Source organism: Delphinus delphis, chromosome 4 (genome assembly GCF_949987515.2).
Source record: "Delphinus delphis chromosome 4, mDelDel1.2, whole genome shotgun sequence".
NCBI lineage: Eukaryota > Metazoa > Chordata > Mammalia > Artiodactyla > Delphinidae > Delphinus > Delphinus delphis.
This window is the reverse complement of record NC_082686.1, coordinates 103,924,913-104,347,593: the sequence shown is the minus strand read 5'-3', so window position 1 is coordinate 104,347,593 and position 422,681 is coordinate 103,924,913. Positions and strand designations below refer to the sequence as shown.

Here is a 422,681-nt window from a genome sequence, read left to right as displayed (position 1 = left end):
GGATGGATGGACTAAACCAATGGCTCCCAAACTTTGCTGCACATTGAATCACCCAGGGAGTTTTTCAAATCGCGACGCTCTGAGTAGTATCCCAGATCAATTACGTTAGTGCAGTGGGATCCAGTCATCCGTATTTTTCAAAGATCCAGGTGATTGCAATATTCAGGAAAGTGTGGGAACCACTGCTTAGACTGTCGGTGATCCTCACTGTACACTGCTTTCTTTTAGCCAGTTTTTCAGCGTGATTGTTTGCTTGTCTGTCTTTTCCATGAGGTGGTGGGTGTCACACAGCATCTAGCCCAGGTCTGACTCCCTGTAAGTGCTCAGAATGCCTTTACTGCAGGAAGGAAGCAAGGCAGAGTCAGGGATAGGCCCTCTACCTTGTAGACCCCTCTTTGCTCTTTCTGAAATTCTCCACAGGCTGACATACCCTTGACCTCATGGAAATAGCTTCATTGTAAGGCCTGAAGCTGGGGAAGAAAATGGGTCATTGCAGCTTGAAGGGATATCTGTCTTTTAGATTCTTCCAAATGTCTCCACCCCAGAACACCCCTTACCTGCCTCACTGTGACTCAAAGGTCCAGCGCTGGCAGTGTGGGTGTGTGCAATAAAGTCAACCCCGATGGATGGAACACCTGTGAGTCCAGCACTATGATAAGATATTTTATACTCTGGGAAAAAGCTGGCCTGGTGCTATCACTGGGCCTTGGTGTTCTTCTCTTAAACATAAACATGGACAATTTCTCAGAACATCAACCTGAGACAAGGCCCCTCTGTGACCACGACGGATGAAGACAAGAACAAGACTCCTTAATCATGTCTAAACACAGACAAAATATGAACATTGTCCAAGCCACAGTGGACACACAGCTATCCTGGCCAGTTAGAGTGACTGCTGCTTCTTTGCCAGTTAACAACCTTAGCCTCTCTCTGGTCTGCCCTTCTATGGATAAGATTTATAAGGATACACACTCACAGAATGACCCCTGCTTTCCTAAGCCCTCCCCCAATCAGCTAACCAAAACCCAAATCCTTTAATAATATTTCCTAATACCCTCTCACTGACACACCTCCAGGATGGTGTGCATTTCCCTCACTGCAATGAGTAATAAATTCAACTATGTAAACTATAGGTATATTCCTAGGGGTATTTGGCAAGGGAGCATTAAAAATAACTTAGTCGACACAAGAGCAACACAAGGTAAATATTACACCCTCTTCACGTATAAGCTAACCAGGATTTGTACAGATCCTATGACTCAAACTCACACAAGGCTGCCTGGCGGTCAATGGAGAGCCAGGGTTCATGTTCACCTGGCTTTGTGGGGAGCCAGGCTTGTGTGTTTCTTCCTCACAGGAACTGTGGCTTCCACATGAGCCTGAATTCCAGTCTTTTGCAGTTCAGTCTTTTTCTAGCTATGGGAACTTGAGGAAGTCATTTAACTTTCTTGACTTCAGCTTCCTTGCAAAAGAAAAAAAGTAAATAAAAGTGGGTCTAGGAACTGGTATTTTTTTATCTAGATAGACAACATTTTATTAGTCACAGGTGAACAATATGATTCGGTACGTGTATATATGTGAAATGATCACCATAATAAGTCTAGTTAACATCCATCACCACACATAATTATAAAAGTTTTTTTTCTTTTTTTTTTTTTTCTTTTTTTAAGGTATGTGGGCCTCTCACTGTTGTGGCCTCTCCCGTTGCGGAGCACAGGCTCTGGACGCGCAGGCTCAGCGGCCATGGCTCACGGGCCCAGCCGCTCCGCGACATGTGGAATCTTCCTGGACCGGGGCACGAACCCGTGTCCCCTGCATTGGCAGGCGGACTCTCAACCACTGCGCCACCAGGGAAGCCCTAAAAGTTTTTTTTCTTGTGCCAAGAACTTTTAAGATATAATGTCTTAGCAACTTTCAAATATACAGTACAGTATTATTAACTCTAAGGATATATATACCATTGGTATATTTTTCGTAAGTTCCCCAGGTAGCCTGACACAGCACCTGTTGGCAGACCCTGGTTTGGGAAGTTACCTTGCAGCGGCCAGGTCTGAGTTACCCTTTTCCAAATGCCATTGTCTCACTTGACTCTTGCCTCACTCTTCTCTCCTTCCGGAAATTCTCCTTTGGCTTCCAGGGGGCCCCTGTGATATGACAAGCAAATGAACTAAAGCCTGAAAAAACATGTGAGTGGACTTGGAATAGCATCCTGCAGCCTCATCTGAGTCCTGGGACGACTGCAGCCCTGGTGGACAGCTTGCCTGCAATCTCATCACAGACCTTGAACCACAACCGCTCAGCTAAGCTACTTACATATCCCTGACCCACACAAACTATGAAATAATAAATTTTTGTTGTTTTAAGCTGTTATATTTGGGGGTAATTTATTATGCAGCCAAATAATAACTCATACAAAAGGAAATAAGATCCTAGAGTTAGTGCGGTGGAATCACATCATTTGCACTTTTAGGTGAATTCAACCATACTCTGCAAAAGAGGGAGAGAGAACAAGTTACAGTGTTAACGATTCTGCCTGCTACTCCAGTGAAATAAGGGGATGTGGTGAACGAGGTAGATCTGGTTTCATCAGTCAGTCTCTGACCCAGTCCTGGGCATCTCTCATGGAGAAGAAAGTCTTAATGCACATTTTTAAATATCCATGTTTTGTACAAAGTGGGAAGAATAAGTTAATTCACTGATTTGGGATCTATATATAACATAGTCAAAATGACCCTTGAAATCCCTTAACTCATCAGGACCTGAGCCCAGGACATCCCCAAACCAAGAATGGTACTGACTTTAGACCAGTGTAAGAGGGAGCCCAACCCTGGGACCCTGGCTTCAGAAGACGCTTCCATGGCCCTCCTCCAATCACACCTCCCATGGGCTAAGGAGTCCCCAAGGGATGTGCCCTTCCAGAGCCTGTACTCTGCCTCCCACTTCTAGACCAATCTCAGGGGATGAGAGACCCCCACATCCCTGTCCAAATGGCCCTGAGCTCACTTCCAAGGCCAGCACAGGCCTTTCCCCAGGTCCAGCTTTCTAAGGGTGGGGCATAGCACTAAAGAGCCCATGCCAGGGCACAGGGAGACCAGGTGCAGCTGTTTAAAGGGATATGGATAGATTGTGTGTGCAAGCCGAGTGGCCTACACACGTGCACAGAGCCCCTCGCCACACAGACGGACCAGCAGCGGAAAACCAAGAGGGAAGCCCACGGACCCCAAGCTGGCTCTCCAAATGCTGCCTCATGCTCGTGTATGACTCTGAGAAGTCTCACTTGACCTGTCCTTCCTGTCAAATGAATCAAATGAATATTTGACGGGAATATTTGTCAAGGCAGGAAGACAAAATATATTTCATTAAACAGTGCATTCACTCGATTTATAACTTTTACATGTTTAGACATATTACATATGGATGTCCATATGGACAGGAGAGCAATGGGATAAGGTGATTATTTTTCCATCTCCTTCTCCTTTTATTTAAATGTATTGGTGTATGATTTTGCCCAGCACATTTGGTTAAATGCACAAAGATGGTGTGTCTTCTTTCTCGGAGGCCCAAATGGGGCTTGTTCTTGGGGATCTCTCTAGGTAAGGTCAATGTCTAGATTTGTGTGTGTGGTGGTTATTGCTTAATCCTTTGCTGGGATAATTACTCATCTCAGTTGAGAGTGTCTCTTCCAGACCATTTTCCCTGCATCTTCATATATATTATAAAAAACATTGTGTGTGTATGTTTGCTTCAAAAATTGTATGATATATGCACTATTTTTCAATTTGTTTGGTCTTATGCTACAATATATCTCAAAGGTCTGTGCATCTTAGTAACACATTTTGCTATTTATTTATTATTAACACTATTATTTATTTATTAGCACTATTCTGTTAAAAATACTTTATCTGATTTTGATATTAAATGTACTCTATGAAATTTGTATGTGTCATGCACGTTTTTAGATTAAAAATGTAAGTTTATTTATTTTAATTTTTGGAGAAGGGGTGTTAGTGGAGAGAGATTTGAAGAGAGGATTTCCTGAAGACATCTAGGAGAATTCCTTAAATACTGCAATACCAGGGTGAGAATTGCTTATGTAAGCTGTGATTCAGAGAAGACCAGCCATTTTCTGACTTAATTATGGCAAAAAACTACTCAGTTTTCTCTCCATGTCTGTTTTCTCTGTGTCCTAGACTCTTGTTTTCTGTTTCCGTCTTGGAAAGGCAGGTGCAGACAAGAAACCAACAGTAAGATGTTCTTTGGGTGCTGACATTAGCCAGGGGAAATCTTTATTTATGTGTTCAAGCAACTCTTGGTTTTCTTCCTAAAGGCCATTTGATATATTCTCTTGAGTTCTGAGCTACCTTGGAGCTTGCATTGTTTGTTTTCTAGAACAAGGGCATCCAACTTTTTTGTTTAAGGTACTTTACATGGCATCCTAGGGCTTGCTATGCATCTGCTTCTCCAACTGACAAAACGTGCCATCCTCCAGGCTCCACAGGGAAAGAGGGTGTTGCCCACTGTTCTGCTGTCAGTCAGAGCTCACCACAGTGCATGTTCATTACAGCAAAAACACATCACCACTGACAGCAGGGAACTTTGCCCAGAACTGACAGACTCCCAGCACTGAAGCTAAGTCATTTATCTAGAAGAATCTAGAAGAATCTTTTATCTAATTGTAATGGCCTGAATCTTCCCCCCCTTCCCGGCCCCCAAATTTATATGTTGAAGCCCTAACCCCCCAATGTGATGGCATTAGGAAGTGAGGCCTTTAGGAGGTAATTAGGTTTAGACGAGGTCATGAAGGTGAGCCCTCCAAAATGAGATTCATATCCTTATAAGAAGAGAAAAAGACACCAGAGCTCTTTCTCCACCATATGAGGAAATAGCAAGAAGGCAGCCTAGTTGTGAGCCAGGAGGCAGACCCTCACCAAAGACCAAATCTGCCGGCCTCCAGAACTGTGGGAAAGAAATGTCTGCTTAAGCCACCCAGGCTATGGTATTTTGTTATGGCAGCTCCAGATGACTTAGACACTAGTCTTTAGGCTTCTATGGCTGACACCTGTTACCATAATTTTAGGGAGGGCCACTCTGCTTCTGCCTTTATCTAGCTGAACTTTCTCTTTGTCTCAGTTACTTAAAGAGACAGGGAGTGTATGAGGAAGAGATTCCAAGAAAGTGAATTTAGTCAGGAAGTTGGCATTCCTCCTACACTCATCATGCTCCCACTGTAATCGTGCCTCTGAAGATGTAACTACCTCAAAGAATCATTTCCACATCTAGTTTTACAGTACATCACTGTGTCTTCAATTAACTCTAGGGCTGTTACAGAACAATAAAATGTCACAACACAACTTTTTTTTTAACTTTTTGGGTTTTTTTTTTTTTTGGCTGCATTGGGTCGTCGTTGCTGCGGGTGGGCTTTCTCTAGTTGCGGCGAGCGGGGTCTACTCTTCGTTGCGGTGAGCGGGGTCTACTCTTCACTGCAGTGCACGGGCTTCTCCTTGCGGTGGCTTCTCTTGTTGCCGAGCACAAGCTCTAGGCGCAGAGGCTTCAGTAGTTGCAGCACGTGGGCTCAGTAGTTGTGGCGCACGGGCTTAATTGCTCCACAGCCTGGGGGATCTTCCCGGACCAGGGCTCGAACCCGTGTCCCCTGCATTGGCAGGCGGATTCTTAACCACTGCGCCACCAGGGAAGTCCCTCAACACAATTTTGATTCACCTTAATTTTGAAAGTTAAACATCATCCAGGCTTTTTTCTAGAAGACAATAGAATAATTGTCATCCTAGAAAAATTGCACGTTTTCCTTTTCATGTGTTTCAGTACTGTTTTATGAATAAACCCTGTTCCCCCCATTTTTGATGACAGACTCTGTAATATTAGTCAGGGTATTAGTTAAACTGAGAACAAATTTAGAAAAGGCTTGCTGCACAAAGTGGGGTCCACAGACCAGCAGCGGGGGCATCACCTGGAAGCTTGTTAGAAACGCAGAATCTCAGGCCCACCCAGACCTGCTGAGTCCCACTCTACCTTTTAACACAATCTCCTGGTGATTTGTAGCCACCTTACAGTTTGGAGAGCACTGATTTTAAAGATACTGGGTAGTTCACAGACGCTTCTTCAGGAGGACCAGATTTGGGATGTTAACATCTGGAACAAAATCCAAGTCACTCCTCAGAGGAGCTCAGTGAGGACAGCAGCCTGGGGGCCCAGGTCACAGCCCAACCCCCGGCTTAGGTGAGGCCAGGAAAAGGAACAGAAAGGAGGCATGTGCCTCTGAGGTGGAGGGATTCTTCAAAACAAAGGCAAGGGGGTTCAGCTGCTGGGTGGCCAAAAAGAATGACAGACCTCCTCTCCCTATGTATTTCTTTTTGAAGGAATGGTGGAGTCTAGCTCCGCCATTACCTGCCCAGACAACTTTAGCAAGTGCAAGGACATTTCATAGCCTGATTTCTTCATCTCTAATATTACTTTAAAGTGATAGTTTCTATTGACACAGAACTTTACAGTTTGCAAAGCATTCCCATGCATATATTTTCATTTGAACCAACAGGACAACTCCGTATGACAGATAAAGTAGCGTTACCTCCATTTCACATATTGGAAAAGAGAGGCACAGAGCGACCTGAGAGTGCTAAGACCCCAGATCTTCAAGCCCTCGTACTGTGACGCTGGAACCACAGCCACATGGGTTCATGTGTGTGAAAGTAAATTGAAAACTGTAATGTGTTATTCCAATAAAAGGTGTTCCTTAGCACTCTAGTAACATTCCACAAATACACGTCTAACTGGATCGACTCATCCACCAAGATGCTGGTCCCAGGATCAGCTTGTGTTGTGTTTCTCTCCTTGTGTTGTGGTAAAACTATTACCAGGAAAAGCTACTAATTAATATTAGTGATGATGTGCGTATGAATGAGCAATAAAGGAAACCCTAGCAACCCAGATGGAAGGAAATGATCACACTAAAGTTGTTTCATTGTTTAGAGTCTTCTGCAGAAAGTAACTGAGAAAATCTTAAATGTTTCTTTTGAACTACTTTAAAGAACTAAAATGACCATTTCAATTATTTGTTATTTATCCTCATACTTTCCACATTCTTCTACAAGTTCCTATGACCAATTCTAGGAGGTTCAAAGGCAGCTAAAGGACCAGGATAATGATAAGACCAGAATTCAATCTTCTGTTCTTAAAATCAATGTTTATTTTGGGTTTTTCAAATGAGTCTGTTTTTTTTTCTCTAGAAAGACACAATAGTTTCCTTTCATCTGTCTCTTAACGGTAGGTCACACCCTACAGTTCTTTTATCATCTGTTGTGAATTTCACTAACTCTGGTTATTTCTTTGTCATTGATGTTACATTTAAGTGAAAGGATTTTCAGCAGGGCTTTAAATTGGGTGAGGTCTCAAGGTCAAATGTCTTTGGCAAAGCCTGCCCTAGGAAATAGCTTTTCAGTTAAAGCAGTAGAGAAAGGAATATTAGGGTTTCTTTTTTATTGTTATAATCCCTGCTCTGCAAATAGATGATGAAAAATACACATTAACACCATCCTATCTAAACTGAAATGTCTTTATTCACATTCATTTCCTTGCCTTTTTTGTGGGGAGAGGGCTCCTTTCCTATTTTGAATATGTATGTATTCATAAAAACTACCATTTGTGGTGTGCCTACTATATGCTAAAGATTATACCAAGCATTTAAAATATATTATCTTGGAAATTCCCTGGCGGTTCAGTGATTAGGACTCCATGCTTTCACTGCCGAGGGCACGGGTTCAATCCCTGGTTGGGGACCTAATATCCCACAAGCCGCGTGGCACGGCAAAAAAATAAATAAATAAAGATATCATCTTAAATCCCCTTTGGTGCTATCAACAATATTATCAACACTCTGCAGTTGATTATACAGTGGAATAATTACAATAATAGTAATCACTAATTTTCACTGCTCTTTACAATATAATTGGCAATAGCGCTGAGCTCTTTCATGTGTATTGTCTTGCTTAGTCCTCACATCTGCCTGATGAGGTAGCTACTATTATCATTCCCATTTTACAGATAAGGAGACTGAGGGACAGAGAGATTAAGAAACTTGCCCATGGTCACTCAGTTAATAAGTTTTGGAGTGGACATCCCTCCCAATGCGGGTTTATTGCCAACGCCTTTTTGTTTCCAGGAGCAGGTTACTGCTGAGTTCTGCTAATTTCTTCATAAACACAGTTGCCTTTGAAAGGCCTTTGAAGGCCTTGCTCAGCATAGACTCTAGCATTAGACAGATCTGGCTTCATATCCCAGTGAATTTAGTCTGGCCATAACCATCAGGGCAGTTTCTCCCAATTCTGTCACCAAGTCTACTTTCCAGCCAGTGGAGAAGGAAGAAAGAACAAAAGTCCACATCCCTTCTTTCTACAAGCAAGCACGAATTCTGCCCCCTTCCCACGGGTCTGGGCTTCATCTCATGGCTAGATCCGAGGCAGGCTGGGGAATACAGACATTATACTGGCAGCCATGTGCTCATCTAGAATTTATAGATTTTACTAAGAAAAAAAGAAGGGTAGAATGAATATTAGGACAACCAGGAGTCTTTTCCTCCTCAAGCTTCACCACTCTGTGACCTGGGACAAGTTAACTTATCCTCTCTGAGCCTCAGTTTTGTCTTTTGTAAAATGAGGATAGTAGTATCATAAGCACATTGTTAGGATTTAGGTAGTCTGTGTAAGGTAACTAGCTCAGTGCCTGGCACAAAGCAAGTATTCAATAAATGTTAACTACTGATAATATTGAGAAGGATTGTATAACTGAAGCACCAGATTGAAGCTACAACGATGTATGATGACTCTCAAACTTGAACTCTACTGTCAGCATCCCACAAGGATTGTTTGCTGGGTATTGTGTAATTGCTGAGTTTTCTCCTATCTGTATTTCAAGGAATTCTGGAGGTAAATGCAGTATTAAAAATGAGATATTTTCAGATTCTCAGACAACTGGGGTTTAGTTTCCCCAGCTAGAAATGGTGATCCCACTAGAGTGTATGTGTGTCACCCTATATTATCTAGATATATTTAGATACAATATCTAGATATTAACCTAGAGCAGTGACACTCAGCCCTAATTCTGCAGAATTTCTGGTGGTCTCCAATTATTTCTAAGGGTACAACAAATTCTTCAAAATAAACTTAACTAAAATAATTTTTATGCACACAATATACACAATATTCTGACATTATTTTATGCAACATTTATTGAGCTCTGACCATGTACCAAGCACCCTGATAGGCACTGGAGATACAAGTGAAGGTAGACATGGGCTCTGCCTTCCTGAAGTGAACAGTCTCTCAGTCTCTCACATAATTGCACAAGTCAATGTTAAAATTGCAGCTCTGGTTATGAATGGGAGGTACCTGGTGCTCTGAAAATGTACAATAGGGGGAAATGGCTATACAGAGAGATGGGGAAGGTTTTGCAGAAGAAAGTCATGCCCTTTTGCCATCTGAAGCATGAGGAGGAGTTGAAGAGCTTAGAGGACATGTTCTGATGCTCTGGAGTCAATCAGGTTGTGGGGTCTGAAGAATATAACACTTCTTTCAGAAAAAGAATATACATGTAGCCTACTTTTGCAAATTTTACAAAAACACATGACCATGGAAGACATTAAGTGCCCTGTGCAGTTAAGGAGCTCTAAGGCTTAAGCTTCATCAGCTGCATGTAACCGCCTTGGGATGGAATAGACTCACTTCATAGACTGAAATGGGCCCAGTAGGCCTTTGAGTTGGGGATTTAAGAGGCAGTCTTATTACCCTTTCCCTGCTACTTTCCACTCTGTGAACTTGTGCAAGTAACTCTCCAGTCTGGTTATCCTTGATTGTCATACTGGGATTTAAAAAGCTTTTAATAAAACAGTATGTGTAAGCACTCGGACAGAGGTGTGATCACTGGTAGTATTGTTATTAAAGCCTTTGAAAGACCTCGTTGTCCTTCTGTGAAATGCAGGTTTACTCCAAGGCGGGAGGCTGTCTCTGAATGGTGGTTCAAGGACAACCCCCCCTACCCCATTCACAGTATGAGGTGGCTGTCCTGAAGCCAGAGATGGGCTCTCACCAACCAAAGCCTCAGGCATGTGGTGAAGGCCAACACTGATGGCTTTTGAATGAGCAAGGGAAGTTTCTAGGCCCTGACAGGGGAGACAGTACTCCAGTTCCCTCTTAGAGTTAGAGGCCAGTGAGAACTCTGTAGTAACCTCAGTTTTTAGATTTTTTTTTTTATAAGTTTATTTATTTATTTTTGGCTGCGTTGGGTCTTTGTTGCTGAACACGGGCTTTCTCTAGTTGCGGCGAGCGGTGGCTACTCTTTGTTGCAGTGCTTGGGCTTCCCACTGTGGTGGCTTCTCTTGTTGCGGAGCATGGGCTCTAGGCACGCGGCCTTCAGTAGTTGTGGCTCGAGGGCTCTAGAGCGCAGGCTCAGTAGTTATGGTGCACGGGCTTAGTTGCTTCGTGGCATGTGGGATCTTCCCAGACCAGGGCTCGAACCCGTGTCCCCTGAATTGGAAGGCGGATTCTTAACCACTGCGCCACCAGGGAAGTCCCTGGAACTGACTTTCTGAAAGGTGTATTCATGGGCAGAGAGATGCCTCCATCCGCCATCCTCAGGATGTGCAACCCAAGGCAGAACATAGCATGGGTGACCCACCATCTCAATTGGCCTGAAACTCTCCCAGTTTTAACACAGAAAGTGACATGTCCTGAGGAAACTCCTCAGGCAAAACGAGACAGTTGGTCACCCTCCCGCAGCAGAGGGCACCTTGTAAGCCCTTACCATTCTGCTGCCTTCTGGTGAGAGTGGGTATGACAGGCATTGTTATTGTCCACCCACTTCGGGTTCCTCTCCATTTCCTCACAGGAGGGAGGATTACACTTCTCTGTTCCTTTGAAGTTAGGTGATGTCATGTGACTTGCTCAGTCCAATAAAACATGAATGGAGGGCTTCCCTGGGGGCGCAGTGGTTGAGAGTCCGCCTGCCGATGCAGGGGACACGGGTTCGTGCCCCGGTCCGGGAAGATCCCACATGCCGCAGAGCAGCTGGGCCCGTGAGCCACGGCCGCTGAGCCTGCGCGTCCGGAGACTGTGCTCCACAACGGGAGAGGCCACAACAGTGAGAGGCCCGCGTACTGCAAAAAAAAAAAAAACATGAGTGGAAGAGACACTTGTGACCTCTGGGTAGAAGCATTTAAGAACCAGTATGGGGGAGGCAGGGGAGAGATAAATTAGGAACTTGTGATTAACTGATACACACTACTATATATAAAGTAGGTAACCAACAAGGACCTACTGTATAGCACAGGGAACTATACTCAATATTCTGTAATAACCTATAAGGAAAAAGAATCTGAAAAAGAATATATATACATATATATGTATGTATGTATAACTGAATCATTTTGCTGTACACTTGAAGCTAACATGACGTCGTAAATTAACTATACTTCAACTAAAAAATAATAAGAATAATGAAATTAAAAAAAAACAGTATATAATCCTTCATATTTCCTTCCTCCTGCCGTGGTACTGGCAACATCTAGATGGTGGAGGCTCTGTCAACCTGAATCCCTGAGTAAGGACCACACAGAGCAAAGCCCCCCACCGACCCTCAACATTATGTAGCAAAAGTGTATAATAAACTATTGTTCTTTTAAGTCACTGAGATTTGGATATCTTTTGCTACTGCAGCATAACCCAGTCCACTCTGACTGATACAGGAAGTAAAACCAAGACCCTATGTAGAGTTTATGGTATTAATATATGGTTTATGGTTTTAATGATTTTCCCGTGGAAGATGATAATAAAACCTTTGTACATATCCCAGTATGATGCTGACAGGAGGAAAATACAGTGTCATTTTTCCAAACTATCCAGCAGGAGAAAACCCCTGGACTAACCTGAAGGCCTGGTGAGTAAAACTCCTTGGGCGTCAGATTACACTCACAGGTGTTGACCTCTTGACTTCCCAGGGCTGGACAGGTGCATGGTGCCCAGGCCCTTCAAAGCGAAGGAGGCTCTGCCACTAAAGATGAAAAATTTTAATGTGCGACTCTGATAGTAACAGGGTTAAATTAGATATTACATATATATATATATTTACACACATACATACATACATATACATATATTTAAACAAGTTTATGGAGGTATCATTTACATGCCATAAAATAACTTTAAGTTTATGATTCCATGATTTTTAGTAAATTTACCAGGTTGTGCAACCATCACATTTTCATCCATGAGAACATTTCCATCATCCCAGAAAGATCCTTCCTACCTATTCACAGTTCATCCCTATTCCCATCTCCAGCCTCAGGCAACCACTAATCTACTCTCTGACTCTATAAGTTTGCCCTTTCTTGACACTTTATATAAATGGAATCATACAATATGTAGCCTTTGTGCCTGGATTCTTTCACTTTGCATAATGTTTTTGAGGGTAATCCACATTGTAGAATATATCGGTGTATATATCAGTATCAATATATATGTTTTTACATATATATCAATATGAGTGTGTATATATATAGACAGATACAGATACAGCATGTGTGTGTGTGTGTGTGTGTGTGTGTGTGTGTGTGTGTGTGTATGTGTGAAGAGACAGGGTATGACGGAGAAATCTTAGGCCTCAGAGACTATCAAATTTGTGTTGAAAATACAAATAAAAACAAAAATATGTGTTGAATCCCAGTCCCTGGAAACTCTCAGAATATCAGTTCAGTTACTCCCCACTCCCTTAAGAGAGTGACAAAGTCTCTTTATCTGAGTACAGATACTGCCCAACATATTCCAGCATTTTCATCCTCAAGGTTTATACTGAAAAGTGACTATACATTAGAAACAGTATCTCCCTGTCTAGTGATACAGAGACAGGGCAGAACACCAGAAACCTCACAAAGGCCATCTCCTCCTTGTCACTCAACTTCCCCTCAGCCCTGCAGACAGAGCAACCGCAGGTGTGCAGCTGGCATCGTCCCTTTTCCTTCCTCAGGCTAGTCTTTCCAGCGGTGCTAATGAGCCCTGGAATAAACTGCTCAAGAACAGGCAGCAGGAAGGCAGGAGGAAAAAGGGACAGGATAGTTCATAAATCAGACAAAGCAGTAGCAGATACAGCCCAAGCAGGCTTAAAGGGAAAAATCCTGGGTGTAGGGATTTGTACTCAAGATACAGATACCTACATACCTGTACATAAAGCTTTTTACACCTTATATACGTATGCAGTGTTTGTATTTTTAAGCACCATAAACTTTGTATACCCTGGCTGCTTCCATAGTGCGCCAAATATTTGCTCTGTTCAAAGATAATAAAAACGTAAGTAAGAAGACATCACAATTTTTTTTTTTTTTTTGGTGGCGCCGCATGGCATGTGGGGTATTAGTTCCCCAGCCAGGGATCGAACCCACACCCCCTGCAGTGGAAGCACGGAGTCCTAACCACTGGACCGCCAGGGAAGTCCCAAGATATCACAATATTGCAAAAAGCATTTACGCCCGGACCTGAGGGAAACTGCTAGGGGAGATGTTTCCAAGACGCCCTATTCCATGGCCTATACAGGAGAAGAAACTTAAAAAAGAGTGGGTATATGTATATGTATAACTGATTCACTTTGCTGTATACCTGAAATTAACGCAACATTGTAAATCAACTATACTCCAATAAAAAATTTTTTTAAATGCCCTATTCCAGTGTTTCCCACCCTAGCTGTGCATTAGAATCACCCAGGGATTAAAACATACAATGCCCAGGCCATGCCCCAACTGTATTAGTTTTCTGTGACTGTGCAACAAATCACCACAAACATGGTGGCTTAAAACAACAGAAATTTATTCTCTCACTGTTCTAGAGTCTGCAAGTTTGAAATCAAGGTGTCAGCAGGGCCACTCTTCCTTTGAAGGCTCAGGGGTGGGGGGGATGGTGGATTTTCCTGTCTCTTCCAGCTTCTGGTAGCTCCAGATGTTCCTGGGCTTGTGGTTGCATAGCTGCCTCCATCTTCACCTGTCCTTTTCCTCTTCTGCATGTGTCTCTCCTCTGGGTGTCTCTTATAAGGATACTTGTTGGAAATATGGCCCACTGGAATAATCCAGGATGATATCATCTCAATATGCTTAATTACATCTGCAAAGAACCTTTTTCCAAATAAAGTTACATTCACAGTTTCTAGGAAGTGAACATAACTTTTTGGGAGTAACCATTCAACCCACTAATAATTGCTACAGACTGGATGTTTATGTCCCCCCCAGAATGCACTTGCTGAAACCTAATCCCCAGTGGGATGGTATGTGGAGGTGGGGCCTTTGGGAGGTGGTTAGGTCATAAGGGTGGAGTCCTCATGAATGCGATTGGTGCCCTTATAAAAGCGGCTCCAGAGAGCTCCCTCACCCTTTCCACCATGTAAGGACTCACCAAGAAGACAAGCTGTCTATAAACCAAAAAGTGGGTTTTTACCAGATGCCAAATTTTCTGCACCTTGATCTTGGACTTTCTGGCCTCCAGAAGTGTGAGAAATAAGTTTCCATTCTTTATATGGAAACTTATTTGGTATTCTGGTATTGTGTTATAGCAGCCCAAAAAGACTAAGACAGAAATCAACCAAATAAATCAGGCTCTTTAGGAAGTGACCCTGGGCATTAGTATTTTTTAAAGCTCCCTGGGTAATTCCAACATACAACCAAGTTTAAGAATCACTAATCTATTTGAACTGCCATCTCCTCCTGCCCAGCAAAGGTCCTGGGGTAGAAACAGATAAGAAGCCCAAAGAGGAGCCCAGAGGATGTTCCTGGCCCCCAATACACATCTGAAGCTAAGCAAGATTGAGTGGACTGTCCAATCTCAAAGGGAGAAGAGGTTGAAGAGAGGGAATTTCCATGGAATAATATAAAAAATGCCCAATGGGATGGGAGAAGCTTCTAGATTTTAAGGTTTAGAATCTGTTTATAGAAGGAAGTGTTGCTAATGGTTAAGGGCAGGGCCGTGAAGTCAGATAGGGCTGGTTTCAAATATTGGTTCTGTCATTCTCTTGCTGTGTGACCTTGGGCATGCTACATAACCTCTCTGCACTTTAGTTCTCTCATCTCTCAAAATAGGGATGAGACGTCAGCTACACTCCTGTCAGTTACAGAGATAAAGGTTACCAATTGGAATTAGAAATGATGGCCCCAACTCCCAGAGAGCTGGCCAACTGGATACAGAAAAGAATACAAAACTATGAGAAACAAGTTAAATATATAACCCCTTGTTTATTTTTATCTGTAATTACTAAAACGAAAGTAAAAGGAGCATTGAGGCAGATCCTGGCACTGTGCCATGCTTGGATTTGGTGGGTCTGAGCTATGGTTGCTACCCTCAGGGCTACTACCAAAGGGACAAATGATGCTGGCACAACAGATAATACCTCTACAACCTCTGGTCACCAAGGAAGTAGTCCAGGTGGTGAAGGGAAGCAGGTATTAAGGGTGTGAAAAACCAAGAAACTATTAAACCAAAGGATACAGTGTGAAGGAGCTATCTCATTTTGTAGATCGATATCATCAGCTTCCTGAACTTTTACTAAAATGGGTAATGAGTGTGACTTAACTTAGGACTGGTCTACTTGGCTTTGCCTGTTTGATTGATCCAGGACCTACAGCTTACTATTGAACAATCAGAAATCAGAGATGGCTATATATGATCCAAACACACAGTAGGTTGTTCCTGAAGGGACAGCTAGCCTGAGGGACTGGATAAAAGCCACGGTAAGGTTTCTTTTCCCTGAGAATGTTAGCTGATGGCTCCCCTCCTTAAATGCTGAGTGGAACTCCCCAGATGAGGCAGCCCTTATGCTGCATATGCAGTCCACGCTGGGTTGACTCTATGATGACCAGGATGTGCACCTATGTAATATGCTCCTTAACTTAGATCATAGCAAATGCTGTGATCAAGAGAGCCCCTTTTGCACAGACACCCCGTGTAAACCTACTGCTGCAAAATCAAGCAACAGTTCAAGAGACCATAACAGAATTGTTATCTCAGTTCACCCTTAGTCTAAGAAAATTGGATCCATTCACAAAAGCATAGGGGGGAAAGGGATAGTCAAGGTGATAGGGACAGAGTAAAGGGACAAAGTAGATAATTAAATAGTTAATCCCACTAGGGGATTGTAAGTAAAAAAAAAAAAAAAAGAAGTATGGGAGACCTATGTAAGTTAATGATCACTCAAGAAAGCAGGTTTGCTTAACCACAAAACCAAGCAGGCTTGCTTAACAACAAAACCAGGCAACAGAAGCATGAGAGATGCCCCAAAACAATAAAAAATAAAACATCCTGCCCAGTGAGCTCAGTAGGTTAATGATTCCTAGGACATACTCTTCTGGGCACATTAAAAACAAAAATATAAGGAAAAGGTCACATTATACTAAAACCTGAGATGACTTACTATTTTTAGCGTATGTTACTGCCTTTTCGCTCATTTCCATCGTGCCACGACAGTCCTGGCTTGACCTTGTAGGGACAAGAAAACTCCCCTGCCCAACCTGGAGTGAGAGCTGATGATGGAAGCGTGACGTCTATTCAAGAATGAGAAAGAAGGTGGTCTTTTCTCCCTCCTTTTTTTCCCCTTTAATTATAAAACTGTAGCCCACTAAGTTCTCAGGGTGCGGCACCCTCTTGCCTACCCGCTTATAAGCCTCACAGGCATCCTATTCTAATCAATCACTTCTTATCTACCACTTCGCCTCTTGCTAAATTCTTTCTGCTCTAAAACATAAAAGAGCAAAGCTCTTCAAAGTCCCGCAGAACATCACCTAGTGGTTTCAAAGGGGCTAGTCCTACCAGGATGGAAATATTCATATAGTTATTAAGAAATGGGCAGAGGGGCTTCCTTGGTGGCGCAGTGGTTGGGAGTCCACCTGCCGATGCAGGGGACACGGGTTCGTGACCCGGTCCGGGAAGATCCCACGTGCCGCGGAGCAGCTGGGCCCGTGAGTCATGGCCGCTGAGCCTGCGCGTCCGGAGCCTGTGCTCCGCAACGGGAGAGGCCACAGCAGTGAGAGGCCCGCGTACCATCAAAAAAAAAAAAAAAAAAAAAGAAAAGAAAAAAGAAAAAAGAAATGGGCAGAATATGGAGGACATTGATGGGGTCAAAACATCTTAAGGAGGCTCTGTTGGAGGTTGAGTGGACTGATGGAGCTCCTGCTGGTACCCCAACATTAAAGGGCCTTAAACAAATCCACTCTATTTACTCTAGTCTGGAGGAATTTTTAAAGCTAGAAGGCAAAAGATGGCAATGAAAAACCTGACCTTTTATCACAGGGGACGATTGTCAGCAAATTAATCGGGATGAAGATTGACAAAAGAGCCAAGGTCCCTTGGCCTGATCCCTAGCTGGGGACCAAAGGCCATGTGCATATGTGTGGGTAAAGTGACCAGAGGGTGAACAAAAACTATTCTGGGCGATTTCAAAACCTAAGTTATCTTGGGAGCATGTGGAGCTGCAACCGTGATGGGATTAAGGTGAAAGTTTGGATGAAAATTGGAACATTTGAACAGACTTAATGTGAAGTGGCTGTGTTTCCTCCACCTGAATGTATTACTGAGATGGATATTGTGTCTGATTGGGGAACACTTCCTATATCCTGTATTGTGAAACTGAAGGCATGTAAGTTTGCCTTTTGGCTCTCGTTGATTGGACATACTCAGCGAGAACCTATAGATTTGCTTGCCCCTACACAGGTTGTTAATTTGACGCAGTGTTGGATGCCTAGTGGACAAAAAGAGATTTGCACTTTAATTAATGACATATTAGAGTTGGAGTGCTGTTGCCAACATATTCTCTGTGCATTAGCCCTGTGTGGCCCATGAAAAGGTGGATGGCTCGTGGAGACTACCAGTAGATTATCAAGGCTTGAATAAAGCAGTATCGCCTACAACATTAGCAGTCCCTGCTATGGTTGCAACAGTATAAAAATACAATGGAGAGGGGATTGGTACTCAGCGGTTGATCTTGCAAATGCTTTTTTCTTCGACACAATCTAAGAAAAGAGCCAACCAGTTTGCTTTCACTTGGGAAGGATCCCAATTTACATTTATTGTAAGGCCCCAGGGTTATTTGAATTCACCAGCTGACTGCCATCATTTGGTTTGATAATATGCTACATTGATGATATCATGATAATATCAGGAACTGAGGAATAAGCAAGCACATTTTAAATGCAGTGGCAACACACGTGACCAACAGAGGATAGCTGACAAATCCAGCAAAGATCCCAGAGCCCACCCAAACAGTAAAATTCTTAGGAATAACCTGGGCAGAAGCCACCCCTGACATTCCACAGGCAACTAAAAATAGACAGGTGTCATACCTACCCCTGGCACTAAGTAAGGAGCACAGCATCTTTAGGGTCTGGATTTGGAGAATGCATATGCCACATCTGGGAGTATTGCTAACTCCTATCGTAAAACTACCTGAAAGAAAGCAGTATTTGAAAGGGAGTCGTAACAACAGCCAAAAGCAATGGCTCAATCAAAATTGGGCCGTTATGATTCATACTCCGATAAGATTTTGGAAGTATCTTCGACTCGTGTGTAACACAGACTGGAGTTTATGGCAACAGTCCAGGAACACTGCCCAGTGGTGACCTCTGGGATTTAGGGCCAGAAAATTTTCAGATGCAGCAGTATGGTACAAGTCATTTGAGAGGCAATTATTGGCTTGCTATTATTGGGCATTGATTGAAGCTGCCTCTATGACTGAAGGACATAAAATAATCTTGAAATCTGAAACACGCATTATGTCTTGGGTGATGTTGGAGAAACTCTCCAATAAGGAAGCCAGTGCTCAGAAGAGCTCCATAATAAAATGGAAGTGGTTTATTCAGGACATGCTTCTGGAGAAAGGCAAGGAGGTTTTCATCATATTCACAAGCAGGTAGCCTCATTTCCTCTGGGGCCGACTTTGGAACCATCTGAGGAGCTACTGTATCCTATTGACACATGGGTGGTCTTTTATGAATAGCTCTCAAGTAACCTACAAAAAGCTGATTGGCTTATGGATGGCAGTTCTAAAGCGGATGGGCTGCATCCTGTTTAGAAGGCTGCACACTGTGACCAACTAATGGAAAAACTATAATTGAAAAAGTTGAGAACCGGGCTTCCCTGGTGACGCAGTGGTGGAGAGTCCGCCTGCCGATGCAGGGGACACGGGTTCGTGCCCCAGTCCGGGAAGATCCCACATGCCGCGGAGCGGCTAGGCCTGTGAGCCATGGCCACTGAGCCTGCGCGTCCGGAGCCTGTGCTCCACAATGGGAGAGGCCACAGCAGTGAGAGGCCCGCGTACTGCAAAATAAATAAATAAATAAATAAATAAAGCCATGCCTCATTAAAAAAATAAAAAAAGTTGAGAACAAATCAGCTTAGTGGGCTGGATTACATGTATTTTCCCTGCAGTGAACAACAATTAGAGACGCAAAATCTGGGTGTGTTCCTCCTCTTGGACAGTGGCCGGTGGCTTGGCCACAGGGTCAGACAGATGAGCAGTGGAAAACTGGATTATTAAGTGGATGTCCATATGGGGTATGGTCCTATGGAAATCACTATGGGAATTTAAGGGAAGCATTAAATAGGATATGTCAATGCCCAGGAGGACAACCTCTTTCCCGGATCGGACCATGATTGGAACAAGCAAGTGGGTATCTTGGTGCACTCACTCGAGGTGTTCAACTGGGTCCATGAAATAAGAGGCTCTGGGAGGAGCTGCAGCAATGCTGAGATAGGCTGATTGTCGACATAATCCTCCTTCACCCACAGAGGCACAAAATGCCAACCAGCACTGTCCTGTCCGCCAACACGACAGGGACTACAGTTGGCTGTGCAGCAGGTTCCCAGGGAGAAGACCCCCGAGCATAGCTGGCAAGTAGACTATAGTGGGCCACTGCCGGTAGCCCCGGGAGGCTATGAAGGAGTCCTGACAGAAATAGACACTTATTTCACATTGGGCTTTGCATCCCCAGTGGTAGATGCAAATGCTCAAAACACTATAAAAGGAGTAGAGCAGAAGATACTGTGCCGGTCTGGACCAAGAAATGAGTTACATTTCTTCAGACCAAGGAACACACTTTACAACCCATAGTGTCCAAGAGTGGGCAAAGAGATACCACATCAAATGGACAAATCATGTTTTTTATCATCCTCAGGGTAGAGATTTGATAGAGAATTGACACGGGCAATTGAAACATTTACTGCAAAAATTGGGGGAGATAAAGGCATGTAGGGCTGGTTTACATACCTTCCTGAGTGTGTGCTCACACTCAACATGAAGGGGGCCAAGGAGGGCTCCTCACTCAATAGATTTCCTCTGCTTTTCTAGGGGAGTTGAGGGAGGGTGTGCAGAGGATGCTAGTACTACTATACAATTATTCCCCACATCACCTTAACTTTCTATTTTCCTAACTGATGCAGTGGTTCTGGGACCAAGGCTGCAACTATGGGTCCTAGAAGCAGGATGAAGCAGGGATGATCTCTAAGCAAGAAATTGTAACTACATCCTTTAAACCTTTATGCCTAAGGGCCTCATGGGTTGCATTGTGTCTTTATTCAATTTTCTTTTTTTTTTTAACATTTAAAAATTTTTTCATTTTATGTTGGAGTATAGTTGATTTACAATGTTGTGTTAGTTTCAGGTATACAGCAATATATACATACACACACTACTATATATAAAATAGATAATCAACAAGGACCTACTGTATAGCACGGGGAACTCTACTTAATACTCTAAAATAACCTATACAGGGAAAAGAGTCTGAAAAAGAATAGATGTATGTATATGTATAGCTGAATCACTTTGCTGTAAGCCAATTTGCTTCTAATACAGAGCGGCATTCAGAGGATGACAATAGAGTTTTCTTATTACTAGCAGGAAAGGTAACCTATGCCCATTGTGTAGTACAGAGGGACAAAGGCCATCCAAGTCACTGAAAATTAAAATACACTTGTATTGAATGTCAAAGGCAACTTCAAAATAAAAATTCCACTTTTTATTGGGCGAGTAGCTGAAAAGAGGTACCCTATAAATTTAGAAAACCAATTAAACTCACTTATTGTTTTTAGAGTCTGTGCCAAGAACATGCTTATAAATTCTTAAATGTATTTGTGTGCAGTTTGATTTTCTGAGGGTCGCAGTTTTATGTCAGCAGCACTGAAGTTCCACGTGAATCAGAGAAGATTCCTTTCAGAAAATATAAAATGCCCAGTCTCCTATATTTCAACTCCAACTCTGAAAACTCTCTTTTGTGGACCTAAGGATCCAAAAGGTTCATCTTAAAGTAGGTTTAGATGCCTTTTCCTGTCCCCCTGCTTCAGAAGACCCCAGCCAACCTCGCCCCCCTCATTCCCTGAAGCTACTGCTTAAACTAGAGAATTTTATTGGGTTGGGAGGAGGACAGAAGTGTTCCAAGCCATGCAGCAAATGGTAAACAATGAAATATTGATAGCGCCAAAAAGAATCTGAGGGAATCACAGAGGCTTACATTACTCAAAAGCCTTGTGGGTTTTATAAAGTTGCTTAGCCCTATGTCCAAGGATAATAAAACATAAATACACTGCACAGACTCCAATTATGAAAGATACTGTCTTTCAAACAATAAAGAAAAAATTAAATTCTAGGTCTTAAAAATATTTATTGTCATTTTCATCTGTTGGGAACTATAGGCAGATAAAACATGTAGATATGAAAATAAATGCCCCAAAATACCCCAAACCGCACACTCTAAGACAAAGCCTCCAACGCCTTATCGTTATTTTTTTATTTTTTTTATTTTTTTTTGGCAGTACGCGGGCCTCTCACTGCTGTAGCCTCTCCCGTTGCGGAGCACAGGCTCTGGACGCGCAGGCTCAGCGGCCATGGCTCACGGGCCCAGTCGCTTCGCTGCACGTAGGATCTTCCCAGACCGGGGCACGAACCTGTGTCCCCTGAATCGGCAGGCAGACTCTCAACCACTGCGCCACCAGGGAAGCCCCGTTATCGTTATTTAGACACTTACCAGCTTCTCATAAAAGAAAAAGGTAGATTTGAAACTTTTGGAAAACATGTTATTTTGAAAGAACTTTAAAATACATTCTTGGGGGATTTTAAGTAGCTAGTTGAGAATAAAATGCTGTCAGGTTTAGCTTCTGGTAGAGGATGTTTGACAAGTATTTTTATTTTTTTTTTTGTGGCTGTGTTGGGTCTTCGTTGCTGCGCGCAGGCTTTCTCTAGTTGTAGTGAGTGGGGGGCTACTCTTCGTTGCAGTGCTGAGGCTTCTCATTGCGGTGGCTTCTCTTGTTGCGGATCACGGACTCTAGGTGCACGGGCTTCAGCAGTTGTGGCTCAAGGGCTCTAGAGCGCAGGTTCAGTAGCTGTGGCGCACGGGTATAGTTCCACCTCATGTGGGATCTTCCCGTACCAGGTATCGATCCCACATGCCCTGCACTGGCAGGCAGATTCTTAACCACTGCGCCGCCAGAGAAGTCCCTTTATTTCTTTAGAAGGTTCAAAGCCAGATAATTTGGGGTAATTGCTTAAGCATCTGGAAATACCAACTCATTCTTTTGGTTGGATCTCAGGGAGATACCAATGTAGATTGGAGAGGCACATCTAATTTTCCATTGTTTATGTATTCATGCTTACAAGGATAGAAAAAGTCACAGGCAAAAATGAAAGTAGTTTGATTTACAGGGAGTGATGAAGGGTTTATGGATAATTTTTTTCTTTTCCTCTGATTTATGTTACCGTTGCTACTATAACCATGATTTCACAACCACATTTTCACAAATGTTTCCTGCACAAATGCTTCTTCTAGAGACAAAAAGATTCAGTGTTGTACAAAAACAATTGTGGGGCAAGCAGGTTCTTGCTCAGATTTGTGTAGATTCCCCCTAGAGACCAAGATGAGAGGTCAGAATTTTGAGGGATCATAGCTTAAAAATAAAGACTCCCAGCAAAAGTACCTGATAACCTTATACATAAGTAATAATTTAAAGGAGCATATGAACCGTAGGCTCACAAATCTAGCTATAGGTCAGCATCACCTACAGAGTTTTTAAAATATAGCTGCTCCTATTCCTAGGCCTTTTGACTCAGTAATTCTAAGAAAGGGGCCAGACATCTGTATTTCTTCAGATCTCCATAGACAGCAGTCAGAAAGGAGAACCTCTGTCCTGTACAGAATAGACAAACTCCTAAAAGTAGGGTGGTGAGTTACTTTTCATTTTATACCTAAACCCAGGTTTTGACTTTTTTTTTAACATGTGGATGTATTATTATTGTTGTTGTTATTATAAATCAGTTTAATTTGCAATCGTATATCATAGAAATTTGTCCCTGCTAAATGTCCCACAAACATCTCTCTTCTCTGCTCCTGCCAGAACAGCTGGTAGATGCCTTCTCAGCTTTATCCCTTTTTAAAAAATTAGTTAATTAATTAATTTTATTTTTGGGGGACTGTGTTGGGTCTTCGTTGCTGCCCGTGGGCTTTCTCTAGTTGCGGCAAGTGGGGGCTACTCTTCATTGCGGTGCGCGGGCTTCTCATTGCGGTGCTTCTCTTGTTGCGGAGACCGGGCTCTAGGAGCGTGGGCTTCAGTAATTGTGGTTCACGGGCTCTAGAGCGCAGGCTCAGTAGTTGTGGTGCACGGGCTTAGTTGCTCCGCGGCATGTGGGATCTCCCCGGACGAGGGATCGAACCCATGTCCCCTGCATTGGCAGGCGGCTTCTTAACCGCTGCACCACCAGGGAAGTCCCAGCTTGATGCCTTTGATACTTAAATGCAATATCCCTTGAACACTGGTCCTCAAACCAGGCTAATCATCTGAGAAGCTTTTCAATATATAGATTTCCAGGCCGCTATCCCAGGGAGATCTAATTCAGAACATCTAGGGTAGCATCAGGAATCTATATTTTTAAAAGGCTACCCAGGGAGTTCTATCAGGTGTAGGATCTGCTGCCTCAGGAGGGCTGGCAAATGAAGCAGTTCCCAGTCCAGGGCTGACACCTTCGAGCCTGGGAACTCAGGACAGGCTTGGCCATAGTTGGTCAGGGGAAGGAGAGGGAATGCTGGAGGACGCTACATGTCTTGTGGGAGGCAAAAAGGGGAAAGGATAGCCACAGACCAGCTCCCCTCCCGCCTGTTTTGCCAGGCTCCAGCCCAAACCTTGAGCTGAAAGGATTTTGACTACATCTTTTATCCATTCACAGACACTCAAGTTATAAAATACAGTAAACTCAGTTGCCTTTCAACCTTTTTGATCTTTGGGACTTTTTTTTGGTTGTTTTGTTTTTGAAGTATCAATGATTTACAATGGTGTGTTAGTTTCTGGTGTACAGAAAAGTGACTCAGGTATATAGAGAGATGTACCTATCTAGATAGATAGATAGATACGTTTTTTCAGGTCATTGGGACTTTTTTTGAATAAAGAGTGTATGATGGTGGGTGGTGGTGGGATGAATTGGGAGATTGGGATTGACATGTATACTCTGATGTGTATAAAATGGATGACTAATAAGAACCTGCTGTATAAAAAAGTAAATAAAATAAAATTCAAAAAAAAGAGTGTATGACAAAAGTCATGACCTTAAAATGAGAAGCAGAGCATACTAAGTGGTAAGTTCTCAAGGGCAAGGGGCAGGGTTCATCCTCCAGTTTCCCAGTCCCAGTTTCCCTCAGGCGTCTCCTGAGGGCCTAGCAGATGCCCAGTGGGGATCATTTGTTCACTAAAAGTCCAGCAAGTCTCCTGGTTTTTATCTCTAGCTTTTCTTCTGAGTGTGCTGGGACAAATCCCTTCAGGGCCTCAGGTTTTTTTCTGGTTTATCAACAAGAATGTTTTTTGAAAAACTTTGAGGATAGGGCTTGTTGCTAAAAACTGGAAAACTTTCTTAAATATGACAGAATCAGTTCTAGACATTATCAAGGTAGAGTCTAGAATAAAAATAAAGCAGGATAGTTTTTCAAAATCCTAGAGAACTGGTCGAAATGGGGCACGGATGATATTTATTTAAAGAGCTAGTGAATCTGTTCACAATTGTAATGTGATATAAACATAAGACAGTATCAAAACTTAGGAGCATTTCTTTAAGCCAATATTTTAAAGACATGTTTACTAATTCAGACATATTTACATCTGTATGGATACACTGAAGATTCACAGAATAACATGTAATATGAAGGTAACACTTAAATGACATTTACTTTTTCTTTTGAAATAGAGCCCTCTCCTGCCTTTTTAAGCCATATATTTTGGTTCCCAGTAACATTTTTTCTTTCAAATCCACTCACTTGGTCTAATTTTTTTAAGTGCCTTTCTCCACCAGCTTTCAAATAAATTATTTACCCTTTCTAAAAATGTTTTAAACATCAACCCAGCCAAAGCTGATGTAAGTGAGCCCCAGGGGACTGACAACACATAAAATGAAAGGTTTTTTCTTAAATGGGGCTACAGAAAGACATGGGAAAATTGATAGAAGTATAGCCTTGGTTCTCCATTTTCAAGGAGGGGAAATGAGTGCAAGACAAATTGAAGCATGATGATATCTTCCTACATTTTTCCTTTTCCACCTGGAGGCAATGATTAATATATTACAGATGCCTATTGTGAATGGGCAAGGGGCTAACTTGCAAAAATTAACTGTTAAATAGAAGAAAGTTAGGGTGCTTTGTCAAAACAAAAAAGAGGAAATATTGCAACAAGCTACAGTAAATATTTAGTGTGAGTGAGTTAACATATAGGATTTAATTTAAAAACCTTAAAAAGAACAAAAGTATTAGCAGGCATAAATTTCACAAAAAAGTTTTGTTTTGTGTCAAATTGACCAAAGATACAAATAATGAACTGTGACTTTTCCCAAGTTCACAAAGCAAGAATAAAATTTTCCAAACTCTGACTTTCACCCTAAGATAAATGCAGAAATGGGTACTGCTTGGCCAAAAAGGGGATTGTGTACTGAATGAGTTCTCACCTGTATTTACTAAAATGCTCCAGGAGAATCAAGAAAAAACCTTTTACTTTTGTTTATCTCACCACAACTGGATGCAAAGGAGCCAGAAAAACAGTAGAAAACACAGTGGAGAAGAGAAGAAACAGGACAGAACTTCTTCATAGAAGCAAGTGTGGACAAAGCAGTGAGCTGGGATCTGTTCCCACAAGAAATGTTTATATCTTCATTAAATCAGTGACTCTGGCCAAAGAAATGCCTCCAGGGAGTAGGAATCAGGATTCTGTTTAAGGCTTTAGCTTGAAATGAGCAATTAAAGAAATAAAGTTGATACAGGAGGAAAGCCTGTCTTAGTTTTCTATCTGCAGATGCCAGACCCCTGGTTTCAACGTGAGAAGGGACCTCAGAATTCACGGAATCCAACTCCTCTTCCTCCTCTTAATCTTCAGTTTCTAAACTTCCTCTCTCCTCTCAGTGCCTCAGTCTAGTCACTTGCTAAGAACCCTCTTTGTAACAAATGTCCCATGCTGATGTAAGACATTCATAATAGGGATACAGAATATTTAAGAACTCGCTGTACCATCTTTGCGGTTTTTCTGTGAATCTAAAACTGTTCTAAAACTAAAAGTTTATTTTAAAAAATTCTATTTATATGGTACATATACTAGTGGGTTCTTTTTTTTTTTTTTTTTTTTTTTGCCGTACGCGGGGCTCTCACTGCTGTGGCCTCTCCCGTTGCGGAGCACAGGCTCCGGACGCGCAGGCTCAGCAGCCATGGCTCACGGGCCCAGCTGCTCCGCGGCATGTGGGATCTTCCCGGACCGGGGCACGAACCCGTGTCCCCTGCATCAGCAGGCGGACTCTCAACCACTGCGCCACCAGGGAAGCCCACTAATGGTTTTGAAGTCAGAGAGATCAGCTTATTATCTAGTTTCTGCTTCTTAACCTTGTAACCCTGGACAATTCCCGCCTTCATTTCCCTCAACTCTAAGTGTTGTAGAATCTGAAGGGAATCCAAATACGTCATCCCCAAATACGCCACTTTGACATAGTATTATTTTGATTATTTTAAGTTAAAGGCAATTGAGAAACAGCAGACACAGGAAGAGCTAGCTCTCCGCCCTTTCCCTTTCTGCCAAAACCAGGGCGTATATTGCCTTTCATAAAGGTGACATAAATTTCCATTTGTAAAAGTGTTCCTCTCTCCCAAAGCAGGAAGAGAACTAACTTTATCACTGTAGAGGGCACCAGGAGTCACAGAGTCAGCATAACAAATCTTACTTAACAACCCTATCTACCATCCAGTTCCTAGTCAACTTCCCACAGTTTACCCCCAGCCCTAGGAGCTCCAACCCTCATTTCCTTTATCTAATCACTTCTTCACAATTCATCACCCTTTGTTAAAATGATATATAAGGCCCCAAATCTAACCATGTCTTTGGGTTTTCACTTCTTTTCCGTGAATCCCCCATGCACGTAAATATATTAATAAAATCTTTCTGCCTTTTCTCCTGCTATTCTGTCTTTTTTCAGGTTTTCTTGTTTGTTTGTTTGTTTTTAGGCAGCACCGTGTGGCATGCAGGATCTTAGCTCCCCAACCAGGGATCTAACCTATGCCCCCTGCATTGGGAGCGTGGAATCTTAACCACTGGACTGCCAGGGAATTCCTCTTTTTTCAGTTTAAATCACAGGCCCTAGCTACAGTACCTAAGAGGGAAGAAAAACAGTTTCTGCTCCTTTACAAAATCAAGTGAAAGCATACAAACTGCATGTGAGAGGATAGCTAAGAGCATAGGATTATTCCCTACTTGTTTGATTACTCCCTTCAAATTATTCCCTATTTGTCTGTAATAAATACCTTCTTTAGAATTCCATTTCCTCATCTACAATCTAGATGGAATAATAGTACCTTTATCTCAAAGAGATGTTATAAGCAATAGATGAGATGATACTGATGTGACATGCCCAATGCTGTTCAGAACATGTGAGCCGTTATTATACAGAGTCGCTCTCCATAGGTGACCTCCTATCAGAGATCATTCCTTTCCCTCTGCTCCCGTGGTAGAGGCACCACAAGGGCATATCTCGTCCCTAGCTTTGTTAGTTTAAAAACCACATTTTATCCATCCAATGAGGTGTGATCAGGACCAGGGAAACTGAGTCACCTCAGCCAAACTTTCAAGAGATTAGTTCACAAACCATCAAGCTGATGCATGTTAAGTTTCTTGGGAAGCATAATGGTCAACGAGACTGTGTCTGGCTGTGAGTCTGGTTCCTCCCAGTTGGAACATCCTCAGGGAAACCATTTCAGGTTCAGAAGGCTGCTCAAGAAGGATTGGGGTATACTCAATACTCTGTTATAACCTGTATGGGAAAAGAATCCTGGAAAAGACAGGATATATGTATATGTATAACTGATTCACTTTGCTGTACACCTGAAACTAACACAACAATGTAAATCGACTATACTCCAATAAAAATTTTTAAAAAAAGGATTGGGTTGGAGTGCAAAGAATGTTATAATCTCTACAGACTGTGTAGTGAGCTCTTGGTAATTTATGTTTCCAGTCCAGTATTAGGAGCTGAATTGTGCCCTCTCAAAATTCATGTGTTGAAGTCCTAACCCTCAGTAGGTGACTGTATTTGAAGGTGAAGCCTTTAAAGAGGTAATTAAGGTAAAATGAAGTCATTACAGCTGCTCATTCCAGTACGACTCGTGTCCTTATGAGAAGAGAGGTTAGGATACAAACAAGCACAGAGGGAAGACCATGTGAAGACACAGAGAGAATGAAGACATTTGCAAGCCAAGGAGAGAGGCCTCAGAAGTAACCAGCCCTGCTGATACCTTGACCTTGGACTTGTAGCTTCCAGAACAAGAGAAAATAAATTTCTGTTGTTTAAGCCACCCAGTCTACAATACATTGTTATGGCAGCCCTAGCAAATAACACCCCCAACTACAGAGAAATGCTTGGTGAGCCTGAGACAAATTCTTCCTACTACCCAGTTCTCTTTATCAGTTCTCCTTTTCAGTTCTCCTTCTCTGTAATCACAGCACATACTGAGGTATGTTACAATTCATTTGTGTAAATAAATTTTTTGTATAAACTTATTTGTATAAATAAATTTATTTGTAGAAATATATGTTAGCAGACAATCAGAATCCCTTGTTGAAATTTAAAAAAAAAACATTCTAGTATGGAGTTTACCAAAGTAGGTTTCTTTACCAAAACTAAAGATTCTGTGATAAAACATATTTGGCAAATACCTACCACTATAGCTTCTCTTCACCATGTACGTTAACATATTAACAGTTCTGAGAAGTGCTACAATAAAGAATGTGTTTCAACAAGATTTAAATTAGTATTTGCAGAAATTATTTGGCCATAGAACTCTTTCTTTCTAGTAGGTTTCTATTTACAATTCACTTCGAGGAATCTTGCTCTGGTCTAATGCTTCTCACTTACCCATCATCACTTAAATGTGTTATTTCCTCAGAAGTTAGTTAATGTCATCATTTTTATTCCTATGGTTTTTGTTTTTTCATGGGGTGACATTTCTTGGCTGTCTTCCCAGATGCCCAAACTTCTGGTTTTTTACTCACACGCTATGGAAGAATAAAATTCTCCTAGTAAAACAAGGCAAAAGAAAAAACGAAAAAAAAAAAAAAAAGAAAAGAAAAAACGGAAGCCATTTGAGTTAATATCTTTATCTTGTCATGTCAGTTAATTATAAAAGTTTCAACAGGAGCCCAGAGACTACAAGATGCTCCCACTTGATAAAATGAACTTTTAAAAAGGCCATTTTTTGAGGCTTTCGGAGTATCTCTAATTGCAGCTAATATCATCAAAAGCCAGATAGATAACTAGCTGGGAACCCATCTGTTACCTGTGCGATGGCTGAAGGGGCCTTTCTGGAAATTAAAATTTATCTTCTTTCTAGCCATCTTCAATTTGAGTTTTACCTTGATTATAAGAGAAAAGTCAACTCAATGAGTTAAAAGTTATTTATAATTGATTTTTGTCTTACTCCTTGGCCAAACGACCAACAGAACAATTATTCCTTTTTTAGTCTATTCTTCACCTTCATCTCTCTTAATATCCTGATTGTCATTTCAGATTCTGCACCATAGGAGACAGCAGCTTCTGAAAAAAACAGATGACCAGCTTGAGAGTGAATATAAAAATTCATTTTCTAAAATGAGTGAGCTAGGATGCAACTTACAAACCTGCTAAATGTCTCTGTGGAATTGCAAATAAAACTAGAAAAGCTGCCCGGAATTTTAGAATTGAGAGAGAAAATGATGACTATCCCATGTAATATCCACCCGCTCCCGTTTTTCTATGAATAGAAGAGGAGACTTGGGACCGGAATGTAAGGGAGGCTGTGTGGTATCCAGCAAGAGCAGGCACAGTTCCAGGGACCTGGCTTCCAACTCGGGCCAGACAACTTACCAGCTGGGTGACCCTAGGCCATTCAGTCAAGCCCTCCACAAGGCTGATTTTCCTCCATAAAATGCAATCATTGCTGCTGTGCCCTCCTTATGGGTGGTTCCAAGGTGTTAAGCAGTGCAGATATGAGTGAGTCGGTGTTGGACAAAGGTTGGTGGCTGAATGTTCTCCTAGCTTAGCAGCTATTGGAGAAAGAAAGCCCCAAGGAGCCAGGAAGTGATAGCGGGACAGTCTGGAGACATTTTAAGGAGAAGAGTGAAAGGTGTCTCTTTGTGATGGGCAGAAAATTCTCTAAAAGTCATTTATTCAAGACAATTCCACAAGATGAGACATGCCATCTCTGCATTTCACCTCCCCCTCCTATCTCCTGACACATCTTCAGTTTCCTTGCTGTGGCGAATGCATATATACAGCCACAGTCTTTTGAATAGGTCAGTGAAGTGACCAGGGCTGGATTGCCCTTATATAACCGGAGGGAGTATGAAAGACACACCACAAGTATAATTCTTGTGGAATTATACTCCAGTGAAGATCTATTAAAAATAAAAAATAATAATAATTAAAAAATGGCTGTGGTTGTTCTCCATTGCCTTTGAGGTCAAGATTGAAATCCTTAGCACAGCAGAGAAGGTACTTCACAACTTGATCCTATCCTGTCTTTCCTGCAACTTCCCCGTACCAATTTTCGAGCTTCAATCTCCCCTCCCCCACCCCTGCCCCTTACAGCAATACAAATGAAGCCTTTGTCATTATGACAAGGGGAGGGCCCCAGAGGAGGCCTGACTTCTCCACCCCATATTGGAACCCTGGCAGGCCGTGCAGGCCTCCAGGAGCCCTGTTTACATAAGGACCAAATAACCCTGAGAGAAACAAGGAAAAAGAAGCGTTGGAGTTAATATTAATCCCGGAAACCCTGACATTTAAGCTACCCCCACGTAAATGGTGCCTAAGGAAAAGAGATGCTGTGGAGGTGCTTTACTGGAGAGCTAGGCATTGTCTAGAGGACAGCCCTCAGGTTATGTGATTCTAATCTTTCATTGCCTTTGAGCTATTTTATAACTTTTTCAGTTGTAAGTTATTGATAGCAATGCAAGATGATTCACATAGATGTGAGAATTCTGTCCTGTCTGGTAGAGGTCCAGTTGATTTCCCTAGCCCCTGTGGAAAAATCAGTTTGCTTCCATTTACACATTCATTTCAGTATTTCTGATTTATAAATATGTCTCTTCTTCAAAATACAATGTTTATCTGGTTCCTTCATTGATTAATTAGTCAAATAAAATCTTTAGGGCTTCCCTGGTGGCGCAGTGGCTAAAAATCCACCTGCCAATGCAGGGGACATGGGTTTGAGCCCTGGTCCGGGAAGATCACACATGCTGTGGAGCAACTAAGCCTGTGCGCCACAACTACTGAGCCCACGAGCCACAACTACTGCAGCTCGCGTGCCTAGAGCCCGTGCTCCGCAACAAGAGAAGCCACTGCAATGAGAAGCCCGTGCACTGCAATGAAGACCCAATGCAGCCAAAAATAAATAAATAAATAATTTTAAAAAATAAATAAAATCTTTAACATATATATGTACATTAACAATGTATATATACATTTGTATAAATATTACATATTATATTTATGTTTAAATATCATATAAAATATATATACATAGATAAATGATAGTTAAAATCACGCCACACACACAGATATAAGACTTATGTGTGTGTACATAGTGTGTGTGGTGTGATTTTAATTTTAATTATCTTTTAGTAGAGGGTGAGATGCTGTCTGATCCCACCCACATTTCATCCAAGTCAACCCAGAGAGAAATTGTCTCGGAATCTTCAGGGAGTTGCAGGAGGGCCGAGGGATTAGTGTCACTATTTCAGGATTTAAGAAAAGAGTTGTGGAACATTTAGTAGAGGAGGCCTTCTTCACTAGAGAGACAGCACCAGCAGCTGGACAGACACCTTTTGTCAACATCAACAGCTGAGACTCCCCAGGTAAGTCAGAAGTGGGGCTGCGACAGCGCTCAGGTTCTGTGATGCAGCAGCAGTGGGTTAGGAAGAGCCATATCTACGCTGACACTGGAGGACTTTGATGGATATCAGCCCCAGCCATGGACAGAGGGGAAACAGAACACAGAGGAAGGCACGAGCCCGGGAGCTCAGTGGGCCTCAGACCTACAGGTTTTTCTTCTCGTCATATTGTTAATGTTACCCATATTCTTTGCACAGCCTCCTTAAGGCAGTTGAGGAGGGAATCAAGGGTTAGGTCACACTGTGCTATGTTCAAAGGGTTCTCGTGGTCCCAGTACTCATTATACAAGAACATGGGATAGCAGGTTATGTAGGAAAGCAAATATCTTACAATATAAAAAAATACCCTCTTGAGCTGCCCATTTCTTTAAATCACCCCTCACTCAAACATCCCTCCTGAAACAGTCTAGTATCCGTACCAGCCATCAATCAAAGATTGAGGTCAGTCTGTCATCAGCTGTCAGAAACCGTAAAGGTATCTGCCATTTTCAGGTGACACCCGTGACTAGAAAGACTACAATGAAATCAATTGCAAAATAAAATCGCAAGCCTTCTCAGAGATGAAGCTTCGTGAAGCAATGAGTCTGACATTGGAGAACCGTTTGAATCATGCACAAAGAAACATAACAGAGAAAGAGAGAAAGAGAAAACTGACCAGACAGATTTGGCAGACATCGTAGGTGACTCATTCAACATCTCCCAACCCCTTCTTTTCTTGCCTGCTATTACTTTACAGGCTGGAAAAGCTGAAATAACCTCTCTCTCTCTCTCTCTCTCCCCCACCCCGCCCCCGCTTTCGCCTGCAGCCAACAAGAACCAGACTACACAGGTTCAAATCCAACTTTGCCTCTTCCTAGCTGCGTGACCCTCAGCAAGTCACTGGACTCTCTTTCCCTCCATTTGTTCATCTGTAAGATGTACCTGCTTCATGGAGTTGTTCTGAGGATTAAATGAATTAATATATGTGAAGCCCTAAAAATAGTTCCTGGCAAACAGCAAGTGTCCAGGAAGTGTGACCAGGAGTTTAACTGATCTAGAAGTAGGATGACACGGAGGCACCCCACTTGAGGTGTCCATGAGGAGACGTGATTAGCAGCCCCACAGACTGCATGCACATTTCGGAGGAGGGGTGTCTCACTGAAGGAAGCTCTGGACGCTGGGCTGCCCAAAACACTAGAGGTCCACTAGCCCTGCTAAGTCACCAGGGACAGCCTAGGGCGAATGTCATAAACTATCCACTTGCCAGCGGCCCAAGGAGAAGGTGTGTAACTCCTGGACTATTGAATTCCAGAGCCATCGCCACTGCGCCCTTGGAAGTTTAGCCCAGAGCCAACCCAGCATGGAAAGTTCTTTTCTTCCTCTCTTGATAATCCTCTTACATTTTCTTACACTTAATTTTCTTAAGTTCCTCAGGGACAGAGACCTTAGCTCTTTCACCTTTGTCTCCCCACTGCCAGGTATAACTTAATAAATGGATGCTGACTGTATGAAGTAAGGCATACCATGTTACTGGCACACTGAAGAAATGGGACTTGTGGAACGCTGTCCTAAAGCAACTTAATTTTGCCTACCATGTCTCTATAGATTTCTCTGGTGGCACTAGTTCTCCCTGTGCCGTTGTATAAAAAGTCAGGCAGGTCCTATGACTTCTCTGTCCACTTCTTTAAGTCACAAACCCAGGCTCAGGTTCAGTATTTAACATGTGTAGGCCAGGATACAATGCAAGACTTCAACTGTGATTTAAAGTCAAATTGTTCCCCTTGGGCATGTGGCCGCCCAGGATCAGCTGCCGACAGGAAGCCTCAGTTTGGGGGAAAAGCTGTGCTTGTCTTTTCTCTTGCTCCCGCCTTGCTGATATCCCTCCTCCAGGTTGCCTGCTGCGGTTTCTGATCTCTCCAGGGTCTGAGGGTCACAGGAAAGTTCTGAGCTGACTGGCTGTGTTACCTGCTGGCTCCGAGCTTTCTGAGGCTGGCAGGGCTTTAAAGTCAATGCTTCCTTTCTTGAGTATTGTGTGGGTTCTTCGGAGAGCTCTGTCCCCCGCCCCCGCCACCAAAAGAAAACATAGATTAGCCACCTTGCAGTTACCTTGCCCTGGATGACTTCAACTCTATTCCACTGGTGCTTGACCTAAGGTATTTATTAGCCCCTAGGCATCCAGCCCCACCTTCGCCTCCTCTCAGCTCTGTTTGCCCCTCGGTGAATCTCTGGGATAGGACCAAAGATGACCCCGTGCCAGCTCTCTCTCATGTTGTGACCTACATTTGGTGCACAGGAAACACATGAGCCTAGTCTGCTAAAGTCTGTAAGTGACATCTGACTGCAACCTAACCCCCCCTCCTTTGTGTACCACCAAAGCTGTTGGCCAGCCCACCCCTCAACATTGAGGTACACTTCTCAGGCCAGAGCTGTCCCCAGATCACTGTGACCCAACTGTGGAGACACCCATCTAGCTCTCCTGAGACCCCTTGCATTGGGTTTGAGATAGGAGCAATTCTTGCCCCTTGGCTGGGATCAGACACTCAGCAGACCAACAATACGTTTCCAAAAATCCACTCCCCACCTCTCCCTTGTCTTTACTCCCTTCAATATTTTATGTGTCTGTGAGGCCAGGGAAGAAGTCAAGAGTCTGAAAGCACTTTTCTGCTAAAGCCTTTGGAAGCTTGCACATTGGAAAGCGGTATCTATTATATCTGTCGTGGCTTAACAGTTGCACATACATCTAAAGGACTGAAGCATAAATGCTATTAAAATTAAAGTAAAAGTAATTTGCCTGCTCAGTGAAGTGAAAACTGCTTGAGGAGCTGTCATGACTGAATGCCCCCAGATGACCCACATGTGTGCCCTGACAACTTCAGGGGTGCGGAAGGGGCCTCACAAACATGAGGTCAAGCTTTCTGTAGATGGAAGATCAGAAGACTTTCCTCCTGGGGGAGTCTGTAATGGCCAAGGCTCAGTGAGAACGGCTGGAGTGAGGTGACAGGCTCCACCCCGCAGCCTTCCTTGGCCCTCCTGGCAGACAACTTGGGGAGCTGCTGACAGAGTGTTTCCCAGCAGCCCTGTGGCCCATATGACCCATACTGAATGGAAGTGAAAAGGCCAAAGTCAACTGTCCTCAGGAGATCAGGAATTGAGGGAGTTGTAGACAGCTGGGGCTGGCTTTAGGACTATCACAGCAGAGGTCAACTTTCCCTCTGCCTGTGGCAAAAGAGACAGAAATGGCTCTTATGAAGTTCTGGACTCACAGGGTAGGGGGCGTGCCAGACGGGTAACCAATAGACTTGGTTGACATTGTAGGGAAGGCCAGTGGTTTGGGACAATGCTGGGCAGTGAATGCCTGATGGAACTTCATTTAGAAGATCACTCCATTGAGAGTTGGGAAAAGCCAAGGGGATTTAGAGACAGAATTTGATAATTCTGCAGACCATTGGGCAGTGGAAGTCAATACTGCTGTTAGGGTTCAGAGCATGCTACCCCCAACTATGGCACCTTGGCATACTGACTATTTTGATCTGAAGGAGTCTGAGAAAATGGCAGAAGCAAGAAGGTTACCCTGACCTTGTTCCCCACCCTTCCCCAACCCCTGTCGCCCTTCTTCCCTGAAACAGGTCATAAAACCCTCACGTGAGAGGTGTCTTCCTTATGTCTGGAAAAAAAGGGGCAACCTAATCTCCAAAGACAAAGGGATGCCAAGAAGAATCGTAGCAAACAGGCCTTGCTAAGTTCCCCCCAGTTTACTACTATTACCTCATACGCTTTAACCAATCATATTCTACAGGACTGCCCACTCCATCAAACCTACCATAAAATACAGCTCTAACTGTTTTTGGGATCCTTACTTCCTTATGAAGGATCCCGTGTCCTGTAAAACTTTTTGTTTTCCTTTTGGCCGTGTGGCATGCGGGGTCCTAGTTCCCTGACCAGGGATCGAACCTGCATCCCCTGAATTGGAAGTATGGAGCCTTAACTGGTGGACCACCAGGGAAGTCCCCTGTAAAACTTATATTAATAAATTTGTATGCTTTTCTCCTATTAATCTGCCTTTGTCAGTTTAATTTTCAGTCCCAGCCAACGCCACCATGGGGTTGAGGAAAATGTTCTTCCCCTATACTGCTTAGGATTCCTTTCTCCCTAGCACTACATGTAGTAGCTCAAGATCCTGAAGAATAAAACCCATAGGAAGATCCAGGGCCAGACTTTTCCCAGGATCCTTGCCCCTCTTCCAGGCTTGGTAAGTGAATGAAACCACTGGGAAGGAAACCAAGAGGCTCTCTTTATTTCTGAAGCCCAGGACCTAATAGGAGCCTGATCTTGGCTTCTTCCCACCTAAGTCACCAACCAAAAATGCCACCCCAAACTCCCCATCCAACAGCGGTCTCCCATGATCCTCTGCCAGGAAGTCTCCAAAGAGTTCACCCAAAAAGCCTCACTAGCTTTTGTAATATTTTCACTCGTCCAGATAAAATTCCAAACACTCCCTCTTCCTCTTCTGGGGAGGAGTGAGGAAGGAAGGATACATCTACCAGTACCTCAGAGCCCAAAGCAGCTATTCTCTCATCTCCCCATCCTAACAGATAGCATGGTTCCCAAGATCTTACTTGTGAAGGTTGAGACAAAGGGGAGCAGGGAGGGCAGCGACTTCAGAGGACGAGACCAAGAAGGCCAAGAACTGATGGGAGTGAAGGTTCAGGCTGGAGAAACCCTGAAGACCCAGGAGTTCCAGACCTACCGAGTATTGGTAAATGGCGTGGGGGCCAGGAGGCTGCAGAGGAACACTGTGGACTTGGACCAGAAGTTGTCACTCAGCCTTCAGGTTAGAAGGCCCAGCTTGCCCATGGATTAGGGCCAGGACAGTGGGTGAAACAGTCCAGACTAATGTATTATCCTGCCAAAATTCTGCCACGCTACGAAGTTGCTGTATATGATACCAAGAGATTCTTCACCCCGAGTGAAGAACCACATCCTGGTTTGGATGACTCACCCAGAAGCAAAGCAAAGAACAGGACTATGGGGTTGCATGAGGTCCCAGCAAGCAATGTAGAGCAGAAACTCTTTCATCTGTTTGAATGGAGAGGAACCAGGAGGGCTTTATATGGAAAGAGCCTTAGATAATTGCATGTCCAACTCAGACATTTTTGCGACAAATGTTTCAAAAGAGACGTACCTTTAGCTTTTATGGGCGAATGAAGGAACCATATCTATTTTTTTCTTTTGTTATAACATAAATCTTACAAAAAAAAGAAAACTAAATGACATGAGGGTAGTAAATGATAGTGTAACCCCTAAGCGTTTGATTTCAGATTAAATTTCAAGTTTACCAATATTTATACTAGGATTTTACCTCTTCAAATATATTTCCAATGAAAATCCCAAACTTTTGGCTTCTATGTCAGGATATGGGGGGGTTTTTTATACAATTTTTAAAAGTTACGCTCCATTTACAGTTACTACAAAATATTGGCTACATTCCCCGTGTTGTACAACACATCCTTGTAGCCTACCTTACACCCAATATTTGCTAACTTCCACTCGCCATCCCTGCTAATAACCACTAGTTTGTTCTCTATATCTGTAAGTCTGCTTCTTTTTTGTTATATTCACTAGTTTGTTGTATTTTTTAGATTCCACACATAAGTGATATCATATAGTGTTTGTCTTTCTCTGTCTGACTTATTTCACTTAGCATAGTGTCCTATCATTTAGATAATATTAGGTATGTTTCTTAATCCCCCCTTTCTTAGGGGGCCAAAATTATCCAGCTGTTTGAAATCTCACAGTCATGCCTCAGACTGTTTATTTCGTTAGCACGTCCTTCGTAAGCTTGAGCCACTTGCTAGGAAGAAAGAGGGAAGCTCTGAAATTAGACTTTCCTGTTCAGAGGGTTTGTAATTCACAGTAAGAAAATAGCAAGGGCCTAACAACTAAGTTATTTCATAATCAAAATACTTAAAATTTTAACTCATTGTGCGTGAGTGTGTTTGTGTGTTTGCACACACATGTGTGTGCATGTGCACACGTGCACCTATCATCTGAGACTTGGTATCCCCTGGGATTTCAATTGCAAATTTTGAGCACGTTGAGCGGTGTATTAGCTATTCTCTGCAGCCAGTTCTGGTAGGAAATTGAGCTCCTTTCACTCAAATGAAAAATGAATCCAGTGCTCTTTAATGGGATTTATATTCAATTAGTCAACAAATGGAAGGAAGCGAACCAGTGAACACAGTCTGGATAACAGAATTAAGCTAATTTTCTCAACCTGATACATTTTTTTCCTCTTAGAACATAGTACATAGTGTAGAAAATTCTAAAGTTTCCTTTAATCTTCACAGTTCTTTCCAGTTTTGTGACTGAAAACAGATACCCTTGTATGATTGCATTACCAAATATGATTCTTCTTTCTTAAATGAGAAGAGACCTTAATGTAAGTAACTCATTAGTTATCATTAACCTCTAGCCACAAGTGTATACCTTTCTTCATCTGCATAGAGCTCTGTCCCCAAAAGGCCATTTTATTGTTCAAGGTGACCTATGGCAGTCTCCATGGGCTCACATAGATATTTCTTCTTCCAGTATATGAGGCTTCACCGTTTAAATGAACTTCTACAAAACATACAAGGTCACATAAGTAATAAAATTTAGATAAATCGTCACAAAAACCCTCACGTAAAAACAAAACAACTTTATCCTACCCCTGCACAGTTGAGCCATATGACAATGAAACAGGGACTTCTGTGGACAGTCCACTTCTGCAGATGGACTCTTATTGAAGTTTCAGAAGTTGGAGACTTAAAATGAATTCAGGAAGGCTGGCTTTTGAAAATAACAACAAATACTGAGTAAAAATATTTCCCACCAAATACGATGGTGACAAAATATGTTTGTTCAAATAATCGTCCTTCCCAGGTTTCCCTTGTGAAATGTCATAGCCTCGATCAGTTGGTTTTATGGAAACAATGGCAACATCAGTGGCAGCTAAAATTACACAGGTGCTTTGGGACTTTCCTGGTGGCACAGTGGTTAAGAATCCACCTGCCAATGCAGGGGACACGGGTTCAATCCCTGGTCCAGGAAGATGCCGCAGAGCAAAAAAGCCCGTGCGCCACAACTATTGAGCCTGCATGCCACAACTACCGAAGCCCGCGCGCCTAGAACCCATGCTCCGCAACAAGAGAAGCCACCGCAATGAGAAGACTGCACCGCAACAAAGAGCAGACCCTGCTCGCCGCAACTAGAGAAAGCCCGTGCGCAGCAACAAAGACCCAATGCAGCCAAAAATAAATAAAATAAAATAAATAAATTTTTTTAAAGATAAAAAATAAATAAAATTACAGAGGTGCTTAAGCCTCTGGCAGGCAAGGGTAAAGCCTGGTTTTTCCCCAAGTCTTCCTTCTAAGATAGTACATCAACCAACCAGCATTTGCTGTTAGGTTTAAGGGTTTGGAGGAAGTGGGTGTGTCACTCAGCCCCATAGGATGCCATTTTCCTTGGTGATTTACAGTGGTCCAAGGTCTTGCCCTCAGCCTCGGTGGGTCAGACACTCAGTCTTGGGAGGATCACAGGTTTGACTGAAGTCTGACTCATGTTCACAGAGGCTGATGTACATGTTCATTTAGTAATTTCCAGTGAGAAAAAGAACTCTACGGTGGACCAGATGTGCATGTCAGCTCAAGCAGCCCGTTTTTCCCCAGAGGCAAGAGAAGTCAGTGTAGCTGGCGATTATCTGGTCAGCATGGCTTCAGAACAAGGGACGGGATTTGAGGGCTTGGTCCCAGCAGATTTGAGTGACCCATTGGACCAGCTCTACAGTAGTTATTCTTGATCCTGCACATTGGCTAGGCACTCCCTTCCCTGGATGGTGTTTGAGTGGGCACCAGTAACCATTGCTTCAGGGACTGTCCTTTCTCTAATCTCCATGGCTAACCAACCCCCTCCTAATGGTGCTTTCTTTCTTTAAAGAATTTAGTACATTTGATCAAGTTATCTGCAGTCTGGCTACTGACAGCCAGTCTGTGTTTTTAAGGTCAATTTGCACATCTTTGTTCTGAGTCCTTTTGGACTCAGAGGGTAATGTGTTTCCCCTTTATCTGAGAGTAGTGAGGGAGGGGCACTCTGTTCATAGGTACCTTCACTTAAAACCTATATATAACACCAAAGGAAAGCAGAGAAAGATCTCCAGAGATTGTGTATATATCAGGAAAGTGTGTTATCCTAAGGAGGAGTGTTCAAGGTTGGGTTGTCATTGACCTGGTGGAGAGGAGACAGAAGTTATGCCAGATGTGTAGGTAGTAGTGGAGGATGGTGGGCAAGGGGCTGGTGTGGCAGTAGAGATTCTATATGAGCAAAGATAAGGAGGTTAGGCGTGTCGAACTTTGCTGACAGTCTGTAGGGCTGGGACCATCTTTCTCAATTGTATCTCCAGCACCTTGCTGGGTCTGACACATAGTATTTGCTCCATAAATATGCAGGAAGAGCAGAAATCAAAGAAACAAATGTGGGACTTCCCTGGTGGCCCAGCGGTTAAGAATCTGCCTGCCAATGCAGGGGACACAGGTTCGATCCCTGGTCCGGGAAGATCCCACATGCCACAGAACAACTAAGCCCATGCACCACAACTACTGAGCCTGTGCTCTAGAGCCCACGAGCCACAACTACTGAGCCCATGCTCCACAACTACTGAAGCTTCCGCACCTAGAGCCCGTGCTCCGCACCAAGAGAAGCCGCCGCAATGAGAAGCCGGGGCACCTCAGTGAAGAGTAGCCCCAACTCACTGCAACTAGAGAAAGCCCGCATGCACCAACAAAGACCCAAAGAAAGAAAGGAAGAAATGTATTAGAGTAAAGGATTCATCTGGAAGAATTTCATCTTGGGGAGTCCTGCATCAGTGGAAAGAATAATAAAGCTACAATCAGAGGATCTGAGGTGTGTGATCCAATGTGTGACTTGGAGCAAGTCAGTTTAGCTCTTTGAGCTTGGTTTCCTCATCCGTAAAACAAGGCTGATAATGTTGCAGGCAAGGGGACCCGTTCCAGGGCAGCGGGCTCTTGTCCAACACTCAGAAACGAATTGTCTGAGGAGACACATGTGCTGACAAAGCAAGAGATGTTATTAGGAAGGGGAGCCTGGGCAGAGAGCAGCAGGGTAAGGGAGCCCAGGAGAACTGCTCTGCCACGTGGCTCGCAGTCTCAGGTTTTACGGTGATGGGGTTAGTTTCTGGGTTGTCTCTGCCCAATTGTTCTGACTCAGGGTCCTTCCTGGTGGCATGTGCATTGCTCAGCCAAGATGGATTCCAGCGAGAAGGATTCTGGGAGGTTGGTAGGACATGTAGACTGGCATCTCCTCTCTCCTTTTGACCTTTTCCAAATTCTTCCAGTTGGTGGTAGCTTGTTAGTTCTGCGTTCCTTACCGGGACCTCCTGTCGTAAGATAACTCATGCAATTGGTTACTATCGGGCCTGGCCGGGGCGGGCAGTTTCGGTCAGTAGTTCCCCTAACGACAATGCTTACCATATTTACTTCACAGGATTGATGTGAAAAGCAAGTACAATTGTGAGCGGGAAAGCTGCTTTGGAAAGCACAGTACTCACAGAGGGCGGTAGTAGCGAGGTCAAATCTCTTAGCTCCTTTGACCGTCCAAGAAAAAGCCACTAAGGAAGAGAGTTGAGAGTCTGTCTCTGCCGAATTCCCCATCTGTTATGCAAGGTTATGGGTAAGCCTGCTGATGACGCTGGGGGTGGAATTGAGGGGGCTGGAACAAGAAGAGGGGTTTCTCACCCAAGGTTGGCAGACTCACCAAAATTAAGAGAGTAAGCAGAGCTGAGAGTCAAGTGAAAAGCTGGGTTCAATTTAAAAGAAAAAGAAAGGGAGGAGATTCTAAACAGGACGACAAAAGTGAGGCATCAAAAGCAGAGGATGAAGCCAAGAATCTGAGAGCCACAGAGAGGAGATAAAAGCGGAGTCTTAAATATAAGCACATGCCTAGAAAAGAGTGACTGCCCAGCATTGCTTTTTTGCTTTTTTAACAGCTATATTGAAATACAATTCATAGACCACATAATTCAACCATGTAAGAGTACAATTCAATTTAATATTTTCACAAAGTTATACACCTATCACCACAATCAATTTTAGAATATTTCATTATCCTAAAAAGATAATGTATACCCTTAGCCATCGTTCCCCACCCTCACCCTTAGGCAACTAGTAACCTACTTTCTGTCTTCATAGACTTGCCTTGCATTTCAAATAAATGGACTCTTACAATACATGGTCCTTTATGAATGGCTTCTTTCACCTAGTGTGTTTTCAAGGTTCAACCAATACAGTAGCATGTATCAGTACTTCATTTCCTTTTATGGCTGGATACCACAGTTTGGTTATCCATTCACCAGTTATGAACAGAATTCTATACCTGGCCAAATCATCATTAAGGCTGAGGGCACAATAATGACTCTTTCGGGATTTGCAACATGCTGGTATTTTCAACCCTGTTAAGATACACCTAAGGCTTACACTAAAGAAAAAGACTGGAGTTCTAATCAATTGTGAACCACATATTTTACTCATTTCATATCCAAGTACAAAAAAGAAAAAAAGACAGTCCATGTTATTCAGTTTAAAATATCAATGCCCCAGGAATTCCCTGGTGGTCCAGTGGTTAGGATGCTGTGCTTCCACTGCAGAGGGCACGGGTTCAATCCCTAGTCGGGGAGCTAGGATCCCGCATGCCGAGCAGCACGGCCAAAAAATAAATAAATAAAAATTTAAAAATAAAATAAAATATCAATGCCTCTGCTTCCTCTCAGGGGAACGTGCCATAGAGCGAAGGCTCACTGAGGAGGTGCAAGGGAGTACTTACATGTACAATGCTATTTTCATTGGTAGCCGCGAGAGAATCAAATGTCCCATTAATTCCCCTTAAAAGAAAACTGTGGGACTTCCCTGGTGGCGCAGTGGTTGAGAATCCGCCTGCCAATGCAGGGGACACGGGTTCGAGCCCTGGTCCGGGAAGATCCCACATGCCGCAGAGCACCTAAGCCTGTGTGCCACAACTACGGAGCCTGCGCTCTAGAGCCCGCGAGCCACAACTACTGAAGCCCGTGTGCCTAGAGCCTGTGCTCTGCAACAAAAGAAGCCACAGCAGTGAGAAGACCGCGTACCACAACGAAGAGTAGCCCCTGCTCACTGCAACTAGAGAAAGCCCGTGCACAGCAACGAAGACCCAACGCAGCCAAAAATAAATAAATAAAATAAATTAAAAAAAAAAAGAAAACTGTGGACCAGTCATGCAGTAAGGGTCTCTTTCTTTCTTACACAACATTGACAGAGCCAGTGACTGAAGCTCTTTCTCCAGTTGTGAGAGTTGCATTGAGGCCTCATCCTGGGACCTGAATACCTGATGACCAGCCATTGAAGCCAGAGCTTCCCTGGGATAAAAGGTCTGGAGCTTCCACTGCATACAGACTCATCCCCACATCAAATCTCCTACCATTTCCTCATTAGCCACAAGAGCTCACAGCCCCAGATGCCAGGCCATAGATGCTTATGCGAGAGGGTCTAGAATTAACCCAAGGTTGCATCCCCTCTGGTTGGGAGCCCCAATCAATGAGATGAGGGAGGTCATGTATAGCCTGAGTCAAAGCCTGCTCAGGAGGAGGACCACAGACAACAGAACTGGTTCCACCTTCTCCAGATGTGGAGGAAAGCTGGAAGCAAATGAGTAGCATAGGAAGACATGTCTCTTCCAGCAAGTGTTCACGTTTGATTGAAAACTAGTCATATCGGATCATTTCCAGCCTTCGGCCTGGGATTCTCCCCTTAGCTCTTTAAGATTTTCTCTTCTGAAAGACAAAGAAAATAGGACCTCTAAACAGATATTCTTATCTGAATTGTGTGCCTTTTGTAATTTTCTGGGTTTATAAGTAGCACATTCCATGCACATTTGAAGGAAAAGCAAAGTAAAAAGAAGAGTAACTTTCCATTCAGATTTAATCACTCCCTCTGCTGTTTTCTCATCCTGGAAGTTTTTCTTTTTCTTTTTTTTTTTTTTTTTTTTTGGTATGCGGGCCTCTCACTGTTGTGACCTCTCCCGTTGCGGAGCACAGGCTCCGGACGCGCAGGCTCAGCGGCCATGGCTCACGGGCCCAGCCGCTCTGCGGCAATGTGGGATCTTCCCGGACCGTGGCACGAACCCGCGTCCCCTGCATCGGCAGGCGGACTCCCAACCACTCTGCCACCAGGGAAGCCCAGTTTCTCTTTTATACATTTGGATTTCCTGGATTTGAACATCATGACTTCCCTCTTCTCTGGGTCTTTTTTTGTCTCTATTCAACTGTGGGAAAATGTCTCATTTGTCTTCTTGGCCTAATTTAGTATCAGCCATGAGCATAGCATTTCCAAATGTGGTGGTTGTGTCTTTTATGCATAAACAATCTTCCTGCTCCCATTGCAGCCCTTTTCCTACCTGCTTTCTACTGGATCTTGGGTGCAACATGCGCTTAACTCTCTGAGGATACAAATTAGAGGTGCTTTAAGGCTTCCTAATGGCTTGAAGTAATACTTTCAGAAGGGAACACATTTGCTTTGACTTCTCAAGATACACCCCTCTTTTGTCTTAAACATATATTTTAAAATGTCCAGTGGTTTTTCTCCATGTAGAGGGGCTGTTCCTATGTGTCCAGTATGTATTAGGAGGTGTGATTAAATTCTAGCAGCAGTTGTGTGGCTTCCTGGTCAAATCCCACAGGCCTAGTAAGGGAAACGATCTGAGATTTTCTAGAGTTCTGCTTTTCCAGATTAATCTGCTTACAAGTGGTTGGTAGGTGGGGCCTGACAGCTGGAGGCCATGTGCGGCAGTGCTACCCAGGGCAGAAGTTCCTTTTCTGGGTTTGTTGGACAGCCCAAGGTCCATGGGGGCATCTAACTCTTCCTTGGCCACCACCGCCCTCATTCGGAACCCACTTCATATCTGGAGACACCATCTGCTCCCACTGGGAGCTGAGAGCTGGGAGTGCTGCAGGAGGGCTTCTCACCCTGCAGGGCTCTGGTGCTTGTGGAATTGAGGTTTCACACCCACCTCAGGTCCTCCCCTCACCATTTCTGACTTCCCGGTGGATGCTTATTCCTCCAGCTTCTCCTCTTCCAAGATAAGCGGTTTCAGAAGGGACCTGCTTGAGCTCCCTTCCACTCACTCCCTGTGGCAGACATATCATTATTTGCTGCCCAGTGTCTGTCCTCTTTCCTCCTTGCCTACAGAACCCTGATTTTGTTCCCCAGGGCCATTGTGTGCAACCCAACGTGGACCACGCTTCACCTAAGCTAGTGGTTCTCCAGGAAGGTTAGCCCACACCAGAGAATGTTTAGGAAAGTGTGTATTGGGATGTGAATGTAAATGTCTGAATGGTTAAGGGGGGTGACAGAGAATGGGGGCTAGACTGCTAGATGCCCTGCAATGTGAGAGAGTTCTGTGGCACAAAGACCAGCCTGGTATATTCTTCTTTTTAAAAAAATTTTTTTAATTAATTAATTAATTGATTGATTGATTTTTGGCTGTGTTGGGTCTTCGTTGCTGCGTGTGGGCTTTCTCTAGTTGCAGTGAGCAGGGACTACTCTTCGTTGCGGTGCACGGGCTTCTCATCGCGGTGGCTTCTCTTGTTGCGGAGCACGGGCTCTAGGCGCGTGGGCTTCAGTAGTTACGGCACACAGGCTCAGTAGTTGCGGTGCATGGGCTTAGTAGCGCACGGGCTTAGTTGCCCTGTGGCATGTGGGATCTTCCTGGACCAGGGCTCAAACCCGTGTCCCCTGCATTGGCAGGCAGATTCTTAACCACTGGGCCACCAAGGATGTCCCCCTGCATATCCTTCTAATGCCCACTGGAAATTCATATAGATGAAAAACTGTATCCTCTGTGCCCAAGAGTCTAATTCCATTTTACATATAAATACAAATTATCCGTTTTGTAGCTTTAACAAACAGTGACATTTTCCAGGAGAGCAGCTATTGAATAAATTGAGGAAAGATTGTGCTATGCTTTATTATATTTGTGCTATGTTTTGAAATTCACCAGGAGCAGTTCACTATTACAGAAAATTACATCACTGTTGGGCATCACTCCTTCTATTTGAGTTGACAGTGCCACACCCCAGCATGAGTCTGCCTTGGTAACTGTCACATGTAATTATATGGCAGAGAGAATTTGAGTCCCTGTTAATAGACTTAGAAATCAAATATTATTAAATAAGGGGAGATGCACGACACAGGAATCTGACTTAAATTATTGTCACTTTCAAAATGATTTCATGTTTGTCATCCCATATTTGAAATTTTTTGCTTGTTTAACATAATGATAAGAAATCTATGCTGTGAGGATAATGATATTTATTTATTTGGGGGTGTCTATTATTTTTCAACCTTACTTTGATCCTCTTGCCAGAATTGTATGAAACACCTTCTCTGTAGCCTCTTTTTTTCTTCTTTTGGAGTTATTAGGAGAGTTTATTTATCTATTCATTTCTTTATTTTTGAGGTATAGTTGATTTACTCTACAGGCTGTTTTAGCATGATTTTTTCCTAGAATATCTTTTATTCCAGTGCTTATTGAAACACAATTTGGTAGGTCTTCAAGGCTAAGCAGCAATCTTGATGTATGAAGTTTGATAGGAGGTGGGTTTTCTGTGATACCTCCCCATTTGATGTCCCAAGTCATAAAGAAAGAATTATTTTTGATGCTGCACTTAGCAGTAAAGCTCAGCTCACTTGAGAGAATATCATAGTCTTCATCATCTCCACTGCAACACTCTGTAATTTGTCTGGACAATTAAGGTTTGTCCTTCCTCTTTCTTTTATGATATTCAAACAAGTCTGGTTTGTTACTACTTAAACTTGCACTGGATTTTATTGTAGTGGACAGTTGAACCTCTGCTCTTCATCTTCCTGTACGTCTTGTATGGAATATCTTCTGATCTTCTTTCTCTTTTCTTCTCAACTATCCCTTTGAAATAGGTGCAACATCCACCTCTGACATTCTGTCTTCTAGTGGAGTCATACCGAGTCAATTATGCATTGAAATGTATAATATTGTATTATAAATTACTTTCCTCTTATTTCTCTATTACAATTAGGGCATTATTTTGAAATTACAGCTATAAGTGAGTTATATGATCTATTATCCATTGCCTTTCAGGATGGAGTATTACACAAGTCTTGGGGGTTTTTGTTTGTTTGTTTGTTTTTTTAAGGGAGGGGATAAAAAGAGGGATTTGCTCTGATAAGAGTCAGTCTAAGGCAGAAATGAAAGTCCTATTCCTCCTTGTGCAGCCTCCCTGGAGCCATGAGGTTGGAGGTGGGGGGCGGGCAGGGGGGCGTGTGTGACCTATTTCTAGTCCATGAGATCTAAGTAGATGTCTGCTGGGCAGAGGAGAGTGGGTAAACTTTGTGTTCTCTTGATGAAGAGGGACATATGTGGCTAACATGCCTCCCCTCCCTTTTTGCCGCCTGGAATGCTGATCCATAGCTGGAATTGCAGCTTGTGACGAGTCAAGGGCGAAACCAATATACTAAGGATGGCAGACTGGAAAGAGGAAGCATCTGAGTGCCCAGATGATCTTTTTGACCTACTGAACCAAACCAAATAAACACCTCCTTATGGATATTTAATCATGGGGGGAAAGTCATCATTTAAGCCATTGTAAATTGAGTTTTCTGTTACCTGCTTAATGTAAACTATCTGCTCCTTTGCCTACACTGATCCTGCATTGACTGGTCCCACCTGGAGCTGCCACCCCCCCAGTAACTCTGCAGCATCGTAAATCAGTAGTGATTTGGTAATCACTGTTCTAAAAAACCTTTGAATGATATCTCTTCCAGTATTCATGACTATGCTAGTGGAAAGTGCCCATATTCTCTCCAGAATGCTGTGTTTTGAATGCTTATTCAACCTTATGAATAAACGATAGGTGGGAATTTGATCCAGTGATTACTGCTCTTTGACGCCTTCTAATTAAAAGGCAGCTGGGCAGTCCTTGCATAGCCCAGAGCCCTGAAATGGCTGAACCCGAATGTTCTGTAGAACAGCATGTCACCAGCGTTCTGTTGTCAGGTGACACCAGTAGCATAGATGAAATAAAAGCAAATCTATTAACTCTGCTACTGCAACCACTTCAAGCTAATTATTTAAGTGATGCGGTTTTGCCTTAATTATGGAACATTATTCAATTAAATTACATTTGACTACCCATAACTTCTGTTCAAGGAGCACTTCATATACAGACACCTCTAATCAGAGTACAAAGCACTTAAATACTTAACCTGGTTAAATGGAAGTGAAAACCATAATGCATGGCATTCTTCTTGCTAAGGGAAATCTTCAGCCATTATGTCGCAAGACCAGGCTTTAGAAATAATGAATAGGGACTTCCCTGGTGGCGCAGTGGTTAAGAATCCGCCTGCCAATGCAGGGGACACGGGTTCAAGCCCTGGTCCTGGAAGATCCCACATGCCGTGGAACAACTAAGCCTGTGTGCCACAACTACTGAGTGTCTGCTCTAGAGCCCACGAGCCACAACTACTGAGCCCGTGAGCCACAATTACTGAAGCCCGCGCACTTAGAGCCCATGCTCTGCAACAAGAGAAGCCACCGCAGTGAGAAGCCTGCGCACCACAATGAAGAGTAGCCCCCACTCGCCGCAACTAGAGAAAGCCCGCGCATAGCAACGAAGACCCAACACAGCCAAAAATAAATAAATAAATAAATTTATGGAAATAATGAGTAACTACCAGCATCCACTTACAGTATTTTGAGGAACATAGGAAGAGCACCCGAAGTATATTTGTTCTCCAAAATCCAAAAAAAGAAACAAAAAAACCCCAAAAACTTTGAAATCCTTCTCCTGAAATAGAAAATGAGAGAAATTATAGTACAATTGATTTAATCCTTAAACATCCAGCAGAAAACACAATAGGGACTTTAAGAGACAATTTGCCATAGAACCTGAAAGTTATTTTGTCCCCAAAATAGATCACTTGCCATAATTTTACGGAAAAGTTTTAGTGGGCACACAGTAACTGTTCTTTCATTCAGTGCCTGGTTTGCACCAGGTCTTGTGCGTTGACATTGACCAACCTCAGTAGTAGGAGAGACACCATCTCTGCTGCCCCTGAATTGGCAGCAGTCCAGGGGCTGGCAGTCCAGCAGTCTTTGTGCCACTTTTTTTTTTTTTTTAATCTATTTATTTTTGGCTGTGTTGGGTCTTCATTGCTGCGCACTGGCTTTCTCTAGTTGCGGCGTGCAGGGGCTACTATTTGTTGAGGTGCACAGGCCTCTCACTGTGGTGGCTTGTCTTGTTGTGGAGCCCAGGCTCTAGGCGCACGGGCTTCAGTAGTTGTGGCTCGCGGGCTTAGGTTGCTCCATGGCAAGTGGTATCTTCCCGGACCGGGGCTCAAACCCGTGTCCCCTGCTTTGGCAGGCGGATTCTTAACCACTGCGCCACCCGGGAATCCCCTGTGTCGCTTTTGTATTGTTAAACCTTATGTGTCTGGCAACAGAGACTGGATGGAGAACAAGCAAGACTAGAAGCCAGGAGTCCAGCCAACAGGTGCAGAGGGGAGGCCAGGAGGAGGAGACAATGAGATGGATTGGAGAGAGATTGAGGAAGCAGACTTGAAAGGACCTGGTGAATTATTGGATATTGGGTTGGGATGATTATGATTCATTCAGTGGATCTGAGTTGGTGGCCAGGAAGCTAAATGTCTTTAAGAAACACAAGCCAAGGGACTTCCCTGGTGGTCCAGTGGGTAAGACTCCGTGCTCCCAATACAGGGGGCCCGGGTTCAATGCCCGGTCAAGGAACTAGATCCCACAGGCATGCCGCAACTAAGAAACCCACATGCTGAAATGAAGATCCCGCGTGCCGCAACTAAGACCCGGTGCAGCCAAAATAAATAAATGAATAAAAATAAATATTAAAAAAAAAAAGAAAGAAAGAAACACAAGCCAAGAGTTTTGGAAGAACATCATATTTCCCCTATCTTCACTTCATGATTGAGGAACTGGAGACCTAAAACTGGTGAAAGATGCTCTCTAGGTCACTTAGCCTGAAGATGCAGCTTCTCTCTTGTCTAGTTGGCACTTCAGATTTCTTTCCGTTTGGGTGTTCTGCCTTTCGTTCCCCTCCAACAAACCTCTGGGACCTGCCATACAGGCCACTAGATTGAGCAGGCTTTGAAGGAAACCACCCTCGGCCTCTGTGCTGAGGGACAACGTGGTTAACAATGTCGGTTGAGGATTTGTCCTCATGTTAGGTTCTGCGCTAGATGTTTTATATTATCTCATTTAATACAGTATTATCATCCCTGTTCTGATGAGAAAAACTGAGATTCAGAGAGGTTAAGTGATGTGTCTGAAGTCACATGATTAGGAGTTGGTAGGGCCCAAATTCGGGTCCACCTGGTCCCAAAGGACATGCACAGCTTTACACCTTTGTCTGGTGTCTCCTCTGAGCAATAGCCATAGTGGGGTGTGAAGAACACGGCTGCCCCCCTTTTTTTACTGTCATAAAACGGCAAGATAGCATGTGGCTGAGCCCAGTTCAACCAAAGCCCATCTTAAGCCTGTGTGTGACTATGATTGCTCACTGTTGATGGGTACCTCAATTAACACATCTGCTGAAATTTAATACTTTAGTCAATCCTTGGCAAGCCTTGTAGATCTGACCTTCCACCCAATTAAAGAAAGCGTGGAGGCCTTTTCCACTGTCAGATACAAATGAAATCCAGCTGTCTATGACTTCAACCCCAGTCCAGATGTTTTAAATGTTAAGTTTCCTGCCCAGTGTATCTTTCCATTAACCATTTCTTTTTAAACTGCAGGCTGCAACACGTTAGTGATCCTGAAATCAATTTAGTGGATCACAACAGTGCTTTAAAATACTGGAATAGAATAGACTTCTCTAGAGTAGACCAGAACAGAAAATATCAGACTGTATCCCACTGAGTAAAGGGTGTTATTTTGTGAAACTTGTATGTCAGTTGTGTTTGTACGCAGTGATTAAAAAGTATATTTCTCACTCTGAGTTGTGGTTAAAAAAAAAAAAGGAAAATCACTGCTTTGGAGGGCCCTGTCATCCTTTCTTTATGGTTACTGAAAGAGCAGCTCTCTCTGTCCATGAGAGAAAGTTAACTTACAAACAAATGGAAAGGAAAAAAGTGGAAGACAGAGTCTTCAAGCAGGCAAGAAAATAACAGCTCTCCACAAAGGGAGATGTTCTTGTCAACAAGTCATCCAAGGCCAGAGTCCTCAGAGAGACTCTTCCATGTACAGTAAATGATTTTGTTGTATCAGCTTTACTTTCCCACGTCTCAAGATTGCTTTGGGATCTTACTTTGTGGATACTCAACAGTTTGGCTTTCCGGATGCTGCAACAGGAAACAAAAACGTGTGTGTGCTTCTTTTTTAACTTTGTATAATGGAAAATTTTTAATTTTAAAAAGAGTTTAGTGAAACCCCACATACCATCACTCAGCTTCAACAATGATCAGGTTGTAGCCAATCTGGTTTCAACTACACCTTACCCACTTCCCAGATAGTCTATCATTTCATCCATAAATATTTCAGTGTCCATTCAGAGGTGGCTTTTGAACATTTATATCTACCCGGTCCTCCAAATCCAATCCTCACACGCTGCAGCCTAAGGGAACTGCACTCCCTGAGACATGAGGTTTTGGGCAAAACACAAGAACAGGCAGTCAGGCCCCATAAAAATTAGGTCAGATGGCTTGTGTTCCCTCATAACCGAAGACCCCCCAAAAGAAATCTGATTACATATCCCAAGACATCTTCCAAAACAATTTTAAAAAGGAACAGAATGGCTTTATGAAAAGTAGGACAGGGTAGACCAGCTAAGAGAGCGTAGTCATCAGAGATGACAACCAAAGATTGTCTGGTCCAACACTCCCATGTTACAGATGAAGCAACTGAAGCCAGAAAGATCAAGGGGCTTGGGATAAAGGGCCAGAGGACAGCTCTTTGGATCTTCAGTCCACATAATCTCAATAGTACATGAGTACATTGCTCATACAAAGTAGGAGAGGGAAGGTTATTGAAGGAGTGGCCTGCCAGTTGGGAAGGAAAACTGACTGCAACCATGGGATGTCTTCTCATTCCTATTCTAGATCTTCATTTTTCCTGAGTCAAACCCCCGTACCTTTAACTGCCTGTAGGTCGATACCACTTTCAAAGAAAACAACATTCCAAACCTTCCTCAGATTTTCTTCTTCTGCAAACAACTGATTCCTGCCTTGTCATTTCCGTGGCTCTGCCCTGCCTCAAGGTCGAGTCCCAACCTCCCTGGCCAGCCTTCCTTGGCCCACTGTCCCATGGCTTCCACCCTTCTCTCTCCACACAGCCTACATGTTGCCAGACTGGTTTTCTCTCTGTCTTCAATGCCCCAGGCTGGTTCCCCCTTCAGGCCTTGCAAGGATGCTGTCACGTATAGACCCCCTTGCCCTCTCGCCCCATACCTTATCTGTCCTTCTTGGCCTCACTCAACCTTCTAAGCTTTGGGAAGCCTGTGCTCTCAGACAGTCATGTTTCTCTCTCTCTCCTCTTGTCTGGGTGCCTGCAGTATTTCAAAGGTTTCGTTCACACCGGGCCTTTTTAATATTGCCTTTTAACTATCTTACCCAGGTTCACCTAGTGACCTCATCTGCTCCCTCCTCTCCTTGAGGTTCATAACTGAGTATTCTCCTTTTGTGGACTCTCATAGTAAATTAAATAGAGGCAACTTGTCAGTCAAGGCAGCAGGGCACTGTGGAATGAGCTTTGGAATCAGAGTTCCCCAGCTCCACTGCTCAGTAACCATGTGAAGGTGAGCAAGTTAATTGACCTTCCTAAGCCTCATTCTCCTCTTGTAACAGGCAGGGAATACGATCTACTCAGCGGGTATGCTTACCCAGATGATAGTTAGAATCTGTACGGATATGTTTGGAAGCTATGGAATAGTTTTGTGCCACGTCACTTAGGGGACACAAGCACAGATTTAATTCTATCATTACTATTTTCTCAAAAGCAACCCCAGGATAAAATCATGCCATAGCATGGACATATATACACTACCAAACATAAAATAGCTAGCTAGTGGGAAGCAGCCGCATAGCACAGGGAGATCAGCTCGGTGCTTTGTGACCACCTACAGGGGTGGGATAGGGAGGGTGGGAGGGAGGGAGACGTAAGAGAGAAGAAACATGGGGACACATGTATATGTATAACTGATTCACTTTGTTATAAAGCAGAAACTGACACACCATTGTAAAGCAATTATACCCCAATAAAGATGTTTTAAAAAAGGGGGTACACAGACGCAGTGAAGAAGATAGCATAAATTGGTAAAAAATTTTTTCAAAAATATCATGCTCCTTTTGCAAGAATCATGAAAATGTTCACATGCTTCAACCTGTAATTCATCTTATTGAAATGTTTCCATAAAGTTGGAGTCCTAAAGAAATAAAAAGCAATACACCAGAAAGAAAAAAAAATGTGCCATGAGACAAGCCCATGGAAGCTTAAGTCAAACACTGCTAATACTAAAAGGGCACAACAGATCCCCCTGCCCCATGTGGTGTGTGGGATCTTCATTCCCCCACCAGGGACTGAACCCCGGCCAAGGCAGTGAAAGCGCCGAGCCCTAACCACTGGACTGCCAGAGAAGTCCCCAACAGATATTATTATTAGCAGTAATTATGACAGATTGTGCAGGAAGCGCGGAGTGCGTTAGGGAGACGTATTAGTCCAGGTAGTTCACAAGGAGCTGCTGCAACAGATCAACCTGAGCTCTGAGTGGTATAATCTAATAAAAGTGAATTGTTGCTGCTCAGGTCACGCTGGACATGAGTCAGAGGCTGTCCTCCGTCTTGTAACTTTAAACTTGAAAATGGGACGCTAAGACCACTGCACTGGAAGAGAGGAATAAAGGCGAAGTAGCCCCTTCTTCCGCTAACAGCGAACTGCACGGAAGTCCGGGAGGGAAACGGCGGGTGCACGTGCACGCTTGGTGTGCACGGACTGCGGGCAGCTTGTAGCTCAGGCCCCAAGTTTCCTCTGACTGCGGTGATATTGTTTGTATCCGCTGAGATGCTGGTGATTGTGCTGCCGGGCCAGTGAAAAGCCTGTGCTGGAGAACTCAGCCTGCTGCCCCCTGGGGCCGACTCCCTCGGGTGGAGGTGACTTAGAGGGGTGAGCAGGGACATGGTCCTGTGGAGAAGAGCAAGCCTGTCCAAGAACCCAGGCTCCCTCTGCTTGTTCTCTCAGCTTCTGTAAACGGCCTCAGGGCTGCTTGTTTGCCCAGCTTCCCGCCCCACCTCCCCCTTCTGTCTTCCTTCTGTTTGTATGGACTTTGGCCCTCCCACATGTTGGAGCCAAAACAGCAGAGGAAGAGGGGTTGGCTGGCTCCCCAAGGGCAGTCTGGGCCCAAAGTCCTCAGCTCCTCCACCAGGCCTATAGTCTCTTTTTTTTTTTTCTTTAAGTTATTTATTTATTTGGCTGTGTTGGGTCTTTGTTGCTGCACGTGGGCTTTTTCCCCTAGTTGTGGCGAACAGGGGCTACTCTTCATTGTGGTGCACGGGCTTCTCATTGGGTGGCTTCTCAGAACACAGGCTCTAGGCACGCGGGCTTCAGTAGTTGTGGCACTCGGCCTCAGTAGTTGTGGCTCACGGGCTCTAGAGAGCAGGCTCAGTAGTTGTGGCACACGGGCTTAGTTGCTCCACAGTATGTGGGATCTTCCTGGACCGGGGCTCGAACCCACGTCCCCTGCATTGGCAGGCGGATTCTCAACCACTGCACCACCAGGGAAGCCCCAGGCCTATAGTCTCTGACAACAGAGATCATGTTACTTCTGTGCACACATTAGATGCCCAATACATATTCCCCAGCAGGGCAATAGGTAGTCCCGCAGTGAGATTAAGAGAACGTGTGTTGGAGTCCACCACACCTTCATTCAAATTTTGGCTCTGCCGTTTCCTGGGTCTCAGACCTTGGCATTGTTATTTAATATCTCTTAAGTGCCAGTTCATGGTACTGACAGGTCCGTAAAAGGCAGTAAATAAATGACCAATTAAAATTCCCTAAAGTGGTAAGTGTAATGAGGAAAGACGCAGGAGATCAGAGCTAGAGAGAAGGGAGCACTGCTTTAGGTGGTGTGATCTTGGAAGGCCGCACTGAGGAGGTGACCGGTAGCATATTCCTGGGAGCATAAGGGAGCCGTTGGAACACTGTGTCACTGCCAAAACTGCCACAGTTGCACTCACTACTCCAGATCAACACTGTGATAGGTTTTGGTGCTTTGATCAGAGTGACATTAATATTTCTAGTTTTTAAGCAGCCCTGAATTTAAAGGGTGCCCATCCTTGTTCTTGTCATTTCTCGCCTCAGTTCTAGATACTGAACAAAGCCATCTCCCTTCTCCCCCTTCTCTTTTGTTCTAGGCACGTCATTCAAATTTTATAGTCCCTCCTTCCCTCTTCTGTTCCAAAACCACTTTGATCTTTTTGTCCTTTTCCTCTCTTAAGTGTTCCGTGGCCCTTTTCTGCAGAAGATGCACATTTTCAGCAAAGCTGTCATCTCCATGTCCTCTGAGACTATCACAGAACAGCTAAAAGTGCTGAGCGCATGAGGGAGGCAAGAGAAGCAGAGGGGCGTGGGGTGAGGGGAGGGGAGGGAAGGTCAGAGAGAGCTGAGCCGACAGAACAGCCCAAGGCAGGTGTGGTGGCTCCGGGGCCAGCAGGGCTCTGCGAAGGATTTGGAAACCAAGAGGCCATCACCTGGATGCCCAGAGCTGACTATGTATGTTAGAGCCTCAGCCATGAAGCTGTCGTCTGCTCCTGCCACCCTGGGCTGACCTTTCCAGATTCCAAGGGGCTGTGGTGTACCTGGGCCTCAGAGATGGCAGAGGGACAGTCCAGTCATACAAGGAGTTTATCAACTTTTCTTGACAGTGACAACCCAAAGTAGGGCCACGTCAAAGCTCTAGGGACATTCAATGCAGCAGTGTTCGCAAAGGTCATCTGCGTACCTTCATTGCAATCTTTGCCACGTCTTACACCACTTGTACAATTTCTTATCTAATATTCTACTTTAAACTGACTCCCTGTTCTTCATTTACTTTCAAGGAAATCTTTATGTCAAGTCAAAAAAAAGGAAACTAGTAATGGGCAAAAAAATAAACACAATGAAGACGAAACAATGATATCAATGTTAGTCCAGATAGCGTTGCCTGCCAAAAGCCCTATACTTAAGATGATGTGTTTCGTTAAGCTCTCTCTGCTAAAGTAAGAAAAGAAAGGAAAGTAGATTAGCAAGAGGTGTTAAAGCTATAGTAGCACTTATGTTTTGACTTTATCAGGATTGATAGAGAATTGAAAAGGAAAAAATGTTTTCACTACTAACTCAATGTTATGAAATTCTGTGTCCATGTAATGCATTAACATTTAAGGAAATCGGACAGTAGGTTTGGGAACAGCCTCTGCTCTTGCTGCCACCTGCACTGTGGTCTCATGTGGGCTCTGGCAGTGACCGAGCACTGGCCCCACCAAGCAAAGCTCCCTCACTGGAAGGACCCTGATGACCACACAATAGTTAGAATTTATTGAGCTTTTATTATGTGCCAAGGTCTTAACATAAAGTGTCTGATTTTAAGTCTCACATTAAACCTCCAACGCATGTATTATTATTTGTACTTTAGAAACGAAGAAGCTAAGTTATGTCGCGATTTAACCCTGGGACCATCTTACTCCAAAGTCCTTGCCCTGTCTACTCTCCTCCACTCTCTCCCTCCTTGGGAGACATAAGCTCTTGGAGTTCTTTGTAAAACCACTGATTCTGCTCAGCGGAGTGGTTTTCAAACTGTTTGTTTAAACCTTTCCTTCAGTTTTCTACTGTTGTGTAACTAACTACAGGAAAACATAGTGAAATGAAACAGCATTTAATTTTGAACACAGTTCTGAAGTCCGTGACAAGGCAAGCAGGAGGCTCTTGCCCTTGCACCATGTGGTGTCTGCTGGAGATAGAACCCCCAAGATGGCATCTTCATGTCCACTAGGATGGCTCAGATGGCTGGGGACTGGCCAGAACAGCTGGACTAGGGGCATATGTCGGTGCCTCAGGTCTCCCTGTTGGCTGGTTCCTTGGTTGTCTGCCACATGGTCTCTTCAGCAGAGTAGAAGGACTTCTTAGATGGTGCCCGAGGCTCCACGAGCCCGCTTGTCGAGGGGGAAGTGGAAGCTGACATCCTCTTGAAGGTTGGGGCAGCATCACTTCTGCCACATCCTTTGATTAAAGCAGTCACAGGCCCAGCCCAGATTCAAGACCAGGATAAATAAACTGCACCTCTTACTGAGAAAGTGAAAGGATTTCTGGCTGTCTTTCATCTACCACCTTTAGAGGCTAAATCATACACAGCATTTTAGTGAGCGAAACTGATAAAGGGAAGGAGGTGTATTGGTTTGAAGTGCGGACGTGGCAGGAGGGTGCAGAGCCTTGCCCACACTGCTGCTTCCTCGGACTTTAGATGAAACTGAGTTCTCTAGGAAAGACAATGTTTAAAGACTGGCCTGGATGACAACAGAAGAACAAAACCCAAACTCCTTGCCATGGCCTACAAGGCCCTCCATGATCCTGCCTCTGTCTGCCTCTCTCATCTTGCCGGGATTCATGGTCCCAGGCCACCCAATGTCTGCTCTCTGAGTTCTGCCCACAGGGGCTCTGCCTGAGATAATCCCATTGCCTGGAATTCTTACCCCTCAGGTCGTCACTTGATGGACTCTGTCCTGCCATTCAGATCAGGGAGAACTTCCCTAGCTAAGACAGCCCTCCCCAAACCCCAAGCACTTTCTATTGCATTAGCTTATCTCCCTTATAATACTTAATATCTAGAACGTATCGTATTAAAAAGCTCCCCTGGAATCTAAAAAGGGGTACAAATGAACCCATCTACGAAATAGAAATAGAGTTACAGATGTAGAAGATAAACCTATGGTTACAGTGGTGGGGGAACTGGTGGGGGAGGGATAAATTGGGAGATTGGGACTGACATATACACAGTACCATATATAAAACACATAACTAATAAGGACCTGCTGTAGAGCACAGGGAACCTACTCAGTGCTCTGTAATGGCCTATATGGGAAAAGAATCTAAAAAAGAGTGGATATATGTATATATATATATATATGTGTAACTGATTCACTTTGCTGTACACCTGAAACTGACACAACATTGTACATCAACTCTACTCCAATAAACATTAAAAAAAAAAAAAAAGCTCCCCAAGGGTAGGGACTCCACCTCTCTTGTTCACAGCTGTCACTCCTGGCACCCAGCACAGTGCCTCCCACTTACTAGGCGCTCGATAGATATTCACTGAACAGCAGGGTGATTAACTGAATGAATGAATGAATGAACAACATTCAGTGAAAGGCTATGTTGCCCAATCTTCTCTTCTCAGTGCGCTCCCAGGGCATTCCAGAAGAGGACAGATCCTCTGAGGCTGTGTAACTAATGGTTCCAATGCAGGAAACAATAATATTAATACAACTAATATAAACAGCCTTGACAGGGGCTCAGTCACTCCCCCTCCCTCCAGTCCCCCCAGGTCTCTCAGGCCTCCTCAAGTGCTTTTCCAAATCAAGTGGTCCCAAAGTGCGGCCAGGTCTATAGAAAGCTCTGACTGATAAATTCACACAGATCGTGAGCAAAACATTTCCCTGTAGTACTATGCGAATACCTGCCAATAATTGCTCTAGGATGTGGCCTTTGTGTAGTTCTATGGCCCTGGGCCTATGATGCTCAGAGATGGACAAGGATGGTACTTCTCCATTCTTTTCCCCATGACTGGTGCCCAGCGAGTATCCCATCTGCGCCCTGGTTATTTCAACTTCACTGTGCCCAATGGTGATGTCTATGTCCGAGTGTCCCCTGCAGCCACTCTTTCAAAGTATCCAGCTGGTGAAGCCAAGCCTTAAAGGGACCCTGTCAGCCCAAAGCTCAAAGCTGTGAAATGAGAGCTTTGTCCCCGAGGCCATATTGAGAAATGAGAGAAAGGAGGGTTCATTCTTAGACAGTGCCATCCCTTTGGACAGAGCTAAGAAAAAGGGCATCTTCCACTGCTGACCAGAAGAATGTATGAGTTACAAAGACTAACCTCAGTCCTACAGCTCTAAAGAAGGCCTCTGTTTAGAATATGGTTCTCATGACAAACAGCTTTTGTGCTATCGCAAAGTATTTAGGCAGTTTGTTCTCAGAGAGTTCTGAAAAATTCACTTGGGACTGTCACTTGAACATAAAGATTTCCCTGTTCTCACCCTGTGGAAGACTTTTTTTCTTACTGATTTCGAAAGATACTATAATCAGTATTAAGGAATTCCAGAAAAAGAAGAAACATCTCTTGCTTTTAATTTATTCATGAATGTAACTTTTGTTCCCCTGGGCTACACCAGCTGTGGAGGAAATTCACAGATGTGGGTTCTAATCACAACAAGAATTAGTTTCCAGTCCCTACCCCCATTTGTTACTGGTACTCTCACTCTTCCTGCTTCCATCACTGTCACCCTGGGGCTGCCGCCAGCCCCTGCCATGTCACCCGTGGGTCCCAGAGGACACCATCCTCAGCTGCTATCAACAGCGCTCCCACACAGGAGAATGTCAGCCTCGCCACCCCCCCAGGGTCACATGTCTTTCAGCCAAACTCTGGCCTTTTGGTCTTATTTACTCCCCTTTGTAATTGCCTGGTTTGGGCTGCAGGAGTGGGGAGTTAAGTTGAGAGACTCCTTCACCAACACTGAAACCAAGTCTAGAAACAGGGCCGTATCTTTGTCTCTTGCTTCAACAGAGTTCTCCACTTTCCTCAGTCTCCTAAAGACCCCATGGCCAGAGGCAGCCGTTATTTATTTTTCGTCACCTCAATGCTGACTGTAAATTCCAATTCCCACTTACCTGTTTATGCTAAAGAGTCTTTGTGCAGCTAGGAATTCTGGTGGCTGCTTTGCAGACCCCTAAAAGCCTACAGAGCTGCACTACCTCGATCTCTCTAAGCAGAGAATAATTAACCTAAATTCAGTCACACTGAAAACTAACTATTGGGAACGTGACAGAAGAAAGATTTTCTTCTCTCAGACACACTGTATAGGGATCGGGAAATTTGTCTAGAGAATTAACACTCTATGCTTCAGGGACAAATGGAGGCTAACAGGCATTCTGTGAAGGAGCCACAGTTTTAGCCCTTCTTCATTTCATACAGCCTCCAGCCCCTCCCCCAAACTCAGTAGCTCTGCCTGAATGCTTTGGAAAAGACCTCCAAGGTCATCAGTTTCATGACTTAGCTCAGAATGGATTGGGAGGTGGTGCCCCAGAGACAGTAGGTCTTGGTGTGTTATAGGCTACCTTGATCTTACGCAGCTGTCCTTTAAGGCAGTGGTTCTAAAACTGTGAGCCGAGGATCTTTTGGCTGGGAGCATTAATCTCCACAGTCTGTACTTTAGGGGCATGAATTAATAATTAAGTTGTGATCAATTTACTTGCGATAGCCCTTCTTGGTGTCTCATCAGGAACACCACCACCCATCAGGAGCCTTTTTGTATCCACAAACAGGAGATTTGGGGGAGGGAGGGAGAAAAGAAAAAGGAGTAGTCCACAGACAAACTGTTTAGAGAGATCTGTGACCCAGAGTGCTCCACTAAATGCTCAGGCCTCATTTAGAGAATGCTCTAGAGTCATTACTGGGCCTGAGCCCTACACGATTCACCACGGGCGATTTCCCCAGCCTCGTTTAAAAACGTGGAAATAGAAAGCCGCCATTTGGAAAACACCCACGGTAATCATCATTGCGGTCCAGAGTCATCAAAGGATACCAAAATCGGTGGACAGAAGTGTGAGGAGAACCAGCACCTCTACATATTCCTACAAGATACTTGTTAATTATAAAGGGAAAGCAATAGGCACAGAGTGGAGAAACCTGCCAGAACCACCTTAGCCAAGAGATCGGCATAAGAACATCGTTAACGGCACGTGTGGACATCGTGCACCCTCTGATGTGATGCACCAAGAAGGGTATTACTGGCAGAAATGTAAAACCTGAACATAAGCAAGAGGAAGCATTACACAAACCCACTCTGAAGGACATTCCACAAAAGAACCAGCCAGTATACTTCCAAAATGTCAAGGTCATGAAAGACCAAGAAAGACAGAGAAACTGTCCCAGGCTCAAAGGGACAGAGTTTACAGGTAGCGTGACAGTGCTGTGATTGGGGGGGAGTGACAGCGGAGTAGGGAGAGCTTATCCTTTGGTACGGAGAAGTGAGGGGGTTTCTTTGTTGTATTGCTGGGCTCAGGAAAGGGTCCTGTGGGAAACAGGGGCACTGTGAGGCCACAGTGAATGTGAGGGTGGGAGGTGGCAGTTTCTTGGAAGACAGAGGAGGGTAGGGTCCTCTCAGCCAGAATCAGTGCCGTGTTGCCCTGGTAACAGGAAGGCCAAGGGGGACAGACAGGCTGACACGGATTATGTAGAAATGCCAAAGGCAGGATCTTTCTCAGCATCATCTTCTCCTCCACTTGCTGACCTGAGTCACTGCAGCAAGCCAGCCCCCAGCAACCCACAGCGATGAAAGCTCCCCAAAGAGCAGAGTCTGGTTTGCCACTTTTCTGTACCCCAAGGAAAGCGCTGGTGAAATTCACTGGTCTCAGAAGGTTCACGGTTCAAAAGCCAAGACCTAAATTTGCCTTTGTGATTCAGTCTGAAATGACTCAGTCCCAGGTGGAAGTTAACTAGAGCTCCCCCCAACATCTCATTTATCAGGTCTTCTTACAACATCTTCAAGCAGTTAAATAATCAAATTGACAGTTAAGATAATTTTTTTTCCTGTTTAGCATTAATGAGAGTTAGGAATACAATGTATGTTAGTTACATACTAACCTACGGTTCATGCCTATTGGTCCTTATGGGAGACTTCAGTGAGTCTTAAGAAGGAAAACAGAAAACCATTAGTGACAGTCTCCTTCTTGGGACAAAGATTCAATACTAGGAAGGCTGAGCCTATGGGACAACCAAGCCAGCAAGAAGGGAAACACGTCCAGCCTGCCTTTAAGACAAGGCTAAATTCCACACTGAAGAGAAATGTTTGCCTGAACTAAATAAGTGTGTCAACAATTAGCCAGCTCTGTGTGACAAGATGGTAGTTGTTGGAGTGTGCTGTGAGTGTGTGGGTAAGAGAGAGGAAAGTGGGATGCTCCCTGCTGAAAAGATTCTACAAGTCACAGTAGCTACAAAATGAAATATTTCTTGCACAGCCATATTTGGACAGCCCTTTATTTTTAATTTCTGAGTGTGGCCAGCAGATGGGGATAGCTCTTTATTGGTAGGTAATAACAAATTCACCAGTAACGTATTTTGTAACTTTCTAGGATGAACCAAACAGAGAAATCGATTTAGCATTGTTAGGCCTGGATATTTCTCAGATAAAACCAAAATGATTCAAGATAAGTATACTCAAGTAATAATCACACATATCTTTCTCTAATATTTATTGGATACTATGTACCAGGCACTGTATTAAGCACTTTAATCCTTGCAAGAGCCCTTGGAGTAGGTAATATACCAATTTAGTTGTCCAAAGTCACAGAGCTGGTATGTGGCAGAGTTGGGATTTTATCTGTGTAGCTCCAGAGTGTGTACTCTCACCCACTCAATTAGATCCTGCTTCTGTGTAACTTGGGATCTGACATCAGATAAACAGATAAGATGGGGGCTAGAGGAAGGAATATAATAAAATACAGATTAAGGACTCACAGCAGAAGAAGAATCACTCCAGAAACAGAAGAAAATGTCAGACAAGTACTTCTCCAAACTTTCAAAGAAGTTAGAGAAGATATGGACTCTTTGGGAAAAATAAAACTCAAAGAAGAAATTGGAGAGATCAAATAAGATCTGATAAGACAACAACATTAGTTGAAAAATGAGATGGTAGAGTTTAGGACCATAAAAGAAAAATAAAGAAGTAAACGTTACAAAAATGAAAGATGTATTGAAAGGAACAAGAATAGACACTGATAAAAACGGTCAGGGAAAAAAAATTTTAAGAGAATATTAATGGCTTACAGCAAGATGATAGAGATATAAATAAGAAATTATCTGAAGTGAAGAAAAAATAAGAATACCCAGGCAGAGAAAGCAAGTCACCCAAAAAGGGCTAAACCAAGCTGACCTCAGATTTGCCCACACTATCCTGCACTGTCCTGTGTCAGAAGACAACAGAGCGATGTTTACAGAATTCTGAGTGAAAGTGTGATCTAGGAATTTTAAACATACTACATATGTCATTCACATTGAAGAGGCAAAAGCCAGACATTCTCAAATATGCAAGAACTCAAGATAAGTAGCAGGTATGAAGTCTCATAGAAAGAACTATTCAGTGATAAAATCCAGCCTGCTGGTGGTGCTGAGAGCATGTAAACATATTAGAACGCTAAGCTCATTTTTATACCACCCCTGGAATAGTGAGACTAGAGTATATAAAAAAAGATCCAAAAAATATAAGAAATTAATAAGTGATATAGTTGGCATTGCAAAATCAGTGAGGAAAAGATGAATCAGTTAAGTCAAATTAGGACAATTAGTTACATATTGGAAAAACAAGCTGGTTCACCTTCTAAGTCCTTACACTAAAATAAATTATAAATAAATCAAATGGTTGAGTGTTAAAATATTTAAAAGATATGAAAATACTATTGATAGTGTATGTATATTTCTTGATGCAGAAGAGATTTCTAAGCATGACCTCAAAATCCAGAAGCCATGAAGACAGGAAACTTAACTACACACAAAATTTAAACTTCCTCATGGGCAAAGCATAAACAGTTAAGGCAAATAACAATCTGCGGGAAATAGCTGTGACAAGTATAACAGACACAGTTAATATTCTTAGCCTAGGCCCTCTCACAAAGAAAAAGAGCAAAAAGGTGGGGGAGGGGATGAAAAAATGGCCAAAGGACATGAATATCTAGTTCATTTAAATAAGTAAAATGAATTTAAATAAACATATAAAAGGATGCTCCACCACATTCTGATACAAAATGCAAAATAAAAGGATGAGGGCTTCTGCTTTCAGTGTGACCAAGGAAGCAAGGAAGCTTTTTCTGGACCCAGTTTCCCTCAGGCCACAACTATGAACCCTGCAGGAAATCACACACACATACACACACACACACACACACACACACACACACACACACACAGATCTGAAGACACTGGACAGTGAACAAAAGCTGACGTATTCTGAAGGAAAATTGAAACTTGGAAGAAGGAAATAACAGTGTCTTTTTATGGCTTTAAGCCTGAGATCAGGCTGAAGTTAGTGCCTCACAGGGTAACTAAAACTCTGATAGAAAAAACCCACAATCTTTGTGAGCTGAAGAACTATAGGACAGAGTTTAAAGCAACTGCAGACACTGAAAACTGAGATGGAAATCTAGAGAGAATCTGAGTGGAGGAGGCCCCAAATTCTGAGTGTAAAGTATACCGTTATCTGCATGAATGGGGCAGATTTAAATAACCCCTATAAAGACAGAGAATTGAACTGAGATTTGAGCTGCCAACCAAAAGACAGAGTTTGCAGCTCGAGTCCAATAAAATAAAAGATTAATTGAAAATTTAAAAAAGAACTAGGGGAAATTCTGGAACCCAAAACAACAATACCTGATATTAAAAATTCACTAGCAGAAATAAAATTTTAAATTAAAACTAAAAATATACAGCAGAATGATTATGACAATGAAGAGTCAATAAACTTGGATATAAATCAATAGAAATTATCCAATGTGAAGAACAGAAAAAAAACTTCAAAAGGTAACAAAGTCTAAGGAATCTGTGGGGCAGTATAAAAAAGTTAAATAAACATGCTTTGGGAGTCCCAGAAGCAAAGGATAGAATGGGGCAGAAAAAATATTTGAAGATATAACTGATGAAAATTTTTCTAAATTTGGGTGGAAAACATAAATTAACAGGTTAAATAATTTCAGTGAACCTCACAAAAGATAAATATGAAAAAAATTACACCTAGACACATCATAGTGAAAGTGCTGGAATCCAAAGATAAAAGTAGACAAAGAAAAGTAGCACATTTCAGGAGAATAATGATTCAAGTGTTTAAGGATTTGAATCATAAATTATGAGGACCAGAAGGCAGTGGAACAACATCTTTAAAGTATTGAAAGAAAACAAAACCAACCTAGAATTCTATATCCAAGAAAAATATCCTTCAAGAATGTAGGCAAAATATAGTTTCAGGTTTAAAAAGAAAACAAAAAAAGACGATTTGTCACCAGCTACACTACTCCAAGAAATGCTAAAGGAATTTCTTCTGACGAAAAGAAAATGGTAGAGATGGAAACTAGGATTTCTGGGAAGGAATAAGGAGCATTAGAAATAGTAAATATGTGGGTAAATATAAAAGACTTTTTCTCCTCTTAGCTCCTTTGTTCCTGTAAAATACACGGCAATACTTAAAGCAAAAGTCACAAGGTTTATTATAACAGTAAGGGTTTATAGATACAGATATGATATATATACCCACTAGAACAAAAGCATGGAGGGGAGTAAATAGACCTCTATGATGGTGAAATGTTTACATTTTACACAAAGTGATACAATATTTACTCTAGAAAGGCTGTGCAAAGTTAAGGCTATAGAGTATAATCTTTAGAGCAATCACTAAAAAAAAAAAGAATACAAAGAGTTATTGCTTAAAAAACTGCAAAAACAACAGGTTTTCATAGAACTTGGCAAATTAATCCCATATCCTCCTGGAAGAGCAGATCACCAAGAAGAACCAGGATACATTTGAAGGGCAGAATATTCATAAAGAAGGAAACCCAAATGGCCAAGAAACATTTGAAGAGTTTTTGAAACTTGGGAAAATGAAAATTAAGCAATGTAATCCATTCCTGCCCAACAGACTGGCAGAACAAAGTCTGACAATACCATGTGTTGTCAAAGATGTGGGGAAATGGGAAGTTGTATAATTGCAGGTGAGAGTATAAATTAGTACAGCTGCTTGGAAGAGCAAGGCGGTGGTACCTAGTCAAGTTGAAGATTGAAAGCAATTATGGTAAAACATTAACATGTATTTAATCCCAGTAGAGTACACATGGTTCTGTATTATATCTGTTCTGTATGTTGGATGTTCATGGAAGCAATGTTTATACAGCAAAAAAAAAAAAAAAAAAAAAAACTGGGAATCTTTTGCATGTATAACAATAGGAAACTGGTTAAATAGATTGGGCATGATAAAATAGTATGCAGCAGAGTGGGGTAATTTATATGTGTATGAAAAATATATCAAGTGTATCGCTAAGGGGAAAAAACAAAAGGGAATCCCCTGGTGGTCCGGTGGTTAGGACTCCGCGCTTCTGCTGGAGGGGGCATGGGTTCAATCTCTGGTCGGGGAACTAAGATCCTGCAAGCTGTGCAGCACGGCCAAAAAAAAAGTGTATTGCTAAGGGACAGAACCAAGCTGTAAAGCAATAATACACTATTTGTTTAAAAGCTACATAAGGTATATGTTTGTACATGCATAGCTGAGAGGATCTATTTGTTTAAAAGCTATATAAGGTATATGTTTGTACACGCGTGGCTGAGAGGATCTATTAGTTTAAAAGCTACATAAGGTATATGCTTGTACACGCATGGCTGAGAGGATGCCTGAGAAGCTGTCGATAGTTGTTACCACTGGGAGTAGAACTGGGAGGGGGAGGGGGACTCTTATTTTTCAACGTATGCTCTTCTAGATTGTTTGAATTATTTTTCTTTACCATGAGCGTGTATTGCTTTTTTTTTGGTATTGCTTTTATATTTTTAAAAAACACCTTTTAAAAATGTATTGTTGTTTGTAATAGCAGGCTACTAATTGATTTGTAGCCATTGATTGTATTAATTGATTTGCTGAGTCATTCCAGCTACAGAATTTTTAAAAATCTTCCTCAGGTTTGAACTAGTGGAAGGAACTTAGGTTTTATCACCATTGCTCATCTCATTATGCCTTTGTCCCCATTTACTTCACCTCCACAACAACCTGGGATTCCGGGTCACCTCCCTTCCCCACTCTGAATTGCACGCAGCTCTGCACGGCCCTGACCCACCATTCCCAAATTCCTGACGCCTTCCCCTGGGGCCTCAGGACACAGCCCTCAGCAGAAACTCCCTCTCTCCCCACCTCTGCTCTAGAGCAGCTTCACTGTCTTGCTCTCCCGGGAACCCCGCTGCCCTCTAAGGGCACTGCTCCCCTGCAGCCCTCTCTAGTACAGTGCCTCCCCCTCCTCTTGCCTTCCCCCTTCCTCTCTCCTCATTATCTGCACTGCCCCTGCCCCCTCAGCACTTTTGAATCTCAGGTCATCAGGCAGGACCACCCATACCTCTCCTTGCTACTGTCATCTACCAGTGCTGGGACATTGAAGACTATAGCTCCTGGCTCATTGTCACTCTCTCCAACCCTGCTCCTGCCTTAATTCTTGGCAATTTCCACATCCCTTCAGATGATCTTCCCAAAGTGCTGGTCTCGTAGTTCCTTTCTTCTCATCCAGTGGTCCTGTTACCTGCCCTCCCTTGGCCACTCCTGTCCAGAGTCACATTCCTGTCCTGTCATAAGCAACAACCTCAAACCCTCCCTCATCTACTCTCATCCCCACCCTCCATCTTTCCATCTCACTCTTTCCAGTACCTCATAATCCAACTACCTTTTATTTGTCCCTCAGCCCCCTCTTCCCCTCATTCCTCTGTTTACCCAGTTTAAATTCCGTGGCTAATCTCAATTCAGTTTGGCCCACTCTGCCTGTGCCCACACAGCTGAGTCTGGAGAAAACACGCAAGACTTCACAGAGTTGAGTGGGTGAACCCTGAAGGAAGAATGTCCCAGGAACAGCATGTGCAAAGGCCCTGAGGCACAAGAATGCACAGAGACGTTAAAGAATAAAAGAAGCCCAGGCAGCTGAGCGGAATGAGCGAAGGGGAACATGATCAGTAGCTAACCAGGTCATTTAGGGTTTGTAGGCCATGGTTAAGACTGCTTTTCCTCTGAGTGAGGTGGGGAGCCATTGGAAGGTTTTGAGAAAAGCATGGCATCAACTGACTTCTCTCTGCAGAGGTTCCTCTGGCTGTGGTGCTGAGAACAGACTACAGGGGGTGAGGGCAGGAGCAGGGAGACCATCCAGGAGGCAGTTGTAATCATCCAGGCAGGAGATGGCAGTGGCTTCAGTCAATCTGGTAGCTGTGCAGATGCTGAAGGATGGTCTGGTTCTGGATATGTTTCAAAGGTAAACGGGATGTGGGGACTGACTGGGTGTGGGGTGATAGCAAATGAGAGGGATCATCCCATGTTGTTCATTTGTATTGGTTTGTTTGCTTTTATGCCTGCACAACTGACAGGGTAGCGATGCCATCAACTAAGATGGGAAGACTGTGGGTGGGTAGAGCAGGGTTTATTCTCGAAGACAGTCTCAGGCAAAGCTTAAATCTCAGTGAGGCCCTTCTTGACCACCCTGCTTTAGATTATACTCCCACCCCAGCACTCTCCGTCCCTGCACTTTCCACACGTGGATAAAGGCGAGTCTGCCTGACCCACTGCCTCCATTCCCACCCTTGGCCCACAGAACAGGGCACCTGGTTTCCTGTCTCTCTGACACTCAGTGGAGAATGACTGTCCCTAGAGGAAATGAAGGTGATGCTACCTGAAGAGGGAACGGGAGGTGAGTGGGTAAATAAACCCAGATGTCCATTACAAAAGCTAAAAACAGAAAACTAATCATTCCCTTTCCATTTCTCTCTTTCTAAAATCAGTTACAGCTGCAGGAACAATAAATACTTTTCCTTCCCCATCAAGCATTTAAACCTGAACTTCGTAAGATGAGGTTCTTGAATGCCGCTACCACATCCTTTTCCTGCTTTCTCCTGAAACAGGTGACCTTAGCAAATTGGCATCTTCTAGAACAGCAGGATCCCTGCTCGAGGTGTGATTTGGCAAGAGGCCAATTGATGTGGTCTGGCCTTAATTTCATTTTTTTTTAAATACGTCTTTATTGGAGTGTAATCGCTTCACAATACTGTGTTAGCTTCTGTTGCACAACAAAGCGAATCAGCCATATGCATGCACATGTCCCCATAACCCCTCCCTCTTGAGCCTCCCTCCCATCCTCCCCTCATCTATATTTTTACTTTTACATTCTTAATTTCATCCCGACTTTAAGAACTCCAGTTGGGCCAAACGAATACCTTGCTCCACTAAGAACGATCTCAGGTAACGTATCTCTTCATTCTTTTAGACTTTCACCTCTCCAGAGATTTCAGACAATGCTTTTTCACAATTAATATCCACGTAAGTACCTGCCTTTTGCAAACTGAGGCAACAAGTCATTCGGTTCTCATGAGGCTGAACCCTGGCTCACCCTTTTTGTCTGCGGGTGCCTGCCTCCCTACATACCCACAGCGGAAGGGGAAAGGACCCAAAAAACGAATGACGTTCTGGGACATTAAGTCAAAATATCCTCATTCTTGGTCATCTCTACAAAGCACATCTGGTTGACTCAGAGCGTAGAGATTTTCTTTAATCTCTGGCAGAGGCTGGCATTGGGACAAAAGCCACCATGTTCGAAAACTTTACAACTAGAGGCAAATGACTGAGCCGGAGGCTTCAAGCATGTGCCAACATGATGCCCTAGAAGACCCAATGGGGTCAGTTGCTCCTCTGCATGCACAAACTCCGGACCTGTCCAGAGCAGACAATCAGCAACAGAGACCACCAAGGATGCAGAGGACACTTGTGAACCTAGAGTCCTCTTCTCCCCTCATTTCACCACGAGGTCAACCAAGCTTCCCATATTATCCGATATCATTTTGGAAGAGTCAGGGGAAGGGAGGTCTTTTACTTATTGTATTAGTTAGGGTTCTCCAGAGAAACAGAACCAATAGGAGATATAGGTATATATCTACAAAGAGATTTATTATAAGGAATTCGATTACACGATTATGGAGGCTGACAAGTCCCGAGAACTACAGTCTGCAGGCTGGAGACCCAGGAGGACAGATGGTGAAGTTCCAGTCTGCGTCCAAAGGCCTGAGAACAAGGAGACCCAATGGTGTGAGGTCTGGTCTGAAAGCCTAGCCTCAAGATCCAGGAAGGGCTGATGTTTCAGTTTGAGTCTGAAGGCAGGAGAATGCCAATGTCCCAGCTCCTCACATGTACTTATCTGAAGGAGACAGAGTGAGCCTTCCAAACAAAGTTATTTTAAATGGAAGAGATCGTGATGCTCTTAATTGGCAAGTTAAAACTTGAGTTGTGGTGTGTGAAAAAAAAATTTCCATGGCACAGGGAGAAGGAAATATAAGCCTGTAGGAGGCCCATCACTCAGATGTTTGGTCAAACACTACAGCAGAACAAAAGCTATAAAAAGAATAACGAGATGGCTGCTGCCTTTCCTTCCATTAATGTCTTAGTCTGCTGGGTCAAATACCATAGACGGGGTAGTTAAAACAACAAAAATTACTTTTCTCATGGTTCTGGAGGCTGGAAGTCTGAGATCAGGGTACAGTTATGCTTGGGTTCTGGGGAGAGCCCTCTTCCTGGCTTGCAGCTGGCTGTCTTCTCTTTGTGTGTTCACTTGGTCTTTTCTCAGTGTGTGCTCATGGAGGGGGGGTGGGGGGGAGTGGGGGAGAGAGAGAGATCTCTTCCTTTTCTTAGAAGGCCACTAATGTTATTGGATTAGGACCCAATCCTTATGACCTCATTTAACCCTAACTACTTCCTAAAAATCCTATCTCTGAATATAGTCACATTGGGAGCTAAAGCTTCAACATGTGAATCTGGGGGGCAGGGAAACAATTCAGCCCATGGTCGTTACAATTTAAATATTGGTGACTGTGACCATGGTTTCTTATCTGTTCACAGCTCTCTTGAGGCAATTCCAGATACCTTATCTCATTTAAATAACAACAGACCCAGCCTCACAGCATTGCTGCACAAGGAGAATTTATCATTCATATCAAAAACTCTTAGCTGAGATTATTTGGCTGATATAACAGGGACTTCTTGGAAAACAATAAATTTGGATTTTCCCAAATTTCCTCACCCACATTTTCATATTCCTGAGGTTTCTATTACCCCCCAAAATTCTCATTGGTTAACAAGAGTACGCTTTTCAGGGCAGCTGGGTTCCAAGATGTCTCCTTATTTGTAAATGGGAAGCCAAGATTTTATCAAACCCTGCCACTCTTTCAAAGCCAGTTCAAAGCCAATATCTTTTCTTAAGCTTTTCTTGACTGTCTTACCCAGAACTGGCCTCTCCCGTCTCCAAGGTTCTGAAGCAATTATACTGTAAACCCAGGAATCTAACACATAACTGCATAGTACATGGCACGGGGACTGCCCTCACTCAGTGATAAATCTGACTCACTCTTCTTTGGCCAAGCCCGTCTCCATGGGATGCTAAGCAGGCCAAGAACTATAGGACTTCATAGTTCAAGATGCCAGCCTCCTGCTTTGCCACCTCTTTCCTGTCTCACGTGGATGACTCCCTGGTTCTCCCCTGCATCCACCTTAATGATTCTTGCTCCTCTCCCTCAGGGTTCTTAGTTGCCAGCAGCAGGAACCAACTCTTGCTGAGTTAAACGGAAAAGTAATTTGTTAAAGGGAGAGTGGGGAGTGGTGTGCTGGAATTGGCTTGTACTGGCTCACAAGAGCCAGTTGTTCATTTTTCAGGAATTTTGTGAGGTAGTTGTTAAACATTATTTAAAAATTAAATTATATAAACTTACAATGAAATAAATTATATCAAGAACAATGATAATAAGTACTCAAAACTTAACACTTCCTAATTATTTTACTATATTTTATGATCATCTCTACTTCTGAAGTTATCACATGTATTGTATCTGTATGGTAGAAATACCATATATCAATAGCAGCATGTGACTGTATATCTCCTCCCAACCCCACGTTCAGTGATATCAAGTCGGAAGCTTGAACTCAGCCAAGGTGAGTTCAGGGGCATGTGGCCTATTTACACCATGGGAAGTGGTAAACATTACAAGTCAGGTGGTCTCCTTCCTTTTTTTTTTTTTCACTCAAAGAGCTGGTTGTTCAATGTTTACTACTATTAGGTAACTCACCAAACCTCTAGATTTGACTGAAGGATGAGGTTTAGATTTCTCAGTCAGAATCAACAGTCAAAGCCAGGGACTTCCCTGGTGGTCCAGTGGTCAAGAATCCGCCTTCCAATGCAGGAGACGTGGGTTCGATCCCCAGTCAGGGAACTAAGATCCCAATGCTGTGGGGCAACTAAGCCTGCACGCCACAACTACTGAGCCCCCGTGCTCTGGAGCCCACGAGCTACAACTAGAGAGAGGTCTACACTCCTCAAGAAAAGATCCTGCATGTTGCAATGGAGATCCCACATGCCGTGACTAAGACCTGACATAGCCAAGTGAATAATAAAGCAAAAAAAACCAAAAACCAGTCCAAGCCACAATCAGATCAATGCTCCAGGACCATTTACATGATCTGTGGGTCCCTTGCTCAAAATTATTAAGCATTTTTGGATAGCACCAGCAGAGCATTAGCCAAGGGTGGGGCCCTTCAAAGTGCAGGGCTCTTGTGACTGTGTAGGTCACATGCCCTTTAAGCAGGCCCTGCAACACCCAGAGCCTCACTAAGTCCAGAGACTCCACTGCCTTAGCTGCTGAGAACAGTACTACAGCCCCTGACGCTGACCCCATGGACGCTCTTCCTGGACACTGCTTTCGAACCATGGTCCTGCTCCCTCATGGCATCTCATGGATCTCATCAAGCACAGTCATGAAGGAAAGAAACAGGCATGGGACCCACGTAGGTCCAAGTCCAGGCTCAGGACACCGTGCCAAGAACAGTACTGCCAGCCCTGACCAGTCACAGGCAACAGAACACTGGAGTAAGGCTCTGCAAAATGCAGGGTCCCCTGAGGCACAAGCCTGGGGCAGGGGCAGGGCATGGGTGTGACAGAAGTATCACTGGGCGTGTCTGACAACAGAGACTGGGACATAGGCATCTAGCATTTTCAGGTTCTAACATTTCTCATGAAGTGGAAACCATCCCTCAGGAATGGACTTCTGCTTTCATCCTCTCCATCTCCAAACATATCTTTATTTATTTTTATTTTTTGGCTGCCCCACGAGGCTTGTGGATCTTAGTTCCCCGATAAGGGATTGAACCCAGGCCCTCAGCAGTAAGAGCTCAGAGTCCTAACCACTGGACCACCAGGGAATTCCCCTCCAAACCTTTCTTTAATTATCCTTTCTGCTTCTGCTTCAGCTTCCTGCCTCAAAAGAAGCCATTTCTCGATTCTTTTGTCAGGTAAATAACTCTACTAGCTTTCCCTGATCTCATTCCTTCTGCCTCTTTCAGAATTTCAGGGCATCAGTTGTGTTCCTTCTTGTATCTTTAGTCCTTTCTTCTCCGTTGAATCTCTACTCTGTAGACTACAGACTTGCTTAAAGATTCTTCATCCTAGCAAGGAAGGAAGGAAAGGGGGGGGGGGGTGAGGGGAGGGGGAGGGGGGAGGGGGGGAGGGGGAGAGAGGGGGAGGGAGGAAAAGGAGTCACATCCCCCCCAGACCCGTGTTGTGCCCCCCGACTCAGGCTTCTGCCTCATCACGTTCCTCCATTTCACCATCACCCCTCTTGAAAAACGACTTACCATTTATTAACACCTTTTACCCTTTGACCTACTGCGACCTTGCTGCTGCTCCCGCTAGTCTTTTGAAACTACCGGTTCCCAACCCCTCCATTCCCTCCCACTCACCACAGGCAGTGTCTTATTTTCAGCCCTGATTCTCCCTGGCACATAAAATGATCGATCATCCTCTCCTTGAAACTCCTCCTTGTTGGCTTCTGCAACACCCTGTTTCCCTGGGTTTCTGGCTCCTCCCCTAACTGTGCTTTCCTGGCCTCATTTCTTGACCCCTCTTCTCCTACCTGTTCCTCACCTCTTGACAAGGTCACCCTCAGGGCTCAGCCTTGGGCCTCTCACTCTTTTCTCCCTGCACAAACCCCTCCTCTTTATCTCCTGAGCGCAGATGAGTCATGAATCCCAATCTCCAGTTCAGCCTCCCCTCATAAGCTCAGCACAGGCTATCACGTACTGGGCTTTCGTATGTCCTAAAACTGAAACAGTACAGAATGAACATACCGTACCTTAACCACGTCCTTCCCCAGACCAATGCCTCCTCACTACCACAGGAGTGAGTTTGTGGACAGCTCAAGTGAGCAACTCAATGTTCTATAGCAAATAGATTCTAACACATACCATCTTCTGTAACAAACATATTTTATAAGATTTGTGGACATTGTAGGGTCATGGTTAATGGTTATATTGTTGGGAGATTCACAGAAATCTTTTGTCATTAATTGTTGAATACCTTAAAGATCTTTTTGACCTTCTTTAAGAAAATTTTAAAGGCAAAAATTCTTATTTATCATAACAAGAAACAGAACATACACAGATCTAATCTTAAGTAAATCATTGATGCTCTGTATTCTTTGTTTTTCTGAAGTCAATGGAATACAAAGTGCTCCCCAACCCAGGACAGCCCCTAAAATTTGGAGCATGGATCAATATTACAAATGGAGGTCCATCTATCACTGTCTAAATAATTAGAATTTATAAGGCAAGATGACAAATTATAAAGTAAAATATATTCCATCTACTTACCATGACAAATAAAATGCCACAATGACAAAATTAAAAAGATATGTAGAAAACTATGGTTTTAATATGTTGAAATTTGGCAAAATATCAAAGATTGCTGCATTTAATTATTATTGCATAAGCCTGGATGTTCTGTGGGTGTGTCAGCAATATTTGAATGAATAAAATAAATAAGTAGTTCATAAAGTATTATGATTTTTTCATAAAATTTACTAGTGCCTTTATTTCAACAAAATCATTAATTATGTGTAAATAATGCCTCAATAAACCTAGAAAAAAAATTTTTAATCACTAATTATGTTTTATACTTAAGACCACATAATTCATGCTCCGTCAACAGTAAAGATTTAACAAATTAAAAAGCAAAATGTAACTATATTCAAAGTAGTCAAAATTTGAATATATTTTATAAAAATATAAATTAAATATAAAACACATAAAATCAAAATTATTTCTCATATTATTACAAAAAAGTTATTCTCATTATCTATTAAATTAGAAGGCTACATACAAATTAAAGTTAACAAATATTTTAAAATAATATTTATATGAAATGAAATTTTATTTAATTTCTTGATGATCCAATAAAATATTATTTATTATTTTTACTAAAAAGCATAATTTGCAACGCTAGCACTCAAATGCATCTACCTGCCAATGTAGAGTATCATAGTTCTTTTTTTTTTTGGCTGCTTTGGGTTTTCGTTGCTGCACGCGGGCTTTCTCTAGTTGTGGTGAGCAGGGGCTGCGCTTCATTGAGGTGCACAGGCTTCTCATTGTGGTGGCTTCTCTTATTGCGGAGCATGGGCTCTAGGCACGCGGGCTTCAGTAGTTGCAACACACGGACTCAGTAGTTACAGTGCGTGGGCTCAGTAGTTGTGACGCACAGACTTAGTTGCTCTGCGGCATGTGGGATCTTCCTGGAACAGGGCTGAAACCCATGTCCCCTGCATTGGCAAGTGGATTCTTAACTACTGCACCACCAGGGAAGTCTGGTTCATGTATTTTAGATCTAAAGATTTATATATATAACATACAAAATATATACACATATATAATTTTATATAATATACAAACACACACATGTACACACACAAATATATACGTTTCCAAATTTAAGAGTAATATGAATTGTTTTGTTTTGTTTTTGGCCATGCCATGCGGCATGCAGTATCTTAGTTCCCCGAACAGGAATCAAACCCATGCTCCCTGCAGGTAAACATAGAGTCCTAACCTCTGGACAGCCAGGGAATTCAATATGAATTGTTTTAAATTGCAAAATGTTCCTCAGCTACTGTGAGTGACGATTGCAACCCATATTAATGCATGAGTACCTTTGTGACCAAAAATTGGAACTTGAACAGAAGCAAGAAAACATTCTATGTATTAGAAAATACTTTGTCACACAAGAATCTACTGTATCTGGGCTATCTGTAAGGAAGTTAATTTTTTTTTCTGACCAAAATGTTTTTGCTACTTGAAACCTCCTGCATGACAAACCAGTGTCCATCTCCAAGATTGACGAGGCACAGCTCCTGAAACTTCCCAGCATGTGTCCCATATTTCAAGGCCCGAGGGGAAAAAATGTTTCCCCAATTACATGTATTCCCCAGCCCAAGCCAGCCCTAAACATTTGGGGGACCTGGATCAGGAAAACAAATGAAGGTTCACATTCCATATGCCTAAATAATTCAAAGTTACAAATCAAGATGACAAGCTTCAAAATAAAATATGTTCTATCCCCTTATCGTAATAAAGTGTTAAGCATCAGAGTCCGAGCTTAACGTTACAGGCTGCACTGTGTCAGCATTAAACACTAGATCCCAAGTGACAGAGGCACCCTTGTTTGTAGTTTTGAAAAAATGGTTTCTGTAATTTTAATTTGAATAAAACGAAGGAATCCAAAATGTTCATTCACCTAGAGATTACATTCAAATTGGCCAGTTGTCCCAGTGGTGCCGTTTATAGCACAAGGGTACAAGCCAGGATCACAGCTGTGTCTCTCCAGGCACCTATAATCTAGAATTATTCTTCAGTCTTTCCTTGAGTTTCACACCATTGACATTTTGGAAGTTACAGGGCAGTCATTTTGCGGAATGTCTTTTATATAAGTGAGCCAAAGATAGTTGTTATTTCTTAGTAGCAGACAGGAATCTCAGAAGCCCACTGACGCCAAACTCAAATTTTTACACATCCAATTGTTTTCAACATAGCCCAATAAGCAGGATTTTAGCTGTTTAGACCCTGCCTGCTTTGCGTACCCTGTGAACCTGCACCCCAAATCTACTAGCCATAAATAAAATAAACTCTGTAGATATAAAAGACCCCAATGACCCACTGCTGTCCTTGACATGAAAGGCCCTTTTCTTTTTTTTTTTTTTTTAACATCTTTATTGGAGTATAATTGCTTTACAATGTTGTGTTAGTTTCTGCTTTATAACAAAGTGAATCAGTTATGCATATACATATGTTCCCATATCTCTTCCCTCTTGCATCTCCCTCCCTCCCACCCTCCCTATCCCACCTCTCTAGGTGGTCACAAACCACTGAGCTGATCTCCCTGTGCTATGCGGCTGCTTCCCACTAGCTAGCTATTTTACATTTGGTAGTGTATATATGTCCATGCCTCTCTCTCGCTTTGTCACAGCTTACCCTTCCCCCTCCCCATATCCTCAAGTCCATTTTCCAGTAGGTCTGCATCTTTATTCCCGTCTTACCCCTAGGTCCTAGGTTCTTCATGACCTTTTTTTTTTTTTTTTTTAGATTCCATATATATGTGTTATCATAGGGTATTTGTCTCTCTCTGACTTACTTCACTCTGTATGACACACTCTAGGTCCATCCACCTCACTACAAATAACTCAATTTCGTTTCTTTTTATGGCTGAGTAATATTCCATTGTATATACGTGCTATGAAAGGCCCTTTTCAATCCCCCTTTCCTCAGGGAGTTCCCTTGTCCTCCTCCCCTTCTGGGTAGTGACCTACTGGACAGTCTCATTCAGGGAGGGACTTTCCCCACATGAAAATCTGTCAAAGTGTCATCCAGTAAAGCTTGTGTGTGCTGCTGCCACTCTGTGATCATATCTTTTTCCTTGATCAACCCCCAAACCCTCACTTTAAGTGTCCCTCTATTGGATTTGTCTAATGTATCCTCATGTTTAGACCCAAATTATGGAATATCAGGCAGGAATGTCACAGAAGTGATGTTGTGATTTTCTCATTGCATCGTGTCAGGTGGCAAATGATGTTTATCCACCCTGTTACTTGTGGTATTAACATTGATCATTTGATTAAGAGAGTGTCTGCAGATTTCTTTGCTGTAAAGATACTTTTGTCTCCTTTGTAATTAATAAGTTATTTGGGACTTCCCTGGTGGCACAGTGGTTAAGAATCCGCCTGCCAATGAAGGGGACATGGGTTTGAGCCCTGGTAGGGGAAGATCCCACATGCCGCAGAGCAGTGAAGCCCGTGCGCCACAACTACTGAGCCTGTGCTCTGGAGCCCGTGACCCACAACTACTAAGACTGCGTGCCACAACTACTGAAGCCCACACGCCTAGAACCCACGCTCCACAACTAGAGAAAGCCCGCGCACAGCTTTGAAGACCCAACGCAGCCAAAAATAAATAAATTTTAAAAAGTAATTAAAAAATAAGTATTTGATTAGGAGCTATTTTACAACTGTGTAAACGATCCATTCCTTGTCATTCTTTGGCACACAATTTTTAGCAGCCATTGATGTTCCTTGTCCGAATTAACAATTACTATGATGGCTGCCACACTGTAATTTTTCTATCTCCGTGATTCCTTCTGTGATTATTAGTTGGCATTCTATTATGATGAAGAGCTTTCTCTTCTGCCCATTTGTTTATTCATTTATTTATTTAGATGCAGAGATAGATAAACTATGATTCATGGGCCAGTCCAGCCTGCTGTCTGTTTTTATAAATAAAGTTTTATTGGAACAGAGCCACTCATTCATTAATGTATTGTCCATGGCTACTTTTGTGCTACAATGGCAGAGTTGAACAGTTGTGACAGAAACTGCATAGCTCCTTAAGCCTAAAATATTTAGTACTAGACCTTTTAGAGGAAAAGCCAATTCTTAATTTATATCATGTGAACTTGTGGATTCTTATTTTATTCCATTACTATCATTATTTATTTTGATTCTCTAATTGGCCTAGATTTGGCCATTGGAAGCCCCTTCAAGCTGGCTCCTGTGTCCTTTTGACAGGTTTCCATTGTTCTTTGAACCCTTCCTTGCTTTCTGGCATAACAGGATTTTCTAGGCCTTTCCTGCTTCTGCCATGGAATAAGCCATTTTTCCAATGAACCCTAGCTCCTTTTAGTCAGAAGTGGTATTTAGAAATCAATGTCTGGGCACTAGGCGGTCATTGCCCCTGGGATGTTGCTGAAAGACAGAAGACAGGTCATGGTTACAGTTATAAAACTGGAAATTGTTAGCATATAGATGATCCATAAAGCTGTGGGACTAAGTAAAATTACTCAGGGAGGAGTGCAGAGAGAAGACCCAGATATTAAGAAAACAGTCTGAGCAAAAGATATTTGCACTACTATGGCTCAGAGTTTTAATATCTATATCTACAAAGAGCTTATGTAAGTAGGTAAGAAACAGTTAAGACCCCACTGAAGAGTGAAGGATTGTATCAGACCGGCCACATAATTAAAATGAGAATAGATAAATCATCATGAGGAAACTCATGAAAGAAATGACAGTTAAAATACGATACAGTTTTGGGTAATTGTGCTTGTTTTTGGTTTTCAAAATTTTAGTTGGACCACTTTCAAAGTTATAGAAAACTGGACAGAAGACAGTAATGAACATCTGTACACCCATCATCTAGATTCAACATTTGTTAGCATTTTGCTGCTTACTCATCTTTCTTTCAACACACAGACACACACCCCGACTTTTCTTTTCCTGTAAACCACTTGAAAGTAAGCTGCAGTTAGCCTGACGTTTCATCCCTAAATACTTCAACATGCATCTTATAGAGGACGTTTCTCTATATAACCAAAATAACATTATCACATCTCAGAAAATTAATTTTTAAGGATTAAAAAATTTTCCAACTTTGCTAAAAAAACACATAACATAAAATTTGCCATTGTAACACTGTCGAAGTGTTACAGTTCAGTCGTGTTAAGTATATGCACATTGGTGTGGAACAGACCTCCAGAACTTTTCCATCTTGCAAACTGAAACTCTATACTCATTAAACAACTCTCCACTTCCCCTTCCTCCCAGAAAATTAATTTTAGTTCAGTGGTATATCTAATATACTGTCCATATTCAAATTTCCCCAGTTGTCTCCAAAAACATTTTTACAGCAGTTTTTTAACTGCCATATCTCTTTAGTTTCTTTTATTTTAGAACAGTCTCCCTGCCCTATTTTGCTTTTCAAGACGTTGATTTTCTTTAAGAGTCTGGTTGTCTTGTAGAAGGTCTCATGTTCTGGATTACTCTGTTTCCTCATGATTACATTCAGATTAAACGACCTTGACAGGAATACTCCACAGGTGACATTCTGTACCTCTTATCCCATCATATCAGGAAGAGCATAACACTGGGTTTCTGCTGGGTTGTTCACTATTTGTGGAACTAAGTTTGCTCATTTGGTTAAGGTTGTTGCCAGATCTCTTTGTAAAGATACTTTTCCCCTTTGGAATTAATAAGTAACTGTGGTGATACTGTGAGACCATGTGAATATTCTGTTTCCCAACACTCTTTCACACAATTATTAAATCAGAGGTTGCAAGCTGAGTTTATAATTTGATTGTTTTTCATTTATTAGCTGGCATTCTACTCTAGAGAAAAGCTTCCCCTTCTTTTTCCCCTTTTTCTTATTTGTGTATTATCATTATACTCTCATACATTTTCATATGCAATATGTTATCACCCACTACTGCCATTGTTCCCTTTGATGCTCCTACTGTCAGATTTGGCTTACGGACCCCTTCAAGACGGGCTTTTTTTTTTTTGACATTATATTAGCCTTTCTTACTTTCTGACACAACAGAATTTTTCAGGCTTACTTTGTATTTTCTCTACCCTTGACATGGAGTCAGCCATTTTCCCAAGGAACGCTGTTTCTTTTTAGAGGGGAATGGTATTCAGAAACCAGGATCTGGGCTCTAGCTGTGCTTATTTCTACAGGTGTATGTCCTTGTTTCTAAGCCTTTTCAGTGTACGTATTAGGACACACACACACACACACACGCACACAGAGGCTTATTCGATACTTCCAGTTTAAGTCCAAGAGCACCGCATTCCCCAGTCTTCCCTCACAAAACACTAATATGTTTAGTGTTTGTGTGTTTATTGTATCTCCGTCTTTACCCATAATGAAAACTCTGGCTCACAAAACACTAATACGGCTATTAATTTGATCCATCCCATAATACACACAAAATTGTTTCAGAATTACATCACCGATACCACTACTAACTACAAAGCTACTGTAAAGTCCAAAATTTCCGTGCTATTCTTCTTGTTCTTAGAATATACCCGACTAAGAACATGCAGTCATAGTGCTGTCCTCAAAAGTTACTTGAATTTATTTTTTCTTTCCCAAGTTATCAATTTGATAAGCAATTAGATTCATTTCTGTTTTTATTTAATCTTAGTGTTTGTTTATTACACCCTTAAGTTTATTTTTTGAATATGTAAAACATTTAAGAAGTTTTAACTACTGAAAAAGGTATACTCAGACAAATCTTATTCTCATAATTTTTCCCTCCACTCTATTTACTCCTACACACTTGATGGAACAATTTTAAATAATTTCTGGCTAATTCATCTGTGTTTTTTTAAAAAACACACCTGTTGGGCTTCCCTGGTGGCACAGTGGTTGAGAGTCCGCCTGCCGATGCAGGGGACATGGGTTCGTGCCCCGGTCCGGGAAGATCCCACATGCCGCGGAGCGGCTGGGCCCGTGAGCCATGGCCGCTGAGCCTGCGCGTCCGGAGCCTGTGCTCTGCAACGGGAGAGGCCACAACAGTGAGTGGCCCGCTTATCGCAAAAAAAAAAAAAAAAAAAAAGAGGGCCTGGGAGGTAAGGAAGTAGAACATCAATACAGATGTCTCTTCTGGAGGGCATTTCAACAAAGCAGAGCAGAGAAATGGGGTTGTAGCCTGAGGCAAACTTGATGGTAAGGAAGCTTTTTTGTTTTTTTGTTTACAGGAGAGAGATTGTAGTATGCTTGCATGATGGTGTGGCTCCTGCAGCGAGGGGAGAAATCAAAGCTGTGGGAGAGAAAAAAGACAACTGCAAAGCCTTTGCACATGCAGGAGGAGGTAGGATCCAGTGCACAAATGGACTGGCATTTAGCATAGGCTTAATAAAAATGGTGAGGGATGGACTCTTTCCTCAAGGTGATCAAATCCAAAGATGGGTGAAGCATTCACCAGAATACAAATAGCACCACATGAACTGTCATTTCATGAATACAAGAACTTTGAGGAAGAAGCAGCACATTCTCAATGATGAGGCTTCCCAGAGCAGGTGGCGTCTACTGGACCTTCAAAGATGAAGAAGTGAGGTGAAGGACTCGTAGAGAGAGAAAGGATATCACTCCAGCCTGAGGAAACAATGTGAATAAAAACAGGGAGAGATGAATTTGCACTATCATTTCACAAAACTCTTATATTCACTACAGCCGACATCATACACAAATAAGGTCTTCTCCTAAATATTTGGGGATAAAGTTTCTTGATAGCACTCTTAACCAACAGCTACTGGAGGACGACCACAGTTTCTCTTCCTATCTCTAAATATGTCATTGGTTGGCCCTGGAGAATTTAGTGTGGAATCCTCTTCTTGTTCTCATTTACAATCCCTGCATTTCTTGACCACATTACATACAGTGGATGCTCTCATCCACCAGAGATGGGAAACTCCTCCATCAACTGGTGGAGAGAAACTAGTAGATTATTTAAACTTTTCAAAGTCTCAGTTTCCTCATATGCAAAGTGAGGGTGGTAATACCTAGCTTTTGGAGTTTGGGGAGGATTGAAGTTGACAATATATAAGTGAGGTGCTTACTCCATGCATGGAACAGAATACAGGCTCAGTAAATGGTTACTATTTTTGGTACTAATTACATTGATAGTTACCATGTATGGAACACTTATCATGTGCCCAGTACAGGTCTAAGTGCTTAATAGGTATTAATTCACTGAATCCCCACCTCATCTTAGGAAGTAGACGTTTTCATTGCCTCTAGTTTCGCAAATGAGAACACTAAGGTTAGCAAGCAGCAGAGCTAGGATGTGAGATGAGGCAGACTGGCCACAGAGTCCTGCTTTCCATTCACTGAGCCACGTTGACTCTCTCATAGTGGATAGAATCACGCCAGGCCCGGGACCAGATCCATCCGTTATCTCAGATCCATTCCCTTATTAACAAGGAATCCAGGAAGTAAGACAGTAGAGTTAGGAATTGTTACGTCCTCAACAAAGATGAGAGCTGGCAAGAGGCTTGAAAAATGATCCACACATTTTATTGACATGCTTTAGTTTGACCAAATTTCCTTCACTCACCAGTTATTACTCTATAAAAAAATGAAACTTACTTGTCTCATTTTGCAGTTAAAAATCTACCATCATTCAAGAGGAGGCAGAAATGTCTAAGAATGTATACGACAAAAACACTTACTCAAGGCTGCAAAGAAAGATGAACAAAAATATTTATTGTAGTGCTTTTTATAATATTCAAATATTAGAACAAGTCTTTAGTAGTAGTTTAATTAAAGTGTGGTACAGCCATTCAACACTGCAGAGCTCTTAACAAGGACGAGATGGATTTAAAGACGAGGAAAAATTCTCATATGTAATGTTAAGTGAAAAAACATGAAAAAGCATGCAGAACTCTGTGTCTAATTTGATTCTGCTTTTGAAAATGAATGCAAATTTTAGTATATGCAGAGAACAAAATCTAGAGAAATAAGCAACAAATCCCTTAACAGTCTTTGCAAGGAAGGAATAACAGACAGCTTTTGACTTTCTAAATTATACATTTCTGGAGCGTTTGAATTATTTACAAGCACTTATTCACTTTTGATATCAGAAGAAAACAATGTATTGTTTAAGTAGGCAGAGAGGCAAAGCCTGTCAGAAATGGAGCAGGGAAAGCTACAGCTCTAATCCTCTAGCCTGTTAACTGCTGCTTCATTTCCTGGCAGCAGAGTTTTATGACGGGCTGGCTCTCAATGCATTCTCTGGCCAACAGGACATTGGCGAGCAGGGACATTAGAAATCCTGCTTGAGAGAACTCTAGCAAAAGCGTAAGGGGCATTCAGCTTGGAAATATGGCCTAAGGGAAAAATCCATAAAAAACATCCATGCCCCGAGCCTCCATCCATGGTAGGAAATGTAGCCATTAAGCCATTGAAAGGAATTAGGATCATTATGAAATCACACTGGTTTGGCTCTGGAAAAAAGGAGAGACTTAAGTGCAGTTCATCTTTAGAGAACTCCCTTCCCATCAGGCCTCCGAACCTACATAACCATAAAAGCAATGGAGATAAGATAAATAATGGCAAGAATAGCTAACATTTTAACAGTGATCCACAAATTTCAGCCTTTCACACCTATCTTACATCACATTTTGTGTCTTCCCTTTCCAAAAACTCTGGCAAGCAGGTTTTTCAGAAGAGGAGGCCACTAGTAAGTGATCCGAGGGAACCAGAACCTAGGATGTCTCACAACCACTAGCAAAGAAGATCATCCTGGAATTTGCTAGAATCATGAGTACTATTCACTTCTAAGCAAATGTATCTCTTCCTGAAGACCTAGATAAACAATGCCTCCATCAAAGAAGAAAGGCTGATAACAGATAATGCAGAACGTGCAAGGGAAACTGAGACCATGAATGAAGCCATAGGTAAGGTGGTACATTGGTCAGCCTGGCTTCCCCTGGATCTTAGAGAGCGGTTCAGAGTACATTTGGGTGTGGTGACAATGCTCTGGAGGGTCTCAGTCCTGTGGGCACTTGGCATTGTGCCCTCTATTCTGTCTCCATGTCAACCATGCCACCGCCAAAATGGACCCGACTTGCAGTGAGGAGAATGGGGACACTGGGAAAGCAGCCCCTCTCCACCCCGTCTTATTTAGAGGGCTGTGTCCTCCTCTCCTGGGGGCCAAGAGGCTGCCACCATGACCTCTGGAGGCCAATTTTATTTCATAAAGGCAAAAATTAAGATGCAAAATCATTATGCAAGTTTCTCAAGGTGATTCTGTGACAAAACCAAAAGTAAAATTCACCTTTTCTCAACGCCAACTTCAGACCTCAAAATGGAAAGGAGTGAGGACTTGAGACCAGCCCACACCTCATTTTCATTCCCATTTTATGTATGAGCGCAAATCTCATCACTGTTCTCTTTCTAATTCACCACCCTTCCTTCCTTTTTCACATGGAGCCGAGTTCATTTCTCTATTAAGCCAAAGAAGGTAGAAGGACTAAATAGATTGATAAAGCAAGGTCGAGAGAGAAATGATTCAAGGAGTTTGCAAAATAGCTGGGTATCATATTCTAAGACAGCATTGTCTCAATAATTTTAATGCCTTATTAGAGATACAAAACTTTAGTTTTTAAAAATAGAAAAATATTTTTTATTCTCAAGTCCTTGATGGGCTTTTTACAGAGGAAGGCTTTTCCCTTGCCAACATTCCCAACTAAGGCATCGATGCATAGACAGTCAGTTTGAAAACAATAATAAAAATTATACTGAATCTACTTCTCCAACGTGAACCCAGGTTTTCTTAATGATTTCTTTCCACTAGCGACTGGGACAACCTGAAAACAGAGATACTGAGACATGCTGTCTTAATGAATGGAGACCAGATTCCTCCATAGGCAAAATCTGTGAGCAAGATTTTGAGGGCTTCCCTGGTGGCGCGGTGGTTGAGAGTCCGCCTGCTGATGCAGGGGACGTGGGTTCGTGCTCCGGTCCAGGAAGATCCCATGTGCCGCTGAGCCTGCGCGTCCGGAGCCTGTGCTCTGCAACGGGAGAGGCCACAACAGTGAGAGGCCCGTGTATCGCAAAAAAAAAAAAAAAAAAAAAAAGGATGAAACTGCTGATAATGCTACAACATGAATGAACATCAAAAACATCACGTTAAGTGAAAGAAGCTAGTCACAAAAGACCGCATAGTGTAGGATTCCATTGACATTAAACGTCTAGAATAGACAAATGTCCAGAGACCAGAGGTAGATTAACGGCGGGATGGGGTGGAAGTGAGAATCAACCGTAAGCAGGCACAAGTGATCTCTCTGAGGTGATGAAAATGGGCTAAAACTGGATGGTGGTGACAGTCACACAACTTGCTAAATTTACTAACATGGGTTGAGCCACTTCAGAGAAAATGACATGCATGGCATCATTTTTATAAAATTAAATGTCCCAAGGCTTGCCACAAAAGAGCCCCCAAAGCAAGTCCAGATAGCAAAATTCCAAATTTCTCATTTAGCAAAGCTGACTACCATCTTATTTCCCCTCTGCTTGCTGAAAGTGACCTTGGTTTGTTTACTTTCTATGGAAGTTTGCTATTGTCTAAACACTAGAGTTTCACTTGAAGTTGGCTGCAGAATAATTTACTTTGGGGTGGTCAGACGTGACATCCAAATGTTAATCCACATAGGGTCAAATTTACTTAAACCATGACATTCAATCCAGTTTTTCTCATTTGGCTAAAAAAGCAATTCAGAGGTTTTGTCCAGTCTTACAACATTTATGGATAATCCTTTTTTTCTATTTTACATATAATGTACTTGTATTTCATGAAATCTGCGAGTACCAATTCATCCTTTCCTTTTAAAATATTATGCAGATGTATGTATGTCCAAGGATTTCAGTCTTGTGGGTAGCAAAAAAATATTGTTCATAAATGGGGAACTGGTTAAATAAATTATTATACACCCAAAAGTGGAATAAATTACTATGTAGTCATTAAAAATGTGGAACAAAATCTGTAGGAATTGATGTGGAGCTACTTACAAGATATACTAAGTAAAAAAATATATGTGGAACAGCATATTATTACGCGACCCTTTGTATTTTGTCTTTAAAAGAATATATACATAAATGCTGTATATGCTTAAGTATCTAAGCACAGATACTCCAGACTGGTAAGAGTGTGTCCTTTTAAGGAAGGGAATTAGGTACCTGGAAGTTTGCCCTGGTAGGGATGCTAACTCTTCAGTATATATTCTTTAACACTGTTGGAATGTTTACCATGTATATTATCATCCATTGAAAAAAATTTTCATGTTTTACAGATTTACCCCTACGTTTGGTAAACCATATCTAAGTTGATAAGTTTTTTAAAAATGGAATTCAAATACTTTAACTACTTTTGTCCAAATACAATAACAATGAAATACAATAAGAACTCTGACCAAATTTTAATACATAGTTAAATAAGATTGTTGTTTGAAGGCTCCAATTTTTCCACCTCTAATACAGAGCTATTATTATGAAGACTGACAGAATAACATTTTTAAGATTTTGTAAGATGCAGAATCATTGAGATGGCGTTTCGCAGGGAAGACTCACCCTTGGATAGTAGTAAACTAAGTTCAGCTGCAAAAGCAATAGATCTCTTTGTACCGGACGTTTGTTACTTACTGATCATTGGATCATTTAGGTTGAATTGGACTTGGCTTATGGCGATCAATTGTGTCATTTGTATTACAGGGCCAAATTCATTATAGGATCCTTGGGGACTAAGTTTAGCATTAAATATGTTTGCAGCAGCAAATTCATAATCTGCCTGTCAATTCATTCCACAGCCTAGTCATTCTCCTATACAATTAATTCAGCTGAAGAAACGTATTAAACATATCTTAACATTGTGATGGCACATTACAGTTTGCTTCACACTTCTACATATTTTATCACATTCAACCCTCTTAGCAGCCCTGTAGGGGAGGCAAGAGAGACATTATTATGTCTGTTTCACACACGGTCATAGCTAAATCCCCCAACCAGGACGCAGAGAGCTGAGATTAGAAGCTGGGTTCCTACAATCCCTTCTACCCAGTTATACATATTTTACAGTATGTACGTGAGAGTTCAGAAAAGGGTGTGTTTGTGTATAAAATCTGTTTTGTTATATTAGAACACAAAGACAACGTGCTAACTTCATCATTTCTGTTTTTTCTGAATGGAATTCACATAGACATGGTTTCATTTGTTTTTTGAACTTACTTTGACAATTATATTACCTAAATTCACATGTGTAGCCTAAGAGTGTTCTTGTGCAATGGGGACCACTCATCTTCATAGTCTCATTTACGCCTCATGGATTTGTGTGGGTGTTGAAGAGAAAAATCCAAAGAAAGAGGAATGGGCAAAGATTTCTTTCTATATTTAAATATAAATAATAGAAAGAGGCTGAGCTAAGCTATAAATAACGGTGAAGTGAAATGTTCTCTGGAAGATCCATGGCAATGGCATTACTGCTGCCTGAGAAATGTCCCTACTTAAAACTCTGATTTGGAAAACCTGTTCATTGTAAAACAAATGCTGTTCTATTGTTATTATTACATCAGGTCATTGTCCTGAAATTTTCCAGGGCTTACAAGTGTAATAATTGGTTTTGCACATTCCAGCGATTCAAGATGTATGGTTTTTAATATGTATCATGTGTTAGGAAGAGCAACCCAGGCTATCCTTTGGTGCGTTGCTCTGGATTGAGGTGGATTCTCGTTATCTTTGGCAGCAAGGTGTGAAGACATGTTTATTATTTTAAGCACTAACCAGTTATTGTATGGCAGAATATTATTAGGTTCCAATTACCATCATTATTATTCTTACACACATTAATAAAGGCATTAAATACCACATCCAAGACCAGAATCTGAGAACTCGGACAATACCCAAGGCATTGAAGTGATTTTGTTGCAGTATTTTTCGAGATTCAATGAAGTTAAAAGTAATTTAGTTCGCTTTTGGACATTATCTAACTTGTTAGCAGAAGAAATCACCTAATCTGGAAAAGGAAAGTATCACAATTTTGTGTAAGTGCTGAAATCGCCTTTCTTCGTAGCTTAAAAAGAAATACTTGCTCACAGCCGAATGTTTCACATCCCTTTTATTTGGTTCCAACTTGCAGAGTCATCTTGCTTCTAAAATGGTTTCAGAGCCGGAGATGGGAGGTTTCCAGGCCAGAAAGAAATTCCTCTTGTTTTTGAATATGTATTTACCTTTTTAGAATTGAACCCCAAGGGCTGATTGTGTAACTGCATTCTAAAACTTTTTGTTTCCATCAGATATATTTAGCAAGACTTAGCATCCATTTGAAGACTCCACAGGAGTTATTCTAATAATTATGCACAGTGTTAATAAATAACTTCCGCCCCTTCTGTACGGATGTTCTGGGAATGCTGCAGGGAAAGGGTGAAAGGACAGCTGAGGTGGACCCATTCAAGTGTGAATGAACTCCTTCCACTTTTATTTTCTATTCTTCAAGATTGATTTAGCTAATCCAAGCTAAAGGAAAGCGAATTACTTTGTGTTTGAGTTAATGTGGAAGTTTACATTATATTCTGAAATGTTAACCAACATCTGCGATAGTTACTAACCTGTTATTGAACATTTACATATATAGATATACAATATACACGTACAATTGTATATTATATATAACTGTACATATACGGCTTTTATCCTGGGAAATGGGTTATAGTGAGCAGGGCTACTACAGGGAAATGTTAGCCCTGAGAAAAACAGGCAATATGATGAAAATATAAATTATCAGAGCCACAACATGCAGGAGATCAGAGTTAAAAGTACACATGCATAAAAGAGCATGCTGATGTTAAAAACCAGGTAACAGAGGAGATCAGAAACCCAGGTAGTTAATTCATCGTTTAAAGGGAAGTCAGGTACTAGAAGTTAAGCAATAAACGTTTGAAAGCCAGGGCAGGTAGGTATGAACCAAGACCCACGGGACTAGAGCAGGGGCTGTAAATCTAATTCTGAGGGAAGGTCTCCTATACACCCCCCAGGAAACATGGGAAATCTCCCACTCAAAGTCTGTGATCCTTTGACTGCCAAGTAGACTTATGATCACCTAAATGAATTTTGTTACCAGGATCTATTGGATCATGCATTATGGCCATTCGCCTATGATTTCCTAAGCTCAGTTCTCTTCCTTGGTTAGTAGCAAATGAGGAAACTGAAACATGCTTGGGGACAGTCGATGTGTTTAAATGTCAGGAGATAAGCACCCGACCCCACACCTCAGAGGTGGAACCCTGGTGCCTGTGTGCTTGCCTTGCATAAGCCTGAGGAGGTTGCTATAGAAATAGGATCATATTGCTGGGATCATCTGTGTGTCTAATAGAACTTGAATTTCAAAGTCCACAGGAAGCACGACTAAAAGGCCTTTCTTTGGCTTGCTGCGTGTTTACAAGGCAGCTACTTAATGGATCAGACTGCATGTGTCTAGCCACCTCTGAGAACCTGGGGAGGGAGAAAACTGACGTCACTGGCCTGCTGGTGCTTGCTCATGATAGCAAGGAGACTGGAGCTCCTAACACTGGGGATAAGGGGAAAAGCCGAGGGAGCATTTACAGACACAGAGCTCAGCCTCTGTATGTGGGCAATAGCGTTGTTTCCTTCTGTCCCTGGGGCCTGCCGTGAGAGCAGGGCTCACCCTACAGATTCCAGGTGGAGAGTTGTTGAGCGCTAAGGGAAGGGGTTCATCAGAGATGAAAAGAAATGGGGAAGGAGTTGGTGGAAGGCGGCGAGACAAGTCTGGTGTGCAGAAATCCAAAACACGGGTGAGGTCCCAAATCCAAGTTGTAGGATAGCTTACATATCCAGTGTGAGGCAGGCAATGGGCAGAACAGAAGCAAACAGATGTGTCGGGATTGCGGTTCTGAGATGGAGCCCTGAGTCTGATCCAAGGATTGTCTCATCCCAAGACTCTTGGGTTATTCTTAGCCCAAAAACTATTGCCTCCACGTGAAGAAAGAGCTACACTTCACCAACAAGAATGGATTCTGACAACATGTATTTATTGGAGTTTATTGATGTCAAAATACGTCAGGTACCCAGGGATCAGCTTAAAACAAAAGGGGGGAAAAATGTCTGTATCCGTTCCCATCAGCATGCATAGGAGTTACAGCTAAAAGAGACCTTGGAGATTTCCTAATCCAGTTCTTTCTTTTCAGATGTGCAGCTGAGGTCCAGAATGACCGAGTGACTTGCCGGAGTACACACAGTGAGTACTGGCAGTACTCGTGCTGGAATTTGCATCTCCTGATATTCTCATCAGTGTTCTTTCCATCACTCAGGCTTTTAATATTCACAGAGTACTGTGGATGAAGGAGTAAGTCTCTGGGGCTTCAGCAACCAGAGTGTCATAAATCCAAAATCTCACAGAAGGGCAGGGCAACACCCCTCAACAGTAGGAAGTTGAATGAGAAAGAAGAGTACTGAAAATTTGGCAAAGACAATTTGTATTTGCTACTGGAAAGGCAGATGTGATATCCAGGATGCATTAGAGAAGTGTTCAGCTGGAAGTAACAGAAATCCAAGCTTTGAGACCTGAAATGAATACGAGGGTATTTTTCTCACCTGACAATGTGTCTGGAGATAGGCAGCTGCTGGCAGTGGCTTAGCAGGTCCACAAGGTCAGAGGCAGCTTCTCTGTAACTCTCTCACACTGTCTCCTGGTCACAAAATGGCTGCCATAGCTGCAAACACATATCCAGACAGGAACTGTATTACAGGCCACCCCTAACTGCAAGGAAGGCTGGGACAGCAAATGTTTAAATGTTCCAGTATTTATATACCTGGGAAGGGGAGGAAGTGCTTAGAATGGGTGTTGGGCTGGGCAGTCCATAAACCCTGGACGGCAGGTGTCAGTGTGTGCTCCACGGCTCCATCCCCGTGGCAGACATTGCTAATCAAACAAGTTTGGAGGTGGCCTCGGAACTCTTCCCCACAGAGTTTTCCAAGTGAGTACTACCAGTTAGTCAAACCCGGCTCATGAGGTGAAGTCTATTTGCTCTTCCAGATTTTTTTCAGTTTTCGTGGCAACTCTGAGGTCTGGCAAGAAAGCTCTTTTAATGAAGATAATAATGGAGTTTATATATCCAAATCGTAGACACACAGAAAGAGCCGGTCTTGGGCCCTGAGTCTTTGTTTTACAGTTGAGGAAACTGAAGCCGGGAGTGGTTAGGGCTCTTAATCACAGTCACACCATGCGCTAGTTGAACGCGGTCGCTTTCAAAGCGGTTACCTTGAGAGGCTTTGTACTTATTCCAGTCTTGCTGACAGTACTCAGAGCATCTCTGAAATTCCATTTTTAGAATGTCTCTCATTTAGTTAATGAGCAGCTAACACAAGAAAATTTAGCTCTTCTATTTTGTAGATGCCTTCTGTCTTCTTCCCCACCCTCTGCCCCCACCAACGAATGCTGCCCAGCTCACTTACTCATTAATTCAACAAAAATGTGTCGAGCATGAGTGCACTGGATCCACTGTATGACTTGACTCCAAATGGCTCTGGCTTGTTTTGGAAAATCGAACCCTCTTGGTCCTTTATCTTCAGCTGGCCATCTCCATGCCCCCCTTCCACCCCCTACCCCCGACCCCCATCACGCTAAGGCTGGTTCATGACACAAGCTGATATAGGTAGTTGTTCTAGAGTCAGTACCGCCCAAGAGAACTTTCTGTGATGTTGTAAATGTTCCAGAATCTGTGCTACATGCAGCACTTACAATGTGGCTAAATGTAACTGAGGAACTGAATTTTTAAATTTTATTTTAACTAATTTAAATTTAAATAGCCACAGGTGGCTAGTGGCCACCATGCTGGATAGCACAGTTTTGGATCTTTCTTCCATTTCCTCCCAAACTCATTCGTCTTTGTCTCCCAGACGCCTGGCTCAATCCCAGCTTTAATGCATCGTTCTCTCCTCTTCTCTAGAGCCCCCATATGGTTGCTTTGACCTCATTTCTTTTCTGGCTCAACTGCACCATTCTAGATTTGGCAATGAGATTCAGAGGGAGGTGTTCTGTGCTCTAGCCCCAGGTCTGTGGACCCTCATGGATGGTCCCCTTCTGATCACCACACACAAGGGGACCAAGAGATTCAGACAGTTCCTATCCCACTAGAGACGTTCGAAATAATGTCCTGAGGGTTATTTCCCCTTTTCCTTGGGGAATCATGAAGCTAGAAATTTGCCCCGGATCCTGTGATGGCTCTATCCCTGAGACAGAGCTCAACGTACTGCAACAAGTAGTCCGTGGAAGTTTTTCCCTCTGTACACACAGAACACTTGGAAAACAAGACTGGACAACAATTCCTATTATTGACACTCTAAAGCACCTCAAATAATCGGTCACTCACTAGAAAGAATCAATATTTCCACGGTACAGCGACGCATCTTTGGTGCTTTTAGCGGATGTGTATTGTCTGGTGGTGCAGAGTTCTTTCACCGGCAGTCGCTGGACTCCGAGATGCGGGAGGCTGGAGAGGCGGAGTTTCTGCCAGGAAGTATCTCCTGGAGCACTGATCTTTCCTAAGCAATGCAGCATGATGAACAGCGAATTAAGAGGAAACAAACCGCTTCCCTTACGTCAGATAGGAATGTGGGCTCCCATGCAGAAGGCTTTCAGTAACAAACTTGTGACTATGAGCTGGTTTGGACTGAACTGTTTTCCTGCCCCTGGAGGTTACCTAAGAGTTCAGAGATAACCTCTCAGGTGGGTAGAGGCATTGCTGATAACAAAATTACTAAATTCTCCAGGACTTAGTTTAACGAAGCCCTCCCTCTAGGCAGGAGACACGCCCAGTGGCTGCCCTGGCTTTGGGGCTTTCATCCTGGAGAGAGCAGAGAAGACTGGGAGTAAGGAGGAGGGAGGCTAGCGTTCATGAGGATAAGCCATTTTTCCTCCCCAGCCTAGATGACAAAGAGAGTGGCTACTGGTTCGTTACCGTCCCTTAGGGACTTCTGGTTAAAAATTGAAGTTAAGAAAGGAGTTCCCGGGCTTCCCTGGTGGCGCAGTGGTTGAGAGTCCGCCTGCCGATGCAGAGGACACGGGTTCGTGCCCCGGTCCAGGAGGATCCCACATGCCACGGAGCGGCTGGGCCCGTGAGCCATGGCCGCTGAGCCTGCGCGTCCGGAGCCTGTGCTCCGCAACGGGAGAGGCCACAACAGTGAGAAGCCACAACAGTGAGAGGCCCGCGTATCGCAAAAAAAAAAAAAAAAAAGAAAAGAAAAAAAGAAAGGAGGTCCCCCAAACACTTTCTCATAAAGTTTGGGCATTATTCCAGGAGGAAAAACTGACGGTCTTGGTTGCTGGGACCCCAGCCTGCCCAAGTGCTTGCAGATTGAGCAAAGAGCACTGGGGAGAGGTGGCATGGTAGATGGGATGGGGGGCGGGGACAAGAAAGATCTGATCCAAGCCCTCAGGCCCCAGTTTGGGAGGCTAGGGAAGGAAGAGGAGACTGGAGCTGCAGGGGTACCAGATTGCTGAGCTTGGAGCATGGCGGTCTACAGACCTGAGGAACATGGGAGGAGGTGTGTCTCCCAGGTGCCACCAAAGCCATGGGTTGATCAAGTGCCTTGGGAGCAAGGGGCTGCTGACAGTGGAACTGGATCAGTGGTGACAGCCATCGGAAAGGGGACCAAACCTCCATGCACCTCTTGCTTAAGGAAACGGCTTCCCTCCTCTACAAAGCACGGGAGGAAGAGGTGAATGGCGAAGGGAGTAGCTCACCTACTGCTGCCACTGCAGGCTCCTACAGCCACAAGGCAACCCTGAACTCAGGAAAGGAGGAAAGATTTGAATCAAGTGTGAGGGTGGAGTTTTAAAATGAACAGGACTGAGTGTTAATAACCGGGTCACATCATTTTAATAACTGAAATGATGCAGATTTATAGAGTTGGACTGAGATGGTATTAAGGAAGCCCTTGATCTGGCAGCAGAGCATGATGGGAACAGACATTGGGAAAGTAAACCCATTTCACGTATGCACCCTCACAGGTTGAATAACCAATCACTAAACTGGTTACACACTTAACTGGCATTGGGGTGCAGGTCCTGGGTCTCACAGCCCTGAGCTGAATGCTGCACTTACCAGATGGGTGCAGGTCCTGGGTCTCACAGCCCTTACCCTATGTCGTACAGTTACAAGACTTACAGGAAATCATGTCTGTACACATTCAAAATAAAAAGAACATGCTTTTTGCTGTTTGCTCCTCTACGTGTCCCCTTCCTGGTACACCCCCTTCATCTCAGCTCCGGGGTAGTTGCCTCCTGGCCTGTCCTTGGCTACAAAGGTCCTGCCGGCTCCCACGTCACTGACCACAGATGAAATGAGGTTCTTTTCTGCCTCGGGGTCCTCCCAGGCCCCCGCTCCATTCCACACTGGATCAGTTTTCCCCGTAGGCCCTTAGCAGTGACCACCAGAAGCATCTTCTTTTTATCTCAACAACTTTTTCCCTCGAGTATCCCGAGCCCCTGAGTTAGCGCTGCCACTCAAGGACTTGCCCACTTCCCTGAGGGACCCTCTGGGAAGGGCCGCTCCAGAACCCCATCCAGGCCACTGACTCTTCTCAGCCATGTTAGCCTGGAATAGCTGGGCCAGCTCACCACAGAGCCCTGCTAGCAGACATTCTCATAAAACTGAGATATACCTTATCTACAGTAAAGTGTACAGAACATGTGTACAGCCGGATGGATTTTTATGTAGGTATACACCGATGTAACCACTACCTAGGTCAAGATTTTTTTTTAATTACATCACCCCAAAAGGTTTCCCCATGCCCCTTCCCAGTCAGTGACCTACTCCCCCAAAGGAAGGGGAGGCTGGGATGAACTAGGAGAGTAGCATTAACATATATACACTACCATGTGTAAAATAGACAGCTACTGGGAAGCGACTGTAGAGCACAGGGAGATCAGCTCAGTGCTTTGTGACAACCTAGAGGGGTGGGATAGGGAGGGTGGGAGGGAGACGCAAGAGGGAGGAGATATGGGGATATATGTATACATATAGCTGATTCACTTTGCTGTAGAGCAGAAACTAACACAACGTTGTAAAGCGATTATAATTAAGATGTAAAAAAAAAAAAATTACATCACCCCAGAAGACTTCCCCATGCCCCATCCCAGGCAGTAACCTCCTCCTGCAAAGGTAACCAGCATTCTGACTTTGAACACCACAGATGTGTTTCGCCTGTTTTTGGACTCCTTATAGTACATAGAACCATACTGTGGGTCCTCTTTAGTATCTGACGTGTTTTGCTCAACATGATGTCTCTGAGTTTCATCCTCGTTGTTGCGTGTACCAGTGGTTTGCTCCTTTTCCTTGCTGAGCGGTACTCCACTGTGGGAGTATACAATTTGTGTGTCTGTTCACCTTGATGGCCGTTTGAGTTGGTTTCCAGTTTGGGGCAATTATGAAGAAAGCTGCTATACACATTCACATTGTATGTGTTTTATAAACACATGGCACTCAGTTCTCCGGAGTAAATACCCAGGAGTGAAATCAGTGGGTCCTGCGGTGGGTGTTGTTTTAGCAGATACAGGGGCATTTAATGAGTGCTATCTGTTTGAATAAATGAGCGAATGGATGAATGACACTTTAGTGCCACGGAGTGCAAAGAGGAATCTATGCATTTGGGGTTAAAAAGGGTTTGTTGCAAATAAAGACTTTTAGACAGGACTGGCAGTGGTTTCAGGGCAGAGCATGAGGCTTGGAGGGGCAGGAAGGGAGAGAAGTTCCACCAAAAGACCCCCGGGGAGAGGCAGGTCAGAGCTGGAGTGAGATGGGGGCTGGGAGGGGGTTTCACACAGTGCTGAGAGCAGGGCTCTGGCACAGACTTGTGACCCACACACATCCGAGCTCACAAAGAGAGCGATAGAATAGGCTTCCGGGGGTTGTCTGTCATATTTCCTAATTGGTTGCCTTCACCTTGGAAGTCTTTAGTCATAAAATCTTTAGCCGCCCAAACATTATCAGTTCAGCCCTATGGATAAATGGATCAGCCCTGTAACTTGCAATGAGTGCAGCTGTCAGTCAAGGCTGCCCTGGGGAATACAACGGGCCCAGAGCCCTGCCCCTCCCTTGCCGTTCCCTCTGCGACACCTCACTCAGACACCCGGTGCCACTCCGCTTTCTCCAAGCACCACAGCTACACTCGCTTCGGTATTGGCAGTCCTCCCCCATTCCCAGGAGTACCGGAGTCTTTTCTGAATTTCAACAGGAAATCGTGGGAGCGGGTAAATGGATTGCGCTTAATGGTGGAATTTCAGACACTGGGCGGAGGGGAAGTTTGAGGAAAGAGCAACGGAGACATGCCAGTCTCCCCACATCTGTCCTGCTTTGCCTTTGCCTGGGACTGATCCTGCTAATACCACATCTCTGCACCTCCGGGTTTACTATTAGACTTAAATTTAAAATTTTTAACCTGCCTTCCACGGCTCTTACTTAACTCCAGGCCTTCGCCTCCCTGCTCCCTTCATTCCGGCCACACCGGCCTTCTCTGTGCCCTCCAACACCCCAACTCCTTTTCTCAGGGAGTCTGCAAACATGGCCCCAGCCTGCTTGCCCCCTTCCCCTACCTCCCACCTCTTGCTAATTCCCTTTATTCCTCCATCTCACCAGAGTGTCATTCCTGGCCCTCCATTCTGTGTAAGGTCCCCCTCAGAGACTCCCATGTCCCTTCCAGCTCTTGTGATTCTTCAAAATTTGAAAGTTACTTGTGTACTGTTTGGTTGATGTCTACTCCTCCACTGGAATGTAAAGCCACGCGGACATGGCTTTTTACCGCCTAACTCAGCTTGCCATACCGGGTTAATCTAACACTTAATCTAAGCCTATGGCATTAAGGACATGAACAAGTGGTCTCTATCCACCCCCACGCCTTTCATCATGACCGTCGCTGTAAGGCAAAGTGGAACAGCGTTATGGTTCCTATTATTGATGCCCCAAAATCTTCAGTTGCGCTATCTAAATTATTCAAATTTGTTGGGGGAAAAAAATGCTACGTTTGTCCCTTCCCTTTGGAAAATACATATTTTTTAGAAGATGGTTGTGCCCAAACACTGGAATTGAGTTAAAATGAGCCATTTTACTTTCGGTGCAACTCTCAGTTCGGTATTATAACCAGCAGGAGGCCCTCGCCAGGTGGTTCTCAGGTAGCGTCAATTCTGACAGTCAAAATCTAACTATCCAGTTTATCATTCAGCTCCTGGGCTTTCCTTTCTTCTCCCCTCACCTGTCCTTCAGTGATACTTCTTAAAGTTCCCTCCACAAGGAGGACCTGGGCAAAGATAACGGAACTTTGGGTTCCCCAAAGTGCTCGAGCCATGCGCCACTCATCCAGGAGGAGGCAGCCCAGGAAAATGACTCTGGCACCCCTGGCCAGGTGTTCCCTCTCCAGCACTGGAATGTGGACTGGGGGCTCCTCAAGTCTAGAGACAGATGAACCTCAGGTTCAGTCCCCACTTTGCCACTTACAGGTCATGTGACCTTGGAGAAGCTGTTTCATCTCACCCAGCTGACCCCTCAGGTGATAGATGTTTATTTCAAAAACTATCTCTGAGCAACGAGACTTAAGTTTCAAATTTCTGTACTTCAGTTTCCTCTTCTGCAAAAGGGGGTACTAGTAAATCCTACCTCTTAGGGTTATTGTAAAGAGTAAATAACCTAATGTGTGCAAAACTCTGCTGAAAATGTATTAGGATGTTGAAGATGATGACCATTTCACAGTACTGTGATTAAGAGTGTCACTTTTGAGTCAAGCAAACTTAGGTTCAAATCCCAGAGGTATGACCTTGAGGAAGTTACTCAATCTCTTTAAGGTTCTGTTTCCTCATCTGTAAAATGGGATGATAATGAATGCCTCCCTGTTATGATGGTTGTGAGACTAAAGTGCTCCGTGTGGTCCTGGCATTTAGTAAGCCGTCAACAAAGAGTAGCTATCATTCTGGTTGAGATCATTATTGTTACACAGTCCTCAAGGGATTCTTTAATTGAGACCTCGTAGAGATGGCAAAAGGATCTTTTGGAAACGTGGAACTCACAGTCTGTGCTGATAATAGATGACTCACAAGACAAAGTATAGACAATGGCGCATAAAAGAAACATGTGCGTCTAATGTCGGTCCCTTGTTCCTCTTACTAAGCCGCATCCTTAGCTGGGAGGGGTTGGGCAAGCCGTCCCAGTGCTGGTCCTGGCCAGTCAGCATTCGGAGGTGGGGTGCGGCCCTGCTGCCCTTGTGCTGAGCGGGCATCTTGGTTCAGAGCCCCAGGGGCTGAGTTTTAGTCGTTGCTCAAGTCCTGGCCTTTTGTTCTGGGGAAGGTTGGGTTTTACTTGTTGACAGGTAGAAGGGGCTGCGGAAGAGCCACTTTGTGCAGACGGCGTCAGCTCCATGGCCTGCTGGCATCCTCTGCTCTCTCCCAAGGCACAGGGAACACAAGACGGGCTTCAAAGCCTATCTGGGAGTGGAGGGGAGGGGTGGCCTTGAGTCTGCCTGGAAAACAATCCCGCATTACAGCCCAACAAGACACTCCCTGTGACTACTAATCATTCCCCAGCAGCAGCCCCTGGGACAGCTCAAGGGAGCTTGTCACTGCTCCTTGCTGCTTAGTTACTTCATGCCCAAGATCTAAAGCAGCAGCATCCCATCTGGTCCTCCCGCAGTGCTCTGAGGGAGGCGGGAGAGTTATGAGGCATCTAGAGTTCACAGGTGAGGTGACGGAGGCCAGGGGATGAGCTTTGCTCAGATTCAGCCAGTGAGTAAGCAGAGTACCTGAGCCTCAAGTCGTTTTTCTTCGTCTCAGGCCATTTCTCCTTCCTCCAGGCCCTGCATGGCCCGGCCCCTGCTGACTCCACACATGTAGCTCACTTCCCACTGCCACCAGCCCTCCTCAGACAAACCAGCCCTTTTCTCCCACCAGGCCTTTGCATTCCCTGTGTTCCCTCGGCTTGGCATTTCCATGTCATTGGGTCTCAGTGTATGTGCCACCATCTCCGAGAGGCCTTCCCTGGTCACGCTAAAGTGGCATTCACCAGTCGCTCTGCATCTCATCCCTGGCTCAATGCCTTCACGTGGCTTACCCCAGTCATCTTTGTAAATTTTTGTCTCCCTCATTAAGGCAAGAGCCTCAAGAATTGTGTTCACTGCTGCCTCCCAACATTTATCACACAGCATTATCCTCAGCCCGGGCAGTTGAGACCCTTGTACATGGAATGAATGCCCAGAGGGCTTGCCTTGGGCCCCTGCAGCTGTGCCCTCCCCATGGAGTGAGGAGTCCACAGGGCCAAAGATGTGCCCACCCAGAGCTCACCACCTCCCCTCTAGACTACACTGGGGTTACCCAGAAACTGTATTTCCTGGCCACATGGCCCTAAACCCTCTTCCAAGGCCTGCATGGGCCTCGTCTTCTCAAAGGCAGATCACACCACTGCTGCGAGACTCGAGGCCTGAGGCGGGCCCAGGAGCAACACGTGCAGCGGAGGCCCCTCAAAACACTGGGCAGACGGGGTGGGGGGGTGGGGAAAAAGGGGAGTGTCGGGCTGAGGGCTGGAGGGCTGGAGGTGGGGAGGGCCCCTACGTGCAGAACTCCAAGGAGCCCTAGAACTGCATTTGAACCTGTTCTTCCATGCTGTTGTGAGGGTATATCATTAAACAGTTTGTTAGTTGGATTTATAACTTGAAATTTAAACATATGGTATGTGGGCCTCCAATTACTCTGTCACCTACAGCCTGACAAATGTCAGGGGCAGGTTTGCCACCACTAAACATCAACTAAATAAATGTATAAAGGAATGAACAAATGAATGAACAAAGTTTAGGTCCATACACCAGAGCTTCTACAGTGGCAGCCGGGAGCAGTTTTGCAGACTAAAGCTGACCCTGAGTCAGTCTGGATGTGCACAGCCCCAGTGCAGAGCTAGTGCCATGGTGGGTCGAATCAGGTGCCCTGGGGATTGCTGTAGGACGGAATCAGCCTTACTAATGAGATCAAATTAGAACTGTAGCCAAAATAATTTTCTAAGGTGGCCTAGAAGGCGGCTTTGAGCTTTTCCATGGATTTAATTCCTCCCGCTCTGCCTTTAGCCATTGACCGCATGTGTGTTTAAAGTAAGGCATTAGGGAACTTTATGGCATATTGCCAGCTCCATCCTATTTTTCTAGAATGAAGCTTGTGGATAAGCCCCAGTAAGATAATATATTAACAAAAGAAGAAAAAAGAGTGAATTCCATAAAATGCGGTAACTGCTAAGTCAACTCCTTTTAAAACATTTTAGAGATTTTAAGGTCAAGAATTAATGGTCCACTTACTTCAAAGGAATCAATTTATTGCTTCAGCGTTTATTTTCAGAATCAATCATTTTGCATCACCTAGAGGAGTTAAGAAATTGAACTTGAGAGCACATTACCGTAAAACACTCATCAGTCTATGTATGACTTCCAGCTACAAGTCTTTTTCACAGAAATCCCAAAGATAGTTGATTTCTTGCTGCTTTGCTCTAAATGTAACAGCTAGTGATAATGTGGCCCTGCAGAGGCGTTCTAAATAATGGGTAGCAAAGCGAAGGGCTTGCAGGGATCAATTCAGACCAACAGACATCTAGAGAACCTACACAGACCAGGCACGTGCTGGGTGCTGGCAGGGGCGTCCCGCATCATTGAGCCGATTCAGGAAATGCATATAGAAATACGCATTTGTTTTTCCCTCCACTGGCTGGGTTATTCCCGCAAGATGGGGTATTTTGGGTCCTGAATTATTTAAAGATTTATGCTGAAAAGTTGAAGGGCAATAATTAAGTACCAATGTATCTTTGGTCACATTTGTTACGTTTCTGCTATATAAAAACGTCTAATCAATTTAACCTAAAGGCTGATGCTAATGTCGTAACCTGCAACCAAGAGGTTGGGTGACCTTGGGCAAGTCACTCCACCTCCCCAGGCTTCAGCTTGGATAGATGATCTGTAAGGCTGCCTCAAATGCTAACAGTCTACAAAACTCCATGTCAATCAACACCCACCAGTGATTCAGACGGACCAGCTGTTCGGCTTCAGAAGACAGACCCTCCAGATGAACAAGGGGACATTTACCATTGGGCTTTTTGGCAATCGCATACCCAGTGAACAGTGCTGGGAGCAGATTAGTAAGGGCGCCTTGGATAGAGAAAGCTTTAGTAATTCAAGCCTTTAAGCATCCTCTTTACTGAGAAGTGGCTCTGGATTAAATAAACATTGAAATTACACACTCAACCCAAATTGGATTTCAGGCTGAGCGTCATTACTGGAGTGGAGGAGAGACAGCTGCAGCCTAAGGTCACCTGCTCTCCTCAACCCTCAGTGCTATTTGGATCAAGGTTAAATTCTCCCAGACAGCCACATAATTCACGTTGTATTTGACTGGATGCAATGGTAAACTTGATCAGGGCTACTGCTCATTGCAGCAGGGGGACATGGGGGGATCTAGTGATCCCACCCCAAACTCTTCACTGACTATGTATTTGACCTTGAGAAAATCTTGTTTTGTGACCACTAAGGTCCTGCCCATCTCTAACATGTTATAATCTGTTGCTTGTTTCTAATGAGAATCAGGTCAAAATTAACCCTCCCGGCTGCCTCTAGAGTAGGTAAGGTAGAAATGTAGCCAGTGGTTCCAGACCTTGGCTACACATGGGAATCACCTGAGGAGCTTTGACAATTACCAATGTTGGATCCCACCCAGAGATCCTAATTTAATTGTTCTGAGGGTAGCCCAGGCTTTAATTTTAAAAGCTCCCCAGGGATACTAGTGCACATTCAAGCTAAGAACCTCTGCTTCAGGGAGAAATTTACCTCAGGTGTGCCACAGACACTGTTAGCTACCCCAAAGTCATTCATGCTCAATGCCTTGTCTTCTCATTAAAAAACTAGAAAGGTAGAATTCTTTCCTCCCCAGACTCCTTTGCAGCTAAGAGGCCCATGTGACCTAGTTCTGACCAATGGGATGGAAGTAGAATTCACTGGGTGGAGAATCCAGGAAGCTTTTGAAGGGAGCCTGACCTGGCTGGCATGCCCTCCAGCCTCTTGCCCTTTGCTTTCTTTTCTTTTTCCTGCCTGTGATATAGATGTCATGCCTGGAGCTGTAGCAGCCGTATTACAATGAAGTGGATGAGAGCCAAATGCTAACGTAAAGGTGGCAGAGCAGGAAAAGGGAAGGTGCCTGGATCCTCGAGCTTTCCATGACCTGTGATACCCGCCCTGCTGCCTACCCTGGAACTCCTTGATGCTTAAAATAAGTAATCGTTTTATTTTGGCCACTGTCAATCCCATTTCCTCTTGTATGAAGCTCAACATTATCCTTAAGTGATTCAGAACAGGAAAGGTGGTAACAAGAAATGCTTCACTGTCTCAAGGTTTCCTCAACTGTATAGCAGGGACCCAGAGTGAGAGGCATTTTCCTGAGTTTGAAAATGGTCATTAAGCTACTTTTACTTTTAACGCAGGAGAAGCCGTGTGTTTTTATTGCTGTAGGAGGCTCCCCAAAGGGCCTGCACTTTGACAGAACCATCTGGAGACTTGCTACTTGATTAAGGTATGGCCCTTGGAAAACTGTGCTAACACTTAACTACCATCTTGACCCCAGTCAGCCTCACCAAGGCTGGCTAGGTGAAAGGCCTGATGGGCTCAAGGGCACAAGGGTAGGAAGCTGAAAACAGAGGGGTGTAGGACAGGGGCTCAACAAACCTCAGGAGCTTTCCAAAGAGAGGTGACCTCAGAGGACGTGATCCTAGCAGTGATTTATAACTTTGTCTCTGTGGCTGGGGTGAGGGTGGAGCAATTCGCTTCTCTTGCCGCCTTGACATCCGCACGTCTCTAAATCTCCTTTCTGTACCCACATTCCACACTCACAGTGAAGAGACGAAGTGTTGGCCACCCTTATGTCACCGGCACCTAGCAGAGTATCTGGCAGATAGTAGGTGTTCACTAAATGAACAGACAGTCGTCCTCGCCATCTGTTCACACTCCTGTACGTGTACCCACCACCATGCCCCCTTCCTGTGCAGTGAGAAATCCAACCTGTTCTAGTTACTAAATTATGGCTTCTGCTCTTACTACCTCCTCCGGGTTGCCCTACTGCCTTTCCCACCCTGGAGCTGGGGTTAAGAAAGAGCAATGGGAAAGTAGCAGAAGAGACTTACGGGTTGAGGGAGGTGACTTTTTGTTTTTAAGGATATGTCTGTCTGCTGATGGCAGTAATCTAGTAAAGAGGGAGAGGCTGAAGATTCAGAAGAGAGAGAGGAGAAACAAAGGGACAAGGTCCCTGAGAAGGTGAAAGGGGCCCGAGTCAGGGCATGAGTGCAGGGTTGACCTTGGAGAGGAGACAGGGCACTTCCTCCACTGACACAGGAGCTGAGACGGGCCCTATGTCAGTAGACTTGTAATCCTTGCTTCTATTTTCCTAATAAAGTAGGAAGTGAGATCCTCAGCTGAGAATAATAGTAGATATAAGGGCATAGAAGGCTGAGAAAGAGGAACCGATACAAACCCACCATGACTCTCTTCCTCTTTTCCTCTTTGCCTCCACGGGCCGGCCTTGTTCATGACCTGCTGGCAGGCTTTTGATGAATGGCATAATGATTGGCTTTGGTCTCCTTGGCCTAGGTTGTGAGATCTGATCAATCTATCCAACTGTCTTAATTGTCTAATACCGACTCACACAGAGAATGGGCATGGAGTTATTTTCCCATACTAAACCAAGTTAAGTTCATTCCATTTCTCCCCTAAACCTCAGCATCACCCGTTCCTATCCTTATCCTGGTGATGGAAAGGGAAGGAGAGGCAGAGAGTCTAATTTGGGCTACAGCAGGTGAAATTTGGGAAATTCAGTGAAGTCAAAATGAGGCCACCCAGATCCTGAAATAAGGTGACTGAGAGAAGCAAAGATCGGTTCTGAGGTCTCTGGATACTCTTTGGCAAAGCTTCCAGTGCTTCTAAAAGACTTACAATAGAAACAATAATCTTAACATCCCAAGATTATTGTAACTTTATCTTAGTTATCCTCAGTCCATTCTACACAATGACATTAATGGAGATGTCCTAAAATATGGGGGTGGGAGTACAGGATGTTGGGAAGAAAGCAGGGGGAAATGGGGAGTGAAGTTTTCCCCTAGTTTAGACCCCATGAAATTTTCCAGGAATACCTCTTGGAACACTGCTGGGAATCCCACACCAGGCAGGGAAGCAGAGCCATCTCCAAAGAGGGGGTGAGTAGGAATTGTGCACCATCTTTCTGGAACTAAGAATGGGGAGGGGTCTGAACACCCATCTGGTCCTGGAGAACCATGATTCTTGGCTTCAGATGTCACCCAGAGGAAAGGTTATGAGGCCCACAGCTTGTGTGCAGAACTGAGGGGAAACACTGACCAACATTGTTCAAGAGAGCCCGTGCCTATCTCTTGCTAAATGAGCGCCCACTGTAATTCCCTCATCTTGTCACCTCTGTTTATGCTCCTCTCAGTGGTGTCTTCACCCTCCCACTCTCACAGTCAGAGCTTCTACATCTCGATGCAAATTTCAAACATTGGACCAGGCCTCTTTTCCCATCAAAGTGACCAACACTCACAGGACTAGAAATTTAGAGTTTCCCTGGAATGAGAGTCTTGTGATGCATGCCTTTGCAAAGCAGTGACTTTAACATTATGGAATTTTATCCACATGAGAAGACTGTTATTTACTGAGGAATTAAGATTAATGAGTTGTCATGTTCTTATGATGGGAAAGGGGATAGATAATTTTGCAATCTAGATTCAGCCTTCTTCCATATAAAATCATGTGTGAGAGCATCTGGATGGCCTCAAAGCAGTGGATGACCAGACTACTGGAGGCTGAGTGGCTTTTGAAAGTGCACATTTATTTCTAAAGGAAAAAATTCAAAGGAGGATGTTGGAATGTAGGGGTGGTTCTGTTGAAAAAATTTGCCTGGATGACTTGACATTACAGGAAATATCCTAGTTCACTTGGTAGACGAAATCCAGTGCTTCCACCCAGGACAGTGAGAGAGAAGTCTAAGGAATTTGTTATAAAAAAAAAAAAAGAAGAAGAAAGTAAGGGAAGGTGAAAGTAGAAAGAAAACAACAACGGGTGTTGTAACCCTAAACATGTATACCCTTGGGCCACAGTTTCCTCCACCACTGGGCATCTAACCATTCCTCCCTAGTATATACATTTATCTTTGTTCACCCTTGGCTCTCCAATGATTTCCAATGGATTGCGGTTAGAATCCTAACAGATCTTATCCAATGGTCTTCAATCAGGGTCACAACGAAAGACAAGCCAAGACCCCCATTTGCTCTTACTCTGTTTGGAGTACCTCCACATTAGCCCAACTTCCCACTTATGCCACTGACTTTAGATTTCTGGATGACAAACTTAAGAAAGTGATTCTGTTACCAAGCATCCTAAATAGCTTCGTCATCATCCCCAAGATCTGAAATTACATGCTGTCCCATTTGTGAGCTCATTAATCTCTGTTTTCCAGTGGGAGCTGTACAATTACAAAGAACTGCTCAGCAGAGGTCTATAATAGCTGTCCAATGGCAGCATCACCAAGCCACAGGCACACTTGCCTGAGTGGAATGGGAATGCATGTTAGGGGGCATGGAGGGCAGGTAACAGGGGGCTTGAGCTCATCAAAGTACAAGGCTTGTTTAGAATTTATTGACGTGCTGTTAAATGTGTTGCAGCTTTTCCTAGTATGATGGCTGTTTATTTATTGATTTTTCAAAAAAGCTTTCAATATTGTGGTTTGTTTATCAAGGAGCTTTGAGCTGTTGCAAGTTGACCTCAAAACTGATGTAATTAACTGATTTTAGTTTTCTCTGTTTAACTGATGTTGAATTACAGACAAAAAAGTGTGTGGCGGTTTGTGTAATTTTCTAGTTAGTTGGATGTCATCTTTGGCTTTTATAGCCTTCTGGTTACTCAACAATAACTTTCCAAATGTTAGCTCTGCTCTGATTATTAGCTTTACGATGATTACTTTGCTATTATGCCTAATCAACAGCTGTGTGGAAACTCATTTTAATCATATTTTTCCTGCTTAGAAATTAGCAGATGAAGGATAATTACTGCCGGATAGCTCCAGAGTTCTGATTGGCTGCTTCCTATCTAACACTGTCAAAAATGAAAACTTAAAATGTAAAACTTTTATTTTAACTTTCTAAATAAAGAATGAACTCTTGGCCTTTTTTGGAATCCAGAGGCTGAGAATGAGTTGCTCGTTTCTCTATCTGGAGACCAACCATTTACCAAATCAGGGTAATTTAATTAACTAGATTAATTAAACTAGATGAAAGGTGCTCTTTACAGCATGTGACTTAAGCAGCCACAGAGTCATGAAGGATGGCAAAATTTCTTAATCTCCAGAATTTAAGTAATGGACTTTTCCTTTCCACATAGTTCATAGAAGCATCAGAACTTTCAACAAGACTAGGGCTGGAATGGCTTGGAAAGACCATCTAATCCAGGGTTTGCCTGTGGACCTGGGGGGTATATATGTACATGGACATATTTCTGGGACGAAGAGTCCTAGCTTCCAGAGATTCCCAAGGGGACCATGGCTCCAAAGAAGTTAAGAACCACAGACAAACCTGGCTCTCTCATTTTATAGAAATGGAAACCAGCAGTGTCTCAGAGTTAGTGGTGGCAGAAGTGGGACTGAGAAGCAAGGTTCTCATACCTCCCAGCACCTCCTTGCCTCTCAGAAAAGCTACCACTTCCCCCAATCCAGCAATGCTGTTAGCACCTCCCCACCAAAGGCTCAGCAACCCCCCGCCATGGCACTGCCCTCTGACCTCTGTTCTGACAATAAATTTGGGCAAGGGTGTGATGTGCAGTGAAATCCATTGAAGAAATGGGCCCTTCTGACCTCAAACAGTGACCAAGGTCGATAGATGGTTAGTTGTTTCCCTGCTACCACTGCTATTGCACACAGTGAAGAGTCTATGAGCCATGGCTCATTCCAAATGAGATAGCAAGTGTACAAACCATCAAGGACCAATCATGCAAGTAAGCACTGATGTTTAGATTTACATGCTTTCATGACCCCCCAAAATACCATACTAATAGTAAATAACAGTTTGAAAAATTGTTGAAAATACACCCATATAACTTTATGGAATTTCTTCAGGTTTCAGATGCTATTGATATTTGATTATGAAATGCTCTTACACAGTTGGAATAAACTTGGGAAGAATGGATAAAACCTTCATAGTCTAGGATGTTTTACAGGTCTGAACATCAAAAAAAAAAAAAAAACTGCAGAGCTGATATGCTCTAAAGCACTGGTTTGCAAACTTTATGTATTAGAATCATGTGGAGGGCTTGATAAAACACAGGTTGCTGGGCCCCGCCCCGCAGGTTCCTCAGTCAGTAGATCTGGAGAGGGGCCTAAGAATTTGCAATTCTAATAAGTTCCCAACTGAGCCTGATGCTATTGGTCCAGGGACCATGCTTTAAGAACCATGTGTCTAAAGCTCATGTTTACGGACACAGAGAACAGACTTGTGGTTGCCAAGGGGAAAGGGGACGGGGGAAGGATGGGGTGGGAGGATGGGGTTAGCAGATGTAAGCTTTTATACATGGAATGGATAAACAAGATCCTACCTACTGTATAGAACAGAGAACTATATTCAGTATCCTATGATAAACCATAATAGAAAAGAATATATAAAAAAAGAATGCACATATATATATATATATATAACTGAGTCACTTTGCTGTACAGCAGAAACTAACACAACATTGTAAATCAACTATGCTTCAATAAAATAAATAAATAAATAAAGCTCATGCTTATTAACTGCTCCTAGCTTTATACTACCACCTTCACACATATATATCACTAACCCTTGACTTGACCACTCTGAAAGGCTCCCTGTCGTCTGGCACCATCCATCTGCCTTACATATCATATAAACACACCTGCCACTGCTTCTTCCTCCACCCCACACTGTGTGCTCCTTCAGGGCAGGGATGGGGTATTGTGCTCCTCTTTGGGTCTCCCACAGTGTCTAAAGCTTGTTGCCTTGATTTGTAATGGAGCTAAGTTCAAAATAAGGGGAATGGTCTACATGACTTTAAGAATCCATTCTGGCCCTAAGGTTTTATTAGTCAAAAGCTATCTCTTTGGACTTCCCTGGTGGTGCAGTGGTTAAGAATCCACCTGCCAATGCAGGGGACATGGGTTCGATCCCTGGTCCGGGAAGACCCCACATGCTGCAGAACAACTAAGCCCGTGAGCCACAGCTACTGAGCCCGCATGCCACAACTACTGAAGTCTGCATGCCTAGAGCCCGAGCTCCGCAACAAGAGAAGCCATCACAACAAAGAGTAGCTCCCACTTGCCGCAACTAAAAAGAAAGCCCGTGCTCAGCAACGAAGACCCAATGCAGCCAAAAATTAATTAATTAATTAATTTTTAAAAAACCCACCACCTTAAAAAAAAAATAGCTATCTCTTTGACCTGGTCTTTGTTCTCATCTCCATGGCAGATACCGAGTAGCTGATCACCATTTCCTCCTGTCAATCCAGTGTACACAGCTGGATTGCAGTGTACACTTGCAGTAAGACGTAGCCATGCAACTGATTGCTAGTCAACAAATGTACATTACTTCCAGGGCTGGCCCACAAGAACCACCCACACAGGATCTTCCAGCTCTTTCCCCCACCACTGGCTTTAGGCAAATAAGCAGGTAAAGTGAGGGTGAAGGAACTTAAGGTGAAAGGAGCCTGGGTTCCCAAATCACTCAAGCGCCCATCTAATCATATCATCACGTAAATGGCTTCCATTGTCATAAGAAACTCTTCAAGGCCTGTAACCTCTCACCAACTGACCACTCTTACCCTGTATTCCACGTAGCCCACATCCTAGGACTAAGGAAAGATGTTAACCATCTAAGTTAAGCACCTCTTTGTACACAGAACTGTTCATGGGGCACCCCCAAAATGCCTGCACATGCTTGGACTTCTTCAGAAAAGGGGTGGCAGAACAGTCAATGCAGTGATATCTGTAGTCCGGCTGCAAGTCTCTCCTGGCATGGGGTGGGGGAGGGGTGGTGTTCAGGCTCCCTGGGGCCCTCATTCTGGTCGAGGGAGGTTGGGAGGTTTACTCCCTGCTTGTGCAAAAGGACCTGAGCAACTTGGGAGAGTCTGACTGGTCTGGGCTCTGAAGGTCCTCACTAAGATCCTTTAGAGACCCTTGTGAGGAAGGGGAAATAAAGAGGAACTAATTTGTTTGCAAGTGTCCTACGTCCAGCTGTTGTACTGGACATTTCACACTTTACAGTTATTTTATTTATTTATTTTTAATTGGAGTATAATTGTTTTACAAAGTTGTGTTAGTTTCTGCTGTACAATGAAGTGAATCAGCTATATGTATACATATATCCCCTCCCCAATGATACGTAACTCTTAAAGGTAGGGACAATGAGGCCGGAGAAAGTGAGTCTTTTACCCAATATCACACAGCAGTGCCTGGTTTAAGTCCTTTGGACCCCAGGCCAATGCTTTTTTCTAGCATACCATGTAGCCTCTCTAACATCTGCCCCAGGAATGTGACATACTCAGGAGACTGCAAACCCCATGTGATAGACGCTTTCTTTTAAAATAAATTTGTTTATTTATTTACTTACTTATTTATTTTTGGCTGTGTTGGGTCTTCGTTGTTGCACGCAGGCTTTATCTAGATGCGGCGAGTGGGGGCTACTCTTCGTTGCGGTGCGCGGGCTTCTTATTGCAGTGGCTTCTCTTGTTGCAGAGCACGGGCTCTAGAGCGCGGGCTCAGTAGTTGTGGTGCACGGGCTTAGTTGCTCCGTGGCATGTGGGATCTTCCCAGACCAGGGCTCAAACCTGTGTCCGCTGCATTGGCAGGCGGATTCTTAACCACTGTGCCACCAGGGAAGCCCTAGACACTTTTTTAAACCACCAGACCCCCAATTTTGGTTTGAGCAGAATGTACCCAGCTACTCAACTGTATATCCCAGATCCCTTCCAACTAGGGGTGGATGGATACATAACTCATCCTCACCAATGTGGTATAAATATAATTGTTCAGGTAGAGCTTCTAGGAAAGCTCCTTAAGGCAATAGCAGCCACAGCTAGAATATACTTTATTTTTCTTTATTTGCATATATTTTTTATGTTTTGCCCTTCTTTTTCCTCCTGCCTGGAACTCAGAAGTGATGTCTGGAGGCGGAGTTGATGTTTGTAACCATGAGGCAACAGGATAACATCACAGGACTGCATATTAGCTCTGTGCTGCCTCCCACGGGATTTCTTTTACATGAGGTAATAAATAAGAGCAACAACACTTATTTGTTTAAGCCACCATTTCTTCAGGTTTCCTGTTACTTACAGTCAAAATTCTAGCTGTTTCCCCTTTGAAGCAGTCTATTACAGAAGCGGTGGTAGATTCCTAGCTCCTCTTGCTAAAACATATATTGGATCTTCTGGCTCCTTTTGTAACTCAAAGCACATTCTCTAGAGTTTCCCTGGAGGGTCCCCAGAAGGATGGGGACTGTGGAGTGTGCAGGCTAAGATCCAGTGACTGAATGGGCACCAGCCAAAAGGATAACATTGCCTGTGGTTTGTACCCCTAAGTGGGACTTCACCAGCCTCCCACTGCCACTGAATCCCCTACCCCACCTCCAGCATGCAACCAATTACGTATCCAAAAGTACACAGAAGAGCACTTATACATACATGCCTAAACCACCAAATCATGGCACATGTTATTCCTCTTTTAGGTAACGGTTTTTCATCTTCTCTCCACTAATTTCAAACAACTAATCAAGATTCTCCAGCTCCATGTGAAGTTTCCACAATGAGCCTAACCTGGTCTAATCACACCAGCGCCCTAGCAGTAGTGACGACAGTGAGGCATCGTGCTTTGCACAGCTTCTTGAGCAGCAACCTTCGCCCAGGAAACATAGCTGAACAGCCTGAGAAGAACCGTTCGTGACACAACGGAAACACCCCCAGGGATTCACAGAAATAACTGGGGAGAGACATTTGCTCTGATTAGTATGGCCGTGGAGTAAATCATCCCAAAACTCAGAGGCTTAGGACAACAATAAGCATTTATTATCTCCTATAGTTCCTACAGATCAGAAATTCAAATGGGGCACAGCAAGGCTGGCTTGGTTCTGCTCCTCGAAGTCCAGAGCCTTGGCTGGAGACGCAAAGGCCAGGAACTAGAATCACTAAAGCCTCACTCCTTCACATGTCTGGTGGTTGATGCTGCTGCTGCTGGGGGCTGTTAGGACAGTCAGCTGGAGCATCCACATGATGCTTCTCCAGGTGGCCTGAGCATGGTTCCAAGAGTGAGTGTTGCAAGAGATAGAGCTGGGTGGAGCCATGTTACCTTTTATGACCTAGCCTTGGAAATCATCCAGAGCCACCTCTGCTGTGTTCTGTCGGTTCAAGGGAAGGGACCGTATACCGCACCTCTTGATGGAAGCATATTAATGTCACATCGTAAGAGCGTGTGAGATGGAATATATATATATATATCTGGTCACTTGTCTTTGGAAAATAAAATCTACCACAATGTCGAAAGAATTTGGATGCCTTACTTTTTTTTTTTTTTTTTTTGCGGTACGCGGGCCTCTCACTGCCGTGGCCTCTCCCGTTGCAGAGCACAGGCTCCGGACGCGCAGGCTCAGCGGCCATGGCTCACGGGCCCAGCCGCTTCGCGGCATGTGGGATCTTCCCGGACCGGGGCACAAACCCGTGTCCCCTGCATCGGCAGGCGGACTCTCAACCACTGCGCCACCAGGGAAGCCCCTGGATGCCTTACTTTTATACCAGGGGATGGAGGAGGGGAGGACAGGCAAGAGGCAGGGAAACATAATTATTGCCATAGACCTGGGGAAAACTGAATTACCTATCAATTTTATAGTTATATGTATTCTCAGGCTCTTGCTCTCTTAGTCAGTTTGGGCTGTTATAACAAAGTACCATAGCCTGGGTATATTATAAACAACAGAAATTTATTTCTTACAGTTCCAGAAGCTGGGAAGTCCAAGATCAGTGTGCCAGCATGGTCAGGTTCTGATGAAGGCCCTCTTCAGGGTTGCAGATTGCCTTCTCATTTTATCCTCACATGGCAGAAGGAGAGCAGAGAGCTCTCTGAGGTCCCTTTTAAAAGGGCACTAATCCCATTCATGAGGGCTCCACCCTTATGACCTAACTACCTCCCAAAGGCTTTGTCTCCAGATATCTTCACACACACTGGAGGTTAGGATTTCAGCATATGAATTTGGGGGTGACACAAACATTTAATCCATTACACATGCATTTGTTCTAAATCATTAGACTATAAGAACTGTTATACACACTTTACGTTATAATGACCCACAGTTCTTAGTGTCTTTTTCTGTCCCAACTCCTCATTCAAGCTTCAGCTTACATTTCCCCTCTTCAGTAAAGCTGTCCCCTTCTCCCCAGGGGAGTACATCCTGCTTCTGCTCCTTAGCCTCCTTGTCAGGCTCACAGAATTCAAGATATCACTTTTGTAACACCTAAATGCTTATATTACTCCAGTGACAGTAGTTAATATCAAACATCAGTGGGGAAATATTTAATATTCCACTCTCTGATGTTCTTTTAAGCATCTAGTATTTAAGTGTAAACTTTAAATTATATCTAGAAGTATATATTGACTTACTGTAATACAAAACCCAAGATGCAGAGACATGCTCAGAAGAGCTTGCCAAAATGTTACTTCTAAGAGCCTGTTAAGGGGCTTTAATATTTTATTTTGGATTATGCAGATAAAGTTTATAAACAAGATTGTTAAAAAATAATGGGGATGAGAAGCCTTTCTATCTCTTTCTTTATATCTGAGTAGAGGGAATAAAATTCACGTTTATATCTCCACCCCTTTGGGCGAGGACTGGGGCCATTCTTATTCTTTCCAGATTGATGCAGAGCTCCCCCCTGCCCCCACCAAAACCCCACATCACTTCTGAACAATGACCAACCTCTATTGAGAGTTTATCATGTACCAGCCACTTTATATACATCATCTCACTGAATTCTCACAATGATCCTGAAAAGAGGTATCATTATCACAATTTCACTGAGCTAATTGGGCAAACCAGTGGCAGCACTTGGATTTGAACTCCTGTCTGCCTAATTCTAAAACGCGTGCACTTTCAACCACCCCACACACCCTGTCTACTAACGCTATGGTAGGTCATGTGCTAGAGCCTTGTTAAGGGCAGCAGAGAGCTCACCAGACAGGCAGCCATCTGCAAGCACAGAGCTCTTCTGGTTTCCCTCCTAGGAATAACAAGATCAGAGTTTAAACCGTAGCTCTTCCTTTTTCTGCAACTTTGAACAAGTCACTCTCTTGAATCTCACTTTCTTCTACATTATCTAAAATAATGTACTTAATGAGCATTTACTCTGCACTAACCACTTTGGATTAACTCATTTAAGCATCACATAACCTTAGAAATTAGATTCTATTATTACTCCCATTTTATAGAGGAGGAAACTGAGGCTTGGAGCGATTAGGTGACTTGCCCGACGTTCCAGAACTAGTGGTAGAGCCAGATTTAAAAGCAGGTCTGTCTGATTGCATGGCTTAAATTCCTAACCATGCAGCATAATTGTCCCTACTAACACTTTTCTGATCCATCTTGTTAAAATGAACAAGATGATATATGTGCAAGCATTTTGTAAAAGTTAAGCATGAAACAAATGCTGTTGTATTTCTGTTAGCTTTTTGACTCTGGTTATGGTAGGAAAACCGTGCTGGAAGAGGGGCTCTCTGGGAATAAACGTCCACATAAACAGAGGAATGTAGAATTCTGGAGCCAGCACCACTATACTCTCTGGAACCAAAGACAGGCAGCCAGAATCCTGTATTTAATTAGATTGTTCCACTTAACAGGATCCGTTTTGTTCAGCTTTAAGAAAAAGTAAATCACTGTTAAATGTCTTTCTGAACTGCTTTAATTATAGATTAACCTTGTCAATCTTAATAAAATTATGCCTTGTGTTTGAGGTTTGTATATGGAAAAGTGCTCAAAAGCAATTACTTTTTAGGAGCAGGACAGGAATAAAGACACAGACATAGAGAATGGACTTGAGGACACGGGGAGGGGGAAGGGTAAGCTGGGACGAAGTGAGAGAGTGGCATGGACATATATGCTCTACCAAACGTAAAATAGATAGCTAGTGGGAAGCAGCCGCATAGCACAGGGAGATCAGCTTGGTGCTTTGTGACCACCTAGAGGGGTGGGATAGGGAGGGTGGGAGGGAGTCGCAAGAGGGAGGGGATATGGGGATATATTTATATGTATAGCTGATTTACTTTGTTGTAAAGCAGAAACTAACACACCATTGTCAAGCAATTATACTCCAATAAAGATATTTAAAAAAGGGCTTCCCTGGTGGCGCAGTGGTTGGGAGTCCGCCTGCCGATGCAGGGAACGCGGGTTCGTGCCCTGGTCCGGGAGGATCCCGCATGCCGCGGAGCAGCTGGGCCCGTGAGCCATGGCCGCTGAGCCTGCGCGTCCGGAGCCTGTGCTCCGCAGCGGGAGAGGCCACGGCAGTGAGAGGCCCGCGTACCGCAAAAAAAAAAAAAAAAAAAAAAAAAAAAAGATGTTTAAAAAAAAGTAATTACTTTTATATGCCAAGCACGTCATTTAAAAAATTCTTATATTCACAGCTTGATCCTTTTAACTCTATTCTTAGACTCATTTTTAGGTTTGTTTTTTTTTTGGCCATGCCACATGGCATGTGGGATCTTAGTTCCCTGACCAGGGATCAAACATGCACCCTCTGCATTGGTAGCATGGAGTCTTAACCACTGGACCACCAGGGAAGTCCCTCTTAGACTTATTTTTAAACTGACTCTGTCTAAAACTAAATTATGGTTCCATGATATTGAACAGTTTATATGTCACATTAGTGACATGGTCATTGATTTTATATTTCTGTCCAAACTAGTAGGTTTTGAGCAGAAACATCAAGGCCCCAGCAATAAAAATGTGCATTTACTTCCAAAGAATCTGCTTTTATTATTACAATAAGATGAATTTTTAAGAAATCTTCAAGATTCCTGATTCTAAGGAATGCTCTTAGTTGACGGTGAACAGCTCTATTTTCTTGTAGACTTATTTAAAAAGTGGTACTTGCCTAAATTATGCAGGGAAAACCCAGTCTACGGGAAATTAGTCTATATAAGAGAACCCTAACTCCTCAAAATATTAACTGGAGTTTCAACTAAAGAAAAAAAAAATGGCAGCTTAGGAGTGTGGAGAGAGTTTCTTGATCATGCAAGTTGGGAAAATGCTACTTTTTATTGCTTCCTCTTAGAGAATCACAACGTACCTTAACAAATTAAAGGCTCTGAAAAATCCTGTAAGCAGTGAAACTCACATGATTTTCTGTGACTGGGCATTTCTCAAACTTACTTGACCACAAAATCCTTTTTCCAAATGACAATAACATTCCACAGAATTCATGCTCTGTAAGACTTTGGCAGTCTATTATAATTGATTCTGAAATAAAAATGACTGAGGCATGTGACCAAACCACTTCAACTTCCCAAGATGGGCCGTGCTGAGAAGTCCAGCTACCTACAAATAGCATTTTTTACCTTAAGATTAATTTCTTTTTTTAAAATTTATTTTATTGAAGTATAGTTGATTTACAATGTTGTGTTAACTTAAATTTAGTGTTATTTATTTATGTCACTTCTTATTCCACAAAGAATTTGCTATAACTCATAACGCTTATACAAACGGCAAAATATGAATGGACTCAAACAAAAAGTAAGTTGAATTAGAAAACCGAGGCCATATTAAAGTAGAAACATAAATATGAGGGGGCGGGAACCAGCACAAATGTTATAACTAAACTTTAAATTTAGTTCTGAACTCCCCAGCAACCAAAACCAAAAGCGATTCATGGCCATTTGCATAATAACCATGATGAAAAAGGAGAAAGCTTTGACAAGTTCATAAGGAAACAAGGCTTTTTTGGACTGAATTCTAAATGAAATCATTCAAAAGGGAGACTTTCATAGGCGACACGATGCTTCCAACCATTTTCAAATGCAGTAACAAATTTATGCGGCTAATTCTTACAGCGTTGCCAATGATAAGGCTCAGGCCAAATATTGAATTCTGCAAAGTTAATGGGTTCCATTTGTCTTTGGCTGATTCAGGAAGACAAGTTACAAATCTAATAAACTCATGATAACCCTAAAACAAATTAGCTTTGTACTTCACCATTTTCAGAATTAAACTAACAGGCAAGAAAAGATAATGAGCTCTTTTTAGTAAATAATAATAGTTAACACTTATATAGAGCTTTCTATGTGCCAAGCAGTGTTCTAAGCACTCTATATGTGTTCGTTCATTTAATCCTCACAACAACTCTATGGGGTAGGTATTATTATACCCTTTATTTTGCAGATGAGGAAATGCAGACCCAGAGATTAGGTGCCCAAGGTCACAGAGCAGTACTAACACTGTCTACTGTCACTTGCAATTGAGGCCAACTTTTCCACATGGATGGGTGCCAGTCTTAGGCAACAGAGTGGCAAACACTACTCCCTTCAATCTATACAATCAGAGGAATCATGTAATTTGTCATCTTTGCGTCCCTAGAACTGGAGAAGGTGGTTCAGGGGCACTGTAACAGTCAAGGTCCAACCAGAAAAACAAACCATTCTGAGCACTTAAAACAGAAGGAATTAAATACAAGTGACCGGTTACACAGGAAGAGCTAAGAAACCCCCAGGGGATGGTAGCGCAGCCCGGGCATGAGCAACAGTGGGAAACGGGAAGTGTTCCTACGGCACCCTGGGGACTGGGGTTGCCCTCCACAGACCTATGGGAGCCTTGAAAGAGCTGCCAGAGCCCCCCCCACTAGCTTCTCCCTTTATCCCCACTCCAACCTCCCACTGGCTGAACCCTGCCAGAATCCCAATAACAGGGAAAGGTACCCTCTAGGGATCAGCCCTCCTATGATACAGGGCAGAGCTGTAACTGCTGAAGAATGGATCTAAAAGTTAAAATGCCCAAGACTGGCCCAGGTATTAACAGTTAAAATGTGAAAATTGTGTCTTCCAGTAGCTGGAGCTAATGGGCTTCAAGAGGCAAATCACTGGGTAAATAAAAGCTTGTTCTCTAAATCTCCGGTCACTCTAACAAGGGGAAAATCCTCTTTCTGCTTGAAAGAATACATAAGTAAAATACTTCATTCTGTAGGTAGCAAAACCATGGTATTGTTACTCAAGAGAGGGCTACATGTTGAAAATATGAAGTCATACACTTAGGTAAATTAATTCCATAAGGCTTGCCTGGTGGCGCAGTGGTTGAGAGTCCGCCTGCTGATGCAGGGGACGCGGGTTCGTGCCCCGGTCCGGGAGGATCCCACATGCCGTGGAGCGGCTGGGCCCGTGAGCCATGGCCGCTGAGCCTGCGCGTCCGGAGCCTGTGCTCCGCAACGGGAGAGGCCACAGCAGTGAGAGGCCAGTGTACCGCAAAAAAAAAAAAAAAAAAAATTAATTCCATAAAAATGCATTTAGCACCTATGATGTTCAAGTTGCCAAGGCAGAGATTCCTAAATGGTGTGGCCATGGAGCGCTGTAAGCTCTTCATAGATAATGCTCCCAGCTCTGATTGATCCATTTTGTCCCAGCTGAGCACCACGCGTGCATGGTGATGCCTGTCCCAGGGAATGATGAACAGAGAGGGTGCTGTGACTTGTGGTCAGCAGGATAAACCTTGCTGCAGGAAGTAAGAAGAGTGACCTAACAGCAAATCGGGACTATAGGAAGATGGTGTGCTGACAGGAACATTTGAGAACATCGCTTCATGAATTTCTAATAGTGTACAGGAAAGCAGGCAGGAGTTAACATTCAGACAACATAGCAATGGGGGGAAGGTAGTGTGTGAGCCGGGGAACCCTCCAGGTGAGCTTCCCAAAGTACTAGTCAAAATGGTGCCAGTCCACAGAGAGATGGAAACCACTATTCTACAGGGGCCCAGACACAAAGCCTACTGCCGTGAATGGATTTCTAGAAACCCCAGGATTAAGATATATACAAAACCACCTGAAATATGAGGTCGAAAATGAGAATTGCCACAAATGAGAGATGATGTTAGGGATTCTGAGAAGAAAGAGATAACTTCTAGCTGGGGACAGTGGATTTGGGGATGAGTAGTATACATTTTGGAGAGGAAGTGACACTGGAGCTGTTTCTTACATGGTTTTGACCTACAGCGGTGGGAAAAGAGAATTCCTGGTGGAGGGCACAGCCAAAGGGAAAAGATACCAGACAACAGTAGCATGGGAAGTCAAGAGGGGTGATCAGGTTTAAAGCTTTCTAAGGCTGCTCTATGATTTTGGAGGAGAGTAAATATAGAGATTTTTTACATATGCTTTAGGATGGAGGTCTGCAAAATATGACCCTTGGGCCAAATTAGGACCGGTGCCTGTTTTTACAAATAAAGTTTTATTGGCATCCAAAAAAAAAAAAAGATAACATCTCTAAAGCAGGGGGCTTGGCCGCTGTCTCAGGTAGTCATTTATTGAAGTAAAGGGTGTAGGAAGGAAGGAAGTAGAAAATCAAAATGAAAAGGACATTTAAGATTATACCCAAAAGGCTGTTTAAAAATTCATCATTGCATAAATCTACATAAATGTAGATCTGCATAAATGAAAATTGTTAAGGGAAATTTTGGATATTGGGCTATATTCACAATCTTTTAAGGCAAGTGTCTTGGAAGACAGTTATTCCATGCCATTTAACATTCGAAGCAGGGCAGTGGGTAGACGGACCACAGCCCTGCCCGGGGACTAACGGGCAGCATAGAGTCAGTGCGCCTGGTCCTGTTGCCCTGTAACTGTGTGGTCCTGGGCAGGATCCTGAGCAACAACAGGCATCTCATGTTCCATCCAGTTCTACAGAGAATATTCAGAAGGAGGTATTAACAACCAATTTTTCTTTGTAATGAAAGGGAGGCAGAGTATATTACTAGTTTCGAGTTAAAATAATGGAGCATAAAAATGTTTCACCTTATGAAATTACTTCATCCTGATGAAATTATTTCATTATGAAATAATTTCATGCCATGTGATTTGTCTGCCAGTGCGAGCATTTGGCTGGTACCTCAGTCTACTGACAGATATATTCTAACTTTAACAATGTGACCATTTTAAAAAGTATGAGTGAGAAAGAAATTCATTCAGCTGATATAACTGCAATTCTAATTTCAGATCTTCTTGGCCTCATTAAATATCTCTCACAACATTTATGGTCTGATTTTTATATTTCCAGCAATAAAAAGGAACGTTTGCCATGAGAAATTAACTGATAAATTGTAATAAAGCAAAATTAAATAGAGGAAGTTAGGTCATTGATAAATAATGTCATATATTCATTTTGCGTTTTAGAACCCAGTATATCCTTATTTTCTCCAGCATGTACCATTAGCATATTGATGCGCATTAGATGGCTTAGTTCATGTGCAAGGAATGTAAAATAATGAAGGGAATTTATTTTTTTGTTTTCAGAAATGCTTACAAAAATAGCTGACCTATCACATTATTACCTAAACCGTTACTAACGGGTTACAGAAAGTGGCCACAAAAGTGACAGAAATAAAAGCTTTCCGTCCTCAGAAGAATCTCGTATTCATGGTCTGGAATAGAGTCTAGCTCTATTTTCCATGTAAATGGCCTCTTAATGCACCCGAAGTTGTCAGAGGGAACACAAGTGCCTCACCTCAGGGGTCCTTTTGGCCCGGCCCAAGTCAGTGAGGAAGTGAGAGTCTTCCCACCCTTTTTTTTTTTTTTGCGGTACGCGGGCCTCTCCCTGTTGTGGCCTCTCCCGTTGCGGAGCACGGGCTCCAGACGCGCAGGCTCAGCGGCCATGGCTCACGGGCCTAGCTGCTCCGCGGCATGTGGGATCTTCCCGGACCGGGGCACGAACCCGTGTCCCCTACGTCGGCAGGCAGACTCTCAACCACTGGGCCACCAGGGAAGCCTTTCCCACCCTTTTTAACCAGACTTGGATTCACAAGCCTTGGATCCCACCTTTAGCGCAGCCACCAACTTACTCTGTGATTGGGATGTTTTTAACCTCTCTTCACCTGGAAAAAGGGATAAGAATAACTTCAACCCATTTCACAGGAATGTAGGAAGGCGAAAACAAAACAATGCATGGGCAAGTACTCTGAAAGCTGAAAGGCCAAATACAAACATAGATGTTATTATTTCCTAAGAGCCTGAATGTACTCAATCTTTTGTTTCTAACTTCAAGCATGGGAGAAAGATTTCTGTTTTCTTTTGTGCCTAAATTGAACAAAAGGTACAAACCACCTCACTTTGACTTTTCTCCTACTTCAAGCATTTGGCTTGAAGAAAGCCTTTCGTCAGCAAGCTGCCAACCCATAGAGTTGAAAGGAAAGCCAGACTGCACTCCAAGTCTGGCGAGTAGAGGTGGAGAAAACAGAGAAGAGTGCTGGAACTTTCCTGGTCTCCAGCAAAAGACTGAGCAGGACTGCAGAGGTAACTGTATTCACACAACCGGTTACAGACCCTGCAGGGAACCGGATTTGGCTTACAACTGAACAACAGTGAGGCATGGCTTGACTCTTCTTAAAGCCAACCTATGAGAGGGTCTCAACTGTGGAGGTAGAAATTACACAGGCTTTGTCCCAAGCATAAGAGATGATGTGTGAAGCGTCCTCCCAGCTGGGGAACTGGTCCCCATGAAGTTTCCTCTGCCTGGAGCACATCGTTTCTCTTAGCCTTGTCCTTTCCTAAGGAGCTCTTTCTTAGGGGGACCTTTCCGGCTGACACCCCCACCCCAGTCCGGACCCCATCCAGCGTAAAAACTCAGAGCCCCTGCATTTCTCCTTTATAATCATTGATCTTCGCCTGGAATTAGTGATTCATTAATCTGACTGATTAGCAGTCTGTTTTTCTCTCTCCCCTCCCCCCAGCAAGCTCCCTGAAAACAGGGAACCCTTTGATTTCATAGTGTCACTAGAACAGAGCAGAATGCCCAGTTCAGAGTGGGCCCTCAATAAATATTTATTAAATGAGTGATGAAAGAAATACGATTTGAAGAGAACTTCAAAGCAGAATATTTCAGATCACAGATCATTTCTAGGTAGGCCCATTTATGCAAATATACACTATTTATCATAAAACCCTCAATTTACTGTTGCACAGGGAGACCATACTGCAAGTTGAGGGAGACCGTAAAATGAGCAGGCAAGTTAGTAGGAAGGAAAAACGCTGCACACCCGAAAAGGGGGTTATTAGAGACTGGATGGTTTACAAGGTCCTAACTGCTCACGTTTAGACCTTAAGGAGGGACGAGAACAGGGCAGAGCTATTGCTTCCCAGGTTTAAAGGCACGAACTCCCAGTCAGCAGACATCAGAGAGAAACTCCCTTCTGCACCAGGCACCATGTGACAGAACAGAAAGTTGCATGATGGGGCCACCCACTCTTTCTCAAGCTATCAGGACAGCTTCCAGATGCACAGGTGAAACAGCAGCCAGTTTGGTTGTGTTCTGTTTACTTTCTTCTGTTCTAAAATGTTGAAAAGTATAGCTCATTAGGCATTCATTCACAGGAATGTAAATAACAAGGAAGATACATTTTTCAAAAAATATTCTTCAGGGCTTCCCTGGTGGCGCAGTGGTTGAGCGTCCGCCTGCTGATGCAGAGTGACACAGGTTCGTGCCCCAGTCCGGGAAGATCCCGCATGCCGCGGAGCGGCTGGGCCCATGAGCCATGGCCGCTAAGCCTGTGCGTCCGGAGCCTGTGCTCCGCAACGGGAGAGGCCACAACAGTGAGAGGCCCGCGTACCACACACACACAAAAAAAAAACATTTCTCAAGCACCACAGCAAGATAAAGCAATTAATTGTTCTTAATTTTTATCAAGCTGTACTCCAAGCGACCATGCTTTTTGGATAAAAGTCAGTCCCCATCCCCCTTCCATCTGTTTTTTTTTACTCTTGCACACACTTATTTACACACAATTTAGTGCCAATTTTCAACAAAATAAGGTTTCTTTTTAATTTTTACATTGTGATCTTCCTATATCTTTCAATTATTCTATGGAACATAGAATTAAATACCATCTTCCTCACTAAGTGGCTTGAATTTATGACTTCCTGAGAGCTAACACATTTATTTTTGTGTTAAACAAATATAAACAATAAGGACGCTGAGTAGTGAATATCATGTCTTTTCTGGGGCTTTTAGGCTATAGAGTTTCTCTTCTTTCCTTCAAAAGGTTGTACACAATAAATTACATTGCAAATAAAAATGAATTAAGTGAGACTGAGAGATCAGAGAAGAAATAAAGAGGCGCCAGTTTCTGTAGAGGGTCTTTAATGGATGATGCTTTGGGACGACCAATTTGGAAAGAAAAAAAATCAAATAAAAATCCATTCCATACTCATTTTGCAGACCTCATCCTTTTCTTTGTTTTCATATAAATAACTCTGCCAATGTTTTATTTTATATAAGATCTATACTGTTTTTCTACTGTGTCCTAATGGTCTGCAAACAAATTCTAACTCTCTTCAAATTTCTGTTTAGAAATTATACAAATTAAATGCTGTTTGTTAAGTAACTTCAAAATAACAATAAGCAGGACACTTTCACTTATGCATCATCAACTGTACAACTTCCCCTTTACTTTCGCCATTGCTCCTACTATGACTAGCAGAAATCCTAAAAGATCAGACAATAAAAACCCAAAGAGGTCTTCACATTTTTTTCAATTTCATACTCAAAGTCCATCTCAATCTGTGAACTGCTTTCATCTTTGAGACTGTTTGAAACCCATTAATTTTATTCCTCCTTTGGGAAAGTAAGAACAAGCCATGATCACAGAGGAAACTGCCATTTCTTTCCCTCTGTGGAATCTCTCCTTTACTGTACTCCATTTAGCAGTGGCTAGGACTGCAGACCTGGGTTTATTCCATGCTCGGGAGGAATCATTTATTTCTCCATAATGCTGAGCACCTAGCAGAGTTCCTTGAATATAGAAAACGTTCAATGCAAATTTGGCAAAAGAATGGGTGAATGAAAGAATAATACAATTTTCATTGTTTTAAAATGCATCATTTCCACCCTGTTATCTTACTACAGTTTGAAACCCCTTGTCAGTCAGTCTTTACAAAATAGCTTTTAGGCCTCCCTACAGAGAAACAGATGATGGCACAGAGAAATATTGTGGCTTTAGGAGAGCTTAGAAAGAAGGACCTGTGCTCAACTAAGCTTCATGTGAAGTAGTTTTGTCTGAGTGACACTTTGGAGATTCTCCAGGAGGAGGAACGATTATTTTGGAGTGTGAGGCAAAGTCAGAAACTCCCAGCAGCAGAAATATTTCAAATGTTTTCATTCAGGCGGGGCAATGACCTGTCTAAATCAAACCAGCACCCCTAACCTTGTTCCATAAGGCTATTAGGGAAATACAGTGTGACTTCCTCTGAGAGAAATCTTTGCCTTTAACCTGACCTACCGTTGAGCCTTGTGTGTCTCTATATCTTTCCTTTGCTTTTACTTTTTTCTCTCTGTGACTATGGAATTTCCCATTTGGTCAAGTGTTTAAGGGGTGAGGGAATTAATAAATCCTAATCCTACAAAGATGACTGTTTCAGTCTGCCTTAATAAAAGCAAAGTTTCCTGGTGCTCTAAGGCCACCACCCAGCAGATGCGCCTGTGTCAGGGACCGCGTAACTGCCATCCCTCCCATGTGTGCCAAGGAGCTTAACCACAGAGCGGTGACTACTTGCCTCCATGTGCTAAATGGGAGCACAGATTCCCTTTAAGGCAAACTTTGCAAATAAGAGTAACCTTGAAAAAGACCCTTTAGATGCAGATCAATGCTCAGGAACGTTGCCAACCACTTACACTCCCCTTTGACACTTCACAGATGTGTTACTTACGCTGGAGAAGAGGCCTCCTTCTACCCCAAACCCAAATCCCTGCTGTCCCTTGAGCTCAGTGGGGGCTTGTCGGATGAGCCCCTGGGGAAATATGCACACCTTCTCTCCTTCGTCAACTCGGGTCACTTTGGCGGAGTCCTCCCTGCCCCTCTGGGAATTACTTCCGTGGTGTTTTGACCTTAGCCTCTCCGGAGAATTCTCTATCTGTTCTGGAGGTCTCCTGTGGGTACCGGATTTCAGCCCCTGGATCTGCCTGAAAGCAGAACCACCCGGCGGTCTCCAACCCCCCCAAGCTCTGGGACTGCTGCGGGGCTGCGCTAGCCATTAATGGCCATCATCCATTTTTAATCAGAAAGATCACAAGAAGGATGGTAAGCGAATCCCAGTCGCAAGTCAATTTAAATAACATTCCTGGGGAAATCCAATCACTTAAAACTGAAACACCTACGCGAGCAAGAGCCCCCGCCCGAGTGGCGGGGAAGAGCGAGACGGCCGACTTAATCAAGATCAGGGGGCTCCCAGGCTTAGCGCAGAGCGTTAACCCTTCCAGCCCCGGAGGGTGCCAAGGGGGGCTTGGAAGAGCGCGGCCGGCCGGGGCCAAGATGCCCACGGCAGCCCCACGCAGGCTGCCCCTGCCATCTTGGGCGGTTCCGGACGCCCTGCGCCCGGCCTGGGCGGCTGGGCGCGCGGGGTTAAGGTCAGAAGCTCAGGAGGCTGTTCAGGCGCGGGAAGCGGCCGCCTCCCGCAGCCTCGGCGCGCCTCGGGCTCCTCCTTCCGCCCAAGCGTGGCCAAGTGAGGACTGCTCCGGCCGCAGGTAGCAGAGGCAAGGGAGGCGGCGCGCGGGACCCGAGCGGAGCGCCCGGGGAGGGACTGACGGACACGCGGACAGACGGATACCCCCGCGCCCCCGGACCTTAGTAACGGTACGCGCGGGCCATGTGGGGACCCGGGGTCACGGCCGAGGGCCTGTCGGTGGCGCCCGCGCCGCCACCGCTGCTGCCGCTGCTGCTACTGCTGGCGCTGGCGCTGGTGGCGCCCTCGCGGGGCGGCGGGGGCTGCGCGGAGCTGGCGTGCGGCGAGCGGGAGCGCTGCTGCGACGCGGCCAACGCCACCGCGGTGCGCTGCTGCAAGCTGCCGCTGCACGCTTTCCTCGACAACGTGGGCTGGTTCGTCCGCAAGCTCTCCGGGCTGCTCATCCTGCTGGTGCTCTTCGCCATCGGCTACTTCTTGCAGCGCATCATCTGCCCCAGCCCACGCAGGTACCCGCGCGGGCAGGCGCGGCCGGGGCCACCGGGGGGCGCCGGGCAGCCGGGGGCCGCGGGGCCGCCCGACGACGACGACGACGACTCGCCCGCGCTGCTGCGGGACGAGGCGGCCGCCGGCTCTCAAGACTCGCTGCTGGACAGTGGAGGCGGTGGCCGGGGCCGGGCAGGCGGCGGGCGCTCGGCCCCTTCCTGCGCCTCGGAGCACGAGCTGCGCGTAGTCTCGCCGGTCTTCCTGCAGCTGCCCAGCTACGAGGAGGTCAAGTACCTGCCAACCTACGAGGAGTCCATGCGGCTGCAGCAGTTCAGTCCCGGGGAGGTCGTGTTGCCCGTGTCGGTGCTCGGCCGCCCGCGAGGTGGAGGCGCCGGGGAGTCCGACGGCGGCGGCGAGCGCCGCTTCCCGCTCATCTGAGCGCCCGGGGCCTTGCGAGGACCACGCGGACAGAACCAGGCCGGGGGCTACGGGTGGGACGCAAGGCCGGGGTGGCCGCGGCCGCCGCCGCCAGTTGCCTCAGACCCCGCCTGTCGCCCGGAGACTGGGTTGGGGCCATCCCCACCCCCGCCTCCCCCGGGATGTTAAGTTTCCCTACGTTTCATTCGGTTCAAGGAAACGTTAGGCAAGCGCGGCGGGGGCGACAGCAGCAGACGAGGCCAGAGCGCGACTTTGGAGAACGTCCCCGCCCTAAGCCTCACCTCGGCTTGAGTTCACTTGTAAGTGCCTGCTTCCCGAATCAGAGAACATATGAGCTTCGGGGGAAGGGCAGTAACCTTTAGGGATGAAGCGAGAGGGACGCAGTTCCACTCCTTTCCCTCTCGCCTGGACAGGTCAAGGTCTCCCAGGATGGGCGGAGGGCGAGGAGGTGAGCCATGACTGGAGACTGATGCGCGCGGGTCTGGGAGAGCAGCACCTAGGTATGGTCGAATCCCTCCCTTGCGGAGAACCCAAGAAAACCCTTCCGTGTCTTCCTGGCCAAGCATAGTCACAGTTCACAGATTGGTGGGGGGAGAGCCGTGATATCCGGTTAGTTGCCGTACTTATGCAGCAATTACGCGTATCCAGGACCATACTCGTAATAAGGTACAGTTGAACTTTTGATTTTTCAATAACTGAGAAGATATTTATATTTATTTGTCCTTTATTTTTATATTTTTACCATGTATTAAATAAACGCATTCGGAGGGTATCTCCACAGTTAATGACAAGATAATCATCTTAGCACCTTTTTTAGGCCTTAATGGCCCAGAAATTGTCTACACTCTATCATTACTGTTTAATAAAATGTTGGACATTATTTCATTTACAATGGGAAAAAGAAGAGGCATGGTCAAACGAGAAAACATGTGATTAAAAACATGAAGGATACCTTATTTTCACTATTTAAGAAGAATATATTTTATTTTTAGTACTGTGGCATAATATATAACTTTTTATAATAACCATACATTATGTATGTAGTCAAGGTCATAGTTATATGTAAAAAGCATTGATACATGTATGCCATACCACGAAGCATGATGTCATGCACTTTTCCCTCCATTTTCCATTTGGAATACACTTCACAACATTATACAAAGAATAATTTGTTGTGACTTGTGACTTTTGTTTAAAGCCATAATTGTGCAGTAAGGAACTACAGAAGGATTCAACCTATCTAAAGAAAAAAACGTGTCGTTGTATCAGTTCTACCATTCTGTGAAATGTCCTTTAAGCAAATGGTAATATAAAGTAATATATTAAAATGCATTATGTATAATGTACATATGCATATCGTCTGTGTACAGTAAACACATTGTATATCATATAATTATTCCAGTTTGTGATTATCAAGAAAGAAAAAGAAGGAAAACAAATACAAAAGGTTTCTCTTGGGGAAGGATGAGTATTACACTGAGAAAAATTACACAGTGGACTTCACACGTGTATCTAGACAAGTTGTTCTTATGATTGAAAAGTTCTGACAATCCTGAGAAATCTTAAAATATCTGAATTGTATTAGAAGAAAATGATTTGATTACTTTAAACTTTTTAAAGCTGATTGAAAAAGTCTGACAGTTCTAAGAAATCTTAAGATGTCTGAATTGTAAGAGAAGAGAATGGTTTACTCTAAACTTCTAAAAGCTAATGACCCTGTCATTAAAGAGAATCATTTGAAGTGTATTAAAACAGAAAACATTAAAATCTTTCTCTGTGCAAATTGTATTAGATGTGTGACTATATGGTAATGTATTAAAATATGAAATGTGTGTCTTTATCATTTAAAAGCAATTTTAAGCTGTGAATTGGCGAAAGCATCAGCAGTTGAGACTATATCAACTTTTTTGAGAATGGTACAGGATTTAATGAAATCACATTATATTGAATAATCACAAATGTTAATGTTACTCAAACACTACATTTTAATTGCATGTGGCTGTCAGTACCACCCACTGTTCAGACAAACCGGAAAGTTGCCTTATTCCTTTAAATGATTTATTCTTTGAGGGTACACTGTTTTAGACACTTTTAAAAACTCACCCATATCTGAAACATCTAACTGAATATCCAAGTACCAGTATATAAAGTATATCCTCTATGTTGTTACTACCAACATCTAGAAGTGTACAACAAAATCTTGTGAAAATGCACTTAAAATATGAACCAAGATGTTTTCCTTGTACCAGCTATGGAACACTTCTCTCCCTAAAATTCAGAATGTCTATAATGTGACACCAATCATGCAATGAAATTCTACTAAATTTTAAAGTTACAACAAGTTTTACACTTGTTTTTTTCCTACACATCACACAAGCTTTTATTCACATCCCCCAGTTCAATAAAAAATGAGTTTACTTTGGTTTTTTCCTTGTAATTCATTGATTTACCAAGCATGATTCTGTTCAGGCATAATTTTGTCGGGGGGGCGGAATCCTGAAAAGCTATTTTTATTAGTGATAAATTAACATATCTCAGGGCAATACACACACATATGTAACATACCATATTAATACACACAGAACCCATGTGTTCACAACAGTAGAATACCTGGATAGAAACATTTTTAAAGCACTAACGGCAATATCTTGGTGGTCAGTTTTATAGATTTCACCTGGAAGTTATTTATTACATAGAACTAGTAGAAAATAGAAAGGTAGATAATAGTTTTATTCTTTTACCTGAAAATAAATCTTGATGAGATGCTGATTTTACTTATTTTTTTTTTTGATTTTACTTATTTTTAATATTCTATATATAGTATAGAATGCAGATGTAGCTATATGGATACAGACATATCTATATAGATATATAGTCTGTGACTGATATCTTTTGCAGGGCTGCTACATACCATATCTTAAACAAAGCCACCTGGAAATGCCAGGTTCTCCAGTACTAACGAACTTTTGCTCCTGGTTTTCAGTTATCAAACTAATTCACGTACTAAAACATTTCAAACATTTTTATTTTCATTGACTTCTCATGAGTAGGGAAGTAATGGCCCTGTCCATCTGGAATGAGAGAAAACATGATTGATTTTCTAAATCGTGTGTGTATATATATATAAAATCACCAGTTGCTTAAAAGCCATTTGTAATGGTGTTGTTCAGTATCATAACCAAGAGGAAAATGTCTTCTTGAGATATAATGATAGTTTTAAGAGGCCATTAATTGCCACATTCTGCAAATGTGGGTGTGCTTCAGCCATGGAAAATGGCATTGGCAATTATGCCAAAGGGCATGAGGTGTACTATATAAGGAAAACAAGATTCAATTGTGAAGGCCAAAGGGAACATTAAGGAAATGGCCTCAACAGTTTAAAAGGCAATATGGTAAGTATCTTAATGTTGTACTTTTTGTATATAGTTTCTCTCAAGTGGAATTAATAAAGGAGACAATCCAGAGCTGAAACTGATATGTTATACACATGAGGTGGTGTTGAGATTTATACTATATTTTTATATACTATACTATTATAGTATATACTATATTCTGTATTGACTTGTAGAAATTTTGTGAATCATAATTAATTTGGATTTCCACACTAAGAGAAACAATGAGTTGTTTTATTTTGAACAACCCAGCATTAACCATCTCTCCAAAAGTGTAAGTTACAGACAACCAATCAATAATAGAATATTTGACAAGTTTATGTCTGACCTCACTGGTTTACAATTTATTTTTGCATTCATTCTCCTTTCATCCATTGGTGAAAAGGCTAATAAGTGGTAGGCTAAGGGAAAGTATTTTGTCAACCAAAGATTAAATCAAGTAACCAGCTAATTGCAAGAAATTAAGACATCTTTTCTTCCATAGGGGTAGAAAGGATGTCTTCATTATGTTTTTAAAATTTTGCCTATAAAATAATTAAATGTCAAATAAAACCAATACTTTGATTATACTTAAATACATATAGAACCTAATTTTATTTATTTATTCTCTTTTACCTACAGAATTCACTTTTAATTTTATGGCAAAAATTATTCTATGGAGGATATTTAGGCTTGCCTTTAAACTAAAGATTATTACTTTTTATCCCTCCTAGCTAAGCACCTGCATTGTCTTGATATCTTATAGTTCTTATTTTCTTTCTTTGTGTGTTGTTCTTATCCTGCTTTAGATTTTCAGTAGATATTTTCTCCCAAACTCATCGTTTAGAACTCCAGGTTAATCTTTGCTGGAATTTAATATCACTCTGGTTATGCCTTGGCTTTTTGCACAAAGTTTCTTCTTTTGGTAAAACAGTATTTTCCAAAGTGTTTATTTTGTGTTCTATTCGCATGTGACTTCTGTAGTTTTCCAGTTTTGAATGAAGTAATTTTTCCTTTTTATCCACTAAATGACTGTAAACATATCTGTTTGTTCTTATCTACAGAATTTTCTCTGTCACACTGGGGCAGAGATCAAATCTTTGCATCTTTTTAGCAAAGACTTATTTTTTCCAGATTTCCAACACAATAAATCTTTATTTACCTCTTTGTCTTATTGCTGCCTCTTTGTTGGCTACATTTGTTTCATCAGACAAAGGATTAGTATCTTGCAGATTTGCTCCTGTTTTATTTTGGTTTGTGTGAATTTTCTCTTCTGTATTGACCAAAGATTTTACCACATCAAAATTAATTTTTGATTATTTTCCTGGGTATTAAAAGTATCTTCTCTTCATTCTAGATTTCACTTTTCTCTTGCAAACTCTTCACTGGTTTGTCACCACGTGCATAACCCTTGTTGAAATGGCCAAGCTATCAGATTCCTGTAAATTTACACCAGTTTTACTTCTTCCTCTGATGTTACAGTCTCTGTCTTTTGTTTCGTAGCTCCATCTTCAGAGTTTTTCTCTTGGAAACTTCACAGTATTCTTTTCATCTCTCTTTATCTTTTTTTTTTTTTTATGAAGATGTTGGGGGTAGGAGTTTATTAATTAATTTATTTATTTTTGCTGTGTTGCGTCTTCGTTTCTGTGCAAGGGCTTTCTCTAGCTGTGGCAAGCAGGGGCCACTCTTCATCGCGGTGCGCGGGCCTCTCACTATCGCGGCCTCTCTTGTTACGGAGCACGGGCTCCAGACGCGCAAGCTCAGTAGTTGTGGCTCACGGGCCTAGTTGCTCCAAGGCATGTGGGATCCTCCCAGACCAGGGCTCGAGCCCGTGTCCCCTGCATTAGTATGCAGGTTCTCAACCACTGTGCCACCAGGGAAGCCCTATCTGAATCTTTTCTGTTAATATAAGCAACTGAGACTTGAGTTCTGTATCAGTTCTATATCTGTGTCTGGGATATAGGGACATTCCCTGACTCAGCTTTTCTTGAAAATTAAGCTCATTTCTTTACATTTATCTCTCTTTGCACATTCTCTTTTGACTAGGCAAATGTTTAGTTTTCTTTAATCTTTTTTGTTTCTTAGGATAGATCTTGTTCTTTGACTAACTATCTTGAATGTTCTTTGGCTACATGTCTTCAGTTTCAGAGGCATTAGTTTTAGCTTCATATTCACAAGGCTTACAAGAGGAGTTTTCTTGACTGAGATCTCCTGGTCCAGCCTTATTTTTGTTCACTGAATCAAACATTTCCTCAAATCCACTATAGTCCACTTCCAAACAGCATGTCTTCTGCTTCAATTCTGCCATAAGTGTTTGCATTCCAAGAAGTCTTCAACTGCATTTTTCTTTTTTCTTGATGTTTTCAATCAAGTACTGATAACTATTGTCTCCAGGTTTTCTTTTGATGTTTTATTATTTTTTTAATAATATATTATCTATCTATTTATTTTGGCTGCACCGGGTCTTAGTTGTGGCATGCAGACTCTTAGTTGTGGCATGCATGAGAGATCTAGTTCCCTGACCAGGGATCGAACCCGCGCCCCCTGTATTGGGAGCGCAGAGTCTTACCCACTGGACCACCAGGGAAGTCCCTCTTTTGGTGTTTTAAGAAAAAGTTTTGTATGGCCTTCTACATTTTCTTTTGTTTGAAAAACATGTACACTCTGTATGTTCTAATATTTTTTCTATTACTCGGTTTTCTTGAGTAGTATTTTTCACATCTAAAAACCTACAGATGTTTTGGTTTTCCTTGTAATTCCCCTGATATATCTGACTCCTTCCTAAGGGTTTCCTGTGAACAAGATTTTAAAATTTGGAGTTTCCCTAAGTATTGTAATGTCTGCCAGATTTTCTACTGCATGTGCCTTAGGAGTTTTCTTAGGTTTCTTCATGCCTGTAGAATGGAACATGCCTGTAGAATGTGAATGGAACCTGTCCATTCACATATCTGCTTTGGAGTTGTCCTGAGGTTAGTGAGAAGAGTCGCACTGTATTACAGTTTTGCAAATTGTAGAAGACCTGTCAAGTCTTCTACTTGGTTTCCCTTTTCTTTAGGAGTTTTGTCTGTTGGTGCCTGTTGGGTTTTCCATGGGTTCAGTCTTTTCCACAGAAGTTCTCAGAAGTTTCTTGATTGTTGTCAGGAGTTCAGCTGATTCACCTTTCTCCCTGGGAACTGTCCCGAATTTCTTATTGTCTTATCTTCTGGGTCCACAATTTGCTGTGAAGTTTTCATAGGGCCGTAGGTTCCTGTTGGGTCTTCCACTGGTTCTGCCCTTTATCTTTAAGCATCCTAAACAATCTTTTTTTTTTTTTTTTTTAAACCTGTGACGTTTTCACCTTTTCTACATTTCCACTGGGGGGATAGGGAGTTCCTGTTGCTTTCACTCTCTGGTTGTATTGCGCCTCTGGTGTTTGTGTAAACTCTTGATGCCTATCAGATAGATCTTCTTCCACGGAATCTGCATTTTCCCTCAGTTGTTCCCAGTGGTCTCCTGAATATTCTTAGATGTTCTACTGGTTCTGGTTTGTGCTTTGGAGTGTTCCTAAGCATTTTGTGAACATCACCACCATTTATTTATTCCTCTGGTTCTTCTGGTGTTTACAGGTGCTCTATGAGAGCTGCTGGGTCTTTCATTAATTCTTGTTGTATTTTAGATGTCCTCAGCACTCCCGTGAGGATGCTGAGGGTGTTTGCTGGGTCTAATGTATGCTTTGGCATGCTCCTAAGCCTTCTGTGGACATTACCTCTATTTATTTGTCCCTGTTTCTTTTGGTGTGCGCGGGAGCTCTCGGACACCTGCCGAGTCTTCCGCAGGTTCTACCTTTTCTTCATGCGCTTTCAGCAGTATCCTGAGGACTGCTGGCGTTTCCAGAGGTTCCCGATCCTGCTCTGCAGTGCACCTAAGCTTTTTGTGGACACACATCTGTCATCGGTCTATAATTAATCATTTCATAAGTTAATTCCTGAAATTTATAGTGCTATGTTTGAGTTCTGGCAATTCATCTTGTTAAGTTACATATCATTATTTCTAGCAAGCTCTGTTTTAAAATTTGGTAGCAATTCACATTGTAGTCTTTCTTCCAAAGAATAAAATGTAAGCATGTACACAGCTTTAGATATAAGCTTGGCAGTTGCTTTGGGGGTGACAGTTTTCATTTGCTATCATAATGATTATCACAGTAATAACTGTAATTCATTGAATGCTTCCATATGCCAAGCACTGTGCTAGGCATTTTATGTGTATTATCTCATTTGAAATTCATAAAAGGAGTAACTAAGGATTATCAGTTCCGTTTCACAGATGAGGAAGGTGCAGCCCAGAGAGGCTGAGTGGTGTGTCCAAAGTCACATGGCTGATATGTGGAAGATCCAGGGGGCAGATCCACCTTGTCTGACTCCAGAGCTGGGACTTCCACCCATTAAACTTCTCAGCATGCTCTTGACCCTGTGGAATATCTTATCATTAGAGCTATGCCTTAGCTGCATAGCATCATATGGCATCACTTTCTTTTTTTCACAAGTGAATAAGTAGCTACTGTTATTTGCTGTTTAAAGGAATTATTATTGGGGCTTCCCAGGTGGCGCAGTGGTTGAGAGTCCACCTGACGATGCAGGGGACACGGGTTCGTGCCCCGGTCCAGGAAGAACCCACATGCCGCGGAGCGGCTGGGGCCGTGAGCCATGGCCACTGAGCCTGCGCGTCCAGAGCCTGTGCTCCGCAACGGGAGAAGCCACAACAGTGAGAGGCCCGCGTACCGCAAAAGAAAAAAAAGGAATTATTATTAAAAGTACAGTAGAATCTGGGCCGGGAATCTTTAATGACTCAACAATTATTTGTGGGCATGCAGAAATGTTTCATGGATAAAACCTGAAAACGGTCAACAAAAGCAACTCAGATACCAGTTTTTTCCATTTCATTCAGCCAGTTCCTTCAGTGGCAAGTGTGCCTCCTTTCTGGTCTGGCTTCACTAACTTTAAAAATTCAAAAACACTTCTTTAAAACAGCTGGTAAATTGTTTCCAATATTTAGAAAAAGAAACAGATTTTTGTATGCTCAGCATAAAATGAGAACCATAGAGGCTAACACTACAACTAAGTACCCAGTGCCAGCTAATATCAAAACAGGGACAAAAACAGCTTCCTAAATGAAGATTTTGTTTGTGTTCTTGTGGTAGAGTATGATTGTTAAGACTTCATGAAGAATAACAGTGGTTTAGAGTGTGACTGCCTGGGTGACTCGCTGGACTCTAGATTTACTAGTTATGTGACTGTGAGCAAGCTGCTTACCTTCTCTAAGCCTATTTTCTCATCTGTAAAGTGGGGAGAGATGGTTGTAATGAATATTAAGGTAATGTATAGAAAGTACTTAACACTGTGCCTGGGCCATAAAAATGTATGCAGGTGCGAGTGCACACATATTGGTTGACACTGGGTTGTTGATAAACTTGTGGAAATTCAAAAACTTTTCTAGTTAATCATGGACATTAATGATTTGAATTGAGAATAGAAACATTTAGGATGGAGCTAGAGATGATCATACTAAGTGGAGTAAGTCAGACAGAGAAAGACAAATATCATATGATATCACTTATATGTGGAATCTAAAAAATGATCCAAATGAACTTATTTACAAAACAGAAACAGACTCACAGGCATAGAAAACAAACTTATGGTTACCAAAGGGGAAGGGGGATGTGGGATAAATTAGGAGTCCGGGATGAGCAGATACAAACTACTATATATAAAGTAAATAAACAAGTTCTACTGTATAGCACAAGGAACTATATTCAATATCTTGTAATACCCTATAATGGAAAAGAATCTGAAAAAGAATATATACATACATATATATCACTTTGCTGTATATCTGAAACATTGTAAATCAACTAGTCCTCAGTAAAAAAAAAGAAAAAAATATAGAAACATTTTAAAGAAAAACAGAAATTACCTTTAAAAAGAAAAACAAAACTGCCGGTCTTAATGACTGGTTTTGGTTGAGATGATACACTGTGGGTGAAAGCCTGGGTGGGAGCAGTAAGAGAGGACGGAGAGGGGCTTCCCTGGTGGCGCAGTGGTTGAGAGTCCGCCTGCTGATTAGGGGACACGGGTTCGTGCCCCGGTCCGGGAAGATCCCACATGCCACGGAGCGGCTGGGCCTGTGAGCCATGGCCACTGAGCCTGCGCGTCCGGGGCCTGTGCTCCGCAACGGGAGAGGCCACAACAGTAAAAGGCCCGCGTACCGAAAAACAAAAAACAGATGAATGGATAAAACAATTGTGATATATATTTATATATATTCCATTATATATATATATATATATATGTATATATATATAATGGAATATTATTCAACCATAAAAAAGAAGGAAATCTTCCTATTTGTGATAATACGGATGGATCTTGAAGGCATTATGCTAAATGAAATACAGACACTGTATGACAGAGAAAGATACTGTATGTTCTCACTCATATGTGGAATCTAAAAAGGTCAAACTCATCAATACAGAGAACAGATTGGTGATTGCCAGAGAGAGGCCGGGGTGGGGTGGTAGAGTGGGTGAAGGTGGTTAAAGATACAAACTTCCATTTATAACTTAAATAAGCCCTGGGGATCTAATGTACAGCATGGTGACTATAGTTAGCAATACTGTGCTTTATAATTTAAAGTTGCTATGTGTGGTGATGGCTGTGACCTAGACTTATTGTGGTGATTTTTTCACAATATATACAGATATCAAAGCATTATGCTGTACACCTAAACCTAATACAACGTTATATGTCAATATATTTCAATTGGGAAAAAAATGCATTTCCCAAGAAGCAGTGGGTGGCATAGATTCTAGGACCAGGTTCTCGAGGCTTCTGACCCCAGATCCAAAGTTTATTAGGGCTGTGTTTCCAACTGAATTGCTTAACCTCTCTGTCCCCCGAATTCTACTTCTGAAGAGGAAGCTAAAAGTAATACATCAGAGGGTAAAGCTCTTAGAGTCTGGCACCCAGTGAAGACTACATATGAGGTGGTTGGTGTTACCACTGTGAATGGATTTGAGAGAGAGGAAAGGTCAAGGTTGACTTGGCAGCCATGAAAAAAGTTTTCTTCACTGAGCTTTGAGGAGCCTCTGAATTCCAGAATGTGTCAGAAGCAGACCTTTAGCAGAATTCAGGAGCCTCTGAATTCCAGAATGTGTCAAAAGCCCTAAAATGTACATAGCTTTGATTCGGCAGTTCCCCCACTGGGAATCTATCCCATGGAAACAATCAAGGCCCTGTGCAAAATAGGATTACAGAGATATCCGTCAAAGCACTGGTCTAATGGTGAAGTATTGAAAATTACCTAATTATCCAATAGTAGGACACTGATTAAATAAACTATGCTCCATTCATACAAAGAGATATTCTTCAACCTTTAAAATGATGTGATAAGACACGTATTAATATGGGCATATGTTTATGATATATGTCATTAAGTGAAAAGAACCAGCAATAAAATAATATAAACACACACACACTGGAGAAAATTCAGGGTTTTTTTTTTTAATATTTTATCTTTTGGCCTCGCCACATGGCTTGTGGAATCATACTCCCTCGACCAGGGATCTAACCCGGGCTCCGGCTGTGAAAGCGCCAAGTCCTAACCACTGGACCACCAGGGAATTCCCGGAAATTCAGTTTTTAAATCTATCTTTTATGCCATTACACTGAGATATGCCAACAAATGTATAGAAACTTCCAGCATTTTTTGCTTAAATTTTCAGTTACTCCAGTAATAACAAATACATGTTCTTTTTTAAAAAAGAAAAGAAAACATTATGGCAAAGTCCCCTCTAATACCCCTGCTCTCTCAATTCCCAGCTCACTCCTCCAATATCTTTTCAGAATATTCTCTGTGTATTTTTACTACACATAGATGTATTCATAGTAAATATATATATAGTACTATTTTGCGCTTACTGTTTTTGTTTCTATGCAATTTTATCACATGTGTGGCTTCGTGTAACCACCACTACAATCAAGATACAGAACTGTGCCATCACCTCAGAGCTTTCTGGTGCCACCCTTTATAGCCCTATAGCCACACACACCCTCCCTCTCACTAATCCTTAACCCCTGACATCTCTTAATCTGTTCTGCATATCTGTATTTTGTTATTTCAAGAATGTTATATAGGGCTTCCCTGGTGGCACAGTGGTTGAGAGTCTGCCTGCCGATGCAGGGGACACGGGTTCGTGCCCCGGTCTGGGAAGATCCCACATGCCACGGAGCGGCTGGGCGCGTGAGCCACGGCCGCTGAGCCTGCGCGTCTGGAGCCTGTGCTCCGCAACGGGAGAGGCCGCAACAGTGAGAGGCCCACGTACCGCAAAAAAAAAAAAAAAAAAAAGAATGTTATATGAATGGAAGCATACAGAATATAACCTTTTGAGATTGTTTTTTCTTTTCACCTAGCATAATTCTCTAGAGATCTACTCAAGTTGTGTGTAGCATTAGTTTTCTTTTAACAACTGCATAGCTTTCCATGATATAAATGTACCACAGGGACTTCTCTGGTGGCACAGTGGTTAAGAATCCGCCTGCCAATGCAGGGGACACGGGTTCGAGCCCTGGTCCGGGAAGATGCCACATGCCTCAGAGCAACTAAGCCTGTGTGCCACAACTACTGAGCCTGTGCTCTAGAGCCCGTTCTCCGCAACAAGAGAAGCCACCGCAATGAGAAAGAGTAGCCCCCGCTCGCCGCAGCTAGAGTCGTATGGTTCGTGCATGATTAGTTTTGCAAGAAACTGCCATACTCCTTTCACTAGTGGCTACACCATTTTTATATTCCCATGGGCAATATATGAGTGATCCAGTGTGTCTGCATCCTTGCCAGCATTTGGTGTTATCACCAATTTCTATTTTAGCTATTCTGATTGTTGTAGCTTTAATTTGCAATTCCCTATTGGCTAAGATTTTGAACGTCTTTTCACGTGCATAATTTTCCATCTGCATATCCTCTTTGGTAAAATGTCTGTTCGTGTCTCTTGCCCATTTTCTAATTGGATTGTTTTTTACTGTTCGGATTTGACAATTCTTTACATATTCTAGTGCAAGTCCTTTGTCAGATATGTGGTTTGCGTATTTTTTTCCACCCAGTCACTTTCTAATTTTAATTTTTTTTTTTTTTTTTTTTTTTTTTTTTTTTTGCGGTACGCGGGCCTCTCACTGTTGTGGCCTCTCCCGTTGCGGAGCACAGGCTCCGGATGCGCAGGCTCAGCGGCCATGGCTCACGGGCCCAGCCGCTCCGCGGCATGTGGGATCTTCCCAGACCGGGGCACGAACCCGTGTCCCCTGCATCGGCAGGCGGACTCTCAACCGCTGCGCCACCAGGGAAGGCCCCCACCCAGTCACTTTTTAAGAGTCAATTTTTGTTTTTACCAAAGTGATACATGCACATATTTAAGTAAGCAAATAGCTCTCTGAGGCTTGTTGTGAAAAACAGTGGGAATGGACTCCTTCTCAATTTCCCTCTCCCCAAAAGCAACCACTTTCAGAACTTTTAGCTGGCTCTTTTAATTTTTACTGCCATCTCACTAAATAAACTTTATTATTTGCTGATTTGGGTTTTTTTTAAGCATTATCTATTGCCTTTCCACTATGAAAAATGAAGATTTAGTTCTTTTTTCAAACTTTCGTCTATCCCCATCCAACATATGCACCCCAATCCCTCCAAAACAAATCTACGATCTCATTCCACAATTCTAAATCCAAAAAATGTTTCATAATTGACCCAAACTGAACTCATTTGGCAGCAAAACCTGGTGAGAAACTACTTCTAATCTTTATTCATATTGTTTAATGTAAATGTCCCTATGCTGCACTGCAGGAATATGTTTGATTAGGAAGTGTTAGCTGAGACCCTCCTGGGGTTGTTCTGTAATAAATGATCTATGAGCTGTATTACCAAAAAAAAAAAAAAATTTAATATCCACTATATTTTGTAAACAAATTTGAATTCTGAAACATTTGGCCCAAGGGTTTCAGATATGGGGTTGTGGACCTGAATAATTATAATTTGGTTAGATAAATATTCAGTGTTTACATCTTTATGACTACGTAAATAAATTCTATTCACAAGTAAGCCATATTCTGAGCGATGATAACTATTAATGTCAAAACATGTGGAACTACTTTTGTCGATGAGCACATTTTAAATTGGGTTAAAGAGGGATGACATAAGCTCATTTAATAGGAATTTTATTTGGTGATTTTCCTGTATGTTATTTAGCAGAAATCGAAATTGAGCATCACTTTCCTTGTAGTGTTTGCGCAAATGGCACCTTCTCAGTGACACCCTCTCATACACTCTATTGAAAATCACATCCCCGCCCCCCCATCATTTTTATCTCCTTTGTGCTTTGTCTCTACTCTTTTATATCTAAAATACTGTATGTTTTTTGCTTATTTGCTTACGGTCTGTCTCCTTCCCATCAAAATGTCAGCTTCACCAGAGGGCAGGAATATTTCTCTGTTTTGCTCATTACAAGGCCTCTGTCACCTAGAACAGTACCCAGGCCACAGTAGGTGCTCAAGAGTGATTTGTTTAATAAATGAATTTTGCCATTTAAAATGAAGGTAGTCATCAAGAATGGGGAAAAAATATTTTTATTCTGGGAAGACAAGTGCCACAAAAAGGAATTTTGTTGACTTAATTACAATTTTTAAATTATAACTATTTTTCTAACAGTTTTGACTGAATAATGTCACTGGACTTAAAAGATAAAAACTTTAGTTTCATTGCAAATACTATCTAGTATTTTCTTTTAAGTCAAAGACAAATTCATTATAGTCCTGAATCCATTCATATAATCCTTTTTAGGATTACATTTTGTGACACAGATAGCTAATCAGAACCGGTAGCAGGTACAGAAAAAAATTACATTTTGTGCATTTCATTGTGCATATATTCATCTACATTAAAAACACAGAAAACGAAGAGAAATTAATATTATGTTAATGGCAGATATTGAAAGGCAGGGGAGAAAACACAGGAAAATTGGCAGTAGATTCTACTATTATGGGTATATAAAAATTCTAATTTAATTCTCTAGCACATTGTAAATATTACTTAATCTCTATTTGATTACATTCTAGCATTTAACGCTAGACATGTGGATACTTAAGGAAAGGCAAAATAAGAAATATACTAGGGGCTTCCCTGGTGGCGCAGTGATTGAGAGTCTGCCTGCCGATGCAGGGGACATGGGTTCGTGCCCCGGTCCGGGAAGATCCCACATGCTGCGGAGTGGCTGGGCCCGTGAGCCATGGCCGCTGAGCCTGCGCGTCCGGAGCTTGTGCTCTGCAATGGGAGAGGCCACAACAGTGAGAGGCCCGCGCACCGCAAAAAAATATATATATATACTAAACATACAATCTCTTGGGTATTGTTATCTGTAACTGCTAAAATGAGAATAAAAGAGAATGCTGGGGTGAATCTTGATTGAGAACCAAGCTCAGGACTATGGTCACTAGCCTCAAACCTGACCCCAAAGGAAAAATTATGGTGGGACAATGGAAAGTACCTCCAAGACCTCTGGTCACCAAGAAAGTAGCCCATGTAGCGGGAGGGCAAAACCAAGAAACTATTGAAATTTGAAGGTACGGTGTGAAGGAGTTTTCTCATTTTGTGGTTAGTTATCATCGGCTCCCCGCAGAAGCTTTGCTAAAACGGATTGTGAGAGTGACAAATTGAGGGGCAGTATCTTTGGTTTTGAATACTGCAGAGTGAACAAGCACATTTGGGTGGATACAGGACCCACAGCTCAGTATGGGACAGTCATAGATGGCTATACATGATGCAGACCCACAGCAGGTTATTCCCAAGGGAACAGCCAGCCTAGTGGACTAAATAAAACTGCTGTCAAGTGTGTTTACCCCGAAAAGGAGGACTTTCCAGCTTCCCAAATCAATGCCAAGTAGAATACCCCAGGTAAAGCAGCTGAAATGCTTTACATACAAACTGTGTGGAACTGGCTTTGTGATGATGGGACTATTCATCCGCCCACATCATGGTAAATGCTGTGATTAAGGGGGCCCCTTTTCCATGGGCACTGCATGTCATCTTACTGCTGCAAAACTGAACAACAGTCTGAGAAGCCTTATCAGGTTTGCTTCCTCAGCTTGCTCACGTGCGTCTTACACATACCAAAAACATTAAAGAAAGTGGGAAATCGGGCTTCCCTGGTGGCGCAGTGGTTGAGACTCTGCCTGCCGATGCAGGGGACACGGGTTCGTGCCCCGGTCCGGGAAGATCCCACATGCCGCGGAGCGGCTGGGCCCGTGAGCCATGGCCGCTGAGCCTGCGCGTCCGGAGCCTGTGCTCCGCAACGGGAGAGGCCACAGCAGTGAGAGGCCCGCGTACTGCAAAAAAAAAAAAAAAAAAAGAAAGTGGGAAAGACAGATGGGAGAATCTAGGGACTCACTCCAGTGGCGTGGAAATACTCCATTGGGGTGGAAATCTTTTCATGGTTATTAAGAAATGGGAAGAATAAAATGGACATAGATGGAATCGAAACAAAAGTCTTAATACAGCACTACTGAAATTTGGGAGGACCTCCTGCTAGACCTTCAACATTAAAGGTCCTCCCAAAGCCTGCTTTATTTTTCGCAATTTGGAGGAATTTTTAAAACTGCAAGGCAAAGATTACAATGAGAAACTCATCCTGAAAATACCTGAAGTAATAGGGAGATTAATCCAGATAAAGATTGATAAAAGGGCCTCAGTCCCTTGGCTCAACCCTTCACTGGGGACCAAAAGCCTTATGCACGTGAGTAAAATGGTTAGAAGGTGGGGAGGTTTCGGGGACACTTGACCTGGGAGCCCTGTGCACTATAGTACCAAAATCTGTTGGTAAAGTTCTAATGGGAGGCAAAGTATATTGAGAGGATACTGAAATGCAGTACCTTAATCCCATCAGGTGAACGAGTTTAGATGAAGTGGTTATGACTTTTTTACCTGAATGTATTATGGGGATGGATATTGCATCTGACTGGGGAATATTTCCCCTACGTAGTATTGTAAAACAGAAGGCATGTAAACCCTTCCTTCAAGTCACGTGCTAAATGGGAATGAATAAGATTGCCCGAGCCCACACTTCATAGAAGCCGGATTGCTTGTCTGGACAAATCCTCTGTACAATAGCTGTGTGTGGAGTGTAACTGTGGTTTATGGCAAAAGCCTGTAAGCACCTCCCAGCAATGACTACTGGAATTGTGGACTAGAAAATTTCCATCTGAGGGGCAATTAGTAGCTTGCCACCAGACATTAACCGGAAATGCCCATGTGACTGAAAGGCATAAAATAATCTTGCAACCTGAAACACCCATGATGTCTGGTGATGTCAGGGAAATGCTCTAATGAAGAAGGCAGTGCTCAGAAGAGTTCTATAATAAAATAGACATGGTTTGTACAGGAACATGCTACGGGGGAACGAAGTGTCTCCACAAGTGGGTAGACTCTCTTCCCCAGGACTGACTTTGGAACCATGTGAGGAGCTGCCAGATTCTATGGTCACTTGGACAGCGCCCTATAAACAGCTCTCAACTGACCAACAAACAGCTGCTTGGTTTATGGATGGCAGTTTCAACATGAACAGACAACATTCTGTTTGGAAGGCCATCACTCTGATGGAAAAAGATAAAAACAAATCAGCTTGGTGAACTGCACTGCATGCTGTTTACCCTTATGTTTGGGTCTTCACCAACTCATGGGCAGTGGCCAATGACCTGGCCATGTGGTCAGGCAGAAGGACAATGGAAGATTGGCCTATTGGGAGGCCAATGGAAACAGGGCATGGCTCTATGGAAATCATTATAGGAATCTGAGGGGTGCATTAACGTAGGCCACGTCAACGCCATCAGAAGGCGATTAGAATCGACAAGCAGATACCCTAGTGTGCTCACTTGATGTAGCCACCTGGGTCTGTGAAACGGGTGGACACTGGGGGTGGGGGGTGGGCTGCAGCAATGCAGAGATGGGCTCAATCTAGACGTATTCCTCTGGTATCCTCCGAGTCACAAAATGCCAACAAGAACTGTCCTGTCTGCCAACAAGAGACACAGAGACTACAGCTGGCTCTGGGGCAGATTCCCGAGGGGGAGTCCTTGCCCAGAGCTGGCAAGTCAGGCTGATGCCGGTAGCCCTGGGGGACGGCAAGTGGATCCTGACAAGAATAACTCTGACGCTGGACTGGGCTTTGCTTACCCAGGGGTAGATGCAAAAGAACTGGAACAGAAGATATTGCACTGATTTGGACCACTGCGTCACATTTCTTCAGACCAAGGAACGCTATTTACAGACCATTGTGTCCAACAACAGGCAGAGAGATATCTTCCTCGGAGTAACAGTTTGGTAAAGAATTAGAATGAGCAATCAAAACATTGATTGTCTAAAAGGCGGGAGATAGGGAATTCCCTGGCGGTCCAGTGGTTGAGACTTGGCGCTTTCACTGCCAGGGGCCTGGGTTCGATCCCTAGTCAGGGAACTAAGATCCCACAAGATGAGCAGTGCAGCCAATAAAGAAAAAAACCCAAAGAAACAGCAAAAAAACCCCAGACATTTATAAAAAAAAAAATGGGAGGAGAGAGAGGCATGAAAGCCTGGTTTATGTGTCCTCACGAATCTGTGCTCACAGTCAACGTGAGCGGGGCTGAGGGACTGTCCTCACTGGGCAAATTCCTCTGCTTTTCTGAATGTGGGGATGAGGGGGTGGGTGAAGGTGCTGGTGTGACAACTCTACTGTTTTCTCTCTTTCCCATATCACCTTACCTTTCTTCTGCCTACTTGAGGCAGTGGTCCCTGGACCAAGGATGCAACTATGTTGCTGGAAGCAGGGATGATTCCTGAGCAACGAGATCCTTTTTTTCCTAAGGGCCTGACGGTATGGGTTGCACTTTCGTTCCATCGGGCAATACTGGGGCTAACATGAATACAGTTATCCAAGTGCCTATTGGAAGAAACAGCCCACTAACCCTGTACCTATGTAACCCTATCTTACGTGGATGGGAGTGGACAGAGCGGGAGGTACTTGGCTAGACTCTTACTGCTGCCTGTGATCTAGACCAGCACAGTGGCTGAACCTAATGTTCCTTCCAAGGTGAAAAGGTTTGGATACAAACAGAAGAAACAGTAAGTAGCCAAGGGTAAATGAATAATGACTGAGTTATACAATGAGAAAATTCCAATGGTAATGCTTGGAAGGAAGCTCAGAGCAAGAAATGATATTGTCTCAAGTCTAATTATACCAAATGCCTGACAGTGTGAAGTCATATATTGCTGAGACCACTCCTGCTTTTGAACCTGACAAGACGGAGTGGAAACCCTGAGATATCCCATCGTATGACATGACGATGGATTGGGCTGATTATCTGAGACCGGATGAGACTCCAGTAAATGTGTCAGTATCTTCGATTCTTATTTTTCAGGTTACATCTACCATAATGTGATGTGTTATAACACTGGCATTATTGAAAAGATAATGCCAATATTGATCATCAAATGTATTAGGGGGGCTTCCCTGGTGGCGCAGTGGTTGAGAGTCCGCCTGCCGATGCAGGGGACACGGGTTCGTGCCCTGGTCCAGGAGGATCCCACATGCTGTGGAGCGGCTGGGCCTGTGAGCCGTGGCCGCTGAGCCTGCACGTCCGCGTCCGGAGCCTGTGCTCCGCAACGGGAGAGGCCACAGCAGCGAGAGGCCCGCGTACCGCAAAAAAAAAAAAAAAAAAAAAAAAAAAAATGTATTGGGAAATTGAGTTTAATAGCTTCCTATCCTTACTCCCCATCGACTCCTCCAAGTGTTGCTGTATCTGTTATGCTCAGTCAGGTATGTTCCTTTTGCTATAAAAGATCCCATGATCAAAGACCAGGGAGTAGCCTATGATATATAAAGGATGTATCTGGTCTTGGGGAGGGGGGCTGGTAAAGAGCTTCCTAAACCCTTGGAATTTCCAGAGTGAGAGGAGTATCTTTGTTATGCTAATGAGTGGGGGTGGCTAGAGAACTTCAGGATGAGGGCTGGTCACCACATGATTAGAGGGCTAAAACTTTCAGCCACCTGACCTCCAGGGAGAGGAAGGGAGCTGGCCATTCAGTTCAATCTCATAGCCAGTGATTTAATCAACTATGCCTACATAATAAAACTCTTGATACAAAATTCAGGGCAGCCAAGTCCTGGGGGAGCCTCCTAGTTGGTGAACATATTGATGTGCTGGGAGGATGACGTGCCGGGGTTCCACGAGGAGGAGACGGCATGGAAGCTCTGTCTCCCACTTCCCCCCAGATCTCTCCTTCCTCCTAGACCCTGCTCTATGCATCTCTTCCATTTGGCTGTTCCTAAGTTGTATCTTTTACAATAAAATTGCAATAGAAAATGTTTCAGTGAGCTTGGTGAATCATTCTAGTGAATTATCAAACCTAAAGGGAGGTGGTAAGAACCCACAAATTTGGAGCCAAGTCGGAGAGATGTGGGTATCCTGGGGTCCCCACTAGCGACTGGCAACTGAAATAAGGGCAGTCTAGCTGAGGATTTTTCCCTTTAACTTGTGCGACCTACACTAACTCTGGGTAGTGTCAGAATTGAATTGAATGGTAGGGCACCTAGCTGGTTATCAGAGAATTGGTAGAATGCAGACACATTTCATTATATTTTTTCTTTTTAAATTGTAGTAAAATAAACATAATATAAAGTTTACTCTTTTGACCATCTTTTTTTAAACTTTCTATTGTCATATAACATAATATAGAAAACATATATAAATGTATAAGTACAACTTATAAGTAAACCCCTCAATCATATTTCACAAACTGACACACCTTTGTACCCGGCATCTGGATGAAGAACAGAACATTCCAACATTCCAGAAAGAAAAAGGAATATGTTGAAAAGATAGGAACATTTTCATTAAAAAAAAACTAGATATATTAATTAAAATGGGGGTGAGAGAGGTAATCACTTTCCCATGCATATGCCTATGCCCACTCTATAATACACCATTTCCAAAAATGGCTTCATGGAAGAATTTCTAAGGATTATTTGTGTCAATGTTAAAAAGCTTTGTGGTAATAATAGTTTGGGGACATACTGAATTAAGGCTAGTCAAACAGATTGATAATTTAAGGAGATTTTCACAAATTCAGACTCTAGGGCCTAGTGCCTAAACATTCTCGAGTCAGAAAAGGAATGAGGAAAATATTTCTTGCCCATTCTAGATATATTTCTAAAATTATGGTAAACATATATAACAAAATTTACCATTTTAACCATTTTCAAGTGTACAATTCAGTGGCATTAAGTACATTTCCAATGTTGGGCAACCATCACCACTATCCATTTCCACAACTCATTCATGCCAGACAGGAATCCTGAACTTATTAAACAATAGCTCTCCAATTTTCCCCCCACAGTCCCTGGCAACTACTATTCATTCACCTTTCTGACTCAGTGAACTCGCCTATTTTTGGTATCTCATGTCAGTGGGATCATACAATGTGTGACCTTTTGTGTCTGGCTTATTTCACTTAGCATAGTATTTTCAAGGTTCATCCATGTTGTAGCACGTATCAGAATTTCATTCTTTTTAAAGGCTGGATAATATTCCACTGTGTGTAAATACCACATATTGTTTATCCATTCATCTGTTGATGGCCGTCCTTTTTTGCCCACCATTTTGCTATTGTGAGTACTGCTGCTATGAACATTGGTATACAAGTATTTGTATTATTTTATACTTTCATAAGTCAAGCTTCATTTTTTGTTGTTGTATAAATAAACTTTTGGAGCACTTTACAATTGAGATCAAATAGAAATTAATGATGACATACATTTGAAAGAGTCCAATGTTTTATTATCAGCATTAATATTGTTCATACTGAAGATTCAGGGATAAAATAATGGACAGAAAACTGGAATGTAAGCAATACTACATAGATGTATCATAAATATATAGGATGTTTTGCTAATTATTGGACTAAAAATATAAAAGATGAAATTACATCAATTATTTTGTGCTTAGTCTTTCTGAATATTCTTTTGGTATTAAATACACAGCGAGTGCTTATACTTAGAGATTCTGCCTTTTTTTAAGCAAGGAGAACAAGCTTATCCTTGGTTAATCAGAATCAGTTTCAAAAGGTAAAACTTCTTAAAGGTAAGCATGGCATTTAGTGCATAAGACCAATGTTCTTGCTGGGCTGGCTGCTTGAGGATCGCTCTCGTTCTTTAGTAATTTCCATCTCAATTTTGGCTTTGATTTTTTCCCAATCTATTTCAAGCTGCAGTAGAAGAAAAGAAGAAACATGCATATATAGTATAAGACATTTTTGTTTAATGCAAAGTAACTAAGAGTAAACAAAAACAGAACGCATGACTTCCAAAACATTTGAGAAAAAAGAGGGCAGGAAAGAAAAGTTAAGAAGAGATAATGCTCCCCCCAAAATGAAATAGCGTTAAGAATAAGACCTAATAGAACAATTATCACAATAAAAAGCAAAGACTCTCACTGTGATAGCAAAGACCAAAATCTGGTTGTAGCTATTTATAAAAGGCACATCTAAACTGTCCCATGGAGCCTTGGGATTCTGCTCCGGTGCCTCAGCTTCGAGGAGGTAGGAGCGAGTGAAGATGGACTGCTCTCCTCCAAGCAAGGGGGAGAATGAACTGGGCTCCATTTTTGAAACAGTAGGCCATGTTTCAAATGGGTCAACTCTTCACTGCTTTTATACTGACGTTTCCATTAGGAGCCTACCTATGGAGAAAGATAGGGGAGCATCTGCTTTCCCAGAGCATACTCTGCAAAAGGGGCTCCTTCACAACTCTTAAAATAATATGAAGACTTGGTGGTAAGAAAATGACGAGGGCTTCCCTGGTGGCGCAGTGGTTAAGAATCCGCCTGCCAATACAGGGGACACGGGTTCAAACCCTGGTCCAGGAAGATCCCACATACCGCGGAGCAACTAAGCCCGTGTGCCACAACTACCAAGCCTGTGCTCTAGAGCCTGCGAGCCACAACTACTGAGTTTGCACGCCACAACTACTGAAGCCCCTGCGTCTAGAGCCCGTGCTCTGCAGCAAGAGAAGCCACCGCAGTGAGAAGCCCGCACACTGCAACAAAGAGTAGCCCCCGCTCGCTGCAACTAGAGAAAGCCCGCGCACAGCAATGAAGACCCAATGTAGCCAAAAATAAATAAATAAAATAAATAAATTTATGAAGAAAATGATGACAAGATATTAGAGGAAGTAGTGGGAAAGCAAGGCTGAAAGACACATAAAAAGAATAACTGAAAAGTGATAATATTTTTATCTGTTTTCAGCCAGCCACCAGACCCCGCCAAAATCCAGCCCTGCCCCTCCACTAAATCAACAGACATAGTGTTAGGAATGGACTCTGCTCTGAATTCAATAAACAATTTCTTTAGGAAAAAGCCTTCTACTATTTTTAAAAGTTTGGATATCACTAATTAAGGAATGTGTGTCCTCTCAGGCAAGACATGGGGAAAACTGGGTCCTACCTAAAACTAACTCTGATTTACTTTGAAATAAACCCAAACTCCTGAGACTGAGCCCATAGTGAATAGGTTTTCACCTCCATGTAGGGGAGCTGAGTGGAATAAGCAGTATTAAAGCAGACTGCGTTACTACTTGCTGCCTGAACAGATTTACCTTAAGTAACTGAGACTAATTTAACCTTAACAGGACTTCACGCCTCTTTTATTTTGTGTTGGAAGTAGGTAGAATTAAGTATTTGGTTCTTTTTGATTCCAATATCCTTTCTCTAAATTCCTGTGAAGTAATTTATGGATATATTTTATTTATTTATTTATTTTTTATTTTATTTTATTTTTTTTTTGCGGTACGCGGGCCTCTCACTGCTGTGGCCTCTCCCGTTGCGGAGCACAGGCTCCGGACGCGCAGGCTCAGAGGCCATGGCTCACGGGCCCAGCCGCCCTGCGGCATGTGGGATCCTCCCGAACCGGGGCACGAACCCACGTCCCCTGCATCGGCAGGCGGACTCTCAACCACTGCGCCACCAGGGAAGCCCTATGGATATATTTTAGATAATCATTCCATATACTTGTCTATAATACATAAAATTGATGAATTAAAAGAATCCCTTTACTCATAAAAGATGAAAGTCTGTGCTCAGATGCAAGTGACAGCTTATCAAAAGGCAGAGCAAATGTTAGGTTATTTGAAAGACTCATTTTTCAATCAGGTCAGAGCCTGATGTTTTTAAATGGCAAAACAACTCGTCTAAGAAAACATTTGCAAAGAGAAAGACAAAACTTGATGAATGCCTTGGCCTTCTTCCAGGCTTAAATTGACTTACATATGTTCTTCAAATCAATCACAATAAAACCATATATTGATGATACACTAAACAACTGTTGCTCAGCTGCACCAGAAGTGCATCAAGCAGATTGATGACATCTATATTAGTTACTTGTTATAGTACAAATGAGGGTGTCAGTTGACAGCTATCCTACTGAAAATAAATGTTTCACTTTCACTCTGGCATTTGTCCAGTTTTAGAACAATGTTCTCCTGATAATTTAGTCTCTGGAATAGAGTATTTTTAATAGTGAGTTTTAGATAAGGATGTACTCATGACAGCTGTCAAGTGACTTCTACACTAAAACACATCCTTTTCTAGTCTAGGGAGTGTTAATACTACTTGGCGCTTCTTATTCTAGTCCTGAGTTGGTCAATTCTTCTTATTCACATAATAATAATTTTAAAATCATAGCAAATGGCTCTCCATCCTCTACCCCATCTCTCTTACTCTCAGCCGAAAATCAGCTTCCTACTTTACAGAGAATATAGTGGCCATCAGGCATGAATTCACTTAATTTCCTTCCTTTCATAAAAGTAGGGTATCCATCCTTATCTCGTTCCCTCCTGTCTCAGGGCAACCTCTTCACATAAGTCCCTGATCTCGTCTTCTTTGACTCCTCTAGGACATAGGCCTTCAATTATTACCTACATATTTCAATTTCCTTCTCTTCACTGGCTGCCCCTCATCATCCTTCCCTCTGTATTCTGTCTCCCTACAAGCTACCACCTTCATTCTTCTTTTCATTCCTGACTCTCATCCTCTCCCCAGACCACTGTAGTATGACTGTGTTCCCACTACACCTCAGAAGCTTTTCACTAACGCCACCATTAAGTGTTTTAATCCCTCATCCTATACACCTTCTCTATACGACTCAATTGCTCATTCAACAAATATTTAATGCTCACTCTATGCCCAGGATTGCTCTAGGAGCAAGGATTTAGCAGTGAACAAAAAGATAAAAATCACTGTCTTCATAGAAAGATGAACAAAGACAAGTAATAGTGGTAAAAGTTTTGGAAACAGGGGAGGGAGACAGCGCCGGGGTGGAGTTGGGGGGGATGGGTGTTGTATTTCAAACAGAGTGATCAGAGAAGGCCTCCCTGAGAAGCTGACGTGAAGACCTGATGATGAGTGAGTGACTCTCTGGGTGTATCTGGGGAACAGCATACTAGCAGACAGAGGGAAGAAAAAGGTCCTGATGTAGGAGCATTCCCTGGACCTGGCTGACCACCGCTCTTTGAAATATCTCTCTCAGTACAATATTGTTCTCTTCTGGTTTCTGCTCTCTTTTCTAAATGTCCTCAGTCTTTTGTTTTTCTTTTTCTTTTTCTCCTATATCCTTCCCCTCAGTAACCTCTTCACTGTTAGTATTCACTGGGGTTCCAACCACAGCTTTTTCATACTTTCCCTAGGAGATCTCCTCAACTCTCATAGCTTCAACTATTCCTAAATGGTCATGACCATAAATTTATTTATCTAGCTCTGATTCTTCCTTTATCAACACCCTTTGATGTTCACATTGGTATTTCCAACTGCCCACTAGACATCTCTGCCTAGATAGGGGCCACCCCACAGGGATTTCAAACTCAAAACAATGGCCTATTTTCATGTATTCAAACTCAAAAGGTCCAAAACTCATATATGCTCATGTTCCTCTACCAGTCACCAACACTAGGAATGTTGAAGTTGTTCTCAAATGTCTTGCCTTACCTCACCACCTCTCCTACCACCCCCAACCACAATGTTCTATTAATTTTACTGCTACTTTTTCTTACATTAATCCTACAGTCTCCATCTCCTGCCGAGATTATTACAGTAACCTCCTAACTGGTCTCCTAGTCACCACCCTTACCTCTAATCCATCTTCCACATCAGAAGTTATCTTTCAGGTCATTTCCTTGATACAAACCTCCAAGTCTTTGCACTGCCTCCATTACAAGGTCTATTATCACAGTGTTAAGACTCTTTAATGTCTGGTCCCATCAATATTCCAGCCACCCAGTACCCAGCACCCAGGACCCAGGGCAGTCGCTCTGTACTCCTTCACCATTCTTTCAAGATCCCATGCATTTGCTCTTATTATCATATCCTTTAACTGACTGACAAAATCCTACTCCAGATAATTCCATGGAATAAATAAATAAATTTTAAAAATGAAAACTAACAAATACAAAGTATACAATTTCCAAAGGGGAAAAAAAGGATACTTTGGTGGAAAATTCCAAGTTTCCATTTCCACTTAGGAACTGGGATTGTAAAAGGGAAAAGTGATCACGTCACTTCCATTCAGTATCTTTACATTAATCTTTGGGTAAATCCAATATACCGAATTTGCCCTATGAAACCCTCAGGTCAATCTCCCTTTTGCTCGTCACTCTTTCCCACTTCAGAGCCTTCCCTCTGCCTAGAACACGGCTATCGCTACACCCTCCCCCCACACCTCAGTCAGCTTCTACTATCCATTCTTTATAGCTCAGCTTAAATAGCAATTGCTTTGCTTAGAAAAATCTGCTGATCCCCCCCCACTCCAGGTCAGGTCTGTCATTCATAAAGTCTTACAGCACTATGTACACTACCTTTGAGGCAATTATCACAACTGAAATGAACAATTAACTGTATAATTAACTATCACCTCCATTTGAATATAAGTTTCACGAGGGTCAGTGTTTGCCAGGTTTACTACTATATCCCAACCACCAAGGAGAGTACATTGTCTGCAGGAAGTGCTCAGTAAATACTGAATGAATAAAAGGTAACTAATTATCCAGCAAATGAGCTATCACTTAACAATCTCTTGTTATTTTCTCTCCTGATTTTCCCTCTTTTTTTCTTTCTCCTAGCATAATGCTTTAAACATTTCCTGTCTCTTCTACTTCTCTTCCTGCACAGAGTATGTATTCAGTAGATTGAATGTATTCCTCAAGTGGACTTTATTTGCCAGACTCATAAATTATTTTACAAATACTTACTGAACACCCTTGTAGAGCAAGTATAATGACTCTAATGGGGTTCTCAGAAGATAGTACACCGTGTATGGATCTCAGATTTCCATATTTTAAACTAGAAAGGCCCAAGTAACATTTCAGGGCTCATAAATATGAATGTATGTCAAACTTCACTTCTTATAAACTTTTACGCTATGCGTTGTGAGCCCATTTGAGTTCACCAGATAGGGAGAATAAACTTCTTTTCAAGAATGATCTTTTTCTATTCAATTCTTAGTTCTGAAATAAAGAGTTTATATAATCACAATTTTGGCTAAGATAATTTTTAAGTCAAAGATAATTTTCATCTTAAAATACTGCTTTATGATTTCTAGTTAACTTCCAAATTACATCTGTGAAGAAGAAAAGTGGGAAACTAGAACATAGTGCCATAGAGACTCAAAGTAACCTATATAGTTTCAGGATGAAAAGAAACCAAAATACCAAAAAAAGCCGTGTTGTTCTGATTTTCCCACTTTGAACATTTCTACTACTCTTGTGACTGAAGTATCATATGTTAGTTATAGGTGAATACGTATATAATGAAAAAGAAGATATGAATGTTAAGTTTTTAATATCTGAAATATAATTTCCTTGAGGGTAAAAACTATATTTTTTATGTCCTCAAAAGCACCTAATGTGAACACAGTGAAAATAATATTGTTAGTAATGATGATGAAGAGGAAGCAGAGTAGTATTAATCTGCTTAAAAATTATACAATAAAGTAAATTTAAGGTGGGTGCTCATTTTTAACATACTGTCATATTTTCAAAACTGAGACAAAAAAGTTGAGGTGACTACTGAATCTCTGGGCTGCTTAGCACTCAGTGCTGGTGGCTGCTGTCATATTCTGTGAATTGAGAGTATAGCCCTCAGAGCTCCCAGGGAAGCCCTCATAGCCCAAACTCCCGAAGGATTCATTTCAGCAGTAAACAGTTCTGAATCAAACAAAAAACATTTTGTGGAGCTTCTACAAAATACATCCCTTTCCACCAAGAAACCCACAACTTGTGTCTATCCTGGATCCAGATGATAAAGTTGCACTGCGGAACTAAGAATGGCCCCAAAGGCTTCATTACCCTGAAAACTGGTCTGAAGTCCAAAAATGTGATTCATGACACTCAATATTCTAAATACGGCAAATGGATAATGTTGCCTTTAGTAGGTGCCTTCTCTCTACATCTTCTTTCCTCTTCCCAAGCTTCCTCTTATATATTCTGCCCCCTACGATAAATCAGAACATTCCATTTTATTCTATCCCCAATGAGGAGCACTCCCACAGTCTATAAGCTCCATGAAGACAGAAGCCATATCTGTTTCAACACATAGCATAGTGCCTGGCCTGGAGTTAGTACTCATAAACGTTTTTTGAATAAATGAATGACTAAAAGGCTAAAGGAACCAACTAGTTCACAGAGCTAGGAGCAAGGTTGGCCCTGTTTGGGGATTACAAGTCTCTTGAATCTGCATGGCTACAGGTGAGCTCTATTTCTGCCATTTGAGTATAGAAGGATCTGGGCAGGTGGCCACAATCTTTTCTGCTCTAGGCGCTGGGACAAACGCCCTTGTTCTGGCTCTCCTGTGTGCTGATATGTACTGGAATGGCTTTTTTCTAATTGGGTTTAGAAAACCTTATATTCTGGTAGGAACTTGAGAGGCAAAGGGTTAGCATTCTTTTGTTCTAGGCGGTGAACTCTACCCAGGCCAGGCACCTTTTGAAGTGCAACTGAGCTCCCTAGATAGAATCTGCACAGTGGCAAAGTATCCACTTTCTGGCCAGTGCCCTCTGTGCTTATGCATTTCCCCTGGAGCAGAAAGGGCAGCTGGTAGAAGACAAAATTCAGGAGCTAGAAGCCTTCATCCTTGCCATTTATACTGTTTATCTAAAAATATCAGTTAGCACACAACCTTAACACAAATCGAATATTATAAAACCAGACTTGAGTTAATCAAAACATGGCTATAAGAGTCCAGAAAAATATTCAGTAATATAATTACATAGTCAAAATAAGACTAACATTGAAAGGCAAAAAGTAGTTTGTTTTAGAGATTATGGTAAGAATTATTCAAATTTTGTCGCATTAGGATGAATAATACATACTTATAAAGCATATACATTATTATCAAATACTGCATAATACTTACACCTTCTGCATACTGCAGGTATCGTTTATTAGTTTCCTGTTTACCAAATGTCTCCAAAAACTTTTGTCGGTAGGCCAGCACTGTATCAACATGTGTTTTGTATTTAACAGCTAATTCAAGTGCCCTACGATGAGAAAGAAAACAGATTATCCGCACTGCTGTGTTAGCCTCTACGGGCAGTGGAGTTTCGGGGTGAAAGGGTGGGAGAGTCTGTGTTGATCCCTCCACTCCTCCCTCAATACGAAAGGTACGTCATTCCCTACCTTATCCATCTTGCAAATTCCTATTTATACTTCAGGGTCCAGACCAAACATGATCTCTTCTCCCTGACCAGCTCTCCTTGTAGAAATAAATGACCATTATATCTTATCTGTGCTACAGAACATTTTATACATACTATTATTTCAGCTCTGCTTACAGTGTATTGTAACTATTATGAATCTGTTCCTTCCACTAACCTGTACATTTATTGAAGGGAGATCTGGGTTTCATCTCTCTTTGGTGAGTACTACAGAGTGTATGTATCATAAATGTTCATTGAAAAATTCATTGAAATCATAATAAAATTCAAGTGAATGAACTCCCTAATGTAAGTGGTTCGACTATCTTGACCATTTTTTAAGTCAGTAATGAATTTATTCTGTTCAATATTCAACTAAATACTGATACCCTTACTTATCCTTATTATTAGTACAGTAAATTAAAAATATTATGAAAATAAAATTTGAGGATAATAAAAGTCTGACAAAATGCCTTTTGCCATTTGATTCTTAGAAAAAGTTAATAGCCATTTAAATTTTATAAGTTAATTAATATCTATCCATGTAACCAAGTTATTTTAAGGTAATATTTTATTTAAATAGCAGACAAGAACTAAATGAATTGCTAAACTCACTGTTATAACACCAAAGGCATAAAATCTATATATTGATAATTTGGAGGGAGATGAAAAGATTCTTCTTCAGTTCCAGGCCTATTTTTGCATGTAGGTTTTGGACAGCAACTCAGCCCGTGATCCTATGCATAACTCATATTAGCTGAGCCAGGAACAGTCTAGTAGAATATAGCTCTCCTACACTGTTCATTGTTATCCTGTTTTAAGGTATGGGAAACAGTCATCATAATAGTCAAAGTACAATATTTCTCAAGTTCTCTTGCTTTCTAATATAACACATGATTTCTGAATAGGCCAGTGATGGTTTATCAGAGCCAACTATTACAAACTTGTTGTTTTAGACAAAACTGGCTACTGACTAGAATTTTTGCAATGTGTGACTGTTTAGTAGGAAAATTTGTTTGATTCTTAGCATGCTTTGGTTTGATGTAAACTAAATTGTCACTTTAAAAAGTATTTTAGATATTATGTATGTATTAATTGACAAATGATAGACAATTGAGATATTAAAGACAACATGATAAATTATGAATGTAAGTCATGTATAATACAAATGATAATGTCAAAGTTCAGTACAATGATTTCTTACAAAAATATATTGGCATAAACAATATTGCTAAATCCAAGGATATTTGCTACCCATCACAAACTCCTCACAAAGTTCCCTCATTCCTCTGTGACTTTATGTCTTTCAGAGAAAAAGACACACGGAAAAAATGCAGAGGTATTAGGATACAGAGGAACAAAAGTAGAAAACAAGAGAAGGCAAGAAACGATCTATAGAGGCTCAAAAGATGAGAAACAGAAGTAAAGATGCCTTAATTCTTCTAGCCCTCTCTCACATCAGCCCCCTCTTCATCCCTAAGGCTCTGATTCCCGTGTTGTATGCGTGAGTGGAGACTCTGGTGAACAACCTCGCCGGCACCTCAGAAGTTCCAGTTCCCATTCTTTCTTTATGATTGTACATGATGGGGAAAGGAGTTCTCGACTGTGCAAAACTGGAGGTGTTCTAAGTGGGGAATACATAAGCATCTATTCTGGGTTGGGGCTTTTCAAAAATTCCAAAGAGAGACTTTGTTATGGAACATCAACACGTTTAATTATGTAGAAAGGATAGACTATGATGTCTAATCCTGCATTTATTTTTTTTTAAAGATTTTTTCATGTGGACCATTTTTAAAGTCTTTATTGAATTTGTTACAATATCGCTTCTGTTTTATGTTTTGGGTTTTTTGGCTGCGAGGCATGTGGGATCTTAGCTCCCCGAACAGGGATAGAACCCACACCCCCTGCATTGGAAGGCAAAGTCTTAACCACTGGACCATCAGGGAAGTTCCTAATCCTGCATTTAGATGCTAAGACTTATCTGCTATTACAGTCATTATTATTATTATAAAATACATATTAATTATCTGATTGAAAAGCAATAGCTAAAGTTAAACATTCAAATGATATGTGCTATTTTAAATGTTCTCTAAAAGCACACACTGGGTAAAAAATGTTTCTCTACCACATTTAGGAGGGAATTTACTCCAAATTATCTAAGAGTTATGGGAACAGTATGTCTCTAGCTTTAAAATGGTTATTCAGCAACCAAACAAATGTAACATTAGATTATGGGGCTGGAAAAACTCCATGTATCCTCTCTGATTTTGAACAGAAGGAAGTTACATTAAAAGATGTTATAACTTCAAAATATAATTTTTTTGCATAACTTGAATGAAGCAGAATCACTTTATATAACTGGTATAAGTAGAAAAACTATTTTTATTAATACTTACATAAAGGATCAATATGCATACCTGGAGCTTCTAGTTTCTACCTCTCTTAACTTCAGTGTTTGAAAACAGACTACCACCAAATGTCCAAAGTGAATGTCAAAGAGATAACTTGCATATCTACTACTCCTCAAGGGCTGCATCTTATTAGGTTGCAGGCAATTTTCAAGTTCAAATATAAATGACGGAAGCACAAAGCAGCAAGACTATGCTTCTCAAATAGAATAACCCATATTAACAAAGTAAAATCTGTTCCCTTCTAAAGAATTTAAACAAATATAGAAATTCAGGGATCCTAAAAGCAATCTAATATATTTATCATCCAATACTTAAATTCTATCCTTCCAGAATTCTACAGGCCAAGTTGGGAAAATAGCAAGAAAACACAAAAAAGAAATAGGAGAACCTATAGATGAAAAGAAACCTAAGAATGTATCAACCAATCAAAATGTATGAATATTTTATGAATCCTGAATCAAACAAACCATAAAACAAAACATTTATGAGATAATCAGAGAAATAAGCACACTGAATAGAAGTATTGTTAACTTTAAAAGTGTGATCATGATACTGTGGCTGGATTAAAAAAATCTTTAAGATACATACTGAGATATTCATAGATAAAATGATATGACTGGGATTTGCTTTTAAAAATTGTGGGGAGGGATAGAGGAGGAGTAGAGATTATTCACAAACTGATAACTGTTGAAGCTGAGTGATGGGTACATGGAGATTTATTATACTATTCTCTTTACTTTTGTATACATTTGAAATTTTCCATAATAAATAGTTTTTAAATTCCATCTTTTTTGGTCCCTCCTGATCTCTTTCGCTGAATCCTCCTCTTCAACCAGATCATTAAGTGTTGAATTTCAGGGGAAATCTGCCTGCTGCCCTCATTTCTTTTTTTTGTTTTTTCTTTCTTTTTTTTTTTTTTTTTGCGGTACGCGGGCCTCTCACTGTTGTGGCCTCTCCCGTTGCGGAGCACAGGCTCCGGACGCGCAGGCTCAGCGGCCACGGCTCACAGGCCCAGCCGCTCCCGCGGCATGTGGGATCTTCCCGAACTGGGGCACGAACCCGTGTCCCCTGCATCGGCCGGCGGACTCTCAACCACTGCGCCACCAGGGAAGCCCTGCCCTCTTTTCTTTTTCCTTCTTTAAATTCTTGAGCCACACTCATGGCCGCAGCTACTCCAAAGGCTGATAATTCCCTCAGTGTCTTTCCCCCAAAGTCTAGGACCTCCCCTCAACTTCACACCTGTATATCCCACTCCTGCTGGACCTCATGAACTGGATACACAAAGGTAACTAAAACTCAACAAATCCAAATTGTTAGACAGCTTAGTCACCACCCCGCCCTCCCCACTCACCCCAACACAAAAATTTACCATCCAGTACAGCTTCGGTTCTACACAGATACCAAATGTGGGCTTACCCTCCTGATGAAAGACACAGACAAATTAAAGGCCTGCCAGACTTTCCTGGAATATACACAACACTCAAAAATTTTTTAAAAACTCGAAACACTATTTGATAACATAAACCAGTTCTGGAAGTCTTAGTTTATGAGAACAATTATTTACTCACTCCCAGAAGAGGGTAATACATGTGGAGAAAAAATAAGATCATTTTTAAAAGAACACCATCTACATAGATAGGCATGCAAGAAGTCTATTATTAATTAATCAGTCACATAATTTTATCATCGTCCTATGTTTGAATATCTTCGCAGATGGGGATTATTCTACTCTCTAAGCAAGCCATTCTTTGGATTATGTTGGTATAAGCTGAGTCCTATATTGGATCCAAGTATTTATCCCTCTTACTTCTATTTTTTTATGTTAGCTATATCATTTAGAATCAAAATTGTCATCACAGAACTTTGTCAGTTTTGTTCATTGCTATATCCCCCCATGCCTAAAACCTGGCACACTAGAGACATTCAATAAATAATTAAAGAATGAATAGTAGCTACCATTTATTGAAGGCTTACTATGTATCAGGCAGTATGCTAAGAGATTTTCACATGCTATTTTACTTAATCCCGACAACAAACATGTAGTGTTTGTTATTATCACCATTTTAAACACAAGGAAACAGAGGCTTACAGAGCCTCACTAATCTGTCCAAGATCACAGGACTAGTAAGTGCAGAACCAGAAATCAAACCCAGGTCTTATTTCAAAGCCCCCATTCTTAACCACTACATTTGTCTTTGTACCATTCAGCAGCCCTTTTGAACAAGTCATTAAAAATGACCAGATGTGGGACTTCCCTGGTGGCTCGGTGGTTAAGACTCTGCGCTCCCAATGCACGGGGTCCAGGTTCGATCCCTGGTCTGGGAACTAGATCCCACATGCATGTCACAACTAAGAGTTAGCATGCTGCAACTAAGGAGCCCACGTACTGCAACTAAGGAGCCGGAGCAAACAAACAAATTAAAACATAAATAAATACTTTTAAAAAAAAATGACCAGACATTTCACCAAAAGACTGCTGTTGTTGTTTTAAGCAGATCTCCATGTTATATATAAATATGTCTGGTATGGCAGACATTCAATAAATATCTGCTGAATGAATGAATATGCATTAGGAAGAAATATTCCAACCGGTTTCAGAAATATCTGCAGAATTTGGAAATGAAGACAATACATAAGATTTTTAAGAGTTTCTTAGCAGTTATAATTACTTCTGCTGATTATCTGAAGTCATTCTTATCCAGTCTTTGATATTTATGCTAAAAGTGATGGGAAACTATGGGTTTCATTTAAGTGAGTCAGGGGTCACGAGTGACATGATGATTTCCACTGTGAAAAGATCACTATGAAGAATGGATAGGAAAAGGACAAGGTAGGTGCAGAGAGACCAATGATGATGTTTTATTAAGAAAAACTTGGATCAGGGAATTCCCTGGCGGTCCAGTGGTTAAAACTCCACACTTTCACTGCATGGGGTGTGGATTCAAGCCCTGGTCGGGGAACTAAGAAGCTCGCACGGTGTGGCCAAAAAAAGAAAAAAGAAAAGAAAAAAGAAAAACTTGGATCAGCTTAGATAAGGGTGCTGGTAGTAAAGTGGATGAGTGCCAGAGGTATTTGAGAGGGAAAATGGTTGGTAATTGGAGTATGGGGGAAAGAGGGTAAGGAAAATGTCAAAAGTAACTCCTAAATTTCCAGCTTTGGGTAGACTGAAAAGATAAGATAGATTACTCTGGAAGAGAAACAAGTTTATGAGGGAATAAATATAAATTTGAACTCAAACATATGAGACAGCCAATGGAAATGCTGAATAGGCAGGTGGATAACTGGGTTCTGGAAGCAAACATGGGCAGGACAGAGGGCTAGAAGAGAGATGCATATTTGGGAGTCTTAAGTGTGTAAATAGTAATCAGGAGCCTTGAACAACGCTCCTTGACGTTTATTGACTTACCAGGCAGGCATAAAGGTCTACCAGCATTTGACCAACCCATTGGTTTATAGTTTAGATGAAAAACACAAAGCATAAGATAAGGAGATGCCAGGTAGATAGGAGGAACGGAGGAGCACCCAGCATTCGTTCTCTCTCCCCATTATATCTCTTTGTCCCTCTTGTTTTCCCTCTCCCTGAGATCTAATATCTTAAGGCAGAGTCATTTGCTGAAAACTGGAGGAGAGGAAGAGGCGGCACAGATAGCAGGATGTAGGGATAGTAGGGAAGATGTGAAGTTAGCAGCAGAAAATAAGTATAGTCACATGACCTAAGTCTCAAAGGATCAGAGATTTTACAAGAGAAGTAAAGATGGGGGAGGCAAAAAGGACACCAACTGCACTCACACCCAGACCTAAGGAATGTGGAGTCAGAGAGAATAAACTGACTCCATCTGAGAGGACTGGTAGGGAAGGAGTGTCCTCTGGAAAGAGGTAATTTTCACTTAGGTCAAGGAGGTATGAGAAATGTTCAAAGGGCTGTATTATAGGCCATCAATAGAAGCCATCAGAGGCAAATGCTTCACAGACCTGCTCTGATATTTATATACTGTATGTATCTACACCCAATGTTTGTAGAGGAAGTGCAAGGCAAAATGATTAAGAGTACTGCATAAAGATTAAGAGCATGAATATTAAGTACCTACTATGTATGTAGATAATATAAAATGATAAAATGTTTCTGTCCTTCTAGAAGTGTATAATCTGAAAGGTGAAAGGTGACATAAAATTTACACAGATAAATAACAAAAGAGGTAAACATCAATCCTATAAAACAATGTAAGTAGTAGTATCAGCAGTATATATTTTATTGCGGTAATAGCAGAAAATTCAGGTCCTCTTTGATACTGGAAGACTTAGGTTCAAATCCTAGATCAGCCAGCTGCTTATGAGTAACCCTCAACTTCCTCATTTGTATAATGTTGTGATGACCAAATAAGATGATATAAGGAAAGTGTTTCACACAATTCTTGGCACATGATAAGCACTCAATAAATAGAAGCCTCACTATTATTAATGACAATAAAATGGAATTCCTAAGTAGGTTGCAAGCTTTTTAATATAAGGATGACTTTTAAAATATCTGTTATACTATATGGTGTTCAGAGTGCTATATAAATAGTAATGCCTAACATTATCAACATAAACATTTTCTCAAAAGTATCAGTTGAAAATATGCTGTGAACACCATTCTTCCCTATTTCTCATGGAACTCATGGCTTAGTAATGGTATATACAATTTTCTGTTAGTTCTTTAATACAGGCTTTTAAAAAATTATTCATACTGTCTCTTTCCAAAATAGTTTACTTTAATATTTGTGAATTATGAATAAATTGAGGATAAGAACAATGGTCTATTCATATTTGTAGAACCTAAAACATCTTTCATGATCCTTTGTATAGCCAAACAATGACAACAAATTTGTGAAAATAAAGGATAGAAACAGGGTGGCTGAATTGTATGAAGAGTGTAGATAATTAATGTATAAATTAAATAAAGAGACTATAGTATGTCCATAACAAAATTAACTACCTTTTGTTACTTTTTTAGCCATTTTGTTACTTCTATTCAAGGGGAAGATAGAGATAGGACTATAAAAATTCTAATCTGAGGGGATTATAAGTAAGGGGCCAGTAATTGAAAGATTTATGGGTTATTTTTGAGCACAGAGAGAGACGAAGATGATGAAAGACATTTCAAACCTGGAAAAGTCAACATGCCAGCTTTGTAACACAGTAACTTCAGGTGCATATAAGCACTACAACCTTGTTCACTGAGAGAGACATACCTGAGAGAATGAGTAGAGAAACCTAATATGTCATAGAGAAGAGCAGCCTGCCACTCAGCCTCAGAAAGCAACCTGTCCCAAAGCCTAAGGCAGCAGGGAAGGTTACTGACCACTCCTCGTTACAAATCCTTTGGTATCTCTTCCTTAGCTTCACAAATCTTCCTTGGCTCCTCTCTCTGCCTGTCTGACTGCTTTACCCCAATCTTTCCGCGGATTTCTCTTTTTTTTCACCCATCCCATAAAAATAGTTTATGTCTTCTCACTCCTCACATTCCCCAGGCAACTGCATCCATTCTTCTAGCTTCCATTCATTTGCTGATGACTCCTAAATTGACATCTCTAGTTCAAATCTTTCTTGAGCTCCAGGTCCAATAATCAACTATTATCACTTATCTCTTCACAAATATTTCAAATCTAACATCTCTTCCAAATCTGCTAATATTCTTACCACCATCTATCCAGTTACTGAAATCAGAAATTCTGGAGACATCCTAGACTCTCTTTTCTTCTTCACAGACAATTTCTAATCAATCATGATTCAGAGAAGGCAAAAATCTTTAATGGCAAACTACTCACAAATATAAATGTGAATAAATTCTTATATGCTACTAGGAAACAAGTACAGTGGAAGATGTAATTTACTAGGTGGTCGGTAGAAGAATACACTAAGATCAATCAGGTTTTGGAATTGATGAAAAACATTTTTATTACCTTTCCCAGTTGTAGAGATTAATATTGATCTGAATTGCCTGATAAACAAGGCCAGCCTGAAGAAGTACCATTTCAGCTTCCTGTATGTTCCCACTAAACATTAATATGTGGGCCATTTTTGATTCTTTAGATGGAAGATTTTTTATAGAATTGATGTATTGAACCTTATCAATCTAAAAAAAAGGAAAATATTTGAAGTGAATAGTAACAAATTACAGTCAGAAAAACACACAAACACATACACGTAAGTAAACATTATTTACTTCACCAATTGCTGCGTAGGCTATTTCTGCAGTAGTCATATCTCGATTAGCGACTGCCATAGCAGCTAGGCAAGCCCACATGGTTTGCTCCTAAAGTGAAAAATGAGAACAATTATTTCAACTACAGGGCTGAACTGCCTTAAAATAAACAGTGAATTAAAATAGAATAAAGTTATATTTTAATGAAAAATAAAAAAATCACTGAGCATGGCACTGAAAAACCAATAATTTAATAGGTTAATGATGTGGAAATTTCATTGTGGCTACTTTGTTAAAATATATTAATAACACATAGAGAAAGTTTTGAATAAAGTTTTTTGAAAATGTTCATTTCTAATTATCAAAGGTTTATTTATTTATTTATTTTTTTTTTTTTTTTTTTTTTTGCGGTACGTAGGCCTCCCACTGTTGTGGCCTCTCCCGCTGCAGAGCACAGGCTCCGGACACACAGGCTCAGCGGCCATGGCTCACGGGCACAGCCTCTCCGCGGCATGTGGGATCTTCCCGGACCGGGGCACGAACCCGTGTCCCCTGCATCGGCAGGCGGACTCTCAACCACTGCGCCACCAGGGAAGTCCCCAAAGGTTTATTTTGAACTTACAATATACTTTTACCATAATTCAAGGTTATAAGCCCTCCAGTCTTTTTGATGAGATGTCAAAGAATGCAACTACAGGGAACCAGAGAAACAGTGAGTTTCTCAGACAACGCTATTATAGCAGATTGCCACCAACAACCCATTGTAAGGAAAAGCATCTAAAAGTCTTCACAAAAGTGTAGTCTAAGGGAATTAACCAATGTAAAACAAAACAGTTCTGCGGTCAAATATGCTTGTAAAATACTTGATTCAACCAGGTTGGGAAATGTTGATCTAAAGTAGTGAGTGGTTCTTAACCTTAGCTGTACAAATAATCTGAGGAACTTAAAAATATGCCCAGACTCACTGGATCTAATAAATTAGAATCTCTGTGGGGGGTAGAACTTGGGAATCTGACTTTTAAAAAAAAGTTCCATAAGAGGTTTTTATATGTACCAGTAAGAAGAAACTACTCACTTAAAGTATAGCTTCTTCAGAGAATAAATCACACAACACCTATCTCTCTGTATCACCCATGTCTTCACTTATTAAAAAAAAGATGTGATCCCATTTGCAATTTTTCCCGCCCTTAGCTCTTACTATTTCTCATTTTGCACAAAGATATTATATAAACTAATATACAATATATACACAACTATGGATCTGAAATGTAAAGTACCTTAACAAAACGACAAAGTCTTACAGCATCTTCCCATTTTGAACTGCTTACGTATTCGTGGAGAATAGCAGGATATGGTGATATGCTGATGTGAATCAGTGAGCCATCAGCTCTTCTTATAGTTACCTGATTTCCAACAAAACTCACGATATGGGGATTTTTACTAAATTCACTGTTGAAAAAAGGAAAAGTGCAATTTATATTCTAAGCAAAATTTTTCATATATATTAAATTTGGGGAGTTGACCCCTGACATACATATGAAATCTCCAACCTCCAAAATGCACTCCCAAAAAAGTAAACTCCAGGGAGAATGTATGTATATTAAACAAATATTTGAATCTAACTAGCAAAATATACAAACTAGCAAAATATACAAACATTTTAACATGGCAAAAAATTATTACATTTTTGAGAACTATGCCTAAAAGCATTTGAAGTGATTTTTTCTAAGTCTTAAGGTAAATCACACAAATGATTAAAGCACTTAGCTTCAGCTTTTAAAAGTATAAACATTAAAAATTAAGCTGATTCCAGGATTATTTTCTCATAATAACAAGAGGTGAACTTTAAAGAGACTAACTTCTCTTCATTAGTTAAAAAATTTTTTATAGAATACCTCTCTGGTTTTGCTAATGTTGTGAGCTTGAATATTAAAAATGAACTCAAAATAGATTTGAAAATTAAGCTAAGATTTGGAGTTGAGAAGCCTTTGTATACCTAGTTCGTCAAGAGTGAGAGACCTCCTTGCTATTTCTTAGAGAATTTAGGAATATAAATGCATTTGATTTTCTGAAGACTATAAAAAATTTTAAAAGCTTTTCAGTATACATTTTTCTATATTTAATATTAATTTAAGAATTCAATTCTAGAAAGACATACACTCCTGAAAGTCTCAAGGTCAATGATAATCTGGGAAAGAGTAAAGGTTGTCACAAAGTTATATATCACAGAAAAATCTTAAGAGTGCCTATATTAAAATAACTAAACCACACTGAAAAAACGACCTGAGTTACCATTAAACAACAGTAAACCTGAAAATTATATCCATATAAGGAAAAATTATATTCATTTAAGGAATAAATAAATAAAATAGTATCATCTGACCCTTTCAACTTGATTCCATCACTTAAATCTCATTAAACTAGTCTTAGTTGAACAATTTTTTTGTTTGTTTGTTTTGTTTCTTTTTTTTTTTGCCGTACGCGAGCCTCTCACTGTTGTGGCCTCTCTCGTTGCGGAGCACAGGCTCCGGATGCACAGGATCAGCGGCCATAGCTCACGGACCCAGCCACTCCGTGGCATGTGAGATCTTCCTGCACCGGGGCACGAGCCCGTGTCCCCTGCATCGGCAGTCGGACTCTCAACCACTGCGCCACCAGGGAAGCCCTAGCTGAACAGTTTTATTTGGTTGACTAAGTAAAGTGAAAAACATCTTGCAGGACTTAAATTAGAGGCAGAAACACAACACTCTGTTAGTTTTATTTACAACAATAAACAATCCTATGCAGTAAAATGTTACCTTGCATCCCTTTCATATAATGTTTTAGGCAAAATGTCTCTGTCCACATAAACCGTATTGGGGTAATACCACACTGTAAATCGAGTATCTTGAAGTCCACAGAGGATGTTGCATGTATCACTCCACGCCAGAGTATGCACCATTGTTCCTTATTTTAAAAAGAATGTTAATGTACTATTAGTTCCATTATGTAAGTATTAAAAATACACCTTTAAAATCAGCAGATGTACAAGACCCTAACTAATTGCTTGTAGGTATGACTATTTTCTGATCATATAATGGTGAAAACGTACAAAAATTCACATAAAAAGTTATGGAAATAAATTTGAGTATTTTACCCAGAACCATTATATTTTTAATCTGCATGTCTTTCTTTCAATGCCAAGTTAGCTGTAGCAGCTAAAGACTTGCTGTTAAAATGGAATTAAGTAGCATTTCATAAGAACATACTTATGAAGTAACATTTCGTAAGAAATGTTATGAGACCAAAGCATTATTCATAGATTCATTCAAGCAAGTAAGCTATTTAGTATAATATACGACAGAGTAGATCTAAGACAACTGAAAGTCATCAAAAATTTAAATGTATTACAATTATTTTACCAAGTTTGATAATTTGTTCTTCCTTCCCAAATCGTTTCACTGAAGTGATACAGAGATCTCTATTTTTATCAATGAAAGCAATTTTTCTATCATTGGTAAGTCCCTTTTGATCTAGAGCAATTTCCAAAATTTCATTCTAAAATTAAAAAAAAAAAGAAAATTCTGGGTTAGTTTTAGTGCTTGACATTAGATTGTTTTAATTGTTTAATTATAAGAACATTTGTTTATTTAAAGATCAATTAAATATCACTTACCTACTCATAATGATAAAATGTCCCTGTTAAATAATTTAACTGCTAATATACTAACAATTCAAAAGCTAAAGTATACTTTTTTTTTAATTTACAAGGGAAAGATGCCTGTTAAAGCACTATAAAATAATGTATATTTTGAAATTCTGTAAGCTGAAACACATTTCCATGTGCGTCCATCACTTGGGCACAAGTTAAACAAATTCTGATACATCCATAAAATGTTATACTATATGGTGGGAAGAAAAAGGATTGGGAAAGCACTTTATGTATTGATATGAAAATATCTCCAGAAACAGAGTGTTGTGTGAGAAAAGCAAAGTGCAGATATATATGTTATATTTTTGTAAAAGAAGGAGAAAAGAACATATATCAGTTTTGTCTGTGTATGCATTAAAAATTTCTGGAAGGATATAAGGAGATTAATAGTGATAGTTACTTATTTTGGTAGAAAGGAACTGTATTGACAGGTATAGCAGGCATACTTTTTCACTTTATGCTTGTTTATGCTTTTCTGTTTCTGAACCATTGAATATATTTGTTATTTAACTTTAAAACTAATAATTACAAAAAGAAGAAAATAAAAGGGTAACACTTCACTGGTAGCACTGAACAATAAAGTTAAAAGCATATTTAAACCCTAATACATCATTTATTAGAAGGATAACTCAATAAAATGTGCTCATTTGTTTATTTTAAGGCTAAAAATCAGAAACCAATAAACAGTTCACAATTCAGGGTCTTTTTGTATTTCTATAGATTTTTTTTTTCCAGTTTAACTACAGTCTTAAAATCTAAAGAAAATGTTGGCTAAGAACAGGTCAATGGGGACTTCCTTGGTGGTGGCGCAGTGGTTAAGAATCCGCCTGCCAATGCAGGGGACACAGGTTCGAACCCTGGTCCAGAAAGATCCCACATGCCGCAGAGCAACCAAACCCATGTGACACACCTACTGAGCCTGCGCTCTAGAGCCCACGCTCTAGAGCCCACGAGCCACAACTACTGAAGCCCACGCGCCTAGAGCCCGTGTTCCACAACAAGAGAAGCCACCGCAATGAGAAGCCTGTGCACCAAAATGAAGAATAGCCCCCGCTCACTGCAACTAGAGACAGCCCATGCTCAGCAAGGAAGATCCAATGCAGCCCCAAATAAAAATACATAAATAAATAGATTTATTTTTTTTTAAAAAAGAACAGGTTAATGGGAAAACTACAAGCTGTTTTGAAGTATAAACACATTTTTATTTACTGATTCTATAGGTGCTAAAAGTTTAATCAAGATACAACATTTTATTGAAAAGCAGTGAAGAGCCTGAACAAAAAAACATATGTCAGATTCTTTTATTCAGTTAATTTGCAAATATAGCTTTCTATTACAGAATTTACTCGTGTTTAGTCTTTATGATATTTTAGGCAAAATACTCTATATAGAACACACACTGGTTTTAAATATAAAACTAATTTCCATGTTTTCCTCCTTAAAATGAAAACATTAATTAAAAAAAAATGGCTATTTACATTAAAAAATAGCTAATATCCATTACCTTATGAGAAAGAAGCTTCCCATCTCCCAGTGGTTTTCCAGTTGATGCCTCAAAGAGGAAGATTACTTGAAAAAAAGTAAAGTATTAGTTGATGTATTACATTAGAATTTTTATTAGTAAATTTCTATGGATTTATCATAATCCTAATGAGAAATTATTTAGCTCTTCGGACCACAGCATACCTATAGCACAGAAGAGCAGCAGCCTCAAATTCCTACTTAGTAATGAGGTCATATTTCTTAGTGGAACTGAATACGTCTTCCTAAAACATACATTCCCTAATTAGAATTGTTATTAATGGTATGGCATCACCGCACCACACGATCAACAGTGGCAAGTCCAAATCTGGATGTAGTTTGTAATTTTCATAACTCTGATTTAGACCAACATAACCCAGACAATCATTTTACAAAGGAAAAACATGTTGAGTGCATACTATACAACCATGCAATGTGTTATGTACTCTTCAATTCCCTGTGGTCGGTACACTAACGTGTAATAACTGATTTGTGTGGTCTTTGTCTTGGGTTCCTGACACAGGTCTTCGTCAACCCTTGGAATTTTCTGAGTGATAGGAGTGTCTTTGTTATGCTAACCGAGAGACTCTTGGTGATTCCCTAGATAGCTTCAGGATAGGGGCTGGTCACCTGAAAGACCAAGCACGTGATTATAGAGTTTGGACTTTCAGTGCCCTGAAATGGGAGGGGAGCTGGAAATTGAGTTCAATCATGTAGCCTATTACAACTTGATGTTCAGCCTCAGTACACGATGCAAAGGCTCTTGCATGGATCACCAATGACCCCTATGTTGCCGAATCAAAGAGTCTATTTTCAGTCTTCAAGAATCCACTTCTAGTCTTGACCTCCCAGCAGCACTGGATACTCCTGATCATCCTCTTTCTTGAAACTCTTATGTGGGCTACAAAAAACACTGTTTTCTCTTGATTCTCTCCTATTTTGGACCATCCCTAATTCTCTTTTGCTAGTTCCTCCTCATTTGGTGATCCTTTTTCCTAGGTTTTGTTTTAGGTCACATTTTCATGCTATATACTTTCCTGGATTATTTTCATGACATCAATCATTATCTAAAAAATGATAATTCAAAGTTCTCTGTTTCCAACCCCATGTTAGATGTTCTGAGTAGGCCAAGTTGTAAAAATTACAGTAGATATTGTATTGAAGAAGCCAGGAACAAAAACTGTCTCTGTCCCTTTCTCTGTTTCACCAAAGGCGTTCATAATTCTTTCTGGTTCTAAAATTCTATGAATTATGAAAGGATTAAATAACAATTAAATAATAATGAAATATGTTTCAGATGTGAATTAACTGTAGAAAAATTCAGAATAAGGTATATTCAGTTGGAAACATACATACTTTATTATAGTTTCTATCTAAAATATGTGGTGTTGGGACTTCCCTGCTGGCGCAGTGGATAAGACTCCGAGCTCCCAATGCAGGGGGCCCGGGTTTGATCCCTGGTCAGGAAACTAGATCCCACATACATGCCACAACTAAGAGTTCGCATGCCGCAACTAAGGAGCCGGCGACCCACAACTAAGGAGCCCTGGAGCTGCAACTAAGGAGCCCGCCTGTCACAGCTAAGACCTGGTGCAACCCAAATAAATAAATAAATAGATAAATAAATATTTTTTTAAATAAATAAGTAAATAAAAATAAAATATGTGGTGTTGAATAAGAAAAGTATAGAAAGTTCATAGTGATCACTGGGATTTTCAAATTTAAGTTTACTGAAGACAAAAATCTGACTTCCAAATTATTATTATTAACGATTACACAGCCATCTTGAATCTGTCCACTATCTAGATACTACTGTATTTCATTTCATTCTCTTTCCTCTCATTTAGCCAGAAAGGAAGTCATTTAAAAACAAAACAATTACCAAATGTCCTCTCTCAGAGAAAGCCTAAGGCATAAAGAGACAGAATAGCTCTACTTAGGAGAATTATATTTCCTACCAGTATGAGAGGTGATGCTATCTGAAAGTACTGAAAATTAAAAAGTGGGACAGTTTTCTAGCTCCTGAATTAGGTCTTCCATGGCATGACCTCACAAAATTAATAATCAGGTCAGACTTTTTTTTTGTAACATGTCACAGTAATGAACAATGTTTGTTCAGCAATATTTATTAACAGAGAATAACAATTATTTACTATCTTTCCACTAGGCTTTAGGGATATCTCACTCTCACTCTTACCTCATTGGCTCCTCCTCCTTTTACCCATCTCTAAATATTGATGTGCTCAGTCACTGGTCCTATTCTCTGTCTATACTCACTTCCTAGGTAATTTCATGTAGTATCGTGGCACCATCTACACACCAATGACTCCCACATTTATATCTCGTCCCCAACTCTCTCCTGAGCCCTGGACTTTATCCTGTTGTTTCCTCTCCAACCCTGCTTGGATGTCTAAGAAGCATTTAAACTTACCATGACCAAAACAGAACTCTCTGGGTTTGTGGACCTCCTCTAAACTTCCTCGTTCCCCATCTTTCATCTCGTTCATCCAGGAAAAACCCTAGGGTAATATGCTTGCCTCCACTCTCTCATGCCAACATTTTTACCATGGCCAAGTCTTTACATGATCTGGTTCCTACTTATCTATCTCTCTGTCTTCTCCTACCACTCTCTGCTTTGCTCGTGTTGACCTAAGTCCCATGGCCCTCCAGCAGTTCCTTTTTTTTTTTTTTTTAATTTATTTTATTTATTTATTTATTTTTGGCTGCATTGGGTCTTCGTGGCAGCATGCAGGCCTTTCTCTAGTTGCAGCGAGTGGGGGCTACTCTTCACTGCGGTGTGCAGGCTTCTCATTGCAGTGGCTTTTCTTGTTGTGGAGCACAGGCTCTAGGCACGTAGGCTTCAGTAGTTGTGGCATGCAGGCTCAGTATTTGTGGCGCATGGGCTTAGTTGCTCCACGGCATGTGGGATCTTCCCGGACCAGGGCTCGAAACTGTGTCCCCTGCATTGGCAGGCGGATTCTTAACCACTGCACCACCAGGGAAGCCCCTGGCAGTTCCTTTTATGTGCCAACAATTCCCATTTGCACCTGCTTGTCCTATGGTCATTCCCCTCCCCCACCTCTAGAATTCTCCATTCCCTCACCCTGCATTAATTTTCTTCACAGCATGTATCAGTGGCTGACTATATTTGTTTGATTTGTGATCTTATGCACTATTGTATCCTCAACTTCTAGAAAAGTACTTGGCATACAGTTAGCACTCAATACTATTTGTTGGATACATGTTCTGATACAGCATTGCCTTAAAAAAATGGTTTCGCTCTCCTATGGAATTCCAAAACACCTGACACATTCATATTTATTTATAAACACTAATGTGGCCTAGATTTTTATATGAAAATTTAAAATTATTCATAACTTTCTTCTACTTCATTAGTTTAAAAATATGTAAACATAAAAATATGAATATATAAGCAAAATAAATAGTACAATGAAGCACAATATTTACTATGTTACTAAATAAAGAAAAAAATTTAAAAGGTCAATAAACTTAAAAATTAACATACATTTTTAGGACACACAGTCTTGAATTCAAACTCTATACCAACAGCTACTGAATATATAAGATTTATTCCTTACAACTAAGCTTTGATGCTGTGACAATATCTATTTGTTCCATCAGTTGGGAATAATATGACAACTTTAGTTCTTTAATTGATTCATACTTAGGAAAAATTAGGAAGCTCATAATTCTTTCATATAAAGTTAACATAATAATAGATGAGAAAATGAAAGTTAATTGATGAAAATTTTACAGTGTTAACAAATTTCATGGCAAATTATAAAAATGCACTTACTTTTTTCATCAGCTTTGTCTTTTATTGCTATGGTATCATTACTCAGAGAGACCGTCTGTGCATTTAGAATATCTGTTCTCATTCCAGGAAATTTTGGAGAGGAAAGGAAGCGCCCGTCATAAGAATATAAATAGATACCACCACCATCTACAAGAAGAAAATGTCTAAAAAATAAAGAATAAAAATATATTTTCAAATAGGAGTTTACTATAATTTCATTTTTATATTAGAAAATAGTTTATGCTTTGGAAAAATCTAAATCTTACAATTAAAACAATAGTAAAACATAAATATATAAAGAATGAAATATAAAACAACCTGAAAAGTCAACATTGGTTGTTTGGTTTGTTTTCTAGGTTTCTGTTTTTTCATGCAGGTAGGAGAAGGAAAAATGAAAAGACCCATTAATATTATAATTGTAATTCATTTCCTTCCCTAAAGAAGCATCTCTATACAATGGCAATAAAAAAATCGTGTAATTCACAATTCAGTGATTTTTTTAATGTCAGATGCTATTTGTTTCATGAAACAGTATTAGTACATATTTCACAGTTAAAGATTATGGTAAAGGGGTTCCCTGGTGGTGCAGTGGTTGAGAGTCCGCCTGCCGATGCAGGGGACACGGGTTCGTGCCCCGGTCCGGGAGGATCCCTCATGCCGCGGAGCGGCTAGGCCCGTGAGCCATGGCCGCTAAGCCTGCGTGTCCGGAGCCTGTGCTCCGCAACGGGAGAGGCCACAACAGTGAGAGGCCCGCGTACCACCAAAAAAAAAAAAAAAAAAAAGATTATGGTAAGGATCATTAAAATTAAATTACAGTACTAAATTAGATTAAATACTTGTTAAAGTCCTAAACAGTGAAAATTACTCAAAAATTAACATCAGAGCCAGCATTTATTAAAATAAGATGTTTTGACTTTAAAACGATATGGTAACCATCAGTAAATGTGTTCATATCTAAAAACACATTTTTTGTATCAGGGACTTTGGTTCATTTGCTGTGTTGACCGCTCTATTCAAGGCATAGGGTCCTGTATAGTTTATTTTTTATTAAGTCAAAATGTAAATATTTTATGGCTGCTATTTTTTTTCTTTCAAAATTTATGAACATTGCAAAAAATAATTCAAACAATACAGAGAAAGCAAAAGATCTCCTGCAATCTTCCTACTTCCATAGAGATAACTTATGGCAAAGTATGGACACATCTTAACTTTACTTAACTCATTCCTGATGGACACTTATTTTATTTCAAATTATTCATTGCTTTAAAGAATGTCTAAAGTATATACACATCTCTGTATGTTTACATTACTTACTTCCTTAGTACAATATAACTTCTAAAAATGCAATAATTCGATCAAAGGGCATATACTTTTAAAAATTTAACATATATTGTTAAACTGCCCCTTGAAAGGTTGTACTGATTTACACTCATACTACTGCTATATTGGAGAGCCTGTTTCCTCAATGCTGAACACATTATTACTTTTTTTTTAAAGAAAGTTTCCACTTTATTTTTATTTATTTATTTTTTTTCATGGTATGAGGGCCTCTCACTGTTGTGGCCTCTCCCGCTACGGAACACAGGCTCCGGACGCGCAGGCTCAGCGGCCATGGCTCGCGGGCCCAGCCGCTCTGCGGCATATGGGATCCTCCTGGACCAGGGCACGAACCCGTGTCCCCTGCATTGGCAGGCGAACCCTCAACCACTGCGCCACCAGGGAAGCCCCCACATTATTACTTTTTAAAATCTTATGTTCAAGACTTCAATATCCTTGATTCGGAACTTTTTTTTTTTGGCCACGCCAGGTGGCTTGTGGGATCTTAGTTCCCCAACCAGGGATTGAACAGGGCCCTCGGTGGTGAAAGCACAGAGTCCTAACCACTGGACCTCCAGGGGATTCCCCAGAACTATTTCTTGATTCAAGAATTGCTAATTGTTCTTTTTTGCTATGGAAACAAATAGAAAATAAACATCAGAACAAACAAAGTTAATATATAATGAATACCAAATATGTACACTTGAATTAAATTAATACTTGAGTATTGGTGTGTAGCTTATTTAATTGAAGGGTTTGGCCCTTACACATTAGTGTATGAAAACAGTATTTGCTAATGTTGACAAGTGATACATCATATTAGTATATATTCTTTCTTTGTCTCAGTACTAAAAGCATTTTCTCTTCTAAACAAGATACTAAAGCTTTAACTTCCTTGTGAGTAAACACTGTTTCAAGGGGCAAACATTTCTAAATGTACAAATAAGACCAGCAATGGGCAGTAAGTAAAATATTCTTTAATTACGTAATCATTTATGCCATTAACATATGCCTTTACTAAGTAAGAGCATATTCAACATACATTTATATATAATATATAAAGAAATAAATTGGTTTGGAACTGTTTCAAGTAAAAAGAATTTCAGAAATAAATAAATAAATCACTGGTTCAACTTCATTAAACAGCTAATAGAAAATTTGACACAATTATTTTTTTGATCACTCAAGGTCATCAATATGATGATCATACTCTTCAGTAACTATGTAACTGATAGCTTTGATACTCACGAGAATCTGATGGTGCATCAGAATAATTATGCTATTCAGCTACGCGGTTCTCCGCTTTTAGTTTTCTCATGCTCCCTTGCCAGGCGGTCACTTTTCTTCCTGTCGTTGTGCCAGCCTCTAACAACTCACCAGTATTCCTCTCCTGGTTTGCTATTTATAAAAGACTCTGGGGGGCTTCCCTGGTGGCTCCGCAACGGGAGAGGCCACAACAGTTAGAGGACCGCGTACCGCAAAAAAAAAAGAATGTAAAGAAATTCTGAGACCAAAAAGTTTCAGAACCACTGATCTAAGAGCTTATTCTCTTACTTTTTTTTTCTTTTAAAATAAAGAAACAGATTGATTCCAAGTGACAAATGTACCATTCTGTAAATGGCATGCTTTAAAGAGTGCTCTACTGCAGTTTAAAATATTTTAACCCCAAATTAAATAGTGAAACATGATAAACAAATTACCTTTCTGCTTGCAAAATTAAACTAACAGTTCCTTCTTTGAGATCAAATATAAGTGGTGTATTCCAGTTCTTCGTACTGAAAGACAAATAAAATGGATATTTATTAACACTTGAAATACCAAATACTTTTTAATAAGTAGATGGGTACTCATTTTAAATGAAGTATCTTTAGTTTCACAGTAACTCTGTATACATTTCTATTACAGCACTTGGTGCATTGTTCTGAAATTACTCACTTAACATGTCTGTATCCCTGACTAAAAAGCTGACTCTGTGTCCCTAGCACCTGGCACATAGTAAGTACTCAATAAATGTTTATTCTAGGAGCCACAATATGCAAATTGAGGAATCATAAGTTCAAGTTCTGTCATTTATTAGCTCTGTGATTGGGCATGTCATCTAATGTTTCTCTTTTGAAAAATAGTAGCAGCATAGTATAGTGAAAAGAGGATGGGGTTTTGGCTAGACAAATCAGGATTAGAAATCTGGTTTCACCACCTGTCGGCCATATGATCTTAATAAGCTTGACCTAAAGAACAGTTTTCTTATTTTTAAAATGGAGATAATGATGACTTACCTAAAGCATCTAGCTAACTGCCTACTGCATAGCAGATACTGAACAAACAAACACTATACTAACAATAACATGATGAACAATTTTTCCTACAGGTCTCCCAATGTAAATGTTGAGCTGAATGAAGATTTCTGTGAAACATTCTGTAAACTGTAAAATACTGTATTAATGTAAACTATGACTATGCCTATTGAATAAACAGATGAATGAATGAAAAAATAACTCCTATGATTTTTATGATGTAATACGATTCAAAGATAAGGATGGGTGGAGAGAACATTCACAAACTGAAAAACCCATCCCCAAATAATCAAAGGTGTTTCATAGTTTAAAATGTTTTATTACTCCTATATATTCTGAATTTCTCTCAATTACTTTCTTAGAACCAATTCTTTAAATCAGATTAAATCTCATATTGATCCACGAGATGGGGGGAAGGGGAAGGTTGCAGTAAATTGGGGGAAATTAATCTTGGCTAATGCAGAGCCTGATACCCATTTCAATACGTAAATGCATGCATAAAGCCAAACAGTGAGTAAATCACTACTAATAATTAGTAAGTCTCAGGTTCACAGGTACGATAAAGCTATGCACTTTTGTACTTTAGAAAAAATATCACAGCATGCTCATTTATGCAGTCATCAGAATTAACATTCATTCTTTGTCAAGAGAGCTGATACAAATAGTGAGTATGAGGTTTTTTTAATGTCCCCTTACAAAATATCTGAGATTTATGACAACTGATATATATACATATATATATATGACATGGAAATATAAACTCCCTAAATCAGAACAAGAGAATTTTCTATACAACTATTTGAAAAATCAAATGAAAATTTAACATAGAATGCTCATATATGATTTTCTTTGTCTGGAACTTCTTTTCATATAAACTAGTATATGGCTTGCATGTTTGTTTTTAAAATTATATTTTTATTACTAAAAAAGGGGCAACAGTTATTAGGAACTTGAATTCAAATCCCAGCTCTTCCTTTAGTAAAGAAGTTAAGTAATTTCACCTAGGGTAAGTTACTTAATTACCTCTGCGTCCTTTAGTTTCTTCATTTTGTAAAATGGGAATAATAATAATAATATCCAACACACAGAGTAAATTAGATCATGAACATAAAAGATAGTATAATAGAGTTCAGTAAATAATAGTTGTTATTATCTAAAATACTAGGTATTTTTAATTTAATGAACTATATTTCAGTATGATGGGTCTCAGCATTACTTCATTCCCACTACTGCTCCCTGGTATTTCACCTTAATAAATATTTTGTACCTTCATAAATGTCTTGACAACAAGAGAAGGGAGGTAACGTTAAATCAGAAAAGAAAAAAAGCAATTTAATATTTTGACACATACTACCTGGTATGAGAAAGGTACAGTGACAAAAAAATTAAATAACAGCTTCTAAACTTTTGGTAAATATTTTAAAAAGCAACCTAATACAAGTAACACATAATGATACCAATCCTACAGATTCAAACATTATGTCCTTGCCATTAAAATTAGTAGAATAAATCCCTCGTTTAGGGCAGTTAAGAGCCCTACCTTTCTTCAACCAAACCCTAAACTGAGGAAATCTTCTCTGTTTTCCTCAACCCCATGAAAATTATTCAAAACCCATGTGCACTAAGTGATTGTGAGATTCCTCATATTCTATAGTCCCTTTCCTATACCTCAGTGGTTTAACTTGGTAGCTTTCTTGACTTTACCCAAAGCCTCCCTTCTCTTTCACGTAAGAAAAAAAATTTCATGTAAAATTGAGCTGCTTATTTCTTTATCCCCTTTCTCCTTTGCTTCTCCCATTTCATTACTCCAGGCTTGGCTGTTATTCTAAGTTGCAGATTCTGATTAGTAGCAGATTTCCACATAAGTGAGTGACAATTTGTAATATATACTTGTAGCAACTGATACTGTTAATTAAATTTTAGGATACCTTTGTGTTGTGTATTACTGAGCTTTAGCTTACCAAGACAACAGTATACTTTATGTTTTTCAATTCATTTATTCATCCCAAAATATTTATTTATTTAAGTACTTACTACATGTACTGGGTATACAGTGGTGAATAAGACACATACATACTCTACCCTCAATTTTCTATTCAATGATTAAACTATAACCACATAATGTTATAAATAAAAGCACAAAATGTAAAAAAAAAATCTTTATTCACAACTCTTGAAAGTGTCATAGTGGTTCCTTGAGTTTTCTGGATAGTTGAGAAGTCAACTGGTGGCAAACTAGAGCTAGTTTGTACCGATTGTTATATTTTCAGGAATTTTGCAAGCCAACTGTTAGATAAAGCCATTATTTAAAATTAAAATATATAAACATAATTAAGCAAATTATATTCAAAACAAAGATAATACTCAAACTGATCACTTCCAGTTTATTTTATTACATTTTACTATTATCTATGCACTTGAGATTATTTACACCTATTGTTATCTATATGGTGGCAATTCTATATAATGGTTTGCCACTGTGCATCTCTTCTTAATTCTGTGACATCATATTGGTAGCTTGAAATTGGCCATGGTAGAAGTATTTATATAAGAGAAATGAGCTAACACTGCAAATCAGGTTGTTTGGTTGGTTGGTTTGTTTCCAGAAAGCCAGTTCAATATTTGTCAGCACACACTGAGTTACATAAAAATACCAAGTAAGTTTTTAAAGTTTTAGGTGCAGGTTTCTTGGAGGTATTGAGTCATTTCCTGCTTTTTAATACAAAGTATACTGAACATATTTTCTTTCATCATTTCTGGACAACTCTGGATTATCAATAGGAACATTTATGATTACCCTGGACCATGATATTAAGCCTGAACACCTCCTTGTGTCCTTACTGAACATCTTTCAGCCTGCTGTCAGGCTGCTAGCTGTCCCCGCTGCCAGTGGTTAGGTGGTTCCTTTTCCCATCATTTATCAGATGCTCCTAATCTTCTCTGGGCTTTGAAATCAAATTACACTGAAGTCCTTAGAGCTATGAGTAAAGTAAGAGTAAACATTATCTCAGAGAAGGTATTCTGTATTATAAAAGTGATTATTAACCGTTGATGCACAAACTTTATTAGATCTACTTTCCTTACTCATAGCTTACTTTTTATCACTTCTTGGTTGGTAGTAAGTTCAAGATAGGCAAGGTTTTGAGAAAGTTAAGTTTAAACCAAACCATGTTGATATGAAAGCTTGAAAATAAATTCCTCCTCACAGACAAAACTCTGGATTTTAAAGAAACGCAAGATGCTTACGAGAACACATAACACTGAAGAGACGTTGAAACAACTAAGTGTGCATAGTTCAAAGAGGCTTTAATGACTCTATCACGGAATTCCAGTAAATCCACTGCATCATTAAGAACGTTACGAACCTAAACAAGGGAAAATGAAATACCAACAAACAACATTAAAATACATCAAATTTTAATTAGATAGGTTAGCAAACACAAAAATTTCTATGCATTCTTGATTATCTAATCATAAAAAGAAGAAGAATTCAATAGGAACCAGGCATAAGATTTGGGTATAAAATCATCCAACAAAACTACAGACGCAGAAAATTTAGAAATAAGTAGAAAAGGATCTATGTATAGAGATTTCTAACATGAAAGCCAATCTGTATGATGTGGCAGTGGAGCAACAAGGTGAAAACTGCTGTAACAGTGAGATATATAGTCAAAGGAGTATGGCACATAGGAGCTGGAAAGAGACTGTATGATTTCTGCCCAAAACAGTAAGAGATCAATAATTTATGAAATATATTTTTTAAATTTTAGGGTTTTTAGGGTTAGATTTTACTTTAAAATTTAAGTTCTAAGGAAAGAGATATAATAACTTTAAAAATCAAAAGTGGAGTAGGAGGTGTCAGTAAAGAAACCAACTACATAGTGAAGAAGCCAAGGTGTGCAGAGGGGTGGAAAGTATTTCCATGCATAAAAACACAGGGATAATATATAAAAAACCTAAGCACCAACTAACAAATGGCGACTTGCCTATGATAGTCAAAATTATTATAAAAGTTTGTTAACTGATAAAGTTTTTATTTTTTAAAGTTTTTTGAAGTTTTTATGTATTACCAGATGGGTAATACATTATAGTAAGAGGTGAAAATTAGAGAAAAAGAGATTAATTTTACTTAGAAGTTAGCGTTTCTTTAAATTCCCCTCAAAATGTTATCATCTTTCTAAATTAACATGACAATTATAGTATTAATGAAGAATAAAAGGGTATGGAAGGAAAAAGAGGAAGATAAAGTCAAACTTCTTCTAAGTACTTCTTCAAATATACCTACAAGGCATATTATATTTTTATTACCTGTTCCCCAACTCCTATCCCCACCAAACTATTATTGCCATGACAAGAGATAGCAGAATTATATACACATCTAATCCTTGACCCAGCAATCTTACTTCTAGAATTCTATACCAAAATAAACAAGCAAAACTATGAAATAACATATACACAGGCTATTACTACATACAGCACTATTGGTAACAGCAAAAGACTGGAAACAGCCCAAATATCTATCAACAAGGGATAGGTTGAATAAACTACATTCACAAAATAGAATAATATACAGCTATAAAAAGGACTGAGTAAGATCTATGGAGCAACCTCCACGATATATTGTAAAACAAAAAAAGGCAAGATGCAAAACAGTGTGCATAGTATTATACCTTTTATCTTATAAAGGGAAGGAAATGAAGATATATGGATTTGTTTATATTAAAAAAAACAAAAAATGTAAAATAGTATTCAATAATATATTATTAGAATAATATTGAGATTGTTATTTTTAACTATATTTTAGGATATATTCTAGGATATATTAATGTCTTTAAGAACAAAAATTTTCTTGTAAAAGAAAAGAACTGCAAATAAAACAATCAAGAGTAAAATTCCATAATCTTGAATTCTGAACTTGAAACCTCAGTATACACTCATGATATATTTTTATCTGTCAAAAACAAATACATTTTATCTTAATAAAATACATTTTATTTTTTATTTAAAAAATAAATACATTTTATCTAGAAGTAATGATCAAACCAGGAGCAATGAGCACACCTAGAACCTGGATCATGGTCTTTAAATAACATTCCCCTCCAAAAGCAACAAGGCCTTCTTGGAAAAATGGTGGATTTCAAGTCTGGGACAGGAAATGTATCAATATAAGACACCTGGAACATCTTGTCAGAAATGCAAGCAAGCTGTTGAAATCATCTCAAAAGAACACAGGAGTCAAATGGCCAAAGATGGAACCATTGGAGCATTAGAAAGAATAAAGACTGCAATGGATTGAAACATATCAAAAATGTTAAAATCTGCAAGTTTATAATGATAACAACAACAAAGAAACTCATTGGGCATACCAGGAAACCAATTCGCCATTTGAAAACTGGTAAATAAAGGAAAATAATTCAGAATTTGTCTCACTTCAGAGTAACAAATAGTTGATTAGGCAAAGTCTTTTACAGAAGAATTCTAGCTAATAAATGCAGAAGGAATGATAGAATTACAAGATGCAACTCCTGATGAAACATGGTTCTAAACAAGTACCATCCATGGCTGCTAAAAATATTAAAGTAAAAGCCTAATGGGAAACTATCTGACATATGAATCAGACTTATAACACGTGAACACACTGATAAATCTCATCATTAAAAGAGAGATAAGCAGACATGTGTCTCGCAACAGGAAGTGTACAGCATCGCCCACAAAGTATTCTTTATATTTATCAAGGCTCTATATCTAATAAGCAGTCTACAGGAAATCCAGGGGCTAGATGTACATGTTAAATGTAATCATACCACAGGGATGCAAACAGGAAAATGTAGGAAATTCAACAGAACAAATGACCTGGTTTTGTAAACAAACAAATAAATAAATAAGGAGGAGGAATTGTTCCAGATTTTAAAAGATTGAAGAGACAAATTAAATGCAATATGGGACTTTGTTCCTGGTACAAACCGACTAACTATAAAAATATATATTGACATGTACCACAATGTTCACTGCAGCTCTATTTACAATCTCCAGGACATGGAAGCAACCTAAGAGTCCATCGACAGATGAATGGATAAAGAAGATGTGGCACATATATACAATGGAATATTACTCAGCCGTAAAAAGAAACGAAATTGAGTTATTTGTAGTGAGGTGGATGGACCTAGAGTCTGTCATACAGAGTGAAGTAAGTCAGAAAGAGAAAAACAAATACCGTATGCTAACACATATATATGGAATCTAAAAAAAAAAAAGGTTCTGAAGAACCTAGGGGCTGGACAGGAATAAAGACACAGATGTAGAGAATGGACTTGAGGACACGGGGAGGGGGAAAGGGTAAGCTGGGACGAAGTGAGAGAGTAGCATTGACATATACACACTACCAAATGTAAAATGGATGGCTAGTGGGAAGCAGCCGCATAGCGCAGGGAGATCAGCTCGGTGCTTTGTGACCACCTAGAGGGGTGGGATAGGGAGTGTGGGAGGGAGACGCAAGAGGGAGGAGATATGGGGATATATGTATATGTACAGCTGCTTCACTTTGTTATACAGCAGAAACTAACACACCATTGTAAAGCAATTATACTCCAATAAAGATGTTTAAAAATATATATAGAGAGAGAGAGAGAGAGAGAGGAAAAATAATGGGAGAAATGGGACCTGTTACTGTAGACAGACTTAGGAGACAACTGGAGAAATGTGAGATATCACTATGATTATGTTAAAATAAAAATAGTTCCTACGTTTTTGTTTTTTTTTCGGTACGCGGGTCTCTCACTGTTGTGGCCTCTCCTGTTGCAGAGCACAGGCTCCGGACGCGCAGGCTCAGCAGCCATGGCTCACGGGCCCAGCCGCTCCGCGGCATGTGGGATCTTCCCGGACTGGGGCACGAACCCGTGTCTCCTGCATCGGCAGGCGGACTCTCAACCACTGCGCCACCAGGGGAGCCCTAGTTCCTACCTTTTAGACTTTTTTTTAAAGTCTTAATCAAAAAGAGTGTTGCCAGGACTAGTGGTAAAGAAAAAAACACTGATAGGTTTGCTTCATTCTTCCAAGAGTGGGGGAAATGACTGCAGAAGGGGAGTAGTCCGATGGCAGGTGCTTCAAAGGAGCTGGAGTTCTTTAGGGAAGAAGAAGTTATTGTGGTCTGGAATCAGCAATGAGGGGTAAGGAGACAACTACCCAACCCCCAGACCCAGTAATACTTGACATAAAGAAGAAAAACACCTCTACTTAAGAAGGCTGTAGGAGAAACACTGGTCTCAGGAGTCAGCAGGTTTTTTTTCATAAAAATGTGAAGTGTACTTTCAGTGATAAGGCTGAGCTCTGTCTGCAAGGCCACAGGTACATGCTGCAGGTTGTGCACGGCACAACTCTAGGTCTAAGTGATGGGCCCCCTAGAATTGAGCAAACCATGACTGTAGGTGGTGAACCTGTGAGTCTCTCTTTAAATCCCAGGCTGTTCTAGGTTTGTCTTTCAGGGAGGGGAGAAGAGAGCTACACCACAGACCCCATGCTCTGATTTCAGACAGAGACTGGATCAGGCCACTTGTCTCACTTTGAGTCCTTTCAGGTCCATCAGCCTATAGGAGCCCCTCTCTGCGTTGCCTTTGCCTCCCTGCTTCTGGACCAGGAGTCAAGCAGGTTGGAGGCTTCCCTCCACACTCTGCATTTTTGTTCCACTTCTGGTCCACAGAGATGTTTATCCTATTTTTGAATCCAGATAAGTCTCTTTTAAAAATGCATTTCATAAATTATTGATCTCTTTAGAGCCAAATGTATGTCTCATCCTTCCAAGTATGAACTTATGATACCATTTTCACCAGAAGTCTGAGCTCCCAGAGACTTTTTAAGAGGTCCAAAATGCCATCCTCTCCCAGAAGCATTTTAAAGCTAATGGAATGAAACAGAATTTTCTAAAGGAAGTTATATGGTCATTTCTTTATAGCAACATGATACCCAGTGAAATAAACTGGCTGTTAACGCAGGTTTAGGAAAATTCAATATTTATAAAATCCGATGTATAATCCTCTGTCATTACTCAAATTATAGGCAGACTTCTTAAAATTCATATTGGCCTAAAGCTTCACATGGGGGAATTCTATTTTTTGTGAATCTGGAACACTAGAACAGGAATAAAACATCCTGGCCATGATAATAAACAAAAGACACACTGATAATTGCTGTTATAATTTCAAAGCTATGGTAAATCCAACATCAGAAATGTCCTGTGCTGAATTTTAAAATGCACCCATTTACTCTGTTCAATTCAGGGCAGCTTCAGGACTAACCTGTTCATACTTGTATCACCTAATACTTCTATCTGACCACAATATTTAGACTTCTCAGACTGACATAAGTCCAAAAATTCTGTTTCTACACTTCCAAATACTCATTTAATCCTAAACATAGATATAGCCATAGCAATGGTTACCATTTATCTTTGCTTTACATACATTATCTCATTTAATCATCAAAATCACTCTTTCTTTAACTCTTATCTTTACAGGAGATAGAGTGACTAAGAATCAAATAATCTTGAATTATGGCAACAATTAAAAGCCAAAGCTGTGCCCCATGCTAAAGTGAGAGAGGCAGGAAAGAGAAAACGGTAAACTTGAGACCTGAGGAATGCCTCATCTCCTCCACCTGTACCCTCTCCCTCCTAGGCACTTCCTCCCAGCAAAGAGATCAACTATCCCTTTTGGAAAGAATCATCCACTGGGATTCAGCCTGGAGACAAGGGACAACTTAAGAAACCGTCTCACTCTAGGTTACTGTATCATATAAAAGCTGAGGTCCAGAGAGACAGGTAGGGCAATGAAGCCTATTGCCAGGTAGCAACTGCCAGGTCAAGGTCTGGATTTAATAATTAGGACTCAACATGATCTCTGGTTTCTGAGTTAACAAAACACAAGTCAACCAAGTCTACCAAGCTTCTGAGAAAACTGTAAAACTCTAAACCAGGCAAACAAAAAGTTGTGATTGTTGTCCCTATAGCAATCTGTGGCTGCACCTCACAACAACGCTAAGTGGGCTGCTAAAATGTACGGACCCCAGTAAGGGAATCCTCCCAAGTGGGAAACTTCCCAGGAAGGCAATCTAGAGTTGCCAAATTAACCAAGCAACTAACTTTATTGCTAAGAAAAAGAGTTCTCAAGATATTCCTGGCCAGCTGGGTTTTTGCTAGGAACCTGGTAATCACAGTGCGTTGTTTTCCCTTCTCCCATTTTCCAAATTGTTTTCATTGCAGCCGCCCTGTTTTCCCTTCGTCATTATCAACTGGGAATATGGGGGAGAGAAGAATATTAAAATTCGAGTTTATTTATAGTTTTCCAGACCAGAGAGTTGGAGCTGGAATGACTGGATTAGTCTAGATTATCATCTTTTAGAGAGGGGATGGGTTTGTTTTCAGTTGCATATAGAATAGCTGCAAAGTTAAGTAGTGCATTTCTGAATTATACATACATGTGAATAAGGGAAAGTATGCGTGCTGAGTAGATTGTAAGGGGATTAGTGATTTCTATATCCTCATATTCACATCCTTATGTAAGTCTCTCCACTGTGTGTAGACTGGACCTTGTAGCTTGCTTCCAGTGAACAGAAATAGGCTAAAGTGATGAGATGACACTTCTGAGTTCAGGTTATAAAAGACTGTGACTTACGTCTTGCTCACACTCTCTGTGCCCTTCGTAACTGCTCTGACAAAGCTGCCAAGTTGTGAGCTGCCCTGTGAAGAGGCTACATGCAAGGAACTGAGGGTGGCCTCCAGTCAACTGCCCTCAATTCAACAGACATTGATAAATGGAATCTTGCCAACAACCTTATCAGTGAGCTTGGAAGCCAATCCTCCCCAGCTGAGCCTTCAGGTGCCACTAAGCCCTGGCCAACACCTTGACTGCAGCCTTGTGAGAAACTATGAGCCAGAAACCCCAGCTAAGCCATGCCTGGATTCTTGACCCACAGAAACTGAGAGATAATAAGTGTTGCTGTTTTAAGTCACTAAATTTTCAGGTGATTTATTATGTAGCCATCGGTAACTAATACAGTTATGGTTGCTAAACAGCCAAAAAAGATAGACTATAGTGGATATCTGTTGGTTTCTGTCTGCCCAGAGTCAAATGCTATCTTTTCTGGTAAATATGCTTTGGTTTTCCTTTGGGAAACCATTCCGCCTATTATTCTAAGTGATTAAGTGGTTTACATGGGGTTGACTCATCATTCCCTCCACCTCCCAACGAAACATACTTGACCCAGACTTGGCACATGAGATCCAATGCTGAGACCTCTGCTGTAATTACTAAGGGGCTGGAGGGGAAAGCACTCTTTCTGTCGGACTTGAAGTTGGTAGAATGGAAGCCTGGAGCTACCAAGGCCTCAAAAGAGAGACAGCATTTGTGAAAATGAAGCCAATATAGAAAAAAGGACCGTTGAGGAAGAGATATGATGGAACTCCTGTTGATCTTATTTAAGTCTCTGGATCCAGTACAGCCTCATCAGTCCCACCTCTTGACTTCACATGGACCAATAAATTTCTTTTGTTTCTTTATTCTTTACCTTCATTCAATTAATTTGAGATGAATTTATGAAAAAACAAAAGATTTTCAACATATTAATCTAGGAGGTCCCATGAGAACAGGAACCAAACCTGTCTTATTCACAGCTGTACTTCCCATTGCCTAGCTCAATGCCTGGCAAGTAGGGCATTGAATAAATGAAATTGTTCTAAGAAAAAACTATGAATAGACCCAGCTTAGCAAAAATGCAATACAAATGTCTTATAATCACTGAGAGAGTAAGACTCCTTTACAAAAATAAAAATACTATTCTAGTCCTAAAATTTTGAAAGATTATTTGCAAACATTACTTTAAGTATAAAGACAATTTGGATTAGATAAGCTATTTAAGAACCTCCACTGTTCATCTTATCTTACGTAAAAATCCTCTAATTCTAGGATGATTCCTTTTTATTATGAAAGAAAAACTTCTCTTTTTAAATATATTCTCATCTTGGGGCATTTCTGAAATTAAGACAATACTATATTAGCTAGCCACCAAGCACTACATGAGTAAAAGTGTGTCCCCAAATCAGCTGATTAGAACTCACAATGCATTCTTTGTCATAGACACAATACTATAAATAATGTTTTGGTTCCCAAGTTGACTAACAAAAATATATACTTACACCATCACCTAGATCCAAACACTCATTTACAAGAAATACAAAAGACAGAGAAGTATGTCAAACGACACCATGGGGATACAATTAGCAATGTCCACGCTGTGGGGCTAGACAAACAATTTGGTTTCAACAAATAAACCACAGGGGGTAAAATAGAGATGGAAGGGGAATCCACAGACTAAAAGAGACTTAAAAGATATGTCAACCAATAGCAACATGTAAACCATTCTGGATTCTGATTCAAACAAACAAACTTTTAAAAATGTGACATGGTGGAAACAATCGAAAATTTGAACACTTCTTGGATATTTGATAACATTAAGGAATTATTATCATTTTTAATGTATGATAATGGTATTGTGGGTATGTTAAAAAGAGTCCTTATCTTTTAGCTGTATATATTGAAAACTTCACAGCTGAAATGGTACCTGAATTTGCTTCAAAATAACTGGGGGAGGGGGAAAGTAGATATGGACATGGATGGGGCAGGTTTGATCATGGGTTGATGGCTGTTAGGGCTGGGAGATGAGTACATAGAGATTCATTATACTATTCTTTCTATTTTTGTGTGGCTTAAATTATCCATAATAAGTTTAAAATTTTTTAAATAAGAAAGTAGAGGGACTTCCCTGGCTGGCCAGTGGTTAAGACTCCGCACACTGCAGGGGGCCCAGGTTCAATCCCTGGTCGGGGAAATAAGATCCTGCATGCTACAAGGTGCCGCCAAAATTTAAAAAAAAAAAAGTAGAACAAAGAAAATGTATAAGGTACCTAATTATTATCAATCTGGTGACCATTATCCAGATTGTCTGTGAAAATCTGGAACTTAGTCTAAAGAATACCTGAACAGACACATCCAAGAAATCACAAGATACATGCTTCCAAATTTTTTTTCAAAGATTTTTTTTTTTTGATGTGGATCATTTTTAGCATCTTTATTGAATTTGTTACAATACTGCTTCTGTTTTATGTTTTGGTTTTTTGGCCGCAAGGCATGTGGGATCTTAGCTCCCTGCGCCCAACCAGGGATGGAACCCTCACCCCCCCACAATGGAAGGCGAAATCTTAGCCACTGGACTGCCAGGAAAGTCCCTCAAATTTTTATAGTAATTATAATCATCTGAATTCGGAATACTGAAGATAGAGGCAACTGCTATGGACAGGAGAAAGAAAGGAAGAAGATAGAGTTCCCTTTCCTTTGGGAGAGAGTTTGCCATCAACACATTGTCTTTGGCCACTCCTCCTAACTTTCATCAACTAACTTTTTCCCATTTTAGCTTGTCTTAGGTAATTCTTAAAAGGGGAAAAAATATTTTTTAATCAGGTTAAATAAACTCATACAATTATAAATAAATAAAATAATGTAACCCTGACAGTGATCAGCAGGTTATTACGGCTGCCTTGAGGTCAGCTCCAGCAGTTAAATCTAACTTGTTACAGCTTCCTTCCTTCTTCCTCAACTGAATCCACATATTCCCTCAATGCTTCAAGTTTCACTATCCCTGTTGTCAAACCCAAGTTCATGTGCCGGAGGCACAGTGAGGCCAAACAAACCAAGACATTGAAGTCTGGAGCACAGAAAAGTTTATTGCAAGGTCTAAGCAAGGAGAAAGGGCAGCTCATGCTCAAAAGGCCCAAACTCCCCGACAGTTTTGGGAAGAGCTTTAAAAGGTAAGATTTGGGGTGAGGGCTGCAGGGTATGTGATTTTCTTCTGATTGGTTGGTGGTGAGGTAACAGGGTGATGTTTCTGGAATCTCAACCTTCTTATTCCAACCAGTCTGGGGTCTACATGCTTGTGGTCAAGCATGCAGTCACCATCCTCCAGCTGGGTTGGGGTCTTAGTTTCTGTAGAACAACTCAAAGATATGGGCTTTTGTACCAGGGAGGGCCCCATTGGGTCCTGCTCAGTTTTAATCCCCTCTTTTCTTTGATACTCCTGAACCTTGAGGGGAACAGGTGAGGGACAAGAAAGGGAATAATGTTTTGGATAGAGAGGTTAACCATAAACTTGGCAGAGAAACTCGGGTTTAGGGGGCCTCAATTTCATTCCTGCCTCAACACCATAATTTCAGTACCTGTGGGCACTCATGTTCTACGTCAGTGAAAGGTTCTTATTTTATGTCATGAAAAAGTCACTAATGGTATAGTTAAAATATTTCTAGTATGACTGAATCTTTATAAACCTGATTTAAATATAATTAATGAAGATAATTCCATTTTCTGTATTGTAAACTAATGTGAAAAGAAGAAGATTTAATCAACCTGAAACATAATTATACCTGCATGGTCCTTCTTTTAGTTAATGTTACTTGAAAATCTTTCCACTCCCAACGTTGCTCCACCACATGTGCAAAAACAACATGTCCATTTCCACAGGCTCCAGCGATCTGGGTGCCATCAATTGACCATGTGATATTAAATATGCTGCCAGTGTTGGGCTTTTCTAAAGCATATGACCACTGGGGAAGAAAGAACAAGAATAGAATTAATTTATTTCAAAAACATTTTAGAGAAGTTTCAAATTGAGCATATGTTAACATACTAGGATGACTTTTTTTTAAAGAATGTGTCTTTATTCTAGAATTATTTAGAAATATTTTCTTAATAAAATGATAGCATACTGAAATGGAAGATATAGATGTGATTTTTAAAGTATACAGTAGAATACATAATATGATAAAAGAGTATGAAATCACTCAAGAACTGCAAAACACCCACACCATTTTGATTTTCATTTAATTTTAAGCAGTTAATACTAAACAGGTAAATACAAAGATTATGTAGGAAAAAAACAGACATCTTACTATTAATTCATAAGGATCTCTATAGTCCACACATCTAAAAATCTGTTACAATATTTCTATAGTGTCACTAGAAATTGAAACTAAACACACAATGTAACTAAAACACCTCTAAAACACATATCTTAAACCATGAAAGTACAAGTAAATAGATATTTTTCTTTTTCTCACAGTGCAGTTAAGTATAACCTCTTCTAGAATCTATCTGAGAAAGCAATCTAGCAATATCAATAAGCATCACCTGGAAAAAGGAGATTCTTATGTGTGTGTGCAAATAAGACAGTAAGAAAAAAAAACTTTTTCAAAGATGGTATTATATGCATTTTCTTTCATTCTTTCAGATGAAACATACATATTTACTAGGAGGATTATTTATTTATTTGACTAAATTTATTTATAGTCTCTTTCCATTCTTTTAACCTTACAGACTACAGTCAAATTAAGTCTTGATTTTTTGTTGTTGTTGCCCTTGGGTGGGCATTTATTTTTGTTCTACATTGGTTTTTTGTTTGTTTGTTTTAATATTCATTATCAGCTATGGGCTCACTGACATAAAATTTGGAGAAAATAGAAAAAATATAGAAAAATTCACTAATCCACACTACTATAAAACAAGACTTTAAATTCCCAATAAAAGTTCACATATCCAATAAAAAGGCTGTATGACTCTTACTACCCACTGACACTTTTTTTCAACTCCTTCCCATCCCCCTTCAAATCTCTAACTATTGCTTAAGTAAAAGGCTCTATGATAACGTTACTATGAAGAAGGTAATGAACAAACTGTAAGCTTTGCTTCATCAGCAGCATAAACATATATACATAAAATTCATATTTTTAAACTATTTACTTTAAAGCATGATTTAAAAATACCCAAAGAACTGAATCACCCAGAAAAATCTTACTCAAATTAAACATACAAATATTTATCTAAGAACTCATGCCTGATACTAAGAAGAGAAAATGAAAAGAAATTTTAGATATTATCATCACCCTATATTCCTCTGACTTCTTTCAGAGTCCACATGAACCATGATACCCAAGTTATATTAAATTCTTACCTTCTAAAAAATTAAATTTCTTCCTCTTTGCAATTACTCTAGTAATAAAAAAAAAAATACAAGCACAAGCAAATCATCAGAGAAGGAGTCTTGAATAGTTACTAAATTTGAGGGGACAGGGTTATATTTTGTCCAATCAGTAAAGTTAATAATTTTTATTGGCAAATCAGAAAGATTTATCATTTGTCCTTTTTTGAAAAATTGAGGTATAGTTGATTTACGACATTAAATTAGTTGCAGGTGTACAATATAGAGATTCAAAACTTTTTTAGATGATATTCCATTTAAAGTTATTATAAAATACTGGCTACATTCCCTGTGCTTATCATTTGTGCTTTTAAAGAGACTTTCAATGCTCCAAGTCTCTTTTCTTCTCCAAATAAGCCATGGAACACTGGATTTACATTTGCATTTCCAACCACTAGAAAGAAATGAAGCAGCCTCCCTGGATGTAATTTAGTGGTGCTAGCAGCAAGAACTCTGAAGATGAATTTTTACCTATCCCTCTCATTTATGCTAATCTCTTTGACCAAACTATCCCTTTGTTTAAGGTAGTGTTAATCAAAATGTGCTCAGGCCAGCACCATCTACATCACTTGTGATCTTGTTAGAAATGCAAATTAATAGGCCCCGCACCATGCTATTGAATCTGACCCTCTAGTGGATGAGCACCAGGAAACTTTTTGTTGTTGTTAGTCTGTTTTTCTTTTTAAATTTTTTTTATTGAAGTATAGTTGATTTACAATCTTGTGTTAATTTCTGCTGTACAGGAAAGTGATTCAGTTATACATATAAATATTCTTTTTTAAATATTCTTTTCCATTATTGTTTATCATAGGATATTGAATATAGTTCTCTGTGCTATACAGTAGGACCTTGCTGTTTATCCACCCTGTATATAATAGCTTACATCTGCTAACCCCAAACTCTCACTCCATCCCTCCCCCAACCCCCCGCCACCACCACCTTGGCAACCACGAGTCTGTTCTCTATGTCCGTGAGTCTATTTCTGTTTTGTAGATAGGTTCATTTGTATCATACAGTATTTTAGGTTCCACATACAAGTGATTTCATATGGTATTTGTCTTTCTCTTTCTGACATACTTCAATTAGTATAATAATCTCTAGTTGCATCCATGTTGCTGCAAATGGCATTATTTAGTTCTTTTTTATGGCTGAGTAGTATTCCATTGCATATATATACACCACATCTTCTTTATCCATTCATCTATCAATGGACATTTAGGTTGTTCAGGAAACTTTTAATGAGCTCTTCAGGAGATTCTTAAGCATCATAAAGTTAGGACACTCGTCCTCAACTCTGTACATTAGAATCATCTGGGAAGCTTTTACAAAATAATTACCGAAAACCAGGAATACAACCAAATAAATCCAGAATTTCTTGGGGTGGGGTCTGGATATGTTCTTAAAAGTTCTCTGGGGGCTTCCCTGGTGGCGCAGTGGTTAAGAATCCAGCTGCCAATGCAGGGGACATGGGTTCGAGCCCTGGTCCGGGAAGATCCCACGTACCATGGAGCAACTAAGCCCGCACGCCACAACTACTGAGCCTGCGCTCTAGAGCCCGTTAGCCACAACTACTGAGCCCACGTGCCTAGAGTCCATGCTCTGCAACAAGAAAAGCCACCTCAATGAGAAGCCCACGCACGGCAAAGAAGAGTAGCTCCGCTTACTGCAACTAGAGAAAGCCCGTGTGCAGCAACGAAGACCCAACGCAGCCAAAAATAAATTAATTAATTAATTTTAAAAAAAAGTTCTCTAGGTGATTTTAATGTAGAACCACTGTTCTAAGAGAAAAGCAAAATCTGTGATTCTCTTTAAGACTATCATTAGCTGCTGACTCACTGTTAATACCAAGCCAATGAATTTGCTAACACTTGAGATTACATGACCCTTGTTTTATCCACTAATCCAGCTTCTCTTTGTTATGTATAAATTTTTCTTACATTCATCAAGCAAATTTTTTTCTTTGAAACTTTTTATTAGAATTTCAAACATAAAGTGTAATAGGAAGAATAACATAAAGCAGTGGTTCTCAAACTTTAATGTGTATTAGAATTACCTAGAGGGATTGTTAAAATAAATGGCTGGGCTCCAGTTTCTCTGATTTAGTAGATCTAGGGTGGGGGCCAAAGTGTTTGCATTCTAACAAGTTCCCAGGTGGTGCTCAAGCTTCTGGTCCAGCAACCACACTTTGAGAATGGCTGGTATAATGAAGCCCCATTACCCAGTTTCCAACAATTATCAACTAATAGGTAATTCTTATCTCATGTGTACTACCACCACGGCCCAGATCATTTTGAGCAGTCCCTCACATCATATCATTTCATCACAAAATACGTCGGCATATATCACTAAAAACACAAAGATTTTTTAACCCAACCTCAATACTATTATTAAACCTAAAAACAATTAACAGTAACTCCTTAATATTATCATAGTATCTAGTCACTGTTCAAATTTTTTCCAATCGTCCTTTTTTGTCTTCAGTTTGTTGGAATTAAGATACAAATAAGGTACAATCATTCTGATTGGTTGCGAAGTCTCTTAGATTTCTTTTGATCTATAAGTTCCCCTTACACATGTTCTTTTCCCTTGAAATTTTCTGTGGTTGAGGAAACTGGATCATGTCCTGTTGTTTCCCATAGTCTGGATTTTACCATCTGTATTCTCATGGTGTTAACATGTTAGTCTGTCCCCTTTATTTCCTGTTAATTGATAGTTAGATCTAGAGTCTTGATCAGATTCAGGTTTGATTTTTTTGGCAAGAAAACTTCATAAGTGATGTTGTGTACTTCCAGCAGGAAGCATTTAATGTCCGAATGTCTTCTTATGCTGTTAGCAAATGATAATCATTGCCTAGGAGGACTAATTCACTTACAGTTGCAAAATGGTAATATTCCAATCCTTCTTTCTTCATTTACTAGCTGTAATAGTGCTACAAAAAGAAACATCTCCTCAACTATTTGGTTACCCTGGGATACAGTTCATATATCAAAGGCAGAATAAATTGATTATTTCCCCTTAATTATTAGTTTTCAAAAATATAAATTTGAATAGTGACAATATTATCAGTAGATAATTGTTAACTGTTAACTGTTTTTAGGTTTAATAATGGTATTGAGGTTAGGTTAAAAAAGAAGTCTTTGTGTCAGTGATATATACTGAAATATTTAGTGATGAAAAGATGTAATGTCAGGGATTTGCTCTAAATGATCTGAGCCATGGAGAAGTAGGTGGTGGTATAGATGAGATACGAATTAGCCATTAGTTAATAATTATTGGATAATGGGTAAATAAAGATTCATTCATTCATTCATTCAGTTGGTTCCCTTGTAACTTCCAAATGTAACCAAGAAATGTTACTGTTTAGTATCAAGAACTCATTAATTTTAACATATTTGATGTGTTTTTATAAATACAGTGCTCCAATTAGCCCAATTTTAGCCAGTGGAATCCCCTTTCAGTTGGTTCTTTAATCTTTTTGACAGAACCCTGTAGTTTTTGATCACTTCCCGGGCTTTGTACAATGAATGACAAAATGTTCCAGTCCCATTTTTATATTTCCTGACCCACACCTGGCATCAGTCTTTTCTTCAGTGAGTCATGGTGAACTTTATGGAAATACGGAAAATGGTACTGAAAAAAACCCCACAAGTGCTAAGGGTGCTCGCTGTTACTGAGCTGATCATTAAAGCCTTTTCTAGGCCTTTTTAATAGACAGAACTAGGAAATTTTTTCAATAACTCAAACTGATACTTCCATTTCAAATCCAGGAACTGTAGGATTTTTATTTACCCTCTCCAATCTTACCTCAGTATCTGCTTTCACTTAGCCAAAAATCCCAGCTGTTAAGAGCATCAATATAAATACTCAGAATAACAACATCAACACCACAAGCAAATAGTTACAAAAGAGTTAAAAAATTTTTTTCATTCTTTTGCCCTTACGCTTATTTCCCTTTTTTTAAAAATGACAACTTTATTGAGATATATTTCACGTTATAAAATTCGCCCTTTTAAAGTACAGAATTCAGTAGTTTTTTCAGTGTAGTCAGGGTTGTGCAACCATCACCACTACTATTTTCAGAACATGTTTATCACCACAAAAAGAAACACATGCCCATTAGCAGACACTCCCATTCCCCCCACCCTCACCCCCAAGCTCCTGGTAACCACTAATCTACTTTCATTTTCTATTCTGGCCATTTCATGTAAATGAAATAATACACTATGTGGCCTTTTGTGACTGGCTTCTTTCACTTAGCATAATGCTTTCAAGGTTCATCCATGTTGTAGCATGCATCAGTATGTCATTCTTTTTTATAGTCAAGCAATATAGTATTGTATGGATATACCATATTTTGTTTCTCCATTCATCATTTGATGGGCATTTGAGTTTTTCAACTTTTTTTTACTATTATGAATAATGCTGCTATGAACATCTGTGTATAGGTTACTGTGTAGACATGTTTTCAATTCTCTTGTATACATACCTAGGAGTGGAATTGCTGTGTCTGTGGTAACTATGTGGTAACATAGTATCCTATGTTAAGCATTGTACGGTGACGCTATTAAAATCTGACGGCAGATTTGTGGTTTAACATTTTGAGGAACTGCCAAAATGTTTTCCAAAGTCTTAGGACAATTTTCTGTTGAAAATTGTCCCTGTAAGCACAAGGAACAATCAAACAATTTAAGTCATTTGGATTAGCTCCTCTCCGGGTAGGTATACAAATGACTGAATACACAATTAGGCTCATTTTTTTCATTTACTTTGGTTTTAGGAATTGCTTTCTAAAAATTTAATTTTGTTTTATAATTATGTAAAATATTTACAGGGTATCAAAATTAAATTTACCCAAAAAGTATATAAAACAAAGTATAATCAAAGAAGTCCAACCTCTATCCCTTTTCTCTCTCCTATTCTCTCCTTCTCAATATTGATAATTATTTTTTAATTATATGTTTTATCCTTATATCTTCCTTCATTCTAAGTGTGTATGTGCACAGCTGTGTGTGTGTCTCTGTGTGTGTGTGCATGCACCAGCATTTATCTAAGACAGGGGTAGGAGTAGTGATACAAATAGGTCCAATATGAAGACTTTATCTATTGTAGTATATGGATATACATATCCTTTTATAGCTATTGATAGTATGATCAATATGTTTTTACGTACTCTGTATATCCATACGTGTGACTTCCAGATTGCTATAGCTGAAGCTAAAATTCTCCAGTAGACTCCTTGAAAGACTCATGGGAATAACATTCCTTGAGTTCTTGCATGTTTATACCAGTATGCTTATGACCTTTATATTTAAAAGCCAGAATAGCTGTAGTATCCTATGTTAAGCATTGTACGGTGACGCTATTAAAATCTGACGGCATTCTGATTTTCCTCCCTTTATGAGTGACTTGTTCTTTTCCTTGGATGCCCACAGGACTTATTTCTTCTTCTTTAAACTCCTACAGTTTTATTAGTGTATATCTGGGTGTTGGCCATCTGGGTCAATTTTCCTAGGTATCTGGTATGCCTTTTCAATATCAATTTCAGATCCCTTAGGTCTGAGAAAATCTTTCTTGAATAGTGGCTTTTAGTATTTTTCTGTTCATTGCCTTGGACTTCTCCTTTAAAGATCCCTATTATATGTACTTCAGATTTTCTCTGCCAATCTTCTGTATCTATCACTTTCTATCAAACTTTATATGTCTTTTGCCATTTCCTTGCTTCCATTTTACATTCTATTTATTTTAAGGCATCATCCACTGTGTTCATTGGCTCTTATACTCCTTCTAGTTTGGTCTTCATTTCTGTAATAATTTTTCCTTTTTTAAATAATTCCCTCCTGAGTTCTGTCACCTCTCCTTAAAAGTCTCCCATTCTCCCATCACCTCATTTCCTAGTTTTTCTAATTCTGATTTATATGGTTATTTAATAGCTTTTGTCATGGTTTTAAAACATCCTTCAACTTCTTTTGAATTAACTGGTTGCAGTGCTTGTCTGTTTATGGCATGGTTTTGTTGTCTTTGGCAACATTATGTGATTTGACTGTGATCCTGATCTTCTGCTCATTTTTAAGTGAAATGGGTTTTGCTGTACTTTGGGGAGGAAGGGATGTTCCAGAAGGATAGCTCTAGAGCTCTCTCTTCTGTTGTTTTCTCACAGTGATTAAAAAAAAAAAAAAAAGCCTCCATTTTTTGAGACTAGCATTCTCTGCTTCTTCTCCAATTTTATTTGGATCTATTCTCATCTTTGCTCAATTGTATCTGTTCTAATCAAACTGGATTTTAATCTCAGCAATTTCTGCAGTACAGGGCTTTGTCCCAAAAGGAAGCTTGATTTGTTAGTTTGAAGAGTACATTCGACCCAGACATCTCCAGCACTGTCAGATCCTGTCATGATCCCCTTGCACTTACTCCGAATTGGATTCTACAGAAATTTCTTTCCAGTTTCAGCTGCTGTTCTCAGATTGGTCTGTCTCACTTTCAGGTATTTGTTGGTGATTTGGGAGTTCTTCTTTTCTTGTGGTCTTAGAAACCTGGCTACCTTTGCTCTGCTTCCTCATACACAGATGCTGTTACCATGTATACCTGTCAATGGTACTTCTGGGAAAATTGCTTGTATTTAGGGTTTTGTAGGGATAGAGTACCACCCACTTTTGCTGTAGTTGCTTGCTATCTGTAGGTTTTGGTTATGGTCTTTTCCTTTCTCTGCTTTCTGAGGAGATTTGAGAGGATTGAGAAACTATGCCACTATACCCAACAACATGGATAAATCTCACAGATACATGGTTGAATGGAAAAAGTCAGACAAAAGTGTAAATACCATATGATTTCATTTATATAAAGGTTAAAACAATCAAAACTGATCTGTGATGACAGAAGTCAGAATAGTAATTACTGTGGAGGGTTAACTGATGGGGGAAGGCACAAAGGAAATTTCTGGGTTGTTGATAATGTTCTACATCAATATGGGCAATGGTTTCTTCAGTACTTGTATATATAAATAATACTGAGCTGTACACATAAGACACTGTATATGTTTTATCTCAATTAAAAAAAAATGCTGCCTCTGCCATTATCATTCCCCCAACCTATTTTATTGAAATTATCCTTTTTTTGTTTTGTTTTGTTTTGTTTTTGTTTTTGTTTTTTTTTTGCAGTACGCGGGCCTCTCACTGTTGCGGCCTCTCCCGTTGTGGAGCGCAGGCTCAGTGGCCATGGCTCACGGGTCCAGCCGCTCTGCGGCATGTGGGATCTTCCTGGACCGGGGCACGAACCCGTGTCCCCTGCATCGGCAGGCGGACTCTCAACCATTGCGCCACCAGGGAAGCCCCTGAAATTATACTTTGTTTTCATATTTTGAGATATAATATTGATCTAAAATAAGTAAATGTCAATACTAAAAAATAAAAGGATATATAAAAATATATATATTTATAGTAATCATAATCATGTAAAGATGTCTGCTCAATGACTTGTAAGGCACACAGAAAATGAAACTATTTGATTTTTTTGTATGTTATGGTTATGGGTATTATTTTTTCTATTTTTTGTTATCATTATTTTTGTTATAGTTTTTTGCCATAAATTTCTTCAATATATAAGCTGTCTTGTGTATTTAATTAAACTATTTAATACTAATTACTATTTGTGCTTTCACAATACTGGTAAGGTTTTCTATTTTTTTTCATAATTCCAAGCAATAAATTGTAGCTAACACAGTTTTCGTAGAATACAGAATATGAAAAAGTATACATAAATTACTTTTGACTTGGATAAGTGAAAATAATGTATAAAAAAATAACAATATGTACCAAAATCAGAAAAAAGCAAATTCATATTTGTGCTTCTTGGTGAAAAAAAACAACAACACATGTTTTGTTGTTCATTTAAAAAAAGGTTTTTTAATGTTTTTAAGTTACTCCACCAGAGAGGAAGTTTACTTTAACCAGTTTAGCCTCATCCGAAATAAGTACAGACATATCTGAAAATTTACCATTATTCTATTCTTTATTCATTCTTCCACAATTATAACCTTTGCCATTAAATAAGTATGATATTACATTATCTGTTTACATATCAGTACTCTCACAAGAGGTGAGCTACTCCTCGAGTACAGGTATGGATGTTATTCCTTGAATAGTCAGAGTATCACACAGAACTTAACACACACAAATATTTGTTGAATGGATGAATGAATGTGCCTGTGTCTTTAAGCAAGCCTTCCTTCCCAGAGCTTAACCATGACTTCAACCAAACACGACTTTTAAAATTTCAACAAATCCAAGGAGCAAATTAAAAGCCAAAGATTTACAAATTTTAAACTAGCCATCTCAAAAACATCAACGAAACTGACTAAATGGATCAATTCTAGTAAAACTAGTCAAAATGCTCCAATGGAAGTCATTAATTAAGTTACATCAGTTGAGTTAAAGTAAGTCATTAAAAACCAAAACAATATATTTTGTCTGTACAATGATGCATTAAAACGCAACATTTGGACTTCCCTGGTAGCACAGTGGTTAAGAATCCACCTGTCAATGCAGAGGACACAGGTTCGAGCCCTGGTCTGGGAAGATCCCACATGCCGTGGAACAACTAAGCCCGTGTGCCACAACTACTGAGCCCATGAGCCACAACTACTGAAGCCTGTGCGCCTAGAGCCTGTGCTCTGAAACAAGAGAAGCCACCACAATGAGAAGCCTGCGCACCGCAACTAGAGAAAGCCCGCGCGCAGCAACAAAGACCCAACACAGCCAAAATAAATAAATTAATTAATTAATTTTTTAAAAATGCAACATTTATGGAACATCTATATGTTAAGTGTTTTTTTAAAAATAAATTTATTTATTTTATTTTGGACTGCAGTGGGTCTTCGTTGCTGTGCACGGGCTTTCTCTAGTTGCGGCGAGCGGGGGCTACTCTTCGTTGTGGTGCGCGGGCTTCTCATTGCGGTGGCTTCTCTTGTCGCGGAGCACAGGCTCTAGGCGCATGGGCTTCAGTAGTTGTGGCATGAGGGCTCTGTAGTTGTGGCTCGCAGGCTCTAGAGCACAGGCTCAGTAGTTGTGGCACACGGGCTTAGTTGCTTAGTTGCTCTGCGGCATGTGGGATCTTCCCGGACCAGGGCTAGAACCCGTGTCCCCTGCATTGTCACGCGATTCTTAACCACTGCACCACCAAGGAAGCCCTTAAGTGTTGATTTAAAAAAGATTAAAAGTAAATTCTGTAATAGAACTCTGATGTTGTACTGCTTGCTAAGTTTCTCAATTCTGGACAACAGGGTCTTATTACTGTAAAGCCAGCCCAGTTCCCTCACTTTATGTTTACATTTTATGGCTTTATGGTTTCTAGCAAAGTTGGTTTTATAGCAAATCTGAAAATACAATTCTAATTTTCATTATAAAGACAGAAATGTATTCATGTAGAAAGAAAAACTCTCAGAGAATTAAACTGAAAATTTTTGGCAAATATGGCTAAGGAGGCTTTGAAACACAAATGGCAACCTCCTCCATTTTCTAGGACCTGGCCCTCCCCAGCAATCCCTGTGGTTACTGCATTAGAGTCCTGATGGCCATGTTTATACAACATACCCCAACCTGACTGACCAGGCATCAGTTCTTAACCAAGGTTGGGCCAGTGACCCCTTCCCTGAGGGTATTTAAAACTAGGACTAAGATTCTTATCTCAGTCTGGCTACTCTCCTGAGTAGAGATGTATACTCGAGAACTGCTGACATTTGTCACTTTCCAGCAGGTAAACTGGAGAGGGTTGGGGAGGGGTCAGTTTGCTGGGAAAGGAAAAAGAGGAGGGATATGCAGAGAGAAAAGCAGAGGCAAAAGGCACAAAGGAACCACTTTGTGTGTTTTCTTAGCATTCCAGTTTCTGATTCCTGAGGCCTAGCTACATCCTTGCTCTGGCTTCTAGAAGATAACCCTGTAATTTTAGAGCAAATTGCTCTTTTTTGCTTAATGGTTTCTGTTACTTGCACCCAACTATAATAAAATGTAGGATAAGTCTGAAGTTCTAGGATCAGCCACACTTCTCTAGCACTACCTCAGTTTTTCCCACTTCTGGCACATCATGTAGAGTACTACTTCCTCCTCTACAAACCTCATATTAAAAAACAAAGAAGCACCACACTAATACTACTCAGGAAAGGAAGCAAGCAATATGTCCAGTGCCCATGGAAAAGGCGTCACAGAACTGTGGAGTTGAAAGGAGAGAGGCGGTCACTTAGCCCAGATTATCTATTTTATAGATGAAGAAGCTGAAGCTCCAGAAGAAGCCTTTAACTTTGTAAATTCACCACTGGAGCCTTGACTCCAGGGCTCTACAAACATATCAATACTATTCCTACGTTAAAATAAAATAAAATAAAATAAGCAATCATACTGGACAGCACAATGCAGAGAACAATTGAGAATTCATCTTCAAATTGTTGACGTATTAAAGGATATTACATCTCTTTGAGGGAGGATACCATTTTTTTCCTCTGTATTCTGTCAAATTTCTTAGGATACCATTTTTTTTCTCTGTATTCTGTCAAATTCCCAGCAGGGAAATGAGAGCTATTTAAACTAAAAACATAACTTGATTATAACAACTTTTAAAACTACCTCCTAAATGTCAACTTCACTCTTCTCTTTACTACTTCTATATAAATACACTAGAGTAAAAGGATCCTCAAAAGCATATCTTTAGCCAAGTTGGATTAATTCAATTCATAAAATTGTGCATTCACAAATTAAGTTTAGGAGGAAAAGAAAATAGACGCAAAGTTTCTTATTTTTCTTTAAGGTACACTAACGATTTTTAAGATCAATATTCTCTCTAATATACCAAGAATTAGCAAATTGCAGGCTGTCTTAAATTACGTGTTGACATACATAATTGACAATGAAAAGTGACATATAGCAGTATGACCAGTTACTGCAGATGATGAATCATTGTAATTATTTTAACTGAATGGGAGAATGAATGGAGGGAAGACTTTTTATTATAATGACTAAGTGATATTCAAGAACAGAGAAAATGAAAAAAGTTCTCTCTTACATAAGCAATAGCACCACCTGCTGATAAATAAAAGCAAAGACGTCAGTTAATTTAAAATCTGGCCAAAGGTACTTTATATATTCAGATCTTTTCCCTTGAATTCTGTTCCACTTAACGTAATATAATGCAATTCATTAATATATTCTGTGTATTTATTTATAATAACTATGTTAATTTTAAAGTTTTTACCTTACATATTTGAATCATGCATTTAAAAAAATCAAAGGTAAAAATAAAATGTATTATGGAATCCAGGGGAAAATTTTAGTTTTTGTCTGATATTCCCTGACCACTTCTCCTAGAATAATGCCATCTCCCATACCTACCTTTATTTTTTTATAGCATTTATTACCACTTAACATATCATGTATTCATTCTGTCTGTTTATAGTCTTTTGTCTGCTGGAATAAAAACGCTCAAGAGCAGGGAATTTATTTTTGTTTACTGCTGTTTCTTTTTTTTTTCTTTTCATTATTATTTTTCTTTTTATTATTTATTTTTGGCTGCGTTGGGTCTTCGTTGCTGTGCACGGGCTTTCTCTAGTTGCAGTGAGCGGGAGCTACTCTTTGTTGCAGTGCGCAGGCTTCTCATTGAGGTGGCTTCTCTTGTTACAGAGCACGGGCTCTAGGCGCATGGGCTTCAGTAGTTGTGGCATGTGGGCTTCAGTAGTTGTGGCTCTCAGGCTCTAGAGCACAGGCTCAGTAGCTGTGACGCATGGGCTTAGTTGCTCCAAGGCATGTAGGATCTTCCTGGACCAGAGCTCGAACCCGTGTCCCCTGCATTGGCAGGTGGATTCTTAACCACTGAGCCACCAGGGAAGTCCTCTTTTTATTATCATTATTATTTTTTTTTTGGCTGCATCGGGCCTTAGTTGCGGCACGTGGGATCCTTCACTGAGGCGCACGGGCTTCTCTCTAGTTGTGGTGTGTGGGTTTTCTCTCTCTAGTTGTGGTATGCAGGCTCTAGGGCACGTCGGTTCTGTCGTTTGTGGCACTCTGCACTCGGGCTCTCTCACTGAGGCACCCAAGCTCAGTAGTTGTGGCACGTGGGTTTAGTTGCCCCATGGCATGTGGGATCTTAGTTCCCTGACCAGGGATCGAACACGCGTCCCCTGCATTGGAACGCGGATTCTTTACCACTGGACCCAAATGGAACTACCAGGGAAGTCCCACTTACTGCTGCTTCTTTAACACCTAGGGCAAGTGCCTGGCACATAACAGACTCTCAATAAACATTTGCAAAGAAATTAATATGAAAATAAATGAACAAATGAATATGCAGTGCATTTTTAACCTTCCTTGAAAGTATAATAGCTGTGTCAAAGACTTCAAGGATCTTGATAGACCTTGCCAAATTATGCTTGAGAAAAGCTGTACTTCAACACTTTATGAAGAGGCCCATTTTCCCATTTTCTGATGAGTGGGAAATGGCGTTAGAAAAAATGAACCCATTACTGAAGAAACTGAATATACTTGGGGGTTCTGGAGGCATTTACAATACACCTCTTTTATCCTTTGTTCATTTTTTTTTCAGTTAAAGATTTTCTATGTGGTTCTTTTTTATAATTTCTATAAGACTGCTAATTTAAAGTCTTTGTATAGTAAGTCCAATGATGGGCTCTGGAGGGAGTTTCTATTTCTTTTTTTCCTATGAATGGACCATACTTTGTATACTTGTAATTTTTTGTTAAAACGTGGACGTTTTGAATATTATTATGTGGTAAACTCTGGAAATCAAATTATTGCCCCCTCACCAGGGCTTGATGTTGTTGCTTTTTGAGGGATACAGTCATCTGTTTATTTAGTGACTTTTCCAAATTATTTTTGCAAAGACTGTATTCCTTTCATGGATGGTCACTGAAGTCTTCATTCTGTTATCTCAGTGGTCAGCTAGCAACCTGACAGAGCCAAAAACAAAGAAAAAAATACTCCCCCACTCTGCCAATGGGCTCTGAGCTGGGACACTCCTTCAACACTTAGCCAGGCCACCTATAATTCGGCCTTAGCCTTCACCTCCTGCCTGTGCAGAGCCCAAAGACCTGCCAGTAATACTCCTCTAAAGTCTTTACTGTGTGTATGGCCCTGAGCATGTGTGTTGCACACTGAATTCCTCAGTATATGTGACAGCTATCCAAAGCCGTTATTTTTCCATACATCTTCCTCCTCAGCCTCTTCCTTCCCAGGCTTTTTTGGTCTACCTGCAGCTTGCCCCATTCACCATCCCTTGCCCCAAGTGGTTGTGGGTAGTATGCCTTTACATGCTTTCAACAGATGCCACCTGGGAAGCTACTCCAGCTCTGAGAGATTTCCAAGGAAGGCAAAACAAAGACAAGCCTCTGTGCAGGTGTCTCAGGAGAACCAAAAAGCATAACTACAGTTTTCTGAGAACATGGTCCATATTGTTCCCCTGGCACCAACAAGCTACACCAGAACTCAGGCTGCCATTCCCATGGCCACTGCTAAGCTGGGAATGAGGGATGGTAGGCAGGTAAGCAAAAAACGCCACAATGCTTTCTTACCAAAATTTAGCACCCTCTTTCTTTCTTCATTAAGCATTTCCCTGGTTGCTACAAAGTGTTTTTTTTTTTTGCGGTACGCGGGCCTCTCACTGTTGTGGCCTCTCCCGTTGCGGAGCACAGGCTCCGGACATGCAGGCTCAGCGGCCATGGCTCACGGGCCCAGCCGCTCCGCAGCATGCGGGATCTTCCCGTGTCCCCTGCATTGGCAGGCGGACTCTCAACCACTGCGCCACCAGGGAAGCCCTGCTACAAAGTTTTGAATTAGATTCCAGAGCTCTGAAAAAGTTGATTCTGATATTTTTTTTTGGGGGCCAGTTAATGGTTGCTTGAGTGGAGGGACCAATTCTTGGAGCTCCCTACTCTACCATTTTCTGCAACATCACTTCTTTTTATTTTTATTGAAGAATTTTTTAAAGACCTTTACTGCATCTGTACCATTGATACACAGTCATTTAAAAAGGTTCACACTACACAAAATCATATAAAGAAGCAAAAGATCACCCAAATATAGTATTGGGTGTACCTTTAGCCACAATAGTTAGTAGTTAGAGGTAGTTAGAGTTATGGGTATACAATTTTATACAAGTGAGATCACAGAATAAAACCTGGTCTTTTTACTAAATAACTTACCATAGATAGCTTTCCAGGTTATTAAACATCATCCCTCTTCCCCACTTCTAATGACTTGAGGGTATTCCATTTTAGGCATATAGAATATTAACCTAATCAGCCTCCCACTTGTGGACACTTTATTTCTGATTTTTACCATTATAATACTGCAATGAAATTGTTATGCATACATCTTTGTGTACTTGTCCAATGATCTTTAGAGTAAACTCCTAGAAATGAGGGGAAAAAAAGGTTGAAGAAATAAGAATAGAGCCTTGTTGACCTGTGGGACAACATCAAAGGTCTAAAAAATTTGTAATTGGACTTCCAGCAGGGAAGGGAATGGGGCAGAAAAACTTTGAAAAAATAATGGCCAAAATTTCCCCCAGTTTGGTGAAATCATAACTTTACATATTCAAGAAGTATAAAGAATCCCAAACAAGACAAATACAAAGAAAGTCATAACACTATCAAACTACTGAAAACCAAAGACAAAGAGAAAATCTTCAAAGCAGCCAGAGGTAAAGCCCACTTTACACTCAGGAGAGCAATGATACCAACAGTCACTTATTTCTCATCAAAAACAATAAAGACCAAAAGAGAGTACAGCAATATCTTTAAAGTGCTGAAAGAAAGGAAAAACAACTCTGTCAACCCAGAATTGTAAATCCAGCAAAGAGGAAAATAAAAAACATTTTCAAATATACAAAAAGAAAGAAAATTCATCACCAGCAGTTATACACTATGAGATATGCCTAAAAGAAGATTTATAGGTTGAAGGAAAATTGTATCAGATGGAAATTAGTATCTTTAGGAAGAAATGAGAGCACTAGAAATGCTAAACATTTCTTTCTTCCTTAATTTCTTTAAAGTGAATATGACTTTTAACAGCAAAAACTGTATCATATTGTGATAGATGTAATATAATTATAGCATAAAGGAAAGGTGGGTAAATGGAATACCATGGATGCAAGGTTCATATATTTTACATGAAATGGTATTATATTAACTCTAAGTAGTATGTGAGACAAAACAAGCTCCAAGTAATGCTCATTCTCTGGTCAAGGGGCCAGGTAGAGGGGTTGCAATGCAGGACGGAACCCTTTGGACATAACTACCCTTCTCCGAACACACACCATGAAAGAAACCATGGCACTCTCCCAACCAGGCACTGTGTCCTGTGGAAACAGTGGGATGGAGCCCTGGGGAACATTCCCGCTCTGCACTCAAGTGAGCAGAGGTAGCACCTTTCCGCCTCCCCACGTGGTGCTGTAGAGACAGAGCCCCTCAGGCCATTCCAGCCCTGCAATGCCAAAGCAGTGGCCCTCTCCAGTGAGCACTGTGAAGGCTGCCCAGTGGGGCCCCCATCTACCATGCCTGATTTGCACTAATGACAGCAAAGAGGCAGCACCCAACCCCCTCGATACAAGAGTTGGGGTAGGATTATGGAGAGGAGGGAACTGGAGAACGGTATTCTTTAAGTCTATGTATAAAGCCCTTGGAACACCATCAAGCAGCCTATTCATGCAGCTGACTTGAATCAACACAGTAAAACCATGACAACTAACTGGACTATGGAATACCACCTAAAATGGCTTTGAAAATGAAATTGATATTTGAACAACAATCCACAAAAGTGAGCCAGGATGTGAGTTCTGAACCAATACAGGTAACTTGCCTACTTAAATAGAAGATGTAAATGGGAACAGGAGTTTCGTATCAGCCTAGTGAGGGTCTTTTTAGAAAATTCCAATTTTATGATGAAAGTTAATGGGAATATTAGATTTACTATATAACAACTGAGTTGGAGTAATGTACCTATACAAAAATATAAAAATTTCTGCTTTTTCAAATATTCTTCTCATCAGTCCATTTACATACATGCATAGTAAGGAATATATTCAAACCAAAACCTCTTAGTTACAGCCTCCAAGCATTTGAGGTTTTTTCTCCCACTAGAAATATTTCTTGAAAAACATTAAAAGAAAATATTTACAAAAACCACATTTTTCTAGGCTTATTATTTCACAGATAACCTGAAAGTTTACACCAACATCATTCTTTAAGCTTTATATTAAAAAATTACTGTCCAATTTCTGTCAAGGAAGCCTAGATAAGAATTTTTTAAATGTTGATTAAGAACACTGCACTCAACTAAAAATCTGTGAAGAGCTCTCAAAACAGAGCTCTCAAGATAGAAATCTGATAAATTTGTAGCAAATCCTTCCTCAGGACCAGATTTTTATAATATCTAATATTGAAATTATTCCACAGAATCTGGCCCTGGATAAATGATTACTACTATTAATTATACAACTTTAAGTTGCAGATTTTGAGGAAAAAAAAAGAAGCAAGGAGCTACATTTAAGTGTGACATTTCTAGGTTGAAGAAATCATGTACTTACTTCTTAAAAGAAGCCTTAATAAGTTTTTTTCAACAGATAAACAACTGTGTGAGAAAACTATGCAGCACCAGCTGACTTAAATTTTTGGCTCTAACTTGACACCACTTACTCAGTAAGTAGAAAAGGTGAAGAATCTCAATAAGCATTGCCCTTCTTACCTTTCACCATACGAACTTGCCTTGACCCTCCAAATAGATTAGTTCTCATTACGAGGAACAGCCTGTACCTCCTTGTAAAATTTATTACAACTGTAATTAAATAACTGAGTGGGTAATTAATTATTTAATACCTGTCTTAGCAACAAGAAAGTAAACTCCACAAGGGGAATGTCTGCTTGGCATTTTTTAAAAAGATGTGCAGGAAGTAATTATGCAGTAGGTAATTTGGTTTTGACTCAAAATGCTTATAGCATTTATATCTTAGTGAACAGAATTACTTCCCAATAAAGATGTATATATTCTATATCACCTTAAAAACAATTTTCCATGTTTTAATTATATATACATATAAATTAAATAGCTTCAAAACTCAACATTTGTTTAAAAAGGAAAGAAAACTGAATTACATGATTAGAGAATCCAATGAATTTTGCAAGCAAAATAAAATTAAAGGATAAATCTAGTTTTTTCCCTCTTCAAAAATTATACAAAGCATGTTTTTTATTTGAAAACTTTAGAAAACGCAGTTATGAAAAAAAATCACCTATCACTTCAAACTCCAGGAATAACCATTGTTAAAATGTGTTATATTGTCAGACTGTTTTTCTATTCATATATAGACACGTATCTTTACACAAATAGGACCATCCTATAGATAAAATTTGTAACTTTTTTCTGACAATATATCTTAAAAATCTTTTCATGGCATTATGAAAGCAGATTATCACTTTTAATAACTATATAACAGGGCTTCCCTGGTGGCGCAGTGGTTGAGAGTCCGCCTGCCGATGAAGGGGGGCACGGGTTCGTGCCCCGGTCCGGGAAGATCCCACATGCCACGGAGCGGCTGGGCCTGTGAGCCATGGCCGCTGAGCCTGCGCGTCTGGAGCCTGTGCTCCGCAACGGGAGAGGCCACAACAGTGAGAGGCCCACGTACCGCAAAAAAAAAAAAAATATATATATATATATATCAAAGTTGATTCATGTAGAGCTTTTCTGGGTGGAGGAGTACCAGGGGCTCAACCTCCTCACCTCTTCTCTACCCCACAGTAACCCCTAAGGGGGCTCCACATAAAATAACTACACTTTAAAATAGTAAAATCTAGACTCTTTTAGATGGCAAACACAGATCTGGTCTGAGAACCTTTTCTGTATTATCTCCTGGTACCATCCCATGCAAAATCTTATTGACATTGCACAAAAAGCACCATACTTTGATGCACAAGAGGTTCCTTCTGCCTACAACTTTCTTCTCCCACCATGTCTCCTTGAAGAACTACTAATTCTTCAAGCCTCAGCTCTCAGTCAGTGTCCCACAGGCAGAGTTAGGCTCTGCCACTCCTCTATTGTGCTTGCACACAGCAACCTCATGTATAGCATTTACACAGTCTTATAGTCTGATTCTCCACTAGACTGTCAACAACTTGAGTGAAAATCTTTACATCTTCCCATCCCCAGTTTCCAAAATACTCTCTGATGACTAGTATATATATGATATCTATTGAATAAAAGAAAATATATTTAAAATGTCAATCTCAAGTCTTAAAAAATTATTACAATATATTCAGTCTATTCAGTTGAGCAAGGTAGGAACAAAATTCTTTTAGAAAATTTACTTTTCCTGAATAGTTAACATTCTAAAAATAGGTTTGGTGTTTAATTAAGTAAATCTTTAATTCAGTTATTCGATCAATTCAATGCCCCAAGATTTTTAAATCTTTAAATATTTTCATCAAAATGGCAAACTTAAATTATTATGCTTAAATGGACTTATTAGTGAATTACTGAGTATCTACTGCATTGTACAGATAATAGAGAATCATTAAGCTATAGGACCTTATAAACTATCTACGGAGTCAAAAACAATATACATAAAACTAAAATGGATGATATAAGAGTATATAATACACTGTGAAAATGAGAATATATATTCTATAGGCTGAGAATCACTGATAGAAAATCAGATGAAAATGAGATGGTCTAACTTAACATCCTTATGTTAAAACTAAGAAAAGAGATCTAGGTGAGAGGAAGTTAGAAAAATAGATAAATAAACTTTATCTATGGAAGGTATCATGAAAAGAAGTCAAATATGAAGTGAGCCTTAAAAAATAGGAAGAACTCATTAAGTGTAAGAGATGAGAGCATTCCATGAAAAGAGAAGATGAGGACGTTAGTGAGGGGCAGAGAAGATTCATGAGTCTGATTTGAACACATACAAATTAGAGAGTAATGGGGGGAAAAGACAAGAGGTTTTATGGCACCAGGTTTCAGACAGCTTCAAAGTCAGGCAGAGGACTTTATATTTCATATGATAAAAAACAAGCAACCAGAAAACTTAATAGGTCATTTAAAAAGCTCTAAGAATTCTAAATTAACTGTCCTGTTTTGCATTTAAGGAAAATAAGCCACAGAAAACTTATGTGATTTCCTCATAGTTAGGAACAGTATGGAATAGCCCCACTCATATAATGCTGCCACCTCTGGAGCACTTTGATGAAACAATTCATTCTTCAAGTACAGTGGGTAAATACTGCTGAGCTTGGCTGTTTGCCTAAGTTCTAAACAGAATTTGTATAGAGGGCATATTCTCTTGTGAGAGAAAAATCTCACACACATTCAAATATGAATTCTTTGGTTTTAAAATGACCATTCAAAAAATTTAGTATCAATTCCTTACCAAAAATATGCAACCAAAACTTTTGTATGAAACATATTGACAGTTAAAAAAAAAAAGGGGGGCTTCCCTGGTGGTGCAGTGGTTGAGAGTCCGCCTGCCGATGCAGGGGACACGGGTTCATGCCCCGGTCCAGGAGGATTCCACATGCCACAGAGCGGCTAGGCCCGTGAGCCATGGCCGCTGAGCCTGTGCGTCAGGAACCCCTGCTCTGCAGCGGGAGAGGCCACAATGGTGAGAGGCCCGCGTACCGCAAAAAAAAAAAAAAAAAAAGGTTCAAAACTGAACCCTCACAAAAAAAAAAAAAAAAAAAAACTGAACCCTCTCCTCTATATTGATTGGGCATAAATTTTAACACTTTATCATCTTTCACAACCATGCTTAAAATAAGTATTTCCAGAAAGATAGTAGAGAACATACCCAATCTTCAGAATGAACTTAAAGAGCTTGTATGGTCCCATAAATCTGGAATTGATTGAACCAGTATATTAAGAAGACAAACCAGAAAGATGCAGTCAAATGCATCACTGAAAATGTTTTTTAAAGATTGAGAACCAGGTGTGTTGTGCATTATGACAGCACATCTGTGATTGCTTACCACTATAACTTACCCCAGTTTTATCACACAAGCGTAAAGTATGAAATGATCCAACAGCAAATAATTCTCCATCTGGAGCCCAGGCAACTGAGGTAATAGGATGCTCATGAGGTTGTGAACTGTACAGAGGGCGGCCGTAGCTATCCCATACCTACAAAAAGCAAATTTTAAAAATTCTTTTATAAGTCACCACGTTATTACAAACAAGTTTGTAGCTTCTGGTAAAGTATCAGGTAAAGATTTAGAAGTCATCACTTTATAATATTAGCAATTACATGTCTTTACTATCCAACAAGGCAAGGTGGGGGTAGGGAAGCTGTATTCCTGGAAACCTAAATATCTCCCCCAAAAATGTTATGGTATCATCATGATAATTTCAGATTTTACTAACTCTTTAATTAATCATAAAAACTACCCATTTTAGGGCTTCCCTGGTGGCGCAGTGGTTGAGAGTCCGCCTGCCGATGCAGGGGACACGGGGTCGTGCCCCGGTCCGGGAGGATCCCACATGCCACGGAGCAGCTGGGCCTGTGAGCCATTGCCGCTGAGCCTCCGGGTCCGGAGCTGTGCTCCGCAATGGGAGAGGCCACAACAGTGAGAGGCCCGCGTACCGCAAAAAAAAAAAAAAAAACTTAAATTGATTTAAAGAGTCACTAAAACTAGGAGTTGTTTTCATGTTGCTACTCATTAAATCAAATTCTATAGGTCAGGGACTTCCCTAGTGGTACAGTGGATAAGACTGCACGCACTCAATGCAAGGGGCCTGGGTTTGATCCCTGGTCAGGGAACTAGATCCCACATGCGTGCCGCAACTAAGGAGCCTGCCTGCCACAACTAAGACCCCACGTGACCAAATAAATATATTTTTTTTAATGGTTAAAATGGTAAGTTAAAAAAAAATTCTATAGGTCAATGAAATAGGCCAAATTAGAAAGGCAACACTTCAAAATGCCACTGAAAATTATAAAATAACAATTTGCTAAATTATTAGAGTTAAAAGATATGGCTAAAGAGAAGGACTAAAAGAATACTCTTACATGCTAAATACTTTTCACCAAAATTCGATTCTTTCAACCAGGTGATAAATTCAAACATTATTCAAACATTACATACCTTATATTTACAGTCTTCGCCAGCAGATAAAATTAAATCATTGACTGAGTTCCAGTCTACTTTTAAAATAATGCCATCATGAGCTTTCCACTATGAGAAAAAAATAAGATATTTATTATAACTTCAAGAGCACTGAAAAGTTTTTTAAATAAGAAAAGGCATTTTGCCTCTTTCTAATGATTCTTTTGTCCTCTTCTTGGAGAAGACTCCTATCTTCCTTTCATAACCATTATGCTGGTTTCATTTCCAATTTAAACTAATGAAAAGCACCTTGCACTATGACATCCACTATATAACTCACATCCTTATTAATTTCCTCAATTGCCTGGACTCCAGATGGAAAATCACTTGCTATTGAACTATTCCAAGCTTGACATCTGTGTGATAATAATGGAATGAATATGTTATGTAGTCCAAAACTTACTTGAATCCAAATTTTGCTCCCTTTGCACAGTTGATCCCATTACTGATACTGCCTTCATTCTTATTTACTAATTCTTTTATTTTTTAAAAAAACTTCTACTACATGCACATCCTCTTTAGTACTCTCTTCATTCTCTTCTGTACATTCCCCTAAGCTTCATTCTCTTTACCTTCATGTCCCTGGAGTAGTCACTAACTACTCTGAGAAAATTCTGCTGCATTTACCATATAACAAAAGGTTTCCCACAGATATATACTCTACACATATATAGAATGCATACATATTTGTGTATATATCTAAGTCACCAAAAAATTGGCGATCTAGAAATTAAGCGTGGATGTCTTCTTGATCTTAAATTATAATTTATGTGCTCATTTAGCTATTAACCACGCACATAATTAAAAGCCATTAATCTTTCACTAGGTTTAAGCAGAATAATATAACTGAAAAAGATTAATTTTTCTTGAAGACTATAAGGTACATTTTAATGTCTGAACCAACTAACTTTGTTTCAAAGAGTGACTGATTTTAAGGGTTTTCTCTCTACAGAGCCTTCCCGGGAAAATCTATTATTCTTAATGTATACAGAAAAAAACATCAAATTAGGGTCAAATAAGCCCTAGGAATAAGCAATAATTCATAGCTTGTTTTATTCAAGATACATAAAAATACACTCTGTCAAAAACAAATGTTTTGGACTTCCCTGGTGGCGCAGTGGTTGAGAGTCCACCTGCCGATGCAGGGGACACGGGTTCGTGCCCCAGTCCAGAAAGATCCCACATGCCGCGGAGCGGCTGGGCCTGTGAGCCATGGCCACTAAGCCTGCGCGTCCGGAGCCTGTGCTCCGCAACGGGAGAGGCCACAACAGTGAGAGGCCCGCGTACCGCAAAAAAAAAAAACCAAACAAAAAAAAAAACAAATGTTTTGATAAAGCAATAATTTTCACAATTTACTGCTAAATTAATCCAATGTCCTAAAATAAACTGCAAAGACAAAAATAACAAAATATAGATATATAGAGATATACACGTGCAGAGATTCTCAAGAGTTTCATTTTAAAACTACAAAAATAAAATTTTCCATATTCAAAAGGATTTAGGAACAAAATATGGTTTAAATTTTCCTTATACTATAATTTAGAATATCAATTATATATTACATATATTCACATATTACATATAATGCATAGACATTTTTCAATTATTTCTTAATGTATTAGGCATTTTGTAAAATTCCTTTGAATCGTGAGCTCCTCACAGAAGGCAGGAACTATGTTCTGTTTCACTTTTAATACCTTACACCCCAGCATAGCGCCTAGGATATAGTAAGTATGCACTACATTCCCACTGAATGACTAAATAAACAGAAGTCTCCTCACTCTGAAACCAAGTTCTGGGTCTCTAGAAGAGTCCCTAAAGCTCTTAAGGGAAATGAAATATATACTTTTGAACTGTATTCTACAAGCAAGAATTAAATAAGCATTCTTTTTTGTGAATAATCCAAATGTGAGTATGTGTTTATGCCCAAGGAGAATTGCTGCAGCTTTAGTTTTCCAAAAGGAATAGAAGATTTGCACGAAGTTACTAATTATACTTTAACCCCTCTCCACTCTAGCTGAATTTTGGCAATGGATACTTTTCTTTCCCTTCACCACCTCCTGGGCCAAAGGTTTTACCGAGCCACAAAACGATAATTTATCAATGGTGATTTAAGCATCTTCCTGAGTTTCACTTACATATGCCTAATTACAGGTATCTTAACAAATCACATAACTATAAACTAAAAGATTCATCTGGCCTGCTTTTGCTGTATGATTTCAAAGCACATTTTCAGAATATAAGCGGTATTAGAAGGACTTTGACTAAAGGCAGTCAGAGCCAGTCCTCTTTCCTAGCTTATTCCTTTTCCCCAAATTCTTCTCTTTCTGTTGTTCCACAGTTCTTAGCAGAGTGTTCTGCATGTAGAAAAATGTAAATGCATGATGACTGTGTGGAATATGTATAGCATACTCTACATAGAAGTGATTAATATGGAATCTCAAAGCCATTTCTATATCCTTACTCTCCAAATTCTACATCTACTCACTGTTAAACCTAATGTTTCTTCTTAAAACACTTTTTATACCTGCTGTAGCCAGTCAATCCCCAGCACCAAATCCCTTACCCAGGACGTGGTCATTCTATACCTTTTAACTGGCCTCCATGGCTCTAATTTATTAAGGGCTGACTAAAAGGTAGAGATGATAGAACAACACCGCAATATCAACAACAACTACTCTTCATTGTGTGCACTCAATATTTTGATTATATGCACTGTCCCATGCACTTTGCAATTTAACTCATTTAATCCTCACAACATTCCTATCAAGTAGGTATTAGCATCACATCTAAGAGATGAGAACGCTGAGGCGCTAAGACATTTTATAACTTGCCTAAAGTCACATATAAGTAAGTGAACATTTGAACCCAGGTGACTAACTCCAAAGCCTGTAATCTTATTACCCACACTACACTGTGTCATTATCAAAATATGAAGAAAATGATTCTGCCTCTTTGCACTGAAATCAAACATCAAAATCCTGGATATAGGCTTAAAGGTTTTTCATTTATTTGTCCTCCCCTGACCTGTCTTAACTGCCACTATTGTTTTGCTTCCCTATAATTGGTAAAATTATATATATCCGATTGTTCTAAACATTACATTGACGCCCCCTCCACTCTAAAAATACTAAAAGAATTCTAGGGTCTTAGAGAAAGCTCAAGGGTACTGAACAAACAATGAGGAGGAAGACGCTAGAGGTGATGATAAAAAATACAGTCTAAACAACCTCTTAAAAGTTTTATGATTTAGTCCTGTTTTGTCTCAAATCTATACATGTTAGGTTGACTCTGTTAAATTTAAAGATGGCTATTATGCCAAATCATGTGATAATTTAGTAACTCAGAACACATTTATGACTTACTGGTATAATGTGAGTTGGAAAAAGGGGGAAGTGAACCTCGTTGGAAACATAACCAGATATCCCCTGTTCTGTAACAAAGGCCAATAAAACCACACACTTAAGAGCTTCAACTATAACAAGACCACCCAGAAAAAAGGGACTCCTAAGAAAGTGACCTCTCACTTAGCAGTCTGGCAGACCCCAATAACAATTTACAAATGCCTGAGAAGTACCTGTAAAACTTTAGCATTTGGTTGAAGAGGTTTAATGATCAGCTGTTTGCCTGCTGTGTAAAGAACCTTTTCCGAATCAGGGCCCCATGCTACTGAATACACTGGTGTTCCTGTAAAAAGGAAAAGAAAAAAAACCTGATAAACTTAAATTATTATGCTTTATAAAAGGGAGATTGTTAGGAAAATCAAAAAAGCAATTTGGGGTGTCATTTCATTTCCTCATTCAATGGCCCATCCAAACTGCAGTATAAGCCTGATACTGAAACATAGACCAGGTTAAGATTGACTGTTGAAAATCTACTGTGAGCAACTGATAAACTATATTTTTTACTAATTTTGACCTTGCTGAGAAAATACGGAGCTTTTAGGACTTTGAGAGTGTGCTATGGAAAAACGTAAAATAAATATACTTCATTATGTTAAGATACAAAAAGGTATCAGAAAAGTCATGATTTATCATTTCCCATCATCAACAACTCTTGTGTAGTGGTTTGATATGATTTCAAATCCACTCGTTCACGAAAAAATGAAGTTGTTTTGATCTAAGAATGAAGTTGTTTTTATAAGGAAAGCTGTTTTGCTATAAGAGTGAAGGTGTTGTGTCAGGAGATCATCATGGACATCTGAGGCTGCTGATGAAGCACCCTGTAGCTCAGCTGCTGAGGGGCACCACTGGCGGCTGATCAATAAGAACAAATGAATAAGCAACTATGGCGACAGCAATGGTGAAAACACTGCAGCGGCCCCACCAAGATCATTCACCCGGTCAACACTTGAGTCTTCGTTCCCTAGCAGTGTGCTCCAGCGGCAACATTCGACTTTTGCTTTTGTGCCTTCAGCTTGTGGTTGACTAAGCCAACTCTCCTGAGAACCAACTGGTAAAAAGGTACACCTCAACTAAATTTGGACTTCTTTATTATCATTGGTTTGGAGAATATTTCTTTGTTGGCTTCTTAAGAGACATTATTCTGGGGACTTCCCTGGTGGTCCAGTGGGTAAGACTCCGTGCTCCCAATGCAAGGGGCCCGAGTTTGATCCCTGGTTGGGTAACTAGATCCCGCATTCATGCCGCAACTAAGAAGTCTGCATGCCGCAAATAAAAAAAGATCCTGCATGCTGCAACTAAGATCCAATGCAGCCAAAAATAAAATAAGTAAATTTATTTTTAAAAAAAGAGCTGTCATTTCACTGTACATGAATTATACTTCAATAAAAATGGGGAAAATTAAAAACAAATTATTTTTTAAATAAATAATGAATATCTTATCAATTGAGAGCATTAAATTATCTGTGCTCCACTGTCTGGTCCAGTTACCTATTCATTAGAACCTGTTCATTAGGGAAGTGAATCAAGTTTATATAATTAATCTATGAAATATTAACCTATTTATATTTATAAAACAAAGCTTTTAAAAATTGTCTAGGATTCCTAAGTCAGACTATTGTAGCAGTTGACTTTATGTGAATGATTGAATAAATCTTTCAGTAATTTACATTCTCAGTAAAATGAAATCTGAATCTGAGGATTTACAAGCAATCAGTAAGATGTTTATTTAAATGGAAAACCCAACTGATGCTAATCAACAGGGAGTAATCAGTAATCAACAGGGAGTAAATTTCAGAAAGATAAATGCTGTGTTTAAGTGGCACCCTACTCCTTTAGTGCCATTTTTTTCCCAACCAGAACGTAATTCAACTGTGAGCAAGTCTTAATGGTTTACAGGACTTAGAAAGTCTGATTTAGACCTAGTCCAAAAAACTCCTGAAGCATTCCTTTCATGGTGTAGGTTAGATATTATATTGGGTCTGAACATCCTGTTCAGTCAGTGACATCTAGGATTGTCCTGTATCAAAGGAACCTACAGATGAGCAATGAGATGGCTGACCTCAGAGGGTACTTCTTCTAAACTTAGTAAGTATATTCTCTTGAAACATTCTCTGGGAGTAGCCAGGAGCTGACCTGGGCTTCAAAGTAAATCTCCAAATGAACAGAGTTCAAGTCTAATAAACTCCCCAGAAAATGTAAATCAAAATTTCAGATATTCCAAACATGATTCTTGGTGAGGACAGTAAGGGAATAATAGAGGAAAGCTTATTTGATACAGTGGTAGAATTATAGGTGCCTTCTTTATTTCCATTATTATAGTTGTAAGTATTGTGCAAAAAACGTAAATTTATGTATTTTAATTATAGACTATCACATCTTCATGAATACACTCAGTAAAATAACACTTTCCTGAGTGTATACAAAACTATGACAAACATCTACCCCCAAGGAAATAATTCAGTAAACACAGCTCCCATTGAGTTATACAGGATGTGACTCTAGTCTTTTAGTTGTGGTAAAAGGCATGGTTTGGGGTATAGGATGAGGAGTTAGGGACTCTTATGTCCTCTTTCACATTGAATTTGTGGCCCCATTAAGTCAACTGTGTCACCATTTCCTTGTTTATAAACCTTATAAATCTTCAGAATACTTATCTCTCCTGTTAGGACATGGAGATTATTCATTTCCTGCTTATTATTTTTTAAATAATAATGCTGTTAAAGAAACAGGTATAGTAATTTATAGAATAAAACGAAATAGGCTTATAGAGGAAAATTTAAGTAATTCTTTTGTTACAGCATGTGGTTTTTAACCACATTCCTTCAATCAAAAAACAAATATAGAGTTACTTATGATAAATAAGCAATCCTAAATAAGATCAATAGCTAAAGAAGTTCCAGCTTCCTAACCACCAATATTCAAAATGAATATAACGGACTTCCCTGGTGGCGCAGTGGTTAAGAATCTGCCTGCCAGTGCAGGGGACACAGGTTCGAACCCTGGTCCGGGAAGATCCCACATGCCGCGGAGCAAATAAGCCCATAGGTCACAACTACTGAGCCTGCGCTCTAGAGCCCGTGAGTCATAACTACTGAGCCCGCACGCCACAACTACTGAGGCCCGCACACCTAGAGCCCATGCTCCACAACAAGAGAAGCCACCGCAATGAGAAGCCCATGCACCACAATGAAGAATAGCCCCCACTCACCACAACTAGAGAAAGCCTGCGCAGCAATGAAGACCCAATGCGGCCAAAAATAATCAATCAATAAATGAATGAATGAATGAATAAATGAATATAACATCAAGAACTAAGAAAACTCTTCCTTATATTCATTCTTTATATTTATAATAAAATGTTAAGTGTGAAACTCCTGTATATATGTTTTTATCGCTATACAACTTCTGATTTGGGTGGTTCTGGAGAAGGCCATATTGAAAGTGGATGAATTAGCTTCACAGAGAAAATGATTTCTATTATAAAAAATCCATCTCACTAGCATTTGAAACAAATCTTTAATATTTAAAATGTTTTTAAAAAACGTATTTATTAAAGCACTGAATTACTCCCAATGCTACACTTCACTTTGCAAAGTCAGTATGGAAATAATAATATAGCCTTTACAACAAAAACTTTAGCAAATTATATGATAAGATGTTATTAATTTCTTTATTAACAAAAATGGACAAAAAACAAAAGTAGTTTTATAATAATTAATTTGTTTTTTATATTGGGAATTTTTATTTATGCTCCATTTCAGTTAAGACACTCAAAAAGATCTTGTTTTTCTGACTTTGTACACTAAGATCATGTGACCTTTTTGACATTTTTTAAGAAACCACATGCACCTGGGGTTGTGTTAAATGTCAGACCCTTATCTCTCTGTAAAACAAATTATCTAAATTCTTTCAACTTGTTGAAGGCATTTTAAACCACAGAAAAGGAGACAAAAATGTATTTCAATTGTTTTAAGGAAGTACATGGTCAAATATACCATGTTTTTCACATTCATACTAAAAGGTATCCCCTAAAAAATGTTGTTTTTGCATGCTTTTAAGAATGATTTTGAAACAAACTCTCACTATTACAATGAAGCATTAGCTACCTTTGCCTTGAGTGCAGTATAGGTCTACATCTTGTGAGTATAAGTAAAGAACTTAGAGCAGAGTTTGGCACTCTATAAGCATGACCTGTTAGCTACCACCACTACTACTTTGTAATGCAATAAGCAACCATTTGTTATTGTGTTGTGCATGGGAGTAAACACTCAAGTATTTTGGTTGTCAAATCATTAAGAATTCAAAAACAAAGAATTATTTCCCTTTCATTCTATTTGTAGGGACATGTATTAACAAATAAGTAATATCGAGTGGGATTTATTCCTCAAAAAAACAACTTTTTGGTTGTGTATGTCACTGGGTCAATACAGAGAAAAAAGCTGAAATGAAGGCATTTGTTTCTTTAGTTTCTAGCCTCAGTCACCTCTCCCTTGGGGATCTCAACTTCCTCCATAGCTTCACCTTTCACCTTTCTGTAACTGACACACAATAATATTTCAGCCTTTACCTCTGAGCTCTAACACATTTCCACTTGCCCCAAAGACATGCCAGAACTTCAAACTCTACATATTCATATATCATCCCTCCACACATATCCCCTCACTTCTTCCTCTGAATTCTTCACCTCTTACAGGATTATCCATTCCTCTTGGCCACTGAGAACTATTCACTTTTTTCAACTACCCCCATCACTGACTCTGTTCAAGCCTTACTGCACAATAGCATAAAACATTTCAGTAACCTCCATACCAGCGACCCCAATTTAACCTCTATCTCTTCTAATTTATCCTACATATTACTGCTAAGGTAATCTTCCTAAAAAGGCAGACTTTATCTCTTCTCCCCTGCTCATTTTTTTAAAAGATTTTATATGCTTATAGAATAAACTCCAACCCCCTTCATTTAGCATCTGCGAATATCAGTGTCTTGGTCCCTCTGGCAGTACCATCCCTCACAGAGCCTACACTCTGGTAGGCCAGAGCCTACCCCTGGCCCAAGGGGGTTTCTCACCTGACTTCCACGCCTCACGCCATTCTGCCTCTGTGCCTCTGATCATCTAATTTCTTCCATAGCTCCACTTCATTGCCAACAAGCTCATTTATTTATCCTACCTAATTTCTTTATCCTTCGAAGCCTAATTAAAAGATGCTGCAGTATTTGCCAGGAAGCCTTTCTGATACTTTCTCTCCCCACAAAGCATTCATTTCTGCTTTCCTGTCCTCCCACAATGCCTTAAAGAAACGAGTACATTCTGCCTTGTGTTACAGTTATTTATATTTCCTTTACCAAATTCATTATAAACAGGTTCCATGTTTTGTCATCTCCTTCTTCTATTTGAATATAGTATAAGGGAAATGTCCTTAAAGGTTTGCAGTATTACTCTCTTCAATTTTAACCTATAATTAAAATATACAATGTAACACAAGATAGGGCTTCATTATAATTATCCTCAGCTTACACATTATTTTTCTCTAATAAGGAAAAATAATTCCTGATAGGCACCAGTAAGAATAGTTTTTAAACAAAGTCAAATTCCACCCCCTGCCCCACCCCCACCCCCCAAAAAAAGCAAGATTAATGCTTTTTCTGTATTGGAAGAGAAGGTGATGACCATGACTTTTCTATCTTTATATCTGCCTCCAATCATCAAGAAATGAATTTGGGAATTTTTCTACTCATCAAGGAAAAAGTACAATTAACATAAACATGTAGTAAAAATCACAGGATGCTTTCAACATTGTTTACATAATTCTGAGTCTTACAGTAATTCAGGCTTACGTTATTTCATTTTTGTGCCAAAATTTACAGTTTTTCTCCTCAAAGAAGCCAGGAGTCCCCGACCTCTACCTCCCTTGGTCTTTTTACTTGAACCTTTAGCATTTAGCTCTCAGTAGGTCAGATTTATAATCACCCTTGAAACTTGTAGCCTATAATATATCAAACCTTATAAATAACTAGGGATTTTTCCTTCAGGGTTAATGTGATTATAACTTAACTTCTCTAATGATTTTTCCCAGAGATAAAACAGGCGAAGTCTATCTATGCCTTATTAGGAAAGTGTGGGTGGCAGCAATGATCAAAAATTCAAAAATTAGGGACTTCGCTAGTGGCACAGTGGTTAAGAATCCGCCTGCCAATGCCGGGGACACGGGTTCGAGCCCTGGTCCAGGAAGATCCCACATGCTGTGGAGCAACAAAGGTCATGCACCACAACTATTGAGCCTGCGCTCTAGAGCCCGCGGGCCACAACTACTGGGTCCATGTGCCACAACTATTGAAGCCCGCGCGCCTAGAGCCCGTGATCCACAACAAGAGAAGCCACCACAATGAGAAGCCTGCACACCACAACAAAGAGTAGCCTCCACACCCTGCAACTAGAGAAAGCCCGTGTGTAGCAACAAAGACCCAACACAACCAAAAATTAATTAATTTTAAAAAATTCAAAAATTAAAAGCATAGTTCTATAGTGAATTTATAATTCTTAATATAGAAAAAGATATCAGATTATTCAGTTGAAATACCAGTAAGTTAACTAAAATAAAATCTACCCAATTTAGTTTTGTTCATTAATCTCATAATTAACATAAACCTTGAGTGAGAAGAATAAGATTCAAATAGGATAAAAATGATCAGCAGTTTCACAGCCATTTGATGTTAAGGAAATTACAGCTATTTGGAATGTTGATGTAAAATACCATTACATGATCCAATGAATACATAATAAAATTACCTATCTTATAAGACATAATATGTACTTTAGCTTTTAAGAAAATCCTATTTATCCATCTATTTGAGAGGAAGAAAAAATTAAAAAGAGCACCACCCATCCCTCTCCAAAATAAATACTATAAACAAAAACTAACTCAAAATCGATCATAGACCAAAAAAAGATCATACATTTAGCATAAGCACTAAAACTATAAAACTCTTAGAAGAAAATATAGATGTAAGTCTCCATGACTTTGGATTAGGCAATAGTTTCTTAGATATAACACCAAAAGTAGAAACAATCAAAGAAAAAAATAGATAAACTGAATTTCATCAAAACTTTTGTGCTTCAAAAGCTATCATCAAGAAAATGAAAAGGAAACCCACAGAATTGGGAAGTTGCATATCCAAGTTGCAAATCATATATCCAATAAGAGTCTATTGACCAGAATATATATAAAGAGCTCTTACAACTCAACAATAAAAAGACAACCCAATTAAAAAATATGCAAAGGATTTTAACAGATATTTCTCCAAAGAAGACCTACAAATGGTCAAAAAGCACATGAAAAGAGGCTCAATATTATTAGTCATCAGGGAAATGCAAATCAAAACTACAGTGAGATACCACTTTACAGTCACTAGGATGATTGTAATAAAAAAGACAGTAACAAGTGTTGAAGATTTGAAGAAATTGGAACCTTCATATATTTCTACTGGGAATGTAAAATGGTATATTCACTTTGGAAAACAACTTGAAGAAGATTTTAATTCACTGATATGAAACCACCTCCAAGACAGTTCACAATTCAAGTGAAAAAAAGCAAGGAGCATATTATACTAGATACAATATGCAACCACTTGTTTATAAAAGGGAAAAAAAAGAACATATAAAACCAAATTTCCTACACAAGAAAATGGTAACAGCAGTTGCCTCTGGGAATGTTTGCTGGGTGGCTGGAAGACAGGGGTAATACGAGAGACATGCGTAGTATTTAATAGATAACTTTATATCCTTCTTTATGCTTTAAATTCTGAACCATGTGAATGTAGTATCTATTAAAAATTAATACTTAAAAAGATGTAAGTGCTCCCTGCAAGGCACATACTAACAATCAAAATTTTATGATCACTATTATTGAAAATATGAGTTGCAAACTCAAATCCCTTCAGAGATTTATGTTGTGTTCTACCATGTAATATAAATGAGTGAAGTATGTAGAGTGCAAGAAAAATAAGAGAAGCTTAAAATCCAACTAAAAATGGAGCAGCCACTATTGAACTCCAGCTGACTGTATTTGTTCTGGAAAGCAGACTTAATGTTGCCAGTTCTTCCAATTTTTCCAGACACCAGAAATCCAAATATGTATGTAAAATATCCTAATTTTTAATGTTGGGCCTGCACCATGCTAGTGGGGCAGATTCAGCCCACGGGCCATCTGGTGATTTCTGATGTATAAAAAGTCCTTAATTTATGAATATATTGGGCTTCCAAACTGCCTCTGCACGTTTGGGAATTCTAAATGCATTTTCTCTATAAGAGTAAAATAAGTAGCAATCTGGTTTCCAGACCTATTATACAGGTAAACTATAGTACTGAACCAACAGCACTATGTCATCTACCCTCTATGATTAACAATGTTTATGTTAAACAACTTATTCTAAGTTTCAACTTTAGACTTTGTAAAGTCCAAAATGGTAGATCCAAGGGGTAATAAAAGGGAAGGAGATGATTGGGAAGAATTTAAAGAAAGAGAAGGAGCTGTACGGGGACAGTGGTGAAGGATCTTAGGCAAGAATTCAGATTATTATAATGGGTAATGAGATAAGCTTTCAAAATTTCTCTGAAGATCTGTGTCTTCTATAGACAACATATTTAGCAAAAGAGAAAAGAAAGGAAAAAAGGATATGTCTCAGTAGCAGCAACAGCTGAAAAGAACTGCAGCCCCATCTCCAAGGGGGTGGTGATGATCTCTAAACGAATTGTGTAGCTGCTCATAAGTCAGACATCATAAGGTAAGAATGCCAAATAATTAGCTCTAACAAAAATTATAAAGCCAAAAGTAAATGTCCACACCTACTAGAAGATTAAAATAAAATTTATTTTCTAAAGGTATACTTTATTACTAAAGCAACAATAAATTGACACCTTTCCCTAACAAATTTACTGATGAATGTTTCTATGAACTCTAAATTTTCCACTCACGGATAAATATTCTATTTGGAGACCATCTGTACCAAAGATTTAACCTCAGGAGATAACCACTACCTATTACTTATGGTTACCTTTGCTAACATTTGGTTGATGTGTAGCTAAAGAAATGTAACTATTTTAACATATCCTAAGAGTAAACATGAGTTAAAAAATGAAATCTGGAAATTTTTGGAAGTCAGTTGTTAGAGATGCTTCACAAAATGACTTTATCATATACTTCTGAAGAATAATCTGCAAACTTTTTGGCAGCCTGTCTCTGAAGATCAGCTGATATGGGCTCAGGACAACATTAAAACTGCTTTATTGTTCCTAAGTAAACCAAATTTGGAAAATAAATCTGCTACATGGAAAAAAATCATATGTAATCTAAATCCCAACAGGTATGACCACTGGATTGACTTTATGGGCACTTCTTCCCAATGAACATGGAAAACCAAGCTGCTGCTCTAAGTAGTTGTAGTTTACCAAGTTTTGAATCATAAGAGTATCTGTTCCCCTCCATTAGTATAGATGTACAACATAATTTAGAAAGGGTGCTATTATTATGATATAATTAGAACTTTTTACGTAAGGAGATACTCAGTGTTTTCTATTATTATTATTTACTTAACTAGACACCCAATCCTGTTCTAGATAGGATATGCTCATGATGCTTCAGAATTATTTTAAAAAGAATCATTAGCCTATAACTCCATTTATATAGATTCACTAACAAAGAAAAAGCGTTTGAGTGGGTCTTATATTTTTTGGCTCAAACAATACAGTTACCATGGCCCATCAGGCAACATGAAAGTAAGAGGAAAAAGTGTAAATAGAAATAAGAGATTTCAGGTTTTGAACCTGACCAAAATCAGCCTGAGGAACTATATTAGACTAACTATATTAGACTATTTTTACAGGAAAATGCAAAGACATTTAATTGATTATAATACATACCTTGCTGAGCTAAAGTTGATCTTAGCATTCCAGTCTTTGACCAGATTTTTATTTGTCCATCTTCTCCAACTATAAAGAGAAAAGAATTGATTTTTTATCTATAGGAAATAAATGCAAACATTAAATTTACATATAAAAATCAGCAGTATCTACACTAATGCACATTTAAAATTCAGACACGAGTTACTCTACTTAGATATCACTGCTTCCTAAATATAAAATTTAACTGAAATTACTCTGAAACAATTTTATCAAAGTAGCCTGACTTCAATGACAAAATTATTTTTTTCCTTTAATCTTAGAAGACTTATGAGTATATTATTCAAATAATGCTTTCATTTTCACTGACGTCTCCATCCTAGAATTCTAAGAAAAGTGTTTTCAGTGTAATTAGAAGAGTTACAGCCAAATTCCAGTGAGTTGGGGACTGAATGGAGTGAAGTAATAAACTACTCTTTTGGACAGTTTGCCTGATGGGAAAGAAAGAAAGAGGAAGTTGTAGCTAGAGTTATTTGTTAAAGGAGGGATTTTTATTTCTTTTTTCTCAATTTTCAAGATGAATGACATCTGAACACATTTATATGCTGAAAAAAAAAAAGGAAAAGGAAAAAAACACTGGAAAAGGAGAAGTCGAAAAAACAGGCAAGAGAAGAGAAACTCACTGATAAAAGTCCTACAGAAGGCCCAGGGGATAGGTGTGGTGGTTTTAAAATATATCCACAAATTCTTTGTTATTCCTTCTTTTAAGAAGTGAAGCTTAACTTCTCTCTCCTTTCTCCTTCAGTTTGGTCTATACTTAGTGACTTGCTTCTAATAGAATATGGTGGAAATGATGGAGTATGACTTCCCATGGTGGGTCATAAAATATATTGTGTCTTCCATCTTGTTCTCTCTTGGATCACTCACTCAGGGAGAAGCTCCAGCTGTCATGTTGTTAGAACACTCAAGCAGCCCTATGGAGAGGCCCATGTTGTAAGGAGCTGAGTAAGGCTTCCTGCAACAGTCATAGAGGAAGTAAGACCTCTTGCCAACAGCCATGTGAGTGAGCCATCTTGGAAGCAGATCCTCCAGCCCCAATGGGGCTTCATATAACTGCAGCCCCATCCAACTTCTTGATTCTGAGACAGAACCACCCAACTAAACTGTTCCCTGTCTCACAGAAACTGTGAGATAATACATGTTTACTATTTTAAGTCACTAACTTTTGGGATAACTTGTTATGCAATAATAGATAACTAATATGATAGGTGAAGATGAGAATCCCTGCAGTAGGGCAGGAGATGGAAAAGAGATGGAAGGGGGGTAAAGTTAAATGAGAATATTTTGAATTTTAGAATTTTAAAGAATTAAAAGTTTTATTTACCCCACACTTGACCATTCCAAAACCTTCTTGACAGAACATTCTTCATAAGCCATATAGGAAAACTAATATGACACCGTGAATGATAACATTATATAGCAGTCTAGATCAATACTGTGCCAATTATTTGCTATTAGACAATGAAAGACACTATTGCTAAATGAAAATATTCTGTTCCTTTGGAAATTTTTCTTTAAAAATTTCATTTTAAATGTTATTTTTGCAGATGACCTACCTGTAACTAATGCTGTTCCTTCATAATTCCATCGTCCAGCAAGTACTGCTCCACAGTGAGCTTCCACACTTTTTTCCACTCTTCCTAACTTAGAAATCAGATGAAATTTGCCTAAAAGAAATTAAACTTGAGAAATCTATTTTATTAAATTAATTTATCCAATCAACAAACATCTGTTGAGTATCTACTAGTAGACTAGTTAGCATAGTGCTAGGCATGGGAGATACCAGGGCAAATAATATAATTATTCTTACTCTCAAGGGACACTCAAATCCATCGGGAAACAGGCACAAAAACAAAATTATACAACCTTGAAACAAGTGGTGTGACAGAAATATATACATGATACTATGATAGTTCAGAGGGACAATAAAATTCTGCTGGGATATGGTCAAAGAGGGCCAAGAGGAATGTCAAGAAAGCCTTCTATTTAAGCAGAACTTCGCAGTCTTGCTTTTTTTTTCTTAAAAATAGGCTATAGAAAAGTTAGGAAAGGTGTAGAGGAGAGGAACCAAGATAGTTAAATGGTGTTAAAAGATAAACTGAGGCATATTAAAAAATATTGAGTTTTGGGGAATTCCCTGGTGGTCCACTGGTTAGGGCTCCTCTCTTCCACTGCAGGGGGCCCAGGTTCGATCCCTGGTAGGGGAACTAAGATCCCAAAAGCCACGCTGGCAAAAAAACAAAACAAAAACAAAAACTGGACTTTGTGCAGAAATCAATTCCAATCCAGCAGTGCCAAACTTTAAGTGGTTAGGAACGTTCCACTGACAGGAGCTCAGGGAGAAACTTCTATAGAGAAAAGGCAGAAGTAAAGTAAGGATACTATTGATTGACTACAACTTAAAGCCTGGTTGGCTGTTTGTGATTGGTTGTCCTTAGGTTTCAATTTCATAATCTTGAAGCATTCATTTACAGGCTTAGATTTTGGTTTGCAGAGGTATACAGCATTAGAGTCACCTCAAGTCTAAAGGCCTCCTTGTTTAACTAATTGAATAACTGATAATCCCAAATTTTCAAATTCTTGCCTTATTTGATTTTACACTGTACCAGGCACCAGGTAGACAAAAAGAAGCAAGTTACTTAGTTGCTGTTCTCAAAAAGTTCACACATATATAGGCAAACAGCAAAAGGCTTACAACTTCAAAGGACCTAAGCAAACTATATAAGAGATGTCAAGGGAACAAATCAACTGTACAAAGAATAAGTGCTACAGGAAGCCAAAAAAATAATCAGTGTGGTTTTGAATGATCATGAAGTCTAATAATATATAGTTTGTAATAAAATAATTAAGTACAGTTGGTCCTCCACCTCCAAGGGTTCTGCATTCTTGGACTCAACTAATTGATTTAAAAAATACATAAATAAATAAAAACAAAAACCCAGAAAGCTCCAAAAGCAGAACTTGAATTTACCCTGTACCAGCAACTATTTACATAGCATTTACATTGTATTTACAACTATTTACACAACATTTATACTGTATTAGGTATTATAAGTAGTCTAGAGATGATTTAAAATATGTGGGAGGATGTGTGTAGGTTATGTGCAAATACTATGCCATTTTATATAAAGGACTTGAGCATCTGTGGATTTTAGTATCTACAGGGGTCCTGGAACCAAACCCCCTTGGATACAGAGGGACAACTGTACAGTAAAATTAGAAACTTTTCCCCAGATCAAAAAAAAGGTATATATTTTTTGTAGCAAAAGAATAATGTGGCTTGCTTAATCAAATTTTGCCTCAGAGGATTTATTTTGTTTGAATTCATTTTTAACTTAAGGCTTTTCAAGATTCTGGACGAATATTAACAATCCATTAAAAATACATATTTAATAAGTCAGGTGCTTTAGATGGCTTTAAAACATTTCTCTGGAGAGCTCTAATACAGATGGCTTTAAAATATTTTACACTTAGCACCCTGTGGTTATTTCACTGACCACCAACCTATTCCCATCAATAAAGTCATTCTCCCTTTTTACACACATTGCACAATATTTGTAGCTCTGTTGCAGCATTTTTTTATTGGACTGTGATTCTTTTCAGAAGGCCATGTCTTAGTCATATTTTTATTTGCAATAGTGCTTTACGTAAGCAGCATTTGTTAAATTTACCAACTCAGTAACCATACTTAGCAACTTAAAAAAAAAAGGACTACTTTGACATTCTTTTCTTTCTCATTCAATCTGAGAGCTGTCTTTTCCCATCACTCATTTTCTAGGCCCTCATCAATAAACTACCCCTTTCCTTCATCTAACCACCCACTAGCGCCATCTACTTTTCCTCATATCTTCCTTTTAATTTTATATTTACCTCTGGGTTGTTTTTCAATGTAACAAGATTACTTTTTTTTTTTTTTTTTTTTGCGGTACGCGGGCCTCTCACTGTTGTGGCCTCTCCTGTTGCGGAGCACAGCCTCCGGACGCGCAGGTCCAGCGGCCATGGCTCATGGGCCCAGCCGCTCCGCGGCATGTGGGATCTTCCCAGACCGGGGCACGAACCCGTGTCCCCTGCATCGGCAGGCGGACTCTCAACCACTGCACCACCAGGGAAGCCCTAACAAGATTACTTTGAATTCAACTGGGCTATTACACTCTTTATGATACTAACTTAAAATTAATTTGGATATACTTTTTTTAATGCATTGCTTTAGAAAGAAAATACAAGGGGAAAAAAGTCTCAAGAGGAAACTATAAAGATGACATATAGTGAGTGGCCATTATTTACTTTATCCAAATCTGTTTCACTAAATGTTAGCATATCGCCCAGCACAAAATATCCACATACTAAATTGTTGCATGTAACGAATGAATCTATCACCAAAGAGATTAACCAAATAGCTCCTGAACCTGAAATGAAGGGTCCGAAAATTTTTCTTTTCTTTGTATTTTAGAAATTTTATGTATTTTTGATCACCGATATTTCTTATCCTAAAACATCGAATACTGAATTTCTGACAAGTGCTGAAATTATTCTTGCTTCCCATGACCTCACAGAAGACACATACTGGAACAACTAAGGCCAACTCTTTGCATAGATTTGACACTCAATAAATCTTTGGTCTTTGTAGTTTGGTTGTTACAAATTGCTTGACTAGCACCCCCAGAGTAAAGCATAAATATAAAACTAAATATATCAAAAATTTTAAAAAACACAGTTATCCTTTTAACTATTTTGGTTCTTCTCTCCAGCTTTTCCATAACCTTTTAAAAATGCTAGACCAGGGCTTCCCTGGTGGCGCAGTGGTTGAGAGTCCACCTGCCGATGCAGGAGACGCGGGTTCGTGCCCTGGTCCGGGAAGATCCCACATGCCGCGGAGCGGCTGGGCCCGTGAGCCATGGCCGCTGAGCCTGTGCGTCCGGAGCCTGTGCTCCGCAACGGGAGAGGCCCCAACAGTGAGAGGCCCGCGTACCGCAAAGTTATAAAAGGGAAAAAGAACAGAGTAAGTAGATTAAAATTACACGAAACACATTTCTTAAAGTTAGAAATGCCTTAAGAAATGTCTATGGAAACATGAGAAGGCTTGAAATAGGGTGCTAGGAAAAAGGTCACACGAGCACTTTTGCAGACTGCTTAATAGCAGAAAAGTTTTGGCAGATGGTTGCAAAAAGCCAGAGATCAGTAACCACTAACTTCTGACAGAAAGAAATGAACACATAAATGCTTTTTAAAGTGGGATTTTAAGTGTACATATTAACTAATAAGAGAATATGAGGATTACTTTAAGATACCTAATACAATGTATAAAAATATTCAACTATCACTAAATATAACTTAAGGAGTATTTACTGGCTTTACAAAAGATTTTATACCGGAATTCCTTTACATAGCAGCTCCCCTAATGCATTTTAAATCATTCTTTTTTAAATGTAAATCTTGCAATACATTGTCAAAGAAAGAAATATCTCCTCTAAAAAGTAGGATACAGCTGCATGAAATATTCAAAAAGAAGTAATAATGTTGAAGAGAGAATTATTGGTGAGACAAAATACTTGGCAAAAGTCTGCTTTATGTATTTCAGGACCTGTGCCCAAATCCCATGGATCTTTTTTGAATGTTACCACTAACACAGAAGATGGAGTGGGTATGACAAAGGGAACACTGGAGGAGTGATGAACAAACTCAAAAGCCGTAACCATTTTTGCCAGCCTTGGGGGAGAAAAATCAAGAGAAGAGAGTTGGTGCCAACTAGAAGAGGGAACCTCGTAGACAAAGAACTAAATTTTGAAAAAGAATTTTTTAAGTACTGGGTTAACATCATACAAAATGAAAAAGTCCTAGTGATCTGCTATACAATATTGTGCTTACACAAAAATTATATTATTAAATATTGCACTGTACACTTAAAAGTTTATTAAGAGGGTGGATCTCATATTATATATTTTTTAAACCAGAATAATACTTTTTTATAGTATTTGATTAACAGAGAATACAGCATTGATACATAAAATGATCTCTCATGTTTATCTGGCAAGAAACACCTTGACCGACCACCTTTCAATAGCATCCACTTTCTTTTTTTTTTGAACATTTCTTTTTCTGTTTGTTTGTTTGTTTTTCCCGTACGCGGGCCTCTCACTGCCGTGGCCTCTCCTGTTGCGGAGCACAGGCTCCAGACGTGCAGGCTCAGTGGCCATGGCTCACGGGCCCAGCCGCTCCGCTGCATGTGGGATCTTCCCAGACCGGGGCACGAACCCGCGTCCCCTGCATCGGCAGGCGGACTCTCAACCACTGTGCCAACAGGGAAGCCCTCTTTTTCTGTTTTTTTGAACATTTCTGGATTCTGTTTCTTGTCTTACTCTTCTACTTCTTTTCTTTGAACTATCATCCTTTGCCTTCACTTTCACAGGATCCCAGATATTCCTCATCCCAGCCTAAGAGAAAATACTCAGCTACCCTGCTTTGGTTCTCTCTTCTTCCTACATCTAGTTGTAGCATGTTATGTTACCTTATTTGTTTGTTTGTTAGTTTGTTTGTTTTTGTAGTAAACCTAAAAAAAGTAAACACTATAGTTTCTCAAGAGTCATAATATATTTTTCCACTTTTAATCTTGCAAATTTATCTTTAAATGATATTTGTCTTACTTTAGATTTTTTTCCCTATCAGAAAGTATTTTACCTAAAGCCAATGTGAAATAGAGACCCAAACAGCTATTCTTTAGTTAAGTGTACCTAAGTAGTCTTAATAAATCAGGGAAACACTCAGATAACAGAAATTATCAAGACTAACTATATTTACTGTCCATATTCATCAGATACAGGTCAATCTTCATACACTATTGACTTTAAAAAGGAAAATGAAAAGAAAATATATGGTAGACTTCCCTAGTGGCTCAGTGGTTAAGAATCCACCTGCCAGTGCAGGGGACACGGGTTCAATCCCTGGTCCGGGAAGATCCCACATGCCAGAGAGCAACTAAGCCCGTGCACCACAACTACTGAGCGCCACAGCTACTGAAGCCTGCGTGCCGTAGAGAGCAAGCGCCACAACTACTGAGCCCATGCCCTGCAACTACTGAAGCCCGCGTCCTCTAGGGCCTGCGTGCCACAACTGCTGAGCCCACATGCTGCAACTACTGAAGCCTACGGGCCTAGAGCCCGTGCTCTGCAACAAGAGAAGCCACCATGAGAAGCCCGTGGACCACAATGAAGAATAGTCCCCGCTCGCTGCAACTAGAGAAAGCCCGCGTGCAGCAACAAAGACCCAACGGAGCCAAAAATAAATAAAAAGTTAAAAAAAAAAGAAAATATGTGGTATGCCACCTTCTATGTAATAAAAAAAAGGTGAAATGAGAAAATATACATGTTTTTGTTTCTTTTTGCTAAAAGAAATAAGAAAGGATAAACCAGAACCAAAGGGATTGGTTACATACAGGGAATAAATAAAAATAGGGTGTATGGGATTGGGTGGGTAGGAGTAGTGACATTGCTGAGTATATTTTTTTATATAGTTTTGACTTTGTGGAACCATCCATGTAATATTTTACATATTTAAAAAATAATCAAATCAACAAGGATGGGGAGATGAGACCTTAAATGGAAAACAAACAGAAATAAATACACTTAACTATATTTTAAATGAATAGCAACAACACTAGTAGGGGGGAAATGCCAAGTAACTTTGAACACAAGACTTTGACTCTATATCCTTGACTCTATATCCTCAGTGTAAAGATAAAAACAACAGTAAAATATTAAACTCTATTTTTTTTTGCAATAGTATGGATTAGCAATTCTGAAACAACCTGCTGTGTATTGTAGAATTAAACAAGTAAGTAAATATATTGAGAGTAATGGGAGCCAAGCTTCCTCACTGTTTCCAAGTATGGGGAAAAAAGACTAGAATTAACCCTGTGGTGCTGAATTAGAATTGGCGGTATCAGAATGAACTCATGATTTTTATCATGGAAAGGAAGGAAGGGAGAAAGGGGAAGGAAGCAAAGGAAGAGAGGGAGGGAGGGAGGAAGAAATTGCTGTAGATTTGTATATTTTAATACACATTTCTATTCGTATTTCTTAGCTCTGTCCTGTGAAAGGACCTTGAAGTAAACACATCCCATTGAAATGAGCATACCTGGCACACTCATCTTGGCTTTTAAATACCATTAAGCACCCAGAAAAGAACAAGTCTCCTTGGAGAAACAGCTTATTTGGAAGCTGGGACTGGGAAAGCACAAAATGAACCTGGAACATCTTGTGCCAGCAAAGAAGTGCTCAAAAGATGATGGGGAAACATACCCCCCAGGGTAAAAAGAAAATTCATTTGAGCTGGCTTCACGGAGCTCCCACTGGCCAAACCTGGGACAATTGTAACATCAAAAATTTTAAATGGTAGTAATAGGATGCTCAAGAAATAAAATAAGAATCTATGAGTCTAATCTAAGTAAACAAATAAATAAATGGGCAGGAGACAGAAGGCTCTTCCTTGCAGTAAAATACCAACAAATCAATATAAAAGAAATTATGGAGTTAAAAAAAATCACCATTTGGCAACAATCTTAGTAATAAATGATTCAGCCAAGAGACATCAATAGATGCCAAGACAGTGGGAGGAAATCTGAGGAGGAAGAGAATATTTTTATATAGTCTGAAAGTATCCTTTCAGAAATTATTTATTAAAAGGGAAAAACATTAACTTTACACTAGATTAATTTAGTGAACACAACCTTTCAAAATAATCAAAGTTAAAGTCACCAATAATGGGTCAAATCAGCATCATGAATCTTCCAATATGATGCCCTGAGTACTGCTGCTAAAATGTATAACTGGATTTAATCATGAAGAAACATCAGACAAACATGAATTGAAGGACATTCTGTAAAAATAACAGGCCTGTATTCTTCAAAACAGTGGAGATCATAAAAGAAAAACTGAGGGGTTGCTCCAGATTAAAGGAGGCTCGAGAGATATGACAAAACAATGTGTTATTCTGTACCAGAAAAAAACAAATTTCTATAAAAGATATCATTAGGACAATTGTTAAAATTTGAATATAAACTATAGATTAGATAACAGTATTACATCAATGTTAAATTTCCTGATTTTTATCAATGTATTGTGGTTAAGTAACAGAAAATCCTTATTCTTAGGAAATGCATTGAAGTATTTATGGTTAAAGTGGCATATCTATAAATTACTCTCAAATGTTTCAGAAAAAAGTATATGTGGGTTGGGGGGAGGCAGGGGGGAGAGAGAGAGAAAGAGAGAAAGAGAGAGAAAAGACCAGCAATGATAAAATATATGGGACAAAATGTTAACAACTAGTGAATTTGGATAAAGGATATGCAGCAGTTATTTGTACAATTCTTGCAACCTTTCTATAAATGTGAAATTATAACAAAATTAAAAGCTTTTTTTAAAGTCAACCCTTCATTTTATCATAAGAGGTAAACTAAATTCTAGCTGTGCTCAGAGTCAATCTTGTAAGCGCTAGGCACTGTACCAAATTCTTTCACACAATATCTCATTTAATCAATATTCAGAAAACTAAGTTTAAAAATTACATGTAAAAGAATTAGAATCTGATGTGATTGTTTGCCATAACATCCCTTTCCTATTCTGGCTACAAAAGCCCTCTTCTCTTTCCCTTTCCACGGTGGCCTAAGGCCTGCCATGCTCTGTCAATCAGTGTCCCAGTCCCTTGACTAAAATGATTCACTCAGCGATGGGCATGTGACCCAAGCTTGTCCAGGACTTCTCTGCATGTTGACTGCAAGTGATATTGAGGAAGAAGCACTCTCTCTGCTGACTTTTCTTTTCCTGTAGGGTAAGCCTTGGGCTGCTGGCTGCCATCATGCTCACCTTTTGGGGCGAGTCTATCCAAGAGATGGCAAGAATAGGGGCCTGGGGACTTCCCTGGTTGTCCAGTGGTTAAGAATCCACCTTCCAATGCAGGGGATGCGGGTTTGATCCCTGGTCAGGGAACAAAGTTCCCACATGCTGTGGGGCAACTAAGCCCGCGCGCTGTAGAGCCTGTGCACCACAACTAGAGAGCCCACGTGCTGCAACTACTGAGCCTGCGCGCTCTGGAGCCTGCGCGCCACCACTAAAGAGCCTGCACACCACAACTAGAGAGAAGCCCACACACCGCAATGAAAGATCCCGCATGCCGCAAGATCCCGCGTGCCGCAACAACGATCCCACATGCCACAACTAAGACCTAACGCAGCAAAATAAATAATAAATAAATAAATAAGTAAAATCTCAAGGGGTTGTGTATGTGTTATTTAAAAAAAAAAAGAATAGGGGTCTCATGCAGTTGTGCTTAAAGATCTACCTCTGGAGCTAGGTAAACCAGAAAACTCCATCTGTGAATAAGTTAGCCGAGTAAGTTTCTGTTACTTTTGATGAATGTACTCTTAACTGATATAGTAGGTAAAGTGTAATACAGATGAAAAACAGTTCAAGTTATTTCTAGGAAAATTAAAACTTTTCCTTAAAAAATAGAATAATCATGCTTTTTACTCACCAATAATAAAACTATGGTCAAATTAATCTCCAGCTCTGTAAGTAGGAATTAACATGTACTAGAAAATAAAGACTATATTTGATAGCTTACTAAATGAGTGTGTGTTGTACCATCTATTTTTAGTGTGGTTATGTTATACAGTTAAATTTGACAAAATTAGAAACCAAAACTGAAAAAAGCCTAACAATACCTGCGAGCACAGAAAAAGTAAAGCCAGAGGTTCAGATTCAATCCCAGTATATGCCAGTTTAATTCATCTTCTTCTATGACAATAGTTTTATAGCCTATACACAGACGAACTGACTACATAGGAAATGGATAAACAACTCAAAACATGTCATACTAAAATGTTATGTCTTTTAAGTATAAAGATTAGCATATAACATTTATTTAAAACTTACCATCAGAACTTGTGAGAACAAAGCTTTCTGCTTGAGTTTGTTTCTTTATGCCTAAACTTTTCGGAAACCAGTGAAGATCTATTGGGTAAATATCATCAGGCAGCTTTACTATTTGACTTGTTTCACTAGTTAACAAGTTCCACTTCACTATCTGGTGATCATCACTACATGAATACAGTTCTTCAGCAGTATTCCAGCCCACACAGCTTACTAATTCTTGATGTGTCACCATGTTAAGGAGATATAAAACACACACAAAAGTCTTCAGTCTTAATAAATACAATATTTTGCAGATGCAGATTATAAGAAGAGTATAAAATAGGACCAAATGTTTCAAGCTTCTAAGCCTATTTTTCATTTTATGACTTTCATATTTTTTCCATATAAGGAAAAGAAAATAAGCATCTATCAAAACAGTTGTAAGAAGAATGGAAAGCAAGATAAGAAACCCAGGTGCCAAAAGAGAAAAAAAGAAAGATTTGACTATATGAAAATTTTTAAATTGTGTTACAAAGTATTCCATAAACGAGGCAAAAGATACAAAGACATCTAACAGAACAAAAGGAATGAAAGGATCGACTCTAACCCATTGGGGAGTAAGTGGGGAGAAAAGGGAACTATGCTTTTTTTATTTACATATATCCGTTTCATTTAAGTTATTAGAATAAGCATGTATTATTTTGATAAAAGTTTTCAAAAATCAAGTGTTAAAATAAGACTGACGGGACTTCCCTAGTGGCGCAGTGGTTGAGAATCTGCCTCCCAGTGCAGGGGACACGGGTTCGAGCCCTGGTCCGGGAAGATCCCACATGCCGCGGAGCAACTAAGCCCGTGCGCCACAACTGCTGAGCCTGCGCTCTAGAGCCCGCAAGCCACTACTGAAGCCTGCACGCCTAGAGCCTGTGCTCCTCAACGGGAGAAGCCACCACGATGAGAAGCCCGCACACTGCAATGAAGAGCAGCCCCCGCTCGCCACAACTAGAGAAAGCCTGTGAGCAGCAATGAAGACCCAATACAGCCAAAAATAAATAAATAAGTAAATTTATTAAAAAAAAAAGAAAGAAAGAAAAAAAGACTGAAATCTAACAGTAAAATACCTGCTTAAGTGACACATTATAATAATTCACCTAGGAAAAAACCTACAGCTTAACAGCTGAAACTAAAATCCTACCAAATTTCCTGACATTAAATTCAGGAAGTAATTCAATTACAATTTACTGTACCTACAAGGTAATATGGATAAAATATGAACCCTAAAATTCTTACTTTAACCTATTTTTTCAGTCTCTGATTTATCAAGTGGATTTCTATAAACTGAGGTGTTCAAGTAGCCCTCACTTCCACCATCAGAACAGGCTGCTTACCCTAGCAGAGCTGTGTATCTAGAGAAGGCACTTCAGTTTGTCATTTTTGAGATGCTTTCTCCTGCTTATATGTGGATTTGTATATTACCACATTATCCTGGTTGGGTTGTTTGCTCTTTTGTTGTTATTGTATAATCATTTTACTGCCTTCTCTTCTCACCAATGCTTTCTACTGGCTCATCCAAGCAATCAGTAAACTCTAAGGAAAAAGAAAGACACTATGTGCCAAGTTAATTCTGGGATGGTCTAAGATTTTTTTTTAATACTTCAAAATATGATAGATTAAGCAAAATAACCAAAAAGGTAAAAAAGAAATTATGGAAAGTTCTTAAGAGACTGCACAAATAGGTAATAAAGTGGCATTGGAATACTCAGAATTCAAAGTAGAATCTAAACAAAAGGATCTGGATGTCCCATTAGACCATTACTGAAAAAATTCTTCAAGTATAACTGCTATAGCTTAAACAATGTTAAGTAAAACCTTTAAAAAGGGAGAGTGTCAGGCATAATCTAGAAAGAAAGAAAATACACATACACACACGCCCCAAAACAAAAAATACTAAGCTTATCCTCATAAAAACTGATGTAAGTACACATCAGACATACGTGACATGTCTTCAAACTAATAAGTTAACTAAAATTACAGGAGAAATGAGAGGACTGCCAGAATAAGAAAGTCTAAAAAGACTGTTATTCTTCAGCTTGAAAAGGTAAAAGCAGACAATAGACATAGTCAAAATCTAAAAGATTGTAAGCAGCATGAACTCCTGGGGGCACACTTTTAAAAGAGAATAAAAATGATTTAAGGAGAAATAAAAGGAATTATATCTTCACTCAAACGGTAAAAGAAGCAGACAAGACAATATTAATTCAAAGCGTTTGATCAAATGTCTAAAACAGTGCTTCTCTGTCTCTGAAGGATCCTATTTTTCTTTATTTCAAATCTGTTACAGATCAACATTTTCTAAGATAAAATAAAAATGAATTACTAGAAAAATGATCTTATATTTGGATGTTGTGACTATCAAACTGCTACAAAAATTTCTTCCTTCTTACCTTCAATTTCTTTACTTATCCCTTCACAGACCTGCAATAAAGTCCACAGATGATACTTTTAGAAGCACTGGTCTAAATAACTAAGAATGAAGGTAAAGGGGCCTATCATATATTCCTGACACATAACTGGGAGTTCTTGCTGACAAAATATAGGGTCATGCGTTTGAGAAATATTTATAATTGCCCCCTTCCCACGTGAAATAATAAAGGTCTAACTGCTCAGATTTCCCCAGCTTACCCTCCACTTTATCGTGAGTAAGAAGAAATAGAGCAGAACTCAATGAAAACATACTAGATCATACCAACAGATAAATTACTTGATTTTTAAAAAACTTCTCTTTAAGATTTCATTAGACTAAACAAAAACTGTTTTTTATGTACTTAAGTATAGTAGTACTTAAGTAGAGTAAGAAAAAATGTCAATAAAAATTTGAAAGTAAGATTTAGAGCAAATAGTTTGCATTGGAGAATTACCTGCAACACAAGACCTCAAATATTTCAGGAACAATTTAGTGAAACTACCAATAAAGGAATGAAAAAAATCCATTATCCAACTAGACTACAAAAATAGAAGAAAACTTTTAATAATACTATAGTAAGGTGATCACAATAAGGTTTATAAGTATTAAAAGGATATGCTTTGGTTCTTTTAAAAGAGATATCTTCAGTCTCATGTCTCCACCTTCCAGCAAAATTTTAAAATGCCACTTGATTGTACTCACTGTAAAAATAAAAGGGGGAAAATATAGAATCTGCATTAAAAACAAACATATATACACAAAAAATTGAAAGTAAACAAAACATCTTAGCACCCCAAGGACACCAAAACACTTTCAATCCTGCTGGCAACAAATACATGGAAAGAGGAAGAAAACTAGTCAGTGTGCTAATTCTGGCAAGTGAGTGATGGAGGCCTTGGGTTGGATGCCGGAAGTCCTCTACAAGCTGCCTAAAACAGTCCTACATGTACAGAATGCCACTAAATCTGGCCAGGTAAATAATTTCCAAGGGCTGTCCTGAGACCTAATCAAAAGATTTTTTAAACTGGGAACTGTTCAATGGCAGATCAATGTTGGTCCTGTTGAATGGATACACAATAAAATAAATTCCAAAGGTCTGATCGAGGGCTAAGATACATATTTTGAGCTTTAGTTATAGAACCCACATGGGAATACTATGACATCATCAACCTAGTGATCCAATCTGAGATTTACATTCTGTTGGATGTAGATACACTGCCCAACAGTTATGGTTGCCATGGTGGCAAAGTGAAAAATAAGCGAGTTATTTAAAAGAGAGGTAATAAATCTATTATAAAAGCTATATAAAAATCACAATGTAAATAGCAAACAAAAATTTAGAAAAACAAGAGTAACACACTCTCAAATAATCATGCTATCAAAAGATACAAATCAAGAAAATGCTAAATTGTCTGAATCCAATTTATAGTTGTGGGATTCTTTCTGAGTAATATCACTAGCCTAGAGAAAAAAATAAATGAAAGTGTAATTAAAGGGAAAAAATGCTCTTCACCAAGTAGAAAATTACTGCTAACTACATCAAAGAAGGTGTGAATTATAGATAAGAATTCAGTGGGCCTACCTTAGATAATTTCTCATTCTCTCAAATCCAGAAGACTTTTAGATTGGCAAGGTGCTAAATACAGCTTTATCTCAAAGCACCTTTTTCACTTATTGTACTCATAAATTCGTGAGAATGGGGAGAAAATTGTTAAGACCACAGAAAAAAATCTGAAGTTTTCTATCCAGTCAATATGCAGCTAAGGTCAGAAACCTCTCTCCTCCAGTTCATTTAACACGATTTATGTTCAACTTTAAAAGTATGAATCTGTGTATAGCGTCCAGAGCAAGAAAACAATTTCTCCTAGGCACACTTCTAAGGTTCACTTTTCGTCCTTAGGAGTTTTAGCACCTTTCTCAAAACTACTTCCTTCTTTCTATCAGACCTCCTTCAATTAGAGGGGGGAAAAATGTAAATACATGCTGCTTTTTCACAATAATTCAAATTTACCCAGCTTATAAGGATTTTAAAAGAATAAAGGCAGATAACTTGTTGATTCTGGAAATAAGAAACAACATAATAGACAAGAAAAAAAATATATATATAGTCTGAATATACAACTACATTCAGAAACTTTAAAGGCATGATGTAGCCTATATCAAAATACCTCAAAGTGCTGAAATCCATAATAATTAGGAATCATTCCTCACCAAAAGAAATCATTATCCCATATAAGTAGTAAATGCAGTATGTTTTTCATGAGAAAGTAATCTGCAACTATACAGAAACGTGGTGCCAAGGAATCAGAGAAAGAGGAGGCTGGCATCCGAACATTGGGAAGATTCTCTTTTGCTCAGAAAGCTCTTCCCCATACATCCTATTTAGCTGAGATCATCTGCATGAAGGATATGGGCATTCTGATGTGAGACTGAATAGAGGAATAAAGGAGAAGTAGTATTAGAGCACAGCCAATTCAGGGAAGTGCAGAGCTGCCTGGGGATGCACTGAGGTGTTTTTATCTGCCCAAAAGCCTTGGTCACCAAGGATCTGACTAGTCAGTGGTAGGTGGGGTGGGAGGGGGAATAAAAGAAAATTTCTAGAGCATTGAAAAATCTATTTTGCAACTATATATAGGCAGAAGACAGGAGCAACTATGCCTTTGCTACTAAAAATCATTTATAAGCTGTCTTTGGTCCAGCGTGGGTTAACATTCATGGCGCTTAAGAGGAAAAAATATGCCCAGGAAATCCGATCACCAAACTACCAAAATATACTCCAAATCTGGCCACTTCTCAGTACTGCCATCATAAGTCTAAAGCCACCATCATCCTCAATTATTTCAGTAGGTCCAGAACTGATCTTCCTGTTCCTACATTTACCCTTCAAACTCTTCTAAATACAGTAGCTAGTTATGCTTTTAAATCATTAATGCTAAGTCAGATCACGAAGGCCAGTATGGCCAATACAGAGTGAGTGAAGGGGATGGCAGGAAATTGGGGAAGAGGAGGGAGGGACACAGATCACATAGAGGTGGGAAAACCACAATAAAAGCTTCATTTTTTTTCTTCTAAATGAACAGAGAAGCCAGTAGAGTGATAATATCTGACTTATATTTTTTAAAGTGTCACTATGGATGACACTATGGATGGTATGACCAAAAAAAAGCAAACATGAGCAACACTGGAAGCAGGGAGGCCAGTTACGATTTCAATGATCCAGAAGAGAAATGAAAGTGGATTCATGAGGAAGGCAGTAGTGGTGCAAATAATATGAAGTAGTCATATTCTGAATATATTTTGAAAGAAGATTCCACAGGATTTGTTGATGAATTCAGTTTAAGAGAAAGAGGAGTCAAAAATGACTCTAAAGTTTCAACAGGTACAAAAGAGTTGCCATTTACTGAAATGAAGAAAACTAAGGGAGGAACAGGTTGAAAGGGATGATATAAAAACTCTGTTTTGGGTATGCTAAGTTTAAGGTGCCTATTAGATATCCGAATGAAGAATTCAAGGAGAAATTGGATATACGAGTCTGGAGTCAAGCAAGAGGTCAGAGCTGGTGATATCATTGAGATGTCAGTTTGAGGGTTATCAGCACAAAGATCATGTTCAAAGCCATGGGATGAGACTACCCAGCAGAACTTGAAAAGGTAGTAGCTTCAATGGCCTAGAAGTCCTACTGAAGCCTGAAGAATTGTCAGCATTAAGCTTCTAGAGGAATTAAACTAGAGAAAGACAAGTGGAGATATACAATGAGATGCTTAAAACAGATTTTGGGGGAGAGTATAGATATTGGTAAGGATGAAGTAGGTTAAGCCTGTCAAAGTGGTTGGCCAAGGTCAAGGTAACTGAGAGGCCAGGGGATGGAAGAATTGATTTCAGGATGTTAAATCACTGAGAATAATGACAAGAATAGTGGTGGAGATAGACACAGTTACCCAGGTGCTAAAATACTATTCATTGAATGAGGAAAAAAGAAGAGATCTGTAGATGACTACAAAAAGGCAGAGTAGATAACGGTTTGATCTCACAAGACTTATCTCAAAGGGACTAAGGGATTGTAGAGAGGAAAGGGGAAGACAGTCAGTTGTGCAGAAACACTAATGAGAAACAAGGCCCTCTGACACATGGGAGTCTGGAAGGCAAAACAACCTCCATTTGAAACAGCCAAGAGGAAAGCAGTTTCCTTAGGAAACAACCAGATTTAAGTTAGACTGTGAAGTTAAAGGGGAAAACTATGAAGTTTTAGAGTAAAGGTTGAGAACACAGATTTGGCCAATGACATACTGTGAGTTCCAAAAGGTAGAGTAGTAGGATTTAAATGGTGAAGAGCTAAGAGTTTGGGACAGATGGTGGGAGATGGTAAAAACAGCCAGCTGTTCTCTTTCATTCATCCCTACTTCTGTGGTAGAAGAATCTGAATTTTTGCTGCATACCTGGCCATCCAGAATAAAGATTACATTTCTCAACTGCCCTTGAAACTGGGTGTAGCCACATAGGACATTAACAATTCTTAAACCCAATGGGGATATTACAACACCATCAACCTCGTGGCCCAATCTGGAACTTATATCTTGAGGGGGGTAGATAACTCTACCCAACAGTATTGGTTACCCACAGTAGTAATATGAAAAGTAAATGAGTTACCTCTTATAAAATCCACACTACTACCTCTTATAAAAGTTATATAAATCAGCATTATTGGCAAATAAAAACTTGGAATTTAAGAGTAACCCTCTCCCTGCCATGCCATCAAGACCATATATATAGCAGCAACAAGATAGAAGGAACCAAGATTCTTGACCTTGTAGAGAGTCCTATCAGTCCTATTTAGCCTTTTAAGTGATAGAAAATAAAGTTTTATCATGTTTAAGTTACTGTCATCAACAGCTAAATCTAATAATGAACTAATGCAGGGAATTAAGAGCCTTGAATGTAGAGACGGAGGGAAACAGGGTTGTAAGGTATGATGGAATAGTCCCAATCGTCGAATAAAGGAAGGTGTATAATCAATTTAAATTGTAGGCTTCTTCCTGAACTGTTCTCTTAGGTGGTTTGTAGTGTTGATGAAGAGTTTTATAAGACAGGAAAGGGCAGTCTTGCTAGGACCACATGTAACTCTGTGGGAATTCCTTTTCAATCCTGCTAATAAGGTTGTTAGGATTTACTTTAATAGGCAGTTTAGGGAGGGAAAGGAATTGCAGAGTTATAGAGGGAATAAATATCCCCAACCTTTTCTCCTAATTTCCCTAACCTTAAACTGTGCACTCATCCTTGTACCTCTGCTGTATCTATACTCACTGCCATGGTGATCTCACCCAGTTTCATGGCTTAATATAAGATTAAATTTATTGACTACCTAGTGACAACTCCCAATTTCATATCTCCAGTTCAGACCTCTGCACTGAATCCCAGACTTTTTAGCTAACTGATTATTTGACAACTTTATTTGAATGTGTGACACCTAAAAACTTAAGATCCAAATCAAACCCCTGATCTTTCCTCCAACTTTGCTCCTCCCACAGCCTTACCCATCTCGGTAAATGGCAATTCCATCCTTCCAGTTGCACAGGCCAAAAACCTTGGAATAATCACTGACTCTTCTCTCACATTCCAAATCCAATTTGTAAAAAACAAAACCTGTATGATCTAGCTTCAAAATACCTGACTTTCATGACCCCCACTACTATGGCTCCAGTCCAAGGTGCCATCACCTGTTAACCTGAACTATAATATCCTCCTAGTTGACCTCCTAACCCCTCACAATCTATGCTCACCATAGCAGCCAAAGTGAATTTTAAAATAGGTCATGGTGCTTCTCCACTCAAAACTCTCCAATGGCTTCCTGTCTCACTCAGAGTTAAAACAAAGGTGTTTTTTTGTTTTGTTTTGTTTTGGCTGCATTGGGTCTTCGTTGCTGCGCACAGGTTTTCTCTAATTGCAGCGAGCAGGGGATACTCTTCACTGCAGTTTCCAGGCTTCTCATTGCAGTGGCTTCTCTTGTTGCAGAGCACGGGCTCTAGGCACGCAGGCTTCAGTAGTTGTGGCACACAGGCTCAGTTGTTGTGGCTAGCAGACTCTAGAGTGCAGGCTCAGTAGTTGTGGCGCATGGGCTTAGTTGCTCCATGGCATGTGGGATCTTCCCAGACCAGGGCTCGAACCCATGTCCCCTGCATTGGCAGGCGGATTCTTAACCACTGCACCACCAGGGAAGCCCCTGAAACAAAGGTCTTACAATGGTGTTCAAAGCCTTTATTGATCTGGACTCGTATCGTGATGGTTAATCTTATGTGTCAGCTTGGCTGCAAGATGGTGCCGTTATTTGGGCAAACACAAGACTAAACGTTACTACAAAACTATTTTTTAGGGTTTCCCTGGTGGCGCAGTGGTTGAGAGTCCGCCTGCTGATGCAGGGGACACGGGTTCATGCCGCAGTCTGGGAAGATTCCCACATGCCGCGGAGTGGCTGGGCCCGTGAGCCATGGCCGCTGAGCCTGCGCGTCGGGAGCCTGTGCTCCGCAACAGGAGAGGCCACAACAGTGAGAGGCCTGTGTACCGCAAAAAAGAAAAAGAAAAACAAAAAAAAACTATTTTTTAGAGGTGATTAAAACTGACAATCAGTTGAAGTAAGTAAAGCACATCACCCTGCATAATTTGGGTGGGCCTCATCCAATCAGTTGAAGGCCTTAAGAGCAAAAACCAAGATTTCCCCAAGAAGAAGGAATTCTGCTGCCAGACTACAACACAGAAATTTTGCCCGAGTTTCCAGCCCTAAGACTAATGACTTCAACATTAACTCTTCTTTCTCTGGAGAGCCCTAATAGACAACATCATTTCTCTGACCTCATCTCCTGTTTCCTCTCTCTTTTCACTCAAACTGCTCCAGGCACACTAGGCTCTGCGTTTTTCTTCTTACATACTATGTAAGAAGTATGTTTGGGGGCAAAGGAGAAGGAACCAGTGGACAGGGATTGATTGGCAGTACTATAGAAACAGAAGATAACTAAGACAGCATGGTCCCCTATGAAGTCATTTGATCAAGGACACTGATAATGGGGTACTTCTTTTTGTAAACACATATAAATTGACAGTTCACAGAAACATAAATACAGATGGTCAGCGGGCAATCAAAAACATGAAATAAGTCACAGCCTCAATTTTAATTAAAGAAATGAAAATGAAAACAACTAGATACCATTTTTCTGTTGTCAAAGTGGCCAAATGCAAAAACCCAGCCAGAACCCAGCCCTGGCATACAGAGAAAGAGTCAGTCACATACATTATTGAAGAGCAGGAAAACTGGTGCTAACGGTCATTGATTGTTTTGTTCTGCCCCCCACCAACACTTTTGACTACATTTTCTACCTTTGGGGAATTTCCTACCTTATAAATAAAAAACAAATTATTTCCTCTCTAGCCCTCCTTACAGCTAGGACATAGGCAAATTACCTAGGCTTTGCCAATCTGACACATCTGTCATATTTTGAGTTAGAAGCTATTGATTCAAAAGAAGTATATATAAGGAATCTACCCTGGGAGGAATTCCTAGTCATAGGAATTTGTCATATACATATAAATGTACACCAAGATACATATACAAACTATACAAGCCTATTTATTACAGAACTCTATACAGTACTATCAAAAACTAGAAATTTAAATATTCATCATAGATTACACACGCATGTTCCAGATATAAGTATTTACAACATGGAACAGAATTAGAACCAAGAAAATAGAATTAAGAATTAATGTTAAGGATTAGACTTAACATTATGCTAAATGAAAGAAGTCAATCACAAAAGGGCAGATACTATATAATTTCCCTTATATGAAGTACATAAAGTAGTCAAATTCATAGATACAAAAAGTAGAATGGTGGTTGCCTGGACGGAAGGAGGAACAGGGAGTTTCTATCTAATGGGTACAGAGATTCAGTTCTGCAAGATGAAAAGAGTTCTGCAGATGGATGGAGGTGACAGTAGCACAACAATATGAATGTACTTAATGCCACCGAACTGTACACTTAAAAGTGGTTAAGATGGTTTACAAAAAAAGAAAAAAGAAATGAATTAGATTTAAGAAAACTAAAACATAAAAGCACTAACAAAATGAGAAAAATTTTAGGCAGGAAAGAGGGAAGGTATGACTTGTCAACAAGAATGTACCTATAGATAAGAGGTAGCAGAAAGCCTACGAAGTAAACAAGAATGTGAAGGAGAGATAAGAAATCCAAGAGCTAGATCACAAGTGCATTTATACCAAGTTCTGTTTGGGTCATTTGCATATTGTCTAATCCTTGGGTGTTGATATTAACAGTTGAAATTAATGGTTTGCTGATGACTACCCAAGGCCCTATTTTTAGAAGTACAATTTTTATCAACAATTTTCCAAATTGATAGCTCTGATTAGACTCCTATGCCTCTTTTCCAGTAAAGAGAGGAGGGAGAGAGAAGCAGATCTTTTATTCAGATTGGTCCCATCATAAAACCACTTGAAGACTAGAGCTGAGATCTCTTATACGGCAGGGAAGGCAGCAGCAGGTTCACCATTTCCAGGGACAGGTTATTCAAACACCTAACAAGCAATGGAACAGGCTTACGAATGGCAGTATAGTTCACTTACTAAAGACCTCCAACCTCCATGCCACTCCACTTCCTGTAGGTATCTGAAGTGTATGTATTGATATATGCAGTGGTATTTACATTTCCTTGCAATTTTAGCTAAATTAGAGCTAGCTCTTGCCAACCATACTTTAATATTATTCACATTGGTTATATCCTTTTGCAGGACGGCCTAATAAATTCTAGCCAATAAACCATGTTATTCACAAATTTAAAAATAAGTAGTCGTCTTTAATTCATCCTTTTAATTCATCAACTAGCATAGAAAAAAATTACACTCAACCGATAAACTAGAGTGCTGTACAACTATTTAAAAAATGAGATGAATCTATATGTATTGATACAGAAAGATGTCTATAATATGTTAAATGACAAAAACAAAGTATACAGCAGTATTATATAACTCAATCCCTTTTGTGTTAAAAAAAAAGGGAGGAATATATATTCAAGTTATTGGATACTAAAACATTCTTCTCGGAAGATATGCAGGACACTTAACGGAGACCTTCATGAGGTTAGGGACACTGGGGTGAGAAGGCACTCTTTTAATTTTCATTTTATATGTTTTTATACTGTTTGATGTTTTTATCATGTTCATAATATTTTATCTATACATTTATATTTTTAATATAGAATTATCTGAATGATAGGATTATGGTCCAATTTTGCTTTCTTCTTTATGCATTTCTGCATTAAAAAAAACCCTAATAAATGTTATTTTTCGTAAGATCACCATTCTCATTCTCTTTGCAGTTTCTACTGCATTTGACCCACTTCTTACTGAAACTCTCAGCTAGAGATCTTCCAAATACTGCACTTTGTTTTCTTCTGTATACAAAATGGGGTTAATAATGCCTACCTCACAGGTTGGTTATGATGATTAAATGAGATAAAGTAGACATGAGGATAAAAAAAAAAAAAGGCATCTTACAAATGTCCAGTAGAGTGCCTGAAACATAGTAAGAACTTAATAATTGTTAGCTATTTATAGTGAAAATTGGTGTTTTTGTCACCCTGCATATATTCACTCTTTTCCTAGCTACAAAGAATTTCTTCTTGGAGCACCACTTCCTCACTCTTAGCCATATGGCTTCAATGGAGCTAGCATGAGACCTAGGCTTAAGTCAATTAGAGATCTCCAATAGAAACTTTTATTTAACTAAAAGATGGGGAAGAAAGACACTTCTTAACCCCCAGGTCTTTAAGTTTAGGAAATTTGAGGCTAGAGTTACTGTAACACCTTACCAGGGCAAGGGGAGAGCCTGGAGGTGTCAGAGACCACTACGTGAAGCCTGAGAATAATGCCAAGACAAGGAAATGCAAAGCAGAACAAAGAAAGAAGCACAATCCTAGTGTCTTTGTTTGAACACTGAATCCAGTTATACTCACCTAACTTTTTGGTTATGGAAGTTAATTTTTTTTTCTCAAGACAATTTGGATTGGATTTTCTGTCACTTGTAATCTACAAAGTCCTCTCTGAGACATTACTATAATTATTTCTTCTTCCTATATTCTAAGAATGTACATTCTCTAGTGCTATCCTCTCTCTACTCACAACCTTAAAAATCTAATCTATTTTTAGTGTCCCAACTATTCTTGTAACTCTATCTCACCCTATTTTCCCTTCTGAACTATATTCTCCACCTCTAATGCCCACTGTATATACCTTTCCTAATCTCAACCTATATGAATAAAAACATACTCATTTTTCAAAACAGTCCATCCCCCAAAACTGCTCCATTTCCTCACTTCCCATTTTTTTCTATGTTAAGATGGGTGAGAGTTTCAACAAGACTGGTGTTCTAGGGGGCTTATATTATCAAGAGGAATATTCATTACTATCTCTCCTGTGTCTATATCCAATTTATTCATCTTGAACAATATTCTCTAAGTATTTATACATTACTTACATAAATTCATGTTTATTCATTTTGATCTATTATTTAATGTCTAATTAATCCAAATATTCACAATTAATTACAAACTTTGTTAATATTTTAAACATTTACCCACAAATCTAATTTCAGACTTTATGAAATGCTGTAACCACATAAGAAATGCTGTAACCACATTAGAAGGTAGACAAAACACATATTATTATAATGATGACAAAATCTAACTATGCACTTAAAGAATTGCAAATGTTAATTTTAATTCTATTCCAATTTTTCCCCTTGAACTTATTCTTATTTCTTCCTGTGGGGTACAACTTTTTGAAATATAAAAAGTAAGCGTTCTCTTCTCAGACTGCCTGAAATTATAGATAATGGTTGTTAGTAGATGATTTTGGACCAGAAAGATGAGACTTGGTTATACTTTCCAAGATCATTGTAACCTAGTCCATCCCAATTGGACCAGCTTCTTTTTATCCAAAGTACTGGCAGGGATCAATCAAGTCTTTATTTCTTGTGATCCTAATCTCTTCTCAAATCACTTCTTCACTTTTTCTGAGTGCCCTACTTTCACTCTAGATTTGTCTCCACTGTAGCTGTTTGTTATGAATTTCTTTCCTATGTTATACAACCTGGTTTAAGTCTGCTTAAAAAATATTTATTCTGAGTGGAGCATGGTTAGGTTCAACTAAATCTAAAGCTATTGGTCACTTTATTGATTTACTGAAATTACATTTCTTATCAGTCACTAAGACCAATCATTATTTAAAGCAACCATCAAAGGCAGTAAAACTAGGATTTATTTGTGACTTATCTTTCTTATCGCCTCATCACTAATCCAGGGATTCATAAAAAATAGAATCCGACTAACTTTAAGGGTTCAGACTCTTAACCATTAAAACCTACAAAAGCTATAGATTTTCCCCCAAAATGTGTCCAGATTTTTACCTTTCTACTGCGTAGGCACCTCCTACATGGAGGACTGGACAGTAATAATCCAACTAAGCCATGCCTGATCTCAGTCTCTTTCCCTTTTTACACATCCCACATAACTACTGTTAATTTTTTTTTTTTACCAAGTCATTCCTTAGCTCAAAATTTTTCTAATATTTTGAAAACATCCTTGACCTGGCTTTCAAAACCCTTCATAAACTAATCTTCTAACTTGACATCCCATTATTCATCCTTAGCACATACCCTAATATGGTCAATGTCATAAACACAGCAGTACCAAATGCATATAGTGTGTGTGCTAGACAATCATAAACAATCCTATGAGGTAGGTATTATATGCCGGTTTTATAATAAAAAATCTCAGAGATTGATAAATTGAGTAAACTGTCTAAGCATGTAGCTAAAAAAATGATGAGATTTGGGACTCTTGTTATCTGTTACATCTTTCTACTACATCATGCTGTCTCCCATATACATAACTCAATTTGGTCTAGTCTTTGCTTTTTTCATGGTTAATATCTCTCCAACTCAGTTGTAATAGTGTTTTACAGACTGCAAAATTCCAAAAGATTCCAGATGTTTTCAAAGAGAACTGATTGCTACATTTTCTTGTACACCTACCAGCCAAATTTTTTTTTCACTAAGCTTTATTGTCTGTAGTTTGTCTTATGAAAACAATAATTTTTTTCAACTTATATTACCTCAAATATAAAGGTATATTACAATATCAAGTCAATGTTTATTCAAATCACACCAGTCTCCCAACCTCACCAAATTCTTACACTTGAGGGGAGTGTCCTCCACACCTCCTCTTGAGAAACACTGAACCTGAATATGCTCCTCAGGGCAAGAGTCATACTTACTTACTTAGAATGACAATGTAAATTCATTCATAAAGCAGATATACTGGGGCTTGAGTATGCCAAGTCCTAAGTCTACAAAAGTTAAAAGGGGGAATAAAAGAGGCTCCCAGTTCTCAATGTCAAGTACTTAAGAGTCGCTGAATAAATGCTTGTTGGACATAGTCAAATCAATTAATGGTTAACATTGTGAGGGATTAGGATCACGTTTGAGAATCTGATCAAAGTTCTGGGAACACTAACTCCCCAGAAAAATTCACAAGCACCCAGAATTTTGTATACGATTTCGGGGGCGGGGGGCGGGGAGGGGGAAGTGGAGAAGAGGTGGTATGAACTCCTCTGAATTCCAATCACCTACCACCAGATCCACAAACTCCTGGCTAAAAACCTACTAGCAAAACTAAAAACCTACTAGCAAAACTAGATTCTCTGGGAACAGGTATACTTGCTTAATAATCCTGATTATGCCTGACAGTGCAATGTATACAAAAGCTACTTAAGAAATATTTGCTGATCAATAATTTTCTCATACCCAGACACCAGCAAATCGTTTCTTCCATTACAGAGTCTTTCAGACAAATGATTTTAAAAACGCGAAATCCCCTTTCACGAGTGACATTAATGACCTAACACCAATAATTCGAAATCATTATTTTGCTTTTCACTACACGATCATTCACCAATCCAGGTTTTCTCTTCTCCTTGTTACCCCTCTACTCCCTCCAAACTCAGGGCTTCCTCCTTTGCATCCCAAAAGCTACGTCCAGAGCCGCACCGCGCCCAGGGAGACGGAAAATAACTGATGCTCCACTCCGCACACACCCTCATAGCAGGGAAGGTGGATCCAGTAATGGCTACAACTTCCAAACCCTTTCCTCACCCCTTGCCTAGAAGTAAAGAGATTTACCTTAAGTGGCAGGAGAGCGGTGGCGATCGTACTCACAGAAGTGGGACCAGTTACCAAGAAGCCTCGGGCCTCTCTGTCACCATAGCGACTCCTAAGAGCTAAGCTCATTCCATCTTCCCGCGATACTTCCCTGCCGGGCGTCACCCGAGCAGGCCCTAGACCCCGCCCCTCAGCGAGCTCGCCCTCTCCTTAAGGGGCGTCATTGGACGACGGAGCTTTGCCTTTAGCTGTGGGCGGAGCCCCACTCTATTTTTTTTATCTTTTTCAAAATTCTCAAGGTTTTTTAAAAAATATTTTTTATAAGAGTGCTATTGCCGTAGGCCCACGGAAAACATTGTTTCGCTTTTCTTATTCACTTAATAGAAAACGTCCCCTGCCGCCTGGGTCCCGCCAGCAGTTCGCGCATGCGCGTAAGCCACCAGAAGATGGCGGCGATAATCGCCGCATTTTTTTCAAATTAGTGGTTCCCAGAAAGCATTGCGCGCATTTGTAACGAATTTCCGTTCGAGTTTGTATTTTAGGCGCCATTTTCGAGTGAAGGACCCGCAGCCGAAACACCGGTAGGAGAGGGGGGGTATGCAACCGTTTCCAACCTTGGTCTGAGTGGACTATCCGGCAGGTAAAATACTTCTTTTCCTGATCAGGTTGTCACACTCTTACTTCCTGTCCCGTCCGCGGGCTCCTGGAAAGTAGAGGCCTTGAGTTGGAGCAGCCGAAGTCTAGGCTGAGGCTGCCGCCGGGAGATTTCTCTCGCTGTCACCCCTCCCCCCTCGGCCGCTCCCCGGCAGTCGAGGCTCCCGCGCGCTTCTCCCGGGCGCCACTTCTCTGAGCTACATAAGCGTTGCTCAGGAGACTGGGGGCCCGGGGGGGGGTGGTTGGGGGGAGCCTTTCAGCCTCGCGGACCTCTTCTCAGAAATCTCGGTCTTGGTCGGACTCTAGCGTGGCCCCCTGCCCGTCTCACTTCCCGCAAGGGACTAACCACCGGGTCTGAGCCCTTAACTGGTGACCTTTCGTAGTTTATTGTCCAACGGGATTCTGCCGCGGACCCCGGAGGGACAGACCCCTGCCACCTCAAGGCTATTGAACCGGAGCCGGCGCTGCCGGCTTCCGATTTGAAAATCGCGAGTGGTCGGGCCCGGCCGGACTGTAGAGAGCAGACCTCAAAGACCCCGGGCCGTCCGCTGCGCCGAGGGCTAAATGGCGGGGAGAGGAAAGTGGGCGGCTCGCCGCCAGTTGGTTCTTCGCTGCTCTGGGAAGAGGTGATAGATAGCCCTTCAAACGAACTCTTGTCTCTTAGAATCTGTGCGCTTGCATCCCTAGCCCAGAGAGCGTGGGAATGTCCGCAAATGCTAGCGTATGGGAATTGCTTCGTTTAGAAATTACGTTAGAATAGTCTTTCACACTTATACTGTGGGCGGACGGCGGGGGTGCATTAAAAAGTAAAAAGAACCTAAGCAGTTGCTCTGTTCTTGCTTGATCCCCAAGCACGTCTAGGTTTTCCCACTTGCTTAGGACTTAAGAAAACGAATCCCGCCTTCTTGGCACTTGAGTTTTTTGTGCGTTCTTTCTCGAGGACCCGCTGGCGTTAGCGGGGTTTGACGACGGGGCTCTGGAAAACGGGTGGACGGAGTTTTCCCCGAGTGGGACAGGGTGGGGAGCTGAGCCCGTCTCACCGGGAGTGGGGGGGGGGAACGTACCGGCACTGGCCCGCGGCCCGACTTGCTCCCGGCTCTCCCTCGGCCCCAGCGACCATGCCCCGTAAAGGCACCCAGCCCTCCACCGCCCGGCGCAGAGAGGAAGGGCCGCCGCAGTCCCCGGACGGCGCCAGCAGCGACGCGGAGCCCGAGCCGCCTCCCGGCCGCGCGGGGAGCCTCGCGCCTGCCACCGCAGGTGAGTGGCCCTTCGCGACGTCGCGGGCAAGCGCGGGGGAGACCCGGGTGCATCCGCGCCCAACCCAGGACTGGCTGGTGTTCTTGGGCGCGGACAAGAGGGTCTGCGGGGTTGACATCTGAAGGTCAGGTAGAGCCGCTCAAGAAAGCGATTTGGCGATTTTCACAGATTAGACAATGTGCAATCGGTGTAACGGTGCCGGAGGGGATGGGGGCGAGTAAATAGCTTCAATTCTGAATTTCTGTTCATTGTCTTCTATTTCCACGGAAATCGACACGGTCAGCCAGGAGCTAGTGGACTGTTTTTCAGACAGAGTCAGCCTGACTAATAATAATGATGAAAAGTTTCTTGACCCTGTAACTTCACCTTCGTGGTCTTAAATTGCTAAGAGAAGATGATAATTTACTCGAAACTACCGTAGCTTTTGTGAGTCCAGGAACTGAATGACATGAAACCCCTGTGACAGTGTCTCTAGAGCTCGCGAGTGTCCAAAGTTAAGGTTCCAGGTGCTCACAGATACGGAGAGAGTTGGATCTAGAGCCTTAGGATTTAACCACCTGTTTAGACAGGGAGCAGGGAATCAAGTGGTTGTGGATTTCCCAGATTTGCATGACGATGTAGTGTTTCGGCTCCTAAAAGGTATATTTCTATAGGATTTTGTGACTGGTCGCATTTCTTTCAAGAATTTCTTTTTTGATAAAACCAAACCAAAAGATTCTCATCCCCTGTGAGTTTAGGATAATACTATATTTGAGTGAAAATACAGATTCCTAGGTTTCATAAATAACATCTCTCCAGAGATGAGCAGGCAGTAGTCCTCCGAACTAATTGCACTAATGCAGGCTTTTTTCCCCTTGTTTTCCCTTTCCTTTGACTGACTTAGAGACTCCAAGTGAGGAAATAGATAATAGAAGTTTAGAAGAGATTTTGAATAGCATCCCTCCTCCCCCACCTCCAGCAATGACCAATGAAGCTGGAGCTCCTCGTCTTATGATAACTCATATTGTAAACCAGAACTTCAAGTCCTATGCTGGGGAAAAAATTCTGGGACCTTTCCATAAGGTATTTGACCTTTTTAAAATAACTGTTGTAATGCGTCTTTATTATAAAGTGTTTCAATTTTGTAGTTATTTTATTTATGCTGATTGATTAAAAATACGGTATGTTTCCTATGCTTTTAACAACTGAAATTAGCTTTTGTTTGGTTATCTTTTGGTACCTCTCTTTATAAAGTTTTCCACACTGAATAGAATTGGTGGGTTTTCTGTTTGAAAGGAGTATTTTCTCTTTAACTCTAAGAATGAATTTTGTAAAAAGTCTGAGTTAAAATTAGAATATGGTGTTATTTAAAGTGTTGAAGCTTGTGATATAAGAGACATGATATATGAAAACAGCTATCTTTAACTTTTTTTTTTTCCTGTTTTTATGCAGCGCTTTTCCTGTATTATTGGGCCAAATGGCAGTGGCAAATCCAATGTTATTGATTCTATGCTTTTTGTGTTTGGCTATCGAGCACAAAAAATAAGATCTAAAAAACTCTCAGTTCTAATACACAATTCTGATGAACACAAGGATATTCAGAGTTGTACTGTAGAAGTTCATTTTCAAAAGATAATTGATAAGGTAAGGGACTTTGTTTAATTATTTGCAACTTCAAGTAAGGAGCACAAAGGATTTCAACACGTTGCACATTTTATTATTTTTGGCTTAAATTGGCTCGTAAAAATTAGTATATGGTTAAAGCAGAACCAATATTTATTTCATTACCTCCATGACTATATTTTCTTTTTGAGGACTGGTGGTAGTGGCTGTTAAACTTAGAATATTAAAATTTTTAGCCAGGGAAAAGTGAATTATAAGTAGCTAATAATAATGCTTACCTTTTTGGTGTAAAACATTGAGCAGTTTTAGTACCCCGAGTACCAAGTAAGCATTCTTTTACTGTAAATTTTGGATTCATTTTTAAAGTTATGTTTTTATTGCTTTCAGATAAGTTACCTAAACTTGAAAATGTTAAACAGTTTGACTAAGTTTACCATCTCCCATATTTCATTTCGCATTAAATTTAATGTTACTAGTAGTCATCTGTATAGGTGGTACGAAAGAGCTTTGCTTCAGTTTGAAGTAAACTACCCTTTTAAAACAGGAAAGGGTAAGGTAACATGTTTGTTTTCTAGAAGAGGAGACAATTATAGGTAAAATGCCTATTTAGATTATTCACTTGGCTCTGTTGGTATTGGGGGTTTTTTTCTCTTCTATTTAATAATTAACTTTTGAAATACGTGGTTCAAAAATGACTGACTGGAACCTAAAAATGACGCCCAACATCACCAGTAGAAAACTAATTACATAATGAAATGAGGTTGTGATTTGGCCTCTAGGTCTTGTTTTGGTTTTGTTTTGTTTTTAATTTTAATATAAACAGCTTTAAATCTACATGGTGGTATATATTTTAATTTTGTTTCTTAGTGCTTTTCTATTGTACAGTTTCGGTTGGAAAGTAGATTGCCAGTAAATCAGATTTGATTCCATCGCTTATTAATTACACTTGATTTGTGTAAATTTTAAAAACCATGATTTCAAAATGACATAGATTTTAAAGGAAAGCAAGTTTTAATGTTAAACCAGATTTGCACTTCATTTTTTAAATTTGATTAAAAAAATAGGGGAATGTAGTTGTCAATTCTTTGCAATTTTTTTTTACCTTCAATTAATGACATTCTTCACCCAAAAAAGGAAAAAAACTAAGCTGTATCATCCAACTACTATACCTTCCTTCCATTTTCCTCAAATCATCTCTTGCAGCTTTTTTTTAATGGACTAGTAATCTGTCAACATGGTTTAATAATTTGGGTGAGTTTGTTTTGGATACAGTGGGTTTCTTGTGCCCCTTCATCAATTCTTTTCTCAGTCGAATATGATTTTAGGCTTGAAGGTGGGGTGTTTTCTTTTTTGTTTGTTTGGTTGCATTGACTTTTTGGTTTTTGTGATCTACGAGGAAGGAATCAAAGAACTTGAAAAATTATTTCTAATCTTAGCTAAGATTAATTCTAAGAACTATTGTCAGTTTATGTGCATATTCAATTGAAGTTCTTAAGCCATAGAATTGGTTTCAGTATGAAGTGAGTGAAATTTGGAGCAAACCTCTGACTTAATACCAACAATTGTTTTCTGGTTTTGTTTTTCCTCAAAACAGGAAGGGGATGATTATGAAGTAGTTCCTAACAGTAACTTTTATGTATCCAGAACGGCCTACAGAGATAATACTTCTGTTTATCACATAAGTGGGAAGAAGAAAACATTTAAGGATGTTGGAAATCTTCTTCGAAGCCATGGAATTGACTTGGACCATAATAGATTTTTAATCTTACAGGTAAATTTATTAAAGATATTAGAGGTTCTCTCGTTCTTCCCCCCTCCCTTTTTTTAAAAATAAAGTGTAAGGAATTTTTCCCTATTGGATGAATCCTGTATTTTTGAGGCCTTAAAGTACTGTAGCAGCACATCATGGTTTACATACTACAGTCAAGATGCGAATCATTATTTGCTGCTCTAGAAATTTAAGGAAATTCATTCAGAACTGTAATTTCATCATCATATGCTCATTTTATGTTTGGATGGACTGACATACTTGTTCCGCTCTAGCAGCACGTAAATATTGGCGTAGTAAAATAAATATTAAACACCAATATTATTGTGCTGCTTTAGCGTGACAGGGACATAGCAACTATTTATCATTTCTGTTTGTATTTCTTTTTAAAATAACATTTTAAATGAGATTTGTTATCTTTTAATAGTTCTTTTCCTTTACTTTTGTTCTTTGTCATCTCTACTAATATTATATACTCGAAAGAAAAAACTCTATATACTTGGTGTTTCACAAATTTACCTGGGCACCTAACTGATTTAACTTTTTTTTTTTTTTTTTTTGATGCTTAGAATGGTCAATTAAAAGCTTATTCAAGCTCTTTGTTTTGTTTCAAATGGCCTACTTGAACCACTTCTACTGGAAGATCAGAAAGTAACTGATATTTCATTCTTAAGTATCACAACTTTTAAAGTCTTTTTAAAGGGGTATAAAATTAAGTACCTGGTGTTAAGCTGATTTTTATTAGAAACCCTGTATTCTTTATCTGAGTAAAGATATTTTCTACCAGTGTTGTTTGGTAAGAAAAATTCCTTATCTTCTCTATGTCTTACCTTTCAAAAAAGTTCTTAGTGTAAAACATGGCTTTGTCAGACATATTAAAATTCCCTTTTGATTTGAGGCTATCTTCTTTTCCTTTGTCCTACCTACAATCACCAAGAGCATAATAATAAGAGGAAAACTATATTGTGATATAGAAATAGCTGCTAATATTCTTTAGTGTCCTGTACTACTGATTTTAAACTAACTTGGGAATTTTGGTTTGATACTAAAAGTTTGATTAGTATGACTGAGTGTTCCCAGTAAGAAACTTATAGTGTTAGCCTCTGTTTCCATTTTAGTCTATATTCTTCAACTGCTTTTTTTAAAAAAATGTTACTTTTAGACGTACATAGTGTATGTAGAAGGTAAAGAAATATTCTGGGATGACTTATATTAATATTTTCAGTTCATTTGTAATACTTCTATAACCCAAACTTATTTTAAAATGGATGTTGGGAAATCATCAGCAGATATATTTCTAAATAAGATTTGAATTTACATAAATGTGGGATTAAAGCTGTGTGTGTGTGTGTTTTAATCAGATTTAACTTTTATGGACTTTCTGTATTCTGGGATTTGATTTTGTTAATTATGGATTAAAGATGCCCCTTTAGAATACTAAATTTGATAGTGATACCATTTTGCAGGAACCTATCATTGTGTTTATCTTATTTGCTGTTTATTTACTGTCACGCAGGGATAATCAAAGTTTTACACCTGTGCATAGACTCATCAAAATAGGCTGCGTTTTAACCCTTGAAAGGGTGATTTTTTTTTCCCTTGATATTGCCTCTGTATACATAATTCAGTTAATAAAGGGAGCTAAATAAAGTAACTTCCCAAAGATGTAAATAAGAGTAGTTTTTAAATTGTAAACTTTATATTAAATATGTGCTTCTTAAATGCCCAGGATGCTTAAGCCATTTGTCCTCATAATAATCTCAACCTTTTTATGTCATCATAATAGTTATGTTGTTTAAATCATTTTTAATACTGAGATGAACTTTCCACGTTAACAAATTGAATTCCGTTTGATTAAATTTACAGATAAGAGCCTTAGAAACTCACCTGTTAGGAAGAAGAAACAGGGATTGGACTAGATAGAACTAATGATGCCCTATTTAAAAGTTTGAGGGAAAGTGGCAGTGGTTTCTATGGATTTTTATTTAGTTCCTTATCAAAATCTTAGACTCCTGCACTAGAGATTTAAAGCATTTGAAGGTAAGTAAGAATGCAGTTTTCATTACCTTATCTCCCACTAAATAACATCTTAAAAACTAGCTGTGGTTTGGGAGGCTGGGAACTTGGAGACATCAGAATATCATCATCTAAGACATAAGTGATTACTTTGAATAAAATGTATAGGCTGTTTGGCCAGTGGTAGTGATTAACAACCTAAGAAATATAAATCCAGCTCAAGTGAAAACTTATTTTTAAGACTAAAAAGCACTAAAGTTTAGAAGTCCATAAGGGTAAACTTTTTTTTTTTAAGTATTTATAATGGTATAGTAGGGTCTTCAAGTAGGCAATTCTAGTATTTGAAGTCATTTAAAATTTCATCGTTGACTATTTGAATGAATTCCTAGTGAGTCACTATGCTGAGATGCTATAAATGATACAAAAATGGTAGAATTCCGTTTCTTGTCCTTAGAGGCACTTAATACACATGCCTTCCAAAAGTGTTAGATTATAATTGGCCGTTGTGCTTTTTATGTTTGTACATTTCCCTGTTTATATATACCTTGTTTGGGAGCTGTTGTCCCATTGTTGTAACTATAAGTGTAAACAAGTAGGGTTTTTTTAGCTCTGTGTAGCATTTCATGGGTAGCTAGTTTTGTCACAATTTTCAACTTCATATGCTTTTTGTCTTCATATTATAAAATCTAAACAAAAATTTAAAACAACCAAAATTTTTTTCTTATTGTTTAGTAATTTGGAGATTGGATTAACTGAGATCTGAGTTGTTACCTAGTCATCTCTCCCTTTTTCTTTTCAGTATACTTCTAAGCCTGGCATGACATATAAACTTATTTGGATTCTGGTCTTTTAGCCTGTAGAAATAAGTCTGTGCTATATCAAAAGAATTTTAGCTTTATCAATAGTACTTTAGTTATCCAAAAGTGTCTTGTTCAACCGCCTCAACTGTATGAAAGAAAATAGGAAACTACCCCTAAGCATCCAAAATAGATAGCCAGCAGTTTACCTCCTAAAGCATTGTCCTTTCTGTTTATGCACTTAATTTAGACAGATACTAACCTCAGTCATTTGGTTTCTTGCCCTCTGTTAGTTCACAAAGAGCAATTAGAATAAAATTTATCAGAATAAGAGAAAGAACAATAACTTACATTACAGTGGAAAATGGAGAAAATAAAAATATTGCCAAGGCAAAATAAAATTTCAAAGCCTAGTAAATCTGGGCCATTTAGTTTTGATGCAAACACCCATATTTACCTTAAACCTTCAGGTCTTATTAGGAAAAAAGCTTTGTTATAGCTATATACTACAGTTTCCTGTGGTTCTTGCTTGCTAAAATTTGGATTCTGTTTTAATAAAGATAAGAAAGCATCGTACCTATTCATTCCTCTTAGATTTTTTATTATTTTTTTATTTTTATTTTTTTTGCAGTACTCAGGCCTCTCACTGTTGTGGCCTCTCCCGTTGCGGAGCACAGGCTCCAGACGCGCAGGCTCAGCAGCCATGGCTCACGGGCCCAGCCGCTCCGCAGCATATGGGATCTTCCTGGACCGGGGCACGAACCCGTGTCCCCTGCATCGACAGGCGGACGTCAACCACTGCACCACCAGGGAAGCCCTCTTAGATTTTTAAGCTATATTCTTGTAAATTAGATTATTGAGGAATGCTATAAATGAATCACAATACCCTGGTTTGCCATCCACTTCAATACGGTATGGATTAGGCCTTGGATGTTATAAATATCCTCTTGAAATACGTTTGCTATTTTTATGTTACTTTAAAAAACCACAGATGGGGCTTCCCTGGTGGTGCAGTGGTTAAGAATCCACCTGCCAATGCAGGGGACATGGGTTCGAGCCCTGGTCCGGGAAGATCCCACATGACACAGAGCAACTAGGCCCGTGTGCCACAACTACTGAGCCTGCACTCTAGAGCCCGCGAGCCACAACTACCTAGCCTACGTGCCACAACTACTGAAGCCTGCGCGCCTAGAGCCCATGCTCCACAAGAAGAGAAGCCACCACAATGAGAAACCTGTGCACTGCAACAAAGAGTAGAAGCCAGCACACAGCAATGAAGACCCAATGCAGCCAAAAATAAATAAATTTATTTTTTAAAAAAAACAAAACCACAGATGGTATTTCCACAGTTGCCTAGTATCTCTGATATAGTGTGAATATAAATTAAAACATAGGAAGTTACTAGTAAACAACAGTGAAAAAAATTGTTTAAAACCTTGTTTAGTATACTTAAGCTATAGAAAATAGAAATAACCGTGGGGGGGCCTACAAAACTTTGCCAGCTTCAGATGGTAGCATATAGCAACTTGAAACTTTTTTTTTTTGGTCTCATCATGCTACCACTACTTGTGATTTGGAGCTTTTAGTGGTAAGGTGACTTTAAATTCAGGGTGATGCTTTAAAATTATTTCTGAAATGTGTTGAAGGTATTTCCCTAAAACCATATTCTATAATTTCACATGGAAAAGGTACATTTTCTGAAATATGAATGGTCCTCTAAGCAGACTGTCTACCCACAGATTATACATGAAATGACACAAAATGGAAAAAGAACGAAGAAAACAAATAGTAGCAGGTAGTAAGGCAGAGGACATCAAGGAACAGAACCACAAAAAGGTCCCAGGTTGTCATTGAAATACCACAACAGTCCTAATTGTCACATGACAGGTAGAAGGCCAAATGTTCTAATAACCTGTTGATTCAATAGTGCTAATCTGATAATAACCGGTTTTTTCGTTTGTTTTTTGTTTTTAATGAATACCATATAATAAAACTGAATGTTATATGGGACTTGAGGTGCAACTATGTTGATTCATAAACGTCCTTGTCTTTCACTTGAAAATGTTTTTTTCTCCTGGGCAACCTTGTTAGAATGAAAAGAAATCAGAGCTGTATATCCTTCATTTTAATTGGAAAGGGAGGAACAAGTAACCAAAAACAAGCAACCACTATGCTTTATTCAAAGCTAGGCAGTCTCCTAATGGTGGTAATCCATCTCTTCAATAAGTAATTTGGCCAGGAAAAGTGTGATGCCTTTAGGAATATTTTTATCATTCTTACACCAAATCATAACTTCTGGTTATCTGAAAAGTGTATACTTAAATAATACCTTATAGTGATTTGACGCGGACATGTAAGTTCTCTTGGCTTGGTTTTCCATTTTTCTTAAAATAAGTGTTCAGATATTCAAATTGAATTCGGTAGAATGTTAGACTATCAGGTGTCAGATATTTGGATTGTTAAACACTAATACAAAAAAGTTAAACTGACTACCTCCAGATCAGTGATTCTCAGCTGGGGGTAGTTTTGCATCCTCACCCCCAGTACATTTAGCATTGTCTGGAGATAGTTTGGGCTGTTACAGCTGGGGGAAGCCTGATGCTGCTGATATCTAGTGGGTAGAGGTCCCAGATGTTATTAAACATGCTGTGATACCCAGCCTAGCTCCCCACAACAAAGAGTATTCAGCCCAAAATGTCAGTAATGTTGCTGTTGATAAACCCTGTCTAGATAACAACTGAATAAGTCTCTTGGCTTTTTCAGTGGCTGGAGTCCCTGTTGTAATCTAAAGCTTTGGACACTCTGCCAGGCTTAAATCCTGTCTGAAACTTAAAATTGTTATGAAAATATTTGGAAAAAACTGATAATTGAAAGCAGAATAAAACATTTTATATAAATAGCTACATATTTTAAACGCTAATATTTAGTTAAAACTAATTCATACATACCCACGGTTGCAGAGAAATCTAAAAAATAACAGGCTCTTAGGATAGCATTTCAGTTTGTATTTTATAATCATGTCCTGTTGTCAAAGTACAGAAAAGTGATCATCTGTAAAAAATGTTTAAAATTAGGCCCTTTAATGAGTAGATTTTTTTTTTACACGGAATCTTAGTTCCCCGACCAGGGATCGAACCCATGCCCCCTGCAGTTGAAGTGTGGAACCCTAACCACTAGACCGCCAGGGAAGTCCCTAATGAGTAGATTTTAAAATAAGCTCTTTTATCTTTTCTTTTATCTTTAAATTTTTTTACCTTGTATAATTATGTTGAGGATTTTGGTAAATATGATGCTTTGTCATTAGCAAGTTTTACCCCAGATTTTTAAGGTTCATTCACAAATACATATTGTAGATATTTAAATTGAGAAAGACTATATGCTTTTTTAATATATAATTTAAAAAGATTTTTTTCAGTCTTTGCTATCTTGCAGAAATAAAGGGGTATTTTTTTTTTCTATTTGTCCCTTTTTTTCTGTTGCAATAATATAGAGTACAAGCAGGCTACTGGTGTGAAGTAAAGTAGCAGCAGTTTGCCTGAGCATTGTTCAGACAAAATTTTCTTCCCCATCAAACTAAATGGCTGCCTGGCAATCAGCCTTGAAAGTTACTGATTGTGAATTTTTTTCTTCTTTTCTCTTTGTAATTAAACTGCGTAAATACAAATATATAATGTTAATCTAAAATTTTAATTATAGTTCAAAAGTTGTTGTAATAACGATTGCAAGCAAAAGTTTTCCAGTGTTGTATGTACCAGGATCTTTAGTTTCCAGTCAGTTGGATTTCTTCTATTAATATTATTACCATGAGAAATAGTAATATTTCCTTTTTCATTTAATGGTCTTGTTTTTAGAAAGTTACAGCATTAAGTCTGAGACATTCTTACGAAGCCCAGCGCTTGCTGAGGAACTCATAACACCAGGTTTATAGAGAAACCTTAATGATACTAACCATCTTGGGACAGGATTCCTACAGTTTAACCGTGAAGGATCTTTTTGAAAATTCTTTGTTTTAGAATAGGAGCTATAATTCTGTTAGTAGTTGAAAATGTTGCCACAGTGATTTAATTGTAGATTGTATGAATACTTTGCTGAATTTTGCTTAAAACCCTTAAGAGTATCAGTGGAGAGAACATTTTTACTTCTATTAAATGTCTTTAAACACTGATTTAAATCATTTAGTTGTTCATTACTGTTGGATTTGTTCATTGTTTCTAGTTCTCACTTAAGGTTGATGTTGCTAAACATATGCAATGAGTGTGAAATATTAACTTTTTTTAAAGGGTGAAGTTGAACAAATTGCTATGATGAAACCAAAAGGCCAGACTGAACATGATGAGGGTATGCTTGAATATTTAGAAGATATAATTGGTTGTGGACGGCTAAATGAACCTATTAAAGTCTTGTGTCGGAGATTTGAAATATTAAATGAACACAGAGGAGAGAAGGTGAATCTTCTGTAGACTTTAGTTGTATTGTAAACCAGAATGTTTTCTGTATTAACTAATTTTACTGAGCTAGATATTCAAGTTATAGTCATAATTATTCAGGCAGAGTTTAGTGTTTTAGGTTGAATTTTATATTTTTCTTATTGGCATTTCAGAGGAACATTGTTATATTAATGTAGTTTATATGTTTTTTTATCTAATGTTGGCATATTTTAAATTCAGATTGCTCAAATACACTTCATATGAACAATCTCTACACTTTTAACTTTTGTAGTTAAACAGAGTTAAGATGGTGGAAAAGGAAAAGGACGCCTTAGAAGGAGAGAAAAACATAGCCATTGAATTTCTTACCTTGGAAAATGAAATATTTAGAAAAAAGAATCATGTTTGTCAATATTACATGTAAGTACCTTAATTTATCAATTTTTGTATTAGTTTCTGGCAGTAAGTCTAAGCCCTTCTCTTTTCCCATGTTAGAGAAATGTGAAGACTGAAGTTAAAAAAATTCTAAAAGTTGCTTTATGTGATGAATTCATTAAATTAGGGTTGTTTACCATAGTATCGAAGTTGACTTTTAAGTATCCTGCTTTAAGTTGGGAGGTGGGTTCACAAGTATTACTATGCTTAATAGTTTTACATATACATTCTTTTGAATTCATATAATAGCAGATCTAATTTTGTTTATGTGGAGCCTATTTTTATTCCTAATTCTAGCCTTGACCCTAGGTTGGTTCCCCCTTCCCTGTCAGTAATCCTAGGTAATTGTTAATTGACTGTGGTTAAGAATACTTTAGAAACAGCTGATTTTACTAAAATAGAGAATTTTAGAAATGGTATTTTAGGATCTCTGATATCTTTTTTTTCCTCTCTCTAGTTATGATCTGCAGAAACGAATTGCTGAAATGGAGACTCAAAAGGAAAAAATTCATGAAGATACCAAAGAAATTAATGAGAAGAGCAATATACTGTCAAACGAAATGAAAGCTAAGAATAAAGATGTAAAAGATATAGAGAAGTAATAATCTTTTGGAAAGTACTAAAAGTATTTAGATTATATAGTTACATTTTATTGCATGTATGTGTGTGTGTCTGTATATAAACTTACTGCCAGCACATGCGTGTAATACATTTGCCAGCATATAAAATGGTCTCCTTTTGCAAACAAAAAACTTAATTGACTTACATCTAGTTGATGATGATTATCACAGATTTGACTGCCCAACACTGGTCTTAAAATAATGCAGGCTGCTACCCCCTAGTGGCAGAACATAATAACACAAAACATCGTAGCAAACAAGCATTTAATCTGACAGGTTAGTTGTCTTAAAGTTTTCTCATTACCTTTCTCATATCAGTCTTCAATGACACCAATATCCCTTACCTATGCAGTTTTCTTTTTTATTCTTTAAAATGAGTTTTGCTTATTTTTTATGGTCAAATTTTTCTATACCTAGACATCATAGTGATTATTTCCAATCCAGCTTAGAAGGACAAAATAACTCCTATAGTCACACATTTTAACAGCTCCTTCAAATATGGGTGGAGGAGAGGGTCAGCTTGAAACAGGATCCTACCTTATAGGAACTTGGATACATTTATAACCAGGCAAGGTATATAAGGTGGCTTTAAAATATCAGAATATCCAAAATAGTGACTGAATTTTCTTACTTTGCTAGGAAGCTGAACAAAATTACAAAATTTATTGAGGAGAACAAAGAAAAATTTACAAAACTAGATTTAGAAGATGTTCAAGTTAGGGAAAAATTAAAGCATGCTACAAGTAAAGCCAGAAAACTGGAAAAACAACTTCAAAAAGATAAAGAAAAGGTAAGTTATAGGGGAGAAATTCTTAAAATTTCAGGTTTGAATATCACATGTAGTTTTTATTATTTTTCATGAATGTTCTTGGCCCATACTACCTAAGAGAATGAGTTGGGATTCTGAATGTTAAGTGTTTCAGGATTTATCTCAACCTGATTTTTCCCCAAAGGGGAAATCCTGTATCCATTGACTTTGAGTTTTAGAGCTTATGTTTCTGATATACATTGTTGGCAAAATATTTACCAAATCAGCAATTCTATTTTGGTGACAATAATTTTCTTCTTCCTAGAGTGTATGATTTAAAGAGATGTTTTTGGCTACATATCATAGATTTTTAAAAATAGTACCTTTGTCTGCAGAAATCAAGTTAACAGTATCAGCAGTTTTCCCTTAAAAGGGAGGGAAGGGGAAGTTCATAATTTACAGCAAGTGGTTGATTAGCTAGACTGAGGTTTCAAAAAAAGAAAGATGAGGTTTAGACCAGAATGCCTAACTTGCTAGGAGCCAGACTAATAAATCAATTAATTTGGGGTGTTTCAAACTATATTCATAGTTTAATCAGATATTAATAGATGAGACACATAAAGCCTCTCCCCTCAAAAAAGTTTTGTACCGGGCTTCCCTGGTGGTGCAGTGGTTGAGAATCCGCCTGCCAGTGCAGGGGACACGGGTTCGAGCCCTGGTCCGGGAAGATCCCACATGCCGTGGAATAACTAAGCCCGTGTGCCACAGCTACTGAGCCTGTGCTCTAGAGCCCGTGAGCCACAACTACTGAGCCCACGTGCCTAGAGCCCGTGCTCTACAACAAGAGAAGCCACTGCAATGAGAAGCCTGCGCACCACAACGACGAGTAGCCCCCTGATCGCCACAACTAGAGAAAGCCCACGTGCAGCAACGAAGACCCAACGCAGCCAAAAATAAAATAAATTTATTTAAAAAAAAAAAAGTTTTGTACCATATAATTACATGGTAATTATAAGACAGGCTCTGCTTCAACTTGTAAGCATTTTCTGAATGCATTTGTTCACAAAATGCTTTATGCTCAGTACAGTAACACATCTATGTGAATCAGTGTTTGAGGGACACCATTTTGGGAAATGTTTAATTTCTCTGGTAATAGATAATCAGAATAAACAAAATAGCATGGATTTGATAGAAACCCCTGAATTGGGCAGATTAAGCCAAATGTAACTGTAGTAGAGATAATTAGCCTTTAGGAATCAACTGTGGAAAAGTGATAACTACTGGAAGGTATTAATGGAATAAAATATTAGTCCTATGTGGTGACTCTGGAAGGGTAAAGTTAGGAAAGATCTTAAGATTTGAGGGAAACTAGGGGTGTATGGGTAATTTGTGGTAAGTTGTAATGTACTTTGAAGGGTACTTCAGGGAATTCCGTGTACTCAGACCATATTCATAGGTGAAGAAGGATAATTACAGCCTAAAGTTGGAGCAGAAGGAAGATCTGCTCAGCGAGGAAGAATTGTTCTCCATAAGGAATCAGGAATTCGTAGAATTAGTTTTACCATTAGACTGAGAGAACATAGAAATTGCAGCAGATGATTAAGGAAGTACTTGCTAAAACTAGCTGCTTTAACCTTAATTACAGTGAAAACCGCAAAGATCTAGAAGATCCTGAGAAATGCTTTTAAATAAGCCAAATATTGATGGTGTTGGATAGCCTAAAGGTACATGCTTCTAGTAACTTTAATTTGTTTTATAATCTTAGGTTGAAGAATTTAAAAGTATACCTGCCAAGAGTGAGAATATCATAACTGAGACAACAACTAGAAATAATGCCCTTGAGAAAGAAAAAGAAAAAGAAGAAAAAAAATTAAAGGAAGTTATGGATAGCCTTAAACAGGAAACACAAGGGCTTCAGAAAGAAAAAGAAGTAAGATTTCTTTATCAGTTGGCATATATTTTGGTGGCTTTTTTTTTGTTAATCTTGAAGATTGTTTTTATAGTAATATTAAAAAATGAACTGTTAGAAGAAAAAGTTTGGACTTTTAATATCTACCATTCCTAAAGATGGTTAGCCTAGACTCTTTCCCTTTTTTGTTGTTTGCTTTCTCGTTTTAAAAAAAAAGTTAACGAGAACTTACAGTGGTAGAAGAAAATACTCATCAAATACTTCGTTTTATGTGCAGTTCTTCGTTACACATTGACTTCATCATCAAATTTTCTTTTTCATCTTCTCTTAAATTATTTTCTTGGTAATTTATTGGTTACTACCTATAAATGCTTGGGACCACACTAACCGTAGATGACATCTCCTTTCTTTGCTTCTGTAGCTCTTCTGTAATAGTTTTAACCATGGCTCATGTGTCAGTTCTTGGCTCAAATCCTAGGTCAATCCCTTATTATCTCTGAACTCAGGTTATGTCTCCAAGTTATCTTCCTCAAAATGCGGAAGAAAATATTACCCATCTTGTGAATCTTTGTGAAAATAAAACGTGTGTTTACTTACATAAAGTGCCTAGAAAGTAAGGAATTAATAAATATTAGCTACTACCTTATGTTAGCACTTCCCTAAAGCAAGAGTGTGAGATTGTCTCATTGATATGTCTTGTCTCCCCAGCAAGAGTATAAGCACAGAGTTTAGCTATCTTTGTTTATATTCACCACAGCCTTTTAGACAACACTGAGCATGTTAAATAGATATTTAATAGATGACAGTAATTGAGTTGAATTGACTTAACGTTACTTAAGTCAGTTACATAAGACCTTTGTTAATTATACCTCCATGAAGTGTTTTGGAGTTTCTTTACGGACTAAATTGATTCTGTTTTGAAATATGGGCATGTTCTAATATCATACTATATTACTGGGCCAATGCTTTGTATGTGAAATAAAAGGGTTAGGCTTTTATAAGGGCTTTTCTTATTCCATTATTCTAATAAGTAGGTCCTTTCTACACAGTCAACTACAGTAGTCCAAAATTTCTACTCACTCATCAAATTATGACTTGTGTTGGGGATTACCTCACCTTACCTCTAAAACTTAAAAAGATTTCCAACATAAATATACTTGAGGAAACTTTCTGCTGAGTAGTCCTTACACCTTACCATTTTAGGTAAGGTAATGTGGAAAGACCATGGAATCTAGATTTCAGATCCACATTTTTGTTCTTTCAACCACTCCTTCTTTGTCATTTTAATCTCTAAATTGAGATATTAGATATTCGTATGGTATCTACCTTGTTAAGCTCTTGTGAAATCAGTTGGGAAAAGACTGTATACCATGAACATTCACAACTAGGCAGAAACTGTTAGTCCATTCCACTTGTGAGATTTATTTCTGTATATTGTGCTTGTAGAATCTATTAAGTTAAATTCAAAATGAATGGTTTCCATTTCAGTTTAGGTTTGAAAACACATATATTTCGGATTTAATGGGGTCTATCATATTTTAACAGAGTCGAGAGAAAGAACTTATGGATTTCAGCAAATCAGTAAATGAAGCACGTTCAAAGATGGATGTAGCTCAATCAGAACTTGATATCTATCTCAGTCGTCATAATACCGCAGTGTCTCAATTAAGTAAGGCCAATGAAGCTCTAATGGCAGCTTCTGAGACTCTCAAAGAAAGGAAAGCTGCAATTGGAGATATACAGGCAAAACTCCCTCAAATTGAACATGAACTAAAGGAGGTAAATCTTCTTCTGTATTTCATCTGAACATTGTTTATGAACCCTAGTTTTATTTATTTTTATATTTACATATATTTTTTTAAATCTCAACATCTTTTTTTTTTTGGCTGCGCTGAGTCTTCGTTGCTGCGCACAGGCCTTCTCTAGTTGCTGCGAGTGGGGGCTCCTCTACGTTGCGGTGCGCGGGCTTCTCATTGCGGTGGCTTCTCTTGTTGCGGAGCACGGACTCTAGGCGTGTGGGCTTCAGTAGTTGTGGTGCACAGGCTTAGTTGCTCCGTGGCATGTGGGATCTTCCCTGACCAGGGCTCGAACCCGTGTCCCCTGCATTAGCAGGCGGATTCTTAACCACTGTGCCACCAGGGAAGTCCTGATCTCAACATCTTAAGTGACTGGTACATAGATATTTTTGTTGTTATTGTTTAGTGTAATCTTTCCGAAAAGAATGGGGTTAATATTTCAGTATTCTATCTGATACGAATCGAGACTATCAAGAAGCTGCATTCTCCCTTCAAGTGTCAAACAGCAAATAATATCACTGCCGCCACCATTATTTCCCATTATAAAAATTTAAACAGAAGAAAGTTCTTTGTTTCCCTAAATCTAAGTGTAGACAACTTCGGCAATGGTAAAGGAAAATCACAAGTGTAAGTGTGTGTGTGAACAAATATGCAAGTCAACTATCTTAGTGTATTTTTTTCTGTTTTTGAATTTATGAATGTAGTTTTCTTTGTTGGGACTGCAAGTTGTTAAACTAATCAAGACATCTGGCTTATTAGCTCATCCACGTCCTCTGCTATCCTTGAGTGAATTAGACATCTAAGGAATTTCGTAACTTTAATCTCAAAAGCATCATTAGGCAAGATGGCAATAGAAAATGCTGCTTGGAGAGAAATTACACTGAAAATGAAGTCTTTTTCATTTTAGTAAATGCACGCCGCTTGGTCATCAGAGAACTTAATGGCCGTATAGAATTTAAATGTAAACTTAAGTTATATTCAGTGACTACTTCTATCTTCCTTATGATTCAGTTTATTTTTGGATAAATTAAATCTGCAACTTGAGCTTTTATCAATACTTTAAACCAGTATGACTGGTAATAGAGGTAATAATTTAAAGCCAGGAAGTGAAGGAGAATGTCAGAAAAATGGCTGCACTAACTTGGAGATTGAGAAACTGAGAATTAGGCTTTTTGTGTGCATGTGTGTGGTTCCTCTTCTTGGCAGCCTGACGTTTTTGTTTAGCAATAGTAGTGTTCACTCATGCTCTCCTTCATTTCAGAGCTATGCTTTTTTTGTTCTTTGTTTTCCTTTATTTAATTAGATATAATAATATATGCTATATAATACTATATAATAAATCTCCTTTTATTTAAAAAGCAAGGCACAGTGTAATCATAGCCCTGCCCGGTCACCCATAACTAGAGTCCTGTATTGAGGTCTGTTTTTGATTAGTGTAAGAATATAAGAATTAGGACACATTTATGCCTAACTGTGTGGTGCCAAACTGGGATTTCCACAACCCTAACTCCTCTAGCTCTAGCAGTCAGTGCACTGCTCCTAGGTCTATATTGTGTTTATATTCCTTATTATTGACCCAGATAATTTCTGCCCCCTTTAAAACAGAAAACCCATCCATATTTTTCAAAATCAAACCAACAGTTGCAATGTGACAGCTTAGTCCTGGTTCAAGTGTTGATTATTGGCCTTTCCTTCTTTTTTTAGGTATTACAACTAATTCTATACTGTGATAGGGTGTAACCTTCTGGGATTCATTTTCTTTATTTTCACCTTTAGAAAGAAAAACAACTTCAAAAACTTACACAAGAAGAAATAAATTTCAAAAGTTTGGTTCGTGATCTTTTCCAAAAAGTTGAAGAAGCGAAGAGTTCCTTAGCAATGAATCGAAGTAGGGGGAAAGTCCTTGATGCAATAATTCAAGAAAAAAAATCTGGCAGAATTCCAGGAATATATGGAAGATTGGTAAAGTAAATTTATTTGTAAATGACTATACATTTTTCTCAGATGTTATAATTTTCTTACCTTGACTTAAAGAACTGTATATTGTCTCTGTACATAAAATAACATTTACTTTTGTTTCTTTTAAAGGACTTTCATTTTTAAACATTTTGCTCTTACACTCAGGCATGATAAAATTCTTTGTGGTATGTATTTGTTCATGTTACAGATAGTTTTGGGTTTTTTTTTTTAATTTTGTATAATTATAGTCATTTTAAGAAAGGGATCCAACTCTAGTGATAAACTTAACAAACTCCTTTTTTCTTTTTTAAAAAAAATAAGAACTTGATAAATTATATTCTGGGTTTTATACCATTATACTAAAGGTTGTGGCTAGAGTTTAGGAAAATCAACAAGGGATGATGTCAAAACCCAAGGCTAGGGATAGTGGGTACCTGAAGCCTGAGTTGAGCCTGAAGAAGGAAGGGAGCTGTGGCCAGCTAGAAGGTGGCTGGAAGGAAATGGGGATAGCTTATGTATTAATAGACTGAGAAGCAGATTTACATAATCTTAAATGGCTTTCAATAATTCAGAGTTTTATTATTCTATAAGTTATTTTGCTTATAATACTTTTAGGTTTCAAATTTTCACACTATACATTTTTATTTACATGCAGTGAAAACAGTTCTCTCATTTTGTGCTCATTAAAAATTCAAACTCTGTATATCCATAAGTTTTTTTTTTAAGGTAGATTAAAAATTCTAGTAGTGATTGCCTTTGCAGAAGAGAAAGGTTGAATGTGAGGAACACTTAAATTTTTCACTGTGTACCCTTTTTGTACTGTTTAAAACCATACGTAGGTATAGTTCAGTTAAACACAACTTGAAAAATCTATATGAATTACTAATAAAATGATCCTGTGCCTAATTCCTTGCTGATTGTGCATTGATTTTTCCCCCCTCTTCTCAATTATTAGGGGGACTTAGGAGCAATTGATGAAAAATATGATATTGCTATTTCATCCTGTTGTCATGCATTAGACTACATTGTTGTTGATTCTATCGATACGGCCCAAGAATGTGTAAACTTCCTTAAAAGACAAAATATTGGAGTTGCAACCTTTATAGGTTTGGATAAGGTGGGTATTCATAATCTACCTGTAATTTAGTTTTTAAGTGCCAAGTGTTTTTTGATTTTGAATCCTAGCTTTTTTTTCATAGTTATTTAAGTGAACACCTGATAGGTTTTGAGGATTATATTAGGCTCTGGGGTTACATGGTTGTGAAAAAAAATCCTCTACTGCCTCCCCTAAAGGAATATACATTCCAATGTTACAATGATTGGTAGTTTGCATTTCTAACTTCCATCGTCAATAACTACTTTAAAAAAAAGAAAAAGAAAAAGAAACACTTACTGAGATACAATTCACAACCATAAAATTCATTATTTTAAAATATGTAGTTCAGCAGGTTTTAGTACATTCACATGGTCTGGATTGTTCAATCATGACCACTGTCTAATTCCACAATATTTTCATCACCCCAAAAGAGGAACCCCATACACATTAGGAGTCACTACCCCTATTCTCCCACCCCTCCATCCCCCTGCAACCTTTAATCTACTTTTTGTCTCTAGATTTACATATTATGGACATTTTGTATAAATGAAATCATATAATATGTAGCCTTTTGTGTATGGCTTCTTTAACTTACTTTTCAAAGGTCATCCATGTTGAGACTTCCCTGGCGGTCCAGTGGTTAAGACTCCACACTTCCACTGTGGGGTGCGTGTTCAGTCCCTGGTCAGGGAACTAAGATCCTGCACGCCGCATGGTGTGGCAAAAAATAAATAAATAAGTTCCCTCTCTTCTCTTTGCAGGGGGTGGGGCTAATACATGTGTATCAGCACTTCATTCCTTTTTACTGCCGAATGATATTCCATTATATGATGTAGCACAGTTTGTTTATTCATCAATTGATGGACATTTGGGTTGTTTCCATGTTTTGGGTATTATGGTTAATGCTGCCATGAACATTCCTGTACACAGGTTTTTGTACGACATCTTTTCATGTGCTTATTTATTGGCCATTTGTTTATCTTTGGAGAAAAATCTGTTCACATTCTTTGCCCATTTGTTAATTGGTTTGTCTTACTGTTGAGTTGTAAGAATTCTTTATATATGCTGGATACAAGTCTCTTGTCAGGTATGTAATTTGCAAATGTTTTCTCCCATTCTGTGGGCTCTCTTTTCACATTCTTGATGGTGTCCTCTGAAGCAAAAAATTTAGATAGAAGTCCAGTTTATTTTTAGTTCCTTGTATTTTGGGTGTCATATCTAAGAAACTACTGTGTAATCCAATGGCAGGGTGATTTACCTCTGTTTTCTAAGAGTTTTACAGCTTTAGGTTCTAAATTTAGTTTTTTAATCCATATTAAGTTAATTTTGTAATACAGTGTAAAGTAGGGGTCCAACTCTACTCTTTTGGATATCAGGTTGTTCCAGCACCATTTGTATTCTTTCCCTGTTGCATTTTCTTGGCACCCTTATCAAAAATCAACCGATCATAAATGTAAGGGTTTATTTCTGGACTCTTCATTTATCTGTGTCTGTCCTTACACTGATACCACACTGTCTTGATTACTATAGCTTTGTAGTAAGCTTTAAAATCAGGAGTCCTTTCATTTTGTTCTTTAATATCAAGAGTGTCCTGGGGTTTTTGTTTTGTTTTTAGTATATTGTAAATGGAATTTTCTTAATCTCATTTTCAGATTATTCATTGCTAGTGTATAGAAATACAATTAATTTCTGCATATTGATTTTGTATTCTGCAACTTTGCTGAATTTATGTTATTTCTAATAGTTTTTTAATGTATGAATTCCTCGGGATTTTAATACGTATAAGATCATGTCATCTGTGAATAGAGATAGTTTTACAATAACTTCTTTTTTAAAATAACAGTAAAGTAGGGCTTCCCTGGTGGCGCAGTGGTTGAGAGTCCGCCTGCCGATGCAGGGGACACGGGTTCGTGCCCAGCGCCGCTGAGCCTGCGTGTCCGGAGCCTGTGCTCCGCAAAGGGAGAGGCCACAACAGTGAGAGGCCAGCGTACGGCAAAAAAACAGTAAAGTAATACTCAATTATGTAGATACTCAGAACTTTGTATACATGTCCTTATGTTTAATACATGTGTATTACTTCTATAAATTATATCTAACAGAAATGATCTTTATATATATATTATTTTTCTTTTTTATGTTTAGATGGCAGTGTGGGCAAAGAAAATGACCAAAATTCAAACTCCTGAAAATACTCCTCGATTATTTGATTTAGTAAAAGTAAAAGATGAGGAAATTCGCCAAGCTTTTTACTTTGCCTTACGGGATACCTTAGTAGCTGACAACTTAGATCAAGCCACAAGAGTAGCATATCAGAAAGATAGAAGATGGAGAGTGGTAACATTACAGGGGCAAATCATAGAACAGTCAGGTAATGTTTTTTTTCCCTGCCATTGAGTTTATTTAATCTTGTTGGGGGAGACATCTAAGTCTGACTTCTCTCCTCTGTTCTCCAGGTACAATGACTGGTGGTGGAAGCAAAGTAATGAAAGGAAGGATGGGTTCATCAGTTGTTGTTGAAATCCCAGAAGAAGAGGTCAGCATGTACAAAATTACGGTCAAGACATTTTTGTTAAAGCAGCTTTACTGATAAGTAACATACTGTAAAATTCTGCTATTTTAAATGTACTGTAGTCAAATTTTCAATTAACAGATTGAATTTTCTCTAAATGACTAGTATATAAGCTGTGGGATTTTATATGAAACTTGTTAAAGTTTTAAAAGTATGTTAATTTAAAAATATATGCTCGGCATATATATCTTTCTCTGTTATGACATTTGGATCATATCATAATTTAACCATTTACTTACTGTTTGACATTTAATTTGTTTCTTCACATAGTTACTGATGTATAATTATCTTTTCTATTTTGACATAATTCTTTAAGTTGTAAATATAGCAAAGACTTCTGATACATGTTTCCAAATTTTATATGTCCAGAAATATAAGAGGAATGTCAAAATGCTCAGGAAATACTGCTCTGTTCCATTATCACCCTCGGAACACTATACTTTTTTCTTCCTTAAAAATATGTACTTAGATGTCCTGGATACCTAACTTTTTCTGAAGAGTTGTGGCTTGATTTTTTTTCATATTTTGAAATAGTTTGTATTTTTCCACTTAAATATTTGTGTAGTATACCTTCATTGTAATAGTAGTTGACTATACAACACTTAAAATGGTCTTTTCATCTGATTCTATGATGCGGAAATTAGTTGACCATCTCCTAAGCTTTAGGTTTTGGAATTGGACCTGGGTTGTTTGCTTTGTTTCTAGTCTTTAAGATCAGAAGTTTGGGTTTTCTTCATTCATAAATTGCTGTTAATCTGAAATGACTCTTGGAATAAACTTATTTCACTGGTATTCTTCTTTGTAGGTAAATAAAATGGAATCACAGTTGCAGAGAGAATCTCAAAAAGCAGTGCAAATTCAGGAACAGAAAGTACAACTGGAAGAAGCAGTAGTTAAGTTAAGGCATAGTGAACGAGAAATGAGGAACACACTAGAAAAGTTTACTGCAAGCATCCAGGTACTTTTTTAATCAATATTAGCTGAAACTATTGGAATTCAACAGCAATTTGGCAGAAGCATTTTGCTGTTTGCTTATAATTTTAAAAGATAAGGGGGGAGGAGGAGGCTGAGTCTCTAGGTGTAAGGCGCGTCTGTTGATTTTGTTTCTCCGAGTACTAATGGATAAACGCCCTGTCACAGTGTTTGCTCCAGCCACAGCTATTTCTGGTTTCCATTTGTACTCCATAGAAATGTGTCTTCCCTTAGCAACTATGTGACCCTTTATTTCATTCTCTTCTCAAAGTGAAATGTTTTCTTAATTATGAAAAAGCAATACATGCCCAGTCTCTTTTAAAAAACAAAATCAGAAAACAGTTTTTTAGGAAATACTCAAAAGATTATCACCTTAAATTTTTATGTATGTCTTTCAACTTTTAGTGTGTCTAGTTTGCATGTATGTGTTTATGTATATGGTATTGATATACATATTAAATTTGCATATGAATTTTTAATGAGTCTTATTAACTTTTCTTCACTTATTAATTACGATTTTCTTTCCAAGCCAAATGTACATTTACTTTGTGTGCAATTGTATTGGCATATTTTGTTCGTATCACGATTTGATAAATATTTTTCTGTGTTGACTATGTATACTGCTGTGTTTTAAATATCCTTCTTATGCAGACCTTAATACACTCATCCAATTATTTCCTTAGGTTAGAGTTCTAAAACTATAATTATTACCCAGTATGTGTACAGTGTTATTTTTGGGTTTTTTGGGGGGGGGGGGGTTTGCGGTACGCGGGCCTCTCACTGCTGTGGCCTCTCCCGTTGCGGAACACAGGCTCCGGACGCGCAGGCTCAGCGGCCATGGCTCACGGGCCCCGCTGCTTTGCGGCATGTGGGATCTTCCTGGACCGGGGCACGACCCCGTGTCCCCTGCATCGGCAGGCAGACTCTCAACCACTGTGCCACCAGGGAAGCCCTGTACAGTGTTTTAAGCGTTTGTTGCATAATGCCAAATTGTTCTCAAAAAGACGGTTCTAATTCATTTACTAATAGTAGCATATGCAAATAATTTTTCCAAGTCTTTGAACACTAGGTACTCTTCAGTTTGTTGTAAGTTTGCTAATCTGATATAAATACTAAAAAATAGCATTTTAACTTATCTTCCTAATGAGTGTATACATTTCATGCGTTTTGTTGGCCATTTTCGATTTTTATATTAATTGTTCGTGTTTTCTGCCCTTTCTTATTTTTGTCTTTCTCTTAAAGATTTTAAGTACCTTTTTTTTTAGAATGTTTAAAGCAAATGCTATTGTTAGTAAGTTTAAAATACTAACAGTTTTGAATGTTAAAACATTTCTGTAGCGTTTATCAGAGCAAGAAGAATATTTGAATGTCCAAGTTAAGGAACTTGAAGCTAATGTACGTACTACAGCCCCTGACCAAAAAAAGCAGAAATTGCTAGAAGAAAATGTTACTGCTTTCAAGACAGGTATGTTTAAGGATATACACTTTTTTCCCCCTGTGTGGTCAAAAACAGGTTTGTAATATTTAGAATGTTTAAGATAGCAGTTTGTAGAATAAAAAGTAGATTTCATATATTATAGACAAGTGACCACTCTGTTTTAATGGTTTTTGTTTTTATTTCTCAGAAGGTTATAAAGTACTATTAAGTACTTCATTTGACAGATAAGAAAACTGAGGCACAGAATGGTTTATACAATTTGCCCAAGGTCGCATAGCATATGGTGGTGGTATAGGAATTCAGGAACAAGTCAGTCTGATTCTGATACCCATGCTTTTAATTTTATATTTTGTATACTTTGGCCCAGTCTTCCTAAGGACCCTTCAAGATAGTAGTTATTTTATTTGTTTGAGAGCTTAGAGAAAACACATTTTTCCTTCCAGAACTTTTTCTTCTTGTATATAAACATATAAGTGTTCTTCCAAAAGCTTTCAGCAAGAAAGGGAATTAGATCATAGACTCATAGTCAGAATTGACTTTGACATTAAAATCCTCTGATCATGCACTTGAGCAGCCCTGCTTCTATTTCCATGTTGGCTTCAATTAAACATAGGTAGATGTGCATCTTATTGCACGAGGAGGTAATGGTGAGATAACACAGTATCTTAGGGACACCAACAAACACAGTGAGCCTTCATCATGTCCTCAAGAAAGACCCTTGTTACAGTCTGGTTCATGAGCAAAGGAAGGCAAATACTGATTGTTTATCTGAAAGAACTAGATGGACTGGAATTGGAGCAATTATCCAAATGTTCAAAAAATGAGGTCGAGTTTTCTTCCCAAAGAAAAAGAGGTAAAAAGATTGTAAGCAGACAGATGTCCACTGGGCATATTGAATATTAATATATAGCTGTATTAATTTTTTTATTTTTGTGGTCGTATTTATCTACGTTTTTAATATTGAGGCATTCACTCAGATAGCATCTGCTACTGGCCAAGCTTTGTTTTAGGTGCTGTTGATCAAGCAGTGAACAAAATAAAGTCCCTCTTTTCAAGGAACTCACACTTAAAAGATGGGGAAGATAATAAATACATTGCATACTGTATCAGGTGGTGCTAGGTGATAAAAGTAAAACCAGGAAAACAGGATGGGATGGGGATTCAGATAGACACAGTGGTTATACAGGCCACTGCCAGAGATACTTGAGCAGAGACCCAGTGGAAGTATGAGTGGACATGTGGATATTTGGGAGAAGAACATTTCAGGAAGAATGTAGAGGAGTAAGTAGAGGCCCTGGGGCAGGAAGGACTATGCCAGAAGTTTCTAGGAACACCAGGAAGCCAGAGTGGCTAGAGTTAAACGATGGAAGAATCCAGATAATGTAGAGCCTTATAAGCCCTGCCTCCATGTGAAATTAAAAGCCATTGGAAAGTCATATACAGGGAAGTGATATAATCTGTCAGGACTCTTTTTTCCTTGCATTTATTTTGGGTATATATTTTGTCCTTGGAGACACAGGGACTTCACCCTACCCCTCCTTCCCCAGAATACCTACAATATTTGTTGTGTTTGCTTTGATGGAACCTAATGGTCAATTAAAACATGTGTATCTTTGTCATTTATAGCAGCACTTTCACAGACTACAGGAATCTGTATTCTTGTTTGAAAGGGAATCCTTGACTTCATTAGGAGCCCCATATATATTTACTCTCATGGAAACACTGGCTATTATTAGTAGACTCTGTTAATATCTAATATGGAAGCCCATTTCTGCAAGCGTATCTTTAAGATTATATATTTTATTTTACATTAATTTATATTTTTAAAATCTCTGGCTGTTGTGTAGAGAATAGAGTAAGGGGAGCAAGGTGGTATAAAATAGTGACTTCAAAATTATAGACTATCTGATGTTAGTTTTCCCCTCCTACTTCTAATAGACATGCTACTATAGATAGGGAAAAGAATTTTTAATGCATGTTAGGTACTTAAAAATAAGGAAGAAGATGTTCTGAAGGGTGGAACCCTTCCCAGTTGCATACCTGGCCCATCCCCCAGTATAAGTCATGATGCCAGACCCCACAGCAGCTGGTACTCTACCCCACAAGGGAGCGAAGCATACAGACAGCCTAATGGAACTTAAACTACAGAGAACATCGCCACTTTGAGCAAAAGAATTCCTTCAATAAATACATTATTTTAGTATCCTTAGGGGAAGAGGGGGATTCAGAAGACAAAAAAAGGGCAGGGTTTTGTTTTGCTTTGTTTTTTTAAAAAAGCCAAGTGGTGATCTCAGAAATATAAAGAATAGAGGTTGGAGTTAAACTCACTAGATGAGTTTGAAAGATCAGACTAAAGAATTCTCTGATAATGTAGGACAAAAAGATGAATACTAAGTTGTGAGATTTGGAGAATATTGAAATTCCAATCTACCTAACAGGAGAGAAGAGACAATCTAGAGGAACAACAGTTAAGTCTTTATCTAATCTTTTCCTCTTAGCACATCCTACCTCCTTTCCCCTATGCTAAATGTATTGATACACTCCTCCCATAGGAGCTTTATGGGAGTCTCTTTCCATAAGTTGGCTCTGTTTCTGCTTGCTTTTCTAGACATAGATATTGAAAGCTTGAACTCCTTACCTTTTTGCCACCTTTCATCCTTCCTATATTGTATAGTGATTAGGATTCAAATATGGAGAACAGAATCCACTCTGGTTAGTACAGATATGATTTGGGGTGTGGGGGTGTGTGTGTGTTTAACAAAGATTGTTTACAGAATCACTGTGATGGCTTAAGAAATTCTAGGTTGAATATGAAGAATAATTTCCAGAGCTACTCTGTAGAACCATGAAAGGAACTATACTGCCTCTTCTACAACTGGAAAGTCATCTCTCAAATGGGGAAGATGAGGGACTTCCCTGGTGGTCCAGCAGCTAAGACTCCACGCCCCCAGTGCAGGGGGCCTGGGTTCGATCCCTGGTCAGGGAACTAGATCTCACATGCCGCAACTAAGAGTTCGCATACCGTAACTAAAGACCTGGCACAGCCAAATAAATAAATAAATACCAAATTGGGAAGATGACACTACAACTGCCAACAACAGAAGCACATTGTACCTACTATAATCTACACTGTCAAAGTTAATGCCAGTGCCTGTCAGTATTCACAAAGCTTTTGACAGGACACCAGAGCCTCCAACACCACCAAGAAAATTCAGACTTTTCCATGACTGCCAGCAGAAACATGCTCAACTTATCAGTTTTGCTATCCAAATTGTGTGAACTTTTTTTGATTGAATAAAACAACCACAATTTTCTTCACCCCGGGCAGTAGTCAGGCACATAGTCTATCTAAGGGTAAAAATTATTATGAGACCAATAGTCAAGAAAGTACCCTAAAAACTTTTGAAAAGAGCTTCAGGGCATGAAGCCAGTAAGAGATAAGTGGGTTATGTTCACAGCTGAGCCAGAGAATTTAACCATGTGTTGTTATATAACACCATTTGTTTTGACTTGGGCATTCTGGTTTTGTGTTTTGGGGTTTGTTTGGTTTTTTTTGATGTACTTTTCCTTAAATGTCTAAAATTTCTTGGGCATGCATCAGGTTAAGTCATATTGACTGAAGAGATTTACATCTAACAAGTGACGCTCATTAGCGTAGAAACACAAATTAATTTCACTTTTTTTTTTTTTCCCAGAGTATAACAATGTGGCTGAGAGAGCTGGTAAAGTGGAAGCTGAGGTTAAAAGGTTACACAATATTATCGTAGAAATTAATAACCATAAACTCAAGGCCCAACAAGACAAACTTGATAAAATAAACAAACAGTTAGATGAATGTGCTTCTGCTATTACTAAAGCCCAAGTAGCAATCAAGACTGCTGACAGGTAGAGTATGCATACTACCCTGTCTTCCTCTTCCCTACATCCCCTTTTTAAACTTAATGTCCATTAAATGTTTCTGTTACTGTTACTTATTAAGCCCTTCTGACATGTTGTTACCTAATAGGAGTTTTGGTGGGCACCTATAATAAACATCATATGACTAGTTTTTAAAAACATAAACGGGTATGCTTTGGCAAAATGTGGTTATATAATTCCCAAATTTGTGAGGACACAGAAGTCAGAGTTTCATTTCTCTGGCTTAAAGGGAGTAGAGGGTGATTCATTGAAATAGATCTAGGTTTTAGGAGAGTAAGAAGGTTGAGATTTCTTAGCAAAATTGTTTTAATAACTTAAATTTTTAATTAACCTGATTAATTTAATTAACTAGATTCCATTGTCCCAAAAAGTTTTTAATACGTTCATAACAGATCTTGTTTTTAAATTAATTTTCAGAGTATTAGAGTATTTCTAAAATAATTAAAGCTAAATATGTATAAAAATGTTGAAATGTAAACAGCTGTTTCTTTTGTCTTACAATTATAACATGAGTCACATTTGATTATCTGGTTATTCCACTATTACAGTGTCTTTTGTTCAAAGATAAGGTGCTAATAATAAGCCATATGTTTTGCCTAAACACAATTATCAGTCAACATAGAAGTAACTTCATTAAGGGAAAAAGGTGTGTGTGTGTGTGTGTGTGTGTGTGTGTGTCTGTGTGTGTGTGTGTGTGTGTCTGTGTCTGTGTCTGTGTGTGTGTGTGTGTGTGTCTGTGTTCATGTGTCCAGTTTCCTCCCCGCTCCACCCTGCCAAAAACACTTGTTTGCCCTGACTTGAACCAGGGCGTATTTATTTACTTGATGGTATAGCTTCATGGGTGTAAAGATTTAAGAATCTCCAATCTGACAAGAAAATGACAAGAATATAATAATAATCCAGTGGACAATTTTGCTTCATAGTCTAAGTCTAAAAGCTTATATAAGGAAGTTTTATTAATTTATACTGAGAGTTTAATAAAATATACAATATCCCACAAGTGTATATATAAACATAAAAAACCAATTCAAGGATTTTAGTAAATCATAAATTTTAAAATATGATGAAAAAAATGTTACATTGATGTCATGAAAAGTTCTTTGGTAGGTTTTCAGAAGTAGAATAACAAATCACACATTACCACATTTTTAATATATGATTTTGCTTGTTTAGAAATCTTAAAAAAGCACAAGACTCTGTCTTTCGCACAGAGAAAGAAATAAAAGATACTGAGAAAGAAGTAGATGACTTAACAGCGGAGCTAAAAAGTCTTGAAGACAAAGCAGCAGAGGTCGTAAAGAATGCAAATGCTGCAGAGGTAAGACATGGAGAGGGGAGAGGATGGTATTTCAAGCAATTAAGATTTATAGATGTCAATACCTTGCCTAGTAAGCACTCAATAAGTTAAACTTATATTAACTTTCATCTGTACAGTAAAAATGAGTACTGTATTGGAACTTTTCTGTAAATAAAAACATTTTCATTTAAAGTGGAAGGGGCGTGGGGAGAGATTGCTTGCTTCTTCATCTTTGTAATGTGAAAATCCCTGTTCTGTTTGAGAAGATCATATCTGTAGCATTTCTTCTTGGTTTTTAGGAGTCCTTACCAGAGATCCAGAAAGAACATCGTAACCTACTTAAAGAACTAAAAGTAATTCAGGAAAATGAACATGCTCTTCAAAAAGATGCACTTAGTATTAAGTTGAAACTTGAACAAGTAGATGGTCATATTGGTGAACATAATTCTAAAATAAAATACTGGCAAAAAGAGGTGAGAATTGTTATGGATAGTTAAATGTAACTTTAAGATATCCTTTATGAAAAAAGGTTAGGGTTTGTTTTTGTGTTTTTGAGGTATGTTGTGATTCTTAATTTCATGGTGTATAATCACTTCTCAGGTTTATAGGGGCAAAATGAACAGTATATAGGAGTTATTATATACAGAAAAATATGCATAATGGTCAGAATTAGTCAACATTTTCAGCCCAGGGCTGATAACGGAGATTTAACAAATGGCTACATGAACACCTGGAACACTACACCTATTTTTCTTGAAGTCCTTTGAAACATAGTTGATACACAAATTACTCCTTAGTATATGTTGTTTTGATAGGCAGTTTGTCATATTAATTTGTGAGGTTTAACAATGAATTATAATACTATGCCTTTTCTAACACTGATCTAACTTAAACTTTTAGATTTCAAAAATATCATTGCATCCCATAGAAGATAATCCTGTTGAAGAGATTCCACTTCTAAGCCCAGAAGATCTTGAAGCAATCAAGAACCCAGATTCCATAACAAATCAAATTGCACTCTTGGAAGCCCAGTGTCATGAAATGAAACCAAACCTTGGTGCCATTGCAGAGTATAAAAAGAAGGTACAAATAAACTGTGTAATAGTCAGGAAGTCTCTACACCTTAGCCTAAATTGTGGCCTTTATTTTATATAATTAGCAGTGTTATTTCTCATCTCAAATGTATAACTGAATTGATGTTTTTCTCATTCTTTTCATAGGAAGAATTATATTTACAGCGGGTAGCAGAATTGGACAAAATTACTTATGAAAGAGATAATTTTAGACAGGCATATGAAGATCTTCGGAAACAAAGGCTTAATGAATTCATGGCAGGTTTTTATATAATAACAAATAAATTAAAGGAAAATTACCAAATGCTTACTTTGGGAGGTGATGCTGAGCTGGAGCTTGTAGACAGCTTGGATCCTTTCTCTGAAGGAATCATGTTCAGGTTTGTAATTATGCTGTATACTGAGTTTCGGATTCTTCTGTTATATCTCTACATATTCTCCAAACTCAGTATTTTTTTTAGGGGTGGGATGTGAAGGTTAGATGTACAACTTGTTTTATTTCATAAATACTAGTTTGCCTAGATATTAGTTTACAGCATAAATTCTAGGCAAACAGTAAATACTTGATTTTACAGAATATTTGTCTAATTTTCGAGGCATTTCAATCTAACATATGTATTTTAAAATTGGAAAGCAAAAAGTGCATTGGAAACAGAGGGAAAATACCAAGAATTACTTGTTAGCTTGCTGTTTAAATCTTAAATTTTTGTCAGGTGTTCCTGTGTGTTCATCCTCCAATAACATGTTTATAAAAGAACCCCTCAGAAGTTTATATTCGTGAAAAGGAAATTAGAGATTCCCAAGGAAGGTGGTAGAAGCCAGTTATGGGAAACAAATCACGAAGTCTTAATTTAGCTTTACAAGTAATTTGACTGACGAGATTTTCTTAATTATTTCAGTGTCCGACCACCTAAGAAAAGTTGGAAGAAGATCTTCAACCTTTCAGGAGGAGAGAAAACACTTAGTTCATTGGCTTTAGTATTTGCTCTTCACCACTACAAACCCACTCCCCTGTACTTCATGGATGAGATTGATGCAGCCCTTGATTTCAAAAATGTTTCCATTGTTGCATTTTATATATATGTAAGTAATCATTTAGAGCTTTTCATTCTGAAAATTTTATGGGTTCCCTAAACATTACAGATGAAATTCTTTGACTTACTTCTTTTGAGCTTTTTTCCCTGTTCTCTAATCCCACATCCCATGGTATTAAAGGAGGCCACATCCTTTATTTCAGCCAAATAGTTCCATTTTGGAAAAGTGAAATATAAATGGATAATGTAAATTAGTAGCAGAAACACAGCTAGAAATTTTTTTTCTATATCTTTTTTCTACTAGAAGAATTCTAGGCAACCGTCCTTCCAAATACCCGAATTCTTCTCAAACCCAAATACTGTTTCATGAATTAATCCATGTTGTCATTCTTCATGTTAATTAATTATGTCATGTTGAATTTACTGTCAAGAAATATTTCAGGGAAGTAAAGCTTAGATGTTTATTATATGATTTATATATTTATAATATATGTATAATTTTTCTAATTTATTCTTTCTTTCTCTTTAGGAACAAACAAAAAATGCCCAGTTCATAATAATTTCTCTTCGAAATAATATGTTTGAGATTTCAGATAGACTTATTGGAATTTACAAGACATACAATATAACAAAAAGTGTTGCAGTAAACCCAAAAGAAATTGCATCTAAAGGACTTTGCTAAACTTGTTTATACTGAAGATTTCTCAGATTGAATCACCGCAGATTCAGCGTACTGTATTTACTGACTTTCTGTTTGTAAAGGGTTATAAATTATATAAAATACATATTCTTAAACTGGATCATATAACTAGTTTCTATTTTATGCTGTTACTTAAGAGACATGTTATAAGTGTGATAAAATATTCTCTATACCTACTTCTAGGAGATTGTAAGAAACTGACAACTTTATAAGCAGCAGACTATGGAGAAAATAAGATGCCTGGGGCGGGGGGTGGGGGGGTCAGGTGACTTACCCTTAGCCCCAAACTGCTACCTGCAGAGTTAAAAGTGAACAGTACAGTTCTAAACTAGATCATGTTACCAAGACACAGCATACTCTCATGGACCTTTGACCTACGCTGGAGAAGCCTATCAACTGCTACTATAGTAAAATTTTTAAGGTATTTCACTTAGTAATTTAGATAGTCACTATTACCCAAATCCTAGGAACATTTTTTTTTAACCGTCATTCTGAATTATAAGGATGAGAATTTAAATATTGTGTTCTTTTCTAAAACTTGATATGCTTGACTGTTTAAAACACTTGCAAAAAGGGTCAGCAAATATGTCTGAAATAACTTGGCTATCTCATTAGTTGAAAAGGAAAAATACCCACTTCAGGAAAAGAATAAAGTGTATAAAGACTAATTTCCTTAGTATAAATGGCAATTAAGATGGAGTGCTGTTTGCCCATCAAGTTGTCAAGGGTTTTTTGTTGTTGTGTTACACTGTATTGACCCAAGAATATTATAATGCTACTGGAAGCCAGCAACCACTTGGTTTTCAAAAGAAATTTTGGTATTGAATCAAAAGTCTGCCCTAGCTATTCAGTTTCTAGAATATTGATCCTGAGGAATTAAAATTAAAAATTACCATGTTGTTCAATGCAGTATTGTTTAGGTACTAAAACCCAACAAAGACAGTCTGTATCATAATATAACCGTTAAAAGTGTAAATACATTAGCATGGAGTTAAATAAAGCAAGATCTATAACTCAAGTATGGTCATTTGTTTTAAATCAAGATTATACAAGGGAAAAGTAACTAGAAAAAAGTATCAACATAATCAAGGGCTTTTTCATTGGTGAGAACAGGTGAATGGAATTTAATATTTTTATATTATATTTTAATACCCAATGGAGTAAAGCTTAGTACTTTTTATTTTATTTTATCCATTTATTTAATTTGGTGCTGCATTGAGTCTTCACTGCTGCACGTGGGTTTTCTCTAGTTGCTGAGAGCAGGGGCTACTCTGTTGTGGTGCGCAGGCTTCTCATTGCGGTGACTTGTTGTGGAGTACGGGCTCTAGGCACGTGGGCAGTAATTGTGGCACACTGTATCTAGAGCGCAGGCTCAGTAGTTGCGGCGCACGGGCTTAGTTGCTCCACGGCATGTGGGATCTTCCCAGACCAGGGCTCGAACCTGTGTCCCCTGCGTTGGCAGACGGATTCTTAACCACTGCACCACCAAGGGAAGCGCCCAGTACTAACTTTTAAAGAGTTAAAGTAGATAGATAGTGCCCGTAAGTCCATATGAAAATCCCCAAGCAACCACTCCCGAGTTTGACCGCCCTATTAAGCCACTCAATACTTATATCAAAATGAGTTTATTAAAATATATACTTTTGTTATACATAAACTTAGAAATATTTCAGGATTACATACTTTAAATTTTACAGTCTCATCCTCCTGATAAAAATACAAAAAGAAGAGCATGTATAAGACTCAGTTATTTGTATATTTGACTATATTCATGCACACTACATAAAATTTATCCAACAGTAAAGTTCTACTAAAAACTGGCAAGTTACAAAAAATATTAAGGTCAAACTTAAAATGCTTCAGTTTTTAGCTGTGATTCATAGACATAGATTTAAAAATCTTGGCTTAAATCCTTTAAAAAGGTAGCACGACAGATGAACTCTGAAAATACATGGAGTCTCATATACTAGATACATGGCCTTGGGCAATTTACTTTTGTGTCTGTTTCCTAATCTACAAAAGTGAGGATTAATACACACGAGAAATACGAGATTACAATTTTGACACATAATACCTAACATTTCAGTGCTAATATTTATACGTATTCCAAAAAGTATGTGGCATTTTTGTGTTGTACCTGTTACTTTAATCAAGTCGATGCAACTTCAGTCTAAAGTTAGTTGGTAAGCTGAATATATACCTCCTCCACCTCCAGATGTTCTTTGCCCACACAACAGTTAGTCGTGCTATTCTGATTCTGATATTCTGATTCTGATCATAAATTGACAATACAGCCAGCCGTCTTAGTGTTCAGACTTGTTCTCAGTAGATAAGACACTAAGGAGTATTTTAGAACTAGTGCCCTGAGTACAGTCACAGCTATAGGACCTAATCTGACCTGGAAAATGTGTGAACTAAGTAAGGCTCCTAAATATGTGATCCAAGAGCCAATTTGGAATTTCTGGAAAGTGAGTGAGCTTGTACTTAGGGTTACAAGGACAAAAGGGCTAAGAGCCCTACCACAAGCACCACGGTTCAGCCCCTGTTAATAAAATGGAAACTAAATCAAAGGGATTTGACTTAATGACTAAGTAGGCTCCCTTTATAACACAATTCAAGAAAATACGATCAAATTATTGGTACTTTGGCATCAGCATAAGAGAAAGTTCAACAGAAAATTTTAGACCTAACAGTTAACATGATGCCATTCAAATATGATGAGGGTGGGATATATCAATAATATTCCATTCTAGTAACATGTTTTAGAGTTTTTAGCCAAGAACTGATTTGACTGACATGACTAAGACTACACAAAATTAAATACAATCCTAAAATAAATTTACACAAACCATAGAATAATAAGTACTAGGGAATGTTACTGTTTGGTCCCCAATGGCACTTCAGCGTTCCCAAAGCAATAGTTTTATTAGGAGTGAATGCTGATATAAACATTTTAAAGCTCTTAAATCTACCTAAAACACACTGTGTGTGGATCACGTACATTTGATCAAACACATCTTCAATGTAAGCAATCCACTCTCACTATGAGACTTTGCTACTTGAATTTAAAACCTCTTCTCACCATCATTGGTCCATTCAAAAGTGTCAAGCTTTTACCTTTCGGGATTTTGCCATCTTTTAATTAAAAGCTACGTATACACAAAGAACTGCAGAGCCAACCACTGCAGTATATAATGCTAAAAGATAATATTGGTACAAGAATATTTAAATATCACAGTGATATTAAGTCAACCTCTCAAACCAATAGAAATGGGATAATACTCAAAATCAAGTAATTACTAGATTTTGTTCTGGTTTTCAGAAAACGAGAGACATTGTCTCATTTCTAACTTTTGATGACACATTTTCTCTTCAACAGAAGCATGAAAGGGATTATATTTGTTGCAACTCTAATAAACCTTAGCTTGCTATTTTATTTATCCATGCTACCCCTATTGCTCCATTTAGCAATGGTCATTAATTAGTCTCTACTGTACAGAATAAGCCTACTTAAACAATTCAGATTTGAATTTTCAACAAATTATTTTCCACATGAATTCCTTCAGTAAATATAAAGTGTGACACAGTATATTCTTTAAATCATGCACATTCTTATATAAACTTTGGTAAACAGATAGAGAGGCTTCAGAAAAACATATTGAGGTGATTTCATTTAAAAAGGTCATTATGTGTTGGTTAAAAAAGAGGATCAGCGTCAGCATCACTGAAATTAGTGTAACTATAACAATGTTTAGAATCTTTAAAAATTCAACTTCTTTTTCCTCCTTATCAGGCCAGGAACATGGCATCCTTTTTGAAGAAATTTTCATTTCAGGAATGAGAAGTTTCTTAATCTGTCCAATTTCTGTTCTGCTCCATTCTTCTTTCAGTACTTGGCTTACTCGAGGATAAATTTCAACAGGCTGGACCTCAGGGAGTGGTCTTTGTTTCAAGACCTGCACACGTTGGCGGACATCATCAACTTTTTCAAGAAATTTAAGTGGAGGCTCTTCTTGTAAAGATGTTGTCAGTGTCACTAATTCACGCTGCTGCTCTCTTATTTCTTTCATTCTTTCAATTTGTGGAGTATATTCTAGATTAATCAGATTGCCAACGTCACAAAGAGCAGTTAGGAAAAATTTTTTTTTTTGTTCTAATGTATCACTAAGCTCCTTAAAATACTGGAGAACAACTTCCTTATCACCTTGGACCATTTTCTCTGAAAGAGATTTTTGTTCTTCCAGCTTTTCAATAAGACGGGTAAGATCTGCCCAGTGTGTGTCAGTTAACTGTTCAAGCAGTTTTTCAGGCGTGTCCTTTTCTTTCATATAGGCACTTTGAAGGTCATCTATAGGATGACCATGATGTTGACCTATGGTAAGGCAATGACCACAAACTAATTTTTTATCCAGGAGACAGTAAACATTTAACGGCTGCCTGTAATGTTCAGGGCAGGTGACAATATCTGGATGGTCTTCTTGCTGGTACTTTTCAATAATAGCCCTTAACGCAAAATTAACAGGTAAAGACTCAATACCAGTTGGAGCAATTTCAATAATACTTCTGCAGTTAGGGCACTTGAGTGGAATGCGTAAAGGTCTCCATATATAAAAGTTACCAGATGCCTGTAGAACATTTTCCAAGCAATTTCTACAAAATGTATGAGAGCATGGTAGTACACGAGGATCTTCAAAAATACTGTAACAAATAGGACATGTTAACTCATCCTCAAAATTGTGCATTTCCTGTCAAGAGAAAAAAGTATTTTAATTCTACATATAACAAAGACACATGCACATATTATGTAAAGTTTTAGGTGTTAACCTCCAAATTGTTAATATACTGTACTTGTCATTTAAAAGAGTAAGATTTTTAAAATTAGCTTTCTATATAATGCAATTCCTAACACTGAATAATTGATCACCTTTAAGAGCTTATTTACTTTGGGGTGTTCTGTTGAAGTCTATTTAATGATTATAACTAGTCTGTGCAACTTTTTACATTCTAAGATGCTAAAATCAAAACTATACACAAATCATGAATAGGTAAGACTAAATATTTCTATGAAATAAAAAGTTAATTCTTAACAAAATTACATTCTTCAATTCACACTCTCAGTTGGCTCAACCATAGTTTCTAAAGTAAGTTATTAAATTTCTAACTGTTCTATAAATTTCAAGCTTCTTGAATTTTGGAATATTAGCGTGTATGCTTAAAGCCCTGAATCAGCACAGTGTAACAGTATCAAGTAATATTAATTTTAAGATTTGGAAGGGAGTAATATTTCTGAATTAGTCCTTGCGATAAAAAAGTTTGAAAGATGAAGTGTTGATTGTGGTAGTTATGAATTACGGACCACTAGAGCATTAGTGGTAAAGAACATCATTAGTCATCTTTCCTTCATGAAAGAAATCCAGCAACAGTTCAGAGACCCTCTCTGACACAAGTAACTTGACGTCTCGGCAAGCTATTACCGATATTTCCAACAAGCCTTCCACGTGCCATTCATGCAAAATCTAAAGCTTACCAAATCCTCCTCTATAAAAACTGTTAGAAGTATCTACAAATAACTAATTGTACTTTTAAGAAACAAAAACCTCTTCAGACTTTTTTTTACAGCTCTTATGCACCTCATCTTCACCAATTGCAAAACCCAACTCATTCATTCTTCAAGTCTCAAACTGAGTCCCACCTCCTCCCCCAGATTAGGTCCCCTAATCTCACTGAACACTGCACTTCTACTTTATAGCGAGCACTTAGATGGAGTTTATTTAAAAGAATTTTGTTGGAATTCCTGCAGGTCCAGTGGTTAGGACTCAGCACTTTCACTACCGGGGCCTGGGTTCGATGCCTGGTCAGGGAACTAATATCCCACAAGCTGCGTAGCGCAGTCAAAAAAATAAATAATTTTGTAACATTTTTCAATACATTAGAATATAAGCCTGCAATAAGGGCAGGAATTGTATCTAAGCACAGAAGTTGACACACAGTAGGCATTCACTCAATGTTGGTTGAATAAACACTGCCCCTTAAGAGACCAATGTTAATAAAATGCCAGACCTTAGTTTTGGGGGGTTTTTTTTTTCTTTAAATAGCAAAATCTCTGCTTAGGAAAAGCTTTTATCAAGAGTCCATCAGAAAATAGAAAATACTCCATTCAGACTGACAATATTAAGAACCGTAATGAGCCAAGATGTGAGAGACTAATAAGCCTGAACTGTGAGGCATTCCAGGAAACAAAAATAACTGGACAACAGAAGATGACATTCACTGCAGATAAATTTAAGTGCCTACATGTTGGGAAGCCTTTATGACTACCCTTTACCTACAGAGAGCTCTGAAATAGAAAAACCACCCAAGAAAAACGTTTCTCAGTTTATTTCAGTGATGTCAGAATTCATAATGAAGGAATAAACAGAATAGCACTTTGCAAAGGAATAAAATGTGAGCATTGGACATATATTCAATTTAGATTTAATATTAGAGTTATTTAATGTAAGTACCAAAAATCAACCCTAAAACAGAACCCAACCTTTCCCTCCGAAGTCCTATATTTGTCAAAAAGTTAGAAATCATTTTCCCTGGGAACTCATTTAAGGACCCAAAAGCTCAACTTTCTTTAGAATGAAGATATTCAATAACAATATTGTAAAGAAAATATCATCTCTTAAACTTACATAAAGTGGAAGCAAATATCCTGGTCTCAAAAGTTACTTCCATAGCACATAAAATTTTTAACAAAATTTAATCAGAAACGTGTAGATAACTTGAAGATACAGAAATCAAATCTAAGACTACCCTCTTCTAGCTGATTTTTGAAAAACTGATTTTAGGCAACAAATTTGTAAGTCAGAACTGGCTAACAGAAGTAAGCCTGGTTGAAAATAACTACGTAAGGCCAGGAACTTTCTAACTCTGGTTGCTGCCTGAGAAACAGAAGATAAAGGTGGCTATCATGCTTAGGGGCTAGTTTTTACAGAAACTAGTATGAAATTTTATGCATCAGAAATTTTCCATAACCAGCCTAGACTCCTGAGGGGGAATAAAGGAGCAAAAAAATTTTCCTATGAATATTTTCTGGTATGAACATCTTGGATTTAGCTATGCTGTGTGTATGTAACAACACTGGAAACTAGAAGACAATGAAGCAATTCTTCAATATTCTCGGGAAAACATGGCTTCCAACCTAAAATTCTATACTCAGACAAAGTAAATAAATTTTGTAGATAGTCTAAAGATAGTTTAACACAAGAGGTCTCAAAACTGAACCACCCATCACCCACCCTTTCTAAAGAAGCTGCTGCAGGAAGAAAAGAAAAACAATAATTCTCACCAGGATAAATATGAAATGAAGTCCTGGATAACTGTGCAGCAAGCCTAGAGAAATAGTAGTCTGGAGGAAGAAGACAAATCCAGAAGGAATGCTTTTAAGTAAATAAATGGAACTGACAACATTTCACGTGTCTGAACATATTGAGAGGTAATGAGAAAACTAAATTTAGGGAAAAGTGATGGAATCATGAAAAGAGGAAATACTACAACACATTATATAGCTCAATTGTCCTATTTGTTATAATATTTTAAATATTAAATATTGATTTTACCAAAAAGCATGACTGTTAAGGATTCAATGTGTCTCCCCAAACTCGTAAGTTGAAATCGTAACCCTTAATGTGATGGTATTAATGAGGTAGAGCCTTTGGGAGGTAATTAGGTCATCCGAGTAGAGCCCTCATGAATGAGATTAGGCCCTTATAGGAAGAAGAGATACAGGGCTTGCTGCCTCTCTTTCTCTGCTCTTGGCCATGTGAAGACACGGCAGGAAAATGGCCACCTGCAAAGCAGGAAGAGAGCTTTCTCCAGAACCCAACTTTGCCAGCATCCTGATCCTGGACTTCCCAGCCTCCAAAACTGCAAAAACATAAATGACTGTTGTTTAAGCCACCTAGTCTATGGTATTTTTGTTACAACAGCCCAAACTAAGAAACTGACAAAATTATGTTGGGAGGAGGGAATAAGGGAAGGAAACAAAGTTTAAGAACTTTGTTTTATCTTAATCTTCTCTTATAAGAAGTCAATACATGCCTAAAAGTGAAAAATCAAGAAATCACATTAAAAGCAAATTATTTATGAATAAAGAAGCAATACCAAAAGAAATATTTAAAAGAAATGAAGTGACTGCTTTTGGAAAGCAGGAATCAAGAGTGGGGAGAGTGAGGGCAGGAGGCTGCTGTTTTTCATTATAAGCCTAAGTTCTGTTTTACTTTCAACTATTAACATACAATTTAAAATATTAAAATTTTAAATAAAGAAATAAAGACAATCCCACATGCATCCAGGAAGAAAAGTAAGATACCCCAAAAAGGAAAACAATACATAATAGTGTCAGAATTCTCTGGGAGACTATAATTTCCAAAGATGGCCACAACAATTAACTCCCACATGTTGTTCTGTGATGTGACTTTGCTGGTATTCTATCAAGAGATGAAATCTATTCTCCCCTCAAAAAGATCTGGGCTTGGGGCTTCCCTGGTGGTCCAGTGGTTAAGAATCTGCCTTCCAATGCACAGGAAGTGGATTTGATCCCTGGTCAGGGAACTAAGATCCCACATGCTGTGGGGCAAGTAAGCCCATGTGCTGTGGAGCCTGCACCACAACTAGAGAGAAGCCCGCATGCTGCGACGAAGATCCCGCGTGCCGCAACTAAGACCCCATGCAGCCAAATAAATAAATAAATAGTTAAAAAAAAAAAAAGATCTGGACAGGACATGTGACTGCTCTGAACAATCTGATACAAGTGACACTATGACAGTTCTGGGTATAGCCCTTAGCTAGCCTAGCAGATTGCTGCCTCTTCGCTATGTGAAAAGTCTAGGCTACTCTGCTGATGAGAGAGGCCAAAAGGAGAAGCAATGAGGTGCCAGACATGTGAGTGAAAAAGCCATCTTGGACATGCAGCCATCCAAACCATCAGACGTTTGTTACACAGCAGTAGATAACCAGAACATCTCCAGAGCAACTAGGAATGCTAAAAGACATGTAGCAATCAATATCCACAAGGATCTGGAAGGAAAAGGATATGACCTAAGAATTCTATAACCAGCCAAGATGTAATTTATCCATATGAAATAATAAAAATACTCTTTAGCAAAATCTACAGGGTTAAAAAAAAGTTCTACATGGCAGAGCTGAAGCCATATACTTTCATTAACAAACAGAAGTAGTATAAAAAGGATTTATCTAAAAAAAAAAAGAGAAAAGAAAATGAACCTAGGAAAAGCAGAAGAAAATTCTAATGCATGATGAAAACCATGAATTAAAATATAGAAAATTGTTAGAGTTGATAAACCCAAGAGCTGGCTTTTTAAATAAACAAGCCAGGAGCTACAGGGGACTTTGGAGAGTTGTTATTTAATGAGTGCACAGTTTCACTTTTGAAACGTGAAAAAGTTCGGAAGATAGATGGTGATGGTTGCACAACAATGTGGGATGTACTTAATGCCACTGACTACACACTTAAAAACGGTTAAAATGGAGCTTCCATGGTGGCGCAGTGGTTGGGAGTTCGCCTGCCGATGCAGGGGACACGGGTTCGTGCCCTGGTCCGGGAGGGTCCCGCATACCGCGGAGCGGCTGGGCTCTTGGGCCGTGGCCACTGGGCCTGCACGTCCGGGGCCTGTGCTCCGCAACGGGAGAGGCCGCAACGGTGAGAGGCCCGCGTACCGCAAAAAAAAAAAAAAAAGGTTGAAATGGTAAATTTTATGTATGTTTCAAAACAATAAAAAAACTTTAAAATGTTTAAGTGTCTTGCCTATTAACCAGCCTTTCCCGTCAAATTAATTTTAGAATTGATTTATATTAATATATAATTTTAAAAAACAAAAAAAATTAAAATAACCCATGTAAAATGTTATTTTCCTCCGGTGGGTACTAAAAGCCCAAGTACAAATTGATAACTTAGTTCAAGATGTTCTGCTTCCCTTTTAAAAGTCACCAAGAGGGCTTCCCTGGTGGCGCAGTGGTTGCGAGTCCGCCTGCCAATGCAGGGGACACGGGTTTGTGCCCTGGTCCGGGAAGATCCCACGTGCTGCGGAGCAGCTGGGCCCGTGAGCCGTGGCCGCTGAGCCTGCGCGTCCAGAGCCTGTGCTCCGCAACGGGAGAGGCCACAACAGTGAGAGGCCCACATACCGGGAAAAAAAAAAAAAAAAAAGTCACCAAGAAATATGAACGTAAAAAAGAAATCTTTTCGGAAATAAACCTGAAGCTAAATCATCTACGTATAAATTATTTCACAAATGTCTTGTGCTTAAGTGTCAAAAATAAACACATTACTGAATTTCTAAACTTTCTATGCAGTCTTTCTCCAGAGGGCCGATTTCCTATGGAGACTCCATAATGTCTAACCAGCATATTATGGATGGTCAGCACTGACAGCAGATGATGGAGAACTGGGCAATACCAAAAATATCATTACCCATTCTCCTGTGTAAACTATTCTTTAAGTTTTAATTCCCTAATGCATTATTGCCTTTCATCTCTACACATGAATGGTTATAAAACATTCATTACATTTTACACCTTCTGAAGAGAAATTTGCCACATTATAGTTAGATGACTTGCTCTAGGACTTAGAGTGAGTCAGCTATAAGTCTGGGAAAATTCAAGAGGTGCCACTTCCCAGGCTGGGTCTCACATCTTTGTGGCCCTACCTAATAAAAAGCACATTTTATGCAATTCAAGACTTACTTTAGAAATACTACATTTGTGCCATCTATAAATATGGGGCAAGATTTTTAAAATACTTTTGTACATATAAATGTACAAAAATAATGAAGGATCACCTAACTCTTTCAAAACAAAATCCTATGGTCAGATCTGATTTTAACTCTGCCCATTTGCACTGTTTTCCTGCATTTTGACATCAACCTGTTTCCCCAAACTAAAAAAGAAACTATTAATGCAATTTAACCAGGAACTGATACGAGCAGTTAAGATTTTCTTTGCTTTTTTAAAATATTTTTAAAAGTGAAAAATACATATATATTTGGTGGGAAAAATTCAGCAATATGTTTGCTGAAAAGAAATGTTAAAACTAACATCACTGGACTTCCCTGGTGGCACAGAGGTTGAGAATCCGCCTGCCAATGCAGGGGACACGGGTTCGAGCCCTGGTCCAGGAAGATTCCACATGCCGTGGAGCAACTAAGCCCGTGAGCCACAACTACTGAGCCTGTGCTCTAGAGCCTGCGAGCCACAACTACTGAGCCTGCATGGCATAACTACTGAAGCCCACCCATCTAGAGCCCGTGCTCAGCAACCAGAGGAGCCACCGCAGTGAGAAGCCCACACTGCAACGAAGAGTAGCCCCCGCTTGACGCAACTAGAGAAAGGCCCACACGTAGCAATGAAGACCCAGTGCAGCCAAAAATAAATAAATAAATTAAAAAGAAAAAAAAACCTAATATCACCCAAAACTAAAATTTCGTCTTGCCAGAATAAACTATGGTACCTTAAAGGATAGCTACTTGGTCATTAAAATGGAATGCAGACCAATATGAAAATATATGGTAAAAAGGTATCCAGATAACTTAATAAATTCAACTTGCAGATCTGTATGTGTTAAATGTGTGTGTCTGTATTAAGATACACACATCCTTGTAAGATTTCTAGAAGAGTAAACAAGAGTTAACAGTGACTAACTTTAAGATATAGGTCAGATAAGGGAGTTGTTTACTTTTCACTTTATGATCCTTCTATATGGTTTGAATTTTATACACCACCAACATACACACCTTTTTTCAAAAGATTTAAAACTTTCCCCTTACATTTTAAATCACACGCTCAGTAAAAATTTACTGAAAATTTCTTTGGTATTTACTTAATCTCCCAGAACTTACCACTTCGTTGACCTTCTGGTTTGCAGACTGAATATATTATCTTCAACTTTTTCAGATTCTTTTATTTTTATTCTAAAATAAAAATAATTTTATCTTAATGTTCTAGACTTATATTCTCAAAACGTATGTTAAGTATGATATCATAGGGAATGATATCGTGGTAATTTCACTGTCTTTGACGTTTACCTTCCCTAAGCGTCACTGTGTTTTTTTAAAAGTAGCGACAAATATCAACAGCTGTGGTGCAGCAGGATAGGTATCACCTGTACCTTGAAAAGCCCAAGTCTGTGACCAAATAAATTGCCACAAAGGACCTCTTTTTATAGCGTCAAGTATCTTATGAGCTCTTGAAAATATTAGCCAACAATCGTGATGACCGAGCAAACATTCACCGTCATTTTAGACTGCTGAAAGTTAACTGGAAGACAAGTAGCACCCATGAGAGTGAAATATTTTGCCAGCTTAAAATTATAAATCTTGATTTAGGTTATACCCATTAATACGTCTGTTCATCTCTCAATTCTGCCATTTAAATGCTGACAGACCCTGGGTCAGTTTTACCTAGTGCCCCTCAGAACTGACGTTTCACATCTGTAAAATGGGCATAACTACACCTACGCGGTTAAGTCCAATGAGAACGCCTCCCAGAGAAGGGGCTCGAAACAGCAGTGCCTTTGCCCTTCCCCTTCCCGAAGGTTTGTGACAAATCCTCCCGGGCCTCTCTCCCAACGCACCTCGGCGCCCTCCTTTCCGAGCCGCCGCGAGGCCGCCCAGCTCGGCGGAGTCCAGCTTCTCTCCGCCTCCCCACCACAGAGGGCCTTCTCCCTCACGGAAATGCACTTCCTTATTGGCGGGAGGAAAACGAGGTCCCCCAAACTCTCCACCTGGAACAAGAGGGACCCAAGACGCGGGGCCCAAGCTAGCCCTCTCCCTCACCAAGCCCCAAACACATGCAGTACACCAGCCTGCGCTACAGGGAAAGAAGAGGGACCAAGAGCCGCCTTGTCGGACCGAAGAGAAGCTCCTTATAAACTCACCGTGGGGAAGGGAAAACCAGGCAACTCCACCAGCAGAAACAGAGCTCCACAGCCTGCGGGCTGACGCAGAGAGCTACTCAAATTCCCGCCCTCCCTCCTCTGCCCTGAGGGCCTTCAGGTTCCCAGATGAGGCGGGGCTTGAGAGCCTCAAGACGCAGGCGCAGTCTCCTGGCAACCTTCAACTGCGTAGCATCAGCCAATAGGAAGAGCGCGGGGCCGCTGTTCGAAAGTAAACCGCCGACCCCCGGGGCCGAGGCGGGGGCGTGATCTCTAGGACTTGGCACGAGGCCCGCGGCGAGTTTTCTGTGCCTGCGCACTAGGCGTGGGCTGCCGCTCCGGAGCTCCAGAGGCGCGCCGCAGGGGACGCTTCAGTGTGCGGGGGTGCTTCTTGCAGCCGTGACCCTGGCCTGGAGTCCCTCTTGGGGCCGCGGGATGGCGTCCCGGGAAAGGCGGGGCCTGGCGGAGGCAGACGATATTTACAAAAAGGATTCGTAGGGCTCTTTTTTTTTTAACCTTGAGCCAAGCCGGCACGTCCTGATTCTAGACTTTAAAGCGCAGCGTCTTGCATTGTGACTTAATAGGTTCCCTGAGGCTTCCTGAGCGCAAACGCACCCCAGTGGGCAAGCGCCGTCCTCCCCTAAGCCCGGGTTTCCTTTTGTTTACGGTATCTGGAGACATAAACCCAGCAGAGTAATTGGTTCAGCATAGGAGGAGAGGGCTTCTGATTATTGAGAATTCTCTTGTACTTAAGGAGACCTATCTCTGCGGGCTACTGGGACCTTAGGACTCATTTAGGACTATCTCCCTCTGTCTCTCCCTATTCTTCCTCCCACCTCTGCCCCCTCTTTCCACGTTATGAAATTATTGCCTGGCAATGACTGTTGCAAAGAAGTCCTGACTTCCAGTTCAATTTTTCCTCCAAGTCCCTATTTCACCTTCTTAAGCCTTAGAATTAGAAAGCAGACAGTTCAGTAGTCCGCAGTTTCTTTTTCTTCAGAGACTTTATCCAGCTGTATGGCAAGACACTTTCATCACAGCTTCCCTCTCTAAAATGGAGTTAGAGGTCATTTACAGCTGTGCTAAATAAAGCTATGAGCCTCTGTATACTGTGCATTGCCGGTACTTTCAGGTCTTAGTTTCTTATACAGTAAATTACAGAAAAATATTAAACAGAATAAAAGTAATATCAGTGAGTCCTGAGTCCATCTCAGATGTCTTCACCAATTCAGCTGCTGAAGAGTTTGCTTATGATGTGTGGATTCCAGTGATATCCAAGATATCCGCTGTTAACAAGGTGGCATATATCCGTTTAGATTTTATTATGCACATAGGTTTTCTATTTAAACATTGTAGTCATCCTGATAAACAGTTTTTTAACTTGCTGTCAAAACAATATGTTGTGACTCTTTCCATAGCAATAAATGCAGTATACTTCTGTAAAAATATTCTTTCTTAAAAAAAGTATAAGGCAGATGTTAACAATGGACTTTGAATGATTATGATGTGTCCATGTAGATGCATCACTTGTAACAAAGGTATCACTCTAGTGGAGGATGTTGATAATGTGGGAGACTATGCATGGGGAGTAGGGCAGGAAATATATGGGAAATCTCTGTACCTTCCCCTCAATTTTGCTGTGAACGTAAAATTTCTCTAAAAATAAGATAAAGTCTTAATATTTTTTTAAATTTAAGTGTAATTGCCTCTAGAATGCATTAATATTGCTGAATAATGCCTTGAGCTATAATTTTTCCCACCTGTGTTTCCCCCTGCACTTCCTTACCTAAAGAGTTATGTATGTAGCAAGAAAGCAGAAGTACCTTTCACTAGACTTCACTGGCATTTGTTTTCCAAAAAGCCTCAATCTCCTCAATCCATTGAGATAAATAACATTGAAGGGAAGAGGCTGAATGTTTGGGAGAAGTAAAAAGAGAGAAGCCCCCGAATAGAGATTAATCGGACCTAGTGGAGGGAAGCTATGACACCTAAAAGGAAGGGCTACATCTGTTCCTACAGGGAGACTGGCTTAGAGGCCCATGGATTCCCAACTCTACCAAAGATTTCTATAACCCAGCATGACCAGGAGGTGGCAGAGAGCTACAGAAGCCTACAAAAACAACGGCGGCCTCAGCAACAACAGTCAACTCTTGGCATACGTGGGTTCGTGGACTGTGATTCATGCACTCTCCAGAAGATAATGTTGGCCTGGAAAGACTAGACAAGAGTAACACTCAGATGTACAAGTACATGCTTAAAATCCATAAGCTTGAAACTCTGAGGTGCTAAGGTGCTCAGCCACCCAAAAAAAAAAAGTGAGGAGGGAGAAAGCTCAGCTGCTCTGGGTCTCTGCCTGCATACTTGCACCAATCTCCTTTTGCTGGAATGCAGGAAAAGGATAAAAGATGAGAATTTTTTTGTGGTTATTAATAGGTCATACGAAGAGGAGGCAATAAAACATGAATTTTATGACAAACTTTGGTGCTTAGGTCAGACTCTCTACTTCTGTCTCCAGAGCCAAAACAGGAGGCCTCAGTCACAGAGAGGTGCCCCGTAGGCAAGCTAAAACACTTTCTGATTTGGGGTTTTAATAGCTACTGAGTTTAAATACCTCTCTGTTGTCTCCCATCACATTGGCCTCACAGAATTATAGTAAAGAGAACATGCGATTTTCCAAATTATAAGGCACCCATGGTTCATCTCTAGGACTTCAAAGAAAGCACAGCCACAACTGGTGCCATGATTACAGTGGCAGTGAGTCAGGGACAATGAGCTAGGAGGATTTACCTAACAGTTCTGAGAAGGCCATTTTATCCGGAAAGAAAAGCACTCAGCATGATGCAGTGGAGTTCACAGACTCAGGGATTTGGAATTGGAAGAGATCTTAGACGCAATCTAGAAAAACCTCATCTTCAGAAGAGAAAAGCCTACTGACCATGTTGGCATTGCCTTAAATAACCTGAGTTTGAGCCCAAGTTTGATATTAGTACCTAAAATTATATAAACTACACAGTTTTAAACATTAGAATATATTACATAGAATTTATTTTCACACAGTCCTTTTCAGCTGTATCTCTGAATGCAGCTTGGAAAACTAAAAGGATGTCTTCTGTTCAACAGTAGTTTACCTCCTAACTAGTTTCCCTTTCACTTATTGTCTATCATTAAGAATCATTTTAGGGGCTTCCCTGGTGGCGCAGTGGTTGAGAGTCCGCCTGCCGATGCAGGGGACACGGGTTCGTGCCCCAGTCTGGGAAGATCCCACATGCCGCGGAGTGGCTAGGCCCGTGAGACATGGCTGCTGAGCCTGTGCGTCCGGAGCCTGTGCTCCGCAACGGGAGAGGCCACAACAGTGAGAGGCCCACATACCGCCAAAAAAAAAAAAAAAAAAAAAGAATCATTTTATTTCAAATGCTGCTTTTTTTTGGCTGCGTTGGGTCTTCGTTTCTGCGCATGGGCTTTCTCTAGTTGTGGTGAGCGGGGGCTACTCTTGATTGTGGTGCGCGGGCTTCTCGTTGTGGTGGCTTCTCTCGTTGCAGAGCACGGGCTCTAGGCATGCGGGCTTCAGTAGTTGCGGGCTTCAGTAGTTGCAGACATGGGCTCGGTAGTTGTGGCTCACAGGCTCTAGAGAGCAGGCTCAGTAGTTGTGATGCTTAGTTGCTCCGCGGCATGTGGGATCTTCCTGGACCAATGTCCCCTGCATTGGCAGGTGGATTCTTAACCACTGCGCCACCAGGGAAGTCCGCTGCTAACTTTTTTTTGAGTGGGGAGCCACTAACTGTTTTTTTTATTAAGATGTAATTGACACATAACATATTTGTTTCAGGTGTACAACAAAATGATTTGATATTTGTATATATTGCAAAATGATCACCACAATAAGTCTAGTTAACATCCATCGCCACAGTTACAATTTTTTTCTTGTGTTTAGAACTTTTAAGATCTACTCTTTTAACAACTTTCAAATATATAATACAGAATCATTAACTATAGTCATCATGATGTACATTACAGCCCCAGTGACTTGCTTATTTTATAACTGGAAGTTTGTACCTTTTGAAACCTTCACCCATTTCAACCACTCCCCACGCCATTGCCTCTGGCAACCACCAATCTGTTCTCTGTATCAATGAGTTTTGTGCGTTTTTTTTGGCAGGGGGGTAGATTCCACATATAACAGATCTTTCAGTATTTGTCTTTCTCTGTCACTTAGCGTAATGCTGTTAAGGTCCATCCATGTCATCACAAATGGCAAGATTTCCTTCTTTTTATATATATCACGACTTCTTTATCCATTTATCCATCAATCAACTCTTAGGTTCCTTTCATTTCTTGGCTATTGTAAATAATCCTGCAATGAACAAGGGGGTGCAGATACCTTTTCAAGGTAGTTTTTTTGTTTCCTTCAAATAAATACCAGAAGTGGAATTTGTTGGATCATATGCCACAAGTTTTTTTAAATGTTCAGTTTTATGGGTGGCTTTAACCTTAAATAAATTTGGAGATCTCTTAATTTAGGCACTTAATATTCAATTTTCTAGAACATTCTGTGTAACTGTTATGCCATCATCACATTTATTTTAATTATCCAAACATTTTGAATTTCAAGAATTTTTTCTTATATGTCATTCACAGAATTTTAATTTTGATACAGTCATTTAATTCTCTAATCTATTTCATCAAACCAATATTTGGTTTTTGCCTAATAAATGCACAACATGAAAGATACAAAAACATAGGTCCTGTACTCAAGTTGCTTTTCTAAGTGAGCTAACACTCAGATACAGTACTTTTAAATGATAATATCAGATAAACTGTAGTCTAGAGTGATTGTACAGCAAACTGGGACAAGGAGTCTAGATCTGAAGTGTGGAATTCCCCAGACTGCTGTGACTGGTGACCTGGTAGCTGGAGCTGCACATAGGTGACCTTCACCTGTTTTGAGATCCATAGAGAGGTTTCTATAGTAGATACAAATCAGAGTGTCTGCCCACCTCAAAATTAGATCCTCATTGGTCATATCTGTACTACACCACATTTTCAGGTTATGGTCTCTATCTCCTCTATTTAGAATGGTTGGATTTGCAGCAAGAAAGACAAGTCTGAGAGTGGCTAATATATTCCCAAGCCTGGTTGGCATCACAGTTGAAAAATCAAGAAACATTCGTTCAGTTAGAACACACCCTCACGCCATGCACAAAAATAAACTCAAAATGGCTTAAAGACTTAAACATGAGACATGATATCATAAAACTCCTAGAAGAGAGCATAGGCAAAACATTCTGTGACATAAATCGTACCAATGTTTTCTTAGGTCAGTCTCCCAAGGCAATAGAAATAGAAACAAAAATAGGCAAATGGAACCTAATCAAACTTACAAGATTTTGCACAGCAAAGGAAAACAAAACGAAAAGACAACCTACGGAATGGAAAAGAATATTTGCAAATGATGCAACTGACAAGGGCTTAATATCTAAAATATACAAACAGCTCATACAACTCAACAACAACAAAAAACACCCAACTGAAAAATGGGCAGAAGACCTTAATAGACATTTCTTCAAAGAAGACATACAGATGGCCAGTAGGCACATGAAAAGATGCTCAACATCGCTAATTATTAGAGAAATGCAAATCAAAACTACAATGAGGTATCACCTCATCCCGGTCAGAATGACCATCATTAAAAAGTCTACAAACAATAAATGCTGGGACTTCTCTGGTGGTGCAGTGGTTGGGAATCAGCCTGCCAATGCAGGGGACACGGGTTCGAGCCCTGGTCCGGGAAGATGCCACATGCCGCAGAGCAACTAAGCCCGTGCGCCACAACTACTGAGCCTGCTCTCTAGAGCCCGCGAGCCACAACTACTGAAGCCCGCGCACCCTAGAGCCCATGCTTCCCAACAGGGGAGGTCACCACAATGAGAAGCCTGCGCACCGCAACGATGAGTGGCCCCTGCTCACTGCAACTAGAGAAAGCCCACGCACAACAATGAAGACCCAACGCAGCCAAAATTAATAAATAATTAATTAAAAAAACAATAAATGCTGGAGAGGGTGTGGAGAAAAGGGAACCCTCCTACACTGTTGGTGGGAATGTAAGTTGGTACAGCCACTATGGAGAACAGTATGGAGGTTCCTCAGAAAACTAAAAATAGAATTACCATATGACCCAGCAATCCCACTCCTGGGAATATACCTGGACAAAACTATAATTCAAAAAGATACATGCACCCCTATGTTCATAGCAGCACTATTTACAATAGCCAAAACGTGGAAATAAATGTCCATTGACAGATGAATGGATAAAGAAGATGTGGTACATATATACAATGGAACACTACTCAGCCATAAAAAGAATGAAATAATGCCATTTTCAGCAACATGGATGCAACTAAAGATTATCATACTAAGTGAAGTAAGTCAGAAAGAGAAAGACAAATACCATACGATATCACCTATATGTGGAATCTAAAATATGGCACAAATGAACCTATCTACAAAACAGAAACAGACTCATAGACACAGAGAACAGATTTGTAGTTGCCAAGGGGGAGGGGAGAGGGAGAGGGATGGACTGGGAGTTTGGGATTAGCAGATACAAACTATTGCATTTAGAATGGATAAACAACAAGGTCCTAATGAATAGCACAGGGGACTACATTCAATATCCTGGGATAAACCACAATAGAAATGAATACTAAAAAAGAATGTCTATATGTGTATAACTGAGTCACTTTGCTGTACAGCAGAGATGGGCACAGCATTGTCAATCAACTACGCTTCAATAAAAAAAAGAAAGAAAGAAACATTCAACTTTTAAGTTTTGGAGCCAGGGGAATAAAACACCTGTGTTGTTTAAATCCTCTGCTGAGACACTGTCCCATACTCTTTTAAAGGAGAAAGATTAGGGTCTTTCTAGTTACCAAGTCCCTCTTACTTGGCACATGACAATGTACATGTCATCCTGTATATTCAGGGGGCAAATGCTGAATACACGTGTGCGATAAGGCCCTGAAATAGTTTATGTGGATGATAATATATAGTGCCTTTTCTTTCCTTTTTGAGGATGCTTCTAACATTCATAATAACCAGAATTCACCCCTTTTTTTTAACATTTAGGCAGATTTGGAGACAGAAGCATATGGTGTGATTTTTCTCGTAGCCTGTCTCATTTTTGAGATTTTTCTAGCAATATATGAGTAAACACCAAGCAAGTTTTAGAGACAGCATTCGAAAGAGGAAGAGATTGTCATCTCACATATGCAATAACCTTAATTACAATGGCTAACCTTTATTAATCATTTACTATGAACCAGGCACTGTACTAAGTAATTCATTATCTCAATCCTCACAACCATTCTATAAATGTTACTATTTTTTAAACTTTTAAATGAAGTATAAAAAAACAGTGTCTATTTTTATCCTAATTTTACAGAGGAGGGAATTAAATGCCAGCAAGTTGAAATAGCTCCCTCAGGGCTAGGCAGCGCGGTTCTCTAATCCCAAAGCAGGTGCTCTTCATGCCAGGCTGTATGCTTTCATTTTCTTCCACACCTTCTGTATTGCTTTCTTAGGGTTGCTGTAAGAAATCAACACAAATTTGGTGAATTGAAACCAGAAATTTATTCTCTTGCAGTTTTGGAGACCAAAGTCTAAAGTCAAGTTGTTAGCAGTTACACCCCCTCTGAAGGCCCCAGATAAAAATCTGTCCTCATCTCTTTCAGCTCTGGCTCCAGAACTTCCTTGCCTGATCTTCCAGATCAGCTCTAGCTGCATAACTCCAGTCCCATCCTCTGCTTCACGTGGCCTTCTCCTTTTCTGTGTCATATAAGGACACTTGTCATTGGACTTAGTGTCAACCGGGGTAGTCCAGAATTATCTCATTTCAAGATCTTTTTTTTTCCTCCAAGATTCTTAACTACATCTGCAAAGACCCTTTGCTAATAAGGTCACGTTCACAGGTTCTGGGGGCTAAGATGTGGACATACCTTTGGGGGGAACCACCATTTAACCCGCTGTACGTTCCTAATGAGACCTCCGAGGGTTGTAGTTGTCACTTATACAGTGTTCAGGGCTTCACAGACTCACAGAAAACTAGATAGAGAGTGAATCCCAGAGATCACCTCCTCATTTTCAGCAGGGTGAACGCAGAGGCACCCAAAGGAGAGGTGCCTCTCGCTCAAGGTAACACAGCAAGTGCATCACGGATTCAAGGCCCCGCTTAAACTCCCTGATGCCCTACCCAAAGGCCACTTCACATGACCAGAGAATGACTAATATATGTCATTGTGTGGTTAATAGTGTTTTTCATCTGTCAAAGAATCATGATAATAATAATTATCCGTATGTCTCTGTGACAAATTTCTCTCAGATCTCAGGGCCAGGAAAAACTTTTTTTTTTTTTTCACAACTAGACTAAGCTTCACATAGCTATGAAAGCTACATAATTATATCTATTTGTGGCCAACTGCTATATGTACGGTATTATGTCTAAATCTTAGAACTGGACCGATTTCCTCCTCTCTAGGCCAAATAAATTACTTTTCCTCAGATAGCTTTTGTATTAGACATTTCAGTTGCAGCTTCAAGATACAAGATATCAGACACTGAAGTGAACCGTGAGGCAGACCACTCTGGGGAAGTTATGGAATACGGGGGCTCGGAGTCTTTACCTCCCTCTCACCTTCAGGGAAGGTGTGCAGGGTTGTGGAGAGGGTCTGTGAGGAGGACTCCCTCTGGAAAGGATTGTGGAGGGCACTATCAGTCCCACCTCCCTCCCTGAGCGTCTGCCCCTCACCTCAAGCCTGGAGAGAAGGGCTCGGCTATGTCTACCCTGTGTTGGAGGGATTGAGTGCACTGGCATCTACTAAACACGTGGGAAGTCTAAGAGGTGACACCCTGAATGAAGGAGAATTGCTGCTGCATGGGGACTGGCCTGCCTCCCCCAAGCTGGTGGGCGCTGGGGAAGCATGAGTGCTCTCCAAGGATCACATGAGCAGCGTCGGTTTCCCTAAGGCCCTGCCCAAATGAACCAACTAGAGGGGAAAGCAAGCTTCAGTGGAGAAACCCTGAAAGTGTTCCAGGTCCTCCTACAGGCTGCAGAAAGAGTGAACAAGGAGCTGAGGGGAGCATATCCACCAGCCCAAGCAAACTCAGGTGAGACGTCCCCAAGGATAGACGCCAGAGAACCTGTGAAAGAACCCCAAAGGGCACAAAGAGCCTCAGGAGAAGAGAATCAGCTTTGAACATCACCCAGGCCCAGGGAATGCCATCCAGGCTCCCAGAGCATCAGTCAAGTGAGAACTTTCTTCTCCACCTTCTGCCCCAGGGCAGGAGGAACTAGAGACAGGAGAGACTGAAGTAGTTGGGATGGGGGGGCAGGGAGGAAGTAATTCAGAAATGAGCCAACCTTGTACCTTCCCCAGGAGCTGGCAACGTTTCTGTAGCTGGCCTTACCTCCCTGGCTGAGAGTGAGGGAGTAAGCTGCAGTTTCAAGTGAAGTCAGAAGCTTAGACAGTGGGACTAATTTCTGAAATGAGACTATATTTTGCAATTTGAAGGAGCCTCAGGGCTTTGTTGTGTTGCCCAGCAGTGACTAGAAAAGTCAAGCCTCCTGGCATATTCATGCAGGATCAGGGGAAGAACTTGCCCCATGGAGTACATTTTAAAGGAACCATTGAAGAACAGAATTAAAGTTGCTCTGGAGCTGATATGTTCTTATTCAAATTACCAATTATATTGCGTCGAAAACAAAAGTCCCAATCTCCACTGCCTGTCATGAACAATTGGAGATCTATTACTCTTAAACAAAAAGATGTTTGTTATGTGGGACAGTGTTGGCAGAGATGGGTCCCAGCTTGTGACAGCTTAAGCAGACGGCCACTGTTCACCATTGCCTCCCTCATTTCACGGACCCTGTCTTCTGATTGCCCTCTCCCAGCAGCAATACAGTCTATTCACGTTCCCATGTAGAGCAGGTTAGCCATTTCTTATTAATAAGCTTCTGACTTCCCTACTCACAGGGTCAACTTATTTTTCCTAAAACGAATAAAACGTTCTTTCTCTACTAGCAGTTCTGGCATCCACTGAAGAGACATTATGTTTTTCATTCCACACCCATTTTATAGCAACCAAAATGAGTGGTGCATTTATAAAGATAACATGCTGTGTGCATTTATAAAGACAAACTTTTAGGCAAAAATTATGTAGCTGTCAAAACCATGAAATTCACATGTGTGGTGAGACTTTGCTTGACTAAAGTTCAATGCTTCTGGTTCCTAGCAGTTATTAGGGAGTTATAAGCTTCAAATTCACTCACAACTTCTGAACTCTTGTTCACAAAGTTTACTCAGGATTGACAGAAGTAGGTAGTGCCAGGTTAGTGACCTGTTACCAACACTAATTTATTTGATGACATTTCCAATAAGACAAGGGTCCATGTTTCATAAAGCTGGGAAGCTTTCTATTATTTAAAATTATTCAGGGACTTCCCAGGTGGCGCAGTGGTTAAGAATCTGCCTGCCAATGTAGGGGTCACGGGTTCGAGCCCTGGTCCGGGAAGATCCCACATGCCGCGGAGCAACTAAGCCCATGCGCCACAACTACTGAGCCTGTGTGCCACAACTACTGAGCCCACGCGCCTAGAGCCCCTGCTCCGCAGCAAGAGAAGCCACCTCAATGAGAAGCCTGCGCACCGCAATGAAGAGTAGCCCCCGCTCGCCGCAATTAGAGAAAGCCCGCATGCAGCAATGAAGACCCAATGCAGCCAATAAATAAATAAAACTTTTTAAATTTTAAAAAATAAAATTATTCAGCTGAAGAATATTCTGCTCAGTCAGAAATGATTGACAGTGTTATTTTTATAAGTCTAGTGATCCTAGATTATGAAGAATCATTTGCAATTGACAAGAGAGTTACCACGGGAAAAAAATTACCTACTGAAACAGTTCCTAGTTCACATTGTAATATTCCAGAATATTTCGAATTTTCTCAAACGTTATTATAACTTTCAAAATATTTTCTCAGCAAAATATTTTTCACTTCATTTTTAAAAAAATATTACATAGTTACTGACTATATTCCCCACACTTTACATTTCATACCTGTGATTCATTTATTTTGCAACTGGAAGTTTGTAACTCTTAAATCTCTCTCACTTATTTCTTTCCTCTCCCCTCTGGCATCTACCAGTTTGTTCTCTGTTTCTATTTTGTTATATGTGTTCATTTGTTTTGTTTTTTAGATTCCACATGTAAGTGAAACCATACAGCATTTGTCTTTCTCTGACTTATTTCACTCAGCATAATATCCTCTAGGTCCATCCATGTTGTTGCAGATGCCAAGGTTTCATTCTTTTTATGGCTAATATTCCAATGTATATATGTGCCACATCTTCTCTATCCATTCACCTATTGATGGGCACTTAGGTTGCTTCTGTGTCTTGGCTATTGTAAGTAAAGCTGCAATGAATATTGGGGCGCATATATCTTTTCAAATTAGTGTTTTCATTTTCTACTGATAGTACCCAGGAGTGGAATTGCTGGATCATATGGTAGTTCTATTTTTAATTTTTTGAGGATTCTCCATACTGTTTTCCATAGAGGCTACACCAATCTACATTCCCACCAACAGTGCACAAGTATTCCCTCTTCTCCACATCCTTGCCAATACTTGTTATTTGTTGCCTTTTTGATAATAGCCATAGTGACAGTGTGGGGTGGTATCTCATTGCTGTCTGGATTTGCATTTCCCTGAGGATTAGTGATGTTGAACATCTTTCATGTGCCTGTTGGTCATCTGTATGCCTTCTTAGGAAAAAATGTTTATTCAGATCCTCTGCCCATTTTTTTTTTTTTTTTTTTTTTTGCAGAACGCGGGCCTCTCACTGCTGTGGTCTCTCCCATTGCGGAGCACAGGCTCCGGACGCGCAGGCTCAGCGGCCATAGCTCACGGGCCCAGCCGCTCCGCGGCATGTGGGATCTTCCCAGACCGGGGCATGAACCCGTGTCCCCTGCATTGGCAGGCAGACTCTCAACCACTGCGCCACCAGGGAAGCACCCTGCTATGGAATTTGAGGAAAAGAAAGGAAACAAGGGAAGAGTGAGAGCAATTCTCAGGGTAGGTCACAGAGCACACAACAGCTTGATTACTTTCCAGAGTAAGGGCCTAGGTGGTGGCAGGGGGGCGGGGGTGTGTGGAGGGGGCAGGCTGGGTAGCCACCTCTTCCGTGAGACAGTGTGTGGCCATCTGCTTTCATACAAAAGTCTTTTATACCTCAGGTTTGTGTCCCTTGGTCATCACTGCATATGCGGTCCAGTTAACCATTCTGATCTCCAGTGTGATTAACCTTCATATAGAATCTCTTCTCTAGTTCCACGCATTGCCCAGAACGTTCTTTATCTATGAATAGCCCCCCTTCGTTTATTTTTGGCATAATCCATCCTTCTTCTCCTTTAGGGTGCAACAGAAGTCTTACTTTTATGGAAAGGAACTTTCTGACTCAGGCTAGAGGAATATCTCTACCACCATATTTTGACTCTACCTAGAGAGAGACAGGTAACCTCTATTTATATACACAGATCTCAGACACTCTTTGTGCTTCTTTTAATCTACATAGCCTCAGAATACACCTGGGAAGCTTTTTTGCACCCTAGAGCTATTTAAATTAGGTTATCTTCCAATGAATAGAAGGATTTTTTTAATGGAACCATCTTTATTTTAAATGAAATTTTGTTCTAAATTAACTTTATTTCAAAGGCAAATATTAAAAGTTGTTTAGCGTCTCATAAACTATCATTCATCATTTATATTAAAACCTAATCTTTTAAGACAAATACACAGTGGAAGGAGTAGACAGATCCATCTACCTTAAATGACTCTCAATTCACAGTTCTCTCTCACCATTCCAGGTGAGAATTATAAAAATTATAATTATAAGAATAACATTTAGAAAAACTAAACAATCATGCTAGTCATCACTCTAGTTATTTAATGGCAGCACGTTGGCTTACTTAACAGGTAATGTTTTCTTCCTTTTCCTTCACACACAAGTAGAAAAGCAGTGATTAGATTCCTCATGAAAGCAAATCCAAGGTTATTAGGGAGTCACTGTATGTAGTTTTATGTGCAGGAAAAAAATCTAATGAATAATTCTATCACTCCTGTCTATACACTATTTGCCGGTATTGAAGGAGCTGTGAACTAGATAAATGTTTACAAATGGATTTTAATTTTAGTATAGCTAAATATTTAGTATACTAAATATTAATAGCTGTGGATTTAATTCTGCATAAACGAAATCTTGGTACTAAGAGGCCAGGGGTTTGATAACTACCTGATGCTCATTATACAGAAATTTGTTTGCTTTTATAGCCATAGTACTTCTGAACTGTGCCTGTGATAAAGGGAAGCCAGCAGTAAAAAGCATGAAGGTGACTGAGAAGTAGCTCGAAGTATACATCCCCTTGAATGAATAGTCTCAGCTGCCTCAATACACGAAGAGCAAATTATTTTGGTTCTTTTTAGCTGTGTGGACATCCCATCTCATTTCACAAAAGGTTTAAGGCAAACCATTATTCTTAATTCACAATTTAAAAACTGATTCTTGAGGAATCCATAAGGGAGGAAGGAAATCATCTGTGAGAACAAGTTTAAAAGTTGAATATCTAGTGACCCTATGATCCCCACCTTCTGGTGTTCACCCTCTTATATGATCCCCTCCCCTGAGTGTGGATAGGACCTGTGACTTGCTTCAAACCAATAGATTATGGTAAAGGTGATGAATGTCACTCCCATGATTATGTTATGCTTATAAGATTCCATCTTGCTGGCTGTCTTGCCCTCACTCCCCTGCTGACTTTGAAGAAGCAAACACCCATGCTATGAACTGCCTGTGAAGGGACCCACATGGCAAGGATCTGCAGGTAGCCTGTAGGAGCTAAGGGCCTACAGCTTCAAGGAACAACCACCTGAGTGAGCCTCAAAGTGGACCCTTCCACAGTCAAACTTCAAGATGAGAATACAGCCTAACTAACACCTTGGTTGTAGTCTGGCGAGATCGTGAAGCAGAGAACCCAGCTAAACCAGGATGAGACTGAATCACAGAAACTGTGAGATAATAAATGTGTGTTGTTTTAAGTTACTAAAAAAAAAAGTTGAACTAACTAGGAATATTCTATTGTTCAGTAATTCTACATGCAGAAGGATTTTTAAGCCCAATTATTCTCCCCTGCTCAATTTCCTAAAAACCTTAAGGCCCATGCCGTCCAAAAGAAGGAGAAAGAGATTAAAAAGGGAAATAAAAATGGAAAATACAGAAGATAACTTTAGTGGTAATATTTGAGACATAAAGGAAACAGAGCTTGCTAAGAAGGATTTTGTGAGAGGATTAACTATGGTCATTCTTGGTAGTCATGCTATGCTCAAAAGCCATAGCTTTCCAGGACCAGATGGCTTCACAGGCAAATTCTATCAAACATTTAGAGAAGAGCTAACACCTATCCTTCTCAAACTCTTCCAAAATATAGCAGAGGGAGGAACACTCCCAAACTCATTCTACAAGGGCACCATCACCCGGATACCAAAACCAGACAAAGATGTCACAAAGAAAGGAAACTACAGGCCAATATCACTGATGAACATAGAACAAAAATCCTCAACAGAATACTAGCGAACAGAATCCAACAGCACATTAAAAGGATCATACACCATGATCAAGTGGGGTTTAGCCCAGTAATGCAAAGATTCTTCAATATACGCAAATCAATTAATGGGATACACCATATTAACAAACTGAAGGATAAAAACCATATGATCAGGCTTCCCTGGTGGCGCAGTGGTTGAGAGTCCGCCTGCCGATGCAGGGGATACGGGTTCGTGCCCCGGTCTGGGAAGATCCCACATGCCGCGGAGCGGCTGGGCCCGTGAGCCATGGCCGCTGAGCCTGCGCATCCGGAGCCTGTGCTCCGCAACGGGAGAGGCCACAACAGTGAGAGGCCCGCGTACCGCAAAAAAAAAAAAAAAAAAGAAAGAAAGAAAGAAATGCCAATTTAAAGCTTATTTCAATCTTGTACTTTAAATAGTTTCTTTAGGTAATACTCAGTCTCTTGAGGCTCCTCCTCTCCTTAAGGTGGGTCTGGATGATGGGGAGACAGTTGTTCCTCTGTGATTTTGTGCAACTTGTTGGGGAAAGGCAAGGTCCTTGGAGCCATGTTCAGTTTTTGGTTTTGTACCTGGAAGCTGTGCAAAATCCATTGTCCACTCAGCCTCTCTGTGCTTCTGGAATTCGTGACTCAAGTCTGAGGCTGGTGTGAGTGGTGACTGGGCTCTTTCCAGCGGGCAGTGCTCCCAATGGGGCTCCCCTGGCTGCCTGGCTTTCCCCAACTCCTGCTGCCTGCAGACCCCCGAGTCTCTGCCATATCCTCTCTGCAGTCTCTCTGCCTGTTCTCTACCCCAGCCTCTGGGTGGGTTGCCTCACTGGGCCTCAGGGTAGACATTCCGCTACCAATTCAGGATCTGCACCCCATGGGAGCTGTCGGTGCCTCAGGCAGCAAAACTTGAGGTAACCATATTGCATCACTTCTCTGATACAGAAGTTCCCTTGCTGGCGTGGGGCAGCCTGGGAGGTGGTGCTTTCCAAGAGCCTGAGCAAAGTTGTGTGTCCTTCCTCCTCCTCCTTCCTATTTCCTTTCTGTTTCCACTTGAAAGATTTAGGGAAGAGCAGGAATAATAAAGACCATTCAGAGCAGCCAGGAAACTAACTTTGTTCTCAGTGGTCCCTAAAAAGCTTTTAGGCAAATTGCAAGGGAGGAACGTTAAGGAGCCTTAATTAGGCTTTTCAAAATCAAACCCAAGACAACACAGAATTTCATTGTGTAATCTAAATAGTCATTGGTAAAATTGGAACTACAGTCCTAAGGAAAGAAGATGGAACATGAAGAGAGGTGAGCAGGTCGTCCTGAGGTGGTGCCACTCTTCCTGTTATCCTCTTGGTGTTTATAGCAAATTCAGAACAGCAGGAAGGATGTAGCTACTGTGTAAGCAATGACTCCACACTGATCCTGTCAAGTTCTTTCTCAGACCCCTGCACACTTATTGGCCTGGATTCGGGTTTAGAGTCGCAACTGCAGTGCCTAATAATAAATATATCTGATACATTTATCATTACACCATTTATAAATTTTATATATATATATATATATATATATATATATATATATATAAAAAACAGTCTTCTATAATGTTTGAATATAAGCGCCATGAGATAAGGGACTTTGTCTTATTTTATTTACTACCGAATACTCCTAGGACCTAGAACTTTGTACAGTATTTAGTAAATGGAAGATGTTTAGGAAATATTTGTGGCCTGATTAACTGATTATTTTATGCTATGTTGAAACTCTTTCCTCAGCATGTCCTATACTGAAGGCAGTAATTCTAGTGTATTGGCTTACTTAAAATTTTTCCATGTCATAGTTACATTTTGGACCCATACTTTAGATATATAAAAAGTTTTATCACAATGCTAGTTTCCACCTATTAAAAGATGCTTTTCCAGGGTGTGTGTGTTTATGTGTATGTGTGTTTCCCACAATCAAAAGATGTAATCCTGCAATTATGGCAAAAACATAAATGGTCACATTTGAAATATCAAATAAGACATTAAGTTGAGAACAAAGTTATTAACATTGGTTTAGTCTACGGTGGGTTTTTGTTTTTGGCCATTTGATTTATCAAGTATTTATAAAGCATCAGTTGTGATGACTGAAATATTTGACACTTGTAAGATATGAACTCAGGTTTTCTTAGTTGGGGAGCCAGGAAACCTACACTGTAAGGAAATAGCTAAGTGCCAACACAGTGAATACTGATTAAATGCTCAAATGAGTGATATCAATGGTGACTGCTCTGGGAGCATGAAAGGCAAAGGTGAGGTGACTGTGAACTCTAAGAGACAAAGGAGGCTTCAGGAAGAATTATAGTCTGAGGTGGGCCAAATAGCTCCACCCTGGACCCAGTGTGGAAGGACCCCCTCCACTCCTTCTTTGGTCACACTTCCCAACAAGAGTGAGGAGTGTAGGGAATTGCATCCCCCCTCTTCTGGGCCATGCTCTGTGTACTGGGACCCCAGGATTCTGGCCAAACACTGAGCCCCTTTCCAGGGTCTCGTCTCCTGGCAGCCACAGACAGGTGAAGGATTGAGTAGAAGGTGGAAAAGAAGCAGCGTGGACCAAGGGCCTGAGGCTGAGGACCAGCGGCTGGCTTTTCCTGTATCATCACATCCTGGCACGGAACACGAATTCTAAATTAGAACTCAGCCTTCCAGGTTACTATGAAGGTGAAGGAGGAAGATAGAACACAACTTTTTTTTTTTAATTTTAGGTTAATTTGTAACATTTAAATATTTAGATATAATAATATTGATTCAAATTTGTACTTTTGCCCCAGGCCTGACAAATATCAGGGGCACGTCTGACCAGAAAGGACAGGGAAGGGGAAGAAGGAGGGGAGTGGAATGAAAAGGGAACATCTAGGAGAAATGCTGTGCAGTGAGCTCCACGCAGCGGGTAAAGTGGACTTCTCAGAGCGTGCAGGAAGGCAACAGGAGATGAGTTCTTCTCCCTGACTAAGAAAAGAGAAGCCCTTACCTGAACTTGTGCATATACACATTAATAAAACATAAGTTCCAGGTGATTTGTAGTAATTTTGTGGGCTATCTGCTCTCCTTTCAATAAATTCCTTATTGCGTAAAACAAACAGAGTACAGTTCTGAACCGCCATTACGACCAGTATAGAGACTTCCCTGGCAGTCTAGTGGTTAAGACTCTGCACTTCTACTGCAGGGGGCACGGGTTGGATCCCTGGTCACAAAACTAATAGCCTGCATGCCACATGGTGCGGCCAAAAAAAAAAAAAAAAAAAAAGACTAGTATAAAAGCACAGAAGAAAGGCCAGAGGTGATAGATATGTTCTATGACAACAAATTAAGAAACAAACAAAAAAACTGGGACCAACCAGAATCACAACTAACTGCTGAACAATCATTGACAGGAAGACACTGGAACTCACCCAAAAAGATACCCCACATCCAAAGACAAAAGAGAAGCCACAATGAGTTGGTAGGAGGGGCGCAATCACAATAAAATTAAATCCCATAACTGCTGGGTGGGTGACTCACAAACTGGAGAACACTTACACCACAGAAGTCCACCCACTGGAGTGAAGGTTCTGAGCCCCACGTCAGGCTTCTCAACCTGAGGATCTGGCAATGGGAGGAGGAATTCCTAGAGAATCAGACTTTGAAGGCTAGGAGGATTTGATTTCAGGACTTCGACAGGACTGGGAGAAACAGAGACTACACTCTTGGAGGGTACACACAAAGTAGTGTGCACATTGGGACCCAGGGGAAGGAGCAGTGACCCCGTAGGAGACTGAACCAGACCTACCTGCTAGTGTTGGAGGGTCTCCAGCAGAGGCAGGGGATGGCTGTGGCTCACCACAGGGACAAGGACACTGGCAGCAGAAGTTCTGGGAGGTACTCCTTGGTGTGAGCCCTCCCAGAGTCTGCCATTAGCCCCATCAAAGAGACCAGGTAGGTTCCAATGTTGGGTCACCTCAGGCCAAATAGCCAAAAGGAAGGGAACCCAGCCCCACCCATCAGCAGACAAGTGGATTAAAGTTTTACTGAGCTCTGCCCACCAGAGCAACAGCCAGCTCTACCCACTACTAGTCCCTCCCATCAGGAAACTTGTACAAGCCTCTTAGATAGCCTCATCCACCAGAGGGCAGACAGCAGAAGCAAGAAGAACTACAATCCTGCAGCCTGTGGAAAAAAAAAACCACATTCTCAGAAAGATAGATAAGATGAAAAGGCAGAGGGCTATGTACCACATGAAGGAACAAGATAAAACCCCAGAAAAACAACTAAATGAAGTGGAGAGAGGCAACCTTCCAGAAAAAGAATTCAGAATAAAGACAGTGAAGATGATCCAGGACCTCGGAAAAAGAATGGAGGTGAAGACTGAGAAGTTGCAAGAAATGTTTCACAAAGAACTAGAAGAATTAAAGAACAAACAAACAGAGATGAACAATACAATAACTGAAATGAAACTACACTAGAAGGAATCAATAGCAGAATAACTCAGGCAGAAGAATGGATAAGTGACCTGGAAGACAGAATGGTGGAATTCACTGCTGAGGAACAGAATAAATAAAAAAGAATGAAAAGAAATGAAGACAGCCTAAGAGACCCCTGGGACAACATTAAACGCAACAACATTCGCATTATAGGGGTCCCAGAAGGAGAAGAGAGAAAGGACCAGAGAAAATATTTGAAGAGATTAGAGTCGAAAACTTCCCTAACATGGAAAAGGAAATAGCCACCCAAGTCCAGCAAGTGCAGAGAGTCCCATACAGGATAAACCCAAGGAGAAACACACCGAGACACATAGTAATCAAATTGGCAAAAATTAAAGACAAAGAAAAATTATTGAAAGCAGCAAGGGAAAAACAACAAATAACATACAAGGGAACTCCCATAAGGTTAACAGCTGATTTCTCAGCAGAAACTCTACAAGCCAGAAGGGAGTGGCGTGACATATTTAAAGTGATGAAAGAGAAGAACCTACAACAAAGATTACTCTACCCAGCAAGGATCTCATTCAGATTTGATGGAGAAATTGGAAGCTTTACAGACAAGCAAAAGCTAAGAGAATTCAGCACCACCAAACCAGCTCTACAACAAATGCTAAAGGAATGTCTCTAAGTGGGAAACACAAGAGAAGAAAAGGACCTACAAAAACAAACCCAAAACGATTAAGAAAATCGTAATAGGAACATACATATCGATAATTACCTTAAATGTGAATGGATAAATGCTCCAACCAAAAGACACAGGCTTGCTGAATGGATACAAAAACAAGACCCATATATATGCTGTCTACAAGAGACACAATTCAGACCTAGGGACACATACAGACTGAATGTGAGGGGATGGAAAAAGATATACCATGCAAATGGAAATCAAAAGAAAGCTGAAGTAGCAATACTCATATCAGATAAAATAGACTTTAAAATAAAGAATGTTGCAAGAGACAAGGAAGGACACTACATAATGATAAAGGGATCAATCCAAGAAGAAGATATAACAATTATAAATATATATGCACCCAAAATAGGAGCACCTCAATACATAAGGCGACTGCTAACAGCTCTAAAAGAGGAAATTGACAGTAACACAATAATAGTGGGGGACTTTAACAACTCCCTTACACCAATGCACAGATCATCCAAACAGAAAGTTAATAAGGAAACACAAGCTTTAAATGACACAATAGACCAGATAGATTTAATTGATATGTATAGGATATTCCATCCCAAAACAGCAGATTACACTTTCTTCTCAAGTGTACACAGAACATTCTCCAGGACAGATCACATCTTGGGTCACAAATCAAGCCTCACAAAATTTTAGAAAATTGAAATCATATCAAGCATCTTTTCTGACTACAACGCTATGAGATTAGAAATTAATTACAGGGAAAAAAACGTGAAAAACACTAACACATGGAGTCTAAAGAATACATTACTAAATAACCAAGAGATCCCTGAAGAAATCAAAGAGGAAATCAAAAAATACCTACAGACAGATGACAATGAAAACACAGCAATCCAAAACCTATGGGATGCAGCGAAAGCAATTCTAAGAGGGAAGTTTATAGCAATACAAGCCTACCTCAAGAAACAACAAACATCTCAAATAAACAACCTAACCTTTCACCTAAAGGAACTAGAGAAAGAAGAACAAACAAAACCCAAAGTTAGTAGAAGGAAAGAAATCATAAAGATCAGAGCAGAAATAAGTGAAACAGAAACAAAGAAAACAATAGCAAAGATCAATAAAACTAAAAGCTGTTTCTTTGAGAAGATAAACAAAATTGATAAACCATTAGCCAGACTCATGAAGAAAAAGAGGGAGAGGACTCAAATCAATAAAATTAGAAATGAAAAAGGAGAAGTTACAAGAGACACCACAGAAATACAAAGGATCATGAGAGATTATTACAAGCAACTCTATGCCAATAAAATGGACAACCTGGAAGAAAAGGACAAATTCTTGGAAAGGTACAACTTCCAAGACTGAACCAGGAAGAAATAGAAAATATGAACACACTAATCACAAGTAATGAAATTGAAACTGTGATTAAAAATCTTCCAACAAACCAAAGTCCAGGACCAGATGGCTTCACAGGTGAATTCTATCAAACAGTTAGAGAAGAGCTAACATCCATCCTTCTCAAACTCTTCCAAAAAATTGCAGAGGAAGGAACACTCCCAAACTCATTCTATGAGGCCACCATCACCCTTATACCCAAACCAGACAAAGATATTACAAAAAAAAGAAAATTACAGACCAATATTACTGATGAATATAGATGCAAAAATCCTCAACAAAACACTAGCAAACAGAATCCACCAACACATTAAAAGGATCATACACCATGATCAAGTGGGATTTATCCCAGGGATGCAAGGATTCTTCAATATACACAAATCAATCAATGTGATACACCATATTAACAAATTTAAGAAGAAAAACCATATGATCATCTCAATAGATGCAGGAAAAGCTTCTGACAAAATTCAACACCAAGTTATGATAAAAACTCCCCAGAAAGTGGGCATAGAGGGAAACTACCTCAACATAACAAAGGCCATATATGACAAACCCACAGCAAACATCATTCTCAATGGTGAAAAACTGAAAGCATTTCTTCTAACAGCAGGAACAAGACAAGGATGTCCACTCTCACCACTATTATTCAAGATAGTTTTGGGAGTCCTAGCCACAGCAATCAGAGAAGAAAAAGAAATAAAAGGAATACAAACTGGAAAAGAAGTAAAACTGTCACTGTTTGCAGATGACATGATACTATACATAGAGAATCCTAAAGATGCCACCAGAAAACTCCTAGAGCTAATCAATGAATCTGGTAAAGTAGCAGGATACAAAATTAATGCACAGAAATCTCTTGCATTCCTATACACTAATGATGAAAAATCTGAAAGAGATATTAAGGAAACACTCCTGTTTACCTTTGCAACAAAAAGAAGAAAATACCTAGGAATAAACCTACCTAGGGAGACTAAAGACCTGTATGCACAAAACTATAAGGCACTGCTGAAAGAAATTAAAGATGATACCAACAGATGGAGAGATATACCATGTTCTTGGACTGGAAGAATCAATATTGTGAAAATGACTATACTACCCAAAGCAATCTACAGATTCAATGCAATCCCTATCAAATTACCAATGGCATTTTTTATGGAACTAGAACAAAAAATCTTAAAATTTGTATAGAGACACAAAGACCCCGAATAGCCAAAGCAGTCTTGAGGGAAAAAAATGGAGCTGGAGGAATCAGACTCCCTGACTTCAGACTATACTACAAAGCTACAGTAATCAAGAGAATATGGTACTGGCACAAAAACAGAAACATAGATCAATGGAACAGGATAGAAAGCCCAGAGATAAACCCATGCACCTATGGTCAACTAATCTATGATAAAAGAGGCAAGGATATACCATGGAGAAAAGACAGTCTCTTCAATAAGTGGTTCTGGGAAAACTGGACAGCTACATGTAAAAGAATGAAATTAGAACACTTCCTAACACCATATACAAAAATAAACTCAAAATGGATTAGAGAGCTAAATGTAAGACCAGAGACTATAAAACTCTTAGAGAAAAACATAGGAAGAACACTCTTTGACACAAATCACAAGATCTTTTTTGATCCACCTCCTAGAGTAATGGAAATAAAAACAGAAATAAACAAATGGGACCTAACGAAACTTAAAAGCTTTTGCACAGCAAAGGAAACCATAAACAAGACGAAAAGACAACCCTCAGAATGGGATAAAATACATGCAAATGAATCAACGGACAAAGGATTAATTTCCAAAATATATAAACAGCTCATGAAGGTCAATATTAAAAACACAAACACCCAATCCAAAAATGGGCAGAAGAACTAAATAGACATTTCTCCAAAGAAGACATACAGATGGGCAACATCACTAATTATTAGAGAAATGCAAATCAAAACTACAATGAGGTATCACCTCACACCAGTTAGAATGGGCATCATCAGAAAATCTACAAACAACAAATGCTGGAGAGGGTGTGGAGAAAGGGGAACCCTCTTGCATTGTTGATGGGAATGTAAATTGATACAGCCACTATGGAGAACAGTATGGAGCTTCCCTAAAAATAGAATTATCATATGACCCAGCAATCCCACTACTGGGCATATACCCAGAGAAAACCATAATTCAAAAAGACACATGCATCCCAATGTTAATTACAGCACTATTTACAATAGCCAGGACATGGAAGGAACCTAAATGCCCATCAATAGATGAATGGATAAAGAAGTTGTAGTACATATATATAATGGAATATTACTCACCCATAAAAAGGAATGAAATTGAGTCATTTGTAGAGATATGGAGGGAGCTAGAGACTGTCATACAGAGTGAAGTAACTCAGAAAGAGAAAAACAAACATCATATATTAATGCATGTATGTGGAACCTAGGAAAATGGTACAGATGAACCAGTTTGCAGGGCAGAAATAGAGACACAGATGTAGGGAACAAACGTATGGACACCAAGGGGGGAATTCTGGGGGTGGTGATGGTGATGGGATGAATTGGGATATTGGGATTGACATGTATACACTAATATGTATAAAATGGATAACTAATAAGAACCTGCTGTATAAAAAATAAATAAAATTCAAAAAAAAAAAAGAGAGAGAAACTGGCAGAACTCAAAAACAAAGTAAAACCTGGGACCAAGCAAAATGGCCAACAAAAGAAGAATTAGTAAGGGAATGATGGTCTATCCCTATTGTGAAATACTATGTAGACATTAAAAAATCATGTCGGAGATGATGATTTTGTGACTTGAGAAATTGTTCATGATATAAGTGAATAGAGCAGGATACAAAATTTTACTTGGTATAATATTGTTTGTTTTTAAAAATACATCATATGAAAAAAAATACATCATATGCATATTGAAAAGACTGAAAATAAATACATTGTAATGGTAACAGTAATTATTTCTCTTGGGTGAGCAATAGACATTTCTCATTTTCCCATATTTCCAAATTTTATATGGTGACATGTATTAGGGTTGCAAACTACTGCTATAAACACACACACACACACACACACACGATCTGGGGAAAAGAGAAAAAAAGCCGAACTAAGAACCATCACCAGAGTATTCCAGTTCAGTATGGTAATGGAACATGTGTGTTCCCATATGAGAACCTGTTGAAATGCTGAAATGAAAATGACCATGTGAAAGAGTGAAAAGAAATAAACCCTTAAAGGTAAGGAGAATAAATGAAAGGGTGAGTCATCAGAAGAGAGGTGTCAAGTGATTTCAGGAAGATGAGAAGCAGCAGCAGGTTAATCAGAGTGGAGGAAGTCCATAGTCCAAGTCTGAAGAGAGTGAAGTGGAGATGAGAGCCACTCTTAGGGGTGGAAAGCTGGGGAGGTTCTAGGCCAGGAGGGGGCTGGTGGATGGAGAGATGAGGGGGCTCTGAAAACAAGGATACACTGAAGCTTAACATTTGGCCCCTTAAATGCCTCCCTACTCATATATATGTGTAAAACCATTGACATCTTGAGTGCAACAAAATGAAAAGAAAAACAAGTGGGCTCTTACCCAAAGAAATTGATCTGCTTGGGAAGAACTAAGGCTTCATCTTCTATAATCTGAAATGTTCAGGCTCTCAGTCTGATGATCAGCATCCTGTCCACACACTTTAAAGCAGTCTGCAGACAACATGAACTACCCAAAGCATGCAAAGTTCTCAGCCTCGTCAGTTTAAGAAGAGGCCTCTTGGGGAAAAAGACCTACAGTGCAATGCCAGAGAAGACTCAAGCTAGCAACCTAGAACAATCAACCTGATCCTTCAGTTTTGAAGATGAACAGAAAACCTGGGATCACTGCGTTTATGAATACCAGTGGCAAGAAAGATAAGGGTCCAGATAAGCAAAACACCTGATCACAGAAAAAACAAATATAATTTGGGGAATAGAGGGGTAAAGAACCTCCTAATTAATACTTAGAGAGATTTAAGAAGTCAGTTATCCATAAAACAAGAATAGAATGCAAAGAAGAAGGCACATTCAGGAATACAAATGAAGCCGCTGAAAGTTAAAAACAAAAATTGCCAAAGTAAAAAAAGAAAATTAATTAAAAGACTGGTAGATAAAGTCAAAAAACCTCCCAGAATGTTAAGCAAAAAAAAAAAAAAAAAAAGACAAAGGGATGAAAAGTAGCATCTAAGATTCAACATTTATGTCCTCAAAAAGAAGGGAAGTGAGAAAATGGAGAAGAAATTATTTTTTTAAAAAAAGGACAAAACATTTCCAAGATCTGAAGAAAGACATGAGTCTTAACGTGATAAATGAAGCAAGATTCATGGTAGACACCATCATCATGAAGTTTCAGAACACCAAGTATAAAGAGATCATAAAAAGATTCAGAGGGGGAAGGGGGATAAACAGACTACCAACAAGGGAATGAGAACCCAATTGTCACAAGAATTATCATCAGTGATATTAGGTACCAGAAGACAATAAAGTAATTTCTTCAAGGCTCTGAGAATTCTAGATTTGAATGAAGAATTTTATACCTGGCCAAATTAATGTGAAGGTAAAATAAAGATATTTTCAGATGTTACAAACACGTCAGAAAGTTACCTCCATGAACTATTTCTGAGGAAGTTACCTGAGGATGAATGTCCTTAAAACAAAAGGAATCAACAAAAAAGAGAAAGACGTGGGATCCACCCAGGAATTATCAATCCCCAGATTACCTCTTGCGATGAGTTTACATCGGGGCAGAAAGTGGAAGGCTCTGGAAGAGATGCCACAGGGGAAAAAAGGAGACCATGATGTCCCTTTTGCAGAGAAGTAAATATAATCCCAGTGCACTATTTGGCTCTTGTAGTGAGCAACATGTACACAGTAAGGTAATCAAATTAGGTATTTTTCAACTTTTAGAATCAAACCATAATCAAGACAGAAAAGACGATTATAAAATATGGTTAAAGACAGACAAAATGATTATAGAATACAGTTACAGAATAAAATGAACAATAAATCTGTTTATAGTAACATTATTCATAATAGCAAGAAAAAAAAAGTAGAAAAGACTAAAATGTGTGTCACCTAAGATGAAAAAACAAAATGTGGTATATCCGTACAATGAGGTATTATTCGGCAATAAAAAGGAATAAAACACATGCTAAAACACTGATGAACCTCAAAAACATTATGCAAAGTGAAAGAAGCTAGTCACAAAAGACCACATATTGTATGATTCCACTTCCATGAAGTGTCCAGAATAGGTAAATCTATGAAGACAGAAAGCAGGTTAGTGGTTGTGTAAGGTTGTGCAGAATTGGAGAGGGACAGCTTATGGGAATGGGGTTCGTTTTCGGGGGGTAAAGAAAATGTTTTAAAGTTAGATTATGGTGATGGTTGAACAACTCTGTAAATACACAAAAAACCATTGAATTGTACATTTTAAATGGGTAAACTTTATGGATTGTAAATTATATCTCAATCAAGCTTTTTTTAAAAAAAATAAAAAGTAAAGGTAACAAAAGTTGGAAGGTGGACGGGAGGGGCAGAGAGGAGAAGAGAAGAGTTGAGATGGTAACACCCTTACCTAACGTATCAGGTGGTTAAGAGGTAATGTTGAAAACCGACAGAATGAGAACTGGAGGCTTAAATGAACAATTTAAAGTATAAAGGTAACCACTAGAAGCATTCAAAAATAATTTATCAAAAACTGGTAAGAAAAGAATAGAAGTGGAGGTAATATGAGTGAGTTAAGTCTGTCTTTCATATATAGGGAGCACATACTATCTAAAGTTGGTAAAATAAAAACTAGAGATATATGCATATTATTCAAAGTTTTGTGTGTAACCCCAATTATAATAAAAGGTAGCTGCCTCTGGGGAATGAAAATGGGATGGAGAGAAAGACTGTGATGTTTCATTAAAAGCCCTTTTGTACTATCTCTTTGTTTTGTTGTACCAGGGGCCTATAGTGCTTTGATTAAAGCAAAAAGAGAACAAAATTGACTATGAAAAACTAGGGAACTAAAGAAAAAAATATTTACATGGCTCCCAAAATATGCTGTCTTGCCTTAAAATACATTTTATACATTTTCAATCCTCGATTAGATCCTTGAAAATTACAAGCCAAATAAGTTTGTCATGAGACCAATTTCAAAATACTGTGCTCTTCCATAAAGCCTTTTTAACACTGCCATCTTGTGGCAGAAAAAAGTAAAACTGTATTTACGTAGAAATATATTTATACATTTTACACATGGTTCAAAATTCAAAAAAAATTTTTTAAAGCATCATGTGTTAAAAAGTGTCTCTCCAACCGTGTCCTTCAGAAACCCAGTTCCTCTCCATAGAGAATCCAATGTTAATTTTTTTGTGCCTATTCTTCCAGAGATATTTTAAGCGTATTCAAGCAAATAAATTTATATGTAAACATACACACACAAAGAATACTATACACAGTTATATATTTTGCTTTTTCAGTCTTTCAATATTTTGGAGACTTTTCTATATCAATACACAAAGAGTCTTCCTTAATTTTATTAGTAGGTGTAAAATATTCCATTATATGAATGTTGATTGACGGTTAATTCTAATCTTTTGATTTTTCACATGATGCTGCCATAAATAAATTTGTATGATGGCATTTCTCACATTTGGAAAGGGTACATGTATTTATAATTTTGAGAGATTTTTGTCAAATTCCCCTCCACTGAGTTTGTACTAGTTTCTCCTCCCAACAGCAAGGCATGAGTGTACTGTTTTCTGAACACCAATGACAACGCATTAGGTGTTATCCAGACTTTTTTTTTTTTAATTTATTTACTTATTTTTGGCTGCGTTGGGTCTTTGTTGCTGTGCACAGGCTTTCTCTAGTTGTGGCGAGCGGGGGCTACTCTTTGCTGTGGTGCGTGGGCTTCTCATTGCGGTGGCTTCTCTTGTTGCGGAGCACGGGCTCTAGGTGCATGGGCTTCAGTAGTTGTGGCGTGCGGGCTCAGTAGTTGTGGCTCGCGGACTCTAGAGAGCAGAATCAGTATTTGTGGCTCATGGGCTTAGTTGCTCTGCGGCATGTGGGATCTTCCCAGACCAGGGCTCGAACCCGTGTCCTCTGCATTGGCAGGCAGATTCTTAACCACTGCGCCACCAGGGAAGCCCTATCCAGACTCTTTTGATCTTTAACAACCTAGACCACAAATGGTTTCTTGCAGTTTTACTTTTAATTTCACTTATTATGGGTGAGACTGAATAAATTTTCATATGTTTACCAGCCTGTATTAGTTTGCTAGGGCTGCTGTAACAAAAGACCACAGAGTTGGTGATGTAAACAACAGAAATGTATTGTCTTATTCTGGAAACTAGTAGTCTGAGATCAATGTTTCAGCAGGGTTGGCCCCTTCTAAGGGCTCTGAGGAAGGATCTGTTTCGGGCACCTCCCCTATCTTCTGGTGGGTTGCTGGCAATCCTCGGCGTTCCTTGGCTTGGAGAAGCATATCGCTGTCTTAGTTTTCACACGGTGTTCTCCCTGTGTACATGCCTGTGTCCATATTTTCTCTTTTTATAAGGACACCAATCATATTGGATTAGGGCCCACCCTAATGACTTCATTTTAACTTAATTACCTTTTTTTTTTTTCTGGCCATGCTGCGAGGCATGTAGGATCCTAGTTCCTCCACCAAGGATTGAACCTGTGCCCCCTGCAGTGCAGTCCCAACCACTGGACCACCAGGGAAGTCCCCTTAATTACCTCTTTATAGACCCTATCTCTAAATAAGGTCACATCCTGAGGTACTAAGTGTTATACTTCACCATATGAATTTTAGGAGGACACAATTCAAGTTAAAACAGAGCCATTTATATTTTCTTAAACTTTATGTATTTTATCCATTTTCCATTGAACCTTTAAAAACTGATTTGTAGGATCTTTTCATGTTAGAAAAATTGGTCCTTATCTAAGATGATTAGAAATACTTTTCTTAGTTGTTTTTCTTTTGAAGTTTTCTTTCCTATGAAGATTTTCCTGCAGAGATTTTTATTTTTTATGTAAGTAAATTAATCCATTTCTTGTTTATGGTGCTTCTCAGTTTTCATATTACATTCGAAAAAATCCTCCCTTTACATTTATAAAATAATCCTCCCATGGCTTTCCACTAGTACTTCTATAGTGAGTTGTTTTTACTTTTATTCATTTGGATTTTTCCTGGTATGCAGTGTGAAATACAAAGCCAACTTTCTTTCTGGATGGTTACTCAGTTTTCTATTACTATTTATTGAATAATTCATTTTTCCCCATTTATTTGAGATACTGCTTTTTTTTAAAGTATTTTATTTATTCATTTATTTTTTGGCTGCGTTGGGTCTTCATTGCTGCGCGTGGGCTTTCTCTAGTTGTGGCGAGCGGGGGCTACTCTTTGTTGCAGTGCACAGGCTTCTCCTTGTGGTGGCTTCTCTTGTTGTGGAGCACAGGCTCTAGGCACGCGTGCTTCAGTAGTTGCAGCACGTGGGCTCAGTAGTTGCAGTGCGCAGGCCCTAAGGCACGCAGGCTTCAGTAGTTGTGGCACACGGACTCAGTAGTTGTGGCTCGTGGGCTCTAGAGAGCAGAATCAGTAGTTGTGGTGCATGGGCTTAGTTGCTCTGCGGCACGTAGGATCTTCTCGGACCAGGGATTGAACCCATGCTCCCTGCATTGGCAGGCGGATTCTTAGCCACTGTGCCACCATGGAAGCCCCGAGATACTGCTTTTAATATATAGCACTATGTTCCAAATGTGTTTAGGTCTATTTCTGGATTTTCAGAAAATTTGTCTCTAGTAAATTATTATTAATAAGCCAGTTCTATACTGTTTTAATTAAAAATTTATATTTTACAATCTGGCAGAGCTAGTAAGTACTCCGTTTCAGAATTTTCATATTTCTCTTCATATTTTTTTCTTTTAAAAGATCAACTTGGAGGGAAGTGACATATTTATGATTCTTATATAAGAAATTTATATGACTTTTAATTCAAATCTCCATTTGTGTTCAGCAAGCAGTAGCATTTTTTTTTAAATTGAGGTATATTTTATAGAGAGTAAATTTCACCCTTTTTAGTGGACAGTTCTATGAATTTTGACAAATGAATACAGTTGTGTAATTGCCATTACAATCAAGATATAGCACTTTTCCATCACTCTCAAAATTTCTCTTGTGCCCCTTTATAGTCAATTTCTCTCCCACCTAGTCCTGGGAAACCACTGACCCAATGTTTTATCCTTATAAAACATGTTCCAGATTGTCATATAATTGGAATCAGACAGTATAAGCCTTTGAATCTGGCTTTCACTTAGCATAGTGCATTTGAAATTCATTCATGTTGTTGTAACAGTTTCTTTCTTTATATTGATGACTAATAATCCATTATATGGATGTACTCATTTATCCATTCACCAGTTGAAGGAATTTGGGGAGTTGTTTCCAGTACTGGGTGATTATGAATAATGCAGCTAGAAACATTCATATGCAGGTTTTCCTGTGAATGAAGTTTTCATTTCACTTTAGTAAATACCTAGAAGCGGGATTGCTGGTTGTAGGGTAAATTGTATGTTTAACTTTATAAGAAACTTCCAAACGGTTTTCCGAAGTGACCAGGCCATTTTGCATTCTCACCAGGAATGTAGGAGAGTGCCAGTTGCTTTGCATCCTTGTCAGCATTTGGTGTTGTCAGTTTTTTGGCCTTGGTTTTGTTTTTTAAATTTTAACCATTCTAATATGAGTGTAGTGGTATCTTGCAGTCTTTATTTACATTTCTCTCATTATTAATGATGTTGACCAGCTTTTCATGTGTTTGCTATCCACATATCACTTTTCAAGAATATATGATGGGGCTTCCCTGGTGGCGCAGTGGTTGAGAGTCCGCCTGCCGATGCAGGGGACGCGGGTTCATGCCCCGGTCCGGGAGGATTCCACATGCCTTGGAGCAGCTGGGCCCGTGAGCCATGGCCGCTGAGCCTGCGCGTCCGGAGCCTGTGCTCCGTGGCGGGAGAGGCCAAAATGGTGAGAGGCCCACGTACCACAAAAAAAAAAAAAAAAAAAAAAGAATATATGATGGAGAAAAGACAGCCTCTTCAATAAGTGGTTGGTGCTGGGAAAACTGGACAGCTACATGTAAAAGAGTGAAATTAGAACACTCCCTAACACCATACACAAAAATAAACTCAAAATGGATTAAAGACCTAAATGTAAGTCTAGACACTATAAAACTCTTAGAGGAAAACATAGGCAGAACACTCTATGACATACACATCACAGCAAGATCCTTTTTGACCCACCTCCTAGAGAAATGGAAATAAAAACAAAAATAAACAAATGGGACCTAATGAAACTTCAAAGCTTTTGCACAGCAAAGGAAACCATAAACAAGATGAAAAGACAACCCTCAGAATGGGAGAAAATATTTGCAAATGAAGCAACTGACAAAGGCTTAATCTCCAAAATTTACAAGCAGCTCAATAACAAAAAAACAAACAACCCAATCCAAAAATGGGCAGAAGACCTAAATAGACATTTCTCCAAAGAAGATATACAGACTGCCAACAAACACATGAAAGGATGCTCAATATCACTAATCATTAGAGAAATGCAAATCAAAACTACAATGAGGTATCACCTCACACCAGTCAGAATGGCCATCATCAAAAAATCTACAAACAATAAATACTGGAGAGGGTGTGGAGAAAAGGGAACCTTCTTGCACTGTTGGTGGGAATGTAAATTGATACAGCCACTATGGAGAACAGTATGGAGGTTCCTTAAAAAACTAAAAATAGAACTACCATACGATTCAGCAATCCCACTACTGGGCATATACCCTAAGAAAACCATAATTCAAAGAGTCATGTACTGCAATGTTCATTGAAGCTCTATTTACAATAGCCAGGACACTGAAGCAACCCAAGTGTCCATTGACGGATGAATGGATAAAGAAGATTGTGGCACATATATACAATGGAATATTACTCAGCCATAAAAAGAAACGAAATTGAGTTATTTGTAGTGAGGTGGATGGATCTAGAGTCTGTCAAACAGAGTGAAGTAAGTCAGAAAGAGAAAAACAAATACTGTATGCTAACACATATATATGGAATCTAAAAAAACAAAAAAAAAAGGTTCTGAAGAACCTAGGGGCAGGACAGGAATAAAGATGCAGACGTAGAGAACGGACTTGAGGACACGGGGAGGGGGAAGGGTAAGCTGGGATGAAGTGAGAGAGTGGCATGGACTTATATATACACTACCAAATGTAAAATAGATGGCTAGTGGGAAGCAGCTGCACAGCACAAGGAGATCAGTTCGGTGCTTTGTGACCACCTAGAGGGGTGGGATAGGGAGTAGATACGGGGATATATGTATAGCTGATTCACTTTGTTATAAAGCAGAAACTAACACACCATTGTAAAGCAATTATACTCCAATAAAGATGTTAAAAAAAAACACATCACTTTTCATGAAATGTCTGTGCAAATTTTTCCTCTTTTTTTTTTTTAATTTATTTTTGGCTGCGTTGGGTCTTCGTTGCTGTGCACGGGCTTTCAGTAGTCGTGGCGAGAGGGGACTACTCTTCGCTGCGGTGCACGGGTGTCTCATTGCGGTGGCTCCTCACATTGCGGAGCAGGGGCTCTAGGCACGTGGGCTCAGTAGTTGTGGCTCGCGGGCTCCAGAGTACAGGCTCAGTAGTTGTGGCGCACAGGCTTAGTTGCTCCGCGGCATGTGGGATCTTCCTGGACCAGGGCTCGAACCCATGTCCCCTGCATTGGTAGGCGGATTCTTAACCACTGCACCATCAGGGAAGTCCCCTCATTTTAAACTGGGTTATTTTGTTATCATTGAGTTGTGAGCTTTTATACAGTTTGAGATTACATCGACTTCCTACAGTGGCATTTAAAGTTTTCTTTACCTTAATCTGGCACACTTCTTATAAAGTTATTCTTTGGATAAAATTTCAACTATACATATATTTTCATCATATCTCCTGTATGATACACACATATATACACTGCTGTGGAAGTATCCTGTTGCAGCTGCTCTGAGGCAGCTGCCATGCTGAGAGAGCATGGCCGGAAGGCAGAGCACAAACTGGTCCCTTAGGGTCTCTGGGCTCTAGTGGTGAATAATAAAAATGGACAATTGCATCCAGAAGTGTCATCCTGCCACAATGGTCTTGTGGTGTTACTCCTGGGCTCTCTAATGACAAAGCCAAACATTGTGCTAGCTGGTAATGGAAAAACATTTACACCAGCCAGCTGCAGTGTCATAAAGTAGGGCAAAGAAGGGTGGACTTGGAGCTGAAAGACAACTGGTAACGGATATACCTCTAAATATTTTTTAGGCCATTCCCTCTTCTCTATTTCTACTGTGTACTGCCCTGTTCAGTACCTCCTTTTCTCATGCCCAATTGCTCTAAGAGCTTCCCAATTGGTCTTCCTGCCTTTATTCTTATCTTCCTGAAATCCATGTTCAACAAAGTTGACACAGTGATTTACTTAAAAGTTCAAATTTGACAATGACACTCTCCCACTTAAAATCCCTAAGTCTCTCCTAAATAAAGCATATTATGTGTTGCTTGTTCTGGTCCCTTCCCACCAACCCTGATGTCAACTTTTACACTAAAAATGATTCCGTTTTCCCCATCCCTGACATTGCTCACTGGGGAAGGCCCTTGCCCCCCACTTCATCTGGCTAACTCTTGAGTCAGTCAGGAGGGCCCTACGTCCTCCAAGAAGCCTCCCCTGACTGCCTTCCAATGCAGGGGACGTTGGTTCAATCCCTGGTCGGGAAACTAAGATCCCACATGCTGCGGGGCAACTAAGCCCACGTGCTGCAACCACTGAGCCTGCGCAGTCTAGGGCCCGTGCACCACAACTACAGAGAACCCCAAATGCTGCAACAAACAGCCGGCGCCGCAACTAAGACCAGATGCGTGTGTGTGTGTGTGTGTGAGAGAGAGAGAGAGAGACAGAGACAGAGAGAGAGAGAGGGAGGGAAGGGAGGGAGGGAGGGAGGGAGGGAGGGAGGGAGAGAGAGAGAAAGAGAAAGAGAAAGAGAAAGAGAGAGAGAAAGAGAAAGAGAAAGAAAAAGAAAAGAGAAAGAAAAGAAAGGAAGGAAGGAAGGAAGAAAAAGAAAAAGAGAAAGAAAGAAAAAAAGAGAAAGAGAGAAAGAAAGGAAGGAAGGAAGGAAGGAAGCAAGCAAGCAAGCTCTATGTTCTAGGCAATGTGCTACATGATTCCTGCTATAGTCTAGTATTGCATGAATCTTAATTGTGAACTTCAAGGTGTGCTAAACAAAAGGAATGGAGTTCTATGAGAGCTTTTAATAAAGGAATTTAAGTTGGGCAGTAAGTGCCAGTTTCTCTTAGAAAGTGATGCTTAAGCTAAGAGATGAACAAGGAAAGGGGGGAAGGGGATATTCTAGCAGAGAAAACAAAATCTAAGGCCTCACGAGAGGAGTATCTGAAAAGCCAGTGGAGTCAAAGCACAGAGAAGAGTGGTGTGCGTGAAAAAAATGGCTAGAGAAAAAGGCAGGGGCCAGAAAATGAAAGGCTGTGGCCATGTTAATGATTTTGGCTAAGTCAAGGACATTTGAACATGGACTAGATACTATGAAGGAAGTGTTAATTTTTTAAAGATGTGATATTGCTGTGGTTATGTTAAGAAGTTGTTCTTAATTTTTTAGAGATACATAATGAAATGCCTAGGATTTGCTTCAAAATAATTCAAGGGAGATAGGAATAGTTGGTGGGCCAGAGATGAAACAAGATTGACCATGTGTCGGGACTTCCCTGGCGGTCCAGTGGTTAGGACTCCACACTTCCATTGCAGGGGGCACGGGTTCGATCCCTGGTTGAACTAAGATCCTGCAAGCAGCGCGGTGCAGGAAAAAAAAAAAAAAGATTGACTATGTGTTGATGATGGTTGAAGCTGGGTGACGGGTACATGAGGGTTTATTATTTTACTCTACTCTTGCACATGATTAAAATTTCTGGGACTTCCCGCGTGGCACATTGGTTAAGAATCCACCTGCCAATGCAAGGGACATGGGTTCAAGCCCTGGTCCGGGAAGATCCCACATGCCGTGGAGCAACTAAGCCGTGTGCCACAACTACTGAGCCCGTGTGCCACAACAACTGAGCCCGTGTGCCACAACTACTGAAGCCCACACACCTAGAGCCCATGCTCCACAAAGAGAAGCCACCGCAATGAGAAACCCGCGCACCGCAACGAAGGGTAGCCCCCACTTGCCGCAACTAGAGAAAGCCCACGTGCAGCAACAAAGACCCAACACAGCCAGAAATAAATAAATTTTTAAAATAATAAATAAAATTTCCAATGAGAAAAAAGAATGTTGCTTTTTATTCTAAGAGCAGTGAGAGGATATGAAGTGTTCTAGGTAACAACACTGGCACACTCAGATTTGAATTTTAGAAACATCACTCTTGGCTTTAATGCAGAGATCAGATTGAAAGGGAGCCACAGTGGCCAAAGGAAACCATTTTAATAGACTTTTGCAATGGTTCAAGAAAAGAGATGATGGTTGGACTAAGGAGGTAGAAATGGGGATAAGTGAAAGGATGCAAGAGCCATTTTGTAGAACTCAGAGGAGCTGATACTCACTGAGATAGGGAACAATTCAAGAGGACATGCTTGGTGGTAGGAGAGGAAGATCATAGGCTTGGACAAGCTAGAGTTGTGGTTGCCTTTCAGGTATATACGTGGGAATTTCAAGGAAGCAGTATGGAGATTTTAGAGAAAGCTGATACTAAGTTGGAAATCAGTGGCATGTCATGGCTGATCCTTGAAGTGTGATTACTCTATCTTTGCATAGATTAAAGGAAGCTTGGTGTGAGAGGAGAACCCTGGGTTGAGAGTTAAACCCCTTAAACATTTAATGACAGGGAAAAGCATGTGCTAGAAAGGAGATAAAATGCTGGCTAGGAGTTTGGTGGGGAAGGGGAGAGAGAGAGGGAAGGAGGTAGCAATGGTCAGAGGAGGAAAAATAATGTGAATTTGTGAAAATCTAGACGGGAGTGGTCAAGTGTCTAGTTTTTCTGAGTCAAGATAAAGATAAAAAATTGCCCATTTAATCTAGTGACATATAGGCACTGGTGATTTTTCAAGGGCTTTATGGAGTGATGAGGGCAAATGAAAGACTAGTGGGTTCAGAATGAGGCTTGAGCAACTGGAAGAAGCAAACTTCTTAAAAGAACTTTGGCTGTGGTGGTAAGGGGAGGATGGAGCTGGAACGGGAGGGAGGGCTCCACTTTCATTTTTATGTTGGGAGGTATTTGTTGCATGTTCAAATGTTAATGGGAAGGATCACACTGAAGGGGAACAGTTGAATACAAAGGAGAGAAAAGCCATAATTCATAGTGTGAGATTCCTGAGAAGTAGCAGGAGATAGGACTGAAGACAATGGGACTGCCTTAGTTATGAGGAAAGCTATCTATCTCCTCTAATATAAGTCTCTAAGCTGGAAGTGAGCTGAGGAAGTTTCTCTCATATAGTTTCTCTTTGCCACCTCCCCGCCCCTAAAATAGGAAGGGTAATCTACTAAGAATGAGGGAGAAATAGAGGGTTAGGATTTGAAAAAAAATTAAAGTCTGAATAGCCAAATGAAGTCTTAAGTTGGAGATAATGAATTTAGAGATAGTAAGTCTAAATTTTTTGTATGCTCCATCAAATGCTCTGATGCAGTCCCCAAACAGTGGGGTTTACCAAAGGTACCACGTACACCTGTCACTGTACTTACTTCTTCTAATGTATCCATTTGACTGTCTTTCCCTCAGTAAACTAAATTGAGAGCAAGTACACATTTTAATTGGCTTCATACTCTAACTCCCGACTTAATGCCTAGCCCAACATGGGTTCTCAGGTATTTGTTAAATGTAAAAAATAAGGCTTCTGCCTTTATTTCCAGCAAAAGTTAAAGGGAAATTCTCCTAGCTGCTGTGCTTATTATTTACGTAGGATTATTCTGAGTGCTTTACATGAATTAACTCATTTAAACCACAAAATAACCCACTGGGTAGGCACTACTACATTTTCCATTTTTCAGATGAAGAACCAGAAGCAGCTAAAGTAACTTTACAAGGTTCCACAGGAGTTAAGTGGCAGAGCTAGGATATGAAGCCAGAAACTCTATCAAAGGGGCCACTGTATGAATTTGCTCTTAAAGCCTCTGCAACACTGAACAGGAAAAAATGAGTAAACACCATGGTGATTATCAGAACTGTTTAGATCAGGACTAGATAAAACTGAGGGAGTTCCTTGGGCTTGTTCCTAATTATTTCTAGCACCTAAAAATTTGTATAATTACTAGTCTGGTAGAAGAAAGCTTATGTAATTATTTTAATCAAAGAGCACTGCAACATCAATAACCAAAAAGCATTCTAATAATTTCATACTATAGACTAAAACAGTAATCAGTTACCTTTATGGTTTGGATACTTTCTTTGTAAAAACACTATTATGATACAGATATTTCAATAAATCACACATTTCAAAAATTAATTGCATCAATAGTATTATATATTAGGTTACCCCCTGCTTTATATTATGGAAGGCTGGTATTTGAAAGACACATGACGATGCATTGCAATATCCTGTGAGTGTCAGATATCCAGATCTGACATTGGGTAAATATCAAAAGTGAAAAAAGAAAATAAAGAAATGAGCATTCATCTGGCAATGAATGCCTTCCTACAGAAAGCATTCTAAACTTCAGATGCAATGAGGCAAACTGAAAAATTCCAAATTGAAGAGTTTTAGAAATAGTCACTACTATCAGTTCATGTGAGAGGTTGTATTGTAATCACAAACCTTTGAGCGTCTACAGAACTCATGGCATGGGGTTTACATGGGGTTTACAGAGCTTTGTTTATTTGCTGACTTTGGCCCTTAAGAAGCTTACAATTTAGTGGAAAGACTAAAATGCAGATGTGATAGAGCAGTGACTGAACAGACTCTACAGACTGAAAAATTACCATCGGTGTAAAACACACACTGCAAAGTGAGAGCTAATGGGGATGGCAAGGGTAGTAGACGGTACTGTATATATTTGGCTTCCTGAAGGAGACAGATATCTGGAATGTTCAAGGTATGTAAAGTGGTTGAGAATTCAGGATCCAAACAAGACACTTCCTGTCTGCTACCTCTAGCTTTCTTTACTCTCTGCAGCTGGGAAGAACGGCAAAAGAGTTACCCGGGGATAGAGAAAACAGGGAAACAAACTTTTCGGTACATCACTAGTTGACTCAAACTGGAACAAAGTTACTATTTAGGTACCTTCACAGCTCCTTAACAGCTTTCCTATAACCATCTTAAACAGGTTCAAAGGGGGGAAAAAAAAAGATAAAACCCAGTTTTTCTGCATCAGTTATATGGTTACATACGCTGGGCATCTTGTAGATCACACTGGGAGCTACTAGATTTGAGGCAGTATGTAATTTGTTTATGGAGGGAGCACACTGGCAAGTACAAAGGGAAATGGTTGGAGATAGAAAATACCCATAATAGGTTAATAGATAAATTTTACGTTAATGAGTTGAACAGAGGGGACAACCCCTGAGAAACAAGAAGTACGGCAGTAAGGCAGGAGAGACTAAGGGTATGTCGATTTCTTCCCAACCCCACAACTATGAGCCAAAATGACTTTTGGCTGTGTGGCATGTGGGATCTTAGTGCTCCGGCTGGGAACGGAACCTGTGCGCCCTGCAGTGGAAGCGTGGAGTCTTAACCACTGGACCGCCAGAGGTTTCCCTGTTTTTGTTTTTTTTAAGATAAGAGAAATGCCCTCCTAAGCTGAGTCCAAGTGTTGGATATTAGCATTATAGTATCCAATTACAAAATCAGTAAAAAGGTAACCATGTAGAAAATATGGGGGAAAGGTGGCTCAGAATGCTCAAAATCCAGAGGACGAGAGAGGATGGGACACTGAACGAATGATATGGAAGCAGGATTCATGCTTGAAGAATAACAGAAAGAAATGAAAAGGTTATAAAAAATTTTCTTCACGAAGAATAAAACTGGAAGAACTGACAGTCTGGAAAAACTAAGTTAACCTGGAGTAAGCATAGTTAGAGCTGCAAAGATGCAAAACTTGTGGAGAGAAGGTAGAAATTGGGCCAACAATGTAAGTGATAAGAGAGGAGTGCAGGGACTTCCCTGGTGGCGCAGTGGTTAAGAATCCACCTGCCAATGCAGGGGACATGGATTCGAGCCCTGGTCCGGGAAGATCCCACATGCCGCAGAGCACCTAAGCCCGTGCGCCACAACTACTGAGCCTGCGCTCTAGAGCCCATGAGCCCCAACTACTGAGCCCGCGTGCCACAACTACTGAGCCTGCTTGCCACAACTACTGAAGCCCACGTGCCACTACTGAGCCCGCATGCCACAACTACTGAAGCCCACGTGCCTAGAGCCCGTGCTCTGCAACGAGAAGCCACCACGAGAAGCCCACGCACCACAACTAAGAGTATCCCCCGCTTGCCACAACTAGAGAAAGCCTGCGCCCAGCAACGAAGACCCAATGCAGCCAAAGATAAATTAATTAATTTTTTTTAAAAAATAAAAAAAGACAGGAGTGCAGGCCTCTGGCAAGAGGTAAATCAGAAATGTGCAGGGCGGTATTTACTTTCCTTCACACTCAGCTGCTCTTATACACCAAGTAGCAGCTGTCAAGTCAATTTTATAAACAGTACATCCTGGCATGGACATCCTGAACCAAATTTGTCACCTAAAGGGCCTGAATTTAGAATATTCAAAATTGATGGAACTGCTTAGTTGTATCTTGAGAAAAAACATTCAATCTACCTTCCTGTATATTATTGACATGATAGTTAATATGCAATGTGACACTACAGTTCAGTTGCTTCTGATCACACTGGAATACAGGCTTTACAAATCTTCGTTTTTTCCGTCTTCCTTTAACTTAGGAATTAACTCATTACAATAAGACTACAAATGTGCACTTTGATTTTATTTAAAGGCATATGTGCATAATTTCATTACTTATATTTTTAAAGAGTATACACTTCATTAATGTGTTTGTTAAAAAGAAAAACCATTTTCTCCTTAAATGTTTAAAATGTCAAGTTTAGGAAGTAAATAATCCATTAAACCTCAGGAGTTAACTGGTAACTTTTTTTGATTCAAGCTAAATTGGCCTGTTTGTAGTTCACCTTCTTAATATCCATAATGAAAGATCAATTTTTGGAAACTCAAAGAAATCAAATACAGTGGACCCTTGAACAACATGTGTTTGAACTGCTTGGGTTCACTTATACATGGACTTTTTTCACTAAATATGCACTACAGTACTACATGATCTGTGGCTGGTTGAATCCTTGGATGTGGAACCACGGATATGAGGATTTTCGATTTTTGACTGTGCAGAGGGCCGGCACCCCTAACCCCAGCTTTGTTCAAGGGACTAGCTACACAGCACTTAGATTGTACTTAACAATTATTTACATGGCATTTACACTGTATTAGGTATCACAAGTAATCTAAAGATGATTTAAAGTACAGTTGACCCTGTAGTATTTAGTGAAAAAAAACTGGCATTTAAGTGGGCCTGCAAAGTCCATACTGTTCAAGGGTCAACTGTAATTTCAAAACTCACAAGCTTCTATAAGAATTAGTGTTAGCCATTCCTCAAAATACAGATATGAAAAGCTGCATAAACATTTTTTTGCATTGGCTCACAAATTTAAATGAACTCAGTTTTAGAACAGTAATTGAAAGCATAGCTTCCAATGGTATGGGAGGTACAATCTGGGTCTTCTCTAGCCCTTAGTAGCTGTCTGGCCTTGATCAAGTCACTTCTTCACAACTCTATCATCTGAAGCGGGGGACTGGGACAGTTCATTCATATTCTGAAATTCAGACTCCCACAGAACCCCTAAAACTGTATGTATATGCATTTTGGAAGGAAGCCGGTGCAAAGTTCTCAATAGATTCTCACAGGTAAACTTCATCTAAAAATAAGTTTGCAATATATTACTGATCACTTCTAAACTGCTCCAGCTCTAAATACTAGTATTTCTTTGTGGTATAGGAACTCTAAGATGGCTCTCAAGATTCCCTGGTGTACATACCCTTTATAATCCCCTTTACTCAAGTGTTGGCAGGATATGTGAATATGATGGATATCATTCTGTGATTAGGCTATGGTATAAGGCAAAGAGAAAGGGATGTTGCAGGTATAATTAAGGTACTAATCAGTTTGGCTTTGGGTCAATCAAAAGGGAGATTACAGGGCTTCCCTGGTGGCGCAGTGGTTGAGAGTCCGCCTGCCAATGCAGGGGACACGGGTTCGTGCCCCGGTCCAGGAAGATCCCACATGCCGCGAAACGGCCAGGCCCATGAGCAGTGGCTGCTGAGCCTGCGCGTCCGGAGCCTGTGCTCCGCAACGGGAGAGGCCACAACAGTGAGAGGTCCGCATACCGCAAAAAAAAAAAGGGAGATTATAATGGGTGGGCCTGATTTAATCAGGCGAGCCCTTTAAAAGAGAGCTTAGGGCCTTCTCTGAGATCAGATTCTCCTGCAGGCCTTGAATAAGCAAGCTGCCATGAGTCCTGCATCTGTAAGAAAATTATTCTATAAAATCACTTGGCCTATTATAACCTCACTGGCTTACTTTGAACCAGGTTTTTGTTTACTAAGAAACATGAATTATGCAAAGTACTATTATGTTCACCTTCTGGTAACTTAAGCCATTTGTAAAAACCATGCTTTGTATGCAATCTATTTGGAACCATATGTTGTAGTTACAGAAATACTTAAAATATAGCTCAAGTTGTCTCTCTCAGTCCATTTTGCTGGAGGGGTGAAGGAAGGTCAAAAGCTTGGTTTGGACAGGGAGAAAGTAGAAGCAAAGATGGTGTCACCTGAACAAATTCAGTCAGTTAGAATATTAATACGTCTATACCGAAATTAAATAACTTAAGAAATTTCTTCTGTAATGTTGGGTCTATATCAAAAGCTTATGAAAGACAAGCAAACATAAGCCACTGAGTTACTCTAACTTTACACTAATATATGAAAAAATCCACACAGCACACACACACGCCCCATGTAAAACATTGCTTTGAGTTTTAATGTTTATCTCCCCAAGACAGCCTAGCCTGCACTCTACTTGGATAAATTTTACAAGCTAGTTTTCTGCTGCTTCTAGTTTTAAACTTTAACCATGTTTCTGATGACAAGGAATGCTGCAAAAATACTCTAGTTCAACAAAGAGTTATGATCACAAAATAATTTTTATCCATTCTACAGTGTTTCAGAATTACCAGTTGATTTTTAAACACAAAGTAGATATAGATGCTAATGGTGGCTAATCTGGTATGTTTCTTATAGCAAACTGTTGTTCATGCAACACTTGTGCTCAAAGGGGAAGGCACAGGATTTCCTACAATGAGCCACCTTATAAAGAGTTCTTTTTGTACAAATTAATTTATGTCACATTTAATTTAGTGTGCATAACCTCGAAACTGAGGCATTATTCCAATTTATAAAAACCACTTGCATAACTTTTATGCAAGTTTTAAAAATACAAAGTTTTCTCCCTAAAGTGGCTCAAAATAGATTGTTCATGGCTGCCTACATCTAAGATAAAAAGATTCTAAAACAATTGAACAGATTAGGCATATTATTAAAGGTGTTCAAACCATTACTTGATTTGTACATCTACTCAAACCTCTTCATCGGTCTTTATTCAGCAGTACATATGCACCAAATTCCATTTTAGAAGTTTCCATATCATTTTCATAGAAAACAAAGTTTGAAAACAAGTAACATTTAAACACAGCACGGTATTCTACCACAACTGAAACTTTTTTCTTCTTCTTCTTTACAGGACTCAACAAAATCTAAAAATGAACTAGGCTGTAGATTTACCTCATGCAAAGATCTTTATGTTATCTCTGAAAATGAAAAGGATGGCTTTTTAAAGCACATTTTACTGTTTTATACTATTATGGTAACTTGTGTACTGCAACACAGTCTATTTTGAGGGAAATTTATGGTTTTTTTCATGCAAAAATCTACACAAATTAGTTTTGATGATATGGAAAGCTTTTCATAGCATCAAACATTCATCTGGTGCAAATGCACAGGGAAACCTTCCTGAAAGTTTTCTGACTTGAGAAGCAACTAAAAAGCCATACTAGGTAAAGTAAATAAAAACTAAAAACAAAACAAAAACCCCACAAAAAAAAAACAAAAAAACAAACAAAAAAAAAAAACTAAAAAAAAAAAAAAAAACCCACAAAAAAAAAAAAGAGGGGGAAAAAAAAGGAGGGGTGGGAAAAGGGAAGAAGGGAAATAGAAAACACAGGCTGCAGAGTACACCAATGTCTGCTGCTGAACTGGTCTTTGTTTTCATGTCCAGTGTACAGTAACACTTATGATCTCACTTTGATGATTTACTAGGTTTGTTATCAGCCCCCTGAAGGCAAATCAAGCTTGCATGCGTTCACATACAGCACCACAACCATACTCTCGTACACAGTCACTCCAGGACTAGGAGTCTGCTTCATGAATGAAGAGCCCTAGATTTCAAAGATGAACCTGGCTCTCTATCACTGAGCCAGACATTCATTCAACATTGTCCATTCACACACTGCTTCATAGCAAGGCCTGGGCTCATTTTCCTTTGACTTATATGGGCATCCTATTCTCTTTTATGCTTATAAGGCTTGAAGATGACATTACTGCACTTTCCCCTCAGCGGATATAATGTCAATGTTCCTCCTCAGGCACTGAATATCTGTGACCTGTAGCCCTTTTACTCTGAACAACCTAAATAAGCATTCATGTAAAGTTTTCATTACATTTTGCCACTCATTCTCACTCGCACCCACTCGCCATCTTGACCTCATTTGGGCATTTTCCGTGATTCCAAATGAAATCTTCACATTTTCTTTCCCGATTTAATGCAGCAGCAGATCCCATGAGCCAAGCTTGATGGATCAAACCTTTTTATATATATGTGTATATATATATATATCTCAGTGCTGCATTGTACCTAACTTCCACAACATCTTTCTAAAACTGGAACCCTTCTGTTGGTACATTGGCAGATGAATTGAAACCAAATGTTCCACCTTGTATTGCCTCTGGAACAAGACTAGGATCTTCATCAATCTAAGGGAAAAAAGGAAAAAGAAGGTGATAATTAGTTTAAAAAAAAATAGCATTGTAGTACTATTTCCATTTAAAAAGCATGGGAGGGCTTCCCTGGTGACGCAGTGGCTAAGAATCCACCTGCCAATGCAGGGGACACGGGTTCGAGCCCTGGTCCCGGAAGATCCCACATGCCGCAGAGCAACTAAGCCCATGCGCCACAACTACTGAGCCTGCGCTCTAGAGCCCGTGCTCCACAACAAGAGAAGCCACCGCAATGAGAAGCCCCCACACCGTAACAAAGACCCAACACAGCCAAAAATAAATAAATTAATAAATTAAAAAAAAAAAAAGTATGGGAGATGATGGGTGCCAACACTGTCCTACCACCCCTTTAGAAACCTGAAACACTTTATAAAGGCTTTTTCTTAAGAGATGCCAAAAAGAGAGGAAACTTAAGAGAATATGCAAAACGTATATCTTCTGAAAGAATGAAAGAAATGGTCCTACATCTCAGAGTATACTCACTGTAATGCTACCACTTTTGGAGAGTAAGTGTATTCTTTGGTTTATCTTTTAATAGCAATTGGAGACAAATGACTTTTGAGCTTAAAGTAGTAAAATAATAGCTCTGCTAAAAATGTATAATATTCTTTCTATATGCTTTATATCTAAACGTTGAAATTCCACAAAATTATGCACCTATAGTGTAGTTCCTATAAATAGGCACATCATCTTTATTATTCTTTTCATGATGCAACAGAGTAAACAAGACCTGCACGTTGAAGTATCAGAAATCATAAGGCTTTATGTATACCTAATTATCAATTAGGACTTCTAAAAACCCAACTTTAAGACATGTGACAAAAACTACCTTTAAAAAAGTATACTTTTCAACTACTATTATATTTTAAATAGGACTTAGCTTGATAATCTGTAATTCTTCTTTAGTATTGTCCTTGTCAAGTTAATGTTCAAATCATGCATGCTTAACAAAATATTTAATAACATTCCATTTTTTTTTTGAAGAGTTGAGAAAATAATTCAAGAGATCCACTGGTGGTTCTATCTATAATCACTATAATTTTCTAAGAAACAACTGCTTTAATTTTAGATTTAACTTTCCCAAAGAGGTGATACTAAAAATAATTCTTTAATTTCAATTACCATATACTGACAATCTGAAGATACTCTTCTGGACTATACCTTACATTATATAGTAATATATATATTATTATAAGAAATAATTATATTTCTTGATAATTTTTTTCATTTTATCTATTTATCTTTGTATTAGTTTTTGGTGACCAACTAAAAATAACAGTGACAATATATTCAAATACAGATTAATTATTGTCATAATGGATTTATTATAGGATATACTAGGCTTCACTGTTTTGTTTATAAAGACATCAAGGGAAAATAAAGCCTGATTTATCCACTGTCAAAGATTCTTTTTTTTTTTTTTTTTTGCCATTACAGCTAGTACTACTTTTTAATACCTTGAAGGACTTTAAAATACTGAAATATTTGTACTTCTGAAATAAGTAACATTACTGTCATATATCTATTTCAATTCCATTCCCCCCGAATACATACATATATGTCCTAGCTTACATTTCATCCAGACTTATGCTTATACATAAAACTAAGAAAATTATAAAATTATTAATACATCATCTGAAGAGAAGAACTGATCAATGATCTCATAGGCCAATTTGTAGATGTCTTCATTTTCATGATTTTGAAGTTGTTCAATTTTCTCCAGTCCTGTAAGAAATTTTATGAAGTGAAATAATGGTAATATTTAAAAAGCAGTGACAAAAAAAGTTACAATAATCTTGGGAACACAAAATCCAATTTTGAGGAATTTATTCTAAAGGTGAATCTTATAAATAAAAAGGTTTTATGCACAAAAATATAGCATATTTATCTTTTAAAAATTATCTGAGTATCTAATTACATATAAACATAAGCAATGGGACATCTACTCAGCAGAATAACTATACACATCAGTGTTTATAAAGAGTAATAACATGTAAAATTGCTTTGTTAAAAGTTAAAAGCTGGGAGATCCCTGGTGGCCAGGTGGTTAGGACTCTGGGCTTTCACTGCTGTGTGGGCCCGGATTCAATCCCTGGTCGGGGAACTGAGATCCCACAAGCCATGTGGCATGGCCAAAAACACACACACACACACACACACACACACACACACACACATCCCCAAAGATGCAAGGAAAAAAAAAGTTAAAAGCAAATTCCTTCTACTTTGTAGCATCTGCCAAGTTTTTCTAGTGAGCATTTAGGAAAAGAACTTTTAAGTACTCGTGATTAATAAATATGAATGTTAAGACAGCTATTCAAGTATAATGAAAAATGATCAAGATCAACCACAGTATTTCAGGGGAAAAGGGAATTTTCCCTGTAAATATTAATAAATTTATTAAATCATAGGCAGAATGTATTAACTTAACCTATTGATATGCAAACTGGATATTGTTTTGCTTTACAGGAGTAATAATTACTTTTAAGGCCTCTGAATTAAAGTGAAATTGCCCTTTCATGAGTGTTCTTCCTTTATCTATTCTTTAAGTGGAGGAAGTTGTTATGGGCATGTTTCTCACTTTTCACATTCTCTTTATGGGGCCCTTCCATGAAAAAGTTTAACTACTACATATAGGCTGAGGACTTATAACTCTATGGCTTCATTTCTTTTCTGAGCTTCAGATGTTGAAAATCTTAAACATGTATGATAATTCCACAAGGATATTTCAACAGGTATCTAAAACTCAAACTATCCAAAACACAATTTGTTCTTTGCCATTCTTCATTTACGCTGTTTATTATACTGTATTCTTATTGGTGATAATCAACAACAGTTTGAAATCTGAGAGACAGACTAATAAATTCCCCTTACCCTCAATACTCTATAATCAAATCTCAAAAACCTTAAAGTCTATCCATTTCTTGAATCTTGTCATCTCCCCCTTTTCTCTATTATCACTGCCTTCATTTATTGTGGCCTCAACACAATACATAGAAACCACCTAGGTGGTTTCCTGCTTGTCTCTAAATGGTTCCATTCCCCTCATATCCATGGCTCCATTTAAATACATCAATTCACTAGGTAAAATCTTCCAATGGCTTGTCATACCCTACAGCAGAATCCTTTGGGAAGTTTATAAGATACATATTCCTAGGGCTCGCCTCCAGTGAAGTAGGCAATGCTCAAGATCTATATTTTTATTTTAATATATAAAAATAAATTTTTAATAATTAAAATGTTTATATGGTAAAAGAAAAAAACATACAAGTAGGAAAAATTTTTAACAATTCCTGCTTTTAATTTTTCTGGTACTCCCTTTCTAATTATTTCCCTAACAGTATTTCCCCATGTCCTGTTCCCAACTTGATAGTTATGCATTTTTTGTTGCTGTTCTATTTGTCACTTTAATAACTTTAAAAATACTTACTTCTTATTAATTTTCAAGCCTCTGAACTCTACTAAGGAAGCTGAAGATACTGGTTCTCCTACTCCTAGTTACCTCTCCCTCCTTTCATTTACTTCTCAACTTCCATCAGAAAGATCTTTACTTTTATGCTTATTCAGGTTGATAACATTTACATGTTATTCCACAGCCATATCTGAGACTTCCATGTTCTGTCTACATGTTAATCCTAAGGGTTGAAAGCTAAGACATGTTGTTTATCTTCCTGGTGGCTCTGGTACACTGCCAGATTTGGGAACTACTGCCCTAAAGTATCTGCTGTGCTACAAAGCTTCTAAGACTGCAGGGGCCTGGTCAATGGCTAAGTCTGCAGCCTTGTCTTTTGGCAGTTTCTACCTCATATTTTGTGATTCAGCAACACTAAACTACTTATAATTTGCTGAATGCTATTTCTCACCTCAGACTTTGCTCATGGTGTTATTTCTGCCTGGAACACCTTTCATCCCTTTTTACTTTATTAATCCTTATTCATCTCTCAAAATCCAGCTCAGGTGTCATTTCCTGCTTCTTCCAGGATGGATTAGGGTATTTCCTTTTGTTGTACATTTCTATTAGGGTAATTAGCACATTAAATCAGTTCATATTTATCTCCACGACTAGACTACATGCCTTGAGGGAAAGGACTGTGTCTTGTTTACCACCGTCTTCCCAGTACCTTAGCACAGTGCCTGTTCAATATATGGCAACAATTCAGTTACCTAAGCATATGCAAGAAGCTGAGCAGCACTGTACATATAGAATACACTATTTACTTTATTCTATTACTTGATTATCTAAGACAGAAAAATACAGAAGTGCTGTATTAGTTAGAAAATAAAAGTAGTTACAAAAAGAACATTAAAATGTGGAATAATATCAATAGCTTATAATAAACTTACCCCCACATTCTTCTATAAGATTGGCTATGGTTTCTGCCTCATCTTCAGCCATTTTTAATATATTACTTAGTCCATCGAGTACTACTTGCACAACTTGTGCATCTTTTACAGTCAGCAAATTGCAAAAAGGTGGGATAACATTTTGTTGGATTAGGTAGGCCACCTGAAGAATGAAAATACCATGATATGATAAGTGTTAAGTGAACTTCATGCGTGCACCCTATTATCTCACTGGAATAATTTTTTTTTTTTTAATTTTCATTACTATCTATCTATCTAGCTAGCTGCGTTGGGTCTTCGTTGCTGCATGCAGGCTTTCTCTAGTTGCGGTGTGTGGGCTTCTCTTGTTGTGGAGCATGGGCTCTAGGCACGTGGGCTTCAGTAGTTGTAGCACCCGGACTCAGTAGTTGTGGCTCATGGGCTCTAGAGCACAGGCTCAGTAGTTGTGGCGCACGGGCTTAGCTGCTCCGTGGTATGTGGGATCTTCCCGGACCAGGGCTCGAATCCATGTCCCCTGCATTGGCAGGCGGATTCTTAACCACAGCACCACCAGGGAAGTCCTCACTGTAATAATTTTGACTTTAAAATCTTGAATATGGAAATATGACCTCACCTCTCACATGATAAGTTAGACTACATTAATCTAACCTTTTCTTTTTAATGTAGTATGTTAATTTTACATGAACTTAGAAAAAAAACTAAAGTGAAAATGAAGGAATCACTCAAGTTCATATGACACATTTCTTTGCCATAAGGAGTACTTCCTTCAGAGATCCTTTCTAACATTAAGAAATTATGAAATCAGTTGAGAGGCTGGATGATTATTTTTTTAAAACTATAATTGTTCAATTTGAGAGCATCCTCTCTTTGCTATAACATTTAGCACTCATATATACCTGGCCACCTCTCAATCTGCTATTCTATTGGTTCCATAAAATTTGCAAAATATTATTCTATCATTTTTCTATTTAGTTATTTCCATGTATTGTATTTATATTCTACTCTGTATTCATATTTGAGTGGATTCACTGGTCACCACCAGCCTATACCTTATTTGTGACAATTATCAGCTCCAAATTCATCCTTTTTCACTTGTCTGTGAAACATATCTGGGACTTTTTTTTTTTTTTTAATTTAGTTTTGGCTGCGCGGGTCTTAGCTGCAGTATGTGGGTTTTCTCTTCTCTAGTTGTGGCGCACGCGTTCCAGAGCGCGCGGGCTCAGAGTTTGCAGCAGGCTCTCTAATTGAGGTACATGAGCTCAGTAGTTGTAGTGCAACTACATCGTGTAGCTGTAGTGCATCGAACACATGTCCCCTACATTGTAAGGAGGATTCTTTACCACTGGACCACCAGGGAAGTCCCCCATATCTGGGACCTTTAAAACTCATTTTCTTTCGCCAGTTGGCATAATGTTAAGCTTTGTCACCTGCACAACCGTGAGAGTAAGTGCCTCTTTATATTTTATGCCCTAGGCACCTCACATTGTTCACCCTAGTTCTTAGTCCCAGCTTTTTGGCTGAGTTTAGTTCCTTGTTTGATTTGCTGCCAGATAATTTTTGTTGTTGTTCATTTGTAAGGAGAATCTGTGAGGCAGTTTCATTCTGCCCTATTAACCTAAAAAGTCTTGTTTTTTTCTTAACACTGTTAAAAAACAAAAAAAACAACCCTGACCGTAAGTGCTTCATCTTACCACGGATTAGAAAATTCTTGTAGGCCAAGAAAGAAAACACTTCACATCTACGAAATATAACTAAAGGAAGTCAAGGTGACACTTTTATGTATCACAGAATGCCTGTTATCTTGCTATTATCTTAAATTATGATTTACTAAAATCTAAATCTTAGAATTATTGGTACTGTTATTTTATCAGTTTTGAGAAATAAATAAGAGCTGAACTTACTTGATCTTTCCTTCCGCTAATTGTTAAGTTACTTATGGCCCATGCAGCTTCTTTCTGAGTGCCAAAATCTCCCTGTAAAAGCAAAGTAAAGAATACAAATTGCAATATAGGGTAAACTGGAAAAGGTGTTTTCTGAAATGATTTTTCAACTGCTTATTCCCCTAGGTTTTCTTCTAGCCTTTCTATATACATATAATAAAGATAAGGCTTTGAACTCAAATTACCCTAAACAAATGGAGATTCCTTTTTGTGAACTTTACCGGCAACAAATTGACTTGATATTGCTGTTCAGTAATATCAGATTAAATGAAGTCAATGATAAAATAAAATCAGTCAAAAAAAAAAGGAAATATACAATTGTACTTTAATCAAAGAAATGTCAGGGTAAGGTATCCTTTTAAACACATAAAGTTTTAAAAATGAAAATACCCACCATTAATGAGACTGTCATAAAGCCATTACCCTCATATATTGTCTTTCAAATATAAATTGATAAAATAAATTTAAAATTCATTTAAAAAGTCATATATATGATTTAGTAATCTCACCTTTCAGAATTTACCAAGCAAATAATTCAAAACAAAGTAATATGTATCTTTCCATATAATGTCTTAGCAGCACATAAGAGTCAGAAAGTAAAAGCAACTTAAACAACAGAGGAATAACTAATTATAGCAAATCTAAATAATAAAATAATAACCAGCCACTAATGTTAAGATGACTAGCAACTTGGAAAAATGCTTAGGATGTATTAAGAAAAGAATATGTAAATAAGAATGAAAATTAAAACTGAAGTGGATTAACACAACATTGTAAATCAATTATACTTCAAAAAAAGAAAAACTGCAGTGGGATATCTACTCTTATTTATCAGATTGAGAAATCCCAAATATGTGTTGGTGAGACTGGCAGGAGTGTAAAACGGGACAATCTTTCTAGAGGTGGATGGGCATTATATAGCAAATTTACATATGTGTCTATTTGTAGATCCAGTAATCCTAAATACAACCTGAAAAAAAACATGGAAAAAAACTTTACATAGGCATTTCCTTATATTTAAAGTATAAACAATAGACGAATAAACCAAACACTAATAAAAATGATCATCTGTAAAGGAAGGGAAAGAACAGGGAGGAATGGACAGAAACAGAAGTTAGACCTCGGTGTACATACCTTGAAAACAAAGTACATATTTTTTACTTGGAAACTATAAATGCTTCATATAACCACAACAAAATAAAAAACAAGGGAATTCCCTGGTGGTCCAGTGGTTAGGACTCCGTGCTCTCACTGCTGAGGGCCCAGGTTCTATCCCTGGTTGGCGAACTAAGATCCCACAAGCCACACAGTGTGGCCAAAAATAACAAAATAAAAAACAAAACCTAAAGTAATTCCCCCAAATAAAAAACAAACAGAAATAACCTAACTGTATATCAAGCTGTATATGTTAACCACACATAACAGGAGTTATTTCAAGTGACATTATTTTTAAGTACACCATTGATGGAATACATCCTAAAGACAAAGAAGTCCTCAAGGAAATCTCAAAAGTGGAGTAATCATGTTGTTAGTGTCAATGTAGTCTTGTTATTTTGATAGATTTTATATTATATATCTCAATATATAACTCAAATAATTATGTTCATGTTTTTGGAAGATTTCTAGCATAAAAGAGATAAAAATATAAAATCGAAGAAGTAAAAATAAAAACACTGCTATCTTAAATACCCAGTAATATCTGATAGCTTCCTTTCATTCATGATTTGTTTTTTATGAATCTCATGTTCATAAAATTACAATATGCATATTTTTCACTTTCTTAAAAAAAAAAAGGTCACCTATTTTGTTCATTCAAGCCTACATACCACGACAACCTTATAGCAATGATTATCCTTAGTACCTGAACTATGATCTTTAAATACCATTTGTTACAAAAAGGAACCACGACACCCTGGAAAATAGTTAATTCCAGGCGTAGATCAGGAAATATACAAGGTAAGCCTGGGAATCATATCACATCCAAAAGGTAGGAAGCTCTCAAAAACTACTGCAGTGATGTAAAAAAGACATAGGCACCAAATTTAAGAGGTTCCCATTGGTCAGGGACAACCTGAACGTCAGAAAGAATAGCTACAAAGGACTAAAACTTATATAAAAAATATACACATATGTAAATCCATAATTTCCTTAATGACACTAAAAACTTTACACTTGTCTCCTTTTGAGGTCATTAGGGAACCATGTCATTCTAAAAACAGTGATAATGAGCAGGGATCAAACATTTGTCTTGCCTTTCCTATATGAAATATGTTTTAGAGTAAACCAACAGTTGATAGGGAAAAGCTCTTTTTTCTTCTTTATTGAAGAATCATGGCTAATACATAAAGAATGGCAGAATTACAAAGTCATCATTTTGCAGTTCCTAGTATAATAAGTGATCTAGGTAATGATCATCATGACCGCCGAAAAACCATTATGTGAAAGAATGATGAATAACTTTATAATAATTGGCTGGAACAGGCTGATAACATCTGAGCTGACTTAATCTAAATATCACTAAATGTAGGACAAACAGATAGAATGTTTCTCCTCATGTGAATCATTAGTGCATGATTGAACCCGATCTACCAGTTTATAGGAAATTAGCCTCTACTACCAGTTTGTAGGAAACATGGAAGAAAAGAAGATCGAGATATCCTCTCTTTAATTAACAGATCAGTGTTGAGAAAAAAATCCTCATGCTGTGAGTGGACACTTTAAACTGTCTCTTTCCCAAACATTAATGTAAGCATGCAATGATATGGCGTATGATTAAATAGCACACTGTTTGATCTTGGGCAATTTATTTGTCTATACCATAGTTTCTTCATCTGTCAAATGGGAATAATTCTTAACCTCACAGAGTTACAGTAATAAAGAAATAAAGTAATATATGTAAAGTGCTTGGTACAATATGTAAGCATTTATAGTCAGTAGTAGTAATATGAATTTTTAATAAACTTCAGGATAATGGTAATTTTGACAAAAGAATGATATAGAAAAAGGGCCAGGGGTTTCTAAAAGGAACTATCTCTTGTATATAAAAAATGCTTGAACGTTTTAATATTAATACTATTTTACTGTACTACTCATGCCATTGTATAGGTTGTAATTAAACAGAAAAATATATATTCATATAATTCTTTTCCTCTTACACAGAACATACAATATGACTTTCTTACCTTATCCAAAAGGTGTATTATCATTGGTACAAGATTGGCATCAATTACTGCCTGAACCTGCTGCTGATTTCCTGCGGTGATGTTAGAGAGGAACCACACTGCTTCCTGTAGAACAAGATCCTTTCAATATTTCTCATTAAAAAATAAAATCTGCAGCTGAACTAGGAAAAAGCACATTCACTACAACGTCCAAATGATTTTATGGAGTATGTTCCATAATAAAAAATTTAGGAATATGAATTCCTCTATCCCCTTTCCATATTTTTCTTTGGACAAATTGCTAATGACCCTAGTCTAAGTTATAATGAACTAACCCTTCTAAAAAATTCTTGAAAGCAATGTTCCCAAACACTAAGACTCAAAAGAAGCTTGGCTGAACAACTACTAAGGAACTGATGAGCTGCAATACAAATACAAATCCTAAAACAATTGTAAAGGAGATTCAGCATCCTCCTCACATAGCGTGCTTTATTTATTCTCTCTTCTGTTCTGATTGAGTCGTAGCCAAAGTAGATAAATCTCTCAATTATTCATGATAATGGAGACACAAAAACTGAAATAGTGGATTGTTTTAGTATACTTATTTGTAATAGTCATTCATTGCACCATCTCTCTCAAGAGTTAAAGTGGAACCAGATGTTTGACAGCTTTATTGGTCTACCTTAATGATCTTTTTATGCTACCCTTTACACCACAATGTGCTACTTCTACCAAGTTGATTACAAATCTTTTTTTTCATAGACAATAAATGCATACTAAAAACACAGAATGAAATAAGACAAAATATCTGCCTAATGTCCTATGTAGGATATTGCTATAATTTACCAAAGTTAATAAACTTATTAAACATATGAATTTACTAAAGGGAAACATTTTCTCTATTTTAAAAAAGTAGTAAACAAGTTTTACTCCTAGTGTGCAGTAGGCTCTTTTGGATCAGATCACAGGATCACGTTTAATGAACCTGTTAGAGATTTTAGGGTGCTAGGCTACTTAGGTGAGCTGTTCTTGGGTTATAATCATCGGCAATGTTGTAATCAACAACCCATGTATTTCTACAACAGCCTCAGATGCACTCCAACGTCAGCATCACCAGTCAGTGCCCCCTTTTCATAGCCTCCACAAGCACACACACATGCACACACACTCTATCAAATAGCTAAAAAATACTAAACTTAGATTACTTAACTTACGTATTAAAATCTTCCAATCATACAACATTCAACACCCAATTATCTCTATTTCATCATTTCCAAGAGAGCCAAATGTGCACTGTTTACAATCGGTTTTATATATGGAAAATCATGTACCAATCCATGTCATAAAGAGTAAAATACTTTCTCTTAATGTCTAAATGACAGTTTATGTTAATAAACGGTATTAAAGACACTTGAGTCTTTAATTTTGCAAATGAAAATGGCTACTTTATATGCTAATTATTAAATAGTATTTAAAAATACTTACTTTATTAATTTTCTCTTTGGGATGTGTCAGAAGTGCGGGGAAGTGTGAAAGAGCATCACAGTTCAAAACTACTTGTGTTTGCTCATCAGTTCCAGTAACAATGTTGCCCACAGCTCGAAGTGCTGCTGTCTGAAACATAAAAAGATTTAATGAGATGTTGTTCTATATGAATCACTTATTACCACAAAGGTATGTCAGGCAGGTTATGAAAGATATATATATATATTTTATATAAATTTGTTTTATTTATTTTTGGCTGCATTGGGTCTTCACTGCTGTGCGCGGGCTTTCTCTAGTTGCAGGGAGCGGGGGCTACTCTTCATTGCTGCGTGGGCTTCTCACTCCCGTGGCTTCTCTTGTCCGGAGGGCAGGCTCTAGGTGCATGGGCTTCAGTAGTTGTGTCATGTGGGCTCAGCAGTTGTGGCTCATGGGCTCTAGAGCGCAGGCTCAGCAGTTGTGGCGCACGGGCTTAGTTGCTCTGCGGCATGTGGGATCTTCCCGCACCAGGGCTCGAACTCATGTGCCCTGCATTGGCAGGCGGATTCTTAACCACTGCGCCACCAGGGAAGCCCCAGGTTATGAAAGATATCTTTATGCATTCATGCCTACCTATCCTTTTTGAGCAAGTTGTGTCAGACACTGATTTAGGAACAGAGGAGTGAATAGGACAGACATAAACCCATCTCCTATGGAGCTTCCATTATTGTAAGAGGAAACAGCCAATAAACAAGAAAGTATGAAGGATAATTTTAGATAGTAATTATGGCCATAAAGAAAATAAGATAATACAAAAGCTTTTGTGGGAATATGTTTTCAGTTCCCTTGGGTATATACCTGGAAATGGAATTGCTGGGTCATATAATAACTCTACGTCTAACTTTTCCAGGTACTGTCAAACTATATTCCAAAGAGGCCGTACCATTTTACATTCCTACCAGCAATGTATGAGGATTATACTTTCTCTACATCCTTGCCAACACTTGTTACTGTCTTTTTGATTATACCATCCTGGTGGGTATAAAATGGTACTTCACTGTGGCTTTGATTTGCTTTGCCTTAATGACTAAGGATGTTGAACATCTTCGTATGTGCTTATGGACCATCTGTATGCCTTCTTTGGAGAACATTAAAATTTTTAAACCATTTAAAATTAGGTTGCTGGGACCTCCCTGGTGGTGCAGTGGTTAAGACTCCACGCTCCCAATGCAGGGGGCCTGGGTTTGATCCCTGGTCAGGAACTAGACCCCACACGCATGCCACAACTAAGGAGCCCTCGAGCCGCAACTAAGAGCCCACATGCCACAACTAAGGAGCCCACTTGCTGCAACTAAGACCCAGCACAACCAAATAAATAAATATTAAAATTGGGTTGTCATTTTTTTTTGTTGAGTTTTAAGAGTTCTTTATGTATTTTGGACACTAATACCTTTTCATATATATGATTTGCAAACACTCTCTTCCATTCTGTAGGTTGTCTTTTCACTTTCTTGATTCCTTAGAAGTTTTTAATTTTGGAAGTCCAATTTATCTATTTTTTCCTTAGTTGCTTGTGGTGTCGTATCTAAGAAACTACTGCCTAATCTGAGGTTATGAAGATTTATGCCTGTGTTTTCTTCTAAGAGGTTTATACTTCTGAATGTGACATTAAGCTGTTTGATTCATTTTGAGTTAATTTTTTAAAAATATGGTGTGAAGTAGGGTTCCAACTTCATTCTTTTACATATGGATATCCAGTAGCCTCAGCACCATTTGCTGAAAAGACTATTCTTTGCTCACTGAATTTTCTTGGCACCCTTGTTGAAAATCAATTGATCAAAAATGTGTAAGTTTATTTCTAGACTCTTGATTCTATTTCACTGATCAATATGTCTATCCTTATGCTAGAATCACAAAGTTTTGTTTTCTCTAGCTTTGTAGTCAAGTTTTGAAGTGAGAAGTCCCCAAACTTGGTTCTTTTTCAAGATTGTTTTGGTTATTTCTGGGTCCATTGCATTTCCATATGGATTTTAACAGGAATTGCATTTAATCTGTAGATAAATTTGGGAAGCACTGCCATCCTAATAATACTGAATCTTCCAATCCACGAACATGGATGTCTTTCCACTAATTTAGGTCTTGTTCAACTTCTTTCAAAAACGTTTTGTTGTGGCCTAGCTTCTTTAACAAGTAAATTTAACATGGGAAAGAAAAAAAGGAGAAGAAAGTTGTAGAGTAACAGAAACATAAAGACATAGCTACCACATGCAATGTGTTGACCTTGTTTGAATACTGATTTGGTCAAATTGTGAAAAAAAAAATGAGGCAATAAGTAAAATTCAGATACTGATTGGATTTTAACATTACGGTTTCCTAAAGTGCTCTAATTATTGGTATGGTGGATATGTTAAAAAAAATAGCCTTACTTTTTAGAGATGCAACCTGAGTGAAATTAGATATCTGGAATATGTATCAAAATAATTTGGTGGGGAAGTAGAGATATAGAGGAAATCTACATAGTTCATTACATTATTCTTTCTATGTTCCTAAATTATGGCATGAAAGTTGAAAAAGTTTTTAAAAATCTCTATTAGTTACCAGGTAAAGTACAGAACATAACTTTCCTTGAGAGCTGGCTCAAGTGAAAGTCCAAGCCCTATTTTCTCAATAAAGTCCAGTATTAAAACTGAAGATGCATTCTGAAAAAAACAAAAACAAAATGCAAACCAAAAACCTATACCAAGACATAAGTACCACACTTAAGAAATGCAAACTTCATAAGAATCTAGTAGGAATATTTAAAATAAACCACAAATAACCCTAAATGACAACTTATTCTATAATCAATTCTTCTGAATTTAGCTAAGTGTTCCCTCTTTTCTTTAAAGTGCTTTAAATTTTATAGCAGTGAGTCTCCATTTTGACAGTACATGAATATAACCTAAAGAGCTTTTTAAAGCCCAGGTTTCTAGGAAATATCCAGATTTACTGAAACAGTATTTCTAGGAGTAGAGCAAGGGAAATACACTAATTTTTTTCTTTAGGCTTCCCACTGCTGATTTTATTGTCCAGCCATGGTTGAGAAATAGTGAATCAGGTTAACAGTTTTCCTTATGCTATTATTGTGCTTTATAGGCTCTTAGTCATTCTAAGATTAAAGCATGCTATTTACCTCAGAAGGACAGGGAGAGCTTGCTGCTTGCTGCATCTCCCTTTACCACCGTAGTTTGACAGCTACTGCTTATAATATTTGTGTGAACTTCTCACCTTCTCTTTTTTGGCTCTTTCTAGATGCAGATTCTTTGGGATAAATATTTACATGGAAGGATTTTAAAATAATAAAACAAAACAAAATTAAAGAAAAAAATTTTAAATAACTGAGAGAAGACAATTTAGGAAACCCCTAAGCAGCACATTTCAGTACAAAGCCTTTATCACAGTGCCAGTGAAGCTAAGCATTAACTAAACTTGCCAGGTGCAGTGAAGGAGAATAAAAAAGGACAGCTGTTGGGGGGAGGGGGGTGGGGGAAGGAGCAGGAGAGTGGAAGAAGAAAAATAGGAAAAGTAGGAAAAATAATCAGTACTTGTTTCAGATGCTATCCAAGTTGCTATATGAACTGCCCTGGTCTGCGTTAGAAATCAGTAATTTACAAAGAAGTCAACTTGGCTTTTTTGGGGGGGTTTGGGGGGTGGGGAGGAGGAGGTTCTTGTAGTAATCTATCTCATTTTCTCCATCTTTAAAATGGGGATATAATAACTCACTCTTTTCATCACAGATATGTTGTTATTAGGCTAAAAAAATACTTTACACTATTGACATTACCCATGTTCAAATGTCACACTTAAAGCACACAGTGACATGCTTTTATCAATAAAAAACTCACCTGAACCTTAACTTCCTGGTGGCTGAGCAGAGGAACCAAATGAGGGACTATTCCAGAGTCTATTACCATCTGTATCTGTTCGTTGCCAGCATCAGTAAGGTAAGAGAGGGCCCAGACCGTATCTACCAATATCTAATGAATAAAAAGAATTCAAATAGTCTTTGAATATTTTCTCATTTCAAAAATTCTTAACCATATGGACTAACCTATGATTGTTCTACTATCTTCTTTCTTCCCTTTTCTCTCACCTAAATTCACTGGAATCAATCTTCTCTATTATATTAAGCATCATCATCTATGAACGTCTATATCAAGTGTGTGCATCTTATCTTCTAGCCATATTTAGGATATTTAGGTTAATTATGATCTTGTTCACAGATTGGTATCCACTCTTAACTCACAAAGATACAAACACACTACATAGCACATAAAATATGAGAAAAAGACATTCTCTTTCCCGAATGCTCAGATTGAGGGATACTAGGTCCAAGGACATTGTGATAAATGCATGCAGTTGGAAAGAGTATATGTATCCAACATACAAGGTGGTTCAAAGCATCTGGGCTGGATGAATATATTCAAGGTGTTCTCGCACCAATACCATGTTGCTAGGTCTAAAGCCAATACTCCAGTATTAGGATTATAGTACTTTCATCTTTTCCAACCAGTATGCTTTGCCTTATAAAACCAGAGGCAACTTCCCAAATAGGAATCTCCCACAGCTGCAGATCAAGACATTAAAAGCAACCATAGGTCAACTTGTGAGATCTATAATCAAAAAACATGTTCTAGTTTAAAAAACAAAAAAAAAAACAAACAAAAAACCCCCAAAAAACCAACCAAACAAACAAAACTATAATTTACATCAGGTGCCAAAAGTACTTAAAAAAAAAAAAAGCCTCTGTAATTAACTTATAATGATTATATTTCAAAGTGCAACAGGCCATTGTGTTTCTTCTTTCTTTGTATGTGAAGTCCTAATTAGAAGTTATGGTCAAAACGAAGAATGACAAACAACTGTTAAACTGCTAAATAATACAATTATTGACAAAGACACAGTATTAAATAATTGTGCCTGAAACTTTACTTCCGAAAGCTTTTCTGGAATATGAACTCTGTGTCAAAAGACAAACCAGAGAAGTCTGAAACCTTTAAATTCTAAATCAATGATATGTTTAAAACATCCAAGAAGCTCCTAGAAGAAAATAGCACTTTGCCATTTTTCCTTTCAGAAATCCAAGAAAGCACTATGGATATTTTTAACGTAAAAAGAAGACACCAAATGAAAAATTCACACACATAAAGTGGTATCAAAATATGTGAGACAACTAAATTTCAACTTACAAAAGTAACTTTTTTTTTGCCAAAATTTGCTGACATAGGCAAAAAAACTTCAAGTTACTTTGTGCATGACTGTATGTAAAATCCAGATATACTTTTTTAAAAAGGCCCAATACTAAACATGTCATTAGTATGCTCACATCAAAATCATAATTTAAGTCAGACCTGATCTCATATGCACTTTTTATGTCAGCAAAGTCTATGATAAGTTTACTAATTACAACCAGAGTGTAATTTCAATGTTTCACTTATGGTTTGTGGAAGCAGTTTCGTTATTTTATTTTTTTTATTTCTTTGATGGCCTGATTTAAGAACTTGCTCCTAAGTGTTAACCTAAGAAGATTTCATTTTTAGTAAACATTATTGTTTAGTAAACAATATTATTACTAATGCTACTAAAAAAGAACAATGCAAACTGGCTTGAGAAATTCAAGATATATCAAGAGCAAGAAAAACAGTTACAATCTCAAATGGATTGGGGTAAACAAGTGGAAAGAACACAATACATCTCTGAATAAGGTCAACCAAGATGTCTAGTTTTCCAGAAGAGTTGTAAACTTTGAGATTAATCTTTCTTGGAAATCTTTTAATAAAAGTAAAATACAAAAAACTGTAATTTAATCAAAGAATTTGTGAGCCATGGCCGCTGAGCCTGCGCATCCAGAGCCTGTGCTCCGCAATGGGAGAGGCCAAAACAGTGAGAGGCCCGCATACCGCAAAAAAAAAAAAAAAAAAAAAAGAATTTGGCTATAATAAGCCAAAACCAAAATTTGTTTACATGTGTGGTTTTTTTGCTTGTTTGTTTTTTAAACACCCTAGACTATCTGGAGCTAGAAAAAATATCTTTAGGACAAAGATCATGTTCATCTAATGAATAAATCAAGCACATTATGTCACTGCTTGATGTAGTATAATTCTAACTTTAATTTGCTCCATGTCTTTACAGAGATCCTGGCAAAAGGGTATTAATACCCTAGAAACTGTGAAGGAATGAAGCAGCTTGTCAGACAGTGATCATACCAAACTGTGTTTTTAAAGAACTACACAAGGTTCTGATTGTTACTATGAGTTTTATCCATGTGATTTTCTTTTACCCATTATATTCCTAGCTCTTCTAACACAATAAAGGCTAGACTGAATTTATAAGCAGTTATGGCAGTTTCCCACTCATTCATACTTCCTGAGTTGCTTTCTCCTTTGCTCTCTGTGTTAGTATGAGTAGGATATATTTATTATGTTTAAAATCTAGTCTGCACTGATTTGTTTCCTTTTTGTTTGTATACTCAATTATCTCTACACCAAGTGAAGCCATTACCAAAGTCATTATAAATGAATTAATAGAGTAAAAATGAAATTAAAGAGCAACTGATATTCATGGTTTGGTGTAAGAATGGTATATGAATACAAACCCATGCATAAAGGCACAAATATTTCTCTTTTTTACCTTTCGAAAAATAATACCACTAGGTGTAAGTGTTCTCTCAATGGCCAGCTGTCAAAATGAGCTTTCATAAGAAGCTCATGAACAATCAAAGATAAAATCTTAGTGAGAGAGATTACTAACTGGCAACTTTAAGAACTTCCAATGCCAGTTTTCACAACACTAATATATAATATATGCACATACATTACTGCCCAGACCAAAATAACAGGCTTGATTTCTTCACTGAAATTACATACTGTGATATGGGTAAACACAGAGAAAATATAAAATACCAAACTATGTATTGCAGCTTCTGAAATGAAAAAATTTGATAGAGTGCACTGACATAATGTCATTTTCTCCCCTGTGTCATAGGGATAAGCCCTAACCATATATACATATAAAAATATATGACGGGAAGCATTTACTCACATTTACGTCTGTGTGATGAATTAAAACACAAAGAGCTGGAAGAATCTGAAGAGAGAAATATATAGATTTTAAAATATACACAGATAAAAACATACACATAATGGTATCTACTTTACTTTAAAGGAAAACAAAAACAAAAATACTTGTTACCTCCTGAATGGTTTCCATTGGGGGTGGTGGGTCTTTGTGGCGACATAAGTTGACCATAACCCAAGTAACATTTCTTAAGAATGTTATAGGAATAGATGGACTTATGAAGGAAAGTAAAGGTTTCACAACTCCAAGACTTATGACATAATCTCTACACTGTGGCCCATCACCTGTAGGAAGAAGGATTTATTAATTCAATACAATAAGCAACTCAGAAAACGTAAAGCACTGGGTTCAATATGCTACTTCCTGTATTTGAACCAAGTACACTATTTTGTTTTATGTGAAAGTTTTAGACAATAATAACCTAGTTCTTTGAGTCAAGAGAAGCAAGATAAGGTACTAAGATTTTTTTGCGCATTATTCACGTATTCAGGTTTATATGCTGTTCACCCTAAAATGTTTTTATGCCATCTAAAATGTTTTTATGCCATAAGCCTCAGTAAGGCTTTAAAGTACTTTGTGAACACAGAATTCTTGCTTTTTCTCTTCTCTCTCAATGGTACTCTAAGTTTAAGAAACTTTCACGTTATAAAAAGAGATATATTGAAATACCATTACAGAGAAAATATTTGTAGAATTTATACTGATGATCTAATATCAAAGCATAGAGAGTATTAACTATAAATTACTCTATACACTTAGAAACTATGTCTCAAAAAGGCAGGGGAGAGGGAACCAATACCCCTAGATCAGTGGTTCCCATAGTGATTTTGGGGCCCTATCCCAAATCTGTTGAAACAGAAACTCTGTGGGTCCAGGATTCTGTTTTAACAAGCCCTTAATATAATTTTGATAACAGGCTAGAGTTTGAGAATCACTGCCCTAGAGAAAAGTGCCAAATTTAATTTCCTCTATCTAGAGTATCACTATAATTTGTAGTATGAAAGCCACACTGAAGTATTACATTCCGTAAGTGAAAACACTTTGCCCTGCACTGTGGTATCTGAAGATAAAATGCTTGTTCTTTTTGCAACCATGTATTCTAATTAATTCTAAAATGTCACTGGAATTAAAAGCCAAAGATCAAGATGTTGTACTAATAGTTCTAAATCTACAATTTGGTATAAAAGTGAGGGACTCTGGATATACAAACGATAGCATTCCTAACAGTAATATACCATATGCCAAGAACAGTTTATAGGGAAATTCTCCCATTTGAAAACTCGCAATTGTGGAGCACTAACCATACCTTACCTTCCATCTTGGCCCCCAAAAGGGTAATAAAGAGGAGGTATATCAGAGCAAAACTGATTACTTCTACGCAAAAATAAAAAAATCTGTGGCAAAAATAACTTTTAACATCATGGTACACAATACAGTTCAGACTGCAGATTTTTTCCATTCTCCACTGGAGGTCAGATTTTTGAATTTTTGAGTTTGGGTGAAGTTAGGTTGTAGTTAAAAAACAAATTCTTGAAATACTGGAATTGTCTTTAATTATTCTTCCTACAATTATTTATCAGAAAAAACCTGAAGGTATGGCAATCATGGTGGTCAACATTTAATGAGACTGCCTATAAGGTACAGATACCACATGTATGATGATGACCTCATGATGACAGTGGATAACATTACTATACTTCATTGCACTAAAATCCACAAGAGATATAAAAAATTTCAATTTAGATTCTTCTCAGAACTGCTATTAGAGAAAAATTTTGGTTTATGTTTTGCCTCCTCCTTTTTTCTTATTATTTCCTAGGATAGTAAGAGAGCTGAGGAATAAAATGGACCAACATAATAAAGGAGAAAGAGGAAAATATCTAAATCACATACATATTTCATAATTATTCAAATAATTAAGAGTTGACTATATACAAAGAGATATACTGGTATCACAAGCAACAAAAATGTTCATTCTGTTTACTATGGGTTTATACTTTAAACAGCTGTAATTTCTGTAAACTAGTTCATAAAAACTAGTACTAAAAAAGGCAAATTGCTTTTTCTTTTCAACTACTAGTAGTCAGTTTTATTACACAGTACATGATAACAATGATTGTTGGACTAGTATTACAAGTTTTAGACAAACCTATGATATTTCCCAATGCCCACACTGCTTGCTCACAGACATTTTGATGGGGTGAATGGAGAAGCCTCAGGAAAAGTGGAACAGCATCTGAAGGAGGAAAACATAAGCTATCATTTAAATTTGAAGATACTGTTATATATCAATTATATTTCAATAAAATTGAAAGGAAAAAGGTTGAAAACACTATAATCTAAACCAAAAATCAAACTTGTTTCTTTGCGGAAATCCCAAAAGAAAGAAACCTATCAAAAATATATTTAAGGGCTTCCCTGGTGGCGTAGTGGTTGAGAGTCCGCCTGCCGACACAGGGGACACGGGTTCGTGCCCCGGTCTGGGAAGATCCCACATGCCGCGGAGCGGCTGGGCCCGTGAGCCATGGCCGCTGAGTCTGCGCATCCAGAGCCTGTGCTCCGCAACGGGAGAGGCCACAGCAGTGAGAGGCCCCGCGTACAGCAAAAAAAAAAATATATATATATATATATATATTATATATATATATATATTTAAAATATATCTTCATTAAATGATTTTCATTAGAATAATGGTAGTGGAAAATTTCCAGCTAGCAGACTATTCATCATCAAAGTGACAGTTTTAACACACAGACAACAAATGTCAAATTAAGCTGATAAAATTTCATTCACAGTTAAAACCGGATTTAATTCCAATTTTAAGAAATTAATTCCTTATAGATTAGCATTAGTTTCAAATTTGAAAAAAAACTCCAATTATTAAAATAACTTTTGAATATAGAAATTTAAAATAACATCATATGGGTCTTTAGCCAGGCCAGTGATTCCTGTGCCACGTGAGACCTTTTGAATCAGAAAATGATTCTGTTGCTTAACACAAGGAAAAACAAAGAGATGTTTAACAGAATAATACTGCACTGAACAAATGATTCTTCTATTTCTTTTCTTCCCTCTGATATTGCTCTGAAAAATGCTATTTGAGTACATGTAGATCAATCATGCTTACTTATAGTAAAAAGTAATTCATTTATCCATTACTTTTGGTATATTAAGACAGACTAGCAGTGTTAAAACAAATTCTAAGCCTCTTTCTAATCTTTAAGGAACACAAAAGAGAAAAGAAGAGGGATTAAGACATTGTCTTGAGATCATAAAATTAACTAAACAGTCAACTATACAAAGCAAAACCAAAAAAACCAAACCCCAAAATCACCTGAACCCAAAATTAATCAGTTTTATTATAATTTAAGGAAATTATCTTTTCTATGTAATATTATAATACAAGTGTCTATATAATAAAATCCTCACTGGATAACACTTTTGTTCCCTTTCAAAATCTTGACAGTGCTTAAGATTTTAACAGGCTTATTAGACAAGTATACTGCTTACATATTTGAAGGGGACTCTGAAAGTACCTTCTTTAAAATTATTAATTTCTTTGTTTAGTAGAAGAATCAAATAGTACTAATGAAAATAATTCAAGTTATTACTTTCAATAATTATTTCCCACTTACATTTCTTGGAACATAAAAAACAACCAATCCTATAATAACAATGAAAAAAAATTTTCAAGCCATTCTCTAAAGTAGGACCACTTTATAAAAGAAGATTTCTTTAAAATGTATAATGGACATCTCATTAACAGTGTCCAACAGGTAGTATGCCAACAGGAAAAACACCTTTATTTCTGTAATGTCCTATAAACACAATAATGTAACTACTACTATAATTACAAAATGTTTTCAGATTTAGAATCAAATGAATTTTTGGAAATAGAAAATGTCAGTCAATGGGACAAGGTGATCAAAGTAACATACCTGAGTTGGCCTATTTCAACTACCTTATTTGTTACTGAATTCAAAATACTTAATTACTTTATAAAATAAATAGCTCTATTCTTTTAGGAAAAGCATTGAGTTTTTTAATTAACTTTTTTTGAAAATCACAATTTTGTCTCTTAATAACCAACTTACTGGACTGAACTACTGCTTGAGTTTGTTCAGAGGTTCCAGACGCAATGTTTGTCAAAGCCCATGCAGCTTCAAACTGTAAAGAAGGACTACAAAAAACAAATAATTTTAAACAGCAGGAATTTCTACATTGGCCCAAATATCCACCAACCACTCCTCCCCCTAGCATTTCAAAAGTATTACATATTTTTATTCAAAAGATCTATGCACCCAGTACTTTTTTTTAAACTTCCAATGACTATTTAAAATATCTCTTCAGTATAAAAAGCATACAACCTCCTCAGGTGTCCTTATTTTTAGTAAGAACTCTTTATTAAGATACCTGCACATTATTACCCGAATAGTTTTCTCAAGTACCTATCTGGCTAAACTAGTTCTTGCCAATTTTCAAAGCTTAAAAGTTAAATATATCATTCGCAAGTTCCCGTTTGGTCTTTACTTTCCTCTCTTGGTGTAAACATTCCTTACACTGTTTTTTACTTTGGCTTCTCAACTCCACCTTATAGCCCCCTTTTTTTTCTTTAAAGACCAAACTAACTACGAGAAAATCTTATCTTCTGCAAAGGATACATCCTAAATTATTTCTTAAAATAATGTACTTACTTGTCATCTCTTTCAAGACAATGGACTAAAATAGGCAATATTCCAGATTTTATTAAGTCATCAATTGGTGGATTTCGATCACTGGACAAAAGCTTCCTATAAGAGATATAAACATACCCCTTGTGAACTTAATGACATATAATTAAATTCAAATTCACATTTGATATATTACAATAAACTGAATATTTGGCACAAATACTCTCCCTGCAAGCTACTTTTTAAATTTACATAATGCAACCTTTTCTCTATTATAAATTAATTTATAAATTTACAGAGATTAGTAATAATTAGGAAAAAATGGTAAGACATGAACCACTTTTTTTTAAGTTAGGACAAAAGCAGATAGGATGCTGGTACAAGTTTATAGCTGATACTAGTGTCCAGTTCTTCATCCTACTCTATATACCAAATCAAAGGTCATAAAAGCTCAACAACATTCTCATCTCAACAACTAAAGGAAATGAAATAAACACAGCAATACATAGGAAAATATCCAGAGAGATATTGGAGATACTAAGGTGAATAAGACAGACACATCCTTGCTCTCATGGAGCTTAGAGAGTAAAACAATACCTAGTGCCCATTTACACATATGGCAGACTGCAATTTTAGCTGACAAATCCTAAATGTGGCCTAACACAAATCTTCACCCATTGAATCCCCTGCACTACTATATGAAGACAATGTTTAAGCAACTTTAATCAGATTATTCCCCTATATAAACCAAGTGATGGCTGCTAATTTACTACCCTATCAGTGTAAACTCCTTGACTGAGTTTTTTATAACACTCCACAAACTAGCTCCATCTTATTTATCTACTAATCTTATTCTCTGTAATTCAACAACAGGTCAGTTGTCTGTCCGACCATTTCAGTCTAATTTCTAGGCCCTTCAAATCCTATTCCCCACACTTGGAATGCTCTCTTTTTTGCCTATTCAAACTCTACCTTTTCAAGTTAAATGTTTTCAAAATACCCTCTCTGAATTCCGAGAATATATACACGGCATATGGCTACATTCGCTGTTGAGCATCACTATTTTTAATATAGTTTTGCCTTCCCGATTAGGTTCTAAACTTCTTACAAAGCAAGAATTATTCCACATGCTTCTTCACAGTATTTTCTGTAATAAATGGTACGATTCTTTGCACAACACAGGAAATAAACCCAGTCTTTCTTTTTCTTTTTCTTTTTTTTTTTTTTGCGGTACGCAGGCCTCTCACTGTTGTGGCCTCTCCCGTTGCAGAGCACAGGCTCCGGATGCGCAGGCTCAGCGGCCATGGCTCACGGGCCCAGCCGCTCCACGGCATGTGGGATCTTCCCGGACCGGGGCACGAACTCGTGTCCCCTGCATCGGCAGGCGGACTCTCAACCACTGCGCCACCAGGGAAGCCCAACCCAGTCTTTCTTAATCAAGGTTTCAAATTTAATAAAAGAAATTATTTTTTATTACTTCACTGAGGACATTCTTAAAGAGAAATGTCCCTCTTTCTTTGTAAAATGGCGCATATAATATCTACAATGTATCATCAGTTTGGTGACACTGTCTTGCTCTGTGCTAAGGTGCCAGTAGTTTACCCACAGTTGCTTTTGCAACATCCATGTGAATGTTAACACAGTAAAAACAACAACAAAAAAGGCAAATAAAGTCTTATTATTATTGTGAAAATAATACCTCCTTAAGTTATCCCAGGCTCTCCTAGGGATCCACACACTATATTTTGAGATCCCCTGCCTTAGGGCTTTAATTATCTTACAGAACTCATGTTGAGAAGAGCTGCTCCAATACTATAATCAACTCTGACAATGGTGAGCATAATGTACCAATTTCTTAATCATTCTTCCTATTACATTAATTTGCCATTCTGAGATGTGAAAACTTCTGTGATTTTCTTCCTACATAGCAAAGTTCTCTCTAAGAAGTTCTTCTACCTGTGGTGGGCAACATTTAATTCTATAATTTCCGTATGTGTTCTAGGCCATTTAAAGTGAATATGCAAAAGAAAGAAAGTCTAATAAACATAAAAGGGACTCATGCACTGGATAAGATATTACATAAAACTGTGAAGTTTTTTTTTTCACTTTAAAATTCTGTAACTAGAATCAATTTCTTGCTTAAGTGTCTCTTTCCTACAATTACAACATAGGGTGGTATTCTTTTATTTATAAAAAAACAAAGGGCTTCCCTGATGGTGCAGTGGTTAAGAATCCGCCTGCCAATGCAGGAGGCACGGGTTCGAGCCCTGGTCCAGGAAGATCTCACATGCTGCGGAGCAACTAAGCCCATGCGCCACAACTACTGAGCCTGTGCTCTAGAGCCCACGAGCCACAACTACTGAGCCCATGTGCCACAACTACTGAAGCCCACGCGCCCTAGAGCCTGTGCTCTGCAACAAGAGAAGCCACCGTGATGAGAAGCCTTAGCACTGCAATGAAGAGTAGCCCCTGCTCACCGCAACTAGAGAAAGCCCGCACGCAGCAACAAAGACCCAATGCAGCCAAAAATAAATAAAATTTAAAAAAAAAGAAACCACTATATTGTACTATGATACAACCATGTCTTCCCCGAGCTATGTATTAATACAAATGTCTCAGTAAAAAGTTTTTGGTTTTCCCTTAAAATATGAGTGCATAGGTTTTATAAGAATGTGCAAAAATAACTAAATATTCTTACATTGACTGAGAAGTGGGAGTCTCTGTAGCCCTAAATCTTAATGTGTACTTCCCTGTACACTGCTACAGTAAGCTTTAATTCAATTCATTGTTTGATCAATATGAGGACTGTGAGAAGAATTAGCTACCTGAGTAGGATTTGATGAATCTGAATTTTAATAAAATTAAATACCTATTAATCAGTAAAAGGTAAAAAGCTTTATAAATAATGTTTTTCTATTAGTCTATAGCAATACCCTGTCAAATCAACTTTTCCCTGGCATTTGTACCTATTAGCCACACTAACGCCTCAATGTATTAGTGAGTTTAGAAAACTGCTAATTTTAATACTCTAAATCAGAGAATAATTTTGAAAATAAATTCAGTTGGTCTATGACTGTTCTTTATTGTCATCAAAGTTAATATAAGAAACAGGACTACTATATAGTGAAAACCCAAAAGAGAACTCCTGTGTAAGTTACAAAATATGTCCTTAAAATTTAACTTACCTAGCAGCTTGAACTGCACTTAACTGAATTCCTTGGTTATCACTTGAAGCATTCTACAAAAAACAAAACAATTTTTGATGCAGATACACAGTAATTAGTTGTTAAGTCCAAGAAATACAAATGAAAAGGGGGGGAAACTCAACTTACTTGAACAATAGCTTCTAGAGAGGTATTTTGCTGGGAAAAAAGTTAGAGAAAACTAAGTTAAAAAATCACCTTGTAATTCTATATTTATGTAAAAATTTTTCACTGGTATTTTTAAATTACCAGAATAACAATTACTTACCACTCTATAATCACCATCTATGTCAGAGTCTTCACAGATATCTTCATGTGGTACATTCCTTCTCTTTAAGAGATGTTCATCTCTTTTATTCTTTAAAAAAAAAAAAAACTTCAGTTAATTTTTAAAAAGCTAAATACTTTCATACAAAGGTTAGGCAGTCCTGTGCCTACAAAAAAACATGAAGTGACTTTTAAAAGTAAAATGCAAACGCAGAAAATTAAACCAAATTGTGAATTAAACACTTAAGCAACACTAATTTGAGCCCCAAACCCCAAATATTACATTTTTAATGAACCGTGAACAATGTAAAAATAAACTAAAAAACAAAATAATTTGATTTAAAAAGATAGTGTATAGTTTAAGCCAGAACCAAACATACATATTTATTTAAAAGTACTAAACCATTTTATACATCATCTGGGAGCTTCTCTTTATCACCTAAAAACAAAGTCAAAGCAAAAGTTGCGCAGTTCAAAATCAGACAAAAATCAACAATACCTTACAAAACTGAAGGGCCACTTGAATTTCACTAAAAATGTTTGTGACAAACTTAAAAATATATTCTCAACTAACCTACTTTAATACTTGAAAAGTTGATGAAATTTTTAAGTACCAAGTTCCTTTTATGGAGTAATTACTACTGTAAATAGCAGAACTATTTAGTATGACATATATTTTATATAAATCATTTAAAATTACATAAGAAAAAATCATTTGATAATGTGTTTATCTCTATATTTGGATAGTGGACAAACTGTATCTTGTCAACTTCAATAGCTTGTCAAATTTAGTCAATCTTTCCATTTTCAAAAGAAAAAGAAATGCCAATTAAGCACCTGAGATTAATATACATTTGCTAATTTCTCTATATGCTGTAAGGTTGTTAGAATTATGCTTGAAAGTACCCAATATTAATCAGGCTCACCTTCCTTAATTCAACTACAACTTCATTTCGTTGTCTTCTCATAGTCTACAAGAAATTAAAGAAAATTATTTTTAAAAAAATCACCTCAAATTCCATCAGCCAGAGAAAACTGATATTAACATTTTGATGTACATCCCCTTATCTTTTCTTCTACTCATATATATACATAGTCATATTTTACTCATAATAAAGGTTATATTATATAGATGATTTCCTATCTTCATTTCATATTCACATTCTCAAATACTGAACATCACTGAAATTATTAATGGAGCTATAATATTGGATATATCATAAAAATTTTAAACTGTAACATAAGAATTATAACACAAAGGTACAAAGAATAAAAGAACCCATAATCTCACCCCCTATATGAACTTCCTATTTAAAAAGTAATATATATACAAGGTAATCTCACCCCCCATATGAACTCCCTATTTAAAAACTAATATATGTATAAGGTTAGTAAATGCAACTGCTTTAAAAAAGGGGGGATGGGGGAAGGGGAGAGAACCTTCCTGCCCATTCATAGTTTCTTTCTCTAAAGGTAAACATTGTTAGATTTACTATGATTTTGACACACTTATCTATTTATTCTGATCTTCACCTTATTTTTGTTTATTTAATTAAAGATCTTAAAGATCTTCCATGGTGGTATAGGCAGATCTATTTCATTCTTCCTAAGAAGCACATTAATTATTCTACCACATACTGTAACCATTCTGTTTTTTAAAGTGTTTTTCTCATTTTAAAGTTACCTAACATAGAGGACTTCCCTGGTGGTGCAGTGGTTAAGAACCCGCCTGACAATGCAGTGGACACGGGTTCGAGCCCTGGTCTGGGAAGATCCCATATGCCGTGGAACAACTAAGCCCGTGTGCCACAACTACTATGCCTGCATTCTAGAGCCCACGTGCCACAACTACTGAACCCTGTGAGCCTAGAGCCTGTACTCCGCAACAAGAGAAGCCACCACAATGAAGAGTAGCCCTCGCTCGCTGCAACTAGAGAAAGCCCATTGCACTGGATATTAGATGAAACATATTTTGCAACTATAATCTGATTTTTATTGGTGGTGACAAAAATCACAGGTAACTTTAATAACTACTGAGGTTTATTGGCTACATTATTAACTGAAGGGAATACTGTTTCAGTTAGAAGTTAGTGAAAACAAAGATGTAATTAATTTTTTTCTAAGTTCCCAGGACCTCCTGAATTCCACCCATAGACTCCATGGGAATAAGGACTCTGCAAAGAACTCCTTTCTCCTTTTTAGAACTCCTTTCTAAAAAGTCAATCAGGTCATGTTACTCCCCTCTTCAAAACCATCCACTGGCTCTCCACTCTGGAGTAAATGCCCAGTCATTATAATGGCTTAAGTCTTCCTACCTCACCCCCTCACCCCCGCCCCCACCCCCGGTTACCACCTCTAAGATCTCAGCTCCTATCACTCTCTCAATTCATTCTGCTGTATCCTCACTAACTTTGCTATTCCTCTAATGCACTGGAAATTCTCTCTTCAAGGCCTCTTCTAATACACTATACAGCAACTGCTAAGAAAATGGACTCCAAACTCCCAATGCAGGGGGCCAGGGTTCGATCCCTGGTCAGGGAACTAGATCCTGCATGCATTCTGCAACTAAGAAGCCTGCATGCTGCAACTAAGAAGGCTGATGTTGCAACTAAGACCCGGTGCAGCCTAAATAAATAAATAATATTAAAATAAAATAAAAATAGCAAGACAATTAAAAAATACTAATAAGATAGGCTGCAAAATGAATAAAAATAAGTAGACAAGTATTACAACAAGAGTTTCAATATTCACCATAGTTTAATCATTACAGCCTTTAAGAAGTAAGAAGAAATATTTTTACTTTTACAAGTGAGGACACTGAGGTTTAGAGAAGTTAAACTACTTGGCCAAGGCTACATGGCTAGAAGTGGGACAGCCAGGATTAGAATTCAGAGTCTCATACAAAGCCAATTAACCACTATGCCATATTGTCTCCCACAAGTCTTAAAGTCAAATAGAGTTCAAGCCAATTTTAGAGCCTATGGTTCATTCCAAAGCAAAAGTACTATTATCAAGACAATGCGCTTTCGCTGTATCACAATACAAAAACAATAAATAACTCAAATAAACAATAACATAAAACTATGTCCTGTTTCTCACAGAAAATAAAATCTGCAAAATGTACTACTTAAAAGATTTGTTCAGTAAAAAGGTAGACTTTTGAGGGACAGAGATTATTTCTAGTCTAGTCTGTAATCCCATCTAAAGAAGTAGGATTAATGTACAATGAATGGGCTTTAACTTCTTAATAAAGCAAACTATTAATAAATCCTAAACAACTGCTATATATTGACCTAAATATTTATTTACACACATTTTCCCCCATTTTTGTACATCTTGCTTATTAAATTAGTTTCTGATAATTTGAAACTCTTAATAAAGGATTTGTCAAAACAATTTAGCACTGTAGTTGCTGTGACATAAGCTTTGGGCTATTACTCTCCACAGAAACATTTGCAAAATAAAAGAACTGACAACCTCTTTACAACAGAGCAAGAAAGAGTTTTCTTCTCTTGAGAGAAAGCTGTTACCTCCAAGGTAAAGAGAAGATTGAATGAAATAGTTAGATAGAAAGATATCCTACACAACAACCTGGCAGCATTTACCCATGTTTTTTATTGCAAAAAACAAAGTGTCTTAAAAGTGGTATTAGATATTTAGACATTTTCAAATCACAACCCCATCTCGAATCAAGAAGGACTTTTATTTCTCTGAGGTCTCATGAAAGGGATACACAAGGCTTCTTTTTCTAAATCTTAACTTATCTTAAAGAGCTGGGTTTTTACATACTACATACAAATATAATAGTTCTGGATTCGCATGACTTAACTGATACAGTAAGCTGTCAATCAGAATTCCAAAAGGCTGCCAAACTAGCCAAAGGCTTATTTATAGGCCAAAGACTATCTAAAAAACAAAGGCTATAGAGGGTGCCCGCCTCCAGCCCCCCACCCCCAATAAACAGTAGAGTTCAGGCTGCTCTGATCATCCAGAATTTTTACATTTCTTTGCTTGTGATACAGCTTCAAAGTTCTAAACTCAGGCAAAAGGGAACAAGAAATTGTCAAAAAATTCAAACAAGTGAATCTTACAGAACACAGAATGGCATTTCCATTTAATAGTTATGTAGTTTTTAAAATTAACAAATAATTACTATGTATCCATTACTGTGCTAGGTTCTAGGGATTACTTTCTCTGCTCCAATGGGGTGAAAAGTAGAGTACTTTCTTTCCAACTTATGGCTAGTTAATTTCTAAGTCACTTTTTATCCATATAATATACTGTTTTCTTTAAAACTTTAGAAACTATTAATTTAAGATATGATGATGTAATAATATACTGTATGAAACTGAATGGTTTAAATTTTCTTGAGTAAAAAGTTAGGGTTTAGATCAGTAAGGACTCAGTAAGTCTTACTAGAGAAAAACATTTAAAGAAAATTCTAAAGTTAGTCATTCAAAGGTAAGGGATATAATACTTTGATTTTATTTCATCCAGCCTGTCATTTTTACCTTAGGAATACTGACACTTGGGTAATAGCACAAAAAAGCAAAAGAATAAAAAAATTTATCAGGCATAAGGCCTTTTGTGAAGTGATGAGCTATATTTTAAAATTGGTATTTAGTAATATTACCACAACTCTGAAAATTGGCTAAAAATCATTTAATTGTATACTTAAAATGTGTGAATTTTATGCAAAGTAAACTATATCCCAATAAAGCAGTTTTTAAAAAGTTACACACACACACACACACACACACACACACACACACACAAATCCTCCCCTCAATGTGGATTACTACTGTATTACTACTTACAGCCTGCTAAAAAGCACACACTCAAGTATTCAAATATTTATTAATCACCTACTTGCCAATCATAAGAAATACAAGGATGGATCAGAATAGCATATCCATGGCCTTAAGAAGGTAGTACTCTTATGACAAAAAAATACAATTTAATAAAATAGTAATAAGGCCTAACACTTAGCAAACACTGGGTGTCAAACACCATTCCAAATATGTTACTTGACTTTATTCATTTAAATATATGTAATGTGTTATAATGTGCATACTAATCTTAACAGCAGAGAGTCTATGTAATAAAGATGAAATATAAGCTGATGAAATATAAGCTGAATCTTTAAGACTGAATGGAAATTCAGTTAGAGACAGGCATTTCAGGTAGAAGATAGAACATATACAAAAAGAGAATTAAAAGTGAGTTACTAGTGTTTTCAACCTATATAACCATTGCATCCTAAATATAAGTACAACAGCTGTTTAATCCAATAAATATGGTAAACCAAATGCTAAAAATAAATATCTATAGAAGTCTGTTTTCCCATTCTTTACCTATTTCTCCCTCCTCTCATCTCCACTTGTTGATCTCTCCAGCAGCAGTCATTATGGTGCTTATTTATGCCTTTGCCAAATAGCATATATGTTGTTAAATTGCAGGTGATTAGCAAGTAAATTCCAACTTCACATTTATGACAATAAAAAAAATGCTTAATGTTAAATGCTTAACGTTATATGCTTGCTCAAACTGTGGATTTATTTCTCAGCAATAATATTTATTAATAGCAGCAGTAGGAGAGAAAAGTTCTAATTAGCACTACTAGTGATAGACAAAACTCTTCATAAGTAGAATCAAGTTCTTATCTCTGACAAGTAAAAAGATGAATGGAGGTTGAGTATAAGAGAAGTTTAAAAGTAAATTCACGGGCTTCCCTGGTGGCACAGTGGTTGAGAGTCCACCTGTCGATGCAGGGGACACGGGTTCATGCCCTGCTCCGGGAAGATCCCACATGCCGTGGAGTGGCTAGGCCCGTGAGCCATGGCCGCTGAGCCTGCGTGTCCGGAGCCTGTGCCCCGCAACGGGAGAGGTCACGACAGTGAGAGGCCCACATACCGCAAAAAAAAACCCACCAAAAAACAAAAAGTAAATTCACTGTAGGAGGCCAGATTTAACCTTGGCAAGCTTTTGGACAAGTTTTAAGAAATACTTCGAATCTACAGATACCATACTTTAAAATGATCCACATGTAAATTATAAGCATTGAAATTTAACTTATTAAAATTATTAAATTACATGAATGTACTTTTTTAAAAATCACAAAGGGACTTCCCTGGTGGCACAGTGGTTAAGAGTCCGCCTGCCAATGCTGGGGACACAGGTTCAAGCCCTGGTCCGGGAAGATCCCACATGTCGTGGAGCAACTAAGCCCGTGCGCCACAACTACCGACCCTGCACTTTAGAGCCCATGAGCCACGACTACTGAAGCCCACGTGCTCTAGGGCCCGTGCTCCGCAACAAGAGAAGCCACCACAATAAGAAGCACGCACACTGCAATGAAGAGTAGTCCCTGTTCACTTCAACTAGAGAAAGCCCACACACAGCAACAAAAACCCAATGCAGCCAAAAAATAAATTAAAAAAAAAAGATAAAAATCACAAAAATGTTAGAAACTGTTAATAGTTGTTAACTCTAAGGAATGGCATTACAGTAAAGTTTCACTATCTAATCAATATTCAAACAATAAGGAAATACATTAAATTCAAAAGTTATACATATTTGGAAAAGTTAGAAAACAAAGGTAAGAAGAAAAGGAAAAAGTTAAATTTCCTAAGTTTTCTATATTCACCTATATTGTACAAGAGGTGTATATACACACACACATAACAGAGGAGAAAATACAGAATACATACATGTCTCCCCCCAAGATGGGTACTACCATATGGCTAAACTACTGGTATATGGCTACTAGTCCCAGCTCTACCTTTTATTACTGTAATCTTAGTCAAGTTACCATGTTTATGGGCATTAATTCCTTCATCTGTAGAGTGAAGGGATTCTAACATCTTTTATGTCTCAAAAATTTTATCAATGTTATCAACTTCAAAAAACAAAGTCACAAAAATATTTAAAATTGCCATTAGTACAAGTTACTACCCATGGCAATAACTTCTATGCTAAAAATACTGAGAAAGCCATAGCTCAAGATTGTAAACAATGAAAAGATATTGTGTGGCTCTGGCGTAACTGCTCTGTGTTTTCACATTTTGCAGGGTTTTTTCTGGCCTTAAATTATGCTGCAAAGCACATGGAAATCATTGAGCTTTCAATAGATTTGGTAACAGAGATCATTACCAAACAAATGAACTCTGTGTGTATGTGTGTCTGTGCATGCGTGCTGCTGGCAAGGAGGAGGTGTTTGGTAGGGAAAGAAAAAAGGTTAAGAAATGACCATAGTTTGGTGAGACACATATAACCAACCCTCTCAAAGATGGGAAATGCTCCAAGGTGAACTTTCAGAATCACATAGAAAGTGATTAAGGACAACACATAGAGACACCTGTTATACCAAACAATGCATGTTTGAATTTTATATGAGCAAAAGGGAAGGTACTCCCTTCTCTTTTAGAATGAGACTGATCAAATCCTGGCAAGAGTGATCATTTCTCTTCAAAGGTTTTGACTACTTCATAGAAGAAACACAATTTCAGGAACTGACTGAATAACAAGTTGAAGAAAACATACGGGAAAGACATTGGGAAAAATTACGAAGAACAAGAAACCAAATGAGATTCAACCAAGTTAAGGAAGTCAACAGAACCCAAGTCAACACTGCTAAAGAAATCTGCTATCTCTGTTTATTTAGTGCATTCTCACATGAGAAAACCAATTATTTTTTCCATTTACAAAACAAGATCAGATTAAAATAAAACATGAAAAGCAGGAGATTAAGGAATATTTTCCTTGTATGTACATTTTATGAATATAATCAATTCAAATTCATGGTTTTGTTACAGAAAAATCTACACAAATATCACTGTAGGATTTTGTAAACTGGAAAAAATAGAAATCATTTAAACTATCTCATTTTATAGTGACTTGTCCAAGGCTCAGATTATCCTGGCCCCAGACCAATGTTCTTTATACTAGACCATACTACCTTTTCATTCTAGGTCTCCTTCTGTTGCATATCTCTTCAAATAAGCCACTTTTCCTTCTTTTTCCTCAGTATTTTCAAAATATTTATTTTTCTTTGTGAACTTCTGTTCAAAGACTTTCACAATGGCAACAGAAAAACTTCATTAAAAGGTAAATCACTGAATTGCTTTACTAAAACACCATTTGAGAAGCATTAACTCTAATTATGCTCACATACTAAACAGATGTGTACATCTACACAAAAAGCCAGTAATTCACCCAACAAATGTTTACTGATCATTATATACCATAAACTGTTCTCAGTGTTAAGGACACAGCAGGGAACAAAAGGATAAAAATCTCTGACTTCACAGAACCTAGTGTGGGGAAAGACAATAAATAAAACTAAAATATAGGACTTCCCTGATGGCACAGTGGTTGAGAGTCCGCCTGCCAATGCAGGGGACACAGGTTCGTGCCCTGGTCCGGGAGGATCCCACATGCCGCAGAGCGGCTGGACCCGTGAGCCATGGCCGCTGAGCCTGCACGTCCGGAGCCTGCGCTCCTCAACGGGAGAGGCCACAACAGTCAAAGGCCCGCGTACTGTAAAAAAAAAAAAAAAAAAAAAAAAAAAAAAAAAAAACCTAAAATATATGTTAGATAGTGACAAGTATTAGAAAAAATATAAAGCCAAGAAAGTGGATTTTTTTTAACTTTAAAAAAAATGTTTAAAAAATATTTATTTATTTGGCTCCTCCAGGTCTTAGTTGCAGCGTGCAGGATCTAGTTCCCTGACCAGGGATTGAATCTGGGGCCGCTGCATTGGGAGCACGGAGTCTTAACCACTGAACCACCAGGAAAGTCCCAAGAAGAGGGATATTTTTAAGTAAAGACCTTAAGATGAGTAAGCAAGCCATGCTGGTAATTTAGCAGAAAGTATTCAAGGCAGAGGAATTAGCAAGTAAAAAAGGACCAGACATAAGAGAAGAGGAAAGGCAGAGTCCAGGTGGCTGACATGCAATGAACAGAGGAGAAGGAAATGGATGGCCACTGTAAAGATTTTGGCATTTACTCTTAGTGCGATAGAAAGCCACTGATGGGTTCTGAGCAAATGAGACATCATACTCTGACTTAAAATAGAATCATTCCAGCTGCTGTGTTGGGAATACAACGTAACTGTAGTAGTCCAAATAAGAGCTAATAGTTTGGAGCAGAGTGATAGCAGGGGACATAATGAGATGCAGATTCTGAAGACTGATATATTCCGAAGATTGAATCTACAAAATGTGCTAATTAATGGGCTAGATAAGACTGTGAAAGAGAGGAAACAATGAGGAATGGAGGTTTTTGGTCCAAGTTAAGTGAAAGATGGAACTACCATTTACTGAGATGGGGCAGACTGAATGATGAGCAGGTTTGGGGAGTAATATGACTTTTGAACATGCTAAGTTTAATATACTTATAATGAATCAAAATGAGTCAAGACGTCAGTTTGAGCCTAGGTTTCAAGGAAGAGGTTAGGACTAAAAATATCAACTTAGAAAGCTGGCTGTGTATAAATCGCATTTAAAACCAGATGATTTGATAAGATTACCTGCAGAGTGAGCATAACTTCAGGCACTTTAAATATTAAGGGGCAGAGAACTAAGAAGTAACAGTCAGTGAGACAGAAGACAATAGGAATCTGTGCAAAGCTGGAATCAAGTGAAAAAAAATTACTTTTCAAGGAAGAATACATAATTAACTATGTCAAATGGTACTGACAGGTCAAATAAGATGAGGACTGAGAACCATCAGATTACTGTATATTTACTTTATAATTTAATATGGCTTATCATCACAGAAACAATTCCCCCACCCCAAATCTACTATGAATTCTGGTCTGTTTCTGTTACCGTTTATTCCCATCCCTGGACACTTAATAAGCTGAAAAATACTACCCAAGACTCAAAGCTTCTAACCCACATGTTATTTACTGTGCTACAGTACTGTACCTGAATAAGTTACAGAACCAAAGGTGAGCTCTGTTATCTACACAACACAGATTTCTCCAAATGAAAACAAACCCCACTCTCTAGCCCTTCCCTGTTCCCTTAAGCCACTCTGCAAGCAGTCTTATTTCTGAGTAGGTCGTATATTTCAGGACAAGACTAAATTTGTGTAAATAATGGTTCCCCCTCCATCAATGCAGTCAATGAAGTAGACTACATTTTAACATATATATTCCCAAATTAACCACTTCTATAAGTATGAAATTATTTTTTGAAATGTCAAATATACAAAAAAGTAGAGAAAATCATAAGATACTCATGTATCAATGAATATCACTATTTTGTCCCATTTGCTTTATTTTTTAAAGAAATAAGAATTTCTAAGTATTACAGATACTGCTGAAACCTCATTCCAACCTCAACCCTCTCCACTCCCTTTCCCCTTTTGCCTTCCCAGAAGCAACCATTTTTCTGAATTCTCATGAGTGTTTTGACTGTATATCAACACATCTATAATAGTTTTAATACATTTAACATGAATAATATCATGCCATACACACCTTTTTGAAAAGTAAACTTTAGAGCAGTTTTAAGCCCACAGAAAAACTGAACAGAAAGTACAGAGTTCCCATGTATTCCTCGTCCCTCCTCCACTATCAACATTCTGTACTAGTGTGGTACCTTTGTTACAAATGACAAACCTATGACACATCATTATCACCCAAAGTCCATAGTTTACATTAGGGTACATCCTACAGGTTTTGACAAACGTAAAATAACATGTATCTACCATTATTATAGTATCATACAGATTAGTTTCACTGCCCTAAAAATCCTCTGTACTCTGCCTACAGTCTCTGGAAACCACTGATCTTTCACTGTCTCTACACTTTTGCCCTTTCCAGAATGTCATATAGCTGGAATCATACAGGAGGTGGCCTTTTTAGATTGGCATCTTTCATTTAGTAGTATATATTTAAGCTTCTTCCATGTCTTTTAATAGTTTGATAGAACATTTTTTCTTAGTGCTGAATAATATTCCATTGTCTCAATGTATCATAGTTTACTTACCTTCATTTGCATAAAAACCAAAGAGTGTGGTTAATGAATTGTATGGTAAGAGTAAGAAACCTTGCCAAACTGCCTTTCAACGTGGCTGTACCAATTTGTATTCCCACCAGCAATGAATGAGACTTCCCCTTGCTCCACATCCTCACTAACATTGGTTGTCAAGTGTTTTTTCTTTTCTTTTTTTAAACTGTGGTAAAATACACGACATAAAACATACTATCATAACCATTTCTAACTAAAAAATTTTTATTAAAAAATGTAAAATTTGCCATCGTAATAATTCTTAAGTGAAGAGTTCAGTACATTTGCATTTTTGTGCACCCAATGTCCAAAACTCTTTTCATCTCAATAAACTGAAACCCTATAACCTATTAAACATCAACTCCCTATTTCCCCTTCCCCCCGGGCAACCATTACGCTACTTTCTGTTTCTATGAATTTTGCTATTCTAGGTACCTAATATAGGTGGAATTGTACAATTTTTGCTTTTTGTGACTTAGCATAATGGCTTCAAGTTTCACCCACATTGTAATGTGCCAGAATTTCCTTTCTTCTTAAGTCAGAATATTCCATTGCATGCATATACCACATTTTATTTGTCCATTCATCCACTGAAGGACACTTGGCTTGCTTCCACCTTTTGACTACTGCAGATAATGCTGCTATGACTATTAAGGGTACAAATACCTCTTTCAAGTCCTTTTCAATTCTTTTGGGTATATTCCGAACCCAGGAGTGGAGTTGCTGGGTCATATGGTAATTCTATTTTTAATTTTTTGAGGAATCACCATACCATTTTCCATAGTGGCTGAACAATTTTGCATTCTCACCAACAGTGTACCATGGTACCAATTTCTCCACATCTTCATCAACGCTTGTTATTTTCTGGGGTCTTTTTTTTGTTTGTTTGTTTTTGTTTTTTCAGTAGTCATTCTAATGGGTGTAAGGTGGTATCCCACTGTGGTTCTGACCTGCCCATTTCCTCAATAACTAGTAATGTTGAACACCTTTTCATATGCTTGTTGGCCACTTGTATAACTTCTTTGGAGATATGTTTATTCAAATCCTTTGCCCATTTTAAAATAGAGGTTTATTTTTTTGTTATTGAGTTGTAGGAGTTCTTTATATATTCTGGATGTTAACCACATATTAGATGTGCAAGTATTTTCTCCCATTCCGCCAGTTGCCTTTTCACAATGTTGACTGGGTCCTTTTATGTACAGAAATCTTAACGTTTGATGTAGTCCAATTTACCTATTTTCTCTTTTGTCACCTATGCTTTTGGTGTCATATCCAAGAAATCACTGCTAGTTTCATGTCATGAAGCCTTTGTCCCACGTTTTCTTCTTAAGAGTTTTATTGTTTTGTCTTATATTTAGGCTCTTGATACATTTTGAGTTAATTTTTGTATATGATATTAGGTTAGGGTCCAACTTCATTCTTTTGCTTGTGGATATCAAATATTCCCAGCACCATTTGTTGAAAAGACTGTCCTTTTACCACTGAATGGTCTTGGCACTCTCACCAAAAATAATTTGCCCATACATGCTAGGGTTTATTTCTGGGCTCCCCATTCTATTCCATTGGTCTATATGTCTGACTTTATGCAAGTATCACAGTTTTCATTACTGTAGCTTTGTACTAAGTTTTAAAATCAGGAAGTATGAGACCTCCAACTTTATCTTCTTTTTCAAGATTACTTTTGACTATTTGGGGCCCATTGAGATTCCACATGAATTTTAAGATGGATTTTTCTATTTCTACAAATAATACCCCTGAGATTTTGATAAATCCGTAGATTTGCATTAAATCTGTAGATCACTTTGGGTAGTACAGACATTTAACAATAATAAGTCTTTCTATCCATGAACACAGTATGTCTTTCCATTTATTTGTGTCCCCTTTAATTTCTTTCAGCAACATTTTACAGTTTTCAGTGTAAAAGTTTTTCTTCTCATTGGTTAGTTTTATTCCTAAGTATTATATTCCTTTTGATGTTACTGTAAATGGGTATGCCTCTCAATTTCCTTTTCAGGTTGTTCCTTGTTAGTGTTGGTTAATTTTATATCCCACAAGACTGCGTCCCAATGGTTCTCACCCAGGGTGATTTTGCCACTCAGGGGACGTTTGGTAATTTCTGGAGACAATTTTGGTTTTTACAACTTGGGGGGAAGGGGACAGACATGCTACTGGAATCAAATGGGCAGAGGCAAGGGATGCTACTAAACATCCTACAACACAAAGGGAAGTTTCCCACAACAAAGAATTATCTGGCCCAAGATGTCAATAGTGCCAAACTTAAGAAACTTTGCTATATTCTACTATGAGTTATTCTCATTAGAACCCAAATTAAGTCCAAATATATTTCAAAATGTACACAAGAAAAAGGAAACATTCCAAAAGATTAACAGCAGTAAGATTATGGAGGATTATTTTATTTTTCCATTTTTCTAAAAAATTTCTACAATTACCATGCCATTACCATTTCAAGAGAAAAAAATTAACTTGGGACTTTCCTGGTGGTCCAGTGGGTAAGACGCTGAGCTCCCAATACAGGGGGGCCAGGTTTGATCTCTGGTCCGGGAACTAGATTCTACATGCATGCCACAACTAAGAAGCTGGCATGCCGCAACTAAGAAGCCCACATGCTGCAATGTAGATCCCACGTGCCGCAACGAAGATCCAGTGCAGCCAAAATAAATAAATATTTTTAAAAAGAGAGAAAAATTAACTTGATTTGAAAAATTTGATTTAGTCACTAATTCTAATCAGAGTACATGACTCTTTTTTTTGTTTTTTCTTTTTTAAAGTTGCATTTGATTTCCACAAGTATTTATTTAAGTGCCACTTATCTGCCAGGCTCTGTGACAAGAGTTAAGAATAGAGTGGTATACAAAATAGACAAGGTTCATACTCTCAGGGAGCTTATAGTCTGATGGGAGAATTTAACATTGAGTAAATACACTAACAAATTATGATACGTATTCTCAAGGAAAACAACAGGGGGATTTAACTTTCAACTAGCCTCTTCAGGGATGGCCTCTAAGTAAATGATATTGAAGATTCAAAAGATGAGAAATAACCAGGCAGGCGAAGGAAAGGGGATGAAGAAAAAGGGAGTGGGAAGGGCATTCTGACAGAGCAGCATGTGTGAAAGGCCTGGAGAGGGCTATTAATGTGTTAGAGTTAGAGGAATTAAAAGAAGATGAGTGAGAGCATAGTATAAAGGAGATAATAAGTGAGAGAGGTAGGAGAAGGAGACAGGGACAAGATTTGGCAAGGCCTTAAAGGTCTCAGTAAGGAGTTTGAAAGCTAAATGTGGTGGGATGCAACTGAAGCAGAGGAGGAGCGTTGATATGATTTACTTATTTTTTAAAAGAACCACGCTGGTTATTTTATGAATTAGAGCAGAGCAATAGCAGAAATAAGGCAACCACTGTAGAGATGAGGTAATAATGATTTGCCCCAGATTTGAACAGTGAGTACAAAGCGAACAGAAAAGTAAGAATGGAGTGACATTGACTAAATAATGTCATACTTACAACCTTATCATAGAGAAACTTCTCTTTCCAGGGATGTTGCTGCAAAGCCAGCAAAGGATGTTACTTATGTGACACCCCCCTTCCCCACACCACAGCTGACTGGTGGAGGAGGTGAAGGGGAAAAGCCAATCCACAAACAGGCCAGCAGTAAAAACAATCTGCCTCAGTTTGGGCAGAGCTTATCAGCATAAGCAGATTCTCTCAGTAATTCAACACGAAAATTATATAAAGACTAAGAGAGTCAGTACCCAGGAAAAATAAAATTTAGTAGCTGAATTAGTGGCTGGCAGAGCAGTAGAGCAAAGATCCATGAATTCCTACCAAGATACTCCTACCTGAAATATCTGGGATAATGTGAGAACTGGTTCCTTAATGTTCCTAACACCCCACCCTTATTTGATATAGTCTGAATAAGGGTGTTCCTTGCATTCTCTCTCTTTTTTTTTTTTTTTTTTTTTTGGCCACGTAGCGCAGCTTGTGGGATCTTAATTCCCCGACCAGGGACTGAACCCAGGCCTCTCTGCAGTGAAAGCACCAAGTCCTAACCACTGGACAGCCAAGGAAGTCCCTATTCCTTGCATTTTTAAAAGCTTAATCAAAGAAAGTATCCACTAAAGTGGGATTTTAATTTTACAGAAATTGAGGCTAAAAAAATTATTATAAAGCTTTCCTGATGGCATATAGCTCATGAGATGCAATCCTAGGTCTTCTCATTCTAATAATCAACCTTTTCCACAAATCTTAAGGGAAGAGTTATTGGATGCCAAACATTTAGGATATCCTTTCCTTTCAAATTTAAGGTATGTTATTTATTATAAATTTGACTTTAGGAAAGAAAGATAAGGGATCTACTACAACACTAGCTCACAGTGGTTAAATATCACCACAGGGTCAGTTTACAGCAGGGATCTGAGAAATCTTGACCTTCTAGAATGTAAAACTGATGAGAATAGGAATTTAGCCTGTGTTATTCACTGCTCTAGCCTCACTGCTTACAACAGAAGCTCAGACACAGAAACTGAGTAATTACTTGCTGAACAAATGAATTCAATACAGGGAAGGATAGATGAAAAGTGAGTGAAAAAGAGCTGCCAAGAGTTCACCTGTGACCCTTAGGTAGTAGAAAGTTGCCACAAGCCCTACTTATTTCTCTTAATTAAGCTACAACTTTAGTGAGATATAATTCACATACTATACAATTCACTCATTTAAAGTGTAAAATTCTGTCATTTTTAGTATATTCACAAAGTTGCACATCAATCACCACCATCCAATTCCAGATCATATTCTTCACCACAAAAAGCCCTATACCTATTAGCAGCCAGTCCCCATGTGCCCCTTGTCCCAAGGCCTTGGCAACCACTAATCAACTTTGTCTCTTTGGATTTGCCTATCCTGGACATTGCGTATAAATGTAATTACAGAATATGTGAACTTTTGTGACTGGCTTCTTAGCATTTTTTCAAGCTTCATCCATGTAGTAGCATGTAGCAGTACTTCATTCCTTTTTATGGTAGAATAATATTCCACTGTATGCATATCCAGGTTTTGTTTATCAATTCATCAGTTGATGGACATTTGGGTTGTTTCCATGTTTTGCCTATTTTAGATAATGCTACTATGAACATTCATGTACAAGTTTTTGTGCAGACACTTGTTTTCAATTCTTTTGGGTTTTATACCTAGGAGTGGAACTGCTGGGTCACATATTAACCCTTTAACTTTTTAAGGAACTGCCAAACTGCATTCCAAAGTGGCTGCACCATTTTACATTCTCATCAGCCATATATGAGGGTTCCACTTTCTCCACATCCTCATCAACACCTGTTATTGTCTATCTTTTTGCTTACAGCTATGCTAGTAGGTGTGAAGTGGTATCTCATTATGGTTTTCAGCTTAATGACTAATGCTGTTGGATCATACATTTTATTTGTTTATTGGTCCTAAATAAGCTTTGTCATAATTTAAAGACAATACCATTTTAAAGCTGGAGAACAAAAGGGAATTGGGAAAACTTATTCAAGACATTAAGAGAAAAAAGTGTGAAGACTCTGATACAAGACGTTTGAGAAAACAGTTGATCAACAATGAACTCAATTCTGTAGCTATACCTGTGAACACCTCTACATAATAGTCAAAGGCAAAATAAGAAACCATTCTACATCTGTATTGGATGGTAGTGCTTTATAATTTTGTCTTCAACAGGTTTTTTCTTCCGTTCTTCTTACTCTAACAGACAGACCCCTCATTCTTCTGAGAAACCTGTGTTTTAAGTGGAGGTACCAACACCCTCCCCCAACAAAAGCAACCCCCACACACACACAGCTGGCCTACGGCACATGACTTTGTGCTGGCCAATCACAGAACCACAGTCCTCTGCCCACAGTGATTAATTCAGGCGTAAGTATGCAATCAAATCTTGATCAATCAGAGTCCTCCCTAGACTTTCATTAGAACTCTTATAATGTGAGCTATGTCTTAGCTATGAACTTACTGGGTTATGAGAGCCAGATTCCCCCACTTTGCTTTAACTAATTTTAGCTGGGTTTCTGTTCCCCAAAACAAAACTGTATAATATTAAAAAATCAGCTCTTTCAGCCTAAAGCTATCAGACCTAACTTTTAATATCAACATTATGGAAAAAGTTTATGGTATTTAAAGCCACTATTCTAAACAAAGACAGAAAATATTGGGTTTCATAATTACTAAAGAACCAAGAGTAATGTAACAATTATTCAAAAATCTTAAGACTTTATTTTGCTTTTTTCTTTTCTGGACCTGCAACAGCTGAAAGTGGCTAAAGAGGAACAGGGGAATAGGCAGGATGGGTGGCAAAAAGGTTAGGGTCATTTAATACAACCAGGTAGAGACTAGCTGTAGGGCCTTCAGGATACAACTACTGTAACTAAATTCACATAACACTTACTTTAAGGAACCATACATGCTGTAAAAACTGAAACAAGTATTATGAGTAGATACTGGGCAACTAAAGCTTTCATTTAAAGAACTAGAAACTGAGACAGAACATAATTTGCTTTCTAATATTAAAAATATGTCTATCACCAAATTATGAAACACCACATTATCTTAGGATTCTGACTTTTGTTAATACAAATTTAAAGAAATTTCAGGTTTGCCAAAATACACCATTATTGAAAATGTAATTTACATTAAGTTCAATGTAAATTAAATTTAGGATAAAAGTGATAGCTAATCAAATTTTGTCCTAACAGTAAATAAACAGTAACAGAAAACAGTTTAGCATTGTAAATAATCAAGCTAATCTTGTAGTACCAGTAAATGTCTATGGCCTTAAACCACTTTTCATTACGTGTACCAAATAATGTGAATCAGAGCTATTTTCTGGTTAAATTTACAGTCTTACAGGACAACGGTTACAAAATCTTCATAAAGTATTTACTAACCTACTTACAACACAGGATTAGAGAAATGAAGTCAGAAACTGGTAATTTTGTGACAATTTGGTTAAGCATGCAGGAGAAAGTAGGCTTTCACTTGAGTGCTAATGAAGGGAAAAAGAAGCCTTCTCCAATTCATGTGATGTGATGTGAATTACGGTGCACAGTGGTACAAAAGGAACTGCAAACAAAATGTTAATCTGACAGGGAACACAGGGGGTTATTTGGATGTAATGTATGATGAAGCAAGTTGGTAGAAATAAAAACAGCCACCATTCACTCTACCTGCACTATATGCCATGCACTATTAAGCATTTAAGTAGTTTAAAGAGATTAAGTTAACTTCCATAACTATTAAATAGAGGAACTAGGGTTCAAATCCAGGTGTGACTCCATAGTCCATGTTATTTAACTGTGATACTGTAAAGCCCTTCAAGAGTCTTTTATTAATTAAAAGTGACAATCACCTATAACAGAAGCAACAATAATAACACAGACAGTGATTCTCAAAGTGTGGTCAGTGGGCCCCTGTGGGGACACTGAGACCTTTTCAGAGGGTCCACAAGGTCAAAACTATTTTCTTAAATTACTACTACTAATTTTTTTTTTATTATGTTAACATTTGCACTGTACTGCACTGCAATGGGTAAAGCCGCTGGTGCTTTACCATGAATTAAGGCAATGTCACCAAGCTGTAATAATAGTCATTGTGTTTCAGTTAAAAAGAAAAAAAGACTGTTCACTGAAGAATGTTCTTGATGAGGGGCTTCCCTGGTGGTGTAGTGGTTAAGAATCCTCCTGCCAATGCAGGGGACACGGGTTCAAGCCCTGGTCCGGGAAGATCCCACATCCCGCAAAGCAACTAAGCCCGTGCGCCACAACTATTGAGCCTGTGCTCTAGAGCCCGCGTGCCACAACTACTGATGCTTGTGCACCTAGAGCCCGTGCTCCACAACAAGAGAAGTCACTGCAATGAGAATCCCGCGCACCGCAACGAAAAGTAGCTGCCGCTCACTGCAACTAGAGAAAGCCCATGCACAGCAACAAAGACCCAACGCAGCCAAAAATAAACAAAATAATTTTTTTAAAAAGAGAAAAAAATGTTAAAAAAAAAGAATAATGTCCTTGATGAAACATAAAAAAATTACTTTTATTAAAAACCGGCCTTTTGGGCTTCCCTGGTGGCGCAGTGGTTGAGAGTCCACCTGCTAATGCAGGGGACACGGGTTCGTGCCCCGGGTCCGGGAAGATCCCACGTGCCGCGGAGCGGCTGGGCCCGTGAGCCATGGCCGCTGAGCCTGCGCATCCAGAGCCTGTGCTCCACAACGGGAGAGGCCACAGCAGTGAGAGGCCTGCGTACCACAAAAAAAAAAAAAAAAAAAAAAGGCCTTTTCTTTCTAAAATTTTGTGATGAAATGGGGATTACACATAAACCATTTCTACAGCATACCCCCTCCTGCAGCAGGATGACTGTTTCAGGAAAAAGTATTTGTGGGACTGTTTAAGTTGCTAATTGAACTAGCCACTTTTTTCATGGAACATCACTTTTACTTGAAAGAACAACTGAGAGACAAATTATGGCTATTCAGAAAGTGTCTGGCAGATGTTTTCACAAAAATGAGCAAAGTGAACTTATGGCTTCAAGGAAAACAACTTAAAGTATTTCTTGCTAATGACAAAATTTGAGCTTTCAAGTGAAGATAAGAATTTTGGAAAACTTGTATCTACCACTGTGAGCTTGACAGATTACCAATATTTAAGATTTTTCTGATGAGCTACGTGGCAATGCTAATAATTGTGAATTTTCATTGTAAAATAAATGTGTCAGCATTCGGAAGATCTACACAACTCAGTGAACTAATATTTTCCAAATGACCAATACATGATGTTACAAAATCAGCCATGTCCAAGTGCAAGGCAGACCAATGAATTTTAATGTAACAAAGTAAGAAAAGTTTACTAATATGGCTTCAGATTCCACAATGCAACTAACTTTCAAGAAAGTGTTATTTCTGGAGTTTTGGTATATATGGTATGATATGGTATATCAAAGAATAATTTCCTTAATTATCTGAAAAGGCTATTAAACGTTCCTCCCTTTTCCAACTGCCTACTGTGTGAAATTGGATGTTCCTCATATACTTCAACCAAAGAACATACCAAAAGATTGAATTCAGAAATAGATATGATATGAGGGGGCTTCCCTGGTGGCACAGTGGTTAAGAATCCGCCTGCCAATGCAGGGGACACAGGTTCGAGCCCTGGTCCGGGAAGATTCCACATGCCGCGTAGCAACAAAGCCCGTGTGTCACAACTACTGAAGCCTGTGTGCCTGGAGCCTGTGCTCCGCAACAGAAGAAGCCACCGCAATGAGAAGCCCTCGCACTACAATGAAGAGTAGCCCCCGCTCGCGGGAACTAGAGAAATCTCGTACACAGCAACAGAAGACCCAACGCAGCCAAAAAATAAGTAAATGAAATAAATCTAAAAAAGAAAAAAAAAAGAAACAGATATGAGAATTCAGCTATCTTTACTTGAGCCAAACATTAAAGAGACTCAAAAAAATGTTAAACATGGCCACTCTTCTCACCAAATTTTTTGGGTTTTGAAAAATAAGTTATCTTCGGTTAGAAATTTATGTTTATATGAAACAGCTTTGGGACCTCCCTGGTAACGCAGTGGTTAAGAATCACCTGCCAAGGCAGGGGACATGAGTTCGAGCCCTGATTCGGGAAGATCCCACATGCCGTGCTACAATTAAGCCCGTGCACCACAACTACTGAGTCTGCGCTCTAGAGCTCGCGAGCCACAACTACTGAGCCCATGTGCCACAACTACTGAAGCTTGTGTGCCTAGAGCCCATGCTCCGCAACGAGAAGCCACTGCAATGAGAAGCCCGCACACCACAACAAAGAGTAGCCCCTACTCGCCACGCGCGCACAGCAACAAAGACCCAAAGCAGCCAAAAATAAATAAATAAATAAATAAATTTTTTTAAAAAACAGCTTTATTAGTGTTATTTTTGAGTTAATATTTTTTAAAATTCTTACTTTTAGTTTCTAAAATGGTAAAAATTGATATTAATAGAAACTCCCAAATAAAGCTTTTTAAAAAAAATTTTTTTAAATACATTTATTTACTTTTGGATGCACTGCGTCTTCGTTGCTGCACGTGGGCTTTCTCTAGTTGCAGCCAGCAGGGGCTACCCTTTGTTGTGGTGCATGGACTTCTCACTGCGGTGGCTTCTGTTGTTGCAGAGCACGGGCTCTAGGCACACAGGCTTCATTAGTTGTGGCACGCAGGCTCAGAAGTTGTGGCTCGCAGGCTCTAGAGCACAGGCTCAGTAGCTGTGGTGCACGGGCTTTGTTGCTCCGTGGCATGTGGGATCTTCCCGGACCAGGGCTCGAACCCGTGTCCCCTGCATTGGCAGGCGGACTCTTAACCACTGTGCCACCAGGGAAGTCCCCCAAATAAAGCTTTTTGAGGGTCCTTATTTTTAACCATATAAATGGGTCTTGAGCCCCAAAGCTCTGAAAATTTCTGAACTAAGACCATAACAAGCACATATATATTATCCTTATTTAGTAGGTGCCAATATAAAGATTGTTTTCATTTTATCTGTGGAAGAAAGGAGTCTCCCTCATCCCTGTCTTATTAAACCTAAATGGAAAGCACAGTAAGTAAATAGATTGTGTTCTCTAGTTTAAAGTCCACAAATAAAACACAATTTCCAAAAAGATCTCTGGTTTAAAAAAAAAAAAAGGAAACAACACTTACTGAATGCCTATTATACCCCATGTACTATGCTAGGTGCTTTCACATATAGCCTTTTAATCAACTTTGAGATCTGTATTAAGGCTGAGAGAAGTTAAAGGGAGGTAATATAGTACAGTACAAATAGTATTGACTTCACTTTGACATTCCTGAGTTAAGACCATTCCCTTGAATGTTATGCTATTATGTCACTTAACTCTAGAATTTTTTTCTTTACATAATAATACTTCCTACTTACATGACTGAGAGAAATGAGAATACAATTAAAAGCAAATACAGTAGATGCTCAAGAAGTTAGTTCCCTTTAATCAGACTTCCGCTCTGTTCCAAAACTAAACCAGTGAGTACCACAATCATTGTTCAAGGTTAGACTTGACAAGCTCTCATTTCACCATCATAGGCCTCAAGTAGATGAATGATGCTCCAGCAAACATTTAAAAATATCTTAAGGACCCACAACCACTATCAGATATAAGAGATCAATGTTTAAAAATTACCTACACATTTTTCCTAAAGTTGTTTCATTCTTTCAAAGCTAAATCACTCCTACAACTCTTCCCAATCTTGTTACATGCACATGTGACATACTAGTCTCTATGAAAAATGACATCTTGATATCTCTAAGAAAATTATCAATGAAGCAATTCTGAAATGGGTTGCCTCATAAACTAGGAAAGCTGAAAGGAAGCACAAAAACAATTATTTAATTCCCACCTATATTTCTATCAGATATTTCATATTGTCACATGCTTGGACTATTATATGAAAAATTAGACAGTGGTTATTTTAAGTATAGTAAATATGTTCCAAGATTTGTGATGAGAGAGGTCAGTCTCTAAAAGTTAACAAGACTTAATAGCTTAACAATGTCTTTCACCCTGTACAGTTTAACAAATCACCAAGGCCATTTCTAAACAATAAAACAGCTGATCAATTTATTAAACTCTTGCCAACCAAGCAACTATTTTTTCCTGAAGTTCAAGCTGACTTCATATTTGATGCTCTGTGGACAATGACAAGTTTCCAATTATGTAGCATTTTAGTATTCTTTTATTTTTTAGGGTAAGTATTTTTCTTAAAGTAGTGTTTTTATAAGATCTAATTATTTTTCTAACATAACTTATGCTCTATTCAATCCTGGATAACCTCAGAACTTCTATAAAAATTATGCAGGCTTATTATTAAGTCTATGAGAGAATTTCCCCTCTACTTTTAAAACATAAGCTAGATGAGATTAATTTGCTTTATTCTGACACATTTTTTTAATTTGAAATTTGGTCACTACCCATTTCCTGTGTTGCACTGTGCATACCCAGCTATGGTTACTATCTCAAACTAATAATGATGATCCTCTACCACACTGCACAAAAGGAACCACACCCTGAATGTCATCTGACAGTTCCTACAAGTTATTTTAAATGGATACTGACATATAACTTCTTTAATGCTTTTATCTTTCAAGAAGTTAGCATGACCATATTTTGGAGGAGCCAGAATGGTAGAATGTTAACACAGGAATAACTATCAGACTGAAGGCTATGGTATCAGTTTCAATTCCAACACTTAGAAATTCTGACTTTACAAGGGTCACTAATTCCCTGTGACCAAACTGCCCTTCAATGAGCAATTACATCTCTCTACATTAAAAATGTTCCCATTAATTTTAAGTTCAACATAACTTATATATGCACAAAGAGAAAAAACAAAGAGCCAACTGCAAATAAGGGAGTTAGAGAATCAGTTCCACTGAATCCTATTAAATCTCCTTCCTCCCCCTAAGAAAAGCTGAAGGTGATAAATGCTCAGAGAATTGCCAGGCATCTTCCTAACATTAACCTATTAATCTTCACAACACTCATGAAGCAGATGTCAAGGACCTCTAGTTTTACAGATAAAAGAACCCTAAGACTAACTGATTCTCCCAAAGTCACACACAGTTAAGAGATTAGATTAAACTAAACTCTTAAGACTCTGTACTCATCATAATTTGGAATCAAACAATGTTAGATCAAACCAAGAAATGTTCTAATTATCTCATGCTATCCTCTATATCCATGCTATCCAATAAGGTAGCCACTAGCCATATGCAGCTATTAAGAACCTGAAATGTAGCTAGCCCAAATTGAGATACACTGTAAGTGTAAAAGACAGACCAGATTTTGAAGACTAGTATGAAAAGAAGAACATGAAACATCTCATTAAATTTTTTTACACTGATTACATGTTGAAATGGTATTTTGGATATACCGGATTAAATAAAATTTCACTGGACAGCACTGGTCCATACTTCTTTTCAAAGACCTTCCAATGAAACATGTCACTGTAAGATCAACCAAAAAGCAATATTTTCTTAGAATTTGTTGTAGCACAATACAGAAACCATATTTTGAGGGAGGAGGAAATGGGCATAATTAGTATTTTGAGGGACACAGGCATATATGTATGAATAGAGACACAAAATAGGCCTTCTAGTGTTCTCTAAGGATAATAAAAGATATTTCTATCTCATTGCAGGCATATGTGACAGAATAGATCACAAGTGAGGAGAGAGTATGACTTTCCCTTAAAGTCATATTCCATTTCCTTATGTGGAAATGTGAAAATATTCATATTCCTAATGCACACACAGGGTTATCAAAGTCACAAGGATGCCCATAAGGCACAATGAACTTCTCAAAAAAATTTTACCTAATGTGTATTTATAATTATTTTTTAAAAAGTCACATATCATAATATTGTTCTAATATAGAGTCAACACAATCTTATTCTGACTAAAATAATAAGAGATACACAGTAAGGGGAAACATCAGTTCAAAAAATAAGGATCACCTGAAAATAGTTTGGCAACTCCACATAAAGTTACCATGTGTTTTGTGACGACCTAGAGGGGTGGGATAGGGAGGGTGGGAGGGAGATGCAAGAGGGAGGGGATATGGGGATATATGTATACATATAGCCGATTCACTTTGTTATACAGCAGAAACTAACACAACATTGTAAAGCAATTATACTCCAATAAAGATGTTTAATAAATAAATAAAGTTACCATATGACCCACTAATTCCACACCTAGGTGTATAAGCAAAGAGAAATGAAAACACAGGTCTACACAAAAATGTGTAGATGAATGTTCAGAGCAGCATTATGCGTAATAGTTAAAAAGTGGAAACAATGCAAAAGTCTATCAAATGATGAATGAATAAACAAAATGTAGTATATCCACACACTGGAATATTCAGCTATGAAAGCGAATGAAGCACTAATACATTCTAGTTACAGAGTGTATGAACCTTGAAAACATTATGCTACCTAAAAGAAGCAAGTCACAAAAGATCACATATTGTATAACTCCATTTATATGAAATATCCAGAATAGGCATATCTAAAAAGACAAAGAGTGACTGCTAGTGAGTTTGGGTTTCTTTTGGGGGTGATGAAAATGTCCTAAGACTGACTGTGCTGATGGCTGCACAACTATGTGAAAACACCAAAAGCCACTTCAAATGGGTGAACTGTATGGTATCTGAATTACATCTCAGCGAAGATGTTAAAAAAAAAAAAAAAAGCGCAGCCAGAAATGTAGAGGGGAAAAGCATCAGAAGGACTGTCAAGCATTTAACTGCTATTTCTCTGGATGTTTGTAACTTTGTGGTATTTATGTTTTTAGCTTTTGTAATTTGTGATTTTTTCCCTCATTTTCAATATTAATACTGGTCAAAAAAATGTTTAATCACATCATTACACAACTAGGTAAACTTAATGAAAGTCGTAAGTTCTACATTTAAATGGCAATTTCTATAGCATATGAATTATCTCAATAAAGATGCTGAAATTTCACTTCAACTAGGAAATAGTCCCTCAAACTAGGAAACCCACTAAGACAGCACTAACTGCCTTGGAAAGTAAATGGCTTTGTGGAAAGTCCAAAAGACAGTTACTATCTCAGTCAAGCAAATGCTCAAAGTTCAGAAACAGATGATGGGAACTTGAAGATCTCAGTATAAAAAAGTACAAAGAAACAACATAAAAAATACTACTTGACCACTTTCTCTTAAAAGCTAACCTCCTGATTCAGATGCAGAATGGAAAACAGAAACAAACAAAAACCCCTATTTACCTAGACGCCTAAACCTGAAGGGAAGAAGTCTTCTATTAAAAATCTGTGATGTGGGTGTGTGCTTAACCCACACACCTTATGTAGCCTAAGAACCTCAGGGGCAGCTGTTACTTAAGATAATGAAGGTTGCTTTTCACCCTTTTCAAATAATAAAACGTGATGGTGCCACTCCACGGCCCACCCCATCCCCCGCTACCACCACCACCGGCAGGTGGAGGGAAAGGATACTGCAGACTAGAGGATGACAGCTTTGTATAACCCTTTGGACTCTATATGTAAGAGCGCAGCTGGTGGTCTCTCAGGAGGGGGTAAAGAGATTTGTGAACAAGCTGAAATAAGGGGTATCCTTTGCCTGGAAGAGGGCACACCGTGAGCCACATCTTGAATCAGCTATATTCATAGTAAAACACAGGCCGCTGGAAGGCACTGTTAGCATCACCAGGATGGCCTCTCACGCCGGGGGTGTTTTTTTTCAACGGAGAAGTTGACTCCTGTAGTTTGGAATACTGGGGGGAGGCAGGGGTAAAGCGGGAGTCGGGAAGACCAAAGAAAATGCCTTTAAGTGGAGACGACTCGGGCCTCACTGAGGAAGTTCCGAGACTCACTCGGTCGCCACACGCTAGTCCCCCCCTCCACCTCCCACCGCCCTCCTGCCCGCGGCGCCCGACGTCGGTGGGGGAACGAGAGCCGGAATCTCCGCCGCTACCGGGATGGGGGCCGCAGCCCGGCCCTGGCAGCGCGGCACACACACGCCTCCTCCGCACTCGCCGCGCCCGGCCTCCCCGCCGCGCGGCCCAGCCCCTCGCACCCGAGCCGGGCCGGCTCCTCGGGGCAGGCCTAGGCCGCGCCGGCGGTACCCCGGCACCTCGCTCCCCGGCGGAGGCGGACCAGGCCCGACACAAACTTCCCGGCGCGTTAGCACAGGCGTCACGGACGGGCCGGCCCCCAGCGCCATTCCCCCGCGGCCCGGCGGCGGCTCCCGCCCCTACTCCCCACACTCCGAGTCCCGGCGTAGATCGACCCGAGGCCCACAGCCCCCACCCCTCCGGCGCCCCCGAGTTTACCTCCAAGTCGCGGCCTTTGTTCTTGAAATTCTTGAGCCGTTGGTTGTCCAGTTTCTCGTTGTCCGCCATGGCCGGGCCGGTGACTCCTTCCCCCGCCCGGGCCCCGCGGGATCCGCCCCAACCACCACGCCGCACCGACACTCCCAGGAACCGGGCCGCCGCCTGAGCTGCTGTGCCCGCCGCGGCGTCGCTTCCTTCCTCCTCTCACCTGCCTCCGCCGCGGCCTTCTCCTCGTCTCCCCGCCCGTTTCCCTCCCCCCCCCCCCGCCCTAACCCCAGCGCGACCGCAGCTCCCGCTAAGACAACTGCCGGGCCGGGCGGCGGCAACGGCGGCGGAATGTGCTGCCGGCTGCGAGGGGGAGGAAGCCTCGATCTGAGGGCCCCGGCGCCGCGGCCACGCCCATCGCCGCCAGCCCAGCTCGCCGATTGGCCAACCAGACTCCGGTGCGTTCAACCAATCAGAAAGAACGATGGAGAGCGGGGGCGGAAGAGCGAACGGAAAGAGAAAGCGGGCGACGCTGGGAGGAAGGGGCCGGGGCCGGGGCCGGGGCCTGGCCCCGGAGGGGAGGGGCGCGGCGGGGGCAGAGCCGGGAGGGACCACGTGTCCCCGGAGCAACGGAGAGGAAGCGAAAGAGAATTAGAGGCGGGAAGGGGAAGGGGAAGGAGACGCCAGGGAACGAGTTGGTTTGCTCATGTGCGGCCCACCCCAGACGTCTGGGGTCCGGGGTCGAAGCCCACTTAAAGTACGTTCTTTTCTTCTTCGGTGAACCTTCTCTTCCAGAGCACTCTTTGCAAGTTCCGCTGGCTTTACAGGAAGTGGGATCTGCGCCTCTGCTCCATCTCGGGTCGGGACAACCGCCTCCTCTCAACCGAGCTCCCTACCCTGGCAGGGGTCTCTGCTCTCTGGGGGCCCGGCTTCCGGGCTTGGACTGGAAGGAGTGACGTGCGTTCGGGAGGCGCAGCGGAAAGCGGGAGGGACAGTGGGTCGAAGAGGCAAAGGACGTTTTAGACGAATCTGATTCATCCTCTCTAACCAAGTCTCGCAACAGGTGGGAACTTGGGCAGCGCTGATGATCCTGTGACGATACCACCCCCTGGATATTTCGTCTTAGAAAGTTAAAGGAGCTCCTCGGCCACAGAGTACTAACTTATGGAAGGCGGGGACCGTGGCACCTGGCATAGGAAATGTAATATTGTAACTCTGTTGAGAAAGGAAATGAGTTCCGAAGATACACATCTCTACCAGAAATGTTATTACCAGAGGCAGAAATAACACAAGCTACAAAGGACGTACTAAAATGTTTTAGAAAGCGGGAGAAGGAAATGGTTTAAAAATATATTTAAATCCAACTAATAGCTCCTCAAATATGCAGGAGCAACTGGAGTCGGAAGGAAAGCGGGGTGTTTAGAAGCTTTGGGTGTGTTTAAATTTGGCGAGTTAGGGGGAAGAGACCCTTATTCAAACTACTTTGGGAACTTTTACACCTGGTCCCTCCCACTTCCTTACCGGTATATTGTTTGGGGTAGAACGTGCAGAGATAAAACGTTTAAAATGAGTATAATACCTTTAAAGTCCTCAATACTTTGTATGCTTTGAGCTGCCTAGGCAAACAGAAGCTGTACCTGGAAATAATTCACACTGAACTTTCACTTGAATGTAAATTCAGTGCCGATCCTAAGTTTAAAATGATGTTCATTATAAATCTTTATTCCCCAAAGAATCTCACTTCAATTAGAAGTAACATTGCACACTGTAGCACTGATGTCTTCAAAGTGAGTTTAGGATAAGAAAATTCAGTTTAGAATATCGTACTCCTAAAAGAAGGGTGTGATAACAGTTATCCACTAAGAGAGATGCAATACAAACCGGAAATAACCACAACTTGTAATTTCGGTTTTTAATACTTGTTTAATGTCTGTCTAAGGTCTCTCTCCCTCTCTACACAATAAGCTCTCTGAAGTCAAGGGCCATATTTGTTTTTTTTTCCTATATATACCCGACACCTAGTACTTGGCATGGTAGTGTGCACTCAGTGACTTATCAAAGGCAGGACCTGAATCTAAGCTGCTGTGAGTGTATGTTTCATAAGTTAAAAGACAAGCTAACACTTCTTGATTAAAAATGTTGACTGAGTTAGTACAGCTTCTCATCTACACTGGGTTCCTTCTAATAATTCTTAATTTGGTATCATGCTCACTCCAGGGTTAAAGTTCAGGGGGTAGATCAGACATAGGCTTCAGGGCAACCCCCCACACACACACACACACATGTTTAGAAGGAGTCGTGACACACTTTTCTAAAACGAACAATTGTCCTTAATTATAATGCTCAGGTAGTCTGTTTGCTGGCCTAAATTTTTCATTTGAAATTATCATTAACCATTGCCACTCACTTTACATGTTTAGTGTCTGTAGCTCCAGTTCTTTCCAGATAGAAGATACACAATTTATATAAAAGGAGTACATTTTTTTTTCCGGGGAGTTGGTAATAGATCTAAATGCAGATCGGCAATCTAATTGGCAAGATATGGTAGTTCTTAGTTAGGAGGTGTCAGAAATTTAATTTGCTGAACTAAGGAAATAGTAATGCAGCCATCAATACCATTTCAACACAGACTATTTAACGATTTTTTGTGTGTGTTATGAAATATATTTATAACCAAACACTGTAAGAATTATACATGAGACCTATTTTAAACAGGATATTCAACAGCAGGTACATAATATCCTGACTTGTTATTATTTTGGTATAAGAAAAGTCTAAAATATTATGGAGATACTAGCTTTCAATGTGTCATGAAATTCTCTTAGAGTCACTTTCTGAATAAAGAAATTTATTTCTGCAGCAGAGACTTGTGAGAGGATTTGTGAAGCTTTATACAGGGTTTTAGTTGATCAAATGTAATTTCAAAAATAATTATAATTGAACATTATTTCATTTAAGCAGTTTGGAGTATTCTCATGGTACATACATTAACTTGAAGATTGTGGAACCCCTCTTTAATCTAGAATATGGATCTTACAGTTTGTGTTACTGTTTGGGGAATTATGAGTGATTTCTTGAGCAAAACTCTAGGCAGTATCTACTGAAACAAGAAGAAGTTTTATGTGTTGTTAAATCTTAACTAAAGTGTAATTTCTATTTTTTATAGTTGAGTGGATTTTTGTGTTTGTTTTTAGAGAGAAAAAAACATTGGACCTTTGTTAATATGCTTTTATTTTCTTAGGAAAACAGAACTGATCAGGTAGTGGAGGACTTTATTTATTCCTCTTTATTGCCAGGATTTTTCAGACTTTTGGGGAGCCTGGAAAAAATTACTTCTTATTTTGACTCAAGTCTTGGAATGGTAAGAGATTAAAAGCATAGCTGTTGATAATAATCTGACTGAGAGAGATGAGCCACCAGTTTTTCTTTTAACTTAGTTTTTTTTTTAAGCTTAGTTTTGACTAATTAATTGGAGAAATACTCATAATTCATGTGTACAAATCATTGATTATTGGTAAATATCTATTTGTATTGCCACCAGGCAAACATCCATAGATTTTCTAAAACTTTTTTCACTTGCTTTTTTTTTTAATTTTTAAAATTTATTTATTTATTTATTTTTGGCTGCGTTGGGTCTTTGTTGCTGTGTGCGGGCTTTCTCTAGTTGCGGCGAGCGGGGCCTACCCTTCGTTGCGGTGTGCGGGCTTCTCATTACGGTGGCCTCTCTTTGTTACGGACCATGGGCTCTAGGTGCATGGGCTTCAGTAGTTGTGGCTCGCGGGCTCTAGAGCACAGGCTCAGTAGTTGTGGCATGTGGGCTTTAGTAGTTGTGGCTCACAGTCTCACTAGTTGTGGCTCACAGGCTCTAGAGCGCAGGCTCAGTAGTTGTGGCGCACAGGCTTAGTTGCTCCACGGTATGTGGGATCTTCCTGGACCAGGGCACAAACCTGTGTCCCCTGCATTGGCAGATGAATTCTTAACCACTGTGCCACCAGGGAAGCCTCCTTCACTTGCTTTTTATTTGGACCTAAATATTGAAAAAATTAAAGGATACGTATACTCTTCAATTTTAATTTTTAAAAAGTAAACAGCACAGAAGGATCCACTTAAACCAAATAGCCAAGGAGACTGATCATATGACTTAGAGCAGTGTTTCTCAAACAGAGAGTTCCCCAGATCTAGATGTTAGTAAGTATTCCTTAAAACAAAACAAACGAACACAAAAACTTTCCTTGGTCTAACAAGTTTAGAACTTGGTGGGTGCGGGGAGTGGGAACTTTGAGACAGTGCTAAGCAGAACACCATTTGGAAACTTGAAATCAGTGAATTGAGAAGAGTCACTATCCCTCTTCAATTTAAAAATTTTGTATTAATAGCACCAGTTTGTAAGTATAGTGACTTACAAATGGGTGGTATTTCAAAAGTTTGCTTGAAGATTAGTTCTTTGAAATGTGTGCATAAAAGCATGGTCATGACTAGTGAGTAGGTGTTCAAGTTAACCCACAAGGGCTTATTTAATCTATAAAGTACTTATATGAATGTCATAGAACCTAGTGACAATATGTGGCAATAGTTCTATGAGGAAAATGCTATATTTGGAGTTACAACTTTGGGTGGGAGGAGCACTTTTCTTGTCTTTGCCACCATGCACCAGGAACTGTGTTAGGTGAGGAAGTGACAAAGTACAGTGTTCCTTACGTGTAAAATTCCATGTAGCAGAGATTCTGCAAATTCATATCTTACCTAATGTTATGGGAACCTGGGCTAGCTCTCACTAGTCAGTCTCCCATGGCTTCCAGTAGCCCAAACTGGTAAAGAGGAATGTTAGGATTCTAGGGGCTGAGAAATAAGGAAATGGGCCCAACCTGTTGCCCCAGTAGATCTCACTTCAGGCAAGCTCCCTACCCCTATCTTTTTTTTTTTCTTCTTTACTTTTTATTTTTTAATAATTACAGATTCACAGGCATTTCCAAAAAAATAAAAAATGTACAGGGAGGTTCTATATATCCTTTACTCAGCTCCATCTCCTCCCATGGTAGCATCTTGAGTAACTATAGTACACTATCAAAACTAGAAAATTGATGTTGATATAATCCATAGAGCTTATTCATAGGGGACGGGAGTCATTAGAATGTAAAGACTATATGAAAGTATCAGGGGGTGCCTATATACTGGAGCCTCTTATAACCCTATGCTTGTTGAGAATTTTATAATGATAACAATAATAATTGCTACTGGGAATTCCCTGGTGGTCCAGTGTTTAGGACTTGGCGCTTTCACTGCCAAGGGTCCAGGTTGGGGAACTAAGATTCCATAAGCCATGCAGTGAAGCCAAAAAATTTTTAATAATAGTAATAATAATTGCTACCAAATATTTAATATCTACCATATTCTAGGTCTAGGTATTCTATGTGATGTATTTTATTATTATCAGTGTTGTTATTTGTATTTCTATTATTATAAACATAATTATTGAGCAATTATGGGACAGGCAGTCTTCTAAGCCATTGATAATATTGACTCATTGAATCCTCACAACAACCCTATGAAGAAAGTATATTATTACTCACTTTACAGATGAGAAATCTGAAACACAGAGAGGTTTAGTAATTTTCCCAAGATCACACAGTCAATAGAAGAGCTGGCATTTGAACTGGGTCTGACACCAGAGTCAGCACTCCTGATTACCATCTAGGTACATAGACTTCAGAGTTCATAGTAACCTCTCAAGGTAGATATTATTGTTTCTATTTTCTGTGCGAGGAATCTGAGGTTCAGAAAGGCTAAGCAACTCGCTCAAGATCCTATACAACTAACAAGTACTGGAGCCCCAGTTTGACTCCAGGCCTGACCAGCTGCAAACCCCCACTATTTATAGTTAGCCATTGTTATGGACTGAATGTTTGTGTCCCCGCAAAATTCATATGTTGAAACCTCATCCCCAATGTGATAGTGTTTGGACGTGGGGCCTTTGGGGGTGATTAGGTCATGATGAATGGGATTAAGTTCCCCTATAAAAGAGGCCCCAGGGAGCTCTCTCATCCCTTCCGCCAAATGAGATTACAGTGAGAAGACTATGGTCTATGAGGAAGCAGCTTCTCACTAGCAGCTTCTCACTAGACATTGAATTGGCCATCACCTTGATCTTGGACTTCCCAGCTTCCAGAACTGTGAGAAATAAATTTCTGTTGTTTATAAGTAAGCTACCCAGTCTATGACATTTTGTTATAGCAGCCTGAACAGACAAAAAAACCATTTTGCCTCCCTGGTTTTTTTTTTTTTTTTTTTGGCCTCGGATTGAACCCAGGCCCTCAGCAGTCAAAGCACAGAGTCCTAACCACTGGATTACCAGGGAATTCCCACCTCGCTGGTTTTTAACAAAAATCTCTGCCAGACCACAATGGTATTGTGATTTAAAAAATATATATTTGGTCTTCCTCCACAGTTTTGGCACATAATTCCTAAAACCTTTGTAGTTTCCTAAGCAATAAGGGTTATAGGGATACCTTTCCTTCTCAGCTTCTGAAATAGCTCCAGAATGAAACAGGTATCCTTTCAACCACCTCTGAGTTTATGTTAATATGATGACTTTCGGAAAGCTCCTAAGGATAGGGACCTCTGGTGAGGGGAGAGGGACTGGAGGTTGAATCAGTGGCTAATGAAGCCTCCATAAAAACCCAAAACCAACTGGTTTGAAGAGCTTCCATGTTGGTGAATACATGGAGGTGCTGAGAGGGTAGTGAGCCTAGACAGGGCATGGAAGCTGAGTCCTTTCCCCATACTGAACCCTATGTACCTCTTCCACCTGGCTGTTCCTGAGTTATATTCTTTTATAATAAACTGGCAATCCAGTAAGTAAACTGTTTTCTTGAGTTGTGTGAGCTGCTCTAGCAAATTAATCAAGCCCCAGGATGGGGTTATATGAGCCCCCAATTTACTGCTTATAGGTCAGAAGCACAGGTAACAACTTGAACTTGCAACTGGTGACTGATGTCAGGGAGTGGGGCTCAGTCCCACAAGACTTTAACCTGTTGAATCTGACACTATCTCCAGGTAGTGTCAGAACTCAGTTTAAATGTAGGTCACCCAGCTGGTGTGGCAGAATTGTTTGGTGTGGGAAAAAAAAATCACACATTTGGTGATCTGAAGTGAGAGTAGTGCTGTGAGTTGACAGAAAACAGAAGAGTATTTTTTTCCTAAACAGGCTCTAAAGAGGTCTAAGTCTGAAATGCCTGAAGAAGTGGTTGTCAAACCTTAGAGTGTTTTAGAACCACTTGCAAGACTTAAAACCCCAATTGGTAGACTCCATGCACAGAGTTTGTGATTCAGTAGGTCTGGGATAGCATCTAAAGATTTGAATTTCTAACAAGTGCTCACTTGATGCTGCTTGTACTGGTTCCTGGAACATACTTTGAGAACTACTAGATCTGGCCTGCCATCCCATTTAAGGTGGTTTCAGCCTAAGGTAAGGATAGAGTTAAATAAGTATAATTAAGCATCACAGTAATAGATGATAATATGTCATGTAAATTTTCAAAGTACTGCACATATAAAATAACGGTTATATGACTCTTACTCGAAAAATGTACCACATAATTAATGTTTCAAGGATAGAATTTACAGGTCAGTAATATCCAATTCCATGTTACTTTCTGAATAGATTGATGCAGTACTTTCCTGAGTCCCCTTTCTGCCTCCAGTTTTTCCCTTGAGTTTTCTCAGATACCATTGATGACATTCTTCTAAAAGATTAGCTCCATTGAGCCTGTAAAGTCTATTCTGAGTTCCTTGTTGTTAGGTTAAATCTCATATCCTCTGCCACTTGCCTAGCTCCTTGAAGGCTCAGGCCAGTCCCAGTTCTTGAGTCAATCTGCAAAGAGGCAGAGCATGTCTCCATTAACTGTTCTTCCTCGGCTCCTGAATTCTAGCCTGTTTGCCAGGTTTTCCTCTATAGCCGCCTCCTCGGGGCCACACCCTCGCAGGTCCAGTCAGGAATGGGTTCTCCTGCCACATCTTGACTGGTCTCCTAGAACGGTCTCTGATACCAACAAACAAAACAGAAATGCAGAGTTAATTTTATTTTTAGTCACCCTGTTCAAGGGGATTCCTTCACAATCAAAACAATGAAAAAAGGAAAACTTGTTAATTCTTAATCCTTTCTCATTTCTCTTAATGGTGCTACTCTACTTAGTTTCTTGAGCTGAAAACATTAAGTGTTATTGATTCTTCATCCTTTTCTCCGGCCATTCCATGTACAATCAAGAACAGATGGTATAGAATTAATAGGATATCTTCATGGTGTCTCTCTTATTTGCCTCCTTTCCCATCTCCCTGTGACCATCTTCTGCCCTGTTCAAGACCTGTAAGAATTGTTTCACATTCATGATGTCTCAGAGTTGGAAAAGAGCACACGTGTTAACTAGTTCAACCACCTACTTTGTGCTTGAATTCTCACTTCAACATTCTCATCAAGGGCAACACATTCATTAATGGGGAATTCGATGTTTCTTAAATCATAACCCATTCAGTCTTCAGAGGATATCATTAGAAATTTCTTCATGTCAAACACATGTGTGTATATAATATCATTTAAAAGAAAAAGTCATTGTAATATTTAAGATCAAAGCAGTTAAATATCTATAGACCAAAAAAGGGCAGATGCATTAATGGAGCTCTTTTTTTTTTTTAATTTGTGAAAATGATAGATTCCCACCTTCAGTAATGTCTTACACCTGGATTATGGGTCCTTTTTTGAAATTTGAGAATAGTAGTGCTAGTCAGATGGGTGAAAATTAATTCTCATGAATACGAGTGATTTTAATAACTTTAATGAAGACAGAACTGATGCCCTAAAACAATTGACTGCCTTGGAGAATCACATATAAGTAGAACTCTGATGTATTTATTAGTTGTTTTTCCCTATTACTGAGCATAAATTAGATGTGACACATGGTACCATGTATACACATATAATTCTAGAAAATGAATTTAAAAATAGTACAAGATTGAACACATTCAAGACATAGAAATTAGCCTTGAAATACATAACACCTCATAGGATTTATCAGCTTTCTATTTATAGTTCTGTCGCTATTTTATACAAAACCCTGAAGTCTCTTGGAAAACTTCTCTAATAGTTTCAACAAATTTTCCAGATGCCTACAGAGTCAAAGGTCTGGAACTCCTGGTGTGTCAGTTAGACTTAGTTACCTTATGATGGACTTCAAAATAAAATCTTTAACAAATCTTTTAATGTTTTTCTCACCTCTTCCCCACTTGGTTGAACCCTGGAAATCCTTGTCCTTTCACCTACATGCTTATCCCAACACTCACTCATTAGGCCCTATAAAAACTATTGAGAATCAGGGCCTGGTTAGTGTTAGACCATCATATTTAAAGCCTGTTAGATATTAGAATGTCTTATCCTCTTGCCTTTTTGGCTACATCCCTAGGATCTGCCTGATCAAACCTTGATGTTCTACATGACAGAACATAAGCTACCATGCTGATCCCAAATTAGACTTCCCAGGTTTTTAGTTCTACTTATAAAGAGAAGTATCAGAGGAGCATTTAGCTTGTAGACAGTCAACTAATGACTAGCAATACCATTATTTGGTTAATTCAAGTCTATCACAGAACCATTAGAGGGACTTCCCTGGTGGCACAGTGGTTAAGAATCTGCCTGCCAATGCAGGGGACATGGGTTCGATCCCCGGTCTGGGAAGATCCCACATGCCATGGAGCAACTAAGCCCGTGCGCCACTACTGAGCCTGAGCGCCACAACTACTGAGACCGCCGCCACAACTACTGAAGCCTGCGTGCCTTAGGGCCTGCGCACCGCAACTACTGAGCCCACGTACTGCAACTACTGAAGCACGCGCGCCTAGAGCCTGTGCTCCACAAGAGAAGCCACCACAAGGAGAAGCCTGTGCACTGCAACAAAGAGTAGCCCCCGCTCGCTGCAGCTAGAGAAAGCCCGCACACAGCAACGAATACCCAATGCAGCCAAAAATAAAAAGAACAATTAGAGCAGTAGAAAAATATTTATGGATACCCAGACGGCCTAGAAGAGCTATTTAATTTCTAGAGATAGGAAATGCGTGTTTATAGTTTTTGTTCTTTTTTTCCTTCTACTTGCCACATGCCAAGAAGAAAAAGATCACTCATCATTTATCTGTCCTGATAGCCATTAAAGTGGAACCTCTTTAAAAGTAATTCAAATTTGCCACAGACATTTCTCTTGAGAGATGCACATCTCTCCTCATTGAATCTGTGGCAGTCCTCTTGGAGGCACTCTTGTGGCATGCAAAGTGATCTAAAGGGTACACTGGCAAATTGTTAATCTTGGCACCCTTAACATGCTAGCTCCTTTTAGGAATAATTTAAACACACTCTGAATTGCCCTTATCACAAAGTATTGCCCTTATTATAATACCCAAAATAACAAAGAGGTGGATAGACAACATGTATATTTCCACCCACCCTTCCATACACTACCACTTAGTGTATTGTATATCTTAGCATATACTTTGTAGTATAATGTATAGTATAGTGCAGTATATATCTAAGTGTATAGTACAGTGTATATGTAGGGCCAGCTTCATGGACATGTGACCTATATAGTCACATTGGGCTCTGCACGTAGAAGGGCCCCACATTTGCCTTAATGATTGCTGTCACTATCTTGAAATTCTTAATTTTTTTTATTGAGAGGCTCCCCCTTTTCATTTTGCACTGGGACTTGCAAATTACATAGTCTGCCATGGATAATGCAATGTATACACTTCTAACGCTCTACCTACCATATGCTTTTTGGCATATGTTTCTTCACTCTTTAAAAATAAATGCCTATGTAATATCTCTACTTTAAATGTAAATAAGTAATGCAAATATACATAGGATCATATTATACATACTATTCTGCAACCTACTTTTTATTTAATGTATTAGAGATATTGCTCCTTGTCAGTTATCTCATACTTTGTGATGGCTGAAGAATGTTTTCTTGTATGGATAAACCATTATTTATTTAATCTCCTACTGATGGACACATAAGGTCTCCTGTTTTTTACTGTGACAGAGTGAACATCCTTGAATATACATCTTTGTTCACTTACCCCACTATTTCCTTAGGATAAATTTCTAGAAGTAAAATTGCTGAGTCAAAGGGTATGAACATTTAAAATGTGATACATACTACCCGATTGCTCCTTAAAAAAGATTATACCAGATTATACCAATCTAAATCCCACAACAGATTACAAGCACCATCGTTGCTCCACACGCTAGCTGAGCGTAATAACTCAGCTTCATCTCTGCCAATCTGATAGTGCCTGCTATTTCTAATGACCTTAGCCTGAGTTATTAGCTCACTAGGATATCACTGATTCAGCTAATATGGAACGGCAGTTTACTGACTCAAATATCGGTGCACCTATCAAAGTGAATACTTCTGGGGAGCGACTTTGTTCTGGAATCCTAGTCAAGATATTTGAGGCATTCTAAGCCCCCAACTTTTCTATTAAAATAAGGTTTTTGTTTCCACATGCAACATTCAGGGATACTGTAAATGCTCAAAGTGCCCCTACCAACATTAATCTTACTATCTTTCTGCCCTTAACCCCCCAACTTTTAAAAATCCTTTTTATTTTGAAACAGTTTCAGACTTTCACTAACTTGTAAGAGAACAGTACAAAAAATTCCTCTATACCCTTCACCCAGAGTCCCCAAATGTTAACATTTTACCACATTTGCTTTCACATCCTCTCTTTTTTCTGAACTCTTCAAGACTAAGTTGCAGGCATGATGCCTCTTTCCCCAAATGTTTTGTGTTCATTCTTTTATACAATCACAGCGTGATTATCTAAATCAGGAAAATTGATACAATATTGCTCTCTATAGACATTATTTAAATTTCATCAATTCCCAATAATTATAGAAAAAGAAGAAAACATTTTTTCTGGTCCAGGATTCAAACCAGGACCACACATTACATTTAGCTGTCATGAGTTCCTCCACACACCCTTTTCTGGGGTCATATTTTTGTAGATAAATCCTAGGTTGATGTAGAAAAATGCTTTTTGGCAACCTGAATTCCAAAAATCTGGTTGATTAGCCTTTTTTGTATTCATAAGTTTTAAAACAACATTGCTTAAAAGGGAAAACATACGATCCAATAGGTTAAAGAAATGGCACAGTCTTACTATAGATCATACAAATTTTCAGCAGTAAATCGTAAGCTATAAAAAATGAAAGCTTCAGAAACATCTAAAAAAATGCTCTGGACTTTTAAGAAAAGGTTTTCCAGGGCCATTCTAAAAAGATCGTTTGCCCCTTTTGCTCAAGTACCAGGTGTTGAGAAGTCCTATTTGATTATATACAAATAAAGTTACCTTCAAGTTTCTAGAGAGCCTAGGGAAGAAAAAAATGAAAAAAATGTAACAAGAAATGACTCAACACCAAAGTAAGGGCATTTGTGTCCTTAGTAGGATGACATTGAGCAGTTTTCCTTTCTCTTGAATCTTTTATTAATAACCAAAATGGTGTGAGGTATGTTGGGTGGGTAAATTAAAGCTTTAACTATGGCTAGACCATGAATAGACTCCTTGAAGCACTGGGGCTTTTGGATAGTTGTGATCGGATGACCTCAGATCTTCTACAACTTAAAGATGAGTTCATAAAGAAGGAGCAAATAGATATTTTACTTATTAACCAAACATTCAAAAAGTGATCCCTGGGTGTCAATGTGTTAACCACCTTGAATGAAAACTGATCATCCTATTACTTTTTTCATCTTATGAAAGGAGAAATGGAGGCATAGAAAGGTACAGCAATTTTTGTCCAAGGTCACACAGCTAGTAGGTGGCTAGGAAACTGAGGATATCAAGGTAAGGCCCACAGGCCAGAGTGTTGTAATCCCATTAATTCTCAAAACTGACCCATTAGGGGCTTCCCTGGTGGCGCAGTGGTTAAGAATCCACCTGCCAATGCAGGGGACACAGGTTTGAGCCCTGGTCTGGGAAGATCCCACATGCCACAGAGCAACTAAGCCCGTGCACCACAACTACTGAGCCTGTGCTCTAGAGCCCATGAGCCACAACTACTGAGCCTGCGTGCCACAACTACTGAAGCCCGCGTGCCTAGAGCCCATGCTCCACAACAAGAGACGCCACCGTGATGAGAAGCCCGCGCACAGCAACGAAGGCCAACGCAACCATAAATAAATAAATAAATAAACAAAAACAAAAAACCTGACGCATTAGTTTTGCCTCAAGGCTGGGGCTTCACACTGAACATAAATGATTGGAAGCATAATCAAAATCTAGGAGGGGCTTCCCCGGTGGCGCAGTGGTTGAGAGTCCGCCTGCCGATGCAGGGGACATGGGTTCGTGCCCCGGTCCAGGAGGATCCCACATGCCGCGGGCCAGCTAGGCCCGTGAGCCATGGCCGCTGAGCCTGCGTGTCCAGAGCCTGTGCTCTGCAACGGGAGAGGCCACAACAGTGAGAGGCCCGTGTACCGGAAAAAAAAAAAAAAAAAATCTAGCAGGACAGGCACAGTCAAGAAAGAGAAAGTCCGCTAAATATAAGACATGACACCATAAAACTCCTAGTAAAGAACATAGGCAAAATATTCTCTGACATAAATTGTAGCAATATTTTCTTAGGTCAGTCTCCCAAGGCAAAAGAAATAAAAACAAAAATAAATGAATGGAACCGAATCAAACTTAAAAGCTTTTGCACAGCAAAGGAAATCATCAACAAAACAAAGACAACCTACTGAATGGGAGAAAACATTTGCAAATGATGCAACCGACAAGGGGCTAATATCCAAAATATACAAACATCTCATACAACTCAATATCAAAAAAACAAACAACCCAATCAAAAAATGGGCAGAAGACCTAAATAGACATTTCTCCAAAGAAGACATACCGATGGCCAACAGGCACATGAAAAGATGCTCCACATGTCTAACTATTAGAGAAATGCAAATCAAAACCACAATGAGGTGTCACTTCACACTGGTCAGAATGGCCATCATCAAAAAGTCTACAAATAATAAATGCTGAAGAGTGTGTGGAGAAAAGGGAACCCTCTTACACTGTCGGTGGGAAAGTAAATTGGTGCAGTCACTATGGAAAACAGTATGGAGTTTCCTTAAAAAACTGATAATAGAGCTATCATATGATCCCGCAATTCCCCTCTTGGGTATACATCCAGAAAAAAAATGAAAACTCTAATTTGAAAAGATACATGTATCCCAATGTTCATAGCAGCACTATTTACAATAGCCAAGACATGGAAGCAACCCAAGTGCCCCTTAACAGATGACTGGCTTAAGAAGATGTGGTGTATATATACATACAATGGACTATCAGCCATAAAGAAGAATGAAATTTTGCCATTTGCAGCAATGTGGATGGACCTGGGGATTATTATACTTACTGAAGTAAGTCAGAAAAAGACAAATACTCTATGATATCACATATTTGTGGAATCTAGAGAATAATACAAATGAATATATATGCAAAACAGAAACAGACTCACAGACATAGAAAACAAACATACGGTTACCGAAGGGGAAAGTGGGAGGAGGGATCAATTAGGAATTTGGCATTAACAGATACAAACTACTATACATAAAATAGATAAGCAACAAGGATTTACTGTATAGCACAGGGAAATATATTCAATATCTTGTAATAAACTATAATGGAAAATAATCTGAAATATATATATATAACTAAATCACTTTACTGTACACCTGAAACTAACACAGTATTATAAATCAACTGTACTTCAATTAAAAAAAAAAGGAAAAAAAGGTCTAGACTAATGTGGGAAAGGAGAACAATCAGGAAACATCTGAAAGCAAGCTGCCCTATTTTGAACAAAGTTATAAAAGTTATCTGAACAAAGCTTTCTTCTTAAAATTCAATAAAACTAAATTCATATAAAAATGAGCAACAAGAAAATATCAAGATCTGATGCTATACAAAGTTATTATAAAGAAAAAGAATAAGGAGTAAAATAACATTCATGCAGACATTAAAAGCACGTCAGAAAGACATACTCAATAAGCAGATCTGAAATACTATATTATTCCAAAATGAGGTAAAATACATTAAAAAATACATATATAAGAAATAAAAGAGCAAAATAAATTAGAATTCAAAATGGAAGTGATAGAACTCAAGAAAAAAATAGAAATTAAAATAGCAGAAGTTAGGTTCCCACTCTACAGCCTGGCTCCAGGGTTCGTGCATTGAGGATCACACCACAGACTTCCCGTGGCAGGTTTATTAATAAAGGTGTGGAATTTCTTTACAATTGACCCTTCAACAACATGGGTTTGAACTTCATGGGTCCATTTATACACGGAGTTTTTTCAATAGTAAATAGTACAGTACTACCCCATCATAGTTTGTTCAGTTGGAGAATGCACAACTGCGGATACAGAGGAACGAATTAAATGGAGGGCTGACTATACGCAGGTTTTCAACTTTGCAGAGAGTTGGCACTCTTTACCCCCAGTGTTATTCAAGTGCCGACTGTACTTTTCAAAGTGGCTTTGAAATAATTTAAAATAATAAGTGTCGAATGATTTTAATAAAGATGATTACTTTAAATAAACTATGAAAATTTCACTTTATAATTTTGTGGCTGATTCAGTAGAGAATTATCATTTAAATCTCAGACCCTATAGTTTCAATCCAAATTCTGTGGTGCCTTATTACGTGGGATTTTCGTGAAAAGCGAATACAATTTTTTTGGAAGCCAAAACCATAAAAGTGAATTTAACAAGTGGCAGCAAATGTCACAATATATTATGGAGACATTATATTTATGTAGAAACTCACCCAAAATGTATTAGAGCAATCTTTTGTAATGTCACATTGCATTATTATGAATTTGTAATTTTGCCATCATAAAGGTGTGAGGAATATACTTAAGGAAAGGGTGTGTTAGCAGAGGAATTGAATGGTAAACTCAGAACAATTATTCTCATGATGGGACAGCATGTGTAATTTTAAAAAGTGTATTGAATATGACTACTGTTTTCCTAATACAATCCAAGAAAACTAAGCTTGCCAAGAAAATTAAGCTTGATAAAATCTGTTCAGTTGATGGATGAGTTGTTCTACTGTGAGAAGGCACTGGAATGCAATGGGATAAAATCTGAGATGTACTGACAGAGACCCTGGCTTTTGTGCTTGTGTGTGAATGTGTCCACTAGAGTTGGATAGGTACCGACTTGATATATTCAAATCACCGTGGTATATTTTCTAAACTATAGTACACAGGTCAAGCCTGTCCCACCTTCGCTGAAAACCACAAATATGAAATCTTAAGGCTAATTAGAGAGAAATTTGGACTATGTGCAAAGGCTGTGTATTTTAGTGTAGATCATCCTGGAAAACCTTCCTAATGCCTAATTTTTTTTTTTTTTTTTTTTGCACAAAAACATCAGGCTAGATGAATGTTGAAAAGTCTTAAAGGAAAAAGGATGGCTTTGTCAGCAAAGTATTTTTCTCCATAACTGGTTCCATATTTTTGAACCAACATAGAGCTGAAGGAGAAAGAAAACATTTTTTTTTAAACCCGATTTTGGTGAACAGAGAAGCCCTAGGTTCTGATTTTGACTTCTCCAAAGCAATTGCGGACTTGAACTTTGGAGCCCTAAGTGGGCCTACCTCACCAAGAAAGGAAATGGAGGTGATCTAGGTCTCTTTGCCCACTATTCTTTAATAAGTTAACTTACTAATACAACTGAGCCACAGATGAGCACAGATAACATTAGCTAATTTATCTGGGGCTCATTTCCAGGGTGAATTTGGACCCTGGACCCCAGGTGACTTCAACTTGCTTTGCTTCCTATCACCTTAACGTCAGTGACTGACACAGCCAGCCAGTCCTTTCTTACCCAGTGACTGAATCCCGTCAATACTTGTCCAGATTCTCAGTCTTTTTTTTTTTAAATGCATTTCCTCTGCTTACAGCACGTTGATTGGAGCTTGAGGTTAAGAAATAAAAGACAATCCAACTCAATTCATCTCAGCTCGTTTCATTTCCTATGAGCAGCTTCAACAAAGAGTTGTTGGGATTGGGATCAAAACATTTGCTTAAAAGAGCCTTGAATTTTGAAGAGTTCAGTTTATTTTTGGTATCATGATCCTGGGAATACAGAGAATTAACTTGCTCCGATTGACTATGTAGAGGTTCAGCTTTGTTTTTTACATAATATAATAGAGAATTTTATAGTAAGAATATCAGTAAGTTCTATGGAACTTTGGGGAAAGCAGAGATTGAACAACAACAACTATTACTTACGTAGTTTTTTAAAAGGTAGCTAACTTGAAAAAAAATGTGGCTTTGCGGTTATCGTAAGATAATACATGCATGTGGTAAAAATATGCAAAGAAAATCAAACGTTAGTTTATCCAGTAATAAACCAAATCTTCCTCCCAGATCTGCTCCCCAATCTTCGTTTCTCTTTGAAAAACACAACAGTTTCTGAAGCTAAAGTTGAAGAGCAGGTGGTGAATTAATCCTTTTGTGACTCAATCTTAGTCTTTAAGGACCAAAAAAAAACCATGTTGGGCTATAGCTTCAGCACTGTTGGAAAGAACCACATAGCACTGGTTTCCTAAGAGTCATCATTGGTGGTGTTTACATGTAAAGTGGCTACAATCCAAGGTTTATAAATGATTGCACAATAAAAATTAGAGTGCTCTGTTGTGGATCACTGAATAGGTACCAGGTAGGTTACAATTTAACCATGCTAAAGAAACCAAACTATGGAAACAAATGGTTATAAGTGAATCATTCATCAGAGATTTGAACCAATTCCTTCTAATTTATATTTTATGAAATATTCTTCCTCCCTCAATATCACAGAATTCGAATGACTGTTTAAAGTAATTATTATCTTGACAGAAGTTTCCAAAGAGACAGATGTATTACAAAATAAGTCCACTTTCTATTTTTATAAACCAGTTGTAAGTGTGAAACTTTGTATGCACTGCTGTCTGATTTTTTTTCACATAAAAAATTGTCTCTTTATGGTCAATGCCTGTTTTTGATATCCGAATACTACATTTCTAAAATCATGGTGAATGGAGTTTCTGTTTACAGTTCATTGCTTTAAGCTGCTATCCTAGAGAAACACAGAATAGATATTTTCCATAAACCAGTTATTTATGTTCTAGATTTTTTTTTTTTGGTTGTATTTTGATAGCTCAGAACCTAGTATTTCATTAGTGCAATCTGAGCTATTTTCTTCCAATGCATTTATCTTAACACTTATCTATATTGAATTCACTTATCATATTTCTGCATTTTTTTTACATTCCACACAATAAACATTCATTTCTTTACCCAGCAAACATTCATTGAACATCATCTATGGCTCAAAGTTGAATAAGACACAGTGCTGTTTCTAGCAACCTCACAATGTTTGACTTGACAGGCCAACCAACATGGAAAAGCAAAACACACTTGAACAAATCAATTTTTTGAAATGTTAACACAGAAAATACTTTCACAATATGGGCATCACTTGGCAGTGACACATTATAATAATGCTGGCAGAATAAGCTTTATTCTCACTTAGAGAAACGGTCTCCTGCTATCCTCAGGTAGTTGGACGAGAGCTCAGAAATGTTCTCTTATATTCAGAAGAGAAATGTTTGGTCATTCATGATTTTAATTTGTGTTCTACAAACTCTGAAAGAGCTGTTTGGTCCTAGTTCCAAAGGTTTTACTTTCTGGGAGCTACTATATCAGCAAGGGTAAGATTGGTCAACTGGGGGGTGCTCAGTCTGCTTAGAACTAACTTGCTAGAGTTGATTATGGGATATTGCCAACCTAAGATAATGTCATTAGCATTTCCATTCAGAAATAAGTTGTTCAAAATCCAAAGGTTGTTCTGTAACATCCTGGTCTGCTTCTGCAGCATATAAATATTCTACCTCCTAACTCTTAAGGCATATTTTATTTTGAAAAGGAAAAATCATGTGGCTCAGTTCTTACCTAATCATTACAATCTTATTATTATTAGTATTATTACTACCATTGGTGAAGGGAACATCTCATTTTTTTTTTTTTTTTTTTTTTGCGGTACGCGGGCCTCTCACTGTTGTGGCCTCTCCCGTTGCGGAGCACAGGCTCCGGACGCGCAGGCTCAGCGGCCATGGCTCACGGGCCCAGCTGCTCCGCGGCATGTGGGCTCTTCCCGGACTGGGGCACGAACCCGTGTGCCCTGCATCGGCAGGCGGACTCTCAACCACTGCGCCACCAGGGAAGCCCCATCTCATATCTTTTAACGGAAGCCTTTTCAACTTCTCCCCAAATCTATGCACATCTTGGCGTTCCTTTTATCAGTAAATGGTAACTTTGTCCACCCAGTTGCTCATGCCTGAAACATGGTTGTCATGCTTGAAAACTCCATCTCCCTGTGAAGGGTACTTCACGTCCAATAAGTGATCTTTCTACCTTCAAAATATGTGTTGAATTTGTCCACTTCTCTCCATCTGCATTGTCATTGCCCTGGTCCAAGCCACTGTTGTATCTCTCTGGACAACCGAAAAGCTTTCTCACTGGCCACTCTGTGTTCACACTTGCCCCTTCTCCAGTCCAATCTTCAATAGCTATGAGAGTGACAGTTTAAAGGGAGATCATGTTATGGCATTTTTCTTAGTCTGTTACGGCTGCTAGAACAAAATACCACAGACCGGTAGCTTATAAACAACAGAAATTTATTGCTCACAGTTCTGGGGGCTGGGAAGTCCAAAATCAAGGCTCCAGCAGATTCAGTGTGGGTGGACTACTGCTTGCTGTGTCCTCACATTGTTGAAGGGCTAAAGATCTCTCTGGAGCCTCTTTTATAAGAGCACTAATTCCATTCATGTTGGCTCAGCCCTCATGATCTAATCACCTCCTAAAGTCTCTACCTCCTAACACCATGATCTTTGGGGGTTAGGATTCAACATATGAATTTGAGGAGGGACACAAACATTCAGACCATAGCAGTCATTTTTTTGGCTTGCAAAATCTTTCAGTGGCTTCTTGTTGCCCTTAAGATAAAATTTTAAAATGCTTACTGTCCAGGTGCTACATGATGCTACTGTCATTTTGAGCTCTAGTCACCATGTCCCAGCCATACTGGCCTCCCTCGTCCTCTAGTACATCTCAACTCCTTCCCTCCCAGGGTCTTCTTACATGTTGTTTCCTCTGCTGTCCTGCTCTTTCTCCTCTTGCAAGGGAAACCCATCATTCGGGTCTTAGTTTGAATGTCACTTTTCCTTCAATCCTGATCCTACAGGCCAGATTGTATCTCCGTGTTATATTTTTCTCAAAGCACTCTATTCTTGCCATTTATAGCAGTCATCAGTAATAGTTATATGGCTATTTGTGTAACTATTCATTCAATGCTCATCTTTCCCACTATTATAGGCCCCATGAGAGCAGAGACCTCACTTGTCTTTGTTCACATTGTATTCCAAGCATCTAGAGCATTTCCTAGCATAATAACTGCCCAATAAATATTTTTTGAACACAAATGAGGGCAAATACTCATAAAACACAATATAGTTTAGCTTTAGATTATGGGATTTTTGATATTAAAGTGCATTTTTAATTAATTTGGTCTGTAAGAAATTAATCAGTTGGTTATCTTTTCTGAGCATTGACCACCATATACTATGACCTACTTAGTTTTTGCCCATGACAAATACGCCTGAAGTAAATGGAATACAAATGTTTTTTTCTCTTTCTCTCTCTTTTAAAGCAATCAGAGTCTCTCACCCGTGCCCTTGACGGTGAAAGTGTGGAGTCCTAACCACTGGACTGCCAGGGAATTCCCTTCAATCTCTGAGAAAAGAATCTTCACCACACCCTCATTGCTGTCCTGCTGTGGCGTTGACCAGCATGTTTTCCTCCACCACTGCTGACCTCTTGGGGCAGCACTACCTGACACTCCTTAAGGCAGGCACCTTGTCTTGCTGATAGACTCCACTAGACTGTTTCCATTATTGCTTCTGTGTCACGGTTCTCAGATGTAAGTCCCCATGTTGCTTGCCAGTGATGCTGCTACCGTTGTTGCTTGTGATTTCCATTGACCAGTCTTTCCTTATTCCCAATGTCATGACATCTCACTCTCTAGAAAGTTATTTCCATTGGAAAACTGGCAAATTTTGTTATTTTTCCTCTCTTCCAGGTCATTTGAAAAATATTCACTAAAATGGTCCTAACAGATCCCTTGGGCACCCCTGTGACACCTCCCCCTAGTTTTTATCCTGAAGCCATGTTCTGTGATATAGGACAGACTCTAAGGTGGCCCCATGATCTCTACCTCCTGCTATTCATGTCCTTGTGCAATCCCTTTCCTGTGAGTGTGGGTGGGACCTATGACTTGCATCTAATCAATAGAACGCAGCAAAGGTGATGGGATGTACTTGGTTACATGGATGTGATTACTACTAAGATTATAATATCCGTCTTGCTGAGACTTTCTCTTGCTGGCTTTAAAGAAGCAAGATGCTGTGTTGTGAGTTTCCCTAAGGAGAGGACCACGTAGCAAGGAAATGAGGGCAGTCTCCAGCCAACAGCTAGCAAGCAATTGAGGATCTCAGTCTGACATCCGGAGCGGAACTGGATGCCGCTAACAACCATGTAAGTGTAGAAGCAGATCTTTTCCCAGTCAAGTCTCCGATGAAAATCCAGCCCTCTAGAGAACTGTACTTGTATCTGGTGAGGCTGGACATACTGAGGGACTATAGAGGTATTTTTATGAATTGGTATAAATTCAAAAGCTGCAAAGGAAGGGACTTCCTTGGTGGCCCAGTGGTTAAGACTCCATGCTCCCAATGCAGAGGGCCCAGGTTTGATCCCTGGTCAGGGAACTAGATCCCGCATGCCGCAACTAAAAAAGATCCCGCATGCCCCAACGAAGATCCAGCACGCAGCCACTAAGACCGAGCGCAGCTAAATAAATATTAAAAAAAAAAAAAGAATTTCTTTTTTTTGCAAAAACAGCCATCTTCCATTTTATTCCAAATGCAAATTAAATACAAAAATTATTTCTCTGGGAATGTAAATTGGTACAGCCACTATGGGAAACAGCATGGAGGTTCCCCAAAAAACCAAAAGTAGAGCTACCATATGATCCAGTGATCCCACCCCTGGGCACATATCTGGAGAAAACTCTAATTTGAAAAGATACATACACCCCCATGTTCATAGCAGCACCATTCACAACAGTCAAGACATAGAAGCAACCCAAATGTCCAACGACAGATGAATGGACAAAAAAGATGCGGCACATACACACAATAGAACACCACTCAGCCACAAAAATGAACAAAATAATGCCATTTGCAGCAACGTGGATGGACATAGAGACTACCATACTAAGTGAAGCAAGTTAGACTGAGAAAGACAAACACCACATGATATCACCTATATGTGGAATCTAAAAATGGTACAAATGAACTTATTTATAAAACAGAAACAGACTCACAGACATAGAAAACAACTTATGGTCACAGAAGGGGAAGGGGGGAGGGATATATTAGGAGTTTGGGATTATCAGACACAAACTACTATATACAAAATAGATAAACAACAAGGACCTACTGTATAGCACAGGGAACTATTTCAATATCTTGTAATAACCTATAATGGAAAAGAATCTGAAAAAGAATATATATATATTATATATATAAATGGAATATATATATATATACATATATATATAAATGGAATCACTTTGCTGTACACCTAAAATGAACACAACATTGTAAATCAACTATACTTCATTAAAAAAATGAAAAAGTATTTCTTTTTTTGCTCTGGCCTCCAGGAAGCTCAGAGCTAGATTTTGGCAACCTCTAAGTTCATTGAAGTTTTTGCATTTTTTATTTCTTTTTTTTTTTAATTTTTATCTATTTATTTATTTATTTGTGGCTGCATTGGACCTTCGTTGCTGTGCGCAGGCTTTCTCTAGTTGTGGCGAGTGGGGGCTACTCTCCGTTGTGGTGCGTGGGCTCCTCATTGCGGTGGCTTCTCTTGTTGCGGAGCACAGGCTCTAGGCGTGTGGGCTTCAGTAGTTGTGGCTCGTGGGCTCAGTAGTTGTGGCACACGGGCTTAGTTGCTCTGCGGCATGTGGGATCTTCCCGGACCAGGGCTAGAAATCGTGTCCCCTGCATTGACAGGCGGATTCTTAACCACCGTGCCACCAGGGGAGCCCCTGCAGTTTTTATTTCTTTGCTCATCTATTGATTTTAATATTTTGAAATAGCCTAAATGAAGATTGTTCTTTGTAATTCTCAGCTTCAAGCCCTTCTCAGAAATCCTTGATTATACACATCTCCAGGTCCTTCTTACAGAGAAACAAGTAAATAACATGCAATTATTCAAATTCTTGTTGTTTATAGACAGACAGGCAGGGATGAGCAAATGGCTGTTGTCCGGGTGAGATGAAGCCCCGGTGGATCGTGGAGGGTTATGGCCCAACACACAGCACCGGCCCTTCCTTCGCTTTTATTCACCTCTAAATCAACATTAGAAGTCTCTGAACTACCAGGAGGAAAGAAAAGACTTAAAAAGACAAAGTATTCCAGGAAAGCAATGATTTCTCGGGAATGTCTTGTTTTTTTTAAAAAAAAGCTACAAAGGGATAAGTAAATCTCTTTTCCCTCTCATCTTTCAGTCACCTAATTCCCCTTCCCAGAGGCAACAATTGTTATCAATTGATTTTACAGATTTTAAAAGATGATTATTCCAAATAATCCTTATTTGGAAAAATAATTTTTATACGTTACTCTTATGCCTTAATCGACAAAAGCTGCTATTAAAAAGCTAATATGTAAATAATAACCCTGATTTAGTCAGAACTGGTAAATTGATTTTGTGAACTAGGAATTCTATTTATTTATTTTTTACTTTTACTTTTATTTTTGGGCTGCGCTGAGCGGCTTGCGGTATCTTAGTTCCTCGACCAGGGAGTGAACCCCTGCCCCCTGCAGTGGAAGTTCAGAGTCCTAACCACTGAACCGCCAGGGAAGTCCCAGGAATTCTATTTAAACACAGGTGAATGGATAGTCTTGAAGTTTCAGTAAACATGTTGTACCTGTCCACTGTGGTGGTTTTTGCTTCTCAGTGGCTTACAGTAGGGCTTCTGGAGAAAAATCACATAACTATGTAATTTGACACCTTCAAAACTGCTCCCAAATCGTTTCTTTGTTTTCCAAATGGCTCTCTCCCTATTTTAAAACTTTTGAATTCCTCATATCTCTGATTCTGTCACTTTCTTCCTCACTTTTAGCAGATGACCTTGCCTCCCCTTCACAGGGAAAAAGAAATCATCATCAAGATTTTCTCAGGTAACAAGCTTCTTTCTGCCGAGCAGATGCAGATGTGTGAGTTTTACAAGGAACATCTCGTGGTCCATTTTGTATGGAAGGAGATGTTCTGAGGTATGGATCTATATTGATTCATGAGCTAAGTCAGGTCATGGAAAAAACAAGATTGAAAGTTGTGACGAGGAGATTTGAGGAAGGAAGTGCATGAATGGACATCTTTAGATTCTGCCCAGAGTATGAGAATAACTGTGTCCCATGTGGATTCTTATCAAGGACTCCTACAGAGAAGGTTCTCAATAATTAGGCGGACAAAATGGCCTTTCTCCAGGCATCTGTTTGGTCATTTTTAAAGGCTCTGTAGCAGCAGGGAAGGAGATTATGCATAGGTTCAACATCAGCTTCCTCCAATGGGGCTGACTGGGCTACTTCACCTTCTGAGTACCTAATGTACCTGCAG

General features: G+C 39.3%; 5 protein-coding genes and 1 non-coding gene across 8 annotated transcripts; 2 read left to right on the top strand and 4 right to left on the bottom strand.

Moving 5' to 3' along the window:
* Positions 1–126,015: 126,015 nt before the first annotated feature.
* On the top strand, positions 126,016–129,036 carry C4H3orf80 (chromosome 4 C3orf80 homolog). The gene has a single exon (XM_060010019.1). The coding sequence runs from the start codon at positions 126,146–126,148 to the stop codon at positions 126,881–126,883; it is 738 nt and encodes a 245-aa protein (XP_059866002.1). The 5' UTR covers positions 126,016–126,145; the 3' UTR covers positions 126,884–129,036.
* Positions 129,037–148,114: 19,078 nt separating this feature from the next.
* On the bottom strand, positions 148,115–253,549 carry IFT80 (intraflagellar transport 80). Its single transcript, XM_060010018.1, has 20 exons — positions 253,441–253,549; positions 240,822–240,904; positions 237,764–237,986; positions 228,395–228,505; positions 226,800–226,868; positions 217,054–217,163; positions 213,456–213,545; positions 212,356–212,493; positions 190,722–190,901; positions 180,506–180,624; positions 176,666–176,740; positions 173,649–173,812; positions 169,815–169,879; positions 168,021–168,156; positions 167,418–167,565; positions 165,897–166,068; positions 164,641–164,730; positions 164,378–164,550; positions 155,745–155,868; positions 148,115–148,554 (listed from the first exon to the last, which is right to left on the bottom strand). The coding sequence occupies exons 2-20, from the start codon at positions 240,855–240,857 to the stop codon at positions 148,444–148,446; spliced, it is 2,334 nt and encodes a 777-aa protein (XP_059866001.1). The 5' UTR covers positions 240,858–240,904; positions 253,441–253,549; the 3' UTR covers positions 148,115–148,443.
* A 429-nt stretch (positions 253,550–253,978) lies between these two features.
* SMC4 (structural maintenance of chromosomes 4) lies at positions 253,979–288,508 on the top strand. Its single transcript, XM_060011207.1, has 24 exons — positions 253,979–254,059; positions 255,187–255,330; positions 256,214–256,392; positions 256,762–256,953; positions 258,527–258,703; positions 265,794–265,958; positions 266,233–266,360; positions 266,833–266,973; positions 267,635–267,785; positions 269,509–269,673; positions 271,198–271,431; positions 273,225–273,410; positions 274,363–274,524; positions 276,646–276,871; positions 276,957–277,036; positions 277,878–278,030; positions 279,383–279,509; positions 283,178–283,367; positions 284,574–284,718; positions 284,997–285,170; positions 285,598–285,780; positions 285,918–286,150; positions 286,670–286,853; positions 287,334–288,508. The coding sequence occupies exons 2-24, from the start codon at positions 255,192–255,194 to the stop codon at positions 287,484–287,486; spliced, it is 3,867 nt and encodes a 1,288-aa protein (XP_059867190.1). The 5' UTR covers positions 253,979–254,059; positions 255,187–255,191; the 3' UTR covers positions 287,487–288,508.
* A 622-nt stretch (positions 288,509–289,130) lies between these two features.
* Positions 289,131–300,522, bottom strand: TRIM59 (tripartite motif containing 59). 2 transcript variants are annotated; one of them, XM_060010016.1, is made up of 3 exons: positions 300,439–300,522; positions 299,402–299,473; positions 289,131–292,249 (listed from the first exon to the last, which is right to left on the bottom strand). In XM_060010016.1, exon 3 carries the CDS (start codon positions 292,244–292,246, stop codon positions 291,038–291,040), a length of 1,209 nt encoding a protein of 402 aa, XP_059865999.1. In that variant the 5' UTR covers positions 292,247–292,249; positions 299,402–299,473; positions 300,439–300,522; the 3' UTR covers positions 289,131–291,037. The 2 variants fall into 2 exon arrangements, with proteins under 2 accessions (XP_059865999.1, XP_059866000.1); XM_060010017.1 differs by lacking the exon at positions 299,402–299,473.
* Positions 300,523–307,721: 7,199 nt separating this feature from the next.
* Positions 307,722–398,111, bottom strand: KPNA4 (karyopherin subunit alpha 4). Of its 2 annotated transcripts, XM_060011206.1 has the most exons (18): positions 397,877–398,111; positions 371,890–371,934; positions 370,965–371,054; positions 370,826–370,855; positions 370,679–370,731; positions 367,518–367,613; positions 366,918–367,003; positions 364,973–365,059; positions 362,938–363,107; positions 362,788–362,832; positions 359,592–359,723; positions 355,732–355,860; positions 354,268–354,372; positions 351,047–351,118; positions 349,146–349,308; positions 346,432–346,526; positions 344,738–344,777; positions 307,722–308,017 (listed from the first exon to the last, which is right to left on the bottom strand). In XM_060011206.1, exons 1-18 carry the CDS (start codon positions 397,943–397,945, stop codon positions 307,977–307,979), a joined length of 1,548 nt encoding a protein of 515 aa, XP_059867189.1. In that variant the 5' UTR covers positions 397,946–398,111; the 3' UTR covers positions 307,722–307,976. The 2 variants fall into 2 exon arrangements, with proteins under 2 accessions (XP_059867189.1, XP_059867188.1); XM_060011205.2 differs by lacking the exon at positions 307,722–308,017 and having other exon boundaries at positions 344,640–344,777.
* On the bottom strand, positions 355,199–355,522 carry LOC132425174 (small Cajal body-specific RNA 7). The gene has a single exon (XR_009519371.1). It is a non-coding gene; the product is annotated as a small Cajal body-specific RNA 7 (non-coding RNA).
* Positions 398,112–422,681: the final 24,570 nt, after the last annotated feature.

Excerpts from the sequence above, each read along its gene's own strand:
- KPNA4 (XM_060011205.2), bottom strand. The coding sequence starts at position 397,945 with ATGGCGGACAACGAGAAACTGGACAACCAACGGCTCAAGAATTTCAAG. Across the intron at positions 371,935-397,876 it reads ACAAAGGCCGCGACTTGGAG|ACTATGAGAAGACAACGAAA; the intron begins GTAAACTCGGGG and ends AATTTCTTGTAG. Across the intron at positions 365,060-366,917 it reads TCAAGCAGTAGTTCAGTCCA|ATGCTGTTCCACTTTTCCTG; the intron begins GTAAGTTGGTTA and ends TTCCTCCTTCAG.
- C4H3orf80 (XM_060010019.1), top strand. The coding sequence starts at position 126,146 with ATGTGGGGACCCGGGGTCACGGCCGAGGGCCTGTCGGTGGCGCCCGCG.
- IFT80 (XM_060010018.1), bottom strand. The coding sequence starts at position 240,857 with ATGAGACTGAAGATATCTCTTTTAAAAGAACCAAAG. Across the intron at positions 228,506-237,763 it reads TGTTCTCACAAGTTCTGATG|GCAAATTTCATCTGATTTCT; the intron begins GTAAGTTTTAAA and ends AATTTCTTTTAG. Across the intron at positions 190,902-212,355 it reads GCTTGTGTGATAAAACTGGG|TGGTCATATGCTTTAGAAAA; the intron begins GTAAGTTATAGT and ends TTTCTTCCCCAG.
- SMC4 (XM_060011207.1), top strand. The coding sequence starts at position 255,192 with ATGCCCCGTAAAGGCACCCAGCCCTCCACCGCCCGGCGCAGAGAGGAA. Across the intron at positions 256,393-256,761 it reads TTCTGGGACCTTTCCATAAG|CGCTTTTCCTGTATTATTGG; the intron begins GTATTTGACCTT and ends GTTTTTATGCAG. Across the intron at positions 283,368-284,573 it reads GCAATCAAGACTGCTGACAG|AAATCTTAAAAAAGCACAAG; the intron begins GTAGAGTATGCA and ends TTGCTTGTTTAG.
- TRIM59 (XM_060010016.1), bottom strand. The coding sequence starts at position 292,246 with ATGCACAATTTTGAGGATGAGTTAACATGTCCTATTTGTTACAGTATT.